At 35.7% G+C, this 522,356-nt stretch overlaps 128 protein-coding genes, 22 long non-coding RNA genes, 7 other non-coding genes and 10 pseudogenes across 258 annotated transcripts in view; 74 read left to right on the plus strand and 93 right to left on the minus strand.

Annotated features, from left to right (window-relative positions):
* The first annotated feature begins 11,398 nt into the window (after positions 1-11,398).
* On the plus strand, positions 11,399-11,603 carry AT3G04595. The gene has a single exon (NR_141108.1). It is a non-coding gene; the product is annotated as an other RNA (long non-coding RNA).
* A 909-nt stretch (positions 11,604-12,512) lies between these two features.
* Positions 12,513-15,111, plus strand: GAE6 (UDP-D-glucuronate 4-epimerase 6). The gene has a single exon (NM_113287.3). It carries the CDS (start codon positions 12,946-12,948, stop codon positions 14,326-14,328), a length of 1,383 nt encoding a protein of 460 aa, NP_189024.1. The 5' UTR covers positions 12,513-12,945; the 3' UTR covers positions 14,329-15,111.
* A 618-nt stretch (positions 15,112-15,729) lies between these two features.
* Positions 15,730-17,598, minus strand: GRP4 (glycine-rich RNA-binding protein 4). 2 transcript variants are annotated; one of them, NM_180298.4, is made up of 5 exons: positions 17,283-17,598; positions 16,858-16,988; positions 16,700-16,768; positions 16,393-16,499; positions 15,730-16,176 (listed from the first exon to the last, which is right to left on the minus strand). In NM_180298.4, the coding sequence occupies exons 2-5, from the start codon at positions 16,976-16,978 to the stop codon at positions 16,063-16,065; spliced, it is 411 nt and encodes a 136-aa protein (NP_850629.1). In that variant the 5' UTR covers positions 16,979-16,988; positions 17,283-17,598; the 3' UTR covers positions 15,730-16,062. The 2 variants fall into 2 exon arrangements, with proteins under 2 accessions (NP_850629.1, NP_189025.1); NM_113288.3 differs by having other exon boundaries at positions 16,858-17,000.
* Positions 17,599-20,279: 2,681 nt separating this feature from the next.
* On the plus strand, positions 20,280-22,043 carry AT3G23840 (HXXXD-type acyl-transferase family protein). Its single transcript, NM_113289.3, has 2 exons — positions 20,280-20,912; positions 21,033-22,043. The coding sequence occupies exons 1-2, from the start codon at positions 20,478-20,480 to the stop codon at positions 21,858-21,860; spliced, it is 1,263 nt and encodes a 420-aa protein (NP_566741.1). The 5' UTR covers positions 20,280-20,477; the 3' UTR covers positions 21,861-22,043.
* Positions 22,044-26,104: 4,061 nt separating this feature from the next.
* On the minus strand, positions 26,105-28,586 carry AT3G23860 (GTP-binding protein-like protein; the record flags this gene model as incomplete). 3 transcript variants are annotated; one of them, NM_001338657.1, is made up of 2 exons in its annotated part: positions 26,254-26,989; positions 28,516-28,586. In NM_001338657.1, the coding sequence occupies one exon, from the start codon at positions 26,983-26,985 to the stop codon at positions 26,254-26,256; it is 732 nt and encodes a 243-aa protein (NP_001327821.1). The 3 variants fall into 3 exon arrangements, with proteins under 3 accessions (NP_189028.1, NP_001327822.1, NP_001327821.1); NM_113291.2 differs by lacking the exon at positions 28,516-28,586 and having other exon boundaries at positions 26,105-26,946; NM_001338656.1 differs by lacking the exon at positions 28,516-28,586 and having other exon boundaries at positions 26,191-27,041.
* On the plus strand, positions 28,493-31,250 carry AT3G23870 (magnesium transporter NIPA (DUF803)). Of its 5 annotated transcripts, none has more exons than NM_113292.2 (8): positions 28,493-28,768; positions 29,437-29,740; positions 29,815-29,905; positions 29,996-30,156; positions 30,245-30,372; positions 30,454-30,591; positions 30,669-30,761; positions 30,847-31,208. In NM_113292.2, exons 2-8 carry the CDS (start codon positions 29,554-29,556, stop codon positions 31,054-31,056), a joined length of 1,008 nt encoding a protein of 335 aa, NP_189029.1. In that variant the 5' UTR covers positions 28,493-28,768; positions 29,437-29,553; the 3' UTR covers positions 31,057-31,208. The 5 variants fall into 5 exon arrangements, with proteins under 5 accessions (NP_189029.1, NP_001326607.1, NP_001326608.1 ...); NM_001338658.1 differs by lacking the exon at positions 28,493-28,768 and adding an exon at positions 28,856-29,108; NM_001338659.1 differs by lacking the exon at positions 28,493-28,768 and adding an exon at positions 28,859-29,127 and having other exon boundaries at positions 30,847-31,250.
* A 36-nt stretch (positions 31,251-31,286) lies between these two features.
* On the minus strand, positions 31,287-32,515 carry AT3G23880 (F-box and associated interaction domains-containing protein). The gene has a single exon (NM_113293.5). The coding sequence runs from the start codon at positions 32,454-32,456 to the stop codon at positions 31,362-31,364; it is 1,095 nt and encodes a 364-aa protein (NP_189030.1). The 5' UTR covers positions 32,457-32,515; the 3' UTR covers positions 31,287-31,361.
* Positions 32,516-33,936: 1,421 nt separating this feature from the next.
* TOPII (topoisomerase II) lies at positions 33,937-40,693 on the plus strand. 2 transcript variants are annotated; one of them, NM_113294.3, is made up of 20 exons: positions 33,937-34,807; positions 34,983-35,278; positions 35,365-35,431; positions 35,514-35,784; positions 35,879-36,075; positions 36,151-36,360; positions 36,453-36,566; positions 36,663-36,776; positions 36,871-37,035; positions 37,119-37,460; positions 37,533-37,666; positions 37,741-38,089; positions 38,170-38,356; positions 38,440-38,489; positions 38,577-39,017; positions 39,109-39,295; positions 39,384-39,488; positions 39,577-39,650; positions 39,756-39,837; positions 39,947-40,693. In NM_113294.3, the coding sequence occupies exons 1-20, from the start codon at positions 34,232-34,234 to the stop codon at positions 40,405-40,407; spliced, it is 4,422 nt and encodes a 1,473-aa protein (NP_189031.1). In that variant the 5' UTR covers positions 33,937-34,231; the 3' UTR covers positions 40,408-40,693. The 2 variants fall into 2 exon arrangements, with proteins under 2 accessions (NP_189031.1, NP_001118686.1); NM_001125214.2 differs by lacking the exon at positions 39,384-39,488 and having other exon boundaries at positions 33,947-34,807; positions 39,947-40,651.
* An 89-nt stretch (positions 40,694-40,782) lies between these two features.
* AT3G23900 (RNA recognition motif (RRM)-containing protein) lies at positions 40,783-45,367 on the minus strand. 4 transcript variants are annotated; one of them, NM_113295.3, is made up of 8 exons: positions 44,577-45,367; positions 44,046-44,483; positions 43,410-43,917; positions 42,038-43,299; positions 41,888-41,952; positions 41,705-41,785; positions 41,216-41,274; positions 40,783-41,140 (listed from the first exon to the last, which is right to left on the minus strand). In NM_113295.3, the coding sequence occupies exons 1-7, from the start codon at positions 45,151-45,153 to the stop codon at positions 41,242-41,244; spliced, it is 2,964 nt and encodes a 987-aa protein (NP_189032.2). In that variant the 5' UTR covers positions 45,154-45,367; the 3' UTR covers positions 40,783-41,140; positions 41,216-41,241. The 4 variants fall into 4 exon arrangements, with proteins under 4 accessions (NP_189032.2, NP_001325936.1, NP_001189958.1 ...); NM_001203029.1 differs by having other exon boundaries at positions 40,885-41,140; positions 41,223-41,274; positions 44,577-45,360; NM_001338662.1 differs by having other exon boundaries at positions 40,844-41,274; positions 44,577-45,362.
* Positions 45,368-45,631: 264 nt separating this feature from the next.
* AT3G23910 (reverse transcriptase-like protein) lies at positions 45,632-48,881 on the minus strand. 2 transcript variants are annotated; one of them, NM_113296.5, is made up of 12 exons: positions 48,596-48,881; positions 48,404-48,515; positions 48,256-48,319; positions 48,072-48,173; positions 47,909-47,973; positions 47,750-47,830; positions 47,310-47,389; positions 47,019-47,235; positions 46,833-46,888; positions 46,568-46,696; positions 46,271-46,454; positions 45,687-46,020 (listed from the first exon to the last, which is right to left on the minus strand). In NM_113296.5, the coding sequence occupies exons 1-12, from the start codon at positions 48,643-48,645 to the stop codon at positions 45,895-45,897; spliced, it is 1,266 nt and encodes a 421-aa protein (NP_189033.1). In that variant the 5' UTR covers positions 48,646-48,881; the 3' UTR covers positions 45,687-45,894. The 2 variants fall into 2 exon arrangements, with proteins under 2 accessions (NP_001327189.1, NP_189033.1); NM_001338663.1 differs by lacking the exons at positions 48,072-48,173; positions 48,256-48,319; positions 48,404-48,515; positions 48,596-48,881 and having other exon boundaries at positions 45,632-46,020; positions 47,909-48,036.
* A 1,600-nt stretch (positions 48,882-50,481) lies between these two features.
* On the plus strand, positions 50,482-53,750 carry BAM1 (beta-amylase 1). Its single transcript, NM_113297.3, has 4 exons — positions 50,482-51,615; positions 52,153-52,363; positions 52,487-52,597; positions 52,688-53,750. The coding sequence occupies exons 1-4, from the start codon at positions 51,023-51,025 to the stop codon at positions 53,498-53,500; spliced, it is 1,728 nt and encodes a 575-aa protein (NP_189034.1). The 5' UTR covers positions 50,482-51,022; the 3' UTR covers positions 53,501-53,750.
* A 2,296-nt stretch (positions 53,751-56,046) lies between these two features.
* AT3G23930 (troponin T, skeletal protein) lies at positions 56,047-57,248 on the plus strand. The gene is made up of 2 exons (NM_113298.5): positions 56,047-56,719; positions 56,793-57,248. The coding sequence occupies exons 1-2, from the start codon at positions 56,329-56,331 to the stop codon at positions 57,074-57,076; spliced, it is 675 nt and encodes a 224-aa protein (NP_189035.1). The 5' UTR covers positions 56,047-56,328; the 3' UTR covers positions 57,077-57,248.
* Positions 57,249-57,969: 721 nt separating this feature from the next.
* Positions 57,970-61,906, plus strand: AT3G23940 (dehydratase family). Of its 2 annotated transcripts, none has more exons than NM_113299.5 (14): positions 57,970-58,608; positions 58,707-58,778; positions 58,879-58,926; positions 59,100-59,254; positions 59,424-59,618; positions 59,696-59,807; positions 59,892-59,961; positions 60,048-60,106; positions 60,215-60,338; positions 60,433-60,503; positions 60,583-60,684; positions 60,896-60,976; positions 61,319-61,477; positions 61,574-61,906. In NM_113299.5, the coding sequence occupies exons 1-14, from the start codon at positions 58,081-58,083 to the stop codon at positions 61,622-61,624; spliced, it is 1,827 nt and encodes a 608-aa protein (NP_189036.1). In that variant the 5' UTR covers positions 57,970-58,080; the 3' UTR covers positions 61,625-61,906. The 2 variants fall into 2 exon arrangements, with proteins under 2 accessions (NP_189036.1, NP_001189959.1); NM_001203030.1 differs by having other exon boundaries at positions 57,975-58,608; positions 60,054-60,106; positions 61,574-61,860.
* A 302-nt stretch (positions 61,907-62,208) lies between these two features.
* AT3G23950 (F-box family protein) lies at positions 62,209-63,465 on the minus strand (the record flags this gene model as incomplete). Its single annotated transcript, NM_113300.1, has 1 exon — positions 62,209-63,465. One exon carries the CDS (start codon positions 63,463-63,465, stop codon positions 62,209-62,211), a length of 1,257 nt encoding a protein of 418 aa, NP_189037.1.
* An 858-nt stretch (positions 63,466-64,323) lies between these two features.
* AT3G23955 (F-box family protein) lies at positions 64,324-66,740 on the minus strand (the record flags this gene model as incomplete). Of its 2 annotated transcripts, NM_001203031.1 has the most annotated exons (8): positions 64,324-64,851; positions 64,949-65,095; positions 65,187-65,343; positions 65,441-65,538; positions 65,733-65,799; positions 65,900-65,961; positions 66,088-66,520; positions 66,615-66,740. In NM_001203031.1, the coding sequence occupies 8 exons, from the start codon at positions 66,698-66,700 to the stop codon at positions 64,567-64,569; spliced, it is 1,335 nt and encodes a 444-aa protein (NP_001189960.1). The 2 variants fall into 2 exon arrangements, with proteins under 2 accessions (NP_001189960.1, NP_001154642.1); NM_001161170.1 differs by lacking the exons at positions 65,733-65,799; positions 65,900-65,961 and having other exon boundaries at positions 64,567-64,851; positions 66,615-66,700.
* A 296-nt stretch (positions 66,741-67,036) lies between these two features.
* AT3G23960 (F-box and associated interaction domains-containing protein) lies at positions 67,037-68,281 on the plus strand (the record flags this gene model as incomplete). The annotated part of the gene is made up of 1 exon (NM_113301.2): positions 67,037-68,281. One exon carries the CDS (start codon positions 67,037-67,039, stop codon positions 68,243-68,245), a length of 1,209 nt encoding a protein of 402 aa, NP_189038.1. The 3' UTR covers positions 68,246-68,281.
* Positions 68,282-69,747: 1,466 nt separating this feature from the next.
* On the minus strand, positions 69,748-70,989 carry AT3G23970 (F-box family protein; the record flags this gene model as incomplete). Its single annotated transcript, NM_113302.1, has 1 exon — positions 69,748-70,989. The coding sequence occupies one exon, from the start codon at positions 70,987-70,989 to the stop codon at positions 69,748-69,750; it is 1,242 nt and encodes a 413-aa protein (NP_189039.1).
* A 724-nt stretch (positions 70,990-71,713) lies between these two features.
* BLI (BLISTER) lies at positions 71,714-77,341 on the minus strand. The gene is made up of 13 exons (NM_113303.4): positions 76,685-77,341; positions 75,951-76,437; positions 75,291-75,838; positions 74,876-74,995; positions 74,337-74,402; positions 73,978-74,088; positions 73,703-73,779; positions 73,475-73,542; positions 73,279-73,392; positions 72,941-73,125; positions 72,742-72,810; positions 72,287-72,448; positions 71,714-72,199 (listed from the first exon to the last, which is right to left on the minus strand). The coding sequence occupies exons 1-13, from the start codon at positions 76,739-76,741 to the stop codon at positions 72,119-72,121; spliced, it is 2,145 nt and encodes a 714-aa protein (NP_189040.3). The 5' UTR covers positions 76,742-77,341; the 3' UTR covers positions 71,714-72,118.
* A 731-nt stretch (positions 77,342-78,072) lies between these two features.
* On the plus strand, positions 78,073-81,879 carry HSP60 (heat shock protein 60). The gene is made up of 16 exons (NM_113304.5): positions 78,073-78,351; positions 78,542-78,695; positions 78,842-79,001; positions 79,093-79,364; positions 79,450-79,554; positions 79,641-79,727; positions 79,833-79,922; positions 80,009-80,089; positions 80,159-80,227; positions 80,357-80,434; positions 80,548-80,643; positions 80,737-80,836; positions 80,923-81,026; positions 81,108-81,213; positions 81,293-81,371; positions 81,465-81,879. Exons 1-16 carry the CDS (start codon positions 78,314-78,316, stop codon positions 81,577-81,579), a joined length of 1,734 nt encoding a protein of 577 aa, NP_189041.1. The 5' UTR covers positions 78,073-78,313; the 3' UTR covers positions 81,580-81,879.
* A 139-nt stretch (positions 81,880-82,018) lies between these two features.
* AT3G24000 (Tetratricopeptide repeat (TPR)-like superfamily protein) lies at positions 82,019-84,182 on the plus strand. Its single transcript, NM_001338664.1, has one exon. The coding sequence runs from the start codon at positions 82,075-82,077 to the stop codon at positions 83,974-83,976; it is 1,902 nt and encodes a 633-aa protein (NP_001319627.1). The 5' UTR covers positions 82,019-82,074; the 3' UTR covers positions 83,977-84,182.
* A 376-nt stretch (positions 84,183-84,558) lies between these two features.
* On the plus strand, positions 84,559-85,046 carry AT3G24005 (annotated as a pseudogene). Its single transcript has 2 exons — positions 84,559-84,832; positions 84,914-85,046.
* Positions 85,047-85,205: 159 nt separating this feature from the next.
* On the minus strand, positions 85,206-87,587 carry ING1 (RING/FYVE/PHD zinc finger superfamily protein). The gene is made up of 7 exons (NM_113306.4): positions 87,460-87,587; positions 86,780-86,851; positions 86,303-86,487; positions 86,074-86,137; positions 85,882-85,969; positions 85,608-85,764; positions 85,206-85,531 (listed from the first exon to the last, which is right to left on the minus strand). The coding sequence occupies exons 1-7, from the start codon at positions 87,485-87,487 to the stop codon at positions 85,421-85,423; spliced, it is 705 nt and encodes a 234-aa protein (NP_566742.1). The 5' UTR covers positions 87,488-87,587; the 3' UTR covers positions 85,206-85,420.
* Positions 87,588-87,978: 391 nt separating this feature from the next.
* On the plus strand, positions 87,979-88,957 carry AT3G24020 (Disease resistance-responsive (dirigent-like protein) family protein). The gene has a single exon (NM_113307.2): positions 88,039-88,957. The coding sequence runs from the start codon at positions 88,128-88,130 to the stop codon at positions 88,857-88,859; it is 732 nt and encodes a 243-aa protein (NP_189044.1). The 5' UTR covers positions 88,039-88,127; the 3' UTR covers positions 88,860-88,957.
* Positions 88,005-88,836, minus strand: AT3G04615. Its single transcript, NR_141109.1, has one exon. It is a non-coding gene; the product is annotated as an other RNA (long non-coding RNA).
* A 162-nt stretch (positions 88,958-89,119) lies between the features above and the next one.
* On the minus strand, positions 89,120-90,206 carry AT3G24030 (hydroxyethylthiazole kinase family protein). The gene is made up of 3 exons (NM_001338665.1): position 90,206; positions 89,676-90,114; positions 89,120-89,555 (listed from the first exon to the last, which is right to left on the minus strand). The coding sequence occupies exons 2-3, from the start codon at positions 90,111-90,113 to the stop codon at positions 89,163-89,165; spliced, it is 831 nt and encodes a 276-aa protein (NP_001319628.1). The 5' UTR covers position 90,114; position 90,206; the 3' UTR covers positions 89,120-89,162.
* On the minus strand, positions 90,178-92,590 carry AT3G24040 (Core-2/I-branching beta-1,6-N-acetylglucosaminyltransferase family protein). The gene is made up of 4 exons (NM_113309.4): positions 91,972-92,590; positions 91,812-91,887; positions 91,572-91,687; positions 90,178-90,939 (listed from the first exon to the last, which is right to left on the minus strand). The coding sequence occupies exons 1-4, from the start codon at positions 92,510-92,512 to the stop codon at positions 90,419-90,421; spliced, it is 1,254 nt and encodes a 417-aa protein (NP_189046.1). The 5' UTR covers positions 92,513-92,590; the 3' UTR covers positions 90,178-90,418.
* A 2,449-nt stretch (positions 92,591-95,039) lies between these two features.
* GATA1 (GATA transcription factor 1) lies at positions 95,040-97,027 on the plus strand. The gene is made up of 2 exons (NM_113310.4): positions 95,040-95,519; positions 96,098-97,027. The coding sequence occupies exons 1-2, from the start codon at positions 95,361-95,363 to the stop codon at positions 96,761-96,763; spliced, it is 825 nt and encodes a 274-aa protein (NP_189047.1). The 5' UTR covers positions 95,040-95,360; the 3' UTR covers positions 96,764-97,027.
* Positions 97,028-98,889: 1,862 nt separating this feature from the next.
* Positions 98,890-99,333, minus strand: AT3G24060 (Plant self-incompatibility protein S1 family; the record flags this gene model as incomplete). The annotated part of the gene is made up of 1 exon (NM_113311.1): positions 98,890-99,333. The coding sequence occupies one exon, from the start codon at positions 99,331-99,333 to the stop codon at positions 98,890-98,892; it is 444 nt and encodes a 147-aa protein (NP_189048.1).
* A 541-nt stretch (positions 99,334-99,874) lies between these two features.
* AT3G24065 (Plant self-incompatibility protein S1 family) lies at positions 99,875-100,456 on the minus strand. Its single transcript, NM_148746.2, has one exon. The coding sequence runs from the start codon at positions 100,443-100,445 to the stop codon at positions 100,038-100,040; it is 408 nt and encodes a 135-aa protein (NP_683588.1). The 5' UTR covers positions 100,446-100,456; the 3' UTR covers positions 99,875-100,037.
* A 1,035-nt stretch (positions 100,457-101,491) lies between these two features.
* Positions 101,492-101,977, minus strand: AT3G24068 (Plant self-incompatibility protein S1 family). Its single transcript, NM_001035677.2, has one exon. The coding sequence runs from the start codon at positions 101,966-101,968 to the stop codon at positions 101,567-101,569; it is 402 nt and encodes a 133-aa protein (NP_001030754.1). The 5' UTR covers positions 101,969-101,977; the 3' UTR covers positions 101,492-101,566.
* Positions 101,978-102,361: 384 nt separating this feature from the next.
* On the plus strand, positions 102,362-104,071 carry AT3G24070 (Zinc knuckle (CCHC-type) family protein). Its single transcript, NM_113312.3, has one exon. The coding sequence runs from the start codon at positions 102,844-102,846 to the stop codon at positions 103,630-103,632; it is 789 nt and encodes a 262-aa protein (NP_566743.1). The 5' UTR covers positions 102,362-102,843; the 3' UTR covers positions 103,633-104,071.
* A 96-nt stretch (positions 104,072-104,167) lies between these two features.
* AT3G24080 (KRR1 family protein) lies at positions 104,168-106,443 on the minus strand. 4 transcript variants are annotated; one of them, NM_001338666.1, is made up of 2 exons: positions 104,612-106,430; positions 104,168-104,581 (listed from the first exon to the last, which is right to left on the minus strand). In NM_001338666.1, exons 1-2 carry the CDS (start codon positions 106,406-106,408, stop codon positions 104,492-104,494), a joined length of 1,887 nt encoding a protein of 628 aa, NP_001326131.1. In that variant the 5' UTR covers positions 106,409-106,430; the 3' UTR covers positions 104,168-104,491. The 4 variants fall into 4 exon arrangements, with proteins under 4 accessions (NP_001326131.1, NP_189050.2, NP_001326130.1 ...); NM_001338667.1 differs by having other exon boundaries at positions 104,206-104,581; positions 104,618-106,443; NM_001125215.2 differs by having other exon boundaries at positions 104,206-104,581; positions 104,606-106,443.
* A 542-nt stretch (positions 106,444-106,985) lies between these two features.
* Positions 106,986-110,353, minus strand: GFAT (putative glucosamine-fructose-6-phosphate aminotransferase). Its single transcript, NM_113314.4, has 10 exons — positions 110,065-110,353; positions 109,804-109,976; positions 109,616-109,724; positions 109,374-109,519; positions 108,938-109,102; positions 108,341-108,698; positions 108,021-108,271; positions 107,820-107,934; positions 107,324-107,748; positions 106,986-107,222 (listed from the first exon to the last, which is right to left on the minus strand). Exons 1-10 carry the CDS (start codon positions 110,270-110,272, stop codon positions 107,139-107,141), a joined length of 2,034 nt encoding a protein of 677 aa, NP_189051.3. The 5' UTR covers positions 110,273-110,353; the 3' UTR covers positions 106,986-107,138.
* A 269-nt stretch (positions 110,354-110,622) lies between these two features.
* Positions 110,623-111,767, minus strand: AT3G24093 (Paired amphipathic helix (PAH2) superfamily protein). The gene has a single exon (NM_001035678.2). It carries the CDS (start codon positions 111,609-111,611, stop codon positions 110,763-110,765), a length of 849 nt encoding a protein of 282 aa, NP_001030755.1. The 5' UTR covers positions 111,612-111,767; the 3' UTR covers positions 110,623-110,762.
* A 753-nt stretch (positions 111,768-112,520) lies between these two features.
* AT3G24100 (Uncharacterized protein family SERF) lies at positions 112,521-113,612 on the plus strand. Its single transcript, NM_113315.4, has 3 exons — positions 112,521-112,680; positions 113,066-113,168; positions 113,247-113,612. The coding sequence occupies exons 1-3, from the start codon at positions 112,674-112,676 to the stop codon at positions 113,344-113,346; spliced, it is 210 nt and encodes a 69-aa protein (NP_189052.2). The 5' UTR covers positions 112,521-112,673; the 3' UTR covers positions 113,347-113,612.
* Positions 113,509-114,851, minus strand: AT3G24110 (Calcium-binding EF-hand family protein). Of its 2 annotated transcripts, NM_001338668.1 has the most exons (5): positions 114,801-114,851; positions 114,519-114,719; positions 114,185-114,387; positions 113,936-114,116; positions 113,509-113,839 (listed from the first exon to the last, which is right to left on the minus strand). In NM_001338668.1, exons 1-5 carry the CDS (start codon positions 114,802-114,804, stop codon positions 113,730-113,732), a joined length of 699 nt encoding a protein of 232 aa, NP_001319629.1. In that variant the 5' UTR covers positions 114,805-114,851; the 3' UTR covers positions 113,509-113,729. The 2 variants fall into 2 exon arrangements, with proteins under 2 accessions (NP_001319629.1, NP_189053.1); NM_113316.2 differs by having other exon boundaries at positions 114,519-114,851.
* A 57-nt stretch (positions 114,852-114,908) lies between these two features.
* AT3G24120 (Homeodomain-like superfamily protein) lies at positions 114,909-117,637 on the minus strand. Of its 2 annotated transcripts, none has more exons than NM_113317.5 (6): positions 117,254-117,637; positions 116,756-116,832; positions 116,473-116,527; positions 116,089-116,167; positions 115,925-115,994; positions 114,909-115,636 (listed from the first exon to the last, which is right to left on the minus strand). In NM_113317.5, the coding sequence occupies exons 1-6, from the start codon at positions 117,447-117,449 to the stop codon at positions 115,226-115,228; spliced, it is 888 nt and encodes a 295-aa protein (NP_566744.1). In that variant the 5' UTR covers positions 117,450-117,637; the 3' UTR covers positions 114,909-115,225. The 2 variants fall into 2 exon arrangements, with proteins under 2 accessions (NP_566744.1, NP_974356.1); NM_202627.1 differs by having other exon boundaries at positions 114,937-115,645; positions 117,254-117,616.
* Positions 117,638-120,963: 3,326 nt separating this feature from the next.
* Positions 120,964-122,725, minus strand: AT3G24130 (Pectin lyase-like superfamily protein; the record flags this gene model as incomplete). The annotated part of the gene is made up of 4 exons (NM_113318.2): positions 122,448-122,725; positions 122,172-122,331; positions 121,854-122,072; positions 120,964-121,377 (listed from the first exon to the last, which is right to left on the minus strand). The coding sequence occupies exons 1-4, from the start codon at positions 122,660-122,662 to the stop codon at positions 120,964-120,966; spliced, it is 1,008 nt and encodes a 335-aa protein (NP_189055.1). The 5' UTR covers positions 122,663-122,725.
* Positions 122,726-124,418: 1,693 nt separating this feature from the next.
* Positions 124,419-127,512, minus strand: FMA (basic helix-loop-helix (bHLH) DNA-binding superfamily protein). 2 transcript variants are annotated; one of them, NM_113319.5, is made up of 6 exons: positions 127,378-127,512; positions 127,056-127,133; positions 126,254-126,919; positions 125,707-126,141; positions 125,391-125,476; positions 124,419-124,865 (listed from the first exon to the last, which is right to left on the minus strand). In NM_113319.5, the coding sequence occupies exons 2-6, from the start codon at positions 127,071-127,073 to the stop codon at positions 124,826-124,828; spliced, it is 1,245 nt and encodes a 414-aa protein (NP_189056.2). In that variant the 5' UTR covers positions 127,074-127,133; positions 127,378-127,512; the 3' UTR covers positions 124,419-124,825. The 2 variants fall into 2 exon arrangements, with proteins under 2 accessions (NP_189056.2, NP_001326090.1); NM_001338669.1 differs by having other exon boundaries at positions 124,492-125,476.
* Positions 127,513-128,149: 637 nt separating this feature from the next.
* Positions 128,150-128,385, plus strand: AT3G04625. Its single transcript, NR_141110.1, has one exon. It is a non-coding gene; the product is annotated as an other RNA (long non-coding RNA).
* A 5,012-nt stretch (positions 128,386-133,397) lies between these two features.
* On the minus strand, positions 133,398-135,287 carry AT3G24150 (uncharacterized protein). Of its 2 annotated transcripts, NM_001338670.1 has the most exons (5): positions 135,051-135,287; positions 134,787-134,926; positions 134,586-134,700; positions 134,391-134,505; positions 133,398-134,274 (listed from the first exon to the last, which is right to left on the minus strand). In NM_001338670.1, the coding sequence occupies exons 2-5, from the start codon at positions 134,885-134,887 to the stop codon at positions 133,574-133,576; spliced, it is 1,032 nt and encodes a 343-aa protein (NP_001327395.1). In that variant the 5' UTR covers positions 134,888-134,926; positions 135,051-135,287; the 3' UTR covers positions 133,398-133,573. The 2 variants fall into 2 exon arrangements, with proteins under 2 accessions (NP_001327395.1, NP_189057.1); NM_113320.4 differs by having other exon boundaries at positions 134,787-135,287.
* A 69-nt stretch (positions 135,288-135,356) lies between these two features.
* On the plus strand, positions 135,357-138,728 carry PMP (putative type 1 membrane protein). Its single transcript, NM_113321.5, has 11 exons — positions 135,357-135,595; positions 135,682-135,756; positions 136,075-136,170; positions 136,260-136,335; positions 136,421-136,519; positions 136,637-136,707; positions 136,809-136,913; positions 137,033-137,170; positions 137,639-137,741; positions 137,886-138,094; positions 138,256-138,728. Exons 1-11 carry the CDS (start codon positions 135,542-135,544, stop codon positions 138,322-138,324), a joined length of 1,095 nt encoding a protein of 364 aa, NP_189058.1. The 5' UTR covers positions 135,357-135,541; the 3' UTR covers positions 138,325-138,728.
* Positions 138,655-143,925, minus strand: GR1 (glutathione-disulfide reductase). 3 transcript variants are annotated; one of them, NM_113322.5, is made up of 17 exons: positions 143,619-143,925; positions 143,267-143,443; positions 143,099-143,163; positions 142,943-143,012; positions 142,664-142,735; positions 141,955-142,158; positions 141,659-141,732; positions 141,483-141,566; positions 141,307-141,394; positions 141,116-141,197; positions 140,712-140,785; positions 140,488-140,595; positions 140,287-140,351; positions 139,829-139,942; positions 139,575-139,674; positions 139,253-139,306; positions 138,655-139,158 (listed from the first exon to the last, which is right to left on the minus strand). In NM_113322.5, the coding sequence occupies exons 2-17, from the start codon at positions 143,414-143,416 to the stop codon at positions 139,063-139,065; spliced, it is 1,500 nt and encodes a 499-aa protein (NP_189059.1). In that variant the 5' UTR covers positions 143,417-143,443; positions 143,619-143,925; the 3' UTR covers positions 138,655-139,062. The 3 variants fall into 3 exon arrangements, with proteins under 3 accessions (NP_189059.1, NP_001118688.1, NP_001030756.2); NM_001125216.1 differs by having other exon boundaries at positions 138,811-139,158; positions 143,834-143,863; NM_001035679.2 differs by having other exon boundaries at positions 138,811-139,158; positions 143,543-143,663.
* AT3G24180 (Beta-glucosidase, GBA2 type family protein) lies at positions 143,912-151,120 on the minus strand. 2 transcript variants are annotated; one of them, NM_113323.4, is made up of 20 exons: positions 150,755-151,120; positions 150,570-150,668; positions 150,368-150,473; positions 150,182-150,292; positions 150,040-150,096; positions 149,868-149,944; positions 149,683-149,782; positions 149,429-149,502; positions 149,240-149,340; positions 149,055-149,158; positions 148,598-148,651; positions 148,460-148,515; positions 148,334-148,372; positions 147,430-147,571; positions 147,063-147,247; positions 146,430-146,497; positions 146,171-146,243; positions 146,028-146,089; positions 144,674-145,889; positions 143,912-144,564 (listed from the first exon to the last, which is right to left on the minus strand). In NM_113323.4, exons 3-20 carry the CDS (start codon positions 150,446-150,448, stop codon positions 144,312-144,314), a joined length of 2,853 nt encoding a protein of 950 aa, NP_189060.2. In that variant the 5' UTR covers positions 150,449-150,473; positions 150,570-150,668; positions 150,755-151,120; the 3' UTR covers positions 143,912-144,311. The 2 variants fall into 2 exon arrangements, with proteins under 2 accessions (NP_189060.2, NP_001030757.1); NM_001035680.1 differs by having other exon boundaries at positions 143,935-144,564; positions 150,368-150,468; positions 150,755-151,026.
* A 1,293-nt stretch (positions 151,121-152,413) lies between these two features.
* AT3G24190 (Protein kinase superfamily protein) lies at positions 152,414-157,202 on the plus strand. The gene is made up of 13 exons (NM_113324.5): positions 152,414-152,856; positions 152,979-153,128; positions 153,216-153,386; positions 153,778-153,921; positions 154,009-154,114; positions 154,204-154,352; positions 154,452-154,577; positions 154,718-154,861; positions 155,334-155,421; positions 155,538-155,911; positions 156,042-156,365; positions 156,544-156,777; positions 156,870-157,202. The coding sequence occupies exons 1-13, from the start codon at positions 152,620-152,622 to the stop codon at positions 157,002-157,004; spliced, it is 2,382 nt and encodes a 793-aa protein (NP_566745.1). The 5' UTR covers positions 152,414-152,619; the 3' UTR covers positions 157,005-157,202.
* On the minus strand, positions 157,132-160,986 carry AT3G24200 (FAD/NAD(P)-binding oxidoreductase family protein). 2 transcript variants are annotated; one of them, NM_113325.4, is made up of 10 exons: positions 160,869-160,986; positions 160,351-160,453; positions 159,986-160,085; positions 159,758-159,901; positions 159,490-159,548; positions 159,090-159,157; positions 158,964-159,015; positions 158,384-158,557; positions 157,703-158,296; positions 157,132-157,611 (listed from the first exon to the last, which is right to left on the minus strand). In NM_113325.4, exons 1-10 carry the CDS (start codon positions 160,874-160,876, stop codon positions 157,396-157,398), a joined length of 1,518 nt encoding a protein of 505 aa, NP_189062.3. In that variant the 5' UTR covers positions 160,877-160,986; the 3' UTR covers positions 157,132-157,395. The 2 variants fall into 2 exon arrangements, with proteins under 2 accessions (NP_189062.3, NP_001030758.1); NM_001035681.2 differs by having other exon boundaries at positions 160,351-160,891.
* Positions 160,435-160,881, plus strand: AT3G04635. The gene has a single exon (NR_141111.1). It is a non-coding gene; the product is annotated as an other RNA (long non-coding RNA).
* Positions 160,987-161,100: 114 nt separating the features above from the next.
* AT3G00430 lies at positions 161,101-162,453 on the minus strand. The gene is made up of 2 exons (NR_143815.1): positions 162,340-162,453; positions 161,101-161,219 (listed from the first exon to the last, which is right to left on the minus strand). It is a non-coding gene; the product is annotated as an uncharacterized misc_RNA (transcript).
* Positions 162,454-162,685: 232 nt separating this feature from the next.
* AT3G24210 (Ankyrin repeat family protein) lies at positions 162,686-165,452 on the minus strand. The gene is made up of 3 exons (NM_113326.3): positions 165,136-165,452; positions 163,435-164,964; positions 162,686-163,342 (listed from the first exon to the last, which is right to left on the minus strand). The coding sequence occupies exons 2-3, from the start codon at positions 164,926-164,928 to the stop codon at positions 163,013-163,015; spliced, it is 1,824 nt and encodes a 607-aa protein (NP_189063.2). The 5' UTR covers positions 164,929-164,964; positions 165,136-165,452; the 3' UTR covers positions 162,686-163,012.
* Positions 165,453-170,719: 5,267 nt separating this feature from the next.
* Positions 170,720-172,604, plus strand: NCED6 (nine-cis-epoxycarotenoid dioxygenase 6). Its single transcript, NM_113327.3, has one exon. The coding sequence runs from the start codon at positions 170,740-170,742 to the stop codon at positions 172,471-172,473; it is 1,734 nt and encodes a 577-aa protein (NP_189064.1). The 5' UTR covers positions 170,720-170,739; the 3' UTR covers positions 172,474-172,604.
* A 5,542-nt stretch (positions 172,605-178,146) lies between these two features.
* Positions 178,147-178,996, plus strand: CLE19 (CLAVATA3/ESR-RELATED 19). The gene has a single exon (NM_148747.3). The coding sequence runs from the start codon at positions 178,249-178,251 to the stop codon at positions 178,471-178,473; it is 225 nt and encodes a 74-aa protein (NP_683589.1). The 5' UTR covers positions 178,147-178,248; the 3' UTR covers positions 178,474-178,996.
* An 823-nt stretch (positions 178,997-179,819) lies between these two features.
* AT3G04645 lies at positions 179,820-180,034 on the minus strand. The gene has a single exon (NR_141112.1). It is a non-coding gene; the product is annotated as an other RNA (long non-coding RNA).
* Positions 180,035-183,841: 3,807 nt separating this feature from the next.
* On the plus strand, positions 183,842-186,913 carry AT3G24230 (Pectate lyase family protein). Its single transcript, NM_113328.3, has 7 exons — positions 183,842-184,050; positions 184,379-184,432; positions 184,784-184,867; positions 185,251-185,893; positions 185,978-186,081; positions 186,170-186,308; positions 186,386-186,913. The coding sequence occupies exons 1-7, from the start codon at positions 183,938-183,940 to the stop codon at positions 186,605-186,607; spliced, it is 1,359 nt and encodes a 452-aa protein (NP_189065.2). The 5' UTR covers positions 183,842-183,937; the 3' UTR covers positions 186,608-186,913.
* A 2,625-nt stretch (positions 186,914-189,538) lies between these two features.
* AT3G24240 (Leucine-rich repeat receptor-like protein kinase family protein) lies at positions 189,539-193,754 on the plus strand. The gene is made up of 2 exons (NM_113329.3): positions 189,539-192,747; positions 192,922-193,754. Exons 1-2 carry the CDS (start codon positions 189,852-189,854, stop codon positions 193,449-193,451), a joined length of 3,426 nt encoding a protein of 1,141 aa, NP_189066.1. The 5' UTR covers positions 189,539-189,851; the 3' UTR covers positions 193,452-193,754.
* A 2,235-nt stretch (positions 193,755-195,989) lies between these two features.
* On the plus strand, positions 195,990-196,692 carry AT3G24250 (glycine-rich protein). Its single transcript, NM_113330.3, has one exon. It carries the CDS (start codon positions 196,065-196,067, stop codon positions 196,476-196,478), a length of 414 nt encoding a protein of 137 aa, NP_189067.1. The 5' UTR covers positions 195,990-196,064; the 3' UTR covers positions 196,479-196,692.
* A 1,422-nt stretch (positions 196,693-198,114) lies between these two features.
* AT3G24255 (RNA-directed DNA polymerase (reverse transcriptase)-related family protein) lies at positions 198,115-202,672 on the plus strand. 8 transcript variants are annotated; one of them, NM_113331.3, is made up of 14 exons: positions 198,155-198,299; positions 198,380-198,491; positions 198,653-199,191; positions 199,276-199,899; positions 199,999-200,103; positions 200,384-200,537; positions 200,636-200,700; positions 200,779-200,859; positions 201,015-201,094; positions 201,169-201,385; positions 201,516-201,571; positions 201,708-201,836; positions 201,950-202,133; positions 202,384-202,669. In NM_113331.3, the coding sequence occupies exons 3-14, from the start codon at positions 198,772-198,774 to the stop codon at positions 202,507-202,509; spliced, it is 2,241 nt and encodes a 746-aa protein (NP_189068.2). In that variant the 5' UTR covers positions 198,155-198,299; positions 198,380-198,491; positions 198,653-198,771; the 3' UTR covers positions 202,510-202,669. The 8 variants fall into 8 exon arrangements, with proteins under 8 accessions (NP_001327638.1, NP_001327640.1, NP_001327639.1 ...); NM_001338675.1 differs by having other exon boundaries at positions 198,576-199,899; NM_001338674.1 differs by lacking the exons at positions 198,653-199,191; positions 199,276-199,899; positions 199,999-200,103 and adding an exon at positions 198,576-198,643 and having other exon boundaries at positions 198,154-198,299; positions 200,419-200,537; positions 202,380-202,672.
* A 465-nt stretch (positions 202,673-203,137) lies between these two features.
* AT3G24260 (paired amphipathic helix Sin3-like protein) lies at positions 203,138-204,262 on the minus strand (the record flags this gene model as incomplete). Its single annotated transcript, NM_113332.1, has 1 exon — positions 203,138-204,262. The coding sequence occupies one exon, from the start codon at positions 204,260-204,262 to the stop codon at positions 203,138-203,140; it is 1,125 nt and encodes a 374-aa protein (NP_189069.1).
* Positions 204,263-205,841: 1,579 nt separating this feature from the next.
* PUM25 (pumilio 25) lies at positions 205,842-206,332 on the minus strand (the record flags this gene model as incomplete). Its single annotated transcript, NM_113333.1, has 2 exons — positions 205,842-206,122; positions 206,200-206,332. 2 exons carry the CDS (start codon positions 206,330-206,332, stop codon positions 205,842-205,844), a joined length of 414 nt encoding a protein of 137 aa, NP_189070.1.
* A 1,902-nt stretch (positions 206,333-208,234) lies between these two features.
* Positions 208,235-208,783, minus strand: SMAP2 (small acidic protein 2). Its single transcript, NM_113334.3, has one exon. It carries the CDS (start codon positions 208,673-208,675, stop codon positions 208,439-208,441), a length of 237 nt encoding a protein of 78 aa, NP_189071.1. The 5' UTR covers positions 208,676-208,783; the 3' UTR covers positions 208,235-208,438.
* Positions 208,784-210,700: 1,917 nt separating this feature from the next.
* On the minus strand, positions 210,701-212,191 carry AMT1;5 (ammonium transporter 1;5; the record flags this gene model as incomplete). The annotated part of the gene is made up of 1 exon (NM_113335.1): positions 210,701-212,191. One exon carries the CDS (start codon positions 212,189-212,191, stop codon positions 210,701-210,703), a length of 1,491 nt encoding a protein of 496 aa, NP_189072.1.
* A 2,628-nt stretch (positions 212,192-214,819) lies between these two features.
* On the minus strand, positions 214,820-216,761 carry AMT1;3 (ammonium transporter 1;3). Its single transcript, NM_113336.3, has one exon. The coding sequence runs from the start codon at positions 216,653-216,655 to the stop codon at positions 215,159-215,161; it is 1,497 nt and encodes a 498-aa protein (NP_189073.1). The 5' UTR covers positions 216,656-216,761; the 3' UTR covers positions 214,820-215,158.
* A 3,550-nt stretch (positions 216,762-220,311) lies between these two features.
* MYB305 (myb domain protein 305) lies at positions 220,312-221,784 on the minus strand. Its single transcript, NM_113337.4, has 2 exons — positions 221,351-221,784; positions 220,312-221,165 (listed from the first exon to the last, which is right to left on the minus strand). Exons 1-2 carry the CDS (start codon positions 221,629-221,631, stop codon positions 220,637-220,639), a joined length of 810 nt encoding a protein of 269 aa, NP_189074.1. The 5' UTR covers positions 221,632-221,784; the 3' UTR covers positions 220,312-220,636.
* A 7,942-nt stretch (positions 221,785-229,726) lies between these two features.
* AtSec20 (Sec20 family protein) lies at positions 229,727-232,123 on the minus strand. The gene is made up of 8 exons (NM_113338.5): positions 231,969-232,123; positions 231,457-231,753; positions 231,009-231,078; positions 230,853-230,908; positions 230,598-230,673; positions 230,449-230,485; positions 230,233-230,347; positions 229,727-230,137 (listed from the first exon to the last, which is right to left on the minus strand). Exons 2-8 carry the CDS (start codon positions 231,744-231,746, stop codon positions 229,900-229,902), a joined length of 882 nt encoding a protein of 293 aa, NP_566746.1. The 5' UTR covers positions 231,747-231,753; positions 231,969-232,123; the 3' UTR covers positions 229,727-229,899.
* Positions 232,124-232,224: 101 nt separating this feature from the next.
* MSH1 (MUTL protein homolog 1) lies at positions 232,225-239,029 on the minus strand. 2 transcript variants are annotated; one of them, NM_113339.4, is made up of 22 exons: positions 238,760-239,029; positions 238,436-238,577; positions 238,248-238,345; positions 237,912-237,987; positions 237,659-237,778; positions 237,157-237,204; positions 237,003-237,067; positions 236,787-236,872; positions 236,511-236,675; positions 236,136-236,245; positions 235,938-236,043; positions 235,766-235,841; positions 235,624-235,682; positions 235,463-235,530; positions 235,182-235,355; positions 234,781-234,990; positions 234,396-234,652; positions 234,161-234,304; positions 234,030-234,087; positions 233,604-233,903; positions 232,859-233,506; positions 232,225-232,763 (listed from the first exon to the last, which is right to left on the minus strand). In NM_113339.4, exons 1-22 carry the CDS (start codon positions 238,870-238,872, stop codon positions 232,530-232,532), a joined length of 3,357 nt encoding a protein of 1,118 aa, NP_189075.2. In that variant the 5' UTR covers positions 238,873-239,029; the 3' UTR covers positions 232,225-232,529. The 2 variants fall into 2 exon arrangements, with proteins under 2 accessions (NP_189075.2, NP_001326989.1); NM_001338677.1 differs by lacking the exons at positions 237,659-237,778; positions 237,912-237,987; positions 238,248-238,345; positions 238,436-238,577; positions 238,760-239,029 and having other exon boundaries at positions 232,280-232,763; positions 237,157-237,617.
* Positions 239,030-239,636: 607 nt separating this feature from the next.
* Positions 239,637-241,139, plus strand: AT3G24330 (O-Glycosyl hydrolases family 17 protein; the record flags this gene model as incomplete). The annotated part of the gene is made up of 1 exon (NM_113340.1): positions 239,637-241,139. The coding sequence occupies one exon, from the start codon at positions 239,637-239,639 to the stop codon at positions 241,137-241,139; it is 1,503 nt and encodes a 500-aa protein (NP_189076.1).
* Positions 239,637-241,139, minus strand: AT3G24332. Its single transcript, NR_141615.1, has 2 exons — positions 240,609-241,139; positions 239,637-240,507 (listed from the first exon to the last, which is right to left on the minus strand). It is a non-coding gene; the product is annotated as an other RNA (long non-coding RNA).
* A 96-nt stretch (positions 241,140-241,235) lies between these two features.
* Positions 241,236-245,130, minus strand: CHR40 (chromatin remodeling 40). The gene is made up of 3 exons (NM_113341.2): positions 243,584-245,130; positions 243,325-243,444; positions 241,236-243,224 (listed from the first exon to the last, which is right to left on the minus strand). Exons 1-3 carry the CDS (start codon positions 245,021-245,023, stop codon positions 241,386-241,388), a joined length of 3,399 nt encoding a protein of 1,132 aa, NP_189077.1. The 5' UTR covers positions 245,024-245,130; the 3' UTR covers positions 241,236-241,385.
* Positions 245,131-245,556: 426 nt separating this feature from the next.
* On the plus strand, positions 245,557-245,685 carry MIR8169. Its single transcript, NR_141113.1, has one exon. It is a non-coding gene; the product is annotated as a microRNA ath-MIR8169 precursor (primary transcript).
* A 1,157-nt stretch (positions 245,686-246,842) lies between these two features.
* On the plus strand, positions 246,843-249,003 carry SYP32 (syntaxin of plants 32). 2 transcript variants are annotated; one of them, NM_001203032.1, is made up of 6 exons: positions 246,909-247,277; positions 247,362-247,403; positions 247,513-247,769; positions 247,858-248,030; positions 248,228-248,437; positions 248,544-249,003. In NM_001203032.1, the coding sequence occupies exons 1-6, from the start codon at positions 247,034-247,036 to the stop codon at positions 248,701-248,703; spliced, it is 1,086 nt and encodes a 361-aa protein (NP_001189961.1). In that variant the 5' UTR covers positions 246,909-247,033; the 3' UTR covers positions 248,704-249,003. The 2 variants fall into 2 exon arrangements, with proteins under 2 accessions (NP_189078.2, NP_001189961.1); NM_113342.4 differs by lacking the exon at positions 247,362-247,403 and having other exon boundaries at positions 246,843-247,277; positions 248,544-249,001.
* Positions 248,971-252,230, minus strand: AT3G24360 (ATP-dependent caseinolytic (Clp) protease/crotonase family protein). 6 transcript variants are annotated; one of them, NM_001084736.2, is made up of 10 exons: positions 251,884-252,219; positions 251,713-251,814; positions 251,207-251,259; positions 250,703-250,837; positions 250,513-250,609; positions 250,287-250,416; positions 249,994-250,172; positions 249,667-249,794; positions 249,489-249,590; positions 248,994-249,234 (listed from the first exon to the last, which is right to left on the minus strand). In NM_001084736.2, the coding sequence occupies exons 1-10, from the start codon at positions 252,098-252,100 to the stop codon at positions 249,133-249,135; spliced, it is 1,245 nt and encodes a 414-aa protein (NP_001078205.1). In that variant the 5' UTR covers positions 252,101-252,219; the 3' UTR covers positions 248,994-249,132. The 6 variants fall into 6 exon arrangements, with proteins under 6 accessions (NP_001326802.1, NP_001078205.1, NP_001326803.1 ...); NM_113343.3 differs by lacking the exon at positions 251,207-251,259 and adding an exon at positions 251,476-251,540 and having other exon boundaries at positions 248,997-249,234; positions 251,884-252,230; NM_001338678.1 differs by lacking the exon at positions 251,207-251,259 and having other exon boundaries at positions 248,971-249,234; positions 251,884-252,157.
* Positions 252,231-253,013: 783 nt separating this feature from the next.
* On the plus strand, positions 253,014-257,415 carry AT3G24365 (annotated as a pseudogene; the record flags this gene model as incomplete). Its single annotated transcript has 1 exon — positions 253,014-257,415.
* Positions 257,416-258,081: 666 nt separating this feature from the next.
* On the minus strand, positions 258,082-258,645 carry AT3G24370 (annotated as a pseudogene; the record flags this gene model as incomplete). Its single annotated transcript has 1 exon — positions 258,082-258,645.
* Positions 258,646-259,438: 793 nt separating this feature from the next.
* On the minus strand, positions 259,439-260,131 carry AT3G24380 (annotated as a pseudogene; the record flags this gene model as incomplete). Its single annotated transcript has 1 exon — positions 259,439-260,131.
* A 915-nt stretch (positions 260,132-261,046) lies between these two features.
* AT3G24385 lies at positions 261,047-261,738 on the minus strand (annotated as a pseudogene; the record flags this gene model as incomplete). Its single annotated transcript has 1 exon — positions 261,047-261,738.
* Positions 261,739-262,103: 365 nt separating this feature from the next.
* AT3G24390 lies at positions 262,104-266,932 on the minus strand (annotated as a pseudogene; the record flags this gene model as incomplete). The annotated part of the gene is made up of 14 exons: positions 262,104-262,763; positions 262,869-262,953; positions 263,040-263,299; positions 263,366-263,467; positions 263,563-263,622; positions 263,884-263,988; positions 264,054-264,140; positions 264,239-264,403; positions 264,490-264,615; positions 264,688-264,735; positions 264,810-265,279; positions 265,371-265,569; positions 265,645-266,573; positions 266,809-266,932.
* Positions 266,933-267,646: 714 nt separating this feature from the next.
* PERK2 lies at positions 267,647-270,830 on the minus strand (annotated as a pseudogene). The gene is made up of 8 exons: positions 270,328-270,830; positions 269,507-270,031; positions 269,328-269,414; positions 269,132-269,202; positions 268,967-269,043; positions 268,722-268,869; positions 268,460-268,621; positions 267,647-268,072 (listed from the first exon to the last, which is right to left on the minus strand).
* Positions 270,831-272,113: 1,283 nt separating this feature from the next.
* AT3G24420 (alpha/beta-Hydrolases superfamily protein) lies at positions 272,114-274,540 on the minus strand. The gene is made up of 2 exons (NM_113349.4): positions 273,796-274,540; positions 272,114-272,844 (listed from the first exon to the last, which is right to left on the minus strand). The coding sequence occupies exons 1-2, from the start codon at positions 274,182-274,184 to the stop codon at positions 272,412-272,414; spliced, it is 822 nt and encodes a 273-aa protein (NP_189085.1). The 5' UTR covers positions 274,185-274,540; the 3' UTR covers positions 272,114-272,411.
* Positions 274,541-277,883: 3,343 nt separating this feature from the next.
* Positions 277,884-281,647, minus strand: HCF101 (ATP binding protein). The gene is made up of 14 exons (NM_113350.3): positions 281,257-281,647; positions 281,001-281,149; positions 280,861-280,911; positions 280,550-280,705; positions 280,069-280,212; positions 279,846-279,988; positions 279,696-279,765; positions 279,395-279,490; positions 279,164-279,253; positions 278,992-279,045; positions 278,665-278,788; positions 278,435-278,559; positions 278,210-278,332; positions 277,884-278,106 (listed from the first exon to the last, which is right to left on the minus strand). The coding sequence occupies exons 1-14, from the start codon at positions 281,453-281,455 to the stop codon at positions 278,032-278,034; spliced, it is 1,599 nt and encodes a 532-aa protein (NP_189086.1). The 5' UTR covers positions 281,456-281,647; the 3' UTR covers positions 277,884-278,031.
* Positions 281,648-282,889: 1,242 nt separating this feature from the next.
* On the minus strand, positions 282,890-283,094 carry AT3G04665. Its single transcript, NR_141114.1, has one exon. It is a non-coding gene; the product is annotated as an other RNA (long non-coding RNA).
* A 1,990-nt stretch (positions 283,095-285,084) lies between these two features.
* VRN5 (Fibronectin type III domain-containing protein) lies at positions 285,085-287,782 on the minus strand. Of its 2 annotated transcripts, none has more exons than NM_113351.3 (3): positions 287,048-287,782; positions 286,676-286,968; positions 285,085-286,598 (listed from the first exon to the last, which is right to left on the minus strand). In NM_113351.3, the coding sequence occupies exons 1-3, from the start codon at positions 287,470-287,472 to the stop codon at positions 285,508-285,510; spliced, it is 1,809 nt and encodes a 602-aa protein (NP_189087.1). In that variant the 5' UTR covers positions 287,473-287,782; the 3' UTR covers positions 285,085-285,507. The 2 variants fall into 2 exon arrangements, with proteins under 2 accessions (NP_189087.1, NP_001327228.1); NM_001338682.1 differs by having other exon boundaries at positions 285,156-286,598; positions 286,682-286,968; positions 287,048-287,715.
* Positions 287,783-289,312: 1,530 nt separating this feature from the next.
* Positions 289,313-291,080, minus strand: AT3G24450 (Heavy metal transport/detoxification superfamily protein). The gene is made up of 3 exons (NM_113352.4): positions 290,691-291,080; positions 290,271-290,346; positions 289,313-289,711 (listed from the first exon to the last, which is right to left on the minus strand). The coding sequence occupies exons 1-3, from the start codon at positions 290,910-290,912 to the stop codon at positions 289,587-289,589; spliced, it is 423 nt and encodes a 140-aa protein (NP_566747.1). The 5' UTR covers positions 290,913-291,080; the 3' UTR covers positions 289,313-289,586.
* Positions 291,081-295,118: 4,038 nt separating this feature from the next.
* On the minus strand, positions 295,119-302,504 carry AT3G24460 (Serinc-domain containing serine and sphingolipid biosynthesis protein). Of its 2 annotated transcripts, none has more exons than NM_113353.8 (12): positions 302,157-302,504; positions 298,808-299,227; positions 298,661-298,734; positions 298,406-298,565; positions 298,294-298,318; positions 298,116-298,205; positions 297,855-298,026; positions 297,672-297,745; positions 296,106-296,175; positions 295,806-296,023; positions 295,617-295,690; positions 295,119-295,522 (listed from the first exon to the last, which is right to left on the minus strand). In NM_113353.8, the coding sequence occupies exons 2-12, from the start codon at positions 299,016-299,018 to the stop codon at positions 295,461-295,463; spliced, it is 1,230 nt and encodes a 409-aa protein (NP_189089.3). In that variant the 5' UTR covers positions 299,019-299,227; positions 302,157-302,504; the 3' UTR covers positions 295,119-295,460. The 2 variants fall into 2 exon arrangements, with proteins under 2 accessions (NP_189089.3, NP_001319630.1); NM_001338683.1 differs by lacking the exon at positions 302,157-302,504 and adding an exon at positions 299,358-300,228.
* Positions 296,307-297,665, minus strand: AT3G24463 (nuclear transport factor 2 family protein). Its single transcript, NM_001338684.1, has 2 exons — positions 296,816-297,665; positions 296,307-296,743 (listed from the first exon to the last, which is right to left on the minus strand). Exons 1-2 carry the CDS (start codon positions 297,130-297,132, stop codon positions 296,662-296,664), a joined length of 399 nt encoding a protein of 132 aa, NP_001327140.1. The 5' UTR covers positions 297,133-297,665; the 3' UTR covers positions 296,307-296,661.
* A 1,666-nt stretch (positions 302,505-304,170) lies between the features above and the next one.
* On the minus strand, positions 304,171-304,441 carry AT3G24465 (Plant thionin family protein; the record flags this gene model as incomplete). Its single annotated transcript, NM_001084737.2, has 1 exon — positions 304,171-304,441. The coding sequence occupies one exon, from the start codon at positions 304,439-304,441 to the stop codon at positions 304,178-304,180; it is 264 nt and encodes an 87-aa protein (NP_001078206.1). The 3' UTR covers positions 304,171-304,177.
* A 781-nt stretch (positions 304,442-305,222) lies between these two features.
* AT3G04675 lies at positions 305,223-305,454 on the minus strand. Its single transcript, NR_141115.1, has one exon. It is a non-coding gene; the product is annotated as an other RNA (long non-coding RNA).
* A 5,000-nt stretch (positions 305,455-310,454) lies between these two features.
* On the minus strand, positions 310,455-312,136 carry AT3G24480 (Leucine-rich repeat (LRR) family protein; the record flags this gene model as incomplete). The annotated part of the gene is made up of 1 exon (NM_113355.2): positions 310,455-312,136. Exon 1 carries the CDS (start codon positions 311,937-311,939, stop codon positions 310,455-310,457), a length of 1,485 nt encoding a protein of 494 aa, NP_189091.1. The 5' UTR covers positions 311,940-312,136.
* Positions 312,137-319,722: 7,586 nt separating this feature from the next.
* AT3G24490 (Alcohol dehydrogenase transcription factor Myb/SANT-like family protein) lies at positions 319,723-321,524 on the plus strand. Its single transcript, NM_113356.4, has one exon. It carries the CDS (start codon positions 320,323-320,325, stop codon positions 321,322-321,324), a length of 1,002 nt encoding a protein of 333 aa, NP_189092.1. The 5' UTR covers positions 319,723-320,322; the 3' UTR covers positions 321,325-321,524.
* Positions 321,525-321,643: 119 nt separating this feature from the next.
* Positions 321,644-327,589, minus strand: MSH7 (MUTS homolog 7). 2 transcript variants are annotated; one of them, NM_001338685.1, is made up of 17 exons: positions 327,047-327,589; positions 326,395-326,923; positions 326,215-326,310; positions 326,087-326,142; positions 325,602-325,668; positions 325,389-325,484; positions 324,807-324,938; positions 324,668-324,701; positions 324,526-324,573; positions 324,222-324,421; positions 324,013-324,139; positions 323,618-323,895; positions 323,279-323,473; positions 322,705-323,104; positions 322,502-322,598; positions 322,288-322,415; positions 321,644-322,201 (listed from the first exon to the last, which is right to left on the minus strand). In NM_001338685.1, the coding sequence occupies exons 1-15, from the start codon at positions 327,385-327,387 to the stop codon at positions 322,576-322,578; spliced, it is 2,622 nt and encodes an 873-aa protein (NP_001326470.1). In that variant the 5' UTR covers positions 327,388-327,589; the 3' UTR covers positions 321,644-322,201; positions 322,288-322,415; positions 322,502-322,575. The 2 variants fall into 2 exon arrangements, with proteins under 2 accessions (NP_001326470.1, NP_850630.1); NM_180299.1 differs by having other exon boundaries at positions 322,682-323,104; positions 327,047-327,447.
* MBF1C (multiprotein bridging factor 1C) lies at positions 327,568-328,984 on the plus strand. Of its 2 annotated transcripts, NM_001203033.1 has the most exons (3): positions 327,980-328,318; positions 328,440-328,571; positions 328,871-328,984. In NM_001203033.1, the coding sequence occupies exons 1-2, from the start codon at positions 328,056-328,058 to the stop codon at positions 328,468-328,470; spliced, it is 294 nt and encodes a 97-aa protein (NP_001189962.1). In that variant the 5' UTR covers positions 327,980-328,055; the 3' UTR covers positions 328,471-328,571; positions 328,871-328,984. The 2 variants fall into 2 exon arrangements, with proteins under 2 accessions (NP_189093.1, NP_001189962.1); NM_113358.3 differs by lacking the exon at positions 328,871-328,984 and having other exon boundaries at positions 327,568-328,659.
* AT3G04685 lies at positions 328,383-328,558 on the minus strand. Its single transcript, NR_141116.1, has one exon.
* Positions 328,861-332,597, minus strand: ALDH2C4 (aldehyde dehydrogenase 2C4). Its single transcript, NM_113359.4, has 9 exons — positions 332,231-332,597; positions 331,548-331,690; positions 330,643-331,029; positions 330,346-330,435; positions 330,086-330,259; positions 329,859-329,996; positions 329,624-329,761; positions 329,392-329,453; positions 328,861-329,306 (listed from the first exon to the last, which is right to left on the minus strand). The coding sequence occupies exons 1-9, from the start codon at positions 332,328-332,330 to the stop codon at positions 329,033-329,035; spliced, it is 1,506 nt and encodes a 501-aa protein (NP_566749.1). The 5' UTR covers positions 332,331-332,597; the 3' UTR covers positions 328,861-329,032.
* Positions 330,413-330,665, plus strand: AT3G04695. Its single transcript, NR_141117.1, has one exon. It is a non-coding gene; the product is annotated as an other RNA (long non-coding RNA).
* A 4,567-nt stretch (positions 332,598-337,164) lies between the features above and the next one.
* AT3G24506 (uncharacterized protein) lies at positions 337,165-338,677 on the minus strand. Its single transcript, NM_113360.4, has 2 exons — positions 338,325-338,677; positions 337,165-337,858 (listed from the first exon to the last, which is right to left on the minus strand). Exons 1-2 carry the CDS (start codon positions 338,580-338,582, stop codon positions 337,667-337,669), a joined length of 450 nt encoding a protein of 149 aa, NP_566750.1. The 5' UTR covers positions 338,583-338,677; the 3' UTR covers positions 337,165-337,666.
* Positions 338,678-339,398: 721 nt separating this feature from the next.
* On the plus strand, positions 339,399-339,939 carry AT3G24508 (Defensin-like (DEFL) family protein). The gene is made up of 2 exons (NM_001035682.2): positions 339,399-339,514; positions 339,652-339,939. The coding sequence occupies exons 1-2, from the start codon at positions 339,457-339,459 to the stop codon at positions 339,843-339,845; spliced, it is 252 nt and encodes an 83-aa protein (NP_001030759.1). The 5' UTR covers positions 339,399-339,456; the 3' UTR covers positions 339,846-339,939.
* Positions 339,940-341,216: 1,277 nt separating this feature from the next.
* Positions 341,217-342,114, plus strand: AT3G24510 (Defensin-like (DEFL) family protein). Its single transcript, NM_113361.3, has 2 exons — positions 341,217-341,384; positions 341,744-342,114. The coding sequence occupies exons 1-2, from the start codon at positions 341,327-341,329 to the stop codon at positions 341,944-341,946; spliced, it is 261 nt and encodes an 86-aa protein (NP_189094.1). The 5' UTR covers positions 341,217-341,326; the 3' UTR covers positions 341,947-342,114.
* A 1,106-nt stretch (positions 342,115-343,220) lies between these two features.
* On the plus strand, positions 343,221-343,691 carry AT3G24513 (defensin-like protein; the record flags this gene model as incomplete). Its single annotated transcript, NM_001035683.1, has 2 exons — positions 343,221-343,278; positions 343,492-343,691. 2 exons carry the CDS (start codon positions 343,221-343,223, stop codon positions 343,689-343,691), a joined length of 258 nt encoding a protein of 85 aa, NP_001030760.1.
* A 17-nt stretch (positions 343,692-343,708) lies between these two features.
* On the minus strand, positions 343,709-345,599 carry UBC37 (ubiquitin-conjugating enzyme 37). Of its 4 annotated transcripts, NM_113362.2 has the most exons (6): positions 345,361-345,580; positions 345,216-345,285; positions 345,044-345,149; positions 344,839-344,937; positions 344,639-344,749; positions 343,709-344,565 (listed from the first exon to the last, which is right to left on the minus strand). In NM_113362.2, the coding sequence occupies exons 1-6, from the start codon at positions 345,506-345,508 to the stop codon at positions 343,870-343,872; spliced, it is 1,230 nt and encodes a 409-aa protein (NP_566751.1). In that variant the 5' UTR covers positions 345,509-345,580; the 3' UTR covers positions 343,709-343,869. The 4 variants fall into 4 exon arrangements, with proteins under 4 accessions (NP_566751.1, NP_001325555.1, NP_001325556.1 ...); NM_001338689.1 differs by having other exon boundaries at positions 343,742-344,565; positions 345,044-345,285; positions 345,361-345,599; NM_001338688.1 differs by having other exon boundaries at positions 343,742-344,565; positions 345,216-345,599.
* Positions 345,600-346,682: 1,083 nt separating this feature from the next.
* AT3G24514 (uncharacterized protein) lies at positions 346,683-348,250 on the plus strand (the record flags this gene model as incomplete). The annotated part of the gene is made up of 2 exons (NM_001338686.1): positions 346,683-346,773; positions 348,225-348,250. The coding sequence occupies 2 exons, from the start codon at positions 346,683-346,685 to the stop codon at positions 348,248-348,250; spliced, it is 117 nt and encodes a 38-aa protein (NP_001325553.1).
* On the minus strand, positions 346,889-347,077 carry AT3G24516 (uncharacterized protein; the record flags this gene model as incomplete). Its single annotated transcript, NM_001125218.1, has 1 exon — positions 346,889-347,077. The coding sequence occupies one exon, from the start codon at positions 347,075-347,077 to the stop codon at positions 346,889-346,891; it is 189 nt and encodes a 62-aa protein (NP_001118690.1).
* Positions 347,407-347,942, minus strand: AT3G24517 (uncharacterized protein; the record flags this gene model as incomplete). Its single annotated transcript, NM_148748.1, has 2 exons — positions 347,407-347,808; positions 347,853-347,942. The coding sequence occupies 2 exons, from the start codon at positions 347,940-347,942 to the stop codon at positions 347,407-347,409; spliced, it is 492 nt and encodes a 163-aa protein (NP_683590.1).
* On the minus strand, positions 347,561-352,174 carry AT3G24518. Of its 4 annotated transcripts, NR_141616.1 has the most exons (5): positions 351,013-351,789; positions 350,805-350,927; positions 350,523-350,698; positions 348,628-348,899; positions 347,561-348,109 (listed from the first exon to the last, which is right to left on the minus strand). It is a non-coding gene; the product is annotated as an other RNA (long non-coding RNA). The 4 variants fall into 4 exon arrangements; NR_141617.1 differs by lacking the exon at positions 347,561-348,109 and having other exon boundaries at positions 348,554-348,899; positions 351,013-352,174; NR_141618.1 differs by lacking the exon at positions 347,561-348,109 and having other exon boundaries at positions 348,555-348,899; positions 350,503-350,927; positions 351,013-352,113.
* Positions 350,367-352,175, plus strand: HSFC1 (heat shock transcription factor C1). The gene is made up of 2 exons (NM_113363.2): positions 350,367-350,983; positions 351,068-352,175. Exons 1-2 carry the CDS (start codon positions 350,756-350,758, stop codon positions 351,830-351,832), a joined length of 993 nt encoding a protein of 330 aa, NP_189095.1. The 5' UTR covers positions 350,367-350,755; the 3' UTR covers positions 351,833-352,175.
* A 2,510-nt stretch (positions 352,176-354,685) lies between these two features.
* AT3G24530 (AAA-type ATPase family protein / ankyrin repeat family protein) lies at positions 354,686-357,318 on the minus strand. Of its 3 annotated transcripts, NM_113364.5 has the most exons (7): positions 356,944-357,318; positions 356,587-356,697; positions 356,411-356,509; positions 356,213-356,323; positions 355,819-356,122; positions 355,595-355,734; positions 354,686-355,515 (listed from the first exon to the last, which is right to left on the minus strand). In NM_113364.5, exons 1-7 carry the CDS (start codon positions 357,085-357,087, stop codon positions 354,979-354,981), a joined length of 1,446 nt encoding a protein of 481 aa, NP_566752.1. In that variant the 5' UTR covers positions 357,088-357,318; the 3' UTR covers positions 354,686-354,978. The 3 variants fall into 3 exon arrangements, with proteins under 3 accessions (NP_566752.1, NP_001325641.1, NP_001325640.1); NM_001338691.1 differs by having other exon boundaries at positions 354,724-355,515; positions 356,411-356,697; positions 356,944-357,260; NM_001338690.1 differs by having other exon boundaries at positions 354,724-355,515; positions 356,587-357,260.
* A 752-nt stretch (positions 357,319-358,070) lies between these two features.
* Positions 358,071-358,812, plus strand: AT3G04705. The gene is made up of 2 exons (NR_141118.1): positions 358,071-358,226; positions 358,536-358,812. It is a non-coding gene; the product is annotated as an other RNA (long non-coding RNA).
* Positions 358,616-359,044, minus strand: AT3G04725. The gene has a single exon (NR_141119.1). It is a non-coding gene; the product is annotated as an other RNA (long non-coding RNA).
* Positions 359,045-361,168: 2,124 nt separating this feature from the next.
* Positions 361,169-362,062, plus strand: AT3G24535 (uncharacterized protein). The gene has a single exon (NM_148749.2). The coding sequence runs from the start codon at positions 361,307-361,309 to the stop codon at positions 361,871-361,873; it is 567 nt and encodes a 188-aa protein (NP_683591.1). The 5' UTR covers positions 361,169-361,306; the 3' UTR covers positions 361,874-362,062.
* Positions 362,063-362,100: 38 nt separating this feature from the next.
* On the plus strand, positions 362,101-364,949 carry PERK3 (Protein kinase superfamily protein). The gene is made up of 8 exons (NM_001338692.1): positions 362,101-362,684; positions 362,771-363,097; positions 363,198-363,284; positions 363,358-363,428; positions 363,549-363,625; positions 363,740-363,887; positions 363,981-364,142; positions 364,613-364,949. Exons 1-8 carry the CDS (start codon positions 362,204-362,206, stop codon positions 364,697-364,699), a joined length of 1,440 nt encoding a protein of 479 aa, NP_001319631.1. The 5' UTR covers positions 362,101-362,203; the 3' UTR covers positions 364,700-364,949.
* A 608-nt stretch (positions 364,950-365,557) lies between these two features.
* On the plus strand, positions 365,558-366,968 carry AT3G24542 (Beta-galactosidase related protein). Its single transcript, NM_001203034.1, has 3 exons — positions 365,558-366,126; positions 366,428-366,579; positions 366,729-366,968. Exons 1-3 carry the CDS (start codon positions 365,980-365,982, stop codon positions 366,889-366,891), a joined length of 462 nt encoding a protein of 153 aa, NP_001189963.1. The 5' UTR covers positions 365,558-365,979; the 3' UTR covers positions 366,892-366,968.
* A 216-nt stretch (positions 366,969-367,184) lies between these two features.
* AT3G04745 lies at positions 367,185-367,792 on the minus strand. The gene has a single exon (NR_141120.1). It is a non-coding gene; the product is annotated as an other RNA (long non-coding RNA).
* A 1,603-nt stretch (positions 367,793-369,395) lies between these two features.
* On the plus strand, positions 369,396-372,869 carry PERK1 (proline extensin-like receptor kinase 1). Its single transcript, NM_113366.3, has 8 exons — positions 369,396-370,273; positions 370,447-370,983; positions 371,079-371,165; positions 371,254-371,324; positions 371,395-371,471; positions 371,577-371,724; positions 371,822-371,983; positions 372,290-372,869. Exons 1-8 carry the CDS (start codon positions 369,712-369,714, stop codon positions 372,602-372,604), a joined length of 1,959 nt encoding a protein of 652 aa, NP_189098.1. The 5' UTR covers positions 369,396-369,711; the 3' UTR covers positions 372,605-372,869.
* A 201-nt stretch (positions 372,870-373,070) lies between these two features.
* On the plus strand, positions 373,071-375,917 carry RSY3 (Adenine nucleotide alpha hydrolases-like superfamily protein; the record flags this gene model as incomplete). 3 transcript variants are annotated; one of them, NM_113367.3, is made up of 10 exons in its annotated part: positions 373,071-373,350; positions 373,428-373,622; positions 373,696-373,856; positions 373,927-374,113; positions 374,192-374,294; positions 374,372-374,481; positions 374,578-374,667; positions 374,752-374,832; positions 374,907-375,617; positions 375,703-375,917. In NM_113367.3, the coding sequence occupies exons 3-10, from the start codon at positions 373,843-373,845 to the stop codon at positions 375,793-375,795; spliced, it is 1,389 nt and encodes a 462-aa protein (NP_566753.1). In that variant the 5' UTR covers positions 373,071-373,350; positions 373,428-373,622; positions 373,696-373,842. The 3 variants fall into 3 exon arrangements, with proteins under 3 accessions (NP_566753.1, NP_974357.1, NP_001319632.1); NM_202628.2 differs by having other exon boundaries at positions 373,937-374,113; NM_001338693.1 differs by lacking the exons at positions 373,071-373,350; positions 373,428-373,622; positions 373,696-373,856 and having other exon boundaries at positions 373,860-374,113; positions 375,703-375,795.
* Positions 375,822-377,977, minus strand: AT3G24570 (Peroxisomal membrane 22 kDa (Mpv17/PMP22) family protein). 2 transcript variants are annotated; one of them, NM_113368.4, is made up of 3 exons: positions 377,679-377,977; positions 376,540-376,679; positions 375,822-376,390 (listed from the first exon to the last, which is right to left on the minus strand). In NM_113368.4, exons 1-3 carry the CDS (start codon positions 377,829-377,831, stop codon positions 375,976-375,978), a joined length of 708 nt encoding a protein of 235 aa, NP_189100.1. In that variant the 5' UTR covers positions 377,832-377,977; the 3' UTR covers positions 375,822-375,975. The 2 variants fall into 2 exon arrangements, with proteins under 2 accessions (NP_189100.1, NP_001189964.1); NM_001203035.1 differs by having other exon boundaries at positions 375,943-376,390; positions 376,579-376,679; positions 377,679-377,941.
* Positions 376,817-377,701, plus strand: AT3G04755. The gene has a single exon (NR_141121.1). It is a non-coding gene; the product is annotated as an other RNA (long non-coding RNA).
* AT3G24575 (uncharacterized protein) lies at positions 377,562-377,924 on the plus strand (the record flags this gene model as incomplete). Its single annotated transcript, NM_001338694.1, has 1 exon — positions 377,562-377,924. One exon carries the CDS (start codon positions 377,562-377,564, stop codon positions 377,922-377,924), a length of 363 nt encoding a protein of 120 aa, NP_001325467.1.
* Positions 377,978-378,462: 485 nt separating the features above from the next.
* On the plus strand, positions 378,463-379,599 carry AT3G24580 (F-box and associated interaction domains-containing protein; the record flags this gene model as incomplete). Its single annotated transcript, NM_113369.1, has 1 exon — positions 378,463-379,599. The coding sequence occupies one exon, from the start codon at positions 378,463-378,465 to the stop codon at positions 379,597-379,599; it is 1,137 nt and encodes a 378-aa protein (NP_189101.1).
* A 333-nt stretch (positions 379,600-379,932) lies between these two features.
* On the plus strand, positions 379,933-381,765 carry PLSP1 (plastidic type i signal peptidase 1). 2 transcript variants are annotated; one of them, NM_113370.3, is made up of 5 exons: positions 379,933-380,465; positions 380,667-380,804; positions 380,882-380,968; positions 381,043-381,110; positions 381,210-381,502. In NM_113370.3, the coding sequence occupies exons 1-5, from the start codon at positions 379,938-379,940 to the stop codon at positions 381,319-381,321; spliced, it is 933 nt and encodes a 310-aa protein (NP_189102.3). In that variant the 5' UTR covers positions 379,933-379,937; the 3' UTR covers positions 381,322-381,502. The 2 variants fall into 2 exon arrangements, with proteins under 2 accessions (NP_189102.3, NP_001319633.1); NM_001338695.1 differs by having other exon boundaries at positions 379,965-380,465; positions 381,210-381,765.
* Positions 381,496-382,620, minus strand: AT3G24600 (late embryogenesis abundant protein, group 2; the record flags this gene model as incomplete). The annotated part of the gene is made up of 2 exons (NM_113371.2): positions 381,864-382,620; positions 381,496-381,783 (listed from the first exon to the last, which is right to left on the minus strand). The coding sequence occupies exons 1-2, from the start codon at positions 382,494-382,496 to the stop codon at positions 381,496-381,498; spliced, it is 921 nt and encodes a 306-aa protein (NP_189103.2). The 5' UTR covers positions 382,497-382,620.
* A 200-nt stretch (positions 382,621-382,820) lies between these two features.
* AT3G24605 (late embryogenesis abundant protein, group 2) lies at positions 382,821-384,168 on the minus strand (the record flags this gene model as incomplete). Its single annotated transcript, NM_001338696.1, has 2 exons — positions 382,821-383,327; positions 383,737-384,168. 2 exons carry the CDS (start codon positions 384,166-384,168, stop codon positions 382,863-382,865), a joined length of 897 nt encoding a protein of 298 aa, NP_001326030.1. The 3' UTR covers positions 382,821-382,862.
* Positions 384,169-384,666: 498 nt separating this feature from the next.
* On the minus strand, positions 384,667-385,876 carry AT3G24610 (Galactose oxidase/kelch repeat superfamily protein; the record flags this gene model as incomplete). The annotated part of the gene is made up of 2 exons (NM_001338697.1): positions 384,667-385,510; positions 385,593-385,876. The coding sequence occupies 2 exons, from the start codon at positions 385,874-385,876 to the stop codon at positions 384,667-384,669; spliced, it is 1,128 nt and encodes a 375-aa protein (NP_001319634.1).
* A 2,491-nt stretch (positions 385,877-388,367) lies between these two features.
* On the minus strand, positions 388,368-388,454 carry AT3G24612. Its single transcript, NR_141620.1, has one exon. It is a non-coding gene; the product is annotated as a snoRNA (small nucleolar RNA).
* On the minus strand, positions 388,371-389,057 carry AT3G04775. The gene has a single exon (NR_141123.1). It is a non-coding gene; the product is annotated as an other RNA (long non-coding RNA).
* On the minus strand, positions 388,585-388,724 carry AT3G24614. Its single transcript, NR_141621.1, has one exon. It is a non-coding gene; the product is annotated as a snoRNA (small nucleolar RNA).
* Positions 388,805-388,906, minus strand: AT3G24615. Its single transcript, NR_141622.1, has one exon. It is a non-coding gene; the product is annotated as a snoRNA (small nucleolar RNA).
* Positions 389,058-389,700: 643 nt separating the features above from the next.
* On the minus strand, positions 389,701-392,204 carry ROPGEF8 (RHO guanyl-nucleotide exchange factor 8). Its single transcript, NM_113373.2, has 7 exons — positions 391,842-392,204; positions 391,651-391,767; positions 391,399-391,553; positions 391,243-391,317; positions 390,889-391,161; positions 390,486-390,806; positions 389,701-390,373 (listed from the first exon to the last, which is right to left on the minus strand). Exons 1-7 carry the CDS (start codon positions 392,092-392,094, stop codon positions 389,996-389,998), a joined length of 1,572 nt encoding a protein of 523 aa, NP_189105.1. The 5' UTR covers positions 392,095-392,204; the 3' UTR covers positions 389,701-389,995.
* Positions 392,205-397,135: 4,931 nt separating this feature from the next.
* Positions 397,136-400,190, plus strand: TRM34 (uncharacterized protein). 2 transcript variants are annotated; one of them, NM_001338698.1, is made up of 5 exons: positions 397,163-397,265; positions 397,357-397,524; positions 397,690-399,174; positions 399,246-399,378; positions 399,473-400,190. In NM_001338698.1, exons 3-5 carry the CDS (start codon positions 397,699-397,701, stop codon positions 400,036-400,038), a joined length of 2,175 nt encoding a protein of 724 aa, NP_001319635.1. In that variant the 5' UTR covers positions 397,163-397,265; positions 397,357-397,524; positions 397,690-397,698; the 3' UTR covers positions 400,039-400,190. The 2 variants fall into 2 exon arrangements, with proteins under 2 accessions (NP_189106.1, NP_001319635.1); NM_113374.4 differs by having other exon boundaries at positions 397,136-397,524; positions 399,473-400,178.
* A 1,375-nt stretch (positions 400,191-401,565) lies between these two features.
* AT3G24640 (lyase) lies at positions 401,566-402,249 on the plus strand. The gene is made up of 3 exons (NM_113375.5): positions 401,566-401,688; positions 401,780-401,840; positions 401,961-402,249. Exons 1-3 carry the CDS (start codon positions 401,627-401,629, stop codon positions 402,060-402,062), a joined length of 225 nt encoding a protein of 74 aa, NP_189107.4. The 5' UTR covers positions 401,566-401,626; the 3' UTR covers positions 402,063-402,249.
* A 4,421-nt stretch (positions 402,250-406,670) lies between these two features.
* ABI3 (AP2/B3-like transcriptional factor family protein) lies at positions 406,671-410,486 on the plus strand. The gene is made up of 6 exons (NM_113376.4): positions 406,671-408,891; positions 409,092-409,184; positions 409,330-409,430; positions 409,564-409,610; positions 409,728-409,804; positions 409,917-410,486. Exons 1-6 carry the CDS (start codon positions 407,212-407,214, stop codon positions 410,079-410,081), a joined length of 2,163 nt encoding a protein of 720 aa, NP_189108.1. The 5' UTR covers positions 406,671-407,211; the 3' UTR covers positions 410,082-410,486.
* A 2,383-nt stretch (positions 410,487-412,869) lies between these two features.
* On the plus strand, positions 412,870-415,244 carry TMKL1 (transmembrane kinase-like 1). The gene is made up of 2 exons (NM_113377.4): positions 412,870-414,322; positions 414,409-415,244. Exons 1-2 carry the CDS (start codon positions 412,942-412,944, stop codon positions 415,050-415,052), a joined length of 2,025 nt encoding a protein of 674 aa, NP_189109.1. The 5' UTR covers positions 412,870-412,941; the 3' UTR covers positions 415,053-415,244.
* Positions 415,240-418,102, minus strand: AT3G24670 (Pectin lyase-like superfamily protein; the record flags this gene model as incomplete). Its single annotated transcript, NM_113378.2, has 7 exons — positions 415,240-415,727; positions 415,805-415,943; positions 416,027-416,130; positions 416,298-416,940; positions 417,690-417,764; positions 417,874-417,933; positions 418,023-418,102. 7 exons carry the CDS (start codon positions 418,100-418,102, stop codon positions 415,506-415,508), a joined length of 1,323 nt encoding a protein of 440 aa, NP_189110.1. The 3' UTR covers positions 415,240-415,505.
* Positions 416,110-416,316, plus strand: AT3G04785. The gene has a single exon (NR_141124.1). It is a non-coding gene; the product is annotated as an other RNA (long non-coding RNA).
* Positions 418,103-418,246: 144 nt separating the features above from the next.
* On the minus strand, positions 418,247-418,468 carry AT3G04795. The gene has a single exon (NR_141125.1). It is a non-coding gene; the product is annotated as an other RNA (long non-coding RNA).
* A 2,181-nt stretch (positions 418,469-420,649) lies between these two features.
* AT3G24675 lies at positions 420,650-424,801 on the minus strand (annotated as a pseudogene; the record flags this gene model as incomplete). Its single annotated transcript has 1 exon — positions 420,650-424,801.
* AT3G24680 lies at positions 424,801-426,264 on the minus strand (annotated as a pseudogene; the record flags this gene model as incomplete). Its single annotated transcript has 1 exon — positions 424,801-426,264.
* A 3,687-nt stretch (positions 426,265-429,951) lies between these two features.
* AT3G24690 (uncharacterized protein) lies at positions 429,952-430,792 on the plus strand. The gene is made up of 2 exons (NM_113380.2): positions 429,952-430,308; positions 430,385-430,792. Exons 1-2 carry the CDS (start codon positions 430,039-430,041, stop codon positions 430,589-430,591), a joined length of 477 nt encoding a protein of 158 aa, NP_189112.1. The 5' UTR covers positions 429,952-430,038; the 3' UTR covers positions 430,592-430,792.
* Positions 430,793-431,581: 789 nt separating this feature from the next.
* On the plus strand, positions 431,582-432,754 carry AT3G24700 (F-box and associated interaction domains-containing protein; the record flags this gene model as incomplete). 2 transcript variants are annotated; one of them, NM_001338699.1, is made up of 2 exons in its annotated part: positions 431,582-432,237; positions 432,598-432,754. In NM_001338699.1, the coding sequence occupies 2 exons, from the start codon at positions 431,582-431,584 to the stop codon at positions 432,752-432,754; spliced, it is 813 nt and encodes a 270-aa protein (NP_001327936.1). The 2 variants fall into 2 exon arrangements, with proteins under 2 accessions (NP_001327936.1, NP_189113.1); NM_113381.1 differs by lacking the exon at positions 432,598-432,754 and having other exon boundaries at positions 431,582-432,331.
* A 713-nt stretch (positions 432,755-433,467) lies between these two features.
* Positions 433,468-433,668, minus strand: AT3G24710 (NADPH-dependent diflavin oxidoreductase; the record flags this gene model as incomplete). The annotated part of the gene is made up of 1 exon (NM_113382.2): positions 433,468-433,668. One exon carries the CDS (start codon positions 433,666-433,668, stop codon positions 433,468-433,470), a length of 201 nt encoding a protein of 66 aa, NP_189114.2.
* Positions 433,669-434,243: 575 nt separating this feature from the next.
* On the plus strand, positions 434,244-439,612 carry AT3G24715 (kinase superfamily with octicosapeptide/Phox/Bem1p domain-containing protein; the record flags this gene model as incomplete). Of its 3 annotated transcripts, NM_001338700.1 has the most annotated exons (11): positions 434,244-434,383; positions 434,784-434,866; positions 435,002-437,375; positions 437,456-437,629; positions 437,709-437,795; positions 437,932-438,084; positions 438,208-438,371; positions 438,457-438,604; positions 438,695-438,817; positions 438,890-438,977; positions 439,059-439,612. In NM_001338700.1, the coding sequence occupies exons 3-11, from the start codon at positions 435,150-435,152 to the stop codon at positions 439,247-439,249; spliced, it is 3,354 nt and encodes a 1,117-aa protein (NP_001319636.1). In that variant the 5' UTR covers positions 434,244-434,383; positions 434,784-434,866; positions 435,002-435,149. The 3 variants fall into 3 exon arrangements, with proteins under 3 accessions (NP_001319636.1, NP_001326767.1, NP_189115.3); NM_001338701.1 differs by lacking the exon at positions 434,244-434,383 and having other exon boundaries at positions 434,782-434,866; positions 439,059-439,321; NM_113383.4 differs by lacking the exons at positions 434,244-434,383; positions 434,784-434,866 and having other exon boundaries at positions 434,927-437,375; positions 439,059-439,249.
* On the minus strand, positions 439,059-440,195 carry AT3G24730 (mRNA splicing factor, thioredoxin-like U5 snRNP; the record flags this gene model as incomplete). The annotated part of the gene is made up of 4 exons (NM_113385.3): positions 439,059-439,551; positions 439,647-439,713; positions 439,798-439,955; positions 440,040-440,195. The coding sequence occupies 4 exons, from the start codon at positions 440,193-440,195 to the stop codon at positions 439,453-439,455; spliced, it is 480 nt and encodes a 159-aa protein (NP_189117.2). The 3' UTR covers positions 439,059-439,452.
* A 183-nt stretch (positions 440,196-440,378) lies between these two features.
* Positions 440,379-443,151, plus strand: AT3G24740 (cellulose synthase, putative (DUF1644)). 6 transcript variants are annotated; one of them, NM_113386.7, is made up of 4 exons: positions 440,379-440,571; positions 441,148-441,365; positions 441,678-442,776; positions 442,855-443,145. In NM_113386.7, exon 3 carries the CDS (start codon positions 441,698-441,700, stop codon positions 442,760-442,762), a length of 1,065 nt encoding a protein of 354 aa, NP_189118.1. In that variant the 5' UTR covers positions 440,379-440,571; positions 441,148-441,365; positions 441,678-441,697; the 3' UTR covers positions 442,763-442,776; positions 442,855-443,145. The 6 variants fall into 6 exon arrangements, with proteins under 6 accessions (NP_189118.1, NP_001325611.1, NP_001325608.1 ...); NM_001338703.1 differs by having other exon boundaries at positions 441,148-442,776; NM_001035684.3 differs by having other exon boundaries at positions 440,397-440,571; positions 441,678-443,151.
* Positions 443,152-445,203: 2,052 nt separating this feature from the next.
* AT3G04805 lies at positions 445,204-445,482 on the minus strand. Its single transcript, NR_141126.1, has one exon. It is a non-coding gene; the product is annotated as an other RNA (long non-coding RNA).
* On the plus strand, positions 445,281-447,086 carry AT3G24750 (uncharacterized protein). 3 transcript variants are annotated; one of them, NM_001338706.1, is made up of 5 exons: positions 445,281-445,479; positions 445,575-445,659; positions 445,860-446,263; positions 446,357-446,612; positions 446,840-447,060. In NM_001338706.1, the coding sequence occupies exons 1-5, from the start codon at positions 445,474-445,476 to the stop codon at positions 446,863-446,865; spliced, it is 777 nt and encodes a 258-aa protein (NP_001326957.1). In that variant the 5' UTR covers positions 445,281-445,473; the 3' UTR covers positions 446,866-447,060. The 3 variants fall into 3 exon arrangements, with proteins under 3 accessions (NP_001326957.1, NP_189119.2, NP_001326958.1); NM_113387.4 differs by lacking the exon at positions 445,281-445,479 and having other exon boundaries at positions 445,564-445,659; positions 446,840-447,086; NM_001338707.1 differs by lacking the exons at positions 445,281-445,479; positions 446,840-447,060 and having other exon boundaries at positions 445,569-445,659; positions 446,357-446,752.
* A 2,228-nt stretch (positions 447,087-449,314) lies between these two features.
* On the plus strand, positions 449,315-451,394 carry AT3G24760 (Galactose oxidase/kelch repeat superfamily protein). 2 transcript variants are annotated; one of them, NM_001338708.1, is made up of 2 exons: positions 449,315-450,581; positions 450,874-451,394. In NM_001338708.1, the coding sequence occupies exon 1, from the start codon at positions 449,409-449,411 to the stop codon at positions 450,558-450,560; it is 1,152 nt and encodes a 383-aa protein (NP_001325509.1). In that variant the 5' UTR covers positions 449,315-449,408; the 3' UTR covers positions 450,561-450,581; positions 450,874-451,394. The 2 variants fall into 2 exon arrangements, with proteins under 2 accessions (NP_001325509.1, NP_189120.1); NM_113388.3 differs by having other exon boundaries at positions 449,315-450,570.
* A 4,199-nt stretch (positions 451,395-455,593) lies between these two features.
* Positions 455,594-456,764, plus strand: CLE41 (CLAVATA3/ESR-RELATED 41). The gene has a single exon (NM_113389.1): positions 455,834-456,764. The coding sequence runs from the start codon at positions 456,080-456,082 to the stop codon at positions 456,377-456,379; it is 300 nt and encodes a 99-aa protein (NP_566754.1). The 5' UTR covers positions 455,834-456,079; the 3' UTR covers positions 456,380-456,764.
* Positions 456,765-456,779: 15 nt separating this feature from the next.
* On the plus strand, positions 456,780-457,483 carry AT3G00440. Its single transcript, NR_143816.1, has one exon. It is a non-coding gene; the product is annotated as an uncharacterized misc_RNA (transcript).
* A 188-nt stretch (positions 457,484-457,671) lies between these two features.
* On the minus strand, positions 457,672-457,916 carry AT3G04815. Its single transcript, NR_141127.1, has one exon. It is a non-coding gene; the product is annotated as an other RNA (long non-coding RNA).
* Positions 457,917-458,390: 474 nt separating this feature from the next.
* On the plus strand, positions 458,391-461,053 carry AT3G24780 (Uncharacterized conserved protein UCP015417, vWA). The gene has a single exon (NM_113390.2). The coding sequence runs from the start codon at positions 458,747-458,749 to the stop codon at positions 460,892-460,894; it is 2,148 nt and encodes a 715-aa protein (NP_189122.1). The 5' UTR covers positions 458,391-458,746; the 3' UTR covers positions 460,895-461,053.
* Positions 461,054-462,169: 1,116 nt separating this feature from the next.
* AT3G24790 (Protein kinase superfamily protein) lies at positions 462,170-463,892 on the plus strand. Of its 2 annotated transcripts, none has more exons than NM_001338709.1 (5): positions 462,170-462,330; positions 462,445-462,623; positions 462,779-462,968; positions 463,060-463,451; positions 463,536-463,856. In NM_001338709.1, exons 1-5 carry the CDS (start codon positions 462,243-462,245, stop codon positions 463,830-463,832), a joined length of 1,146 nt encoding a protein of 381 aa, NP_001326412.1. In that variant the 5' UTR covers positions 462,170-462,242; the 3' UTR covers positions 463,833-463,856. The 2 variants fall into 2 exon arrangements, with proteins under 2 accessions (NP_001326412.1, NP_189123.2); NM_113391.3 differs by having other exon boundaries at positions 462,283-462,330; positions 463,536-463,892.
* A 917-nt stretch (positions 463,893-464,809) lies between these two features.
* PRT1 (proteolysis 1) lies at positions 464,810-467,321 on the plus strand. Its single transcript, NM_113392.3, has 8 exons — positions 464,810-465,042; positions 465,386-465,414; positions 465,502-465,681; positions 465,768-465,857; positions 465,930-466,169; positions 466,252-466,449; positions 466,603-466,721; positions 466,809-467,321. The coding sequence occupies exons 1-8, from the start codon at positions 464,954-464,956 to the stop codon at positions 467,094-467,096; spliced, it is 1,233 nt and encodes a 410-aa protein (NP_189124.1). The 5' UTR covers positions 464,810-464,953; the 3' UTR covers positions 467,097-467,321.
* Positions 467,322-470,136: 2,815 nt separating this feature from the next.
* ICK3 (Cyclin-dependent kinase inhibitor family protein) lies at positions 470,137-471,304 on the plus strand. The gene is made up of 3 exons (NM_113393.3): positions 470,137-470,697; positions 470,797-470,889; positions 470,974-471,304. The coding sequence occupies exons 1-3, from the start codon at positions 470,291-470,293 to the stop codon at positions 471,041-471,043; spliced, it is 570 nt and encodes a 189-aa protein (NP_189125.1). The 5' UTR covers positions 470,137-470,290; the 3' UTR covers positions 471,044-471,304.
* A 350-nt stretch (positions 471,305-471,654) lies between these two features.
* AT3G24820 (BSD domain-containing protein) lies at positions 471,655-473,777 on the minus strand. The gene is made up of 5 exons (NM_113394.3): positions 473,478-473,777; positions 473,249-473,379; positions 472,383-472,480; positions 471,983-472,159; positions 471,655-471,889 (listed from the first exon to the last, which is right to left on the minus strand). The coding sequence occupies exons 1-4, from the start codon at positions 473,665-473,667 to the stop codon at positions 472,018-472,020; spliced, it is 561 nt and encodes a 186-aa protein (NP_566755.1). The 5' UTR covers positions 473,668-473,777; the 3' UTR covers positions 471,655-471,889; positions 471,983-472,017.
* Positions 473,778-473,825: 48 nt separating this feature from the next.
* AT3G24830 (Ribosomal protein L13 family protein) lies at positions 473,826-475,481 on the plus strand. Its single transcript, NM_113395.4, has 4 exons — positions 473,826-474,185; positions 474,466-474,582; positions 474,678-474,765; positions 475,029-475,481. Exons 1-4 carry the CDS (start codon positions 473,914-473,916, stop codon positions 475,170-475,172), a joined length of 621 nt encoding a protein of 206 aa, NP_189127.1. The 5' UTR covers positions 473,826-473,913; the 3' UTR covers positions 475,173-475,481.
* A 420-nt stretch (positions 475,482-475,901) lies between these two features.
* Positions 475,902-479,962, plus strand: AT3G24840 (Sec14p-like phosphatidylinositol transfer family protein). 7 transcript variants are annotated; one of them, NM_113396.6, is made up of 16 exons: positions 475,902-476,346; positions 476,555-476,608; positions 476,697-477,006; positions 477,086-477,185; positions 477,341-477,607; positions 477,703-477,780; positions 477,869-477,970; positions 478,058-478,107; positions 478,207-478,306; positions 478,401-478,487; positions 478,574-478,642; positions 478,732-478,804; positions 478,886-479,253; positions 479,339-479,413; positions 479,504-479,636; positions 479,740-479,962. In NM_113396.6, exons 2-15 carry the CDS (start codon positions 476,602-476,604, stop codon positions 479,555-479,557), a joined length of 1,740 nt encoding a protein of 579 aa, NP_189128.2. In that variant the 5' UTR covers positions 475,902-476,346; positions 476,555-476,601; the 3' UTR covers positions 479,558-479,636; positions 479,740-479,962. The 7 variants fall into 7 exon arrangements, with proteins under 7 accessions (NP_189128.2, NP_001327840.1, NP_001327839.1 ...); NM_001338713.1 differs by having other exon boundaries at positions 475,924-476,346; positions 478,571-478,642; NM_001338711.1 differs by having other exon boundaries at positions 475,902-476,608; positions 478,571-478,642.
* A 443-nt stretch (positions 479,963-480,405) lies between these two features.
* On the plus strand, positions 480,406-481,485 carry AT3G24850 (B3 domain protein (DUF313); the record flags this gene model as incomplete). Its single annotated transcript, NM_113397.1, has 1 exon — positions 480,406-481,485. The coding sequence occupies one exon, from the start codon at positions 480,406-480,408 to the stop codon at positions 481,483-481,485; it is 1,080 nt and encodes a 359-aa protein (NP_189129.1).
* A 1,438-nt stretch (positions 481,486-482,923) lies between these two features.
* On the plus strand, positions 482,924-483,983 carry AT3G24860 (Homeodomain-like superfamily protein). Its single transcript, NM_113398.2, has one exon. The coding sequence runs from the start codon at positions 482,943-482,945 to the stop codon at positions 483,873-483,875; it is 933 nt and encodes a 310-aa protein (NP_189130.1). The 5' UTR covers positions 482,924-482,942; the 3' UTR covers positions 483,876-483,983.
* On the minus strand, positions 483,560-483,797 carry AT3G04825. The gene has a single exon (NR_141128.1). It is a non-coding gene; the product is annotated as an other RNA (long non-coding RNA).
* AT3G24870 (Helicase/SANT-associated, DNA binding protein) lies at positions 483,966-494,720 on the minus strand (the record flags this gene model as incomplete). 4 transcript variants are annotated; one of them, NM_113399.7, is made up of 22 exons in its annotated part: positions 494,321-494,720; positions 493,440-493,619; positions 493,277-493,331; positions 493,086-493,183; positions 491,647-493,009; positions 491,419-491,538; positions 491,007-491,210; positions 490,501-490,689; positions 490,324-490,404; positions 490,150-490,207; positions 489,558-490,075; positions 489,405-489,458; positions 489,035-489,080; positions 488,617-488,813; positions 488,485-488,538; positions 488,320-488,400; positions 487,974-488,111; positions 487,772-487,888; positions 487,097-487,197; positions 486,817-487,011; positions 486,323-486,701; positions 483,966-486,073 (listed from the first exon to the last, which is right to left on the minus strand). In NM_113399.7, exons 2-22 carry the CDS (start codon positions 493,577-493,579, stop codon positions 484,538-484,540), a joined length of 5,724 nt encoding a protein of 1,907 aa, NP_189131.5. In that variant the 5' UTR covers positions 493,580-493,619; positions 494,321-494,720. The 4 variants fall into 4 exon arrangements, with proteins under 4 accessions (NP_189131.5, NP_001189965.1, NP_001326449.1 ...); NM_001338716.1 differs by having other exon boundaries at positions 484,538-486,073; positions 489,558-490,069; positions 494,321-494,349; NM_001338717.1 differs by lacking the exon at positions 483,966-486,073 and adding an exon at positions 486,155-486,192 and having other exon boundaries at positions 494,321-494,349.
* Positions 484,231-484,447, plus strand: AT3G04835. Its single transcript, NR_141129.1, has one exon. It is a non-coding gene; the product is annotated as an other RNA (long non-coding RNA).
* A 300-nt stretch (positions 494,721-495,020) lies between the features above and the next one.
* Positions 495,021-505,990, minus strand: AT3G24880 (Helicase/SANT-associated, DNA binding protein; the record flags this gene model as incomplete). Of its 3 annotated transcripts, NM_113400.4 has the most annotated exons (23): positions 495,451-497,299; positions 497,551-497,929; positions 498,045-498,239; positions 498,325-498,425; positions 498,523-498,599; positions 498,689-498,755; positions 498,997-499,113; positions 499,200-499,337; positions 499,543-499,623; positions 499,708-499,761; positions 499,840-500,036; positions 500,258-500,303; positions 500,632-500,685; positions 500,786-501,303; positions 501,378-501,435; positions 501,552-501,632; positions 501,729-501,917; positions 502,266-502,469; positions 502,678-502,797; positions 502,906-504,268; positions 504,345-504,442; positions 504,536-504,590; positions 504,699-504,838. In NM_113400.4, the coding sequence occupies 23 exons, from the start codon at positions 504,836-504,838 to the stop codon at positions 495,758-495,760; spliced, it is 5,874 nt and encodes a 1,957-aa protein (NP_189132.2). In that variant the 3' UTR covers positions 495,451-495,757. The 3 variants fall into 3 exon arrangements, with proteins under 3 accessions (NP_001325431.1, NP_001325432.1, NP_189132.2); NM_001338718.1 differs by lacking the exons at positions 498,523-498,599; positions 498,689-498,755 and adding an exon at positions 505,580-505,990 and having other exon boundaries at positions 495,021-497,299; positions 504,699-504,878; NM_001338719.1 differs by lacking the exons at positions 498,523-498,599; positions 498,689-498,755 and having other exon boundaries at positions 495,227-497,299.
* Positions 505,991-506,691: 701 nt separating this feature from the next.
* VAMP728 (vesicle-associated membrane protein 728) lies at positions 506,692-508,374 on the plus strand. Of its 5 annotated transcripts, none has more exons than NM_113401.5 (4): positions 506,692-506,843; positions 507,410-507,635; positions 507,767-507,816; positions 507,917-508,374. In NM_113401.5, the coding sequence occupies exons 2-4, from the start codon at positions 507,480-507,482 to the stop codon at positions 507,933-507,935; spliced, it is 225 nt and encodes a 74-aa protein (NP_189133.4). In that variant the 5' UTR covers positions 506,692-506,843; positions 507,410-507,479; the 3' UTR covers positions 507,936-508,374. The 5 variants fall into 5 exon arrangements, with proteins under 5 accessions (NP_189133.4, NP_001326704.1, NP_001326706.1 ...); NM_001338721.1 differs by having other exon boundaries at positions 506,775-507,062; positions 507,917-508,366; NM_001203037.1 differs by having other exon boundaries at positions 506,815-506,843; positions 507,767-507,844; positions 507,917-508,246.
* On the minus strand, positions 508,361-511,292 carry RLP39 (receptor like protein 39; the record flags this gene model as incomplete). Of its 2 annotated transcripts, none has more annotated exons than NM_001338723.1 (1): positions 508,361-511,292. In NM_001338723.1, the coding sequence occupies one exon, from the start codon at positions 511,229-511,231 to the stop codon at positions 508,484-508,486; it is 2,748 nt and encodes a 915-aa protein (NP_001327089.1). The 2 variants fall into 2 exon arrangements, with proteins under 2 accessions (NP_001327089.1, NP_189134.1); NM_113402.1 differs by having other exon boundaries at positions 508,484-511,138.
* Positions 511,293-511,533: 241 nt separating this feature from the next.
* On the minus strand, positions 511,534-511,801 carry AT3G04845. Its single transcript, NR_141130.1, has one exon. It is a non-coding gene; the product is annotated as an other RNA (long non-coding RNA).
* Positions 511,802-512,314: 513 nt separating this feature from the next.
* On the plus strand, positions 512,315-513,121 carry AT3G24927 (annotated as a pseudogene). The gene has a single exon.
* A 160-nt stretch (positions 513,122-513,281) lies between these two features.
* Positions 513,282-518,907, plus strand: AT3G24929 (uncharacterized protein; the record flags this gene model as incomplete). Of its 7 annotated transcripts, none has more annotated exons than NM_001338725.1 (6): positions 513,282-513,290; positions 513,832-513,953; positions 514,276-514,393; positions 514,624-514,820; positions 514,907-515,540; positions 515,625-516,184. In NM_001338725.1, 4 exons carry the CDS (start codon positions 513,282-513,284, stop codon positions 514,675-514,677), a joined length of 303 nt encoding a protein of 100 aa, NP_001319638.1. The 7 variants fall into 7 exon arrangements, with proteins under 7 accessions (NP_001319638.1, NP_001327175.1, NP_001327172.1 ...); NM_001338727.1 differs by having other exon boundaries at positions 514,907-515,014; NM_001338726.1 differs by having other exon boundaries at positions 514,907-518,907.
* Positions 515,301-519,272, minus strand: RLP40 (receptor like protein 40). Its single transcript, NM_113404.3, has 2 exons — positions 516,215-519,272; positions 515,301-516,181 (listed from the first exon to the last, which is right to left on the minus strand). The coding sequence occupies exons 1-2, from the start codon at positions 518,236-518,238 to the stop codon at positions 515,458-515,460; spliced, it is 2,748 nt and encodes a 915-aa protein (NP_566757.2). The 5' UTR covers positions 518,239-519,272; the 3' UTR covers positions 515,301-515,457.
* Positions 519,273-519,357: 85 nt separating this feature from the next.
* On the minus strand, positions 519,358-522,237 carry RLP41 (receptor like protein 41; the record flags this gene model as incomplete). Of its 2 annotated transcripts, none has more annotated exons than NM_113405.2 (1): positions 519,358-522,049. In NM_113405.2, one exon carries the CDS (start codon positions 522,047-522,049, stop codon positions 519,404-519,406), a length of 2,646 nt encoding a protein of 881 aa, NP_189137.1. The 2 variants fall into 2 exon arrangements, with proteins under 2 accessions (NP_189137.1, NP_001327885.1); NM_001338731.1 differs by having other exon boundaries at positions 519,404-522,237.
* Positions 521,235-521,717, plus strand: AT3G25012 (uncharacterized protein; the record flags this gene model as incomplete). The annotated part of the gene is made up of 3 exons (NM_001338733.1): positions 521,235-521,320; positions 521,393-521,449; positions 521,546-521,717. Coding segments are annotated over 3 exons (315 nt in total), but the record flags the coding sequence as incomplete, so codon positions are not given.
* A 24-nt stretch (positions 522,238-522,261) lies between the features above and the next one.
* AT3G25011 (uncharacterized protein) overlaps positions 522,262-522,356 on the minus strand; it is a 558-nt gene continuing 463 nt past the window's right edge. Inside the window, exon 1 of the mRNA NM_001338732.1 lies at positions 522,262-522,356. This exon is cut by the window's right edge and continues 463 nt beyond it. The gene's annotated coding sequence lies outside the window, so the exon portion shown is untranslated.

Genomic DNA, 522,356 nt, shown 5'->3' on the forward strand with positions numbered 1-522,356 from the left:
AAACCAAAAAAATAGAAAAAATTCAAAGTTATATGTGAAAAAAACGATAAATTAAGATGAGCAAATAATTATTTGCCTTCAAATGGTTGCAATTATCAGTTGGAAATTTATATAACTGTTTGCAATTCCATGAAATTTCTGAAGCTCTAGTGGTTCCTGCAATTTAAGGAAACTTGTTGCTATTTTAAGGCAACAAAAAGTCGAAGGTTCATAAGTCTTTGGAAGATCAAGTTTTACGAGGAAACTATAACCAACACGTTATTCGTACTACTAAAGATTTAGGGAAAACTTGTTTTCGTAAAACAACATTGAAGTATATATTATGACATCTAACAGGTGATTTGTCAAATGGCATGCAAGATAAAAACACATTAATATTATGATGCAGATAGATCAGAGACGTGATTTTTACATGATAAGGTTAAGAAGGTTAGAACTTTGGTGCACTAGCAAGCCTTCACACATCACACATTCAGACCGATAGATCTTAATTCTTATTCGTCTGGGCCAATAGTGTCGTTCTTCCATTATCTCTGTTTCACACCGATAGTTTTGTGTGTGTGTGTGTTTAAACATTAGTTATTATTGAATGTACCACCTTATTCTTCTTGAGCCAAGAAAAAATATGAACGTCGGTGCACTGGATCGTGGAAGGGCGTCGGTGGATCTGAATTAATACCCTACCAACAAAAAAAACACCAATAATAAACGAATGCAAAATAAGGTGAACTCATTAAATATCCTTTTTTTTGTGTTTCCTAAATATTTGGAGTATTTTAAACAAGAAATGAGACGTTGCAAGTACACGAGCCATGTCAATTTGTTCCTTTGATATCTTGCAGAGATATATAACTAGTATAGGTACATTAGTTGATCTAATTTATATTATTGTTTGAGTAAAAATTATGGTCTAGTTTTCTTACCCTAATAAAATTATTTTAGCTCAGCATGTGGCTAAAGCTAATTTATGAGTTTTGTGGTGGGACACTAGTCCAAACCTCTCATACATAAGTACTTTTGTAATAGTCGAATAGATATATACATTGTATTTGATGTAAGAACAAAAATTGGCTTAGGAAAATCAATTCTCAACCAACAAATAAAGTGTACATCACATATCAATTCTTACCAAGAAACGAAAAAATAAAAGTAGGAATAAAGTTCAAACATTAGTGAACGTCACAATGTCGACAGATATTTGGTTATAAGTGACACGGCGTCTATTTTTTGTGTGTGTAGAAATTGAAGGGCCACGCCACTCATTATGAAGCTCCATAATTGGCATTGGTAAACCTGATTCCAAAATAACTTTGGCACTTTGTGGGTCGGTGAGAATAGTTCTCAATCTCTCAAGTCTCAACTACCACATTCCCAAAAGTTTCTTTTAAACGTGATTATACTCCACACAAACTATATACTTCAAAAAGAAAGTTACCAAAAGTATACTCACTTAAGACTTTTCGTTTTCAATATTCTTTTCGTTTTCTAGTTAAAATGTCAATTGTCTTCTATTTAAAAATATTTGTAAACAGAATGTCAATTGTTTAGTGCAGTACATTTTCTATATACATGTTATTAATAACGCGCTTCAAACTGATAAAAATGTATTCTAAAGAAGTATCGGATTTAAGAAGATAACAAATGGAGCAGCCTCGAACATGGTAATATATTGTTGAAGGCATGCGTTTAGAAAGCAGTATATTTGGATCATGGTTATACACTTATACATATCAACATGCATAAAAGCAACCATCGATTAATTTCATTTTTAGAACTATGGGCCATTAATGGGTTATTATTGGTCTACTCAAAATTTGGGCCTACTTAAATAGATAAAAAATAAACGATACCCAACTGATAAAACATCCATGAAGATGTTTATTGCATGAAGCCATGAATAGAATAGGTTGATTTTCACTCTTTACAAATCGATACTTTTAGTTTTCTTTTTAAAATTTGTCAGTGAAAGTAACAAAATAAGGTGTAAGAGTTTAGGGAACTTTAGAACATATTACGTTATTGGTTCGGATACTTCGGTTGCTGAAATTCTCGGGGTGTTTGTGTTGAGTTGCTGAGTTACGCGGATGATTAAAGAGACTCAATTTCTTGTTGTTATCAGGAATTATAAAAGACGAAGAAAGGAAAAGACAAACAAACCCAAATATATTTTCTTGAATCATGGTTGATATCATTGGTTACAATAATTTCAGGATTATACCATCCGTGTTAGTTGTAATCTACTAAGGTCATTAAGACCTCCAAACGTTCCTACTCTACTTAATTACTCTCTCGTCCAGCCCCATCGAAGATCCTTTCTTTTCAAGACTAAATTCTACAAAGCCAACTATAAATTACTCTGAACTCTCCTCCTTTTTATGTAATCACTAATCAAGAATTTCTGTAACGCTGCTATTATATATTTTCAATTTAACAGAACCTTTGCATGTGTTTTTGTAACACAATTGATGGGTGTAATTAAATCATGATCAAAAACTAAAAACAAAATTCCATTAGGATTAGCCCAACATGGTAGGCTTTTGGCCTTTACCAAAAATGTCTTGGACGGTTGGACCTCACTAGACCTCACCCCTCACTAAAATCCATACAAACATTTTAAAAGAAACAAACTTGGACTTTGTTTTAATATATGAGCTCACACATCATTGTGAAAGTAATATAAAAATAAAGAAATAAATTACTATTATCTTTGGAATAGAAACATAATATAAAATTTGTTACAATTTTGAGCTTTTAAAACGAGAATCATATTTGTTTTCGTTCTTTCTTTTTAGTTAAAAAGATGGATGATTTTTGTAAAAGTAAAGTGGAATTAGTTGGGAGAATGTGATTCTAAGATGATTCATAGTCATCGTATTGATGATATTGCATTTTCACAATTAAAAAAAAACGGAGTCATTGTCTTGCCTTGGCACATGGGCAAGAGATTACACCCAATATTGCAATAATTTCTTAATATTTCTTTCTGAATTTAAACGAATTTCTTTTATGCATTTTAACGAACTCCCCTCGCCAGACATATCAAATCAGTAAACATCTCAATCCATTCCTCATTTTCATCATAAACAAGTTCCAAAATTCATTCGAAATCTCTTAGGGGATAAATTGAATTACACAATTTAATATCATATATGACTCAGTACCTCTAGATTGTTCCGTGCATTGATTAGAGTGGGAAAAAAACATGTCCATACTGAACAAATAATTGGATTCAGAAGGGCCAGAAGAAGCATATGTTCGTCCATATTCGCAGCACTATATCCATGTTTTATTTTTATTTTATCTGTCGTCGGTTAACTTTTAGGATGCTTTAAAAGCAAAATTCACGTAAATTGGTAGTGTATGGTACATTAAATGATATAATTCTTATAAGAAAGTCTTGAAAATAAAAAGAAAGGAGCCCTTGAATAGTCGATATGTCATTATCTCATCATAAGTTCCAATCTGCCGACAAATAACAAATTAGAATCTATGAATCACACCGTTGATAATGAAGTATGGTTATAAACAAGTGGCATAATAAAACTTATCAAGACCCCCACAAATTCTAACGAGAGCATAAAAAGAGAAAAATTAATATGCGCATCGCTGTAGGAAATCGAGTGACAACGACTTCATGTAATATGTATAGTTTGCAATGGAAATTGAATTTGCTCTGTAAGACTTGTATTGATTTTATCATCGTATATCTAGTTGGAGTTAATTTCTTCATGCTCAAAATTGATGTTATTTAGAGTTTCCCAAACATTTCTACTTTGATACAAAGAACTACATTTGCTCAGCAACCATCCACAAATTTAATGCCCCTTCATCGTCTCCATAATGTTCTCCATGCAATATCTCTCACATTTTTCTGATAATATTTCTCACATTTTTAAATTAATAGTCCTAACATTATCTCTCTCAACAATATGTGCTCAGAAATATAGATGTCCATCCTCTTGTCCTACTTTTTGCTACTTCATTTTCATTCTCTTGTCTCTTCGTGTAGATTTGTAGGGAATAGTTTGGAGGAGTGGTCATACGCGTATATAACTTTATCGTAATAACTAAAACATTGTATATGATAAGGCCCTATAGAAAAAAAAATGAAAAAAAAATGATCATATATAATACTTACAACCAGAACAGGTTAGGCTTATTTGTTTTGAGACACTTGGCAAGCCTAAGATCATTCCCAACTTATTTTGTTTAATTTTCAACTCCAAATCTAGTAATTTCAAAATGTCTAACCACATAATTCGTCCTATCAATCTATTAAACATTTACCACATTTGCTTAGCTAGCTCTGTTTGATTCACTTGTTCCACATTGGTCAAATTTGTTATTACCGTCTAGAGCTAAGTATTTAATGGTTTAACCACATTTATAACACAAGTGGATTGTACAAAACTCGCGTACTTCTGTCTATTTATAACAAGTTAATTATTATCATAAAGTTTGGAACAATGATGTAAGAACTAATTTTATTTTATTTTTTGATAAAGTGAGGATTGATCTCTTACATCAAGCAACACTATAAAACCAATAAACATATGTTTACATATATATGATTGCATGAATTACAAATGTTTTTATACAATAATAATTAAGGAGATGATGGCATATCAAAAATAAAATCTTAAAGAGGATAAAAGTATCTTCTCAACAAAGGAGAAATGTACCTCTGCCGACAAAATAGAGAGAGATAGAGATATTTGTGAAGTGGAGAAGGAAGTGCAGTGTGAGTTGTGAATGGTCCTTTCAACTTGTAAGAAGCCAAATTATGGAGATAATTGCCAATTGGTCAACAAAACCACTGTCCCTTTCAGAACCGTCGAATTGGGAAACGGGCTTTTGGCTAAGGTAAATCTTTCGCTTTCTTCTTATTTTCGATTTTTTTTTTTTGGTCGGCTATTATTTTTATTTGAGCATCTAAATATTTTTCTTTTTAAGTGTGAACCCTTTATTCAGGAATTATCAATTTATTTTAACGGTTTACATCATTTACCCAACTAAAAAATGAATTTCATAATGATTTTAAAAATTTTGGTTTTTCAAATTTTGATTTTACCTTATACGTCTATTGCCAAAATTGGTTTTTTTTTTTAAAAAGGTTCATGTTAGTTAATAATGTAAAGTTGAATTCTTCTGCTTGAATGTACCTTGTGTTTATTTTAAATTATATATAAAATCAGATAGAATATGCTGTATTCCTACAAACAATATGTACTAGGGAGAAGAATTTATAATCTTGGAAAATGAGTCTCAGAACGAAGATATCGAAATTGAGGATGCACAACAAATGATAGTTTTGTTTAGACTGATATTAGTTGAAACAAGTTATTGTTCAAGTTTTAACAACAAAAAAAGAAAGTTATTTTCAAGTTACTAAAATGTAAAAACAACTAGATTTTAACCCGCGGTACACCGCGTAGACAATTCATTTTTTTAAATTAATATATATAAAATTTGTAAATTATTTTATAGTTTACAATTGTTACTAAGTAACGTCCTGCCAAATCCGTCCCGCCAAATCCATCCACAAAAAAAAATTATTAATTTTATTAATGTTGATCTTATTTATAATATGTTTATGAATCATTGTCAAAATATTTTATTCGTTGCGGGACGTTGAACCCACACATTTTTTGCCAATTAGTTAATATATGTTCATTCTTAAAATTTCGAATCACAAAATATGACGAATTTTTTTTGAGATGTTTTAAACTCTATATATTATATAATGATGTTATTTTTTTTTATATATTAAACTTTTTATAAATTTAAATATTAATAATGTTTTATGAATTTTAAATATATAAATAATAATAATTAAAAAATTAATATTTTTTGTCTTTTAGGTAATGATATAATAACTCTAAAAGCAAGAATTTAGAAGATTTAAATCTTTAATTAAATATTTTCATGCCTAAATAATTAATATCAGTAGCATGACATTGTAAATAAGTTCAAATACATGATTTGTTTATTTAAACAAAAAACGTTTAGTAAGAACAATATTTATTTAAACAAAAAACTTTGTTTTAAAATATTGTTAACAAAATACTTTTATGCTAATTTTAAGGGATTGATGTGAAGTTTGTTTGGATTAAATTTGATTGATAATGTGATTGACAATTTAAATTAAGAATTTAAAGTAAAATTAATTATTTTGAAAAAAAGATTTAATGCTAATGGCATTGGGTTGTAAATAAGTCCAACTCTAAGATTTATTTGTTAAAATGGCTGCAAAAATGTATATATAGATTGAACGTTTAATTCTCACTGAACGAACGTAATCTCTTTGAATTTAATTAATATAACTCGTTTCCTATGAATATAATATAACTGAACTAGATTTAAAATTTGGTGGCACATCCTTTGACTTATATTGATTTATGATTCACAATCACATACATGTTTACATACAGAAAAAAAAAGAAAAAAAAGATGGATCTACGTTTTATTATTCTTCTTACATTATTCCATTGCAGATCATAGGATTCTAAAAGTATGGGAAAAACATATACAAGTGACGAGAGTCAAAATTTATTGCGAAATTTAATGCTCAACGTGTTACCCTTGAATACAACAACCATATATTCGTTAATGATCTTAGTTATAACGTCGTTGTTTAAATCATCCTAACCCACTAGTACGTAAAGAAACTCATTCTGTCTTTCTCTCCCACACACATTTAGATTAGTTTAGGAAGTCGCTTAGATACCGACTAAGCGCTAGACATTTAGATTATGCATAAACGACCGTTTCAACTGTCTAAAATTTTATAGAGTTCATTTTAGTGAATTTTCCTAATTTTAATTAAGTTTTATTTTCATACATATAATTTTAAATTTTTATACTAAATAAATATTTTGTTTAATTTTTGTTTACGATTTAATATTTAAATATTTATAAAAGATATTTTATGTAAATTTTATATAGAATATCATATTTCTAATGTATTATATAATAAAATTTTAAATCATCTAAATCCGTCAAAACTTCGACTAAATGTTTTACGCGTTAAGTATTGGATCATTGTTTGCATAATTACAAATGACACTGCCTAGCACTCAAGAATTGAGTTTCCCTCGCTTCAAACACATTCAAAATTTTATATGATTTTTTAAAATTAAAAACATTTGATATGCTTATATGCATATTTTATTTTTTTACTTTTTTGAAATCTAGAAAGTTCTGAGTTGAAGCCCGAAACCACATCATGTAATATTAGTTTCATCCTAATCATCACTCGAACCGGCGACCTCTAAGTTTCGCTTAAGGTTTTTACCAATTAAGGTAACCACTTGATTCAGTTGCGCATTTATCTCGTAGACCGGAAGACTAAGCTTTTGTAACGGTATATTGAGTACTAAATAATCTATGAACAGAAAAGGTCATATGAGCATATATTTTAACGTTGATACCTTTTGGCTTTTGCCCGTAGTTAGTAAAAAGAGAAATACGTTATCTTCTAAGGGATGTCGAATTATTGGACTTTGAACTTTAATAATTTACTTTTGAAACTATGATTGGACACTGAAATTCCAAAGCTTTACAGCTTTCTTCCTGACACAGCAATATTATTTACTGCTATATATGTAAGCTCTATCGCATTCGTATTCGTGTATACATGATTAATTAATAGTACTTATTAATTATGATAAAAGAAATTGTGTACCATCTTTTGAATGCCTAATTTCGTCTTCTTTTTTTACTGCATGGAGGACTGGTTGTTTTAAAGAGTTGGAGGCATTGCATAATCGAATTTTTGCTATAATAACTATTATTTGGATATTTTCTTTATGTATAGAGCGGATGGCTGAAATGGATTGAATAAAGTTTAATATTCGGAGAATATATTACATACTTCTTGTTTATCTTGCTTTTCAAAGGTTTCAAAAAGCTTATAGTATATTTTGTTTTAGTTTGTTGAATTTGTGATTGGTTTATTTATTAAAAGAAAAAGGTAATTGGTTTCACTTTCGTCGTTTGGGAGAGAAAAACAACTATAACAACTATATATATTTGATTATTGTTACTAAAATAACCTACGACAGAAAAACATTTACTTTTTTTTTTGTCAAGGGGTCTGAAAAACATTTACTAAAATAACTTATATCATGAAATATTGGTTAGTTGCTATAGTTTTGTTATTATTATAGAATACTTTTCGTACCCATATTACCATTGTCTTGCTTTATTAGGAAAAAAATTACTTACAATTGCTCATATGTTTGTATGCTCCTCAAATATTTTTTTGTTATTTACGTAAAATTATTATTTACTTACAAAAAAACAAATATTTGTTTATATTTTTCAAAAATTGCATAAAATATGTGGGGTGTAAATCACATTTATTTACTCAAACGACTGCGGTAAAGATGGCATACCATCTTGAGATATAATAGTTTTGAGCTAGGTTATGAGATGAGTCTCATGTCACTTGTTTAGGTACTTTCGAGATGCAGAAGATAAATCCTTCAAAAAAAACACAAATGATATTTACGTGTTATATCTACTTAGTACTTTTTTTGTGTGTGTGTGCACCAAATCTACTTGGTATTTAATAGTTAGAATTTACTTGATATGCTAATTTTGTCTTTGATATAAAAAGACACTTGATAAACCTTAGGTTTTTTGATAAGACAAGTGATAAACGTTATTTAACGTACACATGAAACTGATTATCGAAAAAATACATGAAATATGTTTAGAATATTTGAAATATATATAGTATTTGTTAATATATCACCTAACTTATAAATCGTAAAGAAAACGATCCAAATCATTCACACAGTATAACCGTACCGACAAAGAGTTCCGTTTTCAACTAAAAAGCCTTCGAGAGAGGGACAAAGATAAGAGGAGAGACTCCGAGTCTTTGCCAAATCGCTTTCAAATATTAAGTAACGAATTTCAATCTTCATTCTCAAATATGTCTGAAACCACCGACACTTAAAAAAAAAAAAAACATATTGCCAACAAAAAACACCGAGTCTTTCCAATAGCTAAATAAGTTGACTTTCAACTAAATAAGCTGACTATGTGTCATCTCTAAAAAATGCATGCCCCCAAATAATCGAATAAATTGTATTTTCGGATATAAATTGCAAATAAATATGTTCATATTACATCTCAGATTCTAAAATTTGGCAAAATTTTAGCTAAATTCTTGATATCGAAATATATTGCAAATCATAATATCATTTGTCTCAAATATTAACTTAACATATTTAACCTATTTACTCTCTCCATTTTTGTTGTAACTTGCAAAAGCAAAGGAAAACTTAAATTAGAAAAATGGATGCGGATTACAGGAATAGATAAACGTATTTTGTAGGATAAAAATTCCAACCAATAACTTAATTGCAAAATCAAAGAAAAACGTAATTTACCTCGTAATTTTTGTAAAATGGCTACAAAAACATGGGACGTTTCAAGTCAATTATAGCCACTTTTTAATGGAATTTGCGTTTTAAACTATTTTTGAAATGCACTTCGAATATTTGTCTTGCCCAGACACAAAACCATTCGTCACTGAGGCATTCAAAATTCAGATCTTACGTTGTTGAAGATCTCTTATAAGCAGAATATAGATCTTACGTTCTTTAAGAAACATCCCATGCACAAATAGAGCTTCTATATTAGATTAACTTAAAATATTGTAGATTTAAGTTAATCATAGGTTTTGTCGGTGACATGCCCTTACATATTACTAATTGTTACAAAATAATACATACCGATCTTTAACATAAACAAATTTTTTTATTAATGGCAAATAAAGTGATTAAAAAATACTTTACTGTTTAAACTGTCCTCTGAAATAATTAAAGATTAACCAATTTGTGCTTCTGCAATAAATCGAGAACGTGGTGAATCTTCTACGAAGGCAACGAACGAGGTTTTGGGTTCCTTATACAAAACGAAGTCAATTTGATTAAACAATTTTACTTAACAAAAACGTAGAATCTCGAGAGATTTACATATTCCCACAGATTTTTAAACTGACAGCATATAATTCTGACTCCTCGACTAATAAAACACTATATTAATACTGCCTGGATTACTATGGGCATTATTTTTGTCGCTACTTGCCAAAAAAAAACAAAAAACCCTTGCTATCTAATTTATCAACAAACATATAATGTCACGTAATTGAAGAGATTAATGACACCAAAAAGAATGAACGAAAAAGAAAAAGAAAAAAGGAAGTAATAATGAAGGACTATAACTTTATCGCATATAATGAAAGAAGTTTCGTAATTAAGACATTTAAAACAATGATTATATTACCATTAACTTTTCTTTTAGCATTAAATCTTCTAAGAAACCACATGTTTCTTCGCTCTTAACTTTTTACAAGCCCAAATTATTCTTCTGATTTTGAAATTTGACCTAACGTTTTCTCCAACTTGTGACTTGTCCTTACGCGAGTTTTTTCTTTTTTCCTGCTATTTTTGTATGATATATCACATGCAAAAAGTTTGCATGGAAATTAATTTTATTAAATTCGATCGGGACTTTATCAGTTTTCTTTTTTGTTTTTACGTCAAAATTAAGTACAGAGTTTATCTATGTAAAACAAGTATTTTTAATCTTGCAATAGAATATTGGGTAAAAGAAAAGGTTAGTTTTGGTTCTAATGTTTTTCTAGTAAGTTTAGAATTTAGGCGATGATGTAAAGATGGAAACTTAATTTGTCTTTTTACTTAGAGATTATCTTGTTTAACTTATTCGCATTTTTGTCGATTACTCGTACGTTCTTTCCATGTTTATTTTCCGCAAATATCGAATTTATATAGGCGCATCTTCTAATTCAAGTCAGCATAGCCTCTACTGGAAATGAATATTGCCATATAAGTGTATCGAAGCTTAAAGCAATGCTTTAATTACCTACAGTTATACCCAAATTAAAATCACGAATAAAATTTTCTTCAATTTGTTTTCGTTTTTTTTTGTATAGTCTATTGACAGAAAACCCATCATTAAAATATATTCTTTCTTTTCTTTTTGGGCCAAACATTAAAATATATTCATTATTTGTATTTTTGATTGTTTGGTTACTAGTTACATAACAAGTCAGTCGATAATCAAACTGTAAAAATAAATATACAAGTTTGAATCAATCGATCATTCATGTTGGAGCGATAAGTCATGGTGATCTTTATAATGTAGTCTTTTTCGTTTTGTTTACCAAAAAAAAAAAAAAAAGTCATGGTGATCTGATCAGATCTCTAATAATGAGGTTTAGGCTTAAGTTTATATTTTTGTTATAATTGATTTTGCGTAGAATATAAGCACCTCTTTAGAAAACGCGTAGACCATCAACAAGTCGAATATTTTACTCTTTTTCTTGTTTTTATGTTCTAAAAAGGCTTCATTTATTTTCTACCTGTACTGTTCTTTAATTGATTTTTGAATCCCCACAATTTCACAAAACATTTATAAGTATATAAAAACATATGTGCGGAGAAATAAAAAGTCAGCAAATACAATTAGTCCAAATGTTCACACAAACGAACATGTGGAGCGACTCACATGTGGCTCTCCTGTCAACGAGACAAACAGAAGTGGTGTTGTCCTCTTGCTTAACCAATGTGTAAAAATTCCTTTGTTATTTGAATCATTTGATTATATACTTTGACAACGAAGGTCCATACTTTAGTTATATGATTCTGAATCCAAAAAAATGAATAATAAAGTATGCACACTTTACTGCTAAGTCACAGAACAATCACTAATATTTTAATAATAAAACCAGTTAGTTGCTGAACCAAAACTAGATACAATAAATATAAAAACCAGATAGTTCTTGTTTTATAATCTCAAATCATATTATTTACAGTTCTCAAATATTTCTTATATGCTTTAGTTGTCCTAGTTTAAACATTTTTACATAGATTAAGAAAATATTTCAATGTATAAATATCATCTTATATCATTAATTAAATGCAAATGAAAATAAACTTAGATTTTATTAAATTTAATAACCTATGTATTAACTGTAAAATAAAATTATTAGATAACTTAGGTTCCGAACTTTCCATAAAACGTTGGTAAGTTTTTGTGTCATTTTGTTAAATAATACAAACACTACCTTTAATTACCTGTGCTACTATAAATTCAACATCCAAAAATTTTAGCATATTTTTAAAAAACATAATTTATTTCAGATATTTAGTAAATTCTGCTATTTTTAACTACTTTTATTTATGGTTATTAATATCTGTTTATCACAGAAATTAAACTTTAACTATTTATCTTTACATATAAAGTTATTAAAAGAACCAAAAACATAATAAAGGAGAATTTGAGTGGATACAAGTTGTAAACTTTTTTAAGATCATAAACACCATATATCCCTATAAAGATAAAGAATACGACAAACTTAGATCTTTTTCCTCCAACGTGATATCTAGTAGTAATGAAAAAACACATGATAGTTAATAAATAGATCTTGACCCTATAAAATAAGTAAAGACTTTTTTAAAGATAGCAAAAGTAAACTCTGTAAGAAGTCTCCAATGGAGAACAATCTAACTCTTCCAATGTGGCATAGGCCTAATTTGGGGATCCTTCTTATATTTCGGGTAAAATCACACACTCATGTAAAAATACCGACATCACTATCATTATTACAAACAGTACTTTTCTTTCATTATTATAGTTTAGAAAAAAAAATAACTCGTTTATTTATATAATATCTTTATTAGGAAAAAAGTTGTTTCCCGACCAGCAAAATTTCTCTCTTCTTCTTTATAATCATCAGATCGTTCCTTCACTTGATTTTCAGGGCTCGAAATCTCTCTCAAAACCCTCTCAAAAATTCCAAAACATAATCTCATTTCTCAAGTTTAACATTTTCGAGCCCCTTTAGAACAGTGGAGAAAGATCCACACAGATAAAAAAACGGGTGAGTTTTATATCAAATAGACGAAAATGCCCCTGTCGGCGACGGCGGATACAAGCAAGACGGTGAAGCTGGAGAGGTACAATAGCTACCTCCGGAAGATTCACAGCACCAAAGTTCTCAACGCTTCTTCTAAAGTTCTTTTCCGAGCAACGCTTCTCGTAGCTCTTGTCCTCGTCCTCATCTTCGCCATCAACTACCCTCCACTCTCCGATAGCCGCGCCGCCGCAGCACACCACCTCCACCGTCGTAGCTTCTTATCCACCGGACTCTTCTCCTCCTCCTCTTCTTCCTCCTCTATCGGTGGAGCCGCGTGGGAAAAGCGCGTTAGACAATCCTCAACAGCCAAACGACCACACGGTCTCTCCGTCCTAGTCACCGGAGCTGCCGGATTCGTCGGATCCCACTGCTCACTTGCGCTGCGAAAACGTGGCGATGGAGTCTTAGGATTCGACAACTTCAACGATTACTATGACCCATCACTCAAAAGAGCAAGACAAGAGCTCTTGGAGAAACAACAAGTGTTCATCGTCGAAGGTGATCTCAACGATGGACCACTCTTACGTAAACTCTTCGACGTTGTCCCTTTCACTCACATCCTTCACTTAGCCGCTCAAGCCGGAGTACGTTACGCTATGAAAAACCCTCAATCTTACATCGCCTCCAACATCGCCGGATTCGTTAACCTTCTTGAAGTGGCTAAAGCAGCTAATCCACAACCTGCGATTGTTTGGGCTTCCTCTAGCTCTGTTTACGGTCTCAACACTGAGAATCCATTCTCTGAAGAACACCGAACAGACCAACCAGCGAGTCTTTACGCAGCAACCAAGAAAGCTGGTGAAGAGATCGCACATACTTACAACCACATCTACGGTCTCTCCTTAACCGGACTCCGGTTCTTTACGGTTTACGGTCCATGGGGAAGACCAGACATGGCTTACTTCTTCTTCACTAAAGACATCCTCCACGGTAAATCAATCGACATTTACAGAACTCAGGACAATCAAGAAGTGGCGCGTGACTTCACCTACATCGATGACATCGTTAAAGGTTGTGTCGGTGCGTTAGACACGGCTGAGAAAAGCACCGGAAGCGGCGGAAAGAAGCGAGGACAAGCTCAGCTACGTGTTTACAATCTAGGAAACACGTCCCCGGTTCCGGTTGGGAGATTGGTCTCGATCTTGGAAGGATTGTTAGGGACAAAAGCTAAGAAGCATCTTATCAAAATGCCAAGAAACGGTGACGTGCCTTACACGCATGCTAATGTGAGTTTAGCGTATAAAGATTTCGGGTACAAACCGACGACGGATCTCGCGGCGGGGCTGAGGAAGTTCGTCAAGTGGTACGTTGGTTATTATGGGATTCAGCCGAGGGTAAAAAAGGAAACTTCTCACGCCGAAGATTCCGCTTAATAATTTTCTCTCTACCACCATCTCTCTCATCATCACATGCTTGTTTATTTTTCTTACAAAAAAAAAAAAAATCATTTACAGGGACAGATTTCTGTATTTTTCTTTATTTAAAAATTGCTCCCCAAAAAAAAAAAATCATAAATGTTTTTGTGGTGGTCCTTTTTTTAGGGGGATCAAAGTGTGGGAATTAAATTGTTACAGCTGTATGTTATAATAGAAAGATATATAGAAATGAGGAGAGGAAAAAAAAGAAGAAAGGGGTAGAAGAATTGAAAATATATGTGGGATTGTTATGTAATAAATGAAATAGGTTATGATCTTGCTGGAAAGTGTTTAGAGCAGATCTTAGCCGTTGGATTTTTATAATCAAGGAATGAAACCTGTGATCCATTATTATACCAACTGTAACATAAATTTTATTCTCTCTTTTTATCTTATCTTTTTCTCTCTTCTTTTTACTTTTTAATGTTTTGTTTCTCTTTGCTATTTCATGCCAAGACCGAACTGAAGTAAATGGAAAGTAATGTTTTAACTGGATTTTGTTTTGATGAAATGACTCAGAAAATGTACTAATCCGAATCGCAATAAACCATAAAGAGAAAGAAAGTGGACCATGGCATTGGACCCTTTGTTGTTTGTCATCCTATCTTTATTCTCTTTCTTTTGTGTGTTTTTTGGTCTACCAGTTTTAGCTTTTTATTCTAGGTATGAAAATTTGATAATATAAGCTTGGGGAGTTGTTGTTTTAGATATTCTCTTCCGAAGATGCGTGCGAAGATGATGAAATGGTAAACTACAGTAGTCTAATGGTTTGTGTTAATACCCGTTACCAAGTCAATATCTAAATTTAAACTCATATAATACACGTTGAAAAGAAAAAGAAGAACAAAGGGTTTGATGTCATGGCAATAAGCAATAGCATTAAGTCGTCGAATGAGTTTTCTATCGGCACATCATTTTCTCATTTTAGTTCATTTGTGCAATTGATTTCTTCTTCAATAAAGCGCTAAAATTGTTAGATATCGCTACTCACAAGTAATGGAAATGTTCTTCCACAAGACCACAACGATAGAAAACCTCTAAAAAAATTCAAACTATCTCATACCGAATCATGTAATACTCAAGAATTTGGTGAATTTTGGGCCATGTTGGCCCACGAAGAAACTTAACCATAATGTAGATATCATATTTTCATGGGATTCTAAAGCCTGTCACACGAAGCTCAAACACTATCCGACCAAACGGTTTGCCATCAACGGTCATATCAAAAAAAGCCATAGGGTTAACCATTTACAGAGATGCATATTAGGGTTTGTACACGGAGGGGGATTCATATAGAGAGGATGAGGTATTTCAAGATGAATTTTTATTGATTTGAAAGATAAATTTTGTATAACCAAGATAAATTTTGGTCTCTATAGTCTATATTACCGACATGGAAACATGAAAGATTCAAAATTCATGTTTTAGGAAATTAAATAAAGCCGAAGAACACAAATGGTAGGGTAGATAAACGATAAGAGTAAACATAGAATCGAACTCGATGCTAATAGATTTGCAGAAGATGGAGCAACAATACTACGGTATTCAGACACAACCAAAAAACAGGGCTAAATAAGTTTAACAAAACCAGTTAAGGTTATTTGCAGTTAAACAAAGAGGAAACAAACAAACTAACTAACTACTGAAAGTTCTGAGGCTCCTCTCTCTCTCAAATCCTCTGGCTTGTTTGCTTTAGTAGCCACCACCACCGCCACCACCGTAACCGCCACCACCACCAAATGATGATCTCGGGGCACTCGATCTTTCGGTTGCAAGATTCACACGGATTTGCCTACCATTCAGCTCCTGATCATACTCAAACCCAAAAATACTAGTAAGAGACGGACTTTTAGACAGAACAATCAATGCTATGAATTCAGCTCCTGATCATACCCAGAAAACTAATAAGAGACTAAGACTTTTAGACTGAACAATCACCAGTAGGATACTAGATCATGATCAATACCCAAATCCAGGTACTAATAGAGAAGACATTAAGACATCAGTATAGTCTTTTCTAACCTTTCCATCCATTTCTTTTATGGCATTGTTAGCAGAATCCTCACAGCTGAAGCTAACAAATCCGAATCCCCTCGACCTCCCTGTCTCTCTGTCTGCAATCACCGTTGCTGCACAACCAAAGACAAAACATTGGTATGAGGATTGTATATATAATAATACATAAATCAACAACATACCTAGGAACTACAAAGCCATATCAAAAGAAATTCATCAATCAACCTAAGTCATCATTGTTTTTATACACATATACAGTAACATAGGCACATAGCCATTACGAATCATTCCAAACAGAAAACACATGGCTTACCTTCTGTGACTTCACCAAAGCTAGTGAAAGCTTGCTTTAAGGAGCTGTCATCAGTTCCCCAAGAGAGACCTAAAAGCAAATAAAACATTCACCTGTAAAAACATACAAGCTAGAAAACCAGTAAGAGCAAGAGCAAGTGAGGATATATAAATACTTACCACCAACAAAAAGCTTAGAGGACATGTAACGAAGAGAGCCAAGCATAGATGTAACTGGACCATTTGAGCTCTGAGAAACCCCTTGTCTCAAGATACCGCTAAGTTTGTTGCAGAAAGCCATTTCTAAATGTCTACACACAAAACTAAATCAACAATCAATTCCATTACTCTATATATCTGTAAAATGATTAACAACAATGCTATTAAAGTCATTTCTTTTCAATTAGACCACAAAGAATCCCAAACCCTAAAATCAAAGCCATTTCTAAATGTCTGCAAACACAACATGTAAACCCAGAAGACTAAAATCAATTCCATTTCTCCATATCTAATCAACAAGCTATAATAATCATTTCTTTGCAATAGATCATCGAAACCAAAGCCATTTCTAAAGCTATGAAAGACATTAAAGAGATGAAGCAAACCTTAGAGAAGGGAATGGCGAAATTAGGGTTTTAGCGAAGTAACAGTGAGTGAGAAAAGAGGCAGTGAGAGGATGAAGACAAAGAGTAGGGTTTAAGGGATTTATATACTGAGCTCAGAAACTCTCATTTTTGTTTTGCTCAAACTAATCACCTGTGGCTAGGTGTATCGTATTACTGTATACTACCGTAGTTGTCCAATAGAATTGAGTAATGAGAGAAGTCAACACACTGGAAAAGCGCAAGTGTATCAAATATAGAATGTAGCTGATGTAGAGTATTTAGTTCCCGGACTTCTCTCTAACTTGTTCAACCTTTGTTGCCACCACGTTGGCTTGATTATATCAGCTGCTTCATTAAATAAGATGTCCTAAAGGCCCAATATGTCCCAGAAGCCCATTACAAGGTTGGTAATAATAAGAAGAGGCATGTGGTTTGGGGGTTCAAAAAGATGCGTATATAGTATTTTATAGTATCTTTTTTTTTTTTTTTTTTGTAAAGGAAAAAATTTATTATAGTATCTTACTTATATGCTCTCAACGATTTCTACATTATGTGTTAGGGATAATCATATTAGCAAGCCCATTATGAAGATTCTAACAAGTAGTTTAGGTAAGTAATCCTAGTAGTTTGTATTAAAAGAGTGGAATGGAAAAAGGTTTAGGCAATTAGGCATCATATCAGATTATTATCAGCCATTCACATAACTTCCTTCTCTGTTTAAGTTCTACCTACTAAATGCATTTGTACATGTTTTAGGCTTTTAGCAAGTTAATCTTTAAAAATATTTTAAATTTTTAATGAGAAGCATTTTTGTAGAATATTCAAGAAAGTCTTTTCTGCAGGAAGGAGATACACAGCAGTTGAAAATGAAAAGGAGAAACGTCACATACCCAATTTATCATAAGAGATATGTTTTTTTTTTTTTTGGACAACTCATAAGAGATATGTCTTCATAATATTTTCACTCTTCTTTTCCGTTTTATCTAAACGTTTTTTTCTTTTGGCTTTTAACTCTTCTTTTCTTAAGTTGAACATGTTTTATTCTATTCTAGTAAATCATTGGGACTATCCATCGATGTATAATCCTATATTATTATTATTATATTATTTTTATTTTTGTATAATCCTATATTTAGTAATATATATAGAATTTTATAAACTTAGATGTACAAATACAATTATATATATAACATCGGTCCATAATTTTCTTAGGCTATATAGCATATTAGCATAGCTGATAAATTAATTATGTCCTTCCTAATTATAAGACTCGAACCGAAGGTCTAGTTATTTCCCCTGTTAAGACTTAAGAGCTTCTCAAACATTCATGAGTATAGGGTTTTTGATTTATATAATAATTTTAGAGAGAAAACCCCAGTAGTTCTGCTGATAATATCAATTGGAGTAATTTTGGATGTTCAGGATCGATCCTATATATATATATTTTGAAGAGAATTTGGATTAATCGATATTTAGTGGGTCAGTTATGTATGTTTCTTGGCGTGAAGCTAAGCCATTAAATTCTCAGGCCGGCTTTTCCACCGACACGGTATCAAAATAAAATTTACATACCAGACATTACTTTATAGATGTTCAACAAAATGTTCATGTGATTCCCAACATACAAACCTAACGTACGTGAAAATTGGTTGGGTCATTCACTGAAGTTGAGTTGTCAAAAGATATTGGGACCAAACTAATGTTGATAAAGTACATAAGTCACACACACCAAAAAACAAGTCACACATATCAGTAGACACAACCTTATACTAATATTTCCTGACCATTAATATTCACATCAACTATAGACACTAGAACGAATTAAGTCACATTTACTTGCAAAAGAAACTTACAAATCACATCAATCTAGACATATCAACCTATTGGCTCTTGATAGTGAACTTACAAAATATACCATATTAGTATATAAAAGGAATATTTACTAGGTGGAATTGTAATAATTACAACGTAATTAATTAGAGAAAAAGTACTAATCAAATCAACATAGAGATACATAGGCGCCTAGACGACCCACAATACGAAGGTACAAAGTTCGAAAGCTGCAACTACAAAAATATAATGACAGGTAAGACAACGTATACAATTCGAGCTGAGACCTAACCTTAAATTTAATCGACATTGTCGCACACCACTTTCTTTTCCATGATTCATTTCAATGTGAATTTATGTCATTTCATATTTTTTCAAGATGATATGACTCATCAGTGTCGTTTGGTGTGACGTTGGATAGAGCCACCTTGCGAATGTTCCCAATTTTGGGAAGTCACTCAAAGAAAAAGATGTGTGTCTCCGGAACTTATCAGGATAAGGATCGAACCTCTCATCTACCTATCTATCTACGCTTGGCCGTGCGTGGCATCATAGTTCGCTGATTTCTGCAAACGGAGACATCAATTTTCCAGTTCAAGAAATTTAAATGGAACGGTTAGCAGGACTAGTACCATCATGCCCCATGTATATATGTTAATAAAAAATATATATATCCACAACTTTTGTTTCCAACGTGCATCTAATCCCTAATTAAACCTAGTACGTACTTGCAATCATTGGTTAACTATAAAGTTCAATGGGATATTAAAAGAAAACTCAATTGATTACCAAAAATGGTTGCTCATATATTAAGTTATTAATGGTTTATCTTTCTGAAATTATTAGTAGTTTGGTACTGATCATATCTCATAAGTCATAACTAAAACCGTTTGTATATGTCAAATTTATATAGCTAATTAAGCAATATTTCATTATTTCTTTCCCAATACAATTCTTCTACATATTTACAAATATGAGACGATGAGTATATGTACTATAGATAGACATACACAACAACATATATGGTTTTCCAACACATTTATACAACAATGCCGTTGGTTACGTAGCCTTCTTTAGGATAAAAAACAATTAACAATGGGGTCACGTTCACCTACAGGTGACGCAAACACCTATTGTCTCTATGATAATATTATGCATAACAACGTGAATGAATTAATACAATCACAATCTATAAAGCAAGGGTGAAAGAGAGAAAGACACGTAGCCGAACATTAACAAATTTGAAAGAATAAAAACTCTTAAGAACACAAAAATATTTCTATATATATCCTACATAGCTAAGACCGAAATATCACTCAGAATCATCTTTGTCAATATTTCTCTACCATCTTTTGTCTCATAGCCATGGGTCTAGTTCAAGAAGAGGGAAGCGGTCCTGTTCATGGCTTTCGGTTATCAACCGTGAGTGCGTCCCTGCCGTCAGAGACAGGTACGACCCACGAGCCCACCGGTTTAGACCTCGCCATGAAGCTCCACTACCTAAAGGCGGTTTACATTTACTCGGCCGGGACAGCACGTGACTTGACTGTGATGGACGTGAAGGCGCCTTTGTTTTCAGTGTTCTACCAGATCCCTTGCATCATTGGCAGGTTCAGGCGACATGAATCGGGACGTCCGTACCTAAAGTGCAACGACTGTGGCACACGTTTCGTGGAGAGTCATTGTGATCTCACTGTGGAGGAGTGGCTCCGTGTACCGGACCGGTCCGTTGATGAGTCTTTGGTTTACCATCAACCAGTTGGACCAGATTTGGCATTCTCTCCTTTGCTCTATATTCAGGTACATATATATCTCTAGTTCTCTACTAATCTACGTTAAGCACGTTCCAAAAAAACTAAAAAAGAACAAATTAAGAAGTCCACACATAGAAAATCAGTTTAATTCGATTTTGTTGCGTAGATGACCCGGTTTAGCTGCGGTGGATTAGCTTTGGGCTTAAGCTGGGCTCATATCATGGGAGATCCATTCTCTCTTTCTCATTTCTTCAACTTATGGGCTCAAGCCTTTGCTGGTGGGAAGATCTACTGCCCCAAAACCTCTGTCACAGAGAGAGACTTTCAAAACCCGACCTCAACATTCAAAAAACCGGATTCAGTCAAACAGGTTGACCTGGTTGGAGATCTCTGGGTCGCTCCGAATAACAGCAAAATGACAACATTCTCCTTCAATTTAACGGTTAACGATTTAAAAACACATTTTCCGGTGAACGGAGACGGCGAATTCGAGATTCTCACTGGAATCATATGGAAATGTGTTGCGACGGTGAGGGGAGAATCAGCTCCGGTGACGATTACGGTTATCAGATCGGATCCGAAGAAGTTGAAGCCTAGAGCGGTGAGAAATGGTCAGATGATAAGTTCCATTCACGTCGATTTCTCGGTGGCGGAGGCGAGTTTGGAGGAGATTGTGAAATCGATCGGTGAAGCGAAAGATGAGAGGGTTGTGATCGATGAGATTGTTGATGATGTTTCGGATTTTATTGTTTACGGAGCGAATTTAACGTTTGTGGATATGAGTGAAGTTGATTTTTATGAGGCGAAAGTTATGGGGAAATCGCCGGAATCGGTTTATTGTAATGTTCAGGGGATTGGGGACGACGGAGCAGTGGTGGTTTTACCGGGGGTTGTGGAGGAGGAGAGGGTTGTGACGGTGACATTACCGGTGGATGAGATTGAGAAGGTGAAATGGGAAATGAAGAAATGTGGTTTGATCACGCCGTTAGTTTAACGGTGAATGAAGAAATCATTTTATGCGGTTATCGTTAATCGTGTTTTTTATTGTTTGTTTGGGTTTTTATTTTATTTGGTGTGTTTTATATAAAATCAAATAAATGTCATTTTTATAATTTATGTTTGTAGTTTATGAAGATCCACTACTAAGTGATAAACATTTAAACCACATTTTTGAAGAGGCATAATCATAAGAATATTTTTTTGATAACTAACATTCGTAAGTCAATCAATAAAAAAATGTCTACTAATAAAAGACATACCATTGGTGTTTAAGGATTTAACGTTGATGCTTCTAATCCATAAACGCATACAGAAATTTGTACCTGAACAATTCCAAAACAGGGCAGAACTTGATGAGTCACAGTAAAAAATCATTAAAGGAAAGGTCAAAAGAAGATTGTCTTCTAGTTCTAGGTAAAGGAAAATCGTCAAAGGAAGATTGTCTTGGAAGAGAAGAAGTGATTAGAGGACCAATAACCATAATAAGAGCCTGAAATTAAAGTTTTGCGCAAATATCAAATCATTAAACAAACTTTTATGCAAAATTGTCACGAACTAAAACATAATAAGCCTAACATATTAGTTCTGAAAACTTCAACATCTATAGCTATCATGCTACGACATGGTCACTACATCGACCACATCTACTTGGTACGACAGTGTGGGACTTTCGTCTTAATTTATTGGCAAATTTTTCGTTAGATTATATATCCGACAAGAGATTTTGGGAGTGCTTTTTGCGAAGTGACTTAAGATGGGATCAAGACACTTTGTGAGTTTCAGACATGTATGTTTTAGGTTAGGTTGTCCTCTTTTAGATACAAAATTTTTCCACTTCTTGTATAATTCGACAAGGTTTCCTTCTCTTTTCGTCTAATTTGACAAAATACTTTTCTACTTCATGTCTAGTTTTTTTATTGCTCTATTATTATTTTAAATTATTATATTCTTTGTAAAGTCTGTAAAATATTTTACATGTATCCTAATAAAATAAAAACATTCAAAATCCAAAAGATACTAGAGATTGACCCGCGGTAGACCGCATATTGATATTTTCATTAGAAAGTTAAAGATTTTATTTTAATTGATATTATATATATATATATATATATATCATATTTCCTAAGAAGTATATCACATTCCTATATTTTTATCAAAAAACGGAATTTTCTCTTTAAAATGATTCATACACATATGCTATTGTTTTTTTATGTATGATACATCTTAGGACGATTTTTATAGATAAAAAGTTTAACATTTTAAGTTATATATATTTTGTTAATATTGTTATTTTTGTTTAGTTTTTATAATTGTATAATTGTATTTTAATTGTTAATTTTAGGATTTCATCCATAGTACACACCATCCCGTATTAATATCAAGTCAAACCCTTTCCACCATCTAATTTTGTCACGTGAAATTAAACATCATTTTGTCATTTTTTCTAAAGTTTAAATATATATAATATTTGAAATTTCAAAATAAATTTAATACCGATCCAAACTTTATAATTTTATTTTGATTGTTATATATAGGTTTCACCCGTTGTATACCGTCCCATATTAATATATTTTTATATATTTATAATATTTAAATTTCAAATAAAGTTCAAATATTTATAATATTAAAACTTCATAACAGTTTTACAATTATAAATATTTAATACGTTTTATAAAGTATAACTTTTAAAAAGTTTTAATTTTGTAATATTTAAATTTTAATAAATTTTAAATATTTATAATAATTTGAATTTTTAAAAATTCAAATTTTTAAAATAAAATATATTTTTTAGATATATTTTGTAGGGACTAAATATGTAATAGAAAAAATAGTTAATTCAAGTATTTCATGCAAACTATAGAATTATAAGTTCTTAGCAATATATTATTTGGTTGAAATATAATTTGTAAAGGTTTGAATGTTAGTAGTAAATAGTAAATGGATTTTTGGCCAAAACATTTACGAAAAATGTATATATTGATGTATAAAATCAACTTAGACATGAAATATATTATTCAATAATGTAGATCATGAGTCATGTAAACACAATAAAGTAACTAGTTGGATGTACTTGAAGATTCACACTTCAATATGTACTAAATGGAATGAACATTAATGTTTGAGTAATTTGTGTTATGTTGAATAGAGATTTTCGATTAGGGTAATAGAGAGTTTGTCTCAACTCTTAACCACTTTTGAGCAATTTTAATTTTTGGATTACTAGTCATTGACTCATTGTAGTTAAAAGTTTATACTTTAAAATTTTAGTCCATAATATATATACTCTTTAATTTTCAAATCATATTGGCATATACATCAAATCCTATTTTCAAATCCTAATTGATGTATAAATTAAAACTATTATTACATCAAAAATAGATATGTTCACATTGGGCGGATGATGGCGCGTCACTCATTGTGCAAAAATTGTTCATAATTATGGATTTTTGGATGATGGCGCGTCACTCATTGGCCGGTTTGATTCATTGTTTGAATGTATCCTTTATGTCAGATTGATTGTTTGATCATGAACAACAACATCCAGACTCTAAAATTAGCAGTTGCTGCCCATCATGCCGAGGAATTGAGCTTGGTTATTGGTCAATTCCCATTCTTTTTTTAATTCAGCTAATCTTTTAATTATTAGCTAACCATTTGTCTTTTCCATTGAGAAAATCCCTATTGTCGTTAAGACCATGCAACTTGAACGAGTTCTTCATCTCACACTTTGTGGTCGCAAAACCACCGGTCCCATAGTCTCTCCCCAACCAAATTCTTTCCTTTGTGCTTAGGTATTCTAGTTTGAATCATTTATTCAGGAGATAAATATAACATTCTCGTTATCTAACTATCTTTATTTCTTCTCTTCTAGCTTCCAATTGGAGTTTTGTGTCTGACATTTATTAATCTCTTTCGCTACAGTTGCTCGTCGTAGGAGGAGCTGACATCAATCCTGCAGATCTGAAGGGAAATTCTCCACTTCATTTAATGCCCTCTTGATGGCGGGAGCCAGTGTTGCAGCCACCACCCTCAAAGGAGATACTGTAAGTATTTTTTCTTATTTTTCTTATGTTATTTCTTATTTATGAATGTGCAGGCTCTGCATTTTACTGCAAGGAGAAGTGACTACACGAATATCATTACTGCATGATCAAGAGTCTCTTGGCTGGAGGGGCCATCCGTGGAGCCATAAATGCTTTTGGAAAGGTAATACACCATTAGAGAAATATATACAATTATACATATCGTTTTTGAGTTTGGGTATTGTTTGATTTTACGGACACCTCTAATGGTTGCAGGACTATTGAAGCCATAAATCTTCTGCAAACTCCTTAACTACGTGTGTAGTTGCTGCAATCACTTGGATCAACTCTCTCTTTTTTTTTTTTTTTGTGTTGACAAAACATTGTGTGTTTGTCATTAACTTCTTAAGTAAATTTTAAGAATGAACAATATAAAATACTCTGAATTCTCTTTGTTTGAATATAAGAATTTACAACAAGATATGGTGCACGTGATTATTATTGTTAATTGTCCTTTCTTCTACGTACTAACCCTTTTTGAAAGAATATGTTAGAGGAGAAGGTGCTAAAATCTAGAGGTATATATTTGTATAGCTTTAATTGATGATTGTGGATTTTGGTTGTGAAATGCAGCATTTGAGTCTTTTCTCTTTATACTGCCATTGAAGGATAAGAAACTAAAGACTCAACTTGCTTCAAGCGGAAAGTTGTATGGGAAATATGCAAAAGCTGCTTCTAAAATCGAGAATGTAAGTTTACTCCTTCATCCAACTCTGGGAGAGATCTTGTTTGTTAGGCCCTTTTTTCATGTGCTTCTTGGAGATGAAAGAAGCTGTTGTGTTTATCTCTGTTTTGCCGTCAAGCAACTGTTTTGATTCTTCTATTCTTAATAGTTCAGCTCGTTTTAGGTGGTGAGAACATCTCTCTGGTTGTGGATCCTCCATGAGCCAGAGCAGAGGAACCAATAGTGTTGTAGACAAATAAATAAAAAATATTAAAAAATCAGTTCTTAGGAATATGCATGAACAAGTGGGTGTGGAAAAAGAGGTTATGCATCATGCATGAATTAGGATAATGTAAAATGTCAATACAATGTGGATATTGTGTACTTTATGATAACAAATATATCTAGATATGGGGGATAATAAGATAATGTTGTAAAGATGTTCATGTTGACATTTAAATGAAACTTGAGGATATGCTAAAGGGTAGGACCAGAAAAAAGTTATAGGACGATAAAGTTTGTTCGAGAAGTATTACAACAAAATTGAAGACAACAAACCAAGACAACGTTATAGCGATAGAAACTCAAGACATGTTAGACATGTTACTCACTTTTGTGAGGTTTAAATTGGAATGGGTTCCTTATATATGGCTTCCACCTTTGAGCCAGAGTTCATATCGACGATCCAATTCCTCAACCAAAAGCAGAGTCTCTGGATCAACAAAGTCGGCAGTTTCGTCTTCCCAAACAATATCAGGGAATGGGTACTTTTCCGGAGGCAAGACGTCCGAATACTTGTTCACCAAACTAGTAGCAGCAGCATCATCTTCCACACTCGCCATGAACTCCCTGACCTGATCGAGAAGGTTCAAAGCAGGAATGCAGCTCTTTGCAAAAGTAAGCATACGCGCAAGAGCAGTCACTCCCAGGGACCTGCACTTGTCCCTTGAGTCGCAATCATCGTCCTTTCTCAGAAGATCCACATAGTTAAAGGACATTACATTGACTAGCGTTTGTGTCACGGAGACTTGACGTACAGCTCGATCGTAATGATACATATTGTAGCGCTGATGGAGAAGACTGGCGTACACCGGATCAAGATGACGGACGCAAGGAAACTCGTGTAAAACATCATTGAGCTTGTTTGAAAGTGTTGTCCCTGCAGACATGACCTTGACGGCATACTTTTGACGGATATCGGAGATATCATCATGACAAACACGGTCTGGTATCAGGGTACAGTTTGGTATCTGATACTCAAAACGGATGGCTCTATCAAAATCCAATTCAGTCGGAACCACAGCACTTATCTTCTTGAATATGTTCTTCTCCATTGTTCCACAACGAACCATCTTGAATTTATTCTTGTCCATTTTTCTGCACAAGTAACCAATAAAAAAAACACAGGAATTACAACTCTTTTTAAAGATCCTTATCAATCGTATGCAATCTCAACCCCTAAGCAATTTCTAATCACACATCACATAAAAAGACTAAACATAAAAGATTTGTTAGTCAATCTAAGGCGATATTTTTTTAATTTGTTTTAAGAAAGATCCAAACAATCGTATGCAATCTCAACCCCTAAGCAATTTCTAATGACACAACACACATCACAGAAAGAGACCGTGAGTTTTTTTTACCGAACACAAAGATTTGTTAGTCAATCTAAGTCGGCTTTACGACAAAAATCTAGGTCGAACTTGTACAAAAGAGCGAGCGTGTTCGCATCAGGTCTAAGATCCATACAAACAAAACCTACCAAACAGTTGGGAGAGAGATATCCAAAGAGCTTGCTTAAGAGACTTGCGCGGAAAACCTTCACCAGCTTTTTATATGTCTTTACATAAACTAGGGTTCACAATCGATATCTCCTTTCTCTACTCTCGGTTTCGAATACCAAACCTCCATCTAATTTTGTGGCCCAATAGAGACTGTTCCGAGGCCTACTCAAAATGTCCACTATTGTTATTTTTCCGTTTCTCGGATAGCCAATCTTTATTTTTAATTGGAGTTTTAAACAACTAATGTAAAAGAAGAAATGTGAAATGATAAAGAAAGAAAGTGTCACATTCATCCGATTCGTCTTCATCGGATTCATCGGAATGCTATAACAAATTAAACAAACATAGAATTACATTGTTTTGTACCGTCGTTTAAACCTTTTTATTTCAAACATTTTGTCAAAGTTTACAATAAAGAAACGAAATTACAGTATTACACGATGCTTTCTCTCGACAAGTTTCACTCGTTGAATTGATAGATGATTATTCATTTTTCTTTCTTTCATTCTCAATGTATATTATAACTACATCATAAACTACAATCAAATATTCTTGGTCTTCGCACTATTTACGAAATTTGTCATGGTGATAAAACTAAAAGGCTGACTTTGGACCTTAATTACTCTTCATCGATTCCATTTAATGATCAACATCCTAATTCAAGGTTTTACCGGTATATACTTTCATGGTATTATAGGTGATTATAAGTTTCATAGATATCTAAAAAAAAACATTTTCGTTATATTTAAATTTTCTTTTGATTTTTGGACCGTGATTTCGTCAATATTAGATGGTTTTTTTTTGTATAAAAAATAGAAAAAATTCACTAGCGTAATTGAATGACGACTTCCGTATTCTCCACAACAGGAATAAGAAAATTTAGCAAAAAATCAAATAAAATCTTTCTCAATATTGTTTTCTATTAAATGTCACAAAACAAATTTGTTAAGAGATAAATAAAAGTAATTATAACATAAAATTTTTGTTAAGAAATTTTAACATAAAAAAAGTAAATAAATAAAAATGTAAATGAAAAAAGGAAGCAATTAAAGAAGGTGGCTAGCATGTAAATTGTTAAGAGAATAATGTGCATTAGCAATTTCTGAGCTGTTGCATTACCTATATCCGCTGGATTCTCTCTCTCTCTCTCTCAGATTCTTCAAATCTTCCAGTAGAACAAAAAAAACAAAAACGAAAACCCTAATTTTTAGAAATTGTTTCAGTTTCAACAGAAGAACAAAAACAACTAGAATTTTTTTAGTTTTTTGTGCGTCCATGGCCTCTTTAGACTCAGATTCTTCTTCTTAATTAGTTTTTTTGGTTTGTTTGCTTTGTTCTTTTTGGGGGAGAAGAGAACGTGGCAGAGTTAAAGGTACCATTCGAATATTCTAAAACACGTTCTTGCTCGTGATATTTTTTTGCCTACTTTAATTTATCTTTTTCTTATTGGCAATCACAATCTCAAATCGTTTTTGAGTGCTGTGTAATTTTGATGATCGTGAATAAATTGGATTTAGTTCTTTGGCGTGTTCTTAACTTAATTACTGGAGATATTTTATTGATTTGAGAATTAATAGTTAATGTGTTATTTAGGTAACGTATATGAGAGGGTTTTGAGGTTTCATACGTTAAATTTTCTGCAAAAAATCAGAGAAACAATTCTAATCAAAATTTCAAAACTTGAAGGACCGTAGATTCTCTCTCAAGGATCGGTTTGATTCTATTTTTGAAGTAATTTTTTTTTTGTCTCTTTCTTCTTCTTCTTGTTTTTTCTTTTGGGCTTTAAAGATTTGTCGATTTTTTTTCTCCTTTTGAATTCGATATGATTATATTTTCTCTGAATCTATTTGTTGGGAATTTTAATGTATTTGTTCTCTGAATCTATTCTTGTGTTTTGGTTGATGAGCTAATTATTAAAGTAATCAGTAGTAATGATCATTTGGATTTTGTATGTGGCTTTGCTTATCTTTTCTCTATAGTTTATCAGAAAAATCAGATTTAATTGCCTTTTGATGTTCTTGTTCTGTTTTGTGTCTCCAGATGCAAGAATCTCTTTGAAGTAATTTGGAATCTTTCTCCCCAAATTTTATTCTGGGATAGTTTCATATTTCTGGCTGATTCATCTTACTTATATATAAACAATTATATATAGCTAAGATGGATCAAATGTCACCTGATAACATAAATGGAGTCATTTTAGCAGTGTCTTCAAGTATCTTTATTGGTTCTAGCTTCATCATCAAGAAAAAAGGTCTCAAGAAAGCCGGTGCAAGCGGTGTCCGAGCAGGTGAAGGAGGGTATGGATACTTGAAGGAGCCATGGTGGTGGGCTGGAATGATAACAAGTAAGTCTTATCAAATTCTGCAAAAATGTTTTAGTGATCATTGACTAAACATGTGTTTTGTTCTCTTAATTTAGTGATTGTTGGGGAAGTAGCTAATTTTGCAGCCTATGCATTTGCACCGGCTATTTTGGTAACACCTTTGGGAGCTTTAAGTATTATATTCAGGTATTCTTATTGTTGAAAATGGCATCAGTATCATATATTTAGATTATAGACTATGGTTTTCTTGAAAACAAAGATCCATGTTTTATGCAGCGCAGTGCTCGCGCATTTTATTTTGAAAGAGAAATTGCATATGTTTGGGATACTTGGTTGCATTCTCTGTGTTGTTGGGTCTACAACTATAGTCTTACACGCACCACATGAACAGAAAATAGAATCAGTCAAGCAAATATGGCAGCTTGCTATTGAACCAGGTATATTTTCATAAGTACCGCAAAGTTTTGGTGTGCAAAATCGATTCTAGTGAAGATTGATATATATATGAAAGTTCTGTTTCATCAGGTTTCCTTGTGTATTCTGCTGTGATTGTGATTGTGGTGGCTATACTGATCTTCTACTATGAACCGCGCTACGGGAAGACTCATATGATCGTATATGTCGGAATCTGCTCCTTAATGGGTTCTCTTACTGTACGTTTTTCTTGAGCTCTCTCTCTATTTGTTAACTATGTTTCATGGGAAATTTCTTCATGCTTTCTTGTGTGTTTTTAGGTTATGAGTGTCAAAGCTGTGGCGATTGCGATTAAACTGACATTTTCAGGGACGAATCAGTTTAAATACTTCAACACTTGGATTTTCATTTTAGTAGTTGCAACTTGTTGCATTTTGCAGATCAACTACTTGAACAAGGTAAAGAAAAAACACTAGTAAAACCTAACCTTCATATACATTTTACTGAGTTTCTCTCTTTGTATTTGGCAAAAAAGGCATTGGATACATTCAACACAGCGGTTATTTCTCCGGTTTACTACGTTATGTTCACAACATTCACAATCATAGCTAGTATGATCATGTTCAAGGTCAAAATCAAATCTCTATTTCCTTTTTCTTCTTTCTCAAGTAAATAAACAGTTTCTTAATATTTCCTCTGTTGTGTGATTACAGGATTGGGCTTCTCAGAGTGGATTAAAGATTGCAACAGAGTTGTGTGGTTTTGTGACGATTTTATCAGGAACTTTTCTGCTTCACAAGACCAAAGATATGGGAAACAGTGCAAGTGGTCGTGGTTCTATCTCAATGCCTACTAGAGACACTCCTGTCTTCACTAATTCAGGATCCGGTCGGAGCTCCAGCTCTGATAAAGTAGCTTCCTGATGATCTAACGGCTCAGATTCCTTCCTGTTAGGAACCTTTTTTTGGTTTGTTTCCCACATGAGGATGTAATTTTTACGACTAAATTGACTTAAGAAAACAAGAGTTTAATTTTTTCTAAGTAGATGTATAATAATGATGTGCATATAAGTAACCGAACCAAATCCAGATTATTAATTCTTGAATTTAAATATCCATATAAGTACTGTTTCTTTTCTATCAATTGATACCAATCTTAGTTAAATCGAATCGAGCTAATTTTTTAAATAAAATCTTGGATAGAAACATTAGGAACAATTTTTTATATCTCAAAGATCATTTGGAGAAACCATTGTCTTGAGATAAACTTTGGCGTCACGACAACCACTTATGCTGTTTGAAACTGGGTAATGAAACCTTCCATTGGAACAGTTATAGAGAGCTAAACCGGATCTAAACTCCAATAAAACCACTAAACCGTCTGAGATCCAAAGCGGTCGAACAAAGTCGGTCAAACCAGGAATGCTCAAGAGTTTAGACCAAGAATATACTTCTCCAAACTCCTTCATCACCCAAACATCTGCATTAGCTCCTTTGCAATAACACACCATCGAAAGACATCCTCTTAAATCTCCAAGCGTCATTGTAAAACATCCTCTGCCACAACAAACTGGCCCTGGAAGCTCCTTGAACTCATCGCGTGACATATCATACGATATGATCGTCCATGACGATGATGAGGAAGTGGCTGCCCAGTTTAGTGTCCCGTTGATGTAGATTCCGGATCTTGATTTGTCAGCAACAACAACTCCAGATGGGAAACTTGTGTTGCTTCTCCATAGCTTTTGTCTCGTTGAGTAGATCTTTGTCTCTATCTTCACTTGGTGTCTTTGTTGCAACAACGCAACCACTTTATAGTCATCTTCAGATTCATCATAACCAAACCCATACGTTACAACACACTCATCATCGCTCGTTTCAAGATCCGAACTAGACAATCTTTGTTGAAGCTTGATGGTTGGATTCCACAGGTAGAGACTTTTGTCGTAATCTACGTGGAAACAAACCAATCCATGGCACGTCCCCACGACTTGATAGTAATCTCTTCCTAAAAGCTCACCATCATGTTCTGAGACGTAGACCGTTGACGCGTTGTAGAGAGAATGGATGCAGCATGACTTGAGATGGTACCGAGACGTTGTTATGACTCCGTAAGGACTCTTCGTGGAAGTAGTTGCCTTCGATGTCTCCAAGATCAAAGCGTGTTTCAGAGCAAACAGAGTCTCTGAGATCAAAGATCTCCAGGAGCTGCAAACGCATTTGAATCGCGTCAATGACTTTACGGGTAGTCTTAAGAGAATCTCTTCCATCATTTCAAGAGGAAGATTATGAGGTGAGAACATCTCTCTGGTAGTTTCATCCATGAGCCAGAGCAGAGGAACCAATAGTGTTGAAGGATAATAAATAAGAAATATTAAAAATCATTTCTTTAGGTATATTATCCGCATTGGGGTATACCGGTATAGCATGCACAAGTGGTTGTGGAAAAAGAGGAGATGCATGTGTCAGGATAATGTAAATTATTAAATATAATGTGGATATTATGTACTTTATGATATAAATACAGTATACAGTATATATTTAGATATGGGGGATAATAAATAATGCCGTAAAGATGTTGACATTTAAATGAAACTTGAGGATATGCTAAAGGGTATGACCAGAAGACGTTAAAGTTTGCTACTTATTTACGTTTCGTATTAAAAATTTTGGTTCTTGTCATAAGCAATAAGCACCAAAGCTCCATCATTAACTACGATGGACCGTGGCAGAAAATTTCCAAAGTATTATACCAAAACAACAACTTTGTAGGGATATATTGAAACTGAAGACAAATCATAATGGCTTTGAATGGAGGCAGCGGACAAAACGGTCCAATTTGGTTGCGGTTTAATCCATTTCATTTTTGGGATGGACAATAAACAGCTGCAGACTAAATTTATTTGTATGTATAAATGGTATGTAGATGGTCCACTGCGATTTTTTTTTTTTTTTTTTTGTCCGGACTACTGCGGATTATAATTGATGAATGATAAATAAAAAACGGTCTGATTCGTTGACGGTTTTGTCCATCCCAACCGTTGTAACCATTCAAACCCAATATCTTAAAAAAACGCTATAGTTATGGAGTTAAGAAAGTTTTTGTTAGACATGTTTTGGGATGTTTAAATGGATTGGGTTCCTATATCTACAAAGTGAGCAAGCTCAACACGAGATCCACTAAGCATAGAACCCGCAAATCATATAATCAAATCAACGTACAAAAAACCTCTTATATTAACAATGGGGTAAGAATGGGTCAACATTTGCTAATTCTTTAACAAACTACATAAATGCAAAATAAAGAGGATGTTACAATGTCTAGTCTACTTAGTAGAGTTTTTCTAGTTCACTCTCGGATTGATCAGGCCTCCTGGGTACTTTAGTATCAAATTATTACATACCATATAAAATGTTATTTTTGCATGAATTAATACGAACATTTTACCAAATAATCAAATATATAACAACTTTGATCAAAGATACTATTAAATTGATCAACTTAGACAAAATTTTGATATTCACCATTAGTTAACATATTTATATGTAAGTTTGTAAAAGAAATATAGAAATAATCAAACAACCTAAAAGAAATACGTAAATTAGAAAATAACGTTACAAAAATGACCTATGTACTAGCAATTTTTTATTATTTAATATTTACAAAAAAGACACTTGCTTTAGGTTAATCACAGCCGTCAAATCTTCCCAATACGATCCTCAAAATTCTGTTCGTATAGTTAATCACAGCCGTTAGATTCCTTATAAGAATGTAGGCTATCTTCTCTCCCGCTCCTACCCCAAATTCAAAATTCGAATTTTGATTCGGTCAAACACCAACCGTTGTAATTCTCTCTCTCTCTCTCTTTTCAATAAATCTCACTTAAATCCCTATTTTCAAAAAGCTAAACGATACACTCCTTTGTACGCTCTTCTTCTTCTTCTTCTTCTTCTTCTTCTTCTTCTTCTTCTTCTTCTTCTCCTCTCTGTACTTTCGCGAAAACCCTAATTTTCTAGATCTGTTTCTCTATAATCGCCTCTCTCACTTTGTAGATCCTTCAGATCTACTCTCCAGTTTCTCTCTCAGAAACACCCAACCATGGCTACCAAACTTCCCCTTCAAAACAGCAATGCCGCCAATGTTGCGAAAGCTCCGGCTAAATCTCGAGCTGCCGCCGGCGGGAAGACGATCGAGGAAATGTATCAGAAGAAATCGCAGCTTGAACACATTCTTCTCCGTCCTGATACATACATCGGATCTATCGAGAAACACACCCAAACACTTTGGGTTTATGAGAAAGATGAGATGGTTCAACGTCCTGTTACCTATGTACCTGGATTGTATAAGATCTTTGATGAGATTCTCGTAAACGCCGCTGATAACAAACAGAGAGATGCGAAGATGGATTCCGTTCAAGTTGTGATTGATGTTGAGCAGAATCTGATTAGTGTTTGTAACAGTGGAGCTGGAGTTCCTGTAGAGATTCATCAGGAAGAAGGAATTTATGTACCGGAGATGATATTTGGTCATTTGTTGACGAGTAGTAACTACGATGATAATGTGAAGAAGACCACTGGTGGAAGAAACGGATATGGTGCTAAGCTTACTAATATCTTCTCTACTGAATTCATCATCGAGACTGCAGATGGGAAGAGACTCAAGAAGTATAAGCAGGTATTGAATCGTTTATTGCTTCTGTGATGTTGTTGTTGCATTTGTGGCCTTCGTTGAGTTTTATGATCTGATTTCGATTGATACAGTTGTTTTATGATTCTGTGTTGTTGTTGATGTTTCAATTGTTGCGTAATTGATTCGTTTAGGAACTGAACTTTTACTGGTGATGATTTAGGTCTTTGAGAACAACATGGGGAAGAAATCTGAACCGGTTATAACCAAGTGTAATAAGAGTGAGAACTGGACGAAGGTTACATTCAAACCAGATTTGAAGAAGTTTAACATGACTGAATTAGAAGACGATGTGGTTGCTCTAATGAGTAAGCGAGTGTTTGATATTGCTGGATGTTTGGGGAAGTCTGTCAAAGTTGAGCTGAATGGGAAACAAATACCAGTGAAGTCATTCACTGATTATGTTGACCTATACCTAAGTGCAGCTAATAAATCGAGGACGGAGGATCCTCTCCCAAGGTTTGTTCTATGATTTGTTTTTGCTCAGTGATTATAATTGTGTTTCTTGAAATGGATGTTGATCTTTTTGAGTTTTGTGTGATTAGGTTGACTGAGAAAGTTAATGATAGATGGGAGGTTTGTGTGAGCTTAAGTGAAGGACAATTTCAGCAGGTATGTATTTGGTTGGCTGTTATTATTTTTTGTTGTTATGAAGAATGAGTTAAGTCTTAACAACCTTTTCTGCTGCTACCAGGTCAGCTTTGTCAACTCCATAGCAACAATCAAGGGTGGTACACATGTTGACTATGTGACGAGTCAGATTACAAACCATATTGTGGCTGCTGTGAACAAAAAGAATAAAAACGCAAATGTTAAGGCCCATAATGTGAAAAACCATCTGTGGGTCTTTGTCAATGCATTGATTGACAATCCTGCTTTTGATTCTCAAACAAAAGAAACACTGACTCTTCGACAGAGCAGTTTTGGGTCGAAATGTGAACTTTCAGAAGATTTTCTGAAGAAAGGTATGGTGTGCTCGATCTGTCTTTTTGGATAAGTGATGTAACTGGTTTCTAGAAGTGTGATTAACCCCTTTTTCTTATGTAATGTTTGTTTTAGTTGGAAAATCTGGCGTAGTGGAGAATTTGCTTTCATGGGCAGATTTCAAGCAGAACAAAGATCTAAAGAAAAGTGATGGAGCCAAAACAGGGAGGGTTCTAGTTGAGAAGTTAGACGATGCCGCCGAAGCTGGAGGGAAGAACTCTCGACTCTGTACGTTAATTTTGACTGAAGGAGACTCAGCAAAATCTCTCGCTGTAAGTGGTTTTGATCTATAGTTTCTGCTACCTCCCTATTTTGATAACAAAACTCCTAATACTCATTATGGTCAGTTGGCGGGGAGGTCTGTCTTGGGTAATAACTACTGCGGTGTGTTTCCGCTTCGAGGAAAGCTATTGAATGTCAGGGAAGCCAGCACCACTCAGATTACAAACAATAAGGAAATTGAGAACCTCAAGAAGATCCTTGGACTAAAGCAAAATATGAAGTACGAGAATGTTAACTCATTAAGATATGGCCAGATGATGATCATGACTGATCAAGTATGTTAAAAGTCTACTCCCTAACTTTACACTCAGTGCATTATTCTATATGGATATGTTCTTGACGAAATCTCCCTCTCTACCTTGTGCAGGATCATGATGGTTCTCATATAAAGGGTCTCTTAATCAATTTTATCCACTCTTTTTGGCCGTCGTTACTCCAGGTTCCATCATTCCTGGTTGAGTTTATAACACCCATTGTGAAGGTAAGTACAAAAACATTATTCTTTTATAATATCTTATAGTGCTTGACATAGTAGATATAAGAATGCTAACAACTGCCCTGAATATATTTTACACAGGCTACGCGTAAGGGTACAAAAAAAGTTCTGTCATTCTACTCAATGCCTGAATACGAAGAATGGAAAGAAAGTCTGAAGGGTAATGCAACCGGGTGGGATATCAAATACTACAAGGTTTGCTCTCTGCTATAACTATTTAGGAAGAACTTATTGAAAGTGCTCATGTTCTCTGCAAGTTTGCATTACTAATTGTCCTTATAATCTCCAGGGGTTGGGTACAAGTACGGCTGAGGAGGGCAAAGAGTACTTTAGTAATCTTGGTCTTCACAAAAAGGATTTTGTTTGGGAGGATGAACAAGATGGAGAAGCCATTGAACTTGCTTTCAGTAAAAAGAAGATCGAAGCCCGGAAAAATTGGCTTTCGAGCTATGTGGTATGGAGGATTGAGTTATCTTTAAAAACGTGTGTTTATTGCTTACTACATCTGCCTGTTCTGATTTCCTATTTTCCATTCAGCCTGGCAATCATCTTGATCAGAGACAACCGAAAGTTACGTACAGTGACTTCGTGAACAAAGAACTGATCTTGTTCTCCATGGCGGATCTTCAACGGTCAATTCCCTCAATGGTTGATGGGCTCAAACCGGGTCAGAGAAAGATACTTTTCGTTGCATTCAAGAAAATCGCTCGTAAAGAAATGAAGGTTGCCCAGCTCGTTGGTTATGTATCATTGCTGTCAGCTTATCATCATGGCGAGCAGAGTCTTGCCAGTGCTATCATAGGCATGGCGCAGGATTACGTGGGCAGCAACAATATCAACTTACTTCTACCAAATGGTCAATTTGGTACACGAACTTCGGTAAGTATAGCTAATAGACCAACTGTTGTCATTTATCTATGCTTGTACTCATCATAGTGTACACAATTGTAGGGTGGAAAAGATTCAGCTAGTGCAAGATACATTTTCACTAAGCTCTCTCCAGTAACAAGGATCTTGTTTCCCAAGGATGATGATCTCCTTCTTGATTACTTGAATGAAGACGGGCAAAGGATAGAGCCAACTTGGTAATTCTTTGCGCTCCTTAATTAGTTGTTTTTTTTCCTAAGACTAGTTAACTTAACATGTTAATGTTGGTTAGGTACATGCCCATCATTCCAACTGTACTTGTCAATGGCGCTGAAGGCATTGGAACTGGGTGGAGCACGTTCATACCAAACTATAACCCTAGAGAGATCGTTGCTAATGTAAGGCGTTTACTTAACGGTGAAAGTATGGTGCCTATGGATCCTTGGTATAGAGGTTTTAAAGGAACAATTGAGAAAACTGCGTCCAAAGAAGGTGGTTGTACTTACACAATCACTGGTCTATATGAGGAGGTGGATGAAACAACTATTCGAATCACGGAGTTGCCAATCAGAAGGTGGAATGATGATTACAAAAATTTCTTGCAGTCATTGAAGACAGATAATGGTGCACCTTTTTTCCAGGTAGAATGCCTGCTTTAATTAGAAAACTGTGCTAGTATTCATTGACGCTTCTTTCTGACTTGTTCCTTTTCTTTCTGCAGGATGTCAAGGCTTACAATGACGAGAAATCTGTTGATTTTGACCTTATTTTGAGTGAAGAGAACATGCTGGCGGCTCGGCAAGAGGGCTTTCTGAAGAAATTCAAACTCACCACGACAATCGCTACAAGTAATATGCATCTCTTTGATAAAAAAGGTGTGATAAAGAAATATGTGACCCCAGAACAAAGTAAGAAGAGATCCAACTTGTTTTCATTCTGTTTTTTGTTTTCTTCTCTAGAATACATACTAATGTTACATCTCACGTTGCAGTCCTTGAAGAGTTCTTTGACCTCAGGTTTGAATACTATGAGAAGAGAAAGGTTAGAAAAACTGAAACTATGATTCAAGTCTTTTAGAGGTTTTACGGCAATGGTCTAACATTAACGTTCTTTATGATGTGTACACAGGAAACCGTGGTGAAGAATATGGAAATTGAGCTGTTGAAACTAGAAAACAAAGCGAGGTTTATTCTTGCAGTTCTCAGTGGAGAAATCATAGTGAACAAGAGGAAGAAAGCCGATATTGTTGAGGACTTAAGACAGAAAGGGTTCACACCATTTCCGAGGAAGGCCGAGTCTGTCGAAGCTGCAATTGCTGGAGCAGTTGATGATGATGCAGCTGAAGAACCTGAAGAAATCTTAGTGGATCCGGAGTCAAGCTCCAGTTATATACCCGGCTCGGAATATGACTACCTATTGGCAATGGCTATAGCTTCGTTGACTATAGAGAAAGTTGAGGAGTTATTAGCAGACAGAGATAAAATGATTATTGCAGTTGCAGACATGAAGAAAACCACACCGAAATCCCTCTGGCTCAGTGACCTAGAGTCTCTTGACAAGGAACTAGAAGTAAGGATTCACACTATCCCTTATTTATACCGCTTAAACATAACAAACTATCACAATTTGTCATTGATACATCATTTTCCTCATATTGCAGAAACTTGATCTGAAAGATGCTCAAGTCCAACAGGCTATAGAGGCAGCACAGAAAAAAATCAGGGCCAAATCTGGAGCAGCAGTAAAGGTTAAAAGGCAGGCACCAAAGAAACCAGCACCAAAGAAGACCACAAAGAAAGCCAGTGAATCTGAGACAACAGAGGCTTCCTATTCAGCAATGGACACAGGTTAGTCTCTTATTCAAGTGTTTACATTGTGTTATGTTTTCTGGGTTGGATCTAATATACATTGGAAATTTTGTATTGATTCTATAAGATAACAACGTAGCAGAAGTGGTGAAGCCAAAAGCTAGACAAGGAGCAAAGAAGAAAGCCAGTGAATCTGAAACAACAGAGGCTTCCCATTCAGCAATGGACACAGGTTAGTCTCTTATTCAAGTGCTTACATTATGTTATGTTTTCTGGGTTGGATCTAATATACATTGGAAACTTTTTATTGATTCTATAAGATAACAACGTAGCAGAAGTGGTGAAGCCAAAAGGTAGACAAGGAGCAAAGAAGAAGGCTCCAGCAGCTGCGAAGGTAATTGACTGTATAATCTGTAAAACTTGTTTAGTTTTTTTCAAAGTTTGTATTCTGATTATAGAAACGAAGTGATTAAAACTGTGGTCTGTTTGTGTTTTGCAGGAGGTTGAGGAGGATGAAATGTTGGATCTAGCACAACGGCTTGCTCAATACAATTTCGGCTCAGCACCTGCGGATTCAAGCAGTAAGTCAGTCACATAATTGACAAAGAAACATTGCTCTAACACAACTGCTTGTATGTATTGCTGGTTCCTGAAGTTTATGTCTTGTCTTTTCTGTGGTTTAATCAACAGAAACAGCTGAAACATCGAAAGCAATTGCTGTGGATGACGATGATGATGACGTGGTAGTTGAGGTTGCACCAGTAAAGAAAGGAGGAAGGAAACCGGCGGCGACTAAAGCTGCAAAACCACCAGCAGCTCCGAGGAAACGAGGGAAGCAGACAGTTGCTTCAACAGAGGTTCTGGCAATTGGTGTGTCCCCGGAGAAGAAAGTGAGGAAGATGAGATCATCTCCGTTCAACAAGAAGAGTAGTTCAGTGATGAGCAGGTTGGCTGATAATAAGGAAGAGGAGAGCAGCGAGAATGTGGCTGGAAACTCATCGTCTGAGAAATCTGGAGGAGATGTTTCTGCGATATCGAGGCCTCAAAGAGCTAATAGGAGGAAAATGACCTATGTGTTGAGTGATTCCGAGAGTGAATCTGCGAATGATTCTGAGTTTGATGACATTGAAGACGATGAAGATGATGAGTAGAGAGAGCGAGAACTGACTCGGTTCTTAATATGATTTAGTTTCAAACTTGTAGTTTCTCCCTCTGGTCTTCTTTGGATTTGGTATTACTCTGTAGAAAGACATATTTCTCTAACGTTGGTCACAAAACTCTTACATTGTTTAAGCGTTTAGTGACTTTTTGGTCAGTCATTCTGTTTTTATTTTTATTTTTTGGCTGGCATTAATTTCTCTTTGGTTGATTTAATAATAGAAATAACTGCATATGGATCTTTTTGTTTTAGCATATAAGCGCAGGATTGTATGGTGGCATATCTAAAATTTTGGTCTTTTTTATGAGCCAGAGCAGAGGGACTTCGAAATTTTGGTCTTGTATAGTTCTTTATATACAAGGTAGAGGCAAAAGATAGCGGATAAATAAGGTAAAGTGGTAAACTGACTCTAGGTAAGCATGTTGACAAGGAAACTTGAGGACATGGACTAGCAGAAGTTATAGGGCAAAAAAGTTTGGCACTTTTATGTTAGAAGTATTAAAAATTTTGATCTTCCATAACTGGACAGTGTCAGAAAATGCCAAAGTATTACAACAAAGTTTCTGACGACAATCCACGAACACATTAAGGAGATCGAAACGAAATAAAAACCGCACAAACTCTTCATGAAACGCTAAGTTGTGGAGTGAAGGTGGTTCTTGGTACTCAAGTTTGAGAGGATTCATTGGAATGAAGTTCTTCACTGTTTTGCTGCACCATCAAACCTGAAAGGTAGTAGAAGTGAAGAACTCATATGAAGACAGGGTAAGGACTTAAATCGGTAAGCACGTTGAAATTACCTTTTACCTATAGAATCCAGATGTTCCTATGACTTAAGAATAATCCTTTTCTCCTCAATCTGATTTTCAAGTTCAAACATGTGAAAAAGGGTGTATAAGTAACTAGGCAGTTAAGTGGTAGAGCTCTAATCTTTTTCTATTAAAACCAGAAATGAACTAATCTCTACACAATATAAAGCAACAAGAAGACAAGTAGTGGCATGCAAAGAAAGTAAGCACCAAAATAACTTCTGGAAATTTTTCATGTTAAATCTTAACCACTACCTACAAAATTATTCAGGGACGGGAAACTATAATCAAAAGGACAGTATATGATGTTTTAGTTTTGCCTTAGCGATAGCTCAGTGCTTCCTACCACATTAGGACTAATTAATCAGGCCAAGCAAGAGTTGGAACAACTGGAAGATTATATGTAAACAGATGAAAATTTTGTTGAGATAATTTATATGTTCACACACACACTTCTTCTCCTAGAAATAAAAACCGCACCTTAAACTTCTCATCATCATTTGCATCACCTCTTTCCACTGAGCTGCTAGATGGTGGATTCTCTTTTGACTTCTCCACATCCTAAAATAAGAATCACAGAACCGTCAAAACAAAGTTTTTTGGTTCCAGGGAAAAAACATTTACTGAGGAATTACAAGGCAATAATCTATTCAATCCACTAACCTGTGATGACATCGAATCCAATGACAATAAATGACCTTCAAGATTCCTTTCCTGCTGACTAGAATCTGTCGAGTTCATAAAAGAAAGCTCCTATTATAAGGATGATTAATATCGATATAATGCTTCTCCATTAATAAACTTTTAAGATACCTGAATTTGCATCTCCATCGTCAACTTTCTCATAATCTGAGTGGGGTTTCTCTTTCACAGATTTTGATCCAGAGTGTCTTTTCTTGATCTTATGATCCTCTGAACTAACAGGAGATAATGATCTATCGCCCCGTCTTTTGTCACGTCCAGGAGATGATGACCGCAATCTTTCATGACGTTTTGACCTTTTATCTCTTGAACTGTTCTTTTTCTCTATTGATCTTGACCTGGAGTGCCGTTTATGTCTTGATTTCTTTTCATCAGAATATCCAGGGGATGACCTGATATCTCTCCCTTGCTTACCCTCAGATGATGGTGACCTCGACCGTCTTCCACTACGACGCTTGGACTTTTTGTCCCTGCTTCGAGTCTCCTTGTTATAACTGCGCTTACCTTCCACTGATTTTGACCTGGACCTCCTTCGACGTGATCCTGTGTTTCTGTCTTCATCCAGCTTATTCTTCCTAGAAGACCTGTTTTTCGTTTCCAATGATCTGGACCTGGACCTTCCCCTCCTCTCTTTCATATCATAGTCCTCGTCCAATGATTTTGACCTGCGCTTACTGTGACGGGAATTTAGATCATTGTCTTGAGCAACATCAACATTCTCATGAGATCCATTGTCATTTTCCAATGATCTGGACCTAGACCTCTGCCGGTGTTTCTGTTTAGCTTCATCAGAATTTCGAGATGTGTCTCTGGTTTTACTCCTATCTTCACGAGATCTTGACCTCGACCGCTTTTTGTGATGTTTCAATTCCTCATCTCTAGATTTATCCTTTATATCTGCAGAATCTTCCACTGATCTAGATCTTGAACGTGTTCTACGTTTCACTTTGTTTTCCTCATCATCTCTTGGGGTTGACTTAACTTCCTTACGTCGCCTTGGTGATCGTGAACCAGCACGAGATGATTTCTTCTCTCCACGTGATGAGCTATCTCGTCGAAGTCTTGACAGCTCTGAATCTTCTTGTCCAGATTTTCTCTTTTTAGGGCTTACACTCCTACTTCTCCTTGAACTAGAAGAATGGTGTTCATCTGATCTACCGTATCTCCTACTTTCAGAAATATCCCTAGAATCTCTATATGACCGCCTTCTCCCTTCATAAGTTGATCGCCGTTGATATCTTAATGGTGATCTCGATCTGTGACTTCTTGGGCGACGAAACGGTGGTGAATAGGTTGGAGATCTCCGTCTTCGCCTGTAACTTATTGGTGATTTTGACTTTGATCTCGACCTTGCAGGAGACTTAGATGGTGACCTGCACAAGAGAGGTGACTATCAGTTCAGATGAAAACGTTATCAAAAAGAGAAAGGAGCAAGCCATAGGTAATAGAGAGAAACGTCTATAGATTTTTATTGGATGCCCACCTAGACTTCTGATCAGCTTCTTTTTCATCATTTCCAACTCCATCAGGTCTCAGTTTCCTACTTATCTCTGCAGCTCTAGCTGCTGCAAGCTCAGTGGCAGACTTCATTGTGGCAGCTCTATTTGCTGCCTGCTGAGTAGCCACGGCTTGTTGCATTAGTATAGCCTGCTGGAATTGCATCTGCTGCATCGCGACGGCCTGTTGCATCATCAGTGGTAGTGAGGACGAAGAATTATTTGAAGATGGTTTGTGAGGTAGCGATTTTGCAATCTCAACATTCAATGCTCTACCAAAGACTTCCGTATTGTTTAATGCCAAAGCAGCTGTTGCTTCTTCGGAATTCGAGTATTCTATGTAGGCGATATGCTTTGAATCAGTTATACTACAGTCAACTACTGTGCCACAGAAGCTAAATAGCTGCCTAAGTTGTTCAGTTGTAAGCGATGGACTTAGGTTGCTAACTTGGAGAAATTTCTTCAAATCCCCGTTTTCTCCTTTTTCTGGGGAACCTAAACCAAAAGCTAGTAGAACTCATGAGTATCGAGAAAACTAAATAAATATCTAATGATATTCAACTTGAGACCCAAAGAAAAAATAGAGATGAATATCGAGAGACTAGCAACAAAAGGTACAGTACCTAAAGATCCCTTGTTTGATTGAGCCTGTGCTTGCATCTGAGAAGCATGAGCTTGAAGAGCCTGTGCAGCAACAATAGCCTGCGCAGCAGCCATTGCAGCAGCAGAAGGAGCCATAGGCACCTGACTAAGGTTACCCATACTTGTCGTTGCAGCTATAGCAGTCATCAGCAAATTCTGAGGAGGGTGGTTTAACTTGCACATAGAGTTCACACATCTACCATTAAGATATTCTCGACAAACTTCCCCAAGTGAAGCTCCAACTCCAGGCAAAATAGCACCACCTGAAGGACCAGATGCAATCCCTGGAACCATCCCCAACAACCCCGGGAAAGCACCCGAAACAGAACCAGTGTAATTAGGCATGTTTGGCATTGTTTGATTTATAAGATTCGAGTATGAAGCTGGAGCAGAACCCATCAGTCCAGTAGAAGAAGACCCTGTTACAAAATTCCATAAAGACAACACCTTTACCATCAAACAAAGCCTATATACATAAACGAAACATCAATGGAAACGATAAGATTCATTACCTTGGCTAAAGAAGACAGGAAAGGGACTTCCCATGATAGCATTCCCATTGCATTCAATATTAACCATATAGTTTCCTCTCTTAGGCACAACATAAGTAACAGCATAACTCCCATCACCAACATCTTTAACCACACCTTCTTGATCAGTACCACCAACACCAACACCAGGAGACACTTTAACTCTAATCAAAGCTCCACCATTTGGAACTTTCCTCCCATCAGAATCCTTAGTTACAACAACAAACGTAGACGGAACACAAGCCGTTCCACCACCAATACCAGCACCAGAAGCTGTAGACTTACTCGGATCCACAGGACCAATTGGTTTCCTAGACAAGTAATCAGATTCATCATCATCATCATCATCTGAATCACTATCAGATTCCGGTGCGGATTCCGGTACCGGTGCAACAGGTTCAATCAAATGTGTAGTTTGGTCTACACCTTTGAATGTAGCTTCAAAAGCTGCTTTTGCCGCAGCGTCTTTCTCTCCTTCGTCTTTGATTTTTGCATCTTCCGCATGTTTCATCCAAATGGGCTTACCACCAGAAGCTGCAGAACCACGATCTGAAGCCATTACAACTATAAAGTACCAATTTTTATCTTCTTCAATCTCTCAAATGAGAGCTAAATCCCTAATTCGAGAATTTACAATCAACAAGAAGCAGAGCCTAAGATTCCATTACCATTAACTAGAAAGATAAGAATGGTGAAATCGAAGGTAGAATTTGCAGGTCTAGGGTTTCTATGAAATCAAGAAGAAGAAGAAGAAGAAGAAGAAAAAAAGGTCGAATCTTTTATCTAATGGTTTTTAATTTAGAGGCTTCTTAATTACTTTGCTATATTTGCAACTGTGGTCCCTAATATATTTCAAACTTATGTATTTGATCTCATACTTCCAAAATTACACGTGAATCGGAATTTTTCTCTTTGATTTAATGGCATATTTAGATTTTGGTCATTTATTCCATAACTGTACTTCTTTATCAAAAAGAGTATAACTATGGTTTGTGTTTTACTCCATTAACTAGAATAGAGGAACAAAGAATTTGGAGATTATTTCATTAGTTCTATGCACAAATGGGTGTATAAGCAAAAGTAGTTTCATGTACTTCTCCGATTATATATGGCGGATAGTAACATCAGAATGTGTTGAAGATGTTGATATATAAAGGAAACTTAAGGACATAAACTAGACTTGTGTCAGTTATTGGTACACAATTCCAAAGTATTACAACAAAGAGTTGCAGATAACAACCCAAGACAAAAACAATAAGGAGATAGAAACTGCACAAACTCTTGAGGTGGTTCTTGGTACTCACTTTTGGGAGGATTTATTGGACTGGAGTTCTTCACGGGTTTGCTCCACGAGTATTTTCTCAATTGCATCCATGAAGCCTGATAAGTTTTGCCGGGTCTCTAAATCCAAGGAATTCGCTAGTTCCTGACGAGTAGAGCAAGAGACAAATCGTTACGCTTAGCAAAACCAAACGCACTTACATCTACAATGTTGCAAACTGTATTTGGTCTAGGACAATGGCTTAATCATGTTATTATATATCCTAAATGTTCGATTTGAGAGATTAAATAAGACTGACAACAATGACCAGGAGAAGGAACAGAGAAGACCTTTGTTTATGATGGAATTGTAAAATCGAGAAGAAAGTGTTGAGTTTGGAGAAACATGATCTTACCTCAACTTTGCAGATAAGGCTCAGAGAAATTCCCTTTGACTGATTGTCAGAGTTCTTGAGAGATGCAAGCTTCAATGGGGTATTCAGCAGTGGCCAACCATCAGAGACCTTTAAAAATGCATCAATACCTCCAGCTATATGAGCCACAATTGTTTCATCTTTGTCGTAGTATTCAAACGTGTACCTGCCATAGGATCACAAAACATGCAGTCAATTGGCTTGCTCAGACACTCAATGACATGAGTTAGCTACGAAAGAAAAATTCAGCCTCTCAAGCTACTGAAAGGGAAGGCTCACCTAATTGTTTTCGAACTCATCACAATATATTTTCTCAAAGTTGTTGAAATAATTTTATCTTGCACTTTGGCGACAACCCACTGGACTGAAGATCTTGTGTCTAGCACTGCAGAGTGTAACCTTACCTGCCTGCAGTTTTAAGAATAATAGAATGATATCATCTTATCGTCCCTGATAACTTATTAGTCTTATAACTTACGTACCATACAGTTTCAGAATGATAAGTAATACAAATTTCAGGACATAAAGATACTAGAGCGCAAACCTGAAAGAATCAGCTGCCTCGATGATGTCTCCTATGTATATATCATTTGGAAACATCTGAGCAAGAAAGCAGATTTCAATTTTATTCACAAAAAGGAACAAGAAGCAAGAAACAGATACATTTATCTAGGATTTATGCAAAACTAAAGCATAATAGTCAGCAGTGAAAGACGGAGAGTGTTCTTACCTCAAATTTTGTTATCTCTGTAGTTTTATCCTTAAGGTATATTAGCAATTCATGGATCAATTCAGATGGCTCAGTAATGTGGTCAAATTTGTGCTGTCCAAGAAAACCGTCTAGTTTTTGAATATATGTTCGCAGTTGGAGCCTAATAAAGTTTCCGTCAAACTCGAGCACCTTCAAGCCTGTCAATGCGTCCTCAACTTGTTCTGCAGCATCAAACCTGAAGGTAGAACAAGTGAAGAACTCTAATGAAGACAGGGTAAATATGTAAATCTGAAAGTACGTTTAAATTACCTTTTACGTAACGAATCCAGATCTTCCAATGACTTAAGAATCATCCTTTTCTCCTCCATCTGATTTTCGAGTTCAAACATCTGAAAAACATGTGAAAGATGATCAAATCCATGCACAATATAAAAGCAATAAGAAGATAGGCAGTGACAAGCAAAGAAAGTAAGTACTAGAAAAAACATCTGGAAATTTTAGAGTACAATAGATGCTTTTTCATGTTAAGTCTTAACCACTACGAAATTATTTAGAAATTATAACTGAAAGGACAGTATATGATCTTCTGCCTTAGCGTGCTCGGGAAAAGTAGGTTAGTACATTCTGCCACATTAGCTCTAATCAATAACTGGAAGATAGATGAAATTTTGTTAATACATGTTTCACACACACACACACACACACACAAAAGCTTCTTCTCTTAGAAACAAAACTTAAAAACATGGCACCTTAAACTTGTCATCATCAATCACTTCACATACTTCCATTGAGCTGCTAGATGGTTGATTCTCTTTTGACTTCTCCACATCCTAAAATAAGAATCACATAACTCTCAAAACTAAGCCTTTTGATTCCAGCCAAAGAAATAATCTATTCAACCAAATAACCTGAGATGACATAGAATCCAGTGACAGTAAAAGACCTTCAAGATCCCTTTGCAACCTACTAGAATCTAACAAATCCATAGAAGAAAACTCATATTATAAAAATAACAGTAGCAAACTCTATATGATCTAAAACTAAATCAGTAGAAGAAAACTAATGAAGAACCTTGGGCATGAGACTGAGAAAGACGTTCAATTTCTTCAGAAACTTTGGCACTTTCAGCCTCCACAGACTGAAGCTCATTTCTCAAGTACTCCAAGTAAGCATCTGTCAGATTTCCATCACTTAATTTCACCATTATTTGACTTTCATACTTCATCTTAATCTCACAGGAAACAACAGAGCAAACCTGAATCTTCAACATCCAATAAATCAACATCGCCGTATTCTTCAACAATCTCTTTCACCTTTGGCTACACGAAAACGAAATTAGCAATCTAATCGAAAATTAGACAAATTTGAAAAACGGAAAAGGGTTCTCGAAATCTCGCAATTACTTCAAACTGAAGAACAAAATCTTGAACCACCAGAGTCTCGTAATCGGAACTACACGATTCTACAGGCTCTTCTCTGCAATTCCGGGGAAAGAAATCGAGCTCTTTCACGCGCCTGAGAAAAATGAGAACAAATAGATGAACAAAGCAGCACAAAAATCAATGAAAGAAAGAGACGAAAGAGAAGTAGAAAACCTGCGAATCTCTTGGAGATCGAGAGATCCGTCGTGGGTTTCTTCTTCCATTGAAGAAAGCTTTAGTCTTGGGGATTCATTTTGGCGCTACTGTTAGAGAACTGAAGAGAGTGTAGTTGTGAAGTTGAAAGCAGAGAAGACGATTTCAATTTTCAAATGGGAAAGGTGAAAGAGAAACGGAAGAGAAACATAACTCTCCCCGAGGTTTATACTTTTCTTCAACATTAACCCCTGAATTCTATTTGAATCAATTTGACCCAGAGGGTTGAAGTTAATTGCAATTCCGGTTCAATTTATTATGACCAATCGTAACGTATTGAACCAGAAGACTCTTTAATTTTAATCTGTAACGTTTACTTCCCCTTTTAAAAAAAAAGAAAAAAAAAACTTAATTAAATTTAATCAAAATCATAATTATATATCAGTGAGTATGTTCCCTCAGCTCCCAAATTCGACCCTCTAGTAGCCACATCTGCTTTATTTTATTTTATCTTTCAGTAAATCTGCCCCCATTAAAATGTCCAATAAAAAATCTTCCTTACTTCAGGGTAGAGATTTTGATATTTACATATAGTTATTCTTATTGTACCGATTGTATCGAATATTTATATACTTGGATATATCTTTGTACATCAAATGGAGTCAATAATAATATCAAGAACGGTGAAGAAACTGCCAGCTAGAGGGATGAGATTGATTGATGCAGTTATCAAAGTGGATTGCAACAACTCTTTCATGTGAATGTGATCTTAATATCATGTCACACAAATACATAATCTGTTTCTACTAATTGCGTTTTGTGTAAAAGATTAATAATACTTCACATCTTAATTACTCTTTAAACGAATCATTGATCTTTCATGAAAGGAAAAGAAGGTTCTAGTCTTTGTCAGAAATCCATAATCCAATCTTGTAAAAGGCAAACAGTTTTTGTCCTAAAAGATTTGACGAGCAACGAATCGGTTCATTCCCAGCCGTTGGATTGATTTAAATACTCAGGAAAAGTCATCCCAAAAAGGTGGGAACTTGCCACTCCACATCACCATGGCACGTGGTAAGCTTACAGAGGAAAACTTCAATATTGGTTTACTTTCTCCACCACTCAACATTTTGTTTGTTCGTGCATGTTGTTTTGTGTCCGTGTATTATCTATTAATCTATGTTAGACATTTTTTTCTTCTTTTTTCGTCAAGGATATTCCTTTTTATGTTTAAAGTATTGTGTACATATATAAAAAAATATTGCATATTAGATTATTGACTTGAATCGAAGGATTTTTAAAAAAAAAAAAACTGTTTGTAGAGAAGAAAAATCGAAAACTACTTGTATTCATCAGAATTAAAAAAAAAAAGTCAGTCTAAAAATATACCCTAATAAACTGACATACCTATTTCAACGATACAATTCTATAATGAGTTATTAAATTGATTTGATTTCGTATTCTCTAAAATATACTCATAGACATAGCAGAAACTAGTTAATTTGCTTATATGTTCATATTCTTGTACATCATGTGATCTCACGTGGAATAAAAATAATGTGACCATCTCTAATTCTCTACTTCACTTAGTATCTAAGTATCCACTGTGATACCTTGTTTTCTGCTCAAAGTTGTACATGCGTAGATTAATAAATACATTTCACCCCTTCAATTGATCCCAAAAGCCTCTACAAGACAGCCAAAACAAATCAAGGATTGCGCAAAGCATTCAAGTTTCGAAACAATAATTTTTTTAATGGTTGACAAAAAGCAATAATTTGTAAAGCGATTCATAGGTCAGCTTCTAAATGTTCTCGAAATAACTCGAACCAACACCTAAACCATTTGTTCTAACGATAATAGACGAACGTATTAGAGACTCGTTAGGAAAACACTACTTGTATATATTCACTTTTACATACATATTTGTTTCCTTCATATATTTATTTATTTACATAACAAACCAATATGAAAAACGTACGTTTCATGAAAGAGAACGTTGTAGAACACTATCACCGTTTGCTTGTAAGAAAAAGGCTTATCTCACCTATAAACTCGTGAGTCATATTTATACTCTTAACAATAATAAATAAAATAAAACTCTATTTTGGTAACCACAAAAAATATTCTGAGGCTAAAAGCGCGTCTGCTGGAAAGTTCACGCGCTCTGCTAACCCCACCGTCCATTCTGACTCTTTTAGATCTTAACCGTGTCTTTATCCACATCATACGTTTATACACGTGTCACACGATCACCTATTCTATAAAAAACATTATTTTAATCTTATCCTTTTTATGCTTCCCCTATAAATTATCTTCTCTTCCTCCTTCTCCGATCTCTCCTCCGTCACACAAAACTTCCGATTTCAAAAAAACAATTTGAAATTTGTCAAAAGGAATATTCTGACGATCGATTCTTGATTCGTTTTCTCGCGTATAGAGAGAAAAATGGCGCTTAATTTATCGCATCAGCTAGGAGTACTCGCCGGAACTCCGATCAAATCCGGTGAAATGACAGATTCATCGTTGTTATCAATTTCACCACCATCGGCGAGAATGATGACACCTAAAGCAATGAATCGAAACTACAAGGCTCACGGAACAGATCCATCACCGCCGATGAGTCCAATTTTAGGTGCGACACGTGCGGATCTGTCGGTGGCGTGTAAAGCTTTCGCGGTGGAGAATGGAATCGGGACCATTGAAGAACAGAGAACGTATAGAGAAGGAGGGATTGGTGGAAAGAAAGAAGGAGGAGGAGGTGTTCCTGTGTTTGTGATGATGCCGCTTGATAGTGTTACCATGGGGAACACGGTGAATCGAAGAAAGGCGATGAAAGCGAGTTTGCAAGCGTTGAAGAGTGCTGGTGTTGAAGGGATTATGATTGATGTGTGGTGGGGTTTGGTTGAGAAGGAATCTCCTGGAACTTATAATTGGGGAGGTTATAATGAATTGCTTGAGCTGGCTAAGAAGCTTGGTCTTAAGGTTCAAGCTGTTATGTCGTTTCATCAGTGTGGTGGCAACGTTGGTGACTCTGTCACGTACGTGATTCTTCTCTCTTGCTCAATCACTTATTAATTCGTGTATCATTTTTAAGGCTACTTGAGATTGGAAAGATTAGAAGTAGGATTTGAGATTATGACCAATTTTGGAACTGAATGATTGAAGTTTGAGTAGGCAGGATTGTTCATTTTTTTAATTGATTGATGGAGTAACGTGTACGGGAATTGATGATACAATATTCAAGAAGAAAGTGATAGGTTTAAGAGTGTACGAGTTACATCTATTTCTTTGTTGCGTGAGAGTCTTAAATTTAATATTGAGCGACTTGTTGTTCGTCTTTTTCTCTGTTGTTTTCTCCTTACGAAACTCTTAACTTTGAGGCCTTTATGTCTCTTTCAAGATTGATTACAAAAGATGGATTCTGTATAAAGACGTTTCTTTTAGATTGACTAATGAGTTATTTGTTTGTTTTGAATATAGAGTTACTTCATATAGGAGTGAAGATGTCATTGTCTTATCATTCACTAATGAGATTTTGTATGTTCTAATATGGAATTTTTTTTATTTTTTTCCAGTATTCCTCTGCCTCAGTGGGTTGTTGAAGAGGTTGACAAGGATCCAGACCTTGCATACACTGATCAGTGGGGAAGAAGGAACCATGAGTATATATCACTTGGCGCTGATACACTCCCTGTTCTCAAAGGTAGAACACCTGTGCAATGCTATGCGGATTTCATGCGTGCTTTTAGAGACAACTTCAAGCATCTTCTTGGAGAGACCATTGTGGTATGTTTTAGCTTCTCTTATCCATTTCGTGTTTCATTTTAGAACATGCCTCTTTAACTCTCTCAATTTCTCTACTATGTTTGGTTGGAAGTCTGAGTTTGCCTTGAATTCATTTTTTAACAGGAAATCCAAGTGGGAATGGGACCTGCAGGAGAGCTGCGTTACCCTTCGTACCCCGAGCAAGAAGGGACATGGAAGTTCCCAGGGATTGGAGCCTTCCAGTGCTATGATAAGGTATTTACCACAAATCACACATGAATAGTCTCTGATTCATCTTGCAACGAATGTCATACTAAACTGTTTTCCTTGCTATGATTGATGCAGTACTCGTTAAGCAGCTTGAAAGCAGCAGCTGAGACTTATGGGAAGCCAGAGTGGGGCAGTACTGGCCCAACCGATGCTGGTCACTACAATAACTGGCCAGAAGACACCCAGTTCTTCAAAAAAGAAGGTGGTGGTTGGAACTCAGAGTATGGAGATTTCTTCCTCTCATGGTACTCCCAGATGCTGTTGGATCACGGCGAGCGGATCCTATCCTCAGCCAAATCAATATTCGAAAACATGGGTGTCAAAATATCGGTCAAAATCGCTGGAATCCACTGGCACTACGGGACCCGCTCTCACGCGCCTGAGCTCACAGCAGGGTACTACAACACAAGGTTCAGAGACGGGTACCTCCCGATCGCCCAAATGTTAGCCAGACACAATGCCATATTCAACTTCACATGTATCGAGATGAGGGATCACGAACAGCCTCAAGACGCACTTTGTGCACCAGAGAAGCTAGTTAACCAAGTTGCTCTAGCCACTCTAGCCGCAGAAGTTCCTCTAGCTGGTGAAAACGCATTGCCTAGGTACGACGACTATGCACACGAGCAGATTCTCAAGGCCTCCGCGCTGAACCTTGATCAAAACAATGAGGGAGAACCTCGAGAGATGTGTGCATTTACTTACCTAAGGATGAATCCGGAGTTGTTTCAGGCGGATAACTGGGGAAAATTCGTAGCGTTTGTGAAGAAAATGGGTGAAGGGAGAGACTCACATAGATGTCGGGAAGAAGTTGAGCGTGAGGCTGAGCATTTTGTGCACGTTACTCAGCCGCTGGTTCAAGAAGCTGCAGTGGCTCTCACTCACTAGAGAGATAGATTGTGGCATGGTTCTATGGTTTATGTTTGTATGCGATTATAATGAAATGGTTATATGACAATGCCAAAAAAGATGTTTAGGCTTGTTGGAGCTTGTGTATGTATTGTTAGTAAAACTGAAATGTATGCCACAGCTCTGGTTTTTTTCCGGTCAGGTTGTGGCATGCTACTACTTTTAATATATGCTAAAAGATGTACATGTTCTTTAATGAAGCCAAAATAAATAGCATTTCTTTAATACATATCACTCTGAATCAATAAAATGATAGATAAATTATGTGTGTGATTGGTTTGTCTGTAACTGTAGATTTTTTACTGTAAAATTTTTGCTGTATGTGTGATGGTGGTAGCTGTAGATTTTATTGCTGTAGAAATTAGGCTGTAGGTTTTATTAATTTAATATTATTATTTGAAGAAATTGGTTGTAGAAATAAGATTATGGTTGTATGTATTTTTAAACAAAATAATATTATTGGTAAATTGTACTTATGTGTTATATAATAGAATTCACAAATATCAATTTAATATATATATATATATATATACATTTTTGCAGTCATTTTGTGAAATAAATCATGAAGTTGGAATTTATTTATAATGGTTGCCATTGGCTTTTAATTATTGTTTTTTTTTTGGCAATAAATTGATTAACAAACGAAAAACATTCCAAATATATTTCAATCCCATATATCATGCAGATTTCTCCAAAATTTGAACTAGATTTTGACAACTATTTAAAACAAAAAATGTTTGACAAACCAAAATACAATTGCAATTCCTTAAAATGAGCAAAACGCACCTAAATACATTTTTTACAATTCACTAAATCTTATTTCTCCAAAATTTGAACTAGATTTCGGCAACTATTTTAAAAAAAATTTGTTTGACAAACTAAAATACAATTGCAATCCCGTAAAATATTTATTTAAATTATATATTTAAATTAGCGGTGTAATGCAGGTTTTTTTACGGGACGGGTTTGGCAAGACGAATTTGGAATGACTTTACTTAATAACAATTGTAAACTATAAAATAAAAATATTTTATAGATAGATATAATTTGTAAACTTTTATATATATTAATTTTAAAAAATAAATTGTATCCGCGGTATACCGCGGGTTAAAATCTAGTATATTACAAAACTATAGTAATGTTTTTAAAGAAATGAGAAAATAAAGTGAAAAGAAAAAGAGAAAAAAAGGGACAGACATTCTAAAGACGATAAAATTATGCTTTAGAAAAACATGAACTTACAGACAAAATAATTAAAAAAATATTATTTGGGCTGTGAGAAAAAATAGAAAAGCTAAAACATGATTGTTTCAATTTTAGGGCTTTAACTTTTTTAGGTGGTTTAAAAATTTCTTACAGCCCAACCAATCATGGCCTATGTAATATCATTTGTAAACAGTAAACTTATAACAGTAGTTCGCAATTTGCAAATAGACGCCTTCTAAGTTATACTTTGGTAGGTGCTTTTGCAGTGTGTATAGTTTGCTAGGTCGAAACCGTGTTTCTTATTCATTGGATGGGTGTAAAATGTAAAAACTTAGACAGTAAAATAGCTACCAAAAGCCATACGCAACGGTATTAACGGTAAATTTGCTATAGTTCCACATACAAACATTATGTGTGAGTCATTTGGATTGTACGTTTGGTATTCGGGTCGAGCTATTTGCATGTGGTGAGGTTGTATGAAACTATCTGCTAAAAAACATTTAGTCTTACGAGGCCAGAACTAGTCGGACATTTACCCTGCCACTAAAGTAAATTAAGGTAAACCTAATTTCAGAAGCTATTAAACAATGTTTTCACCAAAAGAACGACTAAAATTAGGGAGACAGAGCACTAAGTAATAATTAGGGATTCTTGTAATAAAAGGAAAATATGAGATATACTTAACAAATAATTAAGGACAGATAGAGGAGCCGGATTAATAGGGAAGTTCACGTGAAGGCACAGCTTAAACCAGCTGAGCCAAACACATATACTAAATTCTCATTCTCACAAACAAAAATCGTGGGTCCAATCTTGATTATGTGGCTGTAAAACCTAAAAACATAAACTATTCACATGAATAAGATTTTGATTAGACAACAGTCTTACTTTTGTCTCTTCCTCTATAAGATTAATCTGACCCTTGAGCCACTCAAAAACAGGTATGTCTATATTCATTTCCTAATGTGACATCTACACACATATTATCTCTTTTTTTTTTAATCATGTGACTGTAGAAACTGATTAGTAAATAGTAATAGGAAAACAAAATACTTAGTATAGAGTTATATAGAGTATAGAGAGAGGGATGGGTCCAAATAGTTGATGATGGACCATGTGAAAAAAACAATGAAAGCCCACACCATTAATTGTGGTAAAGGATGAGAATCTAGTGTTGTAGTTTTCCATGTCCTTAAACGGTTAAACCTATCTTCTAACAAAATTCTCCACCTTCCCTTCTGACATCTCCCATCACTTCTCTCTTAATTTATTCCATCCATTCCACCAAATTTTTAGTTTCACTTTTTTTACTGTAGTGTGTTTACACTTGTGAGTGAGTGAAAAAGTAAAGCTAGAGAGGTTACTGTTTTGAGATGCTCTTTTTAGAAAGGGCCATATATAAATGGTAGTGTAGTAGTACTAGTGGAGCTTCTTCATATACAATTTTGACTTCTCTTCATTGAATGTAGGAGAGAGGCTCTTTACATCATAAATAAAACAAGAACACAGCTTTCAGAGAGATAGAGTGAGATTCTCCTTCATTAACATATTCTTCTTCATGTTATAAGAAGAAGAAGAAGAAGTGTCCAAAAGGATTAGAGATGGGTGGATGCACAAGCAAGCAAGAGAGGAGAGGTGTGAGAAGTGTGAAGGAGACATCAAAAGACCAAAGCAGAGGAAGAAGACACCTGATAAAAGAGAGAGATGAGAGAGAGAAAGTGATGTTTCTTCAGCTTAAAGAGGCGGAGAGAGAGTGGAGAAAAGAGAGGAAGAAGCTGAGAGAGGAAGTGAGAAGACTAAGGAAGAAGCTAGAGGAAAGAGAAGAAGCAAAGACAACAACAACAGAGGAAAGAGAGTATTGGAAGTGGGTGGTTGAGGAGATGTGTGTAGAGAGAGCAGTGAGAGATGAAGCCGTTGAGAAATGGAAACAACTCTATTTAGCTATCAAGAATGAGCTTGATCATCTCATCTCCCACACTACTTCTTCCTCCGGTAAAATAAACTCAACTTATTTCAACTTAAAATTAGAAAAAGTAAATAGGATCTTTAAAGTGTGTGTTTGTAGGAGAAGCAATCATGCAAAGGAAACTTGAGGAACAAGAAGAAGAAGAAACAGAAGCAAAGAGAGTTGAAGTATTGAGAGATGAAGTTAGAGTTAAAGAAGAGACAGTTGAGACACTTGAAGAGCAAATAGTTTTGATGGATAGACAAAAGTATGAGAAAGAAAGAGAGATTGACTTATTGAGACAGAGTCTAAGGATTCTTGGAAGCAAGAAGAAAAAGAAGACAGGATCATTCGCATCAATGAATCTGTTGATATTGAAGACCAAATGTGTCGAATGTACATAAACACTTTTTACTCAAATAGTCTTCTGCAAACAGTCATATCTCGTCAGAGAATCTTGATCCACAATGTCATATTTATTTCTCTTTTGGTTATTTTACAATTTTTATTTTGGAAATATAGTAAATCATAGCACTATGAGTTCAAAAAGCACATGTCCCATGAAAGATTTGCACAAATCGTTTTTTTTTTTTTTTGTTGGAGTTAGATACAATTCTTTAGCAATAATGATAATGAACCATTTTTCCAAAGAACAGAAACTGTGGAAAAAAACTTACTAGACACTAAAAGTCTAAAACACCACTTGCTTTTTTATAGCCCAAGAAACTTCTAGTTCTAATTAAGAATGTCCAACTTCCGGTTCGGTTACTGAAAATTATCAAATTTTTGTTAGATGAGATAAAGAAGTGAATCCTACAAGAAATATATCATGTGGTTCGGTTTGGTACAATTTTGATTTCTGCTAGGGTTTTATCCTTTTTAGCAAAATTTACTTTAATTTCCGTAGTAAAAAAGAAGAAGTTTTAGTTGGTTTATTTCTTATTTTTGCTTCGATTACGGCATTTAATTTTAGCAATATTTCATTAACAAAAAAAAACAATTCTAATTGGTTTATTTCTACTTCTTTTTCTGTCTTGGTTTGATCTCTATTACTATATTGATTATGAAAAAAATATGAAACCAAAACCATTTATTATGTCTTCAATTCCATTTTTAACCCAATTATTTCACTACAATTGTAATAACCGGTTATTGCACCCCTAATTATAACTATTTAAGCAATCGCATATACCAAACCAGCGAGTTAAACCAAATTGTTTCCCAAATTATGCTAAACGACAGCGTTTTCACAAATTACCAAAAAAACCTATTTTTCTGTATCTATCTGAATTCAGAGTCCTGACCATTTTATCTCACTCTCACAAAGTCTTCACTTTTGAAGTGTCTCCTCCACACGCACTGCGCCGCCAAAAAACCCTTCTTTAAACCCTTTCCTCCTCGCGCCGTCATGCAAGCCACCATCTTCTCTCCACGCGCCACTCTCTTCCCCTGTAAACCTCTCCTCCCTTCCCACAATGTCAACTCTCGCCGTCCCTCAATCATCTCCTGCTCCGCCCAATCCGTAACCGCTGATCCTTCACCACCTATCACTGACACCAATAAGCTCAACAAATACAGCTCAAGAATCACTGAACCCAAATCCCAAGGTGGGTCTCAAGCAATTCTTCACGGTGTTGGTTTATCAGACGACGATTTGCTAAAACCCCAGATTGGTATCTCGTCGGTTTGGTATGAAGGGAACACTTGTAACATGCATTTGCTGAAATTGTCTGAGGCTGTGAAAGAAGGAGTTGAAAATGCAGGAATGGTTGGGTTTAGGTTTAATACTATTGGTGTGAGTGATGCTATTTCGATGGGAACGAGAGGGATGTGTTTTAGTTTGCAATCTAGGGATTTGATTGCTGATAGTATTGAGACTGTTATGAGTGCTCAGTGGTATGATGGTAACATATCTATTCCCGGTTGTGATAAAAATGTGAGTTTTTTTTTTTTAATCATCGATCTTTGTGTTGTCTTTATCTCCATGTTTTATGTGATTTGTTTGCTATAATGTTATTGTTGTAATACTTTTAGATGCCTGGAACTATTATGGCTATGGGAAGGCTTAACAGACCAGGGATTATGGTTTATGGTGGAACCATTAAGGTACTTACTTTTATCAAATTGATGAGAAGATAGTTTCTTAAACCCTAAACCCTTGTGCCTAGTTGGATAGCCTATTCACCTTGCTTTGATATTATTGCAGCCTGGCCATTTTCAAGACAAGACATATGACATTGTATCTGCTTTCCAGGTATCTTTTCTTCTATCTGCTACGAGCTTGGTTATAACAATTTTAATGTGTATTTATGAGACTTCATTGAGTTTTCCAATTTTGGGATTGAGTTACAGAAATCTTGGTGACTTTGGTGTCAAATTGTACCAGTACTTGTGGGATTCATCATGTTTTCCAATTTTGTATTTCAGAGTTATGGAGAATTTGTTAGTGGCTCCATAAGTGATGAACAGAGAAAGACTGTCCTCCATCATTCATGTCCTGGAGCTGGAGCCTGTGGTGGCATGTACACAGCGAATACAATGGCTTCTGCTATCGAAGCAATGGGAATGTCCCTTCCTTACAGGTGAGGCTTTCAGTCCTGAAGACCACATTTATAAATCAACTTCAAACGTTTTCCCAGATTTGTGCTTAATAGAAAGTTATTTCCACAAGAACATTGTAGATCCTAAACTGTAATTGTGGAATGCTTATTTCAAAAGTTCATATATTTGCTTCTTCTTTTTTTTTTGAAGTTCTTCAATACCTGCTGAAGACCCATTGAAGTTGGACGAGTGTCGCTTAGCAGGAAAATATCTTCTAGAATTGCTAAAGATGGACTTAAAACCCCGTGACATTATCACTCCAAAATCACTTCGTAATGCAATGGTTTCCGTCATGGCCCTTGGGGGATCGACAAATGCAGTATTGCATCTAATTGCTATTGCAAGGTGACAGATTGTTATGATGTTTCTTATTATTACCATGGAAAGCAATGGACCGAAGTAATGAATGGAAATGATTTCAGGTCTGTTGGTTTGGAGTTGACTCTTGACGATTTTCAGAAAGTTAGCGATGCGGTTCCATTTCTAGCAGATCTTAAACCCAGTGGGAAGTATGTTATGGAGGATATACATAAGGTAAGGCTTTGGCGAAATCGTTTTGCTTATTACTTATCTGTTTTTTTATTGGTCAGTTTGTAAGTTTTGTTGTTTAATCTACAGATAGGTGGTACGCCAGCTGTTCTCCGCTATTTATTAGAGCTAGGATTGATGGATGGTGATTGTATGACAGGTAGAAATGCTCAAACATTTTATAAACTGACTTAGCAATTTGGATTGATGTGAAATGGCATAACTACGCTTTTGTATCTCTACCAGTGACAGGGCAGACTTTGGCTCAAAATTTAGAAAACGTCCCAAGCTTAACAGAAGGGCAGGTATTTGTAATGTTATTAGTTATCTCATTAGATTCTACCGCCTGTTTCTTCTTGATTATGATGGTTGTTAGTTATACAGGATTCTAATTAATTCTGATAATGTTCCAGGAGATAATTAGACCTCTGTCAAATCCAATCAAGGAGACTGGACACATACAAATTTTGAGAGGAGACCTTGCACCAGATGGTTCTGTAGCAAAAATTACCGGCAAAGAGGGCTTATATTTCTCTGGTAATGTTGGTTCACTCTAGTACCTCCTTTACACTCCATATTTAGCTAATGCTTCTGAATATTAGGGCTTATATGATGGAACTATTTATTTTAGGTCCTGCACTTGTATTTGAAGGAGAGGAATCTATGTTGGCTGCTATATCAGCAGACCCAATGAGTTTTAAGGTAATTTCCTTTCTGATATGAAGTTCATCTCAGGAGCTGGTTATATATCTTTTATCTGATGAAATGTATCGTGTTTCAGGGAACTGTGGTTGTTATCAGAGGAGAGGGGCCTAAAGGAGGTCCAGGTATGCCTGAGATGTTGACACCGACAAGTGCAATAATGGGTGCCGGTCTTGGAAAGGTATGATATGACCAGTATGACTGGGTTAGTGAGACATTTATTAAGTCTGATCAATTTTTATGTTCTAAATTAAAGAACTCGTTATTTTTCCTTTGATATGGTCTGACTATATTATGCTTATGGTAGTGACCTAAATCTTTTTATCTACTTTGTCCATATCCGAGAACACACCTTATATAAAGTGCCAATATGTTGCTATTGGGTGATGCAGGAATGTGCATTACTGACTGATGGTAGGTTCTCTGGTGGGTCACACGGTTTTGTTGTTGGCCACATTTGCCCTGAAGCTCAGGTCTCTCTCTCTCCCTTTTTTTTTTCTCTCTGCCCACTGGCTCCATCAGAGCAAAATTCTAAATTTTGCACTTGCAAGATAAATTTGATAGATCCATGTCCCTCTTCTGGGATATTTTTCTTGTGTATTGAAAAATAAATGCTACTGGGTCATAGTCATATATAGTTTTAGCAAAAAGGAACAAGGGTCAAGGGATCCTGTAATAGTTTGTGGTGGCTCTTATGCAGTTATGATGATTTTGGAATATTTCAAATAATAAAACTGATATTAATGTGATTGGAGAATGTGAAGATAATAATGCTGAAAGCAATTCTCCGGTGTGCTTACTATTTATCTGTGCAGGAGGGTGGTCCGATCGGTCTGATCAAGAACGGAGACATAATCACCATTGACATAGGAAAGAAGAGAATAGACACACAAGTCTCACCCGAAGAAATGAATGACCGTAGAAAGAAATGGACTGCTCCTGCATACAAGGTTAACCGCGGAGTCCTATATAAGGTACTATACGAATCCACTTGTATCTATATAATGTATGTCTCTTTGACATCTGATGGATTAGTTTCTAATGAATGGTTTATGATATTCTAAAAACAGTACATCAAGAACGTGCAATCGGCTTCAGATGGATGTGTGACTGACGAGTAAAGTGAACGATCTAAGAGAGAGTTTTGTGAATGAGCAGCAGAATGTAGTGTACGTTCATGAGGGAATTTGTAAGTTTATTTATTGTAGCTTCTAGATCATGTTACTTTGTGACTGATCATTAGCTATTTGCAGGGTTCGTTTTTAAGATTTTGTTTCTCTTAAATGTCAAAATAAAAACTTGTGATTGTGGCCGAATTCCAAAGAATATAAAGACAGAATAAAGACGGATTTGCATAAATACTTGTCTATGAGATTGAACTTAAGAGCCAATGTGGCAAACCAGCTATGCGTGAATAAGCTTGACGTTCTCTACATGGTTTAGAAAGATGTGAAATCCACTAACCTTAAAGGCTTGGGTTCCTTGGATTTCAAGTCTTTTCATCGTCTTTCTCTCGTTTCTGTAGGAGACAACATAAGGGTCATAAGAATAGTAAAACTCGAGCATGGTAATTAATATTTGATTCGACCAATTTATATCAAGGTGCAAGTATTTGTCTCAAAGGCTCGAGCATGACATCTCACAGAATTGTAAAATCATTCACATTTGAAATTTGATATCAAACTTAAAACAGAATCAATATAAACTAATTAGAAGGCTGTGGACGAGGGAGACGGGACAACCAACGAGGGAGAACATACTGTGAAGCGAGGAGAAGGTTAGGACCACCTTGAAACGATGGGGAAAAGTATCTATGAACGGTCTCCATATACTCGTTGCACCAGTTAAAGCTCAAGGTGCAACCATCCATACACTTCCTCTCGTCTTCGGATTCCTTGTGAAGACTAAACACATGCGTCCTCAAGTTAAACAAGACCATACCTTTCTTGTTTCTGCTCCACAAGTAGATGATCTCAGACTTCAAAGGATGCATCACCACCGGGAAGTAATCGATACCTAGCTTGGTCACAGACGCCAAGCTGGCTTCCCAAAAGAGCTGCCACGCCTCAGGACCATCAGTGTACTTGACCAGCCTCCAAACCCGTACTTTGCGGTTTGCGTTCCCACCAAACTCGTTGAAATACACAATAGACCCTTCCGAGGTAGTGATTGTTCTCCGAAAACGCGGTAACTCGTAATCTTTTCCATTATCGGGGAAATAAATGATACTACACGCATCATGATGACCTCCATAGAAATCGTAAGCTAAAAAAGAACCGGTGAGGTTGGAAAGCCAATGAAGAATCCCATTTAAAGCAATGGACTTGTGATGACTAAACCAATAGGCAGAATGAAGACAAGTCACATTTTTAATTTCCCATTCCCCTGTGTTAGATGAGTAAATCGCAAAATCGACTTGAGCAAAAGTGTGAGCGATCAACCACACAACCTTGTAACTCACAACAATACCACTTTGCATCTTTGTAACCAATCCACTGTCGCTGAAACGCTCGTGGTTCCTTAATTTCTCAACATTTTGAGAAGTGTATTTAGGACGGAGAGGGATTCGAAACCACTCTTGAAACAAAGGATTACCAACGTAATACATAGGAGTTCCAACGCAAGATTCTACGTAAAGAAGGACCAACCCATCGGTACAAGCTAAGACTTGTAGTTTCCTGATTGTGGTCTCGGCAAAGAAACTCACTAAAGATCCGGGAGAACGAGTAAGTCCCCATGTTTTGCATCCATGGTGACCAACGATTTCAAGTGTCAGTTTGTGAGGTCTCGTTTGGATGATTGACCATGAGACTGAGGAAGAGTTGTGAGACATGAAGCAATCTCGGAAGAATTCGGAGTCGATGACCAGTTTCCATTCTTTGCACATTGATCTGAATCTTGCGAGGCTCTTCAATGGAAGTCGCACCAAAACTTCAAAGGTCAATTCTGGTGGTATATTCATTTCTGCATGCAAAAAAAAAAAAGACACATAACCAATGAAATGAAATGCGATACTCAAATTACAAATTAGATTTGTTTTTCTTAAAAACCACATTTATAAGATAAAAATTAAATTAAATTAATCGAATCTACATATAAATATATCAACGATATAATATACGATACTTTTCCCATGCGGACAAAAAAAATGATCGCTTGTTTTGTAAAATGCTTATCGAGAAGAGGTTAAATTGAGTTTGTTGTGATGGTCTAACTAATGGTAGCGAGAGAGAAAATACTATATCTCTTACCTGATTTTCGTTTTTATGATGGGCGGCGATGACAAACAAACTAGGTTAAGTTATCGAGATTATGAAGTTAAATGAAAGAAAGATAACACATATTTATAGAATAACAAAATGGAAAACAATAGGTTAAGGTAACTCAATTAAGTCTTTAATGTACATCTTTTTATATCAACCACTCATTTGTTTTATCCACAATTTGATTAGCCACTGAAGATAAAGAACAATCTATAATGATTTGTATTTTTATTTTTATTTTTATTTTAATAGTAAGAGATTCTGGATCTAGGACTGGAGACCAGAGCATTTAATATTATTTCTTCCCGAGTGATACTCGAACCAGAGACCTTTTTGCCTAAGACTTTGTAACAAAGCTTGATAGGCTCTTAAGTTCTTATCATAATAATAAGAATCATGTGATCATAATTTCGTTATGTTGTATGTGGAGATATATTCATTTTTGTAGATTCCATATACATCCTCTTGTTGAATGGCTCATATACTCTTGTATTTCCCTATCATAGTTTGATGAAGTCTTAACGAGAAGATAAAATATCCAAAACCATACAAGATTCTTGCTTTTGGTAATTATATTTGCTAGGAACAATTTAACTGGTCTATATAATCAACAATTACAAAATCCAGTCAAAAACACACTCATATAACAACTATCTCTCTCTGTTTAAGCTTCCGAGTCTCCTCTATCCATTTGGAACTCTCTAAGTTCAAGGTGTTTCTCACTATACCATTTTTTTGCTCAATCCAATGAAAGAAACATAAGAAAGCTTAGATCTGCATTTCTCTCTGCTCTTTACCAATCAAAGAAAGATGACTTCACATTCTGTAGAGCATCTTGGGATTTTGAGGAGTTTCTTGACAAAGTCATCTTTTGTTGAATGAGACTTCAAACGTAGAGTGAGTTTCTTGAGTGTGGGAGAGTTCTCTAGGAAGTACCATACTAGCATCATCTCTGGAGCAAGTCCACAAATTGGGGCTTTGAATTCAACAAACTCGAGGGACGATAGCAAACACTCAGGCACAGATGAAATACTAACTCGTTTGATCGCCTTGGGAGACAGTTGATGGGAAGAACCAGTCCGTTCCTGTGGAGAATAATGAGACGGGAATAAACACAATGAAACAATATGCAGAAACTTCATAGGGATGATAAACTCATATAGGATTTATAGAATAGCGGACCATCACTAAGATGAGGGATTTCAGATTCGGGATACTCCTAAGAAAGATTGGAAACCATTTCAAATCTGATGCATTGAGAGTAATGTATAGACTGGACATGTAACCGAATTGAGGTAGCTGAACAGATTCTGAGTAATGATGGATGAGCTGAAACCAGAGAGATAAGAATGTTGAGTTAGAAACTTTCACACGATAGGAAAAATGTGAATGTCCAAAACTTGCATTGACATATATATACCTTGAAAGTTTGTGCACATATCGTCATATCTCTGACCCTCGAAATCCAAGCGAGAAACATGTGGATGGTACTTGTTTTTGCTTCGTTAAAGACCCACTTATGAAAACGGAGAGAAATATCGAACTTGGCATCGGACTCCAAATCAGTTAGTATAAAGCTTTTTGATACACAATCATCAGCACAGTAGAGGAGCATCAATCACAACTCCAGGAACAGATTCAAACTGGAGAAAACAAGTTTGTCGGAAACAGAACCTCTTCAGTGACCGAGAGTGCACCCGATAGACTCGTCCATCCATCCATACTACATCAATCTTTAACTCCTCCAGGACAGGGCAGGACGAGACAAGTCTCTCAAAAGTTGTTGGTGTACAAAATCGAACCTCCAAATTAAAGAAGGGAAAAATGAGCCTAAAGGAAGATCTTTATTAATATAACTCGATGTCCGGCTGTTTACAGGATTATCTCTACAGCCGAGCCTCGATTAAGGTGGTACAACGAAAATATGAACTTCACAAGTCAAAGTTGGACTTATGTTTCTGAATACGAATGAGAAGTTTCTATTGCTTTTCTCTGCAGATTTCAGGTACATTCTCATGTCCGTATTTATAGTACTGCAAGGACAGTACATAGTACAGTTTTCTTCCCGATGTGGGACTCTTTCCTGATCAATAACTCCCTGAAGGTGGGCTTCGTTTGGTGCTGGGCCATTACTTCTTCAGACGGGCCGATCCTCTCTTCTCTCGTCCAACGTTGCTAGTCGTGATATGTTGGGCCTTTAATCATGTTGGTGGGGCGAAGCCCATATCCAACAGCAAGATCTTTAGACAAGGTAATGAAACAAACTCAGGATCAACCAAGTTCAGCCTATAGAGTTTGAGAGATACCAATGTCTCACAAACGTAAAGGCTTAGTGGCATCTCACACCCTTGAGTAAGACGAACATGTAGACGTTGGATCTTACGCTTAACAAAGGCATCAATCCATGGTTTGAGATAGGATGCATCATTTCCATCTAAAGATAACTTGAGGCTCTCTATGCATGAAACTCTATCGGAATCGAAAAACCAGTTACCAAAACTCAAAAAGGCATTGAAACTTGAGAACTTCGAAAATGACAATTCCAAATTATGAACCCAAAGCCAGAGAGTTCTCCATCTGGTGGATAAAACGCTTGTCTTCACAGCTTCCTCTGTGGGAAGATGATTAAGAATCTGAGTTAACAAAGGATCTGGTAACTGGAACCTTGCTGGAACCTTGTAGTTTCTCGCGTGTGTATCAGTGTATGTTTGTTTATAAATGAGCTTCTGATACACAAAAGCCCAACAAAGCCCACTAAATCTGGGTAAAATTTGATATTTTGTTAAGAAGCCTATGGGCCCAATACATAATAAAATGCTGTTTCGATTGAATAGAAAGGTTTTACTACCAAATGGCAAATGGTGCATGTATTAACGACGAAGCTAGCTTGTTCTTCTTTTCGACGGCTCTCCTGGTAACATCTTCATGATCCATCCTAGAACCCTTTCTCCTGGTTTGGTTTGTGTCTCCACAACATATCACTATATTTTTACATATGAATCATATATAGTATTGTGATGTGAATTCATGTTTCAGTTTTTCCTTAGTCGTCTTTTTGTTTGTTTGATATCTTCTGATTTTCCATAGTCGTCATCACCACAAAATATCAGCTTTAATAAAGGCTCTAATACGTACGGGCCCTATTGGGCTAGATGTGTTTTTCCTTAACTAAATAACTAAAGTTATAAAAAGTCACCATCTTTTTGTTTTACTTTAATTTGTTCTAACGTAGGGGAGACTCTAGGGTTTATTGGAGTGTCTCTTTCCACCATGAGATCACGGCAGCTGCATAACGTTTCGGAGGATCGAGAAACCCTGTCTCGACGCAATAAGCGATCAAAGACCTCACTCAATGGCCACATCCCAATAGATCTCCTTATCGAGATATTCTTGAAGTTACCTGTGAAATCCATAGCAACATGCCGTAGCGTATCCAAGTTCTGGACTTACGTACTTGGCCGTCAAGATTTCACAGAGTTGTTCTTGACAAAATCTTCTTCTCGCCCGCAGCTCTTGTTCGCATGCGCAAACGACAATGGGTACTTCTTCTTCTCCTCAAATCAGCCTCAGAATCTTGATGAGAACTCGTCTCCTATAGCTGCTTATCCTCTTACACATGTCCCTAAATCCCGTGACTTGGGTCCTCCAATCAACGGCTTGGTCTCTCTTAGAGGTGAGCGGATCTTAAAAGGAAGGATAAGGCCAGTCGATGTGTCGATTATATATAACCCTAGCACGGGAGAATCCTTAACTTTACCCAAAACGAATATGACCAGGAAGAAGATCTATACGGTGACGAGCTTTTTGGGGTATGATCCGATTGAGAAACAATACAAAGTACTTTCCATGAACATGTCATATGAGAAACATCCCAAGTGTGAGGGGTATCAAGTTCTAACACTAGGAACTGGAAAGCTGTCATGGAGAATGATCAAATGTTGCTTAAACTACCAACATCCTCTTAAAAATAGTGAGATATGCATCAATGGTGTTTTGTATTACCTAGCTATGGTCAACGGCTCTTCATGGCCTACTAGGGCAGTTGTTTGTTTTGATATTAGGTCTGAGATGTTCAATTTTATGGAAGTCTATAGAGAACTATCTTATACAACTACTCTGATAAATTACAATAATGGTAAATTAGGTATGCTGATGGGACAAGAGGCTCACAAAACTATCAGTGGAATATGTAGAAGTTTTGAGTTGTGGGTTCTCGAAGACACCGTAAAACATGAATGGTCGAAGCATGTATACTTATTGCCTCCTTTGTGGAAGGATGCAGTTGCAAATACCAGGTTATACTTTGCAGGAATGATTGGTACAAGTGAAATTGTGTTGTTCCGCCCAGATGAGCCTCTTTGCGTTTTCTACTACAATATCGATAGAAACACGATCAAAAGAGTTGGAATCCGAGGATTAGAAGCGTTTAAGTATTTTCGCATCTTTCTAAACCATGTAGAGAACGTGAAGCTTTTTTAAGCATTTAAGTACTTAAACTTGAGATGCAAAATTTGCTCCCAAGAAAATACTTGAGCTAGATGCAACATTGCTAATTTGGCTTTAAGTTCTCATCCTAAAGGATCATAAGATCTTATTTTAGTCCTTATCCTCTTTTTTTATGTGGTTGTTCTCCATTTCATCATACAATATAATATGTGGTTGGAACATCTGCCACCAGAATTCCTCCTCTTCTCGCCTTCTATAGGAAATCATTTGATTGTAATTAATTTGTATTGATTTCGACAAAAAAAAAAAAAGTAAAATTAATTTGTATTGTTGAGGATCATTACATGTTAACTGTTATATGAAGTTTAGTTCTGATTTGATGGAACGACAAATGTTTAGTGTTTACGGATTACAAACTAATCAAACACTTAACTAATAATATATTGAACAAAACATAACCGGTTAATCTCGATGGACGAGTAAACTATATCGGTAATGAAAAATACGATCACTTTTTAATCGTGGAACGTAAAAACAGAGAAAATTTTATCTGATATTGTAGAGATAGTCAGAAAGCCTAGATTCAATATCCATTTTGTTCGAAATACGATTAGTTACTTGAAAGTTTAAAACCTTTACTGTAATCACATGTATTGCGATGGTGATCACTTGTATATATCTCAATACTATATGATAATTGATATTGTGATAATAACAAGCGTACTAGTTAACTTAAAAATAATTAATCGAATCTACGTAGAAATATATATAATATATTTCCATGCAAGACAAAAAAAATAATCGCTTGTTTTGTAAAATGTTTATCGAGAAGAGGTTAAATTGAGTTTGTTGTGATGGTCTAACTAATGGTAGCGAGAGAAAAAATACTAGATCTCTTACTTGAAAACAACATGAATTAGATAAATTACATCTTTTTATATCTTTAATGTACATCTTTTTATATACATCTTTAATGTACATGAAAACAACATGAACTAAATCTTTAATGTACATCTTTTTATATCAACCACTCATTTGTTTTATCCACAATTTGATAAATTACAATCCATAATGACTTGTATTTTTATTTTTATTTGAATTAGTAAGAGATTCTGGACCTAGGCCTCTGTACATCCTCTTAGACTGGAGACCAGAGCATTTAATATTATTTCTTCGCGAGTGATACTCGAACCAGAGACCATTTTGCCTAAGATTTTGTAACAAAGCAGGCTAGTGGCTAGGCTCTTAAGTTCTTAACAAAGCTAGCTAGGCTCTTAATTTCGTTAAGTTCTTAGTTCGGTTTTGGTGGAACGACTAATGTTAAGTGTCTACGTATTATCTACAAATTATATAACTAATCAAACCCATGACTGATAATATATTGAAGAAACACAACCCATTTAATCGATGGCAAAGGCTCGGGCATGACAATTGTATTACTAATACAAGATTATGATCATTAATGGTAATATAACAACAGTAAAATCAGTCACATTTGAAATTTGATTCAAGTACTCAAAAGAGAGAATAATAGACTAAGAAGGCTGCGGACGAGGGAGACGGTGCAGCCAACGAGGAAGAACATACTGTGAAGCGAGGAGATAGTTAGGACCACCATAGTTATGGATAGTCTCCATATACTCGCTGCACCTGTTAAAGCTCAAGGTGCAACCATCCATACACTTGGTCTCGTCCTCGGATTCCTTGTGAAGACTAAACACATTAGTCCTCAAGTTAAACAAAACCATACCTTTCTTGTTTCTGCTCCACAAGTAGATGATCTCAGACTTCAAAGGATGCATCACCACCGGGAAGTAATCGATACCTAGCTTGGTCACAGACGCCAAGCTGACTTCCCAAAAGAGCTGCCACGCCTCAGGACCACCAGTGTACTTGACCAGCCTCCAAACACGTAATCTTCGGTTTCCGTTCTCACCAAACTCGTTGAAGTAGACAATAGACCCATCCGAGGTCGACAATGTTCTCCTAAAACGCCGTAACTGATCATCATCTTTTTCACAATCAGGGAAAGATATGATATGACATGCATAATCATCATGACCTCCATAGAAATCGTAAGCTACAAAAGAAGTGCTGAAATTGCAAAGCCAATGAAGAATCCCATTCAAAGCAATCGGCTTGTGATGACTAAACCAGAAGGAAGAATGAAGACAAGTCGCAATTCGAGCTTCCCACATGCCAGTATCAGATGAGTAAATCAAAAAGTCGATGGTTGTACTATTGCGAGGGAACAACCACACAACCTTGTAACTCACAACGGCACCACTCTGCATCTTTATAACCAATGCACTGTCGTTGAAACGCTGGTGATTACGTATTCTCTCAACACTTTGCAAATAGAAGTAAGAAGGGAGAGGGATTGGACACCATTCTTGAAACAGAGGATTACCAACGTAATGCATTGGAGTTCCATAGCTAGTTTCTGTGTAAATAAGGACCAACCCATCGGTACAAGCTAAGACTCGTAGTCTCTTGATTGTGGTGTCGGCAAAGAAACCCACTAAAGATCCTGGAGAACGAGTAAGTCCCCATGTTTTGCATCCATGGTGACCAACGATTTCAAGTGTCAGTTTGTGAGGTCTCGTTTGGATGATTGACCATGAGACTGAGGAAGAGTTGTGAGACATGAAGCAATCTCGGAAGAATTCGGAGTCGATGACCAGTTTCCATTCTTTCCTAACTGATCTGAATCTTGCGAGGCTCTTCAATGGAAGTCGCACCAAAACTTCAAAGGTCAATTCTGGTGGTATATTCATTTCTGCATGCAAAAAAAAAAAAAAAAAAACACATAACCAATGAAATGAAATGCAATACTCAAATTACAAATTAGATTTGTTTTTCTTAAAAACCAAATAAGATAAAATGTTTAAATATAATAATCAAACCTCATTAAAAAAAAGTGATTCATGACTTCAAAAAATGAAAAACTAATTAATTGAATCTATATGTAAATATATCGATAATATAATATACAAGATTTTTCCGTGCGGACAACAAAATCGATCGCTTGTTAGTAATCAAATATTTATTGAGAAGAGTTGAATTTAAGTTTGTCGTGATGATCTCTTACCTGATTTCGTTAGAAAGGAGAAAAAATCATAACAAATGAAGATTTTTACGGTGGGCGGCGGCAACGAACAAAGTAGGTTATCTTATCGAAACTATGAGGTTAAACAAAAGATTACACATATTTATAGAATAACAAAATAGGATTATGGTAACTCAAAGTCTCTAATATACATCTTTTTATATCAACCACTCGTTTGTTTTAACCCAATTCTGATTGGTTACTGAAGATAAAGTGTAATCCACAATGGCTTCTAAATGTTTTAAATTTTAGATTAGATTAGATTATCATTAGATACCAGATAGTTCCTCTTGTTGAATGGCTCATATACTCTTAGATCAAATTGTGTGTGTGTAATCACCTAATTGTACTTCGGACTGAAATGAACAGTATTTGAACATAACCGATAGTGTTAACACTTGTATTTCATAGTTTGATCAAGTCTTCAATTTAAAACGAGAAGATAAAATATATCCGAAACCATACAAGATTTTTTCTTGGTAAATTATATTTGCTAGGAGGAACACTTTAACTTGGCTATATAATCAACAATTACAAAATTCAGACAAAAACGCACTCATATAACAACTACCTTTCTCTCTGTTTAAGCTTCCGAGTCTCCTCTATCCATTTGGAACTCTTCAAGTTCATGGTGTTTCTCACTATACCATTTTTGCTCAATCCAATGAAATCCAAAATTTTGGATCAAAAGAACCAAATGAATTCTTCCAAAACTAAAGGAGAAGAAGCAATCCATGGCTGTGCCCGGGATATACAGAATGGCAACAAGGGTCACGACTGAGCAAGCCATCCATGCATTAGAGAAGCTTGCTTGTCCTTCTTTTCGACGGTCCTCCTGGGAACATCTTCATGATCCATCCTAGAACCCTTTCTACCACCTAAAGAGAGAGAGAGATATCATTAAACTGTGGTCTTTCTCAGATTGAACTTTATAAACTCTGAACACAGAGAACATGAGAGAGTACCTCATCGCCTTCATCTGCAATCGGTGTTCTCTCTTGAACAACATGAGTGTCCGGCTGCTGCTTTTCTGGTGAAACATTGTCTATGGCCATCTTCTGCGCTGTTACAAGCTCTAACCTTTGCGTCTGCGCTTCAAGTTTTCTGGATAACTCTTTGTTCAGCTCCTATGGTTATGAAACATGAGAAATATAAATGATTTGGGGATACAGAATAAACACACAAACAGTAAAACGTAACTTATAAAAGACCCAGAGAAAATAAGGAGCGCAGGGACCAGCATGGAAAAAAAAAAGAGTATAAGAAGAAGACAAGGCCTTGGATTTTGAGTCTATGAGGACTCGGAGTACCATATAGAAAGCTCAGCCAGAGAACTTATGCATGATGTTATGGTGACAGAAAATTCTTACTCAAGTCAAAGAAGACATGTTTTTAGCCCCATGAATTTATGTTACTGTACCTGCACATGCGCACTTCGAGATAACTCAGATGACAGTGCTTGCACCAGTTCTTCCTTCTCAATTGCCAACTGCAGCCGAAGAAACAAAATAATCATCACGTTATTATCCAGATTGAGAAAATGATAGCACCTTGAGAATTAAAAAGTATTGCTTCTCACAGCTAAAGAAAACATCAAATCAATCATCCATAAAAACTACCTCAGCAATCAGCGTATTAATGTTATGAATCACTCTCATCTGATCAGCTGGGACGCTCAATGAAAAGCCTTCAAGAGTTAATTGTCTAGTTTCAGGAATGATAGCTGTATTAGATGAATCACTTTCGAGCAGAGTAGTAGAATCTGTTTCCTGGTTGGAGCTCTCTGGCGTAGTATCTGAGATTGCTGCACGAAGAATCCAAAGAGTCAGGGGACTGGTTAGAAGTCAAAGATTAAACTTGAAACTTTTTATCTAAGGTTTGCCGAAGATGCAAATGTATGAGTTTAGACATCCAAAATACGCTTCAGATTTCTTAAATAGTGTGCAAAGACCATTACCAAGACCTTCTGTAGAGGTTGACACGTTCTTTCTGCTAGTTGAGTTTTTACTCAGATCAGTGGATTTTCCACCAGATGAAGCTTTCTGCACCATAGTTTGTAGGACCTTCTTCTCTGCAACAGTAGATGCAGAAAATAAGCTAATGCATTGTTCAATCACATTACTCCTTAGAGGAGTAGATTTCAATGTGCATACCTTCCTGAAGAGCTTTAATAGTAGATTGTAAATCTTGACGATCTTTCTCTAAGCTCTGCAATTTTTTCCTATTGAAGTTGATAGGTAAGATAAAATAGAACCCAGAAAGCCATAAAAGTTACAGACTGAATCCATAGGGAGTTTTCCAGTATCCCACGGTTCTTTTTGGATCAAACATCATGTAAAGGTGAAGTTACGGACATGAATAGAATACAGTAAAGAGCCTACTTGTAAGATAACATTTCTGTTTGTGCCTTCTCCAGTTCCCTCTCCAGCTTTAACTCATTAGATCTGAGTCTGAGAGCCTAATATATGTTCCAAGAAAAATCCAAGCTAAACAGGTAAGCATCTGAAGGTAGACGAAACAGATATTTCACAGCTGAAATATTCAAAAACTAAACTAAACATGTCACTGCACACTTTTGCAGCTAAGTAAGCCAAAAATGTTAGTTGTTTTTTCAAATTTAATGTTATTGTAAGACATAACATCCAAAGCCAAATACCTTATCTTCCAAACTGATGACTTCAGAAGCCAGTATTTGGGAACGCTCATCAGCAGCATTACATTCTAGCTGCGCGTTTGCATACTCAACCCTGACAGACTCAAGTTCGCCCTGGACAGAATTAGTGTTAAATCAAGTAACAGCTTTTAAAGTAATCTAGAAATAGCTCCAGTGCATGAAAGAACATGGCATGCAATTACTCATCCAGAATCATACTCCAATTTTTAGTTTTGTAAGTAAACATCAAACAATCTAATAGTACAGGGATGTAGAAAAATGCAATATCATGCTTTAATAAAGTATACTGTTCGATCATATACAACTGGAATTTGGTGACTGTATAGGCAGTTAATACTTACCATTTGGGCTTGGATCTGTTGATATAGCCTCTCCATGTCATCTTTTAGTTGGTTGACAAGACCTCTCTGTATGAGATAGAAACGAGAACAAGTATTACATAAAACATTGGGAGGATTTGTGACTATTATAAAGCTCAGTGGACACCATGTCTTATAGCAAACAATATATAACATCATGCATTCTCAAAAGTAGACAAGCCCAGTAAATGTCAACTAGGTAGACATCCTGAAGCACCTTCTCCAAACACATAGTCTAACACTGTGTGTTTTCGCAACAAAGTCTAAACATGGTTTAATTCAAGAGCATAACGCTTTAACGAAAGACTCAAATCACATCCATCCACATCATGAATAATAAATATTCTTATATTTCCATTTCCCAAGGATCCTAAAACCACATGACAGTATACTCTTGCTAATAATTAAGCATGATAAAATGCAAATAATTAGTCATCTACTATAAGTGGTCAAGATTGTTTTCTAGTACAAAAATCAGAGTTGGCCAGTATTCAGCTAGGATGCCATAAGCTTGCATGTACCTGCTGGTTATAAGTGTCTGTCATTGAAGAATTCTCTGATGCTAAGGATTCTGCCAGTGCACGTGAAGCATCAAGATCCCTTTGCAGTGAAAACTTTTCTTGTGTTAAATCCTCAATATGCTGCAAGTGAAAAATGAAACTGTAGCTCAGAAAAGTCACAGGACAAAGGGTGTACAAAGACGAACAGTGTTAGCTAACATCCTAAAGAAAAATCAAAGAGCAATCCAAGACAAGGTAAGAAGATTATGATCCAGCCAGCGAGAGGCATCCACTCAATATCTTTGACGATTTGGTCGTCTTTATATAACATCAGATCAATTCCCCACTTAGTTCTTCTAAATGAGAAGACCATACTAAGTAGCAATTGACAATACATTAACAAAATAAAAGATGGTGCAAGAAATAAGTATCTTACCTGTTCCAGAGCAGTAAAATCATCATTTTGTTTTGGCATAGAGAAATCAGTAAAACCTGGCATTACTCCATTGGCAGCAGGATATAAAGAACTCCGAAACTTTTCAAATGGATTAGGATAATCAGATGCTCCGCTTGTCAAAGATGATGGTCCATTACTGTCTCTTCTCCCTGATATATAAGATGGCCCAAAACCATCACTGCCAGATAGTTGGGAACCACTGGATGTAACCAAATCCGCTTGTATCTCAGGGTGTTGATATTGAGTCTCTGGAGCTCTTGATATATTGAGGGAATCAAGGAAAGACGGACGAGATCTCTTCACAGTTGCTTCACTCTTAGCTGAGTTTAATGGTGAAGAGCTTGTGATATTCACACTGAAATCTGAAGGTTCAGAAGGTCGAGATGATGTGTCTGGAGAATTAAACAAATAACTGCTTGACAAAGTTGGCTTCTGCACAATGCTACCTCCTAGTTCACCACTTCCCTGTTGGTTTTTGGCAACTTCGTCAAAAGACCCTGCCATCCTGGTAGTAGGTTGTAGAGAGTCTAGCAACAAAAACCGTAATGATAAATTAGGTTGTTGCCTTTAAGGAACAAAAAAGAAGGAGGGTTAGGACAAAATACATTACTACATTAACCTCATATGATAGCCACGTACCTTTTCTGGATGAGGTTAATCCACTGCCGTGAATGAAACCATCCATTTGCATTGAGGTTCCAGAAAAAAGAGATGCAGTTTCTCTTAGAGTAGAAGCACGATCAAAACTTTCACTCGATTGCTTGTCTATATTGCTATAAGGTACAACTTCAGGCCTAGTATTCACTGTTAAGTCCTTCGATGAACCTATCAACTCTAAGCTATTAGAAAAATCAACTTTGCCCACTGATTCCTGACCATCATCTTGTCTACTTCTTTCTTTGCTTCCATCATCCATTGCTGTATTCGAAAATGATAAATTATATACATCTTTGGTATGGGTTTCATTTGAGGTAGATTCAGCAGATTGCTTGAGAGGTCCATTAGAGATAGATGCACCAGCTCCATCTGAATCTATGACACTTTGTTGGCTATTATCAACAGGTTGTGTATTCTGTGATGCCTTTTTAGCTTTTTCTGCTGCTTTTCGTTTACGAAACTGCTCAAGCTGAAAATCCAGAAATTAAACGATAAGAAACACACAATTTTACGCATTCATCTTTAAAAAAAACAAGCTTTTTGTCGAATAAATCTCAATTCTGATTGCATGCGTTAGGACATCAATCTCAATTCCAATATAAACAACCCACCTAAAAAAAATGATCAATTGACTCAGCACCGACAAATTTTAGGGGCAAATTCAAAGTAACGAGAGAATCAAACAAAAGATGATGATTATGATGATGATGATCTACCTTACGGCGTCCAGCTTCAACGTCCTCTTGCCTCCGGGAACTAGTAGCTGATGCCATTGAAAAATACTCGAAATCTCGCAGAGGGAAATGTTCCCTCTCCAATTGCTTCAAATCAATGCTTTTTCAATTACCATTGAATCCGTTTTAGCCAAAGCCATTCCCGGAAATCGCCGTTGTTATGATTGAGGAGAAAACTCAAATTTCAAAAAGCCCAGATCCTGACGCACAGATCGAGAAGATATCGTTGAAATTTCGGGGTGGAGGAAACAGATGGAGATCTCGAGAAAACAAGTTCAAAAATCGATGGAATTGTCAAACAAAGAAATCGAAATTAGGGTTTTCGATCTGAAGGAGAGGAGGACGAAGTTCAAATATTAATTTTGTTCGTCAGATCTCTTTTTAACAGATCCCTTTCTTTTTATTTTCCCCTTCTCTGCTTTGAATTAAACGTTTTTACTCGTTTTTTTTTTTCTTTGTTTGGTTGCAATTTTTTTTTAACGTTCACTCATTGTTTGTTTGGTGAAATTTAGATTTCATGTAGCTTTTGATTTTAAAAATGTATAAGAAGTGTGTAATGTATTTGTTCATAGTCTGTTGTATTTTTTGAAAAATAAGAGAGAATGTTTAGGTAGTAAGAAAATTAAGAGAAAAAAAAATGGAGAGAAATGAGTCGTGATGGACACATATGACAGGTAAAGAAAATAAATAGGAGCATCCATGTGGCCCGTGGAACATGACGACAGCCCACCAAATTACTCATGTTTTTAAAGAGAGAAATTGACAAATTTTAATATCAATAGAAGCTTCAAATTCCTCTACTTTAGGACAACTAAAAGAGCAAAGTAATGAAGAAAAAAAGTGAAGCAAGGTCAACCTTTTGGTATCATCTAGGTGTTTATTATGGGGTTTGGTTCACTTTTTTGTTTGCATTGTTTGGATTTTGGATTTCTTTTGGAGTTCTATTTCATATTATCAGTTTTTATCTTTGCGTATTTAAGAAACTTTTACTGAGGTAAAATATTACACAAATTGCCACTGATTTTAGAGAACAAATTCAATTTAAAAAACTCGAAACACCGATTTGTTTTGTAGAGCTGAAGCAAACCTAAACCAAAAACCTAATCCAACCGGAACCATTTAATTACCGTTGGTTTTCTTTGGTTTGGTGTGGTTCAGTTTGATTAGATTCAAGGATATTTAGATCAAGCGATATAATTTTATTTTATTTTTTGGTTAAACGCTATATAAAATTTGACATGTATATTATGGCAAAATCACAAATGCTGGTTATCAAAAGATGAAAAAATGAAATCTGTTTCTTTGGGGCAAAAAATATTACAGAAATTAAATTGGAAAATGAGATTAACGACTTTTTTTTTTTTTTTTTTCGTCAAATGAGATTAACGATTTTTAAGTTTGAAATGAAAGTTAAACCCTAAAGAGGCCTAAAACCCTAAAAGGCTCATATAGTAACTAGCAGCTGCTTCTAGACTCTTCTCCTTCGCTTATTAAGCCCTCTCAACTCTTCTTCTCTCTCTCTCTCTCTCTCCGCCTGTTCTCCATTGATCTAATCTAACTCGCTCATCAGAATCATCTCTTCATCGTTAATCCTCTTCCTTCTCACTCACCATGTATCGTTTCGCTTCTAACCTCGCCTCCAAGGCAAGGTAATGAACTCACTTTCTTCGTGTTTTTTATTCACTCTCATTGGAAGCTAATGAGGAATTAAATCGATTTGGGTTTTGATCTACTCTCTTCAAATTCATCTGGGCTCTCGAAATCTACTAGCTTAATCCCGATTCTGAATTGCCAGTTCTGATAATAAAAATGGTGTCTTTATTGTTCTCTGTTCTTCAGGATTGCTCAAAACGCTCGCCAGGTTTCCAGCAGAATGAGCTGGAGCAGGAACTATGCAGCGAAAGAGATTAAGTTTGGTGTTGAAGCTCGAGCTTTGATGCTTAAGGGTGTTGAAGATCTTGCTGATGCTGTTAAAGTCACCATGGGTCCCAAGGTACTCTTTTTCTTCTACACATTTTGATTTGATTTGGACATGATTTGGCCAGAGGTTCCTTCCTTAGCATGTGATTTGGGTGACCGGTTGATTCTGTATCGAATTTGGTCTAAGACTTTCTGCTTTATGTGATTCTAATTTTGAAGGGACGTAATGTTGTGATTGAGCAAAGTTGGGGTGCTCCTAAAGTGACAAAAGATGGTGTTACTGTTGCCAAAAGTATTGAGTTCAAAGACAAAATTAAGAACGTTGGTGCTAGTCTTGTGAAGCAGGTTGCAAATGCTACTAATGATGTTGCTGGTGATGGTAAGATATTTCATTTTGATTGATTATGCGGTTCATAGTTGTAGAAACTTTGCAAAACTATGTACCAATGCTTGTTTAACTTGTCATGCAGGTACTACTTGTGCTACTGTCCTCACCCGGGCTATATTTGCCGAAGGATGCAAATCAGTTGCCGCAGGAATGAATGCAATGGACTTGCGAAGAGGTATTTCCATGGCAGTTGATGCTGTGGTGACAAACCTTAAAAGCAAGGCTAGGATGATCAGCACATCTGAAGAGATTGCTCAGGTTGGAACCATTTCTGCTAATGGAGAGAGGGAAATTGGTGAACTTATTGCCAAGGCTATGGAGAAGGTTGGCAAAGAAGGTGTTATCACAATCCAAGTAAGTAAATCGCCGAATGATTGCTCATGTTGCTACTTATATATTGGTCAAAACATAATTCTGACGTGGGTATAATGCATTGCAGGATGGAAAGACATTGTTTAACGAGTTGGAAGTTGTAGAGGGGATGAAATTGGACAGAGGTTATACTTCACCATACTTTATCACTAATCAAAAAACCCAAAAATGTGTAAGTTTTTTACTCCCTGCTCAATTAAGTTTCTTGATGTGTCATATCAATTATAGAAGTTACTGAATTGGAATTAATCTATGTAGGAACTAGACGATCCTCTCATTCTTATCCACGAGAAGAAGATCTCAAGCATCAACTCTATAGTGAAAGTGTTGGAGTTGGCTCTGAAGGTATGTCTACTTTATCTTTATAGTAAATCTGTAATCATTTTCTCATGTAAATGCTGTGTGAAAGGCATCTGATGTGGTTTCTGTTGTCCAAATAAAATCTTACAGAGGCAAAGACCACTATTGATTGTTTCTGAAGATGTGGAAAGTGATGCTCTTGCAACTCTTATCCTTAACAAGCTCCGTGCCGGAATTAAGGTTTGAACAACAGAAGCTCTTACTACCGTCTCCTGACTTTTAGCTATGACTTCTTTGCTTTTAGATTAATAGTTTCCTCCCTGCAGGTCTGTGCCATCAAGGCCCCTGGGTTTGGAGAGAATAGGAAGGCCAATTTGCAAGACCTTGCTGCCCTTACTGGTGGAGAGGTAGTACATTTGTTGTGTAATGTGTTAGTCTTGTCAACAATGGAATATTATTGACTTAGCTTGATACAGGTTATCACAGACGAGCTTGGCATGAATCTGGAGAAGGTGGACCTAAGCATGCTAGGAACCTGCAAAAAGGTAGCCTTTGAAACCTTAACTGATATAGACATGGTGGCTCTTAGTATGAACTAGATTTGGCTATTACATTCTCAGCATATCCTTGTTGGATTGTAAGTGTAGTTGAGACTTGTCTGGCTATTTGTATAGGTTACAGTCTCCAAGGACGACACTGTTATTCTTGATGGGGCTGGCGACAAGAAAGGAATTGAGGAAAGATGTGAACAGGTAATTTTTAACCTTATACCCTGATAAATTGGTTAGTAATAAAATTTGTATGCAAGAAATTATGAAGTGTATGAAAGTAGTTCGTTCTAATTGCTTGGTATTGCAACTAACAGATTAGGTCAGCAATTGAACTGAGCACCTCAGATTATGACAAGGAAAAACTGCAAGAAAGGTTGGCTAAGCTCTCTGGAGGTGTTGCAGTGTTGAAGGTTAGTCCATGTTATAATGTTTTGGGAGTCTTAGAATCATAGCAGCCTGGTTGTAAGTGTCTTGTTATAACTTCTGGAGCTAATTGTGTTTAGATTGGAGGAGCAAGTGAAGCTGAAGTTGGTGAGAAGAAAGACAGAGTGACAGATGCTTTGAATGCCACTAAAGCAGCAGTTGAAGAGGGTATTTTACCAGGTATGTCTCTTCCAGTGAGGAAGACTCTTTGATATAGTGCTAAAAAGTTTGCTATGTGCTAAAGAAACAAATCAAAACACTTGCAGGAGGAGGTGTGGCTCTTCTATACGCAGCAAGAGAGTTGGAAAAACTTCCAACAGCCAACTTTGACCAGAAGATTGGTGTCCAGATTATTCAGAACGCATTGAAGGTTTTCTATTCTTTAGAACTAAAATCCTCTGATCTGATAATTGATGACAAGAAATTGTTTTAACGAGTTTTGGTTTACCAGACTCCTGTTTACACAATCGCTTCAAATGCTGGAGTTGAAGGTGCTGTTATTGTTGGCAAGCTCTTGGAGCAAGATAACCCAGACCTCGGTTATGATGCTGCTAAAGGTGAGTTTCACAATCCATCATCACTTCACTTTTGTTCTCTCTGAAGATTGCATTTAGCTAACTGTGGAGAACAAACTAGGTGAATATGTGGATATGGTGAAAGCTGGAATCATAGACCCTCTGAAAGTGATCAGGACAGCTTTGGTTGATGCTGCGAGGTAAATAAAAAGCGAACACCCTAACTAACAATGTTCTTCTTCATTTCGATATATGAGTCTTAAGCTAAAACTGTATACTTGCGTTGTTGGCAGTGTGTCATCTTTGTTGACGACAACGGAAGCTGTAGTGGTTGATCTTCCGAAAGACGAAAGCGAGTCAGGAGCAGCAGGAGCAGGCATGGGTGGAATGGGAGGCATGGACTACTAGATCCACTAAATTCTGTCTTTTGTTTTCACCAATCACCATCTTAACTTGAGAAGAGAGATACGATTCTTTTAGGAGTTTTAGTCTTCGTCTTTGCCTTATTGTTGCTCAATAACCTCAAAAGTTTTACAATAAACAGAGCACACTTGGCAATGTTACGAGACACACTATTAGCATCAACAAATTTTCCTAAGGCATCATTTGTGTTTGTCATTGCTTCTGGTTCAGGTCTGGTACTCCAACAATAAACCGACCCTTCAAATTACAGTATTTATATATATACCCAAGTTTCATCGTAGTTAAACCAAGATTTAGCAAAATTAAGCAACCACTAACTGAAATGCACCAAAAAAACGAAAACCACAAAATCCAAATTACCATGAAATCGAACTGAAATATATTCCGGTTATATACATTGACACAAACCGAAGATAACCAAACTATTTTCAGTTATAATTCATCTCCGGTTAGCATCTTTGATGTTGTCGAGTGTCGACCATGGCATTGCGTTTCCCGCCTCGTCTCCTCTCTCAGCTGAAGCTATCTCGGCGTCTGAATTCTCTCCCGGCACCGGTATCTGAAGATTCCGAAGACGAATCTTTAAAATTCCCATCCAATGATCTTCTTCTCCGAACGAGTAGCAATGATCTCGAGGGCAGTTATATTCCCGCCGATAGACGTTTCTACAACACGCTGCTGAAGAAATGTACAGTCTTTAAGTTGCTCATTCAGGGAAGGATCGTTCATGCTCATATCCTTCAATCTATCTTTCGTCATGACATTGTTATGGGCAACACTCTTCTCAATATGTATGCTAAATGCGGAAGTTTGGAGGAAGCTCGTAAAGTGTTCGAAAAAATGCCTCAGAGAGATTTTGTTACTTGGACTACTTTGATTTCTGGTTACTCGCAGCATGATCGACCTTGTGATGCGTTACTTTTTTTTAATCAGATGTTGAGATTTGGATATAGTCCCAATGAGTTCACTTTGTCTAGTGTGATCAAAGCTGCTGCAGCTGAGAGAAGGGGATGTTGTGGTCATCAACTTCATGGGTTCTGTGTAAAATGTGGTTTTGATTCGAATGTTCATGTTGGTAGTGCTCTTCTTGATTTGTATACTCGCTATGGTCTTATGGATGATGCACAATTAGTCTTTGATGCGCTTGAGAGCAGGAATGATGTTTCTTGGAATGCTCTGATTGCTGGTCATGCTAGGAGAAGTGGTACAGAGAAAGCTCTGGAGCTTTTTCAAGGGATGCTTAGAGATGGTTTTAGACCTTCCCATTTCTCATACGCTAGCCTCTTTGGTGCTTGTTCCAGTACAGGGTTCTTGGAGCAAGGGAAATGGGTTCACGCTTATATGATTAAATCCGGTGAAAAGCTTGTGGCCTTCGCGGGAAACACTCTTCTTGACATGTATGCAAAATCAGGAAGCATCCATGACGCGAGGAAAATATTCGATAGATTGGCTAAAAGGGATGTGGTGTCTTGGAACTCGCTGCTGACTGCTTATGCCCAACATGGATTTGGAAAGGAAGCAGTGTGGTGGTTCGAGGAAATGAGGAGGGTTGGGATTCGCCCCAATGAAATCTCGTTTCTCTCTGTGCTTACAGCTTGCAGCCATTCTGGTCTTCTAGATGAAGGATGGCATTACTATGAATTGATGAAGAAAGATGGGATAGTTCCCGAGGCTTGGCACTACGTCACAGTCGTAGACCTTCTTGGGCGAGCCGGTGATCTTAATAGGGCACTGAGATTCATTGAAGAAATGCCAATAGAACCCACTGCAGCCATCTGGAAAGCCCTGCTTAATGCTTGTAGAATGCATAAGAATACGGAATTGGGAGCTTATGCGGCTGAGCATGTATTTGAACTTGACCCTGACGACCCTGGTCCCCATGTAATACTATATAACATCTATGCATCTGGTGGCAGATGGAACGATGCTGCGAGAGTGAGAAAGAAGATGAAGGAAAGTGGAGTGAAGAAGGAACCTGCTTGCAGTTGGGTAGAGATTGAGAATGCAATCCACATGTTTGTGGCAAATGATGAACGTCATCCACAGAGGGAGGAGATTGCTCGGAAGTGGGAAGAGGTTTTAGCAAAGATCAAGGAGTTGGGATATGTGCCAGACACTAGCCATGTAATAGTCCATGTGGATCAACAGGAGAGGGAAGTGAATTTACAATATCATAGTGAGAAAATTGCGTTGGCGTTTGCGCTTCTCAACACTCCTCCTGGATCAACTATACACATCAAGAAGAACATCCGTGTTTGTGGGGATTGCCATACAGCAATAAAGTTGGCGTCAAAGGTGGTTGGGAGAGAAATCATTGTGAGAGATACTAATCGGTTCCACCATTTTAAGGATGGTAATTGTTCTTGCAAGGATTATTGGTAGTAACCACTGAAGAAGTCAAGTGGCTTCTGCTGGTGTGTGGAGAAAAGGCCAGTCGTTGAGAATCAATGGTTGTCACTGTAGCATCCATTCTCTATCTGGTGGTTAGAGGTATTGATCAAGATTCAAATAAGGAGAAAGGCCTAGTATTGGATATGTGCTACAAGAGAGTGGGCCGAACATATGAGAAGTCTATGAAGAGCTTCTAGAAGAAGTGAAGGCACACAAATATCTCTTGTAGCCGTTGAAGAGGACTCACGAGTGTCTTTAGCAACATGGTCAACCAAGGATCAGTCGCTCTCATCATCAAGACCAAGGAACCTCTTCTCTTATGTCTCTTTCAGTCTTACGTTAATTGTAAACGGCCATATTCCCTTTGTGTGTCTTTAAAAGCATTGTAAACACACAAAGGTTACTATCTAATTCTATCAACATGATTTGGTCATTTTCTCTCATATACAAACTCTCTTGTTCTTCATAACTCTCTTACTCTTTAATACAATTCCGCATATTCTTTCAAGAGGTTTCTACCACCTTGATTTGGTTGCTGGAAGTGCTAAAGAAAGTGAGGTGTGGACAATATGCAGCAGAGCAGTTGGAAAAGCTTCCAATAGCCAAGTTTGACCAAAAGATCAGTGTCTGCAGATCATTCAGAATACATTGAAAGTTAGCAATTATCTAAAACGAAGACCATCTGATCTAATGATCATAAACAGGAAGTTGTTTAATGGGATTTGGTTTGCCAGACTCTTGTTAACACAATTGCTTCAAATGTTGAACTTGAAAGTGCTGTTTTGTTAGCAAGCTCTTGGAGCAAGATAACACCTACCTCGGTTATGACTTATGATGCAGCTAAAAGGTTAGTTGTGTTCACAATCCAACATCACTTCACTTTTGATTTATCTGAGATTGTCCTTAGCTAACTCTTGATGAAAACTAGGTCAAAGCTGGAATCATTGACCCTCTGAAAGTGATCAGGACGGCTCTGGTTGTAGTGTTTGAGCTTCCCAAAAGACCAAAGCGAGTCAGCAGGAGGCAATGGGAGGCATGGACTATAAGATCACTAAACTCTCTTTCTTTCACCAATTGGCTTAAACCTAAGAAATGAGATACGATTCTTTTAGGAGTCTTTTGTCTTTGATTTTGTTACCCAATAACTGATTTCACAATAAACAGCACACTTGGAAATTTTATGAGACCAAAAGCATCATAATTTTATAAGGTATCATTGTGTTGCTTTCATGGAATGGCTTCTTTGTTTCTAAATTAGTAGATGTATCAGTACCCCAAACTCAGTTATTAATTTTGTCAAACAAAGAACGAAACAAGACTTCTACAATTTATAGTCAACATGGTAACATCTTACATGAGTTGATATACTAAACTGTTTGGATTACAGTAGATATGATGAAGCTGTTTGGATTATTAGCAGACATGAACATTCAAATCATCGACCTTTCCTGCTCTTCTTTACTGTAGCACACTCCGGGCAGTACCATTTCCCCTTGGGTTGTTCTTTCAGACCGACGCAACCGAAATGGAACCACTCAATCTTGCACTGCATTGAATTTTATTTTCAGTCTTAAAGAGTGTCTCACAATGTGAAAAGAGACATTAGTTTCAAGAAGCCATACCGCATTGTTGTCACACGCAACCATCTCGCCAAAGCTAACTTGGTTGCAGATGCAGTAAGTTGGTTCGTTTGGATCCACAGGCAGATCCAGATCCATATTACTTGAAGTCATCCCAGTTGATGCTGCTGCTGTTGACGCTGCTGTTGCTAGCCTTGTCCTGTCACAACATTAAATGGATGGTTTCATTGGACCTAAGCTTGCTGAGGTTTAGGCGATGTAATTTATTGAGCAACATATGCTAATGATATAAAAGATGAGGCTGAAAGCCACCTACTTTTTTCGCCCTCCTCTTCCACCTTCACCAGCATTCCCGGCTTTCCCGTTGTTCTCCAGTTCTAATGTCGCAGCGGCAGCTTCTTTCTCTGATAGAAACCACACAGTTTTATGTTTATTACTGAATAAGATAAGAGAGAAGCTCAAGCTTTAAAAACACTAAGACAAGAATAACAGCAAGCCAAAAAATGACCTTTGCGGATCACTTCGTCGGATTTTTTCATATACTGGTCAAGTTGCTGAACATGCATATCCACCTGAAGCAATATATCATCTGAAAAATAATGACTTTAAGAAATATCAAAAATTCCACAAGGCTAAAACTGAACTGCTAACTTAAGCTACACAAATCCGAGGTCAGACACCATAACAGAGAAGTGTCCTCTTAAAGAGACAAGGAAAAAAAAACTTCATAACCATACCAGATCATATGCCTGCATAGCCAGTGTGACTTTCTCGTCAGCAATCCGGACACTGTGTTTCTGTTCATCAAGTGCTTCCTCTGAGAACTTTGTAAGAGAGGTATTAGGTGTGATATTTCCAGCTCTGCCCCTTCTTATATCCTCTATTTCTTTTTCACAGCGTTGTTCATTTTGTCGTTGGTTTTCTGCTTAAACCACAAAAGACACAAACAAAGATGAAAGCAATCCACATAACAAATCAACAAAGTGCATATATAGATGCTTTACAAAGTCTTACTTTATACTAAAACCCAGCAAACAACTCATCCGAAAACAACAAACTATGCAGCACATGAACTACAACGAAATGGGTTTAGTCTAATGACTAAAGATCATGTCTGCGGTACCCCTTTTCTAACAAATTACTAATCAGTGAGGATACATAATGACAACAATGATGCCTTAATCTGCTGTAAGTACGACTCTATTGATTGTTACCTTGCAAACTTTTATCCAAATCGCGCAGGAGAGCATATTTCTTCTGCAAAACATGGGCCAGCGAAACAAGATCTGCACATAGATATCAAGAAAGAGTTGCTTCATTATTCTCGATTGAACGAGGTCAAATATTGTCTGATATCCTAAGGAAGAGTAAACCATGACAGAGATGCAAATAACCAAAACCAAGAACCCAAAAACAATGCACACACTATGATGGATATTAGAACTGTTCCTGCTAGATAACAACAACAGAGCTAATTTCACATCAACACTAAAAAAGCTTCTTACAGTAGAACTCTTTACATGTTCAGACAAAAACAATGATTTTTTGATATTCTTGAACCAACAGTTACAGTCATCTATATGCTATGCTACATTTCAAGCATGTAGAAAGTAGAAACCCATAGTATAATTCAGAGATTCCTGATTCAATATTTGCGCAAGCAAAAATTGAAGCAGACAAACATTTTGGTTATGACAAGAACCAGCGAGAAAACACACAAATCAATCTAAGTTAGTGAATCACTCTCTCGTCAATATTGCAACAAAGGTAATGATCAATCTAAAACAACTTGCGGGAAAATCGAATTAGCTAACGTAAGAAGGCGAGCAGTTTCACGATTCGTTGATCACAGTAAAGAATAAACACGATTCGAGAGAGATACGATTTTGCTTACTAGCTTCAAATTCCTCGGCGAATGACATTTGGGAATTTAGGGTTTCCCAAAATGGATATGTTGCAAAATGAAAGAAATATATTTGCAGTAATACTCTTTATTTTTGCCTTTTTCTTATTTTGTATTGGCGCACAAACTAAACGATGACTAATTTTCATTTTTTGTGTAAATTACTAGGGAAAATAATAAGAATTTCGTATTTTGAATTTTTAGTATCTTGACAAAAACAAAATAATTAGTAATTTAATTTTTTCTTTATCAATTTCTTAAACTGAACCATGAACTAATTCAGAATTATTCAACCTAAACCACCAAAATTTAGCTACAACTAGTTTATTTTAATGAAAACATTTTGGTAACCACTAAATTAAAGACGCTAATTGGTACATATATGAGTATTCTATCAATCTCTGACGTTATTATTTTTGGATTCTCACATATTTTGTATGAAGAAAACAGAATTACACAAGATATCACAGCTATAAAGAACACATTTCAACAACTACACAAAATCAGAAATCGTAACAACTTCACAATCCACACCTCTCTATTTAAACAGCGTTTCCCACATTTTTTCATATATTCATCAAACAAATCTCAATCAGTTCAAAATCATCTTCCAACACAAAAAAAAAAAAACAGAGCAACACTTAACGATAACATTCTCCATGATGATCAAGCAATCACCATTCTTGCTTTTAACAACAATCTTGTTCACGGTTGCTGTGTTTGTAGCAGCGCTTGATCCTGCACCTGAAGACCCCATTTTCGAACTCTACATGCACGATTTACTTGGAGGAAGCAGCCCCACCGCGAGGCCCATCACGGGTTTGCTCGGGAACATTTACAACGGTCAAGTTCCATTTGCTAAGCAGATTGGTTTCACTCCTCCTGAGAACGGTATAGCCATACCCAATGCAAACGGCGCACTACCAACGGTTAACGGCATCAATGGTGTACCTCTTGGGACCGGCTTGTCTGGTACAGCATACTCTGGTCAGAACCTAAACGGAATTCAGACTCAGTTGGGTCCTGATGGTCTCAGTCTCGGGTTTGGTACCATTACTGTGATCGACGATATACTCACATCTGGTCCTGACTTGGGTTCACAGCCACTTGGTAAGGCTCAAGGAGTTTATGTTGCAAGTTCTGCAGATGGAAGCACACAGATGATGGCTTTCACAGCTATGCTTGAAGGAGGAGAGTACAACGACAACCTTAACTTCTACGGAATTTACAGGATCGGAAGCGCCATGTCGCATCTATCAGTGACTGGAGGAACAGGTAGGTTCAAGAACGCTTGTGGGTTTGCAGAGGTCAGACCATTGATTCCATCAGGTCAGCATGAAGTGGATGGAGCAGAGTCTTTGCTTAGGATCATTGTCCATCTGAAGTACTAAACAAAACCCAAAAGTAGCCTTACCAAAAGATTTCAAATTTCTACATGTGTGCGTGTGTGTGAATGTTCTTTTGTTGTTGTATGTAACAGTTATTGATCGAAAGCAAATCATCCAAAGCCATGAAACTTCTAAGATTGTTAAAAGTGTAATTTTTGAACATTGCCTTAAAGTCTAAGATGGTGACCACAAAAGCTATATAACCATGACACTCCTATCTACCTGAAGCTGGACGATATACTAATGATCAAGAAAATTGCAGAGATATCTTAAGAAACTTTATTCAAAGAAGATGATTCATGTACATCAACCCAACCTGGTCACATTCACACGTTTAAGCACTGTGGTTTCATCCAACCCATAAAGACAATCTATCAAATGCATTCTCAATGACGCTGGACCATTCGCCATCGCTTCACCCAACTCACCTGCAATGCCAAAGACAGCCATAGCGGAAACCGTAGCTTCCAGTACCCGTGATGAATCAATAGCAAGAAACGCTACAATCAAACCAGCTAGAGAACAACCAGTTGCAGTAATCTGTTGCATCATCTTCGTCCCGTTGTGAACACCAATAACCTGTTTCCCATCAGTAACAATATCAACAGCTCCTGACACTGCAACAACAGCACCACTTGACATCGCTAATGACTTTGCAGCTTCTATAGCGTCTGTTGATTCATGTGAGCTATCAGCACCCTAGCAAATACCAACTCATACTTTAGCAAAACAACTTCACTACAGAGTCATCAAAACCTCTCATAACAAAATTCTCGAATCATTGTTAATCTCAATACAGTGTGATGTTACAATATATACCTTAGTTTGTCCACGTGAAGCAGAGGAGAGAGCAATAATCTCAGAACCGTTTCCTTTGATTACAGTAGGTTTTAGCTCGATGAGCTCCAAACACGCTTTTAATCGGAATCCGGAGCAACTCACGGCGGCGGGATCAAGAACCCAAGGCTTTCGGAGCTGAGAAGCGAGTTCAGCGGCAGCTTTCATTGACGGAAGCCAGTCAGGTGTAAGTGTTCCGACGTTGACGCAGAGCGCGTGAATATGAGGAGTGAAATCAGGAATCTCAACGACGGAATGGACCATCGCTGGAGATGCACCGGCGGATAAAAGCGTGTTGGCAACGAGATCCATCGAGACGAAGTTGGTGATGCACTGAACAAGCGGCGATTGTTGCCGTACGGCGGTTAAGTGAGCCCACACGCCGGAGCTCCACTCGTTTTGTTCTGATTTTGATTCCATTCTGCTTTAACCAGTCGTGCGTAAATCACGGATTCAAATATATATAAGAAACACGGTTTGGTCTAGATTAGATTAAAACCGGGATTTTATACCGGTTTAGACTTCAACCAATGAACCGAGTCGTTTCATTTCTCAGCTTTGAGATGGTTTTTCTACAACAACAATGGAACAAACACTCTCAAAGTCACAGGTTACAATGTAGAAGTGGAACTCTCTCTAAAGATACAGAAGCATAAAGTACCGTTATCTTCTTCGTGTCTTGGACAACTATTTACTCTATTGAAAGTGCGGTGAGGATCATCCGATCATTCAGGTACGCATTGGTGCAATCTGAACCAATCGTTTGATAGTAACTCAACAATTCGTCTCTCGAGCCTATCGGAACCAGAACCGGGCCGAAGGATACCCGAGTCACCCCAGACGGAACACGAGCTACGGTTTTTACTAGAATCTCCTAAACACCAACCACCAGGCACAACTTCACCAGGTTTGCGTCCCAGAAGTTCATGATCGATGCGATCAAGGACAGTGTCGTCGTACCTGAATCCTCTTGCAAAAGCTGCTCCGGAGTCAACCATTTCTGTGAACTCTTTGTGATCAAGCTGATGGTATCTTTCTTTAGAAGTGTCGTTAGAAGCTAGGTAGAGTAAGTTGTTGTTCATGATGGTCTTTTTGAAGGTATCCGTGTTGCAGAGGATAGTTGGGAAGTAGTTGGAAAGAGAATCAGGTGTGTTGGACAAGTACATGAGTAGAGTCCGAGGGAAGTTGTCAGTGCCTAAGACACAGTGCTCCATGAAATTCCGGCTTAAGATGGAGAAAGATGGACCTGCCAAATAGAGATAATGGCATTTAGTTTAAATCATCAAAGACATAAACGGTATCTCAAACCCTTCTTTTCAGATGTGTCAATTCTTTTTCCTAATTATGCTATATTTTTCTCAATCCCCTCCAAAGATTTCTTTTTCCTCAATATGCTATATTCAGTAGGAACTAAATATAATTATGCTATTCAATAGGAGAACTTTGTTGTTAAACAACCAACAAAATATAACAGTAATGAGAACCATTGTAAGCAATTTCTAGACACTGGCTTCCCTTTCCTCACTTATCTGCTTAAAGCAGCTAATAGCATTACTGATAAACAAGACGTCATGTAGTCTATATTCTGATAGAGCTTTCACCTAAACTTATCCACTTCTACACTATCACGTATCTACCTACCAAATTATGAAATGGTGCCAAGAAACTGCTAACCATGTAAAAGAAAAAGGGATTAAGTTTCTACAAAACAGCATAATTAGGAAAAAGTAATCTTCCATAATAATATCAATCCAAATGATTGCACAACACTGAATATGCTAAATAGCAAACAAGGTGGTCAATTAGTAATGATCCACAGATAAATGCAGAAAACAGAAAAGGGAAAATGAAAACGTAATGTAACGTAGCTAAGCATACCTGAGAATAACTTGAAAGCCTTAGGCAACTCTCGTTTCTGCGAAGCGAAAAACATATCGGTTTTCTCCACAAGATAGAGCCCTGGATCAACAATAACTGGCTTCAACTTCCTGGACCTACAAGAAACCAAGAGAAAATGTTACACTGATCCTAAAACAATGAATCTTAGCTCTATGGAATCAAATCCAGCCTACAACACAAAGACTCTCTAAGTGAAACTAAAGGGAAACATAATCTTACTCTTTCCAACCAATGTAGCTAGTGTGGTTCACAAAATTCAAGTCCTTAGGCAAATGTGACATAATATGAAGAAGCTCTACGCAAAATCAAACTCAGAATCAGTAAAAACAAACACAGAAAAATCACAAATCAAAGAGAATTTCGCAAGAAGAATCCAAACCATCTTGAGTAACGAGAGGATAATCATCAACACTAATACTAACAAACCAATCCCAAGTTCCTGACAATCTAAGAAGAATCGAAGCACCATGAAGCGTAGAAGCCATCGGAGACGATCCTCTCTGATACGCGAAATCAGGCTTCCCAATAACATCAACATTCCTTGCAGCTCTAAAAATCGGTACATCTTGTACATCAACAGCGAGCCGATCTCGTTCAGATTGTGTCGCTAAGCTATCGAGATGAAGAAGATATCGATTTCGAGGATGGTAAGTAGCGTAGAGAAGTCGAAGGATTCGTCGCGTGTCACCAGAAGATCCGGAAATTAGGTAAGCGATTGAAGGAGGAGCTGTATCGGCGGCGATTTTGGAGGAAGAAGGAAAGAGTCTCGGGTCGGGTCGTAGATCATCGGGTCGTCCGGTGTAGGAAGATGAAGAGTACTGGGAAGAGGAAGAGAGAGAGAGGAGGAAACATAGAGAGAGAAACGCGGTGGTGAGGATTATGTAAAGAGTGACTCTCGGTTGCTCCGGTGTGTGCTGCATTTTCTCACGGCGGCGCGTGAAACTTCGACGGCTAGAGAAGAAAGCTAACTGTAGTATGTAATGGTCACAGTACGCATCGAACTCTGAAGATAGAATCTTTTTTTCTTATATAGTTTAATTAATTATGTAGCTTATTACTTAATGGTAACGACTAACGACGATATTATTACTAAATAATTTGATTCTATAATTTCCATTACATCATAACACTGAATAGATGATTTTATTACACATTTTACAAATTTGTAATAATCAAGTTCTTGAGCGGCTTCTTCGCCATTCTTGGTCAAAATTTTAATATATGAGAGAAGAGCAATTGCAGCATATTTTCACTGAAATGGTCAAATTCCAAATATTTCAAAAAATACGTCTCAACATATGTAACTAAAGCAAGACAATATATCTTGCAACGACTCAAGTACTAATAAACTTATGTACAAGACAACAGAAGAGCAAGCATGAATGATATTGGGTTGTTCTCTATTGATGAATGGATCAAAAGTTTTGTGTAAAAAAATAGGAAAGATCTAAGCTAATGGAAACGTAGCTTACCAAAATGTTCTCGTACTGAATGTGAATGGCCAACTAAGCAGCGACAAAAAATGTCTACCCATCAAAAATAAAGTATGTGAGATCATACAAGCACAAGATGGTGTGGAAGAAAAGTAATTAATCAACCATTTGGGTCAGATAAAAGATTTTATGTTGCTTAACAAGCGTAACTACATTTATACATATTTATAAAAGTACAAAATACACAAGCAAAAAGAATACAAATCGACACTTAATAACCAATTTCCAAGATATTTGAGATCAATGTCAATATCGTATCATCATATACATGAACATACATTTCAATTGTAGATTTATGTGTCACATCGTTAGCCAAAATAGTATACTAACTAATATGAAGTCTTGAGCATATATTGATCACTTAAAGAACTGCTTTAAGATATATCTTCCTTACCATCATCAACTCACCATAATTCAACATAACATTTGATAGATGAGCTTAAAATCTTAAGAAGAACAAACCAAACCTACATCTTATAACAAGCTAGTTAGTATTTGACCGTCAATCCACAAGTAAACATAAATCTTAACGTATGAGACTATGAGTAAGCATCAACACAATATCAGATTTGAAACAAAATGGTTTTGAATGGTAATCTCGCATCGAGGATAGACCCTGAAATTTTGGTGGTCTAAAAATTTTCTAAAAGTTTTACAAATTTGGGAGCCTATGTATAAAAGTAAAACTAAATTAGAGGCCTTTTTGTAAATACATGTTTTATGGAAATTCACAAACCATTGTTTCTCCTATTTGTTTAAAGACGACACTGTCATTGTGATATATCGTTTTGACAATTACCGATTTTAAAAACGTTATTAAAATTTTTTTAGCTTTTAGAGATACAACATTATGGTCAGCAATGAAAGCTAACATTATGGTTAATGAACAAGAGGAGAACATAAATGTCAAAAAATAAACATTAAGAAAGTGGTAACGTTTGATTCTAATGAATTGTGTTACTTTCATGATATAAATTGAATTTAGATCGAATCTTGTCTTTGTTTAACCAAAACAAAAAAAATCTAATCAATCCAATTTGAGAGAGAAGTCATAACTTTTTTAACACATTGTTGACTTAAGTATCTTCTAAAGATATATTCAAATCAGATTTATTTTCTAACTATAAATTACAAAAATGTTAATTAAAGATTTCTAATGTTGTACTCCCTCCGTCCTACTAAGATGAATTTTTTAGAAATTTCACATTCTTTAAGAAATATTGTATAAAGACAATTTTAACCTCTTAATATACTTTAAAAATAATAATAAATATTTATCTAATTATTTAGTAAGGGTAAAACAGGAAAAAAAAGTTTATAACATTAAGAAGATTTGAATAACATTAAAAAGATTTGAATAATTAGAATCTTGAACTTGACAATATTTAAGGTAAATCGCATCAAAAAAAAAAAAAGGTTATCCCTTAATTTTGAATTCATAATGGCGTAATTGTCACAAACTCACAACTGTGTAATATTCACACCTTTATTTTTAATTATAGGTTTTTTATTTTAAAAGTAATGAAATTCACTTTTGCTTTCAAAATAATTCATAGTGTAGTGCGCGTAGATCATACATATCCCCAATCTACCCCGCAAGTTGCGGTGGCAATTTTCATAAAGTCAAAAAAGTATTCAACACGTGTCGTTCCACTATTCGTCCAACACTCACGCCCTCGTAATCCTATTGGTTCATATGCATCACCCTCTTGGTCACTCAATTATATTATCACCCTTCAACTTTATCCATAATCACGTGAATGCCATTACACTAAAAACAGTAATCAAACTTTTTTATGTTAATAAAATAAGAAAATCTAATGAGAGTATAAGATCAAAAAGCGTCTATCATAAGTACGGTCGATCTTCTCCTTCTATTTTATAAGGTCCACTGAAGTAAATAACAAAACAACGACTCACTTTTGGAATAATTACACTCACACCATTCAATCACGCCGTTGATTTTGGTGACTAATATTAAACTCAGTGGACCGCGTTACACTTGATTGTGGCTTCAATATACGTTATAGGAAAAAGTGAATTTAAAAGGCAAAGGAAAAAAACCATTTTGTGTCATCCCCTTCCCCACTTCCAACCAAAATTAATTTAAAATGTCAAATATTTTTTCATTTTCCTCTTTTCGAAATTAAAGAAAACCCTAAACGCCGTTGTCTGATATTGAGAGAGAGAGAGAGATTAAAAACTTCTTCTGGTTCCTTTTATCAACATTTTTTCTCTCTCTTAAAACTTCGAAGCGATTTTTGATTTACAGACTATGGAAATGGAATCATTCATGGACGACCTTTTGAACTTCTCTGTACCGGAAGAGGAAGAAGACGACGACGAACATACGCAACCACCGAGGAATATTACTCGCCGGAAAACTGGATTACGGCCAACAGACTCCTTCGGTCTCTTTAATACCGACGACCTTGTAAGTCTTCCCAAAAAAAAATAAAAAAAATCGCCTACACATGTTTGTTATTAAATGGTCCGGTGTATAGTAGACTCGGCCGAGTTGACTCGCCGGTTCACGGCGGTTGGGGATTGTTGACTCAGCCGGGTCAAAAGTTTCGGGTTTCGGAAAACGCGTTTTACTTTATTGTGTTATTAAACGTGCACGTCATAAGTGGGAACGTTTCGCCGGTTCCTTTTTTGTGTTGTTGTTAAAAGACGAAGCTACCCTTTGATTTTTAATCCTTTGGGAGATTTGTTTCGGGAGTTTTTGGAGGGTATATTCGGAAATTAAACCATTTTTTAGTGAGGGTCATTGTTTCGTGAGCTGTTCGTCACATGATGGTGAGCTACCACAATAAATTTCAACCATTTCGAAAATTATATATGTCACACCTTTAAATTTGATTTATTATTTGATACTCCCCAATTATTATTGAAATGACGTAACTACCCTTCCGTTTTTATTTCACCCACCCACTCTTTTTATCGGAAAACGAGTACGAGTTGACTCAGTCGAGTTATGGAGTTTGACTCGGTCTAATTTGTTTGTTGCAGGGAGTGGTTGAAGAAGAGGATTTGGAATGGATTTCAAACAAAAATGCTTTTCCGGTGATTGAAACATTCGTCGGTGTATTACCGTCGGAGCATTTTCCTATAACGTCTCTTCTGGAAAGAGAAGCGACTGAGGTAAAACAGCTGAGTCCGGTTTCAGTACTTGAGACGAGTAGCCATAGCTCCACAACGACTACCTCAAACAGTAGCGGCGGAAGTAACGGAAGCACGGCCGTGGCTACGACCACCACCACTCCAACAATAATGAGCTGTTGCGTTGGTTTTAAAGCGCCGGCTAAAGCGAGAAGCAAGCGTCGTCGTACAGGACGCCGTGATTTACGAGTTTTGTGGACAGGAAACGAGCAAGGAGGAATACAGAAGAAGAAGACGATGACTGTGGCGGCGGCTGCGTTGATTATGGGAAGGAAGTGTCAACACTGTGGAGCGGAGAAGACTCCGCAATGGAGGGCAGGACCAGCGGGGCCTAAGACTCTGTGTAACGCTTGTGGCGTGAGGTATAAGTCCGGGAGGCTAGTTCCGGAGTATCGTCCAGCGAACAGTCCAACTTTCACGGCGGAGTTACATTCGAATTCTCACCGGAAGATTGTAGAGATGAGGAAGCAGTATCAGTCCGGTGACGGTGACGGTGATCGGAAAGATTGTGGATAAAAAGTGATTAGGATTAATTTTTATTTTTTCGGAGAAACTTTTTTTTTTTTTTTTTCGTTTAATTTCTCTTTATTTGTTTTTAAAGTCTGTTTTAGGGTTTTGCAGTTGGAATTTAGGTTTTTAATTTTTTGCTTATCTTTTTTATTTGTGAAATTAGTGGTAATTACTTATTTAGGGAATATTATGGTCATGGAATGGAAGATAACTTTCTCATTTTACTGTTTGTTTGATTCTAATGGTAATTTTAAAAAATAGAAGAAAAAAATAGATTTGATAAGTACTTGTTTGATAATATAAATTTGACCCTTTTAAATTGTCTATTTTAGTTAGGCCAGCTAATTATAGTGATAGATATTGGAATTATACATGAGTCAATTTTGGTGGTTTCTTGCATGTCTTGATTGAGTGATTCTTCTTTTGCCTTTAATTACTGACATTGTCGAAAATAACATATTGTCAAAAAAAAGATAGATAGCAACCACAAACTATTAAATAAATGCTGATATTATAATAATTCTGTTTTTTTCCAAAGTAAGGAATGCAATAAGATCAAGCAAAGCATTTGTATTTTACTATTGAAAACGAAATTCAGACTATTGTTGGGTGAGCAAAAATAAAAAGGAATTAATAAGTGTCAACAACTTATCAACTAACAACCAAATCTATCAAAGCTTGAGCAATTATTTTATTTTATATTGTACAAGACATTTTAATGGTTCCATATGATCAACATTTATCCACTAACATAATTATGCGTAGTGACTCATTACAAAACATAATTTCGTCATGTTGATCTAACCAAAACACAATTATGATGTGTGATCATGTTTGGTTAATAACAAATTTACAATCTTAATACGATTTTAGTCAACATCATGATCTCTGGAGACAAAAAAACTGATGATGCAGGCGTATAAACCAAATAAGTAGATTAGATGTAACATTTTCCTAATTGTTTTAGTAGTTTGATTAATTTAATGTAATGAAGGGATTAGAGTGGTAATGTATGATTGGAGGGAGAGTCAGTGAGTGTGGAGTAGTAGTCACATGGGGGATTTGATACTTAGCTAATATTATTGCACATGCCTTTACTCTTCTTCTTCCCCGATCCACCAACTCCATTGTCTCCATTCTACGCCATGAATCATATCATCACTTTTTTTTTCTTTCTAAATTATTCAATACATATATGTATCTAACATATTTTATTTCATTGTATATCTATACTATTTTTTGTAGATATTTTGCATTTATATAGAAATCTATCTATGAATTCAAGTGATTGTATGTATCACTATGATTCTTTTATGTTGAGTATCTGATTGTTAATGGAAAATAATATCTTATAACTTATAAGCCATGGCAATGTGCATATTGGGATGGTTAGGTATATCAAAATTTGACTTTTGAATTGTATACTACATTATCATTCTTGTAATTTTTTTTGTTAGTGTATAAGGAACAATGTATCTTTTACATGGAACAATACATCTAACTATTAGAGGTAATTCAGTTCATAGCCGTAAAAATAAAGTTAGCGGATATTTTACTTATACTATGATATTTGAATCCTAGATTAACAAAGAACCACTACTCATGTGAATAAACTAAGCATTAGATCCAAATACCATTGAGGCATTGACACTGATATTAAGTTTTGGTGATAAAAGGAAGAAAATCATATTCATAAACAATTGTCTTTAACAAATAGAAGCTATTGGGCTGAAGTGGCAGTGTGCTCTTTGTCTTTTAGGATCTGACAAAACATATGTGGACTTTAACAAAACGAAAATGGGCCAGACAACTAAATGCTATCTCAACATATTTGGAATCTCAACTCCCTTTTTTTTTGTCATATGAATCCGTTATTAGTAGCTAACTAGACCTTCTAATGAAGCCATAATACCTCTCAAATAACTTAATGATAGACTTCGGCAAAAAGAAAACAAATCCCTCAGAAGACAACTCGCAAATCTTTCGGAAGCAGCGTTGTCATTAAGAACCATGACAATTTGACGCCTCAATCAAAATCACAACCTAAGTTTTTATTAGCATTTGATGCCCAGTTTGCGTTAACGTCAGTGATTATAGATCTTTTGTACATAAACAAGACAAGAAAAAGAAGCTTATAACCAAGAAAAATCCTTGGTCCAATAAACCTCATCACTACTAAAATAAAATCCATCTTCTCTAACGGACCAAGAACACTTCTTAGTAGATCCACATCTATTGCTGTCTCTAGAAACCTTAAACGCCTCGAACTGTTTCCTCTTTGAATCCCACTTCATTGTACATGTGTACTCTGCCATCCATGACCACAAATCGATCTTGGCCGTCCATTCGAAGTCATCACCTTCTTGAAGCGCACGACCACCGAGATCTCCTTGCGGCGAAGTGCACCAGATAACTAGAGGGAGAGAAGAGTTGTCTCTGAAGCTGTTGATCACACGCACGTCGAATTCTTCTCCTAGAAACATAGTTTGTGGCTGAAGCATCAACGTGAAGATGATCGTTAAGGAGATGGCGATAAGCATAAACAGAAGAAGAATGATTGTTTTTCGAGTGTTCATGTTTTTTTTTTTCTTCTTAAACAATGCAAAGTACAGTTTGAATTTTCTTAAATATGAAATTTCACAATAATTAACTAGATTTGTTTCTAATTTATTAAGGAAAAATGAAAATGGAAACATATAATTAAAAATGGCAGAACCAGATATAAAAAATCTTATCTAATAATTAATAAATCTAAAAAGTAGCACGAGAAAGGAAACAAATTTCGAAAATCAATGGGTTATGTGAATAAAAGGAACACAATATAATATTTGTTTTGGAAAATAAATGAAATCTAAAAATTATATAATAGGGATCACTTCGGATTATAATGAGATACATGAGAGATTGGCGGGCACATATTGATGAAATTTTCCTTGTGTGATTATATTTTATATATAGCCATCAACCATTTGTGACTTCTTATGAATGAATATCCATAAGGATTTGTGAGAGATCAAAATAAACAAATGACTATATATGTCCATGGCGTAGAAAAATAAGCACAAGAAAGATAAGAAAACTAAACGACATAGGATAAAAGAGGAAGAAAAGAGAGCTCGGAGGTGAAAATAATCATACTTTTATTTTTTTGTGACTTCTTATGAATACATAAGGGGTTTTATAACTACAATTATATCATAAAGTTTAAGCATACTCTAAGAGTATTATGATATATATATAACTCAACGATACAATAACACAATGCAAGTTGTTTTGGGAATCACCATTTATATTGCTTTTGGTATTTATGAATAGAAGCGACGTATAGGTAGAAACCATCAGGATTGATTTGCCATAGACAAGAACCATCGGGTTTGCATCTTGATTTGTCTCTATCGAGATCAAAGAGGACGAAAGGAGTCATTTTGGCCGATGATGAGAAGATGACGCAATTCCATCTAGTTGATTGGTCGGTGTCAAACATAAGCACGTAAGTCTCACCTCGAAATAACACCTGAGACGAAGTATCTAATTTGGACGAGGTGCATCTTATGGTGAACGGATGAGAGTCAAGTGCAAGGTTGTTGGTTACCTTTACGGTGAAGACTGGAGCCGTGAAAGATAACGAAGAAGTAAAGGCTAAGGCTAAGGAGACAAGGAAGAGGCTATATGCTTTGGTGGATATCATCTTTAGTTTTGTTTTACACACTATATATCAATATTCGAGTGAATCATATATATATATAAGAAACTTCTTTGACTCACAATGTAATGATCTTACCATGTAATCTTTTAATAATAAAAATGAGTCAAGTCAAGCAATGAGTCAAGTCAAGTCAAGAAATTTATCAAAAGGAAATTAATAATGAAATATGCATAAAAGGACCACGAATCAGAAAAGAGTTAACAAACTAGCCATGGTATGAGTGTACACCATCGCTCTTCGATTACAATTACTCGTATACCCATTTAAGCATTTTATTTGTTGAATGCTATTTGTTTCTGGCATAACCGTGGGGATTACAAACCGGGATGACAAATAGAGAAAGAATGCGAATAAGCAGAAAATGTTAGGATACCTATTCTATAAGAAAACAAGAATTTGTTGACAAAAGAAAGAAAGTTCGCTAAAAGAGTTATTTAGTGTCTCAAAATAAAGAGATCATTGTTTCCACAAATAGCTAGCATATAATCATCAAAAATACAAGAATGAGATATTTACAAAAAAAAATAAAAAAAATTAATACATTTTATCACAACACACTAGTGAACTAAAATCCATAGACATATACACCATCAGTGATGGTCCATCCCCATGCGAGTGGATTACAAATATATAATTTAACATAAGTGTGTAAACGGAGAAAAACTAGGTTTACAAGCGTTTTCTTTTTTCCTAAGACGGAGGTGATGTTGTTGAAGTGTTACGTTGGAAACTGTATGATGACGAAACTCTATCAAAAAAGACGAAAGGATGATGAAACGCAATGGTTACCACAATTATTTCAGATTTTAAGAATGAGATAATTTCATAATTAAAAAAAAAAAAAAAAATTTATGATGATGTTAAGTATCGGTTCTTAAAGTGATAACATCGAGTTAGCCAACTTTCGTATATGTGATATGAAGAAGAAAAAAAATTGAATCATACGTATGTTTTCGTTACGACACCTAAACCAAGTTCTTTTCTGTGATTTCTTCTTATGAACTAAATCATATCATAAATTTAAAAATACCTTAGAAATCTTATAATTATATTATATTATACGACTGAACGATACAATAACACAATGCATATTGTTTGGTGTATCACCAATTGAATTGCTTTTGGTATTTCTGAATAGAAGCGACATATAGGTAAAGACCATCAGGATTGATTTGCCATAGACAAAAACCATCGGATCTGCATCTTGATTTGTCTCTATTAAGATCAAAGATGACGAAACTACTCTTTCTTGCTCCCGATGAGATGTCACAAGTCCATTTAACTGATCGGTTTGTGTCAAACCCAAACTCGGAACTCTGACCTTGAGATACAACAGCAGACCAAATATCTTTTTGTGGCGAGATGCAACTTATGGAGATCGGATTAGAGCCAGGTGCAAGGTTGTTGCTTATCTTTATGGTGAAGACTGGAGCCGCCAAAGATAACCAAGAGGTCGTTAAGGCTAAGGAGACCAGGAAGAGGCTATATGCTTTGGTGGATATCATCTTTTGTTTGTATCAATATTTGTGTGAATTAATCATTTATATAAGAAACTTATTTGACTCCCATATATAGTAATGATCTAATTACCATACATAATTATCAAAAAGATAGAAAAAGAGTCAAAATCAATAAATTAGTAACTAAATTAAAAACTGATTCTTAAAGAGTACTCTAATTAATTAGAGAGAAATTTACAAACTAGTGTTTGGTAGACTATTAAAAATAAAATAAAATGAATCAACACCATTTTTCATTCTCTTCAAGAATCCCATTAAAAGTCAAAACCATGTTTGGGCTAGGAAAAATATGTTTGGGCTTTAGTAGGCCCAACTACCCAAAATAACCACATAAAGTAAACGGTTATCATTAATGGGCGGTTACTAATACTTAATAAATATAAATATAGTTAAATTAATATCATTTCTAGAGCTTATCCTAATTTCTCTCCCTTTCGAAAATCGAAACAAATCGGTGCGATTACTCCGTTTTGAATTTCACCGGCGACGATGGCTTTGAACAATCCGCGAAGAACACGGAGATATCTCGCTTTAGGTTTAGCCGATGAACCAATCGCCGTACCAGAAACCGTTTACGCTCAAGTCCGTGAGAAAAAACGTCAAAGCTTGGTTTGTCGAGTTCTTAGCCCTAGAAGACAAGATCTCTACTCTGTGATCGATAAACTCCGTCTTGAGTGGTGTCTCGGAGGATATGAATGTCATGGACGCATTATCGGCGGCGGGAAGTGTCAGTTCGTGTTTGAGAAAGAGCGGGATTTAGAAATGGTTCTTTGGTTGGTCCTTACACGTTTGATGGATGGCTCGTTGTGTTGCAGAAATGGGAAGATGAGCAAGGTCCTGAGTTTTTGAAGTCGGTGCCTATGTGGTTGAAGATTCGTGGGATTCCGATTCAGTATCTTTGTGATGGGACGGTTCGTGAGATTGCTTCGTCTATGGGTGAGGTAATGGAAGTTGAATTAGATGATGGAATGGTTGATTTGAGTTCTGTGCGTGCTCGTGTGAATGTTTGTGTGGATACACGTTTGTGTTTTAAGAAAGTGGCGAGGTTTGATTCTGGAGAGGTTAAGATTGTGAGTTTTAGGTATGAGGATATTGGTATGAGTAAAGCGAGGTTTAAGTTTTGTTTTAATTGTGGGGATATGAATCATTTGGCTAGGAATTGTTTGATCCCTTGGGTTGATGTTCCTGATCCTTATGAACGTTCTCTTTCACCACCGCCTCATGAGTCTAACTCTGATGGTTCTGCTGAGGGCAACTGTGGTGATGGTGGAACTTCTTCTGGTACTTTGGAGCTGCTCGAATTGGTGGATGCGGTTCAGGACTTTCCTGTTGGGGATGGTGAGCAGCTCGAATTGGCGGGTGTGGTTCAGGACTTGCCTGTTGGGGATGGTGAGCAGCAGCAGCAAGGTCTTGATGGTGTTGAGGAAGCTAATGCTACGCAGGTGGATTCTGAAATGGTTGGAATTTCATCTGAGGGGTCTAAAAGGAAGTTTGATGCGGTGGAGCAGGGTGATGAAAATCCGGAAAAGCGGCTTAGAGGAATCACTGATGCAACTGAGGGAGGAAGCACTGACGCAACTCAGGGAGGAAGCACTGATGCAACTGAGGAGGGTTTAGGGGTTAGCCTTAAGCCACTTCAAGGAGAATGATCATATGAAAGTTAGGACTGTTAGGGCTCTGGGTTATAAAGACGTTTCCTAACAGTGTTTAATGTCTTATAGGGTTATCCGAAAGGCATAGTTTGTTCTGAAACAGTATGTATAAAAGGGTACTACGTAGGTTGGCTACGTAGGTCGTCGGTAGTGTTTCTAGGTTCTGCAATCGTTTTGGTCCACAGCGGAGATGAGATCGTAATGTAGTCAATGCTGGGTATAGTGATTTGGTGTATGCCGGATTGCTGGGTTTAGAGTTTCATTTTGAAAACATTATGGTCTGCTCTTGCTGTCTTACTGTTTTTCTCTAGATTTCTGTAAGACTTCAGTTTCTGCAAACTCTTTACTTGACTTAATGTATAATTAAGTTATTAAGTAGTTTGTTTTCTCTCGTTTGCCGCAATCACTATTTTAACTGATTATAACTTTCAAAGTACCCAGTGTTACTTATAAAATAATTTTTATAACTTTATAAGCACCAAAATTTGGATCATAGATACAAAATTAAAAGATCATGATCACTTTCTTGAAATTGGAGTTTCTCTTAGTTGATAACTTATCAAAGAATTGTTACATAAATGAACCAATGATTCTTCGAGTCTAAAAGAATAATAAAGAATCAAAACTGACGAAGAAAGATTGATATAAATTCAAAACACTGAAGAACAATGAAACTAAAACTTATACAGTTCGAAAACTGATAAACTTAAAATATCTATAATAGGAAACGATAAAGCTAAAACTCTCTATGATCTCACTAACTTAGGAGATAACAAGAGTAAATTCGAGAACTTAAAATGTAGCTCAAAACTTAAAAAGAACAGAAATGAAAATGCATTAGTTTCCCTTTTTATTATTATGCTTTCCCATACGCAGCCATTCTGCTAGGAGGAAGCTTCTTCTCTGCTTGACGCCTTCTTCTCTTGGCCTTTCTCGATAGTTTAGCCTCAGCCTCAGCCTCAGCCTCAGCCTCAGCCTCAGCCTCAGCCTCAGCCTCAGCCTCTTTCGGTGTTGGTTTGGTCTCAACAACATCATTCTTCTTCCTCTTCTTGCTTTTCTTCTCATCGTGTTTACCCTCCCACAACTCCCTGATCTTACGTTTCTGCTCCTTGACCTTATGCCTATTCACCTCCCAATCCTTTTCCACATAAGGAGCCATTTTCTTCAATGGCACATATTGGTTCAGCTCTGCGTCATCTAAGGTAAGTATCTCTCCTGTATCCAGTTCAAATCTGTTTGGTTGTACTTTCGCATACTTAAACCTTGTTCTCAATTCTCCAATTGTATCCTCATAATCTAGCTTGTAGTACTCCTCCATCAAAGCTTCTTTCGTCTTTTGTACAAGAGACGTTTTTCGCTTTCTCTTCCTCTTACCCTCTGCCTCCTTCTCCTCATCTACTTCCTCTTCTTCTTCGTCTTCCTCTTCCTCTTCATCTTCTTCTTCTTCTTCATCAATACCCAACATGTTTTCCTTATGCTTCAAAACCTTTTCTCTTGCGGCTGCAAAAACATCCCCACCTTTAGTCACATCCCAATCTTTAGGAAGTCCAAGCAATTCATCTTCCTTGTCAAAATCTGGTTTCTCTCCATCATCATCCTCATCACTATTCAAATCCGAATCCTCCTCACCATAGTACTTATCATCAAACGCAGCTTTCATCATCTTATCATACTCCTCAGGATCAAACTCATCATCAAAATCTTTGGCATCTAACGGACACTCTTCTCCATCCTTAAAACCAGCAACAGAAAGCACCTTCTTCATCTTCTCCTTAATCTCCTTCTTCTTAACATTCTTCAACCGCTTCAACTCCTCTTTCCTCACATCATCCTCCTTCTTCATCCTCTCGTCTTTATTCTTCCTCTGCGCCTTCCTCGCATTATCCTTCTTCCTCACCGACCCTTCCACAACCCTAGACTGACCCATAACAGTGTCCCCAGCATTCTCATCTTCATGCCTATAGTTTAATAAATCCAACGGTCTTCCTGCCTCAAAATCCTCCTGATCCCAAACCTCGTGATCATCCTCACTCAACTCCTTCAACTCTTCTTCACCTGGAACCCTCTCCTCTTTCTCCTTCCACAACTGTTTCACCAAGTAATCTTTCAAAAACTGATTCTCAGTAGCCTCAGCTTCATCACCATAATACTCATCCATTTTCTTAGCTAACTCCTCATCAACCTCCACATCATCATCTCCTTCCTTCTCCACAACTCTCAAAAAATCATCATCTTCACCACTCTCGTTCCCTTCAGCTTTCCAAGCATCAGTCACAGCTTTCCTCGTTTCTTTCTGCTCCTCAGCGTAAGTCCTAACTTTCCTCTCCTCATCTTCCTCAACAAACTCAGGACCTCCCTCAAGCAAATGCTGTGCCTGAACATCTTTCAAATACATCTTCTTCTTCTTCTTCTTCTTTTTCGTATCCTTCTTATCAACCTCATCTTCTTCACTACTCTCATCATCATACTCATAGAACTTAGCATCTTTGTCCTTAATAATAGGATCCTTTTTCTTTACCTTAATCAACAAATCAACGAATTTGAGATTGCTTTCTGGATTTCCAAGATCAGAATCCGGCTCAGACTCCGTCTCAGGCTCTTCCTCGGACTCGCTGAAGAGACCTTGCTTATTCTTCTCTTCGTATCGCTGAAGATCCTCGCGTTCCTTGTTGTGCAACAATCTCTTAGCGAAATCGTTATCGACATCGAAACCTTTGAACTGTGAAAGTTCGCCGTCGTCATCATCTGGTATCGCTTTCGGCCGCCCCATCATGCTACTAGGGCTTCTGCAAAATTGTTCAACTTAAGTCTTTCTCCTATTTATACTTCGTCATTTATACAGAATTGCGCAAAAGACCTTCTTACTTTTCTATATTCTCAAAATTTGACAAAACTATTATTTATTGAAAATAACAAGAAATAATTCACTACCAAAATTGATTATAGATGTTTTATGATTGTTGTCAATGTCGGTTCGATATAAAGGTTCATATTTGGTGTTATAGTATAAACTAGGTATGGACATTCGGATTTGGTTTGGTTTGTTTTGGATTGAGATAGTTTGGATATAAAAGTTTTGTATCGAATCGGAGTTATTATGGTTTGGTTTCGGTAAGTATTGGACTTAGATTGGTTTCAGGAAGGAAAAACAGTAAGAATTTTTTTATGTCTACTTTGTTTAGTTTCAAAACCAGGTTTTCAGATATATTGTTCGGTTGTTGGTTGGATTCAAGTATAAATATTGAAAAATCTATTCAGGTTTTATGACTATAGATTCGGTTTTGGAACCGGATTTTTCGGTTCGGTTCATGTTCAGTTTTCGAGTTTAATGCCTAAGCCCAATATTAAACTGAAAAAACAAAAAAAAAATATATATTGTTTTGGGATTTTAGACAAAAAAAGCGTGGCAAAGTAAACGATGGTTAACATAATTTTCTTTAAAAAAAATCCAAAAGGACGAGGCAAAACTATACAGGCTAGAGTCAAATATCTTTAAGATCTCTCTATTGAGTAGTCACACTCTTTGCCAGATTCCTCGGTTGATCAACATTGTGACCTCTCAAAACAGTCAGATGATAAGCCAACAACTGTACCCAAGAAGAAGAAGAAAAAAAACACCATAAACACGTCGAAAACGAAAAAAAAAAATACATAGATTATAGATTGATTTAGAGGTTAAGAATTTTACCTGTAATGGCACTATATTAATAACAGGTTGTAAACAATCTTCAACTTGAGGAACTTCGATAGCTCGACAAGAACCACTCGAGCTTACCGATGCAGCATCACCTTTTGAGCACATTACTATTAGTCTCCCTTTGCGTGCGTGAAGTTGCTGAATCACAGATTGTTGTTTACTGAAACAAGCATCACGAGTGGCAATCACAGCTATGGGGAGATTCTCATCAACCAAAGCTAAAGGTCCATGTTTCATTTCTCCTGCAAGTATTCCTTCACTGTGCATAAGTGCTACTTCTTTTACTTTTAATGCTCCTTCTAAAGCTGTTGCGTAGTTGTATCCTCTGCCAAACACTAGCAGTGACTGCTCGTCTATCAAGAGTTGCGCGAGATCTTTCATTTCATCGTCTAGCTTTAGTACTTCCTTAACCTTATCTGCAGTCAAATAAGATTGCTTAAAAACAGTCTTCAGAGGAAGTAACTTTTCTCTAATTTACTCGACTTACACGGCAAATCAAGTAGTCCATCGATTATAGCTTCCCGTCTCTTTTGGCTGGAGATTGTGTCACTTCCTATTGCTAAAGCTAGCATTACCATTACCACAATCTGACTTGTATATGCCTGATAATGTTTGTGAACGCAAAGGTTTTTAACCTCCAAATCCAGGAAGATGTATGAATATACATTCAGGGATTTACAAAAAGTACCTTTGTACTTGCGACACCAATCTCAGCTCCTGCGTTTATATGGACACCACAGTGTGTTTTTCTAGCTATGGAGCTCCCAACGGTGTTAGTTATGCCGACACATAATGCACCGTTTTCTCGAGCATAGTCCAAAGCAAGTAGTGTATCTGCAGTTTCACCAGACTGACTCACAAACACCGCGGTATCTTCTCTGTATATTGGACCTTGCCGGTCCCATAGATCACTAGCAATCTCCATACTGACTGGTATACCTATGGAAAGACTTCAGTTAGCAGAGTCAATTTCAAATCAAGAAAACATACAGTTTTAGTAGCAATTACCAGAGAGTTCTTCAAGGATAGGTCTTGATGCAAGAGCGGCATTGTAACTTGTCCCACATCCAATAAAAACTATACGCCGGCTGCGTCTTATGGTCTTTAGGTGATCTTTCAGCCCACCTAAGAGGACGGTTTTCGTTTTACGTGAACCACCGCGTATAAGTCGGCCTCTCATTGTAGTAGTTAAAGATTCTGGCTGCTCGTGGATTTCCTTTTGCATGTAATGATCATATTTTCCCTTGCTTATTTGCTCTACCTCCATCTCTAGAACAGATAAGGCACGTTCCACTGAAGCAGGTCTCGATAAACCATTACACCTTCCCCTCTCATTTTCAAACTTAAGTATTGATACACCTCCATCCTGTTAATAAAATGTGGAAGTGGTAAGCACAAAGAATCTGCATAAACAATATTAATAACATATGGTTATCTGTCATGATATTTGTTACATGTTTCAGTTGGTACTTGTGAATGCTGCACATATTCTCAGTGATCAGTCAATAAGATTAGTTGGTCAGACGCTAGAATTCAACATTCATACTTAACTTTGACAGGGAATGAATACACACTAACTAAAATATAACTGAATAATTGTTATACCTTGAGATTGACAACTTCGCCATCTTCAATCACCAAAACTTTCTTTGTGTGCTCAACAAGAGCATGTGGATCACTTGATAGGAAAAACTCCTTGGGATGGTCATTCTTAGATAGAAAGTGAGCATCTTGGAAAACATGACTATTGCTCTCACCTTGATCTAGCTCCTACGAAAGCATATGCAAAAGTAAGGTATACCGCAGTTGCTTACAAACCCAAAAGGTTCCGATTCTGTGAGTGAAAAAGGAGGTGAGAAAATAAAAGCTAGCATCATGATCCAGTTAGAATCTTAAGTACACAAATCAAGCTAGCAATATGAAGCAACTGTGCCACTATCCACGCTAAAACAATCAACTTTTGCTTCTATAAGTATTTAAGAGAGACTAGCAAGGAAACGAATAACAGCCCTCTTGATTCTAGTGACAAAGAGTTACTTACTTTAACACCTAAAAGCAATGGACTACCAAGCTTGCACGCAATTAACTCATTCGGATAATGCCAGCTTTTAAATATAAGAGCATAAGCTCCTTCAAGATGCCTCATCACTTCAAACACAACTTCACAGAATGTAACAGTTTGTCCACCTACAAAGCATAAGAAATAGATATCCCCATGAAAATGAGCATACTAACTAAATCAAAACAACCACTACTTCAAATCTCATGCACAATAAGCATTACCTTCTTCATTAGCTTTGTCAAAAACAAACTTAGCAAGCTTAGGAATTACTTCAGTATCTGTGTCCGATTCAAAAGTAAATCCATGCCTCACTAACGTTTCTTTCAATACCTAACAACAAGAACAGAATCAAAATGTGTTCTTTTTATCACCAAACTCTTTTTAACATAAGAAATGAGAAGTTAGAAACCTCATAGTTAGTGATAACACCATTATGAACCACCAAAAAATCATCTCCAGGACCAGAAGATTGAGGATGACTATTCCTTGGAGCTGGCTCACCATGAGTAGCCCACCTCGTATGTGCAATTCCAGCATGAAAGTAGAAAACTTCGTCTAGATTCAAATCCGTATTCGTAATCTCTGCAAAAATCGAGAAACAACAACACACAAAAATTCAGAAAGGCGACGACTTTGGATTCAAAATTCAGAGATCCGTAAGTAAAGTAACCTTCGTTAACGGAATTAACAAGTGATTCAATGTTTCCTGCTTGACGAAACACGAGAGGAGAAGAAGAAGGAGAAGAATTATCAATGGCGATTCCAGCAGAATCGTAGCCTCTGTATTCAAGACGACGAAGACCATTGAAGAGAACATCGAGAATGTATCGTCTCTCTTTGTTCGCGTGAAAATTCAGATACGCGAAGATTCCACACATGGTTGTTGTAATCTCTCTTTTGAAAGAAAATGTTTCTCAGTTTTTCGAGGGAAGATGAAGAAGAAGTAAGGAACGGTGAGATTCTTATTTTTTGACTCAGATTTGGGTTTGACTTTGTAAATACGATCCATAAGTTTGGATAGTTTCGTCTTTTTCACTTCTGTCAGGAGCTATGACGTGGTTGTTCCTGATTGGACAGATAGCGAGTTTGCTTTTTTGTTGGAGCGGAACCGCTACGCGTGGCTAGTGTCACGTGCTGATATAGGCCACTAGCCACTGTCCCTAAGTTCAGATCAATTCATAATTAAATACAGTAAAAATCAATTCATAATTAGGAATCTCTCTGTTTTGAACATGTGGTTTATAAGTTATCATTATGTTAATCAAGTTTCAAAAGCCAAATATCAATCTAAATAGAATAGTAGACACAATATCCTAATTAACCCTAACAAACCAAATACTTCCCTTAACAAAAAAAAAACACAACATTCTACCGTACCCAATCAAAAACAACCAATGATTCATTCACTTTTCGCACTTTCTCAAGCGACTTTGTTCTGTTCTTGAGCAACTCGTTGTACTTCCTCTGCAAATTTGGTAAAATTCTTCTAACTCCAAGTTTCGGATCTTTCATGATTCCTCGTGGCAACTTTCTGCGTCGTTGTTTGTAAAACCGTCTAATGGCTCCATAAACACCCACCTCCGGCTTCTCATTATCCTCCGCCACCGCAAACTTAATGGCCGATTCTATGGCATGAAAGTACATATCATCTTTGAACAGCTCGTCCTCTTCCCCACGCGTCATCTCATCTCGTTTCTCATCTTGTATTAAACCGTGGTCGAGTAGGATCATCCTAAACTCCTCTTTTAGACGAGGATAATCTCGTAACATTAGGTCAACATCATCTTTTAAAATCTGCACATCGTTATGTTCCTTGAACCTCACGAAAGCCTCTATAAGCACTCCACATAATTCCTCGCAGTCTCTTCTCAACGACTTTAAGAACTCCTTTATTCGTTTAACATTCTTTGGATCAACAAAAACTTCCTTTTGACGAGAACTGGAATTCGAATCTTCCAGAAATCGATCAAAGGCATCGAGCAAAACGTCGCAGTTCTTGAAAATAGTCGTGATTCTGTTTTTGAGATCGACTTCGCTCAAAGATCCAGAATAGTAAAGCTTCATTGCAGTAGTATATCGAAGGAAGATTCCTCTGTGGTTTCCTTTTTCATCAATCTCTTTTACTTTCTTCACGAACTCCAACGCTCGCTTAAACTCTTTCTGCGAGCAATCGTTGGGGAGTTTTATCGGATACTTGTTCGTCGTATGCATTATCATAAACTTGTTAATCTCTCTTCTGTGTTTGTATTTTTTGTTGAGTAAAAATGTAAACTTATCTCTATATATATAGGAGATAGTCAGATAGAGCTGTTTCTATTTCCTAATCCATATCCGAGTAGGCGTTTTTAGAAAATGGAAAATCTGCTGTCAAACAAAAAAAAAAAATGGAAATCCTAATACATATTATATTTTAAACTTAATAAAATATATCATGTCATACACATGGCAATCCCATTTTTATTATATTGTTTCATGGTATATACAATGCTCTGTTTTAGTCATGTGCAAATTCTAATGATTTTTATTAATAATTCACTTATAAATATATATATCATAAAAATCAACAACATGTCATACATCAACAGAAGTAGTGTCTTTATAAAACTTGAAAATAATCATAGTAAAATTAGTAGTGACAGATTTTAAAAAATGACAAGCTTATGCTAGTACTTTACAAAATAAATAGCATTATATAAATATTTTACTGTAGTATGAGTCAATACTTTTTAAATTATTAATTTAGTCAATATATGTTAGATGCAAATGTATTTTAATTATTTTTTTTATTGACCAATACTTTGGTAGTATAATATTAGTAGTATTAGATATTATTGGCTATAAATAGATTCAACATTGAAACACAAATACAATTAAAACCAAAACAAAAAGTAAAAAATGGCTAAGTTCATTGTACTCAAAATCACATCAAGAAAAAGCACTGAAATCATACATAGGTCTCAATTTGGTGCCCCCAAACCGGATTTTTAACAAACCGAAAATGTACATTAATTTCCCTCAAAATAGGAAAACCGGAAAACCAAAAAAATCAGTAAACCGAACCCAACGGATAATAAAGAAAAGAAAACCAAAGTCTAGGCCTAGAAATTTCGATGGTATGGAAATTACGATTTTGGACCCAAAACAATATGTACAAAAAATCATATAAATAATCGAATTTATTCCATCAAATCTTCTTCCTTGTCTGGATTTGGTTCACCATCGTCGGAAATCTCTGATCTCTCTCAGGATCGCTTGTTCGCTACGCAGATCTCACCTGCCATGACTCATATCCTTCTCTACTCGTTTGATTTCTGTTTGTTCCAAATCTGTTTCTCACCTTAAATTTGATTTTGTTTTCAATAAGTTCTGTGTTTTGTTTGCACGACTGTTCAATTACGAAACTTCGATTCGGTTGGCGTGTTATACAAGGCTGAAATGACCTAAAAAATTGAAAATATTAGGGTTTTGTTTTTGAATTAGTTATTGTCATTGATTTCTCCGCCTTGAATCGTATGGTTTTGAAGTTGTACCAAGACTGGAGATTTTGGATGCTCCTTTCACGAGTTCTTGAAGGGTTTGCTAAATTTTGTGTGCTTTTATCGATTTTGATCTGAAAGAAATTAGCATTGTTTTCTTTAATTCTTGCTTTTGTTATGATTGCGAATTTGCACGAGGAAGTCAAAGAGAGCGTGACCGTGAAAGGGCTCTAGCTCGAACCGGAGGCAAAGGAAAGAACAAAGATGATGGATTAACTCCTGAGCAACGTCGTGAAAGGTAACCAAATTTGTATATGTTCTTGAATCTGATTACAACGTTAATCTCTATGGATTGATCGATTTCATTGTGCTTTAGAGATGCAAAAGCATTGCAAGAGAAGACTGCAAAGAAAGCTGCTCAAGCCGCTGCTGCAGCTAGTTCCGGAGGAGGAGGAGGCAAAGGAAACAATAAGTGAGAAAAAATGATCTATGCTTCGATGTTTGTAACTGTGCTTTTGAATATGAAAGTTTGGTGTTTGTGTTGAGAATGTTTTGGCTTCGTTTGGTTTGAGTTTGTATCAAAACTTAGACTTGGTGATGTACTTTGATTAAACCAATGATTACTCTTACAATATCTATGATTACAAGTACATTTGTCCAAATTCTTTGTTCTCAATTGAGACAGATCTTGCTTTGTTTTTACTTGTTTGATAGTTTGTTTGTTGGAGTGGTTTGAGAATGATACAGAGTACATATGTACAGAGGAAACCAAATTAATCATTTGATACATAATTGATAATGGAATATGGTTTTTGAGAGGTAAAATATATGTGCAGAATCTTTTGTTTAAGTTGTTTCTTTAGCTGCTCATAAAATCATCATCTGCATCATCAAGACCAACCCAACTCATGAAAGCAAATAGAAACTCTCTAAAACCCACTTTCCCTTTTCTTCCCCAATCCATTTCTTCTGCATTACACCATAAAGATAGAATCCAATGAGTATATATAATCCAATTCATCAAAACAATGAGAATTGAAGAGTGTGCGTGAGATTCATATGTACCAAATCTCATGTTGGTGACATGTGAAGGAGATCTTTCTAGCGGATAGTCTTCGTTGTTCAATGTCTTTATCACATCAGCCTTGTTTAATTTCCCTTTACCGTCTTTGTCCAAAAACAAGAACACTTCTACTATTGGATCAAATATAGACTCAACCAACTTTGGACCCATCTCTCTCGATTCCTAAGAAACACACTACATATTTTAGCTTAAATAGTCAATATATTCATCATCATGTCACTGATTATTACCGTGCTGGATTCAGAGGAAGGTTTCGCCAGAAGATAGATGAGACAGAGAAGGACTATAAACTCATTGAATTGTATCCCTTTGCTTCCATCAACGTCACACCAACTATATAAACCTTTCACTTCTTCATCCGATAAACTCAGCTTTAGTTCCTCTAAACATTTCTTCAGCTCCTCGATATCGATTGTCCCGTTTGTATCATTATCTGCGAATGTATCCGCAGAACAAAAAAAAGTTCAAAACTAAAGTGGAATCTTGCTAAAGAAAATACTTAATCCTTCTTTTAGCTTAGGAAACTTCAAGAAAAAATGCTTCAAGAATATCAAGAAAATGTACCGTATGATTCGAAAACGCTTCTGATGTTTCTTAATCCTTCTCTTAGCTTAGGAAACTTCATGATTATTGAATCCATAGACTTTAAACTCCTGTGTCCCGGATAAATACTCCGGCTCTCCACCATTTTCCGTGCAAGCTTCGCATCCAGCTCTGCATACTTCTTGTTGTTCTCCGAGTTAACACAGCAGCAAAGCATGTTTCCTACACGGTTTTTTGTATTTCAAAACTATGAATCAAACCATAAGAACATAGCAAATGAAATTTCGAGAAATGAGAACTCACTCATGTTAATTCTGATGTTTGTTGAAAAGATGGATGAGAGGAACAAGGCGTAAGTAGATAAAGTAAAGCATAAAGAGTAATGAAGAAAGGCATTACGAATAGTATCAAAGTTAAAGGCTTAAACTTTGGTGGCCCTTTCATCATTTCAATGTTTATTATAGATTATCAATAGATCTTTTTCTTATGTCTTTATAGTTTGTACCTTTAAACCTTTCTCTTGAATACAAGAATAATTAGAGGCAAAGGTTAAAGGAAACACTAAAGCTTCAGCTTCAACATTGAAATATATATACATGAGTAGGCTAAGATGAAAATGTGATGACAAGTTTGTATCGAATAATAATACAGGCCCCTCAAAGCAAGTAAAGAAGAGTTAAATCTTATCTCTACCTTTCCCATAATGAACTTTTTCCCTCTCCTAAACTTTATCCAATGGTGCTACTAGGCATAATCCAGCCTGATTCATACCCTACGCCCAAATTGTCTCCACGTTGACGCTTCTTCATTGATGCAGCAGATATAGAGCTCCCATGTGTGATGGAAGTCAGAGAGCTTTCTACTGAACAGTTGGTTGTGATGTTGTTTTTGTTGTCTATTGCTACTGCAAGCTCTGACAACGATGGCATCATCATCATCTTTGTTGCATCGAAGTACGGGACTGATGTTCCTTGAGAGCTATTGGAGACTTTGATGGCTAGCTCTGATAGCTCTTCCCTAGCAGCCTCAAGTCCAGCAAAAGTAGCAGCTTGCTCGTCAAAGGCCTTGCAAGCTTTTTCAAGAATCGATTGCAGGTATTTTCCTTGTGCCTCTATCCTCAGCTGGAGCCTCCGTTGCACCTGCCCATACTAAAAGACCAATCAAACGTTTGCACTTTAACAGCACAGCCTGTTGCATAAACTCCTACAAAAGTGGTCATTGTTTCAATCTCAAGGGCGTGTTTATTCATTCCACCTAGGTAGAGATCCAGGACAGATGTTCATATGTACATCAGTAAAAGAACGAATAATTTGGTAGCAACTCCATCCTAATTTCTGGATTGGACATTTACTTTTGAGTCAAACTTTTTGTAAACATGGTGGTTTGTATCTTCAATATCAATGGCAAGAGAAATGAAGAGACCTAACCTCCAATTGATCGTGTAGTCTTCTTTGGACTTCCATCTGAGCACGTAGAGCTTCGGTGACTTGGTAACCCCTGGCACGCAAACAAATAAGGAGGGTTCATACAATTGTAATTCACTAACCAGCAGTACAGAGAAATGAGAATAAAAATTCAATTATATCCATACTCGTTCTGCTCCTGCTGCGCCATTCTCATTGATGATGTCGAAGATGAACCTGTGTCCTGACTCTCCCCTACACAAGAAGCTGCAGCATCCAGTTCACAGAATTAGTGGAGCCACGAGATATGGACACACAACTGGAATTCAACAAAACAGGGTCCCAACAAGTTGTTATTCTTATTTTCCTTTTTTCAAAATCAAGTCTTTGTTTGACGATTTAAACCATGAACAGTTACTAAATATATATTGTGCCTCTCACATGATATAGTTCTACGAAACTTCTAACAAATATGATTCCAAATAGCCATATGAATAAAGAGTAGAACCAAACGGCTTCAAAAACAGAGATATAGACAACAACAACAACAAAAAGGTCAACTGAATAGATACCATCTTTAGAGTTCTCAGTTGATTCTTTGCCAGCTTGCCTCCCTAGGCGGAATTTCTGTCGAGCAAAACACATACAAAAGAGAGAAACACAACACCATCAAACACCCAATATTACTATGAATAACACATATAAATGAAACTTAAATCCAACCTAGATACAACTCTTAATACCAAAGCAAATTTCAGAATCTAAGGCGTCAAGTCATTGAAATTCTAGGTGTGGTCTCATCAACCAAGATAGATCTAATAACAGTTAATTAGGAATCAGTTTTGTTTATCAAACCTGAAGATGTGATTTGAGGTGGTAGAGAGTGAGACCCTTCACTCCCATTGTTCTCATAATAGTTTTGGGAGTCGCTTCTGTAAATTGAACAGACAGAGTCAGAACGGTCTCTTCAAAAACATGTGTGAGGTAAAAGACAACACAGGAGTTAAATCTTAGCTACAAAGCAATTCACAAGCTTCAAAATATTTAGAGATGACACTGACACTACTTAATTACAACTGACTAATTTCGAAAAAGGAAACAAATTTATACACTGCAGAATCTGCTTCTATTTTGGGACACATAAAGAGCTACAGTTATAAAGATCTCAATTCAAGTCTCGAGAACAACAAACCATAAACTTCATCGAATCAAGTAACGAGACATATTCTTCAGAAATCAGAAATATCTAAACTTTGAGAGAAGAATCCATCAAACCCTAAAAAAAGTCGAATTTTGTTAACGGACCGAGCAACGAAACTGAACAAAGAGATAAGTAGACAAAGTAGTACTCACTGTCAGGACCACCGAGCTGAGTAACGGCGTCAACGAATCTCTCATGAAGCTCAGTTGTCCACCGGAGACGAGGTTTAGGGTCAGTCGTTAAAACCAAACAAGCGTCACCGGGAAGATTGGTTCCGTCAAGAGGTCCATGGTAGTCACCACCAACGTGTCCACCATCGAGTGGAAGCGAGCGAATCGCTGAGTACATTTTCCAATTTTGGTCGCCGATTTTCCCGGGAAAGTGAGAGAAAGCTTTAGGGGAGATGAATTTGGGTGGTATGGAGATTGTGGGAGTTTCGGATCCGGGTCAAACGTCGGGTCAGGCTCCGGATTTATGGACAGCGAAGAGACGGGTGGATATAGTTTGGACGTATTAGGCTCCGATTTGCGTTTAAACATAGAAGGAACATGTTTATAATCAAATCCCATTTAATTATTTGTAGCAGAGGTACTTTAATTAAACTATTAGTAATAATATAATCAACAATTTTATAATATTTAGACATTTGATTGCTCTAATCTAAATTATTACACCAACAATATTAAACTATTTAGACCCTTTTTCTTGCTTATATGATATTATAATAAAATAGTTATTCAAAAAAAAAATCCATGATTGAATGAGAAAGAAATGGTGAAGGATTAGTAGGAACCCAATTGTTTATGCAATTAAAATAAAGTTTGAATACAGTAAGTCAGTAATCGCATTCAAAACTAACAAAAGTTTTTTTGAAAACATACATTGAACGTAAACTAAAAATTATTTTGTGTATAGCCTTATTCATGTTATATCTTATTTAAATTGATCGTTTTCTTTTACATTAAAATGGAAAAGGCATGAGTCTTCTTCTTAAAAAAAAATATTTATAATTGTGAAAATGTTTTTTTTTTATTTGTAAAATAAAAAAACAGTTTCATAACCAATAAAGACAGTTCTCATAAATTCTCTTTATAAAATTGTTTAGTTGGGATGTCACTATTTTATACTTTCAATTTTGCTGATTTGATCAAGTTTATATATATATGTTTGTGAATCATTTATTATTTAGCTAGCTCGTCAACGCTAGCTTTCTAGAATGTTAATTAGCGCTAATATAATGTAGACATTAGTGAAGCTGGTGTCAAATAGTTTCTAGTTTGTTATCAAAATACATAATTTTTTATATTGGAAAGTACATTAAAACCTCTATAGATAATATTCGATAAATCAGAAACCATTATATATTAAAAAGTAAATTTGGTCCCGAATTGAGCAAATGTAAAAAATGATACAATTTGATAAATGATAAAATAATATATATTTCTGAAAATTATATATATATATATATATATATATATATGATCTTATCAATATCAAAGTGAAATGAATCAAATTTGATAGAATTTGATAGAATTTGTTTCGTGATATGAGAAGATCGGGTTTTATAAACTATACAATGTCTTGAAATGTCTATATAATATAGATAAAAATGCAGAGAGTGAACTTGGAGAAAGAAAATCCTCTAAAACATTTTACTTACAGTTTTTTTTTTTAAATTCTTTTATTATAGAAAAAGCACTACTTGCATATATTTTATTATAGGAAAATACCATGCAAAGAAATTAATCATCCTATAAGTATACATAGGTAGACGTTTTAAAATTCATTTCTAAAACTAAAAGTTAGTTTAAATATTTTTATATCTACTAGAAGTAAAAACATAATTTTATACTATCGTTTTAATAAAGTAAGTTTAACATGAATATTATATGCATAAGGCGCTGAGGATTACCTAATGTAGAAAGCAACAAAGAGTTAAATCATAGGTAGTTGAAAATAAGAATAATAATTAACGACTAAATTTCATTATCATGTATTAAAAATGTAAAACTATCTCTATCCACCAACTCAGTTTTGATTATATAATTATTGTGAAACATACGCCCGTCATAGTAGACTAATAGTAACATGAGTACAGACTCTTGAGTTGTTTGTGTATTTAAAATCCTTTGGTTGTTGGAAAAGAATAGCATATGTTCATCTCTTAATTAATCGTAAGTACGAATAACGAAATATTAAAAAAAAAAAAATGGATACGATTATAAAAACTCAACTAGGGTGAAAACAAATCATAAAGTTTATATAGTTCATGTCAGTACATTTTCTTAAATAAACTTTCAATATATGATTTAGGAAAAAGAAAATTGATGATATTGAACTCCTAGATGGAGAATATTGTTAAAGACTTTCGATTCCAGATACGCTTTAAAATCTTATACTAGTAAATATTGGTAACAAAACAATTATAATCATTAGGAACATAGATTACATTGCAAAACTTGGTCATTGCATGATAAAAACAATTGCTGGTAAATCCAAAGGTTAAAAATTTCGACAGGTACACATTAAAAGAATAAGCTTAATGGTGTATAAAATGAAAATTCTTTTAATTTTTTTGATTTTTTAATTAGTTTGTCAAAATTCCAAATTCTAAAATCCGAACTAATAATATGTATCATTTATAAAGATCATAGGTTTTATCTAAGAACATATGTTCTCGAGTATTATAATTTGCAATCAATCACAAAAAATATAAAGAAATTTGATTTACCAACTCTAGGAAATTTTTGACATATTATACATGTTTTAATTAAAGTAGAATAAAACAAAAACATAGAAGAGAAAGGTACCAACTGAACAAGTTGAAGTAACACATGGCTTTGGCGTATTTATATTGATGTCTCTACCAACTTCGCCGATTATGAATATAAATGTTTGTTATTGGGATATATAATAATGTAGTACGATTTTAACTGATATTATAGGTTTCTGATGTAGATGACAAAGGTTGTTTCATGCTTTTCTGTTTCATCAGTTAAAATAGTGCGATTAACATGATTAGTATTATGATAATAACTTCAGTTGATACAATCCATACGATCATTCAAGTTGAAATTGTTAATTCCACATATCTTTTTGAATAAAAAAACGATTTATTTGTTCTATAGTGTTGATCCATCATAAGTTGAGATAAATTTAAGAGCTGTTCAGTGTTCGTTAGGGTGAGGACAAGATGCGACTGTCCGGGACTCAATAAATTAAAATATATTTCTTGAATAAAACATTAAAATACAAACAAGATTAATATAGCTAAATATATTAAATTAAGCAAAACAAAACCCAAATTAAAACTTTGAATTATTGGACCCCAAAACTTATAAAAGGCCCATAATATTCTTGGACCATTGCGATGCACTGCTGAATGCTTGTGAACTAGGACAACCGAGTAAAATAACCTGTTTTATATCCTCTATTCAACGACTGAATTCTCAATTTTTGACGTCGTGTGACTTCACTTTCACAAACCACAAAAAGCCATCTTCGTTCATTCAGAAGTACATACAATTATTGTGGTACGTAATTGGATAAAACCGAAAAAAAATTCAAACAAAACGATGCACTACAGTTATGGCGGTGTAATATGATTTTTACAAAACTTGTGTTTTACAACACCTGTCACAAATGTACCAGCATCCGCTTTTGTTAAACACATTCAGAGAAAACACAAAAGTTGAAATATAAAAACAAGTTCTCTGAAAGGTTTGTTATATATTTTTAATGTCAATGTCAAAGCTAAAAGAACATAAAGCATAACAAATTACTACATTTGGTTAAACTAAATAAAGAGGGATGATCAATAAGAAATCTATAAAAAATACAAAAATTAGAAGCAAAGGAAAGATCAAGCAGGGATGGGCAAATCTTCAACCCATCCACCACGATTAATAAAGCTGAGATCAGCCAAATTTTGAATGGCAGATTCACTAAGCTTCTTAACCCACTTCACACGTCTTCCTATATTTGCTCCACTTCCAAAGCATCCATGTTCTGCAAAGACCAGCTGGTTTTCGTGGCCCACGAAATTCCATGCATCCCATCCTTCAGGAACAACTACATCGGTCAGGTTCGAGTTGTAAAAGATCACTCGAGAATAACCGCGCCACGGCCTGCCCAAGAAGGCCATGCCTGTTCCATATACGAGGCAGTTGATGAAGATGAATCCATTTGCATCGTACGGGTTGGTCCGTCCTTGAGCCGTTATGTAACCGGCTAGCCCCGGTTCTAGCTGCCCACCTAGCACTTGTATCACACAGCTCTACAACCCACCAAACACAACTTTTATTTAATGAAACTTGGCCCGAATAAATAGGAATTTTAGTTTTATAAAGGATTATTAATATGTGAAAACTACAGGGCTATTAAGAATGGTTCCATTAGCTATGTATATTTAGTTTTTTTTCGAAAATGGTTATCAAATCAAAATCCAATCAAGAACATTCTTAGTTTGGTTCAATTTTTAATTTATCATATCTTTACTTTTCATAAAATTAAACTTCAGTTCGATATTTTCCTTTTTGTGCATAGGAAAAGTGAAAAAAACATTCCAATCGCAGTGGTTAGAAAGATATATCTAGATTGAACATCACAACTATCTACGGACATCTACTGTTAACAATTCCTTGGCCATTTTAAAGACATTCTAAAAGTTTCAAATTATTTAGATTTAGGATTAATATCATCCTGTCATAATCTCAAAACCAACATTATTATGTGAAGAATGTAACGGATCACCTGGTAAATAGATTGACCGGTACCAAAGATGAAATCGACCGCGCCTTGTATGGTACACCGGTGGAAGTAGTGCCGGCCATCAAAGTCCCACAAGGTATCTTGAATTCCAGCAAACCCTACCGAGTAAAAAGCCGACTTATCGCCGCCTATCAACGCTGCCACGGCTGGAGTTCTAGGGTTCTTGTTCATTTTCCCTTTGCTAGGGAAATTATAGGAATTCTATAAAAAAAAAAAAAAAATCCATAAATTTATTCAATAAAAAAAAAAATCAACAAAGAAAAAAGGCAAGAGAACGAAAGATAAAAATCACCACCGTACGGCGAAAGTGATGCTTTTAACAACGGTGTTATCGGCAAGAGTAGAAAAGGTAGGGCTTTGTGCAACCGAGTAATGGTCGTCCCATTCAACTCTCGTTAACCTTTTTCCAGCTCCTACTAGTACTATGAACGGTTTTTCATACGGTATCTTTATTTTCTCTCTTTATATGCAAGACATAGAGAAAAAACATTACTAAGCACTTTCGCATATATAACTTCATTACAAGACATATAGAACTTCATGATAATTACTCAATCAAAATATTGCTAGACTAACCTGTAAAGACCGGCTTTAACGTTGATGAAGAACCAATGACGATTGTTGATTGGAACAGAATCAATAGCTTTTTGTATTGTCGTGAAATTTCCATGGCCGGATTGATCAACAAATACTTGTTGTTGGTATACTCCGAATGGCTTAGCTTCAATGAGGTGAGGTAGACAAAAACAACAAAGAGCGATGAGACCTATGAAAATTCGATGAGTTCCCATTATTACAGTTTCTGATTTTGATTAGATGGTAACGAAACGTAAGAGTTTTAAGAGAGGGAGGGTAAATGAGAGTAGTGGAAGAAATGGAGGATTTTTTTAACAAGGTCGTGAGGTTAATGCTTTTTTAGTTAATTGTAAATATTTTGATGAAGATTTTGTTACTTTGTTTTCCTTTGATTATGTGAGGTTTTTATTGTGCTATTAAAGTAGAATCTAAATGAAACTGGAAAGTTTGGCTTTGTTTCTAGATTTGGTGATCCAATATCTTGGTTTTATGTGAGAGGTCCGAAACAAGAAAGGAAGTTGTAATATTTGTTTTGATTGTGGTAACTGTAAATAAAAGTTAGTGGTCGAGACTAAAATTGAAAAATTATTATAAATTATTTTAAAAACTTAATACATAGTGGTTTTATTTTGTATAGAGATTACACTGAAAAAATGGTAGAAAACTTGAAATTTGTCATACAATTAATATTTTAGGTTAAATCTTTGTAGATGACTCTATCCACATTGATAAATGATAAGTATATCTGTCTTGTTTGGAAATAAAAAGGAAGCTTTTATAGATTTGGGCGTATTTCTCCAAATAATAGGAACAAGTAACACATTGGAATAAACCCCTTTATAAGAAAAAAAAATAACACATGTGAATGAACAATACACTAACCCTTTATCAATTTTTTGTTTTGTTTTAATAATACTACTATTCCTTTAAATTTTATTTCACAAAAATTTTCAAAAAAATAATTACAATTTTGCATCCTCAGAAAAATATGACGTGTTATTTTCAAAAGAAAAATAGAATTCTATATACAAACTGTCACCCTCTAAATATTTACCGCTTTTTGAATAGAGATGAGAAAAGTCTCAAACTCCAACCATTTATTTGAAGGCCATTCTAGGATGGCAAAAAAAAAAGATATGTTTATTTTCATTTTCTTGTTGACATCTAGTGATCACTGATCAGGCACGTTTCAAGTATCAAATATCGAGAGAGTACTTATACACGTGCTTACACTTTTTAGCCCCAAGAAAAATCGATTAGGAGTAATCACCAGTGGTCCTCATGTATCTGTCTTGCCATATTTTCACATACCTTTTGAAAACAAAGACTGTGTAGTGATCCCATTTCTTGTTAAAGTGCTCTTAGACTGTAAAAAGAGAAAACAAATTCTATGTACAAACATTGAATTCTAAATCAACTCACGACAAAAGAAAAAAGTAATCAGAAATCTAGATCAACTCTCTCCATTTTCAAAAGTAATTACAATGATTATCTTACCATTTAACACAATAATACGATTGACAAACACGAATCTTTTTTGCTTACCTTCGATGAATTAATATAAGCTATATAACAAAGGATCTTCAAGTCTTGGACGGATTTGGAATTGGAATTCTCTGGCCTTGGACTCTGTCAAGATCTTACCCCCGTACGAACCTACTTGGTGTGAGAAGAAAACCAAGCAGTGCTTTTGGAATTTATTGTGTATGTGTCGGATCTGACTTGGATTAGAGCTAATGGTGAATATATAAAGAAGATGAAGACAAGAGTTTCGTCTTTGTTGACGTACGAGAGAAAGATTAAAGACAATCATTTTGAGTCTCCTAAATGAATTTGTTTTTCTGAATTCTGACACTTAGTTTCTTTAGTCAAATCACTTTTGAAAAAGTGTAAAAGCGTCACTTTGTTTAACCGAATGGTCAATTTTTTGAAGATTAAAACTGGCTATTTCTAACCTTTTTTTTCTTCATGTTTTCTTGTTGTATATATATTGGCCCATTTCTCATAGACAAATCTCAAGAAAATGATAGTTCCTCTCCCTCCCCTCAAGAAAAGTTTTCATGCATTGTTTTTTTCTTTTCTTTTTTATTTTGTGAAAAAAGTTATTTCAAGTAAATAAGTGGTTTAGCATTCTAAACCGCTTGTTCAAAACCTACAAATCAAAGCAGCAGAAATCACAACAACGAGTTCTAACATTACAAGCGACACAATCATCACTAAAATTTAAATTGCATGAAAAAAGCCCCAAAAAAATAAAGTAAGCACTCCCTTTAACTTAAACACTCTTCCAAATGCTTGGAGAATAAAACCCAATATGTAGAGATTATTACGTACTGTAATCTTCACCAGTGTACAAAGTTGTCGCCGTGTGATGATTTTCAAGTAAACACAATATTTCCCAGGTTAGAGCTTCCAGATCTGAAATAAAATTGTTTCCAAGCTTTAACACTTCAAATATTGTGATAAATATGTTACAATATATATATATATATATATACACACCATATGTAACACACAAAGAAAATAACCATGATAGATTAGATACACCATATATATCTAACATTAAAAGCAAATAATCATAACATCTAAAAGGTAAAAGAACAAACAAAAGACAAAAGCTAGACATCTAAAATAGTAAAATGTATAACATCGAACCACCAATATCTTTTACTCTAAGACTTTTTACCAGACTCATATACTCACACACTCACAGAGTCACACACACACATAGTAATGATGTCTTGATGATTAGATAGACCACATTGCACACAAAAAGATATAATCATGACATCTAAAAGGTAAAAACAAACAAAACACAAAAGGCATGTGAAATGGATAACAATGAACCAACATAAACTTTTGTTTTAAGGGACCAACAGAAACTTATCAAAAGTATCTTTAATCGAAAGAATATTTAAATAGCAGAAAAATATATATCCTTACATGTTGGTATTTGCATGAATGAAACTAAATATCTGTTGGATGGAACTTGCTATGTCTTCTGCCGTAAACCTCGTTTCACTTGTTATCTGCACATATTTTACATCTACCTCATGTTAGCCATTGATAGTTATTACATATACTTTAACAATACAAATCCATAATCTATGATTATATTGAAAACCCTAAATAAAATTATAAATGTGTTTTATGACAGCTAATCCAGATTAGATAATTACATGTATTATTTGATGAGTCTAGATTTTGCATATGAAAGCTGAATATGAATGATGAATTACTTTTTAACATATAAACTTGCCTTGACATTAAAGGAGTAGAGGACGGTTTGTTCCATGGTAGTGATGTTAGTGTGAAGAATAGAGAGATGAAGATCCTCCAAAGCAGCTATAGTCTTAATCAGCTGTCCCGGCCTTCTTCTTGAAAGTATCTTGATCATGGCGTCAAACCCTAGCAGCTTCACCTCCACGTCAGCCAAGCACGACTTGTTCTCCGCAGTCTCCTCCCGAAGCCCTCCTCCGCCCTCTAGCTCGGTTACATTTCCCGTAATAATGAGCGGTTGTGCTTGGTTCGCTACCGTAGTTATGGGAGAAGAAGAAGAAGTCGTTGTCGTTGTCATGTCCCTACCGGTTTCTCCTAAGATTCTTCGACGCTTCTGTGATTCAAGACATTGTAGGAGTTGCTCGAGCTCTCTCACAAACTCTATTGCTCCTCCTATGATTGACGCTTGGTCTCCCTATTTTATACAATTAATATTTGGTGTAGACAGTATAATTAGTTGTACATATACATATAAAAAAACATTCACGAAAATTCTTTCTTTAAGATATAATTTATGAATATCATACCCTTTGAACGTAGGAGCCAGGCATGAGAGATCTAAGGACACGAAGATGCTCATTCATTTGCTTCCTACGGTTTCTTTCGACCGCGATATGAGTCATCCGTTGGCTTTCCACTTCTTCGCTGGTCTTGCTCGTTCTAGCTCTCTTCCTCTTGCTCTTCACCTCCTTTTTCGTAACATTCTTGTTCTCCCTATCTTCTTCTTCTCCTCCAATAAAACGTAGTTGCACGGAGTTGTTGTCGTTGTCATCGTCTTGATCTTCTTTTTCTTCAAGAAACACATTGCCTATGTTTCCTCCACACTCACCTCCTTCTTGAGACGTCTGATGAGAAGGCATGAGATGTTGGGTTTGGTTATGGTCCTCTATTTTGTCGTTCAAGACAGGGAACTTCAAGAAATAAACGGGGTCAATCCCGGTTTCTTGATCGTCTTGGTTTCTGGTCTGGTTCAACGCAAGTTTCGAACCGAAGTCCGCAAACTGCATCACATCAGAGAAGTTCATTTTATCAAAAGGTGTTGCTCCAAATCCGGAAGGAGAGAGTTGATGTTGCTGCTGTTGTGGCATCGATTGCTTTTGTTGTTGTTGAAGGTTTCTATTGAACATATAGTCTATCATACCAGAGCTGTTATCATCGTTACCGCCTGAGGATTCACCTAAGAAGTTTGGTGCCTAATAAAAACCAGAATTGGAGAATGAAGTTAATATCATAAGCAGGAAGATTTGAATCTTATACATAGATATCTATCAATTTGTATAAGAAAAGAGATTAAGGATCTTGAAATACTGGAAAAAAAAACGTACGTACCGAGTAATCTTTATCCATTGCTATTCGTGGTAGTTGATTATAAACTGCTTAAGTCTAATGAAGGTCAAGCTTCTTGACCTGATGACAACAATCCATGAGCTTCACAGTCAGTTTTAAAAACATATACATGAAACAAAAACACACGTAGAACAAGTTAAAACCAAACCTAGGCAGATTACATGTTTCACCATATACATATACATGTATTTTATATGTACAAAACAAGTTTTCAAATTGAATTTTGACAATTAAAAAAAATGATTAACACCAAATATATTAGAGCTTTGTTTAGTAAGGAGTTAACAAAATAAAAGGGACTGACCTTGTATGATTTGCTAGGGTTTACGAGAGATGTATATAAAAGACGCAAGACATGCAAGATAGTAGAAGAAGACGGATTAGAGAAGACAAAACTTAAAAAAGTGAGGGGAGCTTTTTGTATTGAGAAGTCATAAATGAGTAAGCATCACCAAGCTCCCATATTTATAGAGAGAGATACATTATACATGTGTACACAAGGTATAGCAAGGGGGCATTAAATTTCTTAAGTATGTATATTCGTAATCATTTGTTTCTCTAATTACTAATTAGGGTGTGAATGGTACACATTCGTGACCCAATAAAAACAAATTAAACGACTTAAAAAAAGATACGTAAACATGTTTCAAAAAAAAAAAAAACAATTTTCTAAAGAATAAAGATAAATGAAAATCTACATAAGTTAATCTAAAATATTGAGGATTAGTAGTAAGTAGTTTGATTGCAGTGGCTGTTTTATTCTACTATCATATTCCCATTAATTATCGAGACATCATTGTTTTTCGCAATTTTCTATGCATTCTCTTTTAGTTTCTAAAAGTAGAGAAATATCAACCATCACATAAAATGTTTTAGAAAATCTAAAAACTACAACCAAAAGATATCAATCGTGGGAAAAATGAATTTTCGTTACTATTGTCCTTTTTTATTGCTTTGTAAGAAAGAAAAAGGGATGTTATTATTGCCCTCTTATAATTGTTAGAGATACTTAATGCTTAGTAAAAAAAGCTTCCAATTGTAGCAGGATAAAGCCGTGCAGTCGGAAGTTCTCAATGTCTCCCCAAATGCTTTTGCAGAAAATCATGATTGGCTAATCAAAAGATGCTCATTCAATCAATCCCTTTGTATTATGCACATAATGTGTCAATATTAATTTTCATCCCATTTGATATATAAATATCATTACATATATAGTTATCTAGTTCTTCTCTATCTTCTACATAGAAACACATAACAATCCAAATTTTACGGTCAAATTTGAAATGGGGGATCTAGAGCAACTCCCTAGCTTATTTTGAACAAAAATTAAGTTCAATATTGACTCAAAAGAAAGATTATTGAATATTCCAAATCATATCTTGTTTTTGTAATAAATACTCTATTTCTTTTTGCGTTAGACGTAAGGGTGAGGAGCCACAAAATACGAAAAAAGAAGTAACGTGAAAACACACGTGTATCAGCTGATCACCTCTCTATCTATCTATCTTTTTTTTTTGTTTGTCAAACCATAAATGATAAGATTTGAGTTTTTAGAGTTCACAAGCCAAGGCCGCTCTTTTTCCACCGCTTTTCGTGAACTTAATCAAATCTCTATACGCTTCTCATCTTTTAGTTTATTTCTATAGTATTTCAAATTCAAGCACTTATATTAGTTATGTGTTGTCAATAAAATATGATTTCTAATAAAAATATTCTGGTCAAATATATGAAATTAGTTTCACGAACATGACCTATACTATTTGTGTGTGTACGTGGAGACATATACATTTAAAGAAAAAGACACTGGTGTGGATGGTTACGTTTTAACTTTTAACAAAAAGTGGAGTAAAAATTCACGTTGATCAATCCAGTGAACTTTTTCGGGAATAAGAGTCGCGGATCCATAGGAGTATTTTAGTAGGTGCATATTACACAAATACTATGTTGAAAAGAAAAAAAGAAACATGAAAGAGCTTGCATCGAAGCATCAACCAAAAAAAATACTTGCTGCAACCATTCCCAATTGAGCCAACAAAACAACTATTACGATACATAACACCCACAGGCCACAAGCATCGAAATACTGTAAGATATATAGATTTTAAGATCAAACTTCAATGATAGCGAGCGAAGAGACTGATTGATATACTCAATTCTTTTTTAATTCCAAAAGAATAATTTACATTCTTTTTTATCATAAAAAAAAGTAAAAAACATAAAAATTTGCATTCTTATACCATAAATTTATTGTCAATATACAAGTGCAGTTCAAACCAAGTAAACACACATATTTATTATATCTATATCATATACATACTTTTGTTTTGGACTTTTTTTTCCCACTCATATCAATAAATTTTTCTTTGAGTAGTAAATTTAACACTAAAAATTCACTAGTAAAACCACTTAGTGATGGTGATCCCAAAATCAATTTCCAAACTTTTATCACCACCAATATCATTACCAATTTTCAATTAATTTCACTCCTTTAAAAAGTGTTTTTCGCCTACTTTTTTCTTTAAGATATACAAATCTTTTTTATTAAGGAATCTAAAAAAAGCATATTGTTAGATGAATCCAAGTAAAACTAAGTCAACAGTTTTGTAAGTTATAAGTTGTAACTCTATAGATTTAAGAGAAATGAGGTCAAATGGCACAAAAAAGCTTTCAGTAAGCCAATGACAATTGCTCTCTCATATATTTTACCAAGTTAATGAGAAACGTACCCCTCCATTACACCTTATCTTCCTCTTTACAAAAATGTTTTTTTTTTGTTTTTGCATTTCATCGTTTTCTTTCCGCTTTGTTCTCTTAATAATCTAAATTGATTCAATCTTGCGTTCTTTTTCTTTTTTAACAGTTTACATTTTTTATGTATGTCATAATTTTCTATTTTAAATAAGAGACATAAATTACTTGACATATTAGTAAGTGACTCTAAAGGAGAACTCAAAGCTTTTATTTAGAACACATATAGTAAACTTTAACGCGTAATGTAAAACTATTATAGGCATATTCAGGAATTACGAAAAATTTGAGGTAGCTGCGTGAGATTATAATACGAGTACTCTATACCAGTTTGGAATCATACATGAAGTTTGGAAGCTTCAGGTACCTAGTTCACTACTAATAATAATTTGCTTTCTACAATTTTGTATCGGAAATTTTAATTGAGATTGTTAATTTAAATTTTGTGTGCCAACAAAAACTTAACTTTTAAAAAATATTTTTTAAAATTAATTGATTTTTCTTATACATATGAATCACATATTATACGTGTCGCTTTTTTATTACATTAAAACTAATTAAAATTTCCGTTTTTACTTCTAATTAATATACTATATAAATTTTTACTATACATAAAAAATAATTAGGATAAAACTGAAATGTCATAGAAACTGTACTTCAAACTTAAGGGATATATATTTTGATAAAAAAAATTTATTTATTTTAAAAATACCTGTTAATATAATAAATATATTGTATTAATGTGCGTAATATACAGTGTAACCGACTTTCTCAGAGTAGAAATGTTAAAAACAAAAAGGCTGTGAATCGCTTGGCCTTTTGGCTTTTATTACCTTTTTATTGTTTTTTTTCCAGCGACTTTTTCTGTCGCCTTTCCTCCTTCTTTTTCCCTTTGTTACTTTTACTTTAATTTTCTTTCTTTCATTCTTTATGTACAAAATACATTATAACTAATAATTGATACATATTTTGATTGACTATAATTATATTATATGAAAATATCAAAGTTTCTTAAAAAGATTTATAAAAGATAATTTATATAACAAGCAATTAAAATTGGATTAATATCTATCACGAAAAACTGCTTATTTTTTTTAGTATAAATTATTAAATAAAGTATGAAATGAAATTGTAAAACTGAAGAATTATGCTTTCGTATAATTTTTAGACAATTTGATATTGTCTATCTTTTAAATATCATAATATTTGATAATTATCAAAAATATTTCACTTTTCTTTTTCTAATATATGAAGTATGAAGGTTTAGATTTGTATGCTTATTATTTCATTACTTGAATGTTAAAAGTTTACAGGAATTTTTTTTATTTGAAGATATTGATTTTATACTTAGTTGAGAAAAATTATTATAACGTAAATCTTTAAAATACTATTTGAAACTGATATTATTTTAGGAAATATTTCATTAAATGGGTCAAGCCACTAGAGAGTACCTTCCGTAGAAAATAACAAACATCGAAGTCAAGATAATATGATGATGAAGTGTTTTCTGAGGATATTCGCATGCACAAACCAGTAAACTAGCCTGCAAGACTTCCTTGGAACCAGAAAAAAATAAGAAAACGCAAACGAGGAATGCGAGTTTTAGTAACACCGGATTTGAGGAAACGTGATATACAATGTTTTCATCAGCTAGTTGAAATATGGTGTTCATGGAGCGGAAATGTATGATGATAGGAAACTTGATCGAAAGACAGTAAGACGACGAAGTATCAAGGTCAAAGAAAAATTCTTGAAGATGTACATAATAGAGAAGATGTACATGAGAGATTGATCGTATTTATATACTTTACCAGCCTCTGGCTCGGGCTACTACATCTGGTAGAACATGGATCGGTCATCGGTGATGACGGAATTTTACAGTACAAGGAACTTGAATGCTCTTTACCTATTTTGTTTTTTTGTGTGTGTGTGTTATATAACAAATAATAGACATGACGATCGTATGGATCGTTGATAATTGCTTTAAAATCTCAACAATGGACATAGAGCAACTCGTCAATCTACAAGCTTCGAAATCTCTATTAATTGTTATATAACCGAAGCTATTTCGAAATCTCAACAATGGACATTGACAATATCCATCCGATTGCTTTCAACTTTATGCACTTTATTTCTCCAATGGACTTAGAGGAACTCGTTTGATCCTATTTGATCCCGACACATGTGAAAGATATATGAATAATTTTAAATTCATAAATAAAGCTCGCAGTAATTAGGCTTTGCGAGAAACTCTTTAGGTATGAAAACTCGGTCTTAATTCTTATTAGTACTCTAAAACTTAGATTAAGCAATAATCCCAAGAGATCACCAGAACTAATTACATGCGTCGCTAAGAAATGCATCTAAACTAAAAAAATGATATTTAACCGAAACATATATAACTTTTAACTTTAAAAGTTGACAAGGTGCTAATCCCTCAATATTGTTGCTAAGTTTAGTTTTTTTTTTTAAATTTGTTTTTTGATTCTTGCTTATTCGTTTTATTGTTTAAGGGTGTGACACTTAACGATTATGGCTAACTTAGATAAAATCAAACAAGTGTTTTATTGTTCTTTTGCACCCCAAAAAAAAGTGTTTTCATCATTGTTGTATTGGTAAGAAATAATAAAAAAATCTACTACGTACGGTTTTATAATTCATTGGAGGTGAAGTCCAAAACTTCACGGTTAAAAGAAACATAATTCTTTTAACAAAAACTTCAAGAAACATATATATAATCCTTAATTAAGATACGCCAAAGAAATAATTAAGGGAGAAAGAAAGTTGAATTTGATTGTGATAGGTGTCACGGTAATCTTACGTGAGATGGGTACGTAGGATCTCCAAAAATAAATAATCATGCACTTTTATACGTTACTTTTGAGTTTTGAGTTTACAAATATATATAAGCTCCTTTTAATTTATTGCATGTTAATGACTCGTGAATCACGAGTGTACATTACTTTTTATAAAGCAATTTTTTTCTTTGAAAAGAATTTTCTTGTATCAGAACTGGTCTGAATGTTTAACATCAACCAAGATTTACAAACTGTTTAGTGATGAAGCTACAATGAACCCTCAAAAATGCTAATTAATTTGGTGAAATAGATCAATATCAACTTTCAACGACACACCTTTGTTTTTTTATGAAAAAAAAGTCTCATTTTCGTTTGTTTTGATTATAAACAAAGTTGGTCTCTCGCATGCAATGTACGTTCACGCTGCAATGACAATAGTGTACGTTCTTTGTTGTAATTTAGTCGAGAATCCATCTCCGACGTTAGGAACAATCTATCATCTTTCCTTTTTTTCTTTGCACAAATATCGTAAAAGTGATACCCACGATTATCTACACCAAAAGTGGTCACTGACAATGTACGAAAAAACTTAGAAAACAACTTAAAAAAAGACAGTTCAAAATGATGGTATTTGATCAGTGAGTAGCTTCTTCAGTATTAAAGCTCAATTACATTTATTCAACCTATGGTTATGATTATATAAACTCTGTTTTCTCTCCAATTTACCCTGAATATGTTAGCACTTGTAACTAACCTAATTCTTTCTATTAATTTCACATTTAAACAAACATATATAAATGGATTAACTAATTCTTGGATCCAGAATTTAGCTTACCATACTTAAGATCAATCCATGGATCTTTATTATAAAACTTGAAGCGAACGCTAAGACTAGTAGAGTCAATAAAATAGTAAACCAATAAACCTGAAGCTTTTACAACAACTAAGCAAGTCCTAAAGGAAGTCTCCACACAAAGTTCTGTGCTTTTTAACTCTCGAATCTGAATTCTGACCTTCACTATTTGAAAACCATTCAAACCTATCATTCTTCTTTACCTCTGCGAATAAACATAACTCTTCTTGGTTTCTTCCCGGGTAAGCCCGACTAGACCCGACATCTATTCTTGTAGACGGTTCTGAAGATATACCGAGCCTCAAGGATAAATCACAGACCCTCTCAGTTGCTTCTTCTGAGGGCTTTATACCAATAGGCATGCCAATGATTATGGGCGCTTCAGGGACTCTAAAAGACATGTCAGCTTGCTGCGTTTGATTATTACCTTCGTAATACAAAGGATAGACCGAACCCAAGTTGACTGGAGCTGGAGCAGGAGCAGAAGCAGGACCAGTTCCTTGTCTAATTGCCAATGGCTTTTGATGCATCTGCATGGATTCATGAAGAAACGGGTAACCGCGAGGAGTAGCTACACGCTTGTTGCTGTTATCAAGTACATCAACAGGGACTGCAGCTTGAACTGTCTGGCTTGGTTTGGTTGATGATTGTTGAGCTTGCTGACGATATTCATGATGGTAAGACGGCTCATTAGTCGACGCAGAAACCGGTTCCTGAATTTTAGGACCGAGGTAAGTCCTTCCGCTACTATGTCGTTGGCTTCTTGAAGCTCTTACAGCAATACATCCCAAATTAAGAGCAGCTAACCATATAAAAAAAAACCACATCAACAAACAATAAACAGTACAAAGCACTAACTTCTAAGTAGTTTCAATAAGGATCACTAGAGCTAAAGAGAGAAACAAAAATGACAATTACCTTCAACACATGGAGGCAAAAGAGGACCAGTTTCTGTACTCTCATCTCTTCTAATAATTGTATCAATGGCATCATTTACTCTATTCCACATAGTATCAGCATCTGTATACTCTTCCTAATGGAAACCGAAACCCAATTGTCATTTTGTGAAGCTGAAAACACACTAAAAAAAGAGAAGGAAAATTTGTTTAAAACCTCGGAATTGGCTTTAGAGTACATGATTTCTTCAGCTTTTAACACAACCACAGGCAATTTCTCCTGCCATTCTTTGTTCTTCCTCGTCGCTGCGCTATGTGCTTCCATTGCGAGTCTGAAATCAAACAAAGAAAACCCCAAATTAAGATACAAAGAAACCCTAGCGTACGGTTTTGAGAAAGATGAGTGAATGAAAAAAACCTGAAAATCTGGCGAATAATCGAACCACGAATAGGTTGATGACGATCGCTATGCCAAGCTCGTTTCACACACTCGTAAGGTCTTGGTCCTGGCCTCGGCATTTTCTCCTTCTTCACACACTTGAGCAGTGACACACTCAGCTACAAATCGAAGTAACAAGTCACTCACTCATCAAACTAATCGGTTCAATTTCTATCCGGGAGTATTTTCCGATCAGCGAGTTCGATGTACGAGTCGCCAAATGGTGTGGAAAGAAAAATCAACCTTAAAACTCTTTTTAACCGATCCAAGGAAACAGATCTGAAGCTTTGAAGCTCTGAATCGTTTGGAGATTTCGTCTACTTGAGCTCATACCGGTCACATCTCCGTCATCATCATCGTCATAGAATCTCCGATTGTTGTCTCCATCGTTGCCGCTTCTGGAAATGGAAATGGAAATGGTGTGATTCGGGACCGCTTCTTTAAAAACGAACCAGTTTTGTGATTTGTCTATTATACCCCTATTTGTACTAACTGTCGTTTTTTTTTTTTTTTTTGTCGGCAACTGTCGTTTAATATGGCTTTTTACTAAACCGGAATTGAAATAACCGGGTTTTGAACAGATAATATTAATTTCAAACGACACCGTTTTGGAGTTGTGTCTAACACTTTGATTGATTCTGAAATCTGGATTCGTCTCCTCCATTAAACATCTCTCGTCTGATAACACCGATCCATCTCTTTCTTTCTCTCTCCGTCGACTCTCGTTCTTAAAGATGAAAGCTTTCTACGTATTCGTTGTTGCTCTTCTTCTCACCTTGAATTATAGGGTTCGTTTTTGTTCCTTCGTGTCTTGCTCTCGTTTACGGAATTGCTTGTATGTAATGACATGGATCTGACTTTTGTTTGTGTATAGGGAGAAGCAAGTGGTTCTGTTTTCTTCATTGATGGATCCAACAATCAATATCTTCGTCCACGATCATCCAGTGAGGTAATGATTTTCGTCCCAAATGTGTGGATGACCGATTTGAAATAATCTCAAATTTGATCATTTTATATTTCAATCTAAGATCGTTTCTGGAAATTATACGAGTTTGGTCCATTGAAGTAGTAAAATAAGATCTATTGTTTGGTCTAAGTGGCACCAATTTGTAGTTTTCTTGTCTGTTTTTTTTTGTTATTTTGATATTGATGAGAGATCAATGGACAGATTGCAAATTTATGTTTGACAAGTACTAAAGTTTGTGATTTAATAGTTCTTTTTGATGAATTTTAGTTAAATCTCTTTTCTTTGAATTGAAATGCACAGGCACTTCCCATGTCGCCTGTTGAAATATCTGCAGCAGTGTCTGCCTTGTTGGGTTTTGCACCTTCAGCAACTTTGACAGCTGATGGCTCATCCAAGGTTATTTTAGTATTATAGTAGAGTTGTTTTTCTCTCTCTGGGTTAAAGTCCTGTACTTCATCGTTTATTTGTTTTGCATTTTGTTATAGTTGAACAAGATTCTAAAACCTAATCCATTTGAGAGGCCTCGCGCTGCTTTTGTGCTAGAAATCGCTGGAGCTGATGGTATGTGATTGGAAAGCTTTAGTTTTCTGACATGAACCAAAAATTTTAGTTGTAAAATATTCAAGTGTTTGTTTTTTACTTGCAGATATGCTTTTGGAAACCTCCCCTAGTCATTCTTTCTTGGGCAATGCCATAAGGAGCAGTATTAAGTCTGATTCGTACAAAGCTGATACTGAACTTCCAGGTGCCCTATCAGCTTGAATACCAGAACCATCTGAGCATGACTAGTTTCTAACTTTTTTTTCTTTATGGGTTTAAGTCTTACTTTGGATATTCTGCTAATCTTTTCAAAATTCTGCAGACAATGAAGTGGTTGTTGTGTCTGTCAATGAACCCTCCTCTGATGTGACTGACAAGGACATTAATGATTTTGTTAGTTAACAGCACCTGTCATTCTAAGTGCAAACACTATTTTTTTTTCCTTTTTAATATAATGTGACCACAAGTTAATGGTGTGGTTATAATATACTTAGGCATCTTGGTTGGGTGGATCATATGTTGCTGGAGCTGAACCATCGTCTGGATTGTTGAGTATCCCTCTGGCTGGGGGTGCTAATGTGGAGTTCAATTTGGAAAAGGTAATATTCTTAATTCCATGAAAAATTGTATGATTTTATGTGGGAGAGGTTGCTGTATTACCTGTAGATATTGTGATTTTCATATGAAGAAGGCACATGACTTTTGTTTCTCTGGGCAGGAAGCAGAGAGGAAATTTGCATTGAACCTTTTGGGTCTATATCAGAATATCAGACAGGCAGTCAGCGTTTATGACGATTTATCTCATGGTATTGACAGAACTGCCGAATTAACGGTTGGACGCTTTGGTGGTATCGATGTAAGGGCATTTTTGTTATTCTGTTTTTTTCCCTTTCCTCAGTTTCTCAGTCTTGGTATATAAATTAGAGGGTGGAGTTCATTGCATACGCAAATGTGTCACCTTTAGTCTCTTCAAAACTTATGACATTTCTGTTGATCGTAATAATGGCTGTTGGTTGTGCACTCTTTTCGGGATACTCCTGCTTAGCTATTTAAGGAATAGCAGAGGATTCGAAAGTGAATTATGATAAGATCTCAGGGAACTGGAAATGTTTTGAGCTGGTTGTAGTCGTCTAAGCTATCTTTACACTTATTGTATCCAAGGATTGCAAGGCTGATAAGGACCTTGTAATGAGTTTATATCTTGAGTTTATTTTTCATTGAAAATGTCTAATTGTTCAACCATCATGTTATTGTACTTAGCTTATATTTGTTTGCAAAGGTTGTCAATGTCTCTAATATAATTTATTCTTTCTGGAAATTATAGGCTTTAGCACAGGAGTATGGACAAGGTATGGCTAAGCAAGGGATGGATGTATTACTTTCCACATTATCAAAGCTATTCAATCTGTTGGAGACATCTCATAAAGGTGAATTGTCTCTCTGATTTAATAAACTCGTTTTCAAAGATATGTGTTAGAAAGTAGTTCAAGATGGGGAACTCATTCTCTGGAACATTTGTCTTTTTTCTTAACTGAATTTATGTAAGCTGAGAGATGTATTGGCTCTTGTAGGCCAAATTGTTGGGGTTATCGTCCTTGATGAGAGAGTAAACCAAGAATCAGAAAATCTTTTGAACTTTGGGTCTTCCCGTTCATCTGCACGCTCAATGGTGGAAGTGGAGGGAATTCCAAGTGCAGCCATTATCGCTGAGGTTATACTTGTTAGGCTGACTCTTGCATGGTTGACTGGAATCATTCTTCTCATTGCAACTATCCTTGGGGTAAGATCTCATTACTACTAGTCTACTACCAAGCAGATTCTTTGGCCAATGTAAAGTTGAATGTTTCCACCTAAAGTGGCCTATTGAAGAACTCAATCGTAGTTTGAAAACTGAATGTATTAAGTCACTCGAAGTTGACGTACTTGTCATGTTGGTTGCAGGTATACTTCCTTATGAACATGCCTTTGACGAAGGATACTCTTCTATATTCAAATGTAAAGCTCGACTAAGAAATGAAACAGAGCTTCAAAACGGCAAAAGGACACTGATTTTCTCTACAGGTCGTTCGTTTACATATTTTTGTGTGTATCAAGCCGTGTTTCTCAACTGGCCGCCTTTGAAACCGGTGTCATTTGAATGTTTAAAGAGAAGGATGAAACTTTTGGTGGTCAGAGCAGTTGATGTGTTATGTGTATATTGCCATATTGGTTGCATTCTCGACTTATAATTATTTTCTTTCTTACATACATTTTGAGTCTCAGTCCTAATAATAAAAGACCACTTTGGACACTTGATGTGTATCTTCTGTCTCTGTAAGAGCTTTTGATCATGAATCTGAATATATTATTGCAACTTCTCCAGGAGCTTTGTTTTGCATAAGACAGCATCATTAGGCTGCTCATTTACAAATGTCACCATCGACCTCTATTAGTTCAGTTTGATTCAATATAGTTCGATTTGGTTCTAGTTATTACTTAGTAGACCATATGCGAGTACAGAACTGAAGTAAATGATATGACCAAGAGGGGTTCATAGAATAATTCTTTGTAATAAAGTTCCACTAAGCAATAAGAGAAGAAACCTTGATGTTTTCTCAAGTAAGTAAGAAGAGAAGCATCATACAAACAAACAAAAATTACAAATCCTTTATTGGGACACGAGTATGATTAAACTCATCGTTGTCTGACTCTTTGATCAAATTAAGTGTACCGAGTTTTCATGCTATATAGCTCTTTATATTTTGCGGTTCATAGATTTGTCTTAGGTTTGGGTTTGTGGGCAATGCGTCTGGTCACACTGCGCATTGTCACAAATTCCTCTGCAGAAGATGGATGTATCCCAACCTGTGTTTTGTTCACAATATTAATTATCTTTAGTTAGAGCAAACATCAAACTGGTGAAAGTGAAACCCAAGTGCTTGGAAGACGTATGACTTACCGTGCTATCAAATTGTGCTTTGGTTGCTCCACACTTGAGCGCAATTGCAATCCCCTGCATTAAGCCATACAATATAATCACTTAAAATCAAGACACGCTTCGGATCAAACTCTAATCCATTTACAATACTAAATACTTCTCAAACTCAAATCAGGTTCTATATGGTTAGAAGAAAAATTCAGACATGCAATCGTCTTTAATCAACCCAAATCTTTCAGCTACCCTGTAAATGATTTTTGTTCTTGACACCTATGCACCACTCAGTAGAGCAGCTAAAGGGAAGTAAAATAAATGGTAGAAGCTACTATAAAGGAAAACTTGCCTGCATGATCTCAGCTGCATCAGGACCGCACATGGATGCTCCAATAACCTTATCACTCTTCTCATCAACTATTAGCTTCATCAATGTCTTTTCCTGGCGTCTATAACCAAAATAATTTAGTGATTAGTTCAAAGAGTGATCAGGTGCAAGCATATTGAAGAAAATCAAGAACTTTTCTAAGGATTTTCTAAAACTTAGAACTTTCAATGCTTTAGACAAAAAAAAAAAGAAAAGAACTTTCAATGCTTGCATACCCAGAAATGGTGTTCTTCATTGGATTAAAGCCTGAGGTGAAGACCAGAATATCACCGGTTGCTTGTTCTACTGCTTCTTCTTCGCTGAGACCCACTACAGCTAGTGGTGGTATGCTGGAAGACATAAGGAAACAAAAATAAAAATAAAAAATATTTAGAAAATGTAATATCTATATAACTATGAGAATACTGATATTTCCAGAGTAGCAGATATGTTTGTGGAGTAACTCTATAATTATGATAATATTGGGGCTATACAGTAAAAACATATGCCAATATAGGAGAAATGTTTGTGGAGTACTTTCAGATATTTTCAGAGTTTGATATTCACATTTTAAAGATCACATAGTTTGTGGAGAATTGTTCCGGGACACAATACACATAGTTTGAGGTAACTAGTGCCTGCAATATGACACACAAATAAAGCAAACTTTCATCCTATCAGAAAGAATACTTACCAAAATACAGCACAGGCGACATTGCTGTATTCTGCTTTAGTAGGCTTTCCACCAAAAGCAGTGTTCTGCAAGCATCAAAACAATCCACAAATGGAATACATAAGTAGACATTCCCAAACACAAAAGCTGAAATAGTTGGTGGTAGGTACAACTCCTCGAAAGGTTTGTGTAAATTATATGTGCAAGATAAGAGGCACAGACCGCAAAACAGGTGGCCTCCATTAACGCAACAGGTGTAAGGTTAATTCGGTTTGTGGCATCTCCTACAGCCCATATGCTAGGTATATTAGTTCGTGAATACTCGTCAACCTGAGGATAATGTACTGAATTAGTAGCTGCAAGAGGAGAATGTTTCCCCAGAAAGTCACGGAAAACTTTATTCAGGATAAATTTTAGTATCTGCAAATTTAGGAAATTGTTAAAACCTTCACAGCTCCAGCCTGATCAAGTTCAACACCAACAGCTTCTAAATTCAATCTTTTGGTATTAGGACTTCTGCCTGTATCAAATATAAACAAAAGATACATCCTTAGACAGCTGGAGGTAAAGCTACAGAGCTTCCTGGTCTACAATAATTCAGGAATTTTAACACCAAAATACCAATCATGCTCCATTTCAATAATAAGTAGATTCCTCAAAAATTAAGTTCAAGGGAGGAAGCAAAACCCGCACAAACATACAACTATCGAAAAACAGAATGAAGAAACCTACTGTTCCGTAAACCCAAAAATCCACGCAGAGGAACATGTATTAGAGTAGAAGAGAACAGAGATAAAAGTACTCTATTATAAACAAACGAAATTTGAGAATCACGTAACAGAAAATTTACCAGTAGCAAATAGGACGACATCTGCCACGAATTCCTCCCCATGGGACGATATGACTTTGATCCCCTGGTCTGTTTTTGTCAACTAAATGGAAAGATAGTGTATGTTCAGTAAAGTACTATGAACTCATGAAACAAGTGAAAAGAACGTATATAGTAATGAGACATGAAAAGTAATAATCATATTCAGATACCTGAGTCAAACTTGTTTGTGGATGCAGATTAACGCCCCTTCCTTCAAGATTTCTAGCAACTAGTGCCCTCATTTCGTCATCAAAACCCCTGAAAAGTAGAGTTTTAGAAAGAAAAGAAGCTAAAACAAAGAGATGGACTTTCAGTTATTCAACATAATTTGACAGAGAACCAGCACCTTAGCGGAAGTTCCTTCCTGAAGAATAAATCTACAGTAGCACCCATTCCACGCCATATTGATGCAAACTCCACAGCAATATACCTAATTAAAACGTAAATAGAAACGAGGATTAAACCATTGAAACAGCTGGCATGTTAGGTACAGCAGGAGGAAAACATTGAGGAAGACATTACCCTCCTCCAAGCACTATAGCACGCTTGGGAAATTCTTCCAAGCTCAAAGCTTCATCAGATGTAATAGCCAGCTCCTATAAAAGACAGTTTATGTATAACTCAGTGGACTTTCCATAAATAGCAGTTAATAGTTTTTCTCACAGACTAATTTAGAGAAATCATATTGCAAACATACAGATGTGTCTGTTATTTCTATTAAAATCTTTCCGGACTTACTCTGAAGATAATGATTTCATAAATACCAAGCACATCACACTATAGTAGATAAAAAAAATAACATGAACACAGAAACTTACATGTCCAGGAATATTAGGCTTTTGCGCCCGACTGCCAGTGGCAATCAATATGTGCTTTGCGGTATAACTTATTTTTGTGCCATCTATTTGTCTCACCTCCACTTCGTTGGGACCAACTACTCTTCCTTCACCTTCATACAATTTCACCGCAGCATTTGCCAATAACCGCTTGTAGATATTATTCAGTCTTAGTATCTCATCAGTCTGCACAGAAGGAATTAAAGACAGTAATTGATTATTTATGACCGAATTAGTTACATCGCAAAAATATCCAATCTACTGAGCACACTAGAAAAAACTATAGCAGCAAAAAACCATTCCCCACCATCTAACTTTCATACTTGACAAAACAATAATATAAGTATCTTCAGTAGGTTGCGGAAAAATATCAATGCTTATACATCCCAGAGTTTTAGTAGTTTCTCATTGTGAGAAATCCAAGACACTATACTGCTATTACAACCAAAACATCCAAAAATATTAACCTAAAGGTCACTTTCTTGAAATAGTTTCAACCATAATTTCTTCACAACTTAAAGATCAAAGGAAGATATTACAGTGTCAAGGAGAAAGCTACAACGCTAATCGTTTTACAATAAGCTGATTTCATTGGGATAACTTCGAGCAACTGGTGCAAGTGTATCAAGAAATATTTCACTCAATTACTGAAAAATAAGAATACGTAAGCATTATAGCAATTCCTGCATACCTTCTTTTGCAAAAGCTTCTTCCATGTGAAGTCGACTTTCTCATTTATTTCCCACCCATAATTTTTAGCATCCTGCCAGCAGTTAAACAACAGTATACATCATCAAACACAATTCTCTCTCAGTTGACATGAATTGTTCATAGACATATAGCCTAAACAATAATTTAGGAACATGAATACAATTTTGCAAATATTGCTAGGGAAAATGACTATTAAGAAGTTTGCTTTTACAGCTTAAAGAAAGACATTGAAATGATGATTAAAAAACATGGTTCATACCTCAAGTTCACCACCGTAAGTAGCTCCATAGACGAGAATCTTTTTAGGAACACAACCACGGATAACACAGCTGAAAGCCAAAAAAAGTGGAAACAAATAAAGGTATAAGATCGTGTAAGATTCCAACGTTTGATAATGCATCAACAAGGAACTTACGTTCCACCAACGCCTCCAATCTCCTCAGAGCTAATAGGGTGAAATGGAAGCTCACAAATACCAACCTACAACAATTGATTCAGAACAAACAACAACAACACATTAATACCAAAACCAGACATACACTAATGTCTAGAGATCATCACTATCCTCAAAAATAATTCAGACCTTAGCGCCATGATTAGCCGAAAACCTAGCAGCACGAACACCGCCACTCCCGGCACCGATGACAAACAAATCAAAATCATAGTGCGTCGCGTTGGCTTCATCAGCCGCCACCTTATCAATCTCACCATCAACAAGCATCTTCCTCGCCATGATTATGCAGACTCACACAAATCCAAACTGCCAAAAAAGAAAATCGAATAATCAATCAACACCACATGAAGCAAAATAACGAAATGAAACTAACAAACAGTGAATCTCGAATCAGCAAAAACAAACCCGATCGATAGGATGTTTGTCTATAATGATGAAATCGTTCGATGAATCGCGAATATCAAAGAAGAAGCAGTGTTACCTTAAGCGTTGAAGCGACAAAGCAAGAACACTAAAAGATCAAGAGAAGAGAGACACAGATACGGAGAGGAGGAAATAATCAAATGATTGTGTGGGTAATGTTAAATTGGATCTCTTCTTAATCACACATCGATATTGTTTTACACTGACTTAAGTTTTTTTAGGCTAAAGTCATTAATATAATTAAACCATTGAGTTTTTTAGATTGATCAATACCTTTATGTATACCAACTTAGTGCTCCCTACGAAACATATGCTCAAACAATTGAAAGCGACTTTTAAAACGAAGACATGGAATCTTTCAAAACTTAAGGTCTAAATTGAACGCTAAAAAGCGTACGTAGGCGTTGTCATTATATGCTCTTACGTGGCTTTTCTTTTAGCCAATAATTCAAAACCAACAGAAGAAAAGAAGAACACAAATTGTTCTTCTCAGATTATTATTTATTATCTAAACAAAACAAGAGTCAAGTCACCTCCACACCAAAATGTTGAACAACATTTACGTTTCCATCATCTTTTTATGGAAACTTTTCCCACATACTCCTCTCTATTAATATTATTACAACTCAGGAACTATGTCGGCTAGTTCCTCTCCTTAAATAACATTTCCTCTTTTTTATATATGTTACTCCGATAATCATATCAGAGATGTGAATTTACTTGTATCTTATATATAACAAGACCGAATGATTTAGCAAGAACAGCTTAATGCTGAATTACCAAAACACTTTGCCTTGTGTTTCACAACTTTGAAGTTGTTCGAGAATCTTCGGCTTCTAGGGGATAAGTGTACTCTGTCCATCATGTTGATCTGTGGAGCGTCCAGAATTGCCTTTGGCAACGATAATGCCCATTGCATTCCCCATATCGCGAGCGGTCTCATGTATATCAGTGACCGGTAATGCCCATCCATTGTCCAACCTTCCGGTGTCTGGAACCAATATCTGTTATTCGGTTCAACAAAGATACATCATCATCATGCTCGAGTATATCTATGTGTGTGTGATATCGAAACAATTAACAGACTGGATATAAAGAAGAAAGAAAACTTACCCGAAACCTTCTTCTGACCAGCCAGCTGTGAAAATTCCCTCAGCAGTGGTGAAACCTTGTTCTTCCATTCCAGAGAGGATCATAGTAGCCGCAGCTGCATAAGTAACACCTGTCCATATCTCACGAGACTGCATGCACGTGTCATCCACTTTCCCATCCGGATGCATCCCATTTACAGCACCCATTTTACCTCCTTTTGTCTTCATCACATTGAAATCAAAGATCTTTTGCATAGTGCTTCTGATTTTGGATTCCTCAAATAATGGAGGCAGACCTGAAGACGCGGCATACCATTGACCCGCCAGCTGATCGGTCTGTATAGATTTGCTGTTGCTGCTTGACCCACTGTCGTAATTGAAGTATGATCCATTCCAGAGTTTCGTTTCCAGTGCTGCCTTTGCATTCAAAAACTTATTTTTACAAAGTTCTGCAAAGAATTTGTCACCAATTTGGAGAGCCATTGCTGCTGCAGCTTGAAGAGCAGCCAGCCACAGGCAACCGCAGTAGGCACTCACGCCATGAACAGTCCATGTATCATATGTCTGATCTGGGAAACCATCATTCTCTATTAGATCGTCATTGTCTCTATCAAACTGTTCCATGTACTCCATAGCAGCACGAACTGCGGGCCACACGTCTATTCCAAATTGGTAATCCCCTGTAGCTGCAAAATCTCTATACACCTGAAGCACAAACTTTGGGTTCAGATCCTTCCACCTGCTTGTGTCATGTATGTTGTAGGCATTCATTTCATTCCAAGGATCATGCATCCCCAGATCGTGAGGAACAGCACCTCTGACCTTGCGAATTCCCACATTTCCTTCTGCCAGGAACTTAACCTTCCTACCATCTTCAGACAACACGGCTTTCGCAAAATCACGCTGGATGTTTAGTTCGATCTTTGGGAATAGCATAAGGAGCGCATATGATGCGTAAAAGTGTACATCATATGTGCACCACATCACATACTCCACACCTTCCAAATACAGAAACCGACCAACATCATCGCCATCATCTACATGGGGAGTATCGACAAATAAACCATTCCGGTTATGAATGGCTGATACTTCATCATTGCTTTTTACTCCAACGCTGTTGCCATTACCAAGGTCATTCCGTTGATCATTAATGTCAAGTCCACCGACCTTACCATCTGAATTTCCTAATCCCGATTGTTGATGCTGACTATTCCCATTAGCATTGAGTGAAGAAGAGTCTGCAACCAAAAACCGTTGATAAGGTGATACAATAATTTCAAGGCACCAAAATAATGAAACAACAAAATTTTGTTAAAAGCGAAGAACACAATTTTACAATCAAGAGTTTGACTTTGAAGAAGCGTATAGATGTGTACCTATCCAAACTGTACCACCGGCAACCAAAAAGTAAAGCTCATTGAACAGAGTGAACTTGTACCTACAAAAATACAAAATAGTTCAGGGCAGAACGGTGAGAGAGCAAAGTATTCAAAGATCTATTAGGTTCCAAAGCAATTACCACTCAGGGAGCCTTTCATCTCTGAGAATGGGATTCTGCCATGCTTCAATATCTTCCTCCCACCTCTTATAATCTGAAGTTGAAAACCGATGCTGGTCAATAATGCATAAGCACTATTCCACGTAAAACGGAAGACAAATTGTGTGTATGTGTAACATGGAACAATTTCAGTTAACAACATTATCAGGTATACATCCATACAGGGTGGCAACTTAAGTGAAGCATATGACACATGAACATCAGCACCACAAATACATACTTGTCAGTGCATCATGCACAAGGTCCAACGCTGCTCTTGGCGAAGTACCATAAAATTTAGTGTATCTCCTGCAAACCAAAGACGGAAAAAGACAGAAAACAGAACCCAGAAATCAACAGTGTATAACCAAAGACAGAAAATCAACAGCGTATACACATTAATATATTGGTAGCTTCTCAAAGCATGTATTCCATACACTCAATTCGGCCATGGGTTTAAGCTTTGTTAAACAAATGACACCCAAAAGGGAAAATTTATGCTTCCCTCTATTTAATGCTGAAGTATTAACCTACGTTTGCTTGAGCATTTTCTATGTGTACAACTAGTGCCAGGCACTATGCTTTATCTTTAGCTTGCCTAGAACTATCTTTCTCTCTCAGAGTTATTCTTCTCTTTAAAAATATATAAAACACATAACTGAGAGCGTCTTCAAGATTCTGGACTTAGAAGCAGATCCAGCATTACTGAGAAAAGATGTAAACTACAAACAACACAGAAAACTGATGCAATGGACAGAACAAGTAGCCAACTTTAAGACAACATTGATCATATGAAAATAAGTTGGTGATAACGATTATCAAAGAACCAACTTAACTTGTTGGGAAGAGGCTACAAAGGTTGTACTTTATTTACCTGTCATATGTGCTTCCCTTTGAAAATTTCACTTTTGGCGATGACCATGAAAGTGCAAAAGACACAGTGCACTTGCCATGAGCTTCTACCCATGCCGAAGCCGAGACTGCTGCACAAATAGTGTCTCCAGCTAATGAAGGTGTGCTTGGCCCGCTATTGAAGTTTTCTTGATCAAATTTCCCATCCTTGTAGGTTAAATATCGCAACTTTAGTCTCATTTATTAAAATGACACCATATATATTAAACCAAAGGTCTTACAAATTGACAATTCAGCACAAAGAGCAATGATAAAGTCAAAAGCATCTTTTGACAAGGTATGAAATCTACATGCACATAGTAAGAGAACGATGATCTAGAGAAAGTCACCTGTTCCATTGTATCCCACATATCTTTCGCTGTAAAAGAACTATCTTCAGACAATCCAAAGCATGGTAAAACAGTTACATTAACATTCTGAGTCTCAGAAGCAGCAATCGCAAATGTAACAGGAGGATTTCCTTTGCCTGTCCTGCAAAATCAGCACACATTCAAAACAAATATATCCGCTTAGAGTAAAGAACACAACCTTCTCCTGCAATAAGCATATATTCTAGCAGATTCAACTTCATCAAGGGCGCATGGCGCATGTGAATAGATAAGCCAGTAAAGAATGTCATACACTCAAGAAGCATATATAGAGAAAGAATATGACTAGACTATTCAGGCAGACACAGGTATAACACAACTACAAGCTTCAACAGGAAGCAGACTGCACCGGGTAAGTTGATGTTCCGAGATAAATTGTCAACTAATCACACAGCAGTAGAACAAATCACACTAAAAAGACTTGGAAGATAAGGAGACGCGCATACACTTGGACAGATAATGCAACAAGATAAGAGCGGTACATTTATAGTCTGAATGCAGTACACTAAGCCTTCACACTTAAAGAAAAGTCTACCTAGGGAACATTTTGGTGCTAATAACTGCATGGGAGACTCCGGCCTCAACTATCTATTTTCTCTGTTTTGTGCATTAACTATTGACCGATAAGGTGTACTTAGTTGGCGGACTTTCTAATTATGTGTAGGTACCATTTTATCTTTTGCTAAGTTTATCAGATCAATTATTAACAATAACACTTAAGGTACTGCCATTTCGTAACCGTCCTCCATTTAACCAATAAGAAATAATGGTACAATGGACCACATTTTTCAAATCGTTGAATCTACCGCGAGATATATGCAAACCAACCGTAATATATAGTTAATATTAAGGTAAGATGACTTGCTTGTGATGTAAGAGGACGCCAGAGACCCCATCTTCACCTCTGAAAAGAAAAAGGAACCAAAAATAAATAAACATCAACTTGAAGCAATAATCATTTATGGAAAAGACGGCACATATTTTGTCTTACATGAATGGCTCATTCACATGACCCCCTGACATATGTGAAGTCCCACCCATTGAATTCTGCACAACATAAAGGTGATAAACATATCTTCCCTCTGCTCTTCTATATAATGTACATCAAGTAATTCAGATGTCAACTCACCGCCCATGTGAAAAGAAGGCTGACTTTTGCCCTTTCCTTTCCAGTGTTCACCAACTACAACAAAAAACATACGTCACAAGGTTTTCCTCAGATTTTTATGGAAAGTGATTGATGCTCATACCATTTCTGATATATAATATAAGGATATGGAGAAATTCATTATCTAATTTGCTTTAGCCATCAGAGAACTATAACAGGAGTAAGTGAATAGCGTTTCTAAGATGGATGGAGTCTCCCACCAAATAAGCCATCACACAAATTTGTGGTCTGAGCTTCAACAAGAAGCCCATGGCAAGTTCATGTACATTGGCACTTTGATTACCTACTAATCTAAGGCAAAAGCATCACTACAGATCCCTACATGTGGAATATGCATATATCCATTCTTATTTCACTGCTTTCAAAGAAGCAGGCACCAACTCAATGTGAATAGGCACTAGATGAACGGATTACTTACAGTATATACAAAAACAGCTGCTGGAAGACTACTATCTCGATAATTGTTTGGTATAAAAGGTGATATTTGCCGGCAGGAAATCTTTAACTCTGGATCAGGCTCACCTAGAAACAGAAGAATCGTTACAAGAGATACACCGACAGAAATATGCTAGCTTTAAATGACGAATTCCTGCAGGGTCGTACCATCATATATAGTCCAAGCCCGAGGAAATAGAGCATGATAAGTTGAATGCTGGCCATTCAGATTCCAGCCCCATGAAGAAAGACCTTTATCACGCGACTTTCTGAGACGATGAAACCAATCTAAGGTATGTGAATTAAGAAAAAAATTGCATCATTGAATTAGAGGATATTTATAAAACAGATTTTTACCCTAAACTTCCATGCTGGCCTGGAGACAAAACTGATGCATACTTTTTGTGTCCACCATCTCGTGAAATAAAAATCTGCAAAGAATGGGCCCAAGGAAATGTAATAAGAAACACAAGTGTCAGAAAGTTTAGATAACATAAGGAAAAACTTGGCACATACTACAAACAAGAAAACATTTCTGGTAGAAGCAAAATTAACAAAAGCCTAATAGCTTAATGATGATCAGAACATGGGTAACCACAGAAGAAACTTACAGAGAACTGATTAGACATCATAGGTGATGGATCGCAAGTCCCAGGAGTGATTTGCCACTGCTTAAACTCCCCTCTGAAGCCCCTAGATATGCTTCCACTTCTGCAATTACAAGCACGATTGGTCAAACCTAAATTACGAAACTATGCCAAATAAAACCAAAAATCAGAGGCTATCTGCTATGTACCCCATTCCTCCGAGTGGAACACCTTGGGATGCAGATGGTTTGCAGTTCTCTTTGGTGAAGGGATCGATAGGTGCTTTCTGTAGTAATCATAAGTTAAATCTCCGCAAACAAAGACCAAAACTTTGTACCATAAATATGTAAATCAAGAAACTCTATTGATCAAGGGAGTTACCCTTCCATGGGAGGCCTCTTCTCTGACATAAGACCATAATCGTATCCCCAAGCGTACCTGTAATTCCGAAAATAAGAAGTAAAGAGACGCCCCATACAACAACGAAGCGAAGGAAATAAACACAAGATGTCTCTTTGTTTACCATTTTAATGGCTTCCCTAAAAGTAATAGTGAATTCTTTTAAGATATTGGCATGGCAGTTTAATCTCCTCCTCCATGCGTGTGGTGGCGGAGCAGCACTATCAAAATCGAGCTATGGAAACAAAGACAAGTCAAAAGTCAAATTTTCCAATCGTCATGATTCCTAAACTACTAAAAATAGACTCACCAATTGCAAAGTACTTCTGCTGATGAATTCCTCAGTCGGCCATGAATGCTTTCTACGGTGAAACAAAGTTGCTCCAACCATATTTACTATACTTCTCGATTCTACACTGATTTGATCAAAGAAAATTGAAAGCAATAAGGAATTAAGGATCAACACGAAATTGCATATACTTCTTAACTTTAAAAAGGTTGAATTTTTTTACCTTTTATTTACATAAAAGAACAAAAGGTATTTCTCAGGGAAGCATTTGCAGCGAATTGAAACGGCACCGTCTCAGTCGCAACAATCCCCGATTCAAAACCTAAAGGAAGTGACAATGAAAACGGTTCACATTCAGACGAATCGGTAGAAGCGAAATTTTGAATACAAAGGCAAATCAAAACATACCAAAAAGTTTTGTATTCGATCTGTCACGTTGAATAGTCAATAGGACAAAAATATGAAATCCGATGAGATTTTCTCAGAAGAAGAAGGAGGAGGAGGAGAAGAATTGGATTCGAATCTTCGAAAATCGGTTTGATGGTATTGGTGAGATTTAGAGGAATCTATGTGGATGCTGACGTGGCGTCGTCGTGGCGAGCGGAGAATCGACCGTCAGAGACAAGGTTCTCATACGGTGGCAAGTGGTTTTTAAACTCTTTTGATTTGCGTGCGTCTCCACAGTGACGAAGACGAAGACCAAAGAGAAATAGAAAGAGAGACTAATTTTGCATTGCGTTTTTTTACGTTTTAGTCCTTTTAGTTTTGTCAAAAGTGTTGTTTTGACACTTTTTTTTTAATCTAATCAGGAACATGTTTAAAGACCACTTAACATTATTAATTGGGGAATCTTTCACCGACCACATCTGGATAATAGGGTTGGATTTGGAAATCTCTTGTCTGGTTTTTAAATTTAATTATCGTATATTGTAGTAATTTATAAACATATTAACAACTAATATAAGGTAACTAATTAAAAGAGATTATCCAGATTAGTTGTACACTTGTCTTTTTCGAGAACGTATTTGTACGGTTTTACAAATTTTCTTCTAAAAAATGTGTCACTGTCTTAAGCCAATTATTTGCTGAATTAGATTAAAAAAACAAAACTTTCTATGATAACGTATTTTAAGAATAATTTATATATAAAGACATTATATTATACTCAAATGCCAATTTGTAGTAATAAAAAAAGGTATTATCGTTTTTAAAATAATTTTAAATGTCAAACATACAAGCTCATGTCTAAACTATTAAATTTTACAATTGTTAGGTAAATTAATATAGGAAACCTAATTAAAGAGTTGGAGATCAGTTGTTTTTTTTCTTGAACAAATATTTTGATTGGACAAATGTCTTTTTCCTACTATGGCTATGGACCTATGGTTTACAATGTTTCTTTTTAATTGCGACATTTGATGCTGTTGGTAAGATTAAGACAATTAGTTATTGAAATACATAAGAAAACATTTTTAACCAAAATAAAAAATACATAAGAAAACACTATAACAGCGACATCGACGTCATTAAATATTGTTTTATAAGAAAAATATATCATACTCAAATGGCAAATTATGTAACAGTATAAAATAGAAGAAATTTTAAATAACTAAATGTCAAACATTTTAATATATAATTGTGTAAATAGGTTTATATCTTAATATAGTTACCTTTTGATAATCCGAATAGTAACTATGTTTTGCGATATAAAGAAAATGCGATGCAATTCAAATAGTAACGAAAATACATAAATATATATATATATATAGAGAGATTTTAATATTGTTATAATATTATTGCGATGTGGTTTTGGATGTGGTCTACATCATCATTCGTGTTCTATACATGAGTTGTGATTTTCTCCAATGTTAATAAGTGAATATCGAAATCAACGGAGGAATAGAAAATATAATAAAAGCCGAAAAACCAAGGTGGCGCCGACGTAGCACAAAGAAAAAGTACAAAAAAGTCAAAACTCGTTGCCGACGTAATGACTATCGGTGTAAATCCGAGGTCGCGACTTCGAATCGTTCTAAAACCCATTTTACATGCTCCCATTTTTTTTTTCGAACAAATGATGTCACAATCTCAGAGTCAATAAATAAAATGGAAACAAATAATCATCATATGAACTTGGTCTTGCCACGTGGACCCTCCATTGCCGTTACCTTCCGGTGAAATACCAAACACTCCGCTTCCACTTAGAGCCGTAGAAGAGCTACTACTTCATCAACCACAACCACTATCTCCTCAAAATCTCTCTCTACCGATCGATGGAAGCAGCAGTGCCACGTCTCGTCAATTGCGGACCGGAGCCAATTCGATTCTCCGTCTCCTCCCGCCGCTCCTTCGTCTCCGGGATTCCTCACCGTAATAAACGCTCTCGCCAGATTCTAGCCGTCGCTACTGATCCTAAACCTACACAGACTAGTCCACCCAAGTCCACCACCGTAAACGGATCTTCTTCTCCATCGTCTGCGTCAAAAGTAGTCAACAACAATGTTTCCACTGTACGATTTCTACTCCTACCTCTGCCGATTATGTTATGGTTCAATTGAGCAATTTCATAGAAAATTTCTATTGGATTGTGTAAAATTATAACCTCGAATTTTGGTTTATGGCAATGGTACAGAGAATTAACGATGTATCAAAAGAGATTAAAAGAGTACGAGCTCAAATGGAAGAAGATGAACAGTTATCTGTGTTGATGAGAGGGCTTCGTGGCCAGAATTTGAAGGATTCGGTTTTTGCTGATGATAATATTCAGCTAAGGCTTGTTGAGGTAAACACTCTTTGGCAATTCAGCTGAGATTTTAGTATTGTATTTAGCATTGTAATGTTTTAATTTTGTCTTTGTTGGGATTTGTAGACTGGTGAAAGCAGTGAGTTCTTACCTTTGGTATATGATCCGGAGACCATTTCTGCCTATTGGGGGAAACGGCCTCGTGCTGTTGCTTCTCGAGTTATCCAGTTGCTTTCGGTTGCTGGAGGGTTTCTATCGCGTATTGCAGGGGATGTAATAAACAAGAAAGTTAAAGAGGTAATATTTTGTTTACTGCTCTTCTAGCTAAGAGTAGAAAAGATAGTTGTGACTTGAAGATTGGTGATATATGTAAACTCCTTTAGCTAGGATTGAGTGGATAAACAGTAGACAATTTTCATTTCCTATCTTTCAGTTTCTTCCTTGTTCCAAGCATGGAGCCCATGATGTGAATTTTTTTGCAGAGCCTATGATCAACATAACTTTGTTTAATCCCCAGTGCATTTGAGCAATAGATGTTGGTTTAAATCTTTGAAAACGATGTAGTACACAGTTGTAGTATTTTATTCAATTTAGGTGTGTATATCTTTGTTCACGTTTCAATTCTCTTTTGCTTGCAATTATTTTATATGCAGTTTGAGTCTCATTTTCCGTCTGTCATCATTTTCAGAATGAGGTTGCTAGGGCAATTGAATTGAGGGAAATTGTAACTTCCTTGGGTCCAGCATACATTAAACTTGGGCAAGCTTTGAGTATTCGACCAGATATATTGTCACCCGCTGCAATGACAGAGCTACAAAAGTTGTGTGATAAGGTATGATGCTGCAATTATATCTTTCCCTTCATTCATTCCCAAATAATTTTGATTGCTAAACTTGTCTGTTTTTTTGTTTATGTGAAGGTCCCTTCATATCCTGATGATGTAGCAATGGCTCTAATTGAGGAGGAGCTTGGGAAGCCATGGTACGACGTTTATTCCGAGCTCTCTCCTTCCCCAATCGCTGCTGGTAAATCTCAGACCATCAATGAACATGCACACCTTATCATTTCAATAGAGTTTTATGTCAAATGATTCATTGTTATTCTGGTTTTTCAGCATCCCTGGGACAAGTTTATAAGGGAAGACTAAAGGAAAATGGGGATCTAGTGGCAGTAAAAGTACAGAGGCCTTTCGTTCTCGAGACTGTGACTGTTGACTTGTTTGTGATACGGAATTTAGGTCTATTTCTGCGGAAGTTCCCTCAGGCAAGGTTTTGTCTGACGGCTCAGCTTATGCAGTTCTGTAATTGTTCTCTTTCACCTCAATGACTTTCGATCTTCTTGTTTTCATGGTAATTTGTGCAGGTGTCAGTAGATGTTGTTGGACTGGTTGATGAATGGGCTGCTCGCTTTTTTGAGGAGCTGGATTATGTTAACGAGGGAGAAAATGGAACATATTTTGCAGAAATGATGAAGAAAGATCTTCCACAAGTAGGCTTCATAACTTTTCTAATGGACCCTTTAGTTCGTTGTCTATATATGAGGCGTCTGATCATAAAATTGTATTTGACAAGTACCTATGTGGATTTATATCCGTGGAATGGTTCGTAATCATGCAATTATTGTTTCAGGTTGTTGTACCTAAAACCTACCAAAAGTACACGTCAAGGAAGGTTCTTACAACCTCATGGATTGATGGTGAGAAACTGTCACAAAGTATTGAGAGTGATGTCGGCGAACTTGTGAATGTTGGTGTTATTTGTTACCTAAAGCAGGTAACTCTTCCTACATGCTTGTTACGGAGCATAATTAATGTGGTCCTAGCTTACTTGCGTTCATTAAATCGTCCGCTTTGTTCAGCTTTTTCTGCAATCATGCTAAATGACATAGATCTAGGCATGCTATGCTAAGTTTTTCTGAGATAGTTAATTCTTTACCAATTGAAGTGATGGTACATATAATTCTTTGGTTGTTCCTATTATCCTATATAGCATGGCTAGTCAATGTTCCTAACCAAATATTCTCAGTCATATAGTGAGTATAATGTGATTTTGAGGCAGGGGACCTGTACCATTGTAGTTTGCCTCAGGTTTACTCACTTCCTTGATTGATTTAATGTGTTGACCAGCAGTAGTCTGTATTGACTTTCTCTGTCCTCTTTTCTAGTTATTCTGCTCGCACACTTTCTCTTGTTTTAGAAACAAGATGATGTGCAGACATTAACACTGTTACTGTTTTGTGCTTCAGTTGCTCGATACTGGGTTTTTCCATGCTGACCCTCATCCTGGAAATATGATCCGTACCCCAGACGGGAAACTAGCCATCCTCGATTTTGGTAATGATTGTAGTTCCAGTTATTAGTGAAAAATTAGATTCGGGTAGCACAGTTGCATTCGATGTGATATGAGAAAAAACTTTGTTGACATCTTATCCATGTCTGTTCGATGACAGGTCTTGTTACCAAGTTGACTGATGATCAGAAGTACGGAATGATTGAAGCCATTGCACACTTAATTCACCGAGATTATGATGCCATAGTAAAAGATTTTGTTAAACTCGGTTTCATCCCTGATGGGGTCAATCTGGCTCCTATATTACCTGTCCTGGCCAAGGTTTTTGATCAGGCGCTCGAAGGTGGTGGAGCAAAAAACATCAATTTTCAAGAGTTGGCAGCAGATTTGGCACAGATAACTTTTGACTATCCTTTCAGAATTCCCCCTTATTTCGCCCTAATTATTAGGGCAATTGGTGTGCTAGAAGGTATAGCTCTAGTGGGGAATCCTGAATTTGCTATTGTGGATGAGGCTTATCCTTATATCGCTCAGGTATTCTATATGAACTCTGTTAGTGTTATCCAGTAATTAGAGTTGAGATTTTTCCTTCTGTTTAGTCCACTCATTCATTGTTTTATCTTACAAAATACTAACGTCTTCATATGATTACCTCAAAATTTAGCGGCTCCTTACGGATGAATCACCTCGCTTGAGAGAGGCTTTACGCTACACAATATATGGGAAGACTGGCGTTTTTGATGCTGAAAGATTCATCGATGTGATGCAAGCCTTTGAGACTTTCATTACAGCAGCCAAAAGTGGAGGAGGGGAAGATATGAATGGAGGCATGGCAGAGATGGCTCTTATGCAAAGTAAGACAAGCAGTTTGGTTCCTATGTTTCCAGCTAGTGCATCCCAACCGGACCAGCCAGTTCAAACAAGAGTCGCTTTGTCTTTTCTGCTTTCGGAGAAAGGGAACTTCTTCCGCGAGTTTCTATTGGATGAGGTACTAATCAAAATCTAACCACTTTTTCAATCTTGTCACATAAATACTCTGAACTATTGCACAATGAATTATAAATCTGTACAATAAATATTGCTCATAATCACCACATAATGATTCAAAAACATGCTTATTCATGACACCTTTTGAGTTCTGAAATTTTCGTGATTACAAAACACAGATAGTAAAAGGTATCGATGCAATCACAAGAGAACAGCTGGTGCAAGCAATGGCGGTATTCGGATTCAGAAACGCGACACCAATCTTCGGTATGTTACCACCAACACTGGGACCCTTCAAGCCTGCAGCACTTCTTCCATCCGTGACGGAAGAAGACAAGGTCATCTTGAACAATGTTCAGAAAGTAATCGAGTTCCTTACCGCAAGAAGCTCCATGTCGAATAATCCTGATCAGGTTAGATTCAAAAACCTCTCATAATTTGAAAAAAAATCAGTCTGTGTGAGTACCAAGTTTTTAACCTATGTGTGGTCATCATCATAAAACAGGTAGTAGATGTATCTCAAGTTGTTCGGGAACTGCTTCCAGTGTTGCCTGGAATCTCTGCCACAGTACTGCCTGAGATTTTGAGTCGGCTTGGGTCAAGGGTCATGGCGAGAATAGTCCGGGATGCGTTTTTGTGAATATTGGATTAAACTTTGTACAATTGTGCATATAAGTTGCATTTTAAAGTTACTACAAAGAAATATATAGCTGATTAAGTTGCATTATTAACACATATACACTTGATGTTATATACACAGTTGCAATGGAACAATGACTTTGCCTTCCTTATGTGGCAGTGTTGGACATCAAAATTTAAATCACAGTATTCACATTTTACATTGTTTTGATATCAGATTATGTAACATTTTAGTATTTTATTGACTGAAACATAAAAAACTAAATACAACAGACTTATTTAAAACATGGGCTCTGGGAGCTGTTTTCAGTCACCATTAAATTTCTATATAAGGCAAAAGAAGAGATGATGCAGAGTATTTTGAGAACAAAGCGAACAATCCCTCGCATTCTTCAAGAAAATAGCGGCAAAGATTGCTCTCCTGAAGCATAAGATATGATACGCTTTTTAAGCGGCGAAATGTAGTGAGCCCCGTGGAATGCAGCTGCTCTTAGAGCATTCAGCGGTCCGAAATCCAACGAGTACATCTTCTGGATTCCGTCTAAAACCGCCATCATTGCTATATTTGCAGGTTTTCTCTCTGCTTCATAACGTTTGAGCAGATTCGCCTACAATTTAAAATTTCAAGCAATCAATATTCAATACAGAGGAAAGGAGAAAATAAACATGAGGTATAAGACTTAGAATCCGAGCACATACCTCGCCTATATCAGTACCAAGAGCAATGCCCTCTGCTATAGCTTTGGAGAGAGCACACGCATCTGCAAATCCTAGATTTACTCCTTGACCAGCCAACGGGTGAACTGTATGAGCTGAGTCACCAACAAGAGCCACACGTTTTGACACATAGTCTTTTGCGTGCCTTAAAGACAAAGGGAACATCATTCTCTCTGAAGAAAGCTTCACAACCTTGGGAGGAGTTTCAAACCTCTCTTTGGCAGATATGGTCGCATCTCCTGTAAGCCAAGAGAGACTATCCCGTGAACTTGTAGTCTCTGGATTAGGACCATATCCAGAATCCAGAGCATCATTTACAGCTTTGATGAAGTCATCCTCGTTCATCAATTTTCGATCTGATGCCTCTTTTGGGTCCATGGTCCATACTATGTTGCTAAACTTGTCACCAATGGGAAGAAGTGCGATTGGGCCATTGGGTAAAAACCGTTGCCATGCTGTGTAGTTTTCGGCTGTATGCTCAACAGTACAAATTATAGCGTTCTGTGAGTAGTTCCATCCAGTCGTTTTGATCCCAGCCAACTCCCTTACTCGCGACTTAGACCCATCAGCGCCTACCTGCACAAAGATTGTTAGACATCCTAAAATTGATGAGATTCAGGAGTCGTTCCACTCAAATCTAGCAAATGGAGAACGAAAACTTACCACCAGTTTTGCGTAGACGCGATTTCCATCGCTTAGCTCCAGCTTAGCAAGGCGTCCTCGCATGAACAAGTCTGTTGTGGATGGTACTTCACCAAGACCTGTCAACGAAGAGCTAGGTAGCATATCCATCGCATTTAACCTCGCGGGATAAACAGTCTTCTGGAGATCTGATTCCTGCAAATATCACGCCCTCCCATTTAAAAAACAGAAAACATGCCAAACTGATGAAGTCAGATTATCTGATTATACTGTAGAACTAATAAGCGATTAGAACGAATTCTTCAAAATCATAGCAGTCTTTCTAAATTTGAGCACAGAGTGTTCAGATGAAGATCAGTCTAAGCAATATGGATAAGCTTTCTGGATGGTTGATTTTTAAGCTATGCTTCATTTGTTGGAAAATCAAATTAAAAGGTAGCTGAAGGTTTTGAGCGAGCAAATACTCTAGTGGACATGCGAAAGGACAGTCAAGAGGTAAGTTACAAGCATTGGCCCAAATAACATATCTTTCCAAGAAAAACCCGATAGATTGCATCAGGATGATGAGTAAAACTTGGACGGACCCAAGAAAGTAAAATACCTGTACACAAGATAGCTGAGAACTCTGAAGAACTTTATTCTCCACTACACACCTGGATCATGTCAACAATGAGTACACAGCTATTAACATCATCAAGGATGCAGATGTATATAGCAATATGCTTACCCCAAAACATCTTGATGTACATCATTAGCATTGTATCTTGTATATCCAAGGCCTGTATAGTCCCATACCTAAAATACGAAACATGACAAATGACTTTGTTTTTCTGTCTAGCATATCATTGTCAGTATATGTAGATCCTTCATAGAGTAGATCACACCTAGATAAATCTGACTGTAGTTTTCCTTTTAAGGTTTAGAATTTAAACAAAGGAAGGGATAATTTATACCAAGTTACCAACATGTAAAGAGGCAACTTAAAACATGTTCCACCACAATTATAACCACAAACATTTGACAGAAAACCAATTCCTTAAAAGAATTTTTCTTTGAAGAAATTAAAAAATTTCAGACGCCATCATAGAAATGCTTTGGAAGGAATGTATAGTGTTAACAATAATTACCTGCATCTTATCAAAATACGCATGTCGCTGTTGCTCAATGTATTTCCAGGCACCAATATCTGCATAATTCAAACCAAATACATGATTCCAAAGTAATAACTAAAAAGGATATCCATGGACTGAATGAGGACAAAGCCTGAGCTCAAATAAGGGTTCCAAGTGGCAAAACCAGCATATTAAATTAAGCTTACGCAATTGAGAGTTCACACCATTTTGAAAGAATAATGAGCAGAAACTGTGGGAAGAAACGAGAAAGTCCACTACGTACCTTTGAGGAAGGATATTGTTGCAGGTGTGACTGTACTGACTCTGGGATCAGGTTGATGCCCTTTCTCTATGATATTTCTTCTCCCCAAAAGAGGATTATTGTCAATAATAGCGACATTCAAGTGCTTTGTCAATGGCTTGCTGGCTGAAAGAATAACAACCATGTTCGTCAATTGAACAAATATTTATACAGTTAGCTGAACATAAATCACTAGCAACGACTGCTTACCCAATGAAGCAGCTAAAGCGATTCCAACCATTCCACCACCAACAATAGCAATGTCATGTTGTGGACCATCGTCAGTGGAATTATTTAATGCATTGCTCTCCTAAATCGATTAATAAATGTAAAACTATCACTTCTAGAACATGACATTGCTTTAATATTAAGCAAAGGATATCACACTAAATACTATTGATGTCCCAAACATGAAAAACTACTCTACATCATCACAATGACCAAAGAAGACTTTAGAACAGCTGCACAGAATTTTTTTGATATATTGCTACAACAACAACATGCAAAAGATCACAAGTATCTTTCCTGATTCTTCCAAGACAAGATATGCGAACTCACAAGGAGAGGGATCTTACATTGGAACAAGAAGTAGAAACATCATGTGTCACAACAGTCGAACAAGTCCTCTGCAAAATCCTTGTTCCACAGACACTTGTCCTAAGATTCCTTGCGAGCACCCTGTCCTTAGACATAGCATCATTATATAATAATCTTCTCTAATATCCAAGTAAGCTGGATAGTAATAAATAGATACAAATTCAACATTCCAAGATGGACTCTAATCTAAATTGCACAAAACAAACAAGGGATCCAATTTCCTATAAAGTTAAGAGATTGCAGAACTTGACAGACACAACAAACATGAGATCACCGACAAAAGATTGAAACTTTAACAACAGTAGTTTCTCAAAACTAGGAACAACAGAACTAATAAGCAACCCACCATCAATTGATTAGCTAAAGATAAAGAAAACAACTCAAATTTAAAAAAAACTGATTACAAAGACAGTGATTCAAATTAGAAAAACGCATAAAAACCAACCGAAGATAGAATTAAGGGAAAATGGAGGATTAAGAAAGGTGAGTATTGAACCTGTTCATCGTTGAGGCAGAAATTGTGTTTCTCTCTGCCGCCGACGTTAGATACCTTTAATGGAACCAAAAGAAAAAAGGACGACGAGGACGAAACTAAAGCCTCTAACTGACAGAGAAGGTCTTTCTTCAGGCGGAGTATTTGCAACGAAAGTGGTCTCAAACAAACGACGCCGTTTCGTTTCAACCGAGGCAAGGATCAAACCGTAATTCGGGTCTGCTTATAAAATAACCCGGTTTTAATTGGTTCCCGCCCCTTCAAATTCATGTTTAGCTTACGTTCGTTACACGGGAGCGTCACTCAGAGTCTGAACCCATCTACATCTTCATCAGGAAATGACGATGAACCCATCTAATAAGAGGAGTCAAAACAAAAGTAACAATCAAATCGAGAAATCGAGAAATCGAGCAATGGAGAAGATTTAAAAACGAAATTGAAAATCAACAAGAACCTTGATCCTATTTAGCAATAAGGTTGTAAAACATAATACAAAGATTATGGCAAAGATATGATAATACCCAGACAAAGAGGCATCTATATGTTTTAAACGAAATACTACATTCAACAAAAGTTTCCCAATCTAGAAGTAGAGAGTAGACAATAGATATTGGAGACTATCTAATTAGAGCTGTCAATTGGGCGGGACGCCCATGGGCTTGTCCAGTCCAAATGCATATGGGCGGACTATATTCTAGACAAAAAACAAATGGTCTAATTGGGCATATGACCAGTTTTGTCCACGGACAATATGGGCTTGACCGTATGGACAATGGGCTGCCCATGGGCATAAATTGAGTCAATATACATGTCTTCATTTTAATCATATTTTTATAATTTTAATTACAATTACAACTAAATAATTTTCAAATTATATATTTTACATTATAAGTTTCTATTTTAATGAAATTTTTAAATTTTAATAAATTATTTCTTATTAAATTATTTACGGTTTTGAAGGAAAAATACTATTCCACAATTTTTTGGAATACGCAAAATTTTGATTTTACGGTTTTGACGGGAAAAATACAATTCTCCGATTTTACGGTTTTGGCGGAAAAACGCAATTCCATAATTTTTCCGCCAAAATCGTGATTATATTATATTGGTAAAAAAAAAACACAATTTTACCGTTTTGTCGGAAAAATGCAAGTCTCCGATTTTTATAATTTTTACCGAAAAATGCAATTTCTCAATTGTTCTTTAAAATCATGATTTTTGATTTATCAATAATAACAATAATAAAATGGGCTGACCACGGGTTGCCCATATGGACATGGTCTTTATTGGGCATGGACATTTTCGGACCATTGTTCATTATGAACCGTCCAACTTGGCCCATAAAAAAAAATTGTTTGTACGGATACACCCAATAGTCTCTGGACGGACCATTTGACAGCTCTATATCTAATCGATTAAACCAAACAACCATCAAATCGACAAGTAGAGAGTAGAGATTAGAGAAAAGACTTACGGCGGGTCGATTTCGCGATGAGGATGAAGCTCTGGTGAATTCCAGATTTTTGTTGGAAATTGATCCTATACTTAATCGTATTTAAGATGAGATCAAGTGAAGAGTGGAGAAGATGAGAAGAGACTGCAACAACAAAGAGAAAAGGATCGTAAGAGAAAGAAGAAAGAAGAAAAAGGCCAATGGGCCATGGTGTTGAATTGAAGGCCCAAGTGTTAATGGGTTATTTTGTGTTGGTGAAATTAGATTATTATGAAGTAGTTAGGTTAATAAAATGCCTTCCTCCTCAAGACAATCCGTATATAGTCCTCAACATCTAAAATAGTCAAAATTCAAGAACAAACGTTACCTCATCTACAAACTTATTTGGAATTACACTAGAATGTGATTTAATCGGCTCCAGTTTTTTCCAAGATATCGACTCAGGTGTTGCATATTCCAAGCATATTGAATAAGAAGAATAAAAAAAAGATACAAAAGACGCAGAACAAATGTTTTTACATCACAATGGAAAGGAAAACAATTCATTGCAAATGTCTGAGCTATGTTACAAAATAATCAAATAAAGTTGTATCAGAATTTTTATGCCTTTCTCACCCTTTCTTCAATGTCTTTTCACAAATCTCATGAAGAAAACCTGTGTAGGTTAGTATTATGTTCTCAAGAGTTGAAGTGGTTAGCTAACTTGTTCTGTTTTTTTACCACCCTTTTTTGGTTTCCTTTTCTTTGATTCAAGACTGACCCAAGTATAACCTGTGGGTATAGCAAATGGGTCTTGTAATGTTTTTGACTTACTACTCCCACCATCTTTGTTTGATCTAGACCGACGAAACCACGAGGAGGACGATGATGAGTTGGTGAAGTCAGTTGTTGCAGCAGCTGGACTCTCATAGCCAGAAGAAGTCGGGCTCGAGAGAGGCGTCTTAAACTCATCTACAGGCTCAATTTCTTCAAACTTTGTGAATGTAACAAGCACTTTTATTGTAGGTACCACTGGAATAGCAACCTACATTCACAAACAATCTCTATAAGAAAAAGAAAAAAAAACTCATCTTCAAGAACATTAAGATTAGCTCTTAACATGAAACGACAACATACCTTGACCGGAAATGTTCCAGAGGGAAGTTTTGTGGTAAGAAGTTCTCTAAGACGACGAATCGCCTTAACTTTGTTTGCAAGTATGTCAAGTAAAGGAAGCAACTCCTCTGTTTGTAATGGGAAGTTTGGAGATAGCCAAAGAACAGGACGTAGCCCTTTCTTATATTCGCTTTCGTGGCGAGTCTTGTCAGAGACCAATGCTTTTGGTTTCCTATAATGCTCATTATCTACTGAGTGTCTTCCTGGTTTTATCTGATTAGACTCTCCCAATAGATTACTTACTTTCTCATTCACACAAAGAGAGCTTCTCGGTGGCGCGTATTGAATCTGCTTCTCTTGTTTAGTCTCTTTCTTTCTCCAACCTCCTAACCACCCTTTCTTCTCTGCTTTCTTGTTGGCCTCAACATGATCTTCCTGATGATGAACAATGAAACCATTCTCACCATTGACATTTGGGAAGTCTGGTAAATCCAGCTTAAGAGCATCCTCTAGTTGCTTTTGCTCTTCATCTGTTAAAACATCGCAGATATCATCATCGCCTCCTTCTACAGCCAATGAACCAGGAACCTTTCTTGACTTAACACTAACAACAACATTGTTCATCTCATAGACCTTAGCTTTCCAAGGACCAACCATCTCACTCTTCTCCTGCCTCCTCCAATTAGTCTGCGGAGATAAAACCGCTTGTGTCACATCAATCCCGGGTCTAAAGATATTGCTCTTACACATTGCAGCCACTTCTTTCCTAACTTCTTCTTCTGATGGAACTCCACAAGCACCATCCAACGCATTCATCACTTCTTTATCCTTATGATTCACCATGTAAAGCGATCCACGAGCAACTTCACCATCCTCTGACCCATCACCAAGAAACAATATACTTTGATCAGACCGTTGAATCTTAAACCCATCAAAACCAGCCATAGTCATATCCGCTCTCAAATTCGATCCCACTTTCCAAACCTTATAAGTATCAGACGGTGCAACCTTAGATACAAAAGGAACAACAGAGCTCTCAAAATGAAAACTCATCTCCAAGTAAAAATCTTTCATCTTACTCATTGTAGCTATCAAACGAGGTAGTCTCCTACACCATTTAGCCCAAGCTAAAGGCTGATAGTGCCGAACTATAATCATCGCTATCGCCTCTTGTCTACTGCAAACAGCTTCCTGCAACGCGTTCCAACCGTCTTCGTTTTGCAAAGTCCAGTCAGCTCCAGCAACCATTAGCATTTCTACTGATGTTGAATCACAGAGCTTCACCGCTAGATGTAGCGGCGTGTCGCGGCTTGGGACGTCTCTTCTATCAATCACAGCTGAAATGGTATCGGATTTTGCTTCCTCGGATAATGAAGCTGCTTCTGTTTGAATCTCACATGGATCTTTAGGCTTTGGAAGAGAAGACAGTATTGCTCTGAGACCAACATAGTCTTTAGAAGCAACAGCTTTGTGCACAGAGCTGTGTATGTACTTAGACACATCAACGTTCTCCATTTGAGATCCCAAATCAGAATCTTCAGATCAAAAATCCTACGAAACCAGTAAATGGATCAAAATCTTAACCTAATTTTTAATTCAGTAACAAGTCAAACCACTGGAGAAACAGAGTTAAACCAAGAAAAAATCAATGGAAATGAAGAGAATCAGAATTCGAAAAGTGGGTCTAAATCAAGAAATCGAAAGATCTAAGAAAGTTCTAACCTTTTTGTCTTTTCAACTTCTAACTTTCTCTGCAAGAAAGATAATGAATGACTTCTTACACAATCTTCTCAAGTTTTTGCTTTGCAGCATTCACTTTGTGTTTTTTTTTTTATCGCAGTATCTTCTTTAGTCTTCTTCTTCTTCTTCTCTTGTGTATTATTTCGTCATAGGAGAGAAGTTGAAAGAGAGATTCTTGTGATCTAATTCCAGATCAGACGCATGTGGGAGCGTGCAACAAAAAAACATACAGAGGGATTTAAGGGTAGAAGAAGAAAAAAATCAATCCCGAGATTTGTGAGACCAGAAAATGAATAAAGAAAGGAGCAATAAGAAGAAATAGGAAAATTGAGAAATTAGGAAAGAGGAATCAGTCGTGTAGGTGCAATGTGTAGTGGGAGGGAAGCAAGCAAAACCAAAAAGACACATTGACATTGAAAATTTATGTCAATTTATGACAATATCTATGTACTAACAAAAACAGTTTTCAAATAAAAAATGATAAATAGGATGAAACAAAAAAGTACTATACTAATCATTATAATTTTAAATGTAGTTTAATCTGTTTTTTCAGTTTTTTAAAAGCTAGCTTGTATATATTGATAGAATTAATTTAATGGTATTATTATGGAAGAAAATATTCATTAATTTGTTATTTTTGTGAAATTAGTTAAAGTAGATATTTTTTTACACAAATTTATCAATATAAAAATAGGTAAAAATAATAGGTTAAAGTAGAAGTATTTATGAATCCAATACCAGATCATATACTCATAACTCAATAGATTTAGAGAATTTTTTAGAATATCCCTATTATAATATATATTTTCAAAAACATCCAATATGTTGCCTATTTTCAATTACATATCTATTTTCAAAAATGTTATTTAGTTTGATGTCTCTAGCGGCTTACGTGGTTGGGCTCCAAAATAATATTTATAAAACCTTCTGAACTTTTATACAAACTTCTAAAACCTTAATAACATCTTTATAAAAACCCTATAAAAAAGTAGAACTGAAAATAGACAACAAAAGGGGAACTATAAAAGAGGTTTTTTAAAAATTCTCCTATATTGTATAGGTTTCTAAATTTCACTTTTACTTCAAATTATTAAAGTGAAATACATTATGAGAGAATTTAACTGGAAAAATATGCAAACAGATCTTCTACTAATACTAGCCTTAATAGTTTGATGTCAAGGCTATTTAAAAACTGATATGAATGATATTTTTTCTTGACGTTAACTCACCTTTATACTAATAATAATCCAAATATTTGCTACTATTTGTTAATAGATTAGTTGTTTCAGCAATTAGCTATGGTACATACATTACTTACAAAGAAAATGAAAATTCAATAAAAACCTAAATTTCTATTACGAATACAAAAATATCACATAGTTTACTACACACAACATCAAGAAGAAGAAAAAAACATCAAGTTGCTAGAAATGTTTTAGTGCTTTTAATTAATTCTACCGGTTCAGAAGCAAAATCCGGCTATTTCTCTTGCCTCGATCACATATTAATCAAGTCCATTAAATCCGTCACAAAGTGAACACATTATCCATTATGATGTATTGATGTTTATACTACGAAGTTCTGCATGAGAGTGGATCATAACTCTATAATTGTGCCATTGGACTAACTATGACGCATACTCTTTTACGTGTTATCTACTTGAATGATTTAAGTAGTTCGTAAACGATTTAAATGACTAATCGGTTTATAATTGAATTGGTGGATGTATTTGAATCAATATTTATAAAATTTTAAAATATTATTAATATGCTGTTTTAGTAAGGGTTAAAACTTCAGTTTTTTAACAATTGTCTCATAGATTCGTGGTATAGCGTTACTTAATAACAATTAATAACAATTATAAACTGTAAAATATAAATATTTTATAAAAATAAAATTTACAAATTTTAATATATATTACTTTTAAAAAATAAATTGTCCTGTAATATACCGTGGATTAAAATCTAGTCTTTAAGTAACTCTGCCTAACTTATAAGCAAAGAAGAGACATTTCTACTGGCTTGAATCCATCACAAAATGACCACAATATTTATTATGAAGTTCAAAACATTGTATTGGGATTATCCACGTCGATTACATAAATTTTTGTCCTTTTTCTATTGGATTAGATAATTTGACAAAGAAAACTCGTGTATATTCTTTATAATACCAAAGTATACAACCAAAGTATCTTTATAAGCATGGATGGAGCTAAGAAGAAGCTGTTGACACAACAAGTGTGACCGACCATTAATCTCACGAACGCATTGTTTCCCTAAGAGACTACAAAATTGACACGTGAAATCGGTGGTGTTTAAATAGTTCTGTTTTAAATTTTCAGCAAGTCTCATAAGCACAAGTGTTGGTCGTTGGTTAAGCGGTCGAAGAGATAGTAAACTCTATTATCATACCACACGTCTCATAGTACCACGTGAAGTGCATGTCAGTCAAAGTCGCGTGATGTACAAGGTTATAAAATCCGAAGATAGATGATATCATCATATCTAAGTCGAGTATTAATTTGTCGCCATCTTTGTCTCCACTCTCAAGATGTTATGTAAACTCTATGATGCAGTTACTTTTCTTTGGTTTCATTAACTATGTGGTCGTAGAATGTGAATCTTTTGCAAACGGGCTTTTAGGTTGCATCATATGAAGTTTGATGACTCTTCTATATTTTGAACCTGGACTCCACAAAGACAAAGATAAGGCGGTTTAGTAGCAAACTTGGTGTTGGTATTGATAACTCACTTACTTTCGATTTGAGTTCTCTTTCTCCAATACCCGAAAAAAAATGTTATAGTGGATCTACAACTATAGAATTTATCTTACTTCTTTTTCATCTGAATTTTTTTGTATATTTATAAAATTACAAATTAAAAAATATACATACAGATAACGAACAATCCGAAAAATAAAACTAGGAAAACGTGATTTTTCCGGAATTTTAGCTCTAAAAAAGAAAACTAAACATACAACCAAAACCAATAAATAGACTAAAAACCGTATTGGATTGAAAGCCAAAGTCTGAGACATAAAACTAAGAAAAATTCTGATACCAAACATTAGTGACGCCTGCAAAATTCCAAACTTCTAAAAATCTAAAGAAAACAACAAATCGAAAAAATCTAAAGAAAGCCAACACAACATAACAAATTTCTCCTATGATGAATAGAGAGTACCTCACAAATCAAGTGTTAGCATTGTATTTTATAGTGAGTAAGAATTCTAGCTAAACCCAAATAAAATAAAATTGAACATCATTACTAGGTCTTTGGGAATACTCGCTCATTCTTCATTCATTTTCTTCCTTTGAAGCATCCTTGTCGTTTCATAGAATGTTTTATCTTTCTCCTTCTTAGCTCTCATAATCCATATTAGACTGTGGATTAATTCTCTAGTACTCTAATCTAAATTTTATCTACTATGTTTATGTTTCCGACTTTTTTTTTCACTATGTTTCCGACTTAGATGTTAGAAAATCACCCTTTCATGTCATATCAATATTTTCTTGTGTCTATCATTGTACACTTTAAGGCTCACTTTCGAGAGATCGATCCGACTTTTCAAATCAGTTCTTCATCAATAGACGTATGTCTCTTACATATAATCAATCAGATGACCCAAAAAAAACTATTTGAAATAGTGAATAAAAGTTAAAAATTATTTCAAATACTTCATACAAATATAATAAAAATAAAAATAAAATCTAATTAAATCTATAAAATTGTAGTTTTAAGATACCATTGTATTAAATGGACATATCTCCTTATTCCGAGAGCCAGATTGAAGACAAATTTGTAAATGAAAATGGTCGATCAAAGATAAAATTTTAGAATGGCCACTAGCATTAAAGTAAATTAGTGGTTTGATATATAAACTTTGTTTAGCACACTACCACCATCGACTTCGAATCTCCGCAATATTGCCACCACCACCTTCCAATCTCCGCATTGTTGCATTTTTCATTATTTAATGCTGTAAAACAAAACTAAACTGTGAATCAAAATAAAGCATACCAAAATTTTCTGACTTGGCGGCGTCTAATAACCAATCCAATCCGATTCAAGAAACTTGGACTCTAAGCGACCCTAACAAACGGTCCACTACCATCTCCCCAGTGTATTCCACTAGCAACTTCACATTATTCATGACACATTTAATCACAATAATTGATTAGTAACTTTTGGGGACTAAATTTAGATGTATTATCCTTACTAGTACTAAACGTGAAAGTTTTATCACACACCGCATGAATTTTACATTATAGTTAAAACACACACACCTGCCACAAGGTCATACCAATTATATTACGAATATAAAAAAGTCTTTCCACTGTTCCACATAATCTTCCTTCTTTATCTTCCACAATATCTCATTCACCAGCGGTTACCAAAAGAAAAAAAAAAAACTATTCTCATTCACTATGCACATTATTGTGGCAAAACAAAATCTAATTCACCAACGGTTACACAACTCTATGCCAAACTTTGTTTTTCGAAATTCTGTATTCTGAAAACATTCGACTAATTTTGTACAAAAACACATGTGTACACGGGCAAAAAAAGCACATATCTATTATTTTAAAAAAGATTAACAGATTATCGTTCTTCCATTACTTTGTAATGAATGACTAATTTTTTTTACTAAACTTTTATATTAAACCTGTGTCTAATTTTATGACTAATGAATTTCTTTTGACTAATATTTAATTATTGAACACATGTGTTATACTCATTGGCAATAAAAACACACATAGATGTCTTTAGTTAATAAAATAAATTATAAAAATGTTATTCAAAAGAATATTATTGGTCTTCCAATATACACTTTCTTTGGATTTACTATGAAACAGACAATCTTCATAAAATTTAAAGAAATCTATTAAAAACAAAACTTCAAATTACAGCAGACCCTATAATAATTGTAAGGATTCACTTCTATATATGTGCCTGATTAATAAAAGGTAAAAAATCTTATAGTTTTCTAAATTTATAATTACTACTTTTGGGAGATTTGATACCTATTTAGAATTCACTCTCAAACAAAAAATTCCCACCGTTGAAACAAAAAGTAAATGTGTGTGAACCAATCAAAATCGTTGAATTAAGGAAAAATCTCCACATTATAGCATACCTTATAATCTGGATATTTTCTGCTATATATGTCTCTAATAAAGTAAAATTGTAAAAAGAACAAAATATTACAGTTGTTATTCCTATACGTATACGTAATAACTATTTTTGGAAGATAAGATTCGACACCTATTTAGGTTCACTTTTAAACCAAAAAAAATCTCTACCCTTGAAACAAAGAATAAATATAAGTAAAACAATCAGAATCGTTGGATTAAAATAAATCTACAAAATACTCCACATTATAGTAGAGAACATATAATCTAGATTTGCTATTAAATATGGTATCTTGACAAATGTCAAGACCCCGTTACATTTTCTATCATCTTTATATAAACCGCTAGCTTTTACCCTCTTGTTTTGGGCAAACACCAAAAACGTTTTTACTTATAAAACGTTAGAAAACTTCTCTAGTCATGTTTTATGCATAGGTCGCTCACAAGTCACCACCATGCAACACTCTCTTCGTTCTGATCTTCTTCCGACGAAGACTTCTCCTCGTTCTCATTTACTTCCACAACCCAAAAATGCAAATATTTCTCGACGAATTCTCATTAACCCTTTCAAGATACCGACACTTCCTGATCTCACTTCTCCGGTTCCGTCACCGGTTAAGCTCAAACCAACGTATCCAAACTTAAACCTTCTTCAGAAGCTAGCGGCTACGATGCTCGACAAGATTGAGTCCTCTATCGTTATTCCTATGGAGCAGAATCGCCCGCTTCCTAAACCGACCGACCCGGCGGTTCAATTATCAGGTAACTTCGCTCCGGTTAATGAATGTCCGGTTCAGAACGGTTTAGAAGTGGTTGGTCAGATTCCTTCTTGTCTAAAAGGAGTTTACATCCGTAACGGTGCAAACCCTATGTTTCCGCCGTTAGCCGGACATCATTTATTTGACGGTGACGGAATGATTCACGCCGTTAGTATCGGTTTTGATAACCAGGTTAGTTACAGCTGCCGGTACACTAAAACAAACCGGCTTGTTCAAGAAACCGCGCTTGGACGATCGGTTTTCCCTAAACCAATCGGCGAGCTTCACGGCCATTCCGGTCTAGCTCGACTCGCTCTCTTCACGGCTCGAGCTGGGATCGGTCTAGTGGACGGGACACGTGGCATGGGCGTAGCTAACGCCGGTGTGGTTTTCTTTAACGGCAGGTTATTAGCCATGTCAGAAGATGATCTTCCTTACCAAGTGAAGATCGACGGTCAAGGAGATCTTGAGACGATCGGACGGTTCGGATTCGATGACCAGATTGACTCTTCAGTGATAGCGCATCCTAAGGTGGACGCGACCACAGGAGATCTCCATACACTGAGCTACAACGTTTTGAAGAAACCTCATCTCAGGTATCTTAAATTCAACACGTGCGGGAAAAAGACACGTGACGTGGAGATCACGCTCCCTGAACCAACGATGATTCATGATTTCGCGATAACCGAGAATTTTGTCGTTATACCGGATCAGCAAATGGTATTCAAATTATCCGAAATGATTCGGGGCGGGTCACCCGTTATCTACGTTAAAGAAAAAATGGCGAGATTTGGAGTTTTGTCAAAGCAGGATCTGACCGGGTCGGATATAAATTGGGTTGATGTACCGGATTGTTTCTGTTTCCATCTATGGAATGCGTGGGAAGAGAGAACCGAAGAGGGAGACCCAGTTATCGTCGTAATCGGGTCATGTATGAGCCCACCCGACACGATCTTTAGTGAATCAGGAGAACCAACCCGGGTTGAATTAAGTGAGATCCGGTTAAACATGCGTACAAAAGAATCGAACCGTAAGGTTATCGTAACCGGAGTGAATTTAGAAGCGGGTCACATAAACCGTAGTTACGTGGGCCGGAAAAGCCAGTTCGTTTACATAGCAATAGCCGATCCTTGGCCCAAATGCAGTGGCATTGCGAAGGTAGATATACAAAACGGCACCGTTTCAGAGTTTAATTACGGACCGAGCCGGTTCGGTGGAGAACCGTGCTTTGTACCGGAGGGAGAAGGAGAAGAAGACAAAGGTTATGTAATGGGGTTTGTGAGAGACGAAGAGAAAGACGAGTCGGAGTTTGTGGTGGTCGACGCGACGGATATGAAGCAAGTCGCGGCGGTGCGCTTGCCGGAGAGGGTACCTTATGGTTTCCATGGAACGTTCGTGAGCGAGAATCAGTTGAAGGAACAAGTTTTCTGACTTAGTAGTGTGTATATTCATAATTATATGCTATCTCCTCTTTTTAGGTTTACGTTTAAATTGGTTAATGTGTTGATATTTTTGGGTATAAGAAAGGAGTTATTACATCTTCCATATCATAATTAATATTTGTGGTATGATTCTCTAGTTATATATAAGATGTGTATAAAAGAAATCTCTTACCGTATTAGGTTTATCTTAACGTGAAAAAGTATGCTTGTAGTATAGGTATACTATCACACTCTCATATGCATTTCAAAAAGAGCTTTTTATATATTACATCCAAATGGATTTATACTTTGATTTTAATTACATTTGACACGCCAAGGACTCTGTAAAAAGTTTGAGATTATTGGTTAATTGTCAATTAGAAGCGATCCAATAAATCAATGTCCCACCACGTGATCCAAAAGCAACGCATTGATGTTTCATATTCCACTAGTTTAGTTGTAAATTTGTAACTATTAGCATTAAGGTTTAAGTGGTCCATTTTCATCTAAAGTCTAACTATTATGTAGAATGAGCATATAAACTATATATAATGTTCAGCCAATAAAACTTGTCACGAGACTGATGAATGATAACCGTCGCGTAGTTAGTGACTATAAAATCCATAAACCATGTGCCATTACTTTTGTTTGTAATGGAAGTTTAGTACAGGACAGTAACAGAAGTAACAACAGTGTTTGTTCAGTCATCCGCATAATTTTCAATAATCATATTTTTATATATTTTGGATCATTGGAATCTAACTAAGAAAATCATTGTAAAACAAATAATTTTTGTTTGGAGGAGCTATGCAACATGTCTATAGGTTTCAATAGAACTGATCGATATAATTAACTAAATCAATTTCATCTTTCTATTATTAAGAGAAGACATAAATGTTTTTTGATAAAGGACAAGACGAATGTTAATAGAGAATATTGTCAATAATAAATGATATTTATTAGTAATATTTTCTTATTTAGTTAAATACTATGTACCTTGAAAAAAAAAAAGTTAAATACTATGTGTTGACCAAAATTGAAATTGTTTGAGACAAATGTGCCACAAGAAACCATAACATGATATATAGAGGTTGCAGATCGTCAACGTTTGTCACTCTCACAACTCACTCAAATAAGAGAGAGATTGAAGATACATTGTGTTGACAGAATTATAAGACTGACAACAAGACGTAACATAGCAACTAGAGACATGTGAGACAAGTAGAAAATGACACAATCCTCATAAAACAATGAAGCTGCCAAAGATTATGTTATATCATGAAAGCTAGAAGATCATCAAATTCAAGGTTAAAGTATTCTTGAGCTCTATAACTCAGTAATAAAGGGAGAGATTGAAGTTATATTGGTGTTCTTACTCGTTATTAGACTCAAGAGAGATGATCAAGAAGCATTGAACAAGTCTGATATAACCTCATGTATAGCCATAGATGCAATGAACAAGTTTGATACAACCGCATGTACAAACAAAGATGAAGTGATTTATCAATTAGAGAATCTTGTCAGCCAAGACAAACATACGTGAAGTCAAGTGGAATGTAGTGGCGTGCTGAACCTTGGAGTCTTATTGATCCAAGAAGTAAGAACTCAACCAAATCAAGCTTCTAACTCAAAAGAACAAGTCTAAAGAAAGCAAAGTATCAGCTGAGTAAACCTAATGTAACAGAGCAGAAAAAACAAAAAGACGATATGTAACGGAATAGAGGTGGTAAAGGCTAAGGTTGCATCAATCAGTGGAGCGGTTGTGTCAGTACAGAGATATAGGTGCGTCAGAGTTAAAGCATGGTTCAAGTTGACATGCATGCATCGTGGTGCAGTGTAGATGTGCAATAGAACAGAGTCTTGGGTCAAGTTGACAATATAGCATAAGCAATTACCCAAAAGATAGGTTTGAAATCCAAGAAGTATAAAAGGACGAGGTGGTCACAAGAAAAATGTTACAAACCTTAGATCTAAAACTGAGAGAAGCATACATGATGTGTGTGGTGTTGTCATAGATTTGTTAGTGATTTTGTGTAGGAAACCACACTGGTCGAAAATACAATGAGTGGTAGTTTCTTTGATTAATTAATCTAGATAAGAGTGGTATGCACATGTGTGTGCTAGATACCATTGACAAATGTGACTTTTGCATTTTTATTCTACTGAATGATTCTGAATTTGGTTCCGTATATATATGTTATTCGAACTACATGCATTAACAAATCTTGTGATATCTCTTCTCTATGCTCTCATCTTCGTTACATATATCTATCTTACAAGCTTTGTAGATCTAACACGCGTCGCATTACAACAATATATATTCTTAAGAATATCAAATTAAAAATATGGTTTCTCACAAAACAATTCTTAGTAAAAATATATTATACATTGCGTACACTTCTTAAAATATTAAAATCCATTTGTCATTTCTATCTTTCTAAGTTTTTATTCTAATTCCGACATGTTTAGATTTATAAGTATTTGGTAGAAGTCGTCCACCAATTTTTAATTCGGATAAGTTGCAAACTGATTTTGGATTTAGCTTAATCGATGAACAATTAGGATAATGAGAGATGTTGTTATATTAAAGATATTTTTCCATTTTTGAACATTGCTATTGATTGTTTACCCACCAAAACTTTTTTTGTGTTTTGTAAATTTCGAAATATCTACTAAACAGCAAAAAAAAAAAAAAAAAAGAACGTAGAGAAAAAGCTTATTCTCTATATAATATGATACACAAGCATAACAGCATCCCCAAGAAAAGATCCAATAATTTATCAACAAATGTTCTAACTTGTAACAAAAGATTTGATAGCCCCCGACCAACATGGATTCCTCGACTCGAAACTTGAACTGTACCAACAAAAAATATAGATAACTATAATGTCTTGACCCAAGATCGATACTCACGAGACAACGTTGCAAATAAATAATGGACCGATCGATATGACTTCTAACGAAACAAAACATTTATTGGTTGGGTTTTTTGATCAACTAGTCTACTAATCCACTATCTATCTTCTTCCGGAAAAAAACAAGTTAGACTTATATATACCGTCGAAGACGAGTATTTTTTGTTTTAACGGTGGGGCTAAATTACTACAACGTGAAGTTAGACGTTTACTCTACTCGGTTAAACTTCCTGGGATTATCGATCTTCGGACCCTTGCAAGATTTTTAGGATTTCTTTTAATGAAGTATGTTTACTTGTAACTTGTAAGAGTTAATTAGTTGACACTTGACAGATAATAACTTGTGTGAATGAACTCACCTCTTATATGTAGTCTAATGGGCCTTTTATCCGCCTACACTCTTGGGCCGTAACCCCTATAAGTTTTTGGGTTTGCTCATGGGTTACCCAGTTATTTTAGTTGGCTCACACAACACATATTTTTCTAACCTCAAATTTGTTTTACCGCTTCGATTTTCATCAGATTCAAACAACCTCCTCAAACAATCAAGTGTGGGATTCTAATAAGATATAGCAAATTAGGTAGTGTTTCAGGGATTGGATTACCCATTGTAATATCAGAACTTAGTACTAAGAAAAACAACCTAAAACCTTCTACAATTGCACATGCTACGAAATGTACTAATCAATATATTATAACACATGCAAAATGCAACACACCATTTATTGTTTGCCCAAAATCTAACAGTAGTTAATGGTTTACTCATGACTAACTGTATTTGTCAGCTTTAGTAGTATAGCCCTAACTAGCTAGTGTACGTAGAATTTGCTTCGTTAAAATTCAGTCTTGTCTTTTATCTTCTCGCTTACATCTGCCTCCATCAACACTAGTTTGCCAATTCTTCAGATATCCTTCTTTGTTTGTTTTAAACTTCAGAAATTGTCTGTCTTCAAAATTATGTATGATTGTCGTTTAACGAAACAAAATTCCAAGCAAAGATTTGAAATGTCTTATCAATATAAAGAAACGATTGATTAAATATATTATTTAAAATTTTCATTGGCTTGTGTTTTAAATTTTTATAACAACTAACCTTTTAGTTGTAAAGCTAGCTAGTTACTGTATATAGAGATTTCATAATCCATTATTTCTCTAATGCTTTTAAGTTTTAACCAATGTTTTCAAAAAATTTTGAAAATATATCATTAATTCCACCAGGAAATATTTGACATTTATTGTTACTCTCAGAGAAGATATCATTTAATAATTTCACTACAAACGAATTAGGAACATTGATTGTATACTATTGGAAAAACAACGAAAGCGTGTACAGAGCGTAAAATTAGCATTCTACATTGGAATGTGATCTTTTCTTAGATCATGGTGTGTCTTTGTTCGTAATGTATTAGCCTATTGTTTTACAGTTTTCTCTTCATCAAACAAGTTCCTAATTATGTGTGAGAGACTGTGAGTGTCGTTCCATTTTCTATATAGAACTAGTCATAGAGGGCTAATCCCAAAATATTGATTGGTATTGACAGTGATACTTGGTAGTCTACTTTCTTTTTCCTTTTTATTGTATCGTATAATCGTACAAATTCAAAAATTTAGGTTACATACTTATTTTAGATAGTTAAAGGTTAGTATGGAATCATAAAATAGTTTGAAGTTTTTTTTTCAATATTTCTTAGCAAAAATATATATTTCAACATGTGTCTGCATTTAAACTCTCATGTGGTTTGTTTTTATAAGTTTTATTGTTTAATTATAAAAATAAACATGTGATATTTATCCACTACTAAGTTTCACAAATAATATATTGGAAAGTCAAGAAACTGAGAGAAAGAGAGATGGTGTGAAGTTGAAAATGAGGAAAATAATCCTTTTGGGGGAAAAAGAAGTTAATGCGTTTGATTGAAATTGAAAGTGGCTAGTAGGAGGAAGTAAGTAAGCATGGGTTACATTACAATTTCACCTTTTCACTTACCTTTAAACTTCACTTCCAAAATAATTACACTTTTCATGTGCTTTGTTTCAAAGGTTTCTCTGATACTCTCTTCTTCATATAATAGAACCCATATATAATGTACTATATATATATATATATATATATATGAAAACTCTAATTAAGGTGTTAAAGTTAATTGGGAATGCGGAAGAACCAGAATATATTCACATTTCATGGTAAATTATAAGTTTTTCGTTTATTGTGAAAGTTCTTATGGGATGGACATATTATGATCATGTAGTTATATAGATTAGTTGCAAAATACAAATATCAATTTGCATGATTCATGTTTTTTCGAAATGTGCATTAACATTCGCCTCTATACAAAGAATGGTGATGATAGAATTGTCATAAAAAGAAGATGGACCGCTAAGAGGTCACAAATCTATTGCAATTCGTCGTCCATAATGAATCGTAAATGTATTTTTCTTAGACCTCATCAATGGGTAGCAGAATATTTGGGTTTTATTCATTAAGAAAAACTATTTATTGTATACAATTATAACATGTCGGCTTTACTGTTATCATAAATGTGTCCACAGGCCACTTAATGAGGCTAAGGCTTATGAATCTTCAAATCAAAGACATAATGAAGAACCTTTTTTTACCTATCGAAACGAGAAAAAGTGGAACATGCATGATTTCCACATAATTACCTAATTATTCTTAAGCTATTTCATTTAGTCAAATGCTTCATTTATTTATTTTATATGCACCGTATAGCTTGTATATAAATATATCCATTCTAATTCTTTTTGCCCTTTTATCAAACGTCGCTATTTATAACAATCCAGCTTTTGCTTTCCTCCATATTATATCCCCATCAAACAAACAAAAACAATATTTGACCAAAAATAGACAAATGAAGATAAAGGGTTTGATGATATTGGCTTCTTCTCTCCTGATTCTTGCCTTCATTCATCAGTCGGAATCAGCTTCAATGCGGAGTTTGCTGATGAATAATGGATCATATGAAGAAGAAGAACAAGTTCTAAAGTATGACTCCATGGGAACGATCGCTAACTCTTCTGCTTTAGACTCAAAACGGGTAATTCCCACTGGTCCAAATCCACTCCACAACAGGTAACTGTGGTAATTGAAGAACAATTATATGTGTATCTATGTTCTTGTGTGTTGTAAGGACATTTCCTAGTTAAGTTTCATTAATTACTCGATATTCTTTGCCTTTCCACACATCTTTGTTTATTACTACTGTACTTGTTTCAAAGTGATTTAAGGATATCATATGAAAACCCTTACCGGGACCAAGGTTGACTAAGCTTAGAAATCCTACGTTGGAAAGAAGAAGTGGCAATTGATGTCTCACTTGTTCTGTTCTCTGGTTCATATAGATCGATTGGAAAATATTGCATGGTTGATGTTTGTTCTGATCATATGAGATCATGTAAAGCCAATATATATTTACATACAATAACTATATATGTGTTTGAGAAAACAAAACTATATATGTGTATATATATATATTATATACATGGTTGTGAAATAAAACAAGGATTATTTAAATACTTAGAAGGAGACTGATATTTCAATTAATCTTTTGAATTTGTATTGTGTATAGACTATTGGACTTTTTGGGGCAGAAGTTTCTGAAAATGCAATTAAATTCACTTATATGTCAGAAGGAACTCACTTTATAGTTAATACATAGTGTCTCCCAACTCCCATCTTGTCTATGGTTCTCTCTCTCTTACGACTACGAATATGGATTAAGGAAATCTTGCAAGTTTTTTTTGTCTCTAACAACATTTTCAGTTCATGTTTCAACTTAAATTATAAAATCCTTGTTCAAGATACTCTAACGTTTTTTTTTTTTAATGTAATGTTAAATTAGATTCAAAAGAAAAATGTTGTTTGTACAACAAATGTATAGTGTGTTTGATAAGACTAAATACATTTCTTAGCAAAAATTCTAAATTTAACTTCTAGTTGCATAGAAAATATATTCTAAATTTAATAAATGCATAACAAAACTTGTGTAACTGGGGGACAGACCTATCAAGATAAATAAATTAAATCAAGTGACGACTTTAGTCACTTTAAAGATTATTTAAAACAGAAAGAACTACAGAAATTAACACCAAAAAAAAAAAAAAATTAACACCAAATAAATCACTTGATCTCAGACTTTCAGATAATAGGTCAAGGTTGTCTTTAACAAGAAAAAAAAAGACAATTATTTATTCGGAGTAATAATTGTTGGGCCTCTAGACAACTTGGTCCACTTACAATTGTTAGGCCAACTAACATGAGCCGGATAACAATCAGTATTCTTTCCTGGTCACGTAACTTAAACAAAGAGCTACGGAACTTTACATCATTTCTAAGTTCCTACAAAGTTTTATCGATACTGTTATTCTTTTATGGGGAAACGTTAAATAGAAACACAAAAATTGAGTCTACTAAACACCAAATAAATCGAAACACAAAAATTGAGGCTGATATCAGAAACAGAAATCAACCACAAATCACCGTTCAAATGTCATTCCAGTTGATGTCTCAAAACTTTTGCTCACTAAAACATTTTCTCTCTTAATAGAATTCTCTGTCAATGGTCACAATGTTATTAATCATGTCTCTTTGTAATCATCCTTTCATAGACAAATGAACATTAGCCATAAAGAGACACCAATATCATCTAGAGTATAGACATGAATGACTCAGTGTCTCTTAATGAAGTAACTTCCTAATAATACCGGTTAACTAAACCGGTTCAGTATGCTGCCAAATCATAGACCGGGTCCAAACTAACCATAAACCAACATATACTGTTTAATTATCATCGATCAAACTCTTCTCGAGAAAGAACCCGAATACCTATAACATTCGTACTATCAAGTGTGAGATAGAATAACAAAAAGAAAATCCACCAAAAACTGATTGGTCAGTACAAATTGCAAGAGAATTAAAAAAAAAAAAATAATCGCAAGAGAATCCAAAGATAAAAGAAGAAAATGGTCCTTCTTCTTATAAATGTTCCTTATTATATACAAAGAATCATTTAATTTCGTAAGCATTGATATTTTTACAAGATTGGTCAAAGTCTTTGCGTGCATGTTCTTTAGCTTTGATTTTCCGCCTGAAAAACTACCTTTTGTTCTTGACTCTATTCTTATAGAACAGAATCGGTACTACTGATCTAACTGACGTAATCTGACACTTTACTCTATTTGGTTTTGTGACAAAATATATTGTGAACAAAAAATGTTTGTTGTGGTCCGTGATTTATACCATTGTTCTATAAGTTCTTTACTATATAGAGTCTACTAAATCCAGTCCCTCTTTCCAAAATGATTACGGATACAATCACCTGTTATCCACAAGTTTGAAAGTACAATAACATTTACCTCTCGCGTTTAACCAAAATTGAAAATTTATTGGAAAGTTGAAAAATAAAAATGCATAAAATCAAAGAAATGCTGTAATTTATGATTTGTGGGACTAATGTTACAAATGTAATTGCTAGACGCTATACTGTGCATGTACCAACTACCAAGTTATAATTTTTTAAGAATGTGGCTATATGACTTACGAGGTACCCTTTTCCTTATCTATAAACTCCGTTTTGATTTATGATTCCATCCGAAGTATATGAATAAGCAAGCAATAGGACACAACCCACTAAAAAGAAAAAGCAATACTTGTTTGAAACCCGTTAAATCACAAATACTAAAATTTGAAAACGAAGATGCATCTACTCTGCATAGACGAACATAAATATTGGTTGCTTTTATGTATAACAAAGGTTGTAAAAATTATTTTGAAAAAAGCTTGTAAAAATGGTAGAAACGAATTAATTTCTAAGATATGAAAAATCTCAAAAAAAATTCAGAAGTTAAATTTTTTATATATCAAAATCGTGATATCAAACAATTTTAATTTTTTCAGTCAGTTTTTTTTCCTTCAATTTTATATATATTTCAAGCGGACACATAATCCCCTATAACTATAAAATTTTAACATATATCCAACTAGTTATGAAACATATACAAATAATAAATATGTTAATGCAAACTGAACACAACAGATCATATATATCACTAATCTACATATACATTTTTGTAGCCATTTTGTGAAATAAATCCTGGAGTTAGAATTTATTTACAATGGCTGCCACTGGATTTAAATTATTTGATTTTTTTTAATTAATGGTTTGAATCTTTATACGACAATTAATTGTGTAACAAACCAAAAAGATTCTAAATATATGGCAATCCCATATGTCACGCAAAACACAATAATTTAACTTCTCCTTATCTCACCTACAATATTCACTAAATCTTAAAACAACCAAAATTTGAACTATTTAAATTATTTGTATTAAATTTCGGCAATAAATTAAAACAAATGTGAAACAAACCAAAAAATACATTTACGATTCCGGAAAATGAGCAAACCCAATTATATGTGCAGCTAAAAACATTCTTTATTTTGGTTTGGATATTCCATGGAATTAATAGTCCATAACTTTTTTGGCATAAAATCATAATCACAATTAATTCCACAACTAATATTTAAACTTATAGAAAAAACTAAAATATCATGAGACGAAAAATATAGCGTGACGGATTTGGATTGATATGAAATATAGCAGGACTGGTTTAGATTGATATAACACAGATTAAATATTTATTTTATTATTTTATCATCACCAAATTTTTTAATTACAATATCAATATAAAATTATATAATTTTAATACTAAACTAAAACTTTAAAATTTAATATTATTATTTATAAAAATAAAATATTTGCCCTGTGGTATACCACGGGTTAAATCCTAGTATATAAGTAAAAGACTAAATGAATATCAATATTTACACAATCACTTCACAAATTTCGGTATCTAATATTGTATTTTGAGGTTCACACTGATCTCATTAGAGGCTATTTTTTCAAGTGACTAAATTTTGTAATGATTTGCATATTCTACATAACTTGCTTTATCCAAAGGTGATTTTTTTTTTCCCATAACCCGTACACGTTTCCTCAAATATATCTTACTAATACTATAATGTATTTCTGAATTAGTTAAAATTTATACAAAGTGGTTTATAAAGTTTTTGTATGGATTTAGATTAATTCATTTTGAGCAAAGTGAAACGAAATTCAAATTTTGTATGGCTGAATAGGTTTCAATTCAACTTGAATTATAATCTATGAAATCCTATTGACGAAAAAGGAAAAAAAAATATAGGTTTAACATTAAACAGAAACAAATTAGCTTACAATACTTTCTACAAGTACTTTATAACCCTTGATACCTTTTATCGTAACAATAAGTAACGTGAAAGATTTATGTTGATATAAAAATAGCTAGCTCTATTCACGTGAAAGCTTTATGTTGATATAATAATTCTCCCACATTAAGTAATTAATTAAAATAAAATATTAAAACTGTTTAATACAACCAAAGTAGTAAGGCGTAAACTTATTAAGGAACGCGTCTTAATTACCTGGTTTTAGGTTCCTTAATGCTTGCTTGCTTACTCCATCATAAAGTTTGTAGATAATGTCTAATATTGGAAAACGAAAATGGCATTTCTTCTAGTTGGTTGTAGTCAGCTTAACATCTTTGTTAATAGAACTTTATCTTTACATCGACAACTAAATTTAGAAATATTCACCTACCTATAGGTATACTATATAAATGATACCCAAAGAAAGTCAAGTGACTTCTCTAGTCATGGACGGTTAAGGATATATATGCCTTAAAGTTTGTATGAATTTAGCATATCACAAAATGCTTTTTCTATTGTTGCATGAAGCATCCAATGTCAGATTTTGGAAGGGTCTCTAAAATTTATTTCAATTAATAGATTTTGTGGATGAAAGTTTTCCGTAATCTAATACATACTAGTTATGCATGCATGATTTGGCCGATCATCAATAGAAAGTGATAGGCAACATAAATGGAGGATTAGAAAATGCTTGTGAATTAAAAAAAAAAAAAAACCATAATGCAGCTTATAAGCAGTTTGAAAATGTCATGATTTGAATTACAAAAAAATTGGTTTTCTCATAATGAGTTATCTTATATTATCCTTTTAGAATAATTGTATCCCTACTAAAAAAAAAAGATTCGATTAAATTTCAATATGGATTAAAGGAAGGGATGATTACTAAAAAGTCTAGAATAGCCCAAAAAAGGAGGTTTTACAACTAGAGTGGCACACAAAACTTGTAGGTTAATTCAGTCATTTCTATCTCCAAAATAGCTTTGAGGAAAAATAGAGGACTATGTTGAATTTGTAACCAAGTAAATGGTTTTTCCTTTACGTTACGTTTAGAAGATTTTAGTAATGATGCTATTATGAGACGGTTAGAAACAGTTAAGAGAGAATTGGTTACATTAACGGCGTTAAAAATCAGGTGTATTTTCAATGACCCGCAAAAGTGTGACCAGAGTAAAGTTCCGTTTAGTATCGGCGTTATTTAACGACGACGTTATTGTTCGTTTGCAATATAAATAACGAAAGACGGTTTTCTTGGAGCTTGTGCACTCTCTGTCACTCATTTTCCCTTTGTTTGCACAATGGCGACGTCATCTCTGAAACTGACCAGTGCTTGTTTCGTCTTGCTCTTCATCTTCGTTGGCTGCGTTCTCACAGCAACAAATCTCCGAAACAACGAAATCTCTCGATCGAGGTGCACATTTATAATTCTTCGTAATGAATGTCTCTAATCTATACTCGTCTCTCTACCTAAATATATCTCTTTTCTGTTTCCTCTAGTTCACATTTTAAGCTACATTTTCATTATTTCATATGTTTTCTCAGTTTTTCTTAGCATTATCATGCTTGATTTGAAATGTTGTACACTTCACATAAACGAATTTTCTCGTCCCTTGAAGTTTTCCTATGTATATTTAACGTATGTCTCTTTTATGCGAATTTTTAAAGTAGTCTCGGAGATTTAAGCTATGGATTTTGAACTTAAAACTAATCTTTTTTCCTCGGTGATTTTTTTTCTATAGGAAGCTGAAAACAGAGGATTCAAAGAGCTTTAACAGTTCACCAATGACGACTAGGTAACAGATAATCACACCATTAATAGCCGTCGATTCCAAACGTCAGATATGCATTTTAAACCGTTGGATTAACGAAATTTACCCTCATCATCTGTTTTTCAAACATTCCTAAGTTATTAGTCCCAAAAAAAGTATAATGATAATTCATCCATAAGAAAGTAAACAAAAAAGGATCCAACGGTTGAGATTTAGATGCATCGGATCCATATTTTTATCAACGACAATAAGATTACGGAATTTAGTAAATGTGGTTTATTACTTTGCGTGTGAAATTGATTTTAAAGAAGTTTAATTAGTTTTTTTTTCGGGGGTGTGTTTGGTAATGAATTTGTGGTTGGTTGCGTCATTCAGGCTTGATGGTGTAGTAGAGTTGAATGAACACGCAGTTACTGATCCAGACAAAGTTGCCCATGAAGTCTCTAACCTTATTCACATGTGAGTTTTTTTTTATGCTTTATCTCTCTCTACAACGCAATTGCTATGTGTGCATTTATTTCAACTCCTTTGGAATGTTTTTTTCTTTCTCAAATTAGAAATTCTTCTGCACTAGTCGTAACGTCTTTATGAGAAAGAGAAATATACAATCTTAGTAAAATTTTGACTAAGAAGTTTTCAAACTTCGTTTGGTTGGAGTCACTAATGAATGAGTTAGTGATGTTATTGGTCGTGTACGATTGAGACTTTGTGGAGAAACCTAACAAAATTTGTCTGCTCATTTATTAACTTTTTCATGAGATAAGATACACTTTTAGTAGTACTATTATCTTAAGATTTATCAGCATAAGATAGATAAATAAATAAAACATTATAAATTTCAGGAGTGAACAGAACATCACTGCAAGGAGGAAGCTTGGCTTCTTTTCATGTGGAAATGGCAATCTAATAGATGATTGTTGGCGTTGCGACCGCAACTGGAACAAGAACCGTAAACACCTAGCGGATTGTGGGATGGGTTTTGGAAGTAAAGCGTTTGGTGGTCGTAATGGAAGTTACTATGTGGTCACTGACCATAGTGATGATGACGTTGTGAATCCAAAGCCAGGAACTTTACGTCATGCCGTGATCCAGGTTGAACCATTATGGATCATCTTTAAAAGAGACATGGTGATAAAGTTGAAACAAGAACTGATCATGAACAGTTTCAAAACCATTGATGCTCGTGGTGCCAATGTCCACATTGCCAATGGTGCTTGCATAACAATCCAAAATATAACCAATGTTATCGTTCATGGCTTGCACATTCACGATTGCAAGAGAACCGGGAATGTAACTGTCAGAAGCTCGCCAAGTCAGGCCGGGTTTAGGGGAACGGCTGATGGTGATGCTATTAATATATTTGGGTCAAGTCATATTTGGATCGACCACAACTCGCTCTCTAACTGTACTGATGGTCTTGTTGATGTTGTAAACGGTTCCACTGCCATTACCATTTCCAATAACCATTTCACTCACCACGATGAGGTCAATCAAACACCTAAAACTTTCTCCTTTATTTTTTTTTGTAAAACTCTGTTTTTTCTTGATCATAATGATATTGTGGAGCAGGTGATGTTGCTAGGGCACAATGATTCGTACACACGAGACAAGATGATGCAAGTGACAGTTGCGTATAACCATTTTGGAGAAGGGCTCATACAGAGAATGCCAAGGTAAATCTACAATGTAACATTGTGTTTAACTAGACTTATATTACTTGCAATACAAGTTAAGAAATACATTTTGAGTATTTATATGCAGGTGCAGGCATGGTTATTTCCATGTGGTTAACAACGATTACACACATTGGAAAATGTATGCTATTGGAGGAAGTGCAAACCCAACGATAAACAGTCAAGGCAATAGATTTGCTGCTCCCAAAAACCACTCCGCCAAGGAGGTTCGATTCTTCCGTGTTTTTGCGTGCTTATAAACAGAGAAAATGGATCTTTAATTCCAAAATATGAAACTGTACAGGTGACAAAAAGATTAGACACAAAAGGTAATGAGTGGATGGAGTGGAATTGGAGATCAGAAAAAGACCTTCTAGTGAATGGAGCGTTTTTTACACCATCAGGTGAAGGAGCATCAGGAGACTCACAAACTTTAAGCTTACCGGCTAAACCAGCTTCAATGGTCGACGCAATCACTGCTAGTGCAGGTGCACTTAGTTGCCGTAGAGGCAAACCTTGCTACTAGTAAAACATTACTCTCTCAACCCATTAGTAGTTTCAGTATACAAAAACACCAACCTAACCCCTTTCACACGTATTAGCAAGTGTGCAAAGCTTTATACTTATTTTGAATGGTAGAGAGTTTGGTCAACCTCGGCTTGACAATGAGAAAGCAACTGAAGCGTTGATCCATTCTCCAACATATGCTTTTTCTTTTTGGTTTGGGGTTTATGACGTCTTCTATTATTAATCTAGCACTTCTTGTGGTATTTGGTTAGTGATTTGTAGAAAAAAATTACATTTGCTAATGAAATTAAGCCAGTTGATTGCTTATGATGTCTGCAGCTAAACATAGTAAATGACTTTTCTTTGTTCTTCCAAGTTATGTGTTTGTTGTTAATTCACATTGGTGCAGCTATGTTTTTGTGCAGTTGATTTGAGTGAGGAGTGAGATTACTTGGTAAAATAGTGGGCCTATATCTGGTTACGAAAGGCCCATTAGTAGCCCATTATGTTTTGTCCGTTTCAGACTAATTATTGGTCTTAACTTAAGTATATTACCCACATACGAATTCTGAACTTAGAATAAGCCAAATGCATTTGAATCCAAAGTTTGATTGATTCCTTGAAAAGTTAATTAGTACGTGTCGATTTTCAAAATACTAAAAACACAATTATATAATCTTAAACAGAAAGTTAAGTATAATGTTTAATTAACATAAATATTTAAATTGAGGGAGTAAGTAAGTGGTAATGTTAAAAAGAAAAAAGAACATTTTGGGAAAATAAACAAAAACATGGAGAGATTCGCACAAGGAGAGACTCTCGAGGCAAAGACCCTTGAAACAAGGCAACACTTCTTATTTCTTTATTTCTAAAAACTGCGCCGTTTAAGACTCTTATGGTCTTTTTCTCCTTTATTTCTTTTGTTTACTTGTAATAATGGCTTGTGGTGCGCTAATTATTCTATGAACTTTGCTTAATTTATTAAATTTTTCAAAAGTAACATTAATACGTATTAGAATAAATATTTCAATGTATGTCATGTGCCGGTAAATAAAACATTTTTTCTCTCTCTACGATAAAAATCCATACTTGACAACTTTGCATAGATTACTTATTAATTTGTATTTTTATTTTTTCAGGTATAACTAAACTTATTACAGTAAAACATGACCAAAGTTTTTCGAAAAAAGTAATAAACTAATCGTAATTCAATATTTGACATGACCAAAATGCTGATAAGTAATAAGAGAAAAAGAGTTAAAGAAAAAAAAACAATTTGGGATTTTAATTCAATCAAATTGGAGTTTAAAGTAAAATAAAGGTAAGAATCATGAGAGTGGAGAATTAGGGTAGGTGAGAATGAGTGAGGCTCGGTGTGGTCACGTGAGGTATCCTCAAAATCAGGGATTGTTGTTTTGTCCACTACACTCCCTAAACCTAAACCCACTCATCCTTTGCTTAACCTATTTCTTAATACTATGATTTTAGTAAGTTTTCTATCAATAACTCTCTTTCTTTTTGCATACCTTTTTGGTCAATATTTTGTACTTATAAGTTTTAAAAATTGGAAAGAGTGTTTATTTTAAATATATGAATAGAAATTTGACAACAAGTCAAGCTACATCTTAAAATACTTTTTGAAAAAGTGATGGAAACTCGGAAAGGAAACATAATTAACACGAGATTATGTTAATGATTTTATTTCTCAGACTGTATTTGTATTAGATAAAAAATCAATAAACCATTAGAAATGGAAAAAAAAAAAATGAAAATTCATTGGATCTAGCAAAAGGTTCAAGTCTAGTCATCTTATTTCAAAGGATTCTTAATGTGTGAAATAAACAGCAATACAACTATATCTAATTTATAGAGTAACCTTGTTTTCTTAAGATTACATTTCGGCTCAAAGGTTTAAAGTCAAGAAGATAACAACTATAGAAAGAAACAGTAAGCTACTAGAGTATTAACTAACATATACAATAAAATATACTCAAGTAGAAACAAAGGGAATAAAAACGAATCACTGATTCAACCACTTGCTTGGGGTTTGAGCAAACGCACTCGTTTACTTACAGGGGATTAAGCTAAATAATTTCTTTAAAACAATCTTAATTAACTGATCCAACAGTAACATAAATAAAAATACTTATACCCATAAATTTACGTACCAACGCATATATATCAGACGGCTATTGAGTCCAGTTAGCACAAAACTGTTGGAATCTCGATAATAGCATGAGCAACTAGTTATTTTTGTATAATAAACTACGATGTTATATAGTATATAAGTAGATAAAACATTCTAATCTCGAAGTAATATTTATATACACTTTTCGATTAAGCATAATTTGGCTTGTTTTAGTTTTACTTCAGCTTAGTCCTAAGAGATGAAACTGAACTTTTGTAGTTTTTACTTATATCTTTTACAAATTTAACCACATTATATTAGATCGACAAAAGGGGAATTAAAATAAGATATAAGTATGTACATTACATGATTCACGTAAACTATAAATTACACTGCACATACCACTAGTGGTTATATCACCAACAATAAGCATGTATCCATAGGTAATTTTGTACTAATTCTAGCTATTTAACAATAGAATTTTCTTTTTAATAATTTTTATCCGGAATTCTATACCGAGATAATCATATTTTTTCTTGAAAACTATATTGATTAGATATTTACATAGTAAAAAAAATAGAATATTTCCCCATATTGAAGAGCATTTTAATTAACCAAAATTTTTTTGTTACCTTTACCATGTCTTTAACCAAATATGTTTAGCTATTTACTTAATATCACTTTTAAACATCTTACCTTACGACTATTTCGTTTAGTTAGATATGTTTCTACTCTCCACGCAATGTATATGTATAATAATACTAAAGAAAATTAGTACTAAAATATTACTGGTAAAGAAGAGATAGGCCATAAATAGGTGAGGTGGCAAAGAGGTGGGGTGGTGCAGTTTTGTTGATCTCAAGGCATTGTGTTTCCCTATTTTCCTTTGTACTCTTTCTCCTCTCTTAAATCGCCACTCCATTATTTTAAATTTCTTATCTTGATAAAACACACACACACACAAGTATTAGAAGAACTTAAACCCTCTTATGTTCTCTTCCTAAGCTTGAGTTTAATTCAAGCAAGAAACAGATTTCGAGAGAAGAGTAAGCACAGAGATAGAGAGAAAGAAGGCACCAAACCCTAAATGGGTCTAAACCCAAGATTTTAATCTTCTTTTCGTATTTTGAGGCAAATGTCTCTTCATTCCTTAATCTTCTTCTCCTCCTCTTCTTCTTCACTTCTCTTCTCTTTCTTCTTTATCTTCATCTTCTGTTTCTCTCTCTCTGATGCAGAGCAGAACCCGGAAGCTTCTATCCTTTACTCATGGCTTCACTCTTCTTCTCCTACACCTTCTTCTCTTTCTCTCTTCAACTGGAACTCTATAGACAACACTCCTTGCAACAACTGGACATTTATCACATGTTCTTCTCAAGGTTTCATCACCGACATAGACATTGAATCTGTCCCTCTTCAGCTCTCCTTACCGAAGAATCTCCCAGCGTTTCGTTCTCTCCAGAAACTCACTATCTCCGGGGCCAATCTCACCGGAACTTTACCGGAAAGTCTTGGTGACTGCCTCGGCCTCAAGGTTCTTGATCTTAGCTCCAACGGCTTAGTTGGTGACATTCCTTGGAGTTTAAGCAAGCTACGTAACCTAGAAACGCTAATCCTCAACTCAAACCAACTCACCGGAAAAATCCCACCGGATATCAGCAAATGTTCGAAACTCAAGAGCCTGATTCTCTTCGACAATCTTCTCACCGGAAGTATCCCCACGGAGCTAGGGAAGCTCTCTGGTCTCGAAGTAATAAGAATAGGAGGAAACAAAGAAATCTCCGGCCAAATCCCATCAGAGATCGGAGATTGTTCCAATCTAACAGTTCTTGGTTTAGCCGAGACAAGCGTCTCAGGAAACTTGCCTTCTTCCTTAGGTAAGCTCAAGAAGCTAGAAACACTCTCGATATACACAACAATGATAAGTGGTGAGATTCCTTCTGATTTAGGGAATTGCTCTGAGCTTGTTGATCTCTTCTTGTACGAGAATAGCTTGTCTGGTTCCATCCCTCGAGAAATCGGACAGCTAACGAAACTGGAACAGCTGTTTCTATGGCAGAACAGTCTCGTTGGTGGTATCCCTGAAGAAATAGGAAACTGCAGCAATCTCAAAATGATAGATTTGTCTTTAAACCTCCTCTCTGGTTCGATTCCAAGCTCCATTGGTCGTTTGTCTTTTCTTGAAGAGTTTATGATCAGTGACAACAAGTTCTCCGGTTCAATACCAACAACAATCTCAAACTGCTCGAGTCTTGTCCAGTTACAGCTCGATAAGAATCAGATTTCAGGTCTAATACCGTCCGAGCTTGGAACACTCACAAAGCTTACTCTGTTCTTTGCTTGGTCTAATCAGCTAGAAGGAAGTATCCCTCCTGGTTTAGCAGATTGTACTGATCTTCAAGCATTGGATTTGTCGCGCAATTCGCTAACCGGAACAATCCCTTCCGGTTTGTTTATGCTAAGGAACCTCACAAAGCTTCTCTTGATCTCAAACTCTCTGTCTGGTTTTATACCTCAAGAGATTGGTAATTGCAGCTCTTTGGTGAGATTGAGGTTAGGTTTCAACAGGATCACAGGAGAGATTCCTTCGGGTATTGGTTCTCTTAAGAAGATAAACTTTCTCGATTTCTCGAGTAATAGGCTACATGGAAAGGTTCCTGATGAGATTGGAAGCTGTTCAGAGTTACAGATGATTGATCTCAGTAATAACTCTCTTGAAGGTTCTTTGCCTAATCCGGTTTCTTCACTCTCCGGTTTACAAGTACTTGATGTTTCAGCTAACCAGTTTTCAGGCAAGATTCCAGCGAGTTTAGGACGGCTTGTGTCACTGAACAAACTAATCTTGAGCAAGAACCTGTTCTCAGGATCGATACCTACTTCTCTAGGGATGTGTTCAGGGCTTCAGCTTCTTGATCTTGGAAGCAACGAGCTCTCTGGTGAGATTCCTTCAGAGCTTGGAGATATCGAGAATCTTGAAATCGCGTTAAACTTGAGTAGCAATAGACTCACTGGGAAGATTCCTTCAAAGATTGCGTCTCTCAACAAGCTCTCGATTCTTGATCTCTCTCACAACATGCTTGAAGGAGATCTTGCTCCACTCGCTAATATTGAGAATCTAGTCTCTCTTAACATATCTTACAATAGCTTCTCTGGTTATCTTCCAGACAACAAGCTTTTCAGACAATTATCTCCTCAAGATCTTGAAGGAAACAAGAAACTCTGTTCTTCGACTCAAGATTCTTGCTTTCTCACCTACAGAAAGGGTAATGGACTTGGAGATGATGGTGATGCTTCTCGTACAAGGAAGCTAAGGTTAACACTCGCACTTTTGATCACCTTGACGGTTGTGTTGATGATTCTTGGCGCGGTTGCGGTTATCCGAGCGAGGAGGAATATTGATAATGAAAGAGATTCAGAGCTTGGAGAAACATATAAATGGCAGTTCACACCGTTTCAGAAGCTGAATTTCTCGGTAGATCAAATCATTAGATGTTTAGTTGAACCAAATGTGATTGGTAAAGGATGTTCAGGCGTAGTTTACCGCGCTGATGTGGACAACGGAGAGGTTATAGCCGTGAAGAAGCTTTGGCCAGCGATGGTTAACGGTGGTCATGATGAGAAGACCAAAAACGTTAGAGATTCGTTTTCAGCTGAAGTTAAGACACTAGGGACGATCAGACACAAGAACATAGTTCGGTTTCTCGGATGTTGTTGGAACCGAAACACAAGGCTTTTGATGTATGATTACATGCCTAATGGGAGCTTAGGGAGTTTGCTTCACGAGAGACGAGGATCTTCGCTTGATTGGGATCTTAGATACAGAATCTTGCTTGGTGCAGCTCAAGGTTTAGCTTATTTACATCATGATTGCCTCCCACCCATTGTTCACCGCGATATCAAAGCCAACAACATCTTGATCGGTTTAGATTTCGAGCCTTACATTGCAGATTTCGGCTTAGCCAAGCTTGTCGATGAAGGTGACATTGGTCGGTGTTCTAATACCGTTGCTGGATCTTATGGTTACATTGCTCCAGGTATGTTCCTACATTTATCTTTCTTAGTATCATAAGCAACCAAAGTGGTTTAGTTAATGCTAATGCAACATTTGGTATAAAAAAAGTTCACAATCATGAAAAGTGTAGTTAGATGTTTTCTTACGTTTTGGTTTCTATTTTGCGTTGAAACTTAGAAGTCTGTGTCGTGTGCAGAGTATGGATATAGCATGAAGATTACAGAGAAGAGTGATGTTTATAGCTATGGTGTGGTAGTTCTTGAAGTGTTGACTGGGAAACAACCTATAGACCCTACGGTACCAGAAGGGATTCACTTAGTGGATTGGGTGAGGCAGAATAGAGGTAGCCTCGAAGTTCTTGACTCGACATTGAGATCAAGAACCGAAGCTGAAGCGGATGAGATGATGCAAGTGTTGGGCACTGCTTTGCTGTGTGTGAACTCGTCTCCGGATGAGAGACCTACCATGAAAGACGTTGCGGCTATGCTCAAAGAGATTAAGCAAGAGCGTGAGGAGTACGCGAAAGTTGACTTGCTTCTCAAGAAATCTCCTCCGCCAACAACAACAATGCAAGAGGAATGTCGGAAGAATGAGATGATGATGATTCCGGCGGCTGCAGCTTCGTCTTCTAAAGAGATGAGACGAGAAGAAAGATTATTGAAGAGTAACAACACGAGTTTCTCTGCTTCGTCTCTGCTTTACTCTTCTTCTTCTTCAATCGAGTGATTTTAAGGTTTGAAGGTTACGTGAGAAGAAAGCTTTTGTGTGTTGTTTGAGAAAATGGCCTTTTTTTTTCATTTATCATTTTAAGTCTTTATATATGTTATGTATAAAAGAAGAAGAATAGAATGAGAGAAGTGAGTCAGTAATGTTATGGAATTGTGATTAGTAAAGGGTGACATGATATTGTACCTTTTTGGGCGGTTTGAAATCAATAATTTCTCTAGTTTTCTCTCCAAGTGTGACTTTAGATTGAATGTAGTCCTTTATAGTTTTCACTCATAAACAGTACTATATATATCACCTTCCAGAAACGTATTAATAATAATATTGAATTATTGATGCATAAAACAATTCTTCAAAAATGATATTTCATGGGGCTCTTGAATCAGTAAGCCACATAATATTGGACCATGTTTTGGTTTACATGCAACATTATATTGCATACCGTCCGGCCAATTGAGTTGGTCTCTATTTTCTTTCTTCGTGTGGCCAATTTTGGCACAATGAAAAAGCATGCATTTGACCTTTTTCATTTTTTAAACCTTGAGCCTTTCATATATTCTTAATCTTACTATAATTGTTGATCACCAAATACATTTTTGAGAGCTAGAGCTGGTAAATACGTTTAGCTCTATTTCCATTCATTATAATTTGGAAAAATTGGATATTAAGGATCATTTTTTCAAAAATTTGTCCATCTATACCTTAGTTTGTAAATTGTCATCTATGACTAAACTACCCTTATTCATCTATAAAATTAAGTTTTAAGACATTTAAAGAGATAAAAATAGTAAAATCATGTTAATAAACAACTAAGAAAAAGATTTCTAGAATTTTTTTTGTAATTTTATTGAGAATAATCAGTTTTTATATCAATGATTTTTGTTCTGCAATATTTAGAATACATTTTCTGCCATTTGTACATATTCTGAAAAAAGTAGATTATGCATTCTATCATTTATACATGTTCCGAAAAAAATAGAATATGCATTCTACCATTTATACATGTTCCGAAAAAATAGAATATGCATTCTACCATTTGTACATGTTCTACGGATTTTAGAATTGAAATGTGTTCTACAAATTTCAGAATACATCATTTTATATGTTCTGCAAAATTTAGAAGATATATTCTACACATTACTCAATGTTCTACAAAATTCAGTATACGTATACTACGATTTACTCTATGTTCTGAAAAAGTTAGAATATAAATTCTACGAAATTTAGAATATATATTTTGAAAAAAATAGAAACCTTTAAAAATAGAAACTAAATCTAAAAATTAGGAAATTACATATTTATGTAAAATATTATAAGTAATCAAATATATGGTGAATATTATGTATTTATAGTGTTATACGTAATTTAGAATGAGTATTTTGATTAGTTTAGAAGTAAAATCACACAAATTAGATTCTCTCTTATAAAAACCTAAAAGATTTTTTTGTTTTTCTCCTTTCCACGAGAGTTTCTTTCTCATACTCATTTCATGATCTTTTCATATTTTTTATAAAATTATGCTGCAAATCAAAGTTGATGTAAAAGGCTCGTTGACAAATTATGCTGAAACTTTTTATAATTGGGGTTTAGCCTCTATTCTAGTGAGAGTTTTTGGATTTGGAGATATAGAATCATATTTCTTCAGTTCTATATTTTATTTCATTTTATAATTAAGGGTATAATTGGTTTTTAATTTTCCTTAAAACCTATTTCACCAAAGTTATCTATATAAAGTATAGATGGACAAACTTTTGGAAAATCAAAAGTATTGAAGATTGTTTCCTTCAATGAGACCATAATAAATTTACTCTTGAAACGACCCAACCACCATTTGTCTTGAAAGAAGATGGATTGGAAATTTGGAAGTGAAAAACGTAAAAAGTCGATAAAGGTTAAGCAAAAACTATTTGTGTAATGGTTTATCGAATATAGCATTGACAATTGGCTATAGACTTCTGTTAGTACTGTTTCATTTCATTGGCTCAGTCTCTGCTATCCAAAGAGAGCGTTTTGGAAATTGGCTTAACTTTAATTATAGTGATAAACGTTAAAGTCACAACCGTATTAAAGTGATTTGTTTCAACGTATCAAAAAATTAAAAATCGTTTCATACATTTAATCGCTAAATTTAAGTTTTAACAAGCAATAGTAGAAGACTTCAAAATGTAACAGCGAAATGCAGACATCTTGATTTGCAGCTTATCATATTAAAAAAAAATTACATCGAACCACTATATCACATTGACTCTACTTTTGCACTAGGATAAAATCTAAAATTTTAGGATATACGAAATACGAATTAATGCTCGTTTCAATAGTTTACTAATTCTTGTGAATACATCTATCTAAGTAGCTACGAAGCTCCCTATACATAAAACCATTACATTTCCCATAGAAGAGGACTGTCATGACCAATGATAATTGTGAACAAGTCATTAACACTTTCTTCACCTTTAATTAAGTCTTATCCAATTAATTATCTTCAACTGTAATCCGTCTCTTTCCTTCTATATAATCCACTACATTCCATGCATGCATGCTTTCAAATCCAAACATAACATCTCAACATTGAACTCGTTTGAAATCTCTAAACAAGCGATAGAGCTAAACAAAATGGCAATGAGGTTCTCATCACTTACTAAAATCGTGCTTCTCTCTGCAGCTATGTTGCTTTTGGTCCACGCAAGTGCTCGCACTTTACAGCAAACTCAGACTCTGCCTCTCCAAGGAGGAGGAGCTGCTCCTACCAAAGATGAGCCTCATATGGTTAATGCCCCTCTTGAGGACCAGAAGAACTTCATCTACGGCGGTGGAATTGGCGGTGTTGCCGGAGTTGGTGGATTCATGGGGATGCCAGGTGGTGGAAGTGGTGGCTCTGGCATGACTTTCCCACTCCCGAGTGGGACGCCGCTTCTTGGTGGGGCTGGTGGGCTTGGTGGTTTGGGTGGTGCAATGGGGTTCCCTGGTGGACTCGGTGGTGGACCTAGTGGTGGTGGTGTTCCAAGTTCAAGCGGTGGTTCTCCTTAAGACAGATCATGATGATTAATTGGTTCCTATGTAGTATGTAACTCCAAGATGTTTAGGAGGAAGTGAAGTTTTGTTTCGTTGTGTTAAGTTTGGATCTTTGATGTCGTTTCTGTGTTTCTCTTATCGTCTTTTTCGTCATCAGTTTATGGTTTGACGTTATGTTTGTGTTTCCTTGTTCGTAATTTCTTTAATAATATTCGTTCTGTTTTTGTTTAAATATTCTGGTATGTTTTATAGAAATCTGGCATAGAAATTAAGTCATGCAACAAAAGCTCGACCAAATCATTACTCATTACAAAAGATTAATTTCACCAAATGATCTTAGAACCCAACGTTACAAACAATAAAGTAATGATGCTTTCAGTTTGTGAGATTTAACCACACCAAAGCATGGCAATATTGACCATGTGAAATCAATAATAAAATATGGTTACATAGATTTAGGCATTTTAGATGCTTCTTACTCATGACAAAATCAAATTATCGACACTATACCAATAAAGCATACTAGTAATAATAATCTAGCCACAAAACACCGATTCCAACGAGAATTGTAAATATACAAATCAAACGATAGAAGCATAATTCAACAAGATCCGATATCGAATATAAATGCATGCATGTGGTTAGTTATCTTTAGAATGAAACATAGGCTTAGAGGGATTGGAGATCAAACCGGACAAGAAGGCAAAGATGTTTGGAAAACAACGACACGGGTCGTCAACTAAGATTTCGACATAATTATTTCATTTTAAATTTACTGCTAACAAATAACAATCCTAATGTATTTGGTTGTTATGAATGTATAAAATTAATTATCCAAATCCTTAAACCTTATTTTTATTTTTATCTTTGATAAATTGATTTAAAATATATAATTAGGGTCAATTTATAAATTTGCTTTTAAAAGGACCCCCATTTTCTATATAATTTAAAGTTCTCTAGATTTTAATATTACTAATATTTTCAGAAATTGTAGAATATGGTCTTTTAGCCTCGTAAGATCTCTAACGAGTTCGGTCTCTCCGAATTTACCCAAGTTAAAGTCTTGTATCATGGAACAAAACCTTGTATGTTTTCATGGAGACCGTTTGTTCGTAATGATCATCGTTATCAACTCATCAGCGTTGCCCATATCTTCAAAAAATCTCGATAACTTGAGGGTAAAGAAAGTCGAAAGTGGTTTCAAAGAATCAGATAGGAGACGACTTAGGGTTAGAGTATATATATATATATAGTTTTAATTAAAAGTTAATGTTCGTGGATCGATATGTTAATTCGTTAGGTTTTGTGAAACGAATCTTTAATATATTTTGTCTGTAGTTTTAGCGGATCGGCCCGAACGGCCCAAATAATCTCGAAGCACCCCATCTGACATCTCTAAACATGGTTACAACTTACTTACAACATGTGGCAAAGCTGTTTAAAGTTACAAAGTAACCTAATTAGTAATTACAAAATGAAAATTGAAATTGTTTAAAGTCCGGTACAATACTTGAATTGAATGCTTCGATTGGTCAATCCAAAATTGAACCGGAATTGCAATTAACTCCAACTCTCGGGGGTCTAATTGATTCAATTATAATTTAGGGGTTCAATGTTGAAGAAAATTATAAATCTAGGGACGTTTTTCAAGGTTATGTATCTTCTCCTTTACCTTTCCCATTTGAAAATTGAAATCGTCTTCTCTGCTTTCAACTTCACAACTACACTCTCTTCAGTTCTCTAACAGTAGCGCCAAAATGAATCCCCAAGACTAAAGCTTTCTTCAATGGAAGAAGAAACCCACGACGGATCTCTCGATCTCCAAGAGATTCGCAGGTTTTCTACTTCTCTTTCGTCTCTTTCTTTCATTGATTTTTGTGCTGCTTTGTTCATCTATTTGCTCTCATTTTTCTCAGGCGCGTGAAAGAGTTCGATTTCTTTCCCCGGAATTGCAGAGAAGAGCCTGTAGAATCGTGTAGTTCCGATTACGAGACTCTGGTGGTTCAAGATTTTGTTCTTCAGTTTGAAGTAATTGCGAGATTTCGAGAACTCTTTTCCGTTTTTCAAATTTGTCTAATTTTCGATTAGATTGCTAATTTCGTTTTCGTGTAGCCAAAGGTGAAAGAGATTGTTGAAGATTACGGCGATGTTGATTTATTGGATGTTGATCACACACTTGTGTTTTGCAGATGATTTGTTAGTTTTCACCGATGGCAAGAAAAGTTCTATAGAAGGAATTCTTCAGATCTTTGGTAAATTTGCAGATTTCTCCGGTTTGCAGATTAGTCTCGAGAAGTCGACCATTTACATGGCTGGAGTGAAAGACAATGACAAAGCAGACATTCTTCACAGTTTCCCTTTTGCCTCCGGCGCACTACCTGTTCGTTACCTAGGGCTACCATTGCTGACAAAAAAGATGACGACAAGCGACTACGGCCCTCTCGTTGAAAAAATCAGAGTACGAATAGGTAAATGGACGGCGAGACACCTCTCCTTTGCGGGTCGTCTACAACTCATTAGTTCGGTAATCCATAGTCTAACCAACTTTTGGATGTCTGCGTTTCGTCTTCCAAGTGCCTGCATCAAAGAAATCGATAGCATTTGCTCTTCTTTTCTCTGGTCTGGCCCCGAACTGAATACAAAAAAGGCTAAAGTAGCATGGAGTGATGTTTGCACACCCAAAGATGAAGGAGGGTTAGGCATCAGATCTTTAAAGGAAGCAAACAAGGTCAGTTTGTTAAAACTCATTTGGAGGATGCTCTCGTCTACTTCTTTGTGGGTTCAATGGTTGCGATTATATCTGCTGCGAAAGGGTTCCTTTTGGTCTATCAGTGGGAACACAACTCTAGGATCATGGATGTGGAAGAAGATTCTTAAACACAGAGCTTTAGCTTCAGGTTTTGTGAAGCACGACATTCACAATGGCAGCAATACATCGTTTTGGTTTGATAACTGGTCAAAGATAGGAAGGCTGATTGATGTAACAGGTCATCGGGGTTGCATTGACATGGGAATCACTCTTCACGCCTCTGTAGCTGAAGCGGTTGTGAACCATAGACCAAGACGCCACCGACATGATACTCTGCTTCGAATAGAAGACGTCATTGCCGAGGTGCGCCACCAGGGACTTACTTCGGGGGAGGATACAGTTCGTTGGAAGGGAAATGGGGACATTTTTAAACCGTGTTTTAACACAAAGGAGACCTGGGCTGCAACTCGGGAACCAAAACTGAAAGTCAACTGGTATAAGGGTGTTTGGTTTTCACATGCAACGCCTAAATACTCAGTTTTAGCTTGGATAGCGATAAAGAATCGTCTAACTACGGGAGATCGGATGTTAAGTTGGAATGCGGGAGCTGACTCTTCGTGTGTGCTCTGTCACCACCTCGTGGAAACGCGCGACCACTTGTTCTTCACATGCCCTTACTCAGCAGAGGTATGGTCTACACTCACACGAAAGCTCCTTTCTCAACATTTCACCAACCGCTGGGAAGCTATTCTAAAGCTCTTAACAAACAAGTCGTTGGGGCACGAGGTTCCGTTCTTGACAAGATACACTTTTCAGCTAACTCTCCACTCTCTTTGGAAGGAAAGAAATGGCAGACGACATGGAGAAGTGCCGCAGGCTGCAGCTCAAATGGTTCGTTTCCTTGATAAGCAAGTCCGAAATAGGATCTCTTCCATTCAAAGCCAAGAAGACAGAAGATATAATGGTTGTATGACATGTTGGTTCGGTTCTAGATAGTGTGGCTCTCTACATATTCTTTCTGACCTTATTCTTTGACTCTTGTATCTAAAATTTATAGGCACAAACGTTGCACTCGATGTAAATCAGTTTTTTTTCGAATAAATTTTAAATTTTATTCAAAAAAAAAAAAAAGAAGATTCAGGTTTGCTCTGTTGTTTCCTGTGAGATTAAGATGAAGTATGAAAGTCAAATAATGGTGAAATTAAGTGATGGAAATCTGACAGATGCTTACTTGGAGTACTTGAGAAATGAGCTTCAGTCTGTGGAGGCTGAAAGTGCCAAAGTTTCTGAAGAAATTGAACGTCTTTCTCAGTCTCATGCCCTAGGTTCTTCATTAGTTTTCTTCTACTGATTTAGTTTTAGATCATATAGAGTTTGCTACTGTTATTTTTATAATATGAGTTTTCTTCTATGGATTTGTTAGATTCTAGTAGGTTGCAAAGGGATCTTGAAGGTCTTTTACTGTCACTGGATTCTATGTCATCTCAGGTTATTTGGTTGAATAGATTATTTCTTTGGCTGGAATCAAAAGGCTTAGTTTTGAGAGTTATGTGATTCTTATTTTAGGATGTGGAGAAGTCAAAAGAGAATCAACCATCTAGCAGCTCAATGGAAGTATGTGAAGTGATTGATGATGACAAGTTTAAGGTGCCATGTTTTTAAGTTTTGTTTCTAAGAGAAGAAGCTTTTGTGTGTGTGTGTGTGTGAAACATGTATTAACAAAATTCTTTGCTTGTCACTGCCTATCTTCTTATTGCTTTTATATTGTGCATGGATTTGATCATCTTTCACATGTTTTTCAGATGTTTGAACTCGAAAATCAGATGGAGGAGAAAAGGATGATTCTTAAGTCATTGGAAGATCTGGATTCGTTACGTAAAAGGTAATTTAAACGTACTTTCAGATTTACATATTTACCCTGTCTTCATTAGAGTTCTTCACTTGTTCTACCTTCAGGTTTGATGCTGCAGAACAAGTTGAGGACGCATTGACAGGCTTGAAGGTGCTCGAGTTTGACGGAAACTTTATTAGGCTCCAACTGCGAACATATATTCAAAAACTAGACGGTTTTCTTGGACAGCACAAATTTGACCACATTACTGAGCCATCTGAATTGATCCATGAATTGCTAATATACCTGAAGGATAAAACTACAGAGATAACAAAATTTGAGGTAAGAACACTCTCCGTCTTTCACTGCTGACTATTATGCTTTAGTTTTGCATAAATCCTAGATAAATGTATCTGTTTCTTGCTTCTTGTTCCTTTTTGTGAATAAAATTGAAATCTGCTTTCTTGCTCAGATGTTTCCAAATGATATATACATAGGAGACATCATCGAGGCAGCTGATTCTTTCAGGTTTGCGCTCTAGTATCTTTATGTCCTGAAATTTGTATTACTTATCATTCTGAAACTGTATGGTACGTAAGTTATAAGACTAATAAGTTATCAGGGACGATAAGATGATATCATTCTATTATTCTTAAAACTGCAGGCAGGTAAGGTTACACTCTGCAGTGCTAGACACAAGATCTTCAGTCCAGTGGGTTGTCGCCAAAGTGCAAGATAAAATTATTTCAACAACTTTGAGAAAAGATTTTGTGATGAGTTCGAAAACAATTAGGTGAGCCTTCCCTTTCAGTAGCTTGAGAGGCTGAATTTTTCTTTCGTAGCTAACTCATGTCATTGAGTGTCTGAGCAAGCCAATTGACTGCATGTTTTGTGATCCTATGGCAGGTACACGTTTGAATACTACGACAAAGATGAAACAATTGTGGCTCATATAGCTGGAGGTATTGATGCATTTTTAAAGGTCTCTGATGGTTGGCCACTGCTGAATACCCCATTGAAGCTTGCATCTCTCAAGAACTCTGACAATCAGTCAAAGGGATTTTCTCTGAGCCTTATCAGCAAACTTGAGGTAAGATCATGTTTCTCCAAACTCAACACTTTCTTCTCGATTTTACAATTCCATCATAAACAAAGGTCTTCTCTGTTCCTTCTCCAGGTCATTGTTGTCAGTCTTATTTAATCTCTCAAATCGAACATTTAGGATATGTAATAACATGATTAAGCCATTGTCCTAGACCAAATACAGTTTGCAACATTGTAGATGTAAGTGCTTTTGGTTTTGCTCAGCGTAACGATTTGTCTCTTGCTCTACTAGTCAGGAACTAGCGAACTCCTTGGATTTAGAGACCCGGCAAAACTTATCAGGCTTCATGGATGCTGTTGAGAAAATACTCGTGCAGCAAACCCGTGAAGAACTCAAGTCCAATGAATCCTCCCAAAAGTGAGTACCAAGAACCACCTCAAGAGTTTGTGCAGTTTCTATCTCCTTATTGTTTTTGTCTTGGGTTGTTATCTGCAACTCTTTGTTGTAATTACTTTGGAAATTGGAATTGTATCAATACTCTTGCTTATGTCCTCAAGTTTCCTTTATATATCAATATCCTTAAACACATTATTATCTTACTCTCCGCCATATATAATCAGAGAACTAATGAAATAATCTCCAAATAATCTCCAAATACTTCTCCATTCTGGTTAATGGAGGAAAACACCAACCATATATAACTTACGGAGAAGTAATCTCCAAATAATCTCCAAATACTTCTCCATTCTGGTTAATGGAGGAAAACACCAACCATATATAACTTAGTGATTACTTCTCCGTAAGGTGACAACAAAACTCAGAGGTCTCTTTAAATGGAAGAAGCTAAAGTTGTTCTTTGAGTGTTTTAACTGTTACTTTAGTCAATTTAAGGAAGTCAATATGGCTTAGTAAATCAATTAAGAAAACCATTTAAAATCTACCAAGTTTAGTCTAAAAGACTGTTGTCTACACTTAGCTAAACCAAAAAACAGAACCAGAACCAGCACCAAATAAACCTAATGAAATTTCCATTTTAAATTAAACCACGTTCAGATTGTTCTTGTCTTCACTTGAGATTCTTGTGCAGTGGAACCTCTTTGCCTTGTAGAAAGTTTTTCAATCGTTTGCTTCAAGACAGGTTTCAATCTTTCTCTTACAAGAGTGACCTCGCGCAGTTTCTGATTCAACCGGTTCAAGATCGCAGGTAAAACTCTTTGATGATTTTCTTTCACTATTTCAAGCATATCTCTACCATATAAATTTTCTGCACATCTGTAGAACTTCCCTCCAAGATCTTTCAGGTCCCTCTCTCCGTTAATAACTTCCTCTGCATTCTTCGCTGCACTTGTTAGAAATCCCACCAACATATCTAGCTCGAACATCTGATCTTCCCAGTTGTACATATCTTTTTCGATATCGGTTAGGTTCTTCTGTGCCTGGATATCATAACTGTTCACAACCCAAGTGTTGTTTAGTACTGTAGACGAGACCGGTGTCTGTTCTTCCTTGGGAATTAGCTTATAGTTAGGTGTCGCTCGTTCAGTCTTTCTCCTTTTCTTCAGAGGTCTCTCAGGTTGGTCTGATTCCTTTGGAGGCAACATTCCTCTCTTCCCCTTTCCCTCCAACTTGATCTTATCCGACTCTGTGTCTTGGGGGTTATCATCAACTTTAACCCTAGTTCCAGCCTCATCTTCTCCATGACCGTAGGCAATGTCTACGAACCGTTGATAAAGATTCTTGTATTTATCGATCAAACGTTGAAGAGACTTAACGAATTGGCTGTAATCGATTCTATGAGACTTAAAGTCTTTACACAAGCAAGTGTAAACTCTCAATTCCGACCGAGTTAGTCTCTCCTCGATAGCCTTCAATAACTCTGTCAACTTCTGTTTCGCTTCTAAACGGTCCTTCATCTTTCTCTCCACATCGTCTTTAGGTTTATAAACTATCCGTATACGAGGTATCATCTTTGGTTCATTAAGAAGAATAGGGTTCTCTTCCGGCTTCTCATCATGATCAATCTTTCGATTAAGGTTATTGTCTTTAAGCCTCCTAAGTTCTCTAGTGAGTTCGGGATTTCTGAGTAGACGTACCGAAGATCGTAACCTTGTCTGTACCGATGAAGACTGTGTCTTGACACCGTTCGTCTTCATCAACTCATCAGCGTCAGCCATATCTTCTGAATCTCGATAGCGTGTGAGCGAAACAAACGACTTAGGGTAGAGTATATATAAGGTGTTTTCGTTTTCCTTTTTTTTTGAGGAGATTAACTATCTAGATTTGCTGAAAGTACGCAGATTACTTGTTTTCTAACCAATGGTAATAAATCAATTTATTTAAATTAGTTTTCTTTCAACTGATTAAAAACAATTAAACGCAAATTAAATTTTGAGAATCAGTATTTGTCTTATATATAAATTTATACATGAAAAATATAAAATATTTACAACAAAAATCATCATCTTATGAAGAGTTCATGAATCTCATCAAATCTCTCTGTTTTCTCTTGCAACAAAACTCACGGTGATGTCGTCTATACAAATCTTGTTGCTTTTTATATTAGAATTTGTTAGATTCTAGTAGGCTGGAAGGGATCTTGAAGGATTTGTGTTTAGAGATTTATGTCATTCTCATTTTAGGAGGTGGAGAAGTCAAAAGAGAATCAACCATCTAGCAGCTCAATTGGAAGTATGTGAAGTGATTGATGATGACATGTTTTATAGTTTTGTTTCTATTATATGAAGCTTGTGCCCCATCTGAAATTTTCTATATTTCTCTTAGTTCTTTCCTCTGGCTAACATACCTAAGATACTGTATGATATGCATCCAACCTCAAAGTTATATTTTGTTGAATCTTAAGGTGTCTGTCATAACCTATCTTAAAACTGCAGGCAGGTAAGGTTACACTCTTCAGTGCTAGACACAAGATCTTCAGTCCAGTGGGTTGTCGCCAAAGTGCAAGATATAATTATTTCTAACAACTTTGAGAAAAGATTTTGTGATGAGTTCGAAAACAATTAGTTGAGCCTTCCCTTTCAGTAGCTTAAGAGGCTGAATTTTTCTTTCGTAGCTAACTCATGTCATTGAGTTCTCTGAGCAAGCCAATTGACTGCATGTTTTGTGATCCTATGGCAGGCACACGTTCGAATACTACGACAAAGATGAAACAATTGTGACTCATATAGCTGGAGGTATTGATGCATTTTTAAAGGTCTCTGATGGTTGGCCACTGCTGAATACCCCATTAAATGGAAGAAGCTAAAGTTAGTGTTTTAACTATTACTATATAGTCAATTTAGGAAAGTCAATATTGCTTAGTAAATCAATTAAGAAAACCATTTAAAATCTACAAACTCAAGTCTAAAAGATTGTTGTCTACAGTTAGCTAAACCAAAAAACAGAACCAACACCAAAAACAAATTAACCTAATGAAAATTACATTCTAAATTAAACCAGGTTCAGATTGTTGTTGTCTTCACTTGAGATTCTTGTGCAGTGGAAGGTCATTTGGATTATGTGTAGGTTTGGGATTTGGCTCGAGTGATCTCTACATGTGGTGAGTTTGTAAGAAAATGAAGTTCGGGAATCGAAAAAAACGCTTCATAAACCCAGTAAAGCTACAAGAGATGGATGTTACAACTAAATAACACTTGCACTTGAAAACTAAACAAAGTTTTTATACAAAGAGTGCCACAAGTGGAGTGGTGGTATACACAGAGTAAAAATGAGACAATGTAAACAAGAGAAGGCCAGTCAAGCTAGACGAGTGGATCTGTCAAAGGCCTCAATGACTTGATAACCATATCTATGCTTACACAAATGAATACTGCGGGTGACGAGGACGGAGGTGAGACTGTGCGGAAGATCAATACCGGTGCGTTTAAAACCCCAAATGAGACGCTGAACTACATAGTTCCCAACACGATCTTTCACCAAATTCTCAAAGTAACTATCAAACTCAGAGGCAATCAACGTAAGACACCTTTCATCAAGCATATCAAGAAACTTCTGCACAGGGTAATTAGAGAAGGAGCCTGATGAAAGGGACACAAAGTGACCAGAGAACTTGTTTACCCTTTCTTATCAAAGGCAGCTATCAAGCAATCATTACCAAACATGGAGAGCAAAAGTGAACCAGCATGATGTATAAGCAGTAATAGGTTCTTGTTACCAATCTCATTACGGGAGAGTTCAACAAAAGTTGCACCAACTTGAATCAGGAACTTGAACAAAAGTTGCACCATTCTCATATTGACTTGATTTAAATATTAACAAAAAATTATATCTATGTTATTGTAGAGAAGAAAAAAGAAAAACGTATATAATTAAAGATTAGGAAACTCAAGTCCTTTGAAGAAAAATAAGAAATAAAAAAACCCAAGCCTAAAGTAAACCTTGATAAATCGTCATACCTTTTCTCAACGATACTATTCTATAATACATATTTAACTAGATAAGTAATCCGCACCTTGTGCAGAAAAAAAAATTATTAAATAAATTTAACATTGGATTAAATATAGAAGTTATTCTAGTGGCCAAAATCTATAATGACTTTAGGGTTTATATAGATATATGTGATATCCATTATATGATCAATAATATATTGGCAAATATAGAACAGAACATTTATATTTTATTAATATGTTTAGTATATAAAATGATGATTCTTTTGATATTATAACTTATTCTTTATAAGATAAATAATATTGCTAAATAATTCGCTTAACGCATTAGTAATACTATTTTTATGTATTTTTGTAAAGGTGAAAACGATTTTATGTAATATATGTTTGTGAAAAATTTGTAGTATTGTGGATGAATATGATATTGGTATTCTATTTATAGGAAAATATGTTTTTACATATGTAGGAAATTGTCTTTTTTCCTTGCAATTGTTTTAGAAATTTGTTACAAGATATTAATGCGGGAAAAATGTAAATTTTTGTTTCGGAATATCTATAGTAAAATATGATTTTGTTCCCATATTTTCTAATATTTTACTTATGTATTATTAGTTAATGATATACGCAGTTATTCTAATTGGCGGCAGATTTGCTATATATACTTGATTAGGGGTAGTTTTCTTTTGTAGACACATCAATCTGTATGAAATTTACAGGATGAAAAACACTCGGCCACGAAGAGCCAAAATTTAGGTTTGCGTTTTGCTGTGTGAAGAGAAAATATGAGTCAAGTATGGGTTTGAAATTCAGTAATTTGAGAAGAGTTCATTGACTAAGTATTGACGTGAGTATGGTAGAATATACAATAAACCATATACTTACATAACTAATCATAAAAGGAATTGATAGTCTTATACTACATGCACTAAGTCACTAACCAACCTGGCTTAGCATTTCTAAACACGAATTTACAAACTGTTAAGATCTCGTGGCGTCTGACAACATCCAATAATGACAATGGCGATATGAAGAAACAAAAGCAGAGGGCTAGACCAAGCATGAAGTTCTTTAACGTTATTTTTTGTTAAGAGACTGAAGAAGAAAGAAGGATTCTATGGAGATTGGAGAGAGTGGTTGAGCTCGGGCAAGAGAATAAACCAATGTACCACTTTAGATACAATGTTTTGAGCTTTCTGAAGAGAAAAAAGAAGAGAAAAACGAGACTAAACAATTATTAGTTTTTCATAGTTATATTTAACTACAAACTGATTGTTTTCGGTGTATGTGTATAGGTACCAAATCCATTGGCTTTCGAGATTGAAATTAATTAAGAAACTCATAATTCCATACATACATACACAATATATGGACGAAATTTGAGTAAAATTCACTAAGCTTCTGTCCATAAAACCTTAAGTGAAAAAGGGAGATCAATCCCAAGAATCTATTGAAAATATGATAATCTTAAGTAAAAAAGCAAACTCAAGAATCATAGCTTTATGGATAGAACAAATTATAACGCTCTTGGAAGAAAACAAGAATCATCCGGGTCCTATTCTCTACCAAAACAAAGAGTGCCACCACACACGAAACTTATACACTTCGTTTTCATCGAGAATGTTCATGTATATGAGGAAATCTTGAGATTTAGGGCAACGTCTTGGGAATCTCCTACTTATAATAAATTGAAATCAAGAAAAAATATAACTCATGCAATGATCAGATTCCAGATTCAAGATCATATAATAAATCAAACCCTATATCTTCATGAAAACACCACAAGACATATAAGAACAATCACTACGAGAGCAGTGAATTTAGTAGAAATCAATACAATACATAAGGGTTTATCAATTGCTTGAGTAACAATGAACCCCTAAACAATAATGTCTAGAGATAAAAGATATGTAAATCGAAAAGAAATAAACCCTAAGAGAATGATCGAAACTAATTGATATCGGAATCATCAAAATCATCCTCGAACTTGTTGAAGAAATCGCTGTCTTCGGGCTTCATTTGAAAGGGTGAAATTCCTCCAACTTCAAACTGCATATCCATGGGCCCGAAGTCGTCTTCATCGATCTCCATCTGCATAGGCATCGAGTATCCTGGATACTCCATCTCACCCAGAAAGTCACGGTACACCATCGGCCTCATCGGGTCTTGTTCCCAATATCTATCCATCGTTTCGCTTCCTTTGCGTGAAAATCAAACAAAACCTAAGGATAAAGAGAAAGAGAGGTGTTCTACTTTTTGAGGGTTAGGACACCCTTAAGTAATATCCGGGACATTATAAAGGCCCATTAGTAGAGGAGATTGGTCCATTATACAGTCAAGATAAATTAAGAGATTTCTTTCTTTATGTGTCATCAACAATTAGTTTTTAAGATTTTTTTCTAAAACAAAGATTTTGTATTAGATTATATTCAACATATGTAGTATCTACTAAAATAAGCCTTTCTAATAATTATAATGACCATTATAAAGAAAAAAGTATATTTATTTTTATTTCTTATTTTTGGTATTGATTAAAATATACATATCTAACGTCTATATAAGAAACATATGTGTTTTACAATTATCAAAACTGATTACTTCCAACAGAAGGAAACATACAAATTTGTTAACATGTATTAGCTGAAGCTCTTCACCAGTAAAATCATTGCAAAGATATATGATTCAAAATTGGGAAAAATCTTCCCTAGTAGAGAACAACTCAATGACAATGTGAGGACAAAAGCAGAGAAGAATAAACACTAAAAGAGAAACCTTTTGTATCATAGTATTTACAACATTTAACGATCATAATTTTGAGCATTTTCAGGATTGATCAAAATCTATATATATATATATGATAAGAGACTTCATTTTGAATAATCAAATAAGATACAAACAACCTTAATCCGTATAATAGTCATTAATTTATTAGCTTGTGGTGGAGGTGGTTTTTCTGCCACCTATAGGATTCTCACACGGGACAACATGCAAGCATGCATATTGTCAGAAACATACTCAAGAAAGCCAAAGAAATGACCGGCCTCGAGAATGACCAGTATGCAAGGACGCTATACTATCCTAAGTCCTAACTCCTAATCCATAGAAAAATACTCTGAACACGTGGTACGTGACTTGTCTTCTTAAACGATACTTGGCTAGAAACTTGCAGTTTCGTAATATGTAGCCGTCCAAACTTTTACTTCAAAGTCAATCTCGGTTAAGAAAACATGTTCTGTCCACCAAGGTAATAAAGATCAAGAGTACTTGATCGACTATAATTTCATCAAATATATCACGACTTGACAGGCTCACCTACTTATGACGGAGGGCTGCGATATTGGTTACAAACACATCCTCGCTGACGATCATTCGGTTATAACCTTTCAAATAATTTCAATTTCTTCTAATCCTTTCAAATAGATGACAAAACAGTCTTTTGGTGAATAAATCTTTCATTCATACCAAAAATAAATAAAGTGCAAATGTGCAAATGATTGCATATAAGGAAAATAAATAAACGTACCTAGCTATTTTAAGTGACACTTTCTAGGATTTCTCAGCCATAATGATTCCACCGTTCTTCATGGTGCTGTGAGAAAGAGGTTCATTGTAGATTCTATCCATGTAGGTAGAAATTTTTGTTTTCTCAAATCATCGATATGGTTTATTTAGTTCCTCATGTAAGAAAATACTTTGTTTATGAAAGTTTTCTCTGTGGATTGATTTTTCACACAGCTCCGTTTCTTCGGTTTCCTTTGGAATGTACATGTAAGAAGTATGATGTATTCCATTTTCAATATGTTTTATTTAACATAAAATCTAGATTTTCGACCAATAACCTTTTCAAGTAAAAGACCAGAACAAGTCAATTTAGTCATTTTTCGAACATCTAAAACTTAAACTTATGATGATGTTACGACTCAATCTTTTTAAAAGTTCCCCTATTACATCACTAGAGCAATAGTTTTTGTGTAACTTTAGTTCCTAAAAGGAGCGAGTCTAATAAGTGCATAAACAAGGTATATACTAACAGAATTTGGGAAAAATAGTGAAATTAAAAAAAAAGGTGCACAAGAACACAAACATAGATAGATCACTCAAAACAAAACAAAACAAAACAAAACCCAAAAAAAAATCCAATCAAGATTTGTATTTCAAAAGCAAAATCCCAATAATACTTAACTGGATATAAATTTCAAAACAGCTTGAAAATCAAACGGCTGGAGGGTTAGGCGCACGAGGTACTGGAGATCCAGGCACTCCAATGGAATCATCATCATTATCATGGTAGATATAAGCAAAACCACCATGACCTGCTAAATCCATTCCTCGCATTTCATGCTGCTCCGAGATCCTAAGCAAATTGAGCTTTTTGAGGATGAAGAAGAGTGTTCCCATTGTGGCACTAACCCATCCAACAATCACAATTATTTGAACCAGTTGTGCTCCCAATAGCTTCCCTCCTCCGCCCATAAATAGCCCGTAGTGCCTTCCTGGGCTCGCGCCGTAAACCTCATTTATATACTTCTCTTTTGCAAACAGTCCTACAAATATCAAACCCCAAGCACCACACCCTCCGTGTAGTTGTGCGGCCTCAAGTGGATCGTCATATTTTAAGAGCTCTGCGAGCTTGTTGCATCCGATAAGGACGAGGGAAGCCACGAAGCCACATACGATCGCTGCCCATGGATCAACCACAGAGCAACCTGCCGTTATGGCCGCAAACCCTCCGAGTAACCCGTTGCAAACGTCAGTTACGTTCCAGTGGCCTGATAGGAGACGTTTTCCGAAGAGTGTGGTTAGAGCCGCTGTGCATCCCGAGAGTGTAGTTGTAACCGCGGTGCGGCCTATTCCACTCCATTGGCCATAGTTGGAACCAGAATTGTAGGGAATGAGTATCTTGGTGAAGGAACCAGGGTTGAACCCGTACCAACCAAACCAGAGAAGGAAGGTCCCTAAGACGACGAGTGAGGCAGAGTGGCCTCGCAGAGCAATAGCATGACCCCCATCAGGAAACCGACCAATCCGAGGGCCTTCAATAAGGGCACCCCATAATCCTGCGATACCACCAACCATGTGAACAACACCTGACCCAGCAAAGTCGATGGCTCCAGTGCCAAACAAACGGTCTTCTGAACGGAAGGGACTAGCCCATCCATCCGGAGACCAGAACCAGTGAGAGACAACTGGGTAAACAAACCCGGTCAAAAAAGAAGAGTATATCAAATACGCCACGAACTTAGTCCTCTCGGCAATGGAGCCGCTGGTGATTCCAGCGGCTGCGATTGCAAACGCCCATTGGTAGAGGAAGAAGGAGTAATCCGAGGTGAGAGTCGGAAAGTTTTGAAGACCAAAGTTGTGTCTTCCAATGAATCCATCGGAGGATTCACCAAAGGCAAATGCATAACCAAAGAGGTAGTAGAAGAGTCCTCCGGCTGCAGCATCAAGGACATTAGTGAGCATGATGTTCATCGTGTTCTTAGCTCTAACGGAGCCAGCACAAAGCATAGCGAAGCCGAGCTGCATCGCAAAGACAAGATAGGCAGAGAAGAGGAGGTACGTGTTGTCTATAGCGTAGGCTGCATCGGTAAACTTGTTGTTAACGGAACCCAACTGGCCGCAAATGTAGTCAGCCGCTGCCGTGGCATTTGGGCCGAGTAGGGCTGAGAGATCAGCCGCAGAGCAAGTAATAGCTCCTGACATGTTTTAGAGACTTGAGAGAGGAACCACACGAATAAGAAAGATTGTCTCTTGTGCAGCTATAAAAAGAAAAAGAGGAGGAGTTTCTGATTCTGGCTTGACCAATCAAATTCGTAGTTAAGTGGAGAGATATTCATTATTAAATTATTAGAGATGGAATCTAACAAATCTTATAAACTACTTGCAATATACGAGAATCTTATACGGTTTTGGAAATTTAGTGATTGGCATGTACTTTTTATTTGGTATCAAACGCAATAGTTTCTTATTATAAAAAAAGAGAGAGAGGGAGTTTAAATTCCCTTATCACATGCTTCTTTTAGCAATCTAAGCAAGCTGATGGAAGCAAATTTAACCCAAAATATGAATGACGACATTATAATATTGCAAAAAGATATTAAAAATAAAAAATATGATCTATTCAATTGTAGCATATGTAAGCAAAACATATTTGACCAAGGAATCTAAGAAGATTCCCGTAGAGAGTTGGTCGCCGTTTTCGACTCACACTGTCACACCACCTCACACGAAAGGGAAGCTCATTCGTGCTTTTACTTTCGGGGAAAAAACGTTTACATGTACCTGAGTATCTTCTAATTTCTATTTTAATAGAATTATATAAACAAAATTAGTACTTCTAGGGTTTCTAGCAAATCAATTTGTGGCACCTTGCTAGTTGTAGATCAGCAACTCTTTTTTTGGGAATCAGGTCAAAATTCAGCATTCTTAATACGAAAATCTTAAATATAATGAACTTGTAAAGTATTAATATAATTGCTGACGAAACTGCAAATGATAACATGGTTTAGCGGGAACCACGTTTTATTAGTTGAAAATTTCACTTGCGATCTTAAAATTCAACAAATCAATGGCGTTTAATGTGATTCTATATATTAGCAACCACAATGGTCGAATAAGAATGAGTATAGTTTATAGATAAAATTGTAGCAATAAGTAATGTTCCAACTATGCCTATATGTAAACTTAATCATTATAAGACATACTTGTAAATTCACTAGTGAATATATACGTACGAAGGAGAATAAATAAGTTTACTAGATTACAAATTAGCTGATGGAAAACGAAGAAGTATACGATTTAGAATACATTAATATTGGGATTTGACACTCAGGAAAATAGACAAAACCAAACTTTTTTTTTAATCTAATGTCGTCGACGAACGATAAATATTTTAATTGCAACGGGAGCTTTTAAAATCATACAGAGTAACCTGACATCATTGATTACCACATAACACAAATTAATTATTTGATAATACGTTTAATTTACTGATTAATTATAGTGCATATTATATTTTAGTTTAGGTCAACTGACAATTAACTATAAGAACTAAAAATTTACTAAATACGAAAAGCCACATTGGGACGTTTTCTGTTTTATGAAATTATGCAACGGCGCATTGCGGCGTCTCTAGCTATCCTCTATGCATATCAGACTATAAAATATTTGTTCGTGAAATTACTTTTTATGTTCTATAATAGTGATTGAGTGTTTAATAACCAAGAACATCATAAAAAAAACTCTATAGATAATCATAATAATTGCATTAACATATTTGGCTATTTGCCAAAACAATTTAACTCAATACTGGTTGATTTGCAATGCTAGAGGATCTTAAAGAACCATCTTAGATTCTAAGTAGTAAACAAATATATAAATCAAGTGGTAGTGGTTTAGCGATTCCCATTCTAGGAAGCGTTGCCTTGTCGGTCTAGAACAAGAAAAGATTCATTACAAAACATTGAATTATCTACATCAATTGTTATTTACCTAGTCGAAATAGTGTTATATTTTTTTTCTTTATTATTAGAAAATTTGGTGAATACACTAGTACTTGACGACTATAATCACTCTAAGAAATTAGTTGGGTGGTAAAATGTCGGATTACCGATAGATAATTAAAATAAAATAAAACTCTAAGTCTAAACTATACGGGCAAGAATATTTAACTGGTTCGTAATTATTTTAATATTTTTTCTTACTACGACCCGTTAAAGGTAATCAAAATTCTTGTACAATGTTCTGTCTTTGTTTGGGTGACATATGAAATATACGTTTGAGAATATTTAAATACAGTTTGACGACTAATATGCACAAAAAGATGATGTGCAAGGTATAAGCTACTGGAATTGCATCGTAATTCCATGATTCTACAGGTCTCGAAAGTGTATACAAACAAGGAATATATGTTATAAAAATTTTTGTTTAGCAGAATTTGAAATAAATAAAAAATACTATTGAAATATTAGGTGCTAAAATTTATCAACCACAAAATATGGGTCATACTCCTTTGTTTAAAGTTATCGAGGACGCAAGAATTTGATTTATATTTTAATTTTAGTTTGTACGATTAATAGCAACAATTGTTAGGCTAATAAAACCCATTAGGCTTAGTTCAATAGTTCTAAACAAGTGACCAGTTACATAGATGTAATGACATGTCATATTTCTTCTAGTATTATTTATTAACCAACATCGTTCAAGTAAAAGATAATATCTACGTGTACCTAAGCGTGGCTAGTTAACTAATTGGAAAAAATCGCTTTACGTGTACATAAGGGAATGACTAAGTTCTGCTTTTGGTACGAAATGGTACACAAATGATTTTTCAGAATTTATATTATTCTAAGAACAACTTTTGTGTACTCCAATTTCCTAATGCCGTCGGCAGAACAAAAACCTAAGCAAAGTTGTATACAGTATATGCATAACTCTCCTTTTTGGATCACCAAAAGTTGTATATATAAATTTCTAAGAAATAGCATAAACATTAGCCGAGGCATGTAAAATTAAAATTCAAGAAAAAAAAAAAAAACATAAACTAAAACACTTATAAACACAAAAAGACGATAGGTCACTTAAAACAAACCAAAACATCCAAATATTTATATTTCAAAACCAAAACCCAAACAATACTTAAACGGTAATAAATTACCAAAAAGTTGAAAATTAAACGCGAGGAGGAGTAGCTGATCGAGGGAAAGGAGATCCAGGATCCACTCTATGAGACTCATCATCATTATCATGGTAGATATAAGCAAAGCCACCGTGACGTGTCATATCCATCCCTTGCATTTCATGCTGCTCCGAGATCCTAAGCAGATTGAGCCTTTTGAGGATGAAGAAGAGTGTTCCCATTGTGGCACTAACCCATCCTACAATCACAAGTATTTGAACCAATTGTGCTCCCAACAGCTTCCCTCCTCCGCCCATAAATAGTCCATATGGCCTTCCCGGGGTGGCGCCATAAACCTCGTTTAGATACTTCTCTTTGGCAAACAATCCTACGAATATCAACCCCCACGCGCCACACCCTCCATGTAGTTGGGCTGCCTCGAGTGGATCATCATATTGTACAAGCTCCGCGAGCTTGTTGCATCCGATAAGGACGACAGAAGCCATGAAGCCGCACACAATCGCTGCCCATGGCTCTACGACGGAGCAACCTGCGGTTATGGCCGCAAACCCACCGAGTAACCCGTTGCAAACGTCCGTTACGTTCCAGTGGCCTGATAGGAGACGTTTACCAAAGAGTGTGGTTAGAGCTGCTGTGCATCCTGAGAGTGTGGTGTTAACCGCTGTACGGCCGATTCCGCTCCATTGGCCGTAGTTGGAACCAGAATTATACGGAACGAGTATCTTAGTGAAGGAACCGGGGTTGAAACCATACCATCCAAACCATAGGAGGAAGGTTCCTAAGACTACTAGCGAGGCAGAGTGGCCGCGCAGAGCAATAGCGCGACCACCTTTCTCGAACCGACCACGACGAGGACCTTCAATAAGAGCACCCCATAAACCTGCTATGCCACCAACCATGTGAACAACACCGGAGCCAGCAAAGTCAATGGCTCCGGTGCTAAACAAACGATCATCCGCTGAACGAAAGGGACTGGCCCATCCATCCGGGGACCAAAACCAGTGAGAGACAACCGGGTAAACAAATCCGGTTAAGAAAGAAGAGTATATCAAGTAAGCCACGAACTGAGTCCTCTCTGCGATCGAACCACTTGTGATTCCAGCGGCCGCGATTGCGAACGCCCATTGGTAGAGGAAGAAAGAGTAATCAGCTGTGGGAGTCGGAAAGTCTCTAAGAGCAAAGTTGTGTCTTCCAATGAACCCTTCGGAGGATCCTCCAAAGGCAAAGGCGTAACCAAAGAGATAGTAGAAGAGTCCTCCGGCTGCAGCGTCAAGGACATTGGTAAGCATGATGTTCATCGTATTCTTGGCTCTAACAGAACCAGCACAAAGCATAGCGAAGCCGAGCTGCATGGCGAAGACAAGGTAGGCAGAGAAGAGGAGGTAGGTGTTGTCTATGGCGAAGGCTGCATCGGTGAACTTGTTGTTAACGGTGCCTAATTGGCCGCAAATGTAGTCGGCCGCCGCCGTGGCGTTGGGGCCAAGTAGGGTGGCGAGATCGGCCGCAGAGCATGTTATTGCTCCTGACATGTTTGAGAGAGCTGAGAGAGAGAAAGAGAGATACGGAGAAGAAAGGTTGTCTCTTGTGTGTCTCTTAAAAGGAAGAAGGAGGAGTTTAGGGTTGACTTTAGATTCCGGCTAGACCAATTAAGTTCGTATTTAAGAGAGTTTATCAATTATTTAAGAAGTTATGTGACGTAACAACATTATTGAATTAGAGATGTAATCTGCCAAATCTTCTTAATAACTTGCAAATTACGATCCTAATCCTATACGGTTTTTGGTGATTAAGTGATTGCCATGTAATGTGTGAATAAAAAAAAGGTAAATTAAAGGCTTGTATAAAAAAATTACAAAAATAAATTTGTGAATAAAATTGATACTAGTATTTAAAGTAATAAATCAAAGAATAATTGTCCTAGCTCAACCGTATATGTTCAAGCAAACCGATCAGAACTTACTACATAGATGTCGATTTTAGATCAGCAGTTTTATGAAATTAAGTCAAGATTCAGCACTCTTTATACGACAATCTTATGATAATCTTGCAAAATTTTAATAAAGTTCATAACCAAATATTAATTAAGTTTGCTGAAGGTTGAAACCAAAAATGATAACATGGGTTAGCGGGAACCACGTTTTATTTGCTGAAAATTGCACTTTACACCCTTAACTCTTAGATATGTCCAAAATTACTCAGATCATCAACAGAAGCATTAAAAAAAATTATCTTGGTTTTGTATAATAATACTACATGCATGTATAAAGTATTCAATTAGGAAAACAAAAAAATGAAGACACACGACATATAGTTTCAAGCAAGAGATATATACAATAATTCGATCCAATTGACATTGAAACCTATTAACAGTTCATGAATAATTCACGTTTATACCAAAACAAAAACATTCATGTTTAAGATATATATATATATATATATATATATATATTTTAAGATATTTAATGATTGAAAAAAGACATTTATCTCTCAGTTTGTGCCAAGCCATGAAAATTCAAGTCAAGTATTACTTTTAGGAACATGATGATCTCTTTTGATCAAAAATCTATTATGATGTATTTGAATAAATATACTTAAAAGTTGTTACAAGTGCTGATGTTTCACCAATAGGCTTTTTATTGTCACTAACTAGTTCTAAAAACTGAAAGCTTTCTATATATGTATGTGTGTGTGTGTCTGACCTTAATCATGTTTTAAGTCAACCTAACTTAATCATTATGGGAGACACTTGTGACTTGTTATCTATATATTTACTGATGAGTTGTAAATGAGAGTTGACACTCAGAAAAATAGACAAAGCAAACTGTTTTCTAAAATAATGAACGTTAAATTATGCACATATTTTAGTAGACGGTAGCTTTCTAAATCGTACAAAATAATGTCAAGAATTGACGTGACATCATTGATTACCACATAACAAATATTGATTCTTTAGTAATACGTAGTAACTATTGATTAATTGTAGTACATATTTTTTAATTTAGGTCAACTGAAAATTATAAATGTAAAATTGTTTACTAAATACGAAAAGCCATAGTAAGTGATTTACATTATATTGGTTTATGAAATAAAACTAAAGCAGGCTTGTTATACTGTGTAACTAGGTAAGCACCACGGCTCGACGCAATAGCACGTTAGGGAGTCTATAGCTCGCCTCTATGCATATCAAAATTCACAATTTTTGTTCGTGAAATTCTTTTTTTATCCTCTGATGTTAGAAACCAAAGGCATCATAAGAAAAATTGCGATAATCAAGACTTTTGCATTAACTTTTGTGCCAAAAAACAATTACGCCAAGAGTGGTAGACTTTGCATTGCTTCATGATGACTTTAAAGAACCCTGCTGGATTCTAAGTAGTACCATTCAAATCTATTGTTTCCAGCTAGTTCTATATATTTTAAAGAATGAGTTATTGACTCTATTAGTCTCTAATTATTATACTTCTTAGATTTTTTTTTTTTTTTTGGTTCAAAGTTCAACGAGTAGACATTCACAGCAAGATTATTTTAAATGCCGAAAGTATTTCTATTAATATTCTTGCAACTACCACTTTAAATGTAATCCAAATTATTGTACAGTATAATTGAAAGTTTCGCATTTGTTGTCTTTGTTTAGCTGACATATGAAAGATACATTTAACAAGAAAAAAATGCGTGATGCAAATACAGTTTGACTAATATGCAGAAAATATGATGTGCAAGGAAAAGCTATTGGACCTGATCGCATTTAATATCGTGATAACATGATACTACAGTTATCCAAACTGAATCTAACGAATGAATAAAAGGATTTGTATTGGGTTTAGGAACATAGAATGTTATTGAATTCTTCATCTAGGCAAAATTAAGTTCTATAAATTAATCGCCTACCAAATATGGGCCACTCATTTTTTGTTTAGGAAGTCTTTGCAAAGATTTTAAGGCAACGAATGGTTAGGCAAATAAAGCCCATTTAGGCTCGACCCGTAAACGTTTACAAGTGGCCACTTAGATTTACTGACATCACCTTATCTAAGGTTATTATTATTCATCAGCCTAAGTATTTTGGTTGGTAAAGTCTAAAAGGAAATATCCACGTATACCTAAACGCAGCTAGCTAACTAGTTGAGAAAAAATCGTTCAAGTTACATATAAGATTACTTTGAATAACTTTATCTTTGAGATATAATTTGTTTAGGGAATTTATGCTTCGATTCTTGTTTCGAAACGATGTACCATACTATCATCATAACTAGGTCCAGAATTCTAGACGGCGCCCTTGTAAACTACAAGAGGAATGATCAAGCAAGTAAAGAGGTAATGCTGAATCCAAGACTAAATTAGAAAGTAAGAGATTTCATTAGCTTTAATGAGTTCAAAGGGAATTTCACCTAGTGGAAGTCGGATTCATAACTATTTGTTCCTTAAAAGCGGATTCATGTTTAACATATTTATTTGTTAAAGTAAGAATAATTAATATGGCTCAAACCGTGTTCTTGTTTTTCTTTTCCGTAGCACTATGCCACTATCTTTATTATACAAAAGCTTCGGAAATTGGATGGGACACGTTTAGCCAAATCCAAATGATAGATATCGATTCCTTGTTACGGAAAAAAAAAAAAAAAAAGATATCGATTCCTTTGTTTTAGTTTTAATTTTTTTTGTCGTCTACTTCATCACTATTACAAGATATTAATATTTTCCTATCCGGTAAAACTTACTTTATTAACATACAAATTTCGCATTTTTCCGATAATTGAATTCCAAACATAAAATAAAATAAACTTTTTGGTCAAACACTTAATGATATGAGCTTCCAAAAATATTAATACACATTTAAGATCTAAATAATTTTGGAAAGAAAGCTAAATAAATATGAACAAACAAGGGAAATTAACTAGAAATTTTTTTTGTTTTAAAAAAGCGGATCACTGGTTTTTATTTTTATTTTCTTTTAAAATTTATGTTTAATTTTACTTTCTAATAATGAACTAGTGTATGATGATGATCCGGAAGACTATCCAACATGCAGTTAAGTGTTAAAAAAAATTTTAATTAAGTTTACGAGAGGCTTTAATAAAAGAGCTAAGTACATACTGGAACTATTAAAAGCAACCAAATTGAACAGAACACTTTCTATTAATCTACAAGAAACTCATTAGGATAATCCAAGTTGGAATAATCTACTGTAATATCTTAATCTCATCAAGAAGATATTTTCACTACAATATGCAAGTGACAAAAAAAATATTTGATCTATTGGAGTGAGTTGTGTTGTACTACCATTGACATAAGCATTCTTCCACATACTTTCTTAAATTCTACTACATCACTCTTTTATGATAAAACCAAATGAGCTTCTTACATCACACACAATTCATACCAAAATTATATATGTTAAAACCAAAAATCTCAAATAAATGAAACCACAAACTAAACTCAAACTCGACCTAAGTTGTCGGTCAAGTTTTTCTCTTTCATTATCCGGCAGATAAGATATTTTAAAGGTCAAGTTAACAGAAGGGAATGACCATGTTCTGGAAATAGTGCTTCCTTGGGGCACAAGCAGCGCCACCAAAACTTCCTTGTCCTTCAAAATCCAGATTCCATAAACCGTCCCAAATAGCGTTATCTTCATTCACATTAGCCTCAGGTATTGTTACCGGAACCACCGGGTAATACCCGTTACTATTTGGTTCACAACCAGAAGTTGTTGTTGAATGTGTGATCTGATGAGGTACATATAATGCTCCACTTTCGCCACTACTGCTACTGCTGAAGGTGTTATCACCATTGTTGTTGTCGTCATCTAGTAACGACATGATCTTTTTCATGTCGATTTGATTGAATTGAAGCAACTGTTGTTCTTGCTGCAACTCCATTTGTCTTTGCTGCTGAAATTGTTGCCTCTTCAAGATTCGGTTCTTTGTCTTCTCCGCACTGTTAGTTGGAGACTTCGTCTTCTTCTTGAAATGGGTTCGCCAATAGTTCTTGATTTCGTTGTCTGTTCTTCCCGGTAAACTACGTGCAATCGTGGACCACCTACAAATACAAATCATCAGACAAAAAACCTTAGAATAAGGAAAAAGAGATGAGTTACTTATTAGGGTAAAGCTACAATTGTTTCATATTTTAGTTTCGAATGTAATGAAAAAAAGTTAAGAGAAGAAAATTCTATTTAGCATACTAGAGGATGTGAATAAACAATCAAAGCTTAGGTTAATTACCTATTGCCCCACTTAGCATGTAACTCAAGGATAATGGTTTCTTCATGAGGAGTGATTTGTCCTCTCTTGAGGTCTGGTCTTAGGTAGTTAACCCATCTTAACCTGCAGCTTTTCCCATTTCTCTTCAACCCCGCGAGCCTCGCAACAGAGTTCCATCGCCCTTCACCGTGAAGCTGCACATAATCGATCAAAAGGCGGTCTTCTTCAGCAGTCCAAGGCCCTTTTCTCCAACCTTCTTCTACCATTCCCCATCCTCCTCCCATCCCTCCCCACAAACTCATTATTTCTTCTTAGTTTTTTTTTCTTTAGTGAAAGCTAAATAAGAGAAGTAGTGTCTTCTCCTTCTCTAACAGTCCCACCAATCTCTTTTTGTCTCTCTGTCTTGTGAAACCTAAGTGTTCCTCTGTTTTGTCTTTGTGTTGTGTTTTGTTCTGTTTTTCCTCTTCCCCTTTCATTATTTATATATACACTCACTCTAGCTCCTTGGCTCCACCACTTTTTTTGTTTGTTTGTTTTCTATAGAGATATAGACTAGTGACAAGACAATCTTTTTACATTTTTAGAGTTGTGTACCTTTTAGAATCATAAATATCATCTAACCACTAACTAAAAGAAAATTCCGTGCAATATACATACCTTTTTCCCCTTAAACTACAAAAATAGTTCTACAAGCTCTTAATTAGCAATAATTAGAATTTAATGTAAACACAAAAGAATTACGAGAACTTGGGTGCTCTCGTTACCCCTTTTCACTGGTCGTTTTCATAAGTCTTTCGTATGTATCATTTCCTCTGTCCATTCAACTCTTGATCTCCAAAGGCATCATCATACACAAATTACTAAATTACCCCTCTTGTTGGTATATTTCTTTTGAGTTTTAATCATGGATGAAAACATGCATTGATACATTAAACCAAAACTTTTCTTCTTTTCTCCAACTACATTTTGAGTCCTTAGTTGCTAACCAAATCTGAAAGACAAAAGTTTACAAGTTTAATTTTTTTAAAAACAATTCTAAGAATCTAAGCTTAATAGTCTCTGTATGGGAATTACAAGTATAGAAATTAATAAAACCCGAGAAATTAGAAAAGTTAACACATTGTAAACTAGTGTCATGGTAGGTTGAAATTTTTTGGATTAATTCCAAGGAGACGTAACAATGGTGAGTTGTGGCTACTTCATCACAATCAGTTTCAAAAACCTATCAATATATATCCTTATAGAAAAATATTCTTCATAACCTATAACAAAATTTTCATCTTCAAATGAAACAGTGAAGGGTCCAATGAAAATTTTCCCTTGAAGCACTATCTGATCGTCTCCCTATAGGCTATAAGCAAATACTTCTTACGCATATGGTGGAATGAATCAGAAGAATTTTACGAGCTATCGATCCCACATCAAAATTTCTGAAAAGGTCTTCCCAAAGAGTATCTTTCCTACATAACCTCGACAGACCAAGATAACCGTTCACTTACTACACAAGTTTTAAACTCATTAGTTTTAGGGTTTTTGTTTTTAATATGTTAAACCAAAAAAAAGAAAAATAAATTAAATCAAACAGAAATTATATTTGTATATATATATATATATATATATATATATAAACGAATTCAGCCTAAATCAAAAACTAAACAGATCCAAAGCATAATTTATTTGATTTCAGTTAGAATTCTATTGAAAAGTTTAAGAAACTAAATCAAATTTAAATGTTATAATTATTAAGCCACCCAAGCTTCATCATTCTCATATACACGAAACGAGGATATTACAGGGCTATTCATTTTGATCCATTATTTTATGCAAGATTAAAGAAATAATGTTAAGGCATTAGGTAACATGGTTTAACAAGGCATCAAATCCAATAGAATAATCCTTTTAATCTAAATTTTTATCTTTTTGATAGGGTTAAGCTAAAGTTATTTACAACTTGTGTTTTGTTGCCACGTATATGATCTAGAGGTTTAATGCAGGGACATATATTATGATTATTATAATTATTTAACTTCCTTAATGAACATTTTCTTAGAAAGCATAATTAAAAGTAAAAGAATATCATGGTGCTGGATTATTTTAAGGTTATACACATTATTGAACCACTAAGGTTTCTCCAAGTGTCAAGGATATTTATACATGCGATCTTACACTAATCTTTGTTGTTGTCGTATAAGATTCGTTGGATTCCACATAAGGAGTTATTACAATAAACTATAGAAACAAACCAAATAATATGAAAAAGTTGATGGTGTTTGTACGTCACCATGGGACAGGTGGTCTTATAATTCTCTCCTCTTAGATATTTGTAATGTCTCTTCTCATTTCTTTCTAGATATTGTGATCAATCCAAAAAAATGAATGTCTAGCGTTTCCATCTTTTTCCATAGTAGAAATCAAACAAAAAAATACTGCAAAATACTAATATAACAAGAAATATCTACGTGAAAGATGAGTTATTATATGTCATTAATAGCGTTTTATGAAAATCACAAACTATGTATTATGTCTCTGGTTTCATGTTGGGTACGTATTTCAGATGAACCTAAAACCAAAACTATCGGTTGGTTTTTGTTTCTAAAATACATATAACATTTTCAGTAACATCCAATAAATAGGATACTGAATGTTAAGTTTACGTGTATACATATTGCAACTTATTTATCAAAATATCAATTGGACGGTTGAAATTTCTTTTGTTAAGTCCATGACAAAACTAACGTCAACTCCAAATTTTTGATGCGACAAAACATAGTAGTTAGTTAATTAGCACTACAAACATTAGACTAATTTTCTAGAACTAGGGTCGGATTTAGGGTATTTCATGCCAAGCTTGACCGATCGACTGACCGATCCACTTGCTAGTCAAAGGTAATAGATTTTCTTTTTAATATAGATTACCTATGAATGAATCTTTTAAATGCCAAAATAAGGTACATCATCAAATCATAATTACTTAAATAATGCGTAAACTGATCGTATGGGTTTTGAATCTCTCAAGCTGTTACGGTGGAACTATTGGGGCACTTCGAAGATTAGGACAATTTCTAAGAAGTGAAACGAAATACGTTAAGACCTAATCTCTAGAATATAGTTCCCGTGTCTTTCCAAAGACATTTGATGCCTATAAAATATAAATCACATGACTGATCGGAAGAGTCGAAAAACACAAATAGAACTATGGTGAAAATTCAAATGGTTCAACAGATTTTTATTTTCTAAGTATTTTAATCAGATTTTGTTCACAAAGCAATTCTCAAATTTGTGTACCTCAACGGCTCAGAGACTACAGACACAAAGGCGTGCCTATAAGACGTCAGCAATATCATTCACTGATTATACATAAAAAATAATTTTTAATTGAATGATTAGACACTAATCACTTTTTTAATTCCACATGATTAATTATTTAATTGAATCATCTAATAAAGTTTTGTCGTTGGAGGTCATTTGAACTCCGTGTTTCGTACGGGTTTTCATATTATTTCTGACCTTTGTACTGCAAAGACATGTTTAGCAGCTAAGCATGTGATTTTGCTAGATATGCTTTTACGTTAAGAATTATTTATTTTATTTTAAAGTATGTCTTTTCAGGAGAATTATTATTTTTTTTTTTGTTTTTTTTCACATCATATCCCTCTCAAATTATTTGTAGTTTATGTGTGATTTGTTTTGGTATATATAATGTGTGAATTTGTTTTTTTAGAAACACTAGAGACTCCGTATTGAAATGTTTATTTAAATTATTTGATAGAACTCTTTTTTATAAACACATGTTAAAAAGACGGTCTTGCTCTATATCAGAAAATAAATTATCAAAACTTACTCCTAAACTATATCCGCTAGAATTTGTGTGTGGAGAAATATCGAAAATATAAATTCACATTTGGGATAAACAAAACATAAATTTTTAAAATGTCATAATTTAAAATTTAGTTTAATGTTTTTGATAAAACGGTCAAATTTCGTTGATTTGGCTACTTGGGATAAATCATTAAATTTTTGTTAACAAGTTTAATTTTTATTAAAAAATAAGAAAGAATATTGAACCAAAATCGAATTGATGATCTTTTAGACTAATACAACAAACTTTAAACCATTGAAGCACGATAGCATTTTCGTATGCTAGATATAATACTAGGTAGTAAGAGATGTGAAAGAAAAAATGATTGCAAAGAACGGATAACTTTGACTAATTTCTTACTAGATACGACAATTTTATCAAATATTTCGAATCGTACAAGTAATAAAATAAACAAAAATTCAAATCCAACGTTTCTGCGTGAGATGCAACTTGGCATGTACTTTGTTGATCAAATCATCGTAATCTTTTGTGTAACTTATATAACATTTTCGTCATTTTTTTTTTAAGTTTTCCCCCTTTTTGGTGACTTTCTTTGTCGATTAAAAATAAAGTTTGCACGATACTTTGGAATTAGCTTTTAAATTAATTATAATAATGTTGTTCCTATCTTAAGTTGAAAGTGCAGGGATGTGTACTTGCCAATAATCTTCTAGAACCAGAGTGAATCATTGTTATTCTCACAGCTTTGATTACAAACATTTCCCCCCAAAAATAAAATAATACAAAAACCATATATCAATTGCAAATCTATGGGTTCATATATGGTTTTGGTAAATTCTTTTATCTTTGGTTGTGACCCATATGGAGTATGACCTTGGCTGTGACCTTATTTGTGGATTCTAAATCTAGGACTTGGTTATAGTCGATAGACTCAATATGGATTGTAATTTCATAAATAGGATTTATGCAAAAAATGTATATGGGGAATTGTATTAGTAAAAAAAAAATCATTTTGCGGCATATCTTACCAAAGTTCGAATTCCGGTTATTGCGTTATCATGCATAATAGAGATTGAATTATGCGACTTGTCCATTCCAATAATGTCAAAAACAATTGACAATTTTTTATAACACTACTGAAAATAGGCACATTTAAACTTTTATTATATAAAATTAGAAATAGGCTTACTTAGAGGGATTTCCATAAACTTTTCCAAAAACTATTTGTTTCTGCACACACTCTGAAAGAAACTCATCTCTTCCCATCTAAAGATTTCAGACTCATCACAGTGCTCCTTACTCAAGCTATTATCTAGAACATTTAGAAAGAGCAGAATTCAAGAACCATATATGTTTCACGTTCGCCGGCTTCCATAGCAAGTGACATCATAACAAGATGTTTCTTGGCCTTTCAAACTTCTATATTTATTACATCAGGCCATTCTCCACATCCTTTTGGTTTTAGCATTATGATCCAACCACACCATGACGATTTCATGTGCAAGTTTCCTGAAATCTTCTTATAGGAAGAGTTTTTTTGCCATTATAATTCACATGTTTTTCTTGTAATTTTTTATCTCTCTCTTCTTTTTATTCTAAGTTTCATAGTGAAATATTTTGTAATGTCTTACTTATTCAATAGAAGTAGAATAATATTTATTCACATACAACTTTCCTAAACTTGATAGAATCCTATCTAGGTAAACAAAATTGGTCAAGAACTTAAACCATCTATTTCTTTTTATTATGCGTCGGATAAGACGTTTGATTTTTTTTGAAGTATATATTCCTCACATGTCTTTTTCTGAAACTTTTTTCGTCACTGCTCTTCTTTTTTATATAACTACAATGTGTTATTGTGTCGAAGAATAAATTCAAAACAGACAACATTATATTATTTCTACGTTTTTGATTAAAACATAATCACTTTCCCTAAATCATCCATCGAAAGAATGATTCTCATCAAGAAATTACAAGATGGTAGAGTTAATCTCACTTTCAGAATAGGTATTTAGTATAAATCCATCATAGATATAGATAACCTTATCTCTTATACAATAAATAACTCTTTTGACCAAATTAATTCATATGCTGCAATCTTCAACTCTTTATGTTTAATTTCGTATATACACCTCAAACCTAAGAGTATATAAATTGGAATATCAGAAAGGATGCAAAATTATCGTATTTAATTATATATCAGAAAATATATACTTATTGTATACTTTTTAAAAAGAAATCGCATCACAAATTGAATCAATATTTGTGTTCTCCTAATTTTTGGAAAGAAAGAAACCAACTTTTAACCAGGTCCCGTTGGTTCAGTGGATTTGAGTAGTATTGGCTACCGAGGTTTGAGTAATTTAACATAGTTTTCCGAACCTCAGGATTAATTTTTTGAGTCTAGGAAGCCTTTAAAATCACTTGAGTTATCGATTAAAAAAGAAAGATGAGTTATTCAAGATAGGATTACGTTATATATGTTAGATAAAACATAATATATTATTTACAAAACAACATAAACAATAATGTTATCCAAAGAACCAACTTTTTCATTTAAAAATTAGGTAACATAGTAAAATTAGACATTCCATATTATTATTATATAGTAAAGGTACAGTCATTAGACTATTCTTAGGATAAATTTCACTTTACATCACCGGCCTAGCGTTATGTAGATTTCGGTGTTTCTAATACATGATCTGAGTCTTTTTAGTCCAAAGCAATCGTCATGATAAAGTTGTTCGGACATGAAGGAACTAGAAAATTCTACTAACTTTGGACAAAATTCAGTTTTAAATAGTTGATAATATAACCCATAGTTATAATCAGTTAATTTTCTATTTCCTGGTCTATGTCGCCTAGAATGATATACGAATTATAAATCTTATTTGATAGAAAAGAAAATGTTATAAGAGACAAGGCACGCAAGAATGATTGAAGATGGTAGATAATTTAGGAATCCAGAATACATGATAAATTATTACCTTACGGCATTCGAAAAAGTGTTCAAATTATCAATTCTTATTCTTTTTTTTCTTATAACTTGTGATTTTGTGTGTTTTAGTGGATTTTCTAATCATTAGGTAAAAAGTGTGGTCATTTAGTTTAACAAAATTGTAAATATCGAATTTGATACAAAATGAAATTAATGAGTTTAAAAATAAAGGTTTGACAAAAAAAAAAGAGTTTAAAAATAAATAAAAAAACTTAGAGAATCAAAATGAGAGTTTTAATTCTTGTCATGTTTTGTTTTGATGCAAGAAAAAGTATCCGAGGATGCTAAATAGCTTAGAATGTCATGAATACGTGATGAAATCATTACCCAAGCTTGTATCATATGAAAGTATTTAGGGAAAATTGTCAATTCAGAATTTCTTACAATGAGTCAATAGTAGGAAAGTTTTGTAACAATTTTATAAAATTTGGGTTAACATTTGTAAGGTAAAAAAAACTACATTGAAGGACCACTACATATTCGACTATATTTTATTTTGTTTTAATAATCAGAGGTGGTGTTGGAAACAACGTAAGGTTGGATTAAGCAAATGTGAAGCATCCAAATCGTTAATTAATTAATGACAGCAAATCAAGTTTGGCTGTTAAACACTAAAGACCAATCCACCTCTAGCTATCTATTTTACTTTGACGAAACCCATTTATGAGTTGTGAAATAATTACTCTTTGATTACTTTATAAAACCTTAACCTAACAAGTGAAACTCTTTTAATTACTTTTGCTTAGCTCAAGTCTACTGGTTGAAAGAAAAGATACATTGTCTTTTCTCTATTCCAAGTTCGAGTGTAGTGAATGGATTGAAAACTCTAGAAGATATATGAGTCATCTAAAAGTTAAGAAAGTGAGAGATATTGAGTAGAAGTGCAAAACCTTAGGTTAAGGTCGAGGGTGGTGGGGCTATTTCATCAACAATTTGCGCACGAATGCCAAAACAAAGCTTATCAATTTTTTTTGGCATAGTATATCTAATTAGTGTTGTTAGGCAAATACTTACATCATTCTTTTAAAATATTCTTTCTTCTTTTTGTTATAAAGAAATAAATAACTATTTTTTTTCTTCCTTTCCCACAAATTTATTTTTTATGACCATCTCATTTTTAAAGATAACTTGATAGATTAGGAACTCACATTTAAACTAGTTTCAAAATCTGTAAAAGATCTATCTTTACTATTTATATTACAAAGGCTTATGGTAATTTCCACACTTTATAAATGGGATTTTGTGCAAAAGAAACCCTTCTTAGTCGCCTATTTTTGCAACTTTACCCTCTATCTCCGAAAAATGCATAATAACTCTATGAAGTTAAAAATAATAAACAATATATTGGCTATTGTCAAGTTTTTAAAATTTAATAAGTAATATATCAAATCGAGACTCTCGAGACGAGGAGTTCAACTCTTTATAATTCCTTTTTAAACCCTTTAGAATATCATATATTTCTTCTAGAGTGTTACTTTCTTTCTACAAAATTATTATCTAATCTTTACTCTGTAATATTACATTTGAAAAGTTGCACATTCATGTATGCATCATTTCCTAATTTTAGAAAAGATATATTTCCTAGTTAATGATATACGGATCAATTTTCCAAACAATTATTTGTGATATCTTAAAGAAACTTTAATTTCAGTTGTCCATGAAACATGTGGTAATATAGAGAGCATTCCTAGGTAACAACATCAACTTGTAATATATATATTCCTGAACAATGTTACAAGCATCTAATGAGCTTCATAGTTCATCGTGCATGCGTTGTTGTAGAGGAATATTAACAGTTGGAACTGTATTGCCATCAAACTGTTGTCCGAGCGGCATAACATCATCTCCTACACCATTTGCTGCTTTTCCAGCTAATTGAGCTTTAATAGCAGCAGTAGCCATTCGTTGCAGTTTCAGAATTCCGATGCGTTTTGAAACAACGTAAACAACAGCAAAGACAAAGAGAGAAAATCCAACTATGAGGATTATCCTGTTGATAGTGCCACAGAAAACAAGAGTTAGTTAGTATTATTATTCACCTATAGAATGGTTTGGTAAAACAGAGTCTATTCTCTTTTCAAATACCTGTCAATTACATCTTGACGCTGCATTGTTGAAAGTAGATTACGGGTCCTCGACAACAGAGATCTATGACCTTTGTATTCACTCTCGGCTTTTTTAAGTACTCCAGTAGATTCATCTACAAATGTTAACATGTATAATAATAATAATATGTCAGTTTTATGTCTTAATCTGTTTTCACTAAGGACTTAATTATCTGGCATATTATGAATGACATACCAAAAGCCACGAGAGTGTTTGTACTTCGTTCAACCTCCTGTAACCCAAGTCAAGAGAGTATTTTGATCACACATTGTTTATAAATTAAGAAGCCGAATATGCAAACAAGTGTAAATGCACAATCATTTCATAACTAGTTTTTTTCTGACCTGAACCATCAGCTGCCGTGAACGCCTGAGACTTTCAGTTATGCTTTCAGCATCGGATGTCACGCCAGCATTTGCTCTATAAACAACCACAAATGTTAGATTCACTGGAAACTAACACTGAACTCTTTTTTTAGTGCATGATGCATTTACCAATAAACAAAAGCATAATACAACTTAAACATGTCCAAGAGGAGTCCCAATTGAATTGCTGGATTTTGTAGGATAAATATAGCAGAGTTTCCAAGATGTACATACTGTCGTTTACGTCTGAGAACTGTAGACTCTGTTCCACCACCGAGGAGAAGCTCTCTCTACAATCATTGAAAGCACTCTTTACACAAAAATTTCAAAAGGAGCTGGCTGGTAAAAACAGTGGCAGAGAGAGAGAATGCTTAAGCCATGAGACTTTACCTCTTCTTGAGCTGCTTTCCTCATGTTATCCTTAGCTTGCAAATTAGCACTTCTCAAGTTTACCCTCAAACTGACCACAAACACAGTGACAAAACTCATATTAGTTTCACCCATTTATCTTTCCCTGAACTCATACTCTCACTCTCTTGTTGTACCAGAATTCTAAGTAACTGAGATCAAACTCAATTTCAAGGAAATACTTTAAAACACTCATATATCATTGAAAAGGATATATAACATTCCTCTCGTTCTTACAAACTACTACAACGATGACTCAAGTACCCTTATGCCAAAAGGTTAAACGCACACTATCACATCATTTGTCCTAGAGATTGAATTACTCAACTGCCTAAAGACAACCTTAATTGTACAAATGCAAGGTTCCTATATTCTACTTGTGAAATGTTGTAGATTCCACAAGCAGACAGTAAACCAAATTTCCAAGTACCTGTGATATTGATTCTTCCACGTTTCAAGGAGTGACTGAGTGGATTGAACCTGATCATCAGAAGGAAGCTGAGGTGCGAGCAGATCCAAATTGAATTGAAGGGAATTGAGAAGAGAGAGACCATCCTGAGCCAATCCGTTGAGCCTCTGTAACGAAAACTTCTCTTCTCCTCCATCTCCCCTCCTTGATTTACCGTACTGTTGAATCGAGATAATATGTCCAATCGTCTTCTCGTACGCTTCTTCCCATTCTCTCTTCGTCTTCTCCACTTCAACAACAACCTCATCCATGTCGTAACTGCAAATTTCATAAATTATAAAACTGCAGAGTTTAGTAATCAAAAGAGATATAAACAAGCTACGGAATCTCCCAATGCAATCTGCTAATAGCTCTCTAAACATCCAACACGTATAACCATCTAATGGTTTCTGTATGAATTATGATCGAATCACTACAGGAACGGTATCAGAAGACTCGATTGATTTGATGGGATATAAGGGTCACAAACTTACATTGGTTGATCGAAAGAGATGAAGAGCGGAGAAAATGAGAATGAAATTGCGAAACTAGGGTATAAGGTTGAAGAAGATCTGGGAACCAGAGAGTGTTGGAGATCAATATTGATCTGTAGAAGACACCTCAAATTTTGATTTCTGGGGAAGAAGAGAAATAACTAAAAACGACGTAGTTTTAGATAAACCATGTCTATTCTAAACCCGGTTATCTTGCAATTGCTATCATTGTCTGGTCCAATGTCCGGTTTATCAGTTATTTAGTTATATGGTCATATTCTTATTGGTTAAAATTTCTAGCATTACTTATTGATGAATAAAGAAGTTTACTGCTGAGTTTTGTTCAAAGTACACGTTAATCGGATTTATGAAACGACAATTACACAGACTGACCCAAAATTGGTAATTGCGGCATCCGACTTACCCGAACTGCATGCCGTTTTGCAAAATCTCAAAATGAAAAACGGCATGGTTTCTTAGTAATCTACTCTAGTTCTAGCAAACTGACTTGTTCAATTGCACATAGAGATGATCAACTACAAACACAGCTAATGTTTCAAACTATAAGATGCTGACTACGTCTGATGTACTCAAGCTTGAGGACGTTCCGAAATTACGGTGCTTTCCATCGGCTAGGTTAGCCAGAGAGTAGCCTTGTTCATGGAGTTGATTAATCAATAGAGTCTCTAACTGACAAGCCATGCTCTTACCTTGAACCATAAGGTATAGAAAACTTGACCCTTGCAGTCCTTCCTTTGCTCGATGCGCACGTATTCGTCCTTCAAGATCATCGGTCTGCAGTTTCGTAACAGAAATCCTCAGAATCAATAACTTTCGTTTTCTGTCTATTCTAAGAGAAGTTTTATAATATTAATATGGTAAGTATGTACCTGTCCAATGTACAATCTCTTATCGGGTCTCCGCATCACATACACGCATGAAGAACCAACTGTAGATGGAGGTGGAAGCTCACGAGCACCAATTGAAAGACATTCTATTGCTTCAGGCTCAATCATCTTTTTCCCACAGATTTTGACGATAGCTTTTGCTAAGTCCTTCTCCAAACTTCTCTCAGAGCTGACTGGTTTTTGGATCTGCTGGTCATTGTTGGATGAAGTTATGATTTGGTCGGGTTTGACAACTTCAGCTGATGCGTCTTTTGCATAGACCGAGAGGTAAAGAGCTTCAGCTCTTTGGATAACTGACTCGGGAACACCTTCCCTCTTAGCTGTTTCAAACGCAAGACTCTCTCTGCAGACTCCATCTGTCAATTTCCAAGTTGGCTTGGTTTGCCCTTCGACATTTTCGGCTCCCATTGCTTTATATGTGATGTTTTTCGCTGTAAGAGGTAAACTGAAGATTCCATGGAGATGAGTAGATACAATACCCAAACAACCACTTGTGTCAAGACTCTCTACCACACTACCAGCGATACAGGTGCCTTTTGCTGTCTCTGTCCCTCGGCATATCTCATCTATAAGCACTAGGCTTCTCGAAGTAGCCTGGCTTACAATAGATCGTATTTCCGACATTTCTACCTGATGGCACAGAACCAGTTGAGAGGATATCAAACATTACAATTAAAGAAAAAAAAACAGTTTGGTGAATTCTAGATTTGTATGCTTATATATATACCTGGAAAGAACTTTTTCCGTCTACAGGGCTGTCATATGATTTCATGTGAAGCATGATGGAATCAAAGTGAGGAATACAAGCTGATTCAGCTGGAACCATTAAACCGGAAATTCCAAGTAGAGCAGCTGCGCATATTGATCTGAGCAAACTCGATTTACCACCACCGTTAGGTCCAGTTAGAAGAAACAGTGATTGCATGTCAACGGTATTGTGAACAGCGGTTCCAGAAGATACATCAAACCAATAAGGTGACAGGCCTGTCAGCTTCATTCGACTGGCACCATCTAATGGTTTTGCGCCCTATATTAAAATATATCAAAATAGGTGCATGAGATATATAAGAATAAGACAGCCCAGCATGTTTTGTGATTTCTTAGAAATTGCACGCATCTGTCTACAAACTCAACGACTAGCAAGCACAGTTACCTCATCTAAACTGAATCCGACAAGCGTTGGAAAAACCCACTTTCGCCTTCTCCCTTCACTGTAGTTGTGCACAGTACTTAGATTAAAACTACAGAAATTTCTTAATGAGAATTGATTAAGCGCAAACTTACCAAGCATGGGAAAATAATGCTTTTGAAATGACCAGAAGCATAGATGCAAAGACAAGAACATTTATTTTTGTTTGCAATTTAACGGATAACTCGCGCAACAGTTCCAACACCCGAGCTTTTGCATTCTCACTAGCTTCATGGTATCTGCAACAAAAGCATAACATGATATATCAATACATACCCAGTATTATTGAATAAATTTCTTTTGGATGGTTCAATAAAACGAGGAAACAACCTGACTAAAGCAATTTCCACCTTTGGGGTCGTAAACCATTCTTCTCCAACCTTTTTTCCTTTCGAGTCTAAGGCAGGTTTCAGCTGTTTTATTTGGTCTTCCCCTGCAGTACCAGCCCAGATAGATGGCGTAAACCGTTTCCCCTTGAACCAAACAGACTCATGCTCTCTTGCATATGCGATTTCGCCTTTCGGGCCACCAAGTGAAGCAGTGGTGGCCTTAATTCTTGATATAATAGGGTGAAAATCCTCAGCTACCTACACATGGATGTTTTGACTCTTACAAATACGACAAGATCACCAGCACCATTATATTTAAGCAAAAAAGTACTATATGAGCATCTGTTATCGTTCAAAGAAATAAGCTGCAATTGTTGAATACTTACTGCTAAAGATAAAGCCTCAGCTGATTTTTCTACTTGAGTGATTTCTTCCTCTATATGAATTCCCTTAACGCGACCTCGCCATGAAGACTCCATATCATAAAAGAATTCGTTCGGGACATTGTCACATTTACTTACATTCTGATGACTTTCATTCTCATCTAAAGAGATCATTTCACCAATTGTATCAGACGCCCAATGACATTCGTTGACCTGGCAAGAAACCGAAAACTACGATTTATACTCATACTCATAAGCTAGTTGGATTATAAAAAATGGCATTCAAATTCAACGCTTATTTTCTGAACTCGTGAAGGGATAGGAACTTATCATCAAGGAAAATAGATAAGAAAACAAAGCAGGGAGACATACACTCAGAGTCATGTTTAAATGCATAAACTTACAAAAGTGTCAAAGTCAATTTTCAAACCAGTAGCCACCCAGGTAGGATCCATCAATAATTTCAGGATTTCCACAAGCTCAGCATGTCTATGCATATGTAATACATCATCAAGCACATTTTTTATTCGACAGAACTCAATGTAGTTGGCTTCCCGTTGCTCAAGAAGCTTCACAAGCTGCAAAAAGATGCAAATAATCACACTGTAAGAGATGAGAGTTCCATAAGTGGAACGACAAAAGTTAGCATCTTTCAGAAGAATTCTATGTAGGAAGTGACTTAAACCTTAGCAGAAGAGACGCAGGTAAACTCTGGAATTGAACATGTTACTGTGCTCATGAGCTTGCACGTTTCTGCAAATAACAATAGTTTGACAGGGACAATGAGAAGCCTTAATCATAAGAAACCCTAAAAGGAATAAACTAAGGAAACTCTCTTCAAATCACCTTGAATTTTCAGAGCAATATCGTAAGCAGGAGGGTTCAGAAGAAGATCCCTAACATACCTGAAAGGATAAAGGCATTGGAAGAAGTAGAGGAGAAAAACAATAAGAACGTAAATAAGATCTTTCACCCAAACATTACTTACAAAGAAGGCAGACCACTGCACGTAGATGGAAGTAACACCTTCAACAAACAAGGTATTCCTTCAGTAGGTAAGGCACCTGCAGAACCACATAATATATATTATCATGCTTTGTCATTCATAAACTCCTAAACCTCCTAGTGAAGCACTATTCAGCATGAAGAACTATGCCAACCAATTTGTGTAGCCGTTCCAAGATGCAACGGACGTGGCCGATTTTTTGAAGGTACATTGACATTTCTAAAGGAAACTTCATCATCAAGACCATAAACATCTTTGACCTGAGGGGGAACAATAGAAAGTAGTTGTTTTTCACAAAACTGAAATGTCACAATTGCATATTTAGTCAGCAGCCAAAGTCCGTCGTTCTGACCCTTGATAAGAGCTCGGAAAGAGTATCTCCTTCAAACCATTCAAAATTCCTGCTACTGCATTCTCCCCAGAGTAGACCCCCTTCCCCAAACTCTCCCCAGCGGCACGTCCCTGCATAATAAAAAATTAACAAGAATTGTATCAGAAAAGACCACAAAGCTCAAAAGTCAATTAAGTTGACACAAAACATGAATCGTATTTCTCTTGTAACTGTCTCCAGACTCTCTAAAGTATTTGCTAGATCATATGCTACCACCTGAGAATACTTATGTTCATGTGAGGATAAAATGGCACCCGTCTACATTCTATTATTGGCACTATCTTCAACAGTTCAGAGATGCTAAGACAATGTAGAATTGAAGATAGTATTCAAAACCTGATGCATTGTGCCTCAACGATGCATGTAAGAAAAGATGATGACAGCGACGAGTGCGGAGCTTGGTAACTAAGGCTTCTTCTGTTAGACCATCATCTAGCGAATATGCTTTCATAGTCTCGAAAATAGATATCATACAATACCCCCTTGCTGAACGAGATATCCCTGTACTTACAGAAAAAATCAAGTCATGTAATACTTATATATAAATTTTTAATAGGTTGTAGCGCAAAATAATATATCACTGACTAACAAAATACCATAAGAAATACTTACCAACAACAGGCATAGGATCAGGAAAGTCAAGATCATGGTCAACACCGACAAGCCCATATACATAAGGACTTCCTGGATGTGCATGCCTATATACAGTACATGTCAGACAGACGAATGCAAGAAAAAAAAAGTTTCAGTGTATTTTCCTAGCTAATAAGATAATGAATATTGCAGCTTGTTTAATCAGAAAATTCCAGGTTCTATCATATTACATACCCTGAAATAAATCGACCTTTACGGGAGCGTGCTGGTGTTGGCCCCTGAACTTCCTCCACAATACACTACAGTGAAGAAAAAAACATGCAGTAATTTTTATTTAACATGCTTGAGGGACATGGTAAATGGTAAGGAATTATTTTTCTCAACTCACCACTGAATAACCATTGCGTGTCAGGTCATCCAAAGTCTGTCGAAGATTCTGTAGAAAGAAAACAAGAATTTGTGGCAAAGAAAAAATTAATTGTAGACAACGAAAGCCTGAAGGGAAGAGTAATGATGATTAATTGCAGCAGAACATATGCTTGCTATCCAACAAAAAGCACCACAACTTGATTCCGTGTACGCAATGGCCACTAAAGTAGCTGTTTATGTAACTTGCCCAAGTTCTGCCTCAATGATTACAACTCTCAGAGACTAAATAGAATCAAAAAAGATTATAACTTTACTACAAGCAAAGATTAAGAAGCTATAATGGCTGTGTATATTTATTTGCCCCCTTAAGAAGATGTGGCTCTCCTCTTGTTTAACAGTAATTTTCTCAACACAATACCAGAGACGAATTAGTCTATTTTATCATAGGAACAAATTATAAACTTGAATCACATAAATGCTCATAATGTGAGTAAGCTTGAAATTCAAAAAGGATTGTGTACCATAATTGGGCAGCCAGCCTTTGGAATACTATCTGATCGAAGACCACCAAAAGGATTGAGACCAGCATATTCAACAAGTATACAAGCATCTATTCCAATAGCCTCATAAAATTCTCCTACCTGGAGAAACAAATTTCAGAACAGTAACAGTCTTCATAAGATAAAGACTTCAAATGACATTATTCTGCTAATTTTTGTTCTGAAGTAACAAAGATCACAAAACTCAATGGAATTAGAAAAACAACAAACATACTCTGCAGAGCAAAACTTCGCGTGGAAACCTTGACTTAAACTGCAACATCTCCCAGTTGAGGTTTCCATCTTTTAAACTGAAATGAAGAAAATTCCAAATATTGCATACATAAAGGCCACAAAGTTACCGTAACAAACTGGACTAAAGTAGTGGACTAGGAATAAAACTAATGGATTGTTTCCAACTAAAGTACTTAGAGCCTTCACAACTAAAGTAGCTTAAGTCATACTAAGATACACTAGCTACTTTTCATTTGATAACCAAGCTAAAAATGATTAAAGGCTGACATCTAGAAGGTGAGATGAAATCTTCTAATAGTCTCAGAAGAGAACTGACCTTCCATTCCTCAAGCTAGGGTCCAAACCAAGTAAATTGGTGTACATAAGCCTTTCAATAAGCTGAAGAGTAGATGGTTTCTTACATGTCTGCAATCTCTGAGTAGACACAGAATATAAAAAATCAGTATATAACGAAACAATATCAAGACTTGAAATTTCTTAACCAAAAAACAAAACAAGCTTTACCTCCTTCCACCAAACCAAATGAGAGAGATCTTTGTCAGTGAGAACATCACTTGACGTCTTCACTTTCTTAGAAGCCGTTGTGATTCTTTTCAAAGACTTTCCATCTCTGAGACAAGATATCCCCTCAGAGTACCTTCTATTACTGTCAACACATAACAAAATACAAAAAAAGTTTCATAACAAGATTCTTATCAAGAACTAGACCAAACACCAAAATCAAAGAAATTGAGTTCAATATTCAAAAGTACAGGAATTCATAAAATACAAAAAATCTGAACTTGCTAACATATTAGAGAAGATTATACAAGGAGATGAGAGGATTACAGTAGAATTGGGGAGGAGGGTTTGAGGGAAGAGTAAGTGCGATATGAGGAGCGGAAGAAGAACCGCCATTTTGGGAATGAAACGACGGCGTTTCTGGTAGCAATCCAATGCATCTCTCTCACACTCTGAAGAAGAAGAAGAAGAAGAAGTAGAGTTTTCACCTTTCACCCTTTTTCTAGGGCTTCTTTTCCCGCCAGAAGACGACGACTATGCAATTCACAATCTCACAGTCCTCTAATGGAAAACATGTTTTCTCTTCTCTTCTTGTCTTCTTAGTTTAAAGGTAATTAGGATTTTAGCCTTTTAAAAAGAGTAATTTCTCATTTGCTCCCTATAATGTTTCAAATTACATTCTTGTTCATTAATTTACCAAAATTAATCATCGGCTAGTTTTGTATCTTTTTGGAATGTCTAACAAAGAACCCATCTCTATGAACACATCTCTAATCTCTCAGTTTTGTTTGTAAAGATTGTAATTTCTCTGCTTTTCAAAGAGGATCAAAAGTTTTGTAATTAGAAATCTTAAAATGACTATCAGTTGTTTCTGAATTCTATACAAACTTAATACTCTAATGAGTATTAATAATAAGAAAACAAAACCACTAAATGTCTAGACTCAGTGCAGTGTGTGAGTGTGTGTGTTTGTTTGGCACAACAAATACGAAACATCTAGAATTACATAAGAATTTGTGGTGAGTCAATGGATTTATCAGATAGGCATGCACAAAGTGTTTCACCAATGGCTATTTTGCATGTTGTGTCTGCTTCTTTAACTGAACTAAGTACAAATCACAAATATCCAATCACATTTCATCTTCTCCCTTAACAAAGACTCCATAAAGAAAAGAGAAGAAAAGACTCATAAACAGAGAAAAAAATGGCAGGAGAGAGATCAAAGTTAACAACAAACCACTTTTATAATCATCAGATTATTCTTTGTTACTTTCTTATCATCTCACAAGTTTCCATTGCCTCAAGCAACACGAGTAATGTAGGAGTTAACTGGGGAATAATGGCGAGTCACCAGCTTCCACCAGAAAAGGTTGTGAAGATGCTAATGGACAATAGTTTCACTAAGCTGAAACTATTTGAAGCCGACCAAAACATCTTAGACGCTCTAATTGGCTCAGACATTGAAGTCATGATAGGAATACCAAACCGGTTTCTTAAAGAAATGGCTCAAGATACATCTGTAGCAGCTTCATGGGTTGAAGAAAACGTTACTGCTTATTCTTACAACGGTGGAGTCAACATCAAGTACATAGCTGTTGGAAACGAGCCTTTCCTTCAGACATATAATGGAACTTACGTTGAGTTCACATTACCAGCTCTTATCAACATCCAACGAGCACTAGAGGAAGCTGATCTGAAAAATGTGAAAGTCACTGTTCCTTTCAACGCAGACATCTATTTTTCCCCTGAAGCGAACCCTGTTCCATCAGCTGGAGACTTTAGACCTGAGCTAAGGGATGCAACGATTGAGATAATCAATTTCTTGTATTCACATGATTCGCCTTTCACGGTTAACATATACCCTTTTCTTAGTCTCTATGGAAATGCTTACTTTCCTTTGGATTTTGCCTTCTTTGATGGGACTAACAAGTCTTTGAGAGATGGAAATTTGGTCTACACCAATGTGTTTGATGCGAATCTCGACACTTTGATTTGTGCTATGGAGAGATATAGCTTCTTGGGGATGAAGATCATTGTAGGAGAGGTCGGGTGGCCTACGGATGGAGACAAGAACGCTAATGTAAAGAGTGCAAAGAGATTCAATCAGGGAATGGTAAAGCATGCTATGTCTGGAAATGGAACGCCTGCGAGGAAAGGAGTGATTATGGATGTTTACCTTTTCAGCCTTGTTGATGAGGACGCCAAGAGTATAGCACCGGGGACTTTTGAGAGGCACTGGGGGATCTTTGAGTTTGATGGGAGACCGAAATATGAGCTTGACTTGTCAGGTAAAGGAAATGACAAGCCTTTGGTTCCTGTGGAAGATGTGAAGTATCTGCCCAAAACTTGGTGTATTCTTGACCCTAATGCATATAACCTCGATGACTTGCCTGATAATATCGACTATGCTTGTAGTTTGTCTGATTGCACAGCACTCGGGTATGGATCCTCTTGTAACCATCTCACTGCTACAGGAAATGTTTCATATGCCTTTAATATGTATTATCAGATGCACGATCAGAAAACATGGGACTGCGATTTCTTGGGGTTGGGTTTGATCACAGATGAAGATCCATCTGATGAACTTTGCGAGTTCCCTGTAATGATTGATACAGGAGATTCAACGAGGTTGCAGCCTGGATCTTCAAGAGTGTTGACCAGAGTCGCAGCCGCGGTTTTAGTTATGTTGGTCCTTCCCATCTTGTAGTAAGTACCTGTTGTTTGTTATGTCTTGTAAATCTCTCAAGTTTTACTTCCTGCAAAAGAATCTTTCAAACTAAAGGTTGTTCCCTTCGATTAGCATAGCCTTGGAAAATACACAACTTCATTAACTAGAAGAAATTGAATCACAGAATTACATATTACTAGAGTGATCTGTTCCAAAGCTGGAAGTTAAGTAATATAAACACCTAGAGTCTCAGAGTGGGATTAACAGAGAGAAATGATATTTCAATCAGAAGAAGCTGGTATTCATGTCAGATTTCTTTGGGTGATAAAGTATCTTCTCAAATATGTGTTTCAGCTTCTCGTGCCGAACCATCTCGTCGAGGATTCTATCTTTGGAAACAACTTCGTTGTTAATCGGCTTGTCCTTCTCATTGGTAGAAGAGAAGACCAGTTCGGATATGCGATGTTTCTCACTTTGCTTACAGTACTTGTTCCACTCAGATGTGTCTTTGACCATGAGATGGTAAATGAACACAGCACGCTTTTGACCAATTCTGAAAGCTCGACTTATGGCTTGGCTTTCAACAGAAGGGTTCCAAACAACATCAAGAATCACAACTCTTGAAGCGCCAACAAGACTGATACCCTCAGAACATGCTTTTGTTGATGCCAGTAGAACTTTAGATCCACTGTCTGGTTTGTTGAAGTTGTCGATCATATGCTGCCTGTCTCTTTGTTCAACTTTACCATGCATCAAGAGAATTTGTTCCCCTTCAGTCCAGTCACATTCTGCAATGAGCTGCTCCATGATCAGCTTCAGAGTGTCAATATATTGGCTATACACCAACACTTTCTCTTTCACGGTTCCACTGATGCGGATGAAGTCGATAAGGAACTTTGTTTTCACACCTTCCTCGTATTTAAGTCTAAGCCTCTTGAGAGTTCCTAATGTTGCTGGCCCAATAACCAAGTCTTCCTTCTTGGTCGGATTGCAGCACAAATACAGAGATGGGTGTACTGAAACAGCTGAAAGCTTGTGCTCAAATTCAAATGTGTTTTGAGAAGTGTCAATTCTGTCAAGAATTTTCTTCTGTTGAAAAGGCGGGTTCAACACGACAACACAGTCTCTTAGACCTGGAAGGCTTTCTTGAAGGATGGTTCCTTCATGGACATGCACAAAATGAGCAATCATAGCCTTAAGATCCACAATTCTGTTTTCCTCATTCACCCTTCCGTGTTCTCCTTCTTGGCTACACTTGCTAAGTTCATGTATCCTCGAAGAAATCGTATCTTTATCAGCTGGTCTTGCCAGGCATAAGACGTTAGAAAGTTCCTTGAAATTATTCTGGAACAGTGTCCCTGAAAGAAAGATACGCTTTTCTGTTCTGACTTCAGTAAGCACTTTCCAAATGAGACTACTCTGGTTTCTCGGGGTGTGGCCCTCGTCAAGGACCAGCAACCCCGGCAATTCTACCAACATCCTCCTAAACACTTGCATTCCTTCAGTGTTCTTATTTGCCGCGAGCTTCTCATACAGAGGGTAGCTAATTCCAAGAATGCTTTTCTGCTTCCACCACGAAACTAGCTTAACCATACGGATGGAATTATGATGCCTATTTCCCTCTAAACGTGAGACAGCTTCAGCATCCTCATACCCTGATAACTGCAGACTATTCATGTTATAAAATGGAATGTTTACGTTCCATTTCCTGACTTCGTCTTCCCAAGTACGCATTAGAGTTGCAGGAGCTATGACCATAGGATGGCTATTTGGAAACCGTTTTAAGTATGACTGAAGAAAAACGACGGTCAAACGTGTCTTACCAGTTCCAGCCTTATGCGAAATAATGCATCCGCCACTTCCCTTAACCCCTACGCTGTTCAACTCATTAATTTTTGTTGTCCCAGCTAAATTCTTCCAAATAAATTCAAACCCTTCTTGTTGGTGTGGGTACAAAGTATCTTTGATGCCAGGGACGTATTGCCAGACAGTTCCTTCTATATTATCCAAAGGGGCGACAAAACTGCTGGGATCTGAAGCATCAAACTCAAGCCTGTTAGGTAAAGGGTCACCCTTTCTATCACTACATTTCTTATTGTCATTAACACTAGGACGATACTTGTCCTGCACAATGCAGGAAAATGAACATGTTAAGAACTCAGATAAGAAAATCAACAAATAGTACAACTCAATCTAGGATTTCAGAGCGCTATAAAAATGTTACCATGGCTGGTGAGATGTCTTTGATCTCGACAGCCACATACGCACAGTGGACGCATTTCAAACCGATTTCATCATCCAGGACAAAGTCGTGTGTCCCTTTGCTACATAGCATATCTCCATTCTAATACATCAGAGAGCAAGTAATTTAATTTCATGGTGAATCAATGATACAAAAAAAAAAGGTGGAGATACGAACCAAAAAGCACGCAACAAGATTGTCAGGCATAGCCTGGGCAATATAGAAGAATTAGTAGTCTTACTTTATCAGGGGTAGATGAGTGCATTCCTTCCAATGTTAGAGCAACGTTCATATCTTCCCACAAGCTGTCTAATTCTTTCTCCTCTTCTGTTTTCTCGATAAGCACAGGCTCCTCGCAGCCAAATCTCAAGTTTAAAGGAGGTGAATCTTCTGTCGAGTAGTTTATTGTCTCTTCTCCATCACAGAGTTTTTCGCCACCATAAAAACTCTCACCATTCAAGTGGTTCTTCTCCCTCACCCTATGGAAACTCCTCCGTTCCCTTGGTTTCCCATGTTCATTTACCTTCTCACTTGAGCTCTCCCTAACTACAGGATCTTCTCTAGAATCAACCTCTGCTATTTTGTCCCAGGAGAAAATATCTTCCTTGAAAACGTCTTTGCTCTCCAACATAGATTTAGCTAGCAGGTTAATTACATCGAAGTTATGCTTCCTACGAAAAGTCCTCGACTTCTTATGATGGTATACTTTTTCACTTGGGTTCTTTTCGCATGTAGCATCGTCTCTGGTACCACCCTCTTCATCCTCAGAACAAACGAAATCACTATCAGAGCTCTCTACATCAGAAGAATCTGAACTTTCCCCCACGTAATCAGATGAGTCAGAATCATTAGCATCTTCATCCATATCACTCTCACCAGAATCTCTATCTTCGCCACTAACTTCCTCTCTTGAATCAGTCCCTAATTCCTCTAAAGGGTCTTCCTCATCATCAGAACTAGAACTTAGACTTACAACCTCATCAGACACATAAGTCTTCTCCTCACCCCTCAAATTAGCATCATCCAGAAGAATATCACAAACCTCAGAACCAGCATTGACATCCTCGACATGCTGATTCTCTCCCGCGATAGTTCCAAGGAAAACAACATCATCATCATCATCCGGAGATAAAGGGTTCTCTTTACCACTCACTTTAGCATCATCCTCATCAAAATCACAAACCCTAGGAGAAATCACCGAAGCAGAACCAACATTGTCATCATCCTCTACATGATCATTCTCTCTCTGAACAGTTCCAACGAAAACAACATCATCATCATCATCTATAGGGTTAAAATTAGAAGCTTTCTCTTCACATCCCAAATTACGATCATCAGCATCAAAATCACAAACCCTATCACCAAAATCAAACGATTTCGATTGTAAATTCCCAGAAGTAGAACCAACATTCTCATCATCTCGCTTACCTTCAGGATATTCAGTTCTAACAAATACAACATCGTCGTCATCATCCTTCCTCCGCCGTCGTTTCTTCTTCCTCGGAGAAGGTGAACAAGCATCACGCATGTTAACTCTCCTCTTCTCAGTCCTCGAATTTACACAACCCAGAGACTGATCTTCTTCTTCTCCAGAAATCCCCTTTGATTTATTGAGAATCGAGTTCAAGTAAGATTCAGTCCTCGAACGAGTTCTTCTAGCAACACAACTAGTCATATCCATGGCTGAAGAGAGAAATCGAAAACCCTAGAATAGTGGATTTGACGAAGAAGGAAGAAAGCTCATGTCCTCTCTCCTCTGTTGTCTCTGCAAATTTTTTTTTTTTTGCCTTTGGCGGTAACGATTCAACTTTCTCGAAACATTCAATAAAAAAGGTTTTTTTTTGTTTGTTTCTTTATTAGGGTAAATTGTAATATTTGAAAAGATGAGGGGCTAAGTGAAAATTAATAGATAAGTTTGCTTCATTTCTATTGGTGGGAATTGATTGACATGAGAGTTTCAAAGTTAAAGGTGGATGTTACTGGTTCTGTCAGTAGATAGAGGTATTTAATAGGGGTCAAAATATTAGTGGAAAAATGAAAAGCTTTTAGTATTTCAAATATATTTTACAAATTGGTTACTAATTTTTTTTGTTGTAATGGTGCTGGTAAGGACAAAAATTCTATTATTTGCTTAGGATTCTCTCCTTTATGTTTTGATGTGAGTATGTGACTAATATTTCTGCAAACGATTTAGTGTTGGGTTATTAGAGAAAGATATCTTCTGGAGAACGAAAATCTGGAGGTGAGATCATTGCTGATTTGAATTGTAAATTTTTTATGAAAATTTTGTGGTAATCAAATCTAATGGCGAAAATTCATAGACAGAGTCACTCACAGAGATATGCAATTTATACAACTTTTACGATTATATATTTTTTGCGGTTTAATCTATCAAAACATGTATTATAACTTAAATAGAAGATTATTATTATTTGTTTGTTTCAAAAATAAAAAGAGTTTGCGGAATAATTAGTAGAACATGTTAGAGTTAATATAAATATGATAGAGAATGAGTTAAATAGAATGTTAACTTTGACACTTCTAAATTTATAATTACAGTAATAAATTATACATACCAGAGGCTATATATAAAAATACTAAAAAAATAAATTATATCACTTTAATACTTATTTAAAATGTGTAACAATCTAAAAAAATGGTCTGGTAGTATATTACGAATTAAATTTTATTAGTTATATAAAAAAAAATATGATGAAGAGGCTCAATTCCTCAAAGCAATTTATGTGAGAGTTCAATTATTATTAGATTTCTAAAATTATATTTTTGAGATTGGATTTCTAAAGTTCTATTTTTGAGTTTGAACTTTCAACGAGTTATAAAATTGGAAATACAAAATCTTATGGAATCGAATTATCTAACCGGGTTTAGGTTCCACCGATCAGACTAATCGGATCAGCTCAAGTTCTAAAATATGTAAAAGCTCGTAACGAGAACTTTCAAATTTGGGGCAAAAAAACATGAACTTTCTAAATGTCATTTAAATCTCAAAGTTTGGTTTGACTTTATAATAAAATGGTTAAGTTTTGTTGACCGAGTCATTTTAGGCATGTCGTTAAATTTTTGTTAATTAAAAGATGACCGAGTTAACTTTTCATAATGTTTGGGTTTAGAACGATACCTTATATGTATTTAGAAAGATACCTCATAAGCTTTCTGATACCCTACGTTGTGATGGTTTTTCTCTTTAATGACATCATATATGTATATAAGATTTATTTATTTCCCAAACGAAAAATTAACTCTGTCGTCTTTTTATTAACGGAAATTTATCGATATGCCTATAATGATTCAATCAACGAAATTTACTATTTTATTATAAAGTCAAACCAAAATTTAAGATTTTATTAACATTTTGAAAATTCATGTTTTTATGTCCCAAATTTGAAAGTTTGCAAAAAAATTTTGACATTTTTCCCGATCTAAATTTACCATTTAAACAATAAAAAGTAAAAGGTCAAAATGTAACATTTTAGAAACACAAAGGACAAAATGATAAATATCATGCCAACGCGTTGATCGGTTTTTAGCTCTTTTCTTCCGATTTCGTTTTTTCTTTCTTCATCTCTAAGATTAAGCACACCTTGGCATCCATTTTCGTTTGAATCTCAACGTTTTTTGCTTGATTTTAGCTTCTGAGAGAGTCCAGATCCAAGGAATTGGAGGAAGAATAATGTCGGCAAGGCATGGGCAATCGTCGTATCGAGATCGGAGTGACGAATTCTTCAAAATTGTGGAGACTCTAAGGAGATCGATTGCTCCGGCTCCGGCGGCGAATAATGTGCCGTATGGTAATAATCGGAACGATGGTGCGAGAAGAGAGGATCTTATCAACAAATCCGAGTTCAACAAGAGAGCTTCTCATATTGGTTTAGCTATTAATCAAACGTCGCAGAAGCTATCGAAGCTTGCGAAACGTAAGTTGTTTTAGTGTTTAGCTCATTTGATTTGGTGAGATCTTGTGAATCTGGATTAGTTAACCTGTAATGGCTTTAGCTTAGGAATTAGAATGGTGCTTAGATCGAGAACCGATTTATTTAGTGGTGTGAATTTCTCAAGTGCTTATCTTAGTACTCGAGAATGTGTAATTGGTATGGAAGATGCTGTATTTTGTGCATAATTGTTAACTTTGTCGTTTTTGTTGCAAATCAGTTGCAAAGAGGACATCAGTGTTTGATGATCCTACTCAGGAGATACAAGAGCTGACGGTAGTCATCAAGCAAGAGATCTCTGCTCTAAATTCTGCTCTGGTCGACCTTCAATTGTTCCGCAGTTCTCAGAATGATGAAGGGAATAACTCTAGAGACAGGGACAAAAGTACTCACTCAGCAACTGTTGTTGACGATCTAAAGTATCGTTTGATGGATACTACCAAAGAGTTTAAGGATGTTCTTACCATGAGAACCGAGGTTTTTTCTTTGTTCCGTCGATTTCTTTTCGATAAAGCTTGAGTATGCAGTCGTGACTGAGCTATGATTTACTTGTCTGGTGTTGCAGAATATGAAGGTCCATGAAAGTAGAAGGCAACTCTTCTCTTCAAATGCTTCAAAAGAATCAACAAACCCATTCGTTCGCCAGCGTCCTTTGGCTGCTAAGGCTGCTGCTAGTGAATCTGTTCCTCTTCCATGGGCAAATGGGTCTTCTTCATCTTCATCTCAGTTAGTCCCATGGTAAAGTACTATTAACCGAATAACCACAGTTGCAAATACAGCATACTTCTTGAAATCTGGCTAAGAATTTGGTCTAATGGGAGTCCAGAAAGTTGTCATGGGTTTACTAGAATGTTTTCTGTACCATGTCAGTCGTTGCTGATTTAAGATCTGGCTTGTCAAGAACTCAAGACGTTTCATAATCTCTGCTTTTACAGGAAGCCGGGAGAGGGAGAATCTTCACCATTGTTGCAGCAGAGTCAACAACAACAGCAACAGCAACAGCAACAAATGGTCCCATTGCAAGACACATATATGCAGGGTCGAGCAGAAGCTCTACACACCGTTGAATCAACAATCCATGAGCTAAGCAGTATCTTCACACAACTAGCAACCATGGTTTCTCAACAAGGGGAAATTGCAATCAGGTTCGTCTTCCTCCTGAGGAAAAACATCAATATGTGTTATAATGTCCAATGATTCATAGAACATTTGTGGAAAGGAAGTATAATATAATGTTGCTGGTTTATACAGGATCGATCAAAACATGGAAGATACATTAGCAAATGTGGAAGGCGCACAGAGCCAACTGGCCAGGTATCTCAACAGTATATCATCAAACCGATGGCTAATGATGAAGATTTTCTTCGTACTCATTGCATTTCTCATGATTTTCCTCTTCTTCGTGGCATAAACATTGAGACTAAAAATTGATTTTAAAGAGTTTCAACATCTAGACATGGTTCTTTTGTCCTATCGTATCTTATTGACATGTAAAGACTTAAGAGAAAAAAGGGATCTTATGCTCTGTTCAGATTAATGGAGAGATATATAATGTCACTTTCATGTAAAATTGCTTTCAAGTTTTCCAAACAAATTTTTGTGATTCTGCTTCTCTTTTCATTACCACTGCCAACCATTAGGAATTGTTTCTTATTCCATTTGTACTTCATTTATTATGTAAAGACAAAAAAAATAATTTCATTACCGTGTTTATATATTTATTTGTTTGTAAGTTAATCAATCTACGACTTGAAAATTTGATAAATATATGGGATATGTTCAAAAGCTGCAACACAATAATCACCAATTCATGATCTAAGCAATATCTCTGTTGTTTGGTTCATACGTTTAGCTCTTCAAATTCAGGACTTAATGGCATAAAGAGCGCGTCCACTTCGGTTTCATCTACTTCGTCTAAGCTCGCTGGTTTCCATTTCGGATTCTGCAACAAAAAACACACTCATGAATAAGCTTATAGTAGGCACTACAGAGACGAAAGAGTGTGAAATGCAGTGAGTAGGAAGATAAAAATGACAGAGACATTCTTGATTTTATAAACTATGTTCATCTTTGACGTGTGATATATATATACTCAGCTTCATGTTTTTGACCCAACTCAAGAAATTAGAAAGCACACAAAAACCAATTGACAGAATGAACTAAATCATTAAACATTGAGTGGCAATGAACAAAAACCTGGTCCTTGTCAGTCAAGACTGCTCTAACACCTTCAGTGAAATCACTGCGCAATGCAGATCTTAGAGCAATGCGGTACTCAGTTATCATCACACCGTTAAGCTTCAAAATGGAAAGAATAGTAAGCATTACGAAGGAAAAACTCGTAATTTATCGGATACAAAGCGTTTGAACTCACTGTTGCCATGGCGTTGTTGGTTTTACCCTTGGCACAAGCAACTTTGGAGAAGTACTTGTGTGTTAGGTAAAGAGAAAAAGGTGCCCCTTTTTCAATGCCTTGGACTGCTTCATTAGCCCATTCTGCAACTGTACGCAAACATTGTGTCCAAATTTCTCAGACACAAGACAACGATTTCAATTTCATTAATGTAAACAGCAACTAACAGTAGTCTTTCTTAGAAATCAAGATTGGTAACATACAAGCACAAAGGGTTTGGTATTTCAATATAAAAGGCAGAAAAGAAGTTTCTTTGTCGAAACCTTAAGAGACTAATGCATATCATACCTGAAGCCTCACTGCTCTGCTGGAACTTTTTCAGCTCTTCTATTGTTTCCTTAACAGACTTACTTACACTAAAAGCTGATTCTATCTGAGGCAAAAGCATTTGGAGGTGGGACTCAGTTTCAGGATCACTGCTGTAATTTGATAAAGTTGCTTGGATGTGTTGTTGGGGATCCTTGGAACTGTATTACCAACACAAATTCTTTCTTAGAGACTAAACAAAGTAATACTAAAAGCTCCTATATTTGAAATATACACATGAAATATATCGAACAAAGTATTATACGAGGGCCTACAGGTCAGCTGACAAAATGGCTTCTCTGAGTGAACCTAGCTTTCCAGATGGTACATAATGTGTCCCAAGACCCACAAACAGTGCATCTGAAGGTGTGGAAATCCTTCTCCCAGTCATACCTAGGTAAGCACCTGCAGAATTTGAAGGTTGAAAAGTTGCTGGTGGATAATGATACTACAGCAAATTGTTATGCAAATTGTTGAGGGTCTCAGCTATATGAAACATACCAACAGATCCTTCGCCAGGGCTATGAGCTGCAATATATGAAAATCCAACATCTGGAAACAAGCCGATTCCATTTTCTGGCATTGCGAGGACCGTCCTCTGGAAATGGAGAACAAAACAGTGACAGAGGTAAGAAATGCATGATAAATGCCATCCACACAACAGTACATAACAAGGGTTTACTATGTGCACCTCTGTTATCACTCGGTAGCGTCCATGTCCAGAAAGACCAAGACCAAATCCCATTGTTATGCCATCCATTAAAGAGATATATGGTTTTCTGTATCCAGCAATCTTGCATATCAGGCTATACTCAGCTGTAAATACCTAAAAGGAAGCAAAGTTATGAAATTAGGACATCATAAACAAGAAACATACATTTTGAAGGGTAATCAAATGAACTAAAGCAATTGATGGTGAATAAAAATTGTAAGACACTGAAGGTGACTACTTCAAAGAAGGGCAGATCCAAGCAAAAAAAGAGAAAGCATGGAGTAAATCTCTAGAATCCTAGACTAAAGAGTGTTACCACACAGATTATTTTGATCAACAGAAATAAAGAATAGACCACCTAACATCATCAAACTAGAAGTTTCCTACTACTTCAAGTACATTCAGTAGAAGTAGTATTTCTCTATTTCTGTTTCAGTAATCATCATATCCTGACTTATGGGGGAAACAATTGCACAACCAGACCTCTATCATATCTGACAATTGATTTTTGGATGTAATCTGCTTCACATCACCGCCTGCAGATAAACTAAGACCATGGTTATAAAAATTTCTATCCAGTGTGAATTTGATAAAGAAAACTCCTTTGATGCAAGAAAGGGAAACCCAAAAAACCTCACATAGAACAAAACACAGAGTACAAAAATACCAAAGAGTTGCAAAATGACATTTTGTATGTTTAAAGAAAGAGATAAGCCTTGATACAGCCAATAACACACAATTCATATAAAAACCTTTTGCACAAGAGACGTATTTTTGTCCATTAGGATCTCTGCAACAACTCCTTTAATATCCATTCCTGCACCATTCATAAATGGTCACTCTAAAACCTTCCCATGGCATTAACCAAGACCAAATGTTTTCTATAAGATAAGATAAGATCAGATGCAACATACTTTCAACAAATTTATCCTACAATCTTAGAAACCAGAATCCACTATATAAGCACACTCAAGAAAAGTTTCTTTTACCTGCACAAAAGGCCCGAGATGTGCTTCCTTCGACGACAACACATTTGACTCCAGGATCATATTCCCATTCATCAAGCAAGCTTTTGTACTTCAAATCCATTTCTGTAAAAAAAAAATCTTCAATAATTGAACTTGGGTTGTGAAAAAGCTTAATTCTTTATGAAAACGGACCTAGATTCATGGCGTTGAGAGCTTTAGGTCGATCAAGAGTAATGAGAGCAACGCCATTTGGATAAACATTTCCTTTCACGAACTCGTCGCTTCCACTGGCCATTACTGAGAATTTCCGACGATGAGATACAGAGAGCTTTGAGAAGGGAATAAGAAAAGATGGAGAGGTTCTAGAGAAGAAGATGCGAGCAGAAGCCAGAGATAAACTCTTGATCATCACTGTGATTCCTAATTCCACGTTTGTCGGAGAAACCAAACATCTGTGACTTTGTTTTCTTCCAACCACCAAAAGTACTCTGTGTCAGTTTAAGGGTCCACTAATCTGGAGATATGTCGTTCGGCTCAATACAAAAAGCCCAATAGTGACCAATAACAGAGTTTTGTTTAAGGGTAAATTGCAGGCCACATCCGTTGACCATGTTTTATTTCCATGGATTGTCAAAGTCAAATGTGGTTTTCACCATTTGTCTTTTCGCCTGCAAAATAACGCTTCTGCCCTTGCGCTTCTCTCTTAGCAACTGTTGAAATGTACGGTTTAGTTTAGCAGGTTTAGTTACGTACACTGTTCCGGTTCAGTTGAAGATTTTTTGTTCACGTTGACGCGATTCGGTTCCGTTACAAGTGAGATTATTCCGAAGTGACATCAACATTTAATGCCCCCAAAAAGTTTAGATGTGACTATTGTCACAATTAATGCAAAATCATCATTACATCAAATAATATTAAAAAAATTATTAATAATAATAAAAAAAAAATTTGTTGAGATAAAGAAGATGAACCCAGGAACAAAGAATTATTGCGAACGTACATTGCTGCTGAAGAAGTGTTGATCTTGTTTTTGTACCAAGTTTGGAGCATTGCTCGTGTAAGTAATGAAGTTCTTTTAAGAAGTTTTTTTTATGTCATATTAGGATCTTGATTGTGTTCGAACTCCATTTTTTTATCAGAATATTTGCAAAATCTATATTTGTTTGTTTAAAATAGTCAAATGATAATTGGTATTTAGGTTTATAAATGTGTAGTATCGACATTCCATTTGTTTTTTATATGTATAGTATTTTTCAGTTGCATTTAATGTGTGTCTCCTGAATTTATGATGCAGGTGGGTTACGGATATTCCCGTATTTACCATGGTCGGTGAGTGGAAATGCAAAGAAGGAGAATGGAAATTTGAACCTGAGGAAGGCATCTTTGGTCGTTGTGTACGCGTTCAGGAAACCATGACGTACACGGACTTTGTCCGTACACTCCGAGAGGCTTTCAGTTTGAAGTCCACCGAGATCAATCCCATAATTAGCTACTGGATGCCGGGTGAAATGTCAGTGCTGATAGATACTAAACGCCCTCCTGTATACATTGACAGTCAGATGGGTCTCGAGACGTTTTTTTTGGTTCGTGGTGGGTATCTTTCTCTCAACTTGTTCGTCTCTTTCAATAATACAGTGAAGGCGTTCGGGAATACTGTCTCTAGGTCTCATGGTGAAGTTTCTGAAAGTGACCGTGTGTTTGACAGTGCTACAAATGTTGATGAAAATAATGAGGATGCAGAGGAGCAAGCCGATGTTGAAGACGATACAACAGAAGAGGATGAATTGGAGGAGGGCAACGAAGATGATGATGGGTGTGATGATTATCTTGGTGTGGATGGATCTATTGGGGGAAGTACCCTGTATCCTACCACAGACGGTAGTGAAGGTATTGGCGAAGAATACGATTACAACAAGAGGAACGATGTAATAGTAGAAGAATATGTACAAGGAAATCTTGAGGAAGACGTCAGTCTCACTCAACAGACTGCTCAACATCCAGGGAAATTCAGTCGTTTATTGGAAACGTGTACGTACACGGGTGTTAGTGTACCTGGCGGAGATACAGGGGAATTCAGTCGTCTCTTGGAAACGTGTACGTACACTGGTCTTAGTGTACCTGGCGAAGAAACAATCTCTCCATTGGGTTACGGTACACGCTGCGAAGGGCAAAGGGATTCCAATCTTATTTGTATAGACGAAGTCACCGGGGATGAAGTGATCGAAGGTATTGGAGCTTCCTCAACTGGGACACAAAATGATAATGGGGTAGTTACCGCAGCTGAGGCCTACCAAGTGTATAATGAATTTCCTAAGTTACATGGTGGCGAGTTGGCGAATCTCGGTAACGATGCTGCTCCTGTGTTCGATGACTTACTCAATTTTCGAGCTGATGAGACACAGGTTGAAATCAGCACCACAGGCGAAACTTTGTTTGTTGGAAGTGTTTTTAAGAATAGAAAAGTCCTGCAACAAACAATGTCTCTTCAAGCGATAAAGCAATGCTTTTGCTTCAAGCAACCTAAGTCATGTCCTAAAACATTGAAGATGGTGTGCGTTGATGAGACTTGTCAATGGCAATTGACTGCTCGCGTCGTGAAGGATTCAGAAAGTTTCAAAATCACTTCGTATGCTACGACACATACGTGTAACATCGACTCTCGGAAGAACTACAATAAACATGCTAATTATAAGCTCCTCGGAGAAGTTGTGAGGAGCAGATACAGTTCTACGCAGGGTGAGCCGCGAGCTGTCGACTTACCACAGCTGCTCCTAAATGATCTGAATGTGCGTATTTTGTATTCTACCGCTTGGAGAGCAAAAGAGGTTGCAGTGGAAAATGTACGGGGGGATGAGATAGCAAATTACAGGTTTTTGCCGACCTATCTGTATCTTCTCCAATTAGCTAATCCGGGTACAATAACACACCTACACTATACACCAGAAGATGATGGTAAGCAGCGCTTCAAGTATGTCTTTGTCTCTCTTGGCGCTTCTATCAAAGGTCTGATATATATGAGGAAGGTAGTTGTGGTAGATGGAACGCAGCTAGTCGGACCTTACAAAGGATGTCTCCTTATTGCATGTGCCCAAGATGGGAACTTCCAAATATTCCCAATAGCTTTTGGTGTTGTTGATGGTGAGACCGATGCTTCTTGGGCATGGTTTTTTGAAAAGTTAGCTGAGATTGTTCCAGACAGTGACGATTTAATGATTGTCTCGGACAGACATTCATCTATATACAAAGGCCTAAGTGTTGTTTACCCGAGAGCGCATCATGGAGCATGTGCTGTTCACCTTGAGCGAAACCTCTCCACCTATTATGGTAAGTTTGGTGTGTCTGCTTTATTTTTCAGCGCTGCCAAAGCTTATAGGGTCAGGGATTTCGAGAAATATTTTGAACTGTTAAGGGAAAAGAGTGCTAAATGCGCAAAATACCTAGAGGACATAGGATTTGAGCATTGGACAAGAGCTCACTGTAGAGGAGAACGCTACAATATCATGTCTAGCAACAACTCTGAGTCCATGAATCATGTGTTAACAAAAGTAAAAACTTATCCGATTGTTTACATGATCGAGTTCATTCGGGATGTCCTAATGCGATGGTTCGCATCGAGGAGGAAGAAAGTTGCTAGGTGCAAATCTTCTGTGACACCTGAGGTTGATGAGAGATTTCTACAAGAGTTGCCTGCGTCAGGTAAATACGCTGTGAAGATGTCTGGACCGTGGAGCTATCAAGTGACAAGTAAATCCGGGGAGCATTTTCATGTCGTTCTGGACCAGTGTACGTGTACGTGTCTTAGGTACACCAAGTTATGAATCCCATGTGAACACGCTCTAGCAGCTGCAATCGAGCATGGAATTGATCCGAAGTCTTGTGTCGGATGGTGGTATGGCCTTCAAACGTTTTCTGATTCTTTCCAAGAACCAATTCTACCTATCGCGGATCCGAAAGATGTTGTCATCCCACAACATATAGTGGATTTGATACTCATTCCTCCATACAGTAGACGCCCACCAGGAAGACCACTGTCCAAAAGGATCCCATCTAGAGGTGAAAACCGGGTATGTACTAACATCGTTCATTCATCTACTTGTATTTTGAGTATTACCATGCGGAGATTTGTAACTTCCTGTCTTTGTCACTTCAGAAAAGCAGGTCATAACAAGAAGACGTGCAAAAATCCAATCTAGTTCCGGTGACAAGTTTCTGAGCCGGCCAATATAGTGTACGCTTCTGTGTTTTCTCGGTGTACGTAAGTTTATATATAATCCACCTGTAACTATGTACGTTGTGTACGTACGTTTAAACTCTACGTTCGTATAACTATGAACGTTTTTGTCTGTGTACGTGTTAAAGTTCATGTAATAAGGGTACACAGAGGTGGTTGCTCAATATTTTGAGTAATTTGAAATAAGTTTTTTGAAAATCTAACTTATTCCCCCTCTTAAATGAACGGAGTTGGAGACATGGTTGGGTATATTGTGGTTGTGTTGGTATTTAATGGAAAGGACGTAACTGTTGCTGTTTATTGTCAAATCAACGTTATGATTACCCTATATGACGGTTACCAGGCTATTACCAAAAATTTGAATCAAGTGTAGTTGTAGCCGCATTAATAACTGTAGCCGTTCCAGATTTCCTCTATTTAAGTCTCCTCCCTTCCTTAATTTTATCCACAATCTTCATTCTAAACCCATTTCTTGTGCCGGCAGTTATATCATTCACAAAAAAAAATTTAGTCTTTCGAATCGCTTGTTCTTGCTATCCGTGAGATGGAGGGGTTTCATACGGTCTCAGAATTGTGTCCTCTGATCACTGGGTGGCGAATTTATGTCTTTGTCGTGAGGGTCTTCAAGAAGGTTATATCGCCCAACGTCTTCGAACTCGGCCTTATCCTGGCAGATTACGAGGTTATTTCCGTTAAATCATTATGTGTTTTTCTCGTTCATTCGCTTAACTTATATATTAAACTCTCTACTATCATGTTCTGTATGTAAAGAATAACCGTATTGAGGCCACCGTTGATCGTCGCCTTGCTCCGTTTTACGAAGACCGATTCGTTGAAAATGAGTGGAAGACGATCACCTCTTTCTTGGTCTGTAAGTCAACTGACTTAGTCAGAGCAACAAAGCATGAATACGGCATACTGTTTATGGATCAGATCGTCGTCGTTCATGCCCCACCGAGATCACCACCAGTTCCAGATTTCGATTTCACTCCCTTCGACTACATTTTGGATAAATCTGCTTACAAGAACGTTTTAGTCGGTGAGGAGGAATAACTCTGACGCTTCATTTATTACATTTTTGAAAATGTTTGTTTATTATCTTTGTTTCTCCATCATCTAGATGTCATTGGAGCGTTGGTTGATGTTGGCGCATTGACTACAGACTATTACGGTCTCAAACTGAGTTTCAAGTTAAAAGATAGATAGTAAGTGTTCTTTTCATTTGTTTTATTTACAATGTCACTCTAAACGCTAACAGTCCTTATTTCTAACGTAGCAATGAAGTCTTGGAGTGCGAAGCCCGCAATCAACATGCGGAGTACTTGGATGGTTACTTTTAGAGTTTGGGTAAAGGAAATTTTGTTGTCGCACTCAGCTTTTGGCGTCTAACCGAACTGTCTAACCCGAAGCTTGAGAGCCATGGTGCTATTTCAAAGGTGGTTGCCAATCCGGACAGAGCAGAAGTTGCGGATATCTCGATGGTGGTTTTTTAGCTAGAGGGAATGAACCATTATTCTCCGTTTTAATATAATATAAGACTACAGTTCAATTAAGTTTTCTTTCCCAGTTGTTGTTGTTGTTTCCATAAGAACCAAACTACATTTCAGTCGTTGTTGTTTCTTGTTTCCGTTTAAATTTTAATCTAATTTATTGTTTTATGTACGTGCCTTGTTTTATTGTTCAAATCCTCTCGCAATGTACGTATAGTTTCTGGTGTACGCTATCGTGTACGTATATTAGTTTTGGTGCCTTCAACATCAAAAACTGTTAGATTTATACTTATGTTGTGTACGCAATTTCCCAATGTACGATAAACGAAGTTTAATATACTATATAGTGTACGTACACGAAGACATCTAGTAATACTTAAAGTGGTAATTCATTCAAAAGCCAGAAACATAAAAAAGGACAGGCAGTTTATATAAAGGGAAATTCATAAGATAAGATAAATAAACTGGAACGATTCAAAAAACATAATTTTTTAAACGAAGCATACACATGTGTTGCAAAATATGTGTGCATCCGTCATACCAAAAGACTCGAGAGTAGAGCCGAGTAGAGTAGCTTAGACCTTAGCAGCTTTGCTTCTAGTAGAATATAGCCATCTCCCTGGCGTACCAGTAGAAAAAACAAACCCTGCAGCCATGATGGAACGTGCATTACCCTACGCAACTCGGCGGGTGGACAAACCTCCAAGACCTTTCCCAGCGGCGAGCATTTTCAGTGTGAAGCTGGCTGATGTGATACATCACCATCTCTGCAACCGCGTGGCCAGCTTCAAGGGTGGGTGTCATTTCCCAGAACTTTTCGCTGATAGGGAGGAAATCCAAGTGATTACCGGTACACGTAAGGAACAAACCGGTTGCGAAGCAAGCAAAGGGATCAGATAAAGCGACGGTTGTCATGACTGAAAGGCCCTGAGCTACTGTCACGAAGTTGCTCGCTTGGCGAACACCTTCAAGGTAAACCGCCGGGATGGATCCACGTTCTACAAGCACCTCGAAGTATGGCCAGAAGGGAGACCCCGGTTGGAGTAACGACGGCCACGTCATGAATTCATCGATTGCAAGGGTGTTGATGTCAGAACTGTAGACTAAGTTCCTTAGCGTCTCTATGGGAGTCTGGCTGACGGGGAGGTAGTTGACAAGTATGCTTATGGGGTTTGGCAATTGGATTCCTAGGTACAACTCGGTTGGAGGGGTTAGCGGAGGTAGGAAAGGCATTGTTTTTCAAACGAGGAGGTCTAGACGGATTTGTGTATTCAACTAAGTGTGTTTGTCATGAGTTTTAAAGAGGAGAATAACCATCAATGTAAGTGGGTGGGTGACGTGGATGTATATTTAGTGCATCATATTAGTAACTTTTAATTTAAACAAATTCCTGTGTACCTCTCATAATCGCGCCGTGTACGTCTACAAAATACTCATTACGTTCTCTGACAGAAGGTTGAGTTGACGTCTGTTTGTATGGCATATAAGTGGAACAATATGGCTTCATGTATAGTGCTATATTAGGGGTCAACGCATTTACTAACAATCTTTTCAAATAAACATTAACTTACTTATTTTATCTGCCAAATCAATTGAGTACATTGCTCGGTAACCGTGTACGTCTAATAGAGATATTAATGAGAGTGTGATGGAGGTCACTTCTAGAGTGTATTTGACAGCGAGTAATTAATTTGGAGCGAAATCTTCTATATATGGGTTATACGACGTCAAACAAATTTCCTTTTGTCTTCATTTACAAATATCGTCGCTCACTATGTAATCTTTATAGTTGGAATTAAACTATGCCACGTGTACATTATCATATATCGTGTACGTAGATATTTTATTATTTTATTATTTTAATGATGTCTCATATTAGAGTACTTTGAGCTAGTATGTTTCAATCAATTACAAAGTGGTAATTTAATTAAAAACAAACTTCCATTACTGATAATCAACGTAAAAAGCTCACATATTGTTGCATGGAAAACTTATAAATATGACAGGATCGTGGCGAATGTGAGCTCTACAGGATCTGGCTAATCCGTTTAGCACACAACCAGATGTAACATTGGTTGCAAAGATTATTGAAGAGTCTCGATCTAATGTAACACACCTCCGCGCATTCAGGAGTGCTTACGTCAACACATTCCGGGAACGAAAAACTGTTAGCGTATGTGTATTTTAAAGTATTACCATATTTCTTTATATCTTTTAGCACCTCCTCACAAATGTCACGTGCGTCCTCCGATTCCAAAGCATAATGGTTGCTTCCGAAGAGCCGAAGGTAGACACCACCCATGTGAGCATTACCAGCACATATGTAAAGAATTGCGCATGCAAGGGTTGCAGCGGCGTTCCTTGGGGCGATTCGCTCTAAGTGTAGGATAGCTCCCTGGATGTCAGACTCATGTGTAACGAGACGCAGTCCTTCATGGTAAATAGCCGTGGGGTTACCAGCTTGTAAGCACCGTTGAAAGAAGGATCTATAGCGATCTTCGGAGTTGATGTCATTTGGATCGTGGCCTGCCGCGTAGAAGTCATCGGGATCGTCGCACATGCTGAAAATGTTTGCATTTTTGAGGACATCCGGACGGTAGACAATGTCTCTTCCACGAGGACCGGATTTTAACATAGGTCCGAGGTACCACCAACATTTGTCAGCCATTTTCTTGGCTATCTTCGCAAGCAAATCGTCAGGAATATTTGGGTTTGTCATATTTAGGAGTAAGGTGTTTCGAGAAAATGAAATTTGAACACTTAAATAAGCATCATTGAAGATATGGTTGGGTAAGTTATGGTTGTATTTATTGCAAAGGTATTAAGTGATTATGTGTATTCATATTGTCAAATCAAAGTAATAGTATTCCATATATAATTTGTTATCGTTGTTATGAGCAACCTCTTTTTAATAACAGCTTAAAACTAGACGTGTACGTTTTACTGACGGTCTTAGTGTACGTCCACATTTACATTTCTACATTTACTCAACAAACAGTGTACGTTGTAGTGTATGTTTTAGTGAACGTCCACATTTACATTTCTACATTTGCCCAACAAACAGTGTACGTTGTAGTGTACGTTTAAGTGTACGTCCACATTTACATTTCTACATTTGCCCAACAAACAGTGTACGTTGTAGTGTACGTTTTAGTGTACGTCCATATTTACATTTCTACATTTACTCAACAGACAGTGTACGCTGTAGTGTACTATTAGTGTACGTCCATTCATAAATATCACCATTTATGAGACAAACCAAAGACCTCATATGTTTGCATGTGTTATTTTTTAGTGTACGTTAGAGTTGATATCTCATGCTAGTGAACGTCCATATCTAGTTTTCCGAGACAAAGAAAAAACCTCTAAGTATTATTTGGTAGATGCACGTGTACGGAGTTGTGGACGCTTAGATTTTAATATCCAAATTTACATTTACTGCAGTGTCTAAATATCATATGTGAATTTGGCGGAAAAATATTCAACTTGAGAAACATAACACACCTTGCAAATTTCTTAAGCAATAATATAATTTCAACATAAACATAAACAATATAGTAGAAGGCTTATCATAATTTGAAACATAACATAGCGGATAACATAAACAAACATATAAAGTAGAATGGAATAACTATAGCATTTGACTAACACGCCTGGCACACGACCAGAGGTAACAGCGGTTGCAAACGTTTTGGAAAGCTCCTGATACCATGTAACAATATAAGGCGCAAGGAGGCATACTAATTCCATGGCTGGTAGGATAAGAGAACGTAGGACCATATGTATTGCTGTATGGAGGGTCAAACTTCTTTATTTCCTCGATGAACTCATCACCCAAAACTCGAGTGGCAACCGAGTCCAATGGATAATGGTTGCGGGTGAAGAGCTGTAGAAACAAGCCGCCCATATAATCATACCCAGCACATATGAATACAATGGCGCATGCAAGTGTTGCATTTGCTCGTACTGGAGCATGACGCTGTAAGAGCCTGATGGCTCCATTGATGTTTCGTTCATGCGTTAGAACACGAATACCTTCGTAATACACGGCCGTGGGATTATTAGCTGCAAAACACCTTAAGAAAAATGTTCGATGTCGGCCTTCATCAGCGGATCCGGAGGGATTGTGGCCCCTCCAGCTTGGAAGTCATCGGGCGAGTCACACAAGGTGAGAATATTGGCATCTTTGAGGACATCCGGACGGTAGACAATGTCTCTTCCACGAGTGCCGGCTCGTACCAATGGACCAAGGTCGGACCAGCATTGGTCAGCCAGGTTCTTAGCTATCTTCGAGAGTAAATCGTCGGGAAGAGTCGGGTTAACCATGTTTGAAATGAGATAGTCAGAGGTCGTCAGTAATTTCTTCACTTTAATAACCACTACTGTGAATTTGGTTGGGGCAATTACGGTTGAAATGAATGTCATACTTGTGTTGGTAAGCGTTGGCTGTCAAATCAATTTATCACTTGAGTTATGTTATAAAGTTAATATGCAGTGTACGAGACATATAGATATGTACGTACACATTTACATTATGTAATTATAAGTGAACGATGTGTACGACAATATGATAGAGGACAATAAATTAACTTCTGACAATCTCCAAATTAAATGTAGTTGCAATCATATATATAAGTCAGGTTTGTTCATAATAATTGGTTGCAAAGAACCAGAATATTGTTCTTGGACGATTAAACCAAGTGCACAGTACCGGCCTCCCGCTTGCCGTGCTCGTAGATGTCAACAGAGTATTTCTGACGGTAGAAGACCATATCTGCTTCTCGAATGGTTGTCAGATCCGAAAAAGGGTGTCCAAACGCAAGCAACTCCAGGAACTTCATCGTGTATGGCCCGCAATCTCTTGTAGTTGGGTTTTGAGCAACGGTAGGACAACGCACATACTCAAAAGGTTCAACTGAGTACGGAGAAATCAATACATCCTGGCACATCGCTCTGACTAAGTACGGCATCATTTCGCAAATAGGAGTCATTCTCGCCTTCACAGCCGACTCCCACGTGTGCGATATTAAAGCGTCATACACAGTTATTAGCCGTTCATTAAGGTTGATTCCCAAAACAACCCAATGTTCACTCTTCCAGTTCATCGGAGCATACACAACATCGACATCCTTCATCCACTTTATATTGGGTTCACGGTTTATGTGAACTCCATTAGCAATGTCGGATAGTAATTTACCCCATTTGAACCCGTTCTTATTAATACACTTCTTGAAGTCGCCCACCCGCTTGGTAAGAAGATGCGTCAGCATCATGTCCAATACAATACATCTGTTTGCTATCATCTGTTCCCCGTTCTTGTGCCACATCAACATTGCCATCATTTCTAAATGCTGAAATGTTCAAAAAATATATCAGTGTACGTACACTTCCACGAAAAATTTAATCATCTATGTACAATTTATAACAAGGAATGTACGTATATAAATGCAACGTACCGTACTTTCGACCCATTCACCAGGTGTTAGAAGGTTCGCAAAAAAGTCGTTGGGCACTTTTCGAAACCCGAAAAGAGTGTGAATCCTGTAAAATCCAGAAAAATATTTGATAACAACCTTAAAAATGATGATTGAGATATTAAATAATCCATTTTACTATAATGTACTTACACAGAGGGTCCTTTAATGATATTGCTGAATTCCTCTACTTTTGAAGGGTCAACCACGTCCAGGGGGTTGTATGAGACATTTCCAGCCCTGATAACAACCTCTATCTGTTGAGCTGGTACATCGGGCACCAATACTGTTTTTGCCTTAAAACCATGAGGATGGGCATCATCCTGTTCATAGACAAGTTGTTTCTTCACTTTCTTTGGGGACGATTTTTTTTCTTCTTTTGCTTCGACAGCAGCAGCATTGTCTGATTCATCCTGTTAACAAATATGATTGTCAACAACAGTTTCATACGTTTTTCTATGTTTAAAATAGGTACATACATTATTTTTAGGAATATCGGTCTTGTCTGCTTCATCTGACCCTGGGTTAGGATCCTCAGTTTCTACAGACCCCTCGACAATACACGGCTCTTCCATGACTACCTGTGCAAGTTAACGTACACAAGTATATATAATGTACACATATAATCCTATGTATGCTATTCCGAAAATAAGAATTGAAACACACAAATTGTTACCTCCAAATCAGTGGCTGCAGCTAAATCACAAACGGCTTTGGTATCCAACTCCCATATGACCTGCATAATATAAATTTTATACATTTGAACAGTAAATAGTACATTTTATTTGTTGCAAGAGTTAGCTTACATTGTTAACTACTTGAAATGGTGACGGGGGATCACTGTGGGTCTTCTATGGTATTTCAACTTCCATCACTGTCACTAATTTGGATTCTCCTGCCGCCTCAACCTGTAGAATTTAGCATCGGAAAGAAACTTTTTAGTAATGTATGAAACAATATATATGTACACAGAACATAGTGACAAAAATGTACGTACACTTGTGGCAGGTACGTGAGCTGTGTCTCCATCAGAAGGCTCATAAGTTTCTTCTGACTCGCTGCCATTAGCTTCAGTCGATGCACTGGCATCTCTTGCTTCTTCCTGAAACAAAAATAATTTGCAAAGTCTTATGGGCGTACACATATGGAAAAAGAACAAGTGTCTACCATCTCTATGTCAGCATCAGCTATTTCATCGGCCCCTGTATGGGTACCAACTAAGCCAGGTTCAGCAACATCCTTTGGTCCATTATCCTGAAACATAGGCTACCATAGAGTTAAGCGTTAGATAAGTGAAGAAATTAATGTAATAGTTATGCATATAGTCATGGAAATCTGTATATAACGGTTACCAGAAGATCTACCTCTGAAACTCTTGCAGACACATTAGATGGAACTTCTTCCATCTCGGTGTCAACAGTAGCTTCTTCCACAGGCCTCTCTTCCTGTGTTACAAAGACAGTCCCAGACATTGAACCTAAGCAGACAGTCTTACCAACAACAATATTTCCTCTATCCTGAAACATAGTTTAACTAACTTCTTAAGCGAATATGTACGTACACCATTTAAACAGATTGTTAAGAGTATTAGTAGACGACATACCAGATGGGATTGTGTGGATCCAGCATAAGGAACTATTAAAAATCCAGTGTCTAATATCTCTTCTTCAGCGGCAGAAGAATTCAATCCATCATTTGCAGTAAAATCACTTTCATTATTAGCGCCATCCTGTATCGAACCAGACAGTACAGTTATACATATGGATTATAAAATATTTAGCAATGTACGTACATGACTTACATGTTCATCAATGAATCCTTGCATATCTTCCTTATTGGAATCAGGTTCCTCAATAGTGTCAACAGCAAAAGAAACATTTTTCTTCGGCTTTGAAGGTTTTCTTCTTCCGCAGTGGTATGTACTCCAGGGACATCCAAATCTTCCTCTTTGGAATTACAGCCAACAGAAAGTGCAGGAGTGTCCACATCATGAGAAACACGAGTCAACCTTGAAGACTTTCTCGTTCCAGTGCTTCCTTTTGTAGACATCCTTCTCGATGGCTTCTTCGCAGTAACCGGTGCCTTATCCATAGAAATAGGTGGTTCCCGCGAATCATGGGAAGGTATGGTTTGTTCTGGCCTTTTGCCTTTTGGATCAAGGGCAGCACGTATCTGGTCACGGACAAAGTCTTTCATATCTTCATGCATTGGATACATTTGGTCTTCCAGCTCCTTCAAAGACCTCCTCATTTCAACAATAAACCTCTCAGGCACAGGCTCTCCAAAACAATCCTCAGCAGTCTCTTCTTTATCACAGTCCATTTCAGATTTCTGTTTTTTCATAACAGGTTCTTTAGGGCTCGGGCCCGGTGCATTTCGTTTCCTCTTAACATCTACAATAGACCAGTTGCTGCTATTAATTGGTTTTCTTCTAGGTGCAATACCAAAAAAATTTGTAAAAAAAACATTTATACTTATACTTACATGTCTCTTCTAGTTGTGGTGGGCGCGACTGCTTTGGTACTCTAGCATAGCCTCCAACCCATTCATCCTCCTGCCACTGGTGCCCATCTATCAACAGTGCCTCAATGTAATCAACCCTTGGATCATCAACTTCATCATCCCATGAAAGAGATGGAGGACAAACATTATCACCTGGTTTCACAATATAGTTGACCTCAACCTACACAAATAAGTATGTTAACCATAGATAATGTACATTTACTTATTATGTACGTACATACACAATTTAACACACCTCATCAGCAGCCTCACACTCCAAAATGCGAGATGTCCGGATTGCTCGCAGAGAGGCAAGACGATGGATAGACCTCTCAGCAAATGTCCTGTTAGGTACATCATCAGGTCCTAGCTTAGCAATTGATGGGATTGTTTCGAAAGCTAAAAGCTGGAGAGCTAATGGGAAACCATGGAGTGCATAAGACCCTACAAGTATACCCCTTATTAGTTTCTGAGCATCGTAAGGAGTTTGGAAATTTGCTATCCTCCCCAAAGTACGGGTAAAGGACACCCTTCCCCATGGGTATTTGCAGAAAAACTCCAGGTTCTTAGTAGTCTCGACAGTCTTCGAAGTAGGCCTGTTGGGGTTACTGTGGGCCGCTACCACACCGTCAACCAAAATAATAAGAGATAGTGCCAGTTGCTTCCACCCCTCCATGCTTTCCTCCTCCTGCAGCCAGCTCACCAAATCAGCAATTGTTGGAACCGTGTCCCCAAACCTCTCATGAAACAGAGTCTTCCAAACACTCTCACACTCAGGTTTCACACTGATAACATCATCAACGTCTTTCTTCTTGGGATACTTCCCACATTCCAGCCCAGTTAAGATACTAAATTCTCTTAATCTAAATCTGATTGGATGACCGCCGAATACAATCCACATCTCATTCACCTTCTTTGTCACTAACTGACGGCATATTAGTCCAAGGACAAGCTTAGCATTGAAAGATGCCTTGTTTTTGGGTATTTTAAAAAGTTTCCCAAATGGAGAATCGAGAAGAAACTGCATCTCTGGTTTCCCCTTTAGTACTTTTGCTATGTGAGAAATGTACTCCGGTTTAGAGTACGCGTTCATCTTCGTCTCGGAAGGGTACCGGTCTAGAGCAAAGAGTCTTGGTGGTAACTCTTCAACTGTAAGATCTTCAGTCGGAGCAACACTTGGACTACCTGCAATTAAAAGTCATATACTGTTGAGCAAACAGAAGTAGTGTACGTACACAGACATTTTCTAGATTATAACTCAAAATCATATTTTTGGCGGAAACAGAGATTTCCAATTCTACTTCTCAATTTTTCATCCTAAAGATATGCTAAATTCCGACAAATTCTAACACTTTAATCAAACAAGCTTTACAATTCTGATACACCCAAAGACAACAAACGGTAAATTAGAGATTCTAACCCAGTTCCTCCGTTGCCTTTGTCGCAGAGCGTTTTCTCCGCGGGGAAACTCTTAATACACGCTTCTCCTTCCCTGGACCATGCTGCTTCCTCGGGACTTCGTCGTTAACTTTATTCCCAGCCATAGCTAAAGATGCTATTTCGCCGGAGGTTCAAATTTCGCCGGAAAAAACAGTAACTTTCTCTTGGCTTCGCCGGGAAAAACAGTAACTTTCTCTTGGTTTCGCCGGGAAAAACAGTAACTTTCTCTTGGCTTCGCCGGGAAAAACAGTAACTTTCTCTTGGCTTCGCCGGGAAAAACAGTAAGTTTCACTTCATCGGATGTGGGAGTTCAGTGGCACAATTCAACTACCCAACAATTCGAAGTTATGTCGAATTTTGAAGCAATGGATACTGAATTTCGTTTCGCTTTCTGATTCTCTCTCAATCTCTCCGTTATTCTCTTTTTCGTTTTCTCGGTTTCTTCGTTTCAGTTTTTTTTTTTTTTGTCTTTTTCAAAACTGAACCGCATCAACTAAACCGAAACCAACTGCTGTAGGGTTTGGTTTACGCCGTCAACTTAACCGATACGAACTGCTGCACGGTTTGGTTTGTGCCATTATTAAGTTTTCCCAAGGTAATTTGGTCCGAAATTGAATGAAAAGACAAAACGTGAAAACCAGTTCTCACTTTGACAAACGGTGAGAGCAAATCTTTTTTCGTCCACTTTTGTGAAAATTTCTTTTTGTTTAATTGATGATTGAAAAGAAAACGGCACAAACCAAACCTCAATCTTTGTTTTTTCCTCAATGTGAGTATTATTATTAGCATCACATCTTCTATGGAAAGATACCAAAGAATGAAAAAAAATATATATACAAAATCATATAAGTGTATCATATATAGATCGTAGTTCAATAGAGTTAAAACATTTCCTCAAATCTTTACAGTTAAAAAGAAGAATTCAAAAAAAAAAAAACATGTAATTTCTTGCATCTTTAACCATAACCTTGACCGGGTCTTTTAATATTGCCGGTCGCCTTTCCCTGTGTGGTCTGACCGTCAGTGCTCGACCAGGACGGGTACAAATCATATTCACTAATTGGGTTACTATATAAATCTTGAGTCTCAAGTCCCACTTTCCTAAACTTGTTCATGCCTTCATTGTCTTGGCTCGAGTCATAATCTGTGCTTCCTCCAGATGAGCCATACACATTGCTGTGTCCCGGTGTGATTCCTTGGTTTAGATCTGATGGTGATATGTTTCCTTCTAGCACACGTGCAACCTGCTCGTTATTTTTACACCAATCACTCATTCGATTAGCATTAGTAACATTTTAAAATGACTACTATTTAGCAAATTGAAAAAAGGTGTAGCTAAGAAAACATGTTTGTCCCATTGCTAGGGCTGATCAAATAAGCAAAATATAAGGCTAGGCATACATACCAAACCAACTGAGATCGAACACGGTATTAACCGAAACCAATTCGGAGCGGCAACCAAAACGACCCAAATATAAATCAATCTTTGTAAGTTATATTGTTCCGAAGCCAAAAACTAAACTGAACTGACAAATGAAAATATCTTGGTTCTAGGTTTCTAACTCCGTATACAGTTTGAAAACCGGAAAGCGTAAATGCCTTTAGAGAAAAGAAAAGAATGATTAATTTACCTGATCCATGCGAGGTCTACGTGGAGCTGTGGACCGAACACAAGCTGCGGCACAAGCAACCATGCGAGCCATCTCTTCTTTGTCATACTCATTATTCAGTTTTTTATCAACCACAACCTCAAAGTTTCCTAATTCAGATACTTGGTTAAGCAAAGGTCGTGCCTGTTCCAAATTATTCACACATAGGTTTTTCTTCATTCAAAAATCACATCGTAAACATTATGTGAAGGTTAGATTATTTGCATGTAATTATATTACTTACCCAATCAACCAAGCTGTTATCTGCATGGACATTGTTTACATCAATAGGGCGACGTCCAGTTATTAGCTCCAGAAGTACAACGCCAAATGAGAAAACGTCAGACTTTTCCGTGAGTTTTCCGCTTGAAGCATATTCCGGAGCCAAATACCTAAAATCCAAAAGTTTCATAATATGTAAAGATTCACATAAACTTTTAACAAAACTGCATAAATGTAGATATTTGGTAGCTTCAAGATTATCTTTACCCAAAAGTTCCCATCACACGTGTAGATACATGAGTATTTGTATCAGAAGCAATCTTGGCAAGACCAAAATCAGCAACCTAAGAAATAGAAGAGAGACACATGATACAAAGATACTTCATGACAATATCGTACCAAATAACAAATAAAAGGAAGAATAAATCATACCTTTGCTTCAAATTTGAAATCTATCAATATGTTTGACGCCTTGATATCACGGTGAATAATTTTAGGATTGCCTGCATATATATAAATGCCTAGCGAGTAAACAAACATGACCTAGCTATATATTTATTTATTTTGAGAAACAAATATGGAATTATACCATGACCTATATTTATTACACATGATCTTATAGACTTACAATTTTCATGAAGATAAGACAATCCTTTGGCAGAACCAACAGCAATCTTCAATCTTGAACTCCATTCCATCGTAGGCCGTCCCTTTCCTGTCACAAATTCGATTCCCAAGAATTTACTAATTGAAAACATTGAAGGATGCAAGAAACAATAAGAGAGTTTATTTTTTATTTTTTCTAACCATGGAGGTGAAACTCGAGAGTGTTGTTGGGAACAAACTCATAGACAAGCAATCTTTGAGCATCGGCGATGCAATAACCGACAAGAGCAACCAAATGTCTATGATGTACTCGGCTAATGATCCCAACCTCTGCTTGAAACTCTCTTTCTCCTTGAGAACTCCCTTCTTTCAATTGTTTCACAGCAACTTCTTTCCCATTACGTAACATACCTTTGAACACGTATCCGAAACCGCCTTGTCCTAACAAATTGGCCTCAGAGAATCCATTGGTGGCTCTAGATAGCTCCTCGTAATTGAAAGTGCCTTGATATATGCCTAAGCCTAATGCAAGCCCTGGTGATGGTGGAGGAAGAACTGATTGATCCGAGTAGTTTGAGTCGTAGTCTCCGCTGCTGCCGCTGCTCATGAAATGCGGTGGACGTGGTGGTGCAGAGGAGGGAGACTTCGGTGGTGGCACTGACATCACCACGTGATCTGATCGTCGTGATGCATTTTGTTGTTGCTGACCACCGTAAGGGACTCCATCTGAGAAACGCATGAACATAATATCTATAAAAACGGTCTCTCTATGGATCCATATACAAGTTTAAAAATGTAGAAAAAACATGTAATAGAATTATCATAAAATGCATATTCATGATTAATTTCCCCAAATATATGAAAATGACGTATATGTAAAAGAAAATGTAGATAATCTAGTTAGCACAACTATATTACGTTCTAAATGATTATATCTAGCCGAGTAGAAGGGAAAATATAGTTCAAGAAAATGTAGATAAGTCATACTTCAAGATTCAATTTATTTTAAATCTTTGTTTTACCTATGGGAGCAGGGGGTGCTTCATTGTCTCTTCGTCGTTTCTTCTTACAAAGGAAAAATATCAAAGCCAATGCCACAAGAAGCACAAATCCTCCTCCTATGGCGATCCCGACCATAGCTCCCTTTGATAATTCTTTGGAAGATTGTGCCGGTGGAGAAGAGCCTGGAGTGGTAGATGGAGTACTAGGAGATCTCCCGCCAGAGGGACTCGCTGGAGGTGGAGGGCTCAGACTGCCTACCCGAGGAGGAGGAGTGGGTGTTGAGGGAGGTGGCGGAGATCTTGGCGGAGTTGAAGGAGTGGCGGGAGAGGGCGGTGGAGGAGAAGAAGGCCTCAAGGGAGAAGACGGTGGAGGGGAAGGCGTCAAGGGAGGTGAAGGAATGCTTGGAGATGGAGGCGGAGGTGAAGGGGTGGTGGGAGACGGAGGCAGAGGAGATGGTGTCAAAGGAGGTGAAGGAGTGATGGCAGGTGGAGGAGAAGGAGTCAAGGGAGGTGAAGGAGTTGTGGGAGAAGGCGTCAAGGGAGGTGAAGGAGTTGTGGGAGATGGAGGCAGAGGAGAAGGGGTCAAGGGAGGTGGGGGAGAAGGCGTAGAGGGAGGTATAGGAGGAACGGTGGTAGGTGGAGGTGGAGGAGGAAGGGCGGGTGGAAGGGCAGTAGGCGGAGGTGGAGGGGGAAGGGCGGGAGGAAGGGCAGTAGGTGGAGGTGGAGGAGTAACGGGCAGAGGCTGAGGCGGAGGAGGAATTGGGAGAGGCTGTGGAGGAGGTGACGGAGTACCACCGGGAGGCGGCGCCGATGACATATCTTCCCGCTAGTAAAAAAAAATAAGCGACGGGATAAAGAAGAAAAAAGAATGTTAAAAGCGGGAAAAGAGGTCTGATCTCTCTTGCCACCGAGACTAGACTTGAGTTTTGATTACTTCAATCTTTTTAAAAAACCTTTGGTACACCGATATAGAGGAGAATATACGTAATCTTATTTTTGTATGAGTTATATAGTTTGTGTTCTTCTTGCATCAAAAGCGAAAGAAAGAAATGAGAGCACTTACTACATTGACATTTCTCCGATGTTTATTATTAACTATCTAACATCAAGTTACACCAAAATAATCCATTCAAACTGAAACGTACGGACAATAAATAAGTATTTTGTTAATCATATTCAATCAAGGTTCTTAATAACAGCTTTAACAAAAAAAAAAAGGTTCGTAATAACAGGCCAATTATATCAATATGGTTCTTTCAGATATCCAGATAATGTTTTTGCTCTTCAGATAATATATGTTTATGTAAATAATTATTATTGTATCAGGGTCAATGTCGTATCATTCTATATATCTTGTTTAAAACATCCCACAAGACGCTTAATCTAAGTAGAAATAAAAACAGAAGTCAACGACTGATTGCAATGATACTTTGTCAAGTTTGGTTTGGTCAAATATTTTGTTTTTGTCAAATTGATTTAATAAAAATACCAGTGATATATGGTCCGAACAACCAATTTTACTTAATGTTGGTAATAGTATTATTTTTATTTTTGTTAACTTAGGAAATCTTAGGTCGAAACTCTGACTATGTAATAATATATAGGGCTTATAAAACATCGGACAAACAACGAACGTTCAAACGAAGAACTTAATACACGACGTCATTCAAGAATGGATCAAGCTTTTGTTGATTTTCAAGTGTGTATGTTTACAAGAAGGTCAAAATAATTTGGTAGTGGACATTGGACAAGCATGCCAAAATGGCCAAAACAAAGTCCACTATCAATTGTCTACAACACTATAACCTTTTTCATTATGTATTTGTCTTTTTCTTGGAATGTTTTATTCAACAACAACAAAATTATCGTAAGAAATAAAAAATTTGACAGTGTGATATAAAGAAACTTATAACATATTACTTTCAATCCTATGTTTAAAAAAAAAACACTAAAAATGAAAATCATTGTGCTAAGAATATAATAACACATTCACATTACACAAACATATATGAAAAATTCTAATAGACCCACTTCGTTATATTAGTAATACGATATTATAGACAAGAAGAAACTCGATCAAACGACGCAAAGCTCTTATATAAGCCTTAAAACTCAAGGAGGCGCCTCATGACGCCAAGCAGCTCCAAATGTGATGTCATCTGTGGAAAATGCCCGATCGCGTCCTCGATGATCTCCACTGTCGATTTCCCCTTAATCTTCTCCTGCATGAAGTATGCGACGGAGACAGGCACTACGACGTCGTTTCCTGGTTGTATGACATGGCAAGGCACTGACACTTGTCCCAAAATCTCTCTCTCGTCGCTACCAAACACTATCTTAGCTAAGGCAAGAGCTGTCTCGGGCTTCATCTTCTTAAGGGACTTCTCGAACCTTTGGACCGAGAGAGAGTCTCTCGAGTCGACCACGAATGAGGAGAAATCAACCGCCCAAGCTTCGTAGTTGGAGCCAATGCTGGTAATGATCGTGTCAATGTCTTTTGACTCAAACCCTCCTTTGTAATCCTCACTGTTTATATACCTATTTGCATTTCAATCTAGTAACGTTACTAATTTGATCATCTAAATATCATTTTCTCTTTGCGCAAAAAAAAAAAATCATTTTCTTTTATATTATAAGTACGTTGCATTGATATATATAGTCAAACATTATCAATTGTTGCATTAAATTATGGCCGACTTTCTCACCTATAACTATAATAAATATCTAAAGTAATCAGTCAAAGTATGATACTTCAAACAGTTAACTCCCATTCGATAATTTCTATATATAGGAGAATATAGTATGTTAGTGGTCCACGTGATATATAAAGATGGGTTAAGTTTTAGTACTTCTAACTTTAAAAATGACAATAAATATATTGATTCATCATATGATAATAAAATCATAACACATTTTTTCTAATTTTCGATGTATCTGTATGAAATGAATGTCTTATTGACATATTGATAGCATATGTAGCATGTTTACATATATTCATCTACGTATATATGCGTAGACTGCAGAGAAGTAAGAGAAGATGTGATCATATGTCATATCCATCCAACAAGCTAGAAGCTGATCATGTCCACATGTTCAACACTTGGCAACAGTTACACTTCATTACATATAGATATCAACCACATAAAAACTATTAAATATTGGCTAATATAGTATATTATTGTAAATCATTATTTTTATTTTGTCTTTTTCCTCAAACACATATTCACGAAGGAATCTTGTACGATCGGTCAGACTGTATAACCTTATAATTTTGATTGCATGTGCTTAGATTTCTCTTTCGAACGTAAATTATAAATTCTAAATCATCGGTCTTCATCTTATTTACAGATATATTATCATATTTTATAAATAGATTCAATATATAGGCCTAAATGATGTTATACAGAACAGAAATAGATTATACATATGCTTTGATTTTTACTTCCAATTATGATTAAGGGTAAGTGTTATACTAAGAGTGAAGCGTACCTTGGAGAAGCAGCAATAAGGAGAAGATTTGTAAACAAGTCGGGCCTTTTAATAGAAGCAGCACAACCGATCACCCCCGACATGGAATGGCCTACGAACACGACAGGGCCAAACTTCAACTCCTCCATAAGAGCAATGAGATCGTCAGAGAAGACGTCTAAGGAGTTATACTTTGAAGGGTCATAGAGAGTTTGATCTTTAATGGCTCCAGAGAAAAGCCAGTCAAAGACCAAAACTTTGAAGGATTGGGACAAGACCGGTATTATTTTATCCCAAACCGACTGGTCGCCTCCGAAACCGTGTGCCAAGACCATCGATCTCTCTCCTGAACCGATGATTTTGGCGTTCATAGCGGATGCAAGGCCGGATATCTTCTGATTAACCACCATGCTTAAGTACAAGAGTTTTGTTAGATGGGACAACTTTGATAAGTTGTGTGCGTATATATAAAGGAGAAGAGAGATGGATTAGGTTTATGGTTCTTTAATTGACATTCAACCACCGATTTTATTAGGCTCGCATTTTGGTACATCCAAACATTTATGGCCTTTTCAACAATGGCTGTATTTGTATTCATTGTCCATCTACATAGCATCTTAGAGGATAAAACAATATCCATCATAAATAAGAATATACTACTCCATGTGAAAACGAAACTCTACTTTTTGGTAGTATTAAAAAGGTAATAATTATTTGGACTCGATATGAAGTATATATACTAGTTTTGTTTGTATGTGTAAAGTTTAGAGTATCAAAGTGTCTTTCTTTTTTTTTGGTGTGTATCAAAGTGTCTTTTTTTCTATCAAACAATGCATTTGTTGTAAAAACAATATTTTTTTCTTTTAAAGCTAATTTATTATTATTTTCGAAAAAATAAATGCATTAACTAATCTGACATTTAGACGTCAACATGATCTCAAATTCTCAATACATTAACATAACCATAAATCTTAATTAAGTTATAGTCAATGAAGAATAAAGCACACGGCAAATTCTAATAAATTGATTAACATCAATCCTTGCTAATCATAGGAGTCATCTACGAAACGTATAAAATGACCTTTTGTCTTACAATAATAACAACGCAAATTAATATAATTCTATTATATATACATCATTTTCGTTTCTCTCCCTTAGACTTTCGCATATATAGACACATCGGAAAAATATAAAATACAAGCAACTAATTGTAATCAAGTTTCTTTCTTTAATAACAAATCTTCAGAAGAATGGATATGAAAGAAAACGATATTTATTGTAATTAAATGTTTTCAATTTATATAGTATAATAAAACACATATATTAGTATACACCAATGACTCATTAGCTATATTTGATATTTCAAAAGCAGTAGCTGTGCGTGGAGTCAATATCTCGCCACCAACCGGGGAAACTGGTATTTAAAAGTGTATAAAAACGGAGATAAAAAAAAAAGGTGTACTTCTTTGACTTCTCTTGAAACAAAATTTTCTAGCTAGCTGCAAATACTTGGTTTATAAACTGGAATCCATGCTCTTTAAATTTCTGTGATGAAGAGGAAAAGCCTAAAAACGGAATAAAAAAACAGTACACGTGAGATGACTTGGAAAATCTTAAAAGACTCATTGAAAGGACTGAATTAAGTGTGAAAATATTGTGTTTTATATGTATAAACCATATATATATAACTTATATAACAAAGTAATGCGTCTGTGTAACTTTTCATAAGAAAAGATACCCAACAAATAAAAACAATGAACAATCGTCGAAAACCTAATCTAGGGATAGCCAATAAAAAAGCCTCTAAAATATCGAAACCAGAACGTGTAAGGTCCCCAATAACTTCGCTTAAAACTCAAAAGTACTCAAATTTATGTGAGGTTTAAATTGGTTCAAAGGTAAAACCAGAGATATCTGGGCGAGAAAAAAAAAGACAAGAAGCACACAACCGCCCATGAGGAATCTGAAGGACCAGACCCCAAAAGTTTTGTTTTGTCCATACCTTGTCATTTTCTTCTTCCAAATTTGGACCAATTATTATTTTACATTAAACTCAGAAAAGGTTTGAAATTTTCCTTTATCTTCACAGTTAATGATTTAGAGTAAATGTGTAAAGCATTCGAATATAATTACTGTTTTCACAAAAAGAAGAAGAATAATATTTTAGGTGTTGTTTTTGCATGTATGGATACAAAAGCTAGCCTCTATGCCTAATTGTGTTAGTATAGAGTGATCGATACTATAGAAGCTGTACTTTTTTCCGTAGATAACTAAAGACGAGGGGCAAAGCGATTCTCCACAAGAAGAGTAATTCCATCATATGTATAGCATAACTTTTTTGACTTTTTGACCTAAAGAAAAAAAGCATACTTATTTGACTAAATAAATTCGGTTCTGTATAAAGGCTGAAATACTGGAGAAAAAGCTTAGTTTTGTCGTGTAGTGATCAATGTATATTGACAAAAGAGAAGAGACTGGAAAAAAGTCTACGACCAACTTTTCCTTCCCTTTGGCCTTAACTTCACTCACACATCATTTTTTAATATTACCCAAATTTGTCCATTTTCAAACCATTAAGACGCGATATTGTGCATTTTGAGATTGTTAGCTTGTAGAGAATTAAACTTCGAAAATCCTAGTTACAATTTTATTTCATACAAGGTGTCACAGATCCACACCATACCGTTACCTTGTTGATATACAAGTTGAAGTTGTCCTTAGATATTATGAGCTTGTTTCACAAATCATAAGGTCTAAAAAAAGATTGCGATATGAGTTTGTTACAATCATTAGAATAAAAGAAAAAGAGAGTAAAAGAAAATAAGATAATAAATGAGGAAAATGAGAGTTGGAGAGTGGAGAGACTAGAGAATACAAATTGCCTTTTGCCTTTAAAAGCCGGTTCCTACTCTCTTTCTCCGAAATAAATGTCGTTAGCATTATTATCGATCGTATCTATCTATACACACATGCGTACCACCACGTGTTTTGTGCTATAATCATCCTATAATTCTTATTACCAATCTCTAGATTTGTTGTTACTTGTTTTATAAACTCTTTTGTTTTTCGGATTCATTTGGCACAACCTATCCAAAAAAAAGGTTTAAATGAGTATGTTTTAAAAAGAAACTAATGTTATTGCCAATCTGAGTACTCCGAAGAGATCAAGCTAAAATTGTAAGGACCAAATAACAAACAATCTTTGCAAACCTTTTTAGCTCAAAAGGAAACTACTACTAAACACATTATAAGATTGAACATGGTGACATAAATACAAACTACTAATTACAACTAGCAGTTTAAATATGATTCGTATATCATTGATACTAACAAGATTAGAAAAAAAAAACACTATATATAATGATTGATTAACAAGTTTCTTGTATCTTAGAAAAAAGAGGAAAAAACATATTGATTGTTTTTAGTTTTATACAACTTTGTACACATAATTAACCTGCAAAGAGAGTATTTCGACTATGAAAGGAATATGTAAATCATGAAAGGAAACTATTTATGAAAGATACAATAATATAAACGTGAGTTGTTCTCAAAAGGCATTAGCCTCTCATTTCCCATCGTATTTAAATGGGAGTATTGCAAGGAAAACATATATGTTGGTGTAAATGACTTTCTTGGTTATGCAGAAGAATGAAATTAAACTTCGAAAATCTCCAGACTTACGGGTTAGCTTAAGTGTGATGGCAAATCCAGCCAAGTCGTTGTGAAATCTCCCTGAACATTTTATAAAACAAAATAACTGTTTATTTTTCACATATCTTGAAGCTTAGTTTGAAATTTTTGCATGGTATTTTGGTTTACTATGCAACAATAAAACGGGTTTAATACGTATAATTTGGTGAAACTAACTGTTTTTTCCTTACATGGTCCACTCTCAACTGTTTTAAAGAGATGAAAAGTTATCATCATTGATTACGAAAATGATATCTAACTTCTCTTATACGCCCCACATCCACACAAATGCCTTAATGAAAAGGTTATCGCGTTTGCGATTAGAACAAACCAAAACGTTACCTTCAATCATAATTTGCGATCTTGTTTTGGTTAGCTAATAGAGTTATAGATCAACTACGTCCTAGTCCAAAATCTGTGGTTATAACTGTAGTTTATAATAGTAAAAATAAAAGCTTACAGTAACCCTCTTTTCATCATTGTAAGATTCATAACAATGCTCTTAATATGAATATACAAATTTCATTTTCAAGAGATATCGTAAAGCGAAAACATATTGTTCAAGAACTAGACTTCGACTGGAGACAATGGAGGAACATCTACTAGCCTTTCAATTTCTTCCAACTGGTCATATGGAGCAATCTGCAGAATAACCAAACCCAAGACTCATAAAATTTCACATGTTTTGGTAATATCTTTGTTTATCTAGTTTTGATTGTGATTTCTAAGTTGTATTTATTTATACCTGGCTAAACCCGTCGGGCCAGGTTATCGAGACAGCGTAGTTTCCCATTGGTCGTATGTCCTCAGGTTCGATATCTTCCGCTACATCGCCATATAGAACTTTTTGCTCTCCAGTCCATTCATCCTGTTTAACAAAGATCCAAACATTGACACTTTGAATTCTTGTTTTAAGTTTTAAAAGAAGCTTTAAGAAGAAACAGATTCTCAGGTTGAATATCTTTCATACCACACTTTGTGCAGATCTATCATTTCTTCTGACGGTTGCAGGGTGCAGTAAGAACTCTTCGTCTGAGTTTGGTACCTTCACTCTAATTGCCTTGAGATACTTGTCGTATGTCACGGCCGTTGATACTGTTTTTAACATAAAATGCACAGAAAAGAAAGAGTCTTTTAACTTAATTCATGCATTGATACTAAAAGAGAAAGGAAGGTTTTTTGACATGGTTGGTTGTTTACCTTGCTGGCGTATCTTGGCGCATTGTTGCACTACACATACACCAAGATCCTGGAACGTTCTGGCAACGTCACTTAGAGGATCCGACACTACTTCAGGAGTTCCGCTATCCCCCGAAGCAGATAACTAACAATCAAAAAGGAATTTAAGAAAAACTGTTTAGAACAATGAGTCCAGTAATATTACTGTTCAATCACCTGATATAACAAAAGAATTAGATGAACATTCCAAGGACATCAAAATAGCTTTTCATTCCTAAAGTCAAAAGCTAAATATTCAACTGTGTTGTTTCATAGAACTCTTACATCATATATAACTTATATACATACCGTTGGTCTAATGGGGAGGTCAAAGAGGTGAGGTATGCCGAATTGCTTGACCACCTGCAGCCAAAGATGTATTGTCAGAAGTTATCTAAATGTGTTTAACGTACATGTCGCTGTTGAAATATTCATTTTGGTTTCTTGAAGTAAAACTAAGAGACAGTATAAAGTCAGCTACCTCAGAACCTGAACCTTTCCCAAAAGGGTAATAACGTTTCCCATCAGCGTCAAAGTGGCACATATTCTCCACAACAGCAACGCAAGGCACCTACTCCGTAAAACCAAACAGGAAATAAATCTCGGAAGTTCATATCTGTTTGTTGCAGAGTTGAGAAGAAAAACAAGTTCACAAGCTCCATATAAAAGAAAAAGGAGAGTTTATGATCAAAGTCTGGAACAGGGAAATAACCTTAAGTTTTGAGAACATCCTTACACCTTTTGCAACATCAATAAACGCCAACTTTTGAGGGGTGGTGACAATTACCGCTGCTGTCAATGGCGCAACCTGATACCAAGAACATTATAGTCATAGCATCTAACAGAAGAATTTAATAATATTCATCATATTTCAGTTGCTAGCAAAGTTATTCAGTTGTTACATGCAAGGGAAAAAGCATTGGCACATATATATTTGCATTACTTTCATTCCCTACATATGCGAACGAACTAAAAGTAAAGTAGAAATGGTTGTATAATATTCAAAACCGAACCTGGCATAAGGTCAGTTGTATATCACCAGTTCCAGGAGGCATGTCGATAACAAGATAGTCCAGCTCTCCCCTGCATCAAATTCCTCAAAAAGATTTATAAATGTTTCTGGAAAAAACATGAAGTCAATGATTTTATGGAAATGAACAAACCATTCAGTTGTTGTAAGGAGTTGGTTTATAACACCAGACACCATAGGACCTCTCATAATGGCACGCCCTTGTCCTGCAAATCCAAATGAGACTAGCTTGACGCCCATGTATTCTGTTGGAATGATGGTCTTCTTCTCCGGGTTCTATTGAACATATACAGAACTCGAAAAACATTAGTCCTTTGTGTGTTACTGCTATCACAAGGTGAGTCAGAGAATATTACCATTTCCAATATACGGCTCTCAGGATTGACCATGGTTGGTAGACTTGGACCATAGACATCAGCATCAAAGATACCAACTCTAGCACCCATACCAGCTAATGTATAAGCAAGATTTACAGCTACTGTTGATTTCCCAACACCACCCTGAAATGTTCATCTAACAACAGCGTGTCATGAACTAAAAGGGACGCTAGAAAGAAAGATACAGACAGATTACTTTCTATGTCACAAAGAGGAAATACCAGCTACTGTTCCGTTTCTATCTTTTCCAAAAAAACTTGAACGAGACAATAAACAAAGAACACAGGACATCTTATTGATATCACATCACTAAGACTACTTTGGCAGAAGAGTATGTAGCATTCGTATTTACACAGCAGAGCACATCCCATATTATTAACTTAAATTTGAGAAGAAACTTCAGTTCAAAAAGAAACATCAAGAGCTGTGTAAAAAGAAATTCATTGGAAGATATATGTACCTTGCAACTAGAAACAGCGATGATGTTCGAAATTCTTGATAATCCAAAGGGAAGCTGCCCTGCAAAAATGGGCTTGGCTGGTTGTGCTGACATTGTCACATTTACCTTCTTCACCCATGGAAGGGCTGCAACTACCTCATTTGCCTTGTTCTCAAACTACAAAAGAGTCGTAATCCATCCATCAAAGATACACTAAAAGAACTGATTCATTGCTTATATAACCAATGATATAGCTCCAAAATCCTCCTAATGGGATGAAGTTCTATCAGTAGTAATATGATAAAAGAATAGTGAATGGTAATGTCATTTACCATGTCTTTGACTGGACATGCGGGTGTTGTCAGCTCCAAACGGAACGAAACCTACAACAAGAGACCAAACATGTTTCAGCAGCCTTGAACAAACAATCTAAAACAGAACAAATTGGTGAAGGATAAAGTATTATTATTACCTCACCCAAAGCTTCATTAATCCCCAAATCTTTCACAAAACCACAAGAAACAATATCTGTCCCAAAATCAGGATCAATAATCTGAGACAGAGCCTTCAACACATCTTTTTCTGATGTTTGAGCAACACTCTCACCAACACTACTACTAGCTGTTTTCCAAAATGCATAAGTTAAAAAATATCAGAACTTGCTTAGTCTCCTTCGCGTATAACGTTAACAATTTTTCAGGCGGAGACAAAGGAACAAACTTTATAACCTTGAGCTGAAGCAGCTTTAGCTACAGAGAGATTCTGAGAGACCCGTTTGAGGATTCTTGTCCTGGAGATTGAGATAATGGAAGCTTGAGAATGGAGAAACTTGTGAGAAAGAAGCAATCTTGTTGTGGAATTGCTTCTTCTTTGGGTCTGAATCTCGAAAGAAGGATGCCGCAACGACTGTGGATGAAGAAGCGGCATTGCTACAAGAGAGAGACGAAGAGAGTGGCAAAAAAAACTAGCGGTCTGTGATAATTTGATCGCTCAACTCTTTAAAAGATAAAACTTTTTCAAAGCTTTTTATTATTTTTATTATTATTATTCAATATATCATAAATTTTTACATTTGTAATCAGATATTATTGTTTTTTTTACTGATGTGTGTCAAATTACATCTAAGATAAATCAAAATTAAGTTTTTACTGATGTATGTTGAATTCTACAAAAGTTTCTTTTGTTAACACAAAATGTTAAATGTTTCGAAATTAAGATAAATCAAAATTAAGTAAATTAAAACTTAAAAAGACAGGAAAGCAGATTTGATTGAAGTAAATTCAGATGATTAAAATGTTAGATTTAGAGAAATTTTCAAAAAAATAGACTAATAGTAGATCTAGCAATTAATCAAGATTGTTATTGCACCGTTCTAAAACTACAAATCTTAATCTATAGTTAATCGACTCTCGTTATAATTGACTAACTATGCCTAACAATATTGGTTTTGTGTCTCCATCTAAAATTACTAGAATTAAGCAAGCATTAGAATTCAGTTTGATAAGTTTACCTAAGCATCTAAACCGGGTTGGCAGTCATCTAGTTATTAAGGCTCTCCTAACAATAATTCCAGTAATAAACGCATCTCGGATTTTACATATTAACTTATAATCAAATTTTAGTTCGTTACTCTAGAACTAGCTTTAAGAATAATCAAAGGAGAAGAACTCTAGGGATAAATACTAACAGATTATCGATTTACGATTTCATCTAAATTTCTAATGATAAACTTTAAACCCAAGAAGGAGATTACTCAGACATAATTAAAGAAACATAAAACATGTTTGAATAAGATTACATAAAGAAATCAAAAGTAGAATGGAGTTTAAAAAATATCTTTTCTCTATAGGTATAAGGTTTTGAAATTTCTGAAGTAGTATCCACAAACCTCAAAGAATTTGGAGAGCAAAAAATGAAATAAAGCTTAGAGTAAAGGTTGTTAGGTCTAAAAAATGACTAAAAAGAATATTTATATCTAAAAATACGAGCAAGTACTTGTTTGTAAATAAGGAACTCTTCTGGGACAAGTTCAAGAAGCTTCAAATCTTTTAAACCGTCAGAATTCTTGCTGAGCCGCGAACGATGTCGACCGACACCTGTTTAGGTGTTGGTCAATACTCAATACATTTGTTTTGGTCAGACTCTAAATTTGTTCTTAAACTCAACTTCTTCGGTTTTACTTCAAAATATTTTTCTATCTCTAATTTAGTTCCGATCATAGAAATACCAGATTCTAAAAAGACTTTATAAATAAGAAAAAAGACTTGAAAACCTATACTTGTTCATAGCTAAAATAGAAAAAATTGAAATATATTATTTTTAATTTCTTAATAAGATTTCAAACTTGATTACTAATAAATCATAATTTTGTTATATATATGTAGCTTGATATAGTGAAGGGATTATGAAATGATTCACAAAGACACAGTTATAAGAACGCATAAATGTGTGTGATAGATGGATTCGAAAGATTTGCTGGATGACAACTCATAACCGTGTTTTCTGCTACAAGGTAATACTAATACATATCGCATTGTTTTATTTATAACCGAAAACAAAGTGATGAATCATCATTCCCCATTTATTTCGAATTCATCACGACACACTACATTCTTATAACCATGTGTAGATAAATCATCACATAAAGTCTCAACTATATCATGTCACATACATAAAACAAAACTATTGTTTAGCTATTGAGATTGAAGCCGAAATAATACAGAGAAGAAACAAAAAAAAATATGATGCATAACCCCAAATGTGACATTGGGTCCTCCGAGAATTTCTATATAAACATAAAGCTACACAAGATCTGAGATGTTTATGCAAAAAAAAATGTTATTACAGTTTGGAAAAAATAAAATGTAGTTTAGAGGATGTTGTTTACTTGAAAACCATGGATTCAAATTTTGAAAAATCGAATATTTGCAATGTGTTACACCAGGACTGACCTCTCCATTTTTCTGGACATAAAAAAAAATAATCGATTTGTGAAGAAACTATTTAACTTTAACCATATTTACTTCAGTTGTTGAAACAAAAACTCTGAAACCTCTCTCTCTATGCCTACCGAAAAAGATGGAGTTGATTTCTATCTTAAAATTTTGTAGTATTTACTTAATATATAAGAACTTTGAGATAAAAAATGAAAATGTGATATTATGATTGAGTACATCTAGATTTTATTATATATATTTTTTTTTAATCTTTAGATAAAAATTTACATTCGTTTTTTACCAAAAATAAATGAAAAATTACACACATCTTTGACCAGAAATAAATGAAAAATCACACACGTCTTTGACTACAGATAAATGAAAATTCACACACGTCTTTGACTAGAGATAAATGAAAATTTACACACGTCTTTAATTAGAGATAAATGAAAAATCACACACGTCTTTGACTAGAGATAAATATAAACTTACACGCGTCAAACAGGATCACCAACCACGACAAAATGACTTCTTTCTATGATTTAAATCTTTTCAAAACTAAATTACAATAGGAAACAGAAACAAGATTATTATGATTTCTTTCCCAAAGAAATTAACTCTAATAATTCAAAATAAATCTTACCAAAGTAGAATTTCCTGAATACAAAATAGAGATTTTAGTGGAGAAAACCCTTTTAAGTATCGGCAGATCAATTTTAAACCCTTCAAATAAATTATATATATTAAAGTTGGCCAATTCTCTCCCACAACTTGACACATCAGCACATGAGAGCTTGCCACCTATACTTCATAAAATAAATAATACATAATTAGTAATTAATTCAACATAATAACTAAAATAGGAAGATATAATTAATCAGAACTTGAACCATCACTCTTTCTACATTTTTTTAATTCAATATATCCTCTTTAATTTTGAGATCCAAATATGTTACACATATTCCTTGCCTAAAAATTAGACGATTATTATGAAAGAAACTAAATGAATATGCAGATTAAATATATTTAAACTTTTCGAGATTTATGCTAAGAAAACAAGTAATTTGAAAGATGGTTGATGAGCTATCCTTATAACTAATACGTAAGATATAAGATTATGACAAGAACTTAACCAAACTTTACAATAACATCAAGTTGAATATGATTAGATTGGATATGCAGAGACATGATTAATAAAGACATGTTATATTTTTAATGTAAAAAACAAATTTTCTAAAATTTCACCGTCTCACAAACTAAATATATAACCAAAAGAACAAAGATATATAAATTAAAAAAAAAACTGAGAATCTAAAACAACAATAAAAAACAACTCAAGCACTTTCGTTTTCAGATGAACTAATATAGTTGGACTTTTTGAAAACAATTACAAATCATATTTATGTTTCAAAATCGATGCATTCAACTTTACTTTATATGAACAGACATTATATAAAACAATTTGTAAATAGTAATACATAAACCCGCACGTAGTGCGGGTATTCATCTAGTTATTAATGAAACAAACTACCCCTCAAGTAAGGAATCTTAACAACAACATCCCCAACTAAATAATCAATGAAAACACCCTCAAATAATGGTTACTCAAACAAAAAAATCCTGAACTTTCTATTTTGGTTTGTTGAAAATAACATTTTTTGCATAAAAACAATAACAGATGTAATCATTTGAAAATCTGAAACGATCAATCAATATAACCAAGATATTGTTTTAGAAGTTGATGAAATTGACACTTTACACGAGTTAGTACACAACAGAGCGAATGGTTCGCAGGACCTCTTTAGATATGAACAGAAACAAGGAACAGAGGCAAAATACTCTCCCTAAGGAGATTTTTTAAAATATTATTATGTCAAATCCTAAATCTAAACCCCAATCCAAAGAGATTTGCAATGTGGTCAATCCTGTGGTCCAAATTGATGATAAATAGCCGAATCCACGTTAGAGAAATCATGGACTATTTAGTTCTAATCATATTATTCATACTAAGAAAGAATGTGGTTGAATCAATGGGAAGCTTGATCAATGTGAGGTCATTACTCCATTGTTTGGCCTTTTGGTGGAGACAACATCAGTAAATGCGTCGACAAGTTGGCCAGCAAGGCTACCTGGATCATCCTCTAAAGTCTGCACAAATGTGCTCACAACAGATTGCTCCTGAGCGGTTGAGCTCATGCTGAACCATGTCAAGAACCTGACCCTGAATGTTGTTTTAATGTGGCCTTCACGCTCCAGCCACCTGATCACCTTCACACATTTCTCAAGAGTGTCATCAATCGACGAACTGTCACACTCGTGGTTCTCTGAGTCATTACTGTCTGAAATTGCTTTCCTCTTCCTGGTCATGAGGAAATCAAATCCGGTATCATCACCACTTCCATCTGATATAACCAAGCAGTCGTTGTTGTTCTTCCGTCTACCGTTAGACACAGCATCATCACAGTTATCATCATGATCACCACCATCAGCCTCAGCAAGCGAATTTAGCGGCACTCCATTGTCTTCACCTCCAGAAGAATCAGGTGGAGTGAACTCCTCATTCAAGTCTGGCACTGAAACTACATTTAGATCAAACCCATGTGGCCTTCGAGGTGGCAATTCTTCCTCTGGCGGCTCACAAATTTTCTCAGTATCTACATTGTAAAACGCTTCAAGCAAGCCTTCCTCCTGAGCTTCAGCCAACTGCACATACTTCCCAAGTTGCCCAATTTGAAATCTTGAGGAAATGCTACTTTTCTCCTCTCTATCTGAGGGCTGAGCGTTACCTACTAAATCAATTGTTCTCTTTTCCTTACCATCCACTGGTTTCAATATCTCAACGCTCTTCGTAAAGCACATAGCGTTCGAATGGCCAAATATACCAGCTTCTGTGTAAGAGACAACACGGAATGTGTACTCCGTGCAAGGCTCAAGGTCAGATATCACCATCCTCCTCTCAGTTCTACTGCAATCAACAAATAAATCATCCTCAGGCATCTCTCCTTTCTTGAAATACCATAACTTGTAACCCTTAACATCATATTCTACAGCACTAGGTAGCTCAATCAGACGAAGAGTCACTTGCTTTGGTGCAATATCTTCGAAATGAAACCTGCACGCAGCTGGAACTAAATCTGCAAAAACATATATGAACTTATTTCATTACTCTCTCTTTCAGATTCATTGCAATAAACATATCTCCAATACTAACCTCTACCTGCATTGGCTGACAACTCCCCTGCCTTTTTAATTGCAGAAGTGCAAAGCTCTTGCACATTAGCTGCAACAGGAAGCCTACTAACAATGCCTCTATCAGTTCTAGCAGTAGGTCCATCAAGAGGTCCAACTTCATCCTCCAGCATAGACTTAGCAGCTCTAACAATCTCATGCAATTCACTAAACCGACTAGTCCCATTCAACAGTCTATAACCCAAATCTATTCTATAACACAGTCCATCACGTCGTCGTGCTTCCTTTGCTGCCACAAGCTGCTTTTTCCAACATCTTCATAAACACACACGCACATTGAGTTATACAAAGCCAATTACAGCAATCAAACAAAGAGTAAAGGAAGAAATTTTACCCAAGAATTTGAGAAACTTTGCCACATGAGTAGCAACAAAAACAACCATCAAGCTTCATCAGATTCCCAAGAGCAATAACACCAACTTTGACTTCTCGAAAAGCACACTCAATGTGACACGATAAGCCACAGAACTCAACATCATCAGATTTCTCAGGCTCACAAACTAACCAAAGACTAGGATCCTTGTTTTCATCGAAATTATGACAAACACAACAAGAACATCTCTTGCAAAAGGAATCTTCTTTAGGCACATTAGCTCTACACGATGCATTCTTGCAGATCCATGATGATCTCAAACACCCACCACCACCATCGACGTCTTGTTGTTGTTGTTGTTTCCCATTTGATTCGTGCTTCTTGTTTGACTTTTTGTTCGTCTTGCGTGAATGTGAGATCTTCGATTTCGTCGATGATGAATCCATACTTGCTCAGAAAGAAAAAATTAAAGTCTTTGTAGCTCTTCTTCTTCACAGATGTCTTCGTCGAGAAACAAGGATTGTTTCGTCTTTTTTGATTCAATGTCGAAATTGAGAAACATGGTTCGGTGATTGAGATTACGGAGGAGTTTTCAGGTGGCTGTAGATTTAGGCGTCGCCTGAGAAAACATTGCCGCGGCGGCTGAAATTTGGGGGAAAGAGAGAGGAAGGAGATGAAAGTTAGAGATTCTAGGGTACACGTGTCATTTGTTTTTTTGTTTTTTTATAACATGTATCATATTGGGCCTATTTCTTTAAAGGGCCTCCATTTTCTTAGTTTCGAGATTTTAGGGACAAAAAAAGGGAAGAACACAATTCATGGTTTTAAAATCAAAACCGAATTTTTGGAATATCGGAGTGGTTCTAAATTTCTCAATCCGAATCCTTGTATCCGAATATCGGAGTGTCCATAACTAGTAAATATTTACACACATGTAAATTTTATACATATATAAAAGTATAAAACTAAGCAAATTCGTATATTATATAAATTAAACTAAACACATTCCTATATCATTTTTTCAGTTTAATAATTACGGTTAGGTTCCAGTTTGGCCAATTGAGCCACATAACATAATTATTATATGAGGATATTATTTTTATATAATTAGTATTTTTTATTTAGTTGTCTTTTATTATTTTATCATGGTCTCTTAAAACAAATTTTCATTTTTTCTCAAACAAAAAAAAAAAGAAAAAGAAAAATAGTGAATGTCGAAGGTGGCGATAGGAACGAAGAAGGGGGGAACAACAGAGAAGATATCTTAAGAAAACCAGCGACTTGGTCTTCTACTTGTTCTTCTACTATGGAGAGATTGATACTGCTGGTATATTAGTGAAAACTTTTGGAAGCCTTTTCGATACAGAAAAACAGATTTTTTAATATGCAATGTAAATTAGTCTTTTCGTATTCTACAAAAAATATAGATCCCATAAAAAAAAATTCACAGTAAAAAAATTAGTTTGATTATGTTAGTCATGTATTGATTTTAAGTATGGACACTAACACACATAAACTTTATGAAAAATCATTATGGTTTATACTGAATGTGAGACGGATTTAGAAGATGCAAATAAGTGAATTAACAAAGTTGTACTAAAAGATATATGTTCTTGATAAAAGAGTGAATATTACGTGCAATAATATGGAATCCATAAAATGAGCTGATCCATTTCATAGCTAGATTAGGTAAACGAGGCAACGTATCAGGCTATAACATAGAGGGGGCTCCTATGGTCCACACTCTGCACGACCAAGTAACTATGTACTGACTGATTTTGTAAAATACTTCAGAATCCAATATTATAAACAAGTTTTTAACCAAATCAATATTCTAAGTTAAGATGTATAACGAGTTAATTTAAAATTCAGATTCGTGGTCAAACTTATAAACTTATTATTAGACTTTGAGGACTATCAGAACTAATTATAAAACTTAAGCATGTGCATGTATTTACTATTTAGTGAGGACTGATTATAAATTTCATATTAAACTTGGTAACGACAACCACTTGGTGTTAGTATAAACGTATCATTTAATGAAATATAGGGATATAAAAGTATTTGTGGAATAAAAACACATAAAATTTGATAAGAATTCTCACATCAAAATAAAATATGAATTTAAATATATCAAAAGGATTTTATCCGTTTATTATTGATTGGGTTTGAGTTGAAAACTCATCATAAACCTTGATATGGATTAATTAAAGTGATCTAAAATGAATATAACTAATCTAGCTAATTTAGAATTTGGTCTCAATGAATTAGTTAACAATAGTCATCATTTCAGTGAAGTGTTCGTCATATGATTATTATCGTTTTGAATGTATGGAGAAAAGAAAAGCATCCCCACTAATTTGTATATATGACAAACGAGATAGATTCAAAATGTTACAAAATAGAGTGGAATTGAACAAAACAAAAAAGGGATATAGATTAGAGATTCAGAGAAAATAGATGCATGCATGTGTATGTACGCAAAATTAGATAATGACAATAATATAACATGAAAGATGGAGATTGACATGAAAGGCCCATGTGGAAAGAAAAGAGTGATTCAAGGAGAAGACCAAAGCTGAGCATTCTTGACTTTACAAATACTCTCTAACACATCTACCGGCAATATGTTCCCTTTCACCACCACCTTCTTGCTCTCTAGCTCCACTTTGTACCATGTCACTCCTGTTTATTATTATAAAGAATCCATATTTAGACTTTCAACAGTTTCATAAGCATTTCCTGTTTAGAAAATATAATAAATAAATCATACAAAAGTAATTATTTAATGTCAGAACTCTGCTATCTTTGAATTTCTGTTCTATTGTAGTTTGCAATGATTTCTTACAAAACTATTTCTTATTTATTTTTAACAAATGATTAGAATTAAGGGTTAGCTAGATTTTATTTTAGAAAATTAAGAGTTAGCTAGATCTATTTTTTCTCTAATGATAACCATTTGAAATATTCAGTAAGTATGCTAAATTATATTTTTTTTAAAATCTGAGTTTTGGTTTGATTTTTTCTTGGTTTTGGTTCATCTTTTATGTTTGTGGTTTCAAGAATTCAGCTTCACTTTTTGGAATTTTCCCACACAGAAAATACGGAACCATTTTGGTTTAAATAATGACATTGGCGACAAAGAAAATATGAAACTATACACAATTATTGAAGGGGATTTATGACTTGTAATTGTATTTCCCTAAAAGAAAAGCCTAAAGAATTAAAGAAGATTTGGCGTTACCGTCTAATTTAGAAATATGCTTCTCGACTTTCTTCGCACATCCGTAGCAATGCATTGACACCTTTAGCTCCACTATCTGCACACATCACCATCACCATTCCAAACTATTTTATTTACAATTATTTTTTAATAAAAGTTCGAACTTAAACTCTTGAAATAATTCATTTAAAATCATAGATGAAACTGAATTTGTATAACTTTATTCTAATCAGTTTTGGGAGAACAAAAAAAAAACACTAACTTGGAATAACAAGAAAAACGCACACCACTATAGCAGAGAAAAAGCCCCCACACAACTTTTGAAGAGCTAATAAAACATATATTTCACTGCTTCCAAAACATTTGCCTTGTGATAAGCATTTCTCAAAGCTCAAGAAATCATCATACATATTATGCTATTAAAGGATATAATGTTGTTACCTTAGGCTTAAGATGAAAGGCAAGAGTCTGACGATGATCAGCAGCTACAACATCTTTTAACCTCATGACTTTCCCAGATTTCTCTGTTGAAGAATCTATCAATGGCTCTTTCTCAAACTCTTCTTCTTCATCTCCTAGAGTGTTTAGACAAAAACATGAACACTGATTTGTCGGAAGAAAAAGACAATCCCATACTCTCCCAATCTTCTGGAGCTTTCCCATTGGTTTGAAAACTAATTAAGGGTTTTAAGAGAGTGTGATATTGGGATGATGTTGGGAAGACTAATAAAAAGGAGAAGTTGGGTGAGAAATGAGAGAATATGTAAGAGAAATACTTGCTTGTATTACACACTTACACTGTCTTAAAGAGATGGAGAGAGAAGCAAGGTGTGTGAATAAGTCAAACATTGAAATGATATTGTAGAGACCGATGAATTTACAATAGTTTTATTTATTTATCTTCACTTCATAAACTAATATGTTAAATCTATCATTAGATCTATGTTACTTTTGGCATTTTTCTTCCTCTTTAATTTAGTTTTAGACCAGTGTGGTGAACCAATATTATTATAACTCTTGATTAGTATGGCGAGTGTAACCACTAAGTTAGCTTATCTTTTGTGTAACTTTTAACATTGAACAATGGCATTGTCATCCAATGGAGAAGTATGTGAAATAACTGGTTACAAGCATACAATTATATGTTATATAATATGATATGACAAGTGATAAAGGAAACAAAGAAGAAGACATAGGTCACATCTCACGTTCAACAACTCTCCAACATTGACACCAATTTTCTTATGTCATTGGAAATAAAATTAAATTGAATAATTCATATAATTATAAGAGTAAATTAGTGAGAGAGGCATGTGATGCAAGCTAAGTTAGTGTGACTTGTAGATAAGCATCTTCTCTTTTGGCTTCACTCTCGCCGCTCCACTTCTCTACATTTTCTTTTAAATTGTTAATTTTGATTATCCCATCTCTTTGTCTCTTTATATATGATTCGTCTAAAAAAATATTCAAAACTGGTCTTGTTAAATCTAAATTCTATACTTTAAATCTCCCATATCATGGATAAGATGAAACTGATCATATGATCTTTCGACCAGAAATATAGAGCAATGATAAAACCAAAAAAAAACAAAACATGAGTAAGCCTATGAAGAACATGTGGTAATTGGACCGTAAGAAGGTATTATATGCTAAGTGCTTTAGGTTAATCACGTGAAAAGACAAATGCATAATTCTTCTTCTGCATGCCAAAACATGCTCTTTCGGTTTCATGCTTAATTATCGAAGCTACCTTAATTATGTTCCTACTTCATGTGCTTTTTACTCCACTTATTTATTTATTTTCTACTATAATTCTGAATCCTCATTAGCTGGTTACTTATATTTAATTTAAGAAAATGCATAATTAGATTTTATAATACTATATGTACGAAAATACTGAACAAAGAAACACCAAAAAAAAAAAAAAAAAACTGACAAGAAAAGGCTGGAACAAGTTTAAATCAAACTAGTTATCAACCTCACAATTGGTCATCATTTACGGAAAAACTTGCTAAGCCAAAAAATTTGAATCCAGATAAATTCATAAATCTAGAATCATAATATCATACTACAGATCCTTGGCGTATATAATTTTCTGCGTATACTAGCTATGCTATTCAACTTTTCTAACTATGAAAAATTGATATAATTAATTCTTAATTAATATATCATTTCACATATTGGCATTAGCAAGCACCGCCCCTCTATTATTGGAAGGCATGGCCTCATTGGTTCAACTCACTTTGTTTATAGTTCAATCTTTCATTTCATCTTTCACACTTTTCAGTTGCATACGGCAATATGGCATGAACCCATGAGACAGCCAAAAATCATATATATCAAAGTTGACCAAGTCTCTTCCACAATTTGACACATCAGCACATGAGAGCTTATTACCTATATTTCATAAAATAAATAATACGTAATTAGTAGTTAATTCAACATAATAACTAAAATAGGAGAATATAATTAATCAGAACTTGAACCATCATTCTTTCTACATTTTTTTAACTCAATATATCCTCTTTAATTTTGAGATCCAAACATGTTACACATATTCATTGCCTACGATTATTATGAAATAAACTAAATGAATATAATAAACTAAATGAATATGCAGATTAAATATATCTAAGCTTTCCGAGATTTATGTTAAGAAAACAAGTAATTTGAAAGATGTTTGAGGAGCTATCCTTATAACTAATACGTAAGATATAAGATTATGACAAGAACTTAACTAAACTTTCCAAGAACATCAAGTTGAATATGATTAGATTGGATATGCAGAGACATGGTTAATAAAGACATGTTATATTTTTAATGTAAGAAATAAATTTTCTAAAATTTCACCGTCTTACAAACTAAATATATAACCAAAAGAACAAGGATATATAAATTAAAAAAAAAACTGAGAATCTAAAACAATAATAAAAAAACAACTCAAGCACTTTCGTTTTCAGATGAACTAATATAGTTGGACTTTTTGAAAATAATTACAAATCATATTTATGTTTCAAAACCGATGCATTCAACTTTACTTTATATGAACAACATTATATAAAACAATTTGTAAATAGTAATACATAAATCCGCACGTAGTGCGGGTACTCATCTAGTAAAAATAAAAATTGAAGTAGAAACCCATTTAACTTTTCTTTTTTCTCATGGTTAATCCTTTTATATAAATAAAATTTTAGATGATAGGAGCATTATCTAATTAAGGGTACATATATGACTAAAATTTGGCCTAACCACATCGACTTAAATCACCCTGACTTATTCCGGAGTGAGCCAGTCCGACAAAGAAAACTTGGTCCATCAAAGTTTCAATTGATCTCCAACACCAAACTAGGGAGATCTTGATCAACTTGCTTTGCTAAATCATACTAGTAGACCACAACATGTTTAGCCTGTAATCTGGTCGTTTGCTAAATCGATTGCCACTTTTGTTTAATTCGTTTGTTATTTACAAGGTAATGATTATTCTCATATTTCTACATGTCCAAGCATTTAAACATGGTTGATGAAGAAGCCTCGTTAATATGGAAAGCTCATCCACTAAACACAAAGTACTTATGAGAAAAAAACAAATCTGTATCAATAATAGATATCATAATTTATTATTTTCGAATAATAATTTGTTTAAGCATGATCGGAAACACAAGATAATGGAGAGAAAGCTGGAGCCACATAAACATAGCTGCGTCGATGATTATTAAGTTCAGAAAAAAAAACGAAATCAAACATACGGACATTTTAGTTAACAGAAGTAAAACACATAAAAATGTTCTGTGTTGCGCATATGGGAATGACGCCTACACAATGTCGGATGTCCAAATCCAGGGACCAAAGACTATGTAACATAAGTGTATATGTAATTATGTATGGTTTGGAAAAAAAATTACTCTGCTTTTTATATTTGGATCGAAATTAAAATTAATTATACGACGTGGGGTCGTATTGTAAATATTCTGAAAAATACATTAAATTGTCGAATTGAAATGTCACTACTTAAGTATAATAATCACTGCATATGGACCATATCTAACACTATAGCTGAGTGACTACACTCACTTTCGTCTTTACGGCTATCTAATGTTTCTTGCTTGTGTTATGTCTCTTCTCTTTACTTTTAGTTTACTGCTCTCACAGAAAAATCTAAGGTATAAGACTTGACTACGTAGGACTAAGGACTTACCACACTTAACGGTAGGTCCACTAAAGATACAAGTAGATGAACCAAATTATAGAAGACATCGAATGTACATTTCCAAACAATTTTCTACCTTTCGTACTAATTTTAAACAGAGTCGTACATTCTACTACATTTTGTCTTCATTAACAAAACTCACACCTGTATTTGGGCTTAATTTTACTTAATGGCCCAAATAGCCTTCTTTGACTTTTGTTTTGGAAAACTTAAACAATCTAGGGTTTTAAAGCTCGATGTGTACTTCTATTCACCAGAAAGCTGTTAACTAGGTGCCATTTTATCCTTGTTGTGTTGTTGCAATATCAACTTATCGATGGTTATAGTCTTATGTACACTTATCTATCCGTTCCTTTGTTTTATTCATAATTTTTTTTTTTTCCCCTTTGAGATAATCTTAAGATTGGTGTTGTTTTGAAAAAAGTATTTACATTGGGACCATCATAACTTATAAGTCTTGTTAAGAGTGAAAATTGGTTTCTACTTAGGTGTGTTTTGGAGGATTGAGACATCGTTCAAAGTGAGGATCCACGTTACCCCTTTTTGTTTGTATACTTTTTATAGAATCTTTGTTCATGATGACGAAAGAGTCTTTGGACTTGTTTTTATAAATTGAATTTGCATGCTTTGTATTGGCTATGATTTACATTTTGACATTAGCATGTGTAATTTTATGTAGAGCCATCCTATGGATAAGGTCTATATTTGTCATAATAAAAACCCTTAAAGGTCATATAATAACTATTTTTGTATCTACCTTCCTAGAACAATCTAAAAAGATTTGAATTCCCCAATCTAATAGTCTAATACTATTTTCCCTAGAAAAAAAAAATAAAAAAAAAAAATACTATTTTCCCACCAAACCCATGAGAGCATGTTTGCTTTGCTACCGCAACTTCCATCTTGGTCGTAGGTGAAAAACGTGGTTTAGTTCTATCCCAAGGTGAAAAGAGATCCAAAACGACAAAGTTCTTTGTCGTTTCCCAATCTCTCTTTACCTATCAAGTCCCAGTTGGCGTTTGTCTTCTGCTCTTTAGTATGAGAGGAGCCACCAACATCCAAACTATAAACACATTTCATCAAAAAAACATTACAAAACTGTTTCACAGTCTCGAAATTTTAAGGATGAAGCATTCAAAAATGTTGTCATGACTTACTGTATACGCAAACCGCAAGCCACTCGTTCACAACCCTTACCCAAGTACTTGTCCATCCCACGTCAATCGTCCACCTGAACGCAAAATAACAAAGAAAAATTGTATGAGTTAAAAATCTCAAGCTTCAAAATGAGACTACAAAAGTCTCACAAAAGCTAGCTCACAAAAGATTGTTGAAAAAAATATTACTTTTTCATGGGATGATGAGTGTTCCAACCGATGAGTAGCATAGCGAAGTACATTGCTCCTGTGGCAAACACAAAATGAAAGAATCCATAGCCATATGGAACATCATCTTCAGCTTCTTCTTCTTGATCGTTCTCATCTTTCTTAAATTGGAAACATTGGGAGTCTATTCCTGTCGAAAATGTCGCGATAACCATCGCAAGTAGCGCAACCACAAAGCTCTGCACAATGTTATTCAAAATCAGCATATTACTTTTGCATAAAACAGAAGCAAAGGAATGTTGAGAGGTTAAGAGAGTTTACAATGATGGTAAGCCAGTCTGTTCTGTTTGAAGCTGCTGCTTTTCTATTACAACTTTCGCCCACTGGTTCACTGCACCAAATATTATTGGAGATGAATCAATTTACAATTATAAGTCTTCATCATAAAAGAAAACATTATAGCTCCACATTCACTACTAAGTTCAAGCTTCTTATGAGCATATATATATAAATCTTAGGAGATGCAGAAAATAACAAATACATTTAGGATGTTCATAAATATAATGAGATGTATCAGAATTTCCTTAGAAATTATATCAAACTTTTTTGGGAATTTTTTTATACTTTTTCAAAAGCTGAAACAATGAGATTTACTATAAGCCAAAGATAAATCTCTACAAAAACACTAGAAAATAACTAGATTATGTTAATAGGAACCTAAATATTTCAATTCGGTTCCTAATTTCCTAGGATCCTTAAACCAAGAAACCCGACCCAAAACCGACTTGGAACACATAATTCTAGAACCCTAAAAAAGAAACCCATAGACCAGTCATCACTCTTCCCCTTCGCTTGGAGCTTTCTCGCTAACGGAAGCTTAACTCTCCGTTGCTGCTGGTTTTTGAGGAGATGGAGGAATTGGGTTTGAGGTTGGTAGCTGTGTCTGCGTTTCCTTGAACCTGAAAATGTCGTTAACGACACAGAAGCCATTGTCTTGTTGAACCAGAAGAAACGTTTGTGTAAACTTGTACCTCACGTTATCTTTCTTCCTAGTCAAGTAACCATTGACAAAGACAATAACACGACCGTTCCCCATAGGATATGGAATACCAAGTGAAGTCTCGATCTCAGCCGTGTAATCTTCGTATCTCATAGCCAGAAACTCATCTTTCACTTCTTTCTTTGTCCAGAAAGCTTTCTTGACATGGGTTGCAGGATCACGCCGGTTAAACAGACAGGGTTCATTGTAGAAGATATGAAGATAGTGAGGTTCTTCGTTAAGAATGTAATAGTATTGCTTCACAAAGGTCTTGCTAACAATCTCTGCAGTAGTGTTGTTCTCTGACATATCTCCAGGGACAGAGAGATTTGACGATGGAAGCTTTGAAAACAGAAGTGGAAGATAATGAATGGTTCTTGGCCTATCTTCTCCACCATATATATAGTGGCTAAAGACTCCCAAAACCAACTATATTTCCTAATCCTACTTGACTAGTTCTACTACTAACTCCTAATTCCTAAACCATACTAACTTTAGAGAAGTTACCTAAACCACAAAATAAATTTAAAAATCTCTGTAGAGAATAACTTCAAAAAAATAATCAAATCCCCAAGTCAAAACTTAGGAAAAAAGAGAAATAAATGAAACAATGTTTTATTTATTTGATTTTCAAACTTTTTAACCAAGTGAAATTTTTTAATTTGAACAACTAACCGGCTCGGTCAACCAAACTATCAGTTTGTAGGTTAATTCTGTTTTTATCTGATTTAACCGGGTCAAATAATTTAGATTTTTAAGATCTAACCGGACCGGATTATCGGTTTTGAACTTTTTAAGACATTGAAAAAAAAAACAGAGATCAAGATTGAAAGGAAACATAAACATACCTTCGAATGGCACACCAGCATATAAACACAACATAGAGTCCCATAAGAGCTGGAGTCAAGTATCCAGCATTAACCTGTTGGTGTTGGCAAAAGCACAAACAAACCTTAATAACCTCAAACATCCAAAACACACATGACATGAAGTCATGAACATGAATAGTAATGGAAACAATAAAGACTTACTTTAGGATGGAGAGCGATGCTTGTCATGAGTTGGATGAGGAACAAAGTCCATGTTATAAAGAATATATTGAGAAGACATGAAGAATCAGGCGCGTACCAAATGTACATCAAAATCACTCCTACTATGCAAACTGTGTATGAAGTAGTTGATAGTAACATCACATAGACACGGCTACAAAACAGAATAGAGTATTGCTTACTTAGTATAAACTGAAATAAAAACTAAAAATATATTATGATTCGAATTTGAAAGAATCTAACCATCTTTCTGCATCTTTTTGGGACTGATAGCATTCGTTGAGCCATTGAATGAAACTGATCACACTAATTAGCTGTATTAAGAGAAATACCCTATAGAGAAAAAAACAACAATATAAGATTTGGGATTTTTCACATCATATATACATTGTGAAGTTGGACTAGTCAATCAAAGTCTTACCCTGCACCAAAATGGGCAATCTCTCCTGCAAAATCAAACCAAAGAAAAAAGACGTATGGTTAAAGCAGGCCACATGATTATTAGAGGAAGACTACTTTCATGGAAGACTAACCGTAAAGGTGAATAATGGAAGAAGGAAGCAAGAAGGGAATGATGGTTAAGGCAGGCCACATGATGAGCTTAACAAACCACCATCCAGAATGCCATCTATCTCTTGATGAATGCGTTTTCGACGTACCAAGTGTTGAAAGAAACATAACAAAGTAGAACAACTGAGGATATAACGGTTAAGCTCAAAACATTTTCTGATTTAGTGACTCAAAAAATCATATAAAGTTGTAATAACAACTGAATCAAGAAAGGATACAAAACATCCCAAGCTAACTCTTAAGACACCGTCGGTCCCCAAACAGTTTTCGCCACCTTTACAGTTCTTGAATCCTGCAATATGATCAAACTTATAAGACAACGAATTACTTAGTTATACTTAAAACATGATTCTAATGGCACATACTTGTCACTTTTCTTAAGGCACCCCGACCATAATCACGAGCAGCCCAAGCTAGTAGATTCGCAATGAGGAATATCAGACCGTATACATATCTAGCCATCCAGGGATTGCAGCCGTTGCGGAACTGATTAAACCATGATCCATTCTTGATTGCTTCATAGCTATCGTTTCTGATGCTTTGGTTGTTGTTGCTAACGCTTGTACCGGTCTCCATTACTCCTTAAAGTTACCAAGACTCTCTCCTCTTCATGTCATTAGAAGATCAAGAAATTCAAGAAACAGATCACTCATTCCATGGGAGGATTTTGCATCAGAAATCAGTTTCTTAGATGAAAGAATCGTCAATAACGAAAAACGCAAAACAGGAGCAACAAATTCCTGTCCCTGTCCCTGTCAGAGATTTCTCGTCCTTCAGATCAAAACCTGTGGAAATAAACAATGAGAATTCAAAAAATGAAAAACAGAGTCGGCAAGAACAGAACAAGAAGACAAAAGAATGAAGCAAAGGATAAGAATCTGATTCCGTTATCAAAACAAAGAGAAGAGCACATACAAATCAATTCAGAAACGGTGGAGATTACAATTGGTAGATTTTGAAGTGAACAAAATTCATGTTTTACATGAGAAACATCTTTAGTCTATTCTCAAAAAACCACACAGAATCCGTTTCTCAACAGAAAGCATCTCGTTTCGTTTCTGTTTCAGCCGAACATAAACAGAGAATACGTATAGTGCAAGTAACCTTTATCTTCTTTTTAACCTAAACTAAAAAAGCAAATCTTTATAAGTGTCAACGAGAATCCACAATAGATGGCTCATTTTAATCCAAGATTTGCAACTTTAAACCTTAACCATATGAATGATAAAGACTAAAAGACAAAAACATACCAAACTTAAAAAGCAAGACAGTCAAGATTCTTAAGAATTAAAACTCTCAAAGTCAAGATTTGGCAGGAACTACTCATAAATACTAATCCAAAAAAGCAAGAGCCTTTTTGTGTTGTAACTATAATTACCCTAATGATAATGGAGAGGCGTGGATAAACAAAGAAGCACCCAAAAAAACTTTATTTGACAAGGAAACAAAAGGTTAAGAGATCAAAAGAGAAAACGAACAAAAAAAGAGTCAGATCATATAAAGATAAAAGAGTTTATGCAATTTGTCACAAAATTTGGAATTGAAAAAGAAACGTGTTGGTACGGATACAATTGGGCAGACGAATCTTACGAATATGAATGGGTAATGTTAAGCAGCAACATTAGATGCGCTTTTCTAGGGTTTTATTGGTCCACTTAATAGAGTGGAGACACATACCTCCACTTAGACGAATTGAAGAGAGTGGGATAATGGAAAGACTATATTCACAAAAGATCTTATAAAGAAAACGTCATCTACAATATTGACATTAACATATACATTATAAATATTCAAATTTCTTTTATCTCTAAAGTATCTTCAATATTTTCTTATATTGAGTTTCATACTTTATTTACTTTCCATAATAGTCTAATCTTGAACTTCCAAGGCCCAAGAACAGAAAAAAAAAAAAAAAAAAAAAAAAAAAAAAAAAAAAAACTTGACCATAAACCCGTAGGCTAGAACATATCACATATGGCAAGTAAGGGCTATAGTTTTAGTCTTTAGAGGTTAGAAAATTATGGATTTCGTGGGTTAGAGTAACCAACCATCACAAACGGCGATGCAAACGGATCAGATCCGTGCGTATAATAGTAATTCAGCCGCATACATAATGTTTAAATTACATAAATTAATGTGAGTTTTTTAAATCTAGATTTTTATGATTTTTAATATTTAGTTGGTAAATAATTTTTATTTGTATTAAATATAATCCACTGAATTTATATTTTAATATGTATGAAACAAGGTTTAAAATGTTTTTTTTTGTCTTTCAGAAAAGAGTTAACAAGAGAAAATCAATAGCTCGCTTTAAAACCTTTCCATAAAATTTAGGGATATAGGAAGTAAAACTGTGTAGATCTAGTGATCATTCTCACGTTCCACGTTCGTATATATAGACTAATAATTATGATTTGGGAGTAATGAGTTCATGGCCTTGCCATTATGAATTACAAATATACAAATATGAAAAATAGAGAGAATAATGGTAAATTTGACCCTAAGATAGAGGTAGCATGTGAAGATGTGAAGTATTGGAATTTGTAGCCTAGGTAGTAGATCAGAATGTTTAGATTCTCAGAAATAAGAATTGGTCTATCGTATCATATCTCATAACGCTCTAAACTAAAGTAATGAGTATATAGTATTATTTAACACACTATAGGTAGGCCATGATGTATATGGACCTCTTCAAATCTTTCGTGCCAAAAAGACAACTCTTGATACCAAAAACTTACTTTGACGATTAAAATCGTTTTTATTTACCTAAATTGGATAACAAACCGGAAATAACCGACACCTAAACCAATCTTGCACAACTAGATGACTAGTAAACCATAATACCAAAGAGTCATGCATACATTGGTTGTTGTTGTTTTTTTAATTGTTTTCTAAATTGAGTGTGTTTTCATTGACTCCACACAATCAAATGGACAGCCAATAGACGTTGAAATTTTTGTATGTGTGTGTTCTCTTTTGACTCAGTGAAGAGAAAATTAGTTGAGTTTAGCCGCAGAAATTGAGTTAGATTGCAAAAGAAGGAAAAACAAACGTAAAGCGATACTAAATTGTTTAAATTACATATGTTTTAAAAGAAACAATACTAAATGACTAACGCAAAACCTTAGTTTCTTAACAACTTAACTTTGACAAAAAAAGGGTCAAAAACAAAACGTAAAACAATTGTAAATTATGTTTTTAAAGGAAACAACACTAAATTTTGACTAACTCAAAACGATAACTTCCTAGCGACTCTTTAAACTTTGACAAAAAGGTCAAAATCTGTCAATAGCTAAGCTCCTCATGTGTTTTTTCGTCATACACATTTATAACTAAACATGAATTATGAAATCAATAATTATGTTGATTTTTCACGGCTAATCTTGTTGGCAAAGTGAGATAATTAGCAGAAAGAAAAGAGGCTGAAAAAGAAAAAAGTGATGAACTAAGGGTCCCATGATGTTCCACAACTTTGGAAAATGTTAAAACTAAAATTTTGACAAGTGGCTCCGACCAATATTCCGGTGGTCTTCCCGGCGACGGGAAGAACAAGCAAAAATATTACATCACTAATTTTTCACCCGGAGCTAAGTTTCGTTTTCCCGAGATACATTCATAATTCATAACTAGCACACGCAACACGAACATGTTTTAAAATCTCAGAGATCGTAAAAAAAAGACAAGAACAAATAAGAGAAAAGAAAGAGAAAGAACCTGTGATTTTTCGTGTCTTGAATATATGAAGCGAGATTGGATCTAGAGATGTAGAGAATGTTGAGTGTTGTTACCTCCACAAGCTTCTTCTAAATGTGAAACCAAAGAAGAAGAAGAAGAAGATAAGAAGGACAAAAAAAAATCTGAGAGAAATGTGAAAACGAAAAAAGAATCGGTTTCAGGTTTTATGATCAGAGCTTTTGCTTTTAGAAAACAGTTGTTTATATACTTATATATACAAAATCTAGAGATAACATATAAAGCTTAGTTTTTTGTGAATATCTTTTTTTCTATGTAAGTTATATTTTATTTCTCCTGCTGTTAGCTTCCTATTTCCGCTACATCCCCTCGTATTATTCTTTAATAAGAAAAATAAAAAAATCTACAATTCTCTTTTTATAACCACAATATTTGATAATTTATCAAACAAAGTAATTCATAATTTTAAAATAATATAATATTTCTTATTTTGACTAGAAAAAAATACTAAATATAATCATGACAACTATATTGCCAATATACAAGAAAGAAATTAAGGAAAATATTATTACAAATACACACACCTCTGTTTTTATGGATAAACATGCCAATTAGACTTTAATAGTTATGGTATTAAATTTTTTACTAGGCAATTAATTTACCACAAATCACTAATTTTAGTGCTGACTTTAAATTTGTACTTAATGATTATATTATAAGTGAACGTGCTTGTTCTTATGATCATTTATTGTCTTATATCTAGATGTATTTTTTCTTAATTATTACTCCCAATCTCCCACCGTTTATAAAAACAAATGACTATAGGATTTATAATCCACTAAGATCGAAACCCACGCTATGATGTGGATATTTGTTTTACAAAATTTACAGATATCAGAAAGAACATATATTTAAATTGCAGTTATAAATCTCAAAGAAATGAAAATATTACCTGTCGATTCAAACATTTTAACCTTAGAAGCATAACAATCTAAAAATCAAGTATATGTTTCCTACTCTAAAATCAAAAATACAAAAGAGTGAGTGAGTAACCGTCTCAAACGTCAAAAACAAATTGTGCCTTGCATAAATGAGAAGTTCAAAACAATAGAATAGAATTAGTGACGCTTTGTAATCAAACGCTCATTACATTAATCAAGTAAGACAAACAACAATAACTACAAAAGCCAATGGTGCATATGAGTTTGTTTCCTTCGTTGGGTCAAACAGTTGTATGTATACACAATGAAACCATCTTTTGCTTTTTGGTTATAATCATCACAACCCATTTGCTAATTTTTTCCTCAAATCTTTCCTCAAACATTTTCAAATATGATGGAGCTTTAAGAATTGACAAATGAAAAACACTTTGTATGTAAAAAACCTCTGATCAACATAACTTTAAATCAATGACCATAACTACTAATCAAGTTTTATTTTTTGCATCATTCACCATAAGTTTACAAATTTATATTCATACACTAACTAAATAATATATTTCTTTAATATATACACAATTTTTTGCTCACTGAACAATACATGAACTATCATATTCTATTAAAAACAAAAACAAAAAACATTAACAAGAAAAACCAAATAGTATAGACATCCTCTCTAATACTCACAAATCCTAAAATTTTGACATTCGTAGCACAAAATTTTTATTGTTATGAACAAGCAACAAAAAAGTTTTAGATAACTCGATATTGCTCTCCTCTTTCACAATCATTCCTAATCATTTATACGGAATTGTAAATAGCAAACCCATAAATTAATGGTTTGGTAGAGAACCATTAGATTAGTTTTAGCAAAAAAATGATCTAAACATTGATGTGAAAAATGTTGATAACAATATTGGATTTACAAAAAAAATATTAGTTTGGTGATTATAACTTCTCACCATTTTGCCGCGTTAATTTGATTAGTATAAATAAAATAATTACATGAAAATTAGTATATTGATTAAAGGTACATACTTACATGATATATTATTTTCCACAAATAAGAAATACATATATATTATTTTGCATATTTATTAAATTTCAGTTATCACATAGAAACCAGAATAATCCATCGCAGTAGCTTCGAGGCACGATATATTTCTCATCTTTGTTTTCATTGCAAAGTTTTGTGCAAGCAGTCTCACATAATGGAAGAGTTGCCTTTTGAGAAACTTTCATGCATTGATTCGGGATACAGTGTTTAACACACACTTCCATCGTACTCGCGTATGTTGAAACAATCATCGTAAATAAAACTACAATCATCAAAACACTGTATATCTTTTTTGTTGTTTGAGTTGCCATTATTTGAAAAGATGCGTTTCTGAGTGTTCAAACTTATTAAATTTTGCTTAGGTTATATAGCAATACAAAATTGTAAAGGATGAATATTGTTGAGTTGGGTGTCTATAGTTATTTACTTTATATAGCAAAAAATAGTTTTGACCTCTTGAAATTATTTATTTTGGAAGTATATCCGTTTGTTTTTTTGGTTGATAGGTTAGTTTTTTTGTTTATGTTATTGGTTGTCCAAACAATTTATCGTTCCAATTTTTTGTTGTCAAGAAACCTATAAATATATTATTCTCGTTCCAAATTTTTGTTATTTACAAATATATCTTTCTTGAGATTCGATAATTAGTTTCTAAAGAATCGATTATATTGTTAATGTTTCTGATTGACGGTTTGGTTCATAATTTTTTTTTTAAACCATACTTAATTTATTTTATTTTTCATGACTTCAGTTTTTTTTTACTATTATATGACTTCAGTTACTATTATATGATTTTTCAGCTGATGAAATTATAGGCCTTGATTAGTGAACAATAGCTAGAAGAGCAATAGAAATAAGAACAAAATGAACATGAAAGAAATGAATTATAAAAAATGAAAGAAACTAATTTAAAATTTTTGAAAATGAAGTTGAAGATATGGAATTCGAACAAATAACCAAGATAATCAAACTTTTATATAATTGTCGACTTTTAACATATGTATCATGAACATAATGCTATCATGTATTCCAATGACCCTGATATTGATGCCTTAACGAATTAGAAACGCTCGGGACTCGTACTTTCTTGACAAATGAAGCTGAGAAACGTGAACGTTCTCAGTTGGCATCTTATAAGCATCTATTAATTATCACTTCAAAAGAAAAATTAGCTAGTAACACACTTGGTAAATCATTGTTTCTTACATCGAGCTTTTGGTTGGAAAGGACACTGGAATTAGCGCACCCTGATCGAAACTTAATTACAATATAACAAAACCAATAACATTATATACATTTGAACTGGATATGTGAGGGTAAAACCAATAACATTTAATAATCTGAAAAATACTCAAAATAATAGCGAAGCCTTCTAAGAAACACGTTGGAAATTCATCTACTCCAAAGCGAAGAATGCAAGGAAAAACGCATAAACGAACAAACAAGAGAAAAGGCAAAAGACTACGCAATTTCATGAGTTAAGTTTTTGTCTCAGATGTGGAGAAATGTTTAGTCTTTATCAATATGAGAAACTGAAACACAAGGAAATTTTATTAACATATGAATATCGACGATCTCAACTAATAATGTATACGAAGTTATTAATTCTTGTATTGCAGAAACTAACTAATCCACCAATCAACTATCAAAATTTTATGGTATTGATAAAACAAAAGTATATAATATATTTTCTTAGCAAAAAAAAAAAGTATATAATATATAGACATCATGAAGCATTGAGATTGAGAATAACGTATCCAAGTGGAATGCATATCTTTGAGTTTATTCCATTCCATATTATTTTTATCTTGTTAAATAACGTGAGGTTATTGTTAAGTGGATGTTTAAAGTGACAAAGATTAACAGAAATATCATTCAAAATTTAGAGGATAATTAACAAAGCTACATTATAAACTTAATTAATAAAATTTTTATTAAACCACGTCATTGATTTGTAAATAAAAACGTCATAAGAGTTTCATCCCAAAAAAAACAGCTCACATTGTCCTAAAATAAAACTATTAATACCTTTTTTAATCATTAATGGATATTCATCTACCATACTAGAGACAAACTAATGAACTTCACAGGTGGATGTCAACGAATCAAAGTTTCAAAAGTTATAAAAAAGATGTCCATATAAATTGATTAAAAAAAAAAAATAGAACTCGAAAATATGAAATCTCAAGGACCGGACACGACAGGTTAATGGTGTAGTTTGTGGGTGCTTTTTTTTCTACCACACTTAAGAAGATGGATCATTATGCATCATCCACTTGTTCTTCGTTTTTCTTGTTATTTTATCAATTAATTTATTTTGTCTTCTTTTTTATTTTGAATATTTAGAATTTATTTTCACAAGTTTTTTCTTCTACGCCAGTAGCTTTTTATTTTAGATTCACTAAAATTGCGTAATGCAAAAGATATAAGTTTCAGCATGCATTGGCGTCCACGTGAGTCCTTCTCAAGTCTCAATGACAAGGTTCTTCTTGAACGGTCCATACTAAACACATAAATTCATTGATTAAAGAAGAATATATTCTTATTCAAGTATGGATGGATTATGGATATCGTGGATGACCCTCACAATTTTCAAATTTTTACCCAACCAAGTATCTTTTTTTTTTTTGTGAACATTATATATTCTGTTGTAGTCACATCGAATCTTCATCTACTGGTGGAGAAATATCATAATTTTGTTTTCTTTAATAGAGAGATAAACCTTTTGTGGAGTTTGTGCACATGTGAAGAGTGAAGCAAAAGCAAAAATGGATACGGATCCGGATTCTTAAGCTGCTTAATATTGGAGAATTTAATGGCTTAATTCATCGTTTATCAACAAGAAAAACAATTGAAAACCCTACAAGTGAATAGTGATGGAAAAAGGTTATGATGGTGAGTTTGTATAGAAGCACTATTTGGTGGGGGAAACTTGGGAATCAAAAACTCAAAGAGGGATTACGTACATAATAGTCAAAAAGCAACAAAGATTCGCGTGCTTCCTATATGTGTTTATGTCTCAGTTTAACTTTTTGCCTTTATTCACCCCAGCCATGAGTTTGAGTATACCACTTCTCATGCGATTCATAAGAACTGCATTATACCATATACTACTTTGGCACTTTTGGTCTATGTAGTGGAGAATAGATCAAGTTTCTTTGAAGAATGAAATTCTGATAGAATTCATATAATCTTTTTTTTGTCGGCCCAATATGTTTTATAAAGCCCAAATGGGAAAATATTCAGAGTTCATATAATATAAGATCAGTAATTCACTGCTTCATTCCAAGCCAATTTATTGAAATACACACTTGATTTTGGGTCTATGTTGATTATGGGCATATGGTCCAGTTATAAGCATAATTGAGCAAATCTAAATTGGGCCTAATTTGATCAAATGTCTAGACTTTCTTTGGGAATAGAAGGTCTAGTGAATTCTTTGGGATAAATGTTTGGATACTAATATGTTGTTGGAAGTGTTATGCATGCAATGATTGGCTCTATGCCAGAGCTTACATATGCAGTGAGAATGGTTAGTCTTTTTATGATAAAATCATTAAGTGATCACTCAGAAGAAGTAAATTGGCTGTTAAAGTACATTAAAACCAATAAACCATCAACGGGGTCGAATAGAAGATATTTCTCTACAGGCCAGACAACAATGTGTCACTTCTATACATTAAAATAAGTTGAAAGTTAAATCGGTTACATATAGACATGCCATTCTTACTTTAGTGTTCGCGTGACATACTATATTGATTTTCTTCATACTTTCCCAAATCATTCTTAAGTACATTTATACATTAATTTATGCCCATAACTAAGTACCAAGCACATGGGGTAAGCACTTAAACCTAATTTCTCCAACTTTTTAATCACTTTACAAGAATGTAGGATTCGCAATTATTCATAACTGTTCAAGTTTATATTACTGCTTTTAGTAGGAACCGTTTGAAAGACCAAAAAAAAAAAACTAAGAAACTTGAGTTATCGTCGTTACCAACAAATCAACCAAGCATTTACGAGAATCAGAGAATAAAGAAAATATAAGTGTGAAATTTCTCATTTAAGATAATAGACTGCTTTTTCGACATCATTGAAATCCTAAGTCGTTTTTCGCCAATTCTGGAGAAACGTCATTGAACCATCATCATCCAAGATTTGGATTAGGAGTTGAAGTCTGAGCAGTGATCAACTATGAACAGTTTTTTTTTGGGTATAATTCTCGTTACGTTAAGTTTAACTTTTGAGTCTGTTTTCAATTTTTCTTCAAGATTAGGTGGATGATCTATTTTTGTTCAATTAACCATTTGCAAAATAGGTTCAGAAGAACTTATTTCACATGTCGGAAAACATATATAGTAGAAATGTAAAACTCTAATTTGCCTAGTTGAGTTCCATTAAAAAGTTGGAAGTGATAGGAGAGGTGAGGTAATTCATATGGGAAACAAGAAAAACAGTAGGAACTTGTCAGCCCCACCCGTGAAGTAACCATCATCTTTTTGTCGGTCCACTTTCTATGGTGAAAATATTTATCCTTCCTTGTTAAAATTCATGCACTTAAATCTATATTTTTTTCTAAGTGTGAAAAATAATACGAGTTGCATACGATGAAAATTATAAGAACTAATTTGAGTATAACAAGTTTTTTTGAAGAAGAAAGTAGTCATATATTATCTAAATTTGAATAATTTTGGAATATATTAGAAAATGGTTTTAAATAAATATAAACTTGTAATTGGGTGCATTATTAGAAAATCTTAACGTTTAGAAATAGCAAACGAGTATAGGATAAAGTTACATTTTAAAACTGAAATATACCAAAATAGAAGATTTAATAATAGTCACATTTTCAATGAAAAAAAAACTAACATATTCATCAATATGATATGTTCCTATTTTCATTGTATAAATGAGTGACATGTTCATCAAATATATGTTTTTCACATAAGACACCTATATTATATATATATATATATATATATATAATCTATCAACTTGTTATTCAGACTGATTTTGATTCGGACAAAAGATTGTTCTCCTGTCAATACGGCTTAGAATTTTCCAGCAAAAGAAAAATGTTGGAACAAATCCGGTTCGACCGGTAATTTAGGCTAATCCGGATATTTCGATCTATACTATAATGGGTCGCTCTTCTCACCCAAAAGAGAAAGTTGTGTGACACAAAAAACTGAAATTACAGTATACATATATAAATCTCCAAATGAAAAATCAATGTAACTAGAAAAGCCAATACTATTAAAACAAGAACAGGAAATGACGCATGAAATCGTTGAATTGACGAATACATATATTTCTCTTTTGTCGGCAGCAATTCTACTGTATCTCTTCTTCTTTTCTTCTTCATCTTAAATATCGCAATTTCAGTTTTCAAGGCAACAAAAAGGTTAATACAAAAAAAGAGAAAATGGTAAAATGAGGGGAGACCCACAAATTAAGGATTGTTCAATTACATTATTAATTTCAAGTACAATAAGTCAATAGCACTTTTCTGAAAAATCTTTGCGCTAATCAAGGCTCTTATTCCTCACTTCTTCTGTTATTAGTATATAGTCTAGGAGCTAATCATGGATGCAACATGTTAAAACAATGTTACCTAGTGTAAGTTTTTAAAAAACAGTTAGTTGTACTCAGTCACTTTTCTGTTATTTTAATTGAATTTTTAATTGAATTTTTAATTGAATCCAAATAGGTCTATTTCCTTCCCACGTGAAGCCCACCATTATTAACTCAATATAAAATATAGTCGATCAAATCTCTTTATTAAAGTTGAGGAATATGCATTATTTGAACACATATGTATCTTTCTTCTTCTTCTTCGCGCTATTGACAAATTATGAATGTTATTATTGTTTATGTCTCAAATCGGTTCGATAGCAAACAAGGAACAAAATAAAAATGTAACAGCCTAAAGATCTTTCTAATAGATCAAACACAAACTCAAAAGAGAAAAATGTGGTCGAGTTTTCACTACGAAATTAGGAACTCAAATAGAACACAAAAATAAAAATAAAATTAATCGAAAAAAAGACACAAATGAAGAAAAACATTAAGAGCAGAAGATGTTGCTCCGATTTTATCATCATCCTCTATACAAACATTTCCTGGAAACCCTAATAATCTCTCTCTTTTTTCTCTCTTATTTTCATTTGAATAAATCATCTAGACAATCTTGATCACGCTTAAATCTTTTTGATCTCTGTAAATAATCTATGGACGAAGTCTGGTTTCTGAATTTTCAATCTTTCTTAAGTAATGGAAACGACATCGTTTTTGATATTTGGGGGTTTACCTCTGAAAGAATCAATAGAAGGGTGGTGGTGGGGGAGATGCATAGGATACTCCGATCACCGGCGGTAATGGCCCTTCAAATTCAGGTGATGGTGGTGGAGGAGAACTGTGATGGACTGGCGGTGGAGGAGGAGAACTGTAATGGATTGATGGTGGCGGTGGAGGAGAGTATACAGGGGGTGACGGTGGAGGAGAGAAGACAGGAGGTGACGGCGGAGGAGAGTAAACAGGTGGAGGTAACGGAGGCGATGGCGGAGGAGGCGGCGGTAATGCTACAATAGGTGGAGACGGTTTAACAACAGAACGACCACAACCAAAAGATCCACAATCCACCGAAGGCCGTGACAAGAAAGCTGAACATTGCCGTGAAGATCTCTGAGCAGGTCTTCCGGGCAAACAATTTCTCCGATCATCAAACTCAGACAACCTCAAACACACAGGAGCTTCACCAGTAAAGAAATTATAACTATAAGTGAAATTCTCAAGCTTAGGAAGCTGACAAATACTCGCCGGAATCTTCCCAGATAACAAATTATGAGCAACATTCAACTGCTCAACCTCCACCATACCACCAACACTCTCCGGCAACGGACCAACAAGCTCATTAAAACTAACATCAAACACCGTCACATTCTTCAACCTTCCGATATCCGCCGGTAAACAAGAATTCAAACCATTGTTCATGAAAATAATCTCATTAAGATTCTTCATCTCCACCAAACTCGTCGGAATACAACCATGGAAATGATTATTCGCAAGAACAATAACCGAAACCGGAGAATCACCGAAATTTTCCGGTAACTCAAACCGGAACCGGTTATGGTTTATAAAAATCGCATCTAGATTTTTACTAAAAAGCTCTTTCGGTACGGTTCCTTCAAACTCATTAAACCGGAGATCTAAGAACTTCAACGACGGCAAATGAAGAACCACCGTGGGAAACTTTCCGGCGAACCGATTGTTACTAAGATCAAGCTCGAACAAAAGCTTAAGCTGCTTGAACTTATGAGGAACAGTACCACAGAATCGATTCGAATTAACATGAAACAAAGCTAGATCTGTTAACAAACCAAGCTCTTCAGGTAAATACCCAGCGATATCGGCGTGGTTGAGATCGATTCCGGCGACGGTACGGATCTTCCGGTTATCAAGAGCTTTAGAACAGAAAACTCCGGTGTAGTTACAGACATTGGATCCGATCCAATTAACAGTGATATTATTAGGATCAGAGAGAATAGCTTGTTTCCAAGCTTGAAGAGCTATGTAAGCACTACGAAGCCGCGGATTCTCGAAGATTAGTGATGGATCTACTGTGACATTCTCACCACGGTCACCGAACTCGTCGCGGTAGTAGAGAAGTTGACGGCGTTGGATGAATCTGACTTCGGTGTCGGAGAGAGGAGCATTGGATGAGATTGAGAGAGAATGAGAGATTTCAAAGAAGAAGAAGAAGAAGAGGAGAAGGAGAAGGAGAGATTGAGTGGTGTTGTTCTTCATTTCACGATACGATACATCTGCGTGAGGAGTGGTAGAGGTTTGAAAATTCGAAGGAGGAAGAAGGGTAAAATGGGAAATGAGAAAGTTGGGAGAGGATTTTTGAGTTTTGTGAGGGAGAGAGAGAGAGTGAGTGTGGGGATTTAAATGAAAGAGAGAAGACAGCTCAAACACAGCTCAGGCCTACACTTACTTATTCGTTTTTTTTTTTTTTTTTTGGGTGTAATTATTGATAAATGTTTTATTATGAAAATAAAATAAAGATATAAAAATTCGATTTTTTGGTGTTTGCTTTTGGAATGGAGCGTCTTCGTAGTTTGGAAAGTATGCGTTATACATTTGTTTTTATTTTAATTTTGGGTCAATCTTAAGCTGCTCAGTTTTTTATTTTATAATATTTGTTTCTTCACCAAATCAAATATTATATGAGCCCATTGTGAGATATATATCAACTTTAGAAGTTAAGTTGTGGTACCATTTTTTCATCAATTATTTGTAGGTCACTATCCTTTTAAACAGAAGATTTGATTCCATTGAAGCTAAAAATAAAGGTTTACGACTTACATGCTAGTAAATTGGTTGTTTAAAAGTTCGAGATTATGTTAGAAGTGTTAAAAAGAAAAGTATATCCTTCTAAGTGTTACATAAGATCAAAATATTTAGAGAGTGACATTAGAGTTAGATTCAAAATGAGATAGAAGTACCTCCATTTATGTTTACTAAGCATCTGAATTCTTCGAGAACAAATTTTCTAAGGAGGGTGAAACTATCATATTCAACAAGATAAAACAAAATAATAATGCTGAAATTTAATAATTTTTGTCATACTTTAGAAAAACTATAAATATATAAAGGCTAGAGGGTCTTATTATTGATAATCAAATCATATTTATAGTTTTTTCGGACCATGTATTGGGTTTTGGTATTTTAGATTTTCATTTAAACGGTTTTCGTCTACTAATTTTATAATCAATTTTAGGGAGCGAAATCCAATATAATGATATGTTAACGTTGCTCTAATTTGGAAAATCAAATATTCGAGCTAGGTAAAATTGATTGAGTATAGGCGGTTAATCAACAAGAATCAATCAATCATTTTGGGTGCATGGTTAAAAGTTATGGCATATGCAAAATGAAAATATAATCTATGACATTCTGATTCTGCAATACATATACTGTATATTGTCAAAATGAGAAGTTCTATGTTGAAGAGGAATATACAAACAACACTCTTCTTTTTTGTTAATTGTAGACACAACACATTATGCCTTTTAAATTCCACATTGTTTTGAAATGTATGTATCAAATAAAAAGGAATGTGATTTATTTATGTGGAGATTATAAATGTATAGTCCCAAAAGAAGATAGAGTCTTGATTATGGGCTAAAGATGTCTTTACCAAAAAGTATTAAATTATTGTGCATAGTTTTTGGCTTTTCTTTATTTGTTTCTCGTGTTAATCAGTGGTTCTCATTGTCCACCACTAGCTCTTTCCTTTTAGTTCATATTGCTTCCTATATATGGTCAAAGGTATAATAATTCGACGCTAATAAAGAAGAAACAAATTGCCAGCTTTTGAACCTCTTTTATTCTTGTGTATATGAGAAAAAATCCATATCAACAAATTCCACGGAAATAGACATAATGTCAATACTAAAATTAATTATCATTAATTTGTGTTTGGTGTATCTTACTTCTTTCTTTTTATTAATTAACAACTCATAACAAAAGAAGCAGTTAAATGATAAAATTATGCAAAAATAAAATAAAATGTAGAGGTGGTTAAGGGAAGAGTCGGTGGTTCTTGATCGTATCGGTTGTGATCGTGAAGCTATTTACACTTTAATTTAATGTCATTTGGCTGTTGCCGGTAAAAATTTAGTGAATTCAAGAGTTTTTATTTTTAGGTTTCCAACATTTAATTTTCTCTATCACGGGTTTATTTATTAGAGCTTTGTTCTAGAAATTATTATTGTTTTTATTCAGAAGATGTCGATTACTTCTCCGTCAAAGTATGGCTGCTTTGGACGTATGTGCATTCACAAGATAATTTGACAAGGATTAGCTAGGGATAACAACAATTAGAAAACTATTGTGCAAATGGTTATTTGTTATTTAGAATACATAAATATATTATAAGGTTGTTGTGGTGTCTAGTCACTTAGATTTAGGTTAATAATAACTATGATATTATTGGTAGCTAGTGGATAATTTGTTTAAATCATTTTCATAAAATTCCCTGCATTTGGCATTACAAAAACCTAAAACATTATAAAAAAAAATTGGCATATCATTGATGGCTACGGTATACCTAAGTGCCGAGAATCCATGCACATTGCTAGATTAATTGTTTGTGCGAACGAAATGTTGTATGTAATATATGTTTAAAAAAATTAATACGATAAGAGAGTCTAGTTAAGAAAAAAAAATTCTTATGAGATGCAAAATGCTATTGTAACGTTTTACTTCGACTGAATTCAGATACATGTTACGAATTTGCGGGACGGATATATTAGCTACTTGTCGATCTTTTGCAAGAATCACATGGTTCATAAATTTGATGCGCCGCTAAAGCTCGATCCTAGACTATGCTATCAAAATAAACATATTCGACTGATTACGGTGATGATTGTTCATGTACTGTTTTGGGAATATATGTGTGATGTCTCTGATTATCTACCAGCTTTTCATTAGGTGGTGAGATGCGCAAGCTCGCAATCTTTCGAAACATATTGATGCCAACGATCTTTAGTAAACATTTTGTGAGTTCAACATCCACGTATAATAACCTGAATGATTAATGCCTATTAGCCTAGTTTTACCCTAATAATAATATCTACTTTCTAATGTATATTACTAAACATTTATCAAATTCTATAGCACTAGCATTATCATTTCACGGGCAGAAACTTTGGCAAGGAGCAGCACTAAACAATTAAGTCAGCAGATTTATGATTTCATAAAAGATATGTAGAAGTATAACACTGTTTTAAAAACCCAAAACACTATTATAAAACCCATACATTTTCGAATCTTTTATTCATTCTACAAACCCATACACTATTATAAAGCATGGATACAAATAATTTGATAACCGACTCCATTAAGGTTTATAATAAATTATAAGAATTTCGCGACACCTAACAGCCTAACTACCAGGTTTTATAAAAATCATTAGAAGGAGGACCAAACGAATCGCTTTAGTAATCAAAAGATTAGTTGTCTAATTAAGTTTGCTTTTGGAGCTTTTTCTTAGTTATTGCCGCAATGAAGCACACCGTGTGGGGACGTTTTGACACATCAGGTAATGTTCTCATAGACCAGCGGGATGTTCGAGGCTTTTAGGTCGCCGACATGTGTCGATTTTTGGATAGTCGAATTTAATAGTATATTACTTTAACGAAACAAATATGTAGAAAAATAACCATATGCTTTTTACTTTTGCATAATCACTTCTGTTCAAATTTACTTGGTATCCATGGTACATCATCATGTAAAACATTCGTTATGAAGTTTTTAAATAAAGTTATGTTAATGATTCGTGCCAAAAGGAGCACATTTCGCCAATAGCCAAAAAGAATTGTAAGAACCGAATTACAATAGAGTATTTGAATTTGTATTTTTAAGAAGTCATATGTTTTTTATGTTGAAAAACAATGTGAAGGAATTGAAGTCATCTAGAGTGAGTCGAGACGTATATTAAACATTCAAACTAGTTTAAGAAGTATGTATAACTCGTCCTATACACACAAGTTTTGTATCCTGACACTTTTTCTTGTGGGCCAAAAGGTCCCATAAATAATGCAAACTTCACTAATTCACGAGATCGTGTCTCCATATGAAGGAATTATACAAGTATTCAGATCTTGTTACAGTGTAAAATATTGAAAAAGGTGAAAGTGTTGCACTAAAAATCAGCCGTTGATGATTGATGAAGGAGCTTAGTATGGAGGATCTAGAGTGAACCATGCAAACATATACATATTTTTGATTATTTTATTAGATTTGTACGTATTGTATATAAATTTGGAAATTATGCATAATATGCATAGTATTCTTTTCCGTGGAGAAACATATAGATTTCTCACCTGAGCTTATATGAAAGTAACCACTATTTTTCTCATCACAAATCTCGCAACACTTCTTAATATGCTAGTAAAACTATAATGATCTAACGATTGGTACTGTTTTATTCTTTTTAAATTTTAAACCAACTGCTATTTTTAATACTCAAACATTCACTTTCTTAAAAACCAAGTGCTTCTAATTACTCTTAAAACCTAAATTATACATTTGAATCTAGGTTATCACTTCTCTTGTTAAATCAACAATGCTATGCGGTTAAATTTTGTCATGAATTTTTGATTTAAATAATAGAACGAGGTGATCAACATTTTCATCTGTTACCGGCTTCGTCTATATGAGGAGGCCAAGTGAAAGAAGTTATAATAACTAGGTAGGTCGCATGGTAAGTTTCCCATGAAGTCTTCAACGTCTTTTGTCCACTTGATTGTGCGCTAAATACTGTGTGAACATTCATTCATTATCTTAAGAACCCAAATGCTTTTAATTACTATTTAAACATAATTTGTACATTTGAATATAGGTTATCGAGTTTCTCTTGTTGAGCCAACAATGCAACATCTTTATTTCTGCCATTTTCAATTTAAAGAAAATGAATAAAATAAAATTAAGTATTTTGTTATTATATGCTTAGTCTTGTTAATGTAATTATAAGGAAGATAATGTTCCTTAATAGACTAGATGTGATTCATGAGAACCATGCACAAGAATTCAAAAACCCTAGAAGATTCGATGGTAAATGACGGATCAATTAGCAAAATATTCATGTACATTTACTATAACGCTATTGTATCTCTAGGATTATCGGGTTCTTGTAATGGATGATACACCACAAACCTTTTCTATATTTGTAATGCATTATGATTGACAAAAAAATAGTGTTCCTTGATTTTTTTTCTTTTTTTTGTGTGTGCATCAAGTGTTACTTGTTAATTCATTATTCATTTCATTATGTTTCTCATACACTCTAGCCATCTCTGTTTTTTTCACCAACTAATCATACAATTTTATAAATTTGGCGATTTTTTTAAAAAATAAAGACTCTATAGTCTATTTTTGATAATTGTATGTAACATTATGTACTATGAAAATATCATGCAATTGTGAAGATGACAAGGTTGTCATATCTTCTTATGAGGTAAGAAATTATTTCTTAGAGTATATGATCATTTGCTATTAGTTGTATTTTCTATCCTTCTATAGATATGTGAACTTCATTCTCTAGTTGAGTATGTATCAGAGTTACTTTTACCTTCCAGTACTAATGAATCTGGAAGCTCACACAGAATAAAAGTTCTTGCGTAGAGAAATACAAAATCTTAGTGCTTAGATGAACATTTGACCAGTGAGGTGAAGCAGACCACTATGGTTGAGATCATCTACTAGCAACCAGACCATCCAAAATCTCTTTTCTTCTAACCAAGAGACCAAGTCAGTGTCCCATCAAATTTGTTTTTTAATTTTTATTTTGGTTAAATATCAAATCCTTTATAACCAATTTCTCTTTTCTTCTCCATCCAATAAGTCTTTTCTATTTGGAATCTCATGTAAATCAAAGTGCTTTACAACTTTTTGGCAAACATTTTATCTTTAACACTAGACCAAAAACTTCCTCATTAATTAACTAAACTATATATATTATTGGCAATAGAGCATCCTGCTTTCGTAGGAATCCCCTTACCAAAAAAATCACCGAAGATACTTTTGGACTATATATTTGTCAAATCAATAAATAAAAATAAATAAAAGATTAAGAAATAAATGCTCAAAGCCTCAAAGTAAAGACAAAAGACAAAAAATTGGTGAAAGCAACATAGTTGGCATTGGAGTGAGCGAACGTAACCACTCATAACGCGTTTGAAAGAGATTGTTGTCAAAGACTTGAGAAACTTCGTAACGGTTTTATGATCACTCATTGACTCTCTCTCTCCGTTACACTTATGTTCTCGACGCGACCTTCCAACCATAAAATACTAATTTCATTTTTATTTTCACTTCATCGATATCTTGTGACATGTAATATGATTGGCTTATCAAAAATCTTTCATACGAATTTTCAAGTTTGTTCACATCTCTCTCCCAAGATATCCGTTTAGGAGCCTAGGACCGTTACTTCACTTTATTATTTTCATGTGGAGGAACTGTAATATATATCACAATTTTGTTGTTCTTGTTGATTGTGTAAATAGTAGTACTGGATACTAAAGAACAATGAGTATGTATCTCAAATATTTAGCTCAACCGTTTTATAAAAATACTATATTATTACCTTAAAATTGTTTGTTGCTTTATCAGTATTAGGTAATTATGAGATGTCACTGTTTAATCTATTTAAACGTTTTATGAGTTACATTAATGAAAAAAATCTGAAAAGTTAAAATTATACGAATACATACCTGTCTGACTCTACCTACTGAATTTTGTAAAACAATTTGTTATATTTTATAAGAAAGTTGATGTTGTAGTGTTTACTGTCTCATAAAAAACAATCTCTATTTATTTGATTTGAGACTTGAAATTTTTAAAGCTTGTTTTAAACTATACTGTTTTTCTTATAAAAAAATTGTATTAATTTTTTTTATAAATGAAACTGTTAAAAAAAATTGAAAATTTAGAGATCAAAACTAAACCTTTATAATCATTGAAATATATTGGTACATCTACCCACAAAACAGGTCAATCGTCTAGGTTTAATTATAATTAAGCCTAACATGTTAATGAGATTCAAACGAAATTAAAGTCCACAATGCCAACTCAACTCAAGTATCAAATCTTTTTCTTCTTTTTTTACTTAGCAGGAATACCAAACTCAAGTATCAAATCTTTTAAAATTTATTTTTTACTTATGTCAATGTGGGAATGACCGAGTTACTTAAGAGTTATGATTAATATTAATTCTTGTTTCTAACCAATTCATATATCATTGTCTTGGAAGCTTCTTCATATCAATGACTCAACTCTTAATTTTTTTCGAAAATCTGTTCTTACAAGGTCACACAATTCAATTTTTTTTTTGTATTGTAAATGTTTATCTCGTTATATTTACACTAACGAGATTTAAACACCTAAAATCAAATTGTACGAGACTAGTGTTAGTTATTCAATAGTATGATGCATTGATGCAACAAAATTCGTTGCGATTATTTATGATCCTTATCACTACCATGATCATTTCCATTAAGGTTATACTTACTTCCTTTTTGATGCATAATAATTACTCACCAACATTGAAGCGTGGTCGACATTTTCATTGGCAATAAGCATAACATTCATTTATTTATATTAAAACACAGAAACAAACAATTATTAAATAAAGAGTTCTGGCATTTCTCTATTTTAGTCCACTTAATTTAATACTATCATCTTCAAACAAGATTTCATCATTAATAATTTAAAAAATTATACGTTACATAGTGTATTAAATGAATTATCGTTGGGATACACTTTCACATTTTTCAAAAACGTATGAATCATAATGTGACACATGGAGATTTCCCACAACCGAGGCTCCCATAGTAGATGCTTATGCAATTCATATTCTTGCAGCTTAAACTCTTGCAAGTTCAGTAATAACACCGTGATATGAAAAATAAAACTTAGCCCTTTTTAATTTTTGAACTTATTCAGATTAATTAAAAGCATACGTAGCATATTTAAGAATATAAAGCAGAGAATCAAAATAACATATTGTTTCAATGGCACCCATTTTAGCTAGTCGATCAGTAACTGCATTCGCAGATCTTCGAACCCACCAAAAATCGACAGCTTCAAATCCTTTGAGCCAATATGACGCTAAAGGTCAAAATATTATGACCCTAAATGTCAGAAATTGACCCCATAAGTCATAAGTTAACCGACACCAAAGCTGATATTCGTTAGAGTTTAGACTCTCCTTTTCTTAATGATCGTTAGTTTTAGTTGGGAACTCTTGGGCTATCGGTTAAAATTAAATAATTGTGGTCCTCTTGGCCCATTAGTGCTGTCCAAACTGGCCCAATATGACCCAGTGGATGGTCCCAACAAACGCCGCGACAAAACTCCGTCGCTGGCTGAGGCAATGTTCACCGGTGGTGGTAGCTTTTCTTCTACTCCGACCCGGCTGAAAATGCAAATCCCTAACCCTAGACACGGCCATGGTTTATAAACCTCATCAATTTCTTCTACTTATCTCTTCTCAAAGCTAAACCCTCCAAGATATTCCTCTATTAGGTGCAAAAATCAGGTAAATCTCTATCTGTCCGATTTGAAACCCTAGATCTGCCTTTCTTCTCTCTTCTTTTGCTTTTCTGGGTTTTGCTCAAAGATGGGTGACAGCGAAGATGAAACAGGATACCCAAAAAAGTTTTACTCTTTGAATCGGCAAAACCATCCAATGTATAGTAGACCAATACCTAAGCGTCACGCGTATTACAATGAAGAAGAAGACGAAGATGAAGTCGAAGGAGAAGAGGAAGATCCACAAGGAGGATACATTCGTGGAAATGAGAGGTTTCAGAAGAGACAGAAACCAAACAAAGTAGTTTCTGGGTTTGAATTTGCTGGTCCTAGTGATGCTAAAGTTGCGTATGATTGGAGAGAGCAAGAAGCTTTTGTGTTGCTTGAAGTTTGGGGAGATAGGTTTTTGCAATTGGGTAGAAGGAGTTTGAGGAACGAGGATTGGAATGAAGTAGCTGAGAAAGTGAGTGAGGAGCTAAGGATGGAGAAATCTGAGACGCAATGTAGGAGAATGATTGATGACTTGAAGAGGAAGTATAGAAAAGAGAAGATTAAGGTTGAGAAATCAGGTTTAGGTTCAAGTAAATGGTCGTTTTTCAATAAGTTGGATATGTTGCTTTGTGTTTCGCCCAAGTCGGATTTAGGTTTAGCTTGTGGTGTTGATTCAGGTGAGTTTGTGTTTATGAACACTAAGGTTTATTTAGATAAGTCTAATGGGTTTGATGAGATGATGGATAGTCCTGGTGATTCTGAAGAGGAGGAGGATGAGGATGATGAGGTTGAGTACGAGAGGAAGAAGGTTAATGACGCTGCTTCGTATAAGATGTTGGCGGATTCTGTTGAGAGGTTTGGGAAGGTTTATGAGAAGATGGAGAAGAGTAAGAAAGAGCAAATGAAGGAGTTGGAGAAGATGAGAGCTGATTTTCAGAGAGATTTGGAGTTGCAGAAGAAGCAGATTGTTGATAGAGCTCAGAGTGAGATTGCTAGGTTACGTGAAGAGGAGGAGAATCATCATGGTGGTGGTGATGATGATGAGAGTGAAGATGAAGAAATGGAGAATGATTCTGATGTTAATCTCAGTGATGAGTAAGTTATAAACTATGTAGGTTTGTGTTGTTTGTAGATGCAACAAAATATGTTCTGTTTTTTTTTTTGGTTTTAGGGAATTCAGAACTTAAGTCTTATAAGTTTTGTAATTTGTGTTTGGTCTTTGCAACTTTAGTCGAGGTTATTTGCAGTTTATCTTGAAACTTAAATTAATGCATAAACATATTTCCTTCTTAATATACTGTTTGTGAGTATTTCTCTTGACCAATCTCATGAACATACATATATTATATACCATAGCTAAACCGACAGATACATATATAATCTTGTTATAATCGAGGAAACAATTTTTTGATATATAAGCATTTTTTAAGAGGAATAAACATCAGAGAAGCAAAAGACTTAACGAGCTTCAGATAGTGTTATGTCATAGCCATTTATTTGGGAACACAGTAAGAGGATTTGATCTCATGCCATAAGCAAAACAAAGTGTCGTAGTCATCTTCGCCAATGGGGGCATTGTTGTGGGCGACTCGAGAAATACCCACCAATGACTTGAGCCAGTCTTCATGCAGACTTGAGAACTCAGATCTTAGCTCACTTGACTTGAAGTTTTCCCCAATTGATCTCTTCATGGCTTGAGCAGCACCTGATGCTGTTTCAACCACTTGGTTTGGTATTCCAGCCATGAGTGCCACTTGAAGTCCGTAGCTCTCAGGACAAGCTCCCTCGGTTAAACGGTACAAGAACACTAGGTCTTGATCACAACCACGTGGTTGATAATCAGATCTTGATTTGAATGCGCAAGCCATGTGTTTCGAGGTGACACGTGGGTGAGACGCGAATTCCTTGGTGAGAGGGTGGTAATGTGTTGCAAAGAGCATCCGACATTGAACTTTCTCTACCAGGTGACGAAAAACCTGATATAAATCAATAAGTTTCAGCAAAATGAATTGCATGTTTTTGTTGATCAACAAGTATAAGTTGAAGGAGAAGAGCAGGTTACCGAGTATGCAATGGCGTATCCATCGAAAGTACTAGTTCCTCTGCCCAGTTCGTCAAGGATTACTAGTGAATCCTGAGTTGCATTCTGAAGAACTGACGCTGTCTCAGTGCATTCTACCAAAAAGGTACCTAAAAAAAAGCAAAACCACCTTGTCCAATCAGACAAAATCTGAGTAAATAGTTCGAGGAATTGGTATTTTGAGAACAAAACTTACTCTCTCCTGTCATGATTCTATCAGATGCGCCAAGCCTTGTGAAGATAGTATCCACGAGGGAGATTTCGCAAGACTCACACGGCACGTAGCAGCCAAGCTGCAGACAGAAAACAGAATTTATTATTCATGTTGAAGAACTGATTGCAAAGAATAGAGTAATTATCTAACGAGTATACAAACTTGGGCAAAGATAACGGCCAGACATGTTGCACGAAGAAGAGTTGATTTTCCGCCCATGTTTGGTCCCGTCAGTAACAATGACCGAGGATGAATGCTGCCACTGCTTCTTCTAGCCTCGCCAAGGAGTATATCATTCGGAACAGGCAATTGACCATCGGCTGCAACTGCAAATGGATGCCATAGTCCTTGGATTTTAAGTATTGGCCCTTTTGTTTTCTGATTCTGATCTGTAGCTTCTGATTCGGGAAAAATAACAGGCCTGGCCATGCTTCCAGCAGAGAGACTTGCTGCGATTGCAAAAGATCTCAGGACATCTAGGCAGCTTATGGTGTGAATGACCTCAGACCATTGAGTTGCTCTTTCGATAAAAAGTTCGATAAGTATTGTGAGAGTTTCAGCGTTTTCATCTGTCACATCTTGGTTCTGGTACAAGATTAATAAGTTCAAGTTAGAAATAAATCAAACCATCCAAAAACATTAGGAATAAAAAGCAAATCCCTTTAGGATCCTCGGGGTGTGAGTTGAGATCTAAGCCATATGCATTGCTTTGAGTAGTGACAGACATTTTGTTGTAAAGTATGAAAGATAGATGGGCACCTGATAATTTGGAAAGTCGCTATCTATGGCTGCTTCGAATTGAGAAAGAAATAACTCTAGCCCGCTTTTTCCTACTAATATAGGAAGTTTACAGAGTTTATAAAGCAAACTCATCATATTTGATTCCTTCTGTAGAGCCAACAACAGATCAATTCCACTTCTGAACCCTTTCACAATTTGCCCAAATGCTTTAACCTGCAATGCAATAAGTTAAGAGAAATGTAATGAATAACCAGACATTGCAAAAGAAGGAGAACAGTCTTTAGCTAGACCCGTAATGTTTTAGTCCTATACTACTCATGGAAGGCATTACTCAGAAAACTTGTGATTGATACTTACTCGTTGTTTCAGCACTTTTTTCCCCAGAAGAGCAGGCAACACAGAGGCTGATGATCGAACGCTAGACTTGATGCGTCCGAGCAGTCTTTCTAAGTCTGGAAGTTTGTGGAGATACTGGCCAGTGATTTGCATACTTTCTGAGTTTGCCGTGAATTCTTCAACTACATCAAGCCGTTTATTGATGCTTTCTACATCTTTGAGTGGATGGCAGATCCAATTCCTTAAGAGTCGCTTACCAGTTGGACTAACACAGTTATCAAGATATTTGTACAAGGTCCCTACATAGGTAAACAAAAATCGGCTATTACTTACTGGAGATCCGTACGAAGTATTAGAATTTTTCCTTCTATGTCTGCCCTCTAGTTGAAGTTATCAAAAAAGAAATATGCACTTGCCTGAAGGACCACCATCACAGCTATTGTTAAATATCTCAAGATTTACCATCGTCTGGCCATCAATTCTGAGACAACCCCTGTAAACTTGGTATGGAAAAATATCCCCATGCTTAAGTACATCTTCTAGCTGCAAGTAGATAGAAACTGTAAGTTATGAAAAGTTCCTTTGCTTAATTTGTGAAAAGCAAAAACTAAACAAGCCAACACACCTTTAGCCTAGACAGATGATTAATTAGCTCTCCAAGAGCACTAAGGGCAACATCACATTCATTTAGACCATCAACAGCACAGTTCCATGATTCAGAAGAACCTTTAAAGTATCCGTTAGATTCTATTATATTTCTAACTCCAGCAGCATCTGTATCCCCCATTACTTGTGGTACTGGAGCCAACTGTACCGCCGTAGACCCTATTAGATTGAAACATAAACATCATCTACATTAGCAATGTTTAAGAGACCTATCATTCGGTGAGCGGTTAAATTGTCAGTTAGCTTGCCTACTGAAATGGTACCTGTCAACGTATATTTCCTTAGAGCCTTTTGTGCTTCTCTTGATAGCCCTGCAATATTTCAACATGTATGCACTTTAAATTAACCAGTGTCATTTACCTTAAATTCTGTTTAACAAAACAACTGGCGATACAAGCAGTTTACCTTTACTGTCATATAACACTTCCTTTGGAGAAACCTGGAAAAAACATACCAAATGGTGATTCAGAATTAGTTCCTGCAACCCAAATATATGCACAGGAAGTCACATGGTACACATAAGATACAGAATACACTTGCTTACCTGCATCAATAACGCTCCAAGAGCAGCACATGATGCATCATCGCTGATGGACCCAACCCAAAACCTCAAGGCAGCACAGTCAACAAAAGCAAATCCATACACAGTTGAACACTTTTGTAGCTCCATTTTGATCTAAAATAAAGATTCAGAAGAAAAATTGACATCAAACCATTAGGCAATGTAACCAAAGGCAATTCCTGAGCAGCTACTTAATCATGATAATGTACAGCTTGGATCAGCTATCATTTTCTCCAGCACACGAGACAAACACAACATAGACAATGGTCATTAAGAAAGAGGGGGATGCAGTAACAAGGAATGATATTACTTGACATGCAATTGCAGACTATGATCATTGTAAGAAAGTAGGGGATTCACTTAAAAAGATTGAATTTTTCAAGTGCAAAGAATCTTAAACAGATCTTTTCAAGGGAACCTCTTGCATATAAAACAAAGCATCAAATAATGATTTTCTAATTCCAAATCCTTTACACAGCTTGATGGAAGATTGGTAAAGAAGAGTGTAATTTTTCAGGACTTGGATGAACTGAACATGATAAGATAAATAAGTAAATAACAAACCTCTTTTATAGCAAGAAGATGGACGGCATCAGGCCCGATGTTTCCCTCGCTTGCTGTTGATGGAGTTAATACCTGAACTAGCTTCCTTGGAATTATCTGATAATCAGACCAGAATAGCCATTGAGTTAATTACAGCATGAAAGTAATGTACAGAAAAAGAAATGATCAAAAACAGTCTGCAACACTCTCCTTGACCTATCCAAGAAAACTTACAGTATTAGCACCTCTGGCTTTTGCTTGGTCAGATGTTTCTAGCTGCTCGATTCGTCCAACTTTATATCTTTCAAAAGAAACAACGAGTGTGTCAATACATAATTAGTAGAATAGGAAAGCATATGAATCTGCATGCTAGTTTCTGTTGGAAGCATATGTAACTATCCAGTTTCAACACAAGGCTTGAAAGCCTCCATGAGAGACAAAATGAGGGTACCACATACAAGTAAACATATATTATCCGTAACTGTTACTACAGTGAACTAGCAAAGGTTAGCTGGGTATATATGCCTTGCCAGTGAGCACACAAATATTGTGCAAGTTTTGTTTGTTACTCCTTGATGAAAAGACTTATTATATAACGAATAAGAAAACATCCTGAGTTCTCAGGATCCTAACTAATGATGCTTGAAGTGATTTCCATTTCTTAAATCCTAGCCGAAGTAGCAGTAAACGAATTCCATAAAGTATGATGGTTCCCTTACCCACGAGCTAATAGCTTTTGCACTGCCTCATCTATCCCACTTTCAGAGATACCAACCTGAAACAAAAGGTGGTGTCAAAATTTATAGACACAATAATTCAAGCAGGCCAGTTGTTTCAACTAATTTACCTGTCTGCATTTTCCCACACCACTCATGGTCATCTTCCAGTCAAGCTCCTTGTGACCTAATTCCGCATCTAGCTCATACAGCTCATAAAATTTCCCCTGAGAAGAGCATAACGTAAACAGATGTAAGTGAACAAATCACATTGAGGAAATGGATTGAACACTAGATTAATAGTTACTAACCACTTTAAAGAAAAGCACAATGTCCATATATTCACTCTTAACACTCCAATATTGCTTTTGTGATGCAGACATTTTCTTGAAAACATCAGGTGGTATGTGTAAGGTCTTTCTATCGTAAAGGGGATCATCAGGACGTCTTCTATTGGCATCCCTGATTCGAGAAGACTCAAGCCATTCAAATTTGGTTCCTTCGTTTACTTCTTTCTTCTCTCCACAAACCGGATCCTGGAGCATTTTCAGCCTTTTGTTAGAGTCCAATACAGGAACCTTATCCTCCTTAAAAGTCATTTCATCCTCCAGAACTCGCTTCAAGCGAGAAGCACGTGGACGCATCCCTGGTGTTTCTGGACCAGGAACATCGCCATCTACTCCTATATCTTCTACTGATCTAAGTTCAGCTCTCCCACTGAAACTAAAAGCATGGTTTCTTTCTTGAGTTTTACCATTATTGGAACGAAATTGAGGAATAACATCATTAGCCTTCATACATAGAGATGAATCATTCAGCGGAACAACATCTTCTCGGCTCCTGAAAATTTGTAAACAACGATCCAATGCAGTAATCAGAATCTCTCCAACGAATACAACAAATTACACGAATCTTCTTCTTCCAGCTAAAGATAACAAAATTAAGAGAATCGAAGATTAGTACCTCTCTCCAGAACAATCTCGATCATCGACTTTTACAAACTTATGCATAATATTGGAGAACAGGGACGAAGCATCACCGGCGGATTCAGCCGGCTTAAATCCAGACGGCAGGACACGACGCGGAACCTTCTCCGGTGGAGTATCCGTTCCTCTAACCTCATCGACAGATTTCGAAACAGCAAAACGTACAGAAGCGTCGCCTTTAGCATCCCCTTCCTTCACATTAAATCGTGGTCCTCCGCTGCCGCCCCCGCCGCTAGCAGCATCGCCGGAAACCAAACCCTTCGTAGTCGCCGCCGTGGGTTTTTGGAAGAAAGACAAAATCGATCTCTGGCGCTGCATTTTTTGGAATTGTGAGAGAGAGTGAGAGAGAAACGATGTTTTGAGCTGAGAGAATTCGAAAGGGGGGAAAGATTGGCGCCAAAAATTTTCGCCTTGCGTCGTAGAAATGGCGGAAACGATACTCCTCAGGGCTCAACTTTTTTTGTTGACTGTTCACTCTTTGAGGCTTTGATGACCGTCCGATTTATGTTCTATTATTGTATACCGTTGGATCTTTCTAGCCAACGAGTCAATCAGGCATTGGTATTCGGTTCGGCTAACCCCGGTTTCGAATAATTCGGTTCTGGAAGTAAGGGATCCGAATTGAAACCGAAATAAATTTTACGAAAATTTTTGGTTAGCTTAATTTTAATGATAACTCATAACCGAACCGAAAACCAAATTTATATAAAACCATTGAGCCAAATCGGATAATATGGTGTACCACGAATCCAACCCAAAAAGCATTGGTTAACTGCAAATCAGATAATGACACGTCGTCAATCATCTCTAAGAACGTTCCAGAGACGAAAATGGAGAAAAAGATGATCGAATTCTCCAGAAACCAATCTTCGTATATATAAATATCACAATCCTCTCAACAACATTCTTCATCTTCATCGTTTCTCAATTTCAAAACTCAGATTAATAAAATTTTCGCGTTGTTCCTTTCTCTCAATTCATCGACGATGCCGAGCAGATACCCAGGAGCAGTAACACAAGACTGGGAACCAGTAGTTCTCCACAAATCAAAACAAAAGAGCCAAGACCTACGCGATCCGAAAGCGGTTAACGCAGCTCTGAGAAACGGTGTCGCGGTTCAAACGGTTAAGAAATTCGATGCCGGTTCGAACAAAAAGGGGAAATCTACGGCGGTTCCGGTGATTAACACGAAGAAGCTGGAAGAAGAAACAGAGCCTGCGGCGATGGATCGTGTGAAAGCAGAGGTGAGGTTGATGATACAGAAAGCGAGATTGGAGAAGAAGATGTCACAAGCGGATTTGGCGAAACAGATCAATGAGAGGACTCAGGTAGTTCAGGAATATGAGAATGGTAAAGCTGTTCCTAATCAGGCTGTGCTTGCGAAGATGGAGAAGGTTCTAGGTGTTAAACTTAGGGGTAAAATTGGGAAATGATTAAACGATGTCGTTTATCTTGTATTTTGTTGACCAATGTAAAAAGTAAAAAAAAAGTCTTGTTGTTTTGTTTGATAAATGAAAAAACAATATATATCTTTCATTTCTTTTATATATAGTTATATTGATGACATAAAACCGTATACCTTTATTGTTAGCAACCAAAAAAAAGCTTTAAGCGCGGTAAAAAGTACGGTACGGTTTTGTGATTGGTAACTGTTAAAATGATATGGAATTGTCAATCAAAACCATCATTTTTAGATTTTAACATTTTTGTGGGGTGAACACAATTAGAGTTTCAGTTATATAAATCAGAAACTGTAGTTTATAGTTTATAATATTATCTATATGAAAAAATGCTATGAAAGTATAAAAATATTATTATTATTTAGCACAAAATTTTTTTTAACAAAAACAAAAAAGTATTGAACAAAAAATAAAAAGTGGTTGCACAAAAAGAAAAAGAAAAAATTCAAGCCGCCTTATTATCATTGGATTAAGTTTTTTTCTATGTGTTATGGACAATTTTATTACATCCAAGGGGAATTGTGAAGAGGCATAACGACGGATTTGGTTTGTAGATAGTTGTCGAGAGCGTCCATGCCACTTTCACGACAATTACCACTCATCTTGTAGCCACCATAAGGACAGTCAAGATCAAACCCGAAGTAGCAATTAACCCAAATGATTCCAGCTTTGATTGACCTCGAAACCGTGTTGATCAAGTCTATGTCTTGGCTTAGTATTCCTGCTGCAAGACCGTATTTCGTGTTGTTTGCGCATTTGATCCCTTCCTCTACCGTCCTGTGAAAGCAATTTACGATATTCTTAGTGTAATGGAACGAGTCAATGATTTGAGAAGAGAAGTTAGTTTTTGTTTAGGGTTTACTTGAATTTCATCAGTGACATGACTGGTCCAAAGATTTCATCTTGGTATATCTTCATATCCTCCTGTAAAATCAACATAAATAACAACAGTTACATATGCAGCTAATAGTGTATGTACTTATACTAGCCTAATTTTGATACTTATATGCATAAAAATGACAAACGTGGTTACAAGGTATCACGTTTTTTAGTTAACTTTAGTTCTTAGATGAAAGAAGACAAGTGTGACTTACAGTGACATCTGCGAATATAGTTGGTTGGATGAAATATCCTTTGTCTCCAATGGCTTTTCCTCCAGTTAATAAGGTCGCTCCTTCGTTTTTACCGTGCTCAATGTAAGATAGAATCTTCTCAAACTGTCTTTTATCCACCTGAAAGAAACCCAAAAGATAATTAAACATAATGTAACTCTAAATCTACTCAAATTAAGATCAATCAATGTATAGTTTAATTAGTCTATATTTTTACTTGAGGTCCTTGTCGAGCAGTGGAATCAAAAGGATCACCAACGGTCCAATCTTTAGCCTTCTCTACTAACTTCTCCACAACCTTATCGTATATACCTTCTTGAACAAACACACGAGAGCTCGCCACGCAAATTTCACCCTGTTGATACATCAAATTAAGATGTTTTATATATCAGTATCACCACATTGTTATACATTGACAGAAATTGGAATGAACATTATGGATACCTTGTTGTAAAAGCAACCGAGAAGCGCAAGATCGGCGGCTTTGTCAATATCAGCGTCGTTGAATATGAGAAGTGGCGATTTCCCGCCTAATTCAAGGGAAACTTTTTTGAGATTACTTGCGGCTGCGGCTTGCATTATCTTCCTTCCAACATCTGTTGACCCAGTGAAACTAACCTGATCACAACACACACAGAAGATTCAAGTTTCACATACAATCAACAACATTAGTCGGCGCGACTCATAAGAAGATAGATCCTTACTTTGTCTACGTCCATATGGGAGGCAATGGCAGCTCCAGCAGTTGATCCAAAACCAGTTACAATGTTGAGCACACCATCAGGAATTCCCGCCTGTTTTCTCGCAATAATGTTTAGATTGTTAGGTTTCTATCGTTTGATTACGTATACGTTTTGCTTTATTACATGTTAAACTAGTGTGTTGTCCTTTTAGACACAACCTAACCTTTTAGTGTTTTAAGTAAAGCAAAATTCTTACCGTTTTAATTTTGCGGTTAACAAGTATAGTTATGAAAAAGTTTTTAATCTATATCAACTTACTTCTTTTGAGAGATGGGCATAGAACAAAGCAGAGAGTGAAGTCTGTTCAGCTGGCTTGACCACCATGGTGCAACCAGCAGCCATAGCCGGAGCCACCTTTGTGGCAAACATAATGCTTGGGAAATTCCAAGGGATGATATTACCAACCACTCCAATTGGTTCTTTGAGGGTGTATCCGAACAAAGATTGACGCGTCATTTTAAGAGTCTCGCCGTGGATTTTATCTGCTGCACCCGCATTGTATCGAAAATGACCGGCTGTGGCCGGAATATCAGCATATTTTCCCAACTGAAACAATTTTCCACCGTCAACCGCATCAAGTTTAGCCAATTCCTCAATGTTTTCCTCTATTAAGTCTGCGAATTTGTTGATAAGCTTTGCCCTCTCCTGATCACATCACATCCACCAAACTTGTTAAGTGAGAAGATTAATCATACAAATATCACAAAAAGTAGAAGAGGAATAGTCACATAAATAAAAAAAGAGAGTAATAGTCCAATCTAAATTTGAAACATACAAGAGTTACAAAACAATCCTATAAAACTTTTATTTGATTATAAATAAGTAATGTGAAACTTAAGTACAAGTAAAAGATATGTTATACTAATATGGGCAAAATGTTTTTCTAAACTACATGAAAGTGACATCAAACCACAAAATAAGTCAACTTTCTCTCGTTCCATTTCTATAAGTTTAATAACACGACGCTGCGACAGTTACCAATTGCGTAGCAAATCAAATAAAGAGTATTCACTCAGAACAAGACCCTAAACATTTAATGATCCACTATGTCCACGGGACCACATCAATCAACAATAATAAAATTAAAATCACCAATAATTTAAAGAAGAAAAAAATGAGTAGTTGTGCAATAAAAAAAAACATGAGTTGAAGAAGAAACGTACGAAGCCGGTCATGCGAGGCCAAGGACCATGGTCGAAGGCGTAACGTGCAGCGTTAACGGCCAAGTCAACGTCTTCTTTGTCTCCTTCGGCTATTGTTGCGATCACTTCACCGTTCCTAGGGTCTATCGTCTCAAACGTCTTCCCTTTAATTTTTAGCCCAAATAAACCAAAACTAAGTTATCAATATATGTCAAATCAAACCATTTGGTTCAATGTTCAAATCATGAGTCCTTCTTGTATAGGTAAGTACAAAACATTAGCTTTATCATTCAAGCTTCTTAAAAGAGGAAAGAAAATTAGAAGAAAATTATGAATTTTGTAGTTGAGAAGAAAAAAATCTCAGGGTAGACCAACAAATTCATGTGTTTTATAGTGGAACATGTTTCTGTACTCCGGATATTCATTTATTTTCATACCAAGCTAAATTTTTGTTTATTAATTTTGATTTTTTGGACCACTCAATACTCATCCATCGACTATTCACACAAAAAAAAAAAAAAAAAACTTGCCAAATGTGTTCTTGGCTATTGATATAAATATATGGGTTTAGAGAATAGGATTTGAGGAAATTATGTCGAGAACTAGAACCAAAATCGTTAAGGATCTTTTTTTTGGTGTTAAAGTCAACGTTTGAAATTGTGAAATTAAGGAGTAAAGAAGTGAAGTAAAAACAAGAAAAGAACCTGAAGCAGCATCAATGAACTGGCCGTTGATGAAAAGCTTGGTGAATTTGATCTCCGGTAACTTCACCGTCGTGGCTCCGTTGCATTTGCCGTTCTCCATTTATTTTTCTTTGTATTTCTCTCTCTCTCTTTCTCTATGCTCGTAGAAGGACAGAGAGGTTATCTACGTATTTATATCGAAGTGTCTCGATTCACACGTCAGCAAAGGCAGTGGATTTTTCTGTTAAGTAGCTAGGAGCGTGCATGCACGTGAAGAGATTACGGGTTCTACTCCGATACATCTCTTATTGTTGTTTCTTTTTTAATTAAACCGAGTTTTCTTGCCACGTTTGATCAAAGTTGCGAAATGTAAAAAATAAAATTAAAACGTATGAGAAAAATCGATTTGTATGAAAATTCTACATCTTAAAAAACGGGATTGACCCGCCTATCCCCTATCATACGTATATGTCTTTTATCGTTTTTTATCATTTTAAAAATGTTCAATTTAAATAATAACTTTTCATTGTGTTAATGTCGTTGAAAATTTTAAATCTGGTACTAATACGTATATGATTTTTCTACTATAAAATTTACAGAAATACAAATTATTAAATTACATATAAGTATATTCCTAAGTAATCCAAGTTTCAAGATTTTCACATATTAAAAAGGAACAAATAAAAAATATGATTATAAATGCTTTTTCTTTTGCGATTAACAATTTTCTATCTCTAAGCAAATAATATTTCAATTTTCATTGTTGAAGTTTAGAATTTATCATTATTTACTAAACAAAATGTATACAAATATTTTTTGAAACACAGGAATACCGTTTTTGTTCTTGATATTTTTACAGATATCAAAAATTTAAGGCATACAAATTTTTATGTTGCTGATGTAAAACAAAAAGAAAGGATTATATTTCATCCGTTTCTTTTTATAAGATGTTTAGACACTTTCATTTTTTTCATATTATTTGTTTTTTTTTACCTTCTAGACAAAAATTATATTTTTTTTTGATAATTTATACCCATTCAAATTTTTCAGTATTTGTTTTCGTTGGTTGAATTAATTCTTATCATGTATAATAAACCAATACCATTTTTAATACCCGACTGCCACCATCTCTAGACCAAACACTTTTGGGCTATTGGTTTCATCCTTGTCCGAGTGCCAAATTGCTACTTTGGTAAACTCAAAAGACTTGTTGACTAACTATGCTTATTAACACAATTAAAAACACTTCCAATGGGTCGCCCACATGAAACTTTTATAACTAAACTATGGTTATTTATAGATTTTTTTCACAGAAAGAGTTACATTAAACGAGAAGTGAATTTCAATGATAACTAGTCAAATAAATAATTGTAAGCCTTTCTTGTGCACCATAATTTGGAAGGAAATCAGGGGGAGTACAATAAGCTACACTTATAGGGTACATCATCCTTAACTGAAACCAAGACCGACCATTACCACCACATGACTCCCACACTTCTGATGGTTCATGGATCCCACCCTCATATGATAGCAAGTGCGCTATTTGGAGAGTCCACAAAACTTGGCGATATATTCTACATATCACCACTAGATATTCGTTCGTAATTTGTTTTCACTCATATAATACTTAAAATAAATTTGGAGATTTCCATCTAAATTTTCTTTTCTTTTTTTTGTTAAAACCATCTAAATTTTCTTCTAACTCATTGTGGTTTTCTGAAGATGATTTACAGAAAACATAAATGCGTCTTTGGTAATATATGTTGTTAAACTATTCTCATGAATCACCAACTTTTCAGAAAATTTGGTCTTACCATCATCCTCACTCACATAAACCTTATCATCATCATTGTGAACCAATATTGTTACCCCTTGCAGTGTAAACCCATATCATTGTACATTCACCTAAATTCCTAATGTCTTTACCGTTATTGTTTGTGGCTATGTCAATTATTATTATTATTATTTTTATATTTTTCTCATTCATTTATAATTTAATGACAGATAAGTAAAAAAATAAATTAGATTTTCATATTGTTTTCATGACGATAAATAAATTGATATGATTTTTTCCATAAAATCATGCTTATTAAAAAATCTAATAAACTAAGACTGGTGAAAATGCTGATATTATTTTTATAGATTAAGTCAAAACAAAATATTTAAGTTTCTTAGAGTTGAATCTCCAATTGTCATTTTATATATCCAGCAAGTTGAATACAAAAACTTAAATGTGGTATTTGGTTCCCCGTCTACATCGGTCATCGATGGCATTATTCTAAAATTATTTGAAAAGTTCAAAAAACGAGTCACATTGTCTTGTGTGTGTGTCAAATAGTGTCATTTTGTTTTTGTTGAAAAATATACTCTTTTTTTTTTTTGGACAAATGTTGAAAACTATAAAAGTGACAAGATCTGCTGCCAAAGCTTACATAATTTTTATTATGTATTAATTTATATCTAATGTTATACACGAGCATTTCATTTAATTTATTTTCGTAATTAAAAATTGTTAAACACAGGTTTTTGTTTATAAAAATATTTTTTACAATTTTAATTATTTTTGGCCGTCCATTATTCATGTAAGCATATTACAACATTTGAATAGATAATAACAAATTGTAAAATTTTATTTTTGAAATAAACTATTTTCTAATAAATTTAGAAGTAAACGGCGGTCATCTCATTCCGTTCAGTGCAAACTAAATTGGCAGCTTACACGTATTTGGGAATTAAATTCTCGAATTCAGAAGAAAAAAAAATATTTGCTTGAAACATGAAATGTTAAAACAAAAGAAAAAAAAAACAAGCAAACAAATCAGTTTTTTCAAAGAGATGCTAAAATTATGGAGGTAGAGTGGGTGTAGGTATGGCGTGCCCCTTCGATCGTTTGGACACTTATCGTAAAAATCTTATAAATTTTGTTCCATGCAATACTATTTTAAAGTTAATTTTGAACTACATTAAGCATGAAATGTAGATAAAACATTAAAGCTTCCCAATTTTTTGTCCAAAAAACATTAAAGAGATATAGCTGGGAAACTAAAGGAGGACATGGAAGATAAGACGTTGGGCTGCTGGAGTGCTGGTTGTTCCAAATTCTATTTATTAATTGTGGCCACTGAAAATGAAATACTACAATTAAGAATTCCCAAATTCCAGACAAGTGTGGCCTTCAAGAATTGGTCTTATTTGCTACACTTTGGTTTCACCAAGACACCGATTACTCAGCCCCGTTCATTTACTCATTAGAGCTGGCCAGAATATAACCTACAGTAAAACATGTACTATAATGTGTCAGAATTAGAATTATAACTAAAAATATTAATCCATTGATTTTTCTTGTGTTTTGTGAGATAATAGACTTCCGATGAAATAAATTAGATCCAAAAAGCTGATTCATTTATTTTTTTTCGAAAATAGTGATAAATTATTATTTTAAAAATAGCTTTTGTATATCTAGTGCGTCATGAGTTAAAAATGATAGATTTTTCGCTATCAGTAATCCAAAATTTTGATATTTTTTGATAAATCAGGTGATTTTGAAAGTTTCCTACACCTAAAAACGAATCGTGAAACTCAAAAAAGCATATTAGAATTCAATGCTATTAGAACCATACTAATCGTAACGAAAATAAATTACTAAAGATAAATATCGTTCATGTTTGGTCATACGTGTATATATATATATTTTTTATCTTTTATGTAACACAGAGATATGGAGTCTGTCTATTTTTATCTATGACGTCTATCAGTTTAATATTCGATCCCGATTATCATAATTGCATTGTTTTTTTTTTTCTCAACCTAAGAATAATCGCAGTGTTTTGTTCTTTGTCAACGACTAATTGAGTTTAAAATAAAGTTAATATTTGAGAGCGACGTACCAAAAGGTGAAGAAGACATATCCAAAGCGACTATTCATATTCGTGAATAGAGATATCATCTAGAATAATTGACCAAAGAAAAGATATTTATGTCGTTATCAAATATATAAATATACATAATAATTCGTTATTTCAAATATTATTTCCACCTAAAAGTTTATTATAGATTTGGACGTTTTTTTTTCCTTTTCAGAAGAAAAACAAATAAAACAGATAGGTGTATGGAATCAATTCATCCAAAAAGTCCAAATGTATGGATTTTCTTTTTATGTATGCCACAATGTGACTATTCTTAGCCTGGTTAAGAATTCTGTTTTTCTTAAAAACAACATAAATGGAGGCATATAACCAATTCATCCAAAAATGAATAAAAGAATTTGTAACATTTGAGAATAAAAAAGGTTAATTAATGGTTAGAAACATAAATCATATAGGTACGTTGTGGCTAATCTTAAGATCATAAAATGTTAAATACCAAAAGAGGTAACGTCAGAGTCTCTGAGCCACAAATAAGTACAGCTTAAATTGGGCAAATCTTGTAGAAGCAGAATTGCATATGTGTGTCTGGTTAAAATTCGTGTATAGCTTAAGGAGATGATACGTGGAAGAGTCAGAGACATGAGATAATAGTAAAGAGTAATACTAAAAATCAGTAACTAACACCAAAATGGTCCAACAATCACAGAGAATGACAGTAGCAACAAAAGTCGTTTGTTGAAACTTGTCTTCTTCTAAACGTACACATTTCCTAGATAGGTTCCACTCAAACCTATTATCATTCTATTTCAGCTCTGTTAATCTTTATTTAGTGAACTCGAGTGTTCGTTATGTATATGTGAAAAAACTTCGAAGTGTCCTCATAATAAAGTAACAGTCCCGACTAGGCATTGTGAAACAACACTATATGACAGAAAATGTGAAACACGACTAGGCATTTCTTGTCAATGTACCTAACATTATTGTTTCTAGTAGATTTCTCTAAAAGCACATGTGATTTTCACCTTCTCACACCAACCAGACGCTTCTTGCTTTTCTCAGTTTCTGATCATTCTTATGTTTAATAAGGCTAATATATCAACCAATTTCTTTAACCACAACATAATCTTTACATAAAAGGAGTACTTGTTGATCAAAATCATTTGACCACCATTACTTAGTTTTCGACATTTGAAATGGAATCAGAAGCGATGAAACAAAATACACAATGTCAACGGGGATATAAGAATATATAAATTCTACAGCAGAAACATATTCAGGAAAGCTCGCTGGAAACACGATCTGGGATCACCAATGATCCATCTTCCAGAGATCTTACTGCATTGTGGCCAAAGATGAAAATAGTACGGCCGTTGCAATTTTGCACTTGACGAAGTTAAGTAGTTTTGGAATATGAGTTCAGAAGTTAAGTAGATGAACAAACAGAAGTAGTAATATGAGTTCAGAGCTTCCACTAAAGCGCTTTCGGTGGGGTTGACAATACTTCTATTTTATCTTTGAAATGAAAGAAGATCTAAACATGTCTCTAAGGCAAAAAAACAACAACAATAACAGTTAGAAAAAATGAAACCTCTTACGACCGGTTATCGGGTTGGTCCTCGTCTTCCTTTTCAGGGTCATCTTCAGTTTCTTCTTCTTTCTTCTCTTCCTCTTCTTCCTCTTCTTCTGGAGGATCATAAGGCATAGGAGGAGGCAACGGTGACTTCATAGGACTAAACTTTGGGAATATATCTGGTCTCCTCCCTGGCTTTGGTCTCTCCCATTCCTACCACAAACCCCAAAACATCATTTACATAAAACAATTCCGATCACTAAGCAAAACGATAGCCCAATCTCTAAAGAAAAGAAAACACAGCATCGTTGTCACTAGATACAGCTTCTCTCTAATTGATTCATACATAAACTCAAAAGTTCTGTAACCAAAGAACTCTCTACACCTGATAAGTCTAGCAAGTAATGAACAATGAAAGCTTCAGATAGATAAGACTCACAATCTCATCTGCTACCAAATCATTACCTAAATCAAACTGATAAGTATGATCTACACAGGCACAGGACACGAATCTGCTCATGAAAATTTCAGATTCCAAATACAATCTCTCAAGTATATTTGTGACTTAATTTCAAATTTCTGTATCAAAATTGACATTACAAGCACAGTAGCAATGTGAAATTTCGACGAATCTGTATGCAATTTTCTATAAGGAATCGAAGCAAAGAGAGAGACTAACGATAGGGAAATCGAGAGGATTGCGACGAGTGAGCTTCTCTTCCTCAGGAGCCATAGCCACCACCTGTAACTGCTTCCTTGTCTTGCGGCTTAGAGCGAAGCGTTGAACGGCGATGAAAGAGCACGAGAAGCCATGGTTGATTCGAGAGAAAGGGGAAAAAATAGACGGAGCAGCTCTGTTTAACGACGATGAAGATAGTGGCGGAGAGAGAAGTGGCCACGGCGGCGAAGGCGATGCCGATATAGAAAGCGGCGTCATAGCTCCGCCTCGTGTTCTTCGATGGTTCCTATCTGTTCCGTCAAACAGTTCATATTATTTTCTTTATACTTTTAAAATAAATCAAAATTATCAATTTTTTATTTATGTTATTTTATAATTCATTCCATTTACTTTAGACATTCTTATAATAAATTAAATTAAATTAAATTTAGATTAAGAAATCTGAAACCCGAATCAAAATTTTTATATTGAATATATGATACAAAATTTTGAGTTTTAAATATTTTAGGTAAATTCGAATCCAAATCCAAAAACTTGATCCGGCCTGAATCTCAAGTCTTAAAATATTCAAACCACTTTTTAATTTCCAAATCTGAAATACCCAACACGAATAATCTGACCTGAACCCAACACAAATAGTGAATACTCACTCCTGTTAAATTTGATGTTATTTTTGAAGTGTTTGTTTGCATTTTTTTTATTTAAGCCGTCTAAAATCTTTAAATAATATATTTGAAATTTAACATGAAAAATGTTATTCTAAAAAAATGAAAATTAAATTACAAAATAGCACCATATAATAAAATTAATTTACTACATAGTCCATTTTTACAGGTTTCATCATTTGCTTCTACTGTGAATTTTTAAATGAATACTTAAAGAAAAATATCATAAAGATATGTCGAATTTTGACTAATTAATAGTTCTTGATGCTATCTGATGTTTTAAAACTTCCTCATTGGTTATGTATCAATTCTCAAATCTTTGACCAGTACCAATGACATGACTAGACTCGCCAACTTATATATGTATAGAAGAACGAATATATGGCTAAGTACTAACTACTAAGTACTACGACGACAAAGAAATAACCATTCACAAGTCTAAATTATTTTTGCTCAAAAATTTAAAAATGATGAACGTTTCTCTCAAACTTTCATTTCTGGTTTTTATTTTGGTCATCATGTCTAGTAAGTATTTTTTAATTTATTTAAATTTAAAATAAAAGTCATTAAAAATATTTTCAAAAATATTTTCTATTTGGTGAGTTAAAACAAATTCAGAACATTTAATAAGTAAGTATACTAAGAAAGTGATGAATGAATAGATCTTGGATCAGAAGCAAGGGAACTAGCCGGTGTTAACGAGATATTCGAAATTGCTGCGCGAAGTTCAAACAATGCCGGCACCGCTAGGGCCTTGCAGCAAGCCCCACCTTGCAAGAGGGATGTTGATTGTAGCTTTGAATGTCCCAAGGGAGGATTCTGCAATGATCGTCTTGGCACATGTGATTGTTTCTAATTGTATTATTTGATTTCTAATCTACTTTTATCAATAAAGTTTATCCATCAATTCTTAAGACTTGATACTAACGAGGAAATGTTTTCAAAAGATCGGTTGTGATTACCTTTGGTGAACCTATAATCTTTTTCAACAAACTATAGAATATTGACTCTTTGGATTCCCACACAACATTAATCTCCTCACGTTTATTTGCATAGTTTCTCTCGCTGAAAGGCAAACCTCGCAGAACTGACTGAGGAATGTATGGTGAACCCAAGATCTCGTTTACAAAACCATGCAGAATTGACTGAGACTTACAAGTTGATCCCAATAACTCTTCCATCAATGTCAACCAGTTTACTCACCAAGATTATACATACAAATGGTCTGAAATCACTGGCGGTCATTCTCTTTTCCAAATATGCGGTCCACACAACTCATAACTCACTATTTAGTTTATAAGACTGCAAAGTTTTTATGTCGAAACTTACAAGATATGGAGTTTGGATGATTTAGGTTGTTCGTTTCGTCGCCGCAGCTATTTATGTTCGTTTAGTTGCCGCAACTATCTGCGGTAAAACGCAGCGTTTTGCGGCGAAAATTTTTGGACGCCGACTAATTTTAGCGTCGATAATTAAAAGCTGCGGTTGCGGCAGCAAAACGAACAACAACCTGCGGTAGGTTTGTCGCAGCCGCAGCCGCTGCCGCTGCCGCAACCACCGGCGGTAACGAAACGAACATGCTTCATTAACTTGATTTATTCTTTTATTAAAAAAAATTATAACTAACTGCATAAACTTAAATATCAACTATGTATATAATGATACATTATTTATCTATACGGTAAAAAAAAAGAATAATATTACGCACTAAAATTTTGAAGAAGTGCTACTACATGTAAAACTAAAATCAGATTATAAGAATCTATAATCTAAGGATTGAAATCAGATTATGCACGCTATATATAGTTTTTATGATAAATTATTTTTGTACATTATATATTCATAAGACTATTCCGCATATTCCACAATTTCAGCCAAGTAAATGTTATAATTTACAAATTATTATTATTTTCAGTTTTTCGAGTTTTGTTAAATCCAAAATCGTTAACAAAGATATTTGAAATTCCACATGAAAATATGCTATAGTTAATTGCTACTAAATTTACAAAATATCAAGCACCATAGAAATATCTTTTTATACTTTGTTACAAAAGTTATGGTCTGCTAGCTTTTCTGGTCAAGATACACATGACCAATTACAGAAATATTGTTTTGAATTTTGACTAATTAATAAGATCTGACTAATAGTTTTTGATACATTGTTTACCCTTCATATTTGGTAAGATAACATCTCCAATCTTGACCAGGACTAGGCAACAGCCTGAACAATTGATTTGCCACATTATAAATTTATGGCTAAAAGACTACGAATACATAGCAAACTTTCACGAGACTAAACATTGAAAAATCCAAAGCTCCCATTCTAAAAATTTGAAAATGAAGAACGCTTCTCTCAAGCTCCCACTCTTGATCTTCATTTTGGTCATCACATCTAGTAAGTTTATTTTTTCGTTTGTCAACAATTGTAGGAAGTTGTTTTTGTTACAAGTGACAGAAACAAGAAGTAAAAAACATATGAAAATCATACTAACTGAATATCTAAAATATCGTGAAAACATATTCAATCCTGAATCTTTTTAAGTAATAATTATATTGTTTTGCAATTTGACAAGTTTTAAGAGCGTAGTGGATAATTCATTTCTAGGTTTTGATTCATTTTTGGTGGAAAATAACATTTACCAACGAGCAAAATTTTGGTTTGATCTTGATCGTATTAACTTTTAGAACTTTTATTAGTGGATGGAAATTTCTAACCTTAAAGCCATTTTGTTTATGCAAATGATGGATGAGAAGATCTTGGAGCAGAAGCAAGAAAGCTGACCGGAGTTGCTGACGTAATTGTTGAAGGTGAAGCCGCAAGTCCACAGTACGGTATCATCGATGAGAATGACACTTTGAACAAATCCCCATCTTGCAAGAGGGACATCGACTGTACTTTTCAGTGTCGCAGGGGAGGATTCTGCAACCTAATCCTTCAAAAATGTGAATGTTTGTAATAATATTTACAATCGCATTATAATCTAAGTTTATCAATAAAAGTTATATATCAATTCTTCAAACTATATACTCTCTTATGTATTTCAAGATTGATAATCATAATCGGAAGTCAAATCTAAAAACTCAATATACTCGCTTTAATTGTTAATCATTCTGTAACCCCTAAAGGAGGGAGTAGAGAGCGCAGGGAGGAACATCTTTACTTGTTAAAGTTTATAGACTTGAAACGTATTCTCTTTGCCAATGAATGATAATCTTGACCTCAAAGAAACTGTTTCTTCTTCTTCTTCTCCACAGTCCATAGTCATCATTTTCTAGAACAATAATGGATTCATTGATGCTTCTTCCAAGCCCCAACTTGTCGCATCTTTTCTTTATTCATTTACGGTTCCATATCAGTTTGCAGAAGTACCTTATTTTCGCGTACTTTGTGACTCTCCAAGTTGTCTGTCTCACTGGCTAAACCACTAATGATCAAGTTAAAATTTTTGAGTTAATCACCAATTGAAGACAATACATATTATTGATTAAAGTATTAGGGAATAATTAAAAAATAATAATTAGATAATCTATATATTCATGTTAACTTTTGAAATTAATTTTTCAATAATGCTTTGACAAAGCTTTTCGTTAATTATTTTACGTCTTTTTAATGTTTCAAAAATTAAATATGGAAGAATAATTCAATGTTGCTAACCAATATATTATTTGCATTAGACATTAGTACTAATTTTAGATATTTTTGTCTATTTTATTTATATTTTCTTAATTGTTCTATCAATATTCATAAATATTTTATGATACTTTTCAGTTAAAGTCTTAATTATTTTGACAGATTCTACCACAAATCACAAAAACAAAAATTAAGGTAGATTCATCGGTTACCATTTGAAAATGTAAAAATTTAGTCAGATTCAGCTGAAAATCACTAAAAATTCAGCCTGAATCAACAATTCAGACGAATTTAGAAAAAATCATTGGTTACCATTTAGATCCTTAGTAAATTTTAAGACAAAAAAAATCCATAAAAAGTCGATGACGTATCGTAGATATTTTAATATTTTCACTGAAATTTATTTAAAAGTGATCCCAATTCTAATGGTAATAGATTTTCCACCCCTAACATTTGGTAGTAATTAATTCTGCAAATCTTTCTTTGGCATGGACTTTCCAACTTACATATATGGATAAATATGTGCTAAATACAACGACGAAATAGCAACCTTTCGCAAGACAAAAAAATTGTTTCAAAATTCGAAACAAAAAATTGAAAATGATTAACGTTTCTCTCAAGCGGTCACTCTTGATTTTCATTTCGGTCATCACATCTAGTAAGTGTTTATATACATATGTAATCCATTTTCAAAAAAAAAAAAAAAAACGAAGAAGCATATTTAATCCTTTCGACCAAAACAAAAGCATATTCAATTACTTATTTTACAACATGTGCCTTGTTTTAGCTTTTGAATTAGTATATCGTTTTAGAGTAACAAATATTACTAGAGAAACAAATTCAAACACCCTTATGAATAATGAATGAATAGATATTGGATCAGAAGCAAGAGAGCTAACCGGAGCTGGTAAGAAACTCGAAGTTGCCACCAGAAGTTCAAATTACGCAGGCACTGCAAGGACCTTGTTGCAAGCCCGACCTTGCCAAAGGGATGTTGATTGTAACTTTCAATGTCCTAGAATCCAAGGAGGACAATGCAATAATCACCATGGCACATGTGATTGTTTCTAATTGTATTAATCACATTCTAATCTATTTTCATCAATAAAATTTATCCATCCATTTTCAGATTTTCTAATCTCATTTTCATTTCAAGGTTACTAATCATAAGCTCTAATTATAAATAACATCCTGATCTACATTGACAACAACAACAAAAAAAAACAAAAAAAACAGTTTTCATCACTTATCAAGGTCTACATTTGAGGACTCTCCTCTTTGCCAGTGATAATCTTGACCTCGAAGAAGAGACTCTTTCTTCTTCTTCTTGTCCACTATCATCACTGTCTAGAACAACAATGGATTCAGCCATTGATGTTTCTTCCAATACCGAATTCTCAAACTCACCTCGCAAACTTCTTGCATCTTCATTTTGATTCATCTCCAGTTTCATATCAGTTTGCGCAAGTACCTCAGGTTTGCTAACTTCATTCAACTCTCCAAGTGGTGATCTCAGGGACAGTTTTCGGCTTAGTCTATTGTTGTCACTCTTCGCAGCAGAAGTTCGAAAACTCGCCAAAGTATCATTACATGGCTGCTTCAGCCCCAGAGAAAGCTTCTTTCCATTCAAATTTGGTTTTTTGTTTTCTTTGCAAGCAGCTGAAACACCACGTGTGAGCTCTTCTTCACCACACAAGTCTTTCTTTTGAGATTGAGAAGGCAATGCAAGAGATAACTTCTTCCTACTCCTTTTAATCCCATCGTTTCCAAACGAATTCCCCTCGCCAAAACCAACCACTGCTTTTCTTTTCCCATTGCCATCCTCTTGTTCATCTCTCCCTGCAGTCTCACGTTTCACTGTATGTGCTATGCTTAAAGAAGATTCCACTGTCAACTTAAGCTTAACACTATTTCCACTTTCACCAGACTTCTCATCTCCATGATTCTAAAGAAACAACATCAACATTTACTTAAAAGCTCCACTCAACACACTATATAAGTATAACTAATTTATGCACCTTAATTTGTAAGCTGGTGCTGCATCCATCAGCTTTAACCTTAGCATACTTCTCAGTCATCTCTCGTGCCTTATAATCAAAAGTTTGTCTATTGTATTTATACTCCCTGCTCTGTAAACAAACACCATAACAAAACCTTAAAGAAACAAAGTCAAAATCTCAAAAGAAAATAAGTCTGTTTCCTTCAAGTAGAAACTTACTACTTCACACATCAATCCATCATCAGGATTTGGTTCACTAAGCAACAATCTCATACTCGTCAAAACTGTCGAGATATTCAACGATGGTTGCCAAGCTCCCTATACATTGTTAAACATGATTCATATATTCCATCACTAGTGTTGAATATAGCTATCATGAAGAATCAACAAAGGCATGGAGGAAGATGATGAAGCAAAGTCTAACCTTGGGAGGGAGATTTAGAATGTCAAGGCAAATCCGGCCACTGTTATCGATGTTTGGGTGATAAATCGGTGTAGCGAACGACACAATTGGTGGCTGAAATGGATATCTAATAGAGCCAAATTCACATTCAGATTCAAATCATCAAACACCAGAATCGAGTTTGATAGATTACCTCTCAGGGATTTGAATCTTCAAATTGAAGATTCCATTAGCATATACAGTATCTTCAGGACCTTCGATTTCTGGAAAAAAATCATGAATATCAAAACAGATTTGAATTTGAAAATTGAAAAAAGAGGATATGAAGAAAAGCTGACGAGCATCGATGGTGGAGAAAGTGGAGAAATCGCCGGAGCCATTGGCGGCGGAAGAGAGATGTGGAAACGAAGCGCCGTGAGGTGGATCGGAGAGGAGAAGCTTTAGCTCTTTCTGCATTCTCAGGCTTAATCTCGCTGCTTGAGCCATTGATTCAGAAACTTCTTCGTCTTCACAGCTTTCTGAAAAACAATTGGGGGCAAAAGGGATTTTGCAGTGATTGGCACTGGCGGGGGAAGATATTTTGGATCTAATAAGGTTTAATTTTCACTTTTAACTTATGGGCCCTTTGACAAAAAAAAACTTATGGGCCCTTTGACAAAAAAAAACTTATGGGCCCAAAACCAATTTGGCCCAATATAGTGTATACATGTGAAAGTTTCTTAAGAAACATTTGTGTTGAACATATATAACAAGTACAGAAAAACAAAAAAAAACATCCGTTGATCTTCTATATTTCTTATGATAATAAAGATTATAATCATAGTCTTGTAAAAACTATAATAATTGTTATAAGTACAATAAATAAATTATTTGATTTGCAATCTTTGAACAAAGTTTATACTACTAATAATATGATAATATTATTGAAGATTAATTGTTTATAGCTAAACAACATGAAGATGTGAAGATAGAAACCACATAACCTTATTATTATTAGTATGAATTTGATCTAAGAATAATAATAACTCAAATATATTCGATCTATAACAATTTTGTGTCAAAAGCTTTAGATTGATTGTTATTTGGAAGCATCTTCTAATTTTTCAAAAGGATGAAATTTTATCATTTTCACTCTCTATAAAGTACTATAAACTCAATTAAACGACATAATGAATCTTGGTTCACTTTCTATTATTGAATCTTGGATCAACTTAATTCTAACTAGATTACATACGTAAATCTCTTTCTTCCATCACCTATGTTTCTCAAAAAATTCGACAACTCTTTTTAATTTTGATTTTGATTTGAGGATCATGAAATCTTTTAGTAGTATTCCTCTACATATTTGTCTTCTTGAAAGATTATATCGAGAAACAAAATTGGTATAAGCTTTATATATTTCACTCAATTTAAAACATGAAACGCTTCTAGACACTAATATCGAGAGACTTCTTCTGCCAACGGTTTCCGGTGCCGGAGGAGCTCTAGCTCACCGGCGCCGTCAATTCTCCGATTCGCATGTTCAGTTTCTTCTTTGTATGTCTAGCCTCATTGCTTATCTTTCTCTTTTCAGTAATTTTTCCCCTCTTTTAAAACTATCTCGAATCCTTTCAAACCTTTGGCTTCTGGTGAGAACTTCAACCAACATCAAAAGGAAAAGATGGTGTCTGGCGATACCCATCTATCACCTTCATCATGCAACACCTCTGTGGAAGTCATCTATAACGATGCTCTTGCGTTTTCAATCTATGGTAGAACCACCAACTTATCGCTTTGAGATCTCGTTATCCCGAGCATTTATCTTAACCCAAGCAATGTCGCACGGCGAGACACTTCTCTGGGATACGACTTCACTTTTTGGATTGACTAGGATCCTCTGGTTCTCCTCCTCTGCCTCACCTCACGGCCAAAACCAGCAAACGTCGACCTTTCCTTCACCGGAGATGGACGCTTCCCTCTCGTCATCTCCGTACAACAGCCGCCACCATCACGACCTTCATTTGTCTGAAGGGAAATTAGGTTTACAGCTGGTGGGCCTGGTTCTTTTTGGCCCATTAAGGTATCGAATGCCCATTAGTAAAGATGATCCAAAACTGCCTCTCCTAAAGCCCAGGTCTGATCTGAACTATTCTTTATCCATCTTTAGTCAATCTCTATATCACTTATTGGCTTCAATTGATCGTGGACATCATACGAACCATAATGAACTAGTGTTGATATGGTTGCATAAGAACTCCCTTAGAACCCTGCCCTTAGTTTCATCTAGGACTTTCGTTACTGGCTTTATTTGTTTGAAGAATAATGGTATCATGTTCCCAACTCCAACAAGTCGATGGTGTGATCTTTGTCACCCAAGCGCCACCATATGTATATCTCCGACACATTTAGGTATCTCCTTCAAGCAATCCTGCATCAGCAGTAGAGTTAAGGCTCATATCTCTCGGATCTCCAAAGAAGTTCCCAACCTTTTTGAGATAATTACTGAACCTTCGCCTCACGCCCTTGTAGTTAAAGGATTGAAGAAAATCGGCATTATGATCACGTCTCCAAGGAGCGGTGATTACCAACGCTTCTTCAACCTTTCCCACTCCTATCCTCTGATTACTGAATTCAAGCAAAAGCGATTCAACATTATTAAGTTTAGTATTCATGATCTTCAAAGCTTGGGAAAGAACGGCATTATGATCTCGTCTCCATGGAGTGATGATTACCGAAGCTTCTTCAACCTTCTTGACCTTACACCCATCGTTACCCACCTCCTCGGCGATGAACAACTCCAGTTTCTCCTTCTCGTGTCGGCGAGAACATCGGCCTTGGAACCTTATTCAACGTCATCTCGTCTCTTGACAGTGACCAATTTGTTGTCCATTGATTCGTTCGTGGAAGATCCTTCGACTACCCGTGACCTCACATGTGCCATCATGCCTTATAGTTTGTGGCTCAAAGCTCTCATGAATTTTATGTCGTTTCACATTATCTATCATATCTTGGTTTTGGGGAATGCCTCTTTTAATTATGTTTTAAACTTTGTGATCTTTGAATCACTCCTTCTTATATTTGTTTTGATTTGAATAAATGAAAACAAATCTTTGCAAAAAAAAAAAAAAAAGATTATATCGACAATGATATTGTTTAAATATATCAGTCTACATTTATCATCTTCTCTGTTAGACTCGTCGTTAAATTTCTATTTTTTTAATAGTTTACACAGATGTTTTCATATTCTAACTATTTCTTTATATAATAAATTTGTATATCTAGTAGACGGATCTTCAAAAAAAAAAACAAGTTCTCCCCACATATTAATATCAAAAAAATTCTTAAATACCTTATCAGCATTTTAGATTTAATTATGAGCAAAATAAATGTTTAGAGATATGAAACTTAAATAATTGTATCTTATTCTCAACAATTAACGAATAACCAATTTGGAGACAAATCTATAAACTAATAAATCTTGCTTCTCTATAGGGTGCGCTTTTGTCCCTGTTACGTATGAAGTGACGTATAATCGTCTACTAAACTATTTTATCCGTACGACATCAGTTTCCTATAATATTTGTGTGACACTATAATAAAAATGAAAAATCATGTTCGTCGTATACCTGAATTAAGCAACGTATAATGAATAAACTTTCCATAAATACAAAAATACTCGATTAGTGGAGTGTGCATCGCCAACAAAAAAGATTCTACGCAACGTGTCGAATCAGTACTTGTTCCTGAGTTCCTCCGTCACTAACCAGTGCGGACCATGTCAGTATCCAAGCACCCACACGCTCGTCGTCTCTTGAAAACATCTCACACAAATACACAACGGCTCGGACTAATAACTTGCCATCTAAGAAAAGCTAATTGACCTAAGGCTTTGTGGCACCTGCATGTAAAAAGCAAACACGAATTTGCCACGTTATTACAAAGCATACCACGTCACCGTCTCACTGTTACACTATCTCTTGTTCTCCTTTATTTCGCTATGGACAACAAAAATTATAAGGTGGGGAAGAGATGTCTCAAAATACTTTTTTATCGTCCTCTCAATTTATGTAACTGATAATAATCGAAATAGATAAATTTAATTGTAGGTTGACAAAGCGCTAATTTTAATAAAAACATATATTAGTTTGGAAAATTTTGTCGTAGTAAGTAATTAAACCTATCAATCTTGACTAATAATTTCAAGTATCCCATAAAAATCAAAATTGTCCTTAGGTTTTGAAATTGTACTACTGATAGTACGTAATTAAACAAACAAAAGCTATAGCTTGTGGATTATAGCTAATCCCATTTGGCGATGAGAGTAATATATATATTGTTCAAATAAAGTTGTAATTAAGATTCGATTGAAAAGGTAAATTATAGTTTAAGAAAAACAAAGAGAGGAGACAACAATTAAAAAAATGAAAAGTGGAGAACTGTACTCTCGCCTATACGAGGAGGTCATTATCTCCAAGGCTCTCAAGGATTAAGGACCATGCTTTGATTCTATAAATGTTGTTTTATTCAAACTATTTATATTATTATATCATACGTAATATGTGGTTAGCATTTGACCCACGTCCCCTTAATTAAGTCTAGATTAATCCCATTAATCTATCCAATTAATAATTAGGAAAATTTTATATAAGATTGCTATTGGATTTCTCGGTGGTGGTTTAAACTATAAAATAGTAATGCCTTTGATGCGTGTGATTTTTTATTGGAACTTATTGGTTTTAATTCTTAACCTAGCAATTATATTTGTAGTAGTTTATGTTAATCATTGTTTAATAATACTCCTATAATAACTCTTGCAAGTAGCAACACTTGTGTGGCTATTTATTCCAGAGTCCATGGATATGTATGTATAAGAAAATAGGAGTGCTTTTGCAGATTGAAGAGTTTGTCTATAAAATCATGTTTACTTGGCATTTAGTGTTATTGTTTGCAATTTTTTATTTTAAATTAGTCGGATATTTTAAGTTAAAATCTGAATACACAGCATGTTCCTTCTAACGTTTTTTAACATAATTGTAAACTAAAGAAAAATTATAATATAATAAATTAAATTATACCCTCTCTATTCATTGTAGAAGATTTGTTTGTTTCACCAAATGTGTTTTTTTTTTATAAGTTGCTCTCACTCTTGAGAGTTTTGGAGTATTTTGAAGAGGACGAGGTTCTTTTGTGAAAAAGTGAAAGAAACAAATCATGTCAAGAATTAGAAAGAAATCATGACAAATAATTTTGTTTGTGCAGAAATTACAAATGAATCATAGATATCCTTCTAATTCGGGATCGGAAACCAGTTGAAAAATCGATGGACTAAGCTTTCTATATTGGGACTAGCTTACCCTTAGAATTAGTCAAGCAGCTTAAATCATCTATGACTTAAAATTATAATTAAGAAAAAACAATGCCTAAATATGCATATATTTCAAATGTATCACATAACTTGTGACATAAGAAAATATAAACAAAACAAAAAGGGCAAAAAAGACCTGAAAGCTTAGAGGCACACCTGCATAGGTCCCACAGTTCACTCGTGACACCGTAAAAGGCAAAACACGAACCCGCCACGTTATCACAAAAAGCAAGCCACGTCAATATAGTCTCACTGTCAACTACACTTAACTTACTATTTTCACATCTCATTTTCCTATCTTTATATAAACCCTCCAGGCTCCTCTTTAATTTCTTTACCACCACCAACAACAAACATATAAACCATAAGGAAAACAGAGAAAGAGAGAGATGGAGGACGACAATAGTAACAACAACAACAACAACAACGTGATCGCACCTTTCATCGTGAAAACATATCAGATGGTCAATGATCCTTCCACCGATTGGCTCATCACTTGGGGACCTGCTCACAACAGTTTCATAGTCGTTGATCCACTCGACTTCTCGCAACGAATCTTACCTGCTTATTTCAAACACAACAATTTCAGCAGTTTTGTTCGTCAACTCAACACCTATGTAAGTTAATTCATAACCGAAACTCATACATGAAACTGGAAACAGGGGATTACGAACTAATGATCCTTTCTTTATTTACTTTAGGGGTTTAGGAAAGTGGATCCGGACCGGTGGGAGTTTGCGAACGAGCATTTTCTAAGGGGACAGAAGCATTTGTTGAATAACATAGCGCGTAGGAAACACGCGCGGGGGATGTACGGTCAAGATTTGGAGGACGGTGAGATTGTGAGGGAGATCGAACGGTTAAAAGAAGAGCAGAGGGAGCTAGAGGCAGAGATTCAGAGGATGAACCGGAGGATCGAAGCGACGGAGAAGAGACCGGAGCAGATGATGGCGTTTCTTTACAAAGTCGTTGAAGATCCTGATCTTCTTCCAAGAATGATGCTCGAGAAAGAACGGACAAAGCAACAACAACAAGTTTCCGACAAGAAGAAGCGTCGTGTCACGATGTCGACGGTGAAGTCAGAGGAAGAAGAAGTGGAAGAAGATGAAGGGAGGGTCTTTAGGGTTATGTCATCATCAACACCGTCGCCGTCATCAACGGAGAATCTTTACCGGAATCATTCACCGGATGGGTGGATTGTTCCTATGACGCAAGGACAGTTTGGTAGTTACGAGACGGGTTTGGTGGCGAAGTCGATGCTCTCGAATTCAACGTCGTCGACGTCATCATCTTTGACGTCGACGTTTTCTTTGCCGGAGAGTGTTAACGGAGGAGGAGGAGGAGGATGTGGGAGTATTCAGGGAGAAAGAAGGTATAAAGAAACGGCGACGTTTGGAGGAGTGGTAGAGTCAAATCCACCAACAACACCGCCTTATCCATTTTCTCTGTTTCGAGGTGGCTTTTAGCGTTTAGCTTCACATGATATATGATCTTTAGACTTTATTATTGTTATATTATTATTATTATTTATTTTTTGTGTGTTTGTTCTTAATTATTTTATGTATAACCAAAAGAAAGAAAGAAAATAAGGACAGATCCATAGTTGAGTCAGTAGTCATCGTTTGTAGAAAGTTTTGACAGTATATAATTTCTGATTATATTTGTTAAAAGTTCATATGTTGACTTTGTTTTCCTTTTAAAAGTACTTTCAGGTGACTTGTGTAATATATTCACACTTGTAATAACAACAATTTTGATCTTCTTCACTACTTCAGTGTTTTGATTTTTGAATAAAGTATTATTGTAGCCTTATATCTTTGTAATAACAACAAAATATAGGCTTTACTTTTTCCACTTTAAGCTAGTAATTAAGTCTATATACCATTTCAAATTTATCGTTAATGGCCATCTTTAAACTAAACCATATCGAGTATTTGACTCTTTCTCTTGAAACACTTGTTCTCAAACACATTAACGAATCAGTTGACATGGTATATAGACTTACTAGCTTATATAACCCACATGCTTAAAGCTGATCATAAAGTAGAAGAAACATTGCCTATATATAACCCACGTGGTTAAGGCGACACAAGTCGGTCGACTGATAACAAGTCAACGAGACATCCATTCAAGATTCAAACGTATCATCAACACGACGCTCCACTTTCACTTTCATCTAAAATTGATAACATGACATTGTTAAATTTTGAGACGTGACAGTTAGCCACGGGACTTTGGTCGGCCAACAACGTTTCGAACACTCATTGGGCTAGAGAGAGAGAGAGTATAAAACAACGATAAATCTAAATTGGACCACCTGATGTCTCTCACACGAGGACGCGTGGTTATACCAGATAATCGCAAAATCTCTTGTAAGATGTTCGGGTCCATACTTTGATTGTCGGCTCTACGATACGCTCATACGCATACATCATATAAAGTTACTATCACAATTTTGTTTTGTTGTTTATGATTGATTTTTTAACACTTCGATAATACTTATGTTTTCTTTTGTTAAAATACTTAAATAATATTATTAAAGTTGTAAAGATTCGTAACTTTATAAAGTTTTATGATCTTTTACTCAATTTTATAAATTAAGTATTCACTTATTACTTTTTTTTTTTTGTTAAAAGACTTGTTTACTTATTTGTGATGTAGTTAAGAATTATCTTTTATATTAATTTATGAATAATATTTTATATGTCTTTAAAAAAAAAATAGCGAAAAATTTCTCCAACTTAATAGGAGAACAAAGTTGAATAATTTTCTTCTTAATAGGATATTGAATGGTCTAGTATCCATTAAAAACTAAGTCGGCCTAAAATATTTTCATTTTATACTATTAATTAGCTAACAACATATACTATTGTTTATCAAAGAAACAAAACATACTATTGGTTGTGGATTAGCTAACCTTATTTAGTAATAAGAGAATAGTTTTTCTTGTCCAAATCAATTGCGTAAGACTCGACATAAATGGAAATATATACTTAAAAAAGGAAAAGAGAGAATAGTTGTAAGTTGACAAAGGGCGAACCATCTCTTGCCGGTTGGAGGAAGTCATTGTCACTTAGGATCTAGCGAATCAAGGACCATTCTTTGGTGCTATAAATTGTAGTTTTATTCAAGCCATGTAACTTTTTTGGATTTTTATAATGCACCTAACATGTGGTTAACATTTGACCCACGTCCTCTTAATTTAAATCTAGCTACATAATTATGCATTACTTAATTGGTAAATTTTGCATTAGGATATTGGTTTTCTTGGTGATGGCTTAAACAATAAATTAGTGTATGTTAGATTTTGATTGGATTAGAGGTTTCAATTCTTAACCAAGAATCTTTTCCCCTTAAAAAGTGCTTTCTTTTTATGAAAATTATTGTCTCTATAACCAAATACTTCTTGGCTTCTTGCGCACTTAGTGCCAAATCATTTGTTTATAGTAACGTCTTATCCAATCAATTTCAAAGGAAAGGGAAAAGATAGAAAGATAGGTTAATTGACTTGTTTCCAAGATATATATTAAGTTCATTTCCATATTCAAATAAATTCCCAAATTATTGTCTAAAAAGTTACTAAGTTTTTCAAATATTAGGTTTTGGATATTCGATTTTGATCACTTGTAAACTCTTTCTGATAATAAATTCTGGAAAAGGTCTCAATGAGTCCAGCTAGGTGATGAAGGAAAATTCAGAAGCACAATCATCTTAAGGGTTGTAGAACTATGGTGATGTTCCCAAGCATACATGGTCTAGTGGTAGAAGAAGTTTTGGTGTAAGGGAAAACTTTTAGATCCGAGTTCGATTTTTCTTGTAAACAAAAACACAAGTCTGTTAGTTGGGGTTTGACCTAATTGGTTTACATGGTAATCAGAAATGCATGCGGCTTCACTACCCTTTGACATTAGTCGGAAAGCATTCCAAACTCGGAATAGTGACAATTCGAGGAAAAGTCCACTCCAAAACATTTTGGTACGTTTCCATCCGGACTAACCGGATCAACCGATAGAGTTTATCAAACAAGAAAAAAAACAATGGTTTTGTTAAACAAGAAGAGAAGGAAGTAAAGTTAATCATTTGATCGTCAAAATATGGCGTAAAGGATTGTATGCATTTTGGTTAACTTAAGATTTGGGATCTTGAATTGATCACTTTCAAACTCTTTCTGATAATAGATATCGAGACTATCCAGAAAAGATTTAAGGCTTGATCAAGTGCCAAAAAGGTTTTCGGTATCCAATATGATGGACCAAAATCTTGTATTTGAATATCGAATGTGTAGAAGGTTGACAAGTTTGGTTCGAATTCGAAGTTCGAACCAAACGCAACACTTTTACATGAAAATCGTTGGCACCATAAATAACACTACTATGAATTAAAAGAAATAGAAAGACATTTTACAAAAAAATATGAGAAAAGTGAAAAGACAAAATATCAATATAGTTTTATACAACAGAAATAGATTTGATCAAACAATGGAAGTTGAAACCAAAGCCTCTCCTCCTACAAGATCTTGAGGGGGACAAAAACATAAAGAATATATGATGTAAAGAATTGAATCAATACAATTTGTAATACTAACCAATTATTAGCCATCAGAAGTTTCTTTTCACTGCGAGAAAACTCGAAGCCCGGCCTCTAGATCCTCCAACTTGATTGTACAAATCTCTTCAGTGTCAACACACTCAAAGCTAAGTCGGAGATCAAGATTCTCCCTCGCGTTAACAAGTAACGTGTCCACCAATCCTCCATTCATCTCTTTCCTCTGCTTTTCCGTTGTTTCTGCCTCTATCAGTGACGCTATCTCCTGCAAAGTGCAGGACTCATGCAATCTGAAACCATAGAACAGAGTGTCCTCTCCTTGGTTGTTCATCTTGATGTGTAGTATCTGCGCCAGTTCCTTGGCACTGAAGTCGCTGAAATTGAAAAACTTTGTGACCCTTCTGCAAAACCCTTCGTTTGATGCGATCACACGCTTCATGGGCTCGCTGTATCCTGCAAATATCACCACAATTTTCCCTGTGTCCATGACTGACATGATTTCTTCCAGAGCTTCTAGACCGTAGTCCTTGTCGTCCGCCTTTTGCATCGGGATCAATCTGTATGCTTCATCCACAAACAGAATTCCTCCCTCAGCTTCTTGGATCTGTCCAGAAATTGAAAGTTTTAGATTCTTGAAACCAAACCCACAAGTAAAACCAGAAGATTATGAACAGTGTTTTCACCTTTCTCCTGGTCTTTGGTCCTGTATGGCCAACAAACTCACCCACCAAATCTGTACGCTGTACTTCTGTTACCTTATCAGTTGGTAAAATTCCAACCGTGTTAAGCAGCTTCCCGAGAACTCGAGCTACCATGGTTTTACCTGTGTTTTGGATCAACAAAAGCAGTCATGTATTGGTTTGATTTAAAGACAGAGATGTATAATCATAAACCATTATCCTTTCACCTGTTCCAGGGTTTCCAAGAAATGCCATATGCGGAGGTCTTCGGGTTCCAATATTTAGCCCAAGAGCCCTTCGCCTTTCATCTAAAAGCATTCCTTTCGCCCATTTCCTCAGTTGTGTCTTCAGCTCACTTAATCCAACAATATTTGATAACTCATCCTCAAGTAGTTCCATCTTGGCTTTTGTCTTACCACATTGCTCAAGCGCACTTCTTTTCCTCTGCTCTTGGAGAAACCACCGCAGTAATTCCCGTAACTTCTCACTGCCTTGCCCTTGAGGCAGATGGTCCAAAGGAGTCATCCCTTCCTGTAAATACAAACTCCCACAGCTATTACACAAACAATACCATAATTCCCTAAAACAAAAGAAACCAATAATCTCAGAGGTGGAACATACATTATCTTTTGCACTGCAATCTGCGTTATGATCAAGCAGTGTCTTAACAGTCGAGATCTCTTTAGCAGTAATTGAGTACCATACCGCAAGATGCAACGGTGTCATACCATTCTACATAAAAACCAAAACCAAATCAGTCCAAACTATCGTCATAGTTGTTACTTCCCACCTTATAATCAATCAAATAGAGGAAATTACGCTGGCTTTAGCTTCGATAAAAGCACCACTCTCAAGGAGTAGCTTTGCAGCTTCATTACAACCGTTCTTAGCTGCCATATGCAATGGAGTCTCACCATACTAAACAACATTGAAAACGATCAATGACAAATCAAAAGCTCAAGCAAAGAAGAAAACAGAAAGCAAACCAAACTCACAGTATTCATTGCTTCTAACTCAACTTTATCAGATCCAGTCCAAGCGAGAAGATACTTAACAATATCAACATTACCATTACCAGCAGAAACATGAAGTGGCGTATGATACATCTGCAATACTAATCAAAGTCAATACAACACACATTTCAATAAAGTTTGCTTTTTATAGATTCACATGCATATACAAAGCTTGAAGATCATGAATCCTGTCGAGATTCGAAATCAGACCCTATCTAAAAGTTCAAATTTTGCATCCAGATTCCAAAATTCAGCTACAATCTAAATCGACCCACCGAATCAAACACATCCCGGAATCAAAATGCATACATAAAGAAAGAGTCAAGATTTGGACATTACGACGGGATTGCGTTCATTGAGAAGAGAAGGATTGTCTTTAAGAAGTCTCTGTAAAGCAATAAGATCGCCGGAGAGAGCACAATCGTGAATTGTGGTGGGTCTAGCGGATCTCAGCCGCTGCCCTCCACCGTTTTGTCGGTTCATTTCTCTTCTTCTTCAATCCTCAACAACAACAAGAAGACGAAGAACTCTTTTCTTCCACCAAATCTAATCTCTTTTGGGAAAGATTCTCTCGAGAGGATTTTGCGGAGAATCAACACTATCGAAGAAATAGATTAGAGAATGAGAGTACCTCCGCGTCTTCCTCTTTCGTCACTAGTCTTTTCTTTGGCGTCTCTTCTTTCTTCATGGTATTTGAAAAGACTAATTTACCCCTACCTGACTTTTTATGTTTTTTTACTTTCCTGGCGTCTTCCTAAACCCAGCTAAGCTTTGGTTGCCCCATTATTTCATTGATTAACCTAATCATATAATCACTATTACAAATTACAATTATATTTCTCATTTCACTCTTAACTAACTTTTTTAAAATAAAAAATTATAGCTACGGCCGTAAAATACCTTATAGATTAAATGAGAAGTATTCTTAAAATTTCATTATCTTTTTTAAAACAAAATTATCATGTTGATGTATCATTTTTGGAGAAATTTTTAGTCTATTTAAATAATTATCTAATTTTTAGTAGACTATTTAAAAACTTGGCCATTAGTGTTATATATAAATAAATCAAACATATAGGAAAACGAAATTCAAATTTAATAAATCAAATTTTGAAGCAAATAAACTATTCATGATTGTTTGTTATTTAAATTAGAAAAAATACGTTGATTTATTAAATTTGAACAGTTTATTTGATTAGAATTTAAAAATATACTTTAATACTTCAGATTTTCTATAATAATACAATTGATTTGATGATTTGATTGAGGTAGCCAAATGTTACTGATCCATTCAGACACATATGCATACTACACATAATTAATTATTTTCTTTATTTTTTTATCTCTTTCTAGTTCAGAAATTTCAAATTAATAACTTTATTTTATACGAACTTTACTTAGTTTTATCTTTGTCGGTGGTCAACTACATCATTTGTTTTGTAATCTTTCATGAGTTTTCTTTTGATCAGTTTGAGCCATTATTGTCGATCATACTACAACAACTCATCTCTCTTACGAGTCACAGTAATGGATTGAACAATGTGAAGATCCTCTTAAAGCTTGCAAGTCCTCAGTTATTGATCGCTCTTATCTCCCATTTACCCATTGTGAAGCAGAGGGAGTATACGTTATTGTTTCATTCAATTCTTTGACATTATAGTGAATATTCTCTTCTTTTTGTAGTTGCCATTTGCTTCAGATTCTAATAGCCTCTCACAAACCAGATGTTGCGCCAATGTTGGTCCAAGAGATTTCCGGTTTTTTTCCCCATTTCGCCACACACAAGTATGCAAATTTTCTCGTAAGACCTGTTGTTGAATATGGAGCTGGTTCTACTGCCTCATTCGTATTGCGTAAGCTCTCTTGTGTTTTGGAAGCTTGATGGATGACTGCTATGGAAACTATGTCCTCCAATCTATCATCCGAAGGTACGTGATAAGCTCCGGAAGCTTATCTAAGATGAAAAGAACAGAAAGAAATGGAGGGAGAGAAGTATTGCACCTTTACGGTGAAGAAGAAGAGAGATAAGAGAGAAATTTAGATTGATATTGTTGTTGATCGTTTTCGATAGAAAAAATGTTTATCAGCTACACGGAGTACAAGCCAACACATCGCCACACATGCAGACTTTAAAAATGTCTCGTTAGCTACACGAAATATTGACATCACATACGAACATACACGACATCCTACTTTGACCAGAATCCGGCATTACCCAGTATTAACCGGTGTTGACCGATATTGACCAAAATTTGATAAGAAGAAGAAAAGTTTAAGTAGAAGACAATAAAAGGAAATTGGGCTTAACACTAAGCCTAAATCAAAGCCCCACTAAAGCCCACTCATCTTCAGTTTTGGTTTGTATCAGTATGCTGCCTTTGCTCCGAGATATCAGATAGAGAGGCTGAACTTGAGGCTAATGTTTGGGATAGGGAAGTAACTAAAACTTTGGAGTACATTCGTAATACCAATGTTTGAGGTATGAGTTACTGAACATCGTAGAAATTATCATTAGCTTCATCTTTTTTATTACCAAATCTCGATCTACTAACATTTTTACCGGTTGCATATCTATGTCCTTCATGTAACTTCAGTTCTGTCTACTTCCTCAATTGAAAGTGAAAGTAATCCCTAAACATGAATCTTCATCAGCGAATAATTTTTAATTTTTTTATTGTTTTAGAAAAAACAAATCTCTCCTTAAATTTTGTTTTCTTTTAGATACAACATTATTTCATTTTAACCATGTATAGTATAGTTAAAACAACGTAATTAACTAAATTGGTAAATATACCGGGCGTAAAAAACACCTAATATATATTTAGCCACATGCACAATACAAGATATATATGTTGCATTTGCAATCTACATTTTTTTTTTATCGTAACTGTTTCTATTAAATTGAGATTAAAATATAATCGAAATTCGACCTATGAATCCATTAAGTTTAACTGGATATACTCAACCATAGATCTATTTATATTTAAAATTTTAAATAGTTCCACCTATTAGCACACAAATTAATTAGTAATAACTTTATAGTTGTATTAGAAATAAATAACTAACTGCTAGAAATTCAATGACAATTATAAAATTTAATTGTTTATGAGAGACCACAGAATAATATATATTGAAATTAATGAAAATAAAATTTAGGATATATCAGAATAAACTCAAGATTTGTTGTCCGAATCTCTATTTTTAATATGGCAGCTTCATGTTTAGGTTGATAAAAATAAGAATATAAGTGGGTGGATATAGAACTGGTAAAATAGATAAATCAAGAGTAGCTAAATTAGAATGGTGCCAATTCAACTACCACAGACTACTGCAACAGATCTAACCCATTTCTACATTTAAAAAGATGTCCTCCCTCTTACTTCACTCCTTCCTTTAAAGTTTCTTCAACATTTAATTAGAAAAGAGTTACTTGTGATTCTTTTCAAACTGTAAAAAGAGGTAATTACGTTTCTCCCCAATAATAAATAAATCTCTTTGTTTTTCTTCAATATTGTAACAATTTATAAATACTACCAATACGTTTATTTCACTTAAGCTTATTGTGTATACAATATGTTATTGGATATTTTTATATTTAATTTTACCTTCAATTCTCTAAACAATCAATATACAACTATCTAAGTATGTTTACTAGCAAATAAATAAAGACGGTGGAAAAGAACCTAAACTCACCAATGCGTATAAAATAATTATGATGTGAGCGGGTATTGATTTTTAAAAATAGATTTTTAGTTTTGAAGATAATTTTGATTCTAAAGAATCCAAAAAATATAATAAGATATAGATAGATTAAGAAAACTATGAATTTTTTTTGGTGATTTAAATAAAGAAGAAGAACGGCGTGTTTCGACGGACAAATGAAAAAAGTTGAACGAAATTTGAGAACTACGAATATATTAACATCTTCTTAACCACACACAACAAAAGAATATGTAAATTCTGATCTTTTAGATGGCATTCACTTCTAAATAAGAAAATCGAAATTTTCTGAAAGAAACCTGAAGATTTGAAACCAAAACCTAAACTTTTCTTCGGAACTATATAAAAAGGTTGAGTATTATTAAAGTATTTTTCATAATGATCATAAACAAAAATTGTAATGGAAAGATATATTGAACCTTGCACTACCAAACAATAAATTGAATTCTACTTACAAGCTAAGATCATCATAATTTGACTATCAATAATTTCATGCTCTTTTATGCAGAAAGATGTTAAGATCGAAATCATTATTATCTGAAAACAAACTAGAGATCAAGAAAGCAGTACTACTGATATTATCAATAATTTTTGGTTATAAAACTGCTACTTTTGTATTCTCAACTTTTTGATTCTTTAGACATGATAACTATTTTGAGTAACGGACGACAAAATATAATATCATTTTCTCAAAAGTAGTTTTGTTACCATTTGTATTTTGTAGCAATGGTAATTGATGGTTGCCTGCTTAAAGATACTTTAATTATTACATCTACACATACATAATCCAACTATACACCCTTAAATATAACCATCCCTTGGCTTTAGTCATTAAAAAGAAAAAAAAGAAAAAAAAGCCTAAAGCCTTTTCAGCATCTATTTAACATAAAGCAAGAGCTTCCGGAGGACAAATCACCAAACTCAAAGAAGACAAAAGTAATACAAAAAAACAGATCTGTTCACGACGAAAATAAGAGAAGATATGGTTCTTAGAAGCTCAATCTCCAACACAAGAAAACTCTTCCAAAAAACTATCGACAACTTCAAGTCATTCTTCTTCAACAACGGTACTTATCACAAACTACCAAAAACACCTAACAACACCTCTACCAATATTAATAATGATCATCCAAACTCCAACATCATCACATCATCATCATCATCCATACACAAGCAATTTCAACCTAAACCCAAAGACTATGTGACTACAAACAAAGCTTCGAGTCTACAACCGAGAATAGGAGACAGAGACGAGACACTCTTTTCCCAACCAAAGGTTAATCTAGTTCGTACAAAACTAAAGGAGATGGAGAAAATGATGAATGATGATATAATAAGTGATGAATATTATGTCTCAGATGTAATAGAATTTTTGCATTGCTACTCTCGTCTTCGTTACACTGCTTACCTCGACGTGGTTGAGAATTTTTTCATGGAGGTCTACTCTGATTTCTTTAGCCCTCATCATCTCGTGGGCACCCGAACGGCTGTACAAAGAAGGTATCCCGCGGTTGTTGGAATTGGATCGTACGGTGGCCATAAACATTGATGGAGAGGTTCAAATATGATAAGTGATTGTTATTATATTTGTTTTATTTTTACTTTTTCTGTTTTCTTCATATATTTGTTTAACTTTGTGAATCGGTGATTGTACATGGCTATACTTAGTAGTGTTTTACTTTTATAATTTTACAAATAATAATTGATGAACCTTTTCTTCTATCTTTTTTGTTGGTTTCGGTAATCCAGCTTTTAATTTTTGTCTGAAATTCACAATAACATTTGATGGATCTTTTTGTTTTTTGTCATCGAGTATGTATAAAAGTTGACCTTTGACGTGGGGGTTTTAAAAATAGAAAAAAAAAAAAAAACTGAAGACATGGCGCGTAGTAATAGATGTGTACCCCAAAATAGTTCCATTGTCCAAATTCCGATAGAAGAAGTATTCAAAACTCAACTCAAGTCTCGGTGGCAGCAGATCACAATGTCATCTGCTTCTTCTCCACCGCCGCCGCAGGTTTTCGTCCCAGAGCCACTTTTTTCCGAACCCCCGCCTCCTCCCAAAGCACCCGTTAACGTTTCCCTATCTCCACCGCCTCCTCCGCGGTCTCCCTCCACATCCACTCCACCTAGGTTGGGAAATCGAAACCCTCCACCTCCAGCGAGTCCCTCTGGCCAGGAACCTACAACTCCAACTATGACCCCAGGCTTTTCTCTATCACCGCCGTCTCCCTCAAGATTATCAACGGGAGCTGTGGTCGGGATCTCCATAGGAGGAGGAGTTTTTGTGTTGACTTTGATTTTTTTCCTTTGTAAGAAGAAACGACCAAGAGACGATAAAGCACTTCCGGCTCCCATAGGTACAACAAAGATCTCCATTAGAAGAATAAATGGATTCCTGAACTATATATTGTTGCTCATTTCCTATGAATCAAACTCTCTTTAGGGCTTGTATTAGGCATCCATCAAAGCACTTTCACTTACGGGGAGCTAGCTAGAGCCACCAATAAATTCTCTGAGGCCAATTTGTTAGGAGAGGGTGGATTTGGATTCGTATACAAAGGTATATTGAATAATGGAAATGAAGTTGCAGTTAAACAGTTGAAAGTAGGGAGTGCTCAGGGTGAGAAAGAGTTTCAGGCTGAGGTTAATATTATTAGCCAAATTCACCATAGGAATTTGGTTTCCCTTGTCGGTTATTGCATCGCTGGTGCTCAAAGATTGCTTGTCTATGAGTTTGTTCCCAACAACACTCTCGAGTTTCACCTCCATGGTTAGGAAAACAAAACAAAACTCTCTTATGGTTTCTTGCATGCTTGAATGCTTTAAAATGAGTACTGATGGTTTTTATTTGGGAATTGAATTTGTGGTAGGGAAAGGACGGCCTACGATGGAATGGAGTTTAAGATTAAAGATTGCTGTCAGTTCTTCCAAAGGATTGTCTTATCTTCATGAAAATTGTAAGTCTAAGATCATTTTTAATAAATATTGGCCATGTTTGTTAATTTGTCACGCATGTATATATATTCGCAGGCAATCCTAAAATCATCCACCGTGATATCAAGGCGGCAAACATATTGATTGATTTCAAATTTGAAGCAAAGGTACGATTTATCTTTCTTTCTTTTTTAAGTTTCCATTAAGACATTGTGATTATATGTAACTTGGTACGATTATTTTCGTCAGGAAACCTTTGTGTTTTGTGTCTTTATTCTATCTTTTAGGTTGCTGATTTTGGTCTCGCCAAGATTGCTTTGGATACAAACACTCATGTATCTACACGTGTTATGGGAACCTTTGGGTAAAGATCATCTTGAATCTACTAAATATGTACATTTATGCTCATTTTGTACTTATTTTTGTGATCCTTATATCATCGTAGAAATTACTGAAACTTATGGTTATGGGATTTTAGGTATTTGGCTCCGGAATATGCTGCAAGTGGAAAGCTTACTGAAAAGTCTGATGTTTACTCATTCGGCGTTGTACTTTTGGAGCTAATAACGGGACGTCGCCCTGTTGATGCAAACAATGTCTATGCGGATGACAGCTTGGTTGATTGGGTAATAAATATAACTGCAAATAATTTAGCCTTCACATGATTTTACCATTTGACTGTTGAAAATGATGCAAATGCTACGTGTGCATGGAAGTAGGCACGACCATTGCTTGTACAAGCACTTGAAGAAAGTAACTTTGAAGGTTTGGCTGATATAAAGCTGAATAATGAGTATGATAGAGAAGAGATGGCTCGCATGGTTGCTTGTGCTGCAGCTTGTGTCCGCTATACAGCTCGCCGAAGACCTCGCATGGACCAGGTAACTTAATTAGTCTTTAATTTTCTTAGCAAAAAAAAAAAAACTGTCTTTGTTTTAGGGGTTGACATTTGGTTTTTCAGTTTTGAAATATGTAAACGGTAGAACCAAAATATGTTCAGTTTTTGTTTTGGTTGGTTATGAATACAAAAATTACCAAGACATAAATCAGATTTTAGTTTTAACCAATATTTATATATCTTATAATAAAATATATTTATAGTATAGAGCTAGTGTATACCAAAAATATGATTTTGATTTTGGTCATTTTGGTTGGTTCGGTGTTTATGCCTATATGTATTTTGTTGTATACATAGTATAATATATTTAAACAACATTACTTGAATAAAACTGACATGACCGAAAAGTGGGGCACATGTCTTCCTAGCCGGAATGTTTTGTTCAGTTTGCAAAATAGGAGTCAATTAAGATGTTAATAATGCGAACGGCTAATTGGTGTAAAAAATGAGCAGGTTGTGCGTGTGCTAGAAGGAAACATATCGCCGTCAGATCTGAATCAAGGGATAACACCCGGTCACAGCAATGTATACAGTTCATAGAGGAAGCACATATTATGATACGAGAACAATGTAGACGTACACGAGGAAGTTTCGGATAAAAATGGGGCACGGTGGGCGAGTACAGTAATCCAACTAGTGACTATAGACTGTATCCGTCCGGCTGGACGCTCGAGCAGTGAGGGTCAAGCCACACGGGGAAATGGATTCGAGATGGGGAAGATTTAAAAGAACTGCTCAACGTTATGGTGGAGATTCTCTTTAAAAAAAGAGGGAAAAAGATGCATGGCTTTTTTGCATTTTGTAAAACTGTAATGATTTGATATTTGAGAAAATAGATTAAGTCTGATGTAATTGAACCAACATCTATATGTTACATTTTTTATTTTTTTTGGTGTCTTTCTCTAGGGGTTGTAATGTGCTCAAGATTGAGGTTGGATATTATTCTCTCATTCTTTTCTATTTTCTCTGTTATGGGTTTGATGCTGAAATGTTGAATATCAGTATTGGGATTTCTTCTTGATTTTGATTGTTCTTGTTGGAACTTTTCCTGCAGCATTGAAGATACATATGTATCATAGTAAAAAACAACACACAATTGATTTTGTTTATTATTCGTTTTGATTATTTGGAGCAATTGATAAACATGTTTTGGATGTGATGGTGAAGTTAATTAAAGATTTCTGGTTCTGGATTCGCTTTTTAGTACTCGTATTACTTAGATGATCCTTATACTTGGTGTTATTAAAAACAAAATTAATGATGAATATCTTTTTTCTAACAAACAAAAATTTACTTTAGTTGTCTTTCTTTTTTTCAATCCTCAAATATACCATTTATGTAATAATCACCGATTACAAACCAAGTGTTTATCCTTCTAACTATTGGGTTAAACCAAATGTGGAGTTCAATTATCTAAAAATAGCATAATCATAGGAAAACGGATAGCAAGGATAAGAATCAAAGAAAACAATTCTCGATGCGTTTTCTCTCTCGGGTACCATTTTCGAGGACAACTTCCCAATCAAACTTTCCGACGTCGGTGGAGCTCTTACTCACCGGCGTCAGAAGATCCCAAATTGCTTCAATCTCTATTATCTTTGCATCACTTTTGTAACCCTTTTAAGCTTTTCTCTCCATCTTCCCGACCACCACAACAACCTTCCATTAAATCCATCTTCAATTCTCGGAGATCACTTAACCATACCCTTCAACGTTGCTTCACTCCGTCGATCTACTTCAGTGGCAACTGTCGACGATTATTACCCCGCCCTAGTGCTAACGAGATCTCTCACTTCCAAATCTGCAGTTCCTCAACCCAAATGGTACCGTCACTCGTCGATCTTGAGTCTCTGGACCACTTTTGTGCCACAACTTCCGGTGAAGTTTCATTCCACTCTGATCTTCAACTCACCGAAGTCCTGCCGCCACAGTCACCAACTCTTCATCGCAGCCACAGAGACACTAGGGTTCCTGTTATTGGGCCTCCCCCATTTCAGCCCATTTCTCTCTTGGCCCATTGTCATAAGTGACGACCCACCTCCTTTATCTATTAGGCCTAGGTTTTGGCTAAACTTTCCCCTGTTCTTTCTCTGTCAACGTTTGTGTCGATTGCTGAAAATAATTGTTAGATGTCAATTAATCCATAATCAATCATCGTTGCTCTGCTGGTACAAACCTTCTTTGAGAACCTGGTTATTAGAGTCACCTAGGGATTCTACTCTTGTTTCTAGATCCTTTTATCGAAGCCATTTACAAAGGTTGAGAAAGTGCGGCATTATGATCCCGTCACCAAGGTGCGGTGATTACCGCAGCTTTCTCACCTTCCAATCTCCGTCTCCTTTGTTCACTGAGTTCTCTCTTATGAAATCTATCAATTTCAGTGATAAATTCCTTATGCTCATGAAAACCTTGAAGCTTAGGTCTTGTAATTTTCTACTTGTGTTAAACCAAAGACTAACTTTGTGTGACATTCTTAATCTCCATAGTCAAAGACATTATGCGAGAGAGAATCCACCTGTTTTGTTGCAGTTTCACACATATCTCTTGCGAATCCTGGTTATTGTTTCAGCGATTTTTTTGAGTTTGACTACAGACCCTTACTCCTTCTCAACGTCATTATGTCTTGTGACAATGACCAATTTTCCACTTCTCGGATCGACCGAAGTTGTGTCTCCGATTTACCTTCTTCTCGTATGTGGCATTGTGTTCTACAACTTTTGTCTCCGAGTTAGCATGGTTTTATCATCGGACTATTGTATTTTTATCTTTATTGCTTTTATTTTTGTTGTACTAAAGTCTGAGAATGATATTTTCTTAAGCTTTGTACTAAGTTTGAGTGATTGAACGAAAACAAAGTTTATTGACAAAAAAAGAAAAGGAAAACGGATAGCTTTCTTGGCTGAACTATAGCAAATGCAATTTGCAATGTTTTAAGTCGTTAAGGTACTAACTACTAATCTCAAAAGATGAAAAAGATTATATAAGTGAATAAAATATCACCGCAAAGTGTTTATATGCATACTTTATCTTTCAAACATACCAGTTTCCGATAAATATACAACAAACCTTGTGTTTACGATGTAATGGTGTTCTCAATTAAAAAAGAAAAGAGAGCACTTTTCTATATAACAAATACAAGTTGAGAAAAAAGCCAAAATTGACTGGACCGAAGCTGTAGGAGAATGGGGGCGATAGGACCAAGGGAGAGTTACAATTTTATCACAAGCTTGTGTGTGTATGTTTTGTTTCTTTTCTTTAAATTTGGATGTTGACAGCTTTAATTTTTTCCTAAAAATATACACTAGAAAATTAGAGAATATTTAGAAGGTGAGACCAGCGAATGTCATGCCACAAATCATGTTCATAATGTTATACCAAATAATCATAATGTCCCCATGTGACGCTTTACTTTTCTATATTATCTCGTAACCCCACTCATACGTTTTAGAAGAATTTTCACACAACTAAGATAAGTTGATTTTTGAGGCAAAATATTGTTTATTTTTTCTATCAATAAATCTTCGTAAGACTTTCCAATAAGAGAACATTTTTCTTATTCCTCTCGTGACAGAAGCAAATCATCCCATCCACACAAAGTCACAATCCAAGACACAAGCCCACCAATAGAGACTCCATCTCCTCACTAAATTCATCTACAATAGTAATTCATTATTGCTATTATGTTACTATAATTGCTTTAAAATTGTTTCCTATGAATAATTGAATATCATAAGCAATATGAACAAAGAATGATGTTCAAATCAAAATTCGAAGATAAGGATATAAAGTTATAATCGTGTTGAGTCATACACTTCGAGCTAAAGTTTTTCTTTAAACAATTGATTTAGCTACCACTTAATCTAGTTGGTACTGAACAAGTAACAACATAAGTAGAAGATAAAGAGAAGAGAATATCTTACTTTGGGACTATTAGCCATGATGTCCACGACCAAATCGGCCTCCTCAAAATCAATTTTTGTCTAATTTTGTAATGTGAGACTTTATAACTTTTCCATAATATATAGCGGACGTTATTATTTTACTCAAAATTGTATGTGGCTTCCATTTGACTACTAAATGAACAATATTATGAAACAAATAAAATGAACAAAAAAGTTGAACAAAAAAAATTATTTGAATATTTTATTTAGAAAAAATCTGTTCAATAATATGCAAACCAAAATATCTCCGGCATGTGTAAACTAAATTGACTATACTAATTTAACAAATTATCACCGCAATTACGCCGCGTTGAATTTGTTTTTCCTTAGATTTGGCGTGGGTCATCGAATGTTTAATTAAATTAACATAAAACCAAGATAGGCCATTGACCAAAATACAATAATATTTTCATAAAACCTTATATTATTTTCTGAAGAGCAAAAACATTATCTGAGAATCTGGAGATAAAATTGACGTGACATTAAGAACCTTAATCGAATTTGATTAACAAAATATTTCTTTGTTGCCCGTTTCAATTTTAGTGGATTATTTTGGTGTAACTTGACATTTTAGATAATTCTATTAATAATAGATTAGGGGAAATGTCAATGTAATAGGTGGCCTCGAATTTGTGTTGGTGCACTCCAGCTGTCTTCCTTCGCTTTGGAGCAAGTAGAATCCCAACTATTTTCTCCACACTTAAAAAACCTTAAATTACTCATTCTCAATCTTATATTTTCTATAAACGCAAATATTTTATGAAATTTTATACTATTAATAATCTAATTCCCTAAATATATATATATTTTGCATTTTTTACATCATATCTTTTTTTGCCTAAAATTTTATACGAGAAATTTTATACTATTAAGAATCTTATTGCCTAAAATTAACCACTTCTTTTTTTGGTGTTCTATTTCATGCACCGATATTAAAAATCGTAGGAATATCGATGGCCAAAATAAAATAAAATGGAAGAGGATCTAAACTTTGTATTTTATACTGGTCCTAGTCCTAGAAAATCGAATTATTCAGTGTTTTCATTAAATGCATAGTTCAACATATTATTTGGCATGATAGATTGTCTGCAAATGACACATCACTTTTCCTTTCTGCAAAAATAAAAGACTCTATAAAGTAACTTTAGAATTTATTCAGTTCCTCAACTCGATCTAGTCCCTTTAATTAAGCAAACATAATTATTTAAACAACTCTTTTGAGAAAACATTTTTTCTCTTTGGTCAAATAACAAAACAAATTAATTCTTATTTCTACATTCAATTAAAAACATACCAAAACATCTATTAACTTCTTAAATATTTTTTCTCAAATTTGTAGTCCAAAAAAAACACGACGCGTATGTTTTTTTTGTTGTTGTTGTGTAATAAGAAGAGAAAGAACGTAAAAGAATTGACGCGGACGAATCGTGTTAGACCCAAAAAGAACAGCTTTCAATTCCATTGTCCAAATTCCTTATCAAAAAAAAACTCTACTCTCGGTGGCACCAGATCACTCCTCCTCTCTCTTCTCCTACCTTTTTCACATTCTCTTCTTCTTCTTCTCGTGAGAAAAAGAAAGAGAGATTCTTTATTCATTAGATCGAAGCAAAAATGTCCACAGCGCCGTCTCCAGGCACTACTCCATCACCATCTCCACCGTCTCCTCCCACAAACTCGACAACCACCACTCCTCCTCCAGCAGCCTCTTCTCCTCCTCCCACCACAACTCCTTCTTCTCCTCCTCCGTCGCCGTCAACTAATTCAACCTCTCCTCCTCCTTCTTCTCCTTTACCTCCTTCTCTTCCTCCTCCATCTCCTCCTGGATCTTTAACTCCTCCTCTTCCTCAACCTTCCCCCTCCGCTCCCATCACTCCTTCTCCACCGTCTCCCACCACACCCTCAAACCCTCGAAGCCCTCCATCTCCTAACCAAGGACCACCAAACACTCCCTCAGGATCTACTCCTAGAACTCCATCAAACACTAAACCGTCGCCGCCGTCTGATTCTTCCGATGGATTGTCTACCGGAGTTGTGGTAGGAATCGCCATTGGAGGAGTCGCTATTCTTGTTATACTGACTCTGATTTGTCTTCTCTGTAAGAAGAAACGAAGAAGAAGACACGACGATGAAGCTGCTTACTATGTTCCTCCTCCTCCTCCATCTGGTCCCAAAGGTAAATTCAAAGATCTCAACTTCATGAAATAAAAATCGAATATTTAACCATAGTTGTTCAATTCTGATACGAATTGCTCAAATCTGATACTTGATTATGCATTGTTATCTGTTAAAGAGATTACCTTTGTGGAAAAGTTTCAAACTTTACAGAGATTTGATGTTGTTTATCAGCTGGAGGACCTTACGGTGGTCAACAACAGTATTGGCAACAACAAAACGCGTCACGGCCGTCAGATAATCATGTAGTGACGTCATTGCCACCACCTAAGCCTCCATCTCCACCACGAAAACCTCCTCCGCCACCTCCACCACCAGCATTCATGAGTAGCAGTGGTGGTTCTGACTATTCGGATCTTCCGGTTCTTCCTCCACCATCTCCAGGGCTTGTGTTAGGCTTTTCTAAAAGCACTTTCACTTATGAGGAGTTGTCGAGAGCTACTAATGGCTTCTCTGAGGCTAATTTGTTAGGACAAGGAGGGTTTGGTTATGTGCATAAAGGTATATTGCCTAGTGGGAAAGAAGTTGCTGTGAAACAGTTGAAAGCTGGTAGTGGTCAGGGAGAGAGAGAGTTTCAGGCTGAGGTTGAGATCATTAGCAGAGTTCATCACAGGCATTTGGTTTCTCTTATTGGTTATTGTATGGCCGGTGTTCAAAGATTACTTGTCTATGAGTTTGTTCCAAACAACAATCTTGAGTTTCACCTCCATGGTTAGAACAAAACTAAACTCTTTCTTTTGATTTTGTTACATTGCTTTGTTGTTTTCAGTTAGTGATGATTTGTTTGGGAATTGAATTTGTTATAGGTAAGGGACGGCCTACGATGGAATGGAGTACTAGATTGAAGATTGCTCTTGGATCTGCTAAAGGACTTTCATATCTTCATGAAGATTGTAAGTCTAAAACCTTAAAAATTATGTACAGATGTTTGATAAATACTGTCTTTGTTTGTCACTGAGGTATATATATAAATATTTGCAGGCAATCCGAAAATCATTCACCGTGATATTAAGGCGTCAAACATATTGATTGATTTCAAATTTGAAGCTAAGGTATGTTTACTCGATATGTTTTGTGAAGTGTTTTTGTAATTTGTGTCACTAAAGCTCTTCTTTCTTTCAGGTTGCTGACTTTGGTCTTGCCAAGATTGCTTCTGATACAAACACTCATGTATCTACACGCGTGATGGGAACCTTTGGGTAAAAATCATCTTTAATCTACTAAACATGTACATTTATGCAGTTTGCTTAATGCATGTGATCCTTGTGCAACAAGTTCTGAAACTTTTGGTTTTGGGATTTTAGGTATTTGGCTCCGGAATATGCTGCAAGTGGAAAGCTCACAGAAAAGTCTGACGTTTTCTCATTTGGCGTTGTACTTTTGGAACTTATTACTGGGAGGCGCCCTGTTGATGCGAACAATGTCTATGTAGATGACAGCTTAGTTGACTGGGTACTTTACTATGACTGCAGATAATCTAAACTTCTGATTTTTCTACAATTTAACTGTTGACTAAAGCAAAAGCTATGTGTGATTGATGGTGGAACAGGCACGACCATTGCTTAACCGAGCATCTGAGGAAGGAGATTTTGAGGGTTTGGCTGATTCAAAGATGGGTAATGAGTATGACAGAGAGGAGATGGCTCGCATGGTTGCTTGCGCTGCGGCTTGTGTTCGCCATTCAGCTCGCCGCAGACCTCGCATGAGCCAGGTAACTTAATCCTTTTCTCTAGAGAAGAGCATATTGGTTTGGTTCTGTTTATTTGGTAGAATAATATGTTTCCGTATGGTTTTAAAGAAAGGTTTTGATATGGTTTTTGTGAGAAAGATCGGTTCAGTTATGTTCTTATGCCTAGCCCTACTTTTTGTTACCCATCATCATACTATCTAAACAACACCGATTGAATATGTCAAAAGAATTGGCTGCAGTTTCTTTTGTTTTCATTTTGCCAAGGATTGTCATTTTAACATATGTTAATGCTAATGGAGTGAGTGATTTGCTGTACAAAATGAGCAGATAGTACGGGCGTTAGAAGGAAATGTATCGCTGTCTGATCTTAACGAAGGGATGAGACCGGGTCACAGCAACGTATACAGCTCATATGGAGGAAGCACAGACTATGACACGAGCCAATACAACGACGACATGATAAAGTTTAGGAAAATGGCTCTTGGAACTCAAGAATACGGCACAACCGGCGAGTACAGTAATCCAACCAGTGACTACGGACTGTACCCGTCTGGTTCAAGCAGTGAAGGTCAAGCCACACGAGAAATGGAGATGGGAAAGATTAAGAAAACCGGTCAAGGTTATAGTGGACCCTCTCTTTAAACCATAAGAGTGGAGAAATTGCAGGTTTTTTTTGGATTCTTTTTCTTATTAACTGTAAAGATTTGAGGAAATTGCCTTACTCTCTAATTGATTTACTACGATATATGATACGTTTAAAATTGTTTTGCTTTGGTTTCTTCTTTAGATGTTGTGATGTTGATTGATTCTGGTTTGAATATTATTCTTTCATTCTTTTTTCTATTTTTCTTCTGAAGAATTTGTTTGTTATGTCTTTTGAGCTTTTGGCCTAGTTTGGTTAAGTTCCAACAAACTGTTCATTATACATCTACAAAGTAGAAACAAGCACTTCACAATACACAACCTCTACTTCTTATAATTTGACCATAGAAAGACCAAAAAAATCGAATGTAATTGTGTTATTGGCAGTGGTGAAAGTGAAATTACAAATTACAAAAACCAAAATTTCAAAGTAAAATAAGACTAAACTCGAAGTGACACAACTCGCGAGTTCGCTCGTTCGTAAATGGCGCGAGGTCTGTCTCTATGCTCCAATGGAAGAAAGTCTTCGACTTTACTCTCAAACTCCATCCCTAGGGTTTCAATTTCCTTTTCTCCTAAAACCCTTTTCACTTGTTCATATCCACTTCAATCCCGCCACCCAAAATTCTCACAACGATTGTTCTGTAATCACGCCTGTGTCCCGGAGACTGTGGACGAAACGAGGTACAAGGAGCTTTTCAATAAGAGAATGGATATGGCAGGACTTAAACCTCACAACCGAATTGGTAATTGCTATTTTAAATTCAATTGGTTCCACTAAACCAGAAACAGTGATTGGATAAAATTGTGTTGTGTGTTTCAGCTTTGGGAGTTTCAGGTGGTCCTGATAGTATGGCTCTTTGTGTTCTAACTGCAAAATGGAAAACTGAAGGATTAAGTTGTGTTAATAAGACAGATGGTTTTATTGATGGACTTGTTGCTATAGTTGTTGATCATGGATTAAGACAAGAGAGTAAAGATGAAGCTGAACTTGTCTGTTCTAGAGTTTCTCAAATGGGTTAGTTTTTAGAGTAAGAACATTTGATGTAACCTTTTTGAGTATGTTTTAGTAACTTGAGGAACGTTTATAGGAATCAGATGTGAGATTGCAAGTTGTGATTGGGTTGATGGTAGACCAAAGCTTGGCCACTTGCAAGAAGCAGCTCGTGAAATGAGGTATGAGATGATTTCGAATGTGTGTTTTCGACAACAGATTGAGGTCTTGCTTATAGCGCATCATGCAGATGACCAGGTAAAAGGGTCTTTGAGAATTTAGAGAAGTAAAGTGTTATGTTGAGATGTTCATGAAATGTTGTCTGAAGTTGGATGCAGGCTGAGTTATTCATTCTCAGGTTATCTCGTAGTAGCGGTGTACTTGGTCTTGCGGGTACAGCTTTTGCTTCCGAGATTTTCTCCAGAAATCTGCAGTTAGATGCAAAACATATGAAGAACCAATCTATTCGCTTAGTGCGTCCGCTACTAGATTTATGGAAAGAAGACATGTACAAGGTTCTCTTAAAACTAGAAACTCAAGAATTTATCGTTTTATGGTTTGTTGACATCAACTCTTATCTTATTTCCTAGCAGATATGTCAATGGGGTAGACAAGATTGGGTTGAAGATCCAACTAATCGTAGTCAGTTGTTTGTTCGGAATAGGATTCGAACATCAATAGGAAATCTAGAATCAGGCAAGTCTATCAAACATCAAACCAAACTTGTTCTCTAAATCTTGATGACTAATATAAGTTATTGTTTTCCTTTTCAGGTAGCTTCAAGTCAGAGCTGCAAGCAGTCATTTCTGAATGCAGGAGAACACGTTCATTTGTTGATAAAGTTTGTACAGACTTAATACATCAGACCGTAACAGTGACAGATGTAAGAGCATTTTCCAGTTTAAGCACATATGTATAAACTGTTTCTGGATCGGGTAAGTGTGAAAATTCATCTCTGTTTTGATGTTGGAATTAGCAGAAAGGGTATGCTATTCTTGATCTAGAGAGACTTAATCCTTCAGGAGTTAAAGACATTTGCCTCTCAAAGTATCTCTTTGCGGTCCTGCAGGTGTTACATCTTGAGTTTTTTTCTTTGGTAAAGTTACTGCCCTTTGAGTGTTTTCTTGACTATTCTTTGCTCTCGAATCTGCAGTTTATCTCTCAACGGCAAAGACCAATCAGAGGAAACACTTCAAAGTTGCTTTTGAACTATATCCGCGCAATTCCGTGCAGGGTAATCATTTTCAAAGTTGTTCTGTTTCTCTAGATTTTGATCTGTACTAACATTTGCTTCATTTGGCTACTCAGACATCTCTAACAGCTGCTGGTTGCTACCTTAGTCCTGCTCCAGGGTCGAAGGGTACCAAAATTATAGTCTCATGTTCTGTTGACTGTCCTTTACCATCAAAGACAGAACTCTTGAACATTTCCTTCAATGAAACTCCATCTGATGACCTTGGACAAATCATAGCAGACGCAAAATCGTTTTCTGACCATGTGGCTCCAACCAGCTTGTTTGAAGTCCAGTTTCTGGATGTTGCATCTGAATCCGTATTGAGTAAAGCCAGAGAGCTCAATCTTCTCAGCGAATCGACGTATACAACCATTGGTCTACTGCAGAGGGATGAAACTAAACGGTTTTTAACTAAAACAGAAGAGAAATCAGTGGAATTAGAGCATGGAACCAACATTGCAGCTTCCTCTGATAAAGTACATCTTTGTCTAGGGCAAAATCTCTACTTCATGAACCGTTTTCTCATCAGATGGAACCTAAGTGACCACCAATGTAATGAAGCAGACTGCAGAAATTGTCCAGTGAGTACTGCTACATCAATGGAGGTTCGGCACATGGTTGAACCCGACTGGTTATATCTAGCTGAGCTTTCAAAATGCTCAACCTCAAATCATTCTATTTCATCCTCACAAAAAGCTCTCAGGTCCTTAAAGTTGATCCCAGCCGCTGCAAGAAAAAGCCTTCCTGTCTTGGTCAATCACTGTGGATTACTACTCTGCATACCAGTATGTGAAATCACCATTTTAAATCATTTGTTTTGTCGGATTTAACTATAAGACCATACATTGATTCTCGTCTCTGTGTTTTCAGGCTATTGGCTTCAGTTATTGTTCATGCCTTGAGGCATCTGCAGTGTTTCTTCCAAGAATACCACTCGGAGGCGGTCATAGCTCATTTCTCTAGTCTAGCCATATCATGTTGCATTCATTCAATACTAACAGACATTTATTCACTTGTACTGAATTCTCGTGAAACGAAATAATATTTGATTCAAGAATCTGTATCCTAGGCAACTTCCGTTATTGAAAATCGCCAATTACACTCGTTTTTGTTTTCATTCAAAGTTTATGACAGGGAAAACGATCATACTCCGCCTTGGCCACCTCGTTCTTTTAATGGTTGAAATGATGAAGTAAACCATTGCTTCCAAGCTGCGTCCTTCTGTTGCTCGACCCATGAGAGGAAGGCACTGTCTACTAGGCAAAAGATGTTGACGTAAAGCAACTGGTATTGCACGGGAACATATCTGAAGTTTGCAATCTGAAGAAGTGGCCATGCTCCGCCTTCAAGAGCTAGAGCCGGAAGAAAATCTCTCTTGAGTCCTTCTTTCACTTCAGCTGTGTTCTTTCCTGTGGCGAATCCCATGTATGTGAAGAACACCAGTAGATCTACAGGTCCAAAGATAAGACCATCCATTGCAACTTTTGCAGCTACAAAACGTGTTGACTTTGGTACATATCGAAGCTTCAGTTTTATGAATTTATCCAAGCCTTCGTACCTGTGCAACCGCAAATAGAACAATATCAGGTTTATCAATCTACCATAGACAATTCTTTATCAGTATCTGATTCAGTGTCACTAGTTTATGTGAGCGGTAACACGAGGAAAAGCTATAACGAAATGATCTGAGATCAGAAGGAAACAAACCAGAAGTGGCCAACAGGTCCGACAAAACCAAATCCAAACATGCTCGTGATAGCTACTCGCTTCCAGTTGACTTTGAATTCTGCATCTTGCTTCCACTTGACCTTAATTTCTGCATCTGCGTCAGCATCTTTATTTGTTTCCTGTTATATTGAACATGGTTTTAGTGCTTGAGCCAAGGTAAGTCAATAAAATCTCAATATATAGCCTAAACTCAGAAACAATATACCATGACCTCTAAAGGCAAATGAATTTTAAGGATTGTCTCACAGCAGAAGATGTTATAAGTAAAGAAGTATCGCATAATTTCATAAAAGGTAAGCAGTAGACTAGAGCTGCTAATCCATAACGGCATGAACATGTATCACCAATGGACCAAAGGGCGATTTATATTGCAATGTTAACATGAAAATACCACACCAACAACATAGAGAGTCACAAAACACATTGTCTCCATTAGTATCTTTTACGTATTGGTATCACCATACCATATAAGCTCTCTTCTGAACTGTTCAAACTTTGAAAAGAACTCTGAAGCTGTAGTAGCCCACAGTTCTGGCTTAAGCATTAAAATGTCTTCGATTGTTGGAAAAAATAGCCATTAGGAAATCATGGAATCTCAGCAAACAAGTAAATGGACGTTATACTACAAGAAATTTCACACAGCCATAGAGAGAGCCTAGAAAAGAATCCGAGTGCTATTGCTCAATTACAACTTAGGCAACACAACCTAAAGTTCCAGTATCTATCTAATAGAGACCATAAGCTAACAAGAAATCACAGAAAACTGTAAACGGAGAAGACGAACTCAAATCCTTGAAAGATTTAGCAGCAAGAAGGTGAGAACAACGGGAAAATATTCCAAGTATCAAAGAAAAACTCCAGAAACAGCATCAAGGTCTAAGGAAGAACTACATAAATCAACACATTGATGAAGCATTACCACATTCACTGAAATGTCGCGAATATACTGATGCACAAGAACCAATTGACGCAGATATATCACGAAACCCAGAGATACATAGATGCAAATTCAAAAACCTAAAACTAATTTCATCAATCCGCACGAATCGGAGAGAAACTCCAATTTGAAACTTCAATCGAAGGTGAGAGAGAGAGAAGGAGATCGGAAAATGACTAACGGTGAGACGAAGAAGACGACGTTTCGCAGTGGAATGAGTGATGTATTGAGCGGTGACATCGCCAAATCCCCAAAGAAATCCAGAACTGATGACCTGAGTTTTCACAGGATGAACCGTCAGGCATCGCTGGTACCATCTCCAAAGCTTCAACATTATGTACCAGCCGTATTCGCCGTCGCCGCGAGAGAGAGAGATTGGGACCTGTCACCTGTGACGGAGAGCCGCCGTGGAAGAAGGCGATTGTGATTGGTTAGAAGAAAGAGGTTGATACAGTGCTTAAGCTTTCTTCTTAAACGTCTTCTTCTCTTTTTAATTTTTTAATCACTTCTTTTTTTCGAGTCAACAGTCAACACTACAAAAAGGCTGTTGCAATATCATTGGGCTTTTACCAATCAACATTTTCTTTCCGGCCCATTAACATTTAACATTCTAATTTAATTTGTTTTTTGTGTTGACGATGAAGAAAATTGGGTCAAATGAGAAACCTCTCATTTTAACCTCTCTATTTTTTAGGATTTTAAACCCCCAAAATTTCCCTATACACTCTATCTTGCGGCGGAAGAAATCTGTAATCACAAAGGAAAAGGTTAATAGTTTTTTTTCTTTCTCTTTTTTAAATATTTTGTTTTGTCGTCATCGAATCTTTTCGTTTAGGGTTATCTGATGTTACATCAAGGTTAAAGAAAACCGATAATCACAGAAGCATATAGAAATCGTTTTTGAAGGTACATCGATCATCGTTGAGACTTACTACGTTACAACGATCATCGTTGAGACTTAAACAATGACGAAGATGTCTAATCTCCCTAATGATTTGGCGGAAGAGGTGCTCTCTAGGGTTTCGTTAACATCTCTGAGAAACGTCCGACTTACTTGTAAAGATTGGAATACTTTATCTAAAGGTGAGAGCTTTGCAAAGAATCACCTTGGTTATCAAGCAATAGTAGCAGCGAAGGAAAAAGAGTTTATGATGGTCCTGATGATGGATTTTAGGGTTTATTTGATTCGAGTCAACGTTCACAATGACATTGAGTCGTGTATTAAGCCTGAAGGTGAGCTTATTAGCTTGGGCGATGAAGTCGATGTATCTCAAGTCTTTCACTGCGACGGTTTATTGCTATGCATCACGGAAGATAACGAAGATAACGCTAAGGTCGTTCTTTGGAACCCGTATTGGGGGCAAACACGGTGGATCGAGTCTACAAATAATTTCCACAAATTGGACATGTATACGTATGCTCTCGGATACAAGAAGAGCAGCAAATCAAGCCGCAGCTACAAAATCTTGAGATTTATTGATTTTTCTCCCACTTGTTCTGAGTTCAAAATCTACAATATCAACTCTGATTCATGGAAGGTTCTTGATGTGTCTCCAGACTGGAAGATAGATTCTTATATTCGTGGCGTGTCTCTCAAGGGAAATACATACTGGATTGCTAGAGAGAGGCACGGATACGGCCATACTTTCTTAGTCTGTTTTGATTTCACAAGAGAGAGATTTAGGTCGCGTTTACCTCTGCCGAGTCAGCCGTGTGTTTTAGATACCGTGAGTCTATCTAGTGTTAGAGAAGAGCAGCTTGCTGTTTTATTTCAGTGCTCAAGTACATTGGAGATGCAGATCTGGGTAACAACCAAAATTGAGCCCAATGCGGTGTTGTGGAACAGCAAGGTGTTCTTAGCTGTGGATATGCACTCACTTAAGTTTCAGTTTCAAGTTAGAGCTTCGAGTTTCTTTATCGACGAGGAGAAGAGAGTTGTTGTTGTTTTTGATAAAGAAAAACGTTATTTAGCGTCCTCTCGCAACAAAGCTTACATCGTTGGAGTGGATGGAACCTGGGAACAAGTGGACCTTGGAATGTCTGTAGACAAATTTGTTTACCCACTTGTGTGCTCTTATGTTCCAAGTTTAGTGCATTTTTGATTAGTATATTCTACAAAACCTGTAATCTGTTTCTTGCATATTTATACCCTTGTTTTTTCTCTTTTATCATGTTGATTGAACAAGATTATTAACTCTCCACAACTAGGATTCTCTTATTGCTCTGATCATGTCAGTATCTGTATAAAAGTGTCCAAGCCATTGTGTTCCTTTTTAACAGAGAACGCAACTACCGACTTCTCACAACATATCAAATGCCAAATGTGAACTAATGTAACCAAACAATGTTTTTTGGATAATTCACATTGCACAAATGCTTGTATCTGTAGTTTCCAATTTTCTTAAAGGGTGTTTTGGACATTTCGATCTTTTTTTTTGATATGGTAAATAAAATTACAAACAATTATATTTTTCCGAGAAAGCCATTGTTTCAGTTGATGATGGTGATGATATCTCTTCACTTCTCTACTCCGCCGCTAGCTTTTCTCAAATCTGATTCCAATTCCAGATTTCTCAAGAACCCTAATCCTAATTTTATCCAATTCACCCCAAAATCCCAACTTCTTTTCCCCCAACGTCTCAATTTCAACACCGGAACAAATTTAAACCGGCGAACTCTGAGTTGCTATGGGATTAAGGATTCAAGTGAGACAACGAAGTCTGCGCCGTCATTAGACTCCGGCGACGGTGGCGGCGGAGATGGTGGTGATGATGATAAAGGTGAAGTGGAGGAAAAAAACAGACTTTTTCCGGAATGGTTGGATTTTACCTCGGATGATGCACAGACTGTGTTTGTGGCTATAGCTGTATCGTTGGCGTTTCGTTATTTTATCGCAGAACCAAGATATATTCCTTCTTTGTCTATGTATCCTACTTTTGATGTTGGAGACAGATTAGTTGCAGAGAAGGTATTGTTTTCTTTATATTAGTTTAGCTTTGTAATCATGAGCTTTAGTTTAGGAATTGGGAAGCTATGGTTTAGTTTTATCAGATTACAATGTCAAAGGTTACATCTTTAGAGTTAAAGATAGTTTTTTAGTATGAGCTCAAGAGATTCTCATTGATTGGTTTTTGGTGTTTGTTACTAAGATGTGGTGTTGATGTTTCAGGTGAGTTATTATTTCAGGAAGCCTTGTGCAAATGATATTGTCATCTTTAAAAGTCCACCAGTTCTTCAGGAAGTTGGGTATACTGATGCCGATGTATTTATTAAACGGATTGTTGCCAAAGAAGGTGACCTTGTGGAGGTATGTATGATCATATTTTTGGCTCTTGGCTTGTAATAGTGAAGCTGATGGTTATTTTGATTTGGGGTAATGTGTAGGTACATAATGGGAAACTGATGGTTAATGGTGTTGCTAGGAATGAAAAATTCATCTTAGAGCCTCCTGGTTATGAAATGACACCAATTGTAAGTATTATCAAAAGAACCTGAAGCTTGTGGTTTTTCTTCTTTTTCTGATTTTGGTTGCTTCAACATTGTAGAGGGTACCGGAAAATTCAGTCTTTGTGATGGGTGATAACCGGAATAACAGTTATGATTCGCACGTATGGTGAGAAGCCTATTTGTTCATCTGGTTTTAGAATTTTATCACAGGATTTAGCTTCTTCTTGGATTGTTCCTTATTGTGGAAAACTTGTGTTGTCTTCAGGGGTCCTCTGCCTTTGAAGAATATTATTGGACGGTCGGTTTTTCGGTATTGGCCACCAAACAGAGTAAGCGGGACAGTGCTAGAAGGTGGCTGTGCTGTGGATAAGCAATAGAACATATTGTAACGTTTTGATTCGGCATGTCTTCATTTGAAACACTTGTGCAGATAAAAACGAAAACAATGTACCTTTTTATGAAGGAGAGAGTTGCACATTTGAATTAGATTGCAGATTAATGAGGAAACAAGAAATTCTTATTTGCAAAATGGAGATATGATGAAAATTTGTTTACTTGGTAACGAGTTTACAGGTCTTGTGAGTGAATTCTATGGGTTTGGAAGTCTTGGAGGAGGAGATGAAGAAAGAGCATGATACGTGATTCTCGTGCTTCGACTTGACTAGCTTCCCCAATAGATTACCTCTTGATCTGATCTCAAACTCCAGCTTCACTGGAACTTTACCCTTCTTGTCGGAAGCTGCTAAGTGTGGTCCTGCTCCATACAGAGGAACCTCTGCGCCAGTGAGCTTTACAATTGATATGTGCTTACTCTTTCTTGGTTGGTAATAGCTCTTTAGCTTCACAACCAGAATGTGAATATCAGATTACGATGATGACAGTATAGGAGCAATGAGTGAGATCTGAAAACAGAGAGTACCTGACCAGTGGCGAGTGTGAGAGCAGAGAAAGTGAGTTTGAAGGTAGAAGAAGAGACATGGATGCCAAAGTAAGGAGCAGGACTGTCTATTGTCACCTTCACTGAACTGTTAAAGCTTAGAATCTTGGTGGCGACTCCTGTTCTGTCTATTCCTTCTCCGTAATAGAAGCTATGGATGTCAACGCTCTTAACGGAGACGATAGGAGAGAAAGGATGAGAAGCTCCCCACAAAACAGAGCAAAAAACAGAGAACACAACCACAGTACCTAATATTACCAAAACCGCTCTACATTGTCCCACTGATAATCCTCTGTTATCATCATAAACCTCATCTTCATTAATCGTGTATGGCTTCTCCGGCCAATACATATTACTCCTCCGGGAGCTTCCTTTCCATCGAAATCCCATACCGCTTGTCCCATTAGAGGTACGGCTCGAAGAGGAGAGACGTGACTCACTGAGAATGGTGTAGTTTGGGGTATGAACCTGAATAAGCGAAGCAGAGGATGAGGATTTTTCACCATCGTCTAATTGGGACACGCTTGAAGGACTCTCTACGTAGTAAGCTTGTTTAGGTGATGAAATAGATAGGTCCAAGCTTGTTCTTTCTGATTCTGACGTTGCATCCATCATCTTTCTTTTGGTTTATCAATTTGTTTGTGTTTTGAGATTCACGTAAACATTGAAAATGGGAGATCGATACATATGTCTTAGAAGATAATTGAAGAAGAACACGGCGTAGAGAGTGGATATAGAACAAACCCTTTGAAGCTTTCTTTTCCATTTTTATTTGTTTTTGTTTATAAAACCGGTTTTAACGGATTTTATTCTTTCTATTTCCAATAAGATAAAATGGAATGTAATCCTTTTTTGCTAAGAAAAATGGAAAAATATGACATTATATTATAACTATACTTGAAAAAAAAAATCCATTTTTTTACAAAAGCTATGAGTAAATAAGAATCAAGTTTTTATATTAAAAAAAAAATGAAGAAGCTTCTATGAAATACAAGTTTTGTGGGTAAATTTTACAAAGGTGGTGTTGTAGGAGGAAATAAAAAAGAAGCAAGAGAGGTGTTTCCTATGCCTAGACTTGACTAAGTTTCCAACAATATTGGCTCGTGATCGGATCTCGAACTCTAACTTCACGGGAACTCCACCACTGTTGTCCGAAGCAACTAACTCGGCTCCTGCTCCATATAGTGGAACCTTGGAGCCAATAAGGTTGATCCTAGATGTGTGGTTGCTTTGTTTTGGTTGGTGATAACTCTTCAGCCGCGCATTCGCAAGTGTGAATTGACGAGAGTATATGAGGCTGACGGCAGTGGAGCTAACATGGATGCCGAATAATGTAGAAGGATTGTGTGTTGTGATCACCACTGAACATTTAACGTTCATGATCTTTGTTGGAACTCCTGTATTGTCTGAACCTTCTCCGTAGTAAAAACTTCTCACATTCACACCCTAACATATACAAATACAACACAAAATCATCAAACACTTATAGAACGTAGACCAAGGTGCAATTCATTCAAACACAAATTGATGTGTTTTGCGTTTATAATTAAAGAAATAAATTTGGCTCTAAATATTAAAGTTAAGGTTATATCTTTTTATAGCATAAAAATTGTATTTTCATTTGGAACAAAACACTTTTTAGATTATGTAAACACAAACACAAACAACTCAAGGTCTAGTTATGAAACCACATTTGATGTTAATTTTGTAAGCGAAAACACAAAATATAATATAAATTTTTTTAATGAAAAACACACAAAATTCTGTTTCTTCTGAAAATGTGGAAAACGAAAATGCAAACACACAAACTAAGGTGAATAATCTTTGCTATATATGTAAGTAAAAATAAAATTACCTTGATGTAGACGATTGGAGGAGAAGATTGAGAAGCACCAAAGAGAACAGAACAAAGAAGAAAAAAGATACTCAATGTCGCAACAACTCCCAAAATAAGTCTACAAGTAACAATGGAGACTCCTCTGTTGTCCTCATAAAGATCCTCGTACCGTCCATCACCACCTTCCTCCTTATCAGCCGGCCACCATATCCCGCCGTGATATTTCCTCCGTCCCTTCCACCGGAAACCGCCACCACCGCCATTGGATACCCGGCTAGCAATTGATGGGTGTGACGGCGACTCTGTGGGAGTGGTTTGATGAGTAGTCAGTGCCACCGAGGAAGACTTGTCGGAGTCACGTGATGGGCTTTGAACGTAGTAAGTAGGACGTTTTGGTGATGATAGGTCGAGGCTTGTGACGTCTGAGTCAGATTTTGGGTACATCTTCATTTTTTTTGGTTAATCTTTTCTTTACCAATGTTTGTTCTTGTGCTCATAAATATTGGTATTTGTGTGTGCATGGGGACAAAATAGGGAACTAATTACAAGCGTTAGGTTGGGTAAGACAAAGGCCCATAGGTTAGGTGACCATTTGTCACTAGTTTTGGGTGTCAGTTACATAGTAGTACGTTCTCAATTCTGCAAGTTTGACATTTGTAACCGAAAAATTTGAGTCTTTCTTTTTAATTGGTTAGTGTAAATACGATGTTGTGTGGAAAAGTAAAAAAGAATTAGAAATGTGAAGAAGTTAGATTCGTTTTAAGTAAAGCTAGCTTTGGTGCTTCTTCTTAATTACATACTACAATTCTAAATATTTTCACATTGAGTAAAACAATAAACAAGTGACTGCTTTTAGCAAGAGAAACATACTGCCTACTATGAATTAAGTGTGATCTTATAAATCATACTTAAAAGTAACACTTATAAAGTATAAGAAAATCTAAATTTTCAAACATCAACAGGGATAGAATACAAGACCATAGAGTGGTAGAAGAGAGGATCGACCGTGAGAAGATTGATTGCGAGGATAGGATGGCACCAATCACACCTCCCCAAAATCTCGCCTCCCTCCCACCTTTCCAACGAAATCTCCGCACACCAAATCTCCAAGATCTTAAAACCATCACAACAACATTCGAGCTTTTCCCAAAAGACCAAAACATTATGACCAAGTTCGGTCAAGTTGGTCAATTGGGTCTCGGGAAGTAATTCTTCAAGGTTTAAGCTAATATTGTACATGATCTTGTAGGACTCCCACACTTTCACCATTTTCCCACCAAAGTAGACCACTCTCGATTCACGGAGCTCCTTTGACAGAAACTCCAAACCAAACACTTCCCTCCAATCTATCCCTACTGCGTCACACCAATCCAACTCCCCTGCCTCACACCAATATATACCTCCATCGTTACCACAACTATATATCAACTTATCTATTAGACACCAATCCTTGCTACGCTTTGAATCTTGATTCCCTTTTTCCCATATACTCTTGCTCGGCAAGTAGTAATAGCTTCCAACATCCCATGAATCCACCACGTATATCTTTTCTTCCCGCACTGGCTTTGGAATTGACATATCAGCCCAAGTTTGTGTCTTTGGATCGAACACTTCTCCCCAGTCGTAGTAATGCTTGTACTTGCAGCCTCCCCACACGTTTATCTTTCCGTCCACTACACTGACTTCAGGGGAAACACGAGCCACTCTCATGGAGGTCACGTGGTGCCACTTATGAGACCGACAATCCAAGAACAAGACGTTCAACGAGCGATTGCCATTTATCTTTTCGTGGCTGAGAGGGTAACGAGGGGATCAAATGAGCTCGATTCACATTGTTCCCAGTGGAAACGTCTACAGTTGGGAGGAGGATGCACCAACATAAGGTTTCGTCAGTAGGCATGCAGAAGCATACGTAGAGGAACTTCTCAGCGTAACCTATCAACGATCGTGTCTGGTAGAGCTCGGGTGAAAGAACCATTGACCGGCAGCTCTTGGAGACGAGAGATAAGGCTGCATGGTCCAATCTTGATACGCGGGCCAAGCAAATCATAGCCACCGCTTCTGGCAAAGATTGTAGAAACCCTGAAGATGACGACGGAGATGCCTCTTTCTTCCTCCTCTTACTATGTGGTTCCACTTCGGGAGCCTCATTGGACATTGTCACACACTTCTGACTTTGCTCGATTAACTTAATTATATAATTAAAGTATTGAACAAAAGGTTTTACGAGAGTGATGAGTTCTCCTTTTTGGATTAGTTTTAGCTTTAGGTTTAGGGCTTTTGAAGATTGAGAAGGATTCAAAGAGAAACTACCTTCTAATAAGATTTAAAAGTAAAATTAGGGATACGCCTATTGTTTTTCGGTTATATATCAAAAACGAAATATATATAATTTTATCCTTAGTTTTAATCAATAACGAAACATTCGGTTTTAACCAAACCAAATAATTTATAGCTTACAGTTTTTCCCCACAAGGCCACAACCAAGTAAAACCATGATTCCCTAAGAGCATCTACATTGCACAACATAAGGAAATGTCTTTAATTACAAATAAAATAAAAGAAAAAATAAGAACCAATGACATTGTGCCACATAAGTTAAGATGTCTCAAAACAAATGTCTTTGATGTCTCCCAAGAGACACAATTCTCTTTTCTGCATTAATTTAAAGACATTTACCTTTTTATTTTATTCATTAAAATCTAAAGACACTCACAATTTGTTATGCAATAGAGGTGGCATAAGGCTTTATGGGTTATGTTATGTATTCTTATTGTATTTTTGTTATATTTTTATTATATTGACTTTCATTTTTTTTGTCACTAAATTAAAATTATATTCATTAACTTGATGTGGAACCAAGGAAGTACACAATACCCAAACAAGGGAAACCAAAGCCGACAGATGAAGTTAAAGTCCTCAGAGTCAAAGCCGGAGGAAAAAGAAAATATCCCCGGAAAGAAAGCCCTAAAGAAAGGGAAACAAAGACCCTAAAACCACAAAGCAGCAAACCAGAGACCCTAAACGAAAGATGATGTACCCAAATACAATAGCCGAAGCAACAAAGCTAAAATCCTAAAAAACAATAGTCACAAGCGGCAAAGAAAAACTCCTCCTCAAAAGCACCTGCGAAGAGATTTACTACGGCTGCCCACAGCCAACCCGAAATAACATCTGCCACCTCCTATCATGAAGAGAGCCAATCTCTCGAAACCAGAAGCAAGAACTTCATAACCCGGCAAGCCAAACCACAAGAAGAAACTTGAAAACGCTTCCGGATGCGACGACGACGACTGAGGCGACCAATTGCGTCTAGATAGAAGCCTTCAAAAAGCTAACAGAAAAGATCTGAAGCAAGTACAAGGAGTGAAGCCTAACCTCTCGAGAACCTTCATCGAGAACAAGCACGACGAAAGAAGGAGGAAGCTATCAAACACAGAAACCAACACCAAGGAGGAGAACCAACTGCCAACAAAGAAGACTACCACAACAGAAACAGAAAGAAAAGGGACATCCAGTTGGGAACCAATGGCTGAAGCAAGGAGACCAAGAGGCGGAAGGAAAGGCATGGTCTGGGCACAAACTCAACGAGAACCCACCACCACACAAACAATGGCATAGAAACAAAGCTAACCACTTGAACGGCTACAAGATCACCTGATCTGTCCGCTCCAACCGAATCCATAATCTCAAAGTTCGGTTGACTTTCTATTAATCCTCAATAATATTGACTTTCTATTTTCCTTTATTTTTTTACATCTATTTTGTTTCATTTTTAAGAAAAATGTTTATTTTCCCCATTTTTATGGCTTACATCTATTTTATTTCGGTTATTTATTCGATTTCGGTTGTATTCTTTCGGTTATCAATTTTTTCAAGTTTAATTTCTATTTAGTTATTCTGAAAGTTCGATTTGATTTTAGTTCCGTTTCAATTCTTTCGGTTTTAAAAAAATTTAGATACTTTCAGTATGTTCTTTTATACTTTCAATTTATCTACAGTCCCTTTTTCTTTTTTTGGCCCATTTGGGTTTTGACTTTTGAATACAACAATAGGCCCATAAAGTAAAAAACGTATGGTTCAGTGACTAAACAATAACTAAATTAATGCCACATAACAAACCATTACCACCTCGTTTGGGAAGACTCACTAGTTGGCAAACAAGATACAAGTTATCAACACCTCACATAGAGAAACCAATCTGTTTTCCTGAAGCGTTTGCTTTAATTTAGTTTAGTAGCAACAAACCCAATTGCCTAGAAAATTATCTATGACTAACTAGTTTTCACAGTTATAAGTATTCTAACAAAATTCTCTAATACGTCACTATAAGTTTTAGAGACAAATATTGTCACTTTCTCGAATATGTCAAGATTAATTGAATTGTGAATTAATAGATTAATCAAATGTCCCAACAAAATTAAACTTTAGTAACCGATATTCAAATTGTATTTCTGGGTTGATCTAGTTTAGAAAAACTGGCCAACCATTCAATATCACAACTTCTCCTCGATCAGTCCGTACTTTTTTATCCGGATTTATCCCAACCATTCGATTACAACAAAATTTTAGGAAAAGAAAATAGTTACTTAAGGAACAATTTGAGATTGAAAAATTTGGATAATAGATGAAAATAGAGAGGAAAGGGTCATCAGATAGGAGCGAAAGACTATGCTGAAGATGTTAATCATAATAGAATTTATCATCTGAACTATGCGTTATCAATCATCACTTGATCCCTTTCAATTTCCTCTTTTCTCATCAAATAAATCCAAGACAATTTTAAAACCAATAACCAAAAAACAAAATCGGATTTAGACCTCATAGAGAAGATTAGATTTATCAACAAGGATTAATTCAGACATATGCTTGTCTATAATCATTTAAATCATAGGCCACTAAATCAACCAAAAACAGAACCAAAGAAATAAATACGAAATCGGATTTGAAAGGTAATTGAAAAAAGGCCTCATAGAGAAGATTAGAGTTTATCAACAAGGATTAATTCAGACATATGCTTGTCAATTTTGATTAAATCATTGGCCAAAAAATCGATTAGAAAAAGATTGAAAAACAAAAATCAATAGGACTCAGAATATGGGTGGTGATATAACAGAATGGTCGGCAAATAGGCTTTTTACGGCCGTTTTTACGACGAACGAGACCTTAATATCAATCGTCACTGTCCATTACTTTTACCAAAAACAAAAGTTTTAAACCAGAAGAAGAAGATGAAAAATGAAAAACAGAGAAGCTAATCGGCGGAGATCTAAAGAACCCTAGAGAAGTTGATAATGAATGTGTGATTACTTTCTCACGCCTTTTATACAGAGAAACAAAACAAAAATTGAGAGCTAGGGTTTTGGATTCTTTGACAAGCTTAGCTAAGATGTTGACACGTGGTACGTCTGACGGTTGTGATATGTTAAATCTTCCGTTTTTTCCTGTGAAAAACGACGTGCAGTTTCATATAGATACTTTTAAACTACATACTGTTTCTTGTAGAAAACCGACTTTTATTTCCCTGGCCCAAAGGCCTGTCATGGGTCCATTGAACTAACACGCAATGTGGATCATAACTATTCACTAGCCTACGTGGCCTTTTTCGAATTAAATTATGTCTTAAAATCTTGTGTTATTTGATCTTTTTGTAAATCATGATTAAAGGAGATTTTACAATTTGGTATTATTAAATTAAGATTAATTTCTTAAAAAAAACAAAGGTTACTCAAAATTACATATCTTAGAAATATTTGTATACTAAGTCTTTTTAAATAAATTTCAAAAGAATTTCATGAACAAATTATTAGAAACAAAGTTTAAAGTATACTGCAAATATACTCCACACACATGAATTTTTAAAAGTAATATCAGATTTGAAATATTGAAGATTGTAAAACGTACGATTAACTTTATATCCAAGATTAAGTGGTCAATTTGTTTTACGTTTTTAGATATGTTTGATATATTTCAAATGCACCTTTGGAGTTTGGACCATACGCATATTGTTTGATAATTTGATACACATAGTTAAACGTATTAAATATCCTCTATTTTTGAAAGTCAAGAAAAACAAAGAGAACATTTAAAGATTATAACATGTACATTTGAGATAGTTATCTTCTTGTTAAGAGTTAAAAACTCCTTAAGCTAAAGACTTCTCTATCCGAGGAAGGAAGAGGGTGTGATTACTTCATTTACTACTTTGCTTTCATTCCTTTTTCCCTATCTACACTTTTATGTTCTCTATAAAAGTATCTCACAAGGATTTTCATGATTAATGCCTATCTTTGGGACTTCTAAAACCGTTTAAATTCTCTAACTTCTCCAAGTATGAGAGCTTTTTCGGCGTAAGGTTTGGAGATTTAGTAGGTTTATCGCCTCCTTTGGAACTATTATCATTCCAACCCATAAAATCCAACAAGGTCTTGGAGTGTGGGTCATGCTTCTCGGCTTCTTCTCCCGAGTTAGAAGATCCCGCTGACTCGGAATCCGTCTCTGTTGTTCTCCCACCATCTGATGTTTCTTCAGCCAATAAAGTTTGCTTTAGTGCCAATGTATCTGTGTAAAGAACATCTTCTATCCTTGACATCACTGTGTAAGCCAAGCTCTCAAGTATCCTAGAGTAACTTTCCAACACCGCTTGCCCAACGTCCTGTATCCATTGATAAAAGATCAGTTTTCTTATAACCAAAACAAAAATGAGTTGTTTCTTGCCATTCAAGGCATCTACAATATATGAGAGCTTATCATTATGATTGATTTACCTTGTTAAACTGAATCTTGGAGATGTCAAGGGAAGATTGAGGAAGACCGGGAAATTTTTGTTTGAGCAAGACCAAGATTGTTTCTGCTCTCTCTTCGAACAATTCTCTCTTCTCCAAGCTAACTGCTGAGCCCCACGAAGATTTGGTGTCCTTTGTGTGAAGCTTCCTCTTCCAAATCACAACAGATGCCTCAATTCTGTTCTTCAAATCCAACACTTTGTGCTCTGTCGACATGTCCAACATCGCTAAGAACTGCTCAGGATCAAACCATTCCTCTGTTATGCTCTTGTATATCGAATCCCCGAGGCTGGCTCTTCCGTTCTGTCAATAAAAATCAAATCTTAAGAGCCAAACATAGAATAACAAAAGATAGAAATTGAATAAAAACGTGACATTGATTTACCTTTGGGAGAGAGTCGATGTAGCTCTCAGGTATTTCCATTTCTGAGAGGACTTGAGCATTGATGGCCATTGCAGCTTTTTGAACTTGTGTGACTGAATCTTTTTGGAAGTAAAGCATTCTCCGAGATGGTTCTGATAAACCTCCAGGAGGAACTTTAACCGGTGGTAGCCACCACTTGTCGTTTGTCCGATCATTCCTTGCTTGCTGCCCTTCTTCTGAATCTCTTGAGACATACCAAAACTCGTTGTGTCCTCTGAAATTGTCCAATGTATCCTGAACATGTTATCATTACCATTAATCCACCAAACGCTAGATATAAGCCGGATTCAATACAGATTGAATGGAGAGACTTACGATGAGCATGGCGTCAAGTTTTCGAAGAGCTGGAATGTTCATAAGAAGATCACCTCTTTGTCTTGTCACCATAATCTACAAAAAAATGGTTAACATTGTAACTTATTCTAAAGAGGTCGCAAAAATGATATTTTCTTTTCTTTGGGAAACTCAAACCTCAGTGCAAACTCCATCTTTGCTTGTTTGTTGAGAAGGAACAAACTCGACAATGTGATCGGTCACGGATAATAACCAATCAATCTCTTTCTTCCATCTCGCTTGTCTATCTTGCGGCATCGGTTGTAGCTTTGTTTGTTCTCCGAATATAGACGCTGCAAATCATCATACCACCAACACAAGATTTAGAAACCAAAACCCTCATACTTACTTGCGAAAGAAGAAACTTAAAAAGTATAAAAAGAAGATTACCAGCAAGATTTGTGATGGCATTGGAAAGAGCCAGAGCAGAAGATACGCCTTTCCCACCACCGGACATATCTTCTCCAAGAAGCAATTTAGCGAACCTGTCTTTCATCATCTCCATATCTGCAATACTTTATGTGATTATTAGGTTTTTTTTGAAGGATATAAGTTATTGGAAAAGGAAAGAAGATACACACCTGCTTGTTGTCTCTCAGATCTTTTTCCTGGCCGAGTAAGAGGGGAAATCATTGGAAGGCTGCTCTCTACGGGGCTTTCTACGAAGCTGTCGGAGTTTTGGCTTTCAGGCGTGTTGGATTCGACAATATGAGAATCTCCGTTCTCCACGACAATAGTTTGAGATTGTTGTTGTTTCGTCGAAGATGAATCAAACATTCTTTTAAAGTTGAATGATTTGGAAGCGCTTAGTCCTCGTTCCAACGCTGCAACCATGGTACGACAACGTTCGCTTGTTTTCTTGCCCCGCAAGTTAAAGCCCTTTATTCCTTTAAAATCCAGTTGATCTAAAGATGATACAACTCTAAGATTTTTGTTAAAAGCATAAAAAGAACAAAAAAAAAACCTCTTTTATTTGGAAAATGAAACAAAATTCTTAAGAACAAACGTTTGTTTTCGATTTTAAGGACTAAATGCATTTCAAATATAAAAATAGTAAATCAAAATTTAGGAAGTTAGCTATTTCCATGATTGGTTATCTTCTCTTTTGTGTTAGAAATAAATTGATGGTTTGTGATAAAAGTGACGTTCCACGAAGTACGGAAAAGACAATAAAACTCCAAACTGATTCAACTTTCTTATGGGAGATCTACCATTCATCAAATAGAGTATTTAGCTATCCTTATGTCTTGCATTTTTCTTGTTCTGCTTTTGAGTGTTTAGAATTTACTTAAGTTTTGGTTTATTTGGCTTTGAAATCAACCACTGTGCAATTGATTCATTGGTTACATTTCCATGTTTATGTACTATGGAATGTCTTCTTCACCACTAGAGCTACATAATTCACCAGAGAAAGACATAAAACTTGTCAGATATCAAAGTTTATATGACAAGTTTAGTTTTCAAATCACCAAAATATGTTTTTGATCTTGTCAAGTAATAAAGAAGCCATTGACCAGGCTTGTTCAAAACAATATAACATGAATAATAAACAAACAAGGCAATGTAAGAAATTACTAGTAATCTCCTCCTTTTCTTTTGCCTCCTGCTGTAGGATTCCTGCATGTACTAGACCTTAAGTATTGGATCTGCACCGAACTTGGAACATAAGAGAACATTTCTCCGAAATCCGTTACTTTGAAGAACATATTCTCTCTTACCACGAAAGATATCTCGAAGAGATGATTGACACCATATGTACCACAACAAATGCTGCTTTTTCTCTTTATCAATGAAGAAACTGCAAACTTCAAACACAGATAGAAAGTACGTAACAACCAAACACAAGTGGAATTTCAACTTTAAAGAATTTGCTCCACGACACTGCATTTGGCTCAATCTTAGTTGTAATCCATGTCTCCATCACACATCTATCCAAACACCTGCCCAAAAACACCTCAAGCTACTCTTCTCTAACACAATATGAAATCACATAACTATTGGAATCAAACGGCAGATGCAGACGTGATCCAAATCTCTATGTTGTAAAATAAAAAAAATAAAAAAAATCGTCGCCTTTACGATCAACAAAGTAAGTATTTCTCTTCAAAGAAACGCCTCTTTTTAAACGTTATATAAGAATTATAAGTAATGTCAAGAACCCTCCACGAACTAGACTTGAAGAATTAGACTTAAAATCATAGATTTCATGCCTTATATTTTGTGGTTGTTCTTGTTGTCGTATCCTATAGCATACCAATCTGATTCATGATAATTATTTTTGGGTTTGATCCATCTGGTTTGCACTAGCTTACCAACATATGGGTTCCATACCACCAGCCTCGAGGAATCCTTGGTGACTAATAACAATAAGCCGTGACAATGATAGACTAGCTTAGATATTTGAACTCGACAGACCATTTCACCTATCTCCTTTATAGATGAAAAGTCTTTGATGCTATGGAGACTGAATCTAGTTTGTGAAATATCAGTCAAAAAAGAATATTCACAAGTCATGGTTACCAGAAACTCCTTGGTAGATTTACCACAATGCTTCTTTGTAAAGCTCTCATCTTTAAATAGTGTGTTACATCGTTTGCAAGCGCATCCAATAGCTCTTCCAGAAATTCTCGAAGTCCTAGAGAGTATCTCTTCCACCAAAAAAAAATGACGATCATCTCTGATCTTTCGTAGGATTTGGTAGAAGAGATTCTATCTGGGACTTCGAAAACTTGAAAAAAAATTAGGAGTTTTTTAACTTTTTTTTTTTTTGGTTGGTAGGAGTTTTCTAACTTTTACGGTTCATTTTATAAAGACAAATAAGAAAAGAAAGTTAAAAGTTAATATTTAACAATATATAGAAATATCTAATTGTCTTCAAGGCTTACAAAACGTCAAAATTTTAAGAGTTCATATTATTTTCTTACGTTTTTATTTTAAGTTCAGTTTGAAAATGACGTTACTCAAATTAGTAAATCAAATTAAGTAAAGCTTTTATTTTCTCCTAATTATGAATAAGCCGTTTAATATTCATAAATCAGTTGTTTTCTCGGTTCCAATATGTCAATGACCCAAGGAGATTTTTTCAATTTAGATATGATTATATGACACAAAGATGGAGTGGTAAATTGGATGGAAATATGAGGAAGGTGAAAAGGTGGGGATGTTTATGATACAAAGATGGAGTGGTAAATTTAGAGATGCAGAAAAGAAATGGCTATAGATGGAAGACAAAGACATAAGTTAATTAGAAAATAACTATGTAAGAGAACAAATTGAAAAATTCTCACCAAGATAAATAACAATTAATGTTTCAAGCCTTGAAATCCATCTCCATAAAGCTAATAAGGAAGAAGAAGAATCTATTTGCTTTGCCGTCACAACTATAGACACTAAATATCCTGACTGGGGAAAGCATATTATTATTACCTATCTTCTTTAGAGATGATGGCAAATCTTTGATGTTTTGGAGATTGAATCTTTTTTCATTGGCAAAATGTGGTCAGTATTATAATCACAAGTCATGTTCAACAGAAACTCTTTACCACAATGCTTCTTTCTGAAGCTCTCATAAACACTAACCGAACAAAACCCAAATTAACCTGGTTATTTGTAGTGCATGTCGAACTTTCTTTTGTTTGTAAGCGAATTTCTCATACTGTAACTAAAACCAACACGCACCTTATTGGCATGGTTGAAAGCAGCGGAGAAGTCTTATACCATTTTGTAAATTCAGAAATATAAAAAGTTGTCTTGGTCTAGTGGTAAAAGAGAGAAAAGTCTCATGCACCAAGTGTCGTTAGCTCAATTAGTAAAGATTCTAGGTAAAGTTTATAGGTTGCCGGTTCGAGTGACGCTTGGGACAAAACTAATATTACATGCTGTGGTTTCGGGCCTGGGAAAATTACGGGCTTCGGCCCAGAACCTCCTGATATTTAAAAAAAAAAAAAAAAAAAGTCTCATGCACCTTGGTTCTAGTAGCATTGGCTACGGGGGTTTAAATTCTAACATGATCTTTCCGAATCCCTAGATTAGTCTACAGACTTACAAAAGTTAGGGATGATCTATAATATAAAAAAAAATTATGGGAAATTTACATATACTGACTAAGCTTTTTCAATAGGCAATGTGGATCTAAAGCCAACACTGCACATGAATAGTCTTTATTTAACTTTCTATATATGATAATGAAAGAAAAAATTTCAATGACTTCACACTTGCCCACAAAGTAAGCAAATAGGAATTTATGCATTTATAGCTGCCACAAAGGCGGTCATTGTTTGCAAGAACCATGTGACTATATTAATAATACATACATAAGCACTTCTCTCCTTTCTCAAATTTAAATCAATACTAATTTGTAGAAGTCGAAATACATGACTTTTTCATACGCATAACTGCATAAGCATAACCCATTTCCCAAATTTCGAATTCTTTTAAATTATTCTTCGTACACATCTTCTTATTAATAGATGAAGAAAAAGGTTAGTCTTGAAATTCAAAAAAAAAAAAAAAAAAAAGGTTAGTTTTGTGGTAATTTTTAATATTCAAAATTGAAATGTTTGCCATTTCTTGTCCCGGCTTCGGTGCATGTTCTGAAGATATTTTCGACTTTTGCATACCCTAATAAATGTGTTCAATTCAAAAACTACATACATTCCAATTCCTTACTTTAAAATTTAGAAAGTAACAACTATATTAATGCTAACGAATTATTAAGGTCAAATATATCGTCCCACTAAAAGTTTATTATGGTTTTGGAAATGCAATGCCAATTTCATGAAAATTGACTATATATAGTTTGAGATGGAAAATATCATAGACCTGAACCTTCTAATAAAACATCGAAGATTTTTAAATGCATATAAATTCTGGTGTGAAACCTCAAGTCAACACGAATCGAATTAACTATAGTGACCCATAAAATGTTTACTCTCGAATCGATTGGATAATAAACGATAAATAATGGTGATGTTCTTCAATAAATGCCAACCTAATCATGTGCACAATTGTGGTGAAACCAGACAAAAAGTGTCATTGGAATGGAATTCTCCAAAAATAGGAATATTAATGTCTTTTGTTGTTTGCAATTCTTGTATTTATTCTCCACTTCTTTCACCCTACATGATTGCTTACAAGTTACAACACATCAAAATTATCATTTGTGCAAACCCTTGTAAAATTGAGTTTACTGATGGAGTGTAATTTTGACACAAATTACAAAAACGTTTAATTATACATATATATACAAATGTCTGTATTTAGTAAATGACTGAAAAGATGATATTGACTCAAATTCAAAGAAAAATATATTTGAGTTAAAGAGAAATAAAAAATTAGTTTAAAAAGTCACGTTAGAAATATAGAACGAAATTTTTTGATAGAAAAAAATATATGTAAAACGACTTTTTTGTGAAATAGAAAGAATAATTTATATGTATTTGCTAAATCACAAATCATCACATAAAATTGTTGCCATTTAATTCCACTAGCATTCCACGGATCACCTATTAAAACAAAGCTACGAATATATAATGAATCTGATATTGTATTCTTTATTACCGGCCGCTTTGCAGCTGTTAAATTAATTAACCAACACGAGTTTATTCCCACAAATATATTTTTCTCTTTCAAAAGAGAATATTCTCTTCATTTTAATAATTTTTCTACTCACAGTTTGATTTTCTCGCCAGCAGATAGCACTGTAATTAAATTAAACAAACCGATTTTGGTACGAACATGAACGATCTTATGTAGTAGTTAATTACATGATTAAAATACAAATAAACAGAACCGAATAAAGCTAAAACTTGATTAGTTATAGAATAACGGAAGTAGTTTTGTCCTTTATTGAAAACTTAAAAACACCGTTCTTCTGATGACGTGTACCTTCTCTTCATCTTCCCTATCTCTTCATATAGTGAAAAAAAAAGATTATTCAATGTTTCTTTAGATTTCAATTTCATTAAGACAATTGAATCAGCTTGTCCCCAGAGGATCTTATCGGTGTAAGAAGAATCACAAAACCTCGACGAAGTCATAAAGCTTGGATCTTTAAGTTTGACTCGTTTCATTTCTCTCTCTTCTTGTTACTTGCAGGCGATGACTCTTCGTTGGTTTTTGATTGAAATCTTCTTCTTTTGAGTTTTTCTCATCTGGGTCTTACATTTCCTAAGTAAATTCAAAGACTTTACTGGGAATTTTTGAGAAAGATTTTGGTACAGAGGAAGAGGAACTGAAGAACAAAAACAAAGCTTCAATTTTTTGGTTAGTAATTTGTGTTTGTATTGTGTACTTAGTTCTGGTTTCATGAGAATTTTAAAAATTGTATTTTTGTTTGTATTAAATCGAAAATTCAGAACTAGGGTTTGATCTGTTCTTGAAGAAACCTGCACTGTTTTGAGATCTAAAGTTTGACCATTTTTGTTGCAGATTAAAACAATGCCTGAAGGGAAATTAAGATCAGGAGTTTATAGATCATTCATAATGTGTGATGATCCAAGAGATGTTGTTGAATGTGGAGCTATTAAGAAACAGAGTAAGAGCCGTAGTAGTAGTACTAAACAGAGATGTGAAGAACATCTTTCGAAAGTGAAAGAGCGGTCCGAAATGGCGGTGGCGCCTAGGAAGAGTAGTAGTACAGAGGATGTTCCTCCTTCTTCGTTGCAGCTTTTGAGAGTATCCAAAGGGATTCAGAAATTGAATGTTGCAATTGAGTCATTGTCTAAAGGTTTTAGCTTTGAGGCGGTGTCAAGGCCTGAGGATATAGCGAAAGATCTGTTGAGAGGAGCTCTTGATTTGGAAGAGTCTTTAGCTATGTTAAGTAGTATTCAAGAAGATGATAGTAAGCGGAAACCGATGATTCGGAACGATGGAAGAAGCGATTTGCGGTTTCAAAGATCGATGTCTGATAGATTCGGAGAGCGGATTGAGAAACGGATGATGGTTCAAGAGAATGTAGCGTCTAAGGATTGTTATGAAGAGTTAAGGAAAGTGATTAGAGAGAGTTTTCTTAGGCAGAATCTTGTTTCACAAACAACTACTATAGAGACTAAGAAACGAGTTGTTAGAAGTGATTTTGCTTCCTCTTCTGGAGCTGTGTCGTCGTCAACTAGCTCGAGCCAATCTTCAATGGTTTCTGGCTCTACTAAGTCCTCTGCTTCGTCTGATGTTCCACAGAGAGCTCCAAGTTTGATTGCTAGGCTTATGGGTTTGGATGTATCAACTCAAGAACCGAGGAAAAGCTCGGTGAATCATATCGATAAGCCGGATATTTTAAAGCTGTCATCAGAAAGACAAGAGAAGGTGAAGAAGAATAGTAAGGAGAGTCCTGAAATTGTGAGATGCAACTCTACAAGAGAAGCTGCTTTACAGTCTTTGCCTGAAGAGACTCCGAGCGAGAATCCTTCGACTATAGTACTCATCAGACCTATGCGTGTTGTAAAACCGGAACCGGGAAGCAAACAACCGGTTGTACCAAAGAAACCGAGAATGCAAGGGGAGGTTCATCCAAGAATGATTAACCAGAGAAAAGATCATCAAGCTAATGGAAGCAACAAAATGAAATTACCATTACGTATGACCAAGAAGGACAAAGAACCGAAAGAAATGGTGCCTAAAGTAGAAGAGAATGAAGGTAAGGTCATCAAGCTAATGTCTCCAAGCAATGCCAAAGTTCTAACAAGAGATCGAAAACCGTTGGAAACCAACAAAAAACTTGTTGTCAAGAAGGATGATATTGCTGAAGGCAAAGACAGACATAGAGCTCTTAAACCACCCAGCAATCCTGTGAGTCAAAAGATATCGAACAATTCTTCAGACGTATCAAGAAACAAGAGTCGACGTTCCAGTAGGTTGAGCTCAAGCTCTAGTAGTGGTAGCCGGGAAAAGAAGTCCGGTGAGGCTAGTAGACCAAATGTGAGCAATCTTTCTCACTGCCTCAATGCATAAACCTTTACATAGTTTCTTTAACATTGTTTCTCCTTTAGGCCAAGAAGAAACTCCGTCAACAAGACAACGACCTCGGTTCAGAGAATAATTCATGCTCTTCACAAGAGACGCATGGATCACTTAACCAACTGTCTACAGAGGAAACCACTTCTTCAGAGTTTCACAATCAAGGTTATTACTACAGTTCTCAACGCTCAGTATATTCTTAAAGTTTGTTTCTTTTGACAAGTCTTCTCATATATACTATGTTGCTTTGTTCTTGTAGGCCATTGTGACAATGGAGAAGTTTCATCATGTGCTGCCACAATTCACCATTCTCATGAGCCAGAAACATCCCAAATCTCTCTTAAGTCATTCCTATCCACCTCCTCGGATTTCATCAGCTACGCAGAGGATCTCTTCGACTTCAACACCAACACCGAACGAAGCAGAGAATCAAACTTTCGAAGAAGAGATAGCATTGTGATCTCAGACCAAAGACTAGCACTAGACTTTGCCAAAGAAGTAGTCAGACGCAAAAGCCTTCTTCTAGCAGAACCAACGTGTCACACACGAAGCTCTTTGGACATTGATGAGTTGTTGACAGAAGTCTGTGATGGGTTTGAGTCTCTGACAAGTTACAAAGACACGTTTTCAGGACAAAACAGCTTCGTTAAAGAGAGCATTCACTTGGTGTTGGAGAAGGATTTAAAGGGTAAGAAGACAGAGATGACAAGTGGAGTTTGGGATTTGGGTTGGAGAAGTGAGTTTCAGATTGATGAAACTTATGAAGCTGTAGCTGACTTAGAGAAACTTATCTTGTCCGGTTTGATCCAAGAGATTATCTCTTGAGTCCACCAAAACAACGATCGTCCACTTTATTTTGTATGTATCTCTTAGTTTAATTTTTGTAATTTACATTCTTTGTAAGCAGTTAAATATCAGTCTAACTAAAATTTTAGTAACGTGTATATATATTGCTTCACACAAACTACTAAGTGTTGGGTTTAACAGTTTTAGCACTTGACAATTAAAGTGTTACTCCTCCGAATCATGAGAAAAAAATTATTTACTTCATCACCAAATCAAAGCCACCCTGATTTGTTTACATTAATGTTATTTTGGAACAAAAGTGTATATTATATGTCACAATCAAATCTTCCCTTTATTTTAATTTTTATTTTTAAATTAGATATATATAAATTTTGTTGACAAAAAATAATAGATATCTACGAATTTAAAGTTTGTGAATCAGAATATGAGTTAAAAATTTCATGATTAAAATATGTAAGTTTTATTTTTTTCAAAAAAAATCAGAAAATAGTATTAAATTATAATTAATTTGAAGGAAAACTATCATAAATACTCAATTGAAAATTATTTGGATCCGCTTTAGAGTCTTAATAGTTAGATTCAAATCCAGTTTTGGCTCGTTTAAAATCCATAATCACGCACGGATCATGATTTTTACTACACACAACAACAACTCGAGTTTATCATTCTTCAAAGCATAACATTCTTCAAAAAACCACTTCTTCAAAGCTTAAAATTTCTCATGGTTTTTACTACACACAACAACAATTACTCGAGTTTATTCACTCTTTTAAAGTTTTGGCTTATTGTTCTAGAGAATTTTTTTACCTGGATTTGTCCACTATAAGGCAAATCTCCTATACAAGTAGCAAATACGTGAAGCCTCGAGGATCAAAATCATTTAGATCTAGAGATTTGTTTCTCTTGTTTTGGCGAGTGAAATTGTAGTAACATATTTCTTCCAATGGGAATGGAGATGTTATGGTGAACCACCTTATTTGTGTTGACAAATGAAAAGAACAAAACATGTATATATAGAAGAATTCTTGAATCATATTTAGACATGTATAGTATAAGAAATAAAATTTTGGTTGGACAATTTTTTTGAACTTCAACTACTCTTCACGGATATTTTAGAAGAACGATACATATGATCATCTATTACTGTCGGTTAATTTGACTTTCTCATGGTCCGTAAACGATGGGATTTTTATTAAGAAACAAAAACTAGAAAAAAAGAATCATTACTTGAAAAATGTAGCTTTCATTTGCATCCACATAGATATATTATTCTACATGTTGGTAAACAAAATTGTAAAACCAAAAGAAATAGTAGAGAGGACATGGAAATAAAGGAAAAAAGGATTTGGTCACACAGCTGTAATTAGCAAAGCATAACAGAAAACCTCACAATGAGACAAACTCGCCACGTCTCCCCCAAAATCGTAACGTGTCTCCCTCACACTCCTTCACGGTTTCCATTTTTTTTTGTATTAATGTATAAATTTACCAAAACTACAAATCCTAATTAACAAACTAATCTCAATTCTTAATTACTTTATACAGAAGACAACAAAAGAGAATCCCAAAATGGCAAGTTTATCTACTGCAGCTTTCCTCCGCAACAATGCACTCAATGCAGGTGCAACTCCTAGAGTTCTTCTCCCCGTCACGACAAAACACTTCCACGTACGTAAAGATTCTTTCTTTTTCTGATTATTTTTATCACATTTTTAATTAATTAACGTTATTCGTAAGTTCTTGCAATTATTAATCAAAGACGAGTACGAGGATGGAGAATTCCGTTTGTGATGAATCCAACAACTAATGCACAAGAAAAAGTCGTCATTATCAATCTCCCAAGAATATATTAGGTAAAATTAGTAAACAGAAATGTCACTTGTGCAACCAAATATTGAAAATACGGTTTTGAACTGAAAAAATTTGGACCGGACGTGTAGTTGGCGAAGAAGGCGGATGAAGGAGCGAAGACGATCTTTGACGCTACCGGAAATTTGAAGGATAAGACAAGAATGCAGCAGAAGAAACGTTGGATAAAGTGAAGTAAAGGACATGATGGAGAAGATCAAAGACATGGTGATCGGAAAATCCGAGGAAACCATAGACCATCAAATCCACTGTCAAGAGTGTCGAACGAAACATGAATATAAATCGTATTTCAAACCGGATGGAGTTTGTGGATATTAAGTAGCCGGAGTTAGAGACCTGAATTAATATTTATTGTTCATAAAATGTTCGATAAGTGATGGTTACTTTAGAAGAACAAAAAAACTGGCTATATATGTTTCTCAATTCACGTACTCCTGAATGAATGATGAAAGTAATTTACAGAAGTTTTTATATATATAAAAAAAAAAAACATTTACAGAAGTTTTGGAGTAACCACTTAATTCTTGAACCACGATCGATGATGGCCACATGCAACAGATAGAATTTCTAATTCTCGAAACAGAAATAGGAATACCTTCTTCTTCAAAAATTTTAAAGCTGGTAGCATCATCTCAAAAACTAAAACTATCTTATCACCAGTTACGTCACAACCACACAAAAAGAGCTAGTCTAATTGAGGGAAATACTAAAACTTTTCTGCTGACACAAGTATATATTTATGATACTTTTTATAAATAGCACATATTTATTTATACACCATAGTTACCGAAGAAGACTTGACAAAAATCCAAAAGAAGACAAGCATTATTAAAGATATTACGATATAATTTTTAATGCAACTATATACTATCAAAAATAATAACAAAAGGAAAGAGTAAAAATACGAAACTTGTCGTGGCTGCCTGTAATTGGACAAAACTAAAGGCTAAGATAAGCCGCAGATTTTTTTTTCTTTACGGAAGGGTTTACGTGTAGCTATATTAGTCGTTAACGGAAAAAACAAATTGTGTAATAATATATAATGAGTTTTAGCACACAAGAAACATAATCTATATATTATAGAGATTATGTTTATAACTTTGCATATGCGTATGCGTACGCATATGTACTGATCTTCTATTTCTTAACCTAAAACTTTTGTATTTGATGCCTTACTATAATTTCCCTGATCATGGACAAAAACATGTTAAGTTTTACTAGATACGTTCTCATCTAACTAGATACGACCTAAAATACGATATTTGTGGTTTTAGTTGTTAGATGTTGTGTCACACGAGAGAAAGAGGTCGACGAAGAAAAAAACAAAAAGAAGAAGTAAAACGTAGTTATTGGCGGACAAGGGATAAAGATTGCTTTGAAGTCAGAAATGCTGACACGTGGCAGCATATGAAGACAACCCGCCGCTTAAAACCACGAATGGTGACGAAAGGCTTCTTTGTTTGCATGTGCAACCAATCTCTCTCTTTCTCTCTGTCTTTACTAATTTTGGTTGTTCGTAGAAAATGAAATATTTGAACGAAGAAGATAAAGGTTGGTGATGTACGTATGACTCTAAATTAGAGTTTGATAATTTGTATGTAAGATTAGATCGGTTTTGTTATTTGCTTGATCCAATTTATTGAAGTACATGTGAATAATCGTGATATATGTCAATATATATGTGCTATAATTAAATCTATTAACAAATTTCTTTTTATCGATTTAGTTACACCATCTTTAATATATTTCTATTTTCTATTTTAAACTAAAGCATAGTTTCTCCAATATATTAATTTATATATTTACTCTAGGATAGAATTAGATTCAAAAACTAGAATAGAGAATATAGATGCTCTAAATAGACAATAATTCTATTACTTACTCTATTTTAGAGTAAAACATATAGTGATGCTGACAAAAATATTATTTTATAATAGAGTTTAGAAAGAAAAGAAAAAACAAAAAAAACTTGAAGATGCTGGAACTATTAAAAATTAAAGAAAAAGTTTAAAATGAATAATGCTTTTTATTCTTAGTTTTTTTTTTCTTTTTTTTCTTTTAGTTGATGTTAAAGTTTTAGTCAAATCTCCAAAATTTGCAAAAAAGATACATTAGTTACGGACGGATATATATTAAATAAATTAAGTCACAAATATCATATATATATATATATATATTAATTTTTTGCCTAGTTTTGTTCCAAATAAAATTTTCAATTTTTAGTGTACAATATTTTTCATCGTCCAAATACACAAACACAACAAATAATAATACCACTAATTTATTTGTTTTCTAATATAATTGAACCTTTTCTAATTTTATTAAATAGGCTGAAAACCATAAATTATTTGGAGCCAAGATTAAATTATGTTACATAAATCCTTTTCTCGTCATCAATACTCAAATTTAAATTTTTTTATTTTCATAGATATTTTTGGGAATTTAAAATCCTTCCAAATAAATTTGGGAAAATAATAGATGTTTTAAAATATTTTTGTTATTTTCGAGTAGTTTACACTGATTTTACATCACTTTATGGATCAAGACCATAAAATTTAACTACATTTATTATAACTTATTTGAAAAGACATGAAACTTTCATTAGAGTTTAGGAAAATACGGCAAACTATTAGATTATCACCCTCTTGTGACTAATGTTAATACTATTTGGTAAAGCAAATAATCCCATAACTAATTTTATTTTGATTTGTTCACTATCAATTGTATCATAGACGATCCGATGATTAATGTACCTAAATTTTGATTTAAATTGTATTCCTTGTAGTACGCATAGTAAAACAAAGTTCACATGTTCTTTTACAATTGGTTTTCTAACATTTTAGATTTCATTTTAAACTAAAGAAAAAGGGTTTTTCGATCCCAACAATTTTTAAAGTATGTTTTTGAATTTCAACAAACGACTAGTACTGATATATACATCAATGCTTACAAAAATCAAATTATCTATCTCAACGTTTACTTTTGTACGTAATTACAAGTCAATATTAACAAATATTAGTCAACTGTAACGGTTGTTGACTCAATTGATACGTGTACGTTTAGGTGGCATGTTTTTTAATAAAATAATTTTGTTTTATGTTTTGGGATTAAAAATATTTACTTTTAAAAAACTAAACCGAAAAACTGGAACCCCCAACCTCACATATTCATCACCATCGTATCCACAAACATTATCGAGACATAAATAATAATTTATAGATATATAGCAACAAATTGGAATTAAATTAATCAAACAATGTCATTTAGAATTGGGGAAATCCTAACCGACGTTATATGATTAATTTTAATTCCAATTTATGTATGTGTATATATCTATAAATTATTATTTATATATTGATGATGTTCGTGCATGATGGTAATGGTAACCTTTAAAACTTTTGAATCTCAAAACGTAAAACAACGTCATTTGGTTTGAAGAACATGCCATCTCGACGTACAAGTGTTAGCTGATTCAACAACCGTTACTGTTAATTACCATAACTAACGTTGACTCATAATTATGTACAAAAGTAAGAGTTGAGGTAGATAATTTGAATTTTTTAAATGTTAAAGTATGAACATTACTAATTGTTTGTTCAGATTTATAAAACACAGTACCTATTTTGATGTGTTAAAATGTAATCGGGAAAATAGGAATTTTCCCAAGAAAAAAAAATACACTAAAATTTTGATGTGTTAAAATGTAATAAATACAAGTACCTATTTCTTTCTACAACAGGTATCACATGATCTGCTCAATCTCATTTTGAAGGCAAGGTCGAACCCTGTTTGTAACTAAATATTTTACAAATACACTAAAAGTTTTGTTTTGTTTTCCTCATGCAGAAAAAAGAAAAGAAAGAAGAAGAAAAAAAACTCACAAAAACATACATTGTTCTACAATATGTTAAAGTAATTGTTCTAGGGTAATAAAATCCGTGTCTGCCTCTTCCACTTCAATAGGAAAGTGTAAGTTTTTCGAATCTTTTTGGCCAGATAATTTAAAACCGACCGAGGAAACTTACTTTTGTAAAAGTGACCATTTGCACATAGGAAGTAGAAAGTTGATAATTGGAAAATTTATAATATTTTATACAAAAGAAGTGTTTAAGAACCACCGCTTGGTCTCACCACTCAAATTCGAACGTATGGCTCGTGGGCACAAACTCCTGTACCAACCTTTAGATACTAGCGGCACGAGGAGACTTCTATTTTCTCTTTGTTTTTAAGTTTTTTTATCGACTTAAATATGGCTTTTTGCACCATTTAATTTCAAAACCAATGTCTTTCTCTCGAGGAACTTTGTTTTTATTTCTTAGAAGATGAGGGGAGATTTACTATCTAAATAAAATTTTAAATGTTTGTAAGTATTATGAGCTCAACAATTTTGTCAATAGTGCCACAAATTTAAACGTTTGCTTTTTGTCTTCTTTGAAAAATCAAATGCTGAAAAACTGTTACATCTCTTTTTCTTAAAAACTCTTGTCTCTCTCCTTTTCCTTCTGCTGAGGTAATTGAATGCTGCAAAGAGAAAGAGAATAACTTAAACCCAAAATTACACTTACCGCCAGAAAAAAAAAAGAGTTCAGTTTAATCTAACATATTTTATACAATACAATTGAATTATATTAGTAAAAAAAAAACTTCCATATAAATCATGGAACAAACTGGAACACATGGGCTCTCTTATTTTAATTTATTTTCTTTTTTGAGGGATTTAACCATGTTTATTATATAGTTTTATAAATATATATATACCATCTCTCCATAATTTATAAAATGAAAGAAAGAGAGAGTCTTCTTGTTGGAGTAAACCCAAACGGTTTTAGATTACTTATTAGCTGTTCATCAGTTCTTCCTCTCTAAAAGAGTAAAACCTAAACATCTCTCTCTGTTCTATTAGAACCAAAGACCAATCTTTGTGAACAAAACACATCTCGTATACTTCAGATCTAGACTCGAAAATTTTAGACCTCTTTACAATTGGTCTTTGTTCATCTGAAGTTGGAGAAAATAGTTAGCTTAGGTCGGATCTTTTCATATGCTTTGGATCCTCCTTCGTCTCTTTTGTATAATTTTAACCTTATCAAGAGTTCTTTTTGAATCTCAAAAGATTATATAGTAGTATAGAAGGTTTATATGTATATGTATAGCCAGATAGTTTATGTTGTTTAAAGATTCGATGATAGCCAAGTTGGGTTAACTTTCTTTTTCCTTGCCTCCTTACTCACATACAAACCCTATCTGTCCGTACAAAATACTAAAAACCCTAACTTTTCTCTCTCCACCAATCTAGTTTATTGTTTCATTTCCACTTCAACGATGAAAAGCTTGCATGTGGCGGCCAACGCCGGAGATCTGGCTGAGGATTGTGGAATACTCGGTGGAGACGCTGATGATACTGTTTTGATGGATGGAATTGATGAAGTTGGTAGAGAGATCTGGTTAGATGACCATGGAGGAGATAATAATCATGTTCATGGTCATCAAGATGATGATTTGATTGTTCATCATGACCCTTCAATCTTCTATGGAGATCTCCCAACGCTTCCTGATTTCCCATGCATGTCGTCTTCATCATCGTCTTCAACATCTCCAGCTCCTGTCAACGCAATCGTCTCCTCAGCCTCTTCTTCTTCGGCAGCTTCTTCCTCCACTTCCTCAGCTGCTTCTTGGGCTATATTGAGATCAGATGGAGAAGATCCGACTCCAAACCAAAACCAATACGCATCAGGAAACTGTGACGACTCTTCTGGTGCATTGCAATCCACAGCTTCCATGGAGATTCCATTAGACAGCAGTCAAGGTTTTGGTTGCGGCGAAGGCGGTGGTGATTGCATTGATATGATGGAGACTTTCGGGTACATGGATCTACTTGATAGCAACGAGTTCTTTGACACCTCAGCTATATTTAGCCAAGACGACGACACGCAAAACCCTAACTTGATGGACCAAACCCTTGAGAGACAAGAAGACCAGGTCGTTGTTCCGATGATGGAGAATAACAGTGGTGGAGACATGCAAATGATGAATTCTTCCTTGGAACAGGACGATGATCTCGCTGCTGTGTTTTTGGAGTGGCTAAAGAACAACAAGGAGACTGTGTCGGCTGAGGATTTGAGGAAAGTAAAGATAAAGAAAGCTACGATTGAATCAGCGGCAAGAAGACTAGGCGGTGGTAAAGAAGCGATGAAGCAGCTTTTAAAGCTGATTCTTGAATGGGTCCAAACTAATCACTTACAAAGAAGACGCACCACCACCACCACCACCAACCTCTCTTATCAACAATCATTCCAACAAGATCCATTTCAAAACCCTAACCCTAATAACAACAACCTAATCCCACCGTCCGACCAAACCTGTTTCTCACCTTCAACATGGGTTCCTCCACCACCACAACAACAAGCTTTTGTCTCGGACCCGGGTTTTGGATACATGCCTGCTCCAAACTATCCGCCACAGCCAGAGTTCCTTCCTTTACTTGAATCTCCACCGTCATGGCCACCACCACCACAGTCTGGTCCCATGCCACATCAACAATTCCCCATGCCGCCAACCTCGCAGTATAATCAATTTGGAGATCCAACAGGTTTCAATGGATACAACATGAATCCGTACCAATATCCTTATGTTCCTGCAGGACAAATGAGAGATCAGAGATTACTCCGTTTGTGTTCCTCAGCAACTAAAGAGGCAAGAAAGAAACGGATGGCGAGACAGAGGAGGTTCTTGTCTCATCACCACAGACATAACAACAACAACAACAACAACAACAATAATCAGCAGAACCAAACCCAAATCGGAGAAACCTGTGCCGCGGTGGCTCCACAACTTAACCCCGTGGCCACAACCGCCACGGGAGGGACCTGGATGTATTGGCCTAATGTCCCGGCAGTGCCGCCTCAATTACCGCCAGTGATGGAGACTCAGTTACCTACCATGGACCGAGCTGGCTCAGCTTCTGCTATGCCACGTCAGCAGGTGGTACCAGATCGCCGGCAGGTAGACATGCACAATCATCTTTCTCATTGTTTATTCTTTAATTTAGCAATACTCGAATAGTTTGTGTAATTGCACCACTCGTTTGGTTTGATGAAGAAGCTAAAGATTTTACATGTGTTTTTTTTGATAAAATGTGAATCGGAAGATTATACATTTGCAATGGAAATGAAATGATTTTGATCTTTTTGGTTTGATTTTAGGGATGGAAACCAGAAAAGAATTTGCGGTTTCTCTTGCAGAAAGTCTTGAAGCAAAGCGACGTGGGTAACCTCGGAAGGATCGTTTTGCCAAAAGTAATTTTTCTTCTAATTTCTTGTAGCCTTTGCTTTCCATTTTCTAAAAAAGGTTCAATGTTTGTGTAAAAATATTGTCAAGTTTTTATTTTATTTTTACTCTTATTGGTTAAGTTATATTTTACTGAATTTTTATTTTTTTTAGAAAGAAGCTGAGACACACTTGCCGGAGCTAGAGGCAAGAGACGGCATCTCTCTGGCCATGGAAGACATCGGAACCTCTCGTGTTTGGAACATGCGCTACAGGTAACTGATTATGATGCTAACATGTTAACATTGATTCTTTTTATAAAAACAATTCGTGTATTTTGTCAAAAATTGGAACTCGACCAAAATGTTTTTTCGGTTATTTAATTGTCTTCTTAAATTGGTTTTGCAGGTTTTGGCCTAACAACAAAAGCAGGATGTATCTCCTCGAGAACACCGGTACGTTTTTGAAAATGTACCCGTTAATAATTTTCCTTTCTTTTGGTTTGTTTGTTCTCTTGTAATTATTGTTGTGGACGCATACATATCTAATTTTCCTTGAAATTACGTTTACAGGCGATTTTGTGAAAACCAATGGGCTCCAAGAAGGTGATTTCATAGTCATATACTCCGACGTCAAATGTGGCAAATATGTAAGAGAAGCATCACAATATTTTTCTATACTTTTCATTAGTATTTAACTCTCATCATTACTTTTGTTGGTATTTATCTTGTCATAATTAATTGAGAATAATATTATGACAGTTGATACGAGGGGTTAAAGTAAGACAACCGAGCGGACAAAAGCCGGAGGCCCCACCGTCGTCAGCAGCTACGAAGAGACAAAACAAGTCGCAAAGGAACATAAACAATAACTCTCCGTCGGCGAATGTGGTGGTCGCTTCACCAACTTCTCAAACTGTTAAATGAAAAACAGAGACAAAAAGAAACAATATAAATATTATTATGTACCAAATAAGAAAGAGGGCAAAAGGAAAAAATGGCAGCGTACCCGAGTGTGCCACTTCTCGTGCATGCATGGGATCTTGAAGACAAATGGAGGGTCATGATTAAAGCTGTTTGGTCGGGGTCCGGGTTTTTACTCCATTTTTTGCTTTTTCTTGTCGAGTCGGTTCTTTTATAACTCTTTACTCTTTTTACCTTCAGGATATTGTAGAGATGATTAATTCTGGAAATGGTGTTTGTGTTATATTTCTGGAGAGATGATTATATAGTTCTTTTGTTGTTGTAATTGGTTAATATTACATATGTGGCTCATTTCTTGAGTCGAGCTTACATATCGTTTATAATGTGAATGTTTTAAGAAGAGTTGAATGATACAATATTTTTACACAAACATTGATAATGATAATAAAAATGATAATTAATGTACAAAATTATTTGTAAATATGGACATATGGACAATTTAAGAAGGAATTGAGATAATTAATTTTGTACATTAATTATCATTATCAATGTACAAAATTATTTGTAAATATGGACATATGGACAATTTAATGATAGTAAAAATGATAATTAATGATAATTAATGTACAAAATGATAATTAATGTACATATGGACATATGTACAAAATTATCCATATCATTCACATATTCACATTGTAAATATTTGTAAATAGAATGTTTACATATGGACATTTTAAGAAGAGTTGTTCCTTACCACTTTGATTCTATCATTTTCTTGTTTATCTAGTTAGCTTGAACCCTTTGTATTATTGAGTAACGAAAATCTTTGGAGGAAAAAAACAAGTGAGGTAGGATTATAATTTTCCTCATATAAGTGTGTTGTTTGTGATACATCATTATTCTTTCTTATTTTTGGTTAAACCCAAAAACTGGACCGCACCTAAGGAATTGAGATATTCAAAAAAACAATGATCTGACCCGTGCCAAATATCCACACCACACCTTTCTCCATTCAGGCCCTACTAGAAAGCCGTGAGACGGTTGACAACTTGAAAACAAAAGACTTATAATGAGACTATGAGAAACAAAAAAGAAAGTGGAGTTGATGAAATAATCTGATCTTATGAAAGTGAAGTTGATTACAAAAGGAGCAGCGTGGTAGTTGAATAGTTTCAGATGTTGATAAAGACGTGACATACATAGTTGTCTCAGTAATCTAATCAAGGACTCCTCATGTTTCTAACTTCTTCTTCTATAAAGTTGCATGAGATTTATATCTGGAGAACATATATTGCTCTAATTATGTGGTCTTATTATCATCAATATATGCCTTTTTCTACATATGAATATATGATCGACATGTATAGATATTTTTTGTTGTTCAAAAAAAAAAAATGTATAGATATTTTTTTCATTTTCCAAAAGGATTGAATTTCGAAATGGTGTAGCCACCTTAGAGGTATACAACAATAAATAATTTTCCCGACTTGTAACAAATGTTTGGAACAAAAGTGTCAATTAGAATCAAAGTAACCATCAGATGCCTTTTATAAATTTCTTTATCTATGATTATTTTTTAACCAAATTCAGACACTTCTATATTACTAAAAGCCAAACTTGATATCTATTTCAACAAAAAAATTTTTTTTTAGTCTGCTGTGACTCAGTATATCTAATTGTTTTCACATCATTCATAAACTTTTACTAGTCCATTGTAAAATACAGTATATTAGAAATTGTTTTCCTATCTATATATGCTTAGGTTTAAGAAAACAACTTTTGGCCATGAATATTTGAGTTTTTAAGTGGTTTTGGATTATAGATTTTGCCAAAAGGAAAAAATATTGATTTAAAATTACAAAAAGAAATCTGCAAACAATTATCAAAAACTCATTAAAGTGGGATTTATTTTTCATTTTGTTTACAAAAATGCGAACTCTAATCTTGATTGGATAATTAAATGGGTTTTTGGAAAACCAATAACTATGCTATAAAGTATAAACTACTACCATTCAAGCCTTCTATTTTTCTATGCCAAAAAATACTACGCAAAAAAAATTGAGCGTGTTTGATCCAACAATAAAACAAATTACTCAATCTTGTTTGATGTCAAAATCCAAATCCAAAATATGTTTCGGACACCTGACCGGTCTACTCGATTGACACCCCTGAAATTTCGAAATAGACAATACACAAAAGGACATAGACAACATAACTTCATCTCACTTAGATATTCACATTTCCCATTTTTCAAAATATTGGCTCTTCATTTTCTGTGTACTTCCAACAAATTGTCTTCTAGAGAAACCAAAACTATCTAAGATTTCTCCACCTTCTCCATCATCCACCGTTGATTCACTCATCTCATGTCTCCAATGACTCATCTACGGTCAAGATTCAAGGAGCATGAAACATCCCATGAACCAAATTACACAAAAACATTTACCTTGATAAAAAAACATCATTTTATTATTTTGGCAGAAGAAAAAGTCTTAATTCGAACTTTGAGCGTGCTTATAGTTTAATCAATTAAAGTTATAAAGAAAAGTAACTTTATAAATTCAGGAGTAATCAGTAGATTTATACCATTCTTGTCCATCGCTTTAAGCCACACTTGATCGGACGGTAAGCAATCAATCCGGTTTACACTTTCTGATTATAAAGATTCCAACTTTTGGTTATATCGGACGGTTAATAATCAATACGGTTTGAGTTTAAATCATAGCCGTTGAGATGTTTGACTAAAGTGTTTACAAAGTAGTCAACACTCTCTTTCTGCTACAAAGGACCAGTCTTGAAACTCAAAGTCCTTACCTTTCCCTTCTCTAACCTCTCTTTCTCTTTCTCTGTCTCTTTGTGAGAAATGGGCATGGAAGCTTTGAGATTTCTTCATGTTATCTTCTTCTTTGTGCTAATTCTTCACTGTCATTGTGGAACATCTCTCTCTGGTTCTTCTGATGTGAAGCTTCTTTTAGGAAAAATCAAGTCTTCACTACAAGGAAACAGTGAGAGCTTACTGTTGTCTTCTTGGAACTCCTCTGTTCCTGTTTGTCAATGGAGAGGTGTAAAATGGGTATTTTCAAATGGGTCTCCTCTTCAATGTAGTGACCTCTCTTCACCACAATGGACTAATACCTCTCTGTTCAACGACTCTTCTCTTCACCTTCTCTCTCTTCAGCTTCCTTCTGCTAATCTCACTGGTTCACTCCCTAGAGAGATTGGTGAGTTCTCTATGCTTCAAAGTGTGTTCCTCAACATCAATTCATTAAGTGGGTCAATCCCTCTTGAGCTTGGTTACACTTCTTCTCTCTCTGATGTTGATTTGAGTGGTAATGCCTTAGCTGGGGTTTTGCCTCCATCGATTTGGAACCTCTGTGATAAGCTTGTCTCTTTCAAGATTCATGGTAATAACTTGTCTGGGGTTTTGCCTGAGCCTGCTTTGCCAAATTCGACTTGTGGTAATCTCCAAGTTCTTGATTTGGGTGGTAATAAGTTCTCAGGTGAGTTTCCTGAGTTTATAACTAGGTTTAAAGGTGTGAAGTCACTTGATCTTTCAAGTAATGTCTTTGAAGGTCTTGTTCCTGAGGGTTTAGGTGTATTAGAGCTAGAAAGTCTCAATCTTTCTCATAATAACTTCAGTGGGATGTTGCCAGATTTTGGTGAGTCAAAGTTTGGAGCAGAATCTTTCGAAGGGAACAGTCCTAGCCTTTGTGGTTTGCCTTTGAAGCCTTGTCTAGGCTCCTCTAGGTTAAGTCCAGGTGCTGTTGCTGGTCTGGTGATTGGTTTAATGTCTGGAGCTGTTGTTGTGGCCTCGTTGTTAATAGGGTATTTGCAGAACAAGAAAAGAAAGAGTAGTATAGAGAGTGAAGATGATTTGGAAGAAGGTGATGAAGAAGATGAAATCGGTGAGAAAGAAGGCGGTGAAGGAAAGTTAGTTGTGTTTCAAGGTGGTGAGAATCTGACGTTGGATGATGTTTTGAATGCTACTGGGCAAGTTATGGAGAAGACTAGCTATGGTACTGTCTATAAAGCTAAGCTTAGTGATGGAGGGAATATTGCATTGAGGCTATTGAGAGAAGGTACTTGCAAGGATAGAAGTTCTTGTCTGCCTGTTATAAGGCAGTTAGGACGCATTCGGCATGAGAATTTGGTTCCCTTGAGAGCTTTCTATCAAGGGAAGAGAGGAGAAAAGCTTCTCATCTATGACTATCTTCCCAACATAAGCTTACATGATTTGTTGCATGGTATTTTCTTTCATCATCAATCTTTTTTGCCATGGATCTTTCTTGGTTGATTTTTGTTATTCATGTGTTGTTTGAATGATGTGCAGAAAGTAAACCTCGAAAGCCAGCTTTGAATTGGGCTAGGAGACACAAGATTGCACTTGGAATAGCGAGGGGACTTGCTTATCTTCATACTGGACAAGAAGTTCCTATCATCCATGGAAATATTAGATCAAAGAACGTGCTTGTGGACGACTTTTTCTTTGCAAGGCTAACTGAGTTTGGGCTTGACAAGATAATGGTACAGGCAGTAGCAGATGAGATTGTCTCGCAGGCGAAATCCGACGGGTACAAAGCACCTGAACTCCACAAGATGAAGAAATGCAATCCAAGGAGTGATGTTTACGCCTTTGGGATCCTTCTCTTGGAGATATTGATGGGTAAGAAACCAGGAAAGAGTGGAAGGAACGGTAATGAGTTTGTGGACTTGCCTTCTTTGGTTAAAGCTGCGGTGTTGGAAGAGACGACAATGGAGGTTTTCGACTTGGAGGCAATGAAAGGGATTAGGAGCCCAATGGAAGAAGGTTTGGTTCATGCATTGAAGCTAGCGATGGGATGTTGTGCTCCTGTTACAACAGTTAGACCCAGCATGGAAGAGGTTGTGAAGCAGTTGGAAGAGAACAGACCGAGGAATAGATCCGCATTGTACAGCCCAACCGAAACCAGGAGCGACGCCGAAACTCCATTTTGAGTCTAATTGTGTTCTTCTACAAGCTTTTTTTTTCTTCTGTAATTCCTCACTTTAGTTGGCTATATTTGTTTCCTTGGCAAGAAACCATTCTGATTTGATTTTATCTATATTTGTTGATGAGAAATGGTGTAAGTGTAACAGAAGCAGTTCAAAGTATTAATATTGATAGAAGAATATATGATACATGATGATACACCAAATGAGTAATGAGGCAGAAGAAGAATGCACTGTACTACAATTTTGGAGTTGAGTCGAACAACACTGCGGCTCATCAAAGCTGGCCTAGGTTGACGAGTGGAGGCAGAGAAGAGTCTAAAATGGTAAAAGAGAAAAGAAAGGAGACGATGAAAATGTAAATGACGGGGACGAAGAAAACAAGTTAGTTTTCTTCCTTTGTCTCCCTCAGCTAGTCAGTATCCTCTTCGGTCTTGGGTTTGAGGATTATACAATTAACTAACACCGCATACCGATCCTGCATTTAAGGGCACCGGAGCTGTAGGTAAGCATACTTACTACAGAAGCTGGTTTAGCTCCCAAGCTAGAGGCTCTGGCATAGCTTGCAGGAGCAGCAGCTCCAGATTTAGTGAAGTAGGCACCGTTGAGCATTAGGTCTCCTTGAGATCTCCAGTTCCATTGCTTCCATTCCCCTTGCCATGAACCTACCCTCTTTGTCACCTGCCAAAACCATTACAATATTGAGATTCATCCTTTCTCAATATCTCCTACTCCGAAAGAGAGAAATTAAGGTATACCTCTTTGGCGAAAGGGTTGCCCGGGGCAAGGAAACGATTGCCTTGACTATTGATAGTAGGGTTAGCACTTCCACCAATTGCATACATTACCCAATGAGTATAATCATTGTTTACAACATGGAAATAACCATGTCTACACCTGAAATAACAACAAAAGAATCAGCCCTCCTGATTCTTGTAGCAAACAATCATCGAAAAGAAAACATGAAATGCATGACGAACCTCGGCATTCTCTGTATAAGCCCTTCCCCAAAATGGTTATATGCTATTGTCACTTGCATCAACTTGTCTCTAGTGTACGAATCACTATGCCCCATCAACATAACCTGCATTATCCATCAAGAAACTTCTTCTCAACTCTTTAACACACCCTACACAATTCAGTTCACTATACTAACTAATTTAGCTACTAAATCAACCAAAATCCACTCCAAAAACGTGATTCTGCAGCAAATTCATCATCAGTTCCACTGAATCAGCAAAGAAAGCTAACCTCGTTGTGGTGAGTCATGTAGTTATTGGAGATAGTAATAGCAGTAGATCCCATAATAGCATCAATCAAACCATCAGCACAATTAGACAAAGAGTTATGATCAATCCAAATATGACTCGATCCAAATATCGATATAGCATCACCATCCGCCATAGTCCTCCACCCATAATGCGACGGCGAGCTTCGAACCATAGCATTACCAGTTCTTCTACAATCATGTACATTAATCCCATGGATGATAATATTCGTCACATACTGAATCGTAATACAAGCACCGCCTGCGATTGCAACGTTCACGCCTCTTCCATCGATTGTTTTGAAGCTGTTCATGATTAGCTCTTGAGTTAGAGTAATCACCATGTCTCGCTTGAAGACGATCCATAACGGACGGTCTTGTATCACAGCGTGACGGAGTGTTCCTGGTCGTGGATTAACCGCGTCGTGGTCAGATGGATCTGTGACTACGTAGTAACGACCATCTCGTCCTCCGATAGCGTTACGACCGAATCCGATCGCGCAATTCGCGAGACGCTTTCGTCGGAGATGCCAATTCCGATCACATCTCCAACAGTCGTCTATTGGGTTTCCGGTGGCGCATGAGAAGAATCCTAACCTCCTCCGCTCTGTACTGTTCTTTATTTTCCTGAAAATAACAAAAAGAGAACAGAGTTATTAAATTGTTACAAATTGACCCGTGAAGTTTTTATTTTCCTGAAAATAACAAAAAGAGAACAGAGTTATTAAACTGTTACAAATTGACCCGTGAAGTTTTTGATTTCACATTAAAGCCCTCTTGGAGTTCAAAAATCACGTGGAGGAGAAGAAGGAACCATGTGGTGTAATAAATGTAAACCATTTATACGGAATCATATGATACGGACCATACGGAAACTTTTTTATATCATTCTTTTTAATTTTATTTTAACTTTCTATTTTTGTGATGTTTTAAATAAATGTTAGAACGTAAAGAATCTGATATATTTTATGGACAAAAATGTGTATACATTAATTACAAAATTTTGCGTCGGTGGGAAAAAAAAATAGCGACGATAGAGGCGCTTTAAATGGCGATCACGGCGTGTCTGTGTCACATTCACATATAGACACACAAGTTGTACAAAACTTCTGGTCTAAAAAGAGGTTTAAATCAAAAGAGTGTAGAATTAAACATTTATGGGAACATTATGGGTGCAATTTAATTATATTTTTGGGTGTTTCCTATGTAAATTAAAATTTAAGGAATCACACAACGTTTGACTATCTGAAACGTTGTTATTATTATGAAAGTGAGATGTACATAACGTATATTAATTGCTAATTAAAATATGTTACATTTTTGCATAAAAACCATATACTTGTATAATAACAAATGAGGATAGAGAGAGGTCTTACATATCGACCATTGCAGCTACTTCTTCTGGGTTTTTAACTGCGTGTTCATTCCATGCACCGTCGTCGTTAGGTAACCTGAGAAAACATAGCTAGTATATTAAAACGACGTCGTTTCGACCGTATAAGCATCGTTTCTTTTATCAAATCTGGACGACGGAGATTGACTAGGAAGCTTAAAACTCACTTATTAGCCGTTGATGAATTACTCGAGCTATGAGAGTTTAGGTCCTCTGTTTCTTGAGCCCTATAACACAAAAATGTAGAGACGAATGTCAAATGTTACTTCTCTTGTTTCTAAAAGATTTGAAAGATTTCGAGAATCTATGAACTTACATTGTTGATGAATTTATACATAATGCTAGAATGATTAGAGTCGTTGAGAGAGCTAAGAAGCTTCTGCTAAAGATCACCATTGTTGGATATATCAAAGCTCTCTCTCCTATTGTGTATAATGAAGAAAAATGTAAGAGGAGAGAGAGAGAAAGAGATGTAATTAACTTGGAGAAGCTGAAGAAGATTTAAGCTTATATATATATAGAGAGAGAGTATAGGCAAGTAACGAAGGTGTGAAGAAGCAGCCTAACTCCGTTAATTATATTTGGCTCGAGTCTTACGGTGTGATCAGTTTCTTTAACGGCGTTTGTTAACTGCCGTCTTCCGTGATTGGATCATTTTATTTTTTTGGTAGGCTTCCGTGATTGAATCATTGTTTGACTTCAAAACATTATTTCCAGCTTTAAACCAAATTAATTTGTTTGGGAGGTATTTAGCCACTTTGAGGGTAATTAGTTCTTTCTTATCAAATTCCTTTACATTTCAAAAATCTTATAGATTCATAAAATCTATAAATACCACTAAAAAGTCTTTAATTGTAGTAAATGGTTATTTGTTAATTGAAGGTGTATAGTGTTATGCCTCCGTTTTACGATGACTGATGTACTGTATTAATATTAAACTAAAATTTCTGTGTATAAATGGCAAAATCTATAAATATCACTAATTTTTTTTAGCAAATTCATAATTGATTCAATATTCAGATATTCTTTTACTCTAAAATGTTTACAGTGACGACCAACCATAATCGAAGGGGTAATGGAAGAATTGAAACAGTGATCCCATTATCTATTATGAATGTTTAACTATTAGACATAAGTTTAATTACATATTAGATAAGTTTGATTACTAATAGAATTTGCACACAAAAAATAAGAAGAAAGATTACTTTATAGTTAATTACATAATTTAGAAGTTTCTTATCATCGGTGTTTCGGCCTTTCGGGTACTACAAACTGCATGGTTACATGATACCACGTCTAGTTTTCATGCTTTATATATATTATTCCCTAGTTTCAATCAAAACGCCGACTTGATAGAATTTGAGGTTAGGTAGCGTTTTATAATAAGTTTTAACGTCGTGGTTATGGATAATGCCATGCATTTATTAATGTATTTGCATGTCTTTTTTTTGTTTTGTTAAAAGGTATAATGTAGTATATTTGAGTACAATGCATATACCCATATATAGTATTGATGATATTATATTTTGATGTAAGAAATGTGATGCAGCTCAAACTTACAATAATCTTAAGCATGTGATTTTGGCTAATACGTAAATTCAATTTCTATGAATTAAATCTAAGGTTTATATGTTAACAGAATTCTAAAATGAGTACACGTACGTTTCGAAAGATTAATTATTTTACATTTATGCCAACCATAACCATAACTACCAATTTATATTATATTTAACTATCTGCAATGTCTAGTTTTTAGAGGAACTACGAATGAAAAATCAAAGAACACATGTATTTTGTGGTCGAAATCTTACCGTAGAAATGATAAAATCAGTTAAAACTTTACGAAATATATACAAGGCAATTGGTAACAATTGTGGTTTATATTAAATATTATATATCTCTATCTACTTCAATTTTAATTTTGTTAATAGATACAAGCTGACTTCTTAAAGTTTAATATATAAACCATTGTACAGCCATTGCATCCATTTGCCGTACGAGTACATTATCAGTAGATAATAATCATATTGGTAGCGTCAAATCAGGAAAAGACATCTCATTATGGATAAAACTATATAAGCAATCTAAATATTACACGGACTTATATCTATTGTAAGCATATCATTTGTGCCCCCATGTGCATGTAAACTTATTGATGCTTATCAAGGTTGTCTTAGAGAAAATCGAATTCATGAAATAAAGAACTTTTGAATGAAAAATGCGATGGTTACAGTTACATAATTTACAAGCACCCTGAAAAGACAATGTAACTGAAATTTTGATTTGAGAGAAATCAGTGTATCCAAAAAAAAAAAAAGAGAAATCAATCTATATATGTACTTTATTAGTAGAAAAATATAGAATTACATTAAAAAGTATATCATAGTATATGGAAAAGGTGGGAAGTTTAAGGAGGGCATTACTCGAAGCACATTTGTTTTGGCATTGACTTTGGCATGTAAGACAAGCCACATGGCCGGCCGGTTATCACCGTTAATCAAGACACATGAACATTGCTTCGATTTATTTTATTTGATAATACAATTCGATTTACTTTATAATCCACCGTATTATAGCTGCTATAAATATTTTTCGTTGGTTCTTGACTCTATTAGTTTATATTTTTCAGATGAATATTTAATAAGCCATACACATTTTTTTTTTTTCTGTTTTTACAATGTCGACACGAAAAAATTGCGTCACTCGTCAATCAAAAGCTTGATGTGGAGTTTTATATTTTAAACTATTATATAGGTTAAACTAATAATAGGTGTACATTGGTCTTCCAAACCCATAGTGAATATAGTTTTTTTTTTTTCACTGAATAATGATATATTGATGAATATTGTTTGGGATACAGAATCTTTACAAAAAGACCAATTAAGGTTACAGGAATAGTCGGGCAAACAACAATTCCCCAAAAGAACTGAAGATTGACAATGGTCAAAAACCAAAGCAAAGAAACAAGGCCTTGGAAGAGATTCTCTCACCCTCAAATAGTTGATGGAGCCACCGAAGATGTCCAACCGCTACATAAGATTGAAACCTATCTCCTTTAACAATACTCTGAGCAATAAGAGAAGCTCCCCTGTTAGAATCGACCTTTTCCTCCGAGACCTTCCAATCTCCAATCTTCTCCAAAAAATGAGTTAGTTCTGAAACATGAAAAGCAAAAGAGGGCCAAGCTTTCGGCCTGGCAAAAGCGGACAGTAAGTCCCCAGGCTCAAAAGCAAACAAAACCTTAGACTGTCTGTGGCTAGACATACTCTCAATAGCCCACTTGACACAGCAAAACAAGGCATCCTTCTTGACAGAGAGATTACTGAAGGCTCTTCGACTATGTAATAACACCTTCCCATGATCATCTCTAAGAACCCAAGCACCACCACAAACTCTCTTTTTTCCAGACCACACGCCACTAATGTTGCATTTTACCCAACCCAAAGGAGGCGGCTCCCACGAAGAAGGACAAGGAGCAGAGCAAACAGTTTCTCCCGCATCAACACTTCGAACAAGAGCTTGAGCAAGAAACCACTCCTGAACATCATCCCTAATCTTTTCAATTGATTTTAAAGGGCTGAAAATGGTACCTTCAAAGAACAATTTGTCTCTATTCTTCCAAAGTCTCCATAAAACCCATGGCCAAGACTTCTTAATTTGCTCCGGAATCAAGCCTTTCCCTTTAAGCTCTAAAAGGTATTGGATATTAGCAAAAATTGAGCTATTCTGAAAGCCAAACTGCGAGGTAGGAACTCCAGACAAAGCCCATACTTGACGAGCCAAAGAGCAAGTGAAGAGGACATGATTGATGGACTCTCCTTCTTCACCACAAACTTGGCACCGAGGGTCAATAGGCATTCCCCTTCTGATAATTTGATAAGCTACCGGTAAAGCAGAGCTTAAAATTCTCCACAAAAACAACTTTATTTTTGGAGAAGTAAGAGTAGACCAGATTTTTTCTTTCAGGCCATTAGTTGAAGGTTGTACCCTAGCCTCTCTAATCAGCTCCGGTTTATTGGTTTGAAAAGCTAACCAATACCCAGACTTTACTGAGTATTCACCGGATTTAGAATGTAACCAAACCCAAAAATCATCCATACTCACCACTGGATTCCTCTTGACTATGATCTCAATGTCAGCCGGGTAAAACAACTCCTCTAGCCTATCACGTCTCCTGCATCTATCCTCAACATTAATGAGATCATGGACCCTAAGATCTAGGTTGACCGAGAAGTGCTTTTGGAGAGGGAGGCGTGGGTCATTGTCATAGATCCACGGGTCCATCCACACACTTGTAGAGCTGCCATTACCCACTTTTTTTCTAAAACCTTTGATAAGTAAGTCTCTCCCATGTAAAATACTTCTCCAAGCATAAGAAGGTGTAGCTTTCAACTCAGCATCTAGAAAGTCTTCTTCATCATAGTATCTGCTCTTGAAGAATCTAGCAAAGAGACTATTTGGAAATTGAAGTAATCTCCAAGCTTGCTTAGCCAACAGAGCTTGATTAAAACTTTCAATATCCCGAAACCCTAGCCCTCCATTCTCTTTAGAAAGACACATTTTCTCTCAACTAACCCAATGTGTCTTCCTTTTATGCTCAAGAGCGTTCCACCAAAAATCTGACATTGCACTTGTCATATTCACGCAAGTGGTTTTTGTAAGCTTGAAACAAGACATTGCATAGACAGGCAAGGCCAAAGCAAAAGCTTTAAGGAGAGTTTCTTTACCACCCATAGACAAAGTACGAGCAAACCAGCCTGACAATCTCGTCTTTAGCCTATCTTTGATATAGTCTAAGAGCTGCACTTTAGACCCACTGAAACACTCCGGCAGACCTAGGTAAGTACTAGCTCCCCCTTCGTTTGTTATACCCAATTCAGCTTGAATCCAAACCTTACAATCTTCATCAACCAGAGCCCCCAAAGTGATGCTAGATTTATCATAATTAATCCTCTGACCCGTAACATCTCCGTATACCTTGAAAATGCTCTTTATCACTGTTACTTCTTCTTTAACAGCTTTACACATAAACAAGCTGTCATCAGCAAATAACAAGTGGTGAATAGCCGGTCCATTCTCAGAGAAGCGAATACCACTTAAAAGACCCTGCCTTTCTGCTCTGTTCATTAGATGGGTGAGACCTTCTGAGCACAAAACAAACAGAAAAGGGGAGAGCGGGTCTCCCTGTCTCAAACCTCTAGAAGGAACAATGTTTCCAAAAGCCTTGTCATTGATTAGAACCGAGTAAGAAACAGAAGAGATCATGAACATAATCCAGCCCACCCATTTCTGATGGAAACCCAAAGCATCCAGCAATGCTCTAACGTAATTCCACTCCACTCTATCAAAAGCTTTTGACATATTTGATTTTATCGCGATGAACCCTTTGGAAACAGACTTATGAGTACGCAAACCATGCACCACCTCGTGAGCTATCAGAATATTGTCAAAAATCAGCCTCTCCGCCACAAAAGCAGATTGATTAGGGGACACCAAATCAGGAAGAAAGGGTTGGAGCCGCCTAACCATGATCTTTGAAATGATCTTGTACAATACTGAACAAAGACTGATAGGCCTCAAATCAGTCATCTTGTCTGGTTTCTTCTTCTTAGGCAGCAGACAGAGATGAGTGAAGTTCCAACTTTTCGGAAAATAACCAAGGAGAAAAAAGTTTTGAATCTCTTTAGTTACCTGGAGACAAATGATACTCCAGTATTTCTGAAAGAAGAACCCCGTAAAACCGTCCACACCTGGAGCACTTGAACTTCTTATAGCAAACACAGCTTCTCTAATCTCATTCTTAGAAACAGCCGCAATGAGCGTATTATTCATGCTTTCAGTTACTCTTGGCTGATAATCCTCAAACAGGTCAACAAAACTGCTTGGATCAGTAGATTTGAACAGATCAGAGAAATAGGCTTCAGCAATCGCCCCTTTGTTCATCTCATCCTTGTGGAAAAGACCATTGACATCGCATAATTGATCAATGTGTTGTTTCCCTCTGTTGTCCTTAACTGAAGCATGAAAAAATGATGTATTTTTGTCCCCACTATGCATCCATTTTGCTCTACTCTTTTGACTCCAAAAAACTTCTTCATCGTGGTTTGCTTTACACAAGTCATTTTTAAGAGAGAAAACCAAATCAGCTCTAGGAAAACCAGAAGACTGCTCCAACTCCAAAGCTGCACGAGCCTGCGTAATTCTGGTGGAGGAGTTGATGTTATTTTCTTTTTTCCATCTACTTAGAGCTGAACGACAATGCTTCAGTTTATCTAAAACCAGCAGATTCTCGTTTCTTTGACTTCCATTCCAAGCTTGAACAATAGTCTCCTTCACATTAGGTTGATTGAAGAGCCTTTTATCAAACCTAAAGTTTCCCCTGTACTCTTCCTTAGTCTTGGTTAATCTGACTAAAACCGGCCTATGATCTGAACCCCTCTTATCCAGAAATTCCTGATTAGAAATTGGAAAAAATCTGAACCAGTTCTTGTTACCAAAACACCGGTCTAATCTGCTCTGAATCCACATCTCATTTGTTTTACCACCCCAAGTGAAGGGATTACCAATGCTTGGCAGTTCCAACATATCACAGCTATCCAACATGTCCGTGAAAGGTAGAAAGGAAGAATCACCCCTTCGTGGACCGCCACGCTTCTCACCATTATGCAGAATGGCATTAAAGTCCCCTAGCATACACCAAGGTTCTTTCCTATTAATCCCAATCCGAGTGATCTTCTCCCAAACCAAATGCTTATCACTAAAAGCCGGGTTTCCATAAACGCAGGAAACATAAAATTCATGAGAACCAAATTGGATTTGAAAATCAATAAGATTCTTGTCTGCATACTTTATCACAATGTCAACTCCTTTCTTCCAAAACAAAGCCAATCCTCCACTAAGGCCAATCGGGTTCACAGTAAAAACTCTTTCATACCCTAACCATTCTTGCAGGTCTACTACTACATTACTACAATTCTTGGTTTCCATTAAGAACAAAACCTCAGGAAAATGAGAAAGTCTCATCTCCATGAGTCTCGGAATCGTCAAGTCCTGAGACCATCCTAGTCCTTGGCAATTCCAGCTAACAAGACTCATTAGGCTTTGGACGGTCCCTCATTTGGGACCACCAATTTAGGGTTGAGCTTGAAGATTTTCGCAGCGCTCGGACCCATGTCAACTGCCTTTCTCTTGTCTTTTGTTCCAGAGGTAGAACCTTCCTTTAGGCTATGATCCACAAAGATGGAAGATGGATCTTTCAGCTTGAGTTTCCTAGCATGCTTAGGGGGTCTGTTTCTTTGCTTTACCTTTTTCCGGATAGTCCCAGTAGAGTCTGACTCAAAGAGACCAGGGCTATAAACCGTTGAACTTACCGGAAAGGGCTGAGAGAGAGCAAGGAAACACCCCACATCTTTAGAAGCCAAGCTGTTCACTGGTTCAGTAAGCCAATCTCTTGCATCTTTCGACTGGGTAGACTCCTCCAGACGTAAGGACGAATTCAAATTGAGACCACCATTGTGGCTGGAAGAATCCCCACGATCATAATCAAAAACAACACCTTTCTCCCTTAACATATCATGATGAACGATTGGCAATGCTTCCAGCTGAAGAACTGTTTTTTGAGTAAACGGATCCTTTTCAGCATCCCTTACAGACTTAATCACCTGATCCACTCTAATAGACCGTTCTTCATCATTCGCAACCCTCAGATACTGCCTCATTCCCTCTAAAACTTCTGGAGCTATTCTTGGCCTACCCGTGTTTGGGTCAACACCAACTTGACTCTCCTTCAAAACCCCAAACAGAGGGTCTGATTCTTGAAGCACCGACGGTGGAGGAGCTTTAGGAATACTGATTCCTTGTCTTCTAGCAGAAGCTTTATCTTGTCTTTCTTTTATCAGAATGGGACACAAGTCTTTTTCGTGCGTTAGCCTTTGACATTCATAGCAGCGCTTCTGAATCCTTTCGTAATGAAAACGGACAGTAGCTGTGTCGCCATTCTTAAAATTAATCACTTTGGATCTCCTTAGAGGACGAGAGACATCAAAGAGCACATTTACTCTAACGAATTCGTGAAGCTGCGGCTCAACCGGATTAAAAACGACCTCCTTGACCTCCCCGATTAGATCTCCAAGCTTTGTAATCGCTTTCTCCGTATAGTAATTCACTGGAATATTCCATATCTGAACCCACACAAGCATGAACCTCAAATAATCATCAGGAGGATTTTCGTACCATCGATCCACCACTATGGACCAATCATTGTAAGTATGGACCCCTTTTGCTAACACATCTTCTAAATCATGTTTAGAATCGAAGATAAACTGGAATCTTTCACTGGTGAGAGATATCCCTGTTACTCTTCCTTCTTTTTGCCATTTCCGTGGTATATTGCGAATCAGGTGTTTCATCGGTTGACAACTCGGGTTGAGAACCCTACCTATTAGACTGAGCTTATTCCTTTCACACGATAAAAATTCCGGCAGGTCCGGCATTTCAAAAGGCTCGTCTTTCTCTTCCAGCGACATCTCCATCAAGGCCCTATCCATTGCAGACGACATTGCGACGACAGCAAACCAAAACAAGGAGAACCAACTTCGGAGACCGGAAAACCAGAACGAAACCACAAGAACTCAGTAGAAACAGCTTGAAAATCGAACTTGAGAGGGTTGAACAGTGAAAAACGGCTGAGGGGAAAGAGAATTTCCAGACTGAAGCTCTATTCTAAACCTAGTGAAAGACACTAAGAGAGAAAGAGGGTTTTAAGCCCAAAAGAGAGATTTCTTGTCCATAGTGAATATAGTTACAAAATAATATAATGATACATTATAATATGACAAATCACAATTTATATCTTTATGTTGTTCGATTTGTGACTACATATTTGTGTTTGAAAAGTAGTATGATATGTTTTATTCACTACAAGAAAGACAACATTTAATTCTTTTTTGTTTGAATAACGTAACTGAATCGACCACTAAACTATCATACACGTTCTTAAAAAATGATGTTAAGTTTAATGTGATCCCCAAGTGTTGCAATTGGGTTGAGTAATAAATAGAAGTGGACAAATGGTTATTCAATTATTTTCCTAGCTAAATTCAAGTATTTTTCAAAATTATTTTGTTTCAAATTAAAACTTAAAAGTCATAACAAATTCTATTGAGTTTTAAAAATGACCAACAAATTGAAAGTGTGGTTGTTGCAAATGCAACTTGGTGGAGATACGGTCAGTGACAGCCTAACACGACTCCATCGGTTCGATCAAATACCTCACGTAACCCGCCGATTCACTCGATCGTCTTTATTATTCTTTTCCATTTTCAATCATATTGAGCCTGATTGATAATTACAAGTCTCATTACAAACGTATTAGCAACGGTATACAGTCAATATCCGTCACTAAAAATGCTAATTGCAACGAAAAGTATTCTTCTTTCCCTATGTAACTATAATGTGATATAGAATTAGCCCAAAAAAAATTGTTTATGATTAATTAGATCTAAAATAAACTATGGTCGTCATGTGACGTTGATCAACCGATAAAGAGTAGTCTGAAATTTACTAATAAAAGTCTTAATTTGTACTTTTTACGAATTATAGTTTAAATGGACACAAAAGTAAATAGATTAAAAAAACTAGAAACACGTGGAAATTTACACAAGCACTATGCATGACTGCCTGCATTCCCTCCAAGAGTTTTCTTACCCTAATCAGTACCGGTTCAAGAAAATGAAGGTTCTACAAATTATCAATTATAAGTTCCTAAAGTTCTTTTCTTTCTGTGTGTCCTAGAAGAGCGATACTAATTGATTTATACAATGTACTAACCAACGTAAAAATTGTGAATGATTTAGCCTAAAAATGCTATATGCAATTTCTTACGTCTATTTCTCGTACTGTCATCTCATATACCCAGCCTTAGTAACAATCCAATCTAAGGGCCGAACAAAGAGTTGCATCCTACCTACTAAATTTGGGCCTATTCGAAGCTAAGCTTGGCAGGTCGATTTTAGTAAAATATTTTTGAAAGGTTCCCTTAAAAAAAGATATTTGAGGACTACACAATTAGTTAAATATTAAAAAATTAAATGTGAGTCCATAGCCATTTTTCCAATTAAAATTGTACTTTTTGTTGTGTCAACGATATGAATTTGTTCTTTCTCATAGACTCTTAATCAAGTAACATAAATGGAAAATACAAATATTTACTTTTAATCAATGACATGACCGGAGATATCAAAATGGATCAACGCACCACTAAATGAGTTGATTTATAATTGTTCATGAGTTAACCACTAACCCATCAATTTCTTCATTATCATCAACCCAATATAATCATCATTATCGTCATACCTGCATATTCATAACAACATCATCATATCAACATATCATAGTCGTCATTATATTGCCATCATCATCATCATTTCATAATTTTCAGTGAAAAACTTAAATCCGTAACTTTTTCACAAAAATCGTGAATATAATTTTTTTCACCAAAATTGCAAATCCTCAAACAACATGAACATATATTTTCTCGCCCAAAAGTATATGTTATGTTGATAGTGATGATGATAATGTTATGATCTTAAAAGTATGATGATAATGGTAGTGTTAATGATGATGAAGATGCATTGTCATTATTTTTATGTTAATTATTACTTTAATGCGTCAATCTATTTAATCATTTAACCCATCAAATTAAATGGGGTTTTGGGTTAATCCAACTTAGTTGTTAAATGAATCGCGTTAACTCATGAACTCTAAACCCATTAGGTAATCAACCATGCCTCTTTTGCCGAGAACTAGATGAGTCATGGGATCACTTATTCTTCGTGCGCCGATACACGTTCACAATTTGGAGCGACATTGTCGGGAATTTGCTAGACGCTCAACCCGACCCGGATTGGGAACAAACATTACAATAGTTCAATAAAAACAGAGACTAGCTTAGCCACATCCTTCTCCGTTTAGCATTCCAAGCAACAATTTACTTTTTGTGGAGGGAGTGAAACTACCGGCGGCATGGAGCTACTCAACGTATGGTGACTCAATTGATTAGTATAATTGACAAAAACGGTTTGACGATGCGTAGTTTCACTTCGCTATCGAGACTCTCTGAATTTGAGACTACTTTTCCAAAAATGGTTTCAAGCTAGGGGAATCACATAATCTTGTTTTAGTTCTTACTCTTTTTCTTAAATAGTTTCCATGCTTTTGTTCATAAACTCTCTTTCTTTTTATCAGATAAATTTAACATTTCATGAAAACAAAAATGAGTTTAGTTGAATTAAGTTATCCATTTTCACACCCCTAGATATATAACTATCATGAATATTACAAAGAAAAACTAAAAATTATTAACTATTCATATTAAAACATCTTATATATTAACAAAAAAAATCTATCACAATATAGAAATTATAGATTATTGTTGTGATAATCAATTCATTTTCTAGATTTACCCTACTAAAGTTTTTCTGAACTGCGTATTTATATTAATTAAAATAATGGTCTCATATGTAATTTCAACATTTAAGATATTAAAGATGCTATAGTTTTATTATATATCATTAAATGTATATTATTACAATTCTGATATATAAAATATAATACTTCAATGAATATTAATGGTCTAATAAAATATTTACCAAAAATATAATAAAAAACACGTGTCGCATGGATCTAGTCTAAACATAGTAACTATTGTAAATCTTTTAAAAAACATAAAAAAAAATAAAAAATAAAGATTTTATTATTTTAATAAATTTTATAACTCATAACAAAAATAATTAATTCGCAAAGATATGGAAGAAGAAGATGCAATTATTATATATGAAAATAACTGTACAAATATCTATAATGATCTAAAATTATGTTAAAAAATACACGGGTCGCATGGGTATAAACCTTGAACTACTGTAAAGCTTTGAACAAACACATACATAAAAGTTGACAAAAAAAAAAAATTTAAAACCACATACATTTTTTTGTTTTTCTTATTTTAAGAAATTTTACAGTTAAAGGTAGACCATAATAAGTTTAACATTAATAAAAAATGTTTAAATTCACAAAGATATGGAAAAGATGCAATTATGATATATGGAAATAACTATACAAAGATCTAGGACGATCCAAAATATATTATAGAGATACACTAAACATTTGTCAATAACTAATATAGAGACCTAAAGTCTCCACTATATATATGTATGTAGTTCTAAGTTGTATCCCATCCCATATTCTAAGGAAAACAAAACCCTTACTTACTTTCTTGTTCTCTTTCTCCGCCGTGGTTATCTATCTCAGACGTTCTCATCGCTCATCTTGACATCATGGCCGCCGTAGAAGGACAAATCTCGGCTCTCATCAGCAAACGTCTCCGTACTCTCCGCAAGAAATACAACCGTATAACTGACATGGAAGAGTCGATTTCTCAGGGGAAAACACTAAACAAGGAACAAGAAGACACCCTCCGTTCAAAGCCAATCGTCTCCGCCCTTATCGATGAGCTCGTAAAGCTCCGCATTCCTCCTCCTTCTGCAGCCATTTCAGAAGAGACCAGCCCCCCTGCTAAGAACAAGAAACAGCAAAAGTTATCCCACGTAATTTTCTTTAGGGTTTTAGCCGCATGCCCGCATCGTATTATAGTAAAACTAAACCTAATATTTTCCTTCCTAGGCACGTAAGGAGGTAGCTGAGGAGGAAAACGTGACGGCCAAGACAGATATCGAGGATTGCAAGATCTCTGATGATGGTATCAATTCTGAGGTTTCCAAGGACGATACTTCTCCTAGTAGCGAAAGCTCACAAGGTGTTACGCCATCGCCGCTTAGCAGAAAGGCACGACGTAAACGGAACGCGAAGAAACCTCAAATTCCACAGTGATTGTGTCTCCAACTTCTGTGAGTAGCGGAAGTTTTGGCAAAGACAAAGTAAAAGGAATTGCTTTTGTCACAATTAGCTAGGGCTTTTTGCGTTTGAGCTTTTCCTTGACAAAAGCTATAAAACTCTTCCAAATCCATTGTTTAATTTCTTATATATCGAACTATGTCTCTAGTTGTAAATTCAAATTGAATATCATTAATATTGTTCTTGAGTCACTATTAGCTAATACAATAATTTGTTTTTAAAAATATAATTTTCTTTCACGTCACACCAATTTTTGGCATAGAATGTCATGAAGCCAGAAAAAACTCTTTTTTGAGGACAATATCAACAATTTGTAGCACTGTTTTTTTTAACCCTTTTTTAACGTCTTAAAAGAACTAACGTTTTGTATCTGAAAATTTTGCCTAATCTACGTGATCATATACAAATTTCTTCTGGTATGTGAATCCCTATGAGATATCACTAACTCTTTATGTAGTTCCTTGGTGAAGCAATGATGCGATATTTTGTTAATTGAGGTTAGTTGCAGAGATGGGTCATATTTTTAAAGTCATATTTTTCAACTAAAAAGGTAAAAAAAAACTCTTTTCCTTAAGAAAAAAGGTAAAAAATATCTCTTGGAATCACTTTCAGCAGCTTATTATAAAAAAAGTAGTATTTTTTCCAATAACAATAGATTTGATTTGAGTTTTACAAATTGTTGATTGAATATTGTGAATTATTTTAAGTGATTTTACATAAATTCCAAGTTCAATAAAATAGAATTGAGAATTTGTTTTAAAAAATCACCAGTTGAATAACATGTAATTTTAAAAGACACCTAAAATCCCCAAAAATAAAAAATCCAATACACCCTTACGCTAATTGACTAGTATACCTCTCTTCTCTATTTATACCAATTGTTAAACCCTAGTTTATATTTGCAGTCTTGTTGCTTTTTTCCGTACGTTCATACAAAAAAATCACAAAGATAAACAAAACGGTATGATGCTTACTGATCTTCCACTTGATTTAGAATCGGAAATCCTCTCTAGGGTTCCGGCCACTTCTCTACAAAGACTGAAAACGACTTGCAAACGTTGGTACGCTTTATTCAGAGATCCAAGATTCGTCAAGAAAAACTTGGGTAAAGCAGCAACGCATGTGATCTTTGATAATCGTAGTGGTTATTCAATGACAGATATAAATTCTCTGATTCATAGCATCAATCTCCGTGGAATCCAAAACAGCTTTGATCCATCCATTGGGGTCGACGTTAAACTTAACGTTCTAAAGGATCCAAGACATGATAAGATAAGTCATATTATCTCTCACTGCGATGGTTTATTATTGTGCAAGACCGAGGACTATGGTAGACTCGTGGTTTGGAACCCTTGCACTGGTCAAATCAAGTGGATCCAAGCCAATAATATGTTAATGGACGTTTATGTGCTAGGATACGTAAACAACAACAAATCTTGCAATAGCTACAAAATCTTGAATTTTGGCATTCTTCCATTAAACAGTTCTCATGATAATAAGTCTAAAATCTATGAGTTCAACTCTGATTCATGGAGAATTCTTGACCACGTCTCTCCCGGTTACTTCGCAATATCCAAAGCCATGACTTTGAAGGGAAATGCTTATTGGTTTGCTTCAGATTGGTATGCTTCAGATAAAGAAAGAAAATTCTTACACAAATTTGATTTCAGAAGCGAGAGATTTGGACGTCTATGTATTCCTATTCAGAAATATTAGGCTGATCAGACTGTGGCTCTATCGGTTGTTAGAGAAGAGAAACTTGCCTTGTTACAACAGTGGTTTGATAAAGATTCGTTAAAGATGAATATATGGGTGACCAAAACTAAGATCGATGAGGACAAAGACTTGTCTTGGACCAACTTCTTGGTAGTGGAATTTGGTAAAGTTATATTAACAAGAGATGCGTTGAATTATATGAGTTTCTTGGTTGACGAGGAGGATAAAATGGTTGTGTGTTCTGATACAATGTGTTCTGATACAAGGAGTGGCACTAAAACGAGGACCCGAATTTACTTTGCTAAAGAAGGTATACAAGTTCATCAAGAGATTGCACAGAAACCAAAAAAATGTGGGCCATTTCTCGTCAGTTATGTTCCAAGTTTGGTTCAAATTCAGTCAGGTAATAAACAGAGTAGCTGAAAAATATTCATTGCCTTTTTTTTTTTAAGTATTATCCTTTACTTTTCAAATACGTTGTTTATGACTGCTTAATGAGGTATCTATTCTCTTGGCAACTTTTTTTTATTAATACAGTATGTGTAAGCATATGAATACCGAAAGCAAAAAGAGTAGAAAGCAAATCAGCGAAAGTGCATATCTCAACTCCCTAAAGTTGTGACATATTGTAATTGTATCTCCAACACAAACACAAACATCTGTGTATATGTAACCATATATGTTCATGTTGTTTCATGAAATTACATAGACTTTCTTTTGTTCCAGCATAGTCGATATTATCAGGAAAGTCATCGAGGTTATATGCATTAGGATCAAGTACACACCAAGTGTTGGGCTGTCTTGTCAAAGACTTGTCCTTGCCTTTACCCGAGAAGTCAAGCACATATTTCGGTCTCCCATCAAACTCTAAGATCCCCCAATACCTCCGGCGCTATACTCTTGGCATCCTCATAGACAAGGCTGAAAAGTTAAAAATCCATGATCACTCCTTTCCTCGCAGGCGTTCCATTTCCAGACATAGCATGCTTTACCATCCCCTGATTGAATCTCTTTGCACTCTTTACATTAGCGTTCTTGTCTCCATCCGTACGCCATATATCCGTAGGCTCGTTTCCAACAGCTATGTACTTGATCTTGATCTTGGATTCATACATAACACATGAAGGAAGTTGGCTTTAAGACCAAGCTTCAACATTGTACCTCTGTGCCTTCTCCAAAGCCTTGAGCCGCCGTGAAGCAACCTCCTTTGATCCTCCCGTCTCTTCTGACACAATCTCCCCTAAAGCCGACATTACATCAGATGGCATTTCTGTCGACGAGCCAGCCACATAAACGACAGCTCCATCACATAACAAATCCCAAACTTTCTTGCTCATCTCGCGGAGCTTGTGTTGCACGTAAACCTTCTTCGGTTGGTCTCTAGAGAATGCTGTGTAAAAGCCACCTCCCTTTTATTCAGAGAGCAGTCCTCCTCCTCTTGCGTGAGACTCCCAGAAATCGCGGTATTGAAAATATGTGTCTTTGTTTCTGCAACCGAAGAAGACAATGAACAATAAGCTACAATATGCGTTTTGCAGGAATAACTATATACATGAAGCGTACAACACAAGCAGCTTCCTCGGCTTCTCTCCGATTAGAGAAAACACAGATTCTAATCTCCAATTATCTCTTCTATAGTTCTATGCAAAGAAACAAGTTAAAAGACTCTTAAGGGAAGAGGAGAAGAGAGAGAGCTCGAAAGATTCTGGAGACTTGATATGGGCTTGAAGCCCAAATTATAAGTTTTATGAGTTTGGGCCGGATCATGTGATATTGGAATATAATAGATACGACGTAGTTTTGATATCATCGTCTCCAAAATCTCTCTCTTCCTTGAAATGTGAATTTTAAAAATCAGCGGAAGTTCCGGTAAAGTTCGATGGCGCTTAATTCTCGCAAATGTTGGATCTTCATTCTTCGCTCCAGCCAACTGCTAACCAATCCTCCTTCTCCTTTCTTCCGTTTTCTTCTCTTTTCTTCGATTCTCTTTTTTTCCTCCTCTCTCAGATTCGATTCTCCGACCTTCCTCAGTTCAAAATGTTCAACGTGAAGGTAACTTTATCTTCCTCCGATCGTTTCGGAATTCAAATTTTATCCATTTCACACATAATAATTCTGGAAATCTGGTGATCGTGTTTCGGAATTGTATTTTATGTTTCTTCACATTCCTCTGTTCCTCGTTTTAGAGAATGTTAACAAAAAATTGCGATCGATTTTTGGATGATTTGTTTCGTTTATTCCAAATTTATGTCTCTATGATCTTTCGAAGTGATGGAATTTGCAACTTTATTTTATGATCATAGATGCGATTTTTTATTTGGAATTCGGTTGTTGTTGTTTGATGATTAATTTTTTTTTTGCCTTAAGGTTTTGGTTTTAACGTGACAAAATTAATGTGACGATTCTGGTGATGATACTTATAAAAAAATATGAACACAATTGATCTTTCCAGGTCCTACACGTGAAGTTTTGAGCTGGCTGTTTTAGCTTTTGTGCTGTTTGGCCATAATTGATGCAGCCTTTTTTAGAAACATAGTAAGTGTCTTCTTCTTTTTTATATGAAAAATGCCACATGAAGGTATGGTTTGGTGTATATAGAAATTCAATTTTCTTGTGTGCTATGTCTAATGTTTGATTCTGATGAATAATTTATTCCTTCAATGTTTTCAGGTACAAATATATTATTTTTGATTCTTGATTGTTTTGGCTTACTTTGGTGGATGTTGTGTGATCATCGTTCAAGGCTTCTTTCTTCTATTATGCGCCTTGATTCATCTCACAAAACGCGGAACCAGCAGCTGTTTGAGAGAGGTTAATTATGTCAGATAGATGGGCTCGACAAAACGCGGAACGTCCTGCAACTACTTTGGCTGAGAGAAGAAATGTGAATAAAAACGTTTCACTTCAGACTGGTGAAGAGTTTTCAATGGAGTTTCTTAAGGATCATACTCCTGTCCAATCTCCTATCGTTGCAGGAAGAACTCATAATGATGTGCATAGATTTGGAGACCTTTACTATCAGAATCAACCACAGGGGTATGATAGTGCTGCTCGGTTTCATGAACTGAGGAGGATAGAATCTGAATGTCCTTCTGATGCATATGATTTTGGTCGAGACCCGAGGAGTACTATACGGCTTGAGAATGGCGGTTATATGCCTCATTTTAATGCTTACCACAATGTAGGTTGTGATAAAGAAGTTATTACTAGGAAAGCTTTTGGTGAAATAAATTCTAACCGAGGAGATGTCACGGGGATGTCTGCGCCTTGCGTGTTCTTGCCAGAGCGTACTCAGTCCAACAACTTTACCGGAGGAGGAGGAGATTTTGATAGATTCGGAAAAGTAAAGTTTCTTTGTAGCTTTGGTGGTAGAATTATGCCAAGATCCACTGATGAAAAACTGAAATACGTTGGAGGAGAGACGCATATTATTTCGATACGCAAGAATCTTTCGTGGGAAGAACTCAAGAAGAAGACCTCAGCTATATGCCAACAGTTGCATTCAATTAAGTATCAGCTTCCAGGAGATGAGCTTGACTCCTTGATATCAGTATCTTCGGATGAGGATCTTCAGAATATGATTGAAGAGTACAATGGACTTGAAAGGCTTGAAGGTTCACAACGGCCACGACTGTTCTTGATTCCTATTGGAGAGCCTGAAAGAAAGGCTCAGCAGAACATTCCTGATTGCCAATATGCTGCAGCTTTAAATTGTAATGCTGATCCTAATCCTAGGAACATTTCTGATGGTCAGACTTTGGCTGGTGATTCACGTTATCATATAAACAATTTGGATCGTAATCCAAGTTTCTGTAAACGAACACCGGGTCAGATGCTTCGACTGGATGCTACTGCTATGCGTCCTAATCCACTTTTCAATGGAGTTCAGTATAACATGGCTTCATATCCATCACCTCCTGTTTCTCCTTCACCATTCCAGCAAAGGGATTCAAATGGTGCATACTCACAGTTCCATGGCAACAACTCCAGCTCGGAGAGCAATAATTCCTTCACTCCAGCTCAACAAGACACGTCTATCTTCGAGGTGATTGATTCCAAATATCATCAACAGCGACCACTACCTTCAGTTAACTATCAGTCTAACAAGCAGGAGGCAGAGAACCTATATGGGATTCAGTTCCAGAATGGCTTTAATGACAAACCTGTGACTCCCAATCTTGGTCATGTTGATAATCTTTGCTTTAACCCTGAGAGGTCTGCGAATAACGGAAGGGTCTTCTATGATAAAGTGAGCATGCCCGAGGAATCTAAGGTTTCCTTCTCTGGGTCTACAAACTCAAATGATTCTTGCTTGGGAATCCCACACTCGTACTCAGACTCTACATTGGAGATTACTGGTGGACACTCTAGCTACTTTTCACAAGAGAGACAACAAAGCCCATCTTCAACATTGAACTTTACAAAGAAACAAACACAAGAAAAGCAAGTACAGGTGCATAGGAATAACGATCTAGCTGACCGTCGTACACAAAGCGATATACTCGACATGAAGTCCACTGAGGGAGGAGAGACTATGTTTAAATTTTCCCCAAGTCCACGAGGACCTAGACTATCCGGTGAAAACAAGACGTTGCATATAGACATTTCTGCTGCAGGCAATCATTATGATGAAATTTATCTAAATCAGGAAACCAAGAATCAAGGAGGGAATAGTGATACCATTTTTCATCTAGGAGGGAAAGTACTGGGAACAAGAGCAATGCCTACTGACATGGAAGGCAAGAAGTTGCCTATATATGGAAACCAAACCTCAGTTGTTGTTGATCCATGGAAGCAAATAAAGCAAGATAATGAGCGTTTGATGGCTGGAGCTGGAACTTCATCTGCTAATCTAATTTCCTTAGAGGAAGGTATAGCAGCTAATACCCCTAATGAGGAACCTGAATCTCGTGCTGCCCGAGAAAGGAACTTGGAAGTTTCAGGGATCTTTATAAGTAAGAGAGTAGTCTCTGATGAGAATTTCTTGTTCAGCATCGCCTCTGAATCACCAAACAGCAAGATTGTTCATGAGACACAAAAGAATGTGAGTATTACAAAATGCACTTTAAACAGGATTGTCCTCTATTAACTTCTAACAGTAATAATTATTCAACTAACCTGCAGAGAACAGAAAGAGAAGGTGGTTTAGGCCATGTGAGAATCCCAATCATGGATTTGAATCAGCCAGCGCCAGCAACAGCGAGTGAAACTTACAGTTTGAAGACACCAAGAGAAGACTCACCACAAAGCATTCCACATGCAAAGATTACCAGCGGTGATACAATATTCCTTTCTGAGGTAGTGATTTACTTGTTTGCAAGCTTATAATCTATGTTAATATAGGATCTTTCTTCTCATTATTGTCACTTGTCGACAGGAAGCTGAAGCCAATACCGGCCAGAAAGAGAACAGTTTCAAAGACACACTCTTTGTTGAAATGGAAGCCAGTGTTTATGGCTTGCAGGTACTTGGCAAATTTGAGTAATGCTATTTGACCAACGCTTCTGTTGCTTCTTCTTTAAACAGGACTTCATGCAGAAACCGATACCCTTGTTTGACATGCTTCAGAATTTTGAAATTTACTCATCCTAAACCTTCAGATAATAAAGAACGCTGATCTTGAAGACCTGACAGAACTGGGATCCGGGACATATGGAACTGTCTATCATGGAACATGGCGGGGAACGGATGTTGCTATAAAGAGAATACGGAACAGTTGCTTTGCAGGGAGATCATCTGAACAAGAACGCTTGGTTAGTCCTCAAATCTTTTGTTTCTTAGATCTATCTTCTTGATACTGTTTTGGTATGAAGTACACAATATGAGGTATTCTCCTTCGCAGCACATTCTTTGTTTTAACTGTATTGCTTTATCAGACGAAAGATTTCTGGAGGGAAGCACAAATACTCTCAAATCTTCATCACCCAAACGTTGTTGCATTCTACGGTATAGTGCCTGATGGAACTGGAGGAACCTTGGCAACTGTTACAGAGTTCATGGTGAATGGGTCACTCAGGCATGCTCTTCTCAAAAAGGACAGGTTACTTAACCTATCACTGCATTTTTGTATTTCCCTTAGCGTTCAGGATCTGAAAGAGATTTAACACACCAGAATGCCAACGCAGATTGCTTGACACTCGGAAAAAGATAATAATTGCAATGGATGCTGCTTTTGGCATGGAGTATTTGCACTCGAAGAACATCGTCCACTTTGATCTCAAATGCGAAAACTTACTTGTCAATTTAAGGGATCCACAACGGCCTATATGCAAGGTAACATATATATTGATGAAGATCGTTTTCCCCTATAGACTGAGAATCCTGAGAAACTGCTACTTAAGTATGAAACTCTGATTTCTACAGGTGGGAGATCTTGGCTTATCTAGAATCAAACGTAACACTTTAGTATCTGGGGGAGTGAGAGGAACTCTTCCATGGATGGCCCCAGAACTCTTGAACGGAAGCAGCACCCGAGTTTCTGAGAAAGTAAACTAATCCAACCACTATCCTATTAGTTTCACTAACAACACAACTCACATTTGTTTTCGATCTGAACAGGTTGATGTTTTTTCATATGGAATCTCGCTGTGGGAGATTCTAACCGGAGAGGAACCCTATGCAGATATGCATTGTGGAGCAATCATTGGTAAGTCAAAAACCATCACTCACAATTTCACTTACCTCAAAACAAAAGCCACTCTATGCTCATTTATTTCCTCTTTTTAAGGCGGGATCGTGAAGAACACACTTCGACCTCCTATACCAAAAAGCTGTTCTCCGGAATGGAAAAAGCTGATGGAACAATGCTGGTCTGTCGACCCGGATTCTCGTCCTCCATTCACCGAAATAACATGCCGACTTCGGTCCATGTCAATGGAAGTCGTCACTAAAAGCAAAAGAAGAGAAAATAAACCCTGACTTCAAAACTTCAGAAATCAAGAAAACGACGGGTCAGTTCATCGACATTTTCACATCTATCGAAAAATCTGCATATTTATTCTCATTCTTCAACTTTGTACAAAAACATAACTGTAAATCTCAAAATGTCAAATGTAAATATTATTGCCAACACAGAAGATGAGAAACAGATTTTGCATTGTAAGCACAACAAACTTTAGTGTCTACACATCCTTGTACACGAGCTGGTACTTTGGTATCCTCTCTGGCGGTATTGGACATTGAACAATCATCTTCCCTTTCATTGCTCCTCGATATATAGCCTATACATAACACAATAACAAAAACAGAGTATTTAAATTAGTAACAACTCTTTAAAAGCTTTTAGGAATTAATGAAATTGAATTGTTCTTGTTACCTCAACAACATCAATAAAGTCTTGTTTTATATGAAATGCACCAACCCATTTAGTATGATCCGCAGTTCTACAATATAACCAAACCGGAATTAACATAAACCAACCTAAACCGGCTTTAATCAGCTACTAGAACAAGAGATTAATTAATTACCCAGAATCCAATTTCATATGATGCGCATTGAAGAAGAAGATCGTCGAAGGAAACAACGTGATATCAAAATACTTCACATACACTTGAACATCCTCTGAATCAACATCAACCAAAGCTACCTTAGCAAATTTCGAAACATCTCTCACCGATTTCGCAAGCTGAAAAGAAAAATTCGAAAACTTTAGGGGTTTTGATTAATCGAAATTAGAGAAATCGAATTCAAAGAGAGACGAATTGAATACGATTTCATCATGCTGAAGACAAACGGCGTCGGAGGAACGACCAAATCGTAAAACAAGAACTTCATCAATGGTGTCTCTGATAACCCGATCAATCTCTTCCTTCGTCGTTAACGTCTTCAGAAGATAACTCATCTCGGCGTAAGAATTATACGACATCGTTTAGATAATATAACTAAAGAGACATAAAATAAAATATACGACGTCGTTTGATAATAATATAATACAGTAACTAAAACAGACGGAAAATATACGACGTCGTTTTTTGGTAATAATATAATAACTAAAAGAGACACAGATTAAGCGACGTCGTTTGTGGTAATAATATAATAACTAAAGAGACGCAAGTGCAAATGTTTTTGTGATAAAAACCATAAAAATAAAAATAAGTGGAGAAATCAAAATCATCGATTCTCCTTTGTTTCGCCTAACCCAATTCCTAAATCTCAGCATCTTTCATCAATCCAATCTCTCAAATAAGCGAGAGAGAAACAAAGATTATCGAATCCTTGGAGACGAAAACATACTCCAATTTGTAATTTTCTCGTCTTTTTTTTTACCTGATTTTGTTATACGTTTGATCGAAATCATTTGCTCTGATGGATCTCTGTTTTGTTAACCCTTTTGAGATTTGGTAGATATGGTTTTGAGGATTGATATATTTGCCGCTGATTGTCGTTGAAAAATTGTGAAATTTGATTTGGTGGTTTAGGGTTAAAATGAAATTATATGATGAGGAATATAAGAATCTGATTTTTTTTTATTAGATTCTCCAGATGTTCTTGTTACTTGTGATTGAAACTTTGATTTTGGGTTGTTGTTGTTTTTGAACTTTGGGGATTTTAAAGTTGAATTTTTTTCTAATTTATGCCAAAACGGTCTTCTTCTATGGTTTTGTATTGAACTGATGATTTAGATTTGTTTAAATCTCGGCTTTTGTATATTGTAGTGGAAGATTGAATTTTTTATTTCTTGTCATTGGTTATAGGTTTTAGTTTATTATGATGATGCCACTAGTTGCATGATTACTAACTTGACAGTGGTTTATATGAACATATGTGATAATTTTCTTAAGTTTGATTCCTACTTCTCTTTTGGGATTGTTGTGCAGGTTTTAGGACATTTGGGTTACCCTGAGGCTTAAGGAGAATAGTGGTTTAGTTATTTATACTGAATTTTGTGTCATTCAGACTTTCCGAGGATTTTCTGTTTGGTACCGTTTGCCTCGTCTGTGTTTTCATTTGAGCTGCATCTTAAAGTGAAAGTTCAGTGCTTAAACAGTAATAAAGTAGTATTTCAACAGGCTGCTAATAAGATTGCTCCCTTTCGGTAAGTTTGTTTTCAGCCAACTATCTCTCTTTGTGAAGTTAACAATCCGTTGCTTCTTGTGATGGTTAAGATTCCTCTGGTATGCTTAGTTTCTGTGCTAGTTTCTAGACTATGATGAGTCAGTATAAGATATCTATTTCTTCTGTTTTTGGTGTATCTTCATTTGTTCTTGCTTTGGTTCTGCTGCTACATGATTGTTTTGAAGTTTTGATATTAAGCGATGGTTTTGGTCTTGCAATGTTCCCTTTTTGGCAAAAAAGTAGTATTTATAAACCTCATTCAGTGTTTCTAACTTTCTCGATGCGTGAGTAGCTTACACAGTGCTTAACAAGATGGCTGGTGTAAAGCGAAAATTAAGTACCGAGTCAGATGTTCATGCTCTTCACAAAGAACTGGATGAGGTTTCATGTCCTGTTTGCATGGATCACCCACATAATGCTGTTCTACTGCTGTGCAGCTCTCATGACAAAGGTTGCAGGTCCTACATCTGTGATACCAGTTACCGACATTCCAATTGCCTTGACCGGTTTAAGAAATTGCATTCTGAATCCGCAAATGACCCTACTCCCGAGGCGAACTTGGCTTCAAGGGAACATAATAACGAATCTCTATACGAGCATGGTACAGCCAGTCGAAGCAGTTTTCACCGTGAGTCTGGAAACCGAGGCTCTTCTTGGGATTCCGAATCACTGAGGAGGAGGAGGAGAGTTGAGGAAGAAGTTGAGTCAGAAGATATCACAAATTTGAAATGTCCTCTATGCCGGGGTACTGTTTTAGGATGGAAGGTTGTAGAAGAAGTAAGAACGTATCTTGATCATAAGAACCGAAGTTGCTCCCGAGAATCCTGCTCATTTACTGGCAACTACCAGGATCTGCGCCGCCATGCCAGGAGGACTCACCCAACAACTCGTCCTTCAGACACTGATCCATCAAGAGAGAGAGCTTGGAGGCGGCTTGAGAACCAGAGGGAGTATGGAGATATAGTCAGTGCAATCCGTTCTGCCATGCCCGGTGCTGTTGTAGTAGGAGATTATGTTATAGAAAACGGAGATAGGTTTGCAGGTGAGAGGGAAACGGGAAATGGTGGGAGCGACCTTTGGACCACTTTACTATTGTTTCAGATGATTGGCTCTCTTGACAATGGAGGTTCTAGCGCTAGTGGGAGTGGTGGTGGATCAAGATCCCACAGGTCAAGGGCATGGAGGAATCATCGGCGTTCATCTTCAGATAGGCCGTACCTTTGGGGGGAGAATCTATTGGGTCTACAAGATGAGCGCAATAACAACGATGATGAAGAGTTTCGTTTGCAGAATGATGCAGGCGGTGCTTCTACTCCTGTTCCAAGAAGAAGAAGGAGATTTGGACGTCCTAGATCAAGCGGAAATCATCCGCGATAAGCTGAAGCGTCCCGGTAAAAATTCGATATAAATCATTGGGTTTTTGGTTGTAGAAAAACCTTTGCGATTACTGAAACTGGTTTTGTCTTTAGGTGATATCGATATCTCTCGGGTCAGAACCAGGCCGATGCAAAGGGAAAGGTTTTACTAAAAACCCGAGAGGCTTAGGATTGTTTGGTTTTATGTAAATGTCATTTTGAGCCTTGGCTCATTGTATACTACTAAGTATGGCTTCTTATGCAATGTCTTTTGTTACTTAACTCGTGGATTATTTTCTTTTGCGTTGTGATGAAGTTTGTTATTTAGGAAATCGACCACGTATAAATATTTTATCTAAAAATGGACAATGTAATTATTTTGTTGAAGCTCTTTTTGGTCCAACGTTTGACAAAGATTTAGTGCTTGTTTTTACTGTTTTCCAATGTTTTCAAGTGCTCGCTCTAAGGAGTGTATGATAACACGTGTCAAATAAAACAGCCACGATATTACTCAGATGTCATAATTGTAACTTGGGACCATCAAAACCATAGCCTATAATTGTACTTGAACCATGTAGAGGATTGAGATGAGGCCACGTTTGATAAATGACATGCGGGCATGAAGAATAACACGTTCGATCTCGCAGAGCTCGACGATGGCATTGGAATAAATGACAAGGTAGATTATCTTCTATTCATAAACTATAGTCTATAGTAGTATGGATCCAGAAAAGTAGAAAAATGAACTGTGGTTTATAAATGGTGTATAAAAAGCAGTCCAATCCTTAAACGGATTTGTCCACTCCAACCGCCGCAATTATTCAAACTCTTAGAGTGTTAAAGCATAATTCGGAAACAATTAACAAAAAAATCATATCACATCGAGTCTATCTTAAAATATATTCGATCTTAAATAGGGGTTAATTTCAAAAGGTGTTTGCTTTAGATACAAGTTGTATATATTGGTCTATTTAGTTATCATTAACTTTTCATGATCGTTAATTCTGTAATTATTATTTTTTGTTTTGTGGATTCTTTAGTAATTAGTACTAATATCCATGTGACTCTTCCATGTTCTCCTATACCCTTCACAATATATATATATATTCCAATAACTCTTGATTAAGTAGACCACATCCGGTCATTTTGTGAGTAAACCATTTTTGTTTTGATTACACATTCGTAAGACGAAATGTCATTTGTTCCTCAATTCTTTCTCATGACCAAAACGTCAATTACAAGAGAAGTAATAAGAAAATTTTCTCCCTAGTCTCTTTATTATTCATATCTTATTGTTATAAAATAAAACACATATATATTACACATATCTTATTGTTATGTTAACTTTTCTTATTTCGGTTTTGATTCTTTTTGATATGTTAACTTTTTCGTTATGTTAACATTGATTGCCAGATCGTGGAGACAAGGAAATGAGGTCTTGTATATACAAATTAACAGGTTTCCCTAAGAACCTTGTTAAGAAGACACAAGAAAAAAAGATAGAGAAAACAAGTTTTGGTGTGGTGAATAAACAATATGGAGTACCTTCTTCCGATGATACTCGTAGTTTCCGTACTGTTAGGCGTTGTGTTTGTCTCACTTATTGTTATTGTTTGGATTTACTTTGCCCGCAAGCAAGCACGAGATAACTCCAATTTTTTTGATGTCCCACCGATATAGTTATTTCGCCATTTAACAATTATGTTATTTTTTTGGTTTTGTTCTTTAGATTTGATGGTATTGTAACCCTCTTCAATGTTTTATCAACTTTTATCATCCTGTTCTGAAATCTATAGATTTGTTTGTTACTTCTCAATCACTGTATCACATCACGCAACAAAACCGTTCAACAAACTTGAAGAAACAGCCTTTGCCAAAAGAAAATCTTCATATATGTATGTATTAGATGCGTCATAACTAGTCTTTCTACTACACGCCATTGAGACTCATGTTTGGTTAAAAAAATGTAGTGATGCCTTAAAATATCTTCTCCTTAGAATGTATGTTTCTCATGTCCCATCACAGACTATCATTTGCACATGGTACATTATCTCCTTATGTGCTTAATAAACTCTGAATTTCGCTCGATACACTAATGCGGGAGATGGCTCCTCGCGGCTCGCCACTCGCCAGAGCCGGCCTAGAGTATAAATGTGCCGCAAGCCAAAAAAGTGGGCTCTGCTCCTCGTATGATCTCTCACGTATCCAAATCATTATGCCAAGCTAGCTAGTACACGTTAACTGAAATTTATCCCCAAAGTAACTTGAGTAACAACTAGACCTAGTAGCGCAGAATGACCTTACACATGTACTCATGCTTTAAATGGTCCGGCGATTTTTAATTTTAAAAAAAAAAAATATAGCTTGAAGGACCATATGAAATTAAATGACATAACTTACAAGTGTGTGGCAGCGAGTAATGGCAACAAAGCCTTGAAACAAAGTGACATCTACTGAGCTAAAAACCACAACCCAAAGAAACATATGTATGTATAAAAACCAACTTTGATACAATCCCACGTTGTGTTTCCATATAAACTCAAAAATAGATTGAGTCAAACAAATTATTTAAACACTTATATATCTTCTTTAGTTTCCCAAGTCATCTCTTGTCTTCATCTTCTGTTCCAAAGTCTCTAATCATTTGTGTAAGGGAGAATTTTGTTTGACTAAGCGAATAATCACACAAGCTCTATTACTATATTATACCAAAAAAGCATCTTCGGCCAGAACATGGAGGTTAGTCATCGTCACATGTGCTCCATATCATTTACATGTGTCCATAACATAAGGACTATATTTATAAGAGTTTAATCTTTGTGAGTTTTGACCAGATCTTTCAATGGCTCTTCAAGTTAGGGAGATCAGAGCCTAGTTCCATCAATTGTACTGATCATGAACCCACCACAACTCTAACAAGTAAGTAACAAAAACATTTCTTGATCCTTAGATCACAATGTACAACACTACATACTTTACTTATCATAATATATATTCTGGTGAGTTTATGTAGATTTCATATGTTGGTAATTTTAATAAACAAGTCGTTGGCTAATCAATAAGAAATATATAGTAAACATTTTGTTTTCTGATAGAATTATTTAATAAATGTGATCCAGATTGTAAAGATCACAGAACAAGAAGATCATCTACAAGAGGTTCTAAACATAAAGACCAAAGGAGCTATAGAGGAATCTGGTTATGGTGTAGAAAAGACGTAGCCAAGGCTTGTTTCTCTAGCACTTTTACTTTAAGAAGACTTAATAGCTTTAGGAGAGGGCATTTGCTTCGCTCCATGGCAAAGATAAAAGCGCAAGGAGGAGAAGAACAAGTGACATCGACAAGGTTTGATCTGAAAAAGGCTATAAGAGTCTTGCAACCGGAGAAACAAGACGATACCAATAAAGAGAAGTCGAAAAGCGAGCAGAGCAAAGGTAAGGCCACACTTTCAAGAATGAAGGAGCTTATCAAATGGGCTGCAGCAGCCAAATCCGACAAAGCTGTCAAATTCTTTACCCCTAAGGTGTTTTTTTTTTCTTTCTCAATAGCTCAAACTCATTAGAAAACTCAATTTTGTTATACCATTGTTATTGATGAAACATATATAATATTGTAGATAATGATGGAGTTGAAAAACCGAAGAAAGTTGAAGATGATGAGAGAAGTCAATGAAGAAGAATCAACAAAAAGGATGAGTAGTGTATCTGCAAATATAAGTTTGAGATGGGAGAGTAGTGAGAGTTGCACAACAAACTCTTCCTCTGATCACATCTCTATAGTTTCTTCACCAGGAATCCTTGTTTCCTTGAGTCCTACGCCACTCTACCGATGTAGATCCAGGAAATGCAACTGGATCACTACTGATTCTGAATGTAAGTAAGACCAATATTATTTTGAATTTTCCTACAAATTTCCTTTTACACAAACCAATATTTTTATAATTTTTTACTCACGGTAATTAATTTCAAAATCTGATCGGCAATAATGAATATATTGCGTATCTTTACTTATGGCAGTACTAATAAAATTATTGTTCGTTGTTAGTGTTTATTTTCTATGTATCTGTCTGATTTATTTTTATGTATCTTGGATTCTGTAGTTGTGGTGTTAGAGTTAGAGTTATGAAGAGAAGATAGGAGTGGTGGTCTGGTGGATGAAGACAACGACAAGGACCAAGTGATTCTCATCGCTAGAATTTTTTTGAAAGAGTTAATTTGAGTAAAAATTCATTGGCATTTGTAATTAATTTATAACCATTGTTTTCGGTGATTTCAATTTTCTTTTGTACTTTTATGTAATATTATGATGAAACTTACAGAATTACATTTTTTTAGCTCTTAACTTACTAGTAAAATGAGGTAACGTTACGTAAGCTAAACAACATGGCAAATATCGAAAACTAAACCATCTAGGATTTTAATTATTGTTATTGATGGTCTTTTATTTTTCAGATTGGTTGGGGATGTTTAGAATTATTTTTCATTCTTTCAGTCCAAAATAGAATAGTAAATTTTGTTTGACTTTAATCATAAAACGGTTAAAGTCGTGTTATTGGGTCGTATGGTTTGGGACATATATATCAGACCACCACACCTATCTTCTCTTCATGGTATGTGTAGGATTGGTTTCGGCAGAACCAGAATAGTTCGGATTTTGAAAATGAGGATTAACCGAGTATCGAGACTAGGTTTAAAATTTGATGCTTAGAACTTCCTGCGTAGAATTAAAAATTTGCTTAAATTTCTAAAAGATTGGGAGTTAGAATTCTTTACGAAAATAAATCGTTTAACGGTAAACGAAGGAAATTATCCGGTTCGATGATTCTAAAGAGAACTCTAAATTTAGTTGAATGGAACGGACGAACGGTTAGTCTTTACCACACAACGTGAATGGTTTTGGTAGATCACGTTATGTTAGTATCTAAACAATGTTTAACCGGTTTTGGAAATTAACCGGTTTTGCCATTCCTAAAAATTCTAAACTCTTCTAGAGTATTTTCCCACTGGTTTATGTGAGAGTGACCAGAAAAAACTCACAATTTTCAAAACCCGACGGGAAAAAAAATTATGGAGCGTAATCGTATTGCATGATAGACTTGAAATGGAATGCAGATCTAGATTTTGTAGTGGACTTCATCATGAGCTATGTATAAGTCCATTCAAAAAGCCCAAAACACCTCACCTTGTGTGTTTAGAAGACAAAGAGAAAAATTGTAACATCTCATGCATTTAAATGATTTCGCATACACGTTACTGGTACTTACCATTCAAAGATAGAGAGACATTCATTACATTGTGAATCTCTAACTAAATTAGTCAGATATTTCAACACAAATCTGTCAGCTCGATTTATTATGTAAACCCTCACCCCCTTCTCCATCGTTCCCGCCCACAATTAAATTGACATTGCGGTGGTTCATCTAATCTGTTAGTCCATAGCATGTACATTACGTTTAATATCACTAGAGAAGATTTCTAAAACAAATTACACATTCTTCATTAATTCAGTACTCAAAAATACAACTGAATAGCACGAAAAGATACTTTAAAATCTACTGTTATAAAATGATCATTGAGTAGCTATGTTTAGTCGTGTAGTTAGTTTGTGCTAGAGTATTCATATGTATGGATTATTATGTAAGGTTATGAGATGCTACAATGAAACCCTCCAGACATTAATATCTTGGCTTCTCCTTCAACCACCTCGTGGAGAGATCTTCAACCAACGCCAGTGGACCCATTGGAACTTTTGATTCAACCCTCTCTATTTTTTTTCCTAAAAATAGAGATACATATAACTTTAAAAAAATTGAAAGTATTTCCTAAATATAGAAAATACAATGATTCAAGTAAGCGATATTAAAAAAATGTTTTTGGGACTACTACATTGTCAAAATTTATTAGATTTTAATCATCATGAAAATAACTATTCAATTCTTCAATAAAACTCAAACTCAAATAAACAATTCAAAATAAATATTAACAAAAAAAATTCACAAAAAAAATAAAGATTAACAAAAAAATGAATACAGATTTACTTATTTTTTGCAAAATTTTCAAAATATCAAAACAATCATAGAAAAAACTTAAAATGTTATATATCTGAATAAATTTCTCCCCAAAAGTTTTGTATAGTTTTTTCTGCAAACAAAAAAATATTTTAGTCATTAATTTCTTTCAACTTTACCTTACATCACATCTTCAGAAAATGCATATCAATTTTAGGAAGTCAAAAAGAATAGTAATACGTAATATAACCATTTTTAACTCTATCACTTAAAAATTTAACGGTAACATATATTAGATTTTTAAAATTCTAAAAATAGCCTGATTAAAAGTATACATTGCAAAGAGTTCGATTTGATAAATTTTACAAACTTGACCGTAAGAGATTATATTGCGCATTACTTTTATTTTAAGAAATTAAGAAATGAAGGATAAAATTATAAAAATATAATGATTTTTCTATTTTTATTTTTGCAGAAAACATTTTTGTAACAACTTTGTAATTATAGATCATAATACTAATAAAGTTAAAAAAAAAACATTTCCAAAAATATCGCAAATTCCCGGTCACACATTCTCCATCATTGCACTTTTCACGCTCTCTCTGTCTTCCTTCTTCTTCTTCTTCAACAATCTTCAAAGCAAAAGATCAACAACAAAAAAATGTCAGACAACAATCCAGAAATCGAATCATCAACCTTCAACAATCTAAACATCGACGTCACAGAATCAATCCTCTATCATCTCCCAATCCCTTCCTTAGTCCGTTTCACTCTCGTCTCCAAACAATGGCGTTCACTCATCACCTCTCTTCCTCCTTCTCCTTCTCCTTCTCCATCATCACCACCATGGCTCTTCCTCTTCGGTATCCACAACACTTCCTCTTTCCACAACCAATCCTTCGCTTTCGATCCTCTCTCCAACACCTGGCTCCGTCTCCCTCCTTCCTCCTCTTCCTCCGATCATCTCGTCGGATCTAATCGCTTCCTCTTCACCACCGCTCCTCGCTTCTCCTTCTCACCAATCCTTAAACCTAATTGGCGATTCACTTCCCCTGTTCGATTTCCTCGAATCAATCCTCTCTTAACCGTTTTCACAACTCTATCTAACTCATCCAAACTAATCCTCGTCGGTGGATCTTCGCGTATCGGCGGATTAGTCGATATCGAAGAACGATTAGCTGTTCAAATCTACGATCCTGTTCTCGATTCATGGGAGCTTTGTTCACCACTCCCTGCTGATTTCAGATCTGGTCAGGATCATCAAACTTTGACCTCAGCTTTGTTTAAGAGAAGATTCTATGTTTTCGATAACTATTCGTGTTTTATCTCGTCGTTTTGCTTGGATTCATATACATGGAGTGATGTTCAAACTCTTAAACCACCAGGACTCTCGTTTGCTTACTTGAATTCTTGTAATGGTATGCTTGTTCTTGGTGGAATGTGTGGGTTCTCGTTTAATCTTTGGAGTATTGAAGAAGGCTCGATGGAATTTAGCGAAATCGCGGTTATGCCTGAGGATTTGTTGTTTGGATTAGTTGATAGTGATGATGAGGATGACAAGTTTAGGAGTTTGAAATGTGCTGGCTCTGGGAATCTTGTTTATGTGTTTAATGATGATTGTCATAAGAAATTTCCAGCTTGTGTTTGTGAGATTGGTGGTGGTGAGAATGGGATATGTAGTTGGAGAAGAGTTCCTTGTTTGCCTTCTCCGGTTAATAAGTTTCATAAAGTTGTTAGTTTCTGCTCAACGGTGTCTATTACCGATGTTTTCCACCCCGAGGAAGCTCGGATTGGCGGTTCGATCCGTGGTTGAGTTTGCTTAGGTATGTTCCTGGTATGATCATCCACACCCTTATCTTTCATTATAATTGCGCTTTCACTAGTATTAGATGAGATTGTCTTCTTGCATTGGCTTTGTTGTTTTGGTTATGGTAAAACGACAATCAACATTCTGCGTTAGTTTCATGAGAATCCATTACTTATCCATGGGTACACAATCTCTTGTGCCAAAATAGGCAAAGATTGAATATTGATAGGTTTTACATTCAAACAAGAACGTAGCTATAGCTTAGTGTTCTTGATACGGTTTCTGTGTACTTATGTCTTTGCATTTTGTGACTTGGCAGTGCTAATGTAAAGTGGAGATGAAGGGAGAAGATTTAATAATGAAGTGTATAAAAATGGTTATCAATTTATTATGGTAATCATGTAATTAGACGTAAACTGGTTTATAATTCTTCGTTGTATGAATCATTTACATACATACACATATCTACAGAATCATTAAGTATTGTTGTTTGTTTATAAATGAGTGTGTTTTCACAATCTCTTATACCAAAGCAAGCTAACATTTATACGTTCTAATGAATTCTATTAAGTATTGTTGTTATTTTTTGGTGAACATATAATGAAAATGTTGATCAGCAATCGTGCTTCTTAACAAGACTCCCATCTTTGACCAAAGCCTTTGGATGTTGATCGCAATCGTGCCAGAGTTAACTTCCAGAGGATATACATTGTTTGGTTTCTTCATTGTTTTTAAAGCCGATTTAGGCTTTCATAGAGATTAGGGTTAATGCAAGAGGTAGAAGAGATGAGTTTAGGGACCTAATAAAACTTACTCTCATTCATGTTTTTTCTCACACCAAAAGGTGTGTCGTTTATAGAGATTTTATAATCAGAATTCATCATTGTTACCAAAAATCAGAAGAATTTTTATGATCAAGAATATATATTCTTGTTAAACAAAAACCAGCCAACATTATTCCACTGGGTTCATAGGAAAAAGAACCGAAAAAGAACCGATATTTAGAACATTGGTTTGGTGCATTCCTGAAGCCTACTCCAACTAAAGAACTAGATACCTTGTTGGATTTTAATGAAACTTGGAACATAACTGAGGAGAAATAGGTTATGAGATTCGTATGGAGCAACATCATGATTCACTTCTATATATTTATCCTCTCCCACGATGTGTATGGTGTTGGAAAAGAAAGAGTTACAATACACTACTCTGTTCTCCTGGTCGATCAAGAAACTGATCATCCCAAAACAACGACGATAGTAGATACCGCTTCTCGTTACTGTTAGGAACTTTGCCCATGACAAGGCTCCGGTACTCTGAATCTTAGTTGCTATCCATACATGTATATCTAGTTAACATACAAAGTTGTTGCTCTTCTCTAGTCACTGATAAAACCAAATAATGATAATGAGTATTAGCATCCTCCGAAAGAGACAAACATTGGAATGTCTCACTTGTGTAATCAAAACATAGTAAAAAAGAACGCCCATGTTCTTCATCAAACCAGTAAGTATTTCCCTTCATAGACATGCCACTTCTGGTCTGAATCAGTGGTATGAACCAGCCGGTTTCACACCAACAACCCTCCACGAATTAGAGGTAAAATCATAGACTTCGTACTTATATCCAGATTGGAATTCATCGTTTAATGGATACATTCTCAAGATTGTATAACAGGAAGATTTGTTATTGTAACCAAGAGCAAAAAATTTGATTGCCGTGTAACACTTTCCGGGTTGGATCCTCATCCACCTGGTTTCACGTGAAAGCGGATTCCAAACAACAAGTCTATTGTCATTGGTACCACATAGCAATAGCATATGTTTTCAATCGTTAAGCTATCACTAGAACAATTCAGTAGTAACACTTTTACCATTTCTTCTTCTTTTAAAAAAAAAATATATATATTTTTGCATTTTTGGTCAAAACATTACTTGAAAAGTTGCCTACAAGACTAACCAATCATGCAAAGCTTTTCACAAAGATAAAGCATCAAAGGGTGAAAAAAAGGTTGTCCATCTTTTTAATTTCCCATTCATCCATTTGCGCATGATACCAAAATTTGTGTTTCTAACCTTATCCCAAACATGAAATATTCAACCATGGACGTTTTGTTTCTTACTTACAGTCTTCTTTTCTAAATGATTTACTTCATAAAAAAAAATGGTATATAGATCTTATGTTACGTCAAAGCCAACATTATTATCTATCCAGCTTAATTTTTTTTTTAACAGCATTTAATTGTATTTTTTGCTGATGAAGCATCATTGTCAAGAATAAAGGCAGGACTCCATAATCTAGAAAAAAACATCGTTGCAAACTATTCTCAATTTTTATTTTTTTTTTTAAATTTCATAAAAAAACTACTTTCTGTTTCATATCACATGCCATCATTGTAAAATAATTGTGATGAAATGGTTTTGGTTTGGTTTGGTTGGAGTGTAGTGGAAGACTACGGGACCCCATATTTTCCCTAACATTTTTGAAATTGACTGGTGAAAGCTACACTACAAAGTATATAAAATATGTCCTTTTATTGACGACAAAAGTAATGTCCTTCAGTGTAGAGAAAAACTTTATCTTTGCTTCTGTAATTTCATTTTACGACTATATATCTCTCCTCCTTAATAGTTCAATTAATTAATTAAAATTTCCTTAAATTTAATTTTTTTAAGTAACATCTTTGTGGTTTCTGTGATATTATATAGTTGAAATGTCTTCTTGGGAGTCATCCGATATGGCCCTGAAGATTTTTGAGTGTGGACGATTTTTTCAAAGTGCCAAATCAAACAACTTTAAAGTGACTTGATTGAATGATTGTAATGAAAATTGGTGAACAGAAGAAAATATCTTTCAAAATTAAATGGAAGATACATGGTGGAAATAAATAGGCGTAAAGCTTTGGAGGTCAAAGTAAAAATAAAAGCATAGATAAAAAAAGAAAAGTAAAGATAAAAAGTTTGTCTAAAAATGAGAGATCACGATATGGGACCAATCTTTAAGCTCTTCATGCCTTTCGCTAAATGTTGAAGCAAATATGACTTATCGATATCACCCATTTGGTGGCCTGACTATACAACAATCTTTACATACGTGCACGCTTGCAAACACATAATCCTAATTAACTATATAAGTATATAACTATAAGTGAAAAGATATATATCGATCGTCATCCATTCTTACAAATTACAATGACATATTACACTAACGATAGTTTGAAACCACAAATTTATATCATAACCTAGAAAACGTTGTATTCTAGCTACGACGTAACCACCAAATTTCTCTTAAATCTTATTCTCTTACAGAAATAAATATATATCTTCTTATATTATTATGTCAAAAATAATCTAATAATGCTTATAAAAAAAATATCTTTATTATGATTATTTCTTGTTTTAAACCATTTTGTACATACCATCAACGTTACTTTGATTAAAAAATGAAACTCGTGCTCTCATATGTTCCATAATCAAATATGAAGCTCGAAATAATTAACTGTACTTTTTTGTATGTGGAAATAACGAAAAGATGGTATACATGAGATTAGTCTAATTGAGCGAGCCTATACAAAGATGGGGCACAACTGCACAAGACATATGGATGATCCTTGAGCAGATGAGGGGCACGAATTTGATTGTCTCTAGTACAAAAGACTTTCCCTCATCAACTGAGAAGATACCAATATACACCGTATACTCAAATGGCCGGTATATATATATATATATATATAAGGTTTTATTTTTGTTAAACAAAAAATTAACTAACGATGTTAATACTTAATAGGAGCATAGTTCAAGACCGAAGCTTTATTTGCTAAAATGGTTATATATTGGTATCTGAGTATACAGTGTATACTGGTATCTCAGTTGTCAATGTGAATGACTGAATGGCATAACAACAACAATTATCAAGTAATAAAATGTGGAAAAAAAAACAAAAACAACAAGTAAGAAAATATAATAAATAAATATATATATAACAAACAAAAGGAGGCATCAAATGACGAAAATGACCACGACGTACAATCGTTCTCGTTGATATCATTCCAAGAAAGTGAGGGACCCCATGCAATCCACGTAACGGAGACATGCACAGTCTCTTCTCTTCGGTAATCGAATATTATTGTTTTGTCTACCAAATCGAATATTATATTGTTCATTTTAGTGATAGAACGAAAGAAATCACCGGATTGCTTCTTCCATACACTAATGTGCATCACCGCTCTTTTTCAGACTCATATATACGTGAATATTATATGTTTTCATGTGATGTATGAGAATACACTTTTACCAAAATGTACAGTGTACACAATACAAATCTATGTATATATGATTCTTTACTTTTTAAAACAGCATACATGTGTATATATGTAATATGTTATGTAAGTCGTAACAGTGTAACACCATGCAAAAAAGTCATTAGACTAATTAATTAAGGATCCATTTTGTTTCTATCCATCAGAAAAACTGTGATATAGACCAAATAATATATCGGGTTTTATTACTTCAATATTACTTTTTTCTATTTTGAAAACCAAAGATTGTTTTATTCTCCTATATTACTGTCGTCATTTTTTTCTTATTGTGTCAATTCATTACATCCTAATTTCGGCGGTTTTTCCCAGACATACCCGAAGTCTATATATGTAGCACTCTCCATAATTTGATGTGGCATTCATTGAAGTAATAAATTCAGGTATATCATAGTATAATCAAACCGGCCGGTATATCATTTGACTTCCATACACAATGAGCAAATAAGCATTTTTCCTCTTTGACTAGTATTTGATACACGTTAATATGCAATTGGTGTTTGTCACCTTAGTCAAACAAATATTTTCTTGTAAAAAAGAGAATATGAAAAGAAATGGAAAATTAAAGAGAAAAGTAAGCAAGAACCCTGCTTTCTTCCACCTCCCCTCCTTTGATTTATTTTATCACCTTTGCTTTTTGTCTAAGCTTTTAAGATTCGTTGATAATCGTATAATGACCCAATTACCATTACATGCTTTGTTCTTTCCATTGAGATTGTTCGTTCCACAGTGGCATGCCTACCGACAATTCCAAGTCTTTTCAGGGGCTAAGTAGTAACTCTATTCCAAAGAAAATTAGGAAATTGTTTTGTCACGCGTTATTCAAACCCTAGTCTGAATGCACTATATATGTCCATTCTCTCCAGGCGATGCTTGCATAAAAGGGTACTTTTGGTAATTTTATAACTTGTGACTTTTTTTTGTATACACATCTTTAACATACGTTGTTTTGTTTACTTTATTAATCAAATTAACGAGTGTGAAAAATTGAAAACCTCTCTCTTTCTCATTTTCCCTTTTTTTCTCTTTATCTCAAGCTCATTCTTCTTCTTAATAACTAGATCTCTCTTTCTTTCTTCTTATTTTTCTCTTCTCTTCTTTAGTTTCGCTTATCTCGCGGCTCTGACCAGCTCTCAAGTTGTTCGTTTCTGGTTAATGGATATTGAACCCTCTTGGGATCTTGGGGGGGTGGTTATTTCCTTTTCGAAATTGCATGGCAACATCAAATGACCAAACCAATACTAAATCATCACATTCTCGTACTCTTCTCCTTCTCTTCATCTTCTTATCCCTCCTTCTCTTCAGTAGCCTTACAATCCCCATGACTCGTCATCAGTCCACATCTATGGTTGCTCCCTTCAAGAGGGTTCTCCTCGAATCTTCAGTTCCAGCTTCATCAACAATGGATCTACGTCCAAAGGCTAGCACACGACGCAGCCGCACTTCTAGAAGGAGAGAGTTTGGAAATGATGCTCATGAGGTTCCTAGTGGTCCAAACCCTATTTCCAACTAGGTGAGTTGGCACATCTGGTTTTTTACCGGTGAGTTTGAAAGATAAGTTATTATAGATCAATATTATATGTATATTTGAGAAGCTTCTGATCGATGGAGATCAGAGAGAAGCTTCATTATTATGGACTTTTTTTGGATATGAATTATCAAGAATTTGGTATATATTTCTTTGGATCGATCAATTTGGTACCATTCCATCTCCTTAAAATCTTTTGTTCGTTCTAATATTGTTTTCTCCATCTATTAAGTTTTGAAGTTAGAAGTGTAAAGAAGAGATATATACTCTTTATTTATTCACATGTGACTGTGTGTATATGTAGCCACCTCTGCATTTCCTTCACAAAGTATTTGGGATATAGAATCTTTTATAATTGTTAGATTTGTCTAATGATTGTTTAATTATTGGTATAAAATGTAGACCATTAATTAATTAACCAAAATACTCTATTTGTAACTAAGTGAATAACATTGAAGATCTCGAGGCATTTCACAAATAATTGTTCGATCTAGTTTTGTCCGGTCAAAATTGTCTCCTTTCTGAATATAATTTTGAAAAGAAAATGCAAACCAGCTATATCCGATATCAATTATCTAAAGTAGTTTTCTTTTCTACCGGAAAAAGTAGTAATTATCTTTAAATAATATAATTCATGTTACAATGTACCCTCTAATATATTCATACCCAACCATAGGTTATACGATTCGACACACATTTGAGAAGACTGCAATTTAATTTCTATCTATGAATTGTTTTTTCACTATTAATCAAACTATATCAGAAAAATATGGATAAGCTTTTTCTTTCGTTGGGTTGAACGATCGACAAGAGACTGTAGGGGAGAAGAAAGAAAATTATTAGACAAGAATCGCTTCCTCACATAGCTTTTTGTCTTATCAAAGCATAGTGTCGTAGAAAAACCCAAAAGCTAAATAAGAAAAAGTGATGATTTGATAATAATAATCGTATCATTTCCTTGTTGTTGAATTATATGCCATCAATCATTTGCTTTATGATGTTCCACTTTTCTTCTCTTTCTTTCTTTATTCGTGTATATTGTATTTTTGTTATAACGGCCTTGGTTTTCTTATGTATATTTGGTTTCTGTATATCTCTACAAGCTACAATTTTGATTGAATATCAAACACTACCGTCTGTACTATCGTCGATCTGTTTTTGAAATTTACAAAATAAAATAAAATATATTAGCTTGATAAAGAAATGAACTGATCGTACATATATCGAAGTAATACGATCACAACTTGTTACATTTAGAGAATATATGATTTTCAACGCTTCGGGAGCGTATATGCACAACAATGCCACAAAAGAGAAGAGGTGGTGCTTGGAATCGTTACGAGCGATAAGCGAGTGAACTTAGCCAAGTTGATTTTTTATTTTTAAAATGTCAATAAAATAAATACAGTAAGGTTTGAGGCTATCCGCGCAAGCTCTGGTCAAGATACTATAAAAAAAAAAGAACATCATGAATTACTACAAAATTTCTTACTTGGTTGCTTGTTACTTGTTAGTGCCGGTCTTGTAGGTTGTATGCTTGCTCTAATTAATTAACCTTCAGACAATCTTTTTCACGGCGTAATTCGGAATTGGGTTTGAACTTTTTTAACCATGTAAGAACATTATTATTGGTAGTATCAATGACACGTGGCAAGCTTAAAAGAAACTTGATTTAAGCTGATGTAGTCAACTTTAAAAGCTCCAAATTGTTCCTTTTATTAGTTACAGATTATAAAATATTTTTCTCCTTACTTTTTAATTTGAATTTAATTTATGTTAATAATTATTTAAAATATTATTAGTGAACCAAAAAAAAAAATTAAAATTTTGATTTCATTAATTTGTAAACATTATAATGATATAATTGATTTCATTTTTTAGTCTACTATATATATACATATATATATATATAAACTATTTACAATGAATTTTATTTATTTTTAAGGATTATTTTAAGATAAAATATACAGTATAAGATATCAAATAAACATTATTCACCATTTTAAAAAGATTTTAAATAACTATTTATTGATTATACTATATATGAGACTTTAATGATCGTCTTTCTAAACTTGAACCCCAAGCTACTGACTCAAGTTTTTTGCACAAAGATCTAAACAACCTCGTATCTTTGTTAAATAGAAACCACCTTATATTTTGTAACAACTTTAGGAAACTCTAGCTAGGTTAGTCGGTGCATATGTATTTGTATAAATATTAGGTGTATTGCTCCTTGATTCAATATCGCTCCTTGTTTCTCAATTCCAATTTTCAACACTTTAATTTTCTCTCGATAGATTTGTGTTCTCCATTTTCGACCGTCTCTTGTGCTTTTTATATTTTAAAATAACCATGGCTTCTCAGTTCCCTGGTCCATCCGAGATCCAAGACTCCAACGCTCCCCTCACATCTTCTGGTCCCACCAATCCAGTCAATACTTCACCTCCGATGGGACAGACCGAGGAAAGACCCCACACGTACCTCGCCGCTCTCCTCAAGAACATCAACACTTGTCGTCCCAGCGTCCCAAAGGTCTCAAACATCAAGAAATCAACTAAAGTCAACGTCAATCCTGTTAGACCTGTTAGACCGGTTCGACCTATTAGACCGGTTAGACCTGTTAGACCGGTTAGACCTGTTAGACGGCGAAGAGTAGATTTAAACAAATCTTCACCTGCGATGGGCTACACTGAGAATAGATCCGCCACCTACCTCTCCTCAGGTAACCCCTGCCTCGACTTCTTCTTTCACATTGTTCCTTCCACGCCCAAGAAATCTCTGGAGCAGCGGCTAGAGGAGGCTTGGGACCATGATTCTTTAACCACTCTCAAGCTTATCTGTAACCTTCGTGGAGTCCGTGGCACTGGAAAATCTGACAAGGAAGGGTTTTACACGGCGGCGTTGTGGCTCCATGGTCGCCATCCCAAAACCCTAGCTTGTAACCTCGAGTCTCTCTCCAAATTTGGCTATTTTAAAGATTTTCCGGAGATTCTTTACCGGATTCTACAAGGACCTGAAATCCGCAGTATACAGAAAACGCAAAGGTACGATACAATAGCCGCAGCATCTCTACGTAGAAGATCCCGTTTCTCTAGAGGTGGTCGTGGTTTTGGTGGTGGTCGTAGTAGGGGTCGTCATTTTTTAAAAAGGTCGGCAGCCACGAGGGAGCTAAGGGTAGCGAACGCGGAGAGGAAGAACCAAGAGGAGAAAGCCAGAGCAAGCTTGAAGCGCAAGCAAAAGAAGGTTTCAATGGCGAAGGCTGCATCTACAAAGTATTCTAACGATCCAAACTATAGGTTTCTCCACGAACGTGTCTCTGAACTATTCGCAAATCAACTAAAGAGAGACCTTGAGTTTTTGACATCCGGCCAACCAAACAAAATCTCTCTAGCGGCTAAATGGTGTCCATCCCTTGATTCTTCGTTCGACAAAGCAACTCTTATCTGCGAGAGCATAGCTAGGAAGATCTTTCCCCAAGAATCATTCCCGGAATACGAAGGCGTGGAAGATGCTCACTATGCGTACAGAGTTCGTGACCGGCTAAGGAAACAAGTCCTTGTTCCTCTCCGGAAGACTCTGCAACTCCCTGAAGTATACATGGGAGCTAGAGCTTGGCAATCTCTCCCTTATAACCGTGTTGCATCAGTGGCGATGAAGTCATACAAGGAGGTTTTCTTGTATCGTGACGAAAAGAGGTTTCAGCAATATCTTAACGATGCCAAGACGGGGAAAACGAAGATAGCCGCCGGTGCTGTGTTACCTCACGAGATAATCAGAGAGTTAAACGGCGGAGACGGTGGCAAAGTCGCTGAGCTGCAATGGAAACGAATGGTTGACGACCTTAAAGAGAAAGGTTCTTTGACCAACTGCATGGCTATATGTGACGTTTCGGGATCTATGAATGGTGAGCCAATGGAGGTTTCAGTCGCCCTTGGATTGCTAGTCTCTGAGCTATCAGAAGAGCCATGGAAAGGAAAGCTTATAACATTCAGACAAAGTCCTGAACTGCATTTGGTGAAAGGAGACGATTTGAGATCAAAAACAGAGTTTGTGGAGAGCATGCAATGGGATATGAACACTGATTTTCAGAAAGTGTTTGATTTGATTCTTAAAGTGGCCGTGGAAAGCAAGCTTAAGCCGCAAGACATGATCAAGAGGGTGTTTGTGTTCAGTGACATGGAGTTTGATGAAGCGTCGACTTCGACTTCTTCGTTTAATAAATGGAGAAGTTCACCTCCGACTCCGAGTAATAGATGGGATACGCTATCATATTCAGAGGATGATGAAGATGAAGAGAATGATGCTTGGCAAACGGATTACAAGGTGATTGTGAGAAAGTATAGAGAGAAAGGGTACGGAGAGGCTGTGCCGGAGATTGTGTTTTGGAATCTGAGGGATTCGAGGTCAACGCCTGTGCTTGGAAACAAGAAAGGAGTGGCTTTGGTAAGTGGGTTTTCCAAAAAATGTTCTTGGATTACGATGGAGAGATTGATCCCGTAATGATCATGGAGGCTGCTATAGCTAGAGATGAGTATAAGTCGCTTGTTGTAATTGATTGAAAACTATAGAGATTTTGTGAGCTTTGTAACATTTGGTTGAATCTTTGAATAAAATGAAACTTTGAATTACATTTATTTATTTCAGTATATGTATTTGGCCCCATATATATATATATATATTATTTTTTTTCTATCTTACAAGCTTCGAATGATAATTCTTGTAAAAGTTTTGTAACCAAAGTGGGCAAGTAAACCAACTAAACCGAGCAGAATCTCATGGTTTAACTGATGGAGGAAAAACTTTTTTTGTCACAAAGTAAATGTTTTTTTTTTTTGGTTTAGCAAGTTTATTTATTTGAACTTATAAATCCATAGCCCTTTTTCTTTGTCCCTCTGTTAAAAATAAAGTAAATAAAAAAACTTGTAATATTGGTAAAAATAAAAGATTGTTAATAATAATACATGGACTCAGACTGAGTCACTCAGTGAAATTAAATTTTGTAAACCCAATATTCAATTTTCATAATCTCAAATTTTAATCATTAATTTTTCTCTAATTAAACTTATTCAACTAATAAGAAAACATATCGCACATTACAAAGATCAAAAACAAACAAAACTAATAATAATAATTTTGAATTTAAACTTAAAACATTAAATAAAACGAAGGTAGAAGGTACATTTTTAAATAAGATGAAGGTATCTTATATCTTCCTAAATTCAATTAATGTATCCAAAACCGTTATCTTAGCTGTCTTGGGTAAAACAGTACTGAATTTTTTTTATGAATAATAGGACTAAATCCAAAATTAAATTTTAGTTACATGCACTTATCCACTGTCAAATTTGACCAGGTATGAATTATTTATGATTTAGCTATCTATCAGATTTATGTCTTTATATAAGCCACCTCATAAACACAAAAGAAGAACCAGATAGGAAACAAATGTACAAAGAAACATGATTTTTCTGTGGACAGGTCATCAACATAAATGGTAACTAAAATTATATGTTTTTCTTTAATTTTTTCTTAAATTGGCCAAATAATATTTTGTTTATAAATGGAAAAGGAGATAGCCAACAATCCTGTCAAATTTGTTTCTGTTTGAGTTTGTCTTTCTCAATATTGTTTCTTTCTTAATACCTCTCTCTCTCTTATTTTCTTTCTGTTATAACCTATTAAACTCTACATAAAACAGCAAACTTAATCTGTTTCTGGTTTTTATAGGACTGTTGGGTATTTTCTATGTTCTTCGTATAAAACTCATCAAAAGTTTTGAGAGATATTTTCCTATATTATTTGCTAGTAAGAGAGGTTTTCAGACGAAGAAAAAGAAAATCTTCATAAAATGAGTTGTTTCTCGTGCTTCTCTTCAAAAGTTCTGGACAATGAAGGTTCTTCGATGCCTGCTCCTTATAAGCAACCAAACTCACCTAGTAAGCTCTCGTCAATATTCTTGGAAATGTGCACGTTTGTTATTTTGTCTACATCTTTTGATTTATTATAGAATTTCTTTTAAGAAAATTTATGTTTATGTATTTCTCTTACAGAGAGAACAACAGGAGAAGTGGTGGCTAAGAACGCAAACGGACCATCAAACAATATGGGGGCACGTATTTTCACGTTCCGTGAGCTAGCCACCGCGACAAAGAATTTTAGACAAGAGTGCCTCATTGGTGAAGGTGGGTTCGGGAGGGTTTACAAAGGAAAGCTTGAAAATCCAGCTCAGGTAAAATCTAGACACTTGTGGACCAATATTTTTCGATTAATCTAAATTTCGATATAGTATTTAACGGTTATATATTAAAAAAAAAATGTTTTTGTCTTACAATAGAAAATAGATTCAAACTCATTTGTTTATTTTGTTTGGGGTATGATGATCAGGTCGTGGCAGTGAAACAACTTGATAGGAATGGATTACAAGGACAAAGAGAGTTCTTGGTCGAGGTCTTAATGCTTAGTCTTCTACATCATAGGAATCTTGTGAATCTTATCGGTTATTGCGCTGATGGAGACCAAAGACTTCTTGTTTACGAGTATATGCCTCTTGGATCTCTAGAAGATCATCTCCTCGGTAAATCATTATTTCTCAATCAACATTTCAATGTTTTTTTAAGAAAAAAAGATAACAAGACCCGGTTTGGTGATCATTTAAATTAAAACAGATCTTGAACCGGGACAAAAACCACTAGACTGGAACACTCGTATTAAGATTGCTTTAGGAGCAGCAAAAGGAATTGAGTATCTCCATGATGAGGCTGATCCTCCAGTGATTTACCGAGATCTTAAATCGTCAAATATATTACTTGACCCAGAATACGTTGCGAAATTATCGGATTTCGGTTTAGCAAAGCTAGGTCCTGTTGGAGACACACTACATGTGTCTTCCCGAGTTATGGGAACTTATGGTTATTGTGCTCCTGAATATCAAAGAACTGGCTATCTAACAAATAAATCAGATGTCTACAGCTTTGGAGTTGTGTTGTTGGAACTTATATCCGGAAGACGAGTCATCGACACAATGAGACCTAGTCATGAACAAAATCTCGTTACTTGGGTGAGTATACTTTATTAACTTATATGATTTTACTAACGGCTTATCAATGTAGACACTATTTAACAATTTACAACTTTGGTTTAGGCACTACCGATTTTTAGAGATCCGACTAGATATTGGCAGCTAGCTGATCCATTGCTTCGAGGCGACTATCCGGAAAAGAGTTTGAACCAAGCTATAGCTGTAGCGGCAATGTGCCTGCATGAAGAACCAACGGTTAGACCACTAATGAGTGACGTTATTACAGCCTTGAGCTTTCTTGGTGCATCCTCAAATTCCTCCAATACCGGCTCTAACCATTTGCAACAAAATCGATCCAACAAATATCAGGATGCAGTTCAGTGGGACTCAAGTCCTAGATATGCTAATTCGCAAATGTAGACATTTTTATATTTTATATGACCCAACAATAATTCACAACTTATGTATCTTCCCTTTATTTTTACTTTTGGGTTATAGTTTCATCTATTTATAATGAATTTATTCATAATTACATTTATGGTTTTCTCAACGTCAATTTCATTTATTAACGTATTCTAAATTAATCAAACATATCTCTTCTAAATTGCATAAGATAGGCCAGTTTAGCCTAGGAGTACACTCACATTCCATTTAGAATAGAGAGGCAAACAAACTCATTAGTGTTAATGGTAATGGGCCGTCTATACATTTCTGCCCACTCTTTTGAGCCGGGCCTCGTCGTTCGATAGGGAAATTGACACATTGTAGTCGGAGTTCATAGCTTGTGATGTAAAACTCTCCAAATGCTTGGGTTATTTCATTTACTGTATATAAACTAAACAGTATAATAAGATGATAGTTTTTTTTTTTTTTTGTGATTAGCAATTTTCAATTAAACACCAACTAACCATTAGCATTTCAACGGAAAAATAAAAAGTTCCAACAAAATTTAAATACGTAAGAATCAATAAATAATATTGAAAATTTGAAATCCCATAGAACTGGGCAAAAAATCGGACTGAATACTCGAACCGTAATTATTCCGAAAATTGGACTTGAATTCGAATCGGAAAATTCAAATTCACCTTATAGGATCTTAAACATTTCTACTCAAAAAACCGAATCCGATTCTGATAACCGATGATTTAGATTTGTTTTACTAATTTCTAAATTTTTATACCTGATATAATTTTATCTGAACTCGATTACCCAAATATCTACCCTTATATGGCATGGCATGAAACATCATCTCTCAAGAATATAGTAATGCCATGAAGGAAAATTGGCAAATAAAAATATAAAATATACATGAAATTCTTTTTTTTTAAAAGTTTTGTTTTTGCTTATAGTAATAAACTATAAATTAATTTATAATTAGAAAAAAGAAAGAAGAAGGTACGGCGGTGGATATTGGCCCTTGCCGCAAAAGCAAAAGCTATCGCCACCACCGTGTCATAAATCTCAGATCTCTCTCTCTCTCTCTCTCTCTCTCTCTCTCTCTCTCTCTCTCTCTCTCTCTCTCTCTCTCTCTTGCGATAACAATGGCCGAAACTATGAAAGATATTACGATGAAGAACGATGAATCACAGGAAGAAGAAATCCCCGATCAATTTCTCTGCTGCGTTTGCCTGTAAGCGTTTTCTCTATATCACCCGTTCTTCTCTATCAATTTCGCGAGTGATTTAGGTTAATTTTCGGGGGAATTACAGTTTAGCTAATTTCGAAAAATCTCATGATGCAATTGTTTCCATTGTTCTGATTATCTATAATCGATTTCGTTATCTCTACAATTTTGAAGATTAAGGAGTTCTTAATCTCTGTGTGTAATCGTAATCGTAATTCGTATGGCTCGATTGAAGAATCTGTTCGTTTATCGTCTTTTATGGCATCGATTGTGTTGTTCAATGGATGACAAATATGTTTATACGACACTAACCATGCACAAATTGATTATGTGGTTGCTTCTTGTGCAGGGAACTTCTTTACAAGCCAATTGTGTTATGTAAGTGTTGACTAAGTCATAAGAGAATCTCAATTTTTTTTTTTATCTGGTTAATGACTTTTCTTTTGTATGGAATTGGCAATGAAGCTTGTGGTCATCTATCATGTTTTTGGTGCGTACATAAGTCCATGAATGGCTTTCGTGAGTCTCATTGTCCGATATGTAGAGACCCGTATGTTCACTTTCCCTCTGTGTGCCAGAAGCTTTATTTTCTGTTAAAGAAGATGTACCCACTTGCTCATAAGAAGAGAGAAGAACAAGTTTTAAGTGAGTTCTTGCTTGCAGTTTCTTTGTAGTTGTTCTATGCAAGTGTCATTTTTGTTGGTTATTGATTTGTTAATGTCATGTTTCAGAGGAAGAGCAAGAACGAGAATGTTTTTCTCCTCAGATTGATCTTGTTTTGGATTTGTCTGTGTGTAGTGGAGATTCTCTCAATGTCTCTGGTGAGAGTTCCACACATTAGATCCTTTTTCTGTCTAGTAAAATGCTTTCTGCTTACAATTTGATGTGTGTAGATAAACAGAAGGTGGAAGAGTGTTCGAATGCAGCGAACTTATTATCTAGTTCATCAAGTAGAGGTGACATTCCATGTATCCCCAAAAATCAAGAACCCACAGATGCAAAAGCTCTTAATGTTCATGAAAATGAATTACTTAAGGATAACAAAGTCAGTAAGCAGATTTCGAAAGATGATTTGCTCTGTTCAGCATGTAAGGAGCTGCTTGTACGACCCGTAGTTCTCAATTGCGGACATGGTATATAATCTTACATGTTTGATTTCGATAAATGTCATGAGTATTCGCTTTATGTGCTAATTTCCTGTTTTATCTTTTCCAGTGTATTGTGAAGGATGTGTAGTAGATATGGCTGAAGAAAGCGAAAAGATCAAATGTCAAGAGTGTAATGTTTGTGACCCAAGAGGATTTCCAAAAGTTTGTTTGATTCTTGAACAGCTTTTGGAGGAAAACTTTCCTGAAGAATACAATTCAAGAAGCAGTAAGGTTCAGAAAACGCTCGCCCATAATAGCAAAGGAAGTAAGTCCGACATTCATGCCTTGAACCATTTTGTAGTTATCGACATGTATCATGTCCTTGTGCTCTCAAAGCTTAGTTCTTGTTGTTACACAAAATATGTGAGACCTATACACAGAGACTCACAGTTTGTAATCGTTTTATCTTGATGTTTAGATATTCAAAGCTATCTCAAAGAAGGCCCGTCCTTATCAAACGACAATAACAATGATGATCCCTGGTTGGCAAACCCTGGATCAAATGTTCACTTTGGAGCTGGTTGTGATTCTTGTGGGGTAAGTGCATTATTACCTTAACCCGATTGTTAGTTGTGAAACCAAAATATGTGAATCGTAATTTGACACTGGTGCGGTTTGCTACAGGTGTATCCAATCATAGGGGATCGATACAGATGCAAAGACTGCAAGGAGGAAATTGGGTATGACCTTTGCAAAGACTGTTACGAGACTCCTTCGAAAGTTCCAGGGAGATTCAACCAGCAACACACTCCTGACCACAGGCTTGAGCTTGCACGGTCTCCTCAGGTTCTGATCAATTTCAATTCTATCGGTATCCTTCTCGGACCCGTTATCTCAAATGAAGGCATGGATACAGATGAAGGCGAGGAAGGGCCTCCTGGTTCTTCTAATGAGTCATCAAGCACAGAATGAAATAGCAGTCAAGTATTAATGCATATGCTTTCGCTTTGTGTTTGCGTTTGTTATTGTATTTATACTTCATAATATATTTTCTCCTGAGAAGTCTATGGTTTTAACATTTTAAACAAAGTTTATTTCTTAACAAAGTTTGTTTGCATTTGTGGTTGTTAAGTCACCTCTTTTGTTTATATTACCTTTAAAGTGTGATTTATTTTAATTCCTCTCATTAGTACACAACTATTATTGTTAGTGTAAAGAATCCATTTAACAAAAAAAAAGATAGAAGAAATTATCCATTTGAGACAAGATAATTGAATACAATAGTTACTAAAAGGTTAACTAGCCAAATTATTTGTTTGAATGATTAAAACTTTTTTTTGCACAAAAAAAAGATGATTAAAATCTTTTTTAAGAATATATAAAATTATGTATAAATTAAATTCTTAGATCATTTAAATACCCATATTATTCAATATTCATACTGAATCCGTTATCCGTATCATTCATTTTTTTTTTAAAAAGTACAGTTATAATAATAATTGTAATATCTTAAATTACACTTATTCGATTCTTTCAGTTATTATCCGGTATTTATCTGAAAAAGAATAAGTTTAGTCATGTAAATGTAAAAAAGAGTGAACTTTTGAAACAATTGAGGCATGTGAAAGCTTTTCAATATACATATTGGCTTGAACTTGAAGGATTGCTAATAGATAGTAACTGGATTCAAGGGACCCCATCAAGGTGAAAGATTCGCTCCTCTGAGTGCGTGTGAGGCAGCTACGATGTGATTGGTCGGAGTGTGGAACCCATGACTGCTCTTACGTCGGAAATCGTTTCTCGGGTTCTGTCTTTTTTAAAACACTTTATTATTGTATTAAAAAGAAAATAAAGGAAAAAGTTTTTTCAGTACGAGCGTGTTGTGATAACAGTTTTTTTTTTTTTTTTGGCGCCCTGAAAAAAAGGGCGGGAGGACGTGAAGAGTGTTATTGCAGATCCTTTATTTGTTTTTTGTTTTTTTTGCCTTTATCTCTGATTTTTGGGGATTCGGTAGCGTTCGAGATCTGAGCTGTTGCATGATTGCTGAGAGTCATCGCACGTGTGCCTTCCTTCTTTGTACGGTGAAAATAGTTTTTACCATATTTAAACCGGTTATAAAGTTTTGTTCAGGTTTAAAGTATTATGGGCTAGTAGTGTGATCTTTCGTGTTTGGATGAACTGATGAACAAAGAAATATCTAAAGATTGTACACAGTGTTGGTCATGCATACGATTTGAAGCATATAAAATCATGATTCATGAGAATGTCCCTTTGACATCTTCGATAAAATCATGAGAATTATGAATTATCGCAAGCTTTAAATTTAGAGATTTTTAATGTAATTCATCTTCTTCAATAATAATAAACCTCTCGATTAAGAATAATAAGCACCGGGGCATTGACATTGGGAGCCTCTACTCAGTACTCACCTTGTTGTTGTTTCACGGGTTACATATATATTAATATAAGAAGGCCTTTTAACAAAAATAAATAAATATAAGTCTGATTTAATGTATAAATGTATATCACGTAACAGTAGATTAATTAGTCGCCGCATCACGATTCTTGTTTCAAAGAAACAAAAAAGAATAAGACTGTGTTTGCTACACAAAAGAAATGTAGAAAACCAAATTGAGTCATATATTTACATTTCAGATACTATAAAGTATAAACTAAATTTTATGTAAAGGAAAATTAATTTTTCTATTTAGACGTGAGTATAAGCATGTAGTCAGACCAACTTTATTTGTTCGACAAATTTACCAACAAGTCAACTTTTGAAGCCTAATTTATGAAAGATAATCTCAACTATTACATCACAAAGAGAACGGTTGTTGAGATGATTACATAACTATAAAACTAGAAGCAACCAATATAAATGTCCAATGCTAATAAATCCAAAGAAAATAAATACTTAGGTAAGTGATCAACCCTATGATGTTAATTTTAAGACACTTGTTTACTTAAAAAAAAAAAATTTACAGTCAAATGTATCTGTATACAATTAATGTGTACGTTTTTGTCAAATGTGAAGAATTTAATAGATGGTTGACTCTTTTTTTCTTTTGAACCAATAACCTGCATGACATTTGAAAATCTGAATGCTAGCTTTTGTTTTGGATTGTTTGTACAAAGTTAACGTTGACTTGTCTACCAAATTTTATGAAACAATGAAAATGGATGCAAAAAATGAACTGCCTTATTATCTTAAACCAAAACAAATTTGACACATACAACGATCTTTGCATTATTTAACAAAAATAACTAAAAATTTCCACACGATATCAATTGCTTTATAATCATGGATGGTCTACCAAAGCAATTAATATAAGCTTGATGATCTTTATTCTCAAAGACCTTGTTACTTTCGGCAGCCTTTTATTATTTGTTGCACCAACCACTCATAAACTTTAAATACTATATATATAGTGTATAGAATAATTGGAATATATATTTCCAAAAATGTTCTTCATTTGAGAACTATTATTTTATGTTATTTTGGAGTAACTAAGAATTAATTATATAATATAAGTGAAATATAGAGTCGGAAATATGTCGTTTACTACATGAATTATCAAAAAGTTGTTATTTAATACGTAAATTTTATATATAAACATTTAATATATGTAAAAATTATTGACCGGTTATTTTACACAAACTTAATTGTTTATCAGCCAAAATTTATACCAACGTAAAAAAATTAGATAACATTAACTTAGTGTAAAATAACTTTTTTCTATATATTAAATGATTATATTCAAAGTTTACGTATTAAATGAATATTTTTTAAAAATTTGCGTATTAAACTATATTTTTCTCAAGCAAACTCAAATTAATACTTTAAATATCTCATATATTGTTCATAATTTACTTTTGTAAAGTAGACTTTTAAGTTTTAATCAGATAGAATACAAAAATTAAATTAAATTCCAATTAATTAAATTTTGATTTATCTTTTTTCGAAGAAAATGATGACAATCAGGTGAGAGGGCCTTTGACACCTTAAAAATTTGTCTAATTTGTTTTTTGATTCGATTTTAAAATAAATATTTCCATTGTCCTTTTAGTTTTCACTTTTTCAGATTAAAAATCACTTTTTTCCTCCTCCTTCGTTGCTTCCCTCCTTTCGCTCTCGACCGGAGATTCAGTAAACCACCTTCCCGGAGATGGGAAAATACATTAAGAAGTCAAAAGTCGCCGGTGCCGTTTCCGTTAAGGATAAATCTCACCCACCCGCTCTAGGTTTCCGTACCAGAGCCGCCGCCGCTAAAAACCTCGCCCTCCACCGTCTCCGTTCTCATTCCGACGAAGCAGACTCCTTTAACTACCTCCAGCTCCGGAGCCGCCGTCTCGTGAAGCTTCCATTACTCACTAATACCAGAAAACAGCAGAAGCAACAGCTCATTCCTAGTGTCAATCAATGTCAAACGAAAAACCCTAGGGCTAGTTCCGGTCCGGCGAAGAAATTAGAGCCGGATACGACGACGGAAGAAGCTTGTGGTGATAATGAGAGAATATCTAGGTCTGATTGTAATTTTGGAGATAAAGGTTTTGATTTGGAATCAGAAAACAGGTAACTTTAACTCTGTTTTTTTTTTCATTTTAAAGCTCCAAACTTTTTTTTTTTACTACAATACAGAGATTGAGTTTTGATATGTTGGTTCTCTCATAGGAGCATGATAAGTGATTCAAAATCAATACAAAGTGAGATTGAAGACTTCTTTGCTAGCGCAGAACAGCAACAACAGAGATTCTTCATTCAAAAGTACAAATCCCATTTTCTTTAGTGTCTTGATTCTCTTGAGTTTTTAGAGTTTGGTCTGACTTTGGGGGAGTTATGGTTTTGCAGGTACAACTTTGACATTGTCTCGGACAATCCATTGCCTGGACGTTACGAATGGGTCAAAGTGATGCCATGAAATGAGTTGTGTTCGATGTAAAGTTGTGTGCTTTAGGAAACATCTGTGTTGGAACAGAGGAGATGAAAATTGCACACAGACTAACTTTGTGGGGTTTTAGGGTTGGTGTATAACTTGTTAGTCAAGAATAATGTAATGTTAATCTCTCTCATTTGCTACAAATAAATGTCTAATTTAACTGTCAAGTTACTTAAATTAGTATTGTAAATCTCTTCATTGTTCTTTGGTTACTTCAGTGAAGGTCTGAGTTTTGTGGTTCTGCATTAGAGTTACTTTACAAGTCATATACTTTGGATTCAAGTAGCAAAAGTAGTGAACTTGTCTGAACAAAAACCTTAGTCACAGGTTTTATCTCTATCTTCTTTATTGATAGTTTGATACTCTAATCTCATTGGGCTTTTCACACATGTGGGTACTTGTACCAATTCCTCTGTCATACAGGTTGCAGTAAAATGCTTCGATTAGATTTCATCTCTCTCTTCTTTATTGGCACTGCACTCACTGTCTTGCTTTCTGGAATTATTTCTTCAAAAGTCTAAGTTAGTAGCACCTTTCATGCTAAAGATTAGGTTTCTTGGTTTCTGTAAAATATTTCACCTCTTTAGATCATTTGCTCATCGGATGAATCAAAACATTAAATAATGATGTCTATTCTTATTAGTACAAAGCGTTTAAGACCACTGTGTTATGTCTGATACTAGTACTAAATTCACATGATCATTTACATCTCTGAAGAATCAAAACCTTCTTGGTTTTGTCACCTTTTAACACATGAACAATATTTACTGATCAAGCCCTGCTTCTCCGATGGTTCAGCGTTTTTGTTTGGTTAATTTGTGAGCAAAACTGCAAAAGCAAGTCATAGGATGCTTAGAGTGATTTCATTCTCGTTGATAATAGTTGTATTAAGTAAATACGTAGTCTGTAATATTACAGTACCTGTCATGTTCCATCCCAACTCTACCACCGAAGCTTCACGGAGTTGCAGGTCCTGTACTCAACCTTTGCTTTGTTTCTGACATTTCAACTTCATATACACCCTTGCTTTCAGAAGTTTTACTGTCTTCCATGGCCATCCTCCTGATTTGAGCCTGTTGGATTGCTAGCACCTCATATCTGCAAATAATTTCCATGAACTACCAATGGTTAAACTCATATTTCTCGTGATCTTTATTCATCACTTTGTTACAAGCTAAAAACCCATCTCACTATCTCTATATGAAAGTGGAATCATACACAGAACAACAGAGTAAGGTGCATTTAACACCTACTAAGGGCATTACACCTGGAGTTATGGAACCATCTCAAACGAAATTTTTTGGCATAAGAAAGTACTTACTTTGCCACAATCTTCCTCACAAGCTGGAAATATATCCTCCAAAACTGATGTTCCTTTAAAACTCGCGGGCATAACTTGAATCTCAACTGTGAGAGTTCCTGTAACACGAAATCAATCTTGTTTAGAGCAGCTTTGAAAATAGATTCGTTTAAACCCAATGGTCCTATCAACCAAATTCAATTTTACCAACTGTGTAACAAAATCATCTTGAACTGCAAACACGAGCATGTTTACCATTTTCACTAACATGAGCCTAACCAGATTACAAGCAATTCAGGAAGATAGTAGCATCAAATGAACTATAAGATTCGGCACATAAACTCTGATCCGATTCTGATTCAAGTGATACCAGTGGACCAAGAGCTCTACCACTACCAGTTCCATCCATTTAGAAATCTTGCTTAGTCCTAAAGAGTAACTTTCAAATTTCCCTATAAGATTCGATCCATTGCTCCTAATTGACCAAACCCAAAGCTACAAGCAAATCAAGAAGACAGCAACTTTCTATAGGCGCTATAAGAATCATCAACTCTTATTTGAATCTAATTTAAATAGCACCGTTAGCTCCAAAATCCAATCATTGATCATTTGAAATCTCTACAGACAACAGCTACAAATTCCATTCATTTCAACACAAGTTCAATCATCAAAAGAAGCAAAATTTAGGAAATCAAGAAGACAACAGCTATGTAATAGGCTATATAAGAATCATCAGCCCACACACTCAGATATGAATCTAACTTTAAAATAGCACCATTGGCTCCAAAAGCTAAACTTTGATCATTTGTAATCTCTACAGCTACCAATTCCATTCATTTCAAAACAAAAGTCAATCACAAAAAGATTCAAAATTCAAGACCAAAAACCTTCGATTTCGATAACACGAGAACCGCGTGTTTCTCCTGCCAATCAGACAAATCCTTCTTCACATTTGCAGATGAACTCATTCCATTATCTTCATCTCCCAAAGGATTCACAGATACTTCTTCTTCTTCATCTGTTTTAGAAATTACAACCCAAACTACTAAAATCAACTTCATAAATCACAAAACTAAAAAAATCCTAACTAAATTGGGATCCAATTTTCGTAATTACCTTCCAGAGAGAAGTTCTTAAACGTATCAATGGTGAAGGATCTGACATGATCGATTAACTCATCAGTAACTCCCAAAATCTCATCTTTACCTTCTTCCTTAACACTCGATCCATTCTTCAAGCTATTCCCATCTGAAGATTCCTTCTTCTCTCTTAAAAAACTTCGTCGAATCCTCGAAGCTATATTCATTGCTGATCCTGTGAAGAAGAAGAAGAATCTGAAAATCTCCAATGCCTTAGAAAGTAGAAAAAATGGGCCTGGGCATGGCCTGTTACTGGGCTACTGGGCCTTATTATAATAACAAAAGGCCCAATAAATTAGGGTTTAGAGAACTCTTAACCCTAATGTCGCATCATATATAAAGTCGCCATTGAAGTGAAGCTGAGATCTTTTCGAAGAGCGGAAGCTAAGGAGAGGCGAATTCGAATCGAGAAGATGGTGTCTGGGTCAGGGATATGTTCAAAGCGTGTCGTTGTTGACGCACGTCACCATATGTGTGGTCGTCTTGCTTCGATCATAGCTAAAGAGTTGCTCAATGGACAGAGTGTTGTTGTTGTCCGATGTGAGGAGATTTGTTTGTCTGGTGGTTTGGTTCGTCAGAAGATGAAGTACATGAGGTTTCTTAGGAAACGCATGAACACTAAACCTTCTCATGGTCCTATTCATTTCCGTGCTCCGTCTAAGATCTTCTGGCGTACCGTTCGTGGGTTCGTATTCTAATCTCACAGTCTTAAAGTTCTTAGCTTAGTATGTGATTCTTGAAAATGAAGATTAGAATTTGAGTATTGGGTTTTTGGAAAGTTGTTATATTTTGTGTAGCTTGTTAGGGTTTGCATCAATGGATGGATTTGTGTTTAGGTTGGTTAGTTACTATTAAGTATGAAGAAATGGTCAGCTTTTGATCTTTGTGCAATGATGTCTGTGTTAGGAATTGTATGTTTGATAGTGTGATGGAGGATTTGAAATGTGATCATTTGTCATTTACAGGATGATTCCACACAAGACCAAGCGTGGTGCTGCTGCTCTTGCACGTTTGAAGGTGTTTGAGGGAGTACCACCTCCTTATGACAAGGTCAAGAGAATGGTCATTCCTGATGCTCTCAAGTAATGTTTCTGCAACTTTGTTCTATCTTGTAATTTTGGTTATGTTCAATGTGTTTTAGCTGTCAACTGGTTTTCGTTTGTTTTGTTTTGTTTAGGGTGTTGAGGCTTCAGGCTGGTCACAAGTACTGCTTGTTGGGACGTTTGTCTTCTGAAGTTGGCTGGAACCATTACGATACCATCAAGGTATGTCCCTTTTGTCCTTTTCGTCTGCCTTATTATTGGAACAAAAGGTGCTTCATTTACTAAAATTGTATTTGTAAGTTTCCTATGAGTTGATTTGAATAGCATCTACTGACACATCTTTGTCATTGTTCTGGGTCTTTTGCTGATTGTTTTAATTTATAACTGAAGATCATATCATTGTACTTAGTTTAGTCAGGAGAAAATTATCTCACTTAATCTGTGGAAGAAACTGGGAATTTACTGTTGGTTTAATGATTTTACAGGAGCTTGAGGTGAAGAGAAAGGAGAGGTCACAAGCTTTGTATGAGCGTAAGAAGCAACTCACCAAGCTCAGGGCAAAGGCCGAGAAGGTTGCAGAGGAGAAACTTGGATCCCAGCTCGATGTTCTTGCATCGATCAAGTACTGAAGAAAATCAGCATCTATCTTTTGGTTTAACTCTTGTTTTGGTTTTTATCTATTCAGATTTTGTTTTCTTCCTTGTATCACTGTTGAAGTTTATCACCTCATTTCAGTTTTATTTATCAGTTGATACTTCAATCCTTAGGGATGAGTTCTATAACTTCTAAGCGTCCCAATTATGTTAATCTTCTACAAATATTCTTCAATCCAAATTCACTATATGGCATGACAGTTGACTAAGGAACTAACAAAATTCTCTTCTTCTTCAGGCTAGTTTGTGTAATTCTTAAGATTTTACTGGAGATATTATATCAAATAAGAGGTGCGTAAAAGTAATTTTATATTCAAATAAAAACATTTTGCCATGAACAAAAAAAAAAGGTTTTATTATTTCATATGTAAGCAAGGCCATGAATTGATCAACTCACGTGGTCTACCTGTCCCTCTCCTTTTGGACCTAAAGTTAGCTACGTGGCACTTCCTTATTTCCGTATAAAATCTGCGTCGGCACTTACCACGTGTCATACAACTAGTGGAGACAACATGGAAAAAACTATTCTGTCGGTGGACCCACATCAGATTTTTAATTCCAAAAATAAAAGTTACACATAACCAAACTAATACTGTTAAAATTGACAGTTATGGTTAGCTTAGCGCTTACGCGTACCGTAACCACCGCTACAACAACCAAGCGGTCGTTAAATCTCGCCGTTAATAAGAAGTTAACTAACAACACCTTTATCTTTGACTAGCCGTAACGTTAATTACTCTCCAAATCTCAAAGCATTGATTAATAAAACAAATGTTGACTAATAAAATCTCCGGTTAAACCTGGTTTACTTACCGGTTTAGTTTCGGTTTTCATTTCTACTCCATGTTAAAGCAAGCTATAAAAATGGCGAATATAACCATCGTGAAAGCTTTCTCTCTCTTCTTCTTCTTCCTTCTTCTCTGCATTTAATTTTGGGTTTGAATACGACGCTTCGTCTTCTTCTTTCTCCAAGCTACGTTCCGAGGAAAACTTTATACGTATATGTATATAAAAGATTTGACTTTGTAATCTGAAAACGACGTTTTTGTTGAAAGAGAGAGCTTTTTTTTCCTTCTTTACCTAAATCTGGAAAATTTAAAGAAAGATTTCTGATTTTGATACTCCGCGATTTCGTGAGATCGCTTGTTAGGTAAGAAAAGAATTCGAAGACGAAAAATGTCGAATTTTGAGAAAATCATTTCTGGTTTTTGTTTTTCTGGATCTTTGAATTTGGAGCAATAAAGGATCAGTTTTTATTTGATGATTCTTGTCTCTTGATCTTGGGTTTGATTTAAAATTACGATTTGATTTGATGATTCGATTTCATATAAATCTGAGTTAAATCTACATTTTTGCAGATACATAGGTTTTACATTATTATCATCTGTTTCTTTGATAAAAACAAATGCCAGGTAAATTTTCAGATATTGGTTTTGAAAAATCTGATTGCTTTTATGTGATTTTTGAAGTATTTGATTATGTTTGCTTTTATTGTTGTAGCATTAGGTGAGATACTTTTGGTTCCAGAAACTGATAAAGGAAAGAGTAAAGATTACATTGAGGTTTCAGAGGATGAGAAGATTACAAGAACTCGTTCTAGATCTTTAAAGAAGAAAGCTATTAAAGCTTCGAATAAATTGACACATAGTTTAAGGAAAAGAGGGAAGCGTGTCGCTGATCAATATGCACCAATTGTGATTGAGGATGTGAGAGATGAAGAAGAGGAGAAAGCAGTGAATGTATTTAGAAAAGCTTTGGTTTCTTTAGATTTGCTTCCACCACGGCACGATGATTATCATACCATGTTGAGGTAATGTGATACTACTGCAGGATCATGTCAGTGAGTATTTTGGATTGTGTCATGATCAGTTTTAGGTTTGTTGTTGCAGATTCTTGAAGGCGAGGAGGTTTGATCTTGAGAAAACAGTTCAGATGTGGGAAGAAATGTTAAAGTGGAGGAAAGAGAATGGAGTTGATACTATAATACAGGTGAAGGATAAGAACCTTCCTTGAGTTAGTAAAGATATTGTTGTTTTATGAGTGTGCTACAAAGACCTTTAAAGTTTAGAATTTTGCTAAGAATCTTTCCACATGGGTTTTGTTTTGCTGTTTTCCTAACTGGCAATGATGACATATTCCTTCAGGATTTTGTTTATGATGAATATGAAGAAGTACAACAATACTATCCACATGGTTATCATGGTGTAGATAGAGAGGGACGGCCTGTTTACATTGAACGGCTTGGTAAAATTGACCCCGGCAAGCTAATGAAGGTTACCACATTGGAGCGGTTCTTGAGATATCATGTACAGGGTTTTGAAAAGACTTTTTCTGAGAAGTTTCCAGCTTGTTCGATCGCAGCAAAGAGGCACATAAATTCTTCGACAACCATAATAGATGTGCATGGAGTGGTTGGTACCTCTACATTCCTTTCTCAACATTCTGTTTCAGTGCAACCGGGACTTCTGTCACATCCCTGAGGTCTTAAATGCTTCTTTTGATGCAGAGCTGGATGAGCTTTAGAAAATTAGCTCAGGACCTTGTAATGCGAATGCAGAAAATTGACGGTGACAACTATCCTGAGGTGGGTGTATGAAAGTTATTTGAATGGCAACCTATACACTTTTCACCATTGAAGAACACTAACATTGGTTTTGGTTCACTGAAGACAGACATTGAATCAGATGTACATTATTAATGCTGGAAACGGATTCAAGCTTGTTTGGAACACCGTGAAAGGCTTTCTCGACCCGAAAACTACTTCTAAGATACATGTATTTCATCTTCCACATAGATAAGACTTATACAGGACATTTGAGATGCTTCAACTTGACCAACAATTTACATTGGTTATTGCACAGGTTTTGGGAAACAAATATCGCAGTCACCTTCTTGAAATTATAGATCCAAGGTCAGAATTTATACTGTATTGGTGGCAACCCAATATAATCCACTTTTGCTTAGTTGTTTGGAGGCTGAGACAAAAACCTCTGTTATTTTCTTTACACAGTGAGCTTCCTGAGTTTCTGGGTGGAAATTGCAAGTGTGCACATGAAGGTGGGTGTATGCGATTCAACAAGGGGCCTTGGAACGACCCGGAGATAATGAAAGTATGATTCTTTTCTGCTCAAATTTTTGTGTAGACACTGGTATCTCTTGAAAAGCATTATATGATAAAGTCTCTGTTTTGCATCATACTTGTAGCTAGTGCGCTCGAGAGATGCAATGTACAAACCAAAAGAAATGGGGCTTCTGGAGAATGGGGAAGTAGCTAAATTATTTTCCTTACGGGTTAGTATTAATTCTAGTCAACTTGTAACAGCTACTGGCTTCTGTTACTTTCTGTATTAATATCACCTTCCCATTTCTTTTAGCAGCATGTGAACACAGATATGTCATCACCTGATGGAGGCCATGTTAGGGAGAGAGAATCGCATCCTGAACATGTTAGTTTACGTATATAAATAGTCTGTTTATGTTTGTTCATGTTCTAATATTGTCAGTGAATGATTATCGCACATTCTTATGTATGCAGGACAAACGTGCTCAGCTGAGCAATCAAGCTGAAGCAGTTGGTGTTGGGAGAATGGAACAGTCTGATTCAACAAGTAGGTTAAACCCACTCTGTGTGCTCATGTCATGATCCATTTTAGACAAGATTTTAATAATCTCTAAACACTTTTCTGCAGGTCCATTACCGAATAATCTGGCAGTAGAAAGGAGTTTAACGACCTCTCTTCAGAAAGTTGCAAGTTTTTTGGCCCGTTTTATCCTCCAACTTCTTGGCAGTCTATGTCTCATGTTCCGGATCTTGGGAAGACTTGTAAATAAGCAACCAGAGAACCAATTGAGACCGGAGTTAAGTGTTTCAGTCTCCCAGCAACAAGTTCCTCCTCCTCAGGTCCATCCATGTTGGCTGAGGTTGCAAAATCTGGAGACCATGGTCACAGTTTTGTGTGATAAACCCTCAAGTATTCCTCAGGAAAAAGAAGATATACTTCGTGATTCATTAGACCGTATCAAATCCATTGAGCAAGATTTGCAGAAGACAAAGAAGGTAAACTATAGACATTCACTGATTTGTTTCAATATCTATATATCTCTCCAGGTATTCGACGTAAGTTAGGATTTAATGGTGACAGGCGCTCTTTTTGACCGCGTCAAAACAAATAGAACTCGCTGAGTGTTTCGAAAACTTGAAGGAGAGCAGTTCAACGGTAAGGGATTAGCCTTCTTAAATGTGAAACTCTTGAGATTGATCTCTGAGTGCACCAATATGAAACAGTCTTCTTCTTTGCTTAACACAGGGAATGCGATCATGCTGGCCAAGACACTGCAGAAACTTTCAAGCTGAAACCTGATTTGCAGAATAAATTTATCTTCGGATCTCATATCCGAAGTCTGCATAGCTACTACTTCACCCACTTAACCATATTACAGGTGAGAGAGACTTCACACTTATCTCTTGTCATATCCCAACTAAAATCTGTGTTCGTTATGCTCACTTAGACTACTTATCCTTCAATGGTTTTTGTTTTTTCAGATGGTATATATATATAAAGGCAAAATGGTAACAGGAAGTGAAATTGAAGAGGAAAAAGCTTACAAATTGTTTAGTAGCAAGCAAGCAGTGTTTATGTACCAGTTTCTTTAGGTTAGAAAACAGAGGAATTAGTGAACTATTTCGGAATATACTTTTTTTTTTCCATAACGATTCTATTGCAAATCATTGTTGTATACTATATAATCCAATAGTGGTGATTGTCAAAAAAAAAAAAAAAAACAGATGAGTTTTACAATTTACAGTGTTGTGTATTAGTTTATACTTACAATCACAATTTACAAATATAATTACATTTGATGGTCATGTAAAGAGAGAAAGAAACAGAAATGAAAATTAGTTAGTTTAGGAAACACCGACACAGAGACTACATCGTAATAATAAGGTTAGCTAATCCATATTAACGAAAAGGAAATCAAACAACGTAACGGCTATAATTAGTTACTAATCAGAGTAATTAAACTACTAAACTCAAAGAAAAAAGGAAACCCTAGATCTAATGTAAGCACTAAGCAGAGAGCGTAACTATTTATTTAAGGCAATAGAGGCTCTCTCTCATTCGCATATTTCTCTCTGCTTCTCTTATTTCCTTGTGCCTCACGTTGCTCTGAGAAAAACTTGAGTTTTCGGTTCCATCACAAATTCACGATGAGTAGTATGTATCACGATTACGATCATCTCACGGCTTCAGGGAAGGGCCTGTGGTCGAAGTTCTATGGACTGGTGGATGCGGCGGTTTTGTTATATGATGAGATACAACGTCGTGGCAAGATCGTATCTGAAGAAGAAAGCCAGAAGAGAATATTTTGTCTCTTCCCGAGAAGAAAAAGATCGTCTTTGGTGAAGAGACAACAAAAGCTTAATGGTGGTTTTATCTCTTTTACTTCTTCATCGCTTATCGATCTTAACCAGTTGCCGACTGATTCTGAGATCGAAGACCCACAAACCTCTGATTCCCAGATGAAAACCCTACAAAACTCTAGTTCTGAACCTTGCACTTCACTCGTACTCTTTGATTACAAAACGGCTGAGTCCGAGAAGATGGAGGCGAAAACCCTACAAAACCCTAGTTCTGAACTTTGTTCATCACTCGTACTCTCTGATTACAAGATGGCTGAGTCGGAAAAGATGGAGACGAAAGACCCACCAAACCCTCTGTCTTTGTGCCTAACGGGGAACACAAGCCGCAAGAGACGTGCTGTGGAAGAGAGGAAACGTACCGGTGGATTCAAGAAGGCAAAGGTTGCTCCTTTTCCAGGGACAGCGAGAGATACGCCTAAGTGGCTTGTCAAGGTGATGAGAGACATGAAAGAAGCCAAAGATGCTAAACTGATCTTTGAGAAGACTCTGTTTGTGACTGATATAAACCCAACACAGAACCGTCTCTCAATGCCGTTCAACAACTTACTCCAAAACGATTTCTTGACGTCTGTGGAGTCCAGAATCATAAAGGAAGACATCAACAACAATAAGAAGATTGGAGTGGGAGCGATTCTCGTGGATCAACGGTCTGTAAAGTGGGGTGTGATGTTGAAAAGATGGGAGCTGAAGAAGGAATCAGGAAAAGGAAGCTGGAACTACAATCTGATTTGTGGGTGGAACGATGTCGTTGAGGCTAACGGATTGAAAGAAGGCGACAACATTAGTGTTTGGTCGTTCAGGTGTCGTGGAGTCCTTTGCTTTGCCATGGAACAGAGTAGCTCTTCTCTTGCTCTCTGTCTCTGCTAAGTATCTTATGTCTGTTGTGAGTCTTGTGACTATAACTTGGTTGATTAACACGCACAGTGATTTTCAGGAGATTCTGAAGATTCTTTTGTCTAGTAATTTCTTGAAAGAGTTAAACTAAAGAAACTTGGGTTCCTCTTTCTTCTTAGTAACTTGTTCCTTCTATTGTTTCAGATCATTATAATCGTATGTACTTAGCACTTTTGACATGAATCTGGTTTGTTGTTTGGTCTACTTTAGTTACCTTTCGATTTCTTGTAATATATCTCAAAGTCTAATTTTGTGTGATGACATTGATCCAATTGTGAAAAGGTTACATGTTATGGTACATTCATGAGAAATGCTCAATACAATCAAAACCAGGGTTGTTTTCTACTAAGTGACAGGTTTCTACTAAATGATCAAATCAGGAACAAAATTTGTTGCCAATGACAGGTTTTGCTACAATTGCTTCCTTCTGCCACTTGAATAAGTACGACGTCCTTTAACACAGGGAATGCATTCGTGCTGGCCAAGACACTGCAGAAACTTCCAAGCTGAAACCTGATTATATTTGAATCTCATATCCGAAGTCTGCATTGCTACTATTACTTCACCCTCAAACCATATATATTACATGTGAGAGACATCACGCTCATCTCTTGTCATATTCCAACTAAATTTTTTGTTCGTTTTGCTCACTTAGCAGCCGTTGATGGAAGAAGGAGGAAATTGCAGTGAAGAGGATGAGAAACGATTAGAGAGAAAATGAGAGGAGGATCTCATCAACGCAGGTTTGCCTAGGCACAACTTGGAAGGCTGGTTGAAAAACAGAGATAACTGCAGTAGTGGCTGACCACATAAGCTGTTTTGCTGTTTGCAGCAAAAGCAAGACCATCTTTATCGAAGCCTCCAGGGAATTTTTCGTCGCGGGAAGAACACAATCCTTTCTAGATGATCTGATACAGAATAACAAAAAAACATATGGTGAAGTGATTAGATCGACTTTAGCTAAGACTATCTGAATATAAACCCAGTAAACATATTTGGGCTTTCTCTCGGGTATAAACTTGCTCACCAAATATGCTGAAGTGATTGATTGTTTCGAAGAATGCTAAGGCATCACCTCAAACTCTTGGTTTGTTTCATGGAGAAAAGTTGCTTCTCCTTGTTCTACTTGTCAGTTGTTAGGAAGAATTAGTCAATTTCTCTTCAATGAATCCCTACAAGTTAGACTATTGTGTTGAATAAGTAAAGGAGTTCTGCATGAGTTTATCTCTTTTGTTCCTCCGATACTTTTTACTTCCTCTGAGTAAAAAAAGAGAAGTAAATTTTTACTTCCTCTAAGTGGGTTGGTCTAGTAAATTTTTGTTGGGCCCAAAATTTAAAAAATCAACAAGAAGACAAAAAAAGCCCAAAGATCCGAGTTGGAGTTAAACTGACAAAATCCGAAGCACCAATTAACATTGTTACACTAAACCATGGCGACGCCTTCGCCGACCTCCTCTCCTCCCTCTGATTCAAACCCTAATTCTGCCGCTACTCCGCCGCATCAGAAACAACCACCCTCTCCTCCTCAACCCACGAATCCATCCTCTCCACCACCGCACACCACCGTCGTAGCTTTAGCCGCATCAACCTCCGCCGTCGCCAGAAAAACCCAACCTGTTCTCTGGACTCAAGACGAGACCCTCCTCTTAATCGAATCATACAAAGAGAAATGGTTCGCAATTGGTCGTGGTCCTCTAAAATCAACTCACTGGGAAGAGATCGCCGTTGCTGCCTCATCTCGTTCCGGCGTTGAACGGACATCTACACAGTGTAGGCATAAGATCGAGAAGATGCGTAAAAGATTCCGATCTGAGAGACAGAGTATGGGACCTATCTCAATTTGGCCTTTCTATAATCAAATGGAGGAATTGGATTCTTCAAATCCTGCTCCGATCTCAGCTCGTCCTCTCACTCGTCTTCCTCCTAATTCGAATAATCGCTACGTAGACGACGAAGAAGAAGATGAAGAAGAGGATAACAATAACTACGAAGAAGAGGAAGAAGAAGATGAGAGACAGAGCAAATCGAGGAGTATTAATTACATATTGAGAAGACCTGGAACTGTTAACAGATTTGCTGGAGTTGGTGGAGGATTGTTGTCATGGGGACAAAAAGAGAGATCATCGAAGAGGAAGAGGAACGATGGAGACGGTGGTGAGAGGCGGAGGAAAGGAATGCGAGCCGTTGCAGCGGAGATTAGGGCGTTTGCTGAGAGAGTAATGGTAATGGAGAAGAAGAAGATTGAGTTTGCTAAAGAGACTGTGAGACTTCGTAAGGAAATGGAGATTCGTAGAATCAATTTGATTCAGAGTTCTCAAACTCAGCTTCTTCAATTTATCAACAATGCTTTTGATTCTTTCTAACGTAGAGATTTAGTCATTGTTGCTTTTAGATTTGTAACATAGGTAACGGATTTGAAGAAATGCACTATGTAAGCTAATGTTTATGGGAGTGAAGTGAACTTTTTTTTTAACCATAAAAGAACAATGATACATTCATCAAATTAACCTAAACCTACAAGAGAATAAGTTAGAGGAAAAGGTTAAAAAAGGGCCCTAAGTATATGCCACAAGGATGGAGGAGTAGAGACTTCTATACAAAACATTATAAACTGTTTCTACTCTCTCCCAAACCAAAAGATGGGAAGAAGAAGAGACTACTTCTCTATGATGCAAGTGGGTAATTTACATTATGATATACCTTCTTCTCTTTGTGTTCATCAAAAGAGGCAAAAAGACCTGCATGAATTTTATCCTATCCACCAACTTCTTCCCTATTGATCTCCCTCTGGCCTTACCAAATCTGCAAACTCCACAATCTGTAGAGTTTGTTATGTTATACTCTCAGCCAAATCCAAAGACCACCAGCAGCTTCAAGATGTTAATGCCAAAAAGAGACCCGACTCTGAAGGTGGAGGACACAAACCAGTTTGGGTTCCTGTACAGGGTTGTTGTCGGTAAGGGCCAGCGTTAAGCTTTGCAGGATCTACAGCTACTCAAGGTTCTAGGTTCATCTGTCATGCCTCTCATTCCACTTTTGTATCAGGAGGCTTGGAAGATGATAATTCTTGTGCTTCTTCTAAATGAGGCTGCTCCTCAGAAGCAAGGTGTTTCTGATTTTGTACAGTCGGCTTCTCTGGCAATTTCGGTCTCTTTTCTTCTGAAGGTAGAGACTGTTGTTGTCTCTGTGTAACGCCCTTGATCCCGTGCTTTTGAGCTAGTCCTTGGTTCGGTGTTGATACTGGATCATTTCCTGCTGAATCTGTATTGGAATTGTTTACTACTTTCGAAGCAGTGCTTTGCACAGAAGCAACACAAGATGGAGGTTCCAAAGCAGGCACCGCAGTAGAACCAACTGCTTTTATGTTTTTCAAATCATTACTCGCTTGAGGCATACCCTTGGTCGTACCCATACTAGCAGTTTGGGTGGTATTGGTTACAGACTGTGGAACACGTGGCATACATTCAGCTTGGGACTTCTTTGATAACTCAGAGTTCCCTAGATGATTATGTTGAACAACTCTCTGAGCTGTTGATTGCACTTGATTGCGCTGCTTTTGGTGTATCAACAAATGCTGATGGTTAGAAGGTGCAACCGCTGGTGCAATTGACAGGCTAGAGGTGGATAAAATATTACATGGGGTCGCAGGTGAGCTCTGGCCTTGGATGCTATTGTCTGAATGTAATTGCATCTGTTGTTGAGGGGATGGAGACAAAGCACCAGGGAATGATTTTGGCAGTTGCTGTGAATGATTTGAAGACAAGGGAGAAACAAATGGTTTAGACTGCAGATCCGTGCTCGTGGTAGTCCCCACACTAGACTGCTGATCAGGCCTAACTGAAACCGCTATCTCTCCTTTTTCGGTAGCTTGATTTCCTTGGGGCATGGTAAGGCCATTCAGGTGTGACTGATCGACAGTGATGTTCTGATGGATCATGTTGCCTCTACCCATCCCCTTCAGTTGTTTATTCAGCTGTTGACCTTGTGTTGGCTGCCGCTGGTGTGGATGCTGTCTTGCAGACTGCTGAAGTTGTCGCTGCCTTTGTTTTCCAGCTTGATTGTTCACTCCAGAAGTACCAGACTGAGGACTCCTACCCAAACCATGAAGCGCCAACTGAGATTTTTGAGGTTTCTGTTGTGCCATAGCATTAATATTAGGAGAGGGCGACACCGGGGGCATGGATAATGGCTGGGGCGAAACAGGTGGTTGAGTCTGAGGACTGTTTTGTGAAGAAGAAGAAACAGAAGAGCCCTGAGGTTGTTGTACATGTGGCATCATAGAACCAGATGCTGGAAACTGCTGTTGCTGTTGCTGCAAATACCTCTGGTGAATTTGTCTTTGACGGATAGCAAATGCTTCCTGCTGTGCCCCAGTGGCTTGACTTGGGCTCTGGAGATGAGGATGATGCGAGTTGCCAAGCACATGTGACTGCGGTGACATCTGATGCTGCTGGGAAAGATGGCCTGGGTACGCCTGAACAGGAGTTGTCTGGTTGGTAAATCCAGAACTCAAATTACTGAAAGCTGGGATCCCCGGACTGTTCCCTTGAGCAGCCTGCATCTGAAACTCATGAATATCAGTTTTTATCACCATTGTAGAGTTCGTAATGTTGTCAACGAGTTTCAAAATGACAATCGACCAGCGGTTGACAAAAATTAGAAGCGCTGAACGTCTACAAACTAAACAAAGAGCGAGATAAATAAGTCCAGGTAGTGAAGTAAGAAATAGATAGTTAAGTTCCCACATGTGAGAAATCGTAAAACGAAGTGTAATAATTAGCGTAGCAGTAAAAAAATCCAAGTAGCTTACCCGCATCATATGCTGCACAGCTTCACGAGGCCTGATCATGGAGTTTCCTTGAGAAGCTCCTCCTCCGGAATGAATATTTCCAGTGTTTGGAATTCCTACCATGCCAGAGGTATGCATATTACCAGTATTTGGCATTGCTGCTGAGGCCATCCCTTGAAAACCAGGCCTTGACATGGGTGTGTTCCTGTTCATTCCACTTACACCCATAGCATTTCCACCAGGAACCATGCGATGTCCACGATCAGATCCTGAGACAGCTGCAGGAGTTGATAAGGAGGGCTGCTGCAGGTTTCTACCAGATAACGTTTGATTAAATTGTTGTAGTCGGTGTTGTTCATCAAGTGGCAAAGACCCTCTAGGAACATTGAATCTACCATCCCTACAAAGAAAAAAATATATCAACAATCAAAAGAAGTAATAACCCTCAAGTAAATTGAGCGGAGATTCACAGACGTGTGCATTCACCAAAACAAATCATTCAGTAAAAGCTCTACCTGACAGAAGCACTCTGTAGGCCAGATGTGGTTGGCAAATTGTTGCTCAGAACAACACCAGATGATCCAGGAGTGGATGGATGTGCTCCAGAAGTAGGGAGCACTGGCGTTCCCTGATTCAACATTGGAAGACCTGGATTTTCAAGTGAAAATACATCTTGACCTGAAGTTGATGCGTCACAGACATCAAGGGGCCTTCATCCGGAGAGTAGCAAAATATTAGAATTTGCAAGAGTAGAAGTCAAGATGTATGTGAATACAAGGAAACAACAGAACTTACGTAAGAACACCTCCATTCAGATTATTCGGGAATACTTGAGAGAGAGCCATGACTTGTGAATTGTGAACTGGTACTATTTGCTTGGGATCCCGACCATCGTTCTTGAAGATAGATGAAACAGTCGCAAAAATACAAAAGCAGCAACAAAAAAACAGATTTAGGTCCTTAGTAGATTCATACTTCAAACTACAATGTGACTTCAGCAAATCTTTGCTAAGATTTGCAGCTATACTTAGAAACATGCAGACCTGGTATGTCGAGTGATTGAGATATGCCTTTCATACCATAAACTTTATTAAGCAAATTAAAAACTGAATTAAGCAAACCTATCTTCTCAAATTCCATATCTATAAGCAAAAACATTTACCAGCTCCAGTGCAACTTGAAAACTGAATTCCGTGAACAAAAGAAACCACAGAAACCCCGATAACACTCTCTGGCACTATAAGAACCCTTTAGCATTCTGCCCACAAGGGACTCAAAAACTAAAATTTGGACTACCATCACCCAACATATCATCTCCTTGATGCTAGTATACTACACAGTACATACACAACGAACTATCCCTATTTCCAGGCAACAGTTGAATTATGACTAGCCAAAAAATGCAGAAAGAAATCCACTAGTTTTAGGTTACAAGCTTGGAAACAGTAACAAAGTAGTAGGTGAACTAACCTGTGTCTTTCTATAATGTAATTTCTTCCCAATCAAACAAATCTTCTCAAAATGAGACTTCAGGGTATCTTCCTCCATTGGCCCTTGCAGTCGTTGAAACAACTGTCTCGCACTTCCCTGAATATCACAGACATATCCAGGGCATTTAATTAGTCTAAGCATAGAAGACACTTTGTTCACCATCTCAGAGCTATAGAAAAACCTTTGGTATGCCAGGCAAAGTGGATGGATAAGACTGAGAATTCCCTGAATCTTCTGCACTATCAGCCCCATCACCAGCAGTTTTATCCATCAGAATCTTATGCCGGTCCTTGCACTCAGTCGGATTGCGATATATATACTGGAGAAACAGTGGAAAAATCAATCAGCCAGTAACAAATACCAGTTGTTCACTGATACGAGAAAGCAATAACCTGGACAACAATATCCAACACAACCATTCACTAGAATAGAAAAAAAAAAAAAACTATTGAAGTATAGCTCTGCCACTCTGTTCGAAAGGTACCAAAGAAAGAATCCCAAGATGTTTCAAAACAACAGGCACTTACCTTAATTTTAAGAGTGCTGTTCATTGCATCACTAATGAGCTCCCAGTTAGGCCCCATATCATGCACCAGGACAACAAGCGCCTATATGGTAGGAAAAAATAAATTAGATACTCATAAAGCAACCAACAGTACATCGATGTTAATGAAAGATGACGAATAAAAAACCTGATCCTCAAATAGTGACCATGGATTTCCAGAACCATGCTGACCAGGAGAAATCTGAGAAAAACAAAATTCTAGTTTAAAACAGATACTTTAAACAAAGTGAATGGAGTTAGTAAACCTTCAAGAGCATACCTTCAGGCCTTTTATTTTTCTGCCCCTATCACGACCTCCAATAAATTTGATAGATTTGTTGGGGTTGGACATATTGCTCATCTGGGAAGCAGCCGGAGAAGGAATCGATCCAGTGTGAGGAATAGCCATATCAAAATTATTCTCTACCAATTGCTTGGTGGTCTTTTGCTTCTTTGCACTATGAGGACCATACAGACCTTACAAAAAATAATTAAAATATGTCACAGAATTATAAACGATAACCATTGCTTTAGTTGTATAATTGGTGGTTAATGATAAGATGTACGTATAAATGCTGCTTAAAACATGATATCCTCTAGGAGTATTGTTTAATTTATACAGGCAGAGGCTGAGGATCCCCCAGCCGCTGAAGAACTACAATGCACCACAAAGTAAAAAATGAATTTGCAAATAGTACCATTCATATCGAAATTATTCTCTGGTCGCTTCTTCCAGTGGTCCTTCTGCCAAAATAAGGATGTATTAGAATCCTCTCTAAGAAGTCAATTACTACTAAATGGTAAACATTTGCAAACAATATAACTTAAAGTTCTCATTTCAAATAATGGGAAACTGTCAATAGTCACCTCAAGATTAAAATGGAAACAAAAAATAACTTTGTTTTTAATCCAAAGAGTAGGACTCAAGTATCAAACCAGTTACGCAAGAGGCAAAAATTATTTTATCACGCTAGTCAAGCAATAATATTGATTAATTCACACCACCTAAACTCGCCTTTCCCTAAACATTTGTTCAAATTGATTCTTAGGATTTTATCATGAATTCACCTGTTCAACATGGACTGACGGATTGAGATGCCAAGTTTGGTCATATGCGGAGCCCTGCAACAAATGAAATTGAAAATTGCAATCCAATGTCAACTAAAACTAATAGCAACTATTTTCTGCAATAGTAAGAGATATGCTGATATTTCTAACTACCTGATGAGTCTTCTTTTTCTTTTTAGGTTTTCCTGAGGTTTCAGCCATGTCATAAGGTAACAGCTTTTCAAAATTAACACTTGACTCAACCTCTGTGCCTTTTTGGACTGCCGATCCACCATGCAAACTACTATACTCATCCTGGAAAGAACTAGTATCCCCACTAGACGCATCTGTCTTCGAGGGCACTGGTAAATTCCCAGTAGTAGCACACCCAAAAGGACTCACAACCCTATGCCTGGAAGCAGTGCGCACTCGCCTTGTCGGAACTGAGCCGGCATTAATATTACTGTCAGGCCTTTTTACTATCAAACTTGATGAGTTAGAGCCACCTGTGTTGTTGACGTATGGTAAATCGTCCCCAAGATCATATGACCGGGCAGAATGAGACTTCATCAGATTCTTCCTTTTTTTGTGGCTTATATTAAATGATCTGCTAGACTCGAAAGCTCCCGGAAGATAATAGGTACTTGTTTCTCCTTCATCCTCATCGAACGCAGTAACATTATATCCTATATCTACAATTAGAGATAAAAAATTAGCAAAAATTTAACCAACCCGCGAAGCTCAAACAACCCAGAATTGTGCATACCTCCAGCAGTATCATAGGCTGATGTATCAACCTCCTCCTGCATGCTACTTCCAGACTTCTGGGAACAGAGAAATACTGTTAAATATCTTTGGAGAACAGATATATATTCTCAGGAAAATATACGCCATCAAGGTTACAATATGCGAGCTCCTAGCATAGAACAATCTCACATACCTCACAACGTGTAAGATGCGACTCAATGGACTTAAGGTACACCTCCATTGCACCAGATGGAACTGAATAAAAGAGGCTTGCCTGTACAGTAATAAAGCTCAATTAGCAATAATGTAGAACTATCCACAACAATAGTGTTCAACTGAGGCTGCGGAAAATCTTTTCAGAAATTCATACTTCTGTAAGCTGATCAACCATAGATATATCCAATATTTCTGGGTCGCACATATTGTCAGGTGTTGACAGTGCAGCTGAATGATAGGAGATGGAAGAGTTGTTGTACTTCAAAAATCTACTTGCATATTCCTTGACACCCGCAGCTAAACATCTTATGCCATTCAAACAATTAGATTCTTGGCAGGTCTCCTGCATACAACCACGGTAATATTTAGTTTGATACCATTAAGTTTTACAAAAATCATAACATAAAGAGCGACAGAACCAGAGACTCCTGAAGGTAATTATCAAAGACAATGCAAGCAAATAAGAAAGATCAGGCTTCTCAATCATAAGAAGGAAATATCAGTAGAATTGTGTTGTTTTGCAGTCTAGTCACAAACATAATAATATGGTTCTCAGAATTCAACGAGTGTATGTATAAATTCTAATTTAAAAGAAACGGAAAGAACCATATGATCATCATTGTCATCAAAAACCATAAAAGAGGTCAGACAGTCAAATACCTTAACAATTCCCAAGCTCGTCTCCTCCAGCTCCCCAGGAACCTCGGCCTCCACAGAACTCCAGAATTGTAAAATAGCATAAGATAGGACTGAAGCTATTTTTTTCAGCTTTCTGTGCTGATTTCGTTCCTCAAATCTCAACTGACAAGTCAAAGCAACTCGATGGCAAATTTGTGTGGCAGCAGTCATTTTCCAAAGGCGCTCCTAGAAGATGAAAAGAAAAAAGGTAACAGAATGCAATTAGAACAGTCACGGAAAAATGTTCCAGTAACATAAAAGTGGACAAGCTCATTTAAGAAGACGAATGACCAGACGCCGTAGTAAATAAACAGAACAAAAATCCACAAAATGCAGCATTTTCCATGCAGATATATAGAATTTATGTTAGAAAGATAATTTAACTAGACCAGACCTGCGCAAAATCATTTGCCAGCCATGCCATTTCTTCGAGGACAAAATCCCATTGAGATTTCTCACGGACCTCCACTGGTGCAGTACCACAAGATAATTCGGCAATTCTTTTTTTCTTTGCCTGTTAATGTATTATGTCATACATAAAAAGATGAGTAGGTACATAACATCATAACTTCTACGAAAACTAGATAGCTAAAAATCATCAAGTCAAGATTAAAAAGAAAACCTGTATAATCCGGGCCTCCTCAAGAATAGCGTCCTCCTTGACAGTATCTAACATAACTGCATCTGAGCTCGGCTGATGTTTTAATGCTTCAATGTCAGTTCCTGACAATAAACTATTGCCAACTGTGCAAGAACTTGTGTCTACAGATGCCTGAGGAATTCCAGAGCACAACGTGCTGCTAGGATTTTCAGATAAAATACTACCAACTTTACTGTCATTTTCGAGTACAACCAACCCATCTTGAAGCCTTTTCTCAGTCTCGGAACTTTTCTCCTTAGTTTGCATCTCAGCTGTACTTCTGTGACTTTGATTTTCAATTTTAACCGATTTCATCTGCATTTCACATTCAGGAATGCACTCACTGATAATGGTGGTAGATTGACCTGTCTCATCTTCAATCTTAGTTTTGGTCATTTCACCAACTGTTTGATCTAGTAACCCCTCTACTCTCAAAGTCTTCTGCATAGAGATTTCATCAGAGTCAAGTTTGTCCACTTTATAAAGATCTCTTTCATTATCTACATTTACTTCTACGTTGTTCGCATGAGAAGACTCTGACTCTAACCCATTAGTCCCTGTAGCTCCTCTATTTGTTAAGCTTTCTTCCTCTACCGTGGAATCTCTTAGGCCATTCAGTTGGGTAGAACTATTTTTCTGGCCAGCTATTGTTGCAGCTTTGGGAGAACCACCAGTCGAAACTAGTTGTGCCTTCTCCCCAGCAAGGCCAGACTCTCCAACTGGCAAATATGCAGAGCTTTTACTATACGAAATGTCGGCTTCATCTTTCAATAGACTAGTCTTGGATCCAGCAGTACTCTCTCGTACAACAGGTTCACCATCCACCTTAGTATTCAGCGAATTGCTGGAAACTCTATTTTTCGGAACGATATTACCATTTGAATTTGCAAATACTGGACAAGATACAGAAGTTGTATGCATATCCTTTTGATTGGCTGCTTCGGGAATGCAACCCTTTCCTTCCACTGATCCTCTGCGAATAGATATAGACGTTGCAAGACCACCACGATTCTGAACTAAATCCGTAGAGCTTGACCGTGCTGGATCCCGACTTATCTTCGATCTGTTCCTCCGAGCATACGGGCGAAAGATGGCAGAATCTTCTGTTTCTTTGGTATTCTGGTTGGTGTGTGCTTTGGAAGATCGTTCTGACTCAGAAGTTCTGTTTTGCCTATTAGGATGTCTCAAATTTCTTTCCCCTTCAACTGACTTGTTTTCAGAATCAAACAGTAAAAGATTATCTGCTGTATTGGGTTCAGAAATTGTAGGAACTCCAGGTCTACCGCTACTCTCCACCGAGTCACCATGTGGTGAGGCAGTCAGGGCAAAACTATCTTTGACTTCACTGTGGGGGTTATGGGCAAATAATGATGAGTTATTCCATGAAATTAATGTGGGAACTACACCAAACACGAATGTACCTGTTTACAAAATGCTCTGCTTGCTGATCTGTGAGTGATGTAGATTGGACGCTATGTGAAGTTGCAATACCAAACTTGAAATCCAAGGGATTACCGCCCTGAAGCAGATAGAAGAGTAAAGGCTTGTCATCATAAGTTCTTACACACACACACACAAAACAATTATAGAACAGGGAAATAGGTATTCATACTTTCTCTAGAAACTCCAATTCTCTCCTCCTTTCCTCACGAACATCATACTCTTGCCTGTTGAAATAAGCATCTTTGTTACACATTGGAAATAATAGAAAGCTGTAGAAATTATAGAGCATTTAAACACACTGCAGAAGATCAAGATGTCTCAATCTGAAATACCTTAGCTCCGCTTGAGCCTTCTCAATAGCTGTTCGGCGCGGAGATGTTTTAACACCAATACCACCTCCACTATCGATAACTCCTCCCATGGAATCAACCTCAGCATTTACTAGAAGATATCCTGAAACGCTTCCATGCATCACCACGTCGAATACCCCATCAATTCGAATTCTAGCTTAACTGAAAAATTATATCAAGAGCTTTCAGTATTTACAGCATTCCGAATGATCATACTGCAGAAGTTAGAATCAGTTACACCTAAATGTTGGACCTACAAATAACACTGGTAAAATGTATGTTCTCATGATGCAAAAAGCAGTACCATATGATATCATATAATAGAGTAGCTTATCAGATTCAAGATGTAACTGCTCAGAAGATGTCAAAAGTAAAACAACATTCACTCATATACTCTAGCCACTATCCAAAGGAACATCAAAGTGAAGATAACTCCCCAGAATCTAGTATTTGACTGAGAATTCTATATATCTAACGCCAATACCATTCTGATCCCCGAGAAGCTCACAACTACGTATTCCAGCATAACAGAGATAGAATAGAACTCTAAGATACCAAAGAAATGAAATGTTGCCTCAAGGCAGAGAGGTTCTAGAAGCTTAATCCAACACTAACAACGATTACTAGGAACCAAAGTTAGAAAATGATCAGCTTAAGCTACTTAATGGCGTGCCTACGAACTCTTGAATCAAGTATTGAGCATTTCCAAGCTAAACGAGTAGAAACAAAGAACTACAGAGACACAATTTCAGCAAACAATTCACATTCCTGATAAAAGAAGCACTGGGTTCAAAATCACAGAAGCTCCAGCAAAGCTGGACTCTAGGGTTTGAATAGAAGAGTGAAGGAGAAGAGAGTTAAACCTGGAAATTGAACGTAGAACAGAACAGAACGAAGGCAAAAAGCTAGGGCACAAAACTCGGGCAAAATCACCAAATTCTAAAATTAGTTTCTCTCTCCTAGGGCTTCCAAATTCTTATAAGCTTTTCTTTCAAATCGAAAGACGAGAATCAATTTCTCAGAGAGTAGAAGAGAAGAAGCTCCTCCCAAAACAAGGAATCCATGGAAATTGCTTGCTTGTTGCGAGATTGATTCCTAATTCAGCTATTTTTCGTTTTCAATTTTGGTTTCCCTCTCGGGAGATAAAAAAAAAAATTGAGTTCTCGTTGATGTTTTTTTTTCGTTCTTTCTCTCTCTCTCTCTCTCCTCGACGCAGTATGCGACTCTCTCTCTCTCTCTCCGAATTCTGGGCCTGAGATTTTGACCAAACAAGGCCTTTCTTTTTGTTTGCTTGGTCTTGTTTCGGGCCTTTTTGTAGTAATAAAGTTATAACAGTTTCATGTTGTGTGACATGGATCTCTACAAATCTCAGGCATGTCGCTGGTTTTGTAAAACTATATTTGTCCCACGTTGTCCATAGGCAATTCGGATCGAGTCCGGGTCGGAGTTTTCGGTTTCGGGTTTAGAAATCTAGGACGCATTCGGGTATATTAAAATTTGGGTTTAGATCGGATGTGGATCAGATATTTTGGGTTCGGATTCGGGTTTATCCGAAGTATCCAAAAAATCTAAAATTTGATTCAGAGTTCTCAAACTCAGCTTCTTCAATTTATCAACAATGCTTTTGATTCTTTCTAACGTAGAGATTTAGTCATTGTTGCTTTTAGATTTGTAACATAGGTAACGGATTTGAAGAAATGCACTATGTAAGCTAATGTTTATGGGAGTGAAGTGAACTTTTTTTTTAACCATAAAAGAACAATGATACATTCATCAAATTAACCTAAACCTACAAGAGAATAAGTTAGAGGAAAAGGTTAAAAAAGGGCCCTAAGTATATGCCACAAGGATGGAGGAGTAGAGACTTCTATACAAAACATTATAAACTGTTTCTACTCTCTCCCAAACCAAAAGATGGGAAGAAGAAGAGACTACTTCTCTATGATGCAAGTGGGTAATTTACATTATGATATACCTTCTTCTCTTTGTGTTCATCAAAAGAGGCAAAAAGACCTGCATGAATTTTATCCTATCCACCAACTTCTTCCCTATTGATCTCCCTCTGGCCTTACCAAATCTGCAAACTCCACAATCTGTAGAGTTTGTTATGTTATACTCTCAGCCAAATCCAAAGACCACCAGCAGCTTCAAGATGTTAATGCCAAAAAGAGACCCGACTCTGAAGGTGGAGGACACAAACCAGTTTGGGTTCCTGTACAGGGTTGTTGTCGGTAAGGGCCAGCGTTAAGCTTTGCAGGATCTACAGCTACTCAAGGTTCTAGGTTCATCTGTCATGCCTCTCATTCCACTTTTGTATCAGGAGGCTTGGAAGATGATAATTCTTGTGCTTCTTCTAAATGAGGCTGCTCCTCAGAAGCAAGGTGTTTCTGATTTTGTACAGTCGGCTTCTCTGGCAATTTCGGTCTCTTTTCTTCTGAAGGTAGAGACTGTTGTTGTCTCTGTGTAACGCCCTTGATCCCGTGCTTTTGAGCTAGTCCTTGGTTCGGTGTTGATACTGGATCATTTCCTGCTGAATCTGTATTGGAACTGTTTACTACTTTCGAAGCAGTGATTTGCACAGAAGCAACACAAGATGGAGGTTCCAAAGCAGGCACCGCAGTAGAACCAACTGCTTTTATGTTTTTCAAATCATTACTCGCTTGAGGCATACCCTTGGTCGTACCCATACTAACAGTTTGGGTAGTATTGGTTACAGACTGTGGAACACGTGGCATGCGTTCAGCTTGGGACTTCTTTGATAACTCAGAGTTCCCTAGATGATTATGTTGAACAACTCGCTGAGCTGTTGATTGCACTTGATTGCGCTGCTTTTGGTGTATCAACAAATGCTGATGGTTAGAAGGTGCAACCGCTGGTGCAATTGACGGGCTAGAGGTGGATAAAATATTACATGGGGTCGCAGGTGAGCTCTGGCCTTGGATGCTATTGTCTGAATGTAATTGCATCTGTTGTTGAGGGGATGGAGGCAAAGCACCAGGGAATGATTTTGGCAGTTGCTGTGAATGATTTGAAGACAAGGGAGAAACAAATGGTTTAGACTGCAGATTCGTGCTCGTGGTAGTCCCCACACTAGACTGCTGATCAGGCCTAACTGGAACCGCTATCTCTCCTTTTTCAGTAGCCTGGTTTCCTTGGGGCATGGTAAGGCCATTCAGGTGTGACTGATCAACAGTGATGTTCTGATGGATCATGTTGCCTCTACCCATCCCCTTCAGTTGTTTATTCAGCTGTTGACCTTGTGTTGGCTGCCGCTGGTGTGGATGCTGTCTTGCAGACTGCTGAAGTTGTCGCTGCCTTTGTTTTCCAGCTTGATTGTTCACTCCAGAAGTACCAGACTGAGGACTCCTACCCAAACCATGAAGCGCCAACTGAGATTTTTGAGGTTTCTGTTGTGCCATAGCATTAATATTAGGAGAGGGCGACACCGGGGGCATGGATAATGGCTGGGGCGAAACAGGTGGTTGAGTCTGAGGACTGTTTTGTGGAGAAGAAGAAACAGAAGAGCCCTGAGGTTGTTGTACATGTGGCATCATAGAACCAGATGCTGGAAACTGCTGTTGCTGTTGCTGTTGCTGCAAATACCTCTGGTGAATTTGTCTTTGACGGATAGCAAATGCTTCTTGCTGTGCCCCAGTGGCTTGACTTGGGCTCTGGAGATGAGGATGATGCGAGTTGCCAAGCACATGTGACTGCGGTGACATCTGATGCTGCTGGGAAAGATGGCCTGGGTACGCCTGAACAGGAGTTGTCTGGTTGGTAAATCCAGAACTCAAATTACTGAAAGCTGGGATCCCCGGACTGTTCCCTTGAGCAGCCTGCATCTGAAACTCATGAATATCAGTTTTTATCACCACTGTAGAGGTCGTAATGTTGTCAACGAGTTTCAAAATGACAATCGACCAGCGGTTGACAAAAATTAGAAGCGCTGAACGTCTACAAACTAAAACAAAGAGCGAGATAAATAAGTCCAGGTTGTGAAGTAAGAAATAGATAGTTAAGTTCCCACATGTGAGAAATCGTAAAACGAAGTGTAATAATTAGCGTAGCAGTAAACAAAATCCAAGTAGCTTACCCGCATCATATGCTGCACAGCTTCACGAGGCCTGATCATGGAGTTTCCTTGAGAAGCTCCTCCTCCGGAATGAATATTTCCAGTGTTTGGAATTTCTACCATGCCAGAGGAAAGCATACTACCAGTATTTGGCATTGCTGATGAGGCCATCCCTTGAAAACCAGGCCTTGACATGGGTGTGTTCCTGTTCATTCCACTTACACCCATAGCATTTCCACCAGGAACCATGCGATGTCCACGATCAGATCCTGAGACAGCTGCAGGAGTTGATAAGGAGGGCTGCTGCAGGTTTCTACCAGATAACGTTTGATTAAATTGTTGTAGTCGGTGTTGTTCATCAAGTGGCAAAGACCCTCTAGGAACATTGAATCTACCATCCCTACAAAGAAAAAAATATATCAACAATCAAAAGAAGTAATAACCCTCAAGTAAATTGAGCGGAGATTCACAGACGTGTGCATTCACCAAAACAAATCATTCAGTAAAAGCTCTACCTGACAGAAGCACTCTGTAGGCCAGATGTGGTTGGCAAATTGTTGCTCAGAACAACACCAGATGATCCAGGAGTGGATGGATGTGCTCCAGAAGTAGGGAGCACTGGCGTTCCCTGATTCAACATTGGAAGACCTGGATTTTCAAGTGAAAATACATCTTGACCTGAAGTTGATGCGTCACAGACATCAAGGGGCCTTCATCCGGAGAGTAGCAAAATATTAGAATTTGCAAGAGTAGAAGTCAAGATGTATGTGAATACAAGGAAACAACAGAACTTACGTAAGAACACCTCCATTCAGATTATTCGGGAATACTTGAGAGAGAGCCATGACTTGTGAATTGTGAACTGGTACTATTTGCTTGGAATCCCGACCATCATTCTTGAAGATAGATGAAACAGTCACAAGAATACACAAGCAGCAACAAGAAAACAGATTTAGGGCCTTAGTAGATTCATACTTCAAACTACAATGTGACTTCAGGAAATCCTAGCCAAGATTTGCAGCTATACTTAGAAACATGCAGACCTGGTATGTCGAGTGATTGAGATATGCCTTTCATACCATAAACTTTATGCAAATTAAAAACTGAATTAAGCAAACCTATCTTCTCAAATTCCATATCTATAAGCAAAAACATTTACCAGCTCCAGTGCAACTTGAAAACTGAATTCCGTGAACAAAAGAAACCACAGAAACCCCGATAACACTCTCTGGCACTATAAGAACCATTTAGCATTCTGCCCACAAGGGACTCAAAAACTAAAATTTGGACTACCATCACCCAACATATCATCTCCTTGATGCTAGTATACTACACAGTACATACACAACGAACTATCCCTATTTCCAGGCAACAGTTGAATTATGACTAGCCAAAAAATGCAGAAAGAAATCCACTAGTTTTAGGTTACAAGCTTGGAAACAGTAACAAAGTAGTAGGTGAACTAACCTGTGTCTTTCTATAATGTAATTTCTTCCCAATCAAACAAATCTTCTCAAAATGAGACTTCAGGGTATCTTCCTCCATTGGCCCTTGCAGTCGTTGAAACAACTGTCTCGCACTTCCCTGAATATCACAGACATATCCGGGGCATTTAAATTAGTTTAAGCATAGAAGACACTTTGTTCACCATCTCAGAGCTATAGAAAAACCTTTGGGATGCCAGGCAAAGTGGATGGATAAGACTGAGAATTCCCTGAATCTTCTGCACTATCAGCCCCATCACCAGCAGTTTTATCCATCAGAATCTTATGCCGGTCCTTGCACTCAGTCGGATTGCGATATATACACTGGAGAAACAGTGGAAAAATCAATCAGCCAGTAACAAATACCAGTTGTTCACTGATACGAGAAAGCAATAACCTGGACAACAATATCCAACACAACCATTCACTAGAATAGAAAAAAAAAAACTATTGAATTATAGCTCTGCCACTCAGTTCGAAAGGTACCAAAGAAAGAATCCCAAGATTTTTCAAAACAACAGGCACTTACCTTAATTTTAAGAGTGCTGTTCATTGCATCACTAATGAGCTCCCAGTTAGGGCCCATATCATGCACCAGGACAACAAGCGCCTATATGGTAGAAAAAGATAAATTAGATACTCATAAAGCAACCAACAGTACATCGATGTTAATGAAAGATGACGAATAAAAAACCTGATCCTCAAATAGTGACCATGGATTTCCAGAACCATGCTGACCAGGAGAAATCTGAGAAAAACAAAATTCTAGTTTAAAACAGATATTTTAAACAAAGTGAATGGAGTTAGTAAACCTTCAAGAGCATACCTTCAGGCCTTTTATTTTTCTGCCCCTATCACGACCTCCAATAAATTTGATAGATTTGTTGGGGTTGGACATATTGCTCATCTGGGAAGCAGCCGGAGAAGGAATCGATCCAGTGTGAGGAATAGCCATATCAAAATTATTCTCTACCAATTGCTTGGTGGTCTTTTGCTTCTTTGCACTATGAGGACCATACAGACCTTACAAAAAATAATTAAAATATGTCACAGAATTATAAACGATTATCATTGCTTAAGTTGTATAATTGGTGGTTAATGATAAGATGTACGTAAAAATGCTGCTTAAAACATGATATCCTCTAGGAGTATTGTTTAATTTATACAGGCAGAGGCTGAGGATCCCCCAGCCGCTGAAGAACTACAATGCACCACAAAGTAAAAAATGAATTTGCAAATAATACCATTCATATCGAAATTATTCTCTGGTCGCTTCTTCCAGTGGTCCTTCTGCCCAAATAAGGATGAATTAGAATCCTTTCTAAGAAGTCAATTACTACTAAATGGTAAACATTTACCAACTATATAACTTAAAGTTCTCATTTCAAATAATAGGAAACTGTTTAATAGTCACCTCCTCAAGATTAAAATGGAAACAAAATATAACTTTGTTTTTAATCCAAAGAGTAGGACTCAAGCATCAAACCAGTTAAGCAAGAGGCAAAAATTATTTTATCAAGCTAGTCAAGCAATAATATTGATTAATTCACACCACCTAAACTCGCCTTTCCCTAAACATTTGTTCAAATTGATTCTTAGGATTTTATCATGAATTCACCTGTTCAACATGGACTGACGGATCGAGATGCCAAGTTTGGTCATATGCGGAGCCCTGCAACAAATGAAATTGAAAATTGCAATCCAATGTCAACTAAAACTAATAGCAACTATTTTCTGCAAATAGTAAGAGATATGCTGATATTTCTAACTACCTGATGAGTCTTCTTTTTCTTTTTAGGTCTTCCTGAGGTTTCAGCCATGTCATAAGGTAACAGCTTTTCAAAGTTAACACTTGACTCAACCTCTGTGCCTTTTTGGACTGCCGATCCACCATGCAAACTACTATACTCATCCTGGAAAGAACTAGTATCCCCACTAGACGCATCTGTCTTCGAGGGCACTGGTAAATTCCCAGTAGTAGCACACCCAAAAGGACTCACAACCCTCTGCCTGGAAGCAGTGCGCACTCGCCTTGTTGGAACTGAGCCGGCATTAATATTACTGTCAGGCCTTTTTGCCATCAAACTTGATGAGTTAGAGCCACCTGTGTTGTTGACGTATGGTAAATCGTCCCCAAGATCATATGACCGGGCAGAATGAGACTTCATCAGATTCTTCCTTTTTTTGTGGCTTATATTAAATGATCTGCTAGACTCGAAAGCTCCCGGAAGATAATAGGTACTTGTTTCTCCTTCATCCTCATCGAACGCAGTAACATTATATCCTATATCTACAATTAGAGATAAAAAATTAGCAAAAATTTAACCAACCCGCGAAGCTCAAACAACCCAGAATTGTGCATACCTCCAGCAGTATCATAGGCTGATGTATCAACCTCCTCCTGCATGCTACTTCCAGACTTCTGGGAACAGAGAAATACTGTTAAATATCTTTGGAGAACAGATATATATTCTCAGGAAAATATACGCCATCAAGGTTACAATATGCGAGCTCCTAGCATAGAACAATCTCACATACCTCACAACGTGTAAGATGCGACTCAATGGACTTAAGGTACACCTCCATTGCACCAGATGGAACTGAATAAAAGAGGCTTGCCTGCACAGTAATAAAGCTCAATTAGCAATAATGTAGAACTATCCACAACAATAGTGTTCAACTGAGGCTGCGGAAAATCTTTTCAGAAATTCATACTTCTGTAAGCTGATCAACCATAGATATATCCAATATTTCTGGGTCGCACATATTGTCAGGTGTTGACGGTGCAGCTGAATGATAGGAGATGGAAGAGTTGTTGTACTTCAAAAATCTACTTGCATATTCCTTGACACCCGCAGCTAAACATCTTCTGCCATTCAAACAATTAGATTCTTGGCAAGTCTCCTGCATACAACCAAGGTATTATTTAGTATGATACCATTAAATTTTACAAAAATCATAACATAAGGAGCGACAGAACCAGAGACTCCTGTAGGTAATTATCAAAGACAATTCAAGCAAATAAGAAAGATCAGGCTTCTCAATCATAAGAAGGAAATATCAGTAGAATTGTGTTGTTTTGCAGTCTAGTCACAAACATAATAATATGGTTTCTCAGAATGTCAGTGTTGTCAATACTTTAATTCAACGAATGTATATATATATGCATAATTCTAATTTAAAAGAAAAGGAAAGAACCATATGATCATCATTGTCATCAAAAACCATAAAAGAGGTCAGACAGTCAAATACCTTAACAATTCCCAAGCTCGTCTCCTCCAGCTCCCCAGGAACCTCGGCCTCCACAGAACTCCAGAATTGTAAGATAGCATTAGATAGGACTGAAGCTATTTTTTTCAGCTTTCTGTGCTGATTTCGTTCCTCAAATCTCAACTGACAAGTCAAAGCAACTCGATGGCAAATTTGTGCGGCAGCAGTCATTTTCCAAAGGCGCTCCTAGAAGATGAAAAGAAAAAAGGTAACAGAATGCAATTAGAACAGTCACGGAAAAATGTTCCAGTAACATAAAAGTGGACAAGCTCATTTAAGAAGACGAATGACCAGACGCCGTAGTAAATAAACAGAACAAAAATCCACAAAATGCAGCATTTTCCATGCAGATATATAGAATTTATGTTAGAAAGATAATTTAACTAGACCAGACCTGCGCAAAATCATTTGCCAGCCATGCCATTTCTTCGAGGACAAAATCCCATTGAGATTTCTCACGGACCTCCACTGGTGCAGTACCACAAGATAATTCGGCAATTCTTTTTTTCTTTGCCTGTTAATGTATTATGTCATACATAAAAAGATGAGTAGGTACATAACATCATAACTTCTACGAAAACTAGATAGCTAAAAATCATCAAGTCAAGATTAAAAAGAAAACCTGTATAATCCGGGCCTCCTCAAGAATAGCGTCCTCCTTGACAGTATCTAACATAACTGCATCTGAGCTCGGCTGATGTTTTAATGCTTCAATGTCAGTTCCTGACAATAAACTATTGCCAACTGTGCAAGAACTTGTGTCTACAGATGCCTGAGGAATTCCAGAGCACAACGTGCTGCTAGGATTTTCAGATAAAATACTACCAACTTTACTGTCATTTTCGAGTACAACCAACCCATCTTGAAGCCTTTTCTCAGTCTCGGAACTTTTCTCCTTAGTTTGCATCTCAGCTGTACTTCTGTGACTTTGATTTTCAATTTTAACCGATTTCATCTGCATTTCACATTCAGGAATGCACTCACTGATAATGGTGGTAGATTGACCTGTCTCATCTTCAATCTTAGTTTTGGTCATTTCACCAACTGTTTGATCTAGTAACCCCTCTACTCTCAAAGTCTTCTGCATAGAGATTTCATCAGAGTCAAGTTTGTCCACTTTATAAAGATCTCTTTCATTATCTACATTTACTTCTACGTTGTTCGCATGAGAAGACTCTGACTCTAACCCATTAGTCCCTGTAGCTCCTCTATTTGTTAAGCTTTCTTCCTCTACCGTGGAATCTCTTAGGCCATTCAGTTGGGTAGAACTATTTTTCTGGCCAGCTATTGTTGCAGCTTTGGGAGAACCACCAGTCGAAACTAGTTGTGCCTTCTCCCCAGCAAGGCCAGACTCTCCAACTGGCAAATATGCAGAGCTTTTACTATACGAAATGTCGGCTTCATCTTTCAATAGACTAGTCTTGGATCCAGCAGTACTCTCTCGTACAACAGGTTCACCATCCACCTTAGTATTCAGCGAATTGCTGGAAACTCTATTTTTCGGAACGATATTACCATTTGAATTTGCAAATACTGGACAAGATACAGAAGTTGTATGCATATCCTTTTGATTGGCTGCTTCGGGAATGCAACCCTTTCCTTCCACTGATCCTCTGCGAATAGATATAGACGTTGCAAGACCACCACGATTCTGAACTAAATCCGTAGAGCTTGACCGTGCTGGATCCCGACTTATCTTCGATCTGTTCCTCCGAGCATACGGGCGAAAGATGGCAGAATCTTCTGTTTCTTTGGTATTCTGGTTGGTGTGTGCTTTGGAAGATCGTTCTGACTCAGAAGTTCTGTTTTGCCTATTAGGATGTCTCAAATTTCTTTCCCCTTCAACTGACTTGTTTTCAGAATCAAACAGTAAAAGATTATCTGCTGTATTGGGTTCAGAAATTGTAGGAACTCCAGGTCTACCGCTACTCTCCACCGAGTCACCATGTGGTGAGGCAGTCAGGGCAAAACTATCTTTGACTTCACTGTGGGGGTTATGGGCAAATAATGATGAGTTATTCCATGAAATTAATGTGGGAACTACACCAAACACGAATGTACCTGTTTACAAAATGCTCTGCTTGCTGATCTGTGAGTGATGTAGATTGGACGCTATGTGAAGTTGCAATACCAAACTTGAAATCCAAGGGATTACCGCCCTGAAGCAGATAGAAGAGTAAAGGCTTGTCATCATAAGTTCTTACACACACACACACAAAACAATTATAGAACAGGGAAATAGGTATTCATACTTTCTCTAGAAACTCCAATTCTCTCCTCCTTTCCTCACGAACATCATACTCTTGCCTGTTGAAATAAGCATCTTTGTTACACATTGGAAATAATAGAAAGCTGTAGAAATTATAGAGCATTTAAACACACTGCAGAAGATCAAGATGTCTCAATCTGAAATACCTTAGCTCCGCTTGAGCCTTCTCAATAGCTGTTCGGCGCGGAGATGTTTTAACACCAATACCACCTCCACTATCGATAACTCCTCCCATGGAATCAACCTCAGCATTTACTAGAAGATATCCTGAAACGCTTCCATGCATCACCACGTCGAATACCCCATCAATTCGAATTCTAGCTTAACTGAAAAATTATATCAAGAGCTTTCAGTATTTACAGCATTCCGAATGATCATACTGCAGAAGTTAGAATCAGTTACACCTAAATGTTGGACCTACAAATAACACTGGTAAAATGTATGTTCTCATGATGCAAAAAGCAGTACCATATGATATCATATAATAGAGTAGCTTATCAGATTCAAGATGTAACTGCTCAGAAGATGTCAAAAGTAAAACAACATTCACTCATATACTCTAGCCACTATCCAAAGGAACATCAAAGTGAAGATAACTCCCCAGAATCTAGTATTTGACTGAGAATTCTATATATCTAACGCCAATACCATTCTGATCCCCGAGAAGCTCACAACTACGTATTCCAGCATAACAGAGATAGAATAGAACTCTAAGATACCAAAGAAATGAAATGTTGCCTCAAGGCAGAGAGGTTCTAGAAGCTTAATCCAACACTAACAACGATTACTAGGAACCAAAGTTAGAAAATGATCAGCTTAAGCTACTTAATGGCGTGCCTACGAACTCTTGAATCAAGTATTGAGCATTTCCAAGCTAAACGAGTAGAAACAAAGAACTACAGAGACACAATTTCAGCAAACAATTCACATTCCTGATAAAAGAAGCACTGGGTTCAAAATCACAGAAGCTCCAGCAAAGCTGGACTCTAGGGTTTGAATAGAAGAGTGAAGGAGAAGAGAGTTAAACCTGGAAATTGAACGTAGAACAGAACAGAACGAAGGCAAAAAGCTAGGGCACAAAACTCGGGCAAAATCACCAAATTCTAAAATTAGTTTCTCTCTCCTAGGGCTTCCAAATTCTTATAAGCTTTTCTTTCAAATCGAAAGACGAGAATCAATTTCTCAGAGAGTAGAAGAGAAGAAGCTCCTCCCAAAACAAGGAATCCATGGAAATTGCTTGCTTGTTGCGAGATTGATTCCTAATTCAGCTATTTTTCGTTTTCAATTTTGGTTTCCCTCTCGGGAGATAAAAAAAAAAATTGAGTTCTCGTTGATGTTTTTTTTTCGTTCTTTCTCTCTCTCTCTCTCTCCTCGACGCAGTATGCGACTCTCTCTCTCTCTCTCCGAATTCTGGGCCTGAGATTTTGACCAAACAAGGCCTTTCTTTTTGTTTGCTTGGTCTTGTTTCGGGCCTTTTTGTAGTAATAAAGTTATAACAGTTTCATGTTGTGTGACATGGATCTCTACAAATCTCAGGCATGTCGCTGGTTTTGTAAAACTATATTTGTCCCACGTTGTCCATAGGCAATTCGGATCGAGTCCGGGTTTTTTGGGTTCGGGTTTAGAAATCTAAGAGACTAATACCAAATAAAACATATGAAAAAATATTAAACTTGAAATTTTCTATAATTTAATAATTTTATTAAACATAAGATAGTAACTTAATTTGTAAAAAGTTACAAATTACAAAATATTAAGAATGTAATACATTTAATCTTATTTTTTATCAAATAGAAATATTATATAAACGCATAAACTAATAAAATAAACTACTAATTTTTACTTTTAAAATAAAATTTAAACTATTTTTTTCTGTTTAGAATTTTCCTTACTAACAACTTCTAGTGGAAGTCTTCTCTCATATTTTCCATGGACATGACAATAGATTCTTTTCTTTTTGTGCAGCCTATTGCGTTGTTTAGTTCTAAGAATAATAATTTTATTAATTTATGAAACAACTTAAAAACAAAAATAAAACTCTTAAACATGAACAATTCCTCACAAATTCCTCAAGTATACCTCAACATGTAAATGATGTAACCATTTTAAATTCCTCAAAAACAATTTTACTATTTACAGCCAAAGTAAAAATTTCGAGTTGGAAAAAAAGAAGTAATTTTTTTTGCCTTCTGCAAAAAGGGAATTTTACTGCCGTCACTGCACAGTGTTGCCAGAAGAAGCTTCCTTCTCCGATACCAATTTTCCTACAACAAATGTCGAAAATGGCTTCAGTGAGTCTCCCTTCTCCCTTCTCAAACCGAACATGTTCTCTTTTTTCCTGGTTTTTCGTATATATGAGTTTCGATTTCGCCCTCTTGAAAGCCTAGTTTCGATCTATGTGGTAGACTTAGATGTATATTCGTGTTCGTGTTGCAATTGATTTCACTGGATCTCTTTGCTCATTTGCTCATTCATTTGTATATTTATGACTTGGTTCTTCTTCTGTTAAGGTTTCCATTGATTGATGAGACTTTTCTTATTTTACTTATTGATGTATCTCTCGTTTGGATTTATCATGATATATGTTTCTTGGTGTTCTGATTCCATTCAGCTTATGTATTATTGGCTTGTTTGTGAGAATTTAGAAGGCAATTGTAATTGACTTGAGTCTTTGCTTAAACGGAAGTGAAACTGTTGAATGTAGTTATGTCTTTAGCTTGCTTTGCCTCTTGTATTTGAACTTAGGTGATATATGAGCAATACTATACAGTTTCTTTTTCGTATTTAGTGTCCTTTGTTTATAATTCTCTCATATTTTTCCATGGACATGACAATAGATTCTTTTCTTTTTGTGCAGCCTATTGCGTTGTTTCGGCAGATTCCAATGGCATTCTTGGAGCGAGTTTAAGAGGATTTCAACAAGAGATATGGTGGTGGATAGGAATGGCTACAACTACTTAACCCAACAGCTTGAACAAAGAGTTTTGGTACTTTTGGCTCATCCCGAGGAGATTAGCAAACTTGCCAAGGTTAAGGCTCTAGTGACCAAAATGAAAGGTGTTATGATGGAGAACATTGAGAAGGTCTGAATCATATATCCATGTCAATCTCATAATTTTATATCATTCATTTGAGAATATATGACTTGAATTTTCTCTGTTTTTTCCCACTTATGCGAAACTGACTGAGGTTTATGTAATTCATTAACTTGCAGGCTCTTGACCGCAGTGAGAAAATTAAAATTCTAGTGGACCTTCGTTCAAAGTATAGTAACTTACCTTTTCCCTCATATGTGAGCTTTTTGATACAATATATCTCCTTTCTAGTTGTCACGCTCTTATATTTCCAGTTCTGATATCTACAGGGTCAAGAAGATATCATAACGCCAGGAACGAAAATTACAAGAAAGATGTGGTTTCAGAACATGAAGTTTAAGCTCATAGTCCTTGGTACATCTTCGTCTAGGTTTGTCTTAATAACTGAAAGAAGAAGAAGATTACGTTGACGAATTATAATGCCCACATTGCTCTACTAAATTGATGGGAAACTGTACCCGAGGTATATGCCCTTCTTTCTTCATTCTGTTTTTGCGATCTCTTTTTCATAAATTTTGTTAGGGATAATGAAATATGATGACTTAGTACTGATTTATGATCCTTTAGGGTATGAATATGTTAAGCTGCTGGGATTTGCAAATATCTAGATTAGGTCTTTGTGATGATATGGTTTCTTGTAATCTAAAACCCAATTTTGAGTTCTGCTACTCTTTTTATTAGGAAAAGAAACAACATCTAATGAGAATTCACCATTCTTACTTTATAGAAACAAAAACATCAGATAAAGATACAACAAACGTTAGGAAATACTTCAATACAATACCAACAGGCAACAACAACTTGACATAAACGATCAAATTCATAACCAAAAGATCTTAATGGTTTCTGCTCTGAAACAGAAAAACTAGCCACTCCGGTTTGTATGAAGCAATGAGTTGTGCTATTGCCAATCCAAGTAACACACCAACCCCATACCCTATTCCCACGCCTTTCCAATTCAACACTTGTTCCTCTTCTTCTTCCTCTTCTTCTTCTTCTTTAGGATGTTGTGCTGGTGGTGCGTTAGTCCCAAAGCAACTTTCTTGAAGAGGCAAACCACAAAGCCCTGCATTTCCTTCAAATGACGATTTAGGTTGCCCAGTTATCTGTGTTCCTTGTGGTATTTCACCGTTGAGTTGGTTGTGAGACACGTTCATGTATGCCAAAAACGAGAGAGTCCCTATTCCATTAGGAATTGTCCCTGAGAGTTGGTTACTTGATAGGTCTAGTGACTCGATCTTCTTAAGATTGGCCAAAGACAGAGGAATATGGCCTGTGAAGGCGTTGTTCGATAAGTTGAGTGCGATCAGTGCCTTTAAGAGACCAATAGATTCAGGAATTTCTCCTTCAAGTCTATTTCCAGAAAAATCAATGGTCGCTGAGGAACTAAGGACCCTATTTTGCTCCATAGACAGACCTTTATATTGTAAATCTATAGCTTCCAGAGAGGTGAAGTAATAGGTCCCGTAAACAACCTTGTTATATACCATATATAGACCTTGATCTTCATTCATCGTGAGTGATGATGCTTTCCAATTCTCAAAAAAATCTGGGGGCAAGCTACCAGTGAATTTATTACCAGCTATCTCAAGTATCCGCAGCTCAGGAAAACCCAGAGAGCCTTGATTAGGAGGAGATAGAGGACCATAGAAGTTGTTTGAATGGAGAATAAGGACTTGCAATTTCGGTAAAGCCTTAAGGGAGAAAGGAAATGTATCTTTGATTCCGTTGTGGTCCACACTTAGAAACTGTAGAGCTGAGCAATTTAGAAGAGACCTTGGAAGCTTTCCTGTTAATCGATTGTAGCCAACGTCGAGTGACCGTAGAGGTGCATCGGCATAATAAGTGTCTGGAATACTTCCTTCCAAGTTGTTCTTCCGGAGATTCAAAATCAAGAAGTTACTTGGACATGGAGGAATTGGACCGGTGAAGTTGTTGTAGCTTAGATCAAGGAAAACAAGTGACCTTCTACTGCAGATTGAAAGAGGTATGTCGCCTCCGTATCTATTGTTTCTTGCAGAGAAGTAGTTGACAGAGAGCGGTAGATGTGGAAGTGCTCCTTCTAAATTGTTTGACAGCAAATTTAAGATCCGTACAGATGAATTTACTAAAATTTCTGATGAACCTTCGAAGCCAGTAAACAAATTTTCTTCAATGAAAACTGAGCTCAGACGAGGAAGGCTCCATAACCACTCTGGGATTTTCCCACTGATTTTATTGGTTGATAAGGCAATAAACTCCAAATTCGGAAGGGTCTTTAAGATGTTTGGGAAAACACTGATGTTGCAGTGTTTCAAGAGTAATGCTTCCAAGGTCGATGGAATGTATGAATCCAAACTTAAACTAGCCTGAGATATCCAACCACCGGAAAGATCGAGGAGCAACAAATATTTGAGAGAGGAGAAGAGTTTCAAATTAATTGGGTAGCTTGTGTTTAGGAAAGAAAGGTGGAGCTCTTTGAGGTTGATAAGCTTTGAGATAGGCTCTATGATTTTTCCTTCAAAATGGTTTTCACCTAGGTTCAAATTCTCTAGCCTTGACGACAAAGAGGAGTTAGGAACTTCAATAGAACCACTGAGATTGTTTCCACCTAAATCAAGATAGGATAAGAAAGGCATAGTGAAGAGAGAAGAAGGGATGGTTCCAGAGAAGTGATTATCAGAAAGATGTAGAATGGAGAGCTTGGTTAGATTTTGTACAAGCGGAAGACTACCAGTGAAGTCGTTCAAGGGAAGGTACAACTCGGTTAACTGGGTGAGGTTACTAATTGTGGGGGGAACTTGACCGAAGAAGCTATTAGAGCTAACATCCAATAACTCTAGTTTGTTGAGATTACCAAATTCATAAGGGAGTGAAGAGGAGGTGAAGTTGTTAGAACCGAGATCAAGGTAAGCGAGGTTGTGCAACTCAAAGAGGCTACTGTTGGGATTAAGAGTTCCAGAAAAGTGATTATGAGAAACATCTAAAATTGTGAGCTTGCGTAAATTCCGCACAAACGATAAACTACCAGTGAGCTCGTTATGGTGGAGGAGTAAAGCGGAAAGCATGCTTAGGTTACTAAAAGAGGAAGGAACTTGGCCTAGGAAGCCACCAGTAGACATAAACAAAACCTCTAATTTGTTGAGCATTCCAAACTCGGAAGGGATTGAAGAGGGGGTGAAGTTGTTGTAAGAGAGATAAAGGTGACGAAGCTGATGAAACTGGAAGAGGCTACTGTTAGATTTTAGAGTTCCACTGAGACAGGCCCTGAGTCGTAGCTTCATGACCGCGCCCGTGGAGTTATCGCACCACACCCCATTCAAGGAGTCACTATGGTTGCAAGCATGAGTATCAAACTCGTTTTTGAACTGCGTAAAGGCTTGAATCTGGTGGGGACCACAAGCACCAAGACCAACAACCGGGTCATTAAAAGAGAAGAAGCTTGAAGCCAAGGAGACACAAGAGAGTAAGAGTAGCAAGAGAAAATTCAAACGGAAAAGCAATTCAGACATGATGAAAACAGCTTTGTAAGAAAGAAAGGTTTTTGATATAAGAAATGTGAGAGAGAAGATTGGTATAAATAAAGATAGGAAGTAGTTTTGCATAGTGGAGCACAAATTGACTTGGAAGAAGTTAGAGGTAAGTGAAGTCGTCTTTGTATTCGGGCTTGGAGAAGTGAAGTCCACGTTAGATAATTTTTCTTAAGTATAATTTGGATTGGAACCACATCACTTTGAAAGTTCTCATATATATGTTCAAAATCACATAAATAAAATTAGCATAAGGACAAACATATTGGATACGTTTGATTATTGGAGACATTTCGTAGCCCGACGTGCTTTGACGAAGAAGAATTGGCGTTGTTTTGATTTGTTTGTCGAGTATCAAATTTCGAAGTTGGTATGGTAACGAGGCAAAGTGAAAGTGGTCAGATAATGGGGAAGATGATAGTTTTAGCTAACAAAAGATCGTTAAACCGATTAGAAGATATGCGGTAAAGAGGATTTGAAAATGATGAAGAAGATGATAGTTTCATTTTTCTTTTACTTGAATGATTTTCTCCATTGGAGGATCATGAGCACACTTGCGAGTTACAGCGTCAGATAATAGGGCCATAGGGGTGAGGCAAGATCCTACTACAAATTACCAACTGATATTGTGACCGTGGGAAAACCGTTAATCTTAAAAAGAAAATCATTTTATGTATTACTATGGTTTTTTTAAAATAAATAAAATAAAACTAAGAATATTTTCATGATTGTTGTAGATTTCGTGAATTATATAAATAGTTTTTCAGCAAAAATATATGTAATTTTTAGAAATGCTTTACTCTTTGTGTAAAATACATGAGTAATCACATATGTATACATGCATGTAGTTTTATCCTATTCTATTTTATTTTCTTCTAATACTGGTGATAAAATCGTATGATGATATTATTTTTAATTTCTAAAATATTTATTTACCAAAATGTATAGATTAGTTTACACTTAATAAACTTTTATGTCTATCTAAATTCGCATTATATAGAGTTAGGAAAAAAGTCAAAACATTATATATTAGGAAATAATTTAATATAGAGTTAGGAAGAAAACCAAAAATGAAAATTCATATATAATTAACAAAATGGAAAGAATTGAAAAAATTTAATAACCATGCATAAAATACAATAGAAAAATGAAAGGGGTGCAAAAACTAAAAATAATTGACATATATTATGTATATTTTTGACTGAGAACTTTTCTCTCTCTCTTCTCTCTCCTTTATTTTTCAGAGAGAAAGAAAAGTTTTCGATATGATTTCGTCGGCAAGAGTTTTTATAAAAACTTCTGTTGCAATTTCATGGGGCGTTTCACTGGCTTATTAAGCAGTCAAAACTTTTCTTCTGGCATCGGTGGCTCTGTTATGCACCGTTGGCCGGCAAACTTCCAGCATCGATTGGCTTCTTCCGCAACGGTGGCTGGCTTCGTCTCCATCGATTCGTCTTCGAGAGATTCGGATGGCTTATGTCCCGGCTTTTGTCCGGTTTTGGGTTGATGTAAGCAAGTTCTAAAAAAATAAATTTTCCTTTCCGATTGAAAAGTTTTGAAGAAGAAGATGAAGAAGGTTTCAGATTTTCATCAAGTGGAGTCATAATTTCATCAACACTCAATTGGAATTTCGCCTCTAATTCTTCGGGCGAAGAAGATGAATAAGATTCTGGACATTTTCTGCTTGGAATGAAGATTCCGGTGTCACCTCTACTTTCCGGTGATCGGAAATTCTCTCCTCTTCAACTTCCCACGTGTCTTCCATCTCTTTTCGACTTGCCACGTGCTCTTTGCGCTGTTCACGTCACTTTTCCTTCTGGCAAAGGAATTTATTTGGGCTTTGGGCTTTTGTTGTTTTATGGGTTATGTTTGTTTTTTAAATTGTAGGCTTGTTTCTTTGGCTATGTATAATTGGGTCTGTTCACTTGGCTTTGTAACATTAATAAGACACTTGTGACAAAAAAAAAATAATTGACAAAAGTAAAATATTGAGTTGAAGAAAGAATTTCACTTCCGTCACTGCGCAGTGCGATCCACTAGAACGAAGCTTTCCTTCTTCGAATAACAAGCAAACAAGTTCACATACAATTGCGACGGTCACACGAATTCAATTACCTCGTCCATAATGGCTTCAGTGAGTCTCTCTTCTTAATCGGAACACGTTCTCTTTGTGCCTGGATTCGCGTAAAATTGAGTTTCGATCTATTTGGTAGACGTAGATGTACCATTTTGTGTTCGTATTGCAATCGATTTCACTGGATCTATTTGCTCATTTTCAATCTCCACCAGTGACATTCACGTGTGTATTGATGGATTCGTTCTGTTTCTATTGATGGATTCGATTTTTGTTGTTGTACTTATTTGATTCATCATCTCTCGTTTGGATTAATCTTGATCTCTGTTTATTGGTGTGTGATTCCATTCAGCTTATGTATTGGCTTGTTTTTGAGAACTTATAAGGCATTTGTAATTGAGACTTTGCTTAAATTTACTTTGCTACAACCAAACTTTTTAGCATGTATTGTTGAATGTAACTACATTCAACAATTCGGGTGATATATATGAGCAATAACTCTACAGTTTCTTTTTCGTATTTGTAAACCATTTAGGGTCTTTTTATGATTCTCTCGTATTTGTTCATGGACCTGACTATAGATTCTCTTCTTTTTGTGCAGCCTATTGCGTTGTTGCAGCAGATTCCAATGGCTTTCAACAAGAGATATGGTGGTGGAAAGGAATGGCTACAACTTACAAAGAGACCGAAGTCAAAGGTGTTTTTATGGAGAACATTGAGAAGGTCAGAGTTATATATCCATGTCAATCATAGACAAAGTAACTTTGCTCACCAATATCATCCTTACACTCAAGCTGTCTAATGTAACCAATGGGAAGTATGTCTAGCCTTGGACCAGAGTTGTTATAATAAAAAGTACCCAACTCGATGTCTTGAAGAAATGGAAAGATTTGTTGGTTGATTGTTGCATTCTCAGGGTATTTGGGACAAAGATTGTTGTGATAATCCATTCTGGCGAGTCTTATGAAATCATCGAAATAGTTCAGCTCAAGGATATGGAACTTGACGAAGGATATATACTTAGCTCTCACTCTTCACTTTTCAGGCGACCAAAAGGGATAGTAGAGATATGTCCTCGTGACGCTTATCAACTGACAAAAAAACAAGAGGGGATCATAAAGAGCATCCATATGATTGTCAGAGACAGAGGAAAATTTATCATGGTACTCTTCTTTTTTTTTCTTTTTTTTTTTCTTTAGAGATTAACCAGAGAATGAAGAAGAAGAGGTAAAAGATATATGAGAAATAGGTGAATGGTTTTTGTCTAAGTCTTTCTTTTGTGTATATGAATCTTTATTTTCAAAGGGAAATCTCTTTTGAATTAGTTGGGTTAAACTTTAGTTTAAAGATTTCTTTCTACTTTGTTGTTATGATTTTTTTTTTTTTTCTGTAGGAACTTTACTTGAAAAAGTCAGGTAAAGTAGAAAAGGGGATAAAAATAGACTAATGAAGAAAATCTCTAAAGGGGTTAAAAATCGACTAATGAAGGAAAAAAATCCTAAAGAAAGAAGAAAGACATGACAGTAACTGCGCCTTCCTTCGCTCTCCACTTTCTTTGTCAGCTTCAGACAAATGTGAACGCACCAAAAGGTACGTGCAAAGAATACAAAGTGGAACAAGGCAAAGAGTTTTTAGTATTTACCATGGAAACTGAACGATGGTGATGATGATGACAGGTTCAATGGTAAGGAAGACTCCCGTTCCCTGAAAATGACTTGATGGAAATTGTGTGCCAAGTTGTTGGAGACAGATCAAGACTTTTTAGACCTCTCACTAGAAGTAAGGTATGTTTTAACACTGCTAAAAACCAACAGAGAAAGATTGAAAAGAAATGAAAATTGTGACGTGGTGCATGTGTGAGATAGTTCTTGGTGATTAGCATGGTGTATAGGTTGGGAGTTTACAGTTATGGAACGTAGGGAATTATAGTTTTGGTATGTGTCATAGTGGAACTAAGAGGCTGCAGATCAACAAGTCTTGTTGAGACTTATTAGCAAAGAGTTATATTGTGTTTCAGTGTTAGATGAGTTGTCTATTTAGGAAAAAATCAAAGATGTATATGAATATGCTACGAAGAATTCACCATTCTTATTTATAGAAAACAAAATAGACACAAAAGCATCAGTTTATAGATAAAGATAGAAGAAAGGTAAAGAAATGCTTACAATACAATACCAACAACAACTTGACAAACATTGAAGGGTCAAACTCAAAACCAAAAAAGATCTTAACAGTTTCTGCTCTTAATTACCAGAGAAGCTAGCCACTTCGGTTTATATAAAGAAATGAGTTGTGCTATTGCCAATCCAAGTAACACTCCAATTCCGTACCCTATTGCCACTGCTTTCCAGTTTAACACTTGCTCATCTTCTTCCTCTTCTTCTTGTTCTTTAGGATGTTGTGCTGGTGGTGTGTTAGTCCCGAAGCAACTTTCTTGAAGAGGAAAACCGCAAAGCCCTGCATTTCCTTCAAATGACGATTTAGGTTGCCCAGTTATTTGTGTTCCTTGTGGTATTTCACCAATGAGTTGGTTGTGAGACACGTTCACGTATGCCAAAAACGAGAGGGTCCTTAGGCCATTAGGAATAGTCCCTGAGAGTTGGTTACTTGATAGGTCTAGTGACTCCATCTTCTTAAGATTGGCGAAAGAAAGAGGAATATGGCCTGTGAAGGCGTTGTTCGATAAGTTGAGTGCGATCAGTGCCTTTAAGAGACCAATAGATTCAGGAATTTCTCCTTCAAGTCTGTTTCCTGAAAAATCAATGGTGGCTGAGGAAGTAAGGACGTTCCTTTGCTCCATAGATAGACCTTTATATCGTAAATCTATAGTTTCATAATAGGTGAGGTGATAGTTCCCGAAAATAACCTTGCCATATACCATATATAGACCCAGATCTTCATTCATCGTGTGTGATGATGCTTTCCAATTCACAAAAAAGTCTGAGGACAAGCTTGTCGACGGCCGGCCGCGGCCGGCCGTCGACAAGCTTCCGGTTAGTTTGTTACCAGCTATCTCCAGTATCCGCAGCTCAGGAAAACCCAGAGGACCTTCATTAGGAGGAGATAGAGGACCATAGAATTTGTTTGAACTGAGGAGAAGGACTTGCAATTTCGGTAAAGCCTTGAGGGAGAAAGGAAATGTATCTTTGATTCCGTTGTGGTCCACACTTAGAAACTGTAGAGCTGAGCAATTTATAAGAGACCTTGGCAGCTTCCCTGTTAATCGATTGTAGCCAACGTCGAGTGACCGTAGAGGCGTATCCTCATAATACTTGTCAGGAATACTTCCTTCCAAGTTGTTCTTTCGGAGTTTCAAATACAATAAGTTACTCAGACATGGAGGAATTGGTCCGGTGAAGTTGTTGTAGCTTAGATCAAGAACATCAAGCGAGCTTCTATTACAGATTGAAAGAGGTATGTCGCCTCCGAATCTATTGTCTATTGCAGAGAAATAGTTGATAGAGAGCGGTAGATGCGGGAGTGCCCCTTCTAAACTGTTTGTATCCAAACTTAAGATCTGCACTGATGAATTTACTAAAACTTCTGATGACCCTTCAAAGCCAGTTAACAAATTATCTGTAATGAACACTGAGCTCAGACGAGGAAGGCTCCATAACCACTCTGGAAATTTCCCACTGATTCTATTGTTGGATAAGGCAATATACTCCAAATTATGAAGGGTCTTGAAGACGTTAGGGAAATCACTGATGTCGCAATGCTCCAAACGCAACACTTCCAGGGTAGATGGAATGTATGAATCCAAAGTTAAACTAGCCTTTGATATCCAATCACCGGAAAGATCGAGGAGCAACAAAGATTTGAGAGAGGAGAAGAGACTTAAGTCAATTGGGTAGCTTGTGTTTAGGAAAGAAAGGTCGAGCTCTTTGAGGTTGATGAGCTTTGAGATAGGCTCTAGGATTTTTCCTTCGAAATGGTTTTCACCTAGGTGCAAACTCTCTAGCCTTGATGACGAAGATGAGTTAGGAACTTCAATTGAACCGTTGAGATTGTTTCCTTTTAATGAAAGATAGGATAAGAAAGGCATAGTGAAGAGAGAAGAAGGGATTGTTCCAGAGAAGTGATTACCAAAAAGATGTAGAATGGAGAGCTTGGTTAGATTTTGTACAAGCGGAAGACTACCAGTGAAGTGGTTCAAGGGAAGGTACAACTCGGTTAACTGGGTTAGGTTACTAATAGTGGGAGGAACTTGACCGAAGAAGCTATTAGAGGAAACATCCAAGACCTCTAGTTTGTTGAGATTGCCAAATTCATAAGGGAGTGAAGAGGAGGTGAAGTTGTTGTAACGGAGATTAAGGTAAATGATGTGGTGCAACTCAAAGAGGCTACTATTGGGATTCAAAATTCCAGAGAAGTGATTATAAGAAACATCTAAAACTCTGAGCTTGCGTAGATTCCGCGCAAATGATAAACTACCAGTGAGGTCATTATTGGAAAGGACTAAGGCGGAAAGCATGCTTAGGTTACTAAATGAAAAAGGAACTTGGGCGAGGAAGCCACTACTTGAAAGAGACAATACCTCTAAGTTGTTGAGCATTCCAAACTTGGAAGAAATTGAAGAGGAGGTGAAGTTGTTATGAGGGAGAAGAAGGGAACGGAGATGATGAAACTGGAAAAGGCTACTGTTAGGTTTCAGAGTTCCGCTAAGACATGCCCTGAGTTGTAGCATCGTGACCGCACCCGTGGAGTCATCGCACCACACTCCATTCCAAGGGTCACTATGGTTGCAAGCACGAGTATCAAACTCGTTCTTGAACTGCGTAAAGGCTTGAATCTGGTGGGGACCACAAGCACCAAGACCAACAACAGGGTTATTAAAAGTGAAGAAGCTTGAAGGAGAGACACAAGATAGTAAGAGTAGCAAGAGAAAATTCAAACTGAAAAGCAATTCAGACATGATGAAAACAGCTTTGAAAGAAAGAATGGATTTTGATATAAGAAATGTGAGAGAGAAGATTGGTATAAATAAAGATAGAATGTGGTTTTGCATAGTGGAAGCAGTGAGAGCTAAGTGAAGTCGTCATTGAAGTGAAATCGACGTTAGATGACTTTTCTAATGTATATTTTGGACTGGAATCACATCACTTTGAAATTATACATTATGTTCAAAATCACAAGAAGAATAATGAGGGTGATATTGACCCCAACATGTGTTACACACCAAGCTTATATTGGTGAGTCAAGATCCTACCACAAATGTCCAACTGATATTGACCCCTACATGTGTTACACACCAAACTGCTGCACCATCAGCTAACGGAATAGGAATCTTCCTTGGTTAAGATCTTTGTGACGTGAGGAAATAAAAGTTTTGAAAATAACGCCAAAAAAATAGGCTGAATTATTATTTATGAAATCACAATCAAAATGTTATTTACCTAAGAAACAAAACTGGACACGAAAGCAAGCTAGCAAAGTTTTTTACACGTAATGGAAGATAGAAAAACTATCCACAATATTCCATATCATTTGAGGAAATATTGCGTTAAAAACTAAAATTAAGTGACCAAGTGAAAATTTGGTGATTCTCACTTCCGTCACTGCACAGTGCATAGTGCCTCCAGAACCAGAAGCTTCCTTCTTCAGATAACAAACAAGTTCACTCACATACAATTGCGACGGTCACACGCCTTCAATTACCTCGTCGAAAATGGCTTCAGTGAGTCTCCCTTCTCAATCCGAACACGTTCTCTTTGTGCCTGGATTCGCGGAAATATGAGTTTCGATTTCACTCTACTGAAAACGTTGGGATTTATCTTCATCTCTGTTTCTTAGTGTTCTGATTCCATTCAGCATTGTAGTTGATCCTTTATAGTATGAATATTTAGAAAGAGATTTAACCTGTTGGGGTTTGCTTATATATTAATTAGTTCTTTGTAGTCTAAAATTCAATTTTCAGTTTCAGATGTTTCGTCTCTCCCCATTGACTCTTCCCTGCCTCTCTGCCACTTTTTTTATTCGTTAGGGAAAAAACAAAAGATGTATATGAATATGCTACGTAGAATTCACCATTCTTATTTATAGAAAACAAAATAGACACAAAAGCATCAGTTTATAGATAAAGATACAAGAAAGGTAAAGAAATGCTTACAATACAATACCAACAACAACTTGACAAACATTGAAGGATCAAACTCAAAACCAAGAAAAAGATCTTAACGGTTTCTGCTCTTAATCAGACAAGCTAGCCACTCTGGTTTGTATGAAGCAATGAGTTGTGCTATTGCCAATCCAAGTAACACTCCAACCCCATACCCTATTGCCACGCCTTCCCAGTTCAACACTTGTTCCTGTTCTTCATCTTCTTCTTCTTTAAACTGATGTGCTGGTGGTGCATTAGTCCCAAAGCATCTTTGTTGAAGAGGCAAACCACAAAGCCCTGCATTTCCTTCAAATGACGATTTAGGTTGCCCAGTTATCTGTGTTCCTTGTGGTATTTCACCGTTGAGTTGGTTGTGAGACACGTTCACGTACGCCAAAAACGAGAGAGTCCCTAGTCCATTAGGAATGGTCCCTGAGAGTTGGTTACTTGATAGGTCTAGTGACTCGATCTTCACAAGATTGGCCAAAGACAGAGGAATATGGCCTGTGAAGGCGTTGTTCGATAAGTTGAGTGCGATTAGTGCCTTTAAGAGACCGATAGATTCAGGAATTTCTCCTTCAAGTCTGTTTCCAGAAAGATCAATGGTGGCTGAGGAAGTAAGAACCCACTTTTGCTCCATAGATAGACCTTTATATTGTAAATCTATAGTTGCCAGATAGCTGAGGTAATAAATCCCGTAAACAACCTTGCTATATACCATATATAGACCTTGATCTTCATTCATCGTGAGTGATGATGCTTTCCAGTTCACAAAAAAATCTTGGGGCAAGCTTCCGGTTAGTTTATTACCAGCTATCTCAAGTATCCGCAGCTCAGGAAAACCCAGAGAGCCTTGATTTGGAGGAGATAGAGGACCATAGAATTTGTTTGAACTGAGGAGAAGGACTTGCAATTTCGGTAAAACCTTAAGGTAAAAAGGAAATGTATCTTCGATTCCGTTGTGGTCCACACTAAGAAACTGTAGAGCTGAGCAATTTAGAAGAGACCTTGGAAGCTTTCCCGTTAATCGATTGTAGCCAACGTCGAGTGACCGTAGAGGTGCATCGGCAAAATAAGTGTCTGGAATACTTCCTTCCAAGTTGTTCTTCCGGAGATTCAAAAATAGTAAGTTACTGAGACATGGCGGAATTGGACCGGTGAAGTTGTTGTATCTTAAATCAAGGACATCAAGCGAGCTTCTATTGCAGATTGAAAGAGGTATGTCGCCTTTGAATCTATTGTATCTTGCAGAGAAGTAGATGATAGAGAGTGGTAGATGCGGAAGTGCCCCTTCTAAACTGTTTGAATCCAAAACTAAGATCTGCACCGATGAATTTACTAAAATTTCTGATGAACCTTCGAAGCCAGTTAACAAATTATCTCCAATGAACACTGAGCTCAGACGAGGAAGGCTCCATAACCACTCTGGGATTTTCCCACTGACTCTATTGTTGGATACGTCAATACACTCCAAATTCGGAAGGCTCTTTAAGATGTTTGGGAAATCACTGATGTTGCACTGCTTCATATACAATGCTTCCAAGGTCAATGAGATGTATGAATCCGAACTTAAACCTGCCTGAGATATCCAATCACCGGTAAGATCGAGGACCAACAAGGATTTGAAAGAGGAAAAGAGACTTAAGTCAATTGGGTAGCTTGTGCTTAGGAAAGAAAGGTCGAGCTCTTTGAGGTTGATGAGCTTTGAGATAGGCTTTAGGATTTTTCCTTCAAAATGGTTTTTACCTAGGTACAAACTCTCTAGCCTTGATGACGAAGAGGAGTTAGGAACTTCAATTGAACCGTTGAGATTGTTTCCTTTTAATGAAAGATAGGATAAGAAAGGCATAGTGAAGAGAGAAGAAGGGATTGTTCCAGAGAAGTGATTACCAAAAAGTGCTAGAATGGAGAGCTTGGTTAGATTTTGTACAAGTGGAAGACTACCAGTGAAGTCGTTCAAGGGAAGGTACAACTCGGTTAACTGGGTGAGGTTACTAATTGTGGGGGGAACTTGACCGAAGAAGCTATTAGAGCTAACATCCAATAACTCTAGTTTGTTGAGATTGCCAAATTCATACGGGAGTGTAGAGGAGGTGAAGCTGTTAGAACCGAGACTAAGGTAAGTGAGGTGGTGCAACTCAAAGAGGCTACTATTGGGATTCAAAATTCCAGAGAAATGATTATAAGAAACATCTAAAACTCTGAGCTTGCGTAGATTCCGCACAAATGATAAACTACCAGTGAGCTCGTTATCGGAAAGGTCTAAAGCGGAAAGCATGCTTAGGTTACTGAATGAAAAAGGAACTTGGCCGAGGAAGCCACTACTTGAAAGAAACAATACCTCTAATTTGTTGAGCATTCCAAACTTGGAAGAAATTGAAGAGGAGGTGAAGTTGTTATGGATGAGAAGAAGGGAACGAAGCTCATGAAACTGGAAAAGACTACTGTTGGATTTCAGAGTTCCACTGAGACAGGCCATGAATTGTATCTTCGTGACTGCGCCCGTAGAGTTATCGCACCACACTCCATTCCAAGGGGAACTATGGTTGCAAGCACGAGTATTAAACTCGTTCTTGAACTGCGTAAACGCTTGAATCTGGTGGGGACCACAAGCACCAAGACCAACAACAGGGTTATTAAAAGTGACGAAGCTTGAAGGGGAGACACAAGAGAGTAAGAGGAGCAAGAGAAAATTCAAACGGAGAAGCAATTCAGACATGATGAAAACAGCTTTGAAAGAAAGAATGGATTTTGGTATAAGAAATGTGAGAGAGAAGATTGGTATAAATAAAGATAGGAAGTAGTTTTGCATAGTGGAGCACAAATTGACTTGGAAGAAGTTAGAGGTAAGTGAAGTCGTCTTTGTATTCGGGCTTGGAGAAGTGAAATCCACGTTAGATAATTTTTCTTTAAGTGTAATTTGGATTGGAACCACATCACTTTGAAAGTTCTCACATATATGTTCAAAATTACACGAATAAGCTTGGCATAAGGACAAACACATTGGATACGTTTGATTATTGGAG

Source organism: Arabidopsis thaliana, chromosome 3 (assembly GCF_000001735.4).
Source record: "Arabidopsis thaliana chromosome 3, partial sequence".
Lineage (NCBI taxonomy): Eukaryota > Viridiplantae > Streptophyta > Magnoliopsida > Brassicales > Brassicaceae > Arabidopsis > Arabidopsis thaliana.

What these genes read in the sequence shown, in the direction of transcription:
- MSH1 (NM_113339.4), bottom strand. Translation starts at nt 238,872, where the DNA reads ATGCATTGGATTGCTACCAGAAACGCCGTCGTTTCATTCCCAAAATGG. An exon ending in AGGCTGGCTGCCCAATTATG is followed by an intron (nt 237,205 to 237,658) that starts GTACACAATCCT and finishes TTCTTTCTACAG; the next exon opens with AATCTTCGACAGACTTTGGA. An exon ending in AAAGGTCGATTTATTTCAGG is followed by an intron (nt 236,873 to 237,002) that starts GTATGTAATATG and finishes TACTGTATATAG; the next exon opens with GCATGCACATCCAGGAAGTC.
- AT3G24570 (NM_113368.4), bottom strand. Translation starts at nt 377,831, where the DNA reads ATGTTGAAGCTTTGGAGATGGTACCAGCGATGCCTGACGGTTCATCCT. An exon ending in GTCGTCTTCTTCGTCTCACC is followed by an intron (nt 376,680 to 377,678) that starts GTTAGTCATTTT and finishes TCAATATAACAG; the next exon opens with GAAACAAATAAAGATGCTGA. An exon ending in GGACCTGTTGGCCACTTCTG is followed by an intron (nt 376,391 to 376,539) that starts GTTTGTTTCCTT and finishes GCGGTTGCACAG; the next exon opens with GTACGAAGGCTTGGATAAAT.
- AT3G24790 (NM_001338709.1), top strand. Translation starts at nt 462,243, where the DNA reads ATGAGTTGTTTCTCGTGCTTCTCTTCAAAAGTTCTGGACAATGAAGGT. An exon ending in TAAGCAACCAAACTCACCTA is followed by an intron (nt 462,331 to 462,444) that starts GTAAGCTCTCGT and finishes TTTCTCTTACAG; the next exon opens with AGAGAACAACAGGAGAAGTG. An exon ending in AGCTTGAAAATCCAGCTCAG is followed by an intron (nt 462,624 to 462,778) that starts GTAAAATCTAGA and finishes TATGATGATCAG; the next exon opens with GTCGTGGCAGTGAAACAACT.
- AT3G24080 (NM_113313.4), bottom strand. Translation starts at nt 106,408, where the DNA reads ATGATGGGGCGGCCGAAAGCGATACCAGATGATGACGACGGCGAACTT.
- AT3G24240 (NM_113329.3), top strand. Translation starts at nt 189,852, where the DNA reads ATGTCTCTTCATTCCTTAATCTTCTTCTCCTCCTCTTCTTCTTCACTT. An exon ending in TTATGGTTACATTGCTCCAG is followed by an intron (nt 192,748 to 192,921) that starts GTATGTTCCTAC and finishes TGTCGTGTGCAG; the next exon opens with AGTATGGATATAGCATGAAG.
- AT3G23900 (NM_113295.3), bottom strand. Translation starts at nt 45,153, where the DNA reads ATGGCTTCAGATCGTGGTTCTGCAGCTTCTGGTGGTAAGCCCATTTGG. An exon ending in ATCAAACAAGGGATCTTTAG is followed by an intron (nt 43,918 to 44,045) that starts GTACTGTACCTT and finishes CTTTTGGTTTAG; the next exon opens with GTTCCCCAGAAAAAGGAGAA. An exon ending in CGATGGAGATGCAAATTCAG is followed by an intron (nt 41,953 to 42,037) that starts GTATCTTAAAAG and finishes TGAACTCGACAG; the next exon opens with ATTCTAGTCAGCAGGAAAGG.
- AT3G24780 (NM_113390.2), top strand. Translation starts at nt 458,747, where the DNA reads ATGGCTTCTCAGTTCCCTGGTCCATCCGAGATCCAAGACTCCAACGCT.
- AT3G24450 (NM_113352.4), bottom strand. Translation starts at nt 290,912, where the DNA reads ATGGGAAAGCTCCAGAAGATTGGGAGAGTATGGGATTGTCTTTTTCTT. An exon ending in CCTTTCATCTTAAGCCTAAG is followed by an intron (nt 290,347 to 290,690) that starts GTAACAACATTA and finishes TGATGTGTGCAG; the next exon opens with ATAGTGGAGCTAAAGGTGTC. An exon ending in GCATATTTCTAAATTAGACG is followed by an intron (nt 289,712 to 290,270) that starts GTAACGCCAAAT and finishes AATAATAAACAG; the next exon opens with GAGTGACATGGTACAAAGTG.
- SMAP2 (NM_113334.3), bottom strand. Translation starts at nt 208,675, where the DNA reads ATGGATAGATATTGGGAACAAGACCCGATGAGGCCGATGGTGTACCGT.
- TOPII (NM_113294.3), top strand. Translation starts at nt 34,232, where the DNA reads ATGGCTACCAAACTTCCCCTTCAAAACAGCAATGCCGCCAATGTTGCG. An exon ending in ATATGTGACCCCAGAACAAA is followed by an intron (nt 38,357 to 38,439) that starts GTAAGAAGAGAT and finishes CTCACGTTGCAG; the next exon opens with TCCTTGAAGAGTTCTTTGAC. An exon ending in AATACTATGAGAAGAGAAAG is followed by an intron (nt 38,490 to 38,576) that starts GTTAGAAAAACT and finishes ATGTGTACACAG; the next exon opens with GAAACCGTGGTGAAGAATAT.
- AT3G24250 (NM_113330.3), top strand. Translation starts at nt 196,065, where the DNA reads ATGGCAATGAGGTTCTCATCACTTACTAAAATCGTGCTTCTCTCTGCA.
- PERK3 (NM_001338692.1), top strand. Translation starts at nt 362,204, where the DNA reads ATGGCGCGTAGTAATAGATGTGTACCCCAAAATAGTTCCATTGTCCAA. An exon ending in AGCACTTCCGGCTCCCATAG is followed by an intron (nt 362,685 to 362,770) that starts GTACAACAAAGA and finishes AACTCTCTTTAG; the next exon opens with GGCTTGTATTAGGCATCCAT. An exon ending in GAAGACCTCGCATGGACCAG is followed by an intron (nt 364,143 to 364,612) that starts GTAACTTAATTA and finishes AAAAATGAGCAG; the next exon opens with GTTGTGCGTGTGCTAGAAGG.
- AT3G24150 (NM_001338670.1), bottom strand. Translation starts at nt 134,887, where the DNA reads ATGCCGAGGCCAGGACCAAGACCTTACGAGTGTGTGAAACGAGCTTGG. An exon ending in ATTATTCGCCAGATTTTCAG is followed by an intron (nt 134,701 to 134,786) that starts GTTTTTTTCATT and finishes GTTTGATTTCAG; the next exon opens with ACTCGCAATGGAAGCACATA. An exon ending in TTTGCCTCCATGTGTTGAAG is followed by an intron (nt 134,275 to 134,390) that starts GTAATTGTCATT and finishes TTATATGGTTAG; the next exon opens with CTGCTCTTAATTTGGGATGT.
- AT3G24070 (NM_113312.3), top strand. Translation starts at nt 102,844, where the DNA reads ATGTGGTTGAAGATTCGTGGGATTCCGATTCAGTATCTTTGTGATGGG.
- GATA1 (NM_113310.4), top strand. Translation starts at nt 95,361, where the DNA reads ATGGAAATGGAATCATTCATGGACGACCTTTTGAACTTCTCTGTACCG. An exon ending in TCTTTAATACCGACGACCTT is followed by an intron (nt 95,520 to 96,097) that starts GTAAGTCTTCCC and finishes TGTTTGTTGCAG; the next exon opens with GGAGTGGTTGAAGAAGAGGA.
- SYP32 (NM_001203032.1), top strand. Translation starts at nt 247,034, where the DNA reads ATGTCGGCAAGGCATGGGCAATCGTCGTATCGAGATCGGAGTGACGAA. An exon ending in GCTATCGAAGCTTGCGAAAC is followed by an intron (nt 247,278 to 247,361) that starts GTAAGTTGTTTT and finishes GCTTTAGCTTAG; the next exon opens with GAATTAGAATGGTGCTTAGA. An exon ending in CAAGGGGAAATTGCAATCAG is followed by an intron (nt 248,438 to 248,543) that starts GTTCGTCTTCCT and finishes TGGTTTATACAG; the next exon opens with GATCGATCAAAACATGGAAG.
- MYB305 (NM_113337.4), bottom strand. Translation starts at nt 221,631, where the DNA reads ATGAGTTTGTGGGGAGGGATGGGAGGAGGATGGGGAATGGTAGAAGAA. An exon ending in CATGCTAAGTGGGGCAATAG is followed by an intron (nt 221,166 to 221,350) that starts GTAATTAACCTA and finishes TTGTATTTGTAG; the next exon opens with GTGGTCCACGATTGCACGTA.
- PRT1 (NM_113392.3), top strand. Translation starts at nt 464,954, where the DNA reads ATGGCCGAAACTATGAAAGATATTACGATGAAGAACGATGAATCACAG. An exon ending in AGATTCTCTCAATGTCTCTG is followed by an intron (nt 465,858 to 465,929) that starts GTGAGAGTTCCA and finishes TGATGTGTGTAG; the next exon opens with ATAAACAGAAGGTGGAAGAG. An exon ending in AGTTCTCAATTGCGGACATG is followed by an intron (nt 466,170 to 466,251) that starts GTATATAATCTT and finishes TATCTTTTCCAG; the next exon opens with TGTATTGTGAAGGATGTGTA.
- AT3G24040 (NM_113309.4), bottom strand. Translation starts at nt 92,512, where the DNA reads ATGCAGCACACACCGGAGCAACCGAGAGTCACTCTTTACATAATCCTC. An exon ending in TCCTCTCGTTACTCAAGATG is followed by an intron (nt 91,888 to 91,971) that starts GTTTGGATTCTT and finishes GATTTTGCGTAG; the next exon opens with AGCTTCTTCATATTATGTCA. An exon ending in GGCTTTCAAGTTATTCTCAG is followed by an intron (nt 90,940 to 91,571) that starts GTATGCTTAGCT and finishes TCTATTTGGCAG; the next exon opens with GTCCATCTTTCTCCATCTTA.
- AT3G24255 (NM_001338675.1), top strand. Translation starts at nt 198,610, where the DNA reads ATGTTGATTTATTGGATGTTGATCACACACTTGTGTTTTGCAGATGAT. An exon ending in CGCAGGCTGCAGCTCAAATG is followed by an intron (nt 200,104 to 200,383) that starts GTTCGTTTCCTT and finishes TGTGAGATTAAG; the next exon opens with ATGAAGTATGAAAGTCAAAT. An exon ending in CTGGATTCGTTACGTAAAAG is followed by an intron (nt 201,095 to 201,168) that starts GTAATTTAAACG and finishes TTCTACCTTCAG; the next exon opens with GTTTGATGCTGCAGAACAAG.
- AT3G24000 (NM_001338664.1), top strand. Translation starts at nt 82,075, where the DNA reads ATGGCATTGCGTTTCCCGCCTCGTCTCCTCTCTCAGCTGAAGCTATCT.
- CLE41 (NM_113389.1), top strand. Translation starts at nt 456,080, where the DNA reads ATGGCAACATCAAATGACCAAACCAATACTAAATCATCACATTCTCGT.
- GAE6 (NM_113287.3), top strand. Translation starts at nt 12,946, where the DNA reads ATGCCCCTGTCGGCGACGGCGGATACAAGCAAGACGGTGAAGCTGGAG.
- GR1 (NM_113322.5), bottom strand. Translation starts at nt 143,416, where the DNA reads ATGGCGAGGAAGATGCTTGTTGATGGTGAGATTGATAAGGTGGCGGCT. An exon ending in ATTGGAGGCGTTGGTGGAAC is followed by an intron (nt 143,013 to 143,098) that starts GTAAGTTCCTTG and finishes TTTGGCTTTCAG; the next exon opens with CTGTGTTATCCGTGGTTGTG. An exon ending in AAGCACAATTTGATAGCACG is followed by an intron (nt 139,159 to 139,252) that starts GTAAGTCATACG and finishes AACAAAACACAG; the next exon opens with GTTGGGATACATCCATCTTC.
- TMKL1 (NM_113377.4), top strand. Translation starts at nt 412,942, where the DNA reads ATGGGCATGGAAGCTTTGAGATTTCTTCATGTTATCTTCTTCTTTGTG. An exon ending in CTTACATGATTTGTTGCATG is followed by an intron (nt 414,323 to 414,408) that starts GTATTTTCTTTC and finishes AATGATGTGCAG; the next exon opens with AAAGTAAACCTCGAAAGCCA.
- MBF1C (NM_113358.3), top strand. Translation starts at nt 328,056, where the DNA reads ATGCCGAGCAGATACCCAGGAGCAGTAACACAAGACTGGGAACCAGTA.
- AT3G24740 (NM_001338702.1), top strand. Translation starts at nt 441,698, where the DNA reads ATGGCTGGTGTAAAGCGAAAATTAAGTACCGAGTCAGATGTTCATGCT.
- AT3G23880 (NM_113293.5), bottom strand. Translation starts at nt 32,456, where the DNA reads ATGGATGAAACTACCAGAGAGATGTTCTCACCTCATAATCTTCCTCTT.
- BLI (NM_113303.4), bottom strand. Translation starts at nt 76,741, where the DNA reads ATGGCATCAGCTACTAGTTCCCGGAGGCAAGAGGACGTTGAAGCTGGA. An exon ending in TTGAAGCTGGACGCCGTAAG is followed by an intron (nt 76,438 to 76,684) that starts GTAGATCATCAT and finishes CTGGATTTTCAG; the next exon opens with CTTGAGCAGTTTCGTAAACG. An exon ending in ATTAACCTCATCCAGAAAAG is followed by an intron (nt 75,839 to 75,950) that starts GTACGTGGCTAT and finishes TTTTGTTGCTAG; the next exon opens with ACTCTCTACAACCTACTACC.
- AT3G24542 (NM_001203034.1), top strand. Translation starts at nt 365,980, where the DNA reads ATGGTACCGTCACTCGTCGATCTTGAGTCTCTGGACCACTTTTGTGCC. An exon ending in GCAGCCACAGAGACACTAGG is followed by an intron (nt 366,127 to 366,427) that starts GTTCCTGTTATT and finishes AGGTTGAGAAAG; the next exon opens with TGCGGCATTATGATCCCGTC. An exon ending in ATGAAAACCTTGAAGCTTAG is followed by an intron (nt 366,580 to 366,728) that starts GTCTTGTAATTT and finishes TTATTGTTTCAG; the next exon opens with CGATTTTTTTGAGTTTGACT.
- CLE19 (NM_148747.3), top strand. Translation starts at nt 178,249, where the DNA reads ATGAAGATAAAGGGTTTGATGATATTGGCTTCTTCTCTCCTGATTCTT.
- AT3G24100 (NM_113315.4), top strand. An exon ending in CCTGAGCAACGTCGTGAAAG is followed by an intron (nt 113,169 to 113,246) that starts GTAACCAAATTT and finishes ATTGTGCTTTAG; the next exon opens with AGATGCAAAAGCATTGCAAG.
- TRM34 (NM_113374.4), top strand. Translation starts at nt 397,699, where the DNA reads ATGCCTGAAGGGAAATTAAGATCAGGAGTTTATAGATCATTCATAATG. An exon ending in GTGAGGCTAGTAGACCAAAT is followed by an intron (nt 399,175 to 399,245) that starts GTGAGCAATCTT and finishes TTTCTCCTTTAG; the next exon opens with GCCAAGAAGAAACTCCGTCA. An exon ending in TTCAGAGTTTCACAATCAAG is followed by an intron (nt 399,379 to 399,472) that starts GTTATTACTACA and finishes TTGTTCTTGTAG; the next exon opens with GCCATTGTGACAATGGAGAA.
- HCF101 (NM_113350.3), bottom strand. Translation starts at nt 281,455, where the DNA reads ATGCCGCTTCTTCATCCACAGTCGTTGCGGCATCCTTCTTTCGAGATT. An exon ending in GGATGTTCTCAAAACTTAAG is followed by an intron (nt 279,254 to 279,394) that starts GTTATTTCCCTG and finishes TTTACGGAGTAG; the next exon opens with GTGCCTTGCGTTGCTGTTGT. An exon ending in GGAAAGGTTCAGGTTCTGAG is followed by an intron (nt 279,046 to 279,163) that starts GTAGCTGACTTT and finishes CTTTGGCTGCAG; the next exon opens with GTGGTCAAGCAATTCGGCAT.
- AT3G24508 (NM_001035682.2), top strand. Translation starts at nt 339,457, where the DNA reads ATGATGAACGTTTCTCTCAAACTTTCATTTCTGGTTTTTATTTTGGTC. An exon ending in TATTTTGGTCATCATGTCTA is followed by an intron (nt 339,515 to 339,651) that starts GTAAGTATTTTT and finishes ATGAATGAATAG; the next exon opens with ATCTTGGATCAGAAGCAAGG.
- RLP40 (NM_113404.3), bottom strand. Translation starts at nt 518,238, where the DNA reads ATGCAAAACCACATTCTATCTTTATTTATACCAATCTTCTCTCTCACA. An exon ending in AACAAACTAACCGGAAGCTT is followed by an intron (nt 516,182 to 516,214) that starts GTCGACGGCCGG and finishes GCCGTCGACAAG; the next exon opens with CTTGTCCTCAGACTTTTTTG.
- AT3G24180 (NM_113323.4), bottom strand. Translation starts at nt 150,448, where the DNA reads ATGGTTGGAGCAACTTTGTTTCACCGTAGAAAGCATTCATGGCCGACT. An exon ending in GGCGTCCTCTTACATCACAA is followed by an intron (nt 147,572 to 148,333) that starts GCAAGTCATCTT and finishes CTGATTTTGCAG; the next exon opens with GACAGGCAAAGGAAATCCTC. An exon ending in TGTGCATGATGCACTGACAA is followed by an intron (nt 146,244 to 146,429) that starts GTATGTATTTGT and finishes TTTCAACTTCAG; the next exon opens with ATTATAAGAGGTGGGAGGAA.
- ABI3 (NM_113376.4), top strand. Translation starts at nt 407,212, where the DNA reads ATGAAAAGCTTGCATGTGGCGGCCAACGCCGGAGATCTGGCTGAGGAT. An exon ending in GAAGGATCGTTTTGCCAAAA is followed by an intron (nt 409,185 to 409,329) that starts GTAATTTTTCTT and finishes TATTTTTTTTAG; the next exon opens with AAAGAAGCTGAGACACACTT. An exon ending in ACGTCAAATGTGGCAAATAT is followed by an intron (nt 409,805 to 409,916) that starts GTAAGAGAAGCA and finishes ATATTATGACAG; the next exon opens with TTGATACGAGGGGTTAAAGT.
- AT3G24200 (NM_001035681.2), bottom strand. Translation starts at nt 160,467, where the DNA reads ATGTCTAAGGACAGGGTGCTCGCAAGGAATCTTAGGACAAGTGTCTGT. An exon ending in GTACATCAAGATGTTTTGGG is followed by an intron (nt 159,016 to 159,089) that starts GTAAGCATATTG and finishes GACATGATCCAG; the next exon opens with GTGTGTAGTGGAGAATAAAG. An exon ending in CTCAGCTATCTTGTGTACAG is followed by an intron (nt 158,558 to 158,963) that starts GTATTTTACTTT and finishes TGATATTTGCAG; the next exon opens with GAATCAGATCTCCAGAAGAC.
- AT3G24463 (NM_001338684.1), bottom strand. Translation starts at nt 297,132, where the DNA reads ATGTCAGAGAACAACACTACTGCAGAGATTGTTAGCAAGACCTTTGTG. An exon ending in AGGAAGAAAGATAACGTGAG is followed by an intron (nt 296,744 to 296,815) that starts GTACAAGTTTAC and finishes CGACATTTTCAG; the next exon opens with GTTCAAGGAAACGCAGACAC.
- AT3G23840 (NM_113289.3), top strand. Translation starts at nt 20,478, where the DNA reads ATGGGTCTAGTTCAAGAAGAGGGAAGCGGTCCTGTTCATGGCTTTCGG. An exon ending in CTCCTTTGCTCTATATTCAG is followed by an intron (nt 20,913 to 21,032) that starts GTACATATATAT and finishes TTTGTTGCGTAG; the next exon opens with ATGACCCGGTTTAGCTGCGG.
- MSH7 (NM_180299.1), bottom strand. Translation starts at nt 327,387, where the DNA reads ATGCAGCGCCAGAGATCGATTTTGTCTTTCTTCCAAAAACCCACGGCG. An exon ending in ATCTTCTTGCTATAAAAGAG is followed by an intron (nt 324,939 to 325,388) that starts GTTTGTTATTTA and finishes TCTTTATTTTAG; the next exon opens with ATCAAAATGGAGCTACAAAA. An exon ending in GATACGCCATTGCATACTCG is followed by an intron (nt 322,202 to 322,287) that starts GTAACCTGCTCT and finishes GATTTATATCAG; the next exon opens with GTTTTTCGTCACCTGGTAGA.
- PLSP1 (NM_113370.3), top strand. Translation starts at nt 379,938, where the DNA reads ATGGTAAATAAAATTACAAACAATTATATTTTTCCGAGAAAGCCATTG. An exon ending in ACAGATTAGTTGCAGAGAAG is followed by an intron (nt 380,466 to 380,666) that starts GTATTGTTTTCT and finishes TTGATGTTTCAG; the next exon opens with GTGAGTTATTATTTCAGGAA. An exon ending in AAGAAGGTGACCTTGTGGAG is followed by an intron (nt 380,805 to 380,881) that starts GTATGTATGATC and finishes GGTAATGTGTAG; the next exon opens with GTACATAATGGGAAACTGAT.
- AT3G24506 (NM_113360.4), bottom strand. Translation starts at nt 338,582, where the DNA reads ATGACGCCGCTTTCTATATCGGCATCGCCTTCGCCGCCGTGGCCACTT. An exon ending in ATCCTCTCGATTTCCCTATC is followed by an intron (nt 337,859 to 338,324) that starts GTTAGTCTCTCT and finishes GGTTTGTGGTAG; the next exon opens with GAATGGGAGAGACCAAAGCC.
- AT3G24120 (NM_202627.1), bottom strand. Translation starts at nt 117,449, where the DNA reads ATGTACTCAGCGATTCGCTCGCTTCCACTCGATGGTGGACACGTTGGT. An exon ending in TCAGCTCGGTGGTCCTGACA is followed by an intron (nt 116,833 to 117,253) that starts GTGAGTACTACT and finishes TTCAATTTACAG; the next exon opens with AAGCGACTCCCAAAACTATT. An exon ending in GCGCAGCAGGAGCAGAACGA is followed by an intron (nt 115,995 to 116,088) that starts GTATGGATATAA and finishes TTTGCGTGCCAG; the next exon opens with GGGTTACCAAGTCACCGAAG.
- FMA (NM_113319.5), bottom strand. An exon ending in CTGGCTCCTACGTTCAAAGG is followed by an intron (nt 126,142 to 126,253) that starts GTATGATATTCA and finishes TGTATAAAATAG; the next exon opens with GGAGACCAAGCGTCAATCAT. An exon ending in TCTACTCCTTTAATGTCAAG is followed by an intron (nt 125,477 to 125,706) that starts GCAAGTTTATAT and finishes AAATATGTGCAG; the next exon opens with ATAACAAGTGAAACGAGGTT.
- AT3G24510 (NM_113361.3), top strand. Translation starts at nt 341,327, where the DNA reads ATGAAGAACGCTTCTCTCAAGCTCCCACTCTTGATCTTCATTTTGGTC. An exon ending in CATTTTGGTCATCACATCTA is followed by an intron (nt 341,385 to 341,743) that starts GTAAGTTTATTT and finishes ATGGATGAGAAG; the next exon opens with ATCTTGGAGCAGAAGCAAGA.
- AT3G24490 (NM_113356.4), top strand. Translation starts at nt 320,323, where the DNA reads ATGGGTGACAGCGAAGATGAAACAGGATACCCAAAAAAGTTTTACTCT.
- NCED6 (NM_113327.3), top strand. Translation starts at nt 170,740, where the DNA reads ATGCAACACTCTCTTCGTTCTGATCTTCTTCCGACGAAGACTTCTCCT.
- AT3G24110 (NM_001338668.1), bottom strand. An exon ending in AAGCGTTTTCGAATCATACG is followed by an intron (nt 114,388 to 114,518) that starts GTACATTTTCTT and finishes ATACATTCGCAG; the next exon opens with ATAATGATACAAACGGGACA. An exon ending in TGTCACCAACATGAGATTTG is followed by an intron (nt 113,840 to 113,935) that starts GTACATATGAAT and finishes GGTGTAATGCAG; the next exon opens with AAGAAATGGATTGGGGAAGA.
- AT3G24030 (NM_001338665.1), bottom strand. Translation starts at nt 90,113, where the DNA reads ATGGAATCAAAATCAGAACAAAACGAGTGGAGCTCCGGCGTGTGGGCT. An exon ending in CTTCACGTGGACAAACTAAG is followed by an intron (nt 89,556 to 89,675) that starts GTATATATTGTA and finishes GGTATTTGCTAG; the next exon opens with GGTGCTGATAGCTCACATGA.
- AT3G24065 (NM_148746.2), bottom strand. Translation starts at nt 100,445, where the DNA reads ATGATATCCACCAAAGCATATAGCCTCTTCCTTGTCTCCTTAGCCTTA.
- HSP60 (NM_113304.5), top strand. Translation starts at nt 78,314, where the DNA reads ATGTATCGTTTCGCTTCTAACCTCGCCTCCAAGGCAAG. An exon ending in TGCTAGGAACCTGCAAAAAG is followed by an intron (nt 80,228 to 80,356) that starts GTAGCCTTTGAA and finishes CTATTTGTATAG; the next exon opens with GTTACAGTCTCCAAGGACGA. An exon ending in TTGAGGAAAGATGTGAACAG is followed by an intron (nt 80,435 to 80,547) that starts GTAATTTTTAAC and finishes TGCAACTAACAG; the next exon opens with ATTAGGTCAGCAATTGAACT.
- AT3G24460 (NM_113353.8), bottom strand. Translation starts at nt 299,018, where the DNA reads ATGGAGACCGGTACAAGCGTTAGCAACAACAACCAAAGCATCAGAAAC. An exon ending in CAGACTGGCTTACCATCATT is followed by an intron (nt 296,024 to 296,105) that starts GTAAACTCTCTT and finishes AACATTGTGCAG; the next exon opens with AGCTTTGTGGTTGCGCTACT. An exon ending in GCTTGCGGTTTGCGTATACA is followed by an intron (nt 295,523 to 295,616) that starts GTAAGTCATGAC and finishes ATGTGTTTATAG; the next exon opens with TTTGGATGTTGGTGGCTCCT.
- PMP (NM_113321.5), top strand. Translation starts at nt 135,542, where the DNA reads ATGAAAGCTTTCTACGTATTCGTTGTTGCTCTTCTTCTCACCTTGAAT. An exon ending in GTTGGAGACATCTCATAAAG is followed by an intron (nt 137,742 to 137,885) that starts GTGAATTGTCTC and finishes TGGCTCTTGTAG; the next exon opens with GCCAAATTGTTGGGGTTATC. An exon ending in TCATTGCAACTATCCTTGGG is followed by an intron (nt 138,095 to 138,255) that starts GTAAGATCTCAT and finishes TGTTGGTTGCAG; the next exon opens with GTATACTTCCTTATGAACAT.
- GRP4 (NM_180298.4), bottom strand. Translation starts at nt 16,978, where the DNA reads ATGGCTTTCTGCAACAAACTTAGCGGTATCTTGAGACAAGGGGTTTCT. An exon ending in CTCTAAGCTTTTTGTTGGTG is followed by an intron (nt 16,769 to 16,857) that starts GTAAGTATTTAT and finishes ATTTGCTTTTAG; the next exon opens with GTCTCTCTTGGGGAACTGAT. An exon ending in TAAAAGAAATGGATGGAAAG is followed by an intron (nt 16,177 to 16,392) that starts GTTAGAAAAGAC and finishes GAGTATGATCAG; the next exon opens with GAGCTGAATGGTAGGCAAAT.
- UBC37 (NM_001338688.1), bottom strand. Translation starts at nt 345,508, where the DNA reads ATGGCTCAAGCAGCGAGATTAAGCCTGAGAATGCAGAAAGAGCTAAAG. An exon ending in AAGATTCAAATCCCTGAGAG is followed by an intron (nt 345,150 to 345,215) that starts GTAATCTATCAA and finishes TGGCTCTATTAG; the next exon opens with ATATCCATTTCAGCCACCAA. An exon ending in GCACCAGCTTACAAATTAAG is followed by an intron (nt 344,566 to 344,638) that starts GTGCATAAATTA and finishes TTGTTTCTTTAG; the next exon opens with AATCATGGAGATGAGAAGTC.
- AT3G24640 (NM_113375.5), top strand. Translation starts at nt 401,627, where the DNA reads ATGCACTCAATGCAGGTGCAACTCCTAGAGTTCTTCTCCCCGTCACGA. An exon ending in TCACGACAAAACACTTCCAC is followed by an intron (nt 401,689 to 401,779) that starts GTACGTAAAGAT and finishes TATTAATCAAAG; the next exon opens with ACGAGTACGAGGATGGAGAA. An exon ending in CAACTAATGCACAAGAAAAA is followed by an intron (nt 401,841 to 401,960) that starts GTCGTCATTATC and finishes CCGGACGTGTAG; the next exon opens with TTGGCGAAGAAGGCGGATGA.
- AT3G24535 (NM_148749.2), top strand. Translation starts at nt 361,307, where the DNA reads ATGGTTCTTAGAAGCTCAATCTCCAACACAAGAAAACTCTTCCAAAAA.
- VAMP728 (NM_001203037.1), top strand. Translation starts at nt 507,480, where the DNA reads ATGGTGGTGGATAGGAATGGCTACAACTACTTAACCCAACAGCTTGAA. An exon ending in TGATGGAGAACATTGAGAAG is followed by an intron (nt 507,636 to 507,766) that starts GTCTGAATCATA and finishes ATTAACTTGCAG; the next exon opens with GCTCTTGACCGCAGTGAGAA. An exon ending in ACTTACCTTTTCCCTCATAT is followed by an intron (nt 507,845 to 507,916) that starts GTGAGCTTTTTG and finishes TGATATCTACAG; the next exon opens with GGTCAAGAAGATATCATAAC.
- AT3G24420 (NM_113349.4), bottom strand. Translation starts at nt 274,184, where the DNA reads ATGGTGGTTAATCAGAAGATATCCGGCCTTGCATCCGCTATGAACGCC. An exon ending in CTTATTGCTGCTTCTCCAAG is followed by an intron (nt 272,845 to 273,795) that starts GTACGCTTCACT and finishes AAATGCAAATAG; the next exon opens with GTATATAAACAGTGAGGATT.
- ROPGEF8 (NM_113373.2), bottom strand. Translation starts at nt 392,094, where the DNA reads ATGGTTGCAGCGTTGGAACGAGGACTAAGCGCTTCCAAATCATTCAAC. An exon ending in ATCTGAGAGACAACAAGCAG is followed by an intron (nt 391,768 to 391,841) that starts GTGTGTATCTTC and finishes AAAGTATTGCAG; the next exon opens with ATATGGAGATGATGAAAGAC. An exon ending in TGCCATCACAAATCTTGCTG is followed by an intron (nt 391,554 to 391,650) that starts GTAATCTTCTTT and finishes GATGATTTGCAG; the next exon opens with CGTCTATATTCGGAGAACAA.
- AT3G24830 (NM_113395.4), top strand. Translation starts at nt 473,914, where the DNA reads ATGGTGTCTGGGTCAGGGATATGTTCAAAGCGTGTCGTTGTTGACGCA. An exon ending in TTCTGGCGTACCGTTCGTGG is followed by an intron (nt 474,186 to 474,465) that starts GTTCGTATTCTA and finishes TGTCATTTACAG; the next exon opens with GATGATTCCACACAAGACCA. An exon ending in ACCATTACGATACCATCAAG is followed by an intron (nt 474,766 to 475,028) that starts GTATGTCCCTTT and finishes ATGATTTTACAG; the next exon opens with GAGCTTGAGGTGAAGAGAAA.
- HSFC1 (NM_113363.2), top strand. Translation starts at nt 350,756, where the DNA reads ATGGAGGACGACAATAGTAACAACAACAACAACAACAACGTGATCGCA. An exon ending in TTCGTCAACTCAACACCTAT is followed by an intron (nt 350,984 to 351,067) that starts GTAAGTTAATTC and finishes TATTTACTTTAG; the next exon opens with GGGTTTAGGAAAGTGGATCC.
- PERK1 (NM_113366.3), top strand. Translation starts at nt 369,712, where the DNA reads ATGTCCACAGCGCCGTCTCCAGGCACTACTCCATCACCATCTCCACCG. An exon ending in TCCTCCATCTGGTCCCAAAG is followed by an intron (nt 370,274 to 370,446) that starts GTAAATTCAAAG and finishes GTTGTTTATCAG; the next exon opens with CTGGAGGACCTTACGGTGGT. An exon ending in GCAGACCTCGCATGAGCCAG is followed by an intron (nt 371,984 to 372,289) that starts GTAACTTAATCC and finishes CAAAATGAGCAG; the next exon opens with ATAGTACGGGCGTTAGAAGG.
- AT3G24360 (NM_113343.3), bottom strand. Translation starts at nt 252,100, where the DNA reads ATGATCAAGAGTTTATCTCTGGCTTCTGCTCGCATCTTCTTCTCTAGA. An exon ending in TCTCAACGCCATGAATCTAG is followed by an intron (nt 251,815 to 251,883) that starts GTCCGTTTTCAT and finishes TTTTTTTTACAG; the next exon opens with AAATGGATTTGAAGTACAAA. An exon ending in GCAGAGCAGTGAGGCTTCAG is followed by an intron (nt 249,795 to 249,993) that starts GTATGATATGCA and finishes GTTTGCGTACAG; the next exon opens with TTGCAGAATGGGCTAATGAA.
- AT3G24068 (NM_001035677.2), bottom strand. Translation starts at nt 101,968, where the DNA reads ATGATATCCACCAAAGCATATAGCCTCTTCCTGGTCTCCTTAGCCTTA.
- ALDH2C4 (NM_113359.4), bottom strand. Translation starts at nt 332,330, where the DNA reads ATGGAGAACGGCAAATGCAACGGAGCCACGACGGTGAAGTTACCGGAG. An exon ending in GGCCTCGCATGACCGGCTTC is followed by an intron (nt 331,030 to 331,547) that starts GTACGTTTCTTC and finishes TGATGTGATCAG; the next exon opens with GAGAGGGCAAAGCTTATCAA. An exon ending in ATGCCCATCTCTCAAAAGAA is followed by an intron (nt 330,436 to 330,642) that starts GTAAGTTGATAT and finishes GCGAGAAAACAG; the next exon opens with GCGGGAATTCCTGATGGTGT.
- AT3G24230 (NM_113328.3), top strand. Translation starts at nt 183,938, where the DNA reads ATGGCGACGTCATCTCTGAAACTGACCAGTGCTTGTTTCGTCTTGCTC. An exon ending in CTCATACAGAGAATGCCAAG is followed by an intron (nt 186,082 to 186,169) that starts GTAAATCTACAA and finishes ATTTATATGCAG; the next exon opens with GTGCAGGCATGGTTATTTCC. An exon ending in AAAACCACTCCGCCAAGGAG is followed by an intron (nt 186,309 to 186,385) that starts GTTCGATTCTTC and finishes GAAACTGTACAG; the next exon opens with GTGACAAAAAGATTAGACAC.
- ICK3 (NM_113393.3), top strand. Translation starts at nt 470,291, where the DNA reads ATGGGAAAATACATTAAGAAGTCAAAAGTCGCCGGTGCCGTTTCCGTT. An exon ending in GATTTGGAATCAGAAAACAG is followed by an intron (nt 470,698 to 470,796) that starts GTAACTTTAACT and finishes GTTCTCTCATAG; the next exon opens with GAGCATGATAAGTGATTCAA. An exon ending in CAGAGATTCTTCATTCAAAA is followed by an intron (nt 470,890 to 470,973) that starts GTACAAATCCCA and finishes ATGGTTTTGCAG; the next exon opens with GTACAACTTTGACATTGTCT.
- AT3G24820 (NM_113394.3), bottom strand. Translation starts at nt 473,667, where the DNA reads ATGAATATAGCTTCGAGGATTCGACGAAGTTTTTTAAGAGAGAAGAAG. An exon ending in TAAGAACTTCTCTCTGGAAG is followed by an intron (nt 473,380 to 473,477) that starts GTAATTACGAAA and finishes TTTCTAAAACAG; the next exon opens with ATGAAGAAGAAGAAGTATCT. An exon ending in GTGAGGAAGATTGTGGCAAA is followed by an intron (nt 472,160 to 472,382) that starts GTAAGTACTTTC and finishes AATTATTTGCAG; the next exon opens with ATATGAGGTGCTAGCAATCC.
- AT3G24020 (NM_113307.2), top strand. Translation starts at nt 88,128, where the DNA reads ATGATGATCAAGCAATCACCATTCTTGCTTTTAACAACAATCTTGTTC.
- AT3G23910 (NM_113296.5), bottom strand. Translation starts at nt 48,645, where the DNA reads ATGGAAGAAGAAACCCACGACGGATCTCTCGATCTCCAAGAGATTCGC. An exon ending in TGGATTCTATGTCATCTCAG is followed by an intron (nt 47,831 to 47,908) that starts GTTATTTGGTTG and finishes TTCTTATTTTAG; the next exon opens with GATGTGGAGAAGTCAAAAGA. An exon ending in CAGAGATAACAAAATTTGAG is followed by an intron (nt 46,889 to 47,018) that starts GTAAGAACACTC and finishes TTTCTTGCTCAG; the next exon opens with ATGTTTCCAAATGATATATA.
- AT3G23930 (NM_113298.5), top strand. Translation starts at nt 56,329, where the DNA reads ATGGGTGGATGCACAAGCAAGCAAGAGAGGAGAGGTGTGAGAAGTGTG. An exon ending in CCACACTACTTCTTCCTCCG is followed by an intron (nt 56,720 to 56,792) that starts GTAAAATAAACT and finishes GTGTGTTTGTAG; the next exon opens with GAGAAGCAATCATGCAAAGG.
- CHR40 (NM_113341.2), bottom strand. Translation starts at nt 245,023, where the DNA reads ATGGATATGACTAGTTGTGTTGCTAGAAGAACTCGTTCGAGGACTGAA. An exon ending in ACTCATCTACCCCTGATAAA is followed by an intron (nt 243,445 to 243,583) that starts GTAAGACTACTA and finishes CTGATGTATTAG; the next exon opens with AATGGAGATATGCTATGTAG. An exon ending in AAGACATCTCACCAGCCATG is followed by an intron (nt 243,225 to 243,324) that starts GTAACATTTTTA and finishes TGCATTGTGCAG; the next exon opens with GACAAGTATCGTCCTAGTGT.
- AT3G23870 (NM_113292.2), top strand. Translation starts at nt 29,554, where the DNA reads ATGGATCAAATGTCACCTGATAACATAAATGGAGTCATTTTAGCAGTG. An exon ending in GTGGGCTGGAATGATAACAA is followed by an intron (nt 29,741 to 29,814) that starts GTAAGTCTTATC and finishes CTCTTAATTTAG; the next exon opens with TGATTGTTGGGGAAGTAGCT. An exon ending in GCTTTAAGTATTATATTCAG is followed by an intron (nt 29,906 to 29,995) that starts GTATTCTTATTG and finishes TGTTTTATGCAG; the next exon opens with CGCAGTGCTCGCGCATTTTA.
- AT3G24860 (NM_113398.2), top strand. Translation starts at nt 482,943, where the DNA reads ATGGCGACGCCTTCGCCGACCTCCTCTCCTCCCTCTGATTCAAACCCT.
- ING1 (NM_113306.4), bottom strand. Translation starts at nt 87,487, where the DNA reads ATGTCATTCGCCGAGGAATTTGAAGCTA. An exon ending in TTTGGATAAAAGTTTGCAAG is followed by an intron (nt 86,488 to 86,779) that starts GTAACAATCAAT and finishes TGGTTTAAGCAG; the next exon opens with AAAACCAACGACAAAATGAA. An exon ending in CGACGAAGTGATCCGCAAAG is followed by an intron (nt 85,970 to 86,073) that starts GTCATTTTTTGG and finishes GGTTTCTATCAG; the next exon opens with AGAAAGAAGCTGCCGCTGCG.
- AT3G24093 (NM_001035678.2), bottom strand. Translation starts at nt 111,611, where the DNA reads ATGATAATGCATACGACGAACAAGTATCCGATAAAACTCCCCAACGAT.
- AtSec20 (NM_113338.5), bottom strand. Translation starts at nt 231,746, where the DNA reads ATGGATGAGGTTGTTGTTGAAGTGGAGAAGACGAAGAGAGAATGGGAA. An exon ending in TGGAAGAATCAATATCACAG is followed by an intron (nt 231,079 to 231,456) that starts GTACTTGGAAAT and finishes GTTTGTGGTCAG; the next exon opens with TTTGAGGGTAAACTTGAGAA. An exon ending in CGTCAAGATGTAATTGACAG is followed by an intron (nt 230,138 to 230,232) that starts GTATTTGAAAAG and finishes CACTATCAACAG; the next exon opens with GATAATCCTCATAGTTGGAT.
- AT3G24750 (NM_001338706.1), top strand. An exon ending in ACCCACCACAACTCTAACAA is followed by an intron (nt 445,660 to 445,859) that starts GTAAGTAACAAA and finishes AATGTGATCCAG; the next exon opens with ATTGTAAAGATCACAGAACA. An exon ending in TCAAATTCTTTACCCCTAAG is followed by an intron (nt 446,264 to 446,356) that starts GTGTTTTTTTTT and finishes ATAATATTGTAG; the next exon opens with ATAATGATGGAGTTGAAAAA.
- AT3G24690 (NM_113380.2), top strand. Translation starts at nt 430,039, where the DNA reads ATGGCCGCCGTAGAAGGACAAATCTCGGCTCTCATCAGCAAACGTCTC. An exon ending in AACAGCAAAAGTTATCCCAC is followed by an intron (nt 430,309 to 430,384) that starts GTAATTTTCTTT and finishes TTTCCTTCCTAG; the next exon opens with GCACGTAAGGAGGTAGCTGA.
- AT3G24760 (NM_001338708.1), top strand. Translation starts at nt 449,409, where the DNA reads ATGTCAGACAACAATCCAGAAATCGAATCATCAACCTTCAACAATCTA.
- AT3G23940 (NM_113299.5), top strand. Translation starts at nt 58,081, where the DNA reads ATGCAAGCCACCATCTTCTCTCCACGCGCCACTCTCTTCCCCTGTAAA. An exon ending in ACATTGTATCTGCTTTCCAG is followed by an intron (nt 58,927 to 59,099) that starts GTATCTTTTCTT and finishes TTTGTATTTCAG; the next exon opens with AGTTATGGAGAATTTGTTAG. An exon ending in CATCTAATTGCTATTGCAAG is followed by an intron (nt 59,619 to 59,695) that starts GTGACAGATTGT and finishes AAATGATTTCAG; the next exon opens with GTCTGTTGGTTTGGAGTTGA.
- GFAT (NM_113314.4), bottom strand. Translation starts at nt 110,272, where the DNA reads ATGTGTGGAATCTTCGCGTATCTGAATTTTCACGCGAACAAAGAGAGA. An exon ending in TGTTAATTCCGTTAACGAAG is followed by an intron (nt 109,977 to 110,064) that starts GTTACTTTACTT and finishes CGATTTTTGCAG; the next exon opens with AGATTACGAATACGGATTTG. An exon ending in CATTGCTTTTAGGTGTTAAA is followed by an intron (nt 109,103 to 109,373) that starts GTAAGTAACTCT and finishes ATGCTTTCGTAG; the next exon opens with GAGCTAGATCAAGGTGAGAG.
- AT3G24530 (NM_113364.5), bottom strand. Translation starts at nt 357,087, where the DNA reads ATGAACCGACAAAACGGTGGAGGGCAGCGGCTGAGATCCGCTAGACCC. An exon ending in AGTTAGAAGCAATGAATACT is followed by an intron (nt 356,510 to 356,586) that starts GTGAGTTTGGTT and finishes AATGTTGTTTAG; the next exon opens with TATGGTGAGACTCCATTGCA. An exon ending in ATTGCAGTGCAAAAGATAAT is followed by an intron (nt 356,123 to 356,212) that starts GTATGTTCCACC and finishes TTGTATTTACAG; the next exon opens with GAAGGGATGACTCCTTTGGA.
- AT3G24210 (NM_113326.3), bottom strand. Translation starts at nt 164,928, where the DNA reads ATGGAGAACGTTGATGTGTCTAAGTACATACACAGCTCTGTGCACAAA. An exon ending in CTGGAACATTTCCGGTCAAG is followed by an intron (nt 163,343 to 163,434) that starts GTATGTTGTCGT and finishes TTGTGAATGTAG; the next exon opens with GTTGCTATTCCAGTGGTACC.
- AT3G24190 (NM_113324.5), top strand. Translation starts at nt 152,620, where the DNA reads ATGGAAGCAGCAGTGCCACGTCTCGTCAATTGCGGACCGGAGCCAATT. An exon ending in TTCAGCTAAGGCTTGTTGAG is followed by an intron (nt 153,129 to 153,215) that starts GTAAACACTCTT and finishes TGGGATTTGTAG; the next exon opens with ACTGGTGAAAGCAGTGAGTT. An exon ending in TTCTGCGGAAGTTCCCTCAG is followed by an intron (nt 154,353 to 154,451) that starts GCAAGGTTTTGT and finishes TAATTTGTGCAG; the next exon opens with GTGTCAGTAGATGTTGTTGG.
- VRN5 (NM_113351.3), bottom strand. Translation starts at nt 287,472, where the DNA reads ATGGATTCATCATCGACGAAATCGAAGATCTCACATTCACGCAAGACG. An exon ending in AAAGTTTCTCAAATTCTTGG is followed by an intron (nt 286,969 to 287,047) that starts GTAAAATTTCTT and finishes GTGTTTATGAAG; the next exon opens with ATGTTGGAAAAAGCAGCTTG. An exon ending in GTCAGCCAATGCAGGTAGAG is followed by an intron (nt 286,599 to 286,675) that starts GTTAGTATTGGA and finishes ATGTTTTTGCAG; the next exon opens with ATTTAGTTCCAGCTGCGTGC.
- AT3G24840 (NM_001338711.1), top strand. An exon ending in CTTGAAATTATAGATCCAAG is followed by an intron (nt 478,108 to 478,206) that starts GTCAGAATTTAT and finishes TTCTTTACACAG; the next exon opens with TGAGCTTCCTGAGTTTCTGG. An exon ending in ACGACCCGGAGATAATGAAA is followed by an intron (nt 478,307 to 478,400) that starts GTATGATTCTTT and finishes TCATACTTGTAG; the next exon opens with CTAGTGCGCTCGAGAGATGC.
- BAM1 (NM_113297.3), top strand. Translation starts at nt 51,023, where the DNA reads ATGGCGCTTAATTTATCGCATCAGCTAGGAGTACTCGCCGGAACTCCG. An exon ending in AACGTTGGTGACTCTGTCAC is followed by an intron (nt 51,616 to 52,152) that starts GTACGTGATTCT and finishes ATTTTTTTCCAG; the next exon opens with TATTCCTCTGCCTCAGTGGG. An exon ending in TTCTTGGAGAGACCATTGTG is followed by an intron (nt 52,364 to 52,486) that starts GTATGTTTTAGC and finishes ATTTTTTAACAG; the next exon opens with GAAATCCAAGTGGGAATGGG.